General features: G+C 38.4%; 2 protein-coding genes and 1 pseudogene across 7 annotated transcripts; 1 reads left to right on the forward strand and 2 right to left on the reverse strand.

The window, feature by feature from the left end:
- The first annotated feature begins 110,741 nt into the window (after window positions 1-110,741).
- Window positions 110,742-466,754, forward strand: Caper (RNA-binding protein 39-like protein Caper). Of its 6 annotated transcripts, none has more exons than XM_067145486.1 (13): window positions 110,742-110,861; window positions 172,930-173,032; window positions 211,136-211,191; window positions 293,153-293,207; window positions 293,340-293,604; window positions 294,042-294,458; window positions 304,846-304,963; window positions 338,141-338,233; window positions 349,365-349,634; window positions 385,000-385,201; window positions 418,813-418,948; window positions 435,735-435,919; window positions 466,127-466,754. In XM_067145486.1, the coding sequence occupies exons 5-13, from the start codon at window positions 293,540-293,542 to the stop codon at window positions 466,237-466,239; spliced, it is 1,599 nt and encodes a 532-aa protein (XP_067001587.1). In that variant the 5' UTR covers window positions 110,742-110,861; window positions 172,930-173,032; window positions 211,136-211,191; window positions 293,153-293,207; window positions 293,340-293,539; the 3' UTR covers window positions 466,240-466,754. The 6 variants fall into 6 exon arrangements, with proteins under 6 accessions (XP_067001587.1, XP_067001581.1, XP_067001583.1 ...); XM_067145481.1 differs by lacking the exon at window positions 293,153-293,207 and adding an exon at window positions 161,355-161,459 and having other exon boundaries at window positions 110,743-110,861; window positions 293,534-293,604; XM_067145480.1 differs by lacking the exon at window positions 293,153-293,207 and having other exon boundaries at window positions 293,534-293,604.
- On the reverse strand, window positions 136,402-138,853 carry LOC137500571 (NADH-ubiquinone oxidoreductase chain 5-like; annotated as a pseudogene).
- LOC137500572 (uncharacterized) lies at window positions 268,802-271,659 on the reverse strand. Its single transcript, XM_068227500.1, has 3 exons — window positions 270,558-271,659; window positions 270,374-270,468; window positions 268,802-270,272 (listed from the first exon to the last, which is right to left on the reverse strand). Exons 1-3 carry the CDS (start codon window positions 270,711-270,713, stop codon window positions 269,966-269,968), a joined length of 558 nt encoding a protein of 185 aa, XP_068083601.1. The 5' UTR covers window positions 270,714-271,659; the 3' UTR covers window positions 268,802-269,965.
- Window positions 466,755-507,878: the final 41,124 nt, after the last annotated feature.

Consider the following 507,878-nt stretch of genomic DNA (forward strand, 5'->3'; position numbering starts at 1 on the left):
AAGTCTCAGTCAACATCCATGGCTGTGACAATATGGAAGTTGCTGGGGTATGGGTAGTGCTGAGTAATGACATTCAGCACATGACTAGTGCATCTGAGTGTTATGAAAGGCGCTGCTCATAGGGTCAATCGTGCTGCAATAGTACTTTCTGACCCAGTGAAGAAAGCAATGGCAAACTACCTCACTCCTCATCTTGCCTAGTACGCCTCATTTTGGTGCTGCCATTGGTTTTTGGGGTTTCCTTATAACCGCATAACCTTAGGTGGTGCTATTTGAGGATCCAACCATCCTCTGGGCTGATGACCTAACAGACATATTATTATTATTATTATTATTATTATTATTATTATTATTATTATTATTATTATTATTATTATTATTATTATTATTATTATTATTATTTTGCTATTTGCTTTACGTCGCACCGACACAGATAGGTCTTATGGCGACGAATGCATAGGAAAGGCCTAGAAATGGGAAGGAAGCAGCCTTGGTCTTAATTAAGGCACAGCCCCAGCATTTTCCTGGTGTGAAAATGGGAAACCACGGAAAACCATCTTTAGGGCTGCCGACAGTGGGGTTCGAACCCACTATCTCCCGAATACTGGATACTGGCCGCACTTAAGCGACTGCAGCTATCGAGCTCGGTATTATTATTATTATTATTATTATTATTATTATTATTATTATTATTATTATTATTATTATATGTATGAACGTTAGGAGTCAGTTGAGAGCCCCGTGGTCGCCAACCCACGCTCCCTAGTTAGGAGCTCCTGACGCCCCTTTCAGTCACCTCTTATGACGGGCAGGGGATACCGTGGGTGTTATTCTATTGCCCCCGCTCACAGGGGAAAATCAATTTGGGTTGTGACTACGAGGCCCTTAGCTGAGTCTTGACATTGCTTTCACTTGTGTTAGGCTCTCACCTATTCTATCCCATCCGACTTCCCCTGGTCAACACTTGTTCTTTTCCGACCGCGACGGCATTAGCGCATTCGAGGCCTAGGAAGTTTTTCATTTCCACGCACTTTGTGGCCTTCATCTTTCTTTTGCTGATACCTTCATTTTTCGAAGTGTTGGAGCCCTTCCATTTATTTTCTTCTGATTAGTGTTTATAGACGATGGTTGCCCAGTTGTACTTCCTTTTAAAACAACAATCACCACCACCACTTGGTACCATATAAGCTGCATGGGTTATCAATAAACTAGTTACGAGTAGCTAAGAACATCACTCTTGTTGCACATGTGCAGAGTATTTTTGCCTTAGAACCCAAAGAAATACCACATGAATGGATAACAACAGTTACCATACATCATTTAATGCACTCAACTCAAGAGACATTCAGTGTTTGTCAACACACTGGGATAACCCCTTAGAAACGCAGTATCGGTAATTACTTACTTAATAAAGAAAACGCTGAAGGTAATTTATTACAACTGTCTCTTAGTACTTTAAGTATAGTACTTCAAGTTCAGTATTTCATGTACCGTTAATCATAATATGACACGGGTACTGTACAGATTTCTATGTTTCTGTCAATAAGATTACGTATTTGATAGATGATATTAATAGGAAACACAGTAAGACCATGTTGTAAGGAAGTAAAAGAGTAGGACATGAGCTTTCCTGATGATTCTTGTTTCTAAAAAAAAAAAAAAAAATCAGGCTCTGCTAATTATCTTCCTATTCAAATAGCTGTGAATGTATTAATATAATTTAAGTGTTATACAGTTATATATACAAGAACAGTACATGCCCAATTAAATTCTTTACGAAAAATAGTTGATGTTCTGTTTTTATTTCAATGTACGGCACCGAAATCCTCTAAATTCGAATACACTTGCCTTTGGTTACGCTCGCTTACAGACCCAATATGGCGGCTCCATAAGAAGCATTCGTGACTTGACCTCCCTAGACAGACCTTGTTTCATCCATGCGACTGCAGCGCTCCACGTGGCCAGCAAGCTGCCGGTCTTCTGGGATGTGTAAGTTGTATACGTTTTGCGAGGTAAGCGTGAGGTAATTACATTATAGATGATCGGTTTACTATTAAATTGACATGGTATGTACGAAAGGAGGTGTGTGTGGCGCAATAAATTGCTCAGTTACAAGAAGACACCAGAGCTATCATTCTTTAGGCTGTCTAAAGATCCTGAACATTAAAGCCTTAATTACTGTTTAAATTTTCGGATAAGAGAACAATATTGTGAAGATTCAGAAATTAACTTCAGATAAGTAGGCATTTCGTTCATCACTGATTCAGGAATGTAACTCGTAGTGAAATCCATCCAATGATATGAACTTAAATAACGTTTTAATACAACCGTAACCTCTAACACGTAGCGGTGTTTTGATTTTCAGTGTGTAGAAAATTGCTTGTCGCCTCTGTGTAGTGGTTAATGTGATTAGCTACCACCACCCGGAGGCACGGGTTTGATTCCCGGCTCTACCACGAAATTTGAAAAGTGGTACGAGGGCTGGAACGCGGTCCACTCATCCTCGAGAGGTTAACTGAGTAGAAGGGAGTTCGATTCCCACCTCAGCCATCTTCGAAGTCGTTTTCCGTGGTTTCCCACTTGTCCCGACAAATGCCGGGATGGTACGTAAGTTAAGGCCACGGTCGCTTCCTTCCATCTCCCTTGTCTATCCCTTCCAATCTTTCCATCCCCCACAAGGCCCCTCTTCAGCATAGCTGGTGAGGCCGCCTGGGCGAGCTACTGGCCCTCCTCCCTAGTTTTATCGCCCAAACCAAAGTCTCACGCTCCAGGACACTGCCGTAGAGGCGGTACAGGTGGGATCCCTCACTCAGTCCGAAGGAAAAACCAACCCTGGAGGATAAACGGATTAAGAAAGGAAGAAAGGCAAGAAAATTGCTTGTAAATAGTAGGGGGGATGATTTATTGAAGAAAAATGTGAACTATTTGTACAATAACATCACGTTATGTTCCAATCATTTTGGAGACAGCCAGTTTATGTCAGCAGAAAAGAAGAAATTAGTATGGAATCTCCGCAGATTTCTTCGAACCGAAAGTTATTGATAAGAGATGATTAGCCCGTCTCAAAGGAGCACAACACACAGTCATACGTTGCACCGACTCAGATAGGTCTTTTGGCAACAGTGGGATAGGAAAGGGCTTGGAGCGAGAAGGAAGAAACCATGACCTTAATTAAGATACAGACTGTTTTGACAATGGGAAACCACGGAAACCCATCTTCAGGGCTGGCGACAGTGGAGTTCGAACCCACTATCTCCGAAATGTAAGCTGATAAGCCGCCCAGCCACTTGCACGTTTGTCAGAGGAGCCGAGAGAACATGGGCTGTATGCTCACTAACTTCGATGTAGTATACTATTAATTCCCTAATGTTAACACCTGATTTTCCACATTAATGCTGTGAAGGTACTAAGTCATTAGTGTTGAAATTATTTGTGAAACTAAGATTAGATTACCTCGTGATATTTTGCAATGAAAGTTTTCAGTGTCATAAAACAAAAAAGCTCAAAATCCAGCCATTTAGGTTCCTGAGATGTTTGAATATTATTTGAATTGTTTTATAGTTCATTACTATTTTTATGATGTATGTGAAATTACCAAATTCAGTTCAATAATAGGATTTCGAAAATGGCTAAGACCTTAATTACAGTGGCATGATAAGCTGTTCCTTCGAAAACAAACTATTGTTGTTTTCCTTCGGTAGTATTACCACGCTGTAGTCTAGTGTATCAACGTATTTTATTAAAATGTACGATTAATATAGTTGTCGAGGTGGTTACAGTTTATAATTTACGTGGGAAAGTGCATTCAACTGTTGGGTAGAGAATTGTTCCGGACAGTTAGAGCTTGCTGGCCGCTACGAGCGCTAGTGTCGTTCCGCCTGACAACAGGATGCCATTTCATTACTAAGGAGCTTCGCGACTGTGTATATTAGACTGTGGTAGTAGTATAGAATTTCGCACAATGTGCATGGAGTAGTTAATTTTCACAGAACTTTCTTAGAGAGGAGCCGCGTCGATTACACCACAGTGCGTGATATCTGCCACATGGCCGACCGCGTAGTTCACACAATCACTGTATATCCGGAACGTGGAACTTCTTCATGCTGCACACTCTATGGTGAAACCCATGTACTGCAAGGCGGGTAACTATATGTCGAAGCTCGTAGTTCGAGTCCATCCAGTCAGTTGACATCATTGCTTCGCTCGCATAGAAATCGCCCCATATTTCCTTCCGTTTCTCTTGCAGCTCGTGTAATAATTGTTGATAGGCCTCAGTAGATAGCAGATGCAACTGCATGCGAAGTTCTTCCATGTAGTATTCCTGCCGAGCCAGAACATACACCAGGCGGGAAGGGGTGAAATAGTTTCAGGTCTTTCTTCTTCAGGTGGTCCCATACACATTCCAGAGCATACGTCAAGACGGGTGTCACTTTCAGCCTAAATAGGTCCATAGCCGTTTTGAGCGAACGTTTACTGATATTCTTCACTTCGCTCATTGCAGCCACTGCGGACGCTACCTTCTCCTTTATATGTATGGAGAAGACATCGCCATGGGTTTGGAATGTCAGAACCAGATACTTGAAATTGTTCACTATTTGCAGGTTTGACCCCTCTAATGTAATAACTTGGTTTGCAGCTAGTCTTCCTCCCTTTCTGAAGGTCATCATGACCGTTTTCACTTTATTCATCCTTAGCCCATTCTCTTTAGACCATTTCAGTAATTTGTCGAAGGCTACTTGTAACTGCTCAATCGATTCCGAAGTTAAAACCATGTCGTGCGCATACATATAGATCGCGACGTTGTTCATGCTAACTATTTGTACTACATCCAAGACAGCTATGTTGAACAGTAGGGGGCTTAGTGGGTCGCCCTGCAATATACCGTTTGTTTGTTCTAACACGCTGGATACTGATCTGTTGTCGTCGATCTGGACCACGTTATTCGCAAGAATACTCCTTATAAGCATTGATATGTAGTTTTGAGGTCCAATTAGGGATTCTAGCTTCTCTATTATAAGCTTTCTGCTCACCAGGTCGAAGGCCTTGCAGTAGTCAATAAATATGGCATGTAATTTGCCACCTTTCAGTCTCAATGATCTCTCGATATCATTTTGTAGGCATTTTATGCCGTCGATTGTTGAACGACCCTTCCTGAAACCAAGTTGTTCCTCAGGTAATCTTCTGTCCACTAAGTCTGATAGTCTTTTCGTCAATAATCTTGTCAGTATTTTAAAGCCTGCACATTCTAAAGCAATGCCCCTATATGAGTTAGGGTCACCTATGTCTCCTTTCCCCTTGTATAACACCTTTAGTAATGAGCTTCTCCACTTGTCTGGCACGTTGCACTCTAGTAGGCAGTTATTAAGCAAGTGTGTCCAGTCTTCTGTCAGTACATTTGTGCTCTCTGTTATGTGTTCGTTGAAAATCTGGTCATGGCCGCATGCTTTTTTTCTTCTTCAGCTTTTTTAATGCTGTTTCGACTTCCTTTGCAGTAAACAGTTCTACGTTTACGCTGCTCTTGTGATCTTCAACTGGTGCCGGTCGTGTTTCTTCCTTCTGTAGCACATCTTTGAAATGCGCTTCCCAGATCTCCATGGGTATATCCCTGGGGAATTGAGGTTGTTTTGCTTTCAGGGCTTTATATGGATGTGCCTTGGCTTCTTCTATTAGCTTCTTTTCTTCATCCAGCAGAAAATCTTTCCTTATAGCTCTCAATATGGTTTTGTATTCTCTATTTTTCTTTGTATATTCCTGTAGATCAGACTGAGACTGGGATTTTCTGAATATGTGCAGCGCTTGAAGCGCTTTCTTACGGGCTTTGTAGCATAGCTTATTAAACCATGGCTTTGCACGTCTGGGGTTAACTAATGGTCGTTCGGCAGCTATTTTGATAATGCTCTCAAGATGCTCTCAAGATAATCCAGTATCTGATTCGGATCTCGCCCATCTGTGGGATTTATGTCTTCGCGTGCCTTTTTAAGAATCTCTTGATTTAGTTTCCTGGAGTATGGATTTCTGGCTTCGGTCTTCTTCGGTGACATTCGTTCTACACAGAGTGTGATTTCTACTGGTAAATGTTTTCTGATGACCACATCATCCCTTACTCTACCGCCTGTTATTGTGCACGTTTTCATGTTTGTAAAAACAAGTTCTATTGTGCTGCTCCCATTGGTGCATATATACGTCATGCGGTGGGGATCATTTACAAGGGACAGCCCTTTCCCTTATATAAAACTGAGTATACTCCTTTGCGGAAGCCTAGTTGGCATTCTGGAATGAATGGGTCTATTTCGTTGTTCAGGCGATTCGCTACAATAGTTGCAAATGCTTTGTATAGATTGCTTTCTAGAGCTATACCTCTATATGAGTTGGGGTTGTCAGTTTCTCCTTTCCCTTTGTACAAAATCTTCAGCGTTGCCGTTCTCCAAACTTCCGGTATTTTGCCTAAACTTAGACATCAATTGCGCTGGAGCCATTTGGAGCAAAGTATGTGTTCAGGTCTTTTTTGTTTATCATTGTGAAACCTTCATCCCTCAGGATCTGAATAACTAACTCTGATTTTACGTTCGGCTTGTCTGTACGGCAGTTGAAGTCACCCGCGATTATAACTTTTTCCGCAGTATTTACTTTCCCTATTGCATTTAGTACTGATTCTACTACATCTTCTATTGAATTATCTGATGCGATATATATTCCTATTAATGTTAGGTCAGTGATCTTAACTATGATTGTGTTTTCACTTCTCTGGATTTCATGTACTCTTCCAACAGTTGGTTTGAGGAAGCATGAGACTCCTCCAGCCGGTCTACCTCCTGTTGGCGTTGCGAATGTGTGGTATCCATAGAATTTTGGTAGGTCTGTTGGTTCTAAAAGAAAAGTTTCCGTAGCTATGATGACATCGAAATGTTCCATTGTCTTTTGAGGTATCAATAGTAAGGCGTTTTTAGTCCTTCGATGTACCAGAGAAGAATCTTGATTATTTTATTATTCGAGGGACACTCCAATGTTGCGTTTTTGGCCTCGAAAAGAAAATCTTCTAACTAGAATACCTTTAGGCCAGAAATCAGGGTTTCTGTTGTTTGTAGGCATTCAAAAGGAATTCCCAATTTGCAGGCTTTCATGGGCCCAACTGTATTAAGCATTTCACAGGCTTTTATCTGTGTAATGCCATTTCTTAAGTAGTTTTTAATGTTATCTTCTGTGGTTCCTTCTTTTATCTTCCCCACATATAGCCATGCTGTTTTGGCTGCCGGCTGTAGTTCTTCGTTGCTTTGTTTCGTTCCGATGATGGTCTTACGATGCTGTTTCGATTTCTTCACCACTGTGCTCCAGGGTGTTTTTTCATCGGATTCTGCGTCTTCGGTCAGTGTTGGTAGGGTGGATTCATTTAGATCACTCGATTTTTCCTTGTCTCCGAAGTCAGTATACGAGCAAGCTGGAGGTCTAGAGTTCCGGACTTGTGCTGTTCCATCCACGCACTTTTCTTTGTAATTTTCTTCCGGTTCAATCAAGATGTCTGTAGGTGGGTTCTTTTTTGAGGTACTTCCGGATCTAGTAGTTGCGTTCTTATTTTGGATCGGTATATCTGGAGCTGTACGATATTTAGAGGAGTCCGTTTTCTGTTCTTCTGGTGGGATTTGTGGAATTTCGTTTGATTCTACCTCTGGAGATGTCTTTGAAGACTGCTCTTTGTTGACTTGATTCTCTTTGCAGGTGAGGTTTTCAACGAATTTCCTCATTTCTTCTCTGACTCCGGCTAGGATTGTTTCCTGTAATGTTTGTATTTCTTTTCTGATATCTTTGAGTTAGCTTCTGCTTCTTTTGAGATATTCTAGTTCTCTTTTACATGGTTTACAAAGCCATAACAGTGTTCAGCTAGGTTTCTGGAGAGTAGTATAGTTTCCAGCGCTGATACCGACACAATCTTTGCGAAACCATTTATTACAACTAACGATACAGCAAACACCGGCATCGCTATCTGTTACTTGTTTGCCGCATGTGCCGCATGGGGCGTTGTTGTTGCCTTTCCCAGTCATGGAAATTGTGAGGTAATAATTAACGGTTTCAAATACACAATATTAACACTGTTTTTCCTATAACTAATACTGCTTGAGATGTTTCTTTTTATGCTATTATTAACTATTCCACTTTCATAACACAGCACAGAGTATATATAATGTTGCTAATAATGCTTTCGCGGCCCATACTTATAACAAGAGTCGATCGTGAGGTAGCAATAGTTTCATGTTTCGCCACATAGCGCTGTATGAAAATAATCGGGGAATTCGGTGAGTGAGGTTTAGTTAGGACAGTTCTTGTTTGTTCGCCGTGCGGTACGATAGCTCGTGTGTGAGTCTCACTCGTGTACGGCGTTTGGTGACTAGTTTTCTTTTCGTGCGTGTGTAGAGAGTGAACGGTAGGCCATGGCTGCCTCCAGTGGGGGTCCTTTGCCAGTGTCGGGTGATAATATATTAGCGTGAAATTGAAGTTCAAATGGAGGAGGACTCCATCTCTGATATATATTCAGATTCTGAGCAACCACCACTACCCAATTTAATCAATAGTGATCAACGAAGTCCATCTACAGGAACGCAACAACGTTCTACTGAAAGCCAGCCCGAACAGCGATCAACAGTACAGCAAGTGGATACTGCACCTGAGTATTATAAAAAATTTCACCATGGTCCATATATAGTTTTCGTAGAATCCACTGTAGATAAGAACGTCGGTCGGTTACACCCCATGGCCATCGGATGACGTTTTTATGAACAGGACTTACACGTAAAATCAATTCAAAGAAAGGGCAGAAACAGGATCCAAGTGACTTTTCATACTGCCATGCAAGCTAATGCGTTTTTGCGTTACCCTGTATTAGAAACAGTAAAAATCAAGGCGTATATTCCCTCATCACAGGTATTACGAGTGGGTATAATACGTGGTGTTGATAACGATTTTTCCCATGAGGATATCCTTAACTATTTGGATACTGCAGTACCGGTTAAGTCCGTTCAACGGCTTAATCGGAAAGTCGTACAGGATAGTGTAACAAAGTATTTTCCTACCAGATCTGTTAAGATTATTTTTCGTTCACAATTGCTTCCTCAACAAGTAGCATTGTATAAAATATATATGGATGTAGAACCCTTCATCTTTTCACCTATTCGTTGCAAGTAGTGTCAACGATACGGCCACAATGAAAAGCAATGTCAAGCAAAAAATTACCGTTGTGGTAAATGCTCACAGTTACACGCAACTAACCAGTGTACTGAACAATTTACCGTATTCAATGTGCCTGTTGCAAAAAAGACCATCTCACGGAATCATTTGACTGTCCCGAACACAAACACCAAGTTCAAATTAAAAAACTCATGAATACGGAATACATTTCATTTCCCGAGGCAAAAGCTCGGGTAGCACTTCCGGTTTATTATCCGGACCAGCAACCGAACAAGTTTCCCCCATTATCGCAAGAAAGTAGGTCACCTCCGATTGAAAATCCACGGAAGCGAAAGTTCACTCAAGTTGTTATGCAATCTCAGCCCTCAGCACCTGAGCCAGGTTATGACAAACAGAGTTATTTAGCCATTCTCCGTAATGAAAATGTACCTTCAGAACGACTAACTCCGTTACCGAGTACATCAGTAGCAGCTGAACCAGTGTTGACCACTCAGCCTACTCCTCAACACCGAGGACAGAGAAATATTTCAGCCTATCAGGCCCAAAATTATTCTCCAACGAAGGAATACCTTCACCAAGAAATACAACGCACCATTGTAATGTTAATACAACTCTTTGGTAACGAGAACTAACTCAGTAATGTCCTTTATAAATTAAGGGCTCATATCATATCTATAAGTTCATGATCAGACTTCTTCAATGGAACGGTAGGAGTGTTATTTCCAAACGACATGAATTACAATTACTAATACACGACACTCAGGCTAATCTCATATTTTACAAGAAACGTGGTTTAAACCTCACTCTTGTTTTCGATTAGTTGGATATCAGATAATAAGACACGATGGAGACGGTTATGACGGGGTAGCCACCTGTATTCAGAATTCTTTAAGTTATACTACGTTGTCTATTCAATATCTTATACCGCACACTTATGCAGTAGGACTCATTTATAATAATATTTGTTTTCTAAATATATATTGTCCTCCGCATACATATATATATCACCCAAGGCCAATGGGCGCACTTTTTGGCTCAATTTGAACAGTTTCATACATTTTCGTTTTAGGAGACTTCAGTTGTCATCATACTGAATGGGGAAGTTCAACAGATACAGCAAAAGGATTAAGTTTATTATTAATGTCCATTAGAGTCGATTTTTCAATTCTCAATGACGGCTCTCCAACTCGTATTTCACCTCCAGGTTCTCCACCTAGCGCGCTCGATTTAACACTTTGCCGTACGAGCATGGTTCCAGTTAGCACATGGCATACTTTGGCAGATACTCACACTAGCGATCATTTTCCCATCCTCATCACGTATGGTCTTAGTAAATGCGTCACGACATCATTATCATTGCAAACAGTAAGTAATGTACGCTCATATAAAATTTGAATCCCCAAGCTTATCGTGAATACGTTAATCAGGTTTTGCAACGTGAGCCTGGTAATAATATAACTTTTCCGTCCTTAGTTGCCTTTTTGACTCACTATTTAAACACCTTTCACCCTTGCAGACCCATTAAAACATTTAGACCTCCCCCAGTTACCTCAATCAATTGGTGGGATAAGATATGTCATGATCTTACTTATCGGCGCAAACTGTTATTCAAATTATATCGTAAGTCCATTACTCAATATAATTATCTGCAATTACGTAAGCATATCGCGAAAACGAAACTAATTTTTAATTCCAAGAAACGTAAGGCATGGCAAACATTCCTCTCCTCTTTAACCTCTCACCTACCTTCTGCACAATTATGGAACGCAATTCGCAAGATTACACGAACCTTTCATCAACAAACCCAATATTCTTTTTCGCAAACGGTATTAGAAGAATTTCTACAGTCGATCACCCCGGCCTCGGCAATACCCCCATTCATATCCCCGCTAGCTCATGATCCTCGTCAATTTCCTACATTGTTACAACCGATAACCTATCACGAACTTCAAATAGTGATATCCACTGTAAATTGTTCATCGCCTGGACTTGATGCCATTACGTATAACATGATTAAATTACTCCCCTCTCAAGCTCAGTTTTTATTATTGCAGTATTATAACGATATCCTCAATTCCGTTCAAGTGCCAACACAATGGAATATTTTTTTTATAACTCCAATATTAAAACCCTCTAAACGCCCAAACGTTCCAGAACATTTCTGCGGAATAGTTTTAGGTTCATGCATCCGCAAAACAATTTGCAAAATTTTACTCCGAAGACTAGCGTGGACGTTGGAGTACTATAATATGTTTCTTAAGTATCAATTTGCTTTTATGCGAGGACGCAGTACACAAGGTCCTATCATAATATTGATCCTTGATATCTTATTAGATCGAGGAAGCAAACTACTATCGCTATATTCTTGGACATCAAAGGCGCGTACGATTCAGTCTTACTTCATATTTTATGGGGAAATATATCTAGTTATGGTTTTCCCTTTATAATTATATCTATCTTGCACGAATTATTTACTAACCGTACAATAACACTAAAATCTTCTCAGTATCAAATCCCCAGTCGTCAAACATCACATGGCTTACCACAGGATCCATATTGAGTGGAAAGTTATTCGCTTTATATATGAAAGAACTGGAATCTATTGTAACCCTTTACGTCCGTATATTAGCTTTTGCCGATGACTATGTAATTTATTTTTCCCATACTAACATTGACGACTGCAGGAGAACGATATCGCAAGTTATGTGTCTTGTTTTTCAGTGGCTAACTTCACATGGCCTTCACCTTTCACTTCCTAAGTGTGCAGCAATAATTTTCACTCCCAAGCGAGCGTTTGATAAAAGTCCTATAAGTTTTGATGGCTATAGCATCCCCTTTGCCCCCAACACTCGTATTTAGGTATTTGTCTGGACCAAAATCTTAACTGGAATTTTCAGCTTCAGCGGCTATATCGAAAGTCAGAAGGTTATCTTAACATCCTGAAAACAGTAACTAGGCGTAATTGGGGACCTGACCCTTCCTCAACTTTACAGTTCTATCGAGCCACAATTCGATCTACATTGGATTACAGTGAGCATATAATTGATTTAGCACCTAAACAAACTCTCTTAAAATTAGATAGAATAAAATATCCCGCATTAGGCATAAGTATTGGTGCTCTTAAAACTACACCTACAAATGCTCTGTTAGTTGAGGCCAAAGAACCACCTCTTCACATTCGTAAGTTAATGCTAGCAAAAAAAAATATTCTCAAACATATCGCTCGATCGAATTCCATTATAATTCCTAAACTGAAATTATTGTATGAATATTACCAGCAGCGTCCCCCAACAAGTAGAATATACCCAGCGATGTACATAGCATATGTTGAAATGGAGAATATTCAAGACTCGATCCTACGAACACCTCGCTTAATTATGCATTCATACAATTATGATACTCTCACTTTCAAACCGTCAATAATTATACCTTCTTCCTTTCCATCAGCCCAACCTTCCCACGGGATAGAATCTATTAGCCAATTCACAAAAAATTTAAAATCAAATCAAAATCTCTTTATTTGCAAATGATCTGTCTACCTCGGTGGCAAATGGTACACTAAAATACATTATTGTCAAGCACTAAATTTTAAATTAACAAGAGAAGAACTTTTTTTTCTAGAATACAATAATATACAATTTATGCTAACAATTTTTTTCTGTTAAACAAACAGATCATCATTAATAAATTTATATTGTTTACAAAATTCTACTTATAATATATCCTATACTTACAAACATAGTCAACTCATTTACAGTATGTGGAATTACTTCAAATAATACTATGCAACTGGTATAAAATTAAAATTTACATTGCATTTATTTACTCTTTTTGTTTACCCATTTTGGAACCTAAGTAGCACAACGACCTGCTGCGTCTTAACCAGAGCCCCCTTTTGCCACCACTTTTCAGAGTACCTGAAGGGCCTTCACAGCTACCGTAGCGGTCCCAGGGCCCTCGAATTCCCCACTGATTTAAAGGATCATTAAACCCACAAGATTACAATATATTCACCGATGGAGCAAAATCCCCTAATGGAGTAGGAGCAGCTTTCTTTGACTCTCAAGCACACATAAGTTTTAAATATCCTCTACCGAATATTATAACTATCTTCACAGCAGAACTATATGCGATCTATAGAGCATTATTATATGTCCAACGTCTTGATTTACGGAAGATAAATATCTTTACAGATTCTCAAAGTGTCCTTCATGCTTTACAGTCATTTTCGCAATCTCACAATATGTATTTATACGAGGTTAAATACTTGCTCTATCAACTTGAGAGGTCAGGCGTATATATTACGTTGATCTGGATAAAAGGGCATACTAATCATTTCGGTAATGATCAAGCCGATTCTGCAGCCAAGGAGGCAAGTCACGATACCTTAAACCTACTACAAATCAAAATGCCGATTTCTGACTTCTTTGCTCGCATTAAACTAGACGCAAATCAAGCTTGCCAAACATTATGGCGACTTTCTGCTGCTAATAAGGGAAAATACTATTATCAATTACAGCCCACTATCCCGATACAACCATGGTTTTCCAAAGGTACGTATACGCGCCGACACATTATCAATATCATACGATTACGTTTTAATCATTCCTTAACCCCAGCCTACAAATTTCGTTTTCATATTTCTAATCATCCATATTGTACATGTGGACACAGCATTGGAGATAGTGAACATCTATTTTTCCAATGTACTCAATATGTCTTCCAAAAACGATTACTAATTCAGAAATTAATAAGTCTCCACGTACCTCTGCCAACAAGTGTTTCAGTATTGTTGTTTGAACCATCGCAACATATAATCACACGTATTAACCAATTTCTTGATTCTACTCAAATACGGTTATAAATATACCTCGCTCATTTGTTTTTTTCTACCTTCATGGAAATAACACTCCTACATGGTCTTTCAAGTGCTTAGTTTAGCATCTTATCTCGTGTTAATAGTAGTGCAGTGATTTCTAATAATTTAACATCACACTTGGTTATTCGTGTGCAAATGAACATTAATAGTGATGCGTGTGCATATCAAATTGAATAATATAATTAGGTGAAATGCTATCTGTGACTTGAGACTGGGAGAAAGGACACTTCAATCCCAAACAATCTTCTCAAGAAAGAAAGAAAGAAAGAAAGAAAGAAAGAAAGAAAGAAAGAAAGAAGGTTTAGTTTCAAGCTATGGCACGCGAGCGCGCTAGTGAACTGGAAGCAGCTGAGAGACACACTTGTGCAAAGTAAACACAGATAGCTGATATTGATAAGGAGTGCGACTCGGTCTTCGTTACTACATATAATTCTAGGCCTATAAGATAACTACGTAAACGCATGTAGCGAATGAAACTACAGTGAAGTCACCAAGTAAAGACTTTTGTCAACAAATCAAGAAGAAACTATAATTAAAATGTATTATTCACCATGGACGACTAGCGAATGGAAGAACGGCGACTTGTCATTTTGTCACTTGTCGAAGCACATTACAAACACGCACACACTATAGGCATACAAACACTTGTCAACTGTCCGAAAATTAAGATTGGATAAATGTCAAATGTACATTGCTAAGCTTATTAGATGCCCTACAAAATATAAATTCAGTGTGGTAACATAAGGGAATTTCTTAACCTATAAAATACTTTTTACTGAGGTGTATGTCTCAGTCAGTCTTAAATTAGGTGTAGGATGGTTAATAATGCACTAGATTGAATTCATCTAAGCATTAGCATTCAGAAACAATAGGTACTGTTCATAGGGCATTTGTTGGTTCCAAGCAGAATGTCCCTCATTGTCAGCAGAACTGATTAAACCCAAGGAAATAGCTTGTTGCTCCGCTAGAGATGGTTTGGTCACTGTACTACTTTTTGTCGATATTTTCTTCTTGGTTGAGATGAGTCAACTTTGAGGTTCAATTTTTCTTTTCTGAGATGTGTCTGTTTGATTATATTGCATAGTGGTGTTTGGACGACATCCTCTACACCACTTACCAAACATATACCCTACAGCACGACCATCACACTCATACAACCCAAAGAAAATGCGCCGAATAAAATAACCGAAAGAACATCCAGAAAGATAGACGTCAACTCCTTAAACAACAACACTAGAGCAATATATGAAGCTAATCAGCATCTAAAAGCCAACAACATAAACCGTGCGTTGGTAACGAAACAAGAAGCCCTAAAAGCTGCAACCATCTCGGTCATGCAAAGGAAAGCCAAACCATGGTTCGATACAGAATGCTATCTGCTGCGAAACGAAGTTCTGCAAGCCCTACATGAGGCCAAACTACATAAAGAAAGGACCATTATGGAAACATACGCAGTCAAACGAAAAGAGTACAAAGCCATGCTGAAAGCGAAAAAAAGCTCTATATGTAGAAAATCGAGGCCTTAGGGAGGCAGAAGCACTTAAGGACCCTTTTGTAGCCACCAGGAGAAAGTCCAATAGAAAACAAGCGGAAATACAAATGGAGGTATGGGAAAAGCACTTCTCACAGATTCTGAACCTAGCACAATCGCAAACTGCATACAACACTACCCACCACACAGGATCTAGCCCAATCTCACAATTCACAACAGAGGAAGTGCGAGCAGCAATAAAGGAGACAAAAGACAGGAAGGCGACCGGCCCAGATGGGATCTACAACGAGATGCTAAAAGACTCAGCAGAAACACTAAGTGATCTATGGACATACCTGTTCAATAGATGCCTATCATCAGGGGATATACCAGACGAATGAAGGAAATCCACGATAAAAGTCATCTACAAAGGTAAAGGCGAAAGCAACGACCCACACTCATACCGTGGTATTGCCCTGGAGAATACCATTTTCAAAGTCTTTACAAGCCTAATCCTCAAGATAATCACTCCGGCACTAGATCCAATGATCCCTGAACAGCAATTCGGGTTCAGGAAAGGAAGGTTCACCTTGCATGCCTAAGGAATATATTAAACGACATAGAGGAAGCTCCTAGACATCCCAAAGGAATATTTCACACAGTATTCGTAGACTTCACAAAAGCTTTCGACTTATTGACCAGATCAAAGCTTGTTCAGAAATTAAAACATATGCTAACGGAGGACCACGGATTCACACGGGTAATAAGGAACATTTTGGCCTACAATAAAGTGGAAGTATATGACAGAATATCGATCTCAAAAGAAATAATCCAGACAAATGGAGTTCTGCAAGGGGACCCACTGAGTCCCATCCTGTTTAACGTCACGACAGCAGACATCACAATGATTCTAGAGGAAACAACTTCAGTTTCACCCTATGTTTACGCAGACGACATGGTCCTGGGTTCCCCAAACCGGCAAGAGCTTCAGAAAGTCCTAAATAACCTTCACAATTGGGCAATTGATAATGATCTCATCATAAACCAGAGAAAGACAGTGTACATGGCCTTCCGAAAAGGGGGAAAACGAGCAGCGGAGAACAAAATGACTATCGGCGAAGAAGAACTCACGTCGGTCAATGCCTACAAATACCTCGGCGTCACCCTGCAAACAACGTGCCACTCTTTCAGACACCACATAAAGGAACGCGCAACAGCTGCCATCAGAGGAATGTACGATCTGAAGAACATAACCAAACTCTCACTACGAACAACAATGACACTCTTCCAAGCCAAAAAAACTCCCACTATCTCATACGGCCTAGAGATAATATGGGAAAGGCTAACCACAACAGACCTCACCAGGATAGAAAAAGTGAGAGCACGATTCCTTAAGAGAGCACTGTGCGTGGCAAAATCGTCACCGTCCAGACTAATCTATCAATTAGCAAGAGAACCTTTCTATATAGAAGACCTCCGATTCAAACTACACCTGCCATCTACTCTGCAAATGGAGAAGGTACTTGAGATGAAGCATCTGAAACAACAGGACATACCACTGGATTTCTACGCAACGGAAGCAATGACCGATAGACGATGGACACAGGAAAATCAGGAACTAAGAAACGTAATCACTAGACTCGCCGTTCACGGCTTCCATCATAAAATTTGCAAAAACATAAAATATCATGAACCGAACAAAGAATGTATATGTTCTCTGTGTGAGAAGCCATGCGACAAATACCATATAACATTGTGTAGTAAAAGGGAAAAGAGCATAGTTGACTATAGCAAAGACTAAAACGCCTCGAGCATCTGTGAATCGCAGTATGTAGTGTGACAGTATTTCATGTTTACTTTTTAACCTTGAAACCTATTGTTGTATCCCATTATATGGCCAACTGGCTGCAATAAATTCTTATTAAAATGTTGCACCAATTCATTGATTTCATTTATCTGAGATAAAAATTTCTGTTTCTTGATGTTTAACAACCTGTGTTGATTATTGGATTATATAGTACTGGTACCTTGAAAGAAGGCCCCGATTTCAAGCAGTTAGCGCCCTGGGCAAACAATGTTTAGACGCCCACCCCCCCCCCCCCACCCCCTGGTTCGTTTTTCTGTTCCTCTAAAAAGTAATTGTTTACAAATTAGAGATTACAGTTGTGAAGATTATGAGTTTTGAAACAGCACATTATGCAAATAAAGTTAATTCTCATAATTAATTTTATCAAGTAAAATAAAAATAACAGTCAAACAAGAATGGGGCTGTTTTTGTTTTTAATTAAAAAGGCGTTGGTTCAGTTTGAAAGTTTGTGTGAAAATAAATAATTTTAGTAGTAGGTCACATATAAATTATCATGACTTTATTGTAATTTACTTCGTTCACATTTAAAAATACAAGTTTTGTTTATAGGCTACTTGAATATAATACTACTATACAGGAAGGATTTTTTTCCAATAGTTGGGCCCTCGAGAGTTGGAGTCTGACATTTGAGCGGCGAAAGAAGTAACTACGAAGTACGCTGCGTTGTCATAGCTACCTTCACCTGCGGCATGTCACCCGTTTATACAGGCTGAGTATTTAAATAAACATGCAGGCCTAATGCAATTCAAATCAAATCAAATCAAAATCTCTTTATTTGCAAATGATCTGTCTACCTCGGTGGCAAATGGTACACTAAAATACAATATTGTCAAGCACTAAATTTTAAATTAACAAGAGAAGAAATTTTTTTTCTACAATACAATAATATACAATTTATGCTAACAATTTTTTTCTATTAAACAAACAGATCATCCTTAATAAATTTATATTGTTTACAAAATTCTACTTATAATATCTCCTGTACTACTTACAAATATAGTCAACTGATATACAGTATGTGGAATTATTTCAAATGATACTATACAACTGGTATAAGATTAATATTTACATTGCATTTATTTATTTACTTTTTTTTTACCCGTTCTGGATCCTAAGTAGCATAACGACCTGCTGCGTCTTAACCAGAGCCCCTTTTGCCACCACTTTTCAGAGTTCATGAAGGGCCTTCACAGCTACCGTAGCGGTCCCAGGGCCCTCGAAGTCCCCACTGTACTTCACCCCTACAGGCAGTCCCCTACTTTGGCTGTCCAAACTCCTTAGACCAGGGGATGGAATTAAATTTTTTTAAATCCTTTTTTTTTAAATTTACAATAGCCTGCACTGGTCGAATGCCCTCTAACATTTCATTTATTTTCCCTGTTGCTGTTTATTCTCTTCTTGAATACCTGTACAGATTTTGGAAAAGGATCAAACACCACCCCTGGTAAACTGTTCCACTCCTTCACGCACTTCCCAGTGAATGAAAATTTACCCCAGTCGCTTCTGCTAAAATTCCTTCTAATTTTATACTTGCGGTCAGTTCTTCCAATATAATTATTTTCCAACTGAAGCCTCTCACGGATTTCTCCCCATGCTTCTTCTCCTGTATAGGCTCTATATAATCCTATAAGTCTAGTTTTCTCCCTTCTCTTACTTAAAGTTTCCCACCCAAGTTCCTCTAACATTTCTGATACACTACTCTTTCTCCTGAAATCCCCTGTTACAAATCTTGTTGCTTTCCTCTGCGCACTATCTATTTCTTTTATTAGGTATTCTTGGTGAGGATCCCAAACACTGTTTGCATATTCCAATAATGGACGAACCATACTTAAGTAACTTTTTTCTTTTAATTCTTTGTTGTATCCTTTAAGTAGCCTCATTATGACATGTAACGATCTGTATGCTTTCCCAACAATGTCATCAACATGACCCTTCCAGTGAAAATTACTTTCAAATCTCACACCTAAGTATTTGCACTTGCCATCTTTTGGGATAACTACCTCATCCAAAGTATATTCAAATTCAGTTTCAAAGCTCCTGTTTGTAAATGTTGTAACAGTTGATTTGCCTTCATTAACCTTCATATTATTTTCTTCAACCCACTGTTGGATACTTTCAAGGTCCCTTTGTAATGCTGAACAACCCTCAATGTTATTTATTTCCCTATAAACAATTATGTCATCTGCATACAATCTTATTTTTGATGTTATATTGTTCCCTAAATCATTTGCGTATATTAAGAAAAGTAACGGACCGATTATACTACCCTGTGCGATTCCCTTCCAAACTTTCTCCTCCTGTGATATATTATTTCCTACTTTGACATTCTGAACCCTTGAATTTAGAAATGTTCTTATCCAAATTATAACCCTTACGTCCAATCCTATTCCCTCCAATTTCTTTAATAATATTCCATGTTCCACTCTATCAAAGGCTTTGGAAAGATCTATGGCTATGCAATCTAACTGGCCTCCTGAATCCAACTGATCTGATATGTCCTGCTGAAATCCCACCAGTTGTGCCTCACAAGAAAATTTCTTTCTAAATCCATACTGGCTCCTCATGAACCAATTTTTATCATCGCATATCCCTCTGATGTACTTTGCTATTAAACTCTCCAGTATTTTACAAACTATACTGGTCAGGCTGATTGGTCTGTAGTTCTCTGGTTTCCTTTTATCACCCTTTCCTTTATAAATTGGTATTATTATAGATTCCTTCCATTCTTTTGGTGTTACACTATTATTTGTGACATAGTCAAAGAGAAATTTTAAATAAGGCACTATGTACCACCCCATTGTCTTTAATACCTCCCCAGTAATTTGATCACTTCCTGCTGCTTTTCCTTACTGAAGCAGTTGGATTTTTCTGAAAATATATTCATTTGTGAATGAGAAGCTTCTTGTTTCCCTACGTGTCTCTCCCTCTCTATCTTCTGTTACTGCTTCCAACTTATGACAATCTTCTACTGAATCTCTGAATTCTCTACTAAATAGATTTGCTTTCTCAGTATCTGTTGAATAGTGTTCACCCCCTTCTCCCACCATTGTAGTAATTTGGATTCCTTTTCCTTTTTGATTCATAATATATGAATACATCTTTTTCGATTTCCCTTTGTTGTCATTACCCGCTTGAAGTATGCGATTCATATATTTCTCTTTTGCTTCCTTTTTCACTCTATTCAGTTCCCTCATTAGCTGTTTTCTAGTTTCTCTATTCTCCCTACCCCCTTTGATTTTCCTGTTTACTAATCTACATTTTCTTTTTAATTTCCTTATTTCCCTTGTATAATAAACAGGGTCTGAGGTCATTTTACCCTTCTTAACAGGTACAAATCTCTTCTCTCCTTCCCAAATAATTCCTTTAAATTTAGCCCAAAGTGTATCCACATTGCTCCCTTCACTTATCCAACAACTGAATTGTGATTTAAGGTAAGTCCCAAATTCATCAACTTTAGTTTTTCTGTATAATTTTTTGTCTTGTGTGACCCTCTTATTAAGCATTTTTGGTACAAGTCCTACATCCATTATTACAGCCCTATGGTCACCTATTCCTTCAATTACCTCAGTTTTATCAACAATTTCCCATGGTTTAACCAAGAATACATCTAGCAAGTTGTTGAGACGGGTCGGTTCTTGTACTACTTGTGTAAATCCTCCCTCCCAAATTAACTTATTTGCCAGTTTCTGTTCATGGGCTTCACTTGCAGCTCCATTCCATTCAACTTCAGGCAAGTTTAGATCTCCCCCAATGATTACCATATCATTATTATTGTTTTTATGAGTATAGTCTATTATTTTCTCAAATATTTCCATGTCTCTTTCCTCTCTTCCAGGCCTATATGCTCCTATAATTCCCACCTCCTTCATATTATCACAAACTAATTTTATCCCTAATATTTCATCCCTTTCATCGGTAAACCATTCATGTGAACAATAAGTTTCCTTCACCAGAATAAACACCCCCCACCCTTTTTATCTCCTCGGTCTCGACGATAGACTGTATACCCTTCTGGAAATACTTCTCTATTACCCACCCCTTCTCTCAACCATGATTCTACTCCTATCACCACATCAGTCTCATAAGATTCCATCAATGTACTGAATTTTATTTGTTTATTTACTACACTCTGACAGTTTAGCAAGAGCAATCTCAGACCCCCTTCCTCCCTAAAACTTGACTGTTGTAATTGGGTAACATTTGACTCATGAGTTGAGAATGTTCGTGGAACCCAGATCTTCGTACATAGATCTTGATTTAAGGATCTGGGTTTTCTGGCAAGTTTCCCTGTATATGCCAATTTAGTGGTATGGGTTTTCTTAAGTGCATATTAGTTTGCAAATCTCTGTTGATAATTGTAGCAATTTGTCTACAGAGAGTTGCTTTTCCATTACCATTCAGATGTAACCCATGCCTAGTGAACATTTGACTGCGAAGGCCTGAAGTATCTACTACATAGACATTTCTAAAACTCTTATTTAATCTCTTGATTTTTATATTTACATCATGTACAGCTTTGTTCACACACGAGTCTTGTATTAGGTCATTCAATTAACTTTGAACCGTCCCTACGCTCGTACTAATAATTCCAGCATTTAAGACAGAACACGTCATTGCCGATAAATATGAGATTTCATATTCAATAAAGTGACAATAACCCCAACAAATGCACGTGTTAAGTAGATAATAGAATTTGCAACTAGCCACTGATTATCTTACAAAAAATTAACAACGAAAATAATATTCAGGAAACGAACACATAAATTATTACATAAACCAGCAACAACTAACACAGCTAATACAGTACCACTCCGAATAATATCACAAAAGCGACTGAGAGCAAGCAACACACGTGGCGATAGCTCCCTTAAATGTGGCATCTCTGTTATCGTTGCCATAGCAACAGACCATTTTCGAGCAGAGTTAGACAACTTTTTCTTGCCGGTGGCGCTAAACGTCAGACTTCAACTCTCGTGGGCCCAACTATAGCAAACTCTTGAACAACTTCATCAAAGTTGGTTTTCAAAGTTAAATCTTTTTCAGTAGACATAAGGACTAATGAGCTTAACTTTTCGTTAAGAAGAGTTGCCCTTTTAGCATTTTTTACTCCTTGGTAAGGTCATAAACATCCTAATTGCAATTTCAAGGTTGGAAAAAGTACTTGACAAATTGTTTTGCTTAATGTAAGAATACACTTTAGGCAAGATTTGGAATCCCTCGAGTTCAACATACATTTGAAAGTGTACACACTCGTTTACAAAATCTTGACTGATGTCTTCAGGGTGCAGCCAACTAAGTTTCAAAGCAGCGTTCTTCACTTCTGATGATTCGGATGAGCAAGTCAGTAGTACAGGTAACACTTGAAATCTGGAAGCTACGACTTCATATGCTTCTTTTCTCCTTGCTAAGTTTCCTATAAGTGTGTCCATTACTTTAAGGAACACATTATTTTTTTATTTGTTCTTCCATCTAGGTCTCCTTCAGTCCCACGTGTTCAACTGCAAATATTTTCCGTTGTCTTACTCTTCAGTAGCTTGGAACATCACGACCACCTATTTTCAAAACAGTTTGCTCATATATGACAAACTCATCCCTTTTCGCTTTGATGAATCCTTCCAGGGTTTTCAGTTGTTTTACTCCTCCCTCAAGATTAAGATTTTCATACTGCAAGTTTTTAGAACACTTGTCAACTCTTTCCAAAATGTCGTTCGGCCCCAACTAACAGAAAAGTGGTCTCGAAACTCTGATATTTATTTTCAAGGTTTTGTGCCTCAAGTCTACAAGCAGGTTTTAAACTGGAGTCTTCAGATAGCTGCCTCAATGATTTTCGTATTTCTTCATAACCAATTACCAAAGCTCTGACAGCGTCTGCTCTTGCAGACCATCTGGTTTCTGATAAAGATGTTACCACTGGCGTACTGTTATTTTTTGCCAAGAATTTCTTCAAAATATTCCACCTGTACGTTGGAACAGAAAAATAATTATACAACTCCTGGACGAAGTCAAAGTAAACTATTGTGGCAGTGCAGTATTCTGCGGCAGCCGAACCAACAAAATTTGATGAATGTGCTGCACACGGTATGTACCGGTATTCAGCAAGGGGACTTTGCTGCTTTATTCAGGCCTGAAGGCTTGAGTAAACTCCTGACATATTGGAAGCATTATCATAACTTTGGCCCCTACAATTCTTGATGTTGATTTCGAAACTCTCAAGGCAGTCAACTACAGCTTTTTCTAGTCCAGCAGATGTATGTGATATTCCAGGCAAAAGCTTAACGAGTCGTTCTACAGACTTTGGCTCTGTTTGAGGTACACATCGTAAAACAATAACTAACTGGTCAGTGTGAGAGCAATCAGGCGTCGAATCTACAATGAGTAGTATGTAGCTTTTTTTACTTCATCAACTACAGTTTTAAGCATTAAATTCCCCATAACTTCAATAAATTCATTACATATTTGAGAAGACAGGTATGAGGTGTGCCCTTGACCTTTGTTACTATATTTCCCGATGTGCTGGGCAAGGAAAGGGTCATATTCACTCATTAAATCGAGGCATCCAAGATACAAACCATTTCAAGTTGATCCAAAATCCTCATTGTCTCCTTGGAAAGATAAAACCCTAACTGCCAAAAATCGTACTACAGAAACTATTCTTGACATTATACTCCGCCTGTAGTTTACCTCTTCTTCATACTGTGTAAACAGAATGTTATCAACCTGAATTAACTGTTTTTGTCTAGTGATGTAGGTAAGAACATTACGCCTGTGGTCATGAGAATGTTCATGATGTTTCATTACTTCGTAGCTGTGCTTCCAATCATTAAAACCGGTAGAAAAATGTGTTTTGCATTGTCTGGTTGAAATAAACAGCATCGAATACAGAATACTTTCCTAATTGACTGTGAATACAACAGCCGATATCTTAAAATAACGTCTCCATTAGGAAGAGTACTCTTGAACATGTTTTGAGACAATGTTCTTTTACCATCATTCTAAGTTCGCAGAATTTCGAAAAATCCACCATTACGTTTTGTTTTGAACAATGTTTAATAACATTCTCAACTACTGAATTTACCTTGACATTCCAAGCAGCAGGATCATGTATAGAAAACGAATAAGGTAAGGTCGTGATTGTGAAATAGCTCCAAACGGTTGCTGGACGACTTCAGGCTCATCGTTCAATTTCTACTAACACAGGGCTGATCAGTCTGTGTATCTAGACCTTGTAAGTCTTCTTGTGTAAAGTTAAATGGGACCGATGACCAAGTCGATGGTTTTGTTAAGTCATCTTGGCATTCCGATTCCGAGGTCGAAATGATGTATGGCTTTTAGTGCCGGGAGTGTCCGAGGACATGTTCGGCTCGCTAGGTGCAGGTCTTTTGATTTTACTCCCGTAGGCTACCTGCGCGCCGTGATGAGGACGAAATGATGATGAAGACGACACATACACCCAGCCCCCGTGCCATCATTGTAAATTCCCGGCCCTGCCGGGAATCGAACCCGGGAACCCTGTGACTAAAGGCCAGCACACTAACCATTTAGCCATGGAGCCGGACATTCCGAGGTTGGAGTTGAACGAGTCAAAGTAAATAACTTTCCCATTTTAGGCACTTTCTTAAGTAGTTTAAGTTCGTCACTCTGTTTTTTTAGCAGTGCGTTGTTTGTATTCAGCACCACTTAACATTTTACTCGTGGTTAAATACCAAAAAAACGTAAGAATTACATGAGACAATGAGTTGGCTAAGTGAGGTTTTCGGTTGATGGTGAGCGGATGTAAACATCAATACGCACACGAACCGTCACGGGCCAATGACAGACAGGGGGCTGTCTATACTAACAGGGTTGCCAAGCCACCAACTACAATTTCTCCCTCCCCCAGAACCCGCACGAGTTAAATGATACCTTTCTTATCGTTTGCAGTTATTCAATTTTCTTCATAAAATGTAAATATATAGATTAAATTCAGGTTTTAAAGTTAGAATATTTGAAAGTGTTTTATATAGGCTAATAAAATAATTGGAATAATTTGTGGAAAGTAAAACTAATTAAAGTGTAATTAATTTAAAATGTAATTCACGCAAGCCATAATTACTCGATCCGCCGACCGCCGCCCCTCGAAAACTGGCGCCCTGGGCAAATGCCCAGTCCGCCCATTTATAAATCGGGGCCTGCTTGAAAGGCAACGGTAGAGATTTGTTTCAATAATACATATTTTTCAACAACTTCTAACTCTTTTTCAGAACATATTTGAAGGTGTTCTTGGCATTCTTTAGGCTGGATCTCTACCTCTGAAATAATCTGCCATACAAGATGAATGTATCAGAAATGTTAAAGGAACTTGGGTGGGAAACTTTAAGTAAGAGAAGGGAGAAAACTAGACTTATAGGATTATATAGAGCCTATACAGGAGAAGAAGCATGGGGAGATATCCGTGAGAGGCTTCAGTTGGAAAATAATTATATCGGCAGGACTGACCACAAGTATAAAATTAGAAGGAATTTTAACAGAAGAGATTGGGGTAAATTTTTATTCATTGGTAAGAGCTTGAAGGAGTGGAACAGTTTACCAGGGGTAGTGTTTGATCCTTTTCCAAAATATGTACAGATATTCAAGAAGAGAATAAACAGCAATAGAGAAAATAAGTGAAATGTTACAGGGCATTCGACCAGTGCAGGTTATTGTAAATAAAAAATGTGTATGAATAAATTAATTCCATCCCCTGGACTAAGGAGTTTGGACAGCCAAAGTAGGGGACTGCCTGTAGAGGTGAAGTACAGTGGGAAATTGGAAGGCCCTTGGACCGCTACGGTAGCTGTGAAGGCCCCTCAGGAACTCTGAAAAGTGGTGGCAAAAGGGGCTCTGGTTAAGACGCAGTACGTCGTTATGCTACTTAGGTTCCAAAATTGATAAATAAATAAATAAATAAATAAATAAATAAATAAATAAATAAATAAATAAATAAATAAATAAATAAATAAATAAATAAATAAATAAATAAATAAATGCAATGTAAATTTGAATCTTATACCAAATGTATAGTATTATTTGAAGTATTCCACATACTGTATATGTGTTGACAAGTACAACTACAAGAGATATTATAAGTAAAATTTTGTAAAATATATACTTTATTAAGGATGAGCTGGTGTTTAATGGAAACAATTGTTAGCGTAAATTGTATAATATTGTATTATAGGAAAATTTTCTTTTCTTGTTAATTTAATATTTAGTGCTTGACAATAATGTATTTTAGTGTACCATTCGCCACCGAGCTAGACACCTCATTTGCAAATAAAGAGACATTGATTTGATTTTGAATGTGTTTGCACATGTTGAATCGTATGGCAGAATCGATGCACGTGCAAGAGTAGCTGTGGATGCATGACTTGAAGTCATTACATACTAACTGGCACATACAGTTTTGTTTCAGCGGGACAACTGTGTATACACTGACTGACAGAGCAAATGCAACACCAAGAAGGAGTGGTTCGAAAGGGATGAATGTTGGGAAAAAAACAGAGACGGCACGGACGAATAATTGATGTTTATTTCAAACCGATATGCAGGTTACACAATGCGCACGGCATCGACTCAGTAAGATGTAGGACACTGCGAGCGGCGATGCACGCAGAAACACGTCGAGGTACAGAGTCAATAAGAGTGCGGATGGTGTCCTGAGGGATGGTTCTCCATTCTCTGTCAACCATTTGCCACAGTTGGTCGTCCGTACGAGGCTGGGGCAGAGTTTGCAAACGGCGTCCAATGAGATCCCACACGTGTTCGATTGGTGAGAGATCCGGAGAGTACGCTGGCCACGGAAGCATCTGTACACCTCGTAGAGCCTGTTGGGAGATGCGAGCAGTGTGTGGGCGGGCATTATCCTGATGAAACAGAGCATTGGGCAGCCCCTGAAGGTACGGGAGTGCCACCGGCCGCAGCACATGCTGCACGTAGCGGTGGGCATTTAACGTGCCTTGAATACGCACTAGAGGTGACGTGGAATCATACGCAATAGCGTCCCAAACCATGATGCCGCGTTGTCTAGCGGTAGGGCGCTCCACAGTTACTGCCGGATTTGACCTTTCACCACGCCGACGCCACACTCGTCTGCGGTGACTATACTGACAGAACAGAAGCGTGACTCATCGGAGAACACGACGTTCCGCCATTCCCTCATCCAAGTCGCTCTAGCCCGGCACCATGCCAGGCGTGCACGTCTATGCTGTGGAGTCAATGGTAGTCTTCTGAGCGGACGCCGGGAGTGCAGGCCTCCTTCAACCAATCGACGGGAAATTGTTCTGGTCGATATTGGAACAGCCAGGGTGTCTTGCACATGCTGAAGAATGGCGGTTGACGTGGCGTGTGGGGCTGCCACCGCTTGGCGGCGGATGCGCCGATCCTCGCGTGCTGACGTCACTCGGGCTGCGCCTGGACCCCTCGCACGTGCCACATGTCCCTGCACCAACCATCTTCGCCACAGGCGCTGCACCGTGGACACATCCCTATGGGTATCGGCTGCGATTTGACGAAGCGACCAACCTGCCCTTCTCAGACCGATCACCATACCCCTCGTAAAGTCGTCTGTCTGCTGGAAATGCTTCCGTTGACGGCGGCCTGGCATTCTTAGCTATACACGTGTCCTGTGGCACACGACAACACGTTCTACAATGACTGTCGGCTGAGAAATCACGGTACGAAGTGGGCCATTCGCCAACGCCGTGTCCCATTTATCATTCGCTACGTGCGCAGCACAGCGGCGCATTTCACATCATGAGCATACCTCAGTGACGTCAGTCTACCCTGCAATTGGCATAAAGTTCTGACCACTCCTTCTTGGTGTTGCATTTGCTCTGTCAGTCAGTGTAAAATAAACAGGCATGCTTAAAGGAGTAGGGTATACCCTAAAGGAAACTAAGTAATTGGCGTTTGCCATTAGTCGCGAGGCTGCTCACAACATAGTGAAATCTGAAGTAATAATAATAATAATAATAATAATAATAATAATAATAATAATAATAATAATAATGATAATAGCTCTCGCCAGTGGTGTTAACCGCTGGTGTGAAGGGACATGCTAGGAATGGAGGCTACTCCTGATTCTGAAAGAATGAGCAAAACTAAAGGTGTAATAAGTGGCACAGCATTATGCAGACAATTGACTGTTGCTTGCTCATCTGTTTAGTGCGCGGAGAGTGTTGACCTAGTACTTTAGTGTACTACTGTCGCTTGGCCCGATAGTACGTCACTTTGTGCTGAGTGCTCTAGACCCTTTTTCTTTCTGCTGACTCTGGTATACCTCCTAACTATTTAGACCCCGATTTGTTTGTTCACTTGCATCATCACTATTTACAACTGGGCAATCTTCTAAATACACTTTCTTTTCACACAGATATCTCACGGCACTAAGATATTTGTATAAATTGTTTTCACTGTTCCACTCCTTAATTAACCAAGCAATAACTCTTGGAATATTCTTATACTTGTACTACGCTATTTGCTTCTCAAAAATTTTTCCCTCAAAACCTCCGTTTTCTCACATTCCCCAATCAGATGTAGATCGTCCATCTTCTTTTCACATAGAACACATACTGAGTTGTCTTATCTCTTGATCCAACACTTATTCTTATGCAGCCCCATTATCCACCAAATCAACCCCTCTTTCGGTCCATTATTTCCAAATTTTATACTAATCTGAGAGACTTGGCGTACCTTGGAGAATATACTCAGAGAAGCTCTCTTGTCGCTTTCCTCTAAGAACCCTTGCGTTTGGTGTCCTTAATTCTGGCTATCATCGCTCTCTGCCCCTGCTTCTTTTACCCTTCCACGTCTCCGTCCAGATATAACTTAACCCTATCCTCTCCACATAAGTTTTAACATCAACCAACTCTCTTTGTACATACTATTTTCCTGTTGCTTAAAGGCCGCCTGTACCACTGCACCACTCTGTCCTCTTCTCAGTCTCATCAGATAGTTTAAAACCCTCCGAGCGCAGTCCACTTCCATGTATTCTCCACATAGTATTGCTACCCCCACGTTCGCGGTGCATTGAGGTAACCCCATGCATATTTTACCAAACTTACATGTGACTTGATTTAGCAAATCCCTTTTTTTCCAGCCCCCAAATTTCTTCCCCCTTACAGTACATTACTCATCACTATCGTCCTGTACACCAGTCTCAATATCCTATAGCTTATCCCCGGGAATTTTGCAGTTAAGATTTTGACCATGGAAAGTGCTGCCACCCCTGTCCACTTTGCCTTTTTGATATATTCAACCCACCCCTTCTTCTGTTTAGTACCACTCCTAAGTATTCTATCTTTTCTACCTCTTCTATGTATTCTCCCGGTAACTTCAATTTCTTTTTCACGTTTCACCTCTTGACTTTGCTTATAGTTAATACCTTAGATTTTTTGCAGTTAACTTTTAATGCCTACTTCTTTGCGTATTCCGATAGCTTATCCAGACTCCTTTGGAGACCACCCTTTGTCAAAGCCATTAATATGACATCATCTGCAAAAATCAAGCCCGGTATCTCTAGATATTCATAACCGGCATTGCCCATTTATCTCTACCATGCCCTTCTAAAATGTCATTAATAAACAGTAAAAATAGCAGCGGCGAAAGTTTACAGCCTTGTTTTAGCCCCGTCTTACAGTCTATGGGCTGACTGATTAAATTCTCTTTTTACCTTGACGCAGCAATGGACCTTCTCATATAACGCTCCTATCGCTCGTATCATTTTTCTTGAGAGCCCTAACCTGCCTATTTTTTCCACCAGTGATTTTCTGCTATCCGTATCGAAGACTTTTTGAAAGTCAATGGCCGCTCGATACACGCAACCACTTTCTCTACTTAAATATTTATCCAGTATCATCCTGACTGTCATAATATTGTCTACAGTTTGTCTCCATTTACGGAATCCTCCTTGAAATATTGATATTATTGATTGGGTTTCTGCCGAGCTCGATAACTTGTTAGCCAAAATCCCTGCATAAATCTTACTCAACGAGTCTAGTTACGTTATTCCTCGATAGTTACTTGGTGTGTTCTTGCTCCTTTTTTTTTGTAAATTGGGCAGATGTTTCCTCCTTCCCATTCTTTTGGAATGGTGCCGCTGTCAAAAACCCTGTTGAATAATTTAGCTATTCCCTCCCTAATTTGCCTGTAATTCCAAACTTTTTCTAGCATAAATTATTTATTCCGTTCCTACCTCCCGCCGATTTGTTCTTAAGTTTACCTAACACCTCTTGTACTTCTTCTATAGAGATCTCTTTGTCTAGTTCGTTTATACTAATTTCTAGATTGCTCCAAGTGTTCGTCATCCCGTCCTCACATTTCCACCTATCCCTGGCGCCTAGCAAGCCCTTGAAGTAGGTTACCTATTGGTCATAGGCGATTACAGCTTTCTCAACCATTTTCCCTCCTCTGTTAATTCTGTTTATTTTTTCCCATACCCTCTCTCCTTGGTTTAATTTGCATTCCCTGTTGATCCCCTCTGTTTGTTCTGTAATCCATGACTTCTTCTCCCATCATTTTTTGTATTCTTACCTTAACCTACAGAAAGCTTCTCTGTCCTTCCTATCCTCACTTAGTCTATATTTTTAAAGCCTTTAGAACTTGGCCCCTTAGTATCTTACCATCTTCATCGTACCACCCATCCATTCCATTCTTCCTCCCACCCCTTTCTTTCTCCATACGTTTCGCCCTCAATTATGTCTAATGTCCTCTCTATATTATCTTCCTCTAACGCCGCTTCCCACCCACATTTTATTAGCTGCACCTCCTGCTTCATAAAGTCCTCTAAGTTTCTAGGTGACTTCCAGGTCCATATATACCTGGAATAGATTATGCCCCTCCCTTCCACTCTATTTTAAGCCCTGTCCTTTCTTCCCCTATATTCCTTTTTAGCCATACCCCTATCGATGCGTGGCGTGACTCTTTCAAGTCTGCAATTTCAATCCTTCTAATTTTCCTTAGTATATCTCCCGATCACAACACTAGGTCAATCACACTTTCCCCTTTAGCAGTTATATGTGACAATTTCTTTTCTTTTCCCCCCTCCCAAAAGCCATTAAAATATAGAATTTCCCTGCCTCACAGAACTCAAGTAGCAACCCTCCATAGCTGTTCCTTTCCTTATCCTTACTTCTTCTTTCTACCCTTAGATCTACTTCCTCTTCTTTGTAGAACATTGTAATAGCTCCCCTATCCTGGCGTTCCAGTCACCCATCAGTAATATCCCATCTTCTTCGAGCTTCTCCCTGATCATACTGAGTAGCTCATTCAGCAGTTTTTCATTCGCTTACGGAGATCCCTTGGGGGTGGCAATATACACATGCTATACATATCTTTCTTGCTTTTCCCCCTCTCTTCCTATATTACATCTTAACCATAACAATTCATCTAGGGATTTTACTCTGTTGAAGGTGAGACAGCAGACCATCTCAGATCTCCTGCTCCCCTGTTACGGACGGAAGAGAATTGCCTTAGTTGCATCTCCCAAATTTCATGCCCTGTTAGGGTTTTAATATTTCATTATCTAGGATTTCAAGTGTACGCCCCCATTCGGTTTGTGTTCGGGCCATTTATTTAACCTGTTCTTTTTCAGCAAAAGCCCAGTAGGTTGGGTACTAGATACCCTGTGTAAATCTATTTCCATTTGTAAATCGTACCTTGTGAGGCCAGAGATTGTAGGACTTGGATGTAATGTTGCCTTGAGTGAGCTGTAAGAAATCAAGGAACATGTAAGCTCATTTGAAAGTTTTGTAATAGTTAAAGGTGCCTCTAGAAGGCTAATATTGTAACTTTGGAGTAAGTGCTATTAAATCGGAATATTTCCGTCCCTGTCTAACCATTGAGATTTCGTACGTTTTGTAAACTGTTTCCTGTACCTCAGAAATTGTAAACGAAGGGCTTGAAGTCTAAAAGCTGTAAAATTCACTAATTCGGGATTTTCTAAGTCTTGTTTCAAGATTGCAAATTGCACCTATCATGTTGTTATGTTCACTCAGTGAAGAAATTTGTTAAGTTGGAAATTCTAAAAGAAATATAACCTTTAGTTAAACTTTTAATTCAGTTTTTGATATTGCAGTTAGATCCATTCACCCCAGCACCTTCTTTCACCTCTTTCTGCTCCACGGATATCTCCGTGGTTGAATGGGTCTAAATTAAGCCCCTTTTGACGGCTAAAACCCAATCCGCGCCGAACTCTATCAATTTTCTCGGTTGCTGGGAATTTTTCCAAATTATTAAATTTCTGTCACCATGTCTGGCCCTCGCGGAGTCCTCGCTCCCGGGTACTTACGCAAGGAGGAATTGATTTACGAGTTACTCATCAGAAAGGTCCAATCTGGAGGCACGATTGTGGCAGATACTGCCAAACTTAGAGAGTCGTTAGAATTGCCAATTTGTATCCCAATTTTGGGGGGACTGACAACACTACCGAATTAGCATCTCTAGTAAGTTTTTTTGAAGTAAGCGATCCATCTGCTAACCAACTTAAAAGAGTACAGGCTAGATTATTCCATTTTTATAATAGGGCTAGGGACCTATTTTCTCTAAAGTTGAAAAAGGACCATCCTAATGAGGCTAGTAATTTAGTTGACCATTTATCAGAAATGTCTAATTGATTTAGTCAATTGTTGACTGGGGCAGCTGCTCCCACAACGGACCAAGTCCCTTTAGTAAACTTGCCTACTGAGGAGGATTCTGCCAAAGTTGTAGAAAGTAGAAAATCTGTCGCCACTCAACAAACTTCTGCCCCATTGGATACTGAGTCCGGTCACCCTAAAAAATTCCTCCTTTCTTTTTGAACAATGCTGTGTAAGAGACCTCTCAACCCTCTATGCCGTCACTAATTATGTCAGCCGGTTTCAGTAGTTTGCCGCATCCATTGGCTGTGTTGCTTAGGGGAATTTCTTAATTTTCAGTAAACTCCACTAATGATGTCATTTCATTTCTTAGGTTCTTAGTTGAATTTCAAGATCATGCTTTAGTCTTTTCCCTCTCTCATTCTCAAATCATGTATCCATATTCCATATTCCGCAGGCGTCCTCGATGACAAAATAGTTAAAGCCATTGCTGATCGCTCGTCCATAGAAAACTTCCAAGCCCACCTTTTGGCAAATTTCATTCCGGCTAGAGCAATGCCATCTTTGATCCAGAAGTTCTATTTTAGAGTACAGCGATTGGAAGAAAGTCTTGCCTATTTTATTCAAGACATCATGATCTACACCCGGGTGTTTGCACTACACTTTTCGGAAACCAAATAGTGCAAACTATTGTGGAAGTTGTCTCTCCACCTTATAGGTATTATTTGTGTTTCGCGTCTCGTCCCCAAACGTTTACTGAGTTAGAGGCTATGGTGGTGTCAGCAGAAGGAGTGAGGTATGCCGACGCATTAAGAGTTGCAAAGGAGCCCCCTCCATCTTCTAGTAGTTTTCGGCCTCAAATTCGCCGAACTTTCACCGCCCGCAAATGCTATGCTTGTGGGTCAACGGAACATCTGCATATCAAGTGCTCATTGATAAAATCGGGTGAGACAAAGAATGGAGCAGGGTCATCGCAAGGATGTTTCAAATGTGGCTCGTTTACTCACCTCACCAAAAATTGCCCTAATGTCAATGGCACCCCCTCTTGCTCAACTTCTGGTGCAACCTCCGCAAACTCCAATAATAGGAAGTGACTAGTGTCATCGGCTGAGTCGGTATGTTCACCTTCCCAAGGCTCAGCCCCTGTTAAACCCAGCGAACGCTCTGGTGAGGGTAAAGGTGATTCTAATCTATCGTTTGAGGGCCCTAAAGAATGCCTCAGAATTGCGGCGGAGACTCCCGCACTGGTACCATTTCTTAAAATTGAAGTGAATAGTGAACACGTCACTGCTCAATTGGACTCATGGAGTGTGTGTTTTATAATTTCGGCTGAATGGTATTATAAATTAAAGACTGTTTGTAAGCTTCCTGACTATTGTTCGTCTCCTGTCCAGAGTGTTTCGGCTAACTCTTCTCCTTTAGAAATTTTGTGTTTCATCCTTGCTAAAATTCGTATCTCTAAATTCACCAGGAAAATAAAATTGTTTGTGGCAAAACACTTGTCTTGCCCTGTAATACTGGGAGCTGATTTCATGGCTTCTGGTGCTCGACATTCAAAGCAAGTCGTGCACCTTTAAAATTTGCTAGTAATTGTAAAATACCTTTGTTAAAATGTAACTCTGTGTCATGTTCATATGTTTCGCCTACCCAGGATGAGATGTTGTTAGACATATATCCAACAAGCTGATTGTCGCTTTTCTGCTGTCCCTATTGATTAATTTGGCCCGTTAGCTCCTTCAGAGGATACACATATCTTTTAACTTGAATGGACAGATTCATAAACTGGACGGAATTGCAAGGCTCTGTCACCACATGTAAAATCACACTTATGAAAATTAGTAATGATATTGTTTAAACAGGATTTTTTTCTAGTGGGTTAGTCATGGGCAACATAAAAGATGTAAGACATTAGAAGGTCGCAAGAATGGATTATGGCAGTTGATTGAAGGAAAATGTTAATATTAATGTCTCCAATGTAATAGATTTTATAGTTCCGATACTATTCCAAGCACTCTGCCAAATTATCCCACAAGATCATAAAGGTGTTAACGACCTATACTGTACTACATAGACTGGCTGCACGGGCTGATATAGCTTGTCTCTCTGAAGTCGTCTCTCTAATAAGTGGAAACGTTGGAGGGCCATTTCCTTTGAATGCCCAAGTTTCTTATTCTCTTTCTTCATTGTATATCTTCCATGCTTGTCTCGTTTGATATTCCCTTGAAAAGGTCTTTCGCATTCTCCTTTTTAATTAAACATGCTCCAAACTTTAGGAGTTGAATTTCAAGCATGAGGTCATTACGAAGGAAGGATTGATAATGAATTAATTAATTACTTTGTGGTGTTGGTTGATGATAACTACCACTGAGTATCCAACAAATTTGTGTGTTTTGTAAAATGGGATAGTTGACTGGACGTTTCTTGCGATCTATCTTCAGAAGATGCATGAAGAGTGGGGCTCCGATGAGAAGATTAGTAACCTGAGGTGTTTAAAGCCCTGCACCTGCTAATGAAATATATTTTGTTATACTTCATTTTTCACAATTAAAGTATGAACAGGCATTATACCCGTAATTTTAGGAAGAAATGCACATTATTTAGGTTGTAGTCATTCATATTAGAGTCCGAATACGTGGCTGAATGATGGGCGTAGTGGCTTTCTTGAATTCCAAATTTATCTTCGTATTGTGACCTTATTTACTTTTAAAGACATTACACAAAATTATTCGTATTCTAATGTCATTGCACGCCATCACTACACTGGCAGGTCCCACCATACCACTTAGTCGAGCAGCTCGCCGCCATTCTCCCAAGTCTTCCCGGCCCAAACATTGCAAACATTTTTAACGCTACTCTTTTGTCGGAAATTTATCAGAACAAATCGAGCTGCTTCTCTTTGGATTTTTCAAGTTCTTGAATCGAGTAATCCAGTGAGGGTCCCATAAACTGGAAGCATACACTAGTTAGGGTATTACAAGAGATTTATATGTCCTCTCCTTTACATTCTTACTACAACCCCTAAATATCCTCATACCATGTGCTGAGATCTGAACCCTTTGTTTACAGGCACATTTATGTGATTAACCTCAATGAAGTTCTTTCCTTATATTAACACTTAGATAATTATAATAAACCCCAAAAGGAACTTTCATCCCACCAACGCAATAATTAAAACAGAGAAGACAACCTGACTTTAACCCCGTTTATCATCGTACAATTGCCTACTGTCTATCTCACAACATTATCGAGGTAATTTTGCAGTTGCTCACAATCTTGTAACATATTTATTATTCTACACAGAATAATATCATCCGCAAAAAGTCTTATCTTTGATTCCACTTCTTTACTCATATCATTCATATATATATAAGAAAATATAAAGGTCCTATAATACTGCCTTGAGGAATTCCCCTCTTAATTATTACAGGGTCAGATAAAACTGCACCTACTGTAATTCTCTGAGATCTATTCTTTAGAAATACAGCCACTTATTCAATCACTCTTTTGTCTAGTCCAATTGCACTCATTTTTGCCAGTAGTCTCCCAAGATCTACCTATTAATGCCTTAGATAGGTCAATCGCGATACAGTCCATTTGACCTCCTGAATCCACGATATCTGATACGCCTTGCTGGAATCCTACAAGGTGAGCTTCAGTGGAATAACTTTTCCTAAACCCAAACGGCCATCTACCGAACCAGTTATTAATTTCGCAATCATGTCTAATATAATCAGAAAGAATTATTTTCCGAAGGCTTATGTGTAATATATGTCAAACTTACTGGCCTGTAATTGTCAGCTTTATGTCTACCACCCTTTCGTTTATACAAATGGGCTACTGTTTCATCTCTTCATTCATTTAGTATAGCTCCTTCATGCAAAAAATTATCAAATAAGTACGGTACTTCAGATATGGTACTATATCCTAACCCATTGGTTCCCAACCTGGGGGCGATCGCCCCCAAGTGGGCGATTTGGGTTATCAGGGGGCAATACATAAGTGGGGGTGCGATTCGGGGGCGATGAGTATTCAAAGGGGAGAAATTAAAATAGTACTGTACAGTAGAAGTTGCCGGGTAGCACGAGTCACTGGCTGTTCTCAGCCGGCCAGTTCACTGCACTCACCCCTCTCCACAGTCACCACCTGTTGTTGCTCAGTGTGGCCGACTGGTGACTCATCCCCCTCCTGCAATCACAACACACTTGCCATTGATTTACATTCGTCTTCAGTCTTAACCAGCCTTTGTGTGCCTCACCATCAGTTTTTGTGCGTTTGTTTTGAAGTGTAGAAGGTCATGCACAATGGATTCTAAAAGGAAGTGTCGTCAATATTCAGCTGAGTATTTAAAATTCGGTTTTTTCGCGTCACCGCAAAATGTGCACTTTCCACATTGCCTTTTGTGCGATAAAACATGTAATAGTAATGAAGCCATGAAGCCTTCATGAATGGAAGATCATTTATCAAGAGTACCGGTACACAGTGATAAAGTGAGTGAAGAACTTAGTTATTTTCAACACCTCAAAGTTAAAGCTGATTAACGGCCCAATGTGAGTGAATTATTTAAAAAACGAGCAACCGATCTTGACAAAGGTCTTCTTGCTTTTTACGAGGTGTCTTTATTGGTCGCTAAATGTTGTAAACCAGATACATTTGGTGAAACTCTTGTTTTACCGGCTACCAAAAAAAATGTTGTAATCATGTTAGGCGAGGGCCCTAGTAATAAGTCAATCAGTTCCTTTGAGCAACAATACTGGTTCCAGGCAAATTGACGAAATGACCATGAACGTTGAATCCAAAATTGCCAATTTGTTGAAAACAAGTAAATTTGCAATGCAGATTGATGAATCATCTGTGATTGATAAATGAGCAATTGTATTTAATTATCTTACGTGAGGGTTATCAATGAACGAAAGGAAATTACCGAGGAAATGTTGTTTGCTGGAACATTGATCAATGATACGAAGGGATAGTAGATTTTTGAAGTCTTGCAAAATTATTTTGAAGGAAAAGAGATCCCCCTAACAAACGTGAGCGCTTGCGCAACAGACGCTGCTCCTGCCATGACAGGTCGCCATGCTTGGTTTCTAGCCCACCTTAAGAAAGAAGTGCCAGAGGTCATCACTATTCATTGTGTGATTTATCGTCAACACTTATCTGTGAAAAAATAAGTGATACTCTGCATGAAACCCTACAACTGGTTATTACTGGTGTCAACAATATCAAAGCTAATTCTCTCAGTGATTGTCTGTTCGGACAACTTTGCCATGAAAATGACGAGGAATTCGAACGCTTACTTCTACATACGGCCGTGAAGTGGCTTTCCAAAGGAAACTGTTTGCGCCGTTTCTTCGAATTATTTCACACGGTTACTTAGTTTCTCTACACGTCTGAACCTGTTTCAAGTGAGAATTTGAAGCAACTCAAGTTGGAACACTAAAGGCTTCAGGGAAACAAGATGATGAACCTTACCAAGGCCAAACGAATTATTTCATCATTCATCGCCAAGTTTAATATTCACAAGGTAAATTGTGGCCGTAAGGAGCTGATTCAGTTTCCAACCCTTAGAAGGTGTTCAGTGTCAGATAACGAGACTCCTGAAATCCCAGAAGACAAAATCCTAATTTTTACTGATCACCTTGACCAGGTAAAATCTGACAAGGAATCAAGATTTGAAGATTTGACCAAGTTACAAATTCCGGATTGGATTCTATATCTCGTGTGAAGCTTTGAATAAGCTTGATAACTCTTTTCAGACGGAGTTTCTAGATCTGAAGTATGACTGTGAGGGGAAAATCATTTTCAAGCAGAGCGGTTACGAGTTAGCATGGGTGAAGCTCATGGACACTTATCCACAACTGTGGGGAAAAACTGAACCACTTCTCATCTCGTTCCCGTCATTATTTTTAGTTGAAAAAGGATTTAGTTCTGTTGTCCAGCTCCTCACGAAACAAAGATAAAAGTCGGATATTTGCCTCATAGCAGACTTGCGCCTGAACTTGACGAACATAAAGCCGGATGTTTAAGCTTTAACTGAAATCCACCAAGCACAAGGCAGTCATTGAAAGGATAAAATAAATCAATAACACAGTGTTCAAACTTTAATTTACTTTTTCAAATTTAACTGTCAACTTTCTCAACTTTTCAAGATTCCAATTTTATCATGAAAACATATAACCCTGTTTTCTAAATGTACGTCAATGATCTTAGTTAATTATTTCACTTCTTCGTTCTCAAAAACCTGTAAAAATGTACATTTTAATTTTTCTATTTTATGTAAGAGTGTGTCGTAGGACAGGTATCCTAATTATGATAAAACCTTCAATACTCGTATTTTGAAGTTTTATGATGAGCCGAAAGTATTATGTTATTATATTTATGTTTCGTGTCCATGGACGTATAACGTGCGGACGTACGGACACACAGACTTCCAATATGGCGTCAGGGAACAGCACCATTAGGTCTCTGATGTGAAACATGTATATTTTTTCTTTGTAGATTTTTTTGTGACGAGTGATTGTTTTTCTTGATCTGACAGGATAAGTTCGTAGCGATAATAAAGTTTTTTTTAGAAATACGTAAAAGTGTTCTCGTGTGATATTTTTATTGCGTAAAATAGAAAATCGCATATAGAGAACGACAAATTGGTGACCGTGGCAGGACTTTCGAAGTTTAATGATGAAGATTGATCAAATGACCGTCGTGATTTTACGAAAGGCGCTGATATCCCGAGGGTTACCGACGGCTGGGAGCAAGTCGGAACTACAAGAGAGACTACGCCAGGATCTGATAGAAAATGAAGAAGACCCAGGTAGCTTCGATTTTGAAGTCGTTTCGGAGAAGGAAGCCAACGACCGGATGCTTACACAACTAACTACTTTGATCGGGACACAATCTGAAAAACTCGAAGGGAAAATCGAGACTCAGGCTCAAGAGATAAAAGGCCGAATCGATTCCTTGGTAAGAGATCTGAAAGAAGATATTACAAAAATTAATGTTAAAATCAACAACGTAGAATTAGATGTAAACAAAGTAGTAAATGAAATGCATACCTTGGAAAACAAAGTCGAAAAAAAGATTGGCGAAATCGAGCGGGAATCCAACCAGTTTAAAACCGAAGTAGGCCAGAAACTTACGAAGTTTGAATCTGAGGTAAAGAGAAAAAATTCAACCCTGGAAGAAAACATCTCCGTAGGCAATGGTCAACCTAACAGAGGTAAGGACCTTTCCCTTGGGATACCGGTCGATCCCAGGGTAATCAGAGATAGCCTACCAGAATTTCATGGGAGATTGGAAGAGTGTCCTAAAGTATTCTTAAAGACATCAGAATCTCTACTAGGTAGGACGAATATACCTACGGAGATATACTTACAGCTTGTCAGTCAACAACTAAAAGCATCAGCAGGGACTTGGTGGCAGAATATAAAAGGGCTCAGCCTCGACTGGGAGGAATTTAAGAAGGAATTCGTCCAGGGATTTGACTCAGAGTCTGTCCAAGCGTCGGTCCAAAAGAAGTTCCTTACTGAAACACAACCCAGTGGGATGAGAGCAGGAGCTTTCATAATTCAAAAACTCCAACTGTTTAAACGAGTCCATGAAAAAGAAAATATTGACACGAGCGTTCCTTATATAATCGAGCTGCTACATGATAAGGTACGATCACTTGTTAAAGTGGCACAGCCAAGAACTTTTGAAGAGCTCCGTCACATCGTAGCAAAACTGGACGAGGAAACTAGTTACCATTCCTCGAGAACGAAAATCTCAACAGCGGAGACACCCAAGAAATGTTACCGTTGCGGGCAGATCGGACATTTTAAGGGACAGTGTCCGGAAAACTAGCTTGGGACCGTCCGAGCTGGGGGAAGGAGGTTTCCGGAATGAAGCAGCCCCAGATACATGACACCTGGCTGGAAGGTAAATATATTGGTCAAAATTGTAGTGATGAGCCTAGTTCACCCCACCCGGCTATTAATTTGACGATTGATGATAAGCCGGTAATCGCTATCCTTGACACTCAAGCTTCACACTCGTTTGCGAGCATGAATGTGGCTAAATGTTTAGAACCTGTGCGTCCTGATAAGGTGCAAACAGTCAGAGGGGCAGTTCGTCACACACATTATCAGATTGATGGTTGTACTTTCCTTCGAGCCAAATGCTCCCCTGAAGTCATAGACATACCAGTAAAGGTTATCAAGGATTTGATACCTGACATAATCTTAGGACATGACTTCTTAACTAAATATGGGGTAGTGATAGATTACACAGCTAATGAAATATTCCTTGGTAATAGGAAAAGATGTAGACTGGCATGGGTTGAAAATAAAGCTCTCGAGTCACAAGCAGTAGAACCCAAGGTATGGGCGGAACTGAAAACAGGACCGTTGAAGGTGGAGGAGAAGGAATATCTTGAGAAATTACTGAATAAGTTCCCGGAGGTCATCACTGATAAAATCGGGTTTACTACAACGGTAAAACATAAAATAACATGCAAGGATAATACACCAGTCAAACAAAGGCCCTACCCACTGAACCCAGATAAGCGAAAATTTGTAATAAGGAAGGTCAAGGAAATGGAGAACCAAGGTTTAATTGAGCCTTCGGTATCAAGATGGGCTTCTCCGATAGTATTACCTAAGAAAAAAAGTGGGGATTACCGACTGTGTGTAGATTTACGTCAAGTTAATAACAAGACTATATCAGATGCTTACCCCATGCCGGATCTACGCCACCTGATAAAGCAAGTTAGTGGGGCAAAAGTCTTCAGTACCCTCGATTTGAACTCTGGCTACTGGCAAGTCGAAGTCGAAGAAGAATCTCGACCGATGACTGCTTTTTCTACCCCAAGAGGACTTTATCAATTCAGAATCATGCCATTTGGTCTTAAGAATGCTCCGGCCACCTTTATGCGTCTGATGGACGAAGTCTTATCAGGATACACAGGAGAATTCTGTCAGGTCTATTTGGATGACATCCTCGTATATAGCAAGACATTTTCGGACCATTTGGAACACCTAGCTAGAATATTAGAAAGACTGAGGATCCACGGACTTACTTGCCAAGTCAAGAAGTGTCAATTCGCATCAAACTCGGTTGAGTACTTAGGTCATATAGTGACGGACAGGGGATTAGAGAGACAAATTGAGAAGAATAGGGCCATTCAAGAACAAGAAAGACCTCGAACGAAACGCCAGGTACGTCAATTTTTAGGCCTCTGCGGGTGGTACAGTAGTTTTGTACCGCACTTTGAGACGAAAGCTGCTCCGTTAACCGACCTCCTCAACAAGAACATACTATTTAAATGGACTCAGAGGGAAGAAACAGCCTTCCAGGAGATAAAAAAAAAAGCTATTTGTGATGCTCCAAATCTAGCCTATATGGATACAAACCGGGAAGTCTGCTTACAGACGGATGCGAGTGACGTCGGTCTTGGGGCTGTACTGTTTCACGAGAAAGAAGGAGGAAGCAAGGATATAATTGAGTATGCCAGTAGGAAACTTTCTGCTTCCGAAAGAAACTATTGTACAGCCGAGAAGGAAGCATTAGCAGTGGTGTGGGCTGTCGGGAAGTTTAGAGGTTACCTAGAGGGAAGGAAGTTCAGGCTATTTACGGATAACTCTTCACTTCAGTGGTTGAACCAAGTATCTGGATCGAAGTCCAAACTCATGCGATGGGCCTTGATCCTTGCCGACTTTGACTTCGAGATTTGTCATGTTCCTGGGGTGACCAATCAAGCGGCGGATAGCCTATCAAGAAATCCTGAGGACGGGCAGGTATCAGCGACGAATTTATTAGAGAGAGAGATCCCTCTGCCAACTAAGAGGCCTCAAACCGATCATGTGCTTCTTGCTATCCATCGAAGGAATAATGAGATCGATTTGGAATTAATAAGGAAATGGAAAACTGAGGACATGTCCTGTAACCGAATGAAATCCTGGATCAGCAAACGCAGCACTAATCGTCAATCTGTCCCAGTCCAGTTTAAGATGTGCTATAAGAACTTCCGACTCGAAGACGGCATACTCAAATACATTTCACATCTGCCTGGATCTTCCCCGGTCATCGTCATCCCGAAGTCGCAAACCACGAGGATTCTGAATTAATATCATGATGATCCAGAAGCAGGGCATCCTGGTCAAGAGGAAACATATTCTTCGATTCGGCGACGTTTCTTCTGGATACACATGCGTCAAGAAATTAAGAGCTACGTCCAAGCATGTGTTATCTGTGCTCGCACTAAGGCGAACAATCAGAAGGCGAGTACCAGCATGAGAGGACGACGACCCCATCAACCTTGGGAGGTACTCGCTATTGACCTTATGGGACCCTACCCTAGGACATCTCGGGGAAAAACGGGAATAGTCATGGTGACTGACCTATTCACCAGATGGGTGGAAGCATTCGCCATCCCCGAAGCTATATCGGGACGAATCATACACCTCTTAAGGACAGAAGTCTTCAGTCGTTATGGATATCCTCGGTGTATACTCACAGACAATGGTAGTCAATTCACTTCGAGACAGTGGTTGCAAACTTTGTTAGAATGGGGAATCGAACACTGGACGACACCAATCTACCACCCACAAGCGAATCCAACCGAACGGAGAAATCAGGTGGTTGACAAAGAACATACCAAGTGGGACCAACAGCTACATGAGTCCCTTTTGGCCATCAGACAGCGGATTAATCGCGTCACAGGTTTCTCGCCCGCAGAACTTTTTCTTGGACGTCCAATTAAGAGAACCGGTGACTGGGACTTCATACATAGACGAGAGGAGGAACCGGAGGGTCTGGATACATGGTATGTACATAACCAGCAGCGAATACAACAGGCACTTAGCCAAGCCGAACAGCGTTCCAGGAGAGAAGCCGAGAACAACGATACACCGGAAGAAACGGAGCTCAGACCGGGAACACTAGTTCTTCGTCGAAACCATCCCCTCAGCAACAAGCCTCAAAAGTTCCACGCTGGGATGGCCCCAAAATGGCTCGGACCTTTTGAGGTGGAGAAAAAGTTGGGAAATGGTGTGTATCTTCTGAAAAATATGCCGCCGACGAAGGTGCATACGTCAGAATTAAAGGTATTGCCTCAAACCCTAACAGAAGGCGGAGGGACCGGCGAGTGGGAACTCACTAAAGGACCCCAGAAGGACACGAACTCCAGAGAGGATCAACATGTGTCGGTACCGACCTTGGAGGATGAGAGAACTGAAGACATGGAGATCGGAATCTCTAGGTATAATTTAAGACCTAGAAACAGAATGGTCCGGAATCAGTATTGAAGGTTTTAGGGGGGGATAATTGTCGTAGGACAGGTATCCTAATTATGATAAAACCTTCAATACTCGTATTTTGAAGTTTTATGATGAGCCGAAAGTATTATGTTATTATATTTATGTTTCGTGTCCATGGACGTATAACGTGCGGACGTACGGACACACAGACTTCCAATATGGCGTCAGGGAACAGCACCATTAGGTCTCTGATGTGAAACATGTATATTTTTTCTTTGTAGATTTTTTTTGTGACGAGTGATTGTTTTTCTTGATCTGACAGGATAAGTTCGTAGCGATAATAAAGTTGTTTTTTTTAGAAATACGTAAAAGTGTTCTCGTGTGATATTTTTATTGCGTAAAATAGAAAATCGCATATAGAGAACGACAAGTGACCGGATAAAACTCCTTTGTTTGTTTTTATATACTGTAGTAAAATAGTTTAAAATTACAAAACTGCTTTATTATTTACACTTTACTTTCAAATTAAAATTAGCCATACAATGATAATGAAAAGGGAACGATAGGTGTTAGTCAACCGGCAGAAAGGGGAGATGGGCCACAAAAGGTCGGGAACCGCTGTCCTAACCCATAATCTTTAGTGTATTCCAGCTGCTTTTGTAGTTTTTAAAATTTGTACTTATTGTAAATGTTGTTGTTATCATAGGTAAATGTTAACTTTATATTAGTTACCTCTCCTATATGGAGATTTTCCTAGTAACCAACAATCTTTACATACTGCTGACTGAATACTTCTACCTTTTATAGATCCTCGTATACACACTCCCCTTTTTCATCAAAGATTCCAGCAATGTCCTTCATGGAACCTGTTTCATTTGGATCACAAACTTGGGTGATGAAGAAGAAGGATATAAGTAGAATACACGCAGTGGAAATGAAGTTTCAAAGGGTTCACGTAGGTTTAACAAGAATGGACAGAGTAAGAAATGAGAGAGTTCGGGAGATGATACATGAGGTACCGGTACCATTTTCACTAAAATATGTATGACTGCCAATTATGCTTGCCATCGTGTAATCCTTAGCTGACTTCTTTGCTAGATTCAATTTCCTAGTAAGTTCATTCAATTTCTCCTTACTTTCTCTCCAACCTGCAGCTCCTTCTTTATTTCTTTATTTCTCTGTTATAATATAATGGATCATTACCATTCCTTACCACCTTTAAATGTACAAACCTGTTTTCACATTCCTCAGCAATTTCTTTAAACCCATTCCAGATTCTGTTCACATTTTATTGACCATTTTCCACCGATTATAGTTACACTTTAAAGACTCCCTTATGCCTGTTTTTTTAGTCATATGGTACTGCCTGAGAGTCCTTATTTTAAGACCTTCCTTTCTATCACATTTATTTTTTTACTACGACAGCTTCGTGGTCACTAATACTATCTATTACACTGATATCTCCATAGAGCTAATTTCGTTTTACCAGCACCACGTCCAGTATATTATTCGCTCTAGTTGGTTCCATTTGGACCAGAAACTTGGGTTTTGAAGAAGAGGAATATAAGTAGAATACAAGTAGAGGAAATGAAGTTTCAAAGGTGTAAAGTAGATTTAACAAGAATGGACAGAGTAAGAAATGAGAGAGTTCGAGAGATGGTAAATGAGGTACCATTCTTCACTAAAATATGTATGAGTGCCAATTATGCTTGCCATCACGTTATCCTTAGCTGACTTTTGCTAGATTCAATTTTCCAGTAAGTTCTTTCAATTTCTCCTTACTTCCACAGCCATTTCTATTTCTTTGCAACCTGCAGCTCCTTCTTTGTCTCTTTATTTCTCTGTTATAATATAATGCATCATTACCATTCCTTACCACCTTTAAACGTACAAAACGTCGCCGCCGTAAGACCTATCTGTGACGGTGCGACGTAAAAACAACTAACACTTAAATGTACAAACTTTTTTTCACATTCCTCAACAATTTCTTTAAACCCATTCCAGATTGTGTTCACATTTTATTGGCCATTTTCCACCGATAACATTTACACTTTAAAGACTCCCTTATGCCTGTTTTTTTAGTCATATGGTACTGCCTAAGAGTCCTTATTTTAAGACCTTCCTTTCCATCACGTTTATTTTTTTTACTACGGCAGCTTCGTGGTCACTAATACTATCTATTACTCTGATCTATCCATAGAGCTCATTTGGTTTTACCAGCACCACGTCCAATATATTATTCGTTCTAGTTGGTTCCATTTGGATCAGAAACTTGTGTGATGAAGAAGGGGGATATAAGTAGAATACAAGCAGTGGAAATGAAGTTTCAAAGGTGTCGAGTAGGTTTAACAAGAATGGACAGAGTAAGAAATGAGGAAGTTCGGGAAATGGTAAATGAGGTTCCCCTACAGGAGAAGATAGAAAGATCAAGACTGCAGTTGTATGGACATGGGAGGATGGGAGAAGAAAAGATATCTTACAAAATGTTAGAAATGGAGTTGAAGATAAGGAGACCTAGAGGAAGACGGAAGGACAGATGGCTGAAATGTGTGTAGAAGAGCATCGAGGTACGAGGAGAGAACTGGACAAGAGTGAGAGAAAAGAAGTGGTCGATGGGCGGAAAACGTTGGAGAGGCTTATGTCGCATCCAGACACAGCCTATGGTTGGAAACTGCTCCAGATAATGATGATCATGATGATGATGATGATCAGTTGGTTCCGTCACTTGGAGGGAAATATAACCTGCACGTGGTGAATCTTTGTCTGACCCTGTAATAGTTGAGAGGGGAGTTCCTCAGGGCAGTGTTATCGGAAGTTTATGTTTTTTTATATATATAAATGATATGAGTAAAGGAGTGGAATCGGAGGTAAGGCATTTTGCGGATGATGTTATTCTCTATAGAGTGATAAATAAGTTACAAGGTTGTGAGCAACTGCAATGTGACCTCGAAAATGTTGTGAGATGGACAGCAGGCAATGGTATGTTGATAAACGGAGTTAAAAGTCAGGTTGTGAGTTTCACAAATAGGAAAAGTCCTCTCAGTTTTAATTACTGCGTTTATGGGGTTAAAGTTCCTTTTGGGGATCATTGTAAGTATCTAGGTGTTAATATAAGGATAGATCTTCATTGGGGTAATCACATAAATGGGATTGTAAATAAAGGTTACCGATCTCTGCACATGGTTATGAGGGTGTTTAGGGGTTGTAGTAAGGATGTAAAGGAGAGTGCATATAAGTCTCTGGTAAGACCCCAACTAGAGTATGGTTCCAGTGTATGGGACCCTCACCAGGATTACCTGATTCAAGAACTGTAAAAAATCCAAAGAAAAGCAGCTCGATTTGTTCTGGGTGATTTCCGACAAAAGAGTAGCGTTACAAAAATGTTGCAATGTTTGGGTTGGGAAGAACTGAGAGAAAGAAGCAGAGCTGCTCGACTAATTGGTATGTTCCGAGCTGTCAGCGGAGAGATGGCGTGGAATGACATTAGTAAACGAATAAGTTTAAATGGCGTTTATAAAAGTAGGAAAGATCACAATATGAAGATAAAGTTGGAATTCAAGAGGACAAACTGGGGCAAACATTCATTTACAGGAAGGGGAGTTAGGGATTGGAATAACTTACCAAGGGAGATGTTCAATAAATTTCCAATTTCTTTGAAATCATTTAGGAAAAAGCTAGGAAAGCAACAGATAGGGAATCTGCCACCTGGGCGACTGCCCTAAATGCAGATCAGTATTGATTGATTGGTAATTTGTGGGTTTTACATATTTTCAAACTAAGTTGTTGAACAGTCTTTTCTCAGATGAATTACTCTGAGAACTACTATCAAGTTTTCTAGAACTATATGAAAATTTCCAATAGTATCCTTGATTTTTCTAGGGATATCCTCAGAAACACTTGATTTGCTAGTTTTGTTTTTAAGGAAGGGTAGGTAGGGTACTGTTGATCTGATCCTTCTAGAGATTGGTGTTCTGATATGTTTGTCGTTGGCGACGTCTGTGACAGAGTCGTTGTTTCATCATGTAACAATGTGTGCTCGTATATATTACATGTTTTACTTACCATCGTAGATGAGCAGGAATTCTATTTATGGAAATACTAAGATAATTGCTACATGCATCGTTAAACTTCACCACCTTTAAAACAATTAGGACATGCATATAATTTATTTGAAACATTACAAACAAAACACAATTTGGTTGTACACAGAATGGATTGACGTCATTTGGTAATTTCATTGAAAAAGGTTTTCTTGGTTTTGAACCATGAGATTGTACTGGAAACGAACGTGACATGCATAATTGCAAAGTTTGGCATTTCTTTCATAAGAATTTGACACGATCATTTAAGCTAATTACATCATGATTTGCGTATATGTTAACAAATTCTATCTTTAGTTGTCTGTCAGCATGATATAAGAGTCATTGAGACATAATTAAATCTTATATGTTGGGTCGGTCCAAGACCGACTCCAATCCTCAGGCCGTAATATAAGAAAAACATGATGGTCGAAATAACCGGACTGCTGGAATTGGCTAACACGAAAATATCATGTACATATTACACAAACGGCGGTATTTTATCGTGATAAACGTAACATCATAGGGAATATCACTTTTTCACGTACGAAAGCGCTTCGCCAACAAATACGCACCACATATAATCAACAGAATCACATATATTCTACCACAAAAGAGAACAACAAGCTGATTATTTAGAAATTTCGATAAGTCAAATAACGTTTTCTCTCATAATTCACTTCACTACATAGAATAAAATACGTGATAAAACCGTTAAATTGATAGTTATAACATTTTAAATACTTCAAAATAAATTAAAGTGAGAAATTCCTCAATTTATTCGCTCTCATGGGAATTATGGATCAATTTGCTGGCGTAGTTTTGAAGTGGTGGACGACTTCTTATATTCATCGCCCAGTGAAAGGGAGGTACACCCGAAACGATAATGTCATTAGCTTTACGTCTCACTAACTACATTTTTTACGATTTTCGAAGACGCCGAAGTGGCGGAATTTAGTCCTGTAGGAGATCGTTTACGTACCAGTAAATCTACCGGCATGATGTTGACGTATTTGAGCACCTTCAAATACGACAGGCCTAGGCCAGGATCGGACCTGTCAGCTTTGGGTCAGAAGCCCAAGGCCTTAACCTTCTGAGCCACTTGACCCATGTACACCCGAAATGATTATGTTAACCCAATGAACGGCCCTGATAATGATAACATAATGTTGACATATGGCAATAGTGGCACTTCACACACTGACAGTAACCTAGACACTAAAAATATAATAGGTTTTTACCCATTAAAAAGCATGGGTGCAAAAACTCTATTGACTCTAAACATTGATATTAAGCCACATGGACGAACATCACTTCGGTGTAGTCTGCTTGATAACAGGTAACCACAGCATGAATGGGGAGGTGTTGGCAGTGTAAATCCCTGCGCTGCAAACCCAGCTAAGCCCTTCAAGTCGAAATTTCTTCTGTGAAACAGTACACAGATAGCTCCATCTGTCAGTCTTATAACTTAAGTTTTGTTATACGCCAATATGCAGCCAGACATTACCTCAGGCAAGCAAAGATAATTGTAAAATACACTTGCATCTAAATCACACGACACATTGAGGCACATAGACACTGTCGGAATATCACAATATCAATATTATGTTCTATATTGATTCATGTTTTTCGAGGAACACGAATAGTTTCATCGTTTGGAATTAGAGAAAAGTCTCCCCTAACCTCAGACGTATTCTCAAAATGATGTACGCACACTACAGATTTGTCATCGACTTAAAAATAATAACGATGTATATTCCTTAACCATTCTCTCTTAATGTTTTATTCCGTAGACAACTTAAGAATAGTTTTACGAGAGGCATTGCCATAGTTAGACTTAAACCTGGTTCACAATGCGATCAACACAAACACCTTATCACATTGCCAAAATATGGCTTCCGATTGAGATAGCTAGATATCTCAATTGGAAGCCATATTTTGGTCATGCTAGCCCGGGAGGGCAATATAGCAAGTGGAGATTCAATTCTCCCCTTGTACGTCGGCACTGCATTGTGCTTATCACATGTATGGCTTGCAGTGGTTTCGCTACCGGCGTGCTAGCCGGCCAGTGTCTTGAAAAAGGTGCGGTACTCAACTGATGAGCCCATGCCGCACTCTGGGCGAAACACTGGTAACTTTTGACGATTGAGTTTCCTGAATTCATTTCTACCTAATCACATTACTGCATCTAATTGCAGATCGTGTCCACTGACTCATATAAATACACTCGCACACATATTCTACAAAGAAACTAACATGTATCGTCATATTTCATGAAATTACACCGACTACATACGAAAACAAAAACCTAAAACAAGCCCACATTGCCAACAATTCTGGCTACTCGATTCGCCATCTTCCCTGAACGATCGAGAGCAGCATTAAGGTCTGAGCTGAGTATTCGAGTCTGTTTTGGTCTGGCATTTAATGCTGAAACTACACCTACACCGACGTAATTCCGGTACCGTAGAACTTAGTTTACCCGGGCTTTCTAGCAACTGTTTGACATATACAGAAGCAATGAGTTTTGGACAATGGTATCTGCCTTTTATTAGAATGTAGGTATTTATAAACTTAGAAACTGAATTTTTAATGTTATTGATTGCATCCTTGGCTTAATGTGTAAGTGATGAGAGTAAGTAATGAAATCTTTCTATATTTGATAATACTTCATCAGATATGATGTGGTTTTCAAAAGTATCTTTATATTGCAACCATATGCTTAAATTACCATGGAAGTTTGGCGGGTATATTTTCGGCAGTCTAATATTTCTTTTACAGTAAGAACCATTATAGAAGGAGCATATAAATCAACATTACATCTACTATGTTGACTGTGCTTTGTAGTTCCTATTCTATTGTGTCGTAAATAATCTCGAAATCTTCGCAGTGTTTAGCATGCTGAGCATCTTCCGACTCGTCAAATAACTTCAAGCCTAACTGAATTGTTGAAAATATGCGTTGAGCGATCGCAGTCTATTTAATTTAATCAGAATTAGTGCTAGATCCGCTGCATCTAATTTCCCGTCGACAAATGTTTCAATGCGGCTAAGACCTGCTTTTTGATTCCTCTTTTCTTAACTGCTTGTGTTCTATGAGCTGCATTCATTCCGTTCATTATAACGATATTTTACCTATAATAATTATAATACTATTACAGGTAGCTGATGAGGTTAAATGGTCGTTATAAATGTTTAATAACAGTTTGACTCTTTACAAAAAATAAATAATGTGTTTGAGGCGACGTTTTATCTTGTCATATTAACCCATCATTGATTTAATGTCGTATTTTTTCACCTTTATGTAGTAGTGTACGTATTACTTAAACGCATGTCATCAGGCACATTTTAGTGATGGTAACTTGGTTATTATTTTAATATCAAGCAACGTAACCCTCAGAAAAACTGCAATGACGTTCCGCTCGACAAACGCCGTAGGAGTTACGAGAACGGAGATGGAAGGGTGAACAAGCAAAATATTCAAAACAGTAATACATTAAGTATTTTATCCCGAAAAAGCAAACATTTATTGAAACTAGCTGAAAACCCACCCTAAAATTAAAAAAGACAGGCTTTCGTGGATCTTGCAAAGCCGACTACTGAATAATAACACCTGAATACTTTAAATTATAATTAATCATAGGAAATGACTACCCCATAAATCAATTAACAGGTGATAATATAAGAAAACTTCGTTAAAATCTGTGAAACTAAAATGAACATAGTAATTTAAAATAAATTTTCTCAATTTATCAGACATTAAAAATGGTGCACCATTAAATTTCAATTTTTTGCTAACAAAATTTTAACATTATCATATTTAATACATATAAATGTGAGACAAATATCTAGGGTGAATGAACGTGAAGGGTTTATATAACTTCCTAGTGGAAGGATAACACACGTGAAACATAACATGACCTAAACCATAGATCCAATCAAGCTGTCCAACGTAATGAGAGCGTAAGAACCACGCCAAAGGAATAATATTAAACACACGAAAACATGGTTCAATTTTTTTATCACACATCAAATAAACTAGAATCCTGAATAAAATCAATGGATAAGTAAACAAACATAATCAAATAGGGCGACAAAACAGAAATAATCCCAGACTCAGCATCTCAAGCGACCATGCACTGAGTATGAACAACGATCCAACACATATATCAAAACAAACACAAATCAGAGTCCCCACGCGAGAACAAAAGAAAGAAGAACAAGGTCAGGTAACAATAACATAATTACCTCATGGGGAAAATGGAGGGAAGACACGCAACAATGTGATATTAAAAATAATTTGAACGCATGAAACACTCCACTAGAAACGCATAAATCCCCACGTAATAATAGGTTTTTCATTTAACAATCACACTTTTGAAAGCTACTGTTTAATCATAGGTTTCAAAATAATTACAATTGTTTAGACATTTAAGGCGTCCCACCATTTATAACTAAACATTTATTTTCTAATGACAGATAATAGAATGTAAATAATAATTAAACAATAGTAAATTTTAAATAAATTGGAGATAAAATTTCCATTAGAAATTAACATTTAAGAAACAAATAATAATAATAATAATAATAATAATAATAATAATAATAATAATAATAATAATAATAATAATAATAATAATAATAATAATAATAATAATAATAATAACATACATACATACATTATCATTATAGACTGTTATGCCTTTCAGCGTTCAGTCTGCAAGCCTCTGAGAATTTACTAAACGTCGCCACAATCCTCGATTTGCAACTAGTGCTGTGGCCTCATTTAGTTCTATACCTCTTATCTTTAAATCGTTAGAAACAGAGTCTAACCATCGTCGTCTTGGTCTCCCTCTACTTCTCTTACCCTCCATAACAGAGTCCATTATTCTCCTAGGTAACCTATCCTCCTCCATTCGCCTCACATGACCCCAGCACCGAAGCCGGTTTATGCGTACAGCTTCATCCATCGAGTTCATTCCTAAATTAGCCTTTATCTCCTCATTACGAGCTCCCTCCTGATATTGTTCCCACCTGTTTGTACCAGCAATCATTCTTGCTACTTTCATGTCTGTTACTTCTAACTTATGAATAAGATATCCTGAGTCCACCCAGCTTTCGCTCCCATAAAGCAAAGTTGGTCTGAAAACAGACCGATGTAAAGATAGTTTCGTCTGCGAGCTGACTTCCTTCTTACAGAATACTGCTGATCGCAACTGCGAGCTCACTGCATTAGCTTTACTACACCTTGATTCAATCTCGCTTACTATATTACCATCCTGGGAAAACACACAACCTAAATACTTGAAATTATCCACCTGTTCTAGCTTTGTATCACCGATCTGACATTCAATTCTGTTGGATTTCTTACCTACTGACATCAATTTAGTCTTCGAGAGGCTAATTTTCAAACCATACTCATTGCACCAATTTTCAAGTTCCAAGATGTTAGACTGCAGGCTTTCGGCACAGTCTGCCATTAAGACCAAGTCGTCAGCATAGGCCAGATGGTTACTACATTTCCACCTAACTGAATCCCTCCCTGCCATTTTATACCTTTCAGCATATGATCCATGTAAACTTCAAACAGCAAAGGTGAAAGATTACAGCCTGTAGTACCCTGAACCAAGAACTCATTCTACCATCAATTCTCACTGAAGCCCAATTGTCAACATAAATGCCTTTGATTGATTTTAATAATCTACCTTTAATTCCATAGTCCCCCAGTATAGCGAACATCTTTTCCCTCGGTACCCTGTCATATGCTTTCTCTAGATCTACGAAACATAAACACAACTGCCTATTCCTCTCGTAGCATTTTTCAATTACCTGGCGCATACTGAAAATCTGATCCTGACAGCCTCTCTGTGGTCTGAAACCACACTGGTTTTCATCCAACTTCCTCTCAACGACTGATCGCACCCTCCCTTCCAAGATGCTTGTGAATACTTTGCCTGGTATACTAATCAATAAGATACCTCGATAGTTGTTGCAATCCTTCCTGTTCCCTTGCTTATAGATAGGTGCAATTACTGCTTTTGTCCAATCTGAAGGTACCTTACCAACACTCCACGCTAATTTTACTATTGTATGAAGCCATTTCATCCCTGCCTTCCCACTATACTTCACCATTTCAGGTCTAATTTCATCTATTCCTGCTGCCTTATGACAATGGAGTTTATTTACTATCCTTTCCACTTCCTCAAGCATAATTTCACCAACATCATTTTCCTCCTCCCCATGAGCTTGACTGTTTGCAACACCACCATGATGATTTCCTTTTACATTGAGAAGATGTTCAAAATATTCCCTCCACCTCTCTAGTGATTCCCTGGGATCTGTTATGAGTTCGCCTGAATTACTCAAAACACTGTTCATTTCTTTTTTCCCTCCCTTCCTAAGATTCTTTATTACTGTCCAGAAAGGTTTCCCTGCTGCTTGACCTAGCCTTTCCAGGTTATTACCAAAATCTTCCCATGACTTCTTTTTGGATTCAACAACTATTTGTTTCGCTCTGTTTCTTTCATCTACGTACAAATCCCTGTCTGCCTTGGCCCTTGTTTGGAGCCATTTCTGATAAGCCTTCTTTTTACGTTTACAGGCTGCTCTCACTTCATCATTCCACCAAGATGTTCGCCTTTACCCATCTTTACACACAGTTGTTCCTAGGCATTCCCTTGCTGTTTCTACTACAGCATCCCTATATGCCACCCATTCACTTTCTATATCCTGAACCTGCTTACTGTCTACTGTTCGAAACTTCTCACTAATCATATCCATGTACTTCTGTCTAATTTCCTCGTCCTGGAGATTTTCCACCCTTATTCGTTTGCAGACAGATTTCACTTTATCTACCCTAGGCCTAGAGATACTTAGTTCACTACAGATCAGATAATGGTCTGTATCATCGAAAAATCCCCGAAAAACTCGTACATTCCTAAAAGATTTCCTGAATTCAAAGTCTGTTAAGATATAGTCTATTATGGATCTGGTACCCCTAGCCTCCCATGTGTAGCGGTGAATAGCCTTATGCTTGAAGAATGTATTCGTAACAGCTAAACCCATACTAGCACAGAAGTCCAGCAAACTCTTCCCATTCCCATTAGCTTCCATATCTTCCCCACATTTACCAATCACCCTTTCGTATCCTTCAGTTCTATTCCCAACTCTCGCATTGAAATCGCCCATTAGAACTATTCTATCCTTGCTGTTGACCCTGACCACGATGTCACTCAATGCTTCATAAAACTTGTGAACTTCATCCTCATCTGCACCCTCACATAATAATAATAATAATAATAATAATAATAATAATAATAATAATAATAATAATAATAATAATAATAATAATAATAATAATAATGATAAATTTAAACTTAAGAAGCAAAACGAAGAAAATGGTGATTTCGTCAGCGCACAAGGTCAACACGAGGCACTTACTGAATCAAATTTAACGCAGTTAACTAATAACCCATAACGGAAGGACCAAAATAAAAATCAAAGAATGAAGTCGAGGAATACCATACCAACAAAACAAAAGAAAATTAATAAAAATAACTCAAACATCAAACGAAATAATACAAGGATACACAATAAATCAACCGAAATAAAGATAGGAGTGGGAAAATAAAATTTGGAAAAGCAAAATAAATTTTCAATAATCGGCCAAACAATGCACAATTAATTTTAAATTGTGCCAAAAATGACGCTCAAATGGCGTAAGAGGAAGAGAACAAAAAAAACCAAAAATCTCACCACTAGCCCCACATAAATAATTAATTTACGTGTAATAAAACAAATTTCATGAGTTAACAAAATTTAAAAAGTAGTACTTACAAGAGTGGTGAGGAATCCAATAGAAACTTACTCGTCCCATACACCAATAAATCACCGACAACAATAAACAATATTAACTACTAAATTTACGTAATACATATTTTTAAAATGTAGATAAATACCTATATATATATAATAAGAGTTTTGTCTGTACATTGCTCAGAATTTGAAAATAGTGGTATTTCTGTATCGATCATGTCCACAGTAACAAGAAAATGCAGTTTTTACTTTTCCGTAATTTCTGTCTGTCTGGCTATCTGTATGTATGCATGTACACGCATCACGAGAAAACGGATGAAGAGAATCTAATAAAAATCGGTATGTAGAGTCGAGTGGTGAGCCGCTACAATCTAGGCTCTAAATTATTTTATTCACGCTGAGTGAAATGGTAGTTTAAGAGATGGCCTAAAATTCAATTCTCAAATATTTATATTATTAGTGGCCATATCGTTAAATACTACATAACTAAAGTTATATAGAATTAAATTTCTGAACATTTACGTCTTATGCATTTTTACCGTACCGGCTTTGATAACACAGATAATCATGAATTTGGATTTTTGTTGCTAAGTCCATATCAACGCCGAGCCCCGACAAAATGGATAAACAGAATTTAATGAAAATCGGTATATAGAGTCGGGGAATAAGAAACTACAGTTGAAGCTATAAACAATGTTATTCACAGTAGTATAATACAGGGATTCGGCGGCCTCCTCCTCCTCCGGCTCTCGGGAGAGGCCTCCTCCTCCCGCGGGAAATTTGAATTTTGGCGGGAAATTTGAATTTTGGCGGGAGATTTGAATTTGTAAACAAAGCCACGTGCTTTTTGACAGCTGTCATCGACAACAACGCATCGCTAACCTCAGTACTGCCATCTTGACGGGCCTAAACCTCAGTAGTGCCAACTTAACCTAACTAGCTCGAGATAAACAAAGCCACGTGCTTTTTGACAGATTTGTAAACAAAGCCACGTGCTTTTTGACAGATAACAACGCATCGCAAACCTCAGTACTGCCATCATGACGGGCCTAAACCTCAGTAGTGTCAACTTAACCTAACTAGCATGAGGTAAACAAAGCCACGTGTTTTTTGACAGCCACGTGCTTTTGACAGATTTGTAAACAAAGCCACGTGCTTTTTGACAGACAACAACGCATCGCAAACCTCAGTACTGCCATCTTGACGGGAATAAACCTTAGTGGTACCAACTTAACCTAACTAGCGAGAGGTAAACAAAGCCACGTGCTTTTTGACAGCCACATGCTTTTTGACAGCTGCCATCCGCCATCTTTGAGCACCGTGCTGCCCTCTTTCGTCACCTGTCATCGGCAGTGCTGCCATCTTGACGGGTCTAAACCTTAGTGCTACCAACTTAACCTAACTAGCGCGAGGTAAACAAAGCTACGTGTTTTTTGACAGCCGTCATCCGCCATCTTTAATCCATAGAGCACAGTGCTGCCCTCTTTAGCTACTTACCTTTGAAATGTGGTGGCGGATAATTTGAAAAATGCTTTTTGACAGCAGCCATATTGCATCGCAAACCTCAGTGCTGCCCTCTTTAGCTAGATACCTGTGGTAGCAGACAATTCCACGTGACAGCAGCCATCTTTGAGCACCGTGCTGCCCTCTATGTGGTGGCGGCAAATTCCACGTGCTCTTGTTTGGAAACAAACTCACGTGCTTTTTTGACAGCTACCATCCGCCATCTTTAATCCATAGAGCACAGTGCTGCCCTCTTTAGCTACTTACCTTTGAAATGTGGTGGCGGCAATTTGAAAAATTCTATGTGCTCTTGTTGGGAAACAAAGCTACGTGCTTTTTTTGACAGCTGTCATCCGCCATCTTTAATCAATAGAGCACTGTGCTGCGGGCAATTTCGTTAGCTGTCATCCGCCATTTTTAATCCAGAGAGAACAGTGCTGCACTCTATGTGGTGGCGGCAAATTGAAAAATTCCACGTGCTCTTGTTTGAAAACATACTCACGTGCTTTTTTGACAGCTGTCATCCGCCATCTTTAATCCAGAGAGAACAGTGCTGCACTCTATGTGGTGGCGGTAAATTCCATGTGCTTTACAAACCTATGTGCTTTTCTGACAGCTGTCATCCGCCATCTTTAATCTAGAGAGAACAGTGCTGCCCTCTATGTGGTGGCGGCAAATTGAAAAATTCCACGTGCTCTTGTTTGAAAACATACTCACGTGCTTTTTTTGACAGCTGTCATCCGCCATCTTTAATCCAGAGAGAACAGTGCTGCCCTCTATGTGGTGACGGCAAATTCCACGTGGAAACAAAGCTATGCGCTTTTTTTTGTCAGCTCTCATCCGCCATCTTTAATCACCGTGCTGCCCTGTGACGGCAAATTCCACGTAGAAACAAAGCCATGTGCTTTTTTTGACAGCTGTCATCCGCCATCTTTAATCACCGTGCTGCCCTGTGACGGCAAATTCCACGTAGAAACAAAGCCATGTGCTTTTTTGACAGCTGTCATCCGCCATCTTTAATCACCGTGCTACACTCTATGTGGTGGCGACAAATTCTAAATGCTTTACAAACCCATGTGCTTTTCTGACAGAGCTGTCATCCACCATCTTTAATCACCGTGCTGCCCCGGTGACGGCAAATTCCACGTGCTCTTGTTTAGAAACAAAGCTTTTAATCCAGAGAGAACAGTGCTGCCACCCCGGTGGTGGCAAATTCTACGTGCTTTACAGAGCTATGTGCTTTTTTGACAAAAAAAATTCTGCTCTCGAGATACTTACCGAACTATACTCACGAAACTGCTCATCACCTTCTTTCTTCTATGAGTAATAAACAAAAACTCTATCCTGCAAATAAGGAGCGGGAGGAAGGTGATACCTAACCTAAAATAAAAGAATATGCCAATTCTACATTATTTATTTACATCTTGTATGTACAAGTTTTATCTCGAATCATTTCACCCTAGCGTACTTCTCGATGCAATTCTTGAATGTACAAGTTTAGACTTGCCGTACCAGCGTTCCTCCCCGAATTGTGATGTAAGACAGCGTAACGTAAGTACACACACCTCTAGCATAATGTTTATGTAAAGTAGTACTTATCAATACTACTATGCCCCCAGGCTAGCGTGTTGGTAGAATTTGGAATGACAAACCGTTTACAATCATCGCTATTAAGGGCTACCTTACTAATTAAATGAGTGTACAACTGGTGCTTCTTGCTTCTAATGACAGACATTTGCTTATGCAAAACAGGTGGATTACTTTTAATGCAATTGTTATAGTTTTCAAAACTTAGCTGATTCTGAACGACATTCTTTTTAACCCCCTTCAATCTCTTTATTTGTAATTCATTTAAGAGTTTTATGCAATATGACTTGGATTTAGTACCTACAAATGAATCGATAATATTCCCAGCACATTCATCTATCATTTTACCTAGAACCTTTTTGTTCACTAGCGGTAGATGATATTGATTATCCGCAGGATAGTTACTCGTATCAAACCTACCCAAGTCAGGCTTTATATCATTGTAATAGTCATCAGTTTTGATTTGATAAGTAAACGAATCGGTATCTGTGTAGAGCAATTGCGCATTATGCGCGTACTTCTTCATCATATAATCGTAATGGAATTCATACATGAGTGTTTTAGCCAATTCAAGTACTGTGAAGCCGACGTAGGTAGGTTTGTCATACTTAACCTTGACACGATTCATCTGTATAATAACTAAATTCTCGTGTATGATGGTGCAGCTGTGGAAATTTGGTTTACTTATTAAATAGTTAGCACCATACCTTTTCTTAATATTATCCCAGTTTGTAATCAATTTTACATCAACGCGTTTGTCAACATTCTCCATAGTCTTACCAAACACACTATTATTCATGAGCTTGTAGAAATCTTTTTCAAACTCGTTAACCGCATTCGTTCTTAAATTATTGTTCAAATCGATATATGGCTTTAGCCACGGTGACTGATTAAATTCTAGTACGCGATGAATTTTGGATAACTTCAAACCATGCTGCAAACACTGTTTTAAATTTCGGTAATGAATGATATACTTAGATTTATCGCATAAATTAGCAATGAGCATTTTCGTCGTTGATGCAATGTACGGGGACTTCATATTTTCAGGGCAGAACGGTAGGTCATTATGAGAAGTGTGTAACTCTTTAGGATACTGTAAGTCAACTTCGAGGAAATAACCCTTATCAGCTTCATCACCTAGGGCGTGTAGCTGTAAAGCATCAATTTCGCACTGCGTCAGCCAGCGGAAACCACTCACCGGTAGATGCTGACTCATCGCCCACCCATACTGATTATTAGCATCGAGGTAAACGATATACCGAGATTCTTGACTGGAATCGAAACTCGGCATGTACTTATTATTAGCACTCGAATACCGGCCGCTGCACTGACTCAGACCGCCTCGAATGGATGCTTTTATAAAGTGCACCATATCAATATCAGTTAGCAGTTCTAAATTCACACGCGTGTGTTTCAACATCGCGTCCCAACTTAACCCAGGTGCAGTAAAATACTGACATGGGTCAAGGCTGTAGGTGTTCATGCAAACACAGCGAAAATTTTCAAAAACATCAGCTAACAAAAGTACATCTGTCTTTAAATATAAATCGGAGTATTCACCCAGCGTTTGAATGTGGAACTGCTCCCAGATATGTTGTGCATGTAAATAGTCATCATCACTAATATCTGCTGAATTCAGCGAGCTGTAAAAGGATTGTTTCGATGGTAAGGCATGTTCTTCGAGGCGGTCTAAGCAGTCGAGATATTCGTAACAAAAAACACCCTTACGCCGAAGTAGATTAAACTGCGCTTCTTCAGGGAAAACGCGTCGAATTTCTGTAAATTGTTCAGGCTGTAAATGACTAGAAAGTTTATCGAGGCTACTCGCCATAAAGCGAAACGAGTCAAGGAATCTCAGTTTTATAGAATGCTCAGCATCTACTTTTACAGACTTTGCAAACGCAATGCACCGCTCTTTATTCTGAGGGATTATATCTACTTTTTCATCCGAAGCTCCAAATTGTGAAATGATGAAATGAGAGTCGTAACTAGATAAGTTATGAAAAATTACAGGGATAAATTTAGGAACTCTATACTTAAGATTACAGCTATAATGAGCGGCACATCTGTAGAAACCAGTTAAATGATCATGATCAAAAACTTTAGGGTCATTTTCGGAAAATTCCCCATCACAAATGCTACACTTTGTAGCACGTTCATGATCATTTAACTGAATGTCGGTGAGTGGCTTCATAGGAATATTACTATTCAGAATACGAACGAGACGAACTGCATCACTTTCAAGTCTTTCTAAAAATACTTTAGCAGCATCATGTCCTCGATACAGCTCTAACTTGTTAAGCGTACTATCGTAACTACACTTGATGTAATACGCGAAGCTATACGGGACATGCATGTGCGTAGTATTAATGAAAGAGTTGTCAGGATTAGGTGAGCATGTGTTGCATGGCGTGAGGATGGCTTCAAAGTCTGCATAAATCACGAACGGTACCCACATCTGCTTGCGAAAATTTGTAAATTTTAAAACATTATTACCTGTAGTAGGTATCTCTGTACGTACATGATTGCAGTCATTCTTGGAATGCTTCGTTAACTGATCTTCAGTTCTAAAATACTGCAAGCATCCACCACATAGCCACTTTTTACACCTTTCTTTGGATAACTGACTGCCAACAAGTCTACTCAGATTTTTAATCCAGCAAAAGTGGCTATTCTCACTGTTTTCAATATAGAGTAAATTAACGTGAGTACTCTTCTTATGACATGTATAATACAGAGGACCTACTACGGACTTTTTCTCTACACCATACACATTGATACTAATGTTATTTAGTTCCTCAAAGCGCTTAATATCCTTTAACTGTACGGGAAATTCTATACTATCGAAATTTAGCTGCGTTGAATAGTGTGGATAGGATGATGTTCTCTTAGCTACGTCTGATTTCGCAGGATTTAAAGCCGACATCACCGCCCATGCGAAACATGCTTTGTCATTGTTTTGGATGTTTACAACAGCTTCTTTTCGCTGAATCCATGCCGGCAGCTCGATGTACGATGAACCTCGCATGGGATTGTACTTATTGATGTTAACTTCTAGATACATTATCTCAACTAAAGCCCACCCTGATTCCTTTTCCTGAAATTCCTCACTCTTAGTTGAAATAATGTTAGAGACATCCCTAAGTACATCACCAAAATTAGTCGACTCACTTATGACAAAATTCTTCGTATTAAATGATTTAATGTCCGTTATTTCGGATTCATCCGTGCTTTTAATGTACAAGGCGAAAAGTTCAAAATTAACTTTAAATAAACTATGATTGGACAAAGATTTAGCAAGAAGCTGTTGTACATCCGGTTGAACGCAATTTAAAAAGTTTGAAGTGCTCTGAAACTTTTGACTGGTGCGAATTCGGTAACTAGCAATCCTACTTTTAAATCCTGTATTAATTTCCTCGATGTTTGCGTTACTACCACTTCTACACGCATTATTTTTATGCGCATTACTCCGTAAGTGTCCCTGAAAATGCGAAGATGGTACATCAGTGTTACAGTGCTCGCAGTGAATAGTTTGAAGTTCATTTTTCCTAGGTTTTTTACTACTAGTACTTTCTACAGCTACATCAGTAGCTGCACGCTTTTTCCCTACTACTACCTGAGGGCAAGTAGATATTTGATGTACCTCTGCTAAGTGAGCCTGGTATTGCTCTACATTAGCGAACTACAGCCCGCAAACATCACATAAAGCAGATGTTATGCTAGGGTGTTTTGCTTTTATATGACCTGCGAGGTTATCCTGTCTTACGAACGTTGCCTTACACTGTTCGCAGGGGAACATAGTTGGGTTATAGTCGCAAGCAGATAGCTGATGATGTTTTGTTTTTACATGGCGTGCAAGGTTGTCACGTCTTGTGAACATTGCCTTACCCAGCTCGCATGGGAACATAGTGTCTTCTCTTTCTTCGAATAAAGTGTTTAGGTGAACAGCGTATGCAACAAGTTCTGAAAAGAGAACAACCAATAGAGATTAGCCTAAAGTTGCGATGTTCAACCTATAGAGGTTGGACATGGCTGTGAGTTAGGCCTATAGCATGAGGATTGAAGAGAACGACTAAAGTTACGATGTTCGGAAGAAACCAAGTTTCAACCTGTTGAGGACAGACATAGCTACGTGTGCGTGTTTGAAATTATACCACGTCTATAGTATGTTGATTAAAGAGAACAACTATTTATGATTAGCTTAAAGTTACGATGTTCGGAAGAAACCAACTTTCAACCTGTTGAGGGCAGACATAGCTATGTGTGCGTGTTTGAAATTATACTACGTCTATAGTATGTAGATTAAAGAGAACAACTATTTATCAATAGACTAAAGTTACGATGTTCGGAAGAAACCAAGTTTAAGCCTGTTGAGGACGGACATAGCTATGTACGCACCTCGTCTATAGTATGTAGATTAAAGAGAACAACTATTTATCAATAGACTAAAGTTACTATGTTCGGAAGAAACCAAGTTTCAGCCCGTTGAGGGCAGACATAGCTATGTGTACGTGTTTGAAATTATACCACGTCTATAGTATGTTGATTAAAGAGAACAACTATTTATGATTAGCTTAAAGTTACGATGTTCGGAAGAAACCAAGTTTCAGCCTGCTGAGGTCAGACATAGCTATGCGTGCGTGTTTGAAATTATAAGATTAACCTCTTCTATGACATGCAGATTAAAGAAAATAACTATTTGTCAATAGACTAAAGTTACGATGTTCGGAAGAAACCAAGTTTCAACCCGTTGAGGTCAGACATAGCTATGTGTGCGTGTTTGAAATTATACCACGTCTATAGCGTGAGGATTAAAGAGAACAACTATTTATGATTAGCTTAAAGTTACGATGTTCGGAAGAAACCAAGTTTAAGCCTGTTGAGGACGGACATAGCTATGTACGCACCTCGTCTATAGTATGTAGATTAAAGAGAACAACTTTTTATCAATAGACTAAAGTTACGATGTTCGGAAGAAACCAAGTTTCAGCCCGTTGAGGGCAGACATAGCTATGTGTACGTGTTTGAAATTATACCACGTCTATAGTATGTTGATTAAAGAGAACAACTATTTATGATTAGCTTAAAGTTACGGAAGAAACCAAGTTTCAGCCTGTTGAGGGCAGACATAGCTATGTACGCACCTCGTCTATAGCGTGAGGATTAAAGAGAACAACTATTTATCAATAGACTAAAGTTACGATGTTTTAGAAGAAACCAAGTTTCAACGAATAGAGGTCAGACATACCTTAAAATCTTCGCGCTGCAAACTGTTACTCGGATGTATAAAATGCGTGCGTTCAAGCCTGAAACTCGAATGATAATATTCTGGTCGTACCTAAAAAAAGAATAAACATATATGAATGTAGTGTAGGGTACATCATCTAACCTAATTATCTTTACAACTCAAAGTTCGAAAACATACCTTTAAAAAAATGCATGTGCTGCAGGCTGTTACTGGGATGAATAAAATTGTTGCGTACTTTCGAACGGTACCTAAAAAAAGAACAAACATATATGAATGTAGATGTCTAGCGTAGAAGTTGCTTTGCAAATAAAAAAAAAAGGTAATTAACAGTTCTACCTTACCTTAAGATAAAGGCTGAAGAATAATATTCACTGCAGACGGGAGATGTGTACGTGATAAACGCATACAGAGAACTGCGAGCACTTCGCGCAGACTGCTGCGGCTAAATATTCTGCTTGTTACCAAGCGGATATGATAATCGCTGAGCTGACAACTGCGGTACAGTCGGAACGAATGCAAACAAGAGCTCCTACCTGCAGGCTGACGTATTCAAACCTCCTGTTGATACCGAGGTGTCAGAATTTAAGAGTTCGATCCTTGGAAAGTTAGCGTGTGATCCTCGACTTCTCGAGGGTACATCCGCGGTATTCCTTACCTGTAGGTATTGAGCTAAAGCTAGATCATGTAATGACGATCGCGCAGGCCCCTCGCCTAGCATTTACGGCTTCCAGTTCGAACCCGCTATCTTCCGAAGTAGCGAGAATGATTGAAGAGTGTTTGAGGGTGATTCATTTGTTGGATGGAGGCGTTAAGCTGCCTTCTTCGGTAGGAGTAGGCTATGTCGGGATATCGATTTAAAATCCTAGTCAGGAAGGGCAGCCGGTCGTATAAAACTATGGTGTGAGACGGGGTGTGCAAAAAAAAAAGCTAGCAATAAGTAAGGGCTGTTGATGGGGACGTTAAACCTTGTGCAGACTCCTTCGAAAATGATTTTTTTGAGTACAAGAGTGTTGATGCTGATTCATTTGTCGGATGGAGGCAATAAGCCTTGTGCAGGCTTCTTCAGTCGAGTAGGCTATGTATCGGTACCGGGATATCTAGTTATAAAACCCGCTACAACAAATTTATCACGTATACTGCGATTTAAAATCCTAGTCAGGAAGGGCAGTCGGTCGTATAAAACTATGGTGTGAGGCGGGGTGTGCAAAAAAGCTAGCAATAAGTAAGGGCTGTTGATGGGGATGTTAAACCTTGTGCAGACTCCTTCGAAAATGATTTTTTGAATACAAGAGTGTTGATGCTGATTCATTTGTCGGATGGAGGCAATAAGCCTTGTGCAGGCTTCTTCTAGTCGGGAGTAGGCTATGTGTCGGTACCGGGATATCTAGTTATAAAACCCGCTACAACAAATTTATCACGTATACTGCGATTTAAAATCCTAGTCAGGAAGGGCAGCCGGTCGTATGGTGTGAGGCGGGGTGTGCAAAAAAGCTAGCAATAAGTAAGGGCTGTTGATAGGAGGCGTTAAACCATGTGCAAGCTCCTTCAACAGGAGAAGCCTACATGCCGGTACCGTGCAGGTTCTTTCGATAGGAGTAGGCACTGTGTGTGTTTTAACCTCTCCGTACAATCATGATAGTTTACGTTAGGAACTTACATAGGCTAAATGCTACACATTCCGTGGCAGAGCCAGGAATCGAACTCAGACCCCCGAGGGTAGCAGCTAACTACTGCACTACAGAGGAGGACTATTTCAGAATATTTTACAACCTTAATTAGTACTGTGTTTTAAGAGCTTGAATGGCACTCAGCTAAGAAGACCTTCGCGAGTTACAAGCCGCTTATCAGTGTCCTCGCTCAAGGTCGAGCCGGAAGATACGTGTACAATTTCAGCTAACACACACATTCCACACAACTCGCTCAGAATGACTGTGCCGATACTTCGAGGACTGTAGAACAAATCTATAGCCTACAGTATGCATGCCTCTCACCCGGTAGTCTCGGGTTCGATTCTCTTGGGAATAAAAATGTGTTTAAATCACATGAATGTAGTGAGTTGTCCTTCCTGATGCAGAACTAGCAGTATCTAACCTCATACACCATAGTTTTACGACCGGTTGCCCTTCCTGACAACTCGGATTAAGAATCTGTTTTACAACGTCTAACACGGGGAATCGGGGATTTACAGCTAGATGCACTTCTTAGATTTTAAATCACGAACTATTGTTTTACGGCCGGATGTCCTTCCTGACGCAAAACTAAGATTTTAAATCGCAAGAATTTGTTTTAAGACTAGTCGCCCTCCCTGATGCAAAACTAGTAGTATCTAAGCTCTTGGTTGCCCTTCCTGACAACTCGGATTAAGAATCTGTCGAGAATCGGGGATTTACAGCTAGCTTAGATTTTAAATCACGAACTAACAAGAGCACTTGGAATTTACCGCCACCAGGGTAGCACTGTTCTCTCTGGATTAAAAGCTTTGTTTCCAAACAAGAGCACGTGGAATTTACCGCTACCAGGGTAGCACTGTTCTCTCTGGATTAAAAGCTTTGTTTCCAAACAAGAGCACGTGGAATTTACCGCCACTAGGGCAGCACTGTTCTCTCTGGATTAAAAGCTTTGTTTCTAAACAAGAGCACGTGGAATTTGCCGTCACCGGGGCAGCACGGTGATTAAAGATGGTGGATGACAGCTCTGTCAGAAAAGCACATGGGTTTGTAAAGCATTTAGAATTTGTCGCCACCACATAGAGTGTAGCACGGTGATTAAAGATGGCGGATGACAGCTGTCAAAAAAGCACATGGCTTTGTTTCTACGTGGAATTTGCCGTCACAGGGCAGCACGGTGATTAAAGATGGCGGATGACAGCTGTCAAAAAAAGCACATGGCTTTGTTTCTACGTGGAATTTGCCGTCACAGGGCAGCACGGTGATTAAAGATGGCGGATGAGAGCTGACAAAAAAAAGCGCATAGCTTTGTTTCCACGTGGAATTTGCCGTCACCACATAGAGGGCAGCACTGTTCTCTCTGGATTAAAGATGGCGGATGACAGCTGTCAAAAAAAGCACGTGAGTATGTTTTCAAACAAGAGCACGTGGAATTTTTCAATTTGCCGCCACCACATAGAGGGCAGCACTGTTCTCTCTAGATTAAAGATGGCGGATGACAGCTGTCAGAAAAGCACATAGGTTTGTAAAGCACATGGAATTTACCGCCACCACATAGAGTGCAGCACTGTTCTCTCTGGATTAAAGATGGCGGATGACAGCTGTCAAAAAAGCACGTGAGTATGTTTTCAAACAAGAGCACGTGGAATTTTTCAATTTGCCGCCACCACATAGAGTGCAGCACTGTTCTCTCTGGATTAAAAATGGCGGATGACAGCTAACGAAATTGCCCGCAGCACAGTGCTCTATTGATTAAAGATGGCGGATGACAGCTGTCAAAAAAAAGCACGTAGCTTTGTTTATCAACAAGAGCACATAGAATTTTTCAAATTGCCGCCACCACATTTCAAAGGTAAGTAGCTAAAGAGGGCAGCACTGTGCTCTATGGATTAAAGATGGCGGATGGTAGCTGTCAAAAAAGCACGTGAGTTTGTTTCCAAACAAGAGCACGTGGAATTTGCCGCCACCACATAGAGGGCAGCACGGTGCTCAAAGATGGCTGCTGTCACGTGGAATTGTCTGCTACCACAGGTATCTAGCTAAAGAGGGCAGCACTGAGGTTTGCGATGCAATATGGCTGCTGTCAAAAAGCATTTTTCAAATTATCCGCCACCACATTTCAAAGGTAAGTAGCTAAAGAGGGCAGCACTGTGCTCTATGGATTAAAGATGGCGGATGACGGCTGTCAAAAAACACGTAGCTTTGTTTACCTCGCGCTAGTTAGGTTAAGTTGGTAGCACTAAGGTTTAGACCCGTCAAGATGGCAGCACTGCCGATGACAGGTGACGAAAGAGGGCAGCACGGTGCTCAAAGATGGCGGATGGCAGCTGTCAAAAAGCATGTGGCTGTCAAAAAGCACGTGGCTTTGTTTACCTCTCGCTAGTTAGGTTAAGTTGGTACCACTAAGGTTTATTCCCGTCAAGATGGCAGTACTGAGGTTTGCGATGCGTTGTTGTCTGTCAAAAAGCACGTGGCTTTGTTTACAAATCTGTCAAAAGCACGTGGCTGTCAAAAAACACGTGGCTTTGTTTACCTCATGCTAGTTAGGTTAAGTTGACACTACTGAGGTTTAGGCCCGTCATGATGGCAGTACTGAGGTTTGCGATGCGTTGTTATCTGTCAAAAAGCACGTGGCTTTGTTTACAAATCTGTCAAAAAGCACGTGGCTTTGTTTATCTCGAGCTAGTTAGGTTAAGTTGGCACTACTGAGGTTTAGGCCCGTCAAGATGGCAGTACTGAGGTTAGCGATGCGTTGTTGTCGATGACAGCTGTCAAAAAGCACGTGGCTTTGTTTACAAATTCAAATCTCCCGCCAAAATTCAAATTTCCCGCCAAAATTCAAATTTCCCGCGGGAGGAGGAGGCCTCTCCCGAGAGCCGGAGGAGGAGGAGGCCGCCGAATCCCTGTTTTATACTACTATTCACCCTGGGTGAAATTATAGTTTAGGGGAAGGCACCTAAAATTTAATTTTTAAATACCTATGTTCTTGGTCCTATGGAAAAGTACTACATAACAAAAGTTATAGAGAATATAATTTCCGATCATTTATGTTTTATTCAGCTTTACCTACCGACTATGTTAAGAGTGGTGTTTCAGAACCGGAAGAAAATTAATAATGTGAAGGCCTACAATATCGAAAGCGCGTAACATAGATCAACAATAACATTACACTGACCGTTGTTTATTGTAATGTTCTTTGTCTCTTATGCTGACATTCAACTCCGATAGATGGGACTACTGCTGCGTACCGAGTATAACAGCCTAACTGAACATTGGCGGGAAATAGCTGAGGAGTTATAAACTTTCTTCTTTAGCATGCCAATCCTCTGGTTCATACATTTTCTGATACTGCTAGTACGTAACACACTGGTTCATCAGAGTATGCCAGCTATTCGATACCTTCTCTTACGCACTGTTTTGAATGAGCAGTGTGCGCGCTTAAGTCAGAGGTCAGTTAGTAGTAGTAGGGGTAGTAGTATGAACTGGTCTGGAATTACAATTTAGCCCTATTTCAAATTATAGTACTACAATTCACTAAATAACTCAAAATTCAACCCTGAAAAGAGCCTTTTCTTAGGAAAAGCTTCTTCCTCCTCACTTTTATTAAATCTACATTAATTTTATTCCAAATTAGCAGCGAAGATGTGGTTTCTTCTCTGGCTTGGAGGAAAAATTGCCTCCACGTCAGATAGTTCTTTCCCCCGCCAGTGTAGTGAATGGAGATTTTCCGACTCATCGGGTACTCCCAGGAAACAGATAAGTAAACGGGCATTGTTTATGCCCTGGGACTATCCACTATTAGAAACCCCAATCCCTCTGCCGAAAAAAGGACAAAGATTGTTCACGGATCACGGATGTCTGCGTCTTGGTCGTTCCAGCTCTGTAGCTTTGGACTGTTTGTTCGGCAGCATAGTACTGTTTGTTAAAAGTGAGAAAATGTGTGGTTTTTCATTTGATAGATTATTTCATATGAAGGCATTGCTTTTAATCGCGCCATTCCTACTGACGTCATTGTAATGACCCATGTTCATTTCAGTTGGGAAAACCACTAAGAGAATCTATAAAGGCAGGCGGAGAGTGAGTGTCTGCCATTATAATGAAAACTCCCCAACCTGATTGTGACTGACGGTAGGCAAGCTGACATACCATTACAATGAAATTCCCTAACCCAGCCTTCATATGAGAGAAGACGTTGGTGACTTGTCCGTCGTGCTTCTCGGGCAACTTTGAGAGCTATGCAACTTAATACAATCTTGCTCACAACGTTTACACTACCTAACCTAGAATTCTGTATAAAATTTAGAATTCCTTAGCGAAGCACGGGTACATCAGCTAGTATTAAATAATCCCTAAACGGGATTCTTAAATCGGATTCATCCTACTCCTACAGAACTTTCCTTCACCTTTGCAGACGATAGCAGAGGCATGGCTAGACGCGTCTTCTCTCAGCCTAGTCTAATGGCAGACAGCCGCTTTCAGAAGGCGACCGTACAAGCGCTAGCATCAGACGAATTATGTGCGCTCTGGCGAGAGAGTTCATACACGAGACGAGTAAGTTTATTCACTGACAGATAGCGTCAGAGACCACAAAAGCCACATACAGAAGATACAGGCCGGAACTAAAGAATTTTTCACAATAAACACATGACGAAGAGACGAAGAGAATTTTTAAATGACCGGCAGAAGACGTAGACAATGTTCAAACACTTGGGATTTCCTCTTGATGTACCGTCCAGACATATAATTTAGAAACCACAGTTTAAGGTGGAAAGTTTACTGTAATTGTACATTTTACTATCATAATAGAAATGAACAAATTGTTACTGACAAATAGAGAATGCCTATTAGGCTTCCACTGAACATATTTCATAAATTTATCATCAGTAGTTATTTATACAGATTTTTTAAATCTTGTGTACTGATGACTTTTCTTTATAAAAGAGGTTTACAACTTTTACTATCATAATAGATATATAAAATTTTTTACCATCAAATGGAGAATGAATATTCGGATTCCTCTGAAAATATCTCAGGAATTTATCATCATTAATTGAATTATACAGTTGTTTTAAATCTTGTGGACTGATGGCCTTCCCATATAAAAGAGATTTACAACTGAATAGCTTCATCTATCCACCAATAGTTTCCATACAGCCTTTTTCTGTTCACAAAAAAAAAATGTTACAGTGTTACAGCATAACAAAGTTCTTAGCCTCAGGATGAAGAACAGTTACTGAAATGAGACGAAATCTTCCGTGTCCTTCTCTAATAATCATCTTCATTGTCATCTCTTCCTCTCATGGTAGGCCAAGAAGTCAGCTCCGCGAAGTACTCCTGATACTCATCAGGAATATTCTCGACCCGTTTCTTCAGATAATCTTAATAGGCAACTTTCCTGCTAGGTACGCATAGTTTAGTGTCAAAAATGGTGGCACTCGACTGGAGCTACCTAGTCTGAAACTGTTTATTCTCAAGCCATCAATTAATGATAAAACATACAGTTTTATAGGTTCTGTATAACAAAAAATAATGAAATTATTCAATACACAATAATGATGCAGTTATACAGACAAATGACCTCAAAACAATACACAAAAACAAGAGAGTAGCGCGCTGTTAATCGACAAATACCTAGCACCTCTATGGGCATTTCATAAAAGTAGGGAAATCATTTCGGTCCGAAGCCCTTCCTATAAAAAAAGGGTATTTTTCCAATCACAATATCATGCTGAATGAGAAGCTGGACTGGCCTCCTTTCTTTATAAAACGACTAGCTGACGTACCCGTGCTTCTCTACGGGATTCTCAGAAATACTGATGTTGTGGTTTTCCTAACTTATGTCAACATAAGTCATTACAAAAACGTCAGTAGGAATGTAGCGATTAAAATCAATGTTATCATATAAAATACTCGATCAAACGGAAAACCGCACTCTTCTGCCATTATTCCGTTAAATATGCATACTGCTCATTCCAAGCAGTGCCTCAGAGTAGGGATCGAATAGCTCGAATGCTATGAGGAACCAGTGTGTTACGTACCAGTAGTATCAGAAAATGTATGAACCAGAGGAAAGTTATCTAACTCCCCATCTAATTCCCGCCACTATTCAGGCAGGCTGTAACACTCGGTACGAACAGGCGAGTTGGCCGTGTGGTTAGGGGCGCGCGATTGTGAGCTTGTATCCGGGAGACAGTGGATTCGAACCCCACTGTCGGTGGCCCTGAAGATTGTATTCCGTAGTTTCCGATTTTCACACGCAAATGCTGGGGATGTACCTTAATTAAAACCAAGGCCGCTTCCTTCACACTCCTAGCCCTCTCCTATCCTATCGTCGCCATAAGACCTTTCTGTGTCGGTGCGACGTAAAGCAAATTTAACAAAATACGCGGTACGCAGCAGTAATCCTATCTATCGGAGATGAGTGGCAACAGAAGACACAAAGCACATCATAACAAACAATAGTCAACGTAATGCTATTGTTGATCCATTTCGTGAGCTTTCTATATTGTAGTCCTTCACATTTAGTTTTCATTCGACTTTGTGATATTAGGGCGTCTTATAAAATTATTTATAACGTAGACAGTAGTTCCTTATTCTCAGACTTCACATACTGATTTTCATGAAATACTGTTTATTAATTTTCTCGTGACTCTGCGCTGATATATGGACTTAGCAACAAAAATCCAAAGTCATGAATATCTCTGTGATCATAGCCGGCACGGTAACAATGTATGAGACATAAATGATCAGAAATTTAATACCATATACCTTAAGTTATGTAGTATTTATAGATACAACCACTAAGAACATCAATATTAGAGAATTAAATTTTACGTCTTCGCCTAAACTACCATTTCACTCAGCGTGAATAAAATTATTTATGGCCTAGGTTATAGTGACTTATTCCCCGACTTCGCATACCGATTTTCATTAACATAGGACCACTAATAACATAAATATTAGAGAATGACATTTCAGGTCATCCCCTAAACTACCATTTTTCTCAGCGTGAATACAATAATTTATAGCCTAGATTGTATCTACTTATTCCCAGACTTTGCCTACCGATTTTCATAAAGATACGACTATTAAGAACATAAATATTTGAGAATGACATTTTAGGCCATCCCCTACTAACTTTTTTCTCATTGTGAATACAATTATGTCCTAGATTGTATCTACTTATTCTCAGACCTTGCCTACCGATTTTCATTAAGATACGAATATTAATAACATAAATATTTGAGAATTAACTTTTAGGCCTTTACCTAAACTACAATTTCACTCAGTGTGAATACAATTATTTGTGGCCTAGATTGTAGCGACTTATTCCCCAACTTTGAATACGGATTTTTATTAAATTCTCACCAGCCGTTTTCTCGTGATGCGTGTACATACATACATACATACATACATACATACATACATACATACATACATACATACATACATACATACATACATACATACATACATGCATACATACATACATACATACATACGTACGTACGTACGTACATACATACATACATACATACATACATACATACGTGCATACATACATACATACATACATACATACATACATACATACATACATACAGACAGACAGACAGAAATTGCGGAAAAATAAAAAGTGCATTTCCTTGTTACTGATGACACGACTGATAAAGAAATACCATCCTTTTAAAATTCTGAGCAATGTACAGACAAATCTCTTGTTTTATATATATAGATGTGAACCGACTTAGTCTTGACTGGGGTGTTAATCTCCTTTTCAAGCCCTACTGTTGATGACAATTTTCGTTGAACCCCAAAACTTATTTTTGGAACCACGGTGGACGGCGAATTTTTTTGCGCCACGTCGAAGGACAATTTACCTTGCGCCATGTTTTGAGTCCCGCGGCGTCTTTCTTCCTTTTTTCACGTATGGGAGTCATTCATTCTTCCAATCAACTACACGCCGTCGTTCAAGAAAATCTCCAGCTAGCTATGCCATACAACTCAGGGATTATCCTATTTCAAAATAAAATGTTGTATTTTTTAACGTGAATCCGACTGAGATACGCACCTCAAATACATCCATCATGTTCGCCTGACTAACAGGTCAATAATTCAAAATACGACCAATCTTAAATTCCATTATTTCCATATGAAATTACCTTAAATTATTCTTATAAAATATAAATAATATTAATAAGTTAAATTCTTGAATACTAATTTTATTCGAAATTATTTTTTTGTACGAAGGATAAGTTGTCATTTAAATGATTCTTATGTACATGTAGGTATCTCATCAAAAATTTAAAAAAAATATTGACTTCAAGGTATCGCTAATTATTGGTTTACATTTAACATTATTAATATTGTTCTCAACATCCACAGTCTTATCTACTTCCATAAACAATTACCTTCCTCAATTTCTCTGCGGAATTGTATTATTTCAGGAAGCTCTCCTGACCTGACGTGGATTACCTCCTACATCTCCTCAGTCTCATATATAAAAAATTAAAATGTTCAGTCCACTAAACTACCATAAAAATTCTATGATTCCTTCTGGCTAATTCAAAATTAACGATCTGTTATATTAAGAATAAACTAACATGAAATTATCTGGGAATAGAACTCTCAAATTCTCCTTAAATATCAAATTCTAACTTGTTATTAAGTTTTATCAAGATCTTAAATTATTACATAATATTATGTTCTACATATGTACGTAATTATTGAAAGGTTTGTTCGACCATGCATTTAAAGAATGCTTCTTTTTGGTGTCTCATCCTAACATTATTTCATGTTTGTGACTGTATCATTAATAACGTAGATAGAGTAAGCAATGTTTCACATGTGTAGCTTTCAATTGCTACCTAGGCTGATGTACCAATGAACATAAAATATATATATATATATATGTATATATGTTTGATCATACTTGGACATATTCAAAATATTCCCTCAGAAATATGTAATAATTCTTCAGAAAAATCTCAACAAGTTTATGTCTAGGTCAAATTAAGGTCGAAATGCTTTATAAATCCAATCACTGAGTGCTAATGGTCAAGGGCTACCGTAGATGAAACTTCCACACTCGCAAATAGCAATAACATAACAGTATGAAGACACTACCGTCAATGATTTACTGTTCCCACTTGAGTCATTTTAAATATTGAGTAACATGTAAAATTTTCTTAGAAAATGCCGTCATTATGCTCTACTATAGGTTATCCAGGGTTATTTTTGAGGATCGCACATTATTACCAATCTGCAAGTTCACTAACCAAATGTCAATAACTCAAATAATAAGACAAGCCATATTACATATCGCTATATGGGTCAAATATATCCTGATCCATAACTGCTTGAAATAAACGGACATCAATTCCTTATTCGTCGTCGTATTAATCATAATTCCACGCCTAATATCTCAATGCATATATTATTTATAACATTCACAAGTCTTACCTCAATATTCCCGACGTACGGTATATGAGCTCACCGCGAATATAAACATCATTAACTCTTTTCAAAGTACCGCTCAATTCACTATATTCAATATCTCATCAGAATTCATATTATATTGATCAACAACTATCATTTATATCGACGCATAGTTCTCTTATCAAAGTACGAAGATATTAAGCCTGTATCTATTTACATTGGGTAAAAGTTGATGTCGTATCCGCACGCTAACCTACAATTCAATATACTACACATTCTCGTTTGAAATATCTCATTTCACATTATGTACGGCAATATTCTTTGAAAGAAAGCTAAACATTGCAAGCAAGGCTCATCATTTGCGAGAGTTATCTTTCCTAGACATGGGAGTGTTTATTAGTTTTGGAAGATTACCTAAATCCATCAGTTAAACATCAACATTGGTACATTCGCGCTGAAACTCGATATTGAGATCACCTCTAGAAGATATATCGACCTAGCTCTTGTACAATCACCGTCGACAACTTGATATCAAAAAATATACATATAACTACAATTTTAAAAAAGAAATTTGTGAAACTTAACTTAATCCATCTGCGTTTCTGGACTGGGATGGCTGCTTCCTGGTTCTCCTAGGACGTTCATCTCCGGGTTATCGCTGCATCATGACCGGGCTGCGGCCACGATCCTCGGGTCCGTAGGAATGGTTGGCGGGTTACCGTCAGACTCTCGTCCCATCTTCAGTCTAGCCGGTCATCACGTAGCTCTCGAAGACATGCATAAAACACATATTTGAAGACATCATTAGCTTGACAGCCATGCTATTCGTAGATCTTCCTTAAACTATACTTATGTTGAGCAGAGTAGGTTATGATGTGACAAACGTCAATATTTTAACTTGAATTATCTTAAGAGGTATCTTAAATGATCCCGTGTCTTCACTAGATACATTAATTGATCGATTTTCGTCTTCAATAATAAATCTTTGATACTCTAGTTTACTCGGAACCTGCGCTCCACTATTTACTTCGTTTATTCCTTTTTTGATACTCCGCTTGGGATTCCTGTTACGACTACGAAAAATATATTGTCATAACTTTATAATGCAATCTGGTTTTAAAAAAATTTAGGAAGTATCCATTTTAAATCTTCTGTTCTAGTTGCATTATCAATTCATTCGTAAATCTCTTCTTGGTGACTTCATGCGATGTTCCCCTGTTCCTATTGTTGTTTCTTCCAATTAAAAGTCACTGCATTCACCTAAATCACGGCCATTTGGATTCCACATGTCTGCACTTTCTTCCAAAATATTCATGGCCTATTTAATTCTGCACGTCTGTATATTACAAGTTGTATTTTCTGCCACATGATTTCCGACACTTTATCGCTATTCACGGCAAAACGACGATTTTTATATCGCGATTCTAAATGACCAGGGCAAGTAAATGGTACAGATGTGATGATCAATCAAGATTAGAACTTAATGTTAACTCAATTTCGAAATAATGTGACTGATGCCCTATCTTTATGATCCAATTCAATTGACATTGACACCGGCGCTGGCGCTGGTATATATAATAATGAAGTGCGAACAAAGAGCGAGAAGGATTAATACAATAAGTAAAAGTAAACGAGAGTCTAATTGTGTTGGGAGAATTAAGATAGGCCAAAGAAGAGAAGGTAATGCCGTAGGAGAATCTGGACTGGGGCGAACGAATGAAAGGGGAAGTCACCTAGTTGTATTCTGCCCTGATCATAATTTAGTCCTTGCTAGTACTTGGTTCGAAGGTAACACACGGCTACTGTACACGAGGGCAAGACCTGGAGACACAGAAAAGGTATCAAATATACTCCATTATGATCAGCAGAGATTCAGCATCAGATGTTGGATTGCAAGACTTTCACGGGGCCACACATGGAATCTGTCTACAACGTCGTGGTCATGATATATCATCTGAAGTTGAAGAAATTCAGGCAGGGAAGACATGCATTAACACGGTATCTAGACAACTTGACAGCAAAGAGTGTGAGGCAATGTTTCAAGGAACATGTTACACCAGGAGGAAATAAAAAGCTGAAGGAAACCTAACAGATGAAGTGTGGATAGTCATGGAAATTAGTATCAGTAGGGCTGCCGAAGAAAAGTTAGGAAGAATGGTAAGAACAAGTAGCCTAAGGATCTACGGATAATTCGGGATATAATAGACCTAATTGATGAACGGCGAAAATACAAGAATGAAAAATGTGAGGAGGGACGAAAAGAATACAGAATAAAGAATGAAGTAGAATATCCAGGCAAAAAATGGGTCAGTATGTCATCAATTACAGGTACCTTGGTCCTATATAGGTCTCTCAATGCTCTCTCGAATTCTGACCTCAAAATAGGGTTTTACGTTTCATCAGCATCAACGGTTCTTTCTAGTTCAAGAACCTTATCATCTAATTCTTTCGACTGATACAATTGTTTAATATGGTCCTGCCGTCCTTCTGCCTTGTCTTACTTCCTAATAAGTGGTTTTCCATCTGAGCTCTTAATAGACATACGCCTACTTTTCCTTTCTCTAATGGATTCCTGGATTTTCCAGTATGATTCATCTACTGTTCCTACAACCATACTACCTTCAACATACTCACAATCCTCTTTCATATATACTTCCTTGGCTGCCCTGCTGTTTTACCCGGTGCAATCCACTATTTGTTTAACAATTGTATAACTGTATAATATTATTTCTCTTTTTCTATTTTTGCTTTACAGCCATTACCCATGTACTTGATCCTAATTGATTCTGGTTCCCTACATACTCTCAACAAGTGTGCCTCCTCCAATAATTCTACATAAAAAACAGAAAGTTTCTTAATTTTTAACTCAGTAGACCCTTATTCTTATAGATCCTCATTAGCCACCACAATATAAGTCTTATTTCTCTATTCGTGGAACAGATTTTAATTATTTTCACAGAATTACAGTAATTTCCTTTTGGTTCTGCATTCTGACGTAATCATCTAATTCTCAATGTCCTTCACTCTAATAGTTACTTTCTTAAGTTTTACCCATTTTTCTTCGTTCTGGATCTCTTTATCCCAAGCGTCTCCAATTCCTATTCTATCTCAAGGCCCCACACCGCTGGCTGCGCAGAAGCGTGTTACTGGGGAAGACATGTCCATGCGCGTACCGCCGTGTTGCGGGCGCTCCTCAGCTTGACGCGGAGATCGTATGGAATTCATGCTTTAACTTACATTTCGCACACTGAAAACATTCGCCTTATAAAATTAGCGATAGCCTACACCGACTACCGTGTACACACGCAATAAATAAGTTATACATAATATCAAGTCTGTGGTAATATTAAAATATACTTCTGTATAAAAACTGAACAATCTACACAAATCCTTTGGATAGCCTACAGGTTGCGCAGCTAAAAAAAGAAACCTTTAGCAAACTGAATAAGAAGACTGAAAAATACACTACTACAAAAGTACACCAGCGGTACCTCGAAAATGATCATGTCGCTCACTTTAATATAAGGGTCATGTTTGTAACTGATGTGTTCGAACATTGTACGTATGGCAAGAAGGCCAAACTCAAAGGACGAGAATCGCGTGGCAATCTGTCTCTTGAGAAAACTAGGATCTATTACTTAGCTTTATTGAAAATATGAAGAGATGTACAAAAAGCTGTCTACAACTTAAGTATGATTACATGTCGTGAGATTAAAATTACATGTCTTTCAGCAGACTGGAGAACACATAAATTAAATATTTACAAACTCCTGTACCGATAACAATAATCTTCAATATCAACAAGAAAGGAAATCTGTGAAATAAAATCTTTCCCTGAAAGGTACATAGCTTACTTCGTATGATCCTCTCAGATAAGTCATTACAGCAAATTTTACTCAATTATCTGAACAGATTGTTTAAAAATTACATGACTGCAGAAATATTTCTAAAACCATCAGATACATGTTTTATCATTTTCCGAATATGAATTGCCGGCTCTGCGGTGTAGGGGTAGCGTATCTACCTCTTACCCGGAGGCTCCGGGTTCAATACCCGGCCAGGTCAAATTTGTACTTGGATTTCAGTGCTGGTTCGAGGTCCACTCAGCATACGTGATTACAATTGCGGAGTTATATGACGATGACATAACGGCCGAGAGGATTCACCGTGGTGACCACATGACACCTCGTAATCTGCAGGCCTTCAAGCTGAGCAGCGGACGCTTTGTAGGCCATGGTCTTTCGGGCCTGTTGTGCCAAGGGGTTTGGTTTGGTTTGGATATGAAATAACGTAATTGGATGAGTAGAAGTTAAATTATCATGTTTGTGTGATCTGGCTTTAGGGAAATGCTGCCTGACAATCGTTACAGTGGTGCTAGCCTTCTGTTGTGTATTTCTTAAAATGAAAATGTCTAGGGTTAGTTTGAGTTTCTCTGCGTGGTTTAGGCTTAAGTTTTATATTCTACAATTTGCTTTTCATTGCACCGGCAGAGATAGACCGTATGGTGACGATGGAATAGGAAATGTTTAGGAATGGGAAGAGCCCGTGGCCTTAATTAAAAGTACAGTCCCAGCATTTGCCTGGTGTGAAAATAGGAAATTACGGAAAACCTTCTTCAGGGCTGCTGACAGTGGGGTTCGAATCCTTATATCCCGGATGCAAGCTCACAGCTGTGCGGTCCTAACCGCACGGCCAACTCGCCCGGTTAGGCTTAAGTAAGAATGTTATCATTTAAGATGCAAAACTCTCCTAATAATGTTATCTTCATAAATATTACTGCTTTTACAAACTCATTCTGAATTAACATTATCTGAGCACAAAAAAATTGAAAGTGCGTTCTAATTTTTATCTAATATGTGCACCATGTTTTACACCAGAAAGAAAATAAAATGAAGTTGAAAGTATAGCACTTGCAAACAATAAAGATTAATATCACAGTGAACAGTTATTTTGATTAGAGTTTTCTAATGCAGACTAGGATTGAAAAGATTGTAATGAGTTTTGTTTAGACTTTATATTGTCAGATTTTTCTGAAATAGCGTATTAGTATTCTTTTATTATAAAGCAAGTGGGAAAATACGATACTAATAAATTAGTTTTCGGATAATTGATCATTTGAAGCAATACCTTACCATAATATTAGAAGGTTTTATCAAGTTGTATCAATCATATCTTACGGATTCTAGACACAGGTTTATCAAATTTGCAATACCGCTACACAGTGTGTATGAAAAATATGTAGTCTTTTTTAGAACAGCTTTTTAGTTCTAAAGAATTATCCCCGATGAATTGGAAAAAGGCAAACAAGAAAAAGAAGCCTATTCTAAATTTCATGTCAATGCGTTCTCTAAATCAACCACCCTGAAATCTGTTTAGTTCTCGATTATGGTAAATGAAAGTTATTTTTTAACAGTTCAATTTCTATTCACATTTGAAACGAAATACCAGATCCCTTCTGATAGCAGTAGGTACAATTGAAGGCTGAACACGAATTCACCCTTGTGGATATCTTTCTATTCCACAGGTAATGCCTAACTTTAAACCTAATGTTGCTAATCAATTTAACTAACGTAATGTACCAGCTCCCACATTCCTTGAAAATATTTCACAATATATTTTCACTCCGTCACATATAATACCAAACCAGACCCACTAACAGGCATGATTCAAATCGAAAACATGTTGGAGTCTGTAAACATTACCACACGCTAGCAATGCATTCGAAGCTGAAGCGCCCGCAACATGGCGATGCGTGAAAGTGTTCAGTATTCCGCTTAGCATCACCGCGCTCTGTGAGCCTAGATAAGTAATATTAAAGTCTTTGTTCTATCTAGCATCCTTTTGGCCTTGGTTACTCAATACTAGAGGCGGCGAGATATCGATAGTAATCGCCGTCGATAATTTACGATATTATGAGATATCGATAGTTTTCAAAAAGTGGAACGAATCATATCATTATGCCCGAAAAAAGAACATTTATTGAACACAAACCACAAAAAATAAGTAGAAAGCACAACTATTTCATGCTATGCAATTTCTGAAATTCAAATCGGAATCACTCATAATTCTCTTCAGTGGCACGTCCGAGACATTCTCGGGCTGCACACGCTTGCCCATAACGTGGCCGCCTGAGAAATTCCCGTTCAGCTGCAGTGTTCATTTTGCGATCGCCCGACATTTTCACGGGCATTGAAATACCTTTGGAAAAATGTTTTACAGCATTCTCAACAGACGGCAGGAGAGTTTTCAGTTGCTTTCATGAAGTCTTTGACCTAGAAATGTGCCATATCTTTTCTCCCCTACACACTGTCTCTGATAACATATAAATCTCATTTTTTGTCCCGTATTGGCATCAAATCAACTAAGGTTAGGTTGAATGGAGAATCCCACCTTCCAAAATGCTAAATAGTCTTTCTGCCAGCACTGAAGTTGCAGGTACGCAGAGATACCAAATACAGTAGAGACAATACGCGACACTTCCGAATTTTAGCCTTGTTAAAATGGGAGACAACTCGAAAGCGGCGCTCCTAGTGGCGTGACCTGGAAATTCGCGCTAAATTCAAATATCAATGGAAATGCATATACGGAAATAGATAAATAAATTACGTATAGAAAGAACGTGTTAATTACTTTAATGTTGGAAAGCAATTCTGGATAAATGAATGAAGAATTATTTAACAGGTTATTATTTAAACACTGAAATTAACATACAATCAAGATGTGAAATGGACTGCTGTGAAAGGGCCTGAACTTTTACGGCTAGATGTGTCTTTTTTCTCATTTAAAAACATTCCATCATCACATTAAGACACTTGTCAATAAAAATATCTGCACATTCCTTAAACACATGATTCAATGAATTAATATTTAAAAGCTGGACACATTTCCTCTTAACTTGAAGCCTACTGGCAAAAAGAAAATCTATAAATTTAGCCTCAAAAACATTCAAAATTTCCCTGTAAGCAATACTTGCCATTACATTAGGGCAAAGCAAATTTGCATTATCATTATGTTTCAACAAAATATGTACATTTCTTTAGTCAACCATATTTTCTCCAGTGCTTGACAACGTATTACGGCATTCCAAATTGGGTTACTTCGAACACAGCCCTACCACACACATATGCATATGCATTTTCCTGAATTAAATCAAAACCCACAGATCACACTAACAACATTACATCGGTATTTACGGTTAACCGCTGCACTATACAATAAAATAAGCTTATTATACTTTAAGCCAGTTAAAATATGGGTCGCGCTGGTCAGAAATTTAGGAAGTACTATAAAAATCTCTTTGTCACTGGAAGAAAGAAAATTTATATTTTGCTAGTGTCTTTACAACGCACCGACACAGATAGGTCTTATGGCGACGATGGGATAGGAAGGGGCTAGGAGTTGGAAGGAACAAGCCGGAGCCTTAATTAAGGTACTGCCCTAGAATTTTCCTGGTGTGAAAATGGCAAATCACGGAAAACCATCTTCGATATATATATATATACAAACACAATATTTACTTACATTTTCTTGTCACAAGTGAAACGGAAGAAAGACCGCGAATCCTTCTGCACTTCTTAGTTATTGTAGCCAAACAGAGCACATATCTTTCCATTCATGTTGAGAGGAGATATAAAGAAACACACGCTACTATTTACTTATGTCAACTTACTGCAAACGCATAAATAACGCCAAACGATACAACAGGAACAAAAGTGAATGGTTCGATCTACCGATTTTTGAAGACTGGTTCTTAACGGTGGCACTGCCGTATTTGAAACAGCTGGATGGACCAAAAGTCATGATCGGGGACAATTTATCGGGCCATGTGTCTCTCTCAGTTATTCAAGAATGTGTAAAACACAACATTTATTTTAACCTTCTCCCGCCAAATAGCACACATCTTCTACAACCTTTAGACGCGTGCATTTTGGGCCACTTAAGTAAGCCTGGAGGGATGTGCTGACGAACTGGAAGAAGTGTACACGTGCGTCTATATCTAGAGATGCTTTCTCATATCTTCTGAAGGAGACGCTAGATAAGATAGAGGCGCGAAGAGCAGATAATATCAGACATGGCTTCCGCAGCACTTGATTAATTCCCCTTGATCCCCAGAGAGTCCTTAAAAGGTTTCCAGAAACATCAGATTCAAATGCAAAGGAATCGTCTTGGTAATCCACTTTCGAGACAGTACTATCTCAAGTTCGTTACGGCTCCGGTTGTACCGCATCATCTCGCCGTCGTAAACTGAATGTTCCTCCGGGAATATCTATCGTGGGTGGTCACTTTCGTGACAGTGAAACTGCTGTAGAAAATCAGGAAGAAGTTCCACAGTTATCAGATGACCAACCATGCAGTCCCACACTTGGACTAGAAAGTTTCGTCGTTGTGAACTACGATTACGAGTCTGGGAGCAAGAAACAAACTAGGCAATATGTTGGTGTGACAGTCATCATAGGAGCTCAGGACGTCGTCGTAAAATTCCTACGGTCGCACAGGGGAAGCAAGAAAATGTTTGTGTTTCCGAGTATCGAGATAAGGACACAGTTCTGAAGGAATAGATTGCCAAAATTCTACCGGCACCAAAAGAGAAAAGGGGAATATTCACCTTATACAGACGTTGTGTAAATAATCCACACGAATGACTAAATTGGATAGAAAGTAAACTATATTGTATTTTGCGGCAAAGTTTGTTTTGTTATGTAAATAAGGAATAATTCTGCTATTTCATGCACATATATTTTTTTCGCAAATAACTGTCCGAAATAACCCCATGCATGAGGCAATCGCAGACGGTACCTTAAAAACACTGACTGTCCGAATTTACCCCAATATATGGGGTAACATTGGACACATTTTAATATACTTTAAAACACGACATTGTGCGTTTTCGTGTTTCTTCCGGTGTTCATTTTATCTCTTAGATATGTACCTAGACGTAGAAATTAAAATAATGTAAATTAAATTCATTAATAAGGAACATAAACAAAAAATCGCTAAAAGTGTTCTAAATTACCCCAAATCACGGTACATTAAATAAATCACGTTTTGAATAATAAAACAAATCGAAGTAATTTATCTTAACGTCTATTTCGGGAGTTCAAGCCTTTTGTTATAGGGAAGCAACATGAAGAAATATTATTACCAAATATGATGTGCATTTGTGCATTTACAGGCGTGCTGGGGATTTATTAAATGATAATGTGGCCATCAGCTTCATTAACTTTATTATGATTTGGCCATCACCCACATTAATGTAGATTGTTTTTGGTCCAGCAGCCTCAATGACTTTATATATTTAGGCCACCAGCCACCGGAAACTATTGACCCATTTCAATTGATTCAATCATATCTAAAATAATACAACATTATATAAAGGAACAGTTACCAGCATATTTTGAAAAGTAAAATTTATTAAATACCGCATAGTTTGGTTTCAGAACTGGTAAACTCACCGTTAAAGCTGTAGAAACTGTTTTGACCGAGGTTATACATGGTTTTGATGTTACCACATAACATGTGCTACATGGTTAGAACTCAGTAAAGCTTTTGATACCGTACCGCATGATATGCTAATAAGAAAGCTCCACTATTTAGGGGTTTCCTAGTTTGTACTATATAACAATGTTAACATCCAGGATAAAATAAAAATAAAAATCTTAGAAACTACATTTTACTACAAAACCTAACCTAGAAAAACTACAAATGCAATAAATGATCGCCAGGAACCAGGGGATGTGTGTATCCTATTCTACCCGGTTGTTTGATAGTTCGATAACATATTATGGTCTAGTCGGAACGCATTGTAATAACACTTTGTCAGTTTCAGCTCTTGAAACCTACATTATCAAGGAGAGGAGAGACTTCACAAACCCTACTCAACATGTACACCAGACAACTCTTCATGTCAACCTTACTAAGAAGAGAATTTCCACAAAGATATCATCAAGGAACGTGGGACTTAACATCGTTGAAAATGTGCCGTTAAAAAGGTGAGCGCAATGCCACGATCTAAAGAAGGAACATGAGGGCGCAAGGAGTATAAGTAGTCATCGCCCAAGGATCGAGTCTCATCATGCGATTAAAGCAGTAGCGGAAATTGGGAATTAAAGTGCGGGGGGGGGGGGAGGGGGCAAAAGATTATTCAGACACAATATTTACCCGAGATTATGGGATTTCGCGGACGCGAGGAGATTTCGGGTTGGGTTGGGGAGGGTTGGGGTGGGGTGTAATACACATCAAAAGTGGGAAGAAAAAAGGTATAGAATGGTAAGTTTCTGGAGCCCTCTGAGCGGATTTCGACAGAGGGGTAAAGGTTGACATTTACCAAAAGTGCGGTAATAATAGTTTTTTGATATTTTGATTCAGTACTATACAATAAAACTTTCACCAAAGGAACAATAATTACTTGTGTGTTACTATGAAATAGAAGTACTGCATGTTTATATAATTTAAAGGAACATTTACTATTTACACTAAGAAACTAATAGACATTAGGAGACTGTATACTGACGAATGCGCGTGACAATAGCATGAATTAAACCTCAGAGTGGTGGTGGTGATTATTGTTTTAAGAGGAAGTACAACTAGGCAACCATCCTCTATATAACAATAATCAGGGGGAAAAATGGAAGGGATCCGACACTTCGAAAATGAAGATATCGACCAAAGTAAGACAAGGGCCACGAACGACGTGTAAATGAAAGACTCCCTAGCCCTCGCAAACCTAACAGCGTCGGGGTCGGAAAAGAACAAGAGTTGAACAAGAGAGGTCGGATAGGATAGATGAAAGTAAGAAGCCTGGCACAAGTAAGTGGAAACAATGCCAGGACTCAGCTAAGGTCCCCGTGGTATCCCACCCACGCTCCAAAGTTCAGAGCCCCTGGGGTCCGTTTTAGTCGCCTCTTACGACAGGCAGGGGATACCGGGTTTGTTATTCTACCGTCTCCACCCACAGGGGGATTAAACCTCAGAGTCCATGACCTTGGCAAAAAGAAAATGCCCTTGCTACTCTTCCTCACAGCACATACAAAGTATCCATTATTTACTGTGACGCCATACAAATATGTTAGCCGCAAAGAATGACATTTTGTGCGTATTTCCGCTAGTAAATTTGTTAATAATTAAAGTAAATAAATGAAAGTATTAGCTAATAAAATAACATGGCTTGTATAAATGGCTTTTTTCATAATTCCTATAATTCCTATTTTCCGCCGGCTAAAATGGAATAAAAAAATAATATTTTCTCCACAAAGTGACTTCTGCTGAGTGAGACTCCTGAATATCATATCTTTAAATTATAAATCTATTAGAATCATTGCCGGTTCGTGAGGAATGAATTGATCGGTCACGCAGACGAGAGCAAAACTAAACTGAATAAAGAAATAAATGAATTCGTGCCTCACAAGGCGCCACTGAACATTTACAGTTTTCAGAGATACAAAAGGGCCGGAATTTTACCCTGTAGAATTTCTTCTACGCGCTAGTAAATTTACAGGTACGATGTTCATGTATTTGAGAACCTTCAAATATTCGGAGTGAGCTGGTTTCGAACTCTCCAACTTGAGCTCAGAATGCCTGTGCTCTACCGTCTGAAGTACCCAGCCTGAATTATTATTATTATTATTATTATTATTATTATTATTATTATTATTATTATTATTATTATTATTATTATTATTATTATTATTATTATTATCAACCTCTGGATTGTGATTCGCAATGCTCATGGGATATTAAATAATCAACTGAATACACAAAGTATATTGTATAGCACAATAATGAACACTGAATTAAAGAGAGCAACATCATTCGGACTCCCTTCATCCTTACGTGATTCTAAATATAACGATTAAATTGTTGGATTTATAAATATTAAACACAGCACTCCCATTTACTTTCGTGATTACTAACAAACTGTGTACAATAGCAAGTTTTCAGCCTTCGAACATCATTTCGGTGTGAAAAGTCAGTTCTGCTTGGACCAGCGTGCGTGCAAGTCAGGGCAGCTAGTGAGATCTCGAACTGAATGTACGGTCTGAGGAGTCTGTTTTTACTTGTGTGTAAGTGACTACCTGATAAACTCTTGACAGTGGTGACAGATAGGGTTGTCTATCTATGTGTTCATAGTTAAAAGTGGAAAGGAAGAATACGATTGTGATCAACTTCATCGACAGAGACACGCCCCGACCAGCCCCATACGAAGTGCATGACTGGATTTTTGACACCTTGCACTTAGAAGAAAGTGACATCGAGATGATCCAGCTTAGTGGTATATCGCGGAAAGTGTACATAGAATGCAAGAAGCAGGAAACAACTGAAAAACTGCTACAGGATTATGCAGGTGAGCACTCCTTCTTACACAGTAATAGGTTCCGTAGAAAAGTGACTATTGATTCTGCGGGTCTTGGTACAAAGTTGGTGAGAATTTTTAATCTTCTGATGGAGGTACCCCATAGAATAATTGTGGAGCAAATTAGTAAATATGGGACAATTTTTTCGATTCAGGATGAAACGTGGAGCTCAGGTTTCCGGTACAAGTTTCATAATGGTGTACGAGCAATTCGACTAATGTTAAAGCATCATATACCGTCTTACTTAGATATTGGTGTGCATAAAGCCCTGATCAGTTACGAAAACCAGCCTACTACGTGCTCGTCTTGTAATGCAGTGGGACACTTACAGGGTCAACGCCCACGACGTAAACAACCTGTCCAGCTAAGCGAACAGCCTGCTAGTCCTACCTGGGCAAGCTTGGCCAGTGGGAAACTGTCGACACATCGCAGTCCGCTGCAAGATACGCAGTTGACTCCTGAAGACAACTCACGCAGTTCGTCACCAATGACTTACATGAAGCTACACAGGAAACACAACATGTTCACCAGAACACTATGCCGGACACTTCTGTGACGCACAGGGATACAGAGTTATTAGGTCAACAGGTGGGGGGTCAGATAACTGAAAACGACAATTCTGATAATAGTAATCAAATACCGCAACCGGAAAGGCTACCTACGATCGAGTCAGATGCCGTACTGCCAGCACAGCTACCCCAAGAAACAAATCATAACCAGTTACAGCCTCCAATAACTCAGGATATGGAAACAGGGGGCGGAGATGTATTGACACCACCAACATCCGTCAAAGACAGTAGCATGCAACGTAGGGAAGAGCATAATATACCACAGACCTTCGAAAACGAGAGACCCCCGTCGGTAGAAGAAATGGAGGAAACAAAACTACCGCAAGTTAGCCAAAGGGATCCTAAGTTAAAGCGGCCGGTAGATGACACTGGCAAAAAGAAAGGCACTAAAATTATCAAACATATTCCGAATAAATAACTTCAGCACTCGTCTCCATATCCAAACTAATCATTATGATTGGCGCTGTGTTGTTTTCCTTTACCATTCTACTTCTTCATACCGTAGCATCACTTAATGTAAATTGCCTGAGAAGTCGCAGCAAACTGGTACTATTACAATAATTTATTAGAGATTATGACATCGATATCCTTTTCCTACAAGAAAACTTCTTTACTTTGCCTTGCCTTGGGAACTATTACCAATATATTGCCAATCCTGGGGAAGACTCGAGAGGTCCTGCAATAATATACAGATCTGGATTACACATTACACTTTGTGAAACTCACCCTAGTGGGAGGATCACGCCGATATTAACAGAAGATAACACACTGTTCATAAACATCTACCTGCACACTGGAACACATCGTCGTCACGAGCGAGAGAAATTCCTGACCACACACCTACCATTCTATTTACGACAAAATTACGAAGACTTAATTTTCGGTTGGGATTTTAATTGTGTTTTACACGCCAAAGACCAGAGAGGAGATTCCAACCCTTCTCCTGCGATTGACAGGATATGGCAGGCCTTAGAGTTTCGTGATGAATGGGAAAGTAAACATGGCAATTTCGTACAATTTACATTTTTCCGAGGAACATCGGCTTCTAGAATTGATAGATTTTAAGTAAATAGAGACCTTGCACCGCATGTACATGACATCAGTGTTAAAATAGTACCCTTCAGTGATCATCACGCTGTCCTACTGAAGATTCGTACCACTAGGAGAATACCTGTTATCGGGAAGGGATATTGGAAACTAAATAATGCGTTGCTTGATGACGAGCAAGTGAAAGAGAACTTTTAACAGAGGTGGTGAAATATGCTCAGTCGTCTCACCCAACAGGGACCTTCAACTGTACACAAGTGGTTGCATAAGGTTAAACCGGCGATTCAATCCTTCTTTAAGAAACATGGAGCAGAAAAAGCACGTAACAGACGGAAAACTCTGCACTCTAACTCCATTATACTAACAAACTTTCTGGTGCGTCAACAAGCAGGTTACAACGCAAACAGTCACATAGCCGCAGTTAAACGAAGAATAACAGCCATTCAGGAGAACATCCTACATGGCTCCTTAGTTCGTTCGTGTTCTAATTCACCCTTAGCAGAAGAAAAAACACAGCTTTATCATGCAGCCAATGATAAAGGGAACGGGAAGAGCAAAGTAATACCTATTCTTCATACAGATCACAACAGACGACTCTTATCTACTAAAGACTGTCTAAATGAAACCGAGAAATACTTTAGAGAATCTTTCCAGGACTGTGAGAATTACCCGCTAGATCAAACGACCATTCTGTCTTTCGTCGATCAACAACTCAATGATAATGACAGGCAACAGCTCTTCCGTCGAATTGAAGAAAGTGAACTACTCGAGGCCCTACGATCGGCCAGTAAGAGATCAGCTCCAGGCCCTGATGGTCTGACTTACCTTTTCTACAGAAAGTACTGGAACATCCTGAAAACTACCCTTTTAACGCTTATGCAACTATTGTTCGCCAATCTACAAGATTGCACAGGCGTTAATGAAGGAATTATAATCCTTATAGCCAAAAACCCTGCACCACGAACTGTATCGGATTTCCGCCCGATAACACTACTCAACACCAATTACAAACTCTTCATGAAAATACTGGCGAAAAGAATACGACCCTACCTTAATAACATCATCAAAGTAGGGCAAACATGTTCTATTCCCGAAAGCAAAATTACCCACATCCTACAGGCAGTAAGAAATGCAGTGTTGCACTTTGAAGCAGAACCAACTGAAATGGGCGCGACTCTAAATCTGGACTTCCGAAAAGCTTTCGACAGAGTACATCATGGGTACTTGTTAGCAGTGCTGCAACGCTTGTGTCTCCCAACCGCAATATGCAATCTTATTCGAACCCTGTATAGTTCGGCGCATTCTCGAATACTTCTTAATGTATACTTTTCCAGACCAATTCCAATTAAAACATCGGTACGACAAGGATGCCCCCTAACAATGACTCTTTTTGCTTTAACCCTTAGCTGACCGACGGTACTTGTAAGTACCAGCTAATAATTTGCCTCTTTTCTCATAATGTTCGGCAGATATCGCGTTTGGAAGTTGTTAGAGCATCCATGTATTTTCATTCTTTAAGGCAAACGTAAAAACTTAGTGTTTTGTAGCTTGTATTTGATCTCCTTGGTAATAGAAACGGTTGTTACCATGGTTATGGCCGTTGTTGAAATTGCGATGTCTTTCATGATGTCTGAATAATATTTCACATGACAATACTTTCTGAAATAGTGTTTATTGTGAAAATCGAACATTCTTTTCGTTTCTAAATACTTTTCAACGAAATTTTGACAGTTTTGCGCGTAAATAGTGACTTTTTAGTGTACTCCAGAGTACCGTCGGTCTGTGAGAAGGCGCAATGTGTATATGAATATAACTTCTGATAATCACTTTCCACTTTGCGATAAACTGTCGAGTGACTTAGAATTTTTAGTGCGTTGTTGTTAAATATGGCTATATTTTTAAGTGATAATGAACTGTTAGAAACTTTAGAGGAAGATATTGAACTGAATAATAACTGAGATATTGATATTGAGCAAGAAGATGATGAAAGTGATTCGTTGCCGCTTGCCGATACATGCGTGCACAATGTCTTTGATTGCCTGTTTAGTGTTGAAATTGCTAAAGTCAGATAAGTAACAGCAATCAACGGTTCAGGAGGCAATTCTGTTAGCAGATTATCTAGGCCTGTTGAAAATGAAAGTGGCGTAACAGTGATGGAACAGTAAATGGAACAGTGGATGATGTGAGTACCAGCAAAGAGGATAGTACCGATTTTCCGGTAATGATACTGGTGGGAGTGGGAAAGACAATGCTGGGGGAATGAGTAGAAAATGGGAAGCCTCCGTGGCTCAGGTGGAAGCGCGTCGACCTCTCACCGCTGGGTTCCGTGGTTCAAATCCCGGTCACTCCATGTGAGATTTGTGCTGGACAAAGCGAAGCAGGACATGCTTTTCTCCGGGTACTCCGGTTTTCCCTGTCATCTTTCATTCCAGCAACACTCTCCAATATCATTCCATCTGTCAGTCATTAATCATTGCCCCAGAGGAGTGCGACGAGACTCGGCAGCCGGCAAAGTTCCTATCCTCGCCGCAAGATGGTGGCTTCATTCATTCCATCCCTGGCCCGGTCAATGACTGCAACACAGGTTATAGGTTTTCTTCTTTTTCAAGTATAAAATGGAAGAAGGTAGAGAAGGACAAAATTACTCCTGGATATAATTTGCCAGCTAGTGTAAAACAGAAAAGGTATTCCCCAAAATATGGCAGACGACAAGAAAATGTCTCGTGGTGAGAGTGACTGCAGGATGTCAAACACTGGCATATGATATTTCAAGTGGAAAGATACCAAATCTGTAACTCTTGCATCTAACATGGTAGACAACTTATCACTGTTTCCAGAGAAGAAAAGGATGGCACAAGGAAAGAAGTGATCTGCCCATCAGTTGTTGCAGATTATAACTCTCATACGGGAGGGGTTGATTTGGCAGACAATCTTAGGACAGTGTATGGATTTGACCGAAGATGCAAGAAATGGTGGCACTGGCTCTTTTGGGGACTACTTGAAATGGCTTTCATTGATGCATATGCGTTTTTTTTTGTGAGGTGAAATACATGAAAAAATTCCACTTGGAGGGATGTTGATCTTGTATTATTGACTTTCAGTGACCCCAGGAAAACTTCAAAAACAATGTTTGGTGCTGAAAAACAACCAAGAAACAACAAAAGAAGAGGGAAAATCTCCTCCGTCGCTAAAGATGTCAGATAGGAAACAAGGGCGTTCATTGGCTTATTTTCACAGATGTACGGGATATGTGTGAATTCTGCAGTTTCCACCAGATACAATCTCGTCTTTACAGTAAATGTAATCACTGCAATGTACATTTGTGTTGTAATGAAAAAAGGAAATATTTCAATGTCTATCATGATGTAGCTAATTAATATGAATAACACTGTGAACTGAAATTTTTAAATATTCCTCTAATTTTGAAAATCAATTAATTCATTAATTTTTACTAATTGTACATTTTAATTGTCTCTGGATTAATTTTCATGCAACCTTATTATTAATAATGTGAAAAATTAACTACAAAATGAAAAATGTAGTTTATTTTTGTATCTTGAAGAAAGGTTTTCAGCATGAAATATATCTAAATACTTATGTTGAACCAGCCTTCATAGGAACCGACGGTACTCTCAAGTACCATGTTCGAAAATCGTAGAATTAGAAAAAATTAATTTTTTTAACATTTTATTGTATTCAAGTAACCCCTTTTTATTAGATTTTCAATGGAAAATTGTGTAAAGGTAGGAACGAAACACCCTTGGTCAGCTAAGGGTTAAGTATTGAGCCCTTTATTCGGGCAGTCCACTTTGTACTGTGCACGATTCCCAACCCCCAGAGCCTGTTCACGGTTGCAGCCTATGCTGACGACGTCACCATATTACTGCAGACACCAACCGTTGCCCCACAGTTGAAGAGCATAATAACAACTTACGAGAATGCCTCTAATGCCCAAGTCAGTTATCAAAAATCCGTGATACTACCGCTTGGTAGCTGGTCACAAGAGATGACAATTGCGTCCGTACCAATTAAAGATAGAAATAAGATTTTGGGATTAGTGTTTACCCCTAATATGTTCCAAAATATTGACATAAACTGAACAACCGTAGTTTCAAGGGTACGCGCCACATTGTCAATCAGTTTGAGTCGAAACCTGAACATCAACCAAAAGGTGTGGCATATAAACTAGTTTGCCTTATCTAAATTGTGGTATGTGGCACAAGTTCTACCCAAGCCGGTAAAAATAAGCTAGCGTCTGTATTAGTTATTATTTAAGGCGCGGATGTATGTATCGTGTAGCAAGATCACAAGTGAGAAAATCCGGAGCCCAAGGAGGACTGGTTCTCATAGCAGTCGGCGAAACATGCCAAGCGCTTTTAATGCGAGAGATAATGATTGCGAACACAAGAGTAGGAGCTGCTCATAATATTCAATTTTGGAATACTCGTCAGCAAAACCCAAAGTATTTAGTGGCGACACGATTTTTAGAAGAGCGCTGCAAGCGATAGATGCGATACGAGTGACAGGAAACAACGTTCCTCCTACAAGAGTAATATACAGTCATCTATTAAAGAAGAACGAATCACAACCCCAGATCACGGAGAAGTACCCAAATAGGAAATGGAATGAAATCTGGAGAAATTTCAAAGATCCTCATATACCAACTGACTGGAAAGTAGCCGCATATACAGCTATAAACGAAATTATCCCCACAGAAGATAAAACATTCCCGCACAACATCACCCAATCCCCACTCTGTAAAAAAATATCTGGAGATGGACACACAGAGGCATAAACTTACTACCTGTGTAAATTTCAAAGTACAAAGTAGTCTGGATGTGGTTTTGTTCTATGCTAAGGCAGATGACAGGATCAGCTAATCCTAATGCAGCTTACAGAGCAGCCTTAGAGCTAGATTTCGGTACGTAGCACTTGAAATTTGCGAAAACCTGGCTTGTCATAGGGTATCTTTATTATGTCCAGACAAACGAACATTGGTCCATGAACACGTTCATTCTTCTTCTAAAAGATGCCAAACATCAATTACTGAAACGTGTGCCATCGAACGAGAAACATCAAGTTAAGGAACTGGAGAATGTTTCATTATAACAGTCGAATGGTCGTGCAGTGGATAGTGCAGTGTTTTTCACGCAATGTGTTTTGTGCCAATAGCTTTTTCAGTTGAAATGACTATTCTCTAGAACAATCAGATACGAGGGAAAAGGTGTTTTTTTAAGGACAGAAGGACCTTTGACTAGTGAACATTATACTGTAATAAGAGATTGAGTGCTTTGCTTGTTGTGTTACTTTTGTATGTTAATACTGTATCTTGTTATTTGTGAGAAATAAATGATTACAAAAAGGTAGTATCGTTAGAATTCCCAATCCGCCGGCCTACAGAGTGCCAGTAGTGACCTCCGGACACATTGGATCGATTTCAGAAACTATATGTAGAAGATTTTTACGGTTAAACTATATCTAAGTTCGGCTGCCCCATTGCAAAGATGTTATTTATCACTTAGACACTGTCTAAAACCGATGTTCAACCGGCCATGTTTAAACACAGGCGAGAACACAGTTAAACCTCAAATTTTGGGAGTGAATCACAATCAGAGGGGGTGTACCATTAAACATATGTCACAATGGACAGTCCGGTAACTGTCAACTTGACTATAATTTTTGTGAACCGATATATTTTATTATATTTTGGAAAATTTCCCTGCAATTATAGCACACTTCGAGAACATCCGTATCAAATTAACTTGTCCTGATCGTCAGAGCGCTATCACACACATCAAGCGAGAGGGATTCAGTTATTTCATTTACTGCCAAGCAAGCAAACATAATAGTGACACTAAAATGTACGTTTGCGTATGTGGATATTTTTGCAGATAATCGTAGCTCTATTTCAGGTAATTTTTCGTCAACTATAAGACAGGAAAAGGCTAGGACTGGGAAGGAAGAGCTGTGGCCATAACAGCCTCAGTATTTGCCTCATGTAAATATGGGGAAACTCCGAAAAACAATCTTTAGGGCTTCCGATATTTAGATTCGAACCAATGATCTCTAGATTGCAACCTGCTTGTATATGGCCCTTACAGCTGATTCTGTTACTCAGCAATATAGCTTCATCTACCCTTCACAGAGTAGCGGCGATTGGGAATCAGAAGTGTGTGTGTGTGGGGGGGGATGTACAGAAAAGAAACGTACCTGGGTTTGTGGGATTTAGTGAGTGGGAGGCGGAGTATATACACCAAAACAGAAAAAATAAGCTACAAAATGGTAAGTTTCTTGAAGCTCTAAGTAAATTTCGACAGAGAGGTAAATGTTGGCAGTTACCGGCTGAAGTGCGTTAATAATGCAATAGTTTTTTATATTCTGATTCAATACCATACAATAAAACTTTCACCAAAGGAACAATATTACACACGCATTACAACTAAATAGAAGTCCGGCGTGATTATACAATTAAAAAATCTTTTAGTATTCCACTACACACTAAGAAACGAAACTAAACTAAAATATAGAGACTGCCAAAATGACGAATGCGCGTGGCAAGTGGGTGAATCATACCTCAGTGTCCATAACCTCGGCTAAAGAATATACCCCTGCTACCATTCTTCACACCACATGCAAAGTCACCACTACTTGTTGTGGTGCTATTCAAATCGGTTAGCCGCGAGGAACGTCATTTTTGCGTAGTTCCGCGAATATTTATTTAAAGAATATAAAGGAAATAATTAGCTGCTGAGACAACAGGGCTTGTACAAATTGCTTGTTTTAATAATTCCTAGATTCAGTGGGCTAAAATGGAATAAAATGTAATATTTTCTCTACAAAGTGGGGTGGGGGGACGACTGTTAATACCTTTACCGAAGCTATTTAGATTGCACTCACCGGAACAAAGGAACAAGAATGCACAATCCTGAAAAATCACAATAATGATCACACGGTTTTAAATCATTTATCTAAACGATAAATCCGAAATGAAGTTACATCAGATGTCATTTAGAATCACATGTATAAATAAAGCTACACTTCCTCTTACGGTGGCGTGTTGCTTCAGTGTTGATAATATTATGACATTTTATTTCCACCGAAAGCGATATTCTTATCTGTGGGAAAGTCTTGATCATGCTTAGCCATATTTGAGTAATATCAGGACAAATAGAAATGCATAGTGTGACGACTTCTGCTGGTTGATATGTTCATACACTACGCGGCGCTGGTGTAGATATAAAGTGATCAACTGTATCCGAACATGTGATTCGAAATGAGATCTGATGTAACTTAATTTCTGATTTATCGTTTAGATAAATGATTTAAAACCGTGTGTTCATTATTGTGATTTTTCAGGATTGTGCATTCTGTTTACTGACCGATGACTGTGTCTATGTGCGATCGTTATGTGTGTTCGTTCAAATTAAGATATAGCGTTCCTTGTTTTGAAAGTAACATGTGAAAAATGCGTAGGAAATATTTTACATTTAGTAATGATTTAATGGCATCATTTCTGTAATTGTTTCGTCAGTATCTTAACGAATATCTCGAACGTGCATGTGTCTATAGAGCTAAGTGATCTTTCATTAATTCACCACGAATTCAAAATCCGTTTTAATTATCAATTATAACCTTTAAAAACACATGTTCAAACTGTTAGTGTACATGGAACGTAATATAAACTTATTAAAACTCTGCAAGCATCAACGTGATTGTTACGTACCGGTATGTCTACACATTTAATTCATACATATCTACTTAATTTATATGTTAACATGTTTGCTTAATGAATATTACCAACACTTCACCCCATCAGTCAGTTAACTGGACACCTTGGACATTTTCCGGGTATGTTTTGCGGTCGTACGTGTTTACGTTCTTTCCCTTACTTGTTTTAATAGGAAATTAAATCGGCATCGTATGTGATGGAAAATTAATTTTGGTACCAAGTCCAGAGCATATTCAGTACAACACCCAAATACATGAGAAACAGTAATTGGAAGTAAGCTGTCTACGTATTCTTGAAATATTTCTCCCCATAATGCTTCTTGCACACTAAGATTTCTCACAACAACTTCCTCTACATGAGGAAACATAAATGACAATTCATTCGATGGGTAAATGAGATAGTCGGATGAGTTGCTATATGTTTATAGACTTGTTAGGCTAAACGGACTTCCTTTTGCCTCCTCTGTATTGTTTTGCAGAGAACCAATACAGCTTGTCTGTCACTTTGCTTGCATGTTTAACAATATACCCACAGAAGTAACATTCATTTTCGAACTGGCGAAAGGAGCTATTTGTTCATCTTCCCAACTTGATAATGGTGGCTAATCAAAGGTGCCTAAGCTTGCTGTAAAATTTTCTTGAGCTGTACTTATGGTTTTGGCATTCTCTCTGAAAATAGCTTTTGCCATGACTCTAATATGCCTGAAACATTATGTGAAGGGTACTATTACTTAAAGGCAGACCTTGATTTGGGGATCGCCTTCGACCACTTTGAGAACGGAGTGGGATCTTTGGGGGGGGGGGTGAAAAAATTGCCGTTTTCATTCGAATGTTTATTGTAACACGACTTGCAACCCTGGACATACCCGTTTGTTGACATATTCTCATGCGGTAGTAATTTGAAGCATATGCCAAAGCATACGTCCTATTTCTCAAATGCTTAATCTTTTTGACTTTTCAGTTCACGAAAAGTTAACACCAGATATTTTGCACGTATAAAATTGGAGAACGTATAAAACTACCGAAAAAGAAAACAAACTGTGTACACACTTCCACATTAAGCCGACAAAGAGCGCACGTACTTGGAATTTTTATCTACAGCAGAGCTGCAGGTGGCGGAGAATGTGTACAGTACACCGTGTCTGTTAACAAGTGATTCAGAGGCAGGCGTCACATCATTCATTTCTATTCGTCCTGGTAATGTGTAGGAAGACGACAGCTGACTAACGTTTGGCGCACGCATTGACGAATTTCAGTTGTTGCGACAAACAAAGTGTTGCATGGAAGATACTTCTATACCCAGTTTCAAAACTATATTGAAGCATTAAACGATGTCTAGCTAAACACCGTCTGGGCATTGTTTATGCAATGGAAGAACGTCCTCGACTAAGACGTTGTTTAGGTAGACGTTGTCTAAGGCTTAAAACTAGTCATCGATTCTGCAAATGGCCATTCGAGCTTGTGACGGAGGCTCCTTTAATGTTTGTAGTGTTCTTCCTCGTCCAAATACCCAACGGAAAAGTAGCGGAAAGGTTTCCTTATACAATGCTCCTGCAGTCACAGTGAGTTTATGTCCGGCAGATGCATTTAGCACTGGGACTAGCAGAATAGAACCTTGTGGTACATTTAATTGGCGGCATTTATGCTATGATGACGTAAATACTTTAATTTCGTTTATCGCATAATTTTAATTTCAACCTGAAAACTAAGGAGGCTCATAACTTTTTATAAGGTGGTTCATTGTTGGACGCTTATGAATGGTCGGGTGTTGAGAGTACTCTTGAATTTCCGTAGAGGTAAAGCACTTTTTAAGATAAGATATCTCTTTATTGCCCACCCTAGTTTACACCATCGGTTACAGGCAATAAAGACCATGAAATACACATAAACCAAAACCAAACAAAACAATTTCCAGACAAATTCAAGGTAAGCAAAGTTGTTCCGATACATAAAAAGGATAGTGAAGAAGATGCTGGTAACTATAGGCCTGTCTGCCTCCCCTCTGTATTCTCCAAAATACTGGAAAAAATTATGTACGATAGACTTTTATCATTCTTAGAGAAGCATAATATATTAGCTGGTTGCCAGAATGGCTTTCGTAAAAATAGATCAACTACCACAGCATTCATTAACTTTATTGAACGGATATATGACACACTATATGGGAAGGGTGCATGTTTAGGTATTTTCTTGGACTTAACAAAAGCTTTTGATATAATTGACCACAGCTTACTTTTAGAAAAGTTATACATGTATGGAGTTCGGGGAATGGCCTATGACTGGTTCAAATCATTTTTAGGGGATAGAAGACAGATTGTCGAAATATCATATACCGGTACTGATTTGAGCAAAAATGTAATTAAGAATGTGCATTCCTGTGCCAGAAACATAGATCGTGGTGTTCCACAGGGGTCAGTTTTGGGACCATTATTATTTTTAGTATTTATTAATGATATCGTCCAAATTGTCGATGATATTCAAGGAGTGCAATTAACTTTGTTTGCAGATGATATTACTGTTTTTGTAGCTGATGAAAGTTCTGAAGTGTTAGAATTGAAGGCAGGCAATATAGTGAGTAATATCCTGAGCTGGCTTGAAGATAATAAATTAATTTTAAGTAAACAGAAAACCTCTGTGATTAGATTTCACCATAAGATTAATTTAAATATGGAAGTTAGTCCAATATCATTTGGAGAGACCATAATTGAGTACTCATCATCAACAAAGTTTCTTGGCTTGTGGATGGATGAATCATTAACCTGGGAAAAACATACAGAGTTTATAGGGAAAAAGCTTAGTAGAATTTATTTCATGATAATATCTTTGAAAAATAGTTTTAATTTACAGGCTTGCCAAATTATGTATTTTGCATATGTCCATCCCATACTAACCTATGGAATCATTTACTGGGGGAATTCACGATATAGCGAAGTCATCTTTAAGTTACAAAAGAAAATAATTAGAGGAATGGCCGGTGTCGGCAAGGAGGACAAGCTGCAAGAAATACTTTAAACTTTATTTTATTTTACCATTGCCTAGCCTTTATATCTTCCATACACTTGTATATATGAAGGAGAATGTAAACAGCTACACCATAAACTCTGATGTACATAGGTATAATACTAGAAATAAACACAGTCTGCACATAGAACCACACAAAACTAAGCTATATGAATCAAGTTTGAGTTATGCAGGAGTACATTTATTTAATAAATTACCAGACTACATTAAGCAGATAAAACCATGTTCAAAATTTAAGAAAGAATTTTTCAAATTTGTTTCTAACCATTGTTTTTATTCTATTGAGGAATACTTAGCTCTTGAAAATTAACTTAAGTGTCTTTTTTTAAAAAAATCTGTGCCTCTTTACCACATTGTATATTTCTCTTTATTTATCATGGCATGTATATTACTGTTTTATCCTTTGTTACTGTAAATATGATTATTGACGTGTCCCATATCACTGTATGATCAGTTGGACGAAATACAATACAATACAATACAATACAATATAAACTAACATATTATTATATCATGTAAAACTCTTACTATCTACACTAAAACTATTTACTATCTACTTTAATTTAGTGGTGCCCGTGTCGGCGGAATCCAGCCTTGCACTGCACCACCTTGTCTAAAACTATTGAGATGCCTCTGATATGCGAGGATCACCAACCGCATGATAGGGCATCCCCTACCTTAATTCTAATGAACTAACACATATTCTACTATCTACAGCTAACTAAACAAAAAAAGAAAGAAACATAGGCTGCACGCGGAATACCCTAGTAAGGAGAGAACCTTCCCACCCAGCACCGCTATCAGCCACTCCTCCCGGGTTAGATATTACCCCCACCTATAACTCGTATTTCTCTCCTCTTTTACGTGGCGAATCGTAGAGGCGGTTACCAGTCCATCATACGATCCATCACGCATTTATCTACTGCTCCGCCTATAACCGGGTCGTCTTACTTCATTCCTACAACCATCTTGATTCACTTGTTATTCTGTGAGCGGACATGCTTCATCTTTCACCTTGGGATGGGACTGTACCATCCCACCCGTCTGGCTCTTATACCCCTCCCCCTTCCATCTCCAATCTTCCCCACTTCTTCCTTGCCTCTGTTTATCTCTCTTATAATATTATTCGCTAATTTTTACACATGTTCATCTACTAAACCCTATAGTTAATATTTAAACACTATTTACAAACGTACTTGTTGCCAATTGTCCAGTTCCTTATTCATCACATTTCTTTCTTAATCTTTGGCCTCTTAGACTAAAACTACTACCTAATTACTTTTTTCTTATAGTTGAACTTACATATTAAATCACCGAATTGCCACAAATCAGATCTGTTTTTTCCTTATTCCTCACATCACTTATCACTCATTTACATCTCTAAACAGTCCAACAGTTCCTCTTCCTCACGGCCACTCATTACTTATTAAAATTTTAAACTAGTGTTTAATGTTTTCTTCTATTATGTTATCAACTCATCCCGACTCTTTTGCGCTGTTACCAGTTCGGTACTTAATACTATTTTCTTCCATTTCTTCTTTTGATCACTACCTTACCTGCCACCTACGTTCTCTCACATATGCAATCCTCCCCCAATATACACAAATTTCCTTTTCATCACACAATCTTATCTGTCTATATTCCAAACTCTTCTTGTCCACTAACCCTATAGTTAATATTCAAACACTGTTTACAAGTGTGCTTGTTGACAATTCTCTAGCTCCTTATTTCTTACTTTTCTTTCACTTTCTTACGACTTTTAAACTAAAACTAGAGACTACTCTCTAATTACATTTTTTTAATAGTTGAACTTACATATTAATCCATCGAATTGCCAACAATCAAACCTGTCTTTTCCTTATTCCCCCCATTTCTTCCGCTTATTTACGTTTCTAAACAGTCCAACAGTTCCTCTTACACACAGCCACTCATTACTTATTAGAATCTTAAGTTAATGTTTAGAGTTTTTCTTCTATTGTGTTATCAACTCATCCCGACTCTTTCCTGCTATTAACAACTCGATACTTTATACTATTATCGTCCTTTTTTTCTAACTGCATTAGCTGCCTCCTACGTTCTCTCACGTATGCACTCCTCACCCAGTATATACAAATCTTCTTTTCATCATACAATCTACTCAGATTATATTCCAAACTCCTCTTATTGTAATAAAAGGTTTTTTATAGCCTAGCAGTTTCGTCTACCTCTTTCCTCTCCTTCCTCTGTAACTCTCTTCTACCCCTTATTCTCTTAATTTATTTATAAATCTAATTCTAACCATATTTAAATATTTGGAAATATTTGTTCCTCTTCCCCATTCTCTGGCTAGCCATACCGTCATCCTTTCCTTTTTTCTACTTTTTCTATCTCTTTTTTACTCAACACTTTCTTTTTCAACTCCTCTAATTCCCTACATTCGATAAATATATGTAGGTCCGACCATCTTTCTCCACACAGAATACATCTACCCGCATTTTCTCTACCTATCCACCCTCTATTTCTTGGAATTCCAAAAATTCTCCAGTATAGACCTCTTTTGCCCTTCCTGTCCTCAACTTCGATTTTCGGGTTCATGGTTTCTAACAATTTGTTTAATACTGATAATGAGGCTCTTTCTCTACATTCCATTATTAAACTCTGTCTCTCTATATCGGCAACTCTCCTTATAACCCTTCTCCATACCCATTCTTTCTTCTCACTCCATCTCTCATATCCTATATCTCCTAACCCTAGTTTTCGTACTTTATTTTTCCACTTATTCACCCAATACCTCTCGTTCTCCATATTTTTCTGGAACCTATACGTCTCTTGAAGCAAATTCCCTCCTTTCCCTTCTTCCAATCTCATCCAATACTTCATCACCCTCTTGGCTATAGTAGTGTCTATCGATTCTTTACATACTAATCTAGCCCCCATATTTGCAGTACAGTTTGGGACCCCCATAATAATCTTACTAAATTTTGCCACCACCTGATTTAGTTCTTTTCTACTTTCCTCCAATCCCCATATTTCTACCCCATATAACATTTTTCCTTTAACCATTGATTGGAACACCAATCTCTGTATTTTGTACTTTATATCCGGGAATTTATTTTCTAATATCCCCACTACTGCCAATGCTCCCCTCCCTTTATATTTGGCTATTCTGCACTGATTTTCCCACGAACCGTTACTACTAATTATAACTCCTAAATACTCCATTTTTTTCTGGTCTGATTTCTTGCTGCTCGACTGTCCAGAATTTCTTTTCTTTTTTGGCTTTCCTCTTCCTACATATCATTATCTGCGTCTTCCGTACATTTATTTTGAGCGCCCATCTTCTAGTATATTCCATTACCTCATTTAGCCCTTCTTGCAATCCCTTTGCTGTTAATGCCAAGATCAATAAATCGTCTGCAAATAGCAGCCCTGGTATCTCCCTCTTCCCAATCCAAGGGCATTGACATCTCTCGCCTCCATGTCTATCTAATATATTATTTATAAACAATAGAAATAATATCGGTGACAGCTTACAACCCTGTCTCACACCCCTCATCGATTCCATACACTTACTCAACCCACCCCCTAGTAGTTTAATCATCACCAATACTTTCTCATATATATTCCTTCTATTGCCAGTCTCATTTTCTTATAGCCCAAGCTCTCTTAATCTAGTAAATAACGCCTCCCTATTCACTGCATCGAAGGCTTTCTCTAAATCTATTGCTGCTACATATAATCTCTTCCCTCCTATTTTCACATACTTCGTAATTAAAGTATCCAGAATCCATACATTATCCACAGTATTTTTCTCTTTTCGAAACCCATTTTGATAGTCCGAAATCCTTCCATATTTCTCTGCCCAATTTATAATCCTATTAGCTAGAATTCCAGTATATACCTTCGACAGCGAGTCCAGGAGTGTTATTCCTCTATAGTTGTTTGGATCACTTCGACTTCCTTTATTCTTGTATATAGGACAAAGTACTCCTTTTCTCCACTCGCTAGGGAATTTATTCGTTTCCCATATCTTGTTAAAAAATTTCACCATCACTTTCAGCATTACTTCATTTGCTCCTACTTCCTTCCATATCCTGTTAGTAATACCATTTGACCCACCCGCTGTTTTGGTTTTTATTTTACTTAACACCCTGACTATTTCCTGACTTGTTATCTCCTCTTCTAGTAACTGTGCTCCTATTTGTACTTCTTTTACAATGTACGTCTTTTCCATACCCCCTGTCCTTCTCCCCTCCCACCCAAAAGCTCTGCAAAATATCCTATCCACTCATTTTCTGCTATCATTGTTCCTCCCCCTGTCGATCTAGTTCTCTTTATCTTATTTATTGTTTCCCAAACCCTATCAAATCTTTTCTCTTTACAATATCTGTTCACTCTCTCAGCTTCCGCCTCTTTCCAACATTTTTTATGGAAGGGCAATGAAAATAAGTATAATTGCAGGGAGAATTGTTCCAATTACTTCAATTGTTTGTCCTTCAAGTAAATAACGATGTGTAAATTTATTGAATAATAAACTTCCTATAATATAAGCTACTAGAACAGTAATTATTAATAAAATAAAAAGTGTATCTTCTTAATTTACAATATTCCTCTCTTTTCCCTTGTTCCCCTCCTTTCTTAAAATCCGCTAGAGCTGACATTACAACCTCTCGTTTCATCTTACACTCTTCATCAAACCACCCCGTGCCTATGTTCCTGTCTTTCTCTTATCTTATCTTCACTTTCTTACCCACCTTCCATACTGGGCGTTGTATTAGTTTTAAAACTTCATCCACATCCCCTCCTTCCAACATCCTTTCACTTTCAACCCTTATACTTTCTTCACTCACTTTTAACTCTGTTCTCAATCTCTCAATCGTAGTATCATTCCAAATGTACTTCCAACCCTCCTTATATCTGTCTCTTTTTCCTACCCTTCTCTTCACTCCATCATACTCCCCTCTTAATTTTATCTTGATGGGCATATGTTCTGTTATCACACATTCCGTCACCTCAAAAAATTTTCTTTAGAGCTATTTCCGTGCTTCCTCCTATATCTACTACACTCCCGCCCTTCGATGTGATGAATGTCAGCTCCCCATTACTATCTCCCTTCATCCATCCATTTAAAATATATAATTTTTCTATAGCACATAACTCTAATAGCCTTGCACCATATCTATTTATAACTTTGTCTTTACTATTTCTTCTGTACTCTCTCACTTCATTATCCTCTCTCCCATAATCAGGTACCCTATTACTCACTCTTGCATTCCAATCCCCTAACAATATCATTCCATCTTCCACATACAATCCTTTAATTTTGTTTATTTCTTCAATCAGTTCTTCAAAAAATGTTGTATTCGCATAAGTTGAGTCTTTAGGATGGTTGTATAATAGAGCCAGGCAAATTGCCTCCTTCGCATCATTTCCCATTTTAATTCTCAGCCACACCACCCCTTCTACCTCATTCTGTATTCTCTCTACTCTCTCTACTATCTCATTTTTTATTAAAACTCTCATCCCACCCGGGTTTCTTCCCATTCTCCCCCTTTTTTTCTTTATCACGTTGACTACTCTATACCCATTCCATTCTATTTCTATCCCTTTCCCTAACCACGTCTCTACTAGGGCAATAATCTCATACTCCTTTACTATTTTCTCCAATTCTTTATTACCTATCTTCCCCATCAACCCCTCAATATTCCACAACCCAATCGCCACATCTAGTTATTTATTCCCTCCCACTCTCAGCATCTGTGCTACTCCACTTCCACCTCTACTCCTTGTCACTCTTCCCTGTGCGTCCTCTCCAGATCCCTCCTCATCCTCTTTTCTCCCGTCTTCCTTCCCCTTCTCCATACCTGCGCCTTTTTTATTTCCCCATAAATCTTTCAAACTTAATGATCTTTCCTTATTTAGCGTCTGTCTTTTTTCCATTTTATTTTCTGTGATCCTTTTACTCAGAGAGGATGCACCCTTACCCTGTCTACTGTTACCTTCATTCACAATTTTCACTGCACTCCTCACCAGTTGTGGCACATTACTTGCTTCCTCCTTCTCTAAGTTGTGCCTACTCTTCAAGGTCTCTGCATTTCCGCCCACCTGGTTGCTGGCACTGCTGTTCAGCATATCCCTACTTCCCGCACCTGATGTGATGTGGACTTCGCTCACTTCCGTAATATCACTCCTTTCTACGTCACTGCCTTTTCTTGCTACTTCCACTGTTGCCAAGGACACGTTCTGCTGCTGTTGGTGTTCTTCATCAAGTTTTCTCAGCCTTCCCAACCCCCACACTTGATTCCACTTTCCGTTTCCAACCACCAGCTGCTGCCCTCTAATATATGCCTTACGACCTTGTTTTCTTGCCTCTCTTAAATGTCTATTCATAATTTTGTTCTTCTCTCTCGCTTCCCTGTCCATCTCCCGTTTTATCCACACCTTCTCTCCTTTTAGATTACTCGAATTTCTTATTACAATGTCTGCCATCAGTGTCGATAATAATTTCACTCTAATTGGTCTCTTTCCTTTCACTCTCCCCACACGCTGCACATCGTCAATATCAACTTCACTGAAGTTGATCTTCATCCTGTTCTGGATAACCTCTACCACTTTGTACACAAGTTCAATTTTAGACTCTCTTTCCTCTTCTTGGACACCATATATGAAGATATTTTTTCTTACGCTTTCTTGTATACCCTTCTCGACTACTCTCTTCGTTTCTCTTAGGTCCCACTCCAGGCTTCTTACCTTCTGCTTCAATAGGTCTAATTCATCTTTATTACACCCTTCCTCTTTCAATATCTTCTTTACATCTTCCTTAACACTCAATTTTAGGTCCATAAATTCCTTGGATAACTCTCGGAACATTTCTTTTATTTGCTCCGTCTGACAAGCCTCTCTTATCATCTCTCTAATCGCCTCGTACTCTTCCCATCCAATGGAACCTACTGGACCTGGGCCGGGATTAATCTCTACTCCTCCTATTATCAGCAACACCATCACCACCGCCGCCACCAGTAACATAACCACCATCCTCCTTTTTTCACCCTTTAACTCCATCCTTGTTTCCATTCTACTTCCCTTTTTACAGTTCCATCTGCCGATCGCTATCCTATATTGTGTCAACGTGATACCCATTGCTCCGCGCTCCACTCAGCACATCCGCTCAGCTCACTGTCTCACAGACGACTGGTAAAGCACTTAAAACCTATTGTAATTATTTGTGTGTGTGTGATCCTTTTAGTGCTAAATATATATTTGTGTCTAGTGCTTGTTGGTAGAAATTGGGAGTAGTGATACATCTCTGCGCTCAGATGGCCTTCACTTAAACCGGAGTGGTACTTATAAGTTTGGAAAATTGTTTGGATGGGTAATAGGGAGGTACATTCAGGGAAACGGGGTGGCCTAGGGAGCGGTGATAAGGGAACAGGGGACTGGAAATCAAGTAGGGATGGCATAGAATTGTTAGTGTTGAACTGTAGAAGTATTGTAAAGAAAGGAATAGAACTGAGTAATTTTATAGATATATATTTACCAGATATTGTAATAGGAGTTGAATCATGGCTGAGAAATGATATAATGGATGCAGAAGTTGTCTCATGGAATTGGAGTGTGTATCGTAGAGATAGGATAGGAATGGTGGGAGGGGGAGTATTCATTCTGGTGAAAGAAGAATTTGTAAGCTGCGAATGTTAAAGATGAGACACGTGAAGTTCTAGGTGTAAGGCTGATTTCTAAAGATAATAGGCAACTTGATATATTTGGAGTGTACAGACCGGGAAAGGGTAGCACTGACACGGATTCAGAATTATTTGATAAGATAATCAACTATGTAGGAAACGACAAGGAAAGAAATGTGATTGTAGCGGGAGATCTGAATTTACCAGATGTCAATTGGGAAGGAAATGCGAACGACAGGAAGCATGACCAACAAATGGCAAGTAAGTTAATATGTAAAGGACAGCCTATTCAGAAAGTGATGGAACCAACCAGAGGGAAAATATCCTAGATGTGGTGCTGATAAGACCAGATGAGCTCTATAGGGAAACTGAAGTAATAGATGGTATTAGTGATCATGAAGCTGTTTTTGTGGTAGTCAAAAATAAATGTGATAGAAAGGAAGGTCTTAAAAGTAGGACTATTAGGCAGTACCATATGGCTGATAAAGCAGGCATGAGGCAGTTTCTAAAAAGTAACTATGATCGGTGAAAAACGGTAAATAAAAATGTATACAGACTCTGGGAAGGGTTTAAAGAAATTGTTGAGGAATGCGAAAACAGGTTTGTACCTTTAAGGGAGGTAAGGAATGGTAAAGACCCACCTTATTATAATAGAGAAATAAAGAGACTAAGAAGGAGGTGCAGACTGGAAAGAAATAGAGTTAGAACTGGCTGTGGAAGTAAGGAGAAATTGAAGGAACTTACTAGAAAATTGAATTTAGCAAAGAAGGCAGCTAAGGATAACATGATGGCAAGCATAACTGGCAGTCATACACATTTTAGTGAAAAATGGAACGGCATGTAAAGGTATTTTAAGGCAGAAACAGGTTGCAAGAAGGACATTCCCGGAATAATTAATGAACAAGGGGAGTGTGTATGTGAGGATCTTCAAAAGGCAGAAGTATTCAGTCAGCAGTATGTAAAGATTGTTGATTACAAGGATAATGTCCAGATAGAGGAGGAGACTAAGCCTAAAGAAGTACCGTATTAAAATTTACATATGATAACAGTGTCATTTACAATAAGATACAAAAGTTGAAAACTATAAAAGCGGCTGGAATTGATCAGATTTCTGGGGATATACTAAAGACAATGGGTTGGGATATAGTACCATACCTGAAGTACTTATTTGATTATTGTTTGGTCGGAGGAGCTATACCAGATGAATGGAGAGTTGCTATAGTAGCCCTTGTGTATAAGGGAAAGGGTGATAGACATAAAGCTGAAAATTACAGGCCAGTCAGTTTGACATGCATTGTATGTAAGCTTCGGGAAGTCATTCTTTCTGATTATATACGTATTAGACTTGTTTGTGAAATTAATAACTGGTTCGATACCAGGCAGTTCGGTTTTAGGAAAGGTTATTCCACTGAAGCTCAACTTGTAGGATTCCAGCAAGATGTAAAATATATCTTGGATTGAGGAGGTCAAATGGACTGTATCGCGATTGACCTGTCTAAAGCATTTGATAGGGTGGATCATGGGAGACTACTGGCAAAAATGAGTGCAATTGGACTAGACAAAAGAGTGACTGAATGGGTTGCTATATTTCTAGAAGACAGATTTCAGAGAATTAGAGTAGGTGAAGCTTTATCTGACCCTGTAATAATTAAGAGGGGAATTCCTCAAGGCAGTATTATCGGACCTTAAAATTTTCTTATATATATAAATGATATGAGTAAAGGAGTGGAATCAGAGGTAAGGCTTTTTGCGGATGATGTTATTCTCTATAGAGTAATAAATAAGTTACAAGATTGTGAGCAATTGCAACGTGACCTCGAAAATGTTGTTAGGTGGACAGCAGGCAATGGTATGTTGATAAACGGGGCTAAAAGTCAGGTTGTAAGTTTCACAAATAGGAAAAGTCCTCTCAGGTTTAATTACTGCGTTGATGGGGTGAAAGTTCCTTTTGGGGATCATTGTAAGTATTTAGGTGTTAGTATAAGGAAAGATCTTCACTGGGGTAATCACATAAATGGGTTTGTAAATAAAGAGTACAGATCTCTGCACATGGTTATGAGGGTGTTTAGGGGTTGTAGTAATGATGTAAAGGAGAGAGCATGTAAGTCTCTGGTAAGACCCCAACTAGAGTATGGTTCCAGTGTATGGGACCCTCACCAGGATTACCTGATTCAAGAACTGGAAAAAAGCAGCTCGATTTGTTCTGAGTGATTTCCGACAAAAGAGTAGCGTTAGAAAAATGTTGCAAAGTTTGGGCTGGGAAGAATTGAGAGAAAGAAGGAGAGTTGCGCGACTAAGTGGTACCGGTATGTTTCGAGCTGTCAGCGGAGAGATGGTGTGGAATGACATTAGTAGACGAATAAGTTTGAGTGGCGTTTATAAAAATAGGAAAGATCACAATATGAAGATAAAGTTGGAATTCAAGAGGACACACTGGGGCAAATATTCATTTATAGGAAGGGGAGTTTGGGATTGGAACAACTTACCAAGGGAGATGTTCAATAAATTTCTAATTTCTTTGAAATAATTTAGGAAAAGAACAGATAGGGAATCTGCCACTTGGCGACAACTCTAAATGCAGATCAGTATTGATTGATTGATTGATTGTTTTTTCCCGCTCCAATATAGGAAATTTATGCTACAACTAGCTCTTCTACTCTTTCTGGTATATGTCATACTTTACAACTAAAACTTAAGTTCAAAACTAGGAATTCAGTGTATCGAATTTCAGTGTAACGCTCTAGGAATACACTCATGGTTGTTGACGATTTTTTTTTTTATTTGTGAACGTTTCCATGGAATTCCCTGTTGGTAGTTCCGAAAACCCCGGAAGGAATTAATGGATGTTGCTCACGTAACACATTATTTCGCTTGAGATTTTATTGTGGATGCTGTTATCAAATTAAGCCCTATTAGTGTTGATTTTTCTTGACGGAGGTACGTTTTATAATATGCACACAATTTAGAAGTCTTTATGCTCTTGGTCAGAGTGAAGTTAGCATTAATTTCTCGCTCTATTGGTTGATTGGATTCGTGAAGAAAAAGTGAACCACAGTAGTTTTCTGTGGCTGTGTTCTCAAATAAATGTTTTTCCCTTTCATCCATTATTACGTTGTCGTGTTTTTATGCGTGTTTAATGTTCTGCTTTATTTCTTTTTAGTAGACTGTTTGTACAGTAACTATATTATTTGTAGCTCTTGTTCTACTAGTACGTAACATTTCACCATGTTTTGACGATTTATTTACTTCTGTTTGGAATTACTTTAGTATGGAATAGATTTATATGGGATATATTTCACCACTTTTAATGTTATTTGAATAGCATGGGCATTAAATCCGAAAGCGCCATTTCCTTCATGAGCTGAGAAAGAAATTGAACATTTGAGGACGATTCCTAAACCTTGCCACTATTCAGTACACTCAGAGCCTAAAGAAGAGATCGAGAAATGATTTCGGATGAAGTGAGAGGTTTGAGAAGATCTTTTGAAATCTGTCTCTGTCTGGTAGTAGGCCTAGAAGACTCTATTACACAGTTATTCCAGGCCTTAAGTATAGCTGGAGTATATAGGCTACTGTCAGATTGAGTATTGTGTTCATTTCAAAGAATGCTGTGTATATTTTATTTGTTGTCATTAGTGATTGCTTTCTTGGTTGGAAAATTAAGAGCTAAACTTCTTGGACGATGATGTACGATTCAGAATGAATTTCAAGCTGTACTGCTATCAGCCTCTTCCTTGGTGTTAGATATGCCTTGTATTAATAGTAATAATTTAAGGCTCACTGTGTGCATTAAAAGGAAAATAAAGATTATTCTCTTATACCATATCAAACTGTATTAATGATGCTTATCAGTATCTCTTTTGCACTTGAGTACATTATAATGTTCACCCTGATTTAAGCACATTTTACATATGCATTGGGGATTTGGATCGTGATAATTCCTGGGACTCGATATATGATACAGCATGTCTGATCTCTTTCTACATTCCAGTGACATTATCACATGTGTTGAATAGAATTCTGTTCACATACATTTTCATTTCCTTTAATTCTATAACGGCTGCATCATATGCCGCTGTGGACATCGTGAATAATTGCTTGCATAGTTTCTCGAGGGAGATCTACATTTTCGCATGCTCATATGTAGGTCGAAGTCGCGACAAGGTAGGCCTATTGTTTGAGAGGCACATTGCTTTCTTAAGATAGTTGGACTTGACCTTTTCTATCTCCATAATTTATTTGATGAATGCATGTATAGTGCTTACATGTATGCCATCTATTTTGGAGTAATATTCACTTTGTGGATTCTAAGTAACAAATTAAGTTGAATCATATTGACATTTTTTTTAAAATTTACCTTCAGTATACTAGAAACCTTCAATTGTGGTATGTACAACACTACCATGGCAGAATGACCATTCTCTGTATTATAAATAAGTACTAGTTCAATGAACTTGCATAATTTCATATAACATATCCTGATGTACTGTAACATAACGTTCTTATCAGTATCCCCATTGACATCATAGGCTTCTTGTAAAGGCTACACAGCCATTCTATGTAGATTTAAGTAGAAAGAAGTAGAAAGTCATATTCATGTGCTTTGGAATCCATGCAGTACCTTACTGGAGGTCCCATGACTAAAATCAATGCCGTCTGTAACTAGAAGCTGTGAGGTTGTGAGAATTGGCAATTGTGTACTTAGGGTGTACAGAATGTAAACACAGTTGGGCCATGTGCTGATGTTTTGTTTTAAATTAGTGTACTTGATTCTGATGGGTACTGAAATCAAATGGTGTCCCTTCATATTGTTTGAAATTATTGATATAAAAAGACCTGTATATAGCTGGTAGAGGTAAATACATCTCTTATGTTATTACCTCTGCCTGGAAGTTACTTTCACCAATTTATGTGTCAAATATAACTTATTTAAAATATTTCAGTCAAATTACGACAGCACTCTAAAATGAAATGGCATCGTGTCCACATTTTCTCTCCCTAAAGAATGGATAAGAAGGCAGGCATGGATTTGTTCCATTCCACGAAAGGACTGGCATCCATCTTAATCATCTGCTGTTTGTGCTCACGACATAATAACTTATGAAAATTGGAAACAACCTGATGGAACAGTCACAAAACTTGATCTAAGGTTTCCCAAGTTGAGGGAAGAAGCTGTGCCCTGTAAGTTCCCAAATTTGCCTTCCTACCTGACCTACAGTAGGCCTACACCAACTGAAAGACGAGATCCTGAGTTGCGAAGAGAAAATATTCGGAGAAGGGAAATACAACATACGGGATATTAAAAAACAAGATTTAATTACTGATTTTAATTACCTTCTGAATCATTTCTCTTCAAAACTTAATCTCTCCAATTGACAGTGTAAGGCAATGAATGTTTGTGGTTTTATCTTCTAAATGTTTTTTACTTTTAAGTTCCAGATGGCTCAGAAGTACTATATGTTTCTATATGTTGCAGGTTATGTATCACACAGTGTTTGAAAGTTACTGAATTCTGAACATTGTATTGGTATGATTAGGGAAGGATAGGGTTGAAATGGGCGATTCATATTATGATCGTTTACAGCAAGTGCCCAGTAATTTCGTTTTATGTATTTATATTCGTGTAGCATCTATATTTCAGAGTATTATGAACTCTGAACAGTTGGCATCTTCTTTTTGGAAACTAGGTTATCCATAGAACATTGTTAGGCTATCATTACAAAGTTTAGAGAACAGGGCTGTCTTTAGTGACATTGACGAGTGCATCTGTGGACAAAAGTGAAGGGATTGTTATTCAAACTGGTCAGTAAGTTTGAGAGAATGATATTGAACAACTTTTCTGACTGTTTAAGTGATGGAAATGAACAAAACAGTACGAAAAGGAAACTTCAAGTCCCACATGTTTAGGTGAAGTGTAATTATTAAATTGCTTGAAATTGATAGCATGTTTATGCTACAGTTTTGTCTATTTCTAGTGATATTGAAGTGTTTATTTTTTGTGATGCGTTGTATTTTCGATGACATTTCACCAGTGAACTGGTCGTGTTCATGCTTGTCACTACTGTACCTTATCTACCGTTTGACAGAAGTGCAACGGTGTTAATTTTAACCTCATGGCTTTCAGTTGCTGAGTGCATTGCTAAAATCATAATTATGATGTTTGTTCATAAACGGTAACATTCATAACTAGTTTCAGTTAATATTGTAACTTAAGCTTTTCAACTGTCAGCATGTGATATAGGCCTAGGGGCCTATATTCTAACTTTATGGGCAGAAGGTCAAATGTGAGAAATGTGCATGTATGTGAAAAGTAAAACATAAAATTAATCTTGTCAGTTGGGTCACGCAGTTATCGGTTTGCATTTGGGAGATAGTGGGTTTGAACCCCACTGGCGACTGCCCTGAAGATGGTTTTCCATGGTTTCCAATTTTTGCACCAGGCAAATGCTGGGGCTGTATCTTATTTAAGGCCACGGTTGCTTCTTTTCCACTTGCAGCCCTTTCCTATATCATCATCATCATCATAAGACCTTTCCATGTGTGTTCAACATTAGAAAAATAAAATAAAATTTAGAATATTGAAATTTATGAGAAGTAAATTCAGGTCCTTGCCCTGAGATGGTGCAGCTGTTTTCAGACACACCCTCAATGGTGGTAAACTACATGTACAATTTTTACCACATACAAACCCTCTCGTCAATCTTAAATCTCTGTCAGTACTGGAAATTGAACTTGGATCTCCGAGGACGGCAGGTAATAATGCTGTTGCGTTACAGAGGAAAATATTGAAAAGGGTATATAATGATGTGAGAGATTACATAACACAAAATATCTATCTGGAGGAAATTCTTCCATGGTTTAATAATTTATTTATTGCAGCTAATTGCCATATTCAAAGAATAAACAAAATACATACTTATAACACAAGTGTTGTGAAGTTAGTCACTATAGCACTACATAGGGGAAATTAGTATTTTGTAACTGTCCGGCACATTACAATCCTCCATAGGCACGAAGCTTAATCATTCAGTGCAGAGCCTAGTTAGAGCAGTTGTTCTTCCTGCACATCTCTGTACATGATTTAGCCTACACCAAAATCTTAGCTTTAGAGGGGGAGGAAGTTTACAGAAGAGTTATTTTCAGTTATGAGGAATAAGAGATCAGGTGACATGATTACCCAAGATTAAAAACCATACTCCATGAATTGTGGAACTTCCAATATCTCCTATCACTGAAGGATGATATAGTCTGGTTGTGTTATTAAATGCCATTCTTATACTGTTGTCTACCTAAGGCCAAAAACATGTTGGAGTTCATTTCACTGCGCATCTTTAAACGCGAAACTAAACTATTAGAAATGACTATGGCTATAGGCAAACCTGCAATTTCAACCAAACTTGGTATACGTATGATTCATACTATTGCCGGGCTGAGTGGCTCAGATGGTTAAGGCGCTGGCCTTCCAACCCCAACTTGGCAGGTTCGATCCTGGCTCAGTCCGGTGGTATTTGAAGGTGCTGAAATACGACAGCCTCGTGTCAGTAGATTTACTGGTACGTAAAAGAACTCCTGTGGAACTAAATTCCGGCACCTCGGCGTCTTCGAAGACCGTAAAATTAGTTAGTGGGACGTAAAGCAAATAACATTATTATTATTATTATTATTATTATTATTATTATTATTATTATTATTAGATTCATACTATCTGGAAATGCCATGGAAGTAAGTGGAGTGAGGAGGGAGTGACATGTAAAAGTAATCAAAAACTACATATATTTGTGCTGAATCCATAGATTTCGGGTTTGCTGAGATTAATAGTGACACTCCGGATGACATTTAAATCCAAGTTCAGCCTCCATTGGCATGTGGATCATAAGGAGTGAGAAACAAAATGACCAAGATCAGTACTGAATTCACAAGTTTTGGTTTCTCTAGGTTGATTGACAGTCCAATTTCAGTTGAATTGTGTACCAGTGCATCATATCTATAGCACTAAGTGTAAATACATACAGCTATCACTTATTTTTAGTATTTGAAGGGATCAATTACTTCCCAGACAATCTGGGCTGACACAAGGACAAATTTTCCATGCTAAAGAAAATAAACTAAAACTTTAAATTAAACACACGACAATAACTCTAAAGCTACAAAATAGTATGTAGAAACCTAGCAAGTGGCTTCTCAGTTTGGGTCACGTAGCTGTCAGCTTGCATTCAGGAGATATGGGTTCAAACACCACTGTCGGCAGCTCATAAGTGATTTTCCTTTGCTTCATACATTCACACTTGCAAATGCTTGGGCTGTACCTTAATTAAGGCCACGGTCGTTTTCTTCCCACTCCTAGCCATTTTCATATCCCATGGTCGCCATAACACCAATCTTTGTCAGTGCTGCGTAAAACAAACTGAAAAAAGTCCGTAAATTATCAGTCAATGTTGCAATAAAGAAATTACAAAAGAATTACTTCACACATAATTAACAGGTAATACATATCCTCAAACAAAACGTTCAAAATAGTACCCGGGCAGCGCACAGAGTATTTTATATCAAGACACGTATGTATGTTCAGTTGTCAGCCCGCAGGCTGGTTGGACCCTCAACAGGTTCACCATTAGCTGTCACAGATGGCCTAGGCATCACTCAAGAGGCGTACTAGGGAAATGAGAAGTCAGGTAGTTTCCCATTGCTTTCCTCACAAGATGCGGTGTCTGACCTATTTATAAGGAATGCTGCAGAGCGACTTGGGTCCTATAGTGGAAAACTTTTTTCTGGAAAATCATATTTTAAGTTCACCTGCTGTGCTTTAAGTTTTCCTCTGACTTGCCTCACATTTTCTTTCGCTACATAGTCCGCTTAAGAGATAGTGTGATAGTAAATACTGGATTACTGTTAGAATTATGAAGGAAATGCTTACAAACTTTTTCTCAGAAATATAATTTTAAGTACACTCCAACCAATAATGACCAACTTCAAGTTTTATATATTTTTTTAAGTTACATTTTTTAAAACTCAAAGTGAGCTAAAAGGAAGAACTGACTGAACTTAACACTCTTGAAATTGTTCCCTGTGAACAGCACATTGTTAAGGACCATGTGGTTTGACGTGTCTTTCAGAATAAATTACCAATTTACAGGTTAGGTGATTTGGAGGCATAAGGGTATTAAAAAAAATTATTGGGAGTTATTATTTTTTACCTGCCGGACTGAATGGCTCCGATGGTTGAGGCGCTGGCCTTCTGACCCCAACTTTGCAGGTTCAATCCTGGCTCAGTCCGGCAATATGTCGAGGTGCTCAAATTCTTCAGCTTCGTGTTGATAGTTTTACTGGCATGTAAAAGAACTTCTGCGGGACAAAATTCCGTCATCTCGGCGTCTCCAAAAACCATCAGAAGTAGTTAGTGGGGTGTTTTAACAATAACATTCAATTATTATTATTATTATTATTATTATTATTATTATTATAACCACCTTTTCAAAATTTGTTATTGTTTGGAAAATACAAATATAAAGACCTAATTATATGATCTGTGAGACCACTTTTATAAAGTCTTTGTTAGTCACTAATATTGTGCCTGATTAAGTTGGTTCGGCTGCAGGCAATTTCAGATTTTTGTAGGAATGTTCATACATATCTGGAACAGGATTATGTGCACGTGAACACATTAGGTCCTTCTTTTCCGTAACTACTGACAACATTTCCTTATAAACATTACGAAGTTCTAAAGTGCAAATTGATTCCCTTCCTTGTTGTTTCCAGATGAACATCTACATTTCTCCTTTAATTGGAGGCTGTTGCTGGTGAAAACTAACCTTTCTGACACACAAACATGACTAGTCCTGCTGAAACATTTGAATATACACTTACGTTACATTGAATTGAATAAGCAGCCATGTTCCTCGCTAAATCAACCATCAATTTGTCTGTTGAATACATTTTGGAATGGGCGAAAAACTACACACAAAAATCACCATAACATTTTAGTCAGCGTTTTACATTGCACTGGTGAAAAAAATGAATTGGCGTATGGCTGTTAGTGCCGGGAGTGTCCGAGGACATGTTCGGCTTGCCAGGTGCAGGTCTTTTGATTTGACGTCTGTAGGCGACCTGCATGTTGTGATGAGGATGAAATGATGAAGACGACACGTATACCCAGCGTGCCAGCGAAATTAACCAATTTGGGTTAAAATTCCCAACCCTACTGGGAACCAATCCCGGGACCCCTGTGACCAAAGGCCAGCACACTAACCATTTAGCCATGGAATCGGGCATTGCACTGGCAACATTCCTGCATGTACTGTGTCCCAACTTCAGTGACAGGAAATATCTCTCCCTGGCTGCTTAAATGAGAACTATTTTCAACTGATGATTGCTCAGGTCACAGAGCAGTGAGAAAGGAAACTTGGAACATCTTGGTGTGTCATTGCGGACAAATGAGTTGAATGCTTCCTTTAAGATGATCGTAACTTCACTTTTACAGAACTTGTTATAGGCAACACTCCATTTAAGAACATTGTATCTTAAGTTACGATGCTCTTACCAGGAACAAATTAAATAACAGTTACGATGTTCTGAAATACTGAGTTAACAAAAAATATATTGCGAATCAGGGTGGAATAATTTTTCATTTGATGGAGCTCACTTTTGAGAACATGATGGCGAATAATCTCAAAATCATAAAAATGTCAGTTACAATGTTCTTAGTTTGAGGGATTGAAATGAAGATTTGTCCCAATTCGACCTTGTGAATTCTAACTTTTTCATAGTATGATCTTTCCTATTTTTAAAAGCTTCGCTCAAGTTTGTCTACTAATATTATTCCATGCTATCTCTCCATCGACAGCTTGGAACATTATAAGCTATAAATTTCATTTTTGTTCCGCATTGAAGTGCAGTTAGTGATAAGTGATATATTGTATTGAAAAGGTGACGATTATATATAAAAATCATAACTTATGATTATAGGTGGTGTTATTTATTCCTGACCGAGCTCGATAGCTGCAGTCGCTTAAGTGCGGCCAGAATCCAGTTATTGGGAGATAGTGGGTTCGAATTCCACTGTCGGCCATGGACGCTTCCTTCTTATTCCTAGCCTCTTCCTATCCCATCGTCGCCATAAGACCTATTTGTGTCGGTGCGACGTAAAGCAACTTGCAAAAAAAAAAAAAGTTCCTGTATTGACTTTTATACACTAAGTATTTAAAATAGTATTCTGGTTAAGTCTGCTTTGTCAATACACTTTCTGTGTATATATCACTTATTCAAGCTTCTTATCTCCTTACTCCCAAGTCTTCCCAGCCCAAAGTTAGCAACATTTTCATAACACAACTCTTTCGTTGGAAATCACCAGGAACAAATTGTGCTCCTTTCCTTCGGATCTTTTCGAGTTCTGTATCTAGCAGTCCTGGGGTGGGTTCCATACACTGGAATCATACTCTGATTGGGGTTTTACCAGACTTGTAAGCCTTCTCCTTTACATCCTTACTGCAACCCCTAAATACCAGAGATCTTTTTCTTTACAACCTCGTCAATGTGGTTACCCCAATGAAAATCATTACTTATATTAACCACTCAAGCCGGTTTGCTCAGCTGGTTCGATGTACCATGAACAGCCATTGCAGGCGGATCACCGATGCTTTCCGGGATATTTTTTCACCTTATGAATTGGGAAGTTGTGTACTTTCTTTCCATCTCTATTTCATACGAGGATTGGGGCAAAAGTCATGGCAACTATTTTTTTTTCTTGTAGGTATGTGAACGGATCACAAATGTATGTGTGTCGTGTGGAAGTTCTGCAGGCATAGTGTGTATGCAGAACAACAGATGGCACTGTGATAGCTGGTAGTGCAGCGAGGGCTGTGAAATCAGTCAGTTGGTGAGTGTCGTGCAAGCCATGTTGAGCAGCGCGCTTACATCAAAATATCCGTTCTCCGAGGGAGAAATGTGATGGAATGTCACAATGAATTAGTGGAAGCCCTTGGGAGTAATGCTCTACCATACAGTACAGTGGCACGGTGGATAGGAAAGTTTCAGCAAAGACGTGTGTCAACCAATGATGAGCAATGCTCGGGTCGACTTGTCAGTGTGCGGACAGACGTGGCACGTGCCATCATCGAGCACCTCCTGCATGAAGACAGATGATGGACGCTACTGGAGTTAGAGAGGACAAGTGGCATCGAGAACATCCACAGGATATTGCATAATGAGCTGCAACTGCGCAAAATCACATCGCGGTAGGTACCCCATGCACTGACGGAAGGTCAAAGGTGGGTGCGCTATGCAATATGCTCCGACCACCTTGCACGCTGGCAACAGGACAGCGATCAATTCTTGTCACGAATAATCGCCATCGATGAATTTTGAGCCAGGGCATTCGAACCAGAACTGAAACGTCAGTCCGCAGATTGGCGACATGCTGGATCACCAAGGAGGTAGAAGATCCGTCAGAATCCTTTCCCAGTCAAATTGATGGCGATAGTCGCGTATGACGTCACGGGTGTCATTGTTTGCCACTTTGTTCCACATGGCAGATCACTGACCGCACAGTACTACAGGGACTTCCTGGTGCGACAGGTATGACGTGGAGTTCGGGATAAACATCCGGATCTTGTGGACAGTGCAATAATCCTGCACGACAATGCAAAACCACATAAAGCAGAGTGTGTAGGACAGCTATTGCGACGTTGGGGATGGGAAGAATTGGAACACCCACCGTACTCTCCTGACATTTTGCCCTGTGACTTTGATCTCATTCGAAAGATTAAGGAACCACTGCGTGGTAGGCGATTTGCAACATGAGAGGTCATTGCTAATGCTGTGCGCCAACAGGTGACCCTATTCCACATGGTGCGGCAAATGCTGAGGCAGATTGTATTCAGCGCCTCCCACATCGTTGGCAGCGTGTGGTATCAGTTGCAGAGGATTACTTTGAAGGTTTTTAGGCCCAGGTTTGTCATGTCAACTTTATGTGTACTGTGTTGTCATTCTTTTGTACTGGGAAGGCCATTTTGCCCTGTATACTACCGTAATAAATGAGTGTGTTACAATATTTCAGTGCTATTCATTGTCCACACATGTAGTTAACACCTTGTCCTTTCATCTGTATATGTCACATTTTCCAACCGGACTGGTATCTTCAAGAAAAAAATAGTTGCCATGACTTTTACCCCAACCCTCGTAATTAGAACTAATATGAAATTGATCAATATATGTTGCTTTTGACTCATATTGGTTATGAAATGCGCCTTGTTGAGTTTCAAGGAAGTTGCTTTAGAACAGTGGTTCCCAACCTTTGCCATCTGATGCCCCCCTTTTCAGGTACGGGTGGTCATCCCCCCCTGTCGCTTGTATAACCTCTCCGATAAACTGACGTGGAGGATATAGACCTAACGTAATGACACTACATAATGAATTATTCAGTTATTTATGAAAAAAATATGAAGTACGCGCTTTATAGCTATGACATGCTAACTTCATTTTAGCACAATACAAAGAACACACTTTTACAATAAATCCTTAAATTAATCAACAAACGTCTGTGAGAGGGGTGACACTGTTTTCTCTTGGTAAGATCCGGTGTGTATGGTTTGATATTTGACAGAGCACAGCGAAGATCACTTGCAACATCAAGCCGACAATGCTGCTTTGTTTTTATGACACCCAGGCATTAAAAATCCTGACTTACATAAATATGTCGTTGAAAATGGGACAGTGATACGCAATGCTACCTTGGCTATTTCAGGATACACTGCAAGACAGTTTACCCAAAAGTCGCCCAGTCCTAATATATTTTAATCATCTTTTAGCTTTGAATCACAGTTCAAATCTGTGGCTTCTTCTTGAAGTTGTGCTGGCAGTGCTTCAATGTCAGTGGCAAACTGATTTCTTGTTAACATCCCCGGACCATTCATCTGATACGAGATATCCGGAAAGTAGAAATTGAATTCTTGTGCCAGGGAATCCAAATGTGACTGAATTTGCACCTTAAGTTTATTACTATCACGTTCATTATCCAGCAAAATTTAAGGGGAGGTGTTAGCCCAATTGGGTGAAAAAAAACCACTTTGTGTTGTGTGTCCCTTATAACCTCGCTGACGTGTCCAAAGCAAAATCTTACGTCTAACAACCCTCATAATAGTTTAAATAGTCGTTTAAAAAGCATGCTGCATTAGGTGCCACACCCTCTTTTTCTTTCGCTCCTCAGTTATCTTGTATAATTCTGAAATGCGTCATGCTTTTGAGTTGAGAGACACTTTATTTTGGGTGTAATACATGTTGGCTACTATGTAAGTTATGTAGTAGACATGCGGACATCGCTATTGTTTTTTTCCTTTGTTTATCTGTGACAAATTTTTTTGGCGGTATCGTTGTTTCACGGTCTTAATTTTTTATATCGTGTGTTTCGTGTTTACTTCAAATAACAAAATCCAAAGGGTATTTTCAAGAAGAGAAAAGGTGTTGGAGGGAAAATAAAAGTTGTCTTGTGCAATAATAGAGGTCCACTTGAAAATGTGAGGTTAGAGCAAACACCTGATCATCATATAAGAAACGCAACTTCCAAATCCATTGGAAGTGCTCATAGACGTAAACTCTTATCATTTGAGAACTCGTATGAAGATGAAAATGATTCACACGATGTATATATTGTTGTATCATTGGATTTGCTGAATAATGTTATCAGCTCTTGCTGATCCAAATTTGGTGAAGAAATGTTTGGACAGCAACGCAAAACCACAATGGGGCTTTCAACAATGTTGTGTGGACTCTAATCCCTAAGAATGTGTTTGTTGGCTTGAAAACTCTGTGCTTTGGTGTATCTTTTGCTTTATTGACCTTTAATGATGGTAATTTTGGAAGGATATGTGTTTTGAAACATTTAAACGTTGAACCCGGGAAAAACACTGTGAGAGGGCTTAAAGAATTTGATAGTTTTAGAGTTAAAAGAGCTGATAAGGATAACAAAGACTTTTTTAAGGAAGCTAGTAAGCACAAGAGGAAATTTAGAAAGACTGAGGATGAGGATGATGATGACAACCTGGAGTATGCTGCAGGGATGCGCTGATATATGTTGAAACTTTAAGTTCATTTTTCTGAAAAGTTTTTTTTTTTTTTTTTTGGTATAAATGACCCATTTTTCCAGAAACTTCTCATCATAGAAAAATTATTTTTTGTGAATACATAATGATACTAATGATAAATCTACTGAGTTACTCCTAGCTCCCATCCTGCAGTTGTATGGATGTTACAGATAAATATTTGATGAAAAATGTACGAAATAATGGGTACTACAGAAAAATATCCCTTAATTTCATATTCAGTAAGAACTTCTTGAAACAAACTCAGTGTACGTACAAGGTAAGCCCATAAAAGCATACCAAATTTGATATTCGTGGGACTAACGGTTCCAGAAAAAACGGGTCACAAAGTATGGCAATTTAACATTGTTAGTATAGGGGCTAACACCTCCCCTTAATTAAGGCGGTGAAAGGATGAGAAGTTGTTCAACTGAAGCCTGCATTTGCATAACTGTATTTTTTTTTTTTTTTTTTTTTTTTTCCAGGAAAGCTCTGATGGCATCATAAGCAAGCATAATATTGAAGTTTTTGCCTTGGAGCTTTAAATTCAAACTGTTCAAAGCTTCAAAAAATTGCAAAGATATGCCAATGAGACGATAAAATTGGCATCAGTAAACACTTCATACAGATCGTTCTTACCTTCACCAAGAAGAAAAATTTCAAATTCAAACTTTAATTCAAACAGCCGAGCCAGCATGTTCCCTTTTGATAGCCAGCGAACCTCTGTGGAAAAGGAGAGTTTTGTGATTGGCTTGAAGGTCAACACAAAGGGCTTCAGACAATCTTGTCTGTAAAGAACTTGTCTTCACAGAGTTCACAATTCTTATAGCGAATTTTAGAGTGTTATTAAAATCTTAGGGCAAGGTTTTGGCCGCCAAAGCTGACCTGTGAATTACACATTGGGTTCCCACGATGTTTGGATTTTTATCTTTAGCCAATTTGAGAAACCCAGAACGTGACCCAATCATAGCAGGTGCACCATCCGTACATACACCCACTACATTTTCCCAGACAAGTCCATGTTCTTGGAAAAAACTATCGATGGAAGACATTACATCACAAGCTTTTGAAGTTGTTTTCAAACATTGGGAGAATAACATTTCTTCTCTTAAAATTCCACTGTCGACAAATCGACAATATACAATCAGTTGACAACAATAGGTCACATCGGTTGTTTCATCACACTGAATTGAAAACACTGGAGATGCTTTCACCTTCTCAAAAATTTGCATTTTCTGACACTTCTTGAAGTCTGCACTTCACTGTGTTATCGGAAAGAGAAATTTTAGACAATTTCTGCCAACTCCCTTCACCCAAACCTATATTTGCGGCTAATAACATACATGGCTTTACTAATGTTTCCCCAATTGTGTGCGTTTTTTTTGTCTTTGCCAATCAGGAGAGCTAGGTCATGTGATGCTTCCACTGCATTCTCATTTTCTTGGTTAAAAGTACCCGATGAATCTAATTTCATACGTTTTAGTGAGTTTAGTTTAGTTGCAAATAAGTCTGTGGGTTTGTCTTTTAAGCCTGAATGATTCGTGTTTAAATGTCTCTCCAAACACACAGGCTTCATCGCATCGTTACTCAGAAGACAGTGGCAGATTATGCATTGAGGCATTCCAGTCCGTTCAACAACTGTGAAGCCATATTTAATGTAGTCATCATTGTACAGTCTCTTCTTGGACATCGTTATCAATTTTTTAAAAAGTCACAATATTAAATAACATAATTCACACAGTCGCATAGTTACAGCGAAGCATACACAACACTCTCAATAAACAACTTGACAGACACGACCACTGCAAAAGTATACGAGGCACAGAATCAACAGTCGAAGGGCCTGGCCTCTGATGGTCTATTGGCGATGTGTTGTCATTGCCATTACTGCGCCATCTCTGATGGGACAGTTGTACTATGTAGCTCTTGCCAATTTGGCTGCAAGGGAAGAACAAGAATGTGTAGGGGTGAAAAGAATGTGTAGGGGTGGAAACAGAGCATTCAAGGATGAGCTACTCACAAAACGAGTCTATATGCCGCAAGAGTGAGAGGGAAGGAGGAACTTCCACTTTTTTGTTGCTTCTGAAACTCCCAATATTCTTTGTTCTTCGGAGTTTATGTCGACTCCTGACTGAAGTAACTTATTGCCAGTTAAGATCTTTGGTGAGAAAATGTCACTGTTTCATTAATTACTGTGGTTAAACATTAATTAATTGTAGCCCAAAATACCAATAAGCCTACATAGAATTTCACGCTAGTTGTGAAAGCCTAACATGTTATATAAAATTTATTGTAATTTAGCCTACTATTACTGCCTTATCTCCTGTCGTTCTCGCTACTAGATCAATTTGATATAATACCGACATTTATACGAGTACCTCCTTCATGTAATATATTTTGTTTATGAGAAAAAACCTTTTACAGTATGGAAAAATGAAAGCAATTACTACATCGTTGATGAGTTGAAACATGTCACGTATGGTCATAGTTTACTTTCACGCAAGTACGCCCACAAAGTGTGCAATTAAACGTGCATTGAGTGGTCTTCTTCCCGCACCTGCTCTCAGGCTTCATTTTGCTCCTCACAACACAGCAAATTCCTTATTTCACCTCCAACCTCGTGGCTCCGCAGAGGTTTGTGCCGACAGTTAGGAATTACCAGTACTTTTGAACGATTGACTTGGTGCGACAACCACTTGGAGAGATTCGAGAAATGTTTATTACACAACATTGTAATATTAGAGTTAAAAGAAAAGAAATGAAATGAAATGAAATGTCGTATGGCTTTTAGTGCCGGGATATCCCAGGACGGGTTCGGCTCGCCAGGTGCAGGTCTTTCTATTTGACACCCGTAGGTGACCTGTGCAACGTGATGAGGATGAAATGATAAAAGACAGCACATACACCCAGCCCCCGTGCCATTGGAATTAACCAATTAAGGTTAAAATCCCCGACCCGGCCGGGAATCGAACCCGGGACCCTCTGAATCGAACGCCAGTACGCTGACCGTTCAGGCAACGAGTCGGACAGAGTTAAAAGAATTAACTCGGAAATCACTTTAAAAGTCCCACGCCCCCCCAGGTTGGGAACCTCTGCTTTAGAAGGTATTTACGTCCTTTTCTGCCATATCGATAATACTTTTTGAACTATGTAGAACTTAAATATGTTTTGCTTCGCAGACTAGAGGCTATTCGGTTGCAGACGAATGTCCGGGCCATCTCATTCTTTTTTGGGCAAAGAGATTATTCCTTTGATAGACGACAGTAATGGAAGTGATGTATTGGTAGCGATATTTTCGCTAGTGATACAACAATGACTGTGCAAAGCAAGAGGTCACCTACAGCAGAAGTGGCAGACAGCGCAGATCAAGAAACAGCTTCAGCTGTTAAATTTCGTCCTATGTTCACTGGTTGTGTTGAGATGTAGATTTAGTCACGAGCAGATAAAAGAACACCCTCACATGTGTGCTGGGTATCAAAAGGTATTTCAAGTCTGTTTTAGATGCTTTTCTGCTGTTCTTTTGGCGGCAGAGTGCTTGACCTAATTGTTATAGGGACAAATAGGTATACGGCAGAATGTATACTTGGCGCGCCCTTGAAACCAAGGTTATCTGTCAGGAAGTGGAGCCATGGACGGGGGAGAAAATTTGTGTTCTTGGGGCTTGTGATGTTTATGGGGATACTGCAGAAACCCACCCTGAAGAGCTATTTGACCATGGATGGATTTTTAGAAGCCCTTGCATTTTCTCAAACAATGGCAAGGGATAGGATTACACTCGTCTTGCAATATTTACATTTTATTGAAAATTCTAGATGGGATACATATACAGGGCCTAACAATAAATGGGATTGTAAATGAAGGGTACAGATCTCTGCACATGGTTATGAGGGTATTTAAGGGTTGTAGTAAGGATGTAAAGAAGAGGGCATATATGTCTCTGGTAATTGATCTTGATTAGATTATATTATCGATACGGCAATGAAGTGGATAGTTTGTAAAAACTGTACGAACAAGTTTCATTGTTCGCTCAAGAGAGTCGGGATCCATCCTTTCAACGGGTTCACATCTAACGAGCTGTGGTCTATCAGTCATCGTGGAAAATTGGCTTTCATCTGAAAATACCACCATTTTCCACTAGTCGTTTGTCCAGTTTACATGGAGTCTGGCCCATACATGCCTCCTTTTCCTCATCATAGCACTTAAAAATGGCTTCTTGGCAACTCAAGCCTTCATTCCCATTGTACAGAGTCTGTTCCTGACAACTGATGAGCTGGAATAAATTCCCGTTGACTCTTGTCATGCTTTTGCCAGTTCCATTGAAGTGGCACTGCTGCTTTTCTGGCTTATTCGGCGAAGTAATCTGTCTTCCCTGGGCGAAGAAATGCTTGTGGACACCCGTTTTGTGGTAATTTTTCCATATTTCCTAGGGACATCAGCGTCTGCACATTGCAACTTACAGCTGACCTCTTCACAAATTCAGTGCTGTTTAGGCCTTTGCTGTGTATAAAACCTTTATTGCACTTTTTCTTTCTAGGGGTTAATTTGTGAGTTTTCACCATGACTGTAAGTACACACATGCACGGTAGGAAAAAAATAAAATCCAGCAATACTTTCAGACCAAAGCTGGTGAACGCGTCAAACCTTGGTTAACACACAGCACTTTTTGAGGCAATGATCAAAACCTTGAGATCACATTATTGCTAGGCATTGTTGCAAGGCATCCCCAAATTAAAATAATACATAATATGAGTAATTGATGAGCCATTTCTGTATTCAAGACATTTAAGTTTGTAACTAACAAAATAATATAGTTTTAATCAATGGTGTGCAATACTTTAGAACAATAGTATATTTTGTAAAAAAGAAAAAAAGAGAGAGAGCAAAAATAAAATTACTATCACCCCATCAACACAGTAATTAAAACTGAGTGGACTTGTCTTGAGTAACTTATAACCTGACTTTTCATCCAGTTTACCGTCATTTTGTAGTACATCACAATCCGTTTGCTTATTTACTACTCTATACAATTTAATATCATCTACAAATAGATTTGTCTATTATTCCAGTTCTTTACTTATATATATATATAGAGTGGTAGGAAACAACTTGAACCGAGGGGTTGGCCATGCTGATAAATAATTTGAGGAAAATAATTCGATATATCACATATTGTCATTTTATTAGCTGCTGAAGATGGCCAATCAGATCACTTTGCAGTTGAATTGAAATGGGCTTTGCAAGGTGTGTTGCTAAATCTGCACGTTGCTTACGGTTGGCTGGAGAGTACCACTTGGAGAAAAATCTTCAGCAGGGGAGGGATCTAGACATAGACCTCTGAGCTGATAGGATTGCACTATAGCAAGTATGTTATACTTCTGAAACACTGTGTGCTTGCATTTGATCTGATTTCTCGGCAACAGTAGCCGCACAGAAATGTTTGTTTAGCACCCTTGTGGCATGTGTACAGTGGACTTGGCCTCATATTGCAACGTGCAAGCCTAGTCAGTGTTGATTGTGCTCACAAGGTGGGCTGAAGCCACATGCAGATTTAGCAACACCACCTCGCAAATTGCATTTGAATTTGCCCAGGAAGCAATCTGCTCTGATAAAATGACAAAGGTGTAAGATACCAAATCATTAAAAAAAAAGTATTATCAGTATGACCAACCCTTATTTACCGGGATCACTTTGTTTCCGACATCTCTGTATAAGAAAACATAAAGGTCCAATAATACTGCCCTTTTGGATTTTCCTCTTAATTGTCACAGGATCAGATACCACTTCACCTAGGCTACTCTAATTCTCTGAATTCTATTTTCTAGAAATTTAGTCCGCCATTGAACCACTCTTTTGTCTAGTCTAGTAGCCCTGATTTTTTTTTTTTTTCAGTAATCTCCCATGATCTATCCTATCAAGTCATGGATAGGTCAATAGTGATAGTCTATTTGACCTAAATCGAAAATATCTGCTACATTTTGCTGGAATTTTACAAGTTTGGCCTCATGTTCTTAAACCTGAACTGCCTTCTGTCAAACCAGTTACTAATTTTGCAAACATGTCGTATAATTAGAAAAAATGCATTCCCAGAGCTTACAAATATCGAGCTGACTGGCTTGTAATTATCTGCTTTTTATTCATCTCACTTGAGGATGAATTGCAGGCCTGCCTCTACAGCAGCCATTCAAAATAGCAATAGATATTCATGATAGCAGACTATTACATGTTTTAGCCTACTTAGCAATAAAATTAAAATAGCTGCTCACAGTAAAGACCTGACAGAATTGTCTACTACACAGGCTTACATAATCATACTTGTGGCCATGTGATTACCAGCAGCACGCACTGTTAGCTCTTGTCACCTAACAGTCAATAGGAACTAAGTGAGCAGTTTTTTTTACTCACTCCCACTCATTCCATTGTGTTATGAATATTGCACCAAGTAGTTCTTCTATACCTGTTATAAAATTCTCTATATATTGAAGAATGTGGCAACGGTATCTGAACTAATTTGGTTTGTGAAGTCTGTGTGTTGCAACTTTTCTGCATATTCTTGTAGCGGTGTTTTACCAACCAATTTTTCTTTACCGGGCGAGTTGGCCATGCGGTCAGGGGCACGCGGCTGTCAGCTTGCATCTGGGAGATAGTGGGTTCAAATCCCACTGTCGGCAGCCCTGAAGATGGTTTTCCGTGGTTTCCCCATTTTCATACCAGGCAAATGCTGGGGCTGTACCTTAAGACCATGGCCGCTTCCAACTCCTAGGCCTTTCCTATCCCATCGTCGCCATGAGACCTGTGTCGGTGCGACATAAAGCGACTAGCAAAAAAAAATTTCTTTAAGCCTTAAGAAGACGAGATATTTAATAACTAATGCACTGTGACCATATTTTCAACAGATGATCTCAAGTGATGTGAGAACCTCCTTGTATTCAGTTTGTTTTGATGAAACAACGAATGTTGAAGACAAAAGGGAGTTTCAGATATTGGTGAGATGTTGGTCGGAGTCCGAGAGTAGAGGTGAAGTACTTTCAAGACATTTGCAGACATTCTTTGTAAAGAAAAATTATGCACAAACTCTTCATGGAAAAATTTACTCTGCCATCAGTAATTCAAACCTACCTGTTCACCAATTTACGATACTACTACTACTACTACTACTACTAAGCCTATTCCTTATTTAGCCTCGCCTACCATGTGCAAGCATGATGCCATCTGGCTGCTTGCTCATCAAATTTTGATTTTTAGTTTTACTCTAGGATTATTAGATGTCACTGTAAACTGAATCTCTCTTGGGTGGCATCTATGGCCGACTTCATTTAATGAATTTTATCAGGTAAACACCAAACGTGTCACCAGAGATGTTTTATATGCTGACATTGTACGGCATGGAGTGTCAAATTGACTTTTTTCTGCCCTTCAGAAATCTGACTTTCCTCTACAGGGTTTGAACCCACCATCTTGCGATCCGGAGGCCTACACTCCACCACTGATCTGCTGAGTGAGCTACAAACTTATGAGACCAGATGTGAATACAAAATCTCAGACTTCAAAGAAGATTTAATTAATCAGTTGTCGCACATTATTTGATACTGGGACCTGTCTCATTCACATTGTTCATGATGCATATCTAAAAGACTTTTGCTGAAGATGCATCTGAATTAGTTGTTGCTTTTTATCACTATTTTGATAGGTGACCAGCCAGGCTGGAGAAATATGAAATTATTCAAGATGATCTCGAATTACCTCTAAAGAAATTCTTGAAACATTCTCAGTCTAGGACCTAGGTGGCTTATAGTTCGTCCCACTGCTGAGAGATTTTTTGAATTGCTTGAACTCTGGGAAGGCTAATATCATTATTTTACCAACCTCGATAGCTGCATCCGCTTAAGTGCGGGCAGTATTTGGTAGATGGTGGGTTCGAACCCCACTGTCAGCAGCTCTGTGGTTTCCCATTTTCACACTAGGCAAATGTTGGTAACTTTTTTCTAAATATGTTACATGATTCAAAAAATATGTTGCCCCTGAAAGATGTTGCTTAACAGAAAAGTAATAATCTGAAATTTCACATTATTTGGAAAAATAATCTTGGTTTCATGAACAGTGCTAATATCGCAAATTTTTGATTGAAAAAGCAATGAAAGCTTGTGATTTGATTAAAGCTCTGAGATGTTTAAAACCCTCTCTTGGGAAAACCAACAAAGAATTTCATGTAAAAAAGGATGTGCTCGTTGACGAATGGAAGATGTTGCAGATGGAGACAGTGCAGTCTTTCAAAGGAAGAATTGTTAGTACTGGGGTAAAACTTGCAGCATTGTCTTAATCGCAGGGTAATAATAATTGTATTTCTCTGTTATACGGTCTCCTTTTCGGTAATGTAACAACATTTTGGACATAGCTTTTTATGTAAAAGTTGAAAAAAAAAAAAAAAAGAGCAGTTGTTAATTTTGTTCCCCGAACATAAGTATTTCATTTAATAAAAAACTAACATAATCATATTTGTTTAATAAATGAACAGGACATATTCCATCTAGGACCAGAAACAAATGAAATTTAGCCTAAAAATTAAATGAAATAACTACTACTGTATTCTCATTTGGTAATTTACGTGTGTATACCGTACTTGCACTTACATGTTCCTTTTTCCTGATCTCTACCAGCCTTCTTTGGTTGGGGATTACTAAATATATATACTGTATTTATTATTCATCACAATTTTTTATGCAGAAAGATGTGAACATCAAATATTTTACCATAATGATCATTTTGGCAACGTTGTCTGTTTTTAGTCTCTCTTTCTGCCATTTTAGTCTCTTTTTCCTATTTTCATGGGGTTGTCTACCACTCCTAGCCCTGGTTATTTCTTATTTTGGTACAAGAAGACAATGCAGGAACCTCATTATTTATTTGTGTCAAAGTTACGGCTCTTGGCCCTCTCTTACACTTAACCACACACAATTTTTAGACTTTTACAGCATTAATTTAAAATATAATGGTAATCAATTACAGTTTGAGGTGAGACGTGTAAATCAGATACAGAGTAACAATAATACAATTAAGGTTACTATTGATGAAAAATTATGGGATAAATAGTGGACAATAACAGAAAGATATCAAATTGGTAACTAAGAATATATCTGCTAACTAGCTTAAAGGAAAACTTATTCTAATATGAGGCGAAATAAAATTAATACGTTACAATAAGAGTTCACCAAAAACCGTGTTACTATGTTCACTATTTCTAGGAAAAACATAAATGGGATAGCCTTGATACTTAATTTTAATATGTAATTTTTGGTTTCATTCACCCGTCATTCACTCTTACATTCATTTGAGTCAACAGTAGTACTCTGGAGGAATTTACGGTAGGCTGTTTTAAACGTCCTAGATGAGCAAGACTTTTTAATATCTACCTGGATCGTAATCCATAACCTCGAAGCATTGACCAGGAATGAATGGCTGTAGGTATTTGTTCGATGCAGTGTTATTTCAAGTAGTGATCTGGAATGAGTATTCATTTCTTGGAATGAAGTAAGAAGTGTAAAATTGGGTGATAGATAGGGGGCTGTTTCCAGAAAACAACTAATACACAAGGGTCATTTGGTGGGTTTCTCTACAGTCATTTAAACGTAATGACTAATGACTATCAACATACGAGCCCCTGGAATATCACTAGACCAAACACCTTTATTTGTATGGGCTGTAGCTATTACCGCTCTTCTTCTCCTCCTCTCCTTACCTGTTTTAGCAGGTGCTATTACTATATTACTCACTGATCGAAATTTAAACACCTCTTTCTTCGATCCTGCAGGTGGGGGAGATCGTATTCTCTGTCAACACCTATTTTGATTTTTTGGTCATCCCGAAGTTTATATTTTAATTCTCCCAGGATTTGGTATGGTCTCTCATATTATTAGTCAAGAAAGAGGGAAAAAGGAAGCATTTGGTACTTTAGAAATAATTTACACAATAATAGCAATTGGTCTTCTCGGATTCGTCGTATGGGCACACCATATATTTACTGTAGGAATAGACGTAGACACACGAGCCTATTTCACATCCGCCACTATAATCATTGCGGTCCCTACAGGAATTAAAAATTTTAGTTGATTAGCTACACTTCACGGAACCCAACTAACTTATAGCCCAGCTTTACTTTGAGTATTAGGGTTTGTTTTCCTCTTCACTATCGGAGGATTAACGGGAGTTGTATTAGCTAACTCCTCTATTGACATTATTTTACACGACACATACTATGTCGTTGCTCATTTCCACTATGTTTTATCTATAGGAGCAGTATTTGCAATTATGGCTGGATTTATTCAATGATATCCATTATTTACAGGTTTAACCTTAAACCCTAAATGATTAAAAATTCAATTTACAACTATGTTTGTAGGGGTAAACTTAACATTTTTTCCTCAACACTTCTTAGGACTAGCTGGTATACCACGTCGATACTCTGATTATCCAGAGAGTTATACATCTTGAAATGTTGTTTCAAGCCTCGGGTCAACTATCTCTTTTATTGGAATTATCTTCCTTATTTTCATTATTTGGGAAAGTATAATTTCAAATCGAACTGTTCTGTTCCCTATAAACATGGTTAGTTCATAAGACCTATCTGTGTCGGTGCGACGTAAAGCCAATAGCAAAAAAAAAAAAAAAAAAAAAAAAAAAAGAATGATATCAATCCTACCCTCCAGCTGAACATTCATATTCTGAACTACCTATATTAACTAATTTCTAATATGGCAGAATAGTGCGGTAGATTTAAGCTCTACATATAAAGTTCACCCTTTTATTAGAATATTAAAATATGGCAACCTGATCGAATTTAAATCTACAAAATAGTGCCTCTCCTTTAATAGAACAATTAATTTTCTTTCATGATCATACACTTTTTATTTTATTAATAATTACTGTTCTAGTAGCTTATATTATAGGAAGTTTATTATTCAATAAATTTACACATCGTTATCTACTTGAAGGACAAACAATTGAAGTAATTTGAACAATTCTCCCTGCAATTACACTTATTTTCATTGCCCTTCCATCTCTTCGACTTCTCTATCTAGAGGGTAATTGGACCTGTGTGAGTATCATCCTGCTCTGAAATACTATTGAGCTGTTGGTGTTTAGTTGTTCACTGCGAGTCAATAGACCCTCTTATTACAGTAAAAACTGTGGGTCATCAATGATATTGAAGTTATGAATATACAGACTTTACTACTCCCTATGAATTTGACTCATATATACTTCCTTATAACGAAATACCTACAAATGGTTTTCGGTTACTAGATGTAGATAACCGAACTGTACTTCCTATAAACACCCCTGTTCGAGTTCTAGTTACTGCCGCTGACGTCCTCCATTCTTGAACAGTTCCAGCCTTAGGAGTAAAGGTTGACGCTACCCCGGGTCGATTAAACCAAACAAGTTTTTTTATAAATCGACCTGGATTATTTTATGGTCAATGTTCAGAAATCTGCGGGGCTAATCATAGCTTTATGCCCATTGTAATTGAAAGAATTAATATTAACTCATTTATTAAATGAATCAATAACATAATAAATTCATCATCAGATGACTGAAAGTAAGTACTGGTCTCTTAAACCATTTTATAGTAGTTAACACCTACTTCTGATGAAGAAATTAGTTAATTCATAACATTAGTATGTCATACTAAAATAATTAAATACTTTAATATTTCTTTATTCCTCAAATAAAACCTATAAATTGATTAATTTTATTCTTTATATTTTCATCCACTCTTATTCGCCATTATAAATTACTATATTTTTTTATATAATATTCCCTCACCAACAAGTAAACCTTCACTGGCTTCAAATTCCATAAATTGAAAATGATAAATAACCTCTTCTCAATTTTTGACCCCACATCTAGTATTATAAATTTATCCCTTAATTGTTTAAGAACATTCCTTGGACTTTTAATATTACCCTTCATCTATTGATTAATCCCCTCACGTCTTACATTTATTTGGTTTTCAATTACAAATACCCTTCATAATGAATTTAAAACTTTAATTGGACCAACCAGCCATAGAGGAAGAACCTTCATCTTCATTTCATTATTCTCACTTATTTTATTTAATAATTTCCTAGGATTATTCCCCTATATTTTCACTAGCTCTAGTCATCTGGTATTAACATTCACATTATCTCTACCCTTATGATTACCTTTCATACTATATGGATGAATCAACCACACTACTCATATGTTTGCCCACATAATCCCTCAGGGTACTCCCCCTATCCTTATACCTTTCATGGTTTGTATTGAAACTATTAGCAATATTATTCGCCCAGGCACATTAGCTATTCGTTTAGCTGCCAACATAATTGCAGGCCATCTCCTTCTAACTCTTCTAGGAAATACTGGGCCTTCCTTAATTCTTTCCACACTATCCATTCTACTTATTGCCCAAATACTTTTAATAATATTGGAATCAGCCGTAGCCATCATTCAATCATATGTTTTTGCTACATTAGCCACCCTTTATTCTAGAGAAGTAAACTATGGTAACACATTCAAACCACCCTTATCATTTAGTTAACCCAAGACCTTGACCCTTAACTGGTGCTATTGGAGCTATAACAACTACTATAGGAATAATTAAATGATTCCACCAGTACGACAATTCCCTTTTATTTTTAGGTTTAACTTTAATTACTCTGACTATAATTCAATGATGACGTGATATTACACGAGAGGGAACATATCAGGGCCTTCATACTTTACCAGTAAGTAAGGGATTACGATGAGGTATAATCTTAAATCTCTGAAGTATTTTTCTTTATCTCCTTCTTCTGAGCTTTTTTTCACAGAAGTCTCTCTCCTAGTATCGAATTAGGAAGACTTTGACCCCCTTTAGGAATTCAACCCTTTAATCCCCTCCAAATCCCTCTTCTTAATACCACTATTCTTCTTGCTTCAGGAGTAACTGTCACATGGGCACATCATAGTTTAATAGAAGGAAACTATAGTCAAGCTACACAAAGATTGTTTTTCACAATTTTATTGGGTATTTACTTTACTATTCTTCAAGCCTACGGGTATATTGAAGCTCCCTTTACTATTAGTGACGCTGTATATGGATCAACTTTCTTTGTAGCAACTGGTTTCCATGGACTCCACGTCATTATTGGAACTACTTTCCTATTAATTTGCTTATTACGACATCTAATATGTCACTTCTCAATCAATCATCACTTTGGATTCGAAGCCGCTGCATGATACTGACACTTTGTTGATGTAGTATGATTATTTTTATATATTTCTATTTATTGATGAGGGAGATAATTCATTATTTATTTAGTATATAAGTACATTTGACTTCCAATCAAAAAGATTGATTAATTCAAAATAAATAATCTGGATTATATTTATCGTCTCATCATTCACAATCATTCTCACATCAATTGTTATAGTATTGGCCTCAATTCTCTCCAAAAAAACCATTAATGACCGAGAAAAAGCTTCCCCCTTTGAGTGTGGATTTGACCCTAAAAGCTCAGCCCGGCTCCCTTTCTCCTTACGATTCTTTTTAATTGCTGTAATTTTCCTTATTTTTGACGTAGAAATTGCCTTACTTCTTCCTGTTATCATTATTATAAATTGATCAAATATCTTACCATGATCAATTATTAGTACAATATTTCTACTAATTCTATTATTAGGACTATATCACGAATGAAACCAAGGGGCCTTAGAATGAGCATCTTAGGGTTGTAGTTAACTATAACATTTGATTTGCACTCAAAAAGTATTGATCCGTCAATCTACCTTAAATAAGAAGCGATAAATTGCAATCAGTTTCGACCTGATCTTAGATGTATACATCCTTATTTATCTTAATTGAAACCAAAGTAGAGGTATATTACTGTTAATAATATTATTGAAATTTATTTCCAATTAAAGAAATGTGTTGATCAAATTAAAGCTGCTAACTTTTTATTTTAATGGTTTAATTCCATTAACATTTCTCCATTTATATAGTTTAAAATAAAACAATACATTTTCATTGTATAAATAATATAATTATATTTATAAATACTTAAAAGTTAACAAACTTCCTCAACATCTTCAGTGTTGTGCTCTGTATAAGCTATTTAAGTATAAAATCAATATAATCAACATAATCATCCATAAGGCAAAACTAATTAAATAAATCTTAATTCTATTATCATGTCAATCCTGAATTATCTGAGTATATCGAACAGATTGTTTATAGATTATCTGACCACCTCAATCCTCTCTCCAACCTTGATCCATAGTTTTAAAAACTTGTTTTCCTAAAAATAATGGTAGATAACTGACTCCGTATGTTCTAATAAAAGGTATAAACCATATTGATCCTAAAAAATTAGATATAAATGTCTGTAAGGATAATAAGTTATAAGACAAAGAAAAATTAGATACCTCATATCCAAATCAACCTCCTAATACTCTTACAGCCAAAGCTAATAATTTTAAAGTAATTGGTAAACAAATCATAGAAGGTGATGGAAATATAATTCAACTTAATATACATCCTCCTAAAATTGCCATCATGACCAACACTAATATTCTCTTCAACATAATTCATCCCTCATCATTTAATGGGTGAAATGATGTAGAATTAAATTCACCTGTTATTGAATAATATACTAATCGCAAAGAATAACATACAGTCAACCCTGTAGAAAAAAAATATAAAAAAAAACTAAATATATTAATATAAGATAATCTAACAATTTCTAAAATTAAATCCTTGGAGTAAAATCCAGCCAAAAAGGGTATACCACAAAGCGCAAGATTAGAAATATTAAAGCAAACAGCCGTCAGTGGTATTTGACTACAAATATTTCCTATAAACCGAATATCTTGAGAATCCTTTATATTATGAATTAATGAACCAGCACATATAAATAAAAGAGCCTTAAATAGTGCATGCGTTAAAAGATGAAAAAATGCTAACTTAGCAAAACCCATAGCTAAAATTCTTATCATCAAACCTAACTGTCTCAAAGTTGATAAAGCAATAATTTTCTTTAAATCAAATTCAAAATTAGCCCCTAAGCCCGCCATAAATATATTAAGTCCAGCTATAAACAATAAAAACTTAGACAATCAAGTATGCACAAATGCTCTATTAAACCGAATCAACAAATAAACCCCTGCCGTAACCAATGTTGATGAATGTACCAAGGCTGATACAGGTGTTGGGGCTGCTATAGCCGCTGGTAATCAAGAAGAAAATGGAATTTGAGCTCTCTTAGTTATAGCAGCCAATACTACTATAGTACTAATTAATATTATTATAAAAGAATCCTTGCCAAAATCCAAGTAATACACATAATTTCAACTCCCATATGCTATTATTCACGCAATAGCTATGAGTAATGCTACATCCCCAATCCGATTAGATAAAGCTGTCAATAAACCTGCATTATAAGATTTAACATTTTGGTAATAAATAACTAAGCAATAAGAAACAAGTCCTAATCCATCTCAGCCCAATAGGATTCTAATTAAATTTGGTCTAATAATCAAAAATATTATTGATAATACAAATATTAATACCAAAATAATAAATTGATTAATAGTTAAATCACCATGTATATATTCATCTCTATAAAAAATTACTAAAGCTGAAATAAACAATACAAACCCTATAAATAATAGTGATATTCAATCAAACAAAAAGGTTATAACAATTGAACTTCTATTCAAACTTAACACTTCCCATTCAATAAAAACCACTAAATCATATCTAATAAAATAAAAACCTATAATTATCAAAATTATTGCTACTATAAACAAAAATAAAAAACTTAAAAAACAAATAGATAATGACCATAAAATGGTTTAAAGTAGTCGCCTACATCACTGGTATCACAAACCAACATTTTACTTTAAACTATTTAAACATAATCACAACATACATAAATCTCCCTTTAATACTAAAATATTTAATGGTAATCAATGAAGCAAAAGCAAAATAAATTCACGACTATAGCCGCTGGAACAAGAATAAATTCCAGAATATATCATACCATGTTGACTATAAGCATATAAATATAAAGTATATACTGCTCTAAAAAATGACAATAAAATTAATATAATCATAGACACTCATGATCAAGCAACTAATCTATTGAATAAACTAATCTCACCCATTAAATTTAGAGAAGGAGGCGCAGCTATGTTAGAGGAACTGAGAAGAAATCACCACATAGCTATTGAAGGTATAAAATTCATTAAACCCTTACTTACTAGCATTCTTCGTCTTCCTAGACGCTCGTATGTAATATTTGCTAAAGCAAATAGACCAGAAGAACACAACCCATGAGCAATCATAAGTGTATAACTTCCTCTAAACCCCCAAACTCTTAATGTTATTAAACCTCCTAGAACAATCCCTATATGAGAAACCGAAGAATAAGCAATTAAAGCCTTTAGATCCGTCTGATATAAACATACTAAACTAACTAATACACCCCCTACTAAACTAATGGCAACTCAAATGTAATTATACTTTAATCCCAAAGAAACCATTATTGCATAAACACGTAATAATCCATATCATCCTAATTTCAACAATACACCTGCCAAAATTATAGACCCAGATACTGGGGCTTCCACATGTGCTTTTGGCAACCATAAATGAACAAGAAATATTGGGATCTTTACTAAAAAAGCCAAAATTAAAACCAAGTAAAACATAACATTAAATAAACTTACATTTCTCAACAAGCTTAAATCCAAATTTTTTTTTTTTTTTTTTTTTTTTTTTTTTGCTAGGGGCTTTACGTCGCACCGACACAGATAGGTCTTATGGCGACGATGGGATAGGAAAGGCCTAGGAGTTGGAAGGAAGCGGCCGTGGCCTTAATTAAGGTACAGCCCCAGCATTTGCCTGGTGTGAAAATGGGAAACCACGGAAAACCATTTTCAGGGCTGCCGATAGTGGGATTCGAACCTATTATCTCCCGGATGCAATAAATCCAAATTACCATAAATTCTATACACATTAAATAGTCCTACTAATAGGGGTAAAGAAGCCAATAATGTATAAAACAATAAATATACCCCAGCCTGTAGTCGTTCAGGTTGATACCCCCAACCTAAAATCAAAAATAAAGTAGGGATTAATCTACTTTCAAAAAATAAATAAAAAGAAAATATACTCATGCTTCTAAAAGTACAATATAATATCAATAATAAAAACAAAACATAAATTTGAAATAATTGATTATAAAATTTAACGTGATAAACCGACTCTCTAGCCGTAATCATCAGAGCACAAATTCAAAATCTTAATAAAATTAACCCATAAGATAAAATATCCCCCCCAAAACAATAACTTAAATTACCAAAATCACCTGATAGGGTGCAACCCACAAAAAACATAAAAGTTATAAAATATATCAAAGACTGAACCACCCATCAATAATCAACTAAAAAACATAGAGGGATTAAAAATACGATCATAAATATAAATTTTAACATTGTAACACTCTAAATGTTTGAAAAAAATCATTACCATGAGTTCGAATTATAGAAACCAACACAGATAACCCTAAAGCCCCTTCACAAACAGAAAATGTTAAAAAAACTATACTAAAATACAATTCATAATCAAAAAAATTCAAATATAAATAAAGCAACCCAAACAAGCTCAACACAATAAATTCCAAACTTAACAATATAGACAGTAAATGCTTACGGTTAGAACAAAAAGTTCATGCTCCTATTAAAAATACTAAAATCAAGACAACTCAACTTATATTTATTACCATTGTTTTAGTAGTTTAATAAAAACACTGGTCTTGTAAACCAATATTAAGATTTTCTTCTAAAACTCAGAGGAAAGAAAAATTCTTTTCACTAATCCCCAAAATTAATATTTTATATTTAAACTACCCTCTGAATTTTAAATTTAAGAATTCTTGTTTTCAATCTTCTTAATAGTATGATTTTTATACAAGCTAATCATCCTCTTGCTATAACCCTCATCATTATTGTACAAACATGTATTATCTCTATAACTGTTGGATTAATATCCTCCTCTTTTTGATTCTCCTATGTCCTATTCTTAATCTTCCTAGGAGGTATATTAGTTCTTTTTATCTACATCACTAGCTTGGCTTCCAATGAGCTTTTTTATACTTCTATAAAAACCCTTGTCATTTCTTTATTATTTATAACATTAATCCTAATTATTTCATCCATAAGAGATCCATATTTTACCAACATACTTACTAAAAATATGGACCTTACATCAATTGATCTAATATATTACTCCTTAAATACAGAGGCCACCCCTCACAATACAATACAATACAAAATTGTATTGATTAGGTGGTCTAATAAATAACTTAATGTTATTATTTCAATCAAATATCATCAGTACGGACCAAAAATGATATTTATTACATGTAAAATCCATGGAGTGGCGCCACATCAACTTTCCCACGAAGAAAAGTTCAAAACTGTACCCTCAGCTGATGAAGTCATGGCTACGGTCTTCTGAGACTCTGAAGGGTTATTTTGTTCGATGTCCTCTCGTGTGGTGAAACAATCAACTCGGAAGTGTTCATAGCCACAAAAATGCAAACAAACTACTTCTTCAAGACAACGCAAGACTTCCACACGAGTCTGTGCACCTGACAGGAGCTCTCAAAACTTCAGTGGACTGTTCTTCCTCATCCACCCTACAGCCCGGATCTCGCGCCTTCTAACTTCCATCTGTTTGGCCCAGTGAAGGATGCACTCTGTGGGAAGCACTACGTGGATGAAGTTATCGATGCAGTACGACGTTTGCTCCGACATAGACTAGTCAAGTGATACCATGCAGGCATAAAGGCCGTCACATTATGGTGGCGTAAGGCTGTAGCAGTGAACAGAGATTATGTTGAAAAATAGGATATTGTAGCAAAAGGATTGGGGAATTACATGGTGTATTTAAATCCTCAATGAAACCAACCTGCTTTTAGAAAAAAGTGTTGCATTATATATTAAACTTCCTTCGTAAGTTCATGTTGTGCAGTTGTCGTATGTTGTCCCAAGTAAATTAAATGTCATATGACCGGGCGAGTTAGCCGTGCGGTTAGGAGCGCGCCGCTGTGAGCTTGCACCCGGGAGATTGTGGGTTTGAACCCCACTGTCGGCAGCCCTGAAGATGGTTTTCCGTGGTTTCCCATTTCCACACCAGACAAATGCTGGGGCTGTACCTTAAGACCATGGCCGCTTCCTTCCCATTTCTAGGCCTTTCCTATCCCATCGTCACCATAAAACCTATCTGTGTCGGTGCAACGTAAAACAAATATTAAAAAATGTCATATTGTAGTTAAGTCTATATTTTTCATGTCTCTGTAGCATATATATTTAGCTTTACACTTTCGACACCCGCAGTGAATAGCACAGATAAATGAGTGTGTTTGTAGATATATCAGGAACAGAAATTTGTCCATGCTTGAAAGTCTTATGGGGATTATTTGCTATTAACAGGGAAGGGATTTATATGTACTAATAATTATTGAAATATGTACATATATATTTAGTTATGTTTATTGAGATATGGGATTATATATGGACTTAAAATTACACATATAACATTAATTTCTATTTAATATCAAAGTTCAAAGAAGCTAAACAAAGTAGATCTACATGCAACATAATGTTGCACTTCTCATTTTAATATATTTGAAGAACACACACTCTTTTATTCTCTCTTACCAAAACAATGGATTACAAAATGTTCTTTCAAGTGCTGGAAAGTGAATCATCTCCTATTATCTCTAAGGACAGATTTATATTGACTGAAACATCGGAAGAGGTAATGGGGGCATAATTCAACTTCACAATATCTGCTGGGGTTAAATCCAGTGTTAATTTTTCACTTAAATCTCCACACACCATTGCAGCAACTTTTGTCATTTCTTCATATCCAGGGTTCTTTGAAAGTACAGTCGCCATCTTCGTTTGCTACATCTGCAACTTTACCACGATTTAATTGTTCCACAATTCACAATTTCACAACTTTCAGAAAGTGAGAGATGCAAGTATTGGAGCCTTTGCAGTGTTTTTGGGATGCATGAAAAATTATGCTGATTTCTCACACTTGTATCACAGACAACTGTTTTTGGGGCTTCAATTGAGGCTTCATCTTCAGAGTCCATGGCATGCAGAACGTTTTTTAAAACAGTCTATATATTCAACATAATATTCAACCGCTTGCAGCCACGTACCCCACCTAGTTAGAATCGGCTTAGGCGGCAATGGAATCTCTGGGTACATTTCTTTCAAAAGATGAACTCTTCAGTGGGCTTTGAGAAAAACTTTTTTTCACTGAGGAAATCAATAAATCTACTTTGGGGTAACTGCCTCTTATATGATTTTTCACGAGAGTTTAATCCTGATGTAAACAAGGTATGTCCACGCCTTCGCCAAAGAAAGAGTTGTGATTCGCCGAGCGTGTAGTATCGACCTCCGCCCCGTCAGCGTCTTGTGTTTGGACGTACAGTGCTACGCATATGACCTAAAATAGACGAGGAATAGTTTTTGAGCTGTGTGAAACTAAACGGAGGGGTTTGAAGGGAGATACTGTTGAAGATTGGGACCTATGTTATTTATTTATTTATTTATTTCTGAATATTAAAGAAAACTATCGTAGGCTAGAGCACAAAATTACACACATAGAAAGGTTTATCTTAGGACAGCTGTTTGAAATGTCTGCCCGGTAGACTGTAACCTAATATAATACCAACTTTCGAGTTGAACTGTATATCTCTTATCTTGTAGAGTTCCTATCCTGATAGAGCATATAGCACGATTGGACATGTCAGACGGAACTGTTGTTAATTCTGTAACAACATCTACCGAAAAAAACAACTCAAAAAGACAAGAAACGCAGGCAGTTGCGGTCTTAACAAAGTAAGAAGTCCATGCATACCGTATATGTTTACCTTTCTTAGTCGTCCTGCAGGGGCTCAATTCCTTCCATATCGCACGATGTATCCCCTCCATTCTCATTACTGTCACTGTCTGATGAGTCGCTGCTGCTCTGGCCGCTATCAGTAATGATAAATCTCTCTATAACTTCATCTGTTAGGCCGTCTAGCTCCCACATCTGGTCTTCTTTCGTTGCGTTTCTAATGCAGTCCTTCCAGTTATCTGCTGTCACATTTTCAAGGGCTGTGCGAAGTAGAGCTCGTACGTCTTTAGCTTGAAGGTCGTGTTGTTTCTCGCAACGTAACCCTTCACTTGACTCCATATCTGTTCAATGGGATTGAAAGTGCAATGGTAGGGTGGAAGTCGTAGAACACAGTGGCCCACTTTCTGTGCTCTTTCGTCGCAAATGTATTCATCATACTGGTCTCGCACTGACCTCACCTGTTCAATGAGTTCTGCTTTGACCATATCAGCCTTGTATTCTATTTGGTGACTGTGGAGCCAAGCAATGATCTGGTCTTTCTGCATTGCCATTGTAGGAATTCGTTCCACTCTCACAGAATGGTAAGATGCATTGTCCATTACAATCCCGCTCCCGGGTTCGAGTTTCGGTAGGATAGACGAAAACCACAATATAAAGACGTCGCCTGTCATTTCTTCATGATACACTCGTGTCGTTTTAGATTCAAACACGAGAGCTCCACCTTCCACAAAACCAGAGTCACTACCTACATGAACAATGATAAGCCTTTTGCCTTACCCAGTCGGCTGCTTCAGGCCAGTTGAAAGTCCAGAAACAAAGGCTTGTTTCTTGGATTTAACAGTGGAATCCACCCATACTTTCGAAATTACAGTCTTTCTTTAAGCCACGTTTCATCCAAGTAATAAATTTTGCGACCTGCACGATATCTCCTAATTTCACGCAAATACTTCCGTCTCCACAATACAATATCCTCCCTATCCCTTAACATAGGTTTACGTTCTCTTTTAACAAACTGGAACCCTATGTCCTTTAAAAGTCTGTGCAGTGTAGTTTAACTGAATGTGGGTAAAGTTGTATCTTTATTCACACTGTCTAATACTTTGCGTAAAGTAGGTGGTTCATTCCGAAAAAAGAATTCATGAATTTTCCTTCTAATACCACTTTTGATGATGTCGTACTTCTTGACTCTGAGGTCGTTTATGTTCCTTTCCCGGCGTTGTTAATTTCCCTGTCTTTCTAAACTGAATCCGCATGTTATGAACTGAACTAGCCGACACACCACGCAACTCTGCACTTAGTTTCTCTACCTCTTTTACGGCTAAACCTGGATTCTGTTCACTTATTTTATTAAAAACATTCACAACGCACTGCCTATGGTCACTTCTGAGTGGTTTTCCTCTTTTGTGCTTCACTACACGCGACGGTCCTACCTCTTGCTCCATTTCTCTCACTATGAATACTGACACTGACAGCTGCTGCAAGATGCAGCACCTTATCTCCACACTGTACAGCTTGGGACTTTCCCTCACTATGAGAAGACTTCCTGTATTACACCACACCTTGTGCCTTCATATCTCGTTATTTAATCACTGTTTAAATTTTAAAAAACATATATACATACCGGTGTATATGACAACCATATTTTAATTTGATTACATACTCTTTCAGACTCTTTAAATGTAATAAACTAAAATTAAATTAATGCGACGTACTACTTTTCTTCGAGCTCGCATACAGTTGAGTGAGTGCGACGGTTGCTTCTCCAATCAACTACGTACATGTCCATGTGCAAAGTCAAGGTGCTCCGCCTATTTGTTTACATCAGGATTAAACTCTCGTGAAAAAACATATACCACTTCTGCCATACAATGAAAGGCATGTGCTACACATGATAAATGAGTCATCTTAGGATATACAACACACCGGGCGAGTTGTCCGTGCGCGTAGAGGCGCGCGGTTGTGAGCTTGCATCCGGGAGATAGTAGGTTCAAATCCCACTATCGGCAGCCCTGAAAATGGTTTTCTGTGTTTCCCATTTTCACAGCAGGCAAATGCTGGGGCTGTACCATAATTAAGGCCACGGCCGCTTCCTTCCAACTCCTAGGCCTTTCCTATCTCATCGTCGCCATAAGACCTATCTGTGTCGGAGCGACGTAAAGCCCCTAGCAAAAGAAAAAAAAAAAGATATACAACACATAATGCATCTCCGGCTTTTATCATATAAGGTGCGGCATCGCTAATAAAAAGTAACACTTTATTATACTTAATGCCCTGTGGCCAGAGGATACCCATAGCCTCATTCAACAGTTTTGCTATAGTCTTGTTATTGCACTTTTCTAAAACATCACAGTGTAGGAGAATCTGTTTACAATAATCTTCACTTAACAAACCAATGATTACATTCCCAATTTGCCTGCCTTCTTTGTCGTCTCATCAGTGGAAACCCAAATTGGACTGTCTTTAATCTCTTATCTTGCGAACAGTTTCATCGTATATGGCTGAACAGTACGTTTTTCTGAACGTTGACTCATCTGGGATGGATCATTTAGTATATTTCTCAAGGAATTCCCTGAAACACTGATTATTCATTTTGAAGAGAGGTATGTCAGCAGAGATGAGAGCACGGCAGAGATCGGTGTTGAACTCGGACGTTACACTGGAAGTTGCCGGTGGTGTCAGAAATAACTGTGGGCCGATGACCTTCGATGTTAGGCCCCTTAAAACAACAAGCATCAAGAAATAACTGTCTCTGCTTGGAATCTCGTTGTTTGTTAGCCTGGTGTTTACTGGTTGAAACGTGCTGTTGCACAAGGAACCTTTGAGTAGATGTCACTGTACAATGACACAAATTACAAAATAATATCCTACTGTCAGTTGATAAACCATCTTCTTTAAATTCTGATACGTAACTTTTCAGTTTTAAACTCGTTGACTGAGCTACTTTAGGCATATTGTAACAACGTTAATGTCTTCAATGAGTATCAGTATACAACTGCACACAGTGAGTGTACACTGATCCGTCTCACTGCTAATTCAAACTGTGAATGACTGGTAGTAAACTAGATGGAGTTATGAAGCAATCAAAGGGAATGCCCGAATTACGAACTAATCCGGAAACCACTAGCACATCGTCGATGAATGAGATTTCCCTAGTTACGAAATTATGGCACAGACACAGTCGATGTTACGTAATGCAGCTTATCAGTGCTGTAAGTGTGTTTCAGATAGTCACGGTACTGGCCGGCTGATCATCACTTCCGGGCTCAACCTCTCTCTTTCTTCGCACCGCTTATCAGCTTATTTTATCAGCCCAGACGTGGACAAGTGTGATAATGACCAGCACATCAGTTAAAATATTAATTTTTCGAATATAGATTTTTAATTTATTTCTCCAGTATTGAGAGGACTGCTAATTTAATATAATTTAATACTTTTTAGCCGAAATATGGACTATATTGATTTAATGATGAAGAATATGGAACATATGTACTAAACTTCAAAATATGGAAAGATGAAAAGTGAATACTCCATTTGTCAACTCCACACGTCATGATTTGTGAAGATAATGCAAAATATAATTAATTTTAGCTTCCTAAAGAGAGATATCTTTACCTATAAATCCGTTCCCTTGTTATTAGAGTGTGATTGAGCTGTTACATGTGTGTATGTGATTAGTTGCGTCTAATGGTAAGATAGTCATTTCCATTGAAGCAAACAGTCTGCAAAGTTAAATTCCCATTGCAACTTAACCCTTTGGGGTACAATTAATTTTCCACCTGCATCCTGCATAGGTCCAATTTAACATTAGGCAAATATGGGAAGTACTCACATAAGTTAAAAGCTGAATTTTTACATGAATAATACGAACTGCAAATTTATTTATTAATCAGTCAAGTTAACCACATTATCAGCAATACTTTTTCAAAGTATGGTACTTCCGACACACAGCACAGTCCTTGTTTTTTTTTTTTTTGTCCTGACGAGCATCTATGATGTGTAGCTTCCCGTTCAGTCGAAGTTCTTCGTCACAGCTGCTCCGTCGGCCGCGCTTACGGGCAGTTTTGTTCCTAACGTCCCCAACAAGCCCCATAATAATTCGGTCCCTGTAAGTCTTGTGATTCACCTCGGGCTTATTTTCTGCCTTTTGTTGCAAGTTATATACGTGAAAACTGTTCACCAAAGCTACTTCCAACACCCAGAAGTACAATTTCCTCCACCACTTCAGACTTTTCACTACAAAACCATAAGATGAGCAGTAGTGATCAGCACGATCGACCCCTCCCATTTTGCTTGTGTAATCTATAATGGAAACAGGCTTCAAAATTCTTTCTTGTCCTTGCCCATTCCGGTTGTGTCTGACTACCTCCACCATTGATGGGTTGTGCCATCTACTAAGAACTGACACAATGCGCTTGTCTTTCCATGAAAATACCATGAACTTTTCTTCCTTCCACAGAACACGAATTTCATGCTTCTTCAGATTTAGTCTTCTATCTTTCAGGTGAGGTGGTAGTCCCTTCCGATTCAATAGCACAGTCCCAGTTAGGTGAATTTTCCCTTTTCAACAGTTTTCTTGCCAGTTTCATACTAGTGTAAAATCGATCAGTAAACAAATGATAACCTACAGCTTGAGTAACTTGAAGTACGTCTGCCACCAGCTGTAAAACTATTCTACTGCCAAATGTCAAACCAGGGAAAAGTAAATTTAGCATAGTAAACAAGCCAAAGTAAGGAATCGCGGACAAAACATCCCAATTAAAGCATCAGCAATAACATATATCCTAATCCCCCACTTTGTTGGTTTTTGTGGATTATACATTTTGAAAAGGACACGTCCCTTGAAGCTTAAAGTTGATTCGTCAGCTGACAGATACTGACTTGGCCTATAAAATTCCAAGAATGACTTCCCTACACATTCTAAGACACTTCTAACTTTACTCGTTCTTGTTATCATTGTTGATACACTTGATTGTGGAGGGGGTGAAACATGAAAGCCCCAGAATATCTGAAGAAATCGTTTCCGAGAAAAAATGTCCTTACAGAAGGTCGATGAATAGAGCCACAGGTCTGAAAAATGTTCTTTTAGAGTTTTCCTTTTTGTACATTCCATATTCAGAACAACACCATGAAATGCCATTATTTCATCGACGGTTACATCGACCCAGTTCCACCATATGGAATGTTGCTGCAACGGCATACGTTTGGTAATACATTCTCTTACATACCTGTTAGTTTCCTTACATATTTCGGAGAACAGTGAAACCGGGAACAGCAACAAAAAGAAATCCAAAGGAGTTACCGGCTTCTTTCTTGTAGTAGGAGGTATGTATCCCACAGCACTGTTGTGAGAATACTTGGAAAAAACACTGTCACCTTCTTCATAAACTTTCCATTCGTCACCCTCTACATCAGCGCTTTTGCCACTATCTTCCACGTCATTTTACTCCTCACTCGAAATATCAATCTCAGATTCAGGAATACTAATGTCACCGTCGGAATCCGTCAACAAATCGTCAATACCGCCACTGTCACATAACTGTTTATAAATATCAGTAGGCTCCATGCTGTGGCTGGTGGATGCCCTGTTGATAACGAAAGTAAACACAGCTGTGACAGTGAGGAACTATCTCCAAAGAAATCACAATTCAGCTTAAAGGAATGAACAGCAGATGGCAGTAGGCAGGAGAGAAATGCCAAGGCTGTATACTGCGTAAAGCTCGGCGCCATTTCTGCTCCAGCATACGAAATATATAACCTTAAAGTTGTGTTGGACTGGGTCCGACATAGAACCGGAACTGAAAATTAACGATGTGCACCCCAAAGGGTTAAGGTATGGTTTTGTTACACTATACAGTTTGTTTCCAAGGTTATTTTGAAGACTTCCGTATGGTCACGCCACTGTCAATCCTTGCATCACGTAGTTCAAGGTTCAGACTAACAGATGGTGCTCAAATCTAAAAAGCAATATTTCTTGCCCTTCCTGCCTTTTTCCTTCTTAGCGTAAAATATTGTCGTGCAACTTAAGGTATGGTTTCTTGGAGTGTGTCACATATAGTTATCTTTCTTACTTTTAAAAGCTCCTATGAAGCTTGATGAAACTCACAGCCTGACTTTTCACCATCATACTATTGCCAGCTGTCCATCTTATATCATTGTTGAGGTCTATTTGCAGTTGGTCACAATCCTGTAACTTATTTTTTTACTCTAAACAGTATAACATCTGCAGAAATCCTTATCTATGATTTCAGTTCTTCACTTGTATCATTTATTTATACCAGAAAACAAAGTTCAATAATATTGCCTTGCAGGACTCCCCCCTCTCCCTCCAGTCCTTACAGGGTCAAATGATTCTTTACCTACTCTAATTCTGTTTTCTAGAAATGTTGCCACCATTCAGTCTCTTTTCTCTAGCCCAGTTGCACTCATTTTTGTCAGTAGTCTTGGATAGGTTAGTAGCAATACAGATCATTTGACCTCCTGAATCTAAAATATCTGCTTTAGCTTGCTGGATACAAGTTGAGCCTCACTGGAATAACTTTTCTGAAACCTGAGCTGCCTTCTATGAAACCACTTGGTAATTTTGCAAAAATGTGTAATATAATTAGAAATAATACTTTCTAAGAACTTAAAACCAACACGTCAAGCTATCTGGCCTGAAATTATGTGCATTATATTAATCAGTCTTTCCTTTGTAAACAGGGGCTACTATAATTACTCTCCATTCATTTGGAATAGCTCCTTCATGCAAACAGGAATCAGTTAAGTACTTCAGATATGGCTATCCCCAGATATTATAAATATTTACCTACAGTATATTACACCACAGATATTGAAATGGATAGATCTATTAACACAATGCAATAGACCTGGCACCACAACCCCTACAGTCACAGGTTTATGAGGGATTTTCTCTTGCGACAACTACCGATGTATTGATCTTTGTTCCTTTCTTTCACTAATTGTGGTCAGAAGCCAGTTAGGCTTACGTCAGGTTTACGGCTTTATGATCTCAAGGCTCTATATATCACCATTATCCCATTCCAGTGTCAAGGATTGCCTAATTACAAGCCAAAGTAAGAGTATACCTGAGTGAAAATCAATACAGGTCATTATTTAGAAATTATCAGCAAAATTATCCGCACTGGCATACATTTTGTGTCCGCCAAGACACTAACTTCACGGATATCCGCATCCGTGCAGGGCTCTACCCATTGCCTTTAGTATATCCCTAGAAATTTTATCAATTCCAGCTGCTTTTCTAGTTTTCAATTGTTGTATGGGAAATTTCACCTCTTCTACCTGGACATTGAAAATGAAAACCTACAACCTGTTTTCCAGTCATTGACCGGGTCAGGGATGTAATGTAATGAATGAATCATATATAGGCTATTATAACGATGGGGTCGCCACTCCCAAAGTGAGATATTAATGAATGATAGATGCTACGAAATGATAATGGAGAGTGTTGCTGGAATGAAAGATGACAGGGAAAACCGGAGTACCCAGAGAAAAACCTGTCCCGCCTCCGCTTTGTCCAGCACAAATCTCACATGGAATGACCGGGATTTGAACCACGGTATCCAGCGGTGAGAGGCCGACGCGCTGCCGTCCGAGCCACGGAGGCTCTCTACCTGGACATAATCCTTGTAAACAACATTCTTTACATACTGTTGACTGAATACTGCCTTCCATAAATCTTCACATATATACTCTTCTTGCTCATTAGTGATTCCTGGGATGCCCTTCTTGGAACCTGTTTCTACCTTGATGTACTGTACCTATACAAACCCTTCCAGTTTTCACTAAAACTGTTATAACTGCCAATCATACTTGCCATAATGTTATCCTTAGCTGACTTCTTTGCCAGATTTAATTTCTTACTGGGTTTTCAATTTCTTCTTACTTTTACAACAATTCATATTTTTTTCTGACCTTTACCACCTCCTTAGTCTCTCTGTTGTAATATAGCGGGTCTTTGCCATTCCTTACTGTACCACCTTAAAAGCTACATTCCTCAACAATTGCTTTATACCCATCCCATAGATTGTTTACATATTTTCTACCTATCATATTTCCTTTTTTTAAACTTGCTGAAGTCTTGTCTTATAATATGGTACTGCCTAATAATCCTACTTCAACAACTTCACTAAAGCTGCAATCGAATTAATAGAAGCATATTGGTGAAGAAGCTCACAGAAATGATTGGTGTGGAACACTACTACATCATAAGATTAAGGTTATTCTGCATAACAACCAGGTAGAAATAGATAACAGTTTAATCAGATCTGACCCTATTGATCAAACAAGAGTACTCCAGGGTGACCCTCTAAGCCCTCTTCTATTTAACGTCGCTACTGCAGATGTAGTACATGTCTCACATCCTCAGAAAGTAAGTTGTCATATATGCTGATGATATGGTCTTGACCTCAAAATCAAAAGAGGATCTTCAGGAAAACTTAAATCAAATAGCAATATGGGTCCAAAACAAATGGCAGTGATCTTTAGAAAGGGTGGAAGAACAGCCACGAGAAACTCCAATTAAACCTCTCCTAACGGACACTTCCTTTTTAAAAAAAATCTGTATTTGTGTCCTTTACAGTATGTATTCGCTTACATTTTGCACAGCCGGTACTTCCCAGAATCACAGACACCGTAACTTTTGATATACTATAGTTTTGTAGGTGTAGCCCGTGTCGTCGCACGGCTTAAATTGTTTAACACTGTACCTGTGTGCCTTACCAGGCATAAATTGCCAGAATGATAAACGATTCATCAACTACGAGGTTTTCACCTGGAGTTTTGACACTCTTGAAGTATGCATTATATCTAACAGTGGCTGAATCTTGTGCAACTTTCCAGCTGAAGCATCGTTGGGACCAAAATAAGAAGTTAGAATGTCCCTTTCTCAGGACCAATGATACAAGCAAAAAGCGTTAGAATTCGCGACATAATTAGGTATTGGAGATTTGAAAGCCTCGAATGGCTGGCTAGAAAGATTCAGAAAGCGACATGGTATCAACTTCAGAGTGATTTGCGGAGAATCATCCAGTGTTAATATGGAGATTGTTGACAACTGGCAAGAAAAAATACCTTCAATCATAGACGGGTATGCTCCGGAAAATATTTTGAATGCTGATGAAACTGGATTATTTTTCCGTGCTTTACCCGACAAAACTTTGTGTTTCAAAGGAAACTGGTGGAAAAGTTGCGAAAGAACGTCTAACGGTCTTGTTATGTGCAAGTATGAGTGGAGAACGGGAGGAGCCCTTGTGATAGGAAAAGCTACAAAACCAAGGTGTTTTAAAAATATGGACATTACAAAGTTTGGCATTGAATGGAAAGCGAATAGGAAAGCATGGATGACCAGAGAAATAATGACAGAGTGGCTAGGACAATTGGACAAAAAAATGATACGCCACGAGCGAAAAGTGTTGTTATTCCTCGATAATGCAGCATCGCATCCGGCTACAATTAAGTTGCAACATGTGAAGATCGTCTTTCTCCCACCAAATGTAACATCAGTTTCTCAGCCGCTTGACCAAGGAGTGATCCAGAACTTCATGGTTATGTACAGACAGTTAGTGATAAAGCACATAGTATCAGAACTTAACGGTGAATGAAGTAACCCTTCAAACACTGACAAAGGGGCTGAATGTTCTCCAAGCAATTTCATGGATAACCAAGCATGGAAAAACGTCACGGCCTCAACAATTCGTAACTGCTTTCTGAAAGCTGGGTTTCCCGCTAGTGGTGGACATCCCGAAATAGAATCGGATACCCTTCCTGACAGCATGGAAACAACACAAGAGTTGATTAATGCAGCAGGTTACAGTATACAAGTGAACACCTATGTCAAAATTGATTCAGATATTCCAACAGAGTGTGAGAGTGGAGACACGAAAACGATTCTTCAGTCAATCCAAGGGAAGAAAGACAAAAATGAAGATTCTGACTAAAGTGGGAGTGAAGGTGATGCTAATGACGACTTTGAAGAAAATACAGAAATGAATGTGCTGCCAATAACCTCGTACAGTGAGGCTCTCGGCATTGTTAAGCGACTGAAAGAATTTTATTATAAACAAAACGATGAAAAAGGTGTAAATTTGACCCAGGATTTAATTGCACATAGTGAAAACATCATTGCTAAACTGAAATGGACAAAACAAACGAACATTAAGGATTTTTTCAAGTGCTAATGTTTTACTGTACTGTGCAGAGGTGCCAATTATTACGGATTGTCCGTAATTATTACGGATTTCACCTCACGATTACGGAATTACGGTCAAAGGGGAAATTATTACGGAAAAGCTGACATTATCAGGAAAAAATAATTTTCTACGGAAAAAAAAGAAAAGGAAAAAGGCTCTAAAAGATTGAACATTTCTCCTAAATCATCCTCGTTTCAATGCCTCTGAGCTGGCCATGATAGTTATTCGATCGTGACTTCCGTTTGCTACCCATACGCGTTGTAAAATTCATTGTGAGTGAAGGAGCACCGGCGGTGCTCTTCTGCACTATAAATCCTTCAATAATGTTGTATTTGCTGCGTCAAGTGTACCTGACAGTTGACAGAAAGATTGAGAAAGAAGTGAGGCCTACATTAAGCAGGAGTTGCTTATGGTTCAGAAGACTAAAATGTCATCACAGTGGGAAGGATGCATCAAGAAAACCTACACTGAAAAGCAGCTGCTGCGTGAGAAACAAGCTACAAGGAATGTTTCATCACAGAACTAACAGGTTGTGCGCAAATGTTATTGTGTAATATGATATACTTTCGAATAGATTGGTAGAGGGAAGGGCAAAAGGGGTGTCGTCATCAAGAAGTGAGGAGCATACTTTGGATTTGACTCGAAATTTTTATCGGGGGCGGAGGGCGATTACTGATAATCCACTTCAAAGGTTGGTACCTCTGACTGTGCTAGATATTGCTACATCTACATAGTGATTTGAAGTTTCAAAAACTCATGCGTTCTTCTTAATTTGAACATGGTGAATGGTAATAGTGTACAGTGTGCTCAATAGAGGTTTCCATAGAAGTGTTTTTGTCTCTTTAATACAGTGCATCGCAGCTGCAGCAGCCCATCTACAACTTTCTCATGTGAGTACAGTGCAGAATATTGTACAATACTGTATACAGTATACAATTAAAGGTACATTTGCGAGAATTGTTAACACATATAGTACATGGGTTATTGTGTTCCAACTTATGTTTAATGGTCCTGGTTTCATAACCTCTCGCGGGCGGACACCCCTTCATAACGGACATTTTTTCGGTCCCGAAGGTGTCCGTTACAGGGAGGTTTTACTGTAAATAGTTTTATGTAATGCACATTGTGCGTACTTTTCCTTAATAACAACCTTCCTTTCTATCATATTTATTTTTAACTATGATAAAAACAGCTTCATGATCACTTGTACCATCTCTTACTTCAGTTTCTCTGGAGAACTCATCTGGTTTTGCCAACACCACGTCCAGAATATTCTTCCTCCTAGTTCCGTCCCTTTCTCATTATGCTATTTCTCATCCTTAACTTTTTCGTAGCTTACAAATGTATGTTTTGCCAATAGGAAGTCTCCCCCCTCCTATCGTTCTTATCTTGTTTCTATCATTCTGCATCCATAATACCAATTCTCAGCCATGATTCAGCTCCTATTTTGTTATATCTGGTAAATGTGTATTTTAAATTAATTCTATTTCTTTACAGTACTTCTCCAGTTCAACACATTTTTGTCACCCTTGTATTACCGCTCTTATCACTGCTCCCTAGTCCATCCCATTTCCCTGAATGTACCTCCCTATAACTCTTCTAAGCAAACCCTCCAACTTATACGTACCACCGCTGTTCAAGTGAAGGCCATCTGAGCACACCCACTGGGATCTACAAATTTCACTCCCAGTTTCCCACATATCCACTCCATAGTCTCATTTCAATCCCCAATCGCCTTCCAGTCAGTATCCTTCCTACACAATATTTCACTGATAACAATGTCTGCTCCCGTAAACTTCCTCATGCTGCATTAACTAGATCCCACACCTCGCCAACTATGGTAGTACTTGTTTGCCTTACATTGTTGGTACCAATGTTTAACTGAGTCCCCCATGACCAGACCCTCAACTCCAACTCCACCCACCTCATATGATCTCCTGCCTTCCAGGTCATCCTGTGTTTCCTGGTGGCTGCAAAACCTACTTTCCCCTTTTCTCTCTCCCATGACCATGTTCCACCTCTGTTTTCCTTTTCCTATTCTCTGCTCTGCATTTCCTGTTCCTACAGTTTCCTTTTTCTCCTACTTCTCCCCTCTGCAACAGTTTCTTTTCCTCATCTTTTCTCGGCTGTTCCTGCAGTGATTTCATAGTGATTTCTCCACTAATACACTACTTCTGAATTCTGCCCCGGAATACAGCCCTTTGCTTTCAATTTCCTTCCCCTTAAAACATTAGCCCATGTGTCTTCTACAACTTCCTTTTTTTCTTGCCATCCCTATTAAACACATTGTACATTGTTTGAGGGAGACCTACCTTCATTCTCCATTGTCCTCCATGAGAATTCTAATTACCTCCCTCAAACTCTCCAATTCTTCTCTCATATTGCTTAATGCCTGCTAAGACACATGGTCACTACACTTGCATTCCTTAGCAGTTCTTTACTCTTCTTTGCAGAAAAATGAAGTCAACAAAAATAAAGTATTCTGTGAAATAAAAAATCAGAGGAATGGAATACCTTCTACGCTAGTACACAAGGATCACGTAACTGTTACAGTAATCAATATACGAATACAAAATAAGTATGCTACTGTATTACTAAAGCGTATTATTATTATTATTATTATTATTATTATTATTATTATGTCCGACTCGTTGGCTGAACGGCCAGCATACTGGCCTTCGGTTCAGAGGGTCCTGGGTTCGATTCCCGGCCGGGTTGGGGATTTTAACCGTAATTGGTGAAGTCCAATGGCACGGGGGCCTGAGTGTATGTGTTGTCTTCATCATCGTTTCATCCTCATCATGACACGCAGGTCGCCTACGGGAGACAAATAGAAAGACCTGCACCTGGCGAGTCGAACCCAACCTGGGATATCCCGGCACTAAAGGCCATACGACATTTCATTGTTGTTATTATTATTATTATTATTATTATTATTATTATCATCATCATTATATCCTACAGTGTGCCAACAGAAATGAAGTCTGTTAATTAGTGAGCATTGAAAGGATTACACAAGAATTACTATCTAATGGCAGTGATCTCCCCAGAAATGTTCATCAGGCAGGTGGCAGGAATTAGTAGACAGGCGGGGAATTATACTTAAAAATGAATATGATAAAATCTCAATTTATCCCCCTCAGGGCATTGGCAGTAATGTCAGACAGGTAAACATTAACTGCAAAATTGAACTATTTTATTGTTATCACGAACAAGACACGAGTATTTTGAACTAGTGTTCTGCTGTTCATTCATAATCGTATAACTCCGGGGTTTATCACTCTGTTGCTGTGGAGTGCCATACGTGTATGTAACGTCCTGCGGAATCGAGTGCTCGCATGCGATTCCACGCTAATCCATATACCGCTTGCGCACGACAGTACGCAATAGACAAGGTAAACATATAAACTCCGATGTCATTGATGAAGTTTTGCAGACAGTAATGATTATTAAATAAACAGCTTTACAGTGCAGGGTGCACACAAATGGTTTGAGCGGTTTTGTCAATTATTTCTAGCCATATTATTAGAGATATGGTGATGGTGTTTGATGTTGTAAGGCAAGTATCCCTCCAAGTTTTGTTTTGTTTGAATAGCTCTCCATACATTGTGCTTCCCCAACGCCTGCGAGAGAGGAACAGTTGCAACATCCGGCAGACATGATGCATCCTTTATTGCAACAGTTACAAAGATGGCGTCTAACAGTGAAAAAGCGTATGCTGTTCTGGAATTTCATTCCAGCCAATTTGTGACAACCGTGCGATGAAACTTTAGAACAAAGTATCGGAAAGATCCACCCAGTGCCAACTTCATTCGCCGATGGTATGAACAGTTCAAAAACATGGGATGACTGTGCAAGGGAAAATCAATAGGCCGGCCTAGTGTGCCTGAAGAAATGGTTGAGCGTATCAGTTTTGAACGTAGCCCGTGAAATTCAACTCGTCGAGCGAGCAGGGATATGAACATACCTCGTTCGGCCATTTGGAAAGTCGTAAGGAAAAGATTGCAGATGCGCCCTTACCGTTTGCATCTGCTCCAAGCATTGTCGCCAGCTGACAAAGTGAACTGTTTTGAGTTTTCTACAAGTTTTCAGGAGCGTGGGGAAGATGATTAATTTTGTGACAACCTTGTCTTCAGTGATGAGGCAGCATTTTTTCTGAGTAGTAAATTTAACAGGCACAATGTACGAATTTGGTGGACTGAAAATCCTTGTACCTGTGTGCAGCACATTCGTGACTTTCCCAAGCTCAATGTTTTCTTTGTCATCTTGAAATTTAGAGTTTACGGTCCCTTCTTTGCTGAAAATTCCATCACAGGGCACATCTGCCTGAATATGCTGGAGAATTGGCTCATGCCACAGTTGGAGACTGATAGCATGAACTTCATCTACCAACAGGATGGTGCTCCACCTCATTTCCATGTTGATGTTCATGGCTTTCTGAATAGCAGACTTCCAGAAAGATGGATCAGTCGTATCGGGAATGAAGATCATGCCCTCATGTCATGGCCTCCACACTCTCCTGACCTCACCCCTTGTGACTTCTTCGTATGGGGTTATGTGAAAGACACAGTTTTTACACCACCATTACTGGCTGATCTAACAGAACTGCGGGCCTGCATTATCAACGCCTTTGGTCAAATTGACAGCGACATACTACGTCGGGTGTGGGATGAACTTGACTACAGAGTTGATGTGTGTAGAGTCACTCGTATATATGTTCAGTCTTCAGCCCTAAGGCTGGTTGGATCCTCAACAGCTCTGCCATCAGCTGTCATAGATGGCCTAGGCATCACTGAAGAGGCGTACTGGGGAAATGAGTGAGATAGTTTCCCTACCGAGCTCGATAGGTGCAGTCGCTTAAGTGCGGCCAGTATCCAGTATTCGGGAGATAGTAGGTTCGAACCCCACTGTCGGCAGCCCTGAAACTGGTTTTCCGTGGTTTCTCATTTTCACACCAGGCAAATGCTGGGGCTGTACCTTAATTAAGGCCACGGCCGCTTCCTTCCCACTCCTAGCCCTTTCCTGTCCTATCGTCGCCATAAGACCTATCTGTGTCGGTGCGACGTAAAGCAACTAGCAAAAAGAAAAAAATTTATATAGTTTCCCGTTGCTTTCCTCACCGAGCCGGAAGTTGCTATTACGTATCAGTCTGCCAAGCCCACTGAAATGCATCCACTAAACGACCCTATGAGCAACATTTTCACACCATTCATAGCAAGGACTGGCTGCACAAGGAATGGCATTTCTAGCATCCCTCATACCTCAGTCACTTTCATATTGTCAAAGCCAAGTAGAAGGCAGAGACAGATCAATGAAAGTAACAAAATTACTCTAGCCCATACCAGAAGACATAGTGCACTGTAAACGCTAGCTCCTGCCAGCAAAGGCAATAGTCACTCGTGGAGCACATATCGAGCATTTGTAGGAGGCTCATAAAAAAAAACTTTGTGAGTTTTTCTGTCTGTCTATATAATTTTTTTAATGTTACAACAAATAATAAACAGGATTTTTTTGAAACAGCTCCAATAATTTGTGTGCACTCTGTATTTACGTTTTAATTTGGAGCACCCAACGACTCAAATATATGTATTACTATTATGTAACTAGCATATGTCTAGGTTATGTTAGTCGGGCAGTATGTAAAAATGGCAGGGCGGTGCAACCATTAAAAAGGTCGTTGGGAGAACACTGAATAGTAATAGTGATGTTTATGAAAATAACTATCTAGAATTCTAAAATCTTAATTTCAACAAGTTAACAGAAATGATAGAAATGGGGTTAAAACTAAATGATTACATTGTTACAGCTGGTCGTCACCATCATCATCATAGCAGTTTCCAGCTGTTGGCCAGATCTGCTTGGAACATAAGCCCCTCCATCTCCTTGTGTTCCCATCACTTCTCCCACTTCACTCTTGCGCAGCCCTCTTCTCTTGTCTGCACACACCGGGCGAGTTGGCCGTGCGGTTAGAGGCGTGCAGCTGTGAGGTTGCATCCGGGAGATAGTAGCTTCAAACCCCACTGTCAGCAACCCTGAAGATGGTTTTCTTTGGTTTCCCATTTTCATACCAGGCAAATGCTGGGACTGTGCCTTAATTAAGGCCACAGCCGCTTCCTTCCCACTCCTAGCCCTTTCCTATCCCATCATCGGCCATAAGACCTATCTGTGTCGGTGCGACGAAAAGCAAAATTCTATTAAAAAAATTCTGCTCTGCACATACTCTCTTCCACTCCTTGTATCCACCTGTCTCTTAGTCTTCCTCATGGTCATTTTCCTGTTATCTCGCATTTCGCGCATTCTCCTCGGTATCCTTTCCTCTGTCATTCTCTTCCTGTGTCCATACCGTCTAAGTCTAGATGCCTCTGTCCTGTTCCGTAGTGCCTCTTGTTTTACTGTGTCTTGAACCTTCTCAATTCTCATCTTATCCATTCTTGTCACTCCTATTCTGCTTCTCAGAAATTTAATTTCACTTGCCTGTATATCATCCTTTTGCTTTTCTGAAGAACATCCTTGCTCCAAACCAGGCTTCTGACACTTTTTAGGAATGTTCCTGCTTCTCTTCCATGCTTGATTTTTTCCTTATCATTCCTTCCACTGACCTCTATGATACTTCTCAGGTACATGAAACTCTCTTACCTTCCTGAGCTGTTTCCTCCAAGCATTATCCCTCTCATAGGTGTCTCAGTTGTGATCATGATCTTGCTCTTGTTTGGCAGTAAATTTCATTCCATATTATTCTACCCATGCATCTAACTGTTCCTTTTCTCCCCACATTAACAAGTCATCTGCAAACATCGTCACTTTCATTTTTCCTTCCCTGAATTTTCCTTGCCAGTTTTGTCACGTGTCCATAGCTACAATGAAAAACAAAGGTGACGGAGCATTTCTTTGTCTTAATTTTTTTTTTCTCAAACCAGTCTGTTCTTTCTCCTTGTAGTTTCACACAACCGACACTCCCATGGTATAGTCTCTGCCTTGTAAACTTACAGTTGGTGGTGGCGATAATTGTTTTAAGAGGAAGTAAACTAGGCATCCATCCTCTGTAAGCTTATACACTAAGGATACAACCTTCCTCTTTCTCCCCTGTTAATAGTGAAGTTAGTGAATTATAGTTATTTTCTAACTGTTGGGTTCAATTCAGTGTCGCTTAACCATACAGTTTAGGGACCCTACTTGCCGATACAACATCTTACAGTTACTGTTAATCTTGCAGGTTGGCAGTATGTAGTCATGATTTTTCATGTCTTGTGAGATTATACGTACTGATTCGTTCTGCCACTGCCGTATTGTGAAAATCACTGGTGTTATATTTGCTGAAGTAAGTAAAGCATATTTTCTTTTTCTGTAGGATTGTAAATCTGTTTGGGTAATACTAGAGAAGTAGAATTGTGGCATGTTCGAATAATGCATTTAATAACATAGTTGGTGTTTAATGACGAATGCAGCATTTTATTAATACGGTCTTATTTCGTCCATTTCATGTGTATAGAATTGAACTAGGATGTATAAGAAGCAAGAAAAATCTCCAAGAGCTCCTCCAGAAAGGAAAGCAATATTACTTCTATAAAAATCAGTTCACTGGAAATGGAAGAAAATTTCATTATCAGCCTAATCTAACCTTGTTTTGTCACAGCTGTGATATGGTTTGCAACTTGGCTTTTGTATATTCTTCTTGACTTATGGCAAATGTAGATGTAATATATTTGATCGTTTGTGTGTTATTACGGCGTGGTTTCACTTCACTCCGACAATTAATAGCAAATTTCAAGAAGGGAGCTGAATTATTTACACAAGGCAAATACCAAAGAATACGGTTATAGTGATGTGTATATCCAAATAAAGGCAGAAATATATAACATTAAATTGAGCAAGGGTGAGAGAGAGTGTTTATTTCCTTAATTCCTCTCTGTGCTTGAAAACCAACTTAATTATGAATATCTTGATAGATCATATACTTTGGACTGAATATCTCCCAGTATAAGGAGATCCCCTATACCAAGTGCTAACAGTCTTCCTGAGAGTGGATGAGCAGGTATAGGTTAGGGCACTCTATTGTCCTGGGGGCAAGAAATTGTATTTAATGGTGAAGGAACCAAATTTTGGAGAAGGGAACCTCCATTTTAGATATTTCTTTTGAGGTTAGTTTGTTGATGCCTGTGATTTCAATATGTAATTAGTCAAGTTAACAGTAGAGATGAGCCATTAAAAAAAAAAAAAATAGGGCAGCTTTTGTTCTTCAGTGTGTAGCCTTACGTGCCTCTCCTTCCATACTACTTTCAGCACACGATAAAGCCACTGTTTCTCTACCTTTCCTGCTGCCTTCACCATCTCAATACTCATTCCTCTAAACCTAGGGCTTTCCCTCCTTTCATCTTGTCCGGTGCTACCTCCACTTCTTGTATGTTGCTGGGCTGAGTAGCTTGGACAGTAGAGCGCTGGCCTTCTGACTCAAACTTGGCAGTCAGTGAAAAATTCCTTTAATTTATCCAAACACTCTCTTCATTCATTTGATATTTCTAACATGTATGCTAATGTGCTCGTTAACAACACTGTAAAATTGATTAAGGCCCGGTTTCTTCTACTCTATGTTAAATTTTGCTTAACAAATGTTAACTAACAATTGTTATTAATTTAACACTTCGTTTAAAAGTACCCTGTTTCACGAACATATTTCCAGCATTTGTTACGAAACAATTGTTAAAGACAAATTAACACATTTCCGTAAGATTTCTGAACGCGTTTGGCAGTGAGCGTCTTTTGTTTCTTTACATATAGCGCTCCTAGTGGCGTGTTGAAATAGTATTTTGTCACACAGACACATGGTTGACATTATTATAGGTTATGGTTAGCGGAGACCGCTAAGAAGTAAACATGTCAAGTAAGAGGCAACAACAGCGTTAATATGATGAATGCGAGACAAATGTTATAGTTTTAATTTAAAATTATGCGAGTGTGCAAAAAAAAAAATGAAATAACGGACTGTTATATCACAACATTCGATATAGCCTATTCTTGTAGGAGTGCAATCTAAGGTTCTTACATCACCGGGAAAATGTGATAATTGATATGTTTTGAATGATTTTCGGGCATTCTTTTATTGCGGGGAAAATAATGTGCCTTGTTAATGCTGCAATGGCAGCAAGAATTCTTTGTAGAATCCTACACACTCTTTTCTTGCCCTCGTGAACATAGTCGCCTACAATTAGGCCTTTTTTCTTAAAAAAAAAATACTATTTGTTCGGGACGTCTACCTATGAAGATCTTTTGCCCCTACAATTAGGCCTACATGAAAAGTGTCTCGAGGTCAGATGTCATTACAAACCTCCGCTTCGGACGAAGGCGAGCAAATTTTACTTAAACATGTCAGGTCCGCAACCTAATAACTTCTGAAAAATTGATGAATCCCCGATTCCAGTGCAAGGCTTATATACTTAGGAGTTGTGGCATAGTGGTCATCGTACTTGTCTGCGAATGTCGTAGACGTGAGTTCGAGTCTCGTTTCAGGGAACGTTATTTAAAATTTGGAACAAAAATATTACGCAAATTGCAGTACCGGTACGCTTTGTTTTCTACCTGAAATTAATATAGGTCTAAACGTTCTCATAGTTACTGCTGGATCTCTTTCTCTGTATATATATATTAATTTCTTCTTAATCTGTTTATCCTCCAGGGTCGGTTTTTCCTCAGACTCAGCGAGGGATCCCACCTGTACCCGCTTAAGGGCAGTGTCCTGGAGCTTCAGACTTTGGGTCGGGGGATACAATTGGGGAGAATGATCAGTACCCCCCCTAGGCGGCCTCACCTGCTATGCTGAACAGGGGCCTTGTGGAGGGATGGAAAGAAGATTGGATGGGACAGGGAAGGAAGCGGCCGTGGCCTCAAGTTAGGTACCATCCCGTCATTTGCCTGGAGGGGAAGTGGGAACCCACGGAGAACCACTTCGAGGATGGCTGAGGTGGGAATCGAACCCTCCTCTACTCAGTTGACCTCCCGAGGCTGAGTGGACCCCGTTCCAGCCCTCATACCACTTTTCAAATTTCGTGGCAGAGCCAGGAATCGAACCCGGACCTCCGGGGGTGGCAGCTAATCACGCTAACCACTACACCACAGAGGCGGTCTATATTAATTTTAGGTAGAAAATAAAGTTCCACTGCAATTTGATCATTACTTTTATTCGCATTTTTACCTTCACATTCCCTGAAATAATTAATTAAATTTGTATTTTTTAAAAAGTAACCTAACGCGGGACTCGAACTCTCTTCGTTGTGGTTCGTAGACAAGTACGATGACCACTCGGCCACTGCTACTCTTGACTAGTGCGCAACTTTTCAAGTATATACGCGGTGCTTTACAATCGGAAATTCGTAATTTTTTTGGAAATTACTAGGTTGCGGGCCTAACAAGTTCAACTTAAATGTGTTCGCATTTTAGTGTTCTATCCCCTCCACGTGGTCCGAAGCGGATCCTGCCTCATGACATTTGTCCTCATTTATTTCGAAAACGAAACTATACGGTATTGACCCAAACCCTTCTACACGAGTTACTGTTGAGTGTCCCCCAACAGGTACATTAAGCTAGTTGAAATCGATTGCACGCAGGGTCTGACCCATCCTTGTAAAATCTGTAAGCAACTGCTGCACTGGAGAGATTGGTAAGTTGCAATCTGTTGGAAACTCTAACCTATATTGTCTAGTACCTTGTTCATTATGGCTTCGGTAATTAGAAATCTTTCTTCTGACAACTCTAAAAAGGTCGTTATTTCTTAGTATGGGTTGTCCTTTGCCTTCTTCAGTTTATAAATAGTCCTCATACAGCAGTAAAGCTTCAAACTTACGTCTTCTACATGTCTCCATTTTGAAATTTTAGCAACTGTTAAGAGGTTTAACACAGGGGTGCTGCTAGGTTAATTTAACACAAGATTTAACAATTGTTAGAGTTAACAATTCTTGATGAGACGACCATTTTGTTAAATTGTGTGTTAAGTCTCCTTAACAGCAGTGTTAACACTTAACATTCGTTGAAGAAACCGGGCCTAAGAACAATCTTTCCAAATTCAGCAATAGATGAATTTATTTGGATTCTGAAATTAACATTGAATAACCATTTCTTCACTTTCAATAATGTCATTTACCAACAGGTAGGTCTTCCCATGGGTTCACCAGCTTCAGGGATCCTTGTGGATATTTACATCCATCATTTAGAACATTCTCCACATCATTGGTAAGATTCATAGCATTCAACACTGGATACGCTATGTAGGTGACACGTTTGTTATTTTAGACTTGCGTGTTACTAACAGCAATACAGTACTTGAATTTCTCAATGCCATTGATCCACATATAAAATACACCATAGAGTTAACAACACTTTATCCTTTAATAGGCCTATATGCAGTAACCCACTCACACCATCAGTACCATCCAACAAACTTCTTTGCACCCACACATAAGAAAGCTTACAATAGCATGGTACTCAGAGCATTAACTGTCCCTGTCCCTTTATCTCGCAAGAATTATAAAAAAATTAATACTATTTACACAATATTGCAGAACACAACGGTTTCAGTAGAACCTTCATCAGCAGAATCATCAATAGATATAAGAGCAGACGCAAGACTACCCTAGAAAAAGATTCCGCTCCTAAAGGAAGTTTTTCACTTTCATTAGTAGTAGCATTTACCAAATTTCTAATATCTTTAAAAAACACAACATTAAAATGGACTTTTGAACCTCCAACTCCAAACTCATATTCAATCAACACACACACAACAATAACAGATATTTGAACTCCGGAGTTTACAAATTAGAATACCAATCCTATAATTCCAGGTATATTGGTCAAACAGGCTGCAATTTTGTCATAAGATACGCTGAACATCGCAACGCTCTCAAATATAAAAGTTTTTCAGCTATAAGTGAACATCAGAAAGAACCCAGTCACAAATACACATCAATAAAGATCTTGCATTATGAGCAAAAAGGCACCTTGCTCAACATTCTCGAGAGCATCCACATCAGTTTAGATCAATTTATGAACCCCTCTCATAATTTAAATGAAATCAATGAAAAAAAAAGACAATTCTACTTGAAACATTCATTCCATATATTTGTCAGAACTTCTATAATAAAAACAAACCCCGCCTCCATCTCACCAATGTACCATCACTCCCCCTCCCCTTCCCCCCTCTCCCCACAAGCCCTGCACCCTCTTCCTCTTCCCCTTCACTCCTCCCATCGTCGCAAACGCAGCTGAGCCAACAATAGATATGGTCGTAAGAATGGGACCATTAACTATGAGAAGGTCAGGCCGTTTCGAGAGGACAACCACTAAATAAGTAAGTTTAAACATTTCTTCACACTCATACAACCTCATTTTTTCCATTACAGATTGGAACATTTTTGACTGTTTCCACTATGGTCATACACTGTTTACCATGCATCTGTTATATTCTCTAACACAGCTTCTCAGTTCGCTGCCCTCCTGACTATTTAAAATAAGGCAGAGACACCTAGCCAACATTGGAAACAATCGAGAGCAGGACCGTTAAAATAGAGATGATCAGGCCTTTCGAGAATGCTGCTATTCATGTTAAAAATTAAATAATTGAAAAGGAGGTTCAACCTATTCAATACTTGAAAGAAGGAAATGCAGTAATCACATTCCTATTTAAATGGGACCGGTTTCGACCTTAGTCCAGGTCATCATCAGCCGTAAAAAGATGTACAATGTTTATGAATATTGGAGGTCAGTTTCACACTTTGATAGGCGCAAAGACACGACACCACATTCTGTATGCACAAAGTCACAACACTATCAACTAATATACGAAGATCAAAAATAACTAGAAGTCGCAGACGAATAGATTTGTAGTAGAAAGCCGCTAGCTCCTGGTGATCAGCGCGGCACATTCAAGGTCATGCGCTGCGCTCGAACGCCAAAGTGGAGTGGAGAATGTTTTGAAGGTCTAGAATTTGTCACGGTTGCGGGAAGTTAAGTACGTATATAAAAATATACGACGCAAATCAGAATAATTGAGTGAGTACTTGTACTCCTGCTAAGTTCTTGGCGTTCGAGCGCAGCGCATGACCTTGAATGTGCCGCGCTGATCACCAGGAGCTAGCGGCTTTCTACTACAAATCTATTCGTCTGTGACTTCTAGTTATTTTTGATCTTCGTATATTAGTTGATAGTGTTGTGACTTTGTGCATACAGAATGTGGTGTCGTGTCTTTGTGCCTATCAAAGTGTGAAACTGACCTCCAATATTCATAAACATTGTACATCTTTTTACGGCTGATGATGACCTGGACTAAGGTCGAAACCGGTCCCATTTAAATAGGAATGTGATTACTGCATTTCCTTCTTTTAAGTATTGAATAGGTTGAACCTCCTTTTCAATTATTTAATTTTTAACATCAATAATTTCAATACGGAACAATGAAGTTTTATTTTTAAATGCTGCTATTCTGAAATTTGAAATTCTTTGGCAATTTTCCATCACTTGTCACATACATTTCACCTGGCACTTGTCTCCGCTCTCCTCTTATTGTGGTGATGGTCATTCTACAAAGACAGACTGTCAGTTATGAATATTTTTAACACAGTGATTTTATCCTGTTTCAAATTATATTCCACTGCGAAATTTTTAGACTCAGAGGTCCACAACCTCACTATAAACACTTATTGTTCGTTTCCGTCTTATCTCATTTGTTTTCATTCTTTCCTTCATAGGTTTTAACACACTTTTTAGCTTCAGTTATGTAAAGTGTTAACTTTTTTCACTGAAGATGTCTCAAGCGAGTTCATTATTACTCCATCTGATGATGGAAATGGGTATATATTGAATTTTTTATGTCAGTCATATCTCTTTTGTTTCTTAATTATGTTTTCAACGCATTTTTAGCTTCTATTATGTAAATAACTTTAACCCCTTTTTTTCACTGAAGATGGCTCAAATGAATCAAAACATGTTTGATTTTTATTACTCCCTCTAATGTTGGAGTTATTTATTGAATAGGAGAACACATTAAATCTTGAAAATGGAAATTTTGTTTTTGGGAACCAATAATTCTATTTTTGCTATCTTGCTTAAAGCACCTCAGCCTGCTGCCTAATTAGATTCATATCCCTCAGTGAGTTGTTCGGTTTGGACTGATTGACCAGGAAGAGTTCCCTGCTAGGTTCTGGGCTATAGTTCAGTCATCGCCTTCTGCTGTGCACTATACACTTTTCCATGCTGGCTGAGAGTATGTACATTGAACTAGTGTACAATTTCTCCATTACCCATCTGTCAGCGCTGCTAGGATGTCAGTCGGCACATAGGCAGGCACTAATTTCTTCTTCCCCATCATGCATAGTCTTTTCTAAAAGTGATGTCCTGACGTTTTAAGGAATGTGACACAGGTTGAAGGCTAGGAATAGATGTCTGTCTTGATTGGTAGAGTGAGGAATCCGACTTCATTACTTATCCACTGGATAGTCTTCTTTAGGTTGTGGTTATCTGTAACCAATCTTAAAATTACAAAACCAATAATTTCAACCTGGTGTATTGCTGACAGTGTCAGATTGTTCACTTCAACACCAAACAATCTCTTTAAAAAGAAACAGGCAGTGGGAAGTTTGCCACTTATAATAAACTATAAACTTATCCACTGCTCTCTGTTGAAATGGACATACTTCCAGAACTGTCTACATTTTGATTAGGCTGCTTTATTGCTATTTCATCAATGATGAGGAAGCACAATTTTTCGATCCTATTCATTCTTTCAATTTGTACGAGAAGTCTTTCTTTGACAAGGTCTGTCCTGTTTGGCATGATGTGTCTCCTATGTAACGACTCAATGATCTCCTAGAAGGCAACTTGGATAAATGATTTCATGCATAAGCATAACCATTTGGAGAAATAAATTGCCAGATAACACAGTATTTTATCTAGTTTTCTGACCAACGGGATGGCAGCTTGTTGTAATTTAAAATTTTGTCCATATGAATGCGGTCTTCGAGCCTTCAGGATTGTGCTCATTGGTGCCCATTATTATTTTTAGTTAGTGTGTTTTAATTAGTAGATTGTTGAAATCATCTTCACTTTCTCTATTTCCAAATGAGCTTGCAGCTTCTTTATTTTCTGATTGGCATGCCACAGTTTGTCTCAAACGGTTCTGTCTTTGTCGGCTTCAAAACCATTATTGGTTGTCTATTTTCCAGTAGACTTACTGGCACTATCTGCCTGCGGACTGGCATAAGCATTGCTATCGTAAGCACCTGCATCATAATCAAAAATTCTTGTCTCTCTTCCTCTTCTTTCCAGTGTTTAGCCCTAGTTCATGTTTCTTTATTAGTTGCCTTTACCGAGCTCGATAGCTGCAGTCGCTTAAGTGCGGCCAGTGTCCAATATTCGGGAGATAGTAGGTTCGAACCCTACTGTCGACAGCCCTGAAAATGGTTTTCCGTGGTTTCCCATTTTCACACCAGGCAAATGCTGGGGCTGTACCTTAATTAAGGCCACGGCCGCTTCCTTCCCACTCCTAGCCCTTCCCTGTCCCATCATCGCCATAAGACCTATCTGTGTCGGTGCGACGTAAAACAACTAACAAAAAAAAAATATTAGTTGCCTTTCTTGTCTTGATTTTAATTTTAGCATCTTATGCTCGGGATAATCTTCAAATGCAGAAGGAACATCCTTTTCTTTCAATTTCCTTATTTTTAGTCCGGGATGTAATCTTCTTCAGAAAAATGCAGACTATACACAAAAGATGTTCTGAATTCAAAATTTGGAACAGAACTGTTCCATGACACATTTTTTAGCCATACCAGTACCTGCAAGTGAAAAATTGTTCTTTAATTATGATTGCCAGATTTCATTTTAAAAGTAGGCCATACGTTGAATTAACTAAATACAAAATATTCTACAATGTGTAGTTATTTTGCTGGGTCTTAATTCAGTTAGTCATGTGAATTAATTGGGCATGGAGTTGTAGATACACAAGCGTATATAACATTTTAATTTATTTATATTCATAGACTACCATACATACCGGTACCTATCACTTTTTCTGGAATTATGCTAAATTATGCTTCAGTTACTCTGAAGATAACTAGTTCTGCAGTTATTCACACCAAACCGTACACAATGCATACCATTACAGTATGAAACACCAGCTATAACTTAAGACCATGGTGTCAGCGTTAGCAGTAGGTTCCCTGCATCCTATACACGCGGAGAAATCACATGCTGGTAGCACTCCTATGGGAAATTCGGTAACAATCAAGTGTTCGCTCAGAAGTACAGGAAGCGTGGAGAGGCGTGTAATGTATAGAAGATGATGATGGTTCAGTTGAAAGGAAGTAGATGGTTTGGGCAATTCATCTACCTGTTCATCTGATCAAGAGGACAAATTGGGACAAATATTCATTTGTGGGAAGGGGAGTTGGGGATTGGAATAATTTACCAAGGGAGATGTTCGATAAATTACCAAATTCTTTGCAATAGTTTACCACCTGGGCGGATTAGCAATTGGGAGTTCAGATCCACGTAGTTATGGCTTTATAGCGGATTTCACATTAGGATACACATTATTGGATTTTGTTCTTTTTGAATGTGTGTCAATTTTTAATAGGCATAGGTCTTCTGCATGGCTGGTTGGTTCACACCATAGGATTGGCATCATGAAAGGAATTTCAAGAGTTGTATCACCACTCATCCACTTAATCCTTTGGGGTCCAATGTCGGACTGACAGACATTGTTAATTTTCAGTTCCGGTCCTGTGTCGGACCTAGTCCGACACAACTTTAAGGTTATATATTTCGTATGCTGGAGCAGAAATGGCGCCGAGCTTTACGCTGAATACAGCCTTGGCATTTCTCTCTTGCATACTGCCATCTGCTGTTCATTCCTTTAAGCTGAATTGTGTTTTCTTTGGAGATAGTTCCTCACTGTCACTGCTGTGTTTACTTTCGTTATCAACATGGCATCCACCAGCCGCGGCATGGAGCCTAATGATTTTTACGAACAGTTATGTGACTTTGACGATTTGTTAATTGATTCTGATGGTGACATTAGTATTCCCCAATCTGAGAATGATATTTCGAGTAAGGAGGAGGAAATTGAGGTGGAAGATAGTGGCAAAAGCGGTGATGTAGGGGTTGATGAATGGAAAGTTTATGAAGAAGGTGACAGTGTTTTTCCAAGTATTCTCACAACAGTGCTACGGGATACATGCCTCCTACTACAGGAAAGAAGCCGGTAACTTTTTAGGATTTCCTTTTGTTGCTGTTCCTGGTTTCCCTGTTCTCCGAAATATGTAAGGAAACTAACAGGTATGTAAGAGAATGTATTACCAAATGTATGTCGTTGCAGCAACATTCCATATGGTGGGACTGGTTCGATGTTACAGTCGCTGAAATGATGGCATTTCATGGTGTTCTTCTGAATATGGCACATACAAAAAAGAAAACTCAAACATACTTGTGTCTTAATTGTTGCCATTATAGGCTTGTTGCATAATGTACTATTATGCACTAATGGGTTAAATACAAGCCTTGTTCTATTTTCCTTTAGTGACCTACATTTCCTAAACATATGGGCCTATAACATACATTTTGTGAATTATGTACATGAACGTTTTTCGTTGCTGACTTAACGTCACCGGCTTATTGTTACACTCACACACTGAAGATTTTCAGGGACAAGTATAGGAAAGGGCCAGAATTTGGAAGGTAGTGGTTGTGGCCATAATCATGGTACAGCATTAGAATTTGGATGGTGAAAAAGATTGGAATCCATGGAAAACTATGACTGCCGATGATGGGATTCGAACCTACTATCTCCCAAAGACAGGTTCTCAGCTTCTTTGTATGTATTTTTCTTGTGAGTTCTGCTTGTCCTTAATAAATTACTTTATGAAAATCCACAGCCTGTTTCCAGTCATTCGACTGGGTCAGTAATGGAATGAACGAAGCTCCCATCTAGCAGCGAGGATAGAAATCGTGCCAGCTGCTGAAGCCTGTCGCACTCCTGTGGGGCAATGATCAATGAATGACAGATGAAATGAAATGATATTGGAGAGTGTTGCTGGAATGAATTATGACACGGAAAACCGGAGTACCCGGAGAAAAACCTGTCCCGTCTCCGCTTTGTCCAGCACAAATCTCACATGGAGTGACCAGGATTTGCTGCCTGAGTCACGGAGGCTTCAAATTACTTTATATACTGCAAAAATAATGCTTTACGTAGTGAACATTAAGAAATGTTATTTAAATAGCCAAACCTAGTTTCTTTTCTCACTCAGAGTTCATTATTCATAATATACTGCTCAGAAGTAAAATCACCATTTTTTGAGGCACATTAACAATATAAAAATTACTCCCATAATTTACTGTGTGAAATTAAAAAGGTTATATTTGTCATAGATAGTAATTTGAGGTAATGCAAGTTGTTGTACAGTAGGTCCACTGGAGAATATAAAATATTTTCAATCTTTGTGGTTAGAAGCACCTGACATCCTTTGTTGCTTGACACTTTCCTGCAAGACATGCTAGCTGGTGATTATATATGCTGAATCATTGAAGTTAGTTTGCATATTGAAGTTAGTGGAAGGGCTGCCTTTTAAAATCAGTTTCATATCCTCATATAGAGAGAGCTATGAGATTATCTACTATACCAACAGTGTGTTCAGTGGTTGAAAATGATCCATTCTTTACTGTAAAGTCAGATTTATATTTTCTGTTCTTACTTTGATATCTAATGTCTTACTTCCTCGTTTCTAACATTGGTGCAATGTTTGTTGTAGATCAACGTGTTAGTTTGGAAGCTAGTACTGAACTCCGTGTAACCGGGAATGGTCATGGGTTCGACATCATGTGCTGTTGACCAAAAAGGAGTTTACAAAATCCGTACGTACTTTTCCTTCCCTTACTTGCAAAGCTTAATTGTTGCTTGGCCCTTGTTTTTTCGGAGCAGTATATTTCTGCTGCAGAATATGTAATATTCAAATTGTTAATTTTCTCCTTGAAACCTGGCGTTTGCTCATGATGCATCTTTCTTCTGTAGTTGTTTAGTAGCGAGTGATAATTCAAGGAAATAATTATGATTTGATAGTTTTGTTGTGTGGTTTAGTTTTAGGGAGAGTATTCTACTTGTGTTGGAACCTAATATGGTGGGATTCATATGGTGTATTAAAGCACCATTACTTTTCAAAAAAAAAAATGCTGCGAGGAGCTTTGAAATATAGTTTTCAGACTTCTTGCTTTTTAAAATATTTTTGTTTAGAGCAGGTTCTTTGAAATCAAATTTTACTATTTGAAAGATAATCTGCCACAATCATTGCACCAAATAATTGCAGTATTCAATAGTGGTATTTTGAGCATCTGAATTGATGGTTATGTTAAATAAGAGACCGGAAGACATTAGGCCCTGTAGAAGAAAACCACATTTTAACCCTGCTTGTCTGTTGTATTGAAGGAACTGAGATGAACATAACTAAATAATTTGTTTAGAGAGATTGGTCTGAGGAGTGGGAGTAACAAAAAGAAAGACAAGTATGCGCCTCAGATCACAAGGGTCAAGGACAAACTTCACATCTTCGTGAGACGAAAAGATAAAAGATTTCTTTGCTGCACAATACTGAAGGAGAAAAGGAAATGTATACTTCCTACATCAAGACTTGAGGCACAAGTTCTTTCAAGAATGTCCTCTGGGTAAATGATAGTGTATGAAGATGTGACGATTGTCTGTATTTTCATATTCTTGCCTATCCTTTCTTCTACTCCCTCTTCCTACACTGACCTACTTTCATCTTCCTGCACTGACCTGTTATTAAAAAATAATAACTATTAGATTCTTCAGTCTACCGAAACTAACTTTTGAGTAAATAAATTTATGAACTACCATAAAGAAAAAATGTATACAAACCTCCGCTTTACCCTTACGTGAAACAAACCAAGAACACGCACATTTTCAACTTGAGTGGCCTAGTAGAGTCGGGATGCCAGTTGCTATGTAAGTGCATTTACATGCAGGATTTAGATCGATCTGAGTACACTTCCCGCATTGAAACCGCCATGTAAACGGGGACTCAGTTCGGATTGAGTCTCAAGGTCGATACGGTAAAATCTGGGATCGTATCATACTCTGTTCGAATTGAGTTCCATGTAAGTGCGGTTCGTACGGAGATCGTATTGAAAATTCATCTGCACACACTCCATGTTTGTTCTTTCGAAAATAATTTTCAAAATCGATTCTGTGCTATTCATTTTCATTCATAATCGATAAAACCACATTTCGACTGGTGATTGTTTTTTAAGGCTTGTATTGACTTGTGCGATAGTTGTGGGAAGAAGTCCAAGTTAATGCTCGAGATTTATAAGAAAAAAGAAATCCATAAACTTTTCAATGTAAAAGGTGAAAAAAGTGAAATACACAACTTGGTGCAGCAAGAAATGGAAAGGAGGGGCTACACTACAAAAAATGCCAAACAAATAAAAAAATAAGTGAAAAAGTTTTGAAGTCCATGTATAACTGCTGCTTAAAAGACAAAAGTAGAAGCAGTGCGGGCAGAACAGAATGTGTAAAAACAACATGAACTCGCGAATGAATTCTTCAGCAAACAAGAAGAAAGAGAAGCTGCAAGTAAAAGAAGACCAGATGAGCTCCAGAATATTATTTCTGCCTTCACCTTTGCTATAAGTACAATTGCATCCATGCTAACCTCATTATCCCTACCTCTACCCTGTCTTTTCACAACCTGCCCAGGGCCCTGTTTCATAAAACATCTTTCACTAATATTATTAGTTAGAAACCAATAATATTAACTAATAATATTAGTATTACGTTTCAAAAAATTATTAGCTAATAATATTAGTTACTAGTTTGTGTCAAAATTATTAGTAGATGTTCCTAATATTAGTAAATTGTTTCATAGACATAGGATTATTTCCAGGAGTGTATTTTGACTCATAATTCATATTATTAGTGAAACCAAAGTGAGAGGTATTTTAATATTTTTGGCATAAATTCATGAAGATCACTGAAATGGTCGACTCTGATTCAAATAGTGTGTGGAACGAGTGTAGGTCTTCACCGTTCAATAAATGTTACATCAAAAACAGCCTGTACTGACATGTAACAAACATCTGAATACCAGCACAATGGGAGATTTAGGTTAGATTACATAACTTTTGAGTATTTGCTTGATAGGATTGGTAACAGAACGTTCCGCTGGAAGGAATGAAGCATACCGTAACCTTAAAATAGCAGCTTCGCATTGCACTCCACCGGTTGGTAGTGATACACAGTATCGTGTTTCTCTAGTGCAGTTCTGCTCGGCTCCCAAGTATCTTAATCTTGGCTTATATCACCAGTAAACCAAGATGATGCTGGTGATTATTGTTTTAAGAGGAAGTTGGCTACAACTAGGCAACCATCATCTATAATAACACTAATCAGATAGAAAAATGGAAAGGATCCTGCATTTTGAAAAATGAAGGTATTGGCCGAAGAAAGAGAAGGGCCACGAAGGGCGTGGAAATGAAAGACTCTCTCGGCCTCGCAACCTAATACTGTCAGAGTCGGAAAAGAATAAGAGTTGAACAAGGGAGGTCGGAAGGGTAGATGAAAATGAACCTGGCACAATTAAGTTGAAGCAGTGTCAGGATTCATCTCACTGCCCCATGTTTGCCAACACACGCTCCCAAGTTGAGAGCCCTGGGACCCCTTTTAGCTGCCTCTTACAACAGGCATGGGATACCGTAGCTGTTATTCTACTGCCCCCACCAACAAGGGGTAATAAAATATTTTGCTAGTCCATCTCAACAGAGATTTTTAAGAGCAAATGAAATAAGAAAGTAAAAGGAACAAGAAGAGTTATAGTGTGCAAAAGGCTGCAAATAGTTGACGCTTAAAATCAATCACTTTGCGCAAAGAAATTTTCTTCTCTCACATTATTTTCACTTCTTTTATCCATTTTCATATGTATCAAAGTCACAACAATGAAAATATCAAGTGAGCTTTTTGAACACGTGGATTAATAGTCGGTTTTAGTCAAGCATCAGCCTACTGCTAGGAACAAACCCAAACCAAAAACATATGCAACAGACTGATTCTAACCTCCATTTGTATCAGCTGACTAATGAACTAATATTATTAGTGAAGATATTTTATTAGTCATGTGTAAATCTTTATGAAACAGATTTTGGTTAACTAATAATATTGTTTTTATGAGTTCTAATATTATTAGTTAGTTTTATGAAACAGGGCCCAGTTCATTTTCCCAGACCGACAACCTTGCCCCTCTATATCAACATCAGGAACAATGCAAAAATATTATAGTAATCTGGATCTTCTCAGTGGATATAGTGACATATAAATTTGTAGAGCACTAGCTATATTACCTGACACTACCTGGGCATTTTGTTTCCTTTAGGTATTTCATTACCTGTTAATTGTGTGTGAAGAGAATTTTTTGTAGATTACGTTATTGTGGCTTTCACTGATTAGGAACCATTTTGTAGTTTAGAACTTATTGTTGTATTTAATTTCAAGTCTTGCAGATCATTTTGTTTCTTGTTAATCAAACTAATCTCGGTAAGTTTATATGCCACCCCCTCTGGACCACAACCGCTAGGGGTGTCTTACCACCACAAATTTTTTTTTTTGAGACAGTTATATGTGTAGCAGAATCTCTCCTTGGCCTAGCCTACATTTACTCACGTGCCTACTTTGAACTCCAAGCCTATATTCTACTGCAGAATCGTTGAGCTGACGTTGCCATGGTTACGGCTGGTCATTTCTTCGTCTAATTCTTATCCAACATGGACCATTGAAGAAGCAATTAAAATACCAGCAGTTAAGGAATCTTCTAGAACTTAGCTCAGCTGAAACAAATATGAACAGAATGATGTTGATGGGAAAGAGTTGAGATGTTCATTTGTCTCCAACATGAAAAAACCAGTGGGGCTGAAGGATGTGGAATGGTGGGTGATTGCTGGAGGGAAAGAAGGGGGTTTAGAGTACAGTCCCACTTCCATTTGGAAACAACTTGGCAAATGAAATGTAATTTGATGGGAGCTATCAATATTAATGGGGCCTATGGAAGAAATAAAGTAGAATTGGGCTGTCAGCAAAGAGTATACGTCTGGATTGGTTAGCAGCTAATGATATTCAGGCAAGGGAAGGCATGGAAGAGATACAAGATTATAAAGTGTTTTGAATAGGTGTTAAAGGAAAGGGCAGAGTGTGGGGTAGGACTGTTCATCAGGAATACTATTGCATGCAACATAGTTTCTCTTAAGCACATAAGTGAGCAAATTATTTGGGTAGTTTCAGCAGTTGGGAGGAATTAGGACAAGAATTATCTCAGTCTATTGACCATGTGAGAGTGGAGATGAGGATGAAGTTGACAAGCTTAATGAAGCACTGAAGTGACATCGTAGTCAGCGTCAACAGTCAGCATAGGATATTGCTAATGGGCAATTTCAATGCAAGATTTGGGAATACAACAGAAGGATATGACATGGTGATGGGTAAATCTGGGGAAGATGTGGAAGCTAATGGGAATGGGAAGTTATTTGTTTGTTCATTCCTTCTGAGTATTGAACTAGTGAGCTCGAGAGAGAGGGACCACCCTTTACAGTGGCACCTTTACAATTAATGGTAAAAAAAATGTAATAATCATATTATAGTTATAGTGAAACATGTTGGCCACAACAATATTGGTTTACACTGGAAATAATTAACAATTATATTTAAATGTTGTAATAATAATAATAATAATAATAATAATAATAATAATAATACATTTCTATATAGTTTTGTAATATCTTAAAACAGGCTTCTTAAATACTGAAAAAATGTTTAATATTGATCTTCTGTGCCAGAATGGAATGAACAGTTACAAATACATTCTTGACGCTATACATGGGAGGGTAGGAGTACCAAATCCATTACAGACTATATCTTAACAGACTTTGAATTCAGGACATCTGTTAGTAATGTGTGGGTATTCTGGAGATTTTTTAAGGATATGGTCCACTCTGATCTGTAGCCCCAGCGTTTGTCTGGTGTGAAAATGGGAAACCTCGGAAAACCATCTCCAGGGTAGAAAATCTCTAGGACGAGGAAATTAAGACAGAAGTGCATGGATGTGATTAGTGAAAAGTTCTAAATAATAGACAGTAAGCAGGTTCAGGATGTAGAAATAGAATGGGTGACATAACAGGGATGCTCAGTCTAGCTTGACCAAGCAGAGAGTGAGGACATGCTGTGTGGTGCGTGCTGTGAAGTATAATGGGAATAGAACAATATTGGGCCACGATTGGGAGGTGGCAGCGGAGGCTAAGGAAGAATTCAGCGAGATGTTTGGAGAGGAAGGAAGATCTGGGAAAGATGGGAGAGGTGGTGTTGGTGGCAACGGTGATAGCTGTGCTTCTGGTTATTGGGGGGAAGGGGATATTCAACCTTGGCCCAAAGACTTGGAAGCGATTAGGGAGATAGTGAGGGAGGTACCAGTAATAAAAGAAACCTGCCCTTGGGACCAGATTAAGGAAACGATGAAAGACCAATCAAAGGAGCTAGGGAATATGAGACAATGGTTACAAGAAAGAACAGAAGAAACTATGACCAAAGCGGGTAGCAATGAGAAAGAGTTGCTAAGAGAGAAAGTACAAAACCTAGAAGAGGCAGTGCTGAAGCTGAAGAAAGAAGCAGAAGTCAGCAACCAGGAAAGGATGAAGTAATGCATATTTATATATGGTATTCAGGAAGAAGCAATAGAAGGCAAAGTGGACATCATTTATAAAGTGGTCGAGGTCATTCAGAACGAGATGAAAATAAATTTCAGTGAAGTGGACGTAGATGATGCCGAAATGTTGGGTAGAGCGAAAGGGCGTAGCCCAATCAGAATGAAGTTACTATCGCCCTTAATGGCCGACATAGTGATAAGGAACGTGAGTAATTTACAAGGACAAAAAATTTGGGTAAAGAGAGATATGGGCAGAGAAGGGAGTGAGAATCTGAAAACTTTGAAGAGGCATCTAGGGAGGGCCAGACACCAAGGGTTGAAGGCCCACATAAGGGGGACAACAGCTAGTGGTGTCTAATGGAAGATGGATTCGAGTGTGGCCAGTGTCAAAACTGAAAGCAATGGATGAGATTTACAAGAGAGAAGAGGACTTGGTGACAAAGCAAGATGAAAGGAAGGATGCAGAGCGAGTGGTGGAACCAGCGGAGGCAAGAGAGGAGCTCAACCCAGGGGATGGTGGACAGCACAGTACGGGAATGGAAACAAGGAGTCTGGAGGTGATGGTTGAGAGATTGTCTCAAGAAACTTCAAGTGAAGAGTACAGTGGACAAGTGAATAACAAAGGTGGAGGTGCGAGGGGTGAGTCGAAAGGGAAAGAAATTATTAACAAAGGGAGAAGTATGAGTCTAAAAGACTTGTGGGGTGAAAGGAATAAAAGTTTGAAGGAGAAAGAGGGAAGAGAGCGACAAAATATGTCAAGAAAAGAAGGAATGGAGTTGGAGGGTGAGAAGGCCAGGGCAACAAGAAGCAAAAGTAAGGGAAGAAATGTTGAAGGGGGGGAGGGAAAGTTATAGCAATATTGGAAGATAAGCGTTGTCAATATTGAGGGACTGTTAGGCAAATTAGGTAATAAAAAGGTTAAAGAAGTAGTAGAAAGCTTTGATATTGTGGCACTTTTAGAGACGTGGCTTGAACCTGGGAAGGAGATAACATCGGGGGGAGGGGGGGTTTGTGGTTAAGCATAAATACAAAAGAAAGGAGCGGTATAAGGGGAGATCGCCAGGAGGGATAGTGGTGTTAATAAGAGATGAGATTAGTGATCTAATAGAGGATATTGAAAATGAGTTGAAAGAAGTAATCTGGATTAGATTTAAGAATTGGAGGGGGGAAGGGAGAGTAATGAATGCAAGTTAACATTTTGCATATTGCCACCCCAAGAGCTCATTATACGCAAATTATAAATTTTTCGAGGAATTATTGTTGGAAACTAGAATTATAAGGGGGAAGTTTGAAGAAGACCGTATGTTGCTATTTGGGGATTGGAACGCGAGGGTAGGGATGCAGAGTCTAGTGTTTTGTAAAGAAGACGGGAGAGTAATAAGGAAAAGTAGAAGTGAAGATATGGTAATAAATAATTATGGAGACAAACTTTTGGAAATGTGTGCAGCTGGAAACTTATATATTCTGAACGGGTGGTACGAGGGCGACAAGAATGGGAAGCTACACATGTTACAGCGCAGGGAGGAAGTTTAATTGATATAGTAATCAGCTCAGAAGAAATGTTAGAGGAAATCATAAGGATGGAGGTAGGAGACTGGGTTGTATCACATAACTTCCTGGTATGGGTGTTGATAGAAAGCAGGGCAGCGGTGGATAAGGAGAGATAAAGAAGGGTGAAGAGATGGGGAGATGGTACGTTAAATATAAATGGTCAGAGAAAGCAAAGCAAGAATTGAATTCCATAATAAAAGAGGAGTTAAATTTAGTAATGTTTTGTTGGGAGGTTGCATTGCAGGAAAACATAGATAGAGAATTGGAATTGATTACATACCCAATCTAAAGGGTAGGTCAGATAGACAGAGGCAGGAGTAGAAGGAAGGGAGGGGAAGAAGGGTGGTACAGTAAAGATTGTGAGGAATTATGAAGAAGAGTTTATGGGTGCATTAAGAGTATAGAAAAAATGGTGGGAATGCAGAAGGAGAAGCTTTCTGTAATTTAAGGAAAGCTTACAAAAGGGAAATTATTGAGAGGAAGAAATTATGGATGAAAGAACAAACATAAGCTATAAATAAGGAGTGTAAGATGAACCAAACTGAGAAAGTGTGGGAGAGAATAAACAAAATTAACAAGGGTGGAAGGAGATTGGAGAAACCAAGTATTGAGTATGGGCAGTGGGTAAACTATTTTTGAGAACTACTTGGAGGTGAGGAGAAATGGTTTAGAGGGGATGGGGAAGAAGTTATATGGAGAGATATAGAGGTATCGATGTTTGAATTGGACAAAAGAATTTCAAAAGAAGTAGTACTGCAAGTGGTAGGCAAAATTAAGGGTAGGTCAGCGGGAGGATGCAATGTTATTAACAATAAGTTTTGGAAAGAAATATGTATTGTTGGTCAGATGATAGAAGGCATTGTGAAGTTATTTAACAAGATCTTCGACAGTGGAAAATACGCAAAAGAATGGGAATTAGGGATCATATGCCCACTATACTGCCCCCATTTTTCCCGAGCTAAGCCCAGCCATCGAGCGAGAGATCCCAAGGTGGACCGTTCGATCGTTGGCTATCACTTTCTAGAGGCATTTAAGGGTTGTTAAGGATTGATGACCAAGCAGGATAAAAAGAAATGTTAAAACAACACTCTGACATTTATTCACATAAGCAAACAAACAAATGAAATACTCTTGCTGATGTGTTTACAAAAATAGAACTTTCATAATATTGCATTTCTTCCTCGATTTAGAGTGACACGTGTTCTTAATCTCCAGCCTTACTGTGCTGTAATGAAACCAAAGAAAAATTAGGCCTCTTGCCTTTTCAAATCAAAATATTTGACTGAAAGAATTAAATAAATTAACATAGAACTTAAAAAAAAGTTGATTAACAGCTGTCTTGCGAACGAGGGTTTTACAATAAATGTATTCAAAGCTTTACCAATTCAAAGTAGTCTCAACACGTGGTTTTAAGATGTACTCAACTGAATTTGTCATTTACAGTATTTAATAATAGTCAATGACACCAACATGAACTTCAGTAGAAAATGAAAATTGATTTCAAAATTCTCAAAATTAATTAATTATTATTCTGATTATTATTATTATTAATAATTTCTCATCATTTAATTAGCCTATGTTTCATTGTCACACGATCGTGTTCTTATTAATTTTCCACTGCATTATTTACCTAATGATCGTCATTAGCATTTCAGAATAATTATTTTGAATTAATTATTAATGACTTATTTTCACCATAACTTCAATTAATCATGCGGCTAACAAATTTCTACCTCTGATCTTTGTATTTCATTTCTATTCAAATTAATCTTAAAGTATTTCAAATTTTAGACATTTACATTACCAACGTGTGAGCTAGTTAAATAAATTTTATTTACAAATCGAGTGCCTTCATAAAGTAACGAGATGATCTTTCCTTTTAAATCTCGCTAATTAAGAAAATAAATTCTTGCTAGTCTTCCTCGACTTAACTTAATCAAACTTTCCCTTAAGGGCATGAAAATTATTTCTTAAGGCAACACACAACGATGAGTGTAATCTGCGTCACAGCGAGTGCGTGACCAGATCAAAATTAAATGAAACCAACATGACACCAGAGAAATACACATATTTACATACACACACACATTCACACTAGGGAAACACGTTTTTATGTACATTATTTACATCGAATCCTGTTTTGGCAAGTTTATTCATGATTTTTATTGGTGGTCGGGACGCGTAATGTCTAGCAGAAATAATCCGTGTACTGAAATTATCCTTCATTAATGGAGGCTAGTGATCGAAGTCATGGGTATCACTTGGTAGAAACACATTTCACATATCAACGTAAGTTCATCTAACTCATGAAATTATAATGGAAGATTCTAGTAAGATCCATAAGCACTACCATCATTTGGGCTACAGGTTGAAATTATCGCGAGCGTGAGCCTTACTTGTATTACTTTTATATCCTACCTGTGAAATACACTCGCAACATGTGCTCCAATAATTATATTCTATCTTGCGCTCCCAATACACAAGAATAAGTCAAATATCATCATTAATTCATCAACTGCACAATTATACAACAAGTATCCCTCAGGATTGGTCATATTCCAGACCCTTCATGAACAGAGCACATTCAATCTCACATATAAGGACTCTACAGTAGTTTTATGGCTCACGAGCGTTTACTTCTCTTTTATCCGATCTTTAGTTAATATTATTATTATTGAAGTGATTATTACATCTACTGATCCTCATGGAATATCGTAAAATTAGATGACTTCATCATAAATGCAACAAGTGATCTTGAAAGACACTAGGTTCGACCCTATTCACTCAAAATGTACACGCAAATTTCCATCCAGTAACTTTCAACATTACAAGGAAAGTAGATTTATCGTGTGGTCAGTGATTATTAAATATAAAGCTCCTTAAGCATGGGAAATCATTCAAAGACAACCTACATGTCTACTCTAATAGATTCCAAAATTTCATTCACACGTACCTAGTCTACCACGGCACCTTAAGAAGTGGAAAAATGAAATATTTCTAACTACAACAAACTAATAGATCTACGACTTAAGAAGAAAGACCTCTAGTTGTACAAAAGGTAAGACAGATAAATTAAATTAAAAAGGTACTCAAGTTTTTGATGGGGTTCGATTCTCGTCGACAGTCAGTTATTCCAGCATACTCCTCCGGTCAGTCTCCTTCCAATTACCAGATACGCCTCACATTTTACAGCTCCATGGAGGCTCTGCAACAGGTGTCCCTCGATGAAATGATGTTGTCGGTGGTTGCGGAATTATCCATCTTGAGATGTTCAATTCTAAGACGACTTCCGTAGAATGCCGGTCACAAGCTGTAACTGAGAATACAAAATTAAGTATTTTGCACAAGCACACGCCGAATATAAATAGCTCGTCTACACTGTCACACTTAACTTGGCTTCTAGGCGTCTTTATTCCATAGAATTCACTAATGGTTTCTCTAAATTCTAGCAGAACGGCGTCGACTTGAACTGAAATTACTTCTCCACGTGGTCTGAGAATGTGGTGCAGCACAACACGACGAAGGCTATTCAGAGTAAGAGCTTCAAGAGTATTAAGAGCATTAAGAGTTTCAGAACTTCAGAGTAAGAGTTTCAAGAGCATTAAGAGAGCGATTTACTCGAAACAAGGCCTTTTATCTAATTAGCCTGGGAGGTGTGATCTTCAGCGAGAACGGTAATTGGCTGATGGTCTCATTTAATTGGCTCAGACTATTCCAGAAACAAGCTGGGTTGCGCGCGTGCGAAGGTAGTCACGTGGTCTGCTCTGACCTTGGCACAGTCTTGCCGGTGTGTCACCCCTCTGAACGACGAAAAAAAACTCGTTCTCAGCTCGCCACAACTCCCCAAATGATATGCTGCAGTTACAAGCAGACAATAAAATTTTCACTTGTTAAAATATTCGTAATATCGCCAATTTTAACGGGGACAATACTATAATTCCAAGTAATTATAGAGGGATAACTGCTAGAGATTTATACAGGAGTTTTAGCAAACAGAGTAAGAGACTGGACAGGAGAGAATTCGGTTTTGTCAGGCTTCGAGGGGGGTTTTAGGAAGGGAACAGAAATGACAGACAATATGATAGTGAAAATGATTATAGAACTTATATGTATATAAAGCTAGATGTTCTGACTGACTGACTGATAATCAACACACAGCAAAATCTACTGGAGATAATTGGATGAAAATTTGAGAACATGTTCCTACCGTAGTGTAGATGCACACTAAGAAAGGATTTTCAAAAAATCCTGTTTTAAAGGGCTGAAAAGGGGTAAAATATTATTTTATATTTTTGTTGAATATCTCCATTTTTCTGAAAATTATTGTACGTATATTCATTCAAACATTTCTTTTCTTATAGCATAATTACTATTTTAAAAGAAATGGTTAAAATTCTGATTTTAAAGGGGTGAAATGTGGTTTTATATTGGTGTTCAATATCTCAGTTTTTTGTGAAAAATGTTGTACATATATATTCAATCTTCCAAATCGTCTCAATCATCATCATCATCATCATCATCAGTTTTCCACTCCATTTGCCCGGGTGTGGTTTACGAGCACTCCACTTCTGTCTGTCCATGTACCACTCTTCTCTCAAGACGACATCCCAGCTGACTCCTCTTGTTCCTATGTCCTCTTTCACTTGGTCCAGCCATCTCTTCCTAGGTCTTCCTACCGGTCGTTTTCCGGCCACGACTGTGTGTAGCCATTGTTTTGCTGTCCTTCCATCATCCAATCGTTTGACATGGCCAAACCATTTCAAACGGCCCCTTGTCACTTTTTCATTCAGGGATGGGTACACACCAGCTTCCTCCCTTATTCTTTCATTCCTTACCCTGTCCTTTTTTGTCTTCTGTACCATAGTACGTAGGAACTTCATTTCTGCGGCTTGTAGTTTGCTATGCACTTGTTGGGATATTGTGCAGGTTTCTAGGCCATATGTTAGTATGGGGGTGAAGTATGATTGGAATAGAATCTGCTTTGATCTTAAGGGAACTTGTTCGTTCCAGAGGAGGTTCTGAACTTGATGGTAAAACTGAGCTGATTTTTGAATGCGGTTGTTAATCTCATGCTGTATTCTGTTATCTCTTAAAATGATGCACCCAAGATATTTATATTGGTCTACTGTTTCCAGCTGTGTACCTTCCAGCATTATTTTTCCTTTCTTCTTCTGCCTGTTGACAGACATAGTAACAGTTTTCGATTTATTTATTTATTTATTGTTAATCCATGTGCTTTCAAATGTTCATTCCAGGTGTTGAGCCTCTCTTGGACTTCCTTCTCTGTATTTCCCCAAATTACTACATCATCTGCAAATGCAAATGCATTGATGTCCATATTGTTCTTCTGCTTAATTTCTTTCATGACTTCATCCATGACAGTTATAAAAAGTAAGGGTGAAAGGGTACTGCCTTGTTGCACTCCTTTAGTAGTTTGGAACCAATCAGAATTACTGTTTCCTATCAGTACGCAACTGCAGCAGTCTTCGTAAAGCATTTTAACTTTTTGGATAAGACCTTTGGGTACATTTTTCTTTCTTAAGCATTCCCGTATAGTCTTCCTTGGAACACTATCAAATGCTTTTTCGAGATCCAAAAACACTAGTGTTAAGTCTTTGCCCTTCTCCCAATGCTTTTCTAACAGTATTCTAAGTGCAAATATGAGATCGGTAGTTGATCGGTGTTCTCTGAATCCATATTGTTCTTCCTGTAGTTGTGGTTCTATTATTTTCCTTAGCCTTTTTTCAAGTATTTTCTCAAATATTTTCAAACCATGAGACAATAAAGTGATCCCTCTATAATTGCTACATTTCTTGAAAAGTCAACGGATTTATATTTATTTTCCAGATGAAATACTTCCCTTGCGCGGATGAATCTTTGGCTTTTGCCAAACAAAAATGGCCGCGGAACTTTCCAACATATAAGTATAGTACGTGAACCTTTTCTTGATACCAAGTTCTGATTCAGCACTAGGGAGCTCAGGCATCAAGAAAAGGTTTGCATACAGTATATGTGCCAATTCACTCTGCTTCCGTGTATTTCAAGACGGTAATCAACCAAGTCCTTAACAAAAATAAAATACAGTTAACAGTATATAGGCCTGCATATACGAATGTTTGTCAGTGAATTAATGAGAACCTATTTTACGCAGCGCTGATAGCGCAAGATTTAAGGCAGTTGATTATAGACTACAAGAATGCAGGTTCGAATCTGCCTCTTGGCGGGGTTTTTTAGCACAGGAATATTGTTTTATCAAGGAGGATTATTACCGTTTTATATTTTGTTGTTAGTGATTTATGCAGGCGCTTACAGTTTAAAGGAATTATTTCATCCATACAACCAGTTCTTCCTTCATTATGATTGGAATGCGCATGCGTCATTAGTAAAGCTGTCTAAGGTTCGAAGATATGTCACTCAAATTGAGGAAGGAGAGACCAGAGGCAACTGAATAAAGATTCAACGAAATCCCCTTACCTTTTCATTTCATTGCGTATTTATTAATTAGTTATTTACTAATTATTACTCTTAATCTGCTTACCCCCGTGGGTTGGTTTTTTCCTCAGACTCAGCGAGGGATCCCACTTCTACTGCCTCAAGGGCAGTGTCCTGGAGCTTGAGAGCCTGGGTTGGGGATACAACTGGGGAGGATGACCAGTACCTCGCCCAAGCGGCCTCACCTGCTATGCTGAACAGGGGCCTTGGTGGGGGATGCGTAGATTGGAAGGGATAGACCAGGAAGAGGGAAGGAAGCGGCCGTGGCCTTAAGTTAGGTACCATCCCAGCATTTGCCTGGAGAAGTGGGAAGCAACGGAAAACCACTTCCAGTATGGCTGAGGTGGGAATTGAACCCACCTCTACTCAGTTGACCTCCTGAGGCTGAGTGGACCCCGTTCCAACCCTCGTACCACTTTCCAAATTTCGTGGCAGAGTCGGGAATCGAACCCGGGCCTCCGGGGGTGGCAGCTAATCACACTAACCACTACACCACAGAGGCGGACACTAATTATTACTAATTTATTAATTTTTGACTTATTTATTGTTTCTACTCCTCAGTTCATAAGTACCTTAACAGAATTCATGAACAGATTTAGAAATAATTATTAGCGCCTAGAGGTTATGGCTATGTTAACAAACCACATGTGAGAAGAACAAGGAACAGAACAGGAGTGGAAATGCACGTGGTCTGTCCAGTGAGTTTCCTCTCTCGCGCATGTACTCCATTGCACATGTTCGTACTACCGGTTCGTGCCACAGGCCGCGGACAAATTTTGGCGGTCAGTAACTGCAGTTTGAGGTGTGTTGGAACGCTGAATTTGAGTACATGCATCAGTCTGGGATTGGTTTGGTGAGTTCGAACGCTTTTTCTCAACTGCACATACGTCGGACGGTCAGGGACTCGTGTTGGAAGAAATCTAATGTCGACCAGTAATGAATTGAGTGTGATGGAACTCTTGAGCAACAAGGCTTTGAACCTTGGCAGTCGTTGGTAATAACTATTCATCCTAAGAAGAGTACTGACTTTTCATATCAGAAGAATCAACGTACTAATGTGTGATATTTCAAGGAGGTAGCTGAATAACAGACTGCAGCTGGGAAACATATTTTTCACGCGCACGGCATAATGGCAGTATTATCTAAACATTAATGGTGAAGTGTTGCCACATAACATTGTTTCTGTTGTAGGTGACGGTGCATGTCTATTTAGATCTCTTTCTTACATTTTATATTCTACTCAGTTACGGCATAAAGAAGTTCGTGAAGTTATTGTCTCGTATGTTGTGAACAGTTGGGTAGAGTTCTTCATTTTGTACGAAAATAATCTTGGTAATAACTATTACTCCTCAGAAGAGTACCGACTTTTCATGTCAGAAGATTAAGCTTATGGTGGAACACGTGAGTTGACGGCAGCAAGCAAAATATTTCCAAACCGCTTTGAAGTTTATCGTGATCAAAAGTTATACTGGACATTTGGTGATGAAGCTAATACCGTGAAAAGATTGTGATTTACTGGTAATCTTTCTAACGGATATTTTGAAGTATATATGAATGTCAGTGCGAAGAAACAAGGGCTTCATTCATTGTTACAAAAGTATCCAAAAAAACCCGTCGTACTCGATACTCAAATGTTACAAGAAAAATACAATTTAAAAAAAGCAGCAGCCATATTTTTTACTGAATAATCCTTCCGCACATAGCATATATGTTTGGTGTCAGGAAGGGCATCTGGCCGTAAAACAGCGCCAAATTCACATGTGCTACTCAGATTGCACCCGCGACCCCACAGACCTGGGAAAAGCGGTAGGAAAAAGAAGAAAGAAGAACCATTCGTACAATGATTCATAAATGCCAATTCTGAATGCTCTCAAGTGGAAAGGTGAAACACCAGGCATGTGTTGCGATTCAGGCAAGGTTGAGCTGCCACCACTCCAATCTCCACCTGAACCAATGTACAGTTTACTAATGGGTGCCCATCCAGATTATGGTCATTTTTTGGATCGAATTAGAAAATATAACAGCTGTTTCTATATGACATCTTTTGGAGCTAAACAAGTCATCCAACACGGCTTCATGCCAACTTTCAAAGTACAAGGTCAAATTTATCATTCCATAGGCAGTCTATTGCCAAACGCTCCTCAAGATCCTGGTATTTTGCAGATTTACTTTGTTGGTGAAGATGAAAGAGAAGCACTAATACGCTGTTCTAAGATACCAGATGTTAAGCCGGCTTTGGTTAAACAGTTGCAAAAAATGCTCCAAGATGTTAACTGTTATGTGAAGAACTTGAAAACAGGTCTTGAGAAGGTGCCTTCAGGAGTCAATATTTTAAGGTAGTTATTCATGCAAACAGAAAGCCAGCTGACGCTCACAATAGACGATATAATGCCCCAATATCTAATGAGGTTGTTTTAGTAAACTACCAGTGAAAAATCTTTAACTACAGAACAACTTGTAGTATATCGTAAAATCCTGAGTAGCATACAGTCTGAACGTGGAAAAATCTTCATTTTAGATGCTCCAGGTGGTACGTGAAAAACATTCCTGATAAATTTGCTATTGTCAAAAGTCAGAAGTACTAGAAACATTGCTGTGGCTGCCGCATCGTCTGGGATCGCAGCAACGTTACTGGAGCGAGGTCAAACTGCGCATGCAGCCTTCAAACTGCCTCTTGATCTTACTCGCTCTGAGACTCCCATCTGTTATATTTCTAAACAATCTAACACGGCCCAGGTTTTGCGAGAGTGTAAACTCATTATTTGGGATGAAAGGACAATGGGATATAAATGTGGGTGTCAGGCTCTCGATAATACTCTCAAAAGGCTCTCGATAATACTCTCAAAAGGCTCTCGATAATACTCTCAAAAGGCTCTCGATAATACTCTCAAAGACTTGAGGGTAACAAAGATATAATGTGTTACTGTGTTACTCGCTGGAGATTTTCGTCAAACTTTTCCAGTGATACCAAGAGGGACATGTGCTGACGAGGCAGAGGCATATGTAAAAACCTCATATTTATGGTCTAAAGTACACAAACTTACTTTGAGAAAAAATGTGAGGGTCCATTTGAGTGGTGATCTTTTGGCTGACGAAATTTCGGAAAGTCTTCTGAAAATCGGAAATGGAGAATTATCAGAAGTCGCTGGGAAAATTTTGATTCCTGAAGGTTTAGGTTCAGTAGTAAACTCTTTAGGAAGTCTTATTTCAAAGATATATCCCGATATAGCTAATCGGAAAGACGAATCTATGAACTGGCTATGCGAGCTAGCAATTCTCTCACAAAAAAATGAGACGGCTAATGAAATAATTGAAGCATTGCTTACATATTTTGATGTAGAAAAATAGAGTATAAATCAGCCGACACCGTATTACAAACGGACGATGTTGTGAATTATCCAGTAGAATTTCTAAATACTGTTAATCCTCCAGGATTCCCATCTCACAAACTTTGTTTGGAAGTAGGAGCAACTGTAATGTTGTTACATAACCTCAAACCATCTATGTTGTGCAATGGCACTAGATTACATGTGACGTGTTTAAAAAATAATAGAAGCTACTGTTATTACAGGGTATGGGGAATCAGTGTTCATTCCACGAATACCACTTATACCATGAGATTCTCCGTTTGAGTTTAAAAGACTGTAATTTCCAATATTAGAGTAGGCTTTGCTATGACAATACCGGGCGAGTTGGCAGTGCGGTTAGGAGCGCACAGCTGTGAGCTTGCATCCGGTAGATAGTGGGTTCGAACTCCACTGTCGGCAGCCATGAAGATGGTTTTCCGTGGTTTCCCATTTTCACACCAGGCAAATGCTGGGGCTCTACCTTAAGGCCAGGCTGCTTCCTTCCCATTCCTATGCCTTTCCTATCCCATCGTCGCCCTAAGACCTATGTGTGTCGGTGCGACGTAAAGCAAATAAAAAAAAAATAAAAAATAGACAATTAATAAATCCCAAGGTCGGGGTTTTAACATTTGCAGGAATTGACCTGCACGAAAAATGTTTTTCCCACAGAAAATTTTTTGTTACCTGTTCCAGAGTAAGTTCTCCAAGTTGCTTAATCCTTTTCGTACCAGAAGGAAGAACTGCCAACATTGGATATAAAGAAGTTCTAAATTGAATAATTATACTGTATTTAAAATTCTTCTTTTATTTACTTTTTATGTGATACGTACGATTTTACATTACTTATTCCACGGCCAACTTGATGCGTCACTCAAGGAGCGCAGCAAGGGATCCAGTCCGCATGCTTATTTATTGATTAAGTATATTGAAGTTCATATTTTCTAAAGATATTTAAGTTATTTGATGCTTAGGTCTTATAATGCGTTTCCTTAAATCTTTATAATTATAATTGAGTTTGTTAGCAAATAATTGTGTTTTAACTCTGTTTTGATTTCATAATTAAAAGTTAATTTTAAGATTAAGACGATTTATACATTTAATAATGTATTATTATTTCATTCCATTCATAAAGCAGGCAAATAAGTTGTTACAAAAGAAGTAATGTAAAATATTAACATATTTACATGTCGAGATCACAGGGAATTTTAAATTTCATTTAACATTGAACTCGGAATACACACTGAAACTTTTCAGTTCCGGCCGAAGCTGAGAAAGGAAAACACTTAATTTACGTTCACGTCTTACATTTCTTATGAAAGTCGATGAACGCGTAAGGTTGGTTTGGTGGCCTTCAAAAGAAAATGGGAAATAAAAAAAGTATAATGGGGCACAACTCGACTATGACGCGAGTGAAGCCACGGGCAAAGCGCTAGTACATTAATATGGATAGAGGCAAAGTGTATGTTGCAGCGATACATTTTTAAAAAGCATTTGATACGGTAAGCAGAAGAGCGTTAGTAGAAAAATTGGGTAGGTTGGGGGTTTTGGGGAAGATGATCCGTGCAGTGGAAGCAACATATAGGAAAGTCAGGTGCTGTATTAAGCTGGGGGAAAATATGTTAAGTAGGCTGTTAGATTGTAAGGTGGGTTTAAAACAGGGTTGTAAATTATCTCCGATATTGTTTATTTTATTCATTAACGCTATTTTAGATGGGCACGGTGGGAATAATTGGGCACACCGGTTCTAAATGGGATGTTGATCCCGGGACTGATTTTTGTGGACGATGTGGTTTTGTTTACGTTAACTGGAGGAGGGATGCAGCAAAGTTTAAATGCGGTGTTGGAATACGCCAAGATATGGGTCCTAAAAATCAACGGGAGAAAATCTAAGGTGATGGTAATGCAGGCACATAAAGGGAGGAAAAATGATGTGAAATGGATGGTACAGAGCGAGAGGATAGGACAGGTAAATGTCTGTCTGTTAGGTCATCAGCCCAGATGCTGTTGGATCCTCAAATAGCACCACCAAAGGCTATGCAGTTCTAGGAAAACCACAGAAACCAATGGCAGAGCCCAAATAAGGCGTACAAGGCAAGATGAGGAGTGAGGTAGTTTGCCATTGCTTTCCTCACTGGACCAGAATGTGCCATTGCAGCATGACTGATCCTGTGAGCAACACCTTTCATAACACTCAGACACTATTTGTGCTCCAAATGTCATTACTCAGCACCACTCATACCCCAGCAGCTTCCATATTGTCACAGCCATGGATGAGACTGGGACTTCGGTGGAAGCTACACTTTGCTCTCGCCTGTGCCAAGAGATGGATACAAAAATACTGCATCCATCAAGAAATTTAGGAGCGATTTTAAACTGTAGGGGGAGATGGGATGACCAAATTAGGAGAGCAAGGGGGAAGGGAAAGGCTGCCCTAGTAGTAGTCAAAATTTTAGTGGCAAAATTCCTGGGAATAAGCTATGAAACTTTGAGGTTGGTCTTAAGATCAGTAGTCTTAGGCAGAGTAATGTATGAGGCAGAAGTATGGGAATTGGAGGAAAAGGTCATGTTAGGACAAATTAGGAGTAAATTTGGTAAGGCGGTAATGAGACTCCCTCAGTGCACTGCGAATGCTGGGGTGATGTTGATGTGCTGGGAAGATATTGAGATAGTGTGTGTAAAAAGAGTAATCAAATATTGGATGTGTTTGAAAACAGGGGAGGCTTGGGGGGGTGCTTCATGCAGCATACGAACAACAAAAGAAGAGCATGTACGAGGGGTGCTGGCTAGCAAAAATTAAACTATACCTTGAGAGGGTGGGGATGGGGTACGTGTGGGAAGAGGTATGGAATAAGAATGATATTCGCAGTCAGAGAGTGCTTTTAAGGAGGATTAGAGATATTCTAAGACAGAGAATGATAGAGGAATGCAGGGTTAGAGGATCTCTTAGTGTTTTCAATGATGTAATGGAACTGACAGAGTTAAATATTCGGAATGTAGATAGATTGAAGAGAGGAGATTTACTGTGGTGGCTTATGGGGTTATATAAGAATAAGGGGTGGATAAAGGGTAATAAGTCACTATGCATATTATGTGGGATAAAGTGTAATGATCTACACTTAATAAGTAATCGTAAGACACAGGTCAGGTAAGAAATAAAATTTTGAGTGCCAACAAGCAGGAGTTATTAGAACAAGGGGATGAAAAAAAAATCTTAGGGTGGGTGGCCATAGAATGGGGAAAAGGAGGGGAACTAAACAGTTATTTATGTGCAGTAAGAAGAATATGTGAATTAAAGTTAAAAGAAGGAAGTACATAAACTTATAAGGTTGTGTGAAAGCTAAAAGACGGTTCGCGGTCTTATGAGTGTTCATGAATATAAAAGACTAGGTAGTTGAGATTTGGTAATATAGTGCATTGTAATAAGGTATGTGTTGAAGGTAAGTTGTGAAACAAGAAAAATATGAGCACGCTAGCGGCAACAGTAGGTCAGTCATGGCTGAGTCAGCCGACATAGAAGAATAGGTCACGTATGAAGTGTTTATAGTATGTATGTATCAGTGTGCCAGCTGACTCAGCCAGGCTGGAGATAATAGGGACGGTGGCCTTATTAGGAGGCGTGTGTAATCAATCTGGTAATGAGGATGCACACTGCCCTAGAGGCTAACTCAAGATGGAAGGAGAGGGATGGAAGGCTAGACTTCTTTTAGTAACGTGGGTTGATAGAGTGAGAGTGGTTGTTAATTAGTAATTAAATAGTGTTAGAGAGAGGGCGGGGGAGAAACGGGAAGTTGGGGGGCTGTACATAACCGAGGGAGGACGGGATAGTACGGGCTTATCCTAAATGAATGAGGTAGAGTGTCAGCAAATGTAGCAGGGAAAATGTTGATAGAAGAAAGGGAGGGGGTGCACATGGGGAGCAGGATTTCCGCTTACATGTGTCCTGCTGAAATATGGAATGGTGAGAAATTAGCGATTGTCAGCTGCTATGGTAGGTGGGCTCTTCCTCTTGGGCCTCATGAGAAAGGGCTGGGAGGGTGGCTCATTTTCTCACCAAGGGGGGATAACACGACCGGTCAGTAATTATAGGGGTGGCCCTTGCATGGGGACTGGTTTTCCACCCGTGTGAGGAGTCACAAATTAAGTTAGATGTAGAAGCGGGCTTACATGTGGTCTGGCTTTCTGCCCATGAAAGAGGCTGCACAGTAGTGGTAGTTTAAGGTGGGTGACGTCTTGCATTTGGTCTGGTTTTCCGCCTGTGCAAAGGGTCACATAATAGTATATAGGCGTGGTGTCTCATGTGATATTGGTTATCTGCTCATGTGAGAGAGGCCACACATCAGTGTTTGTGTTCGTATTCTGGTTAAAATGGTTCAGTTTATTGGTTTTTTGAACATGTAATTTGGGCGGAAAACCTGTAACGTTTGATGTTTAAATAAATAAAAGAGTTTAACTTGTATACAGGGATACTGTAGTAAAAGAAGGTGAATGCTTAGGAACAGCTATGTGTAAAGATGGGAAAAAGTAAACATCTTGGTGGAATTATGAAGTGAGGGCCGCTTGTAAACTTAAAAAGAAGGTATATCAGAAATGGCTCGAAACAAGGACTGATCATACTGGGAATGGTATGTAGATGAAACAAACAGAGCAAAATGAAGAATTGTTGAACCCAAGAAAAAGTCATGGGAAGATTTTGGTAATAACCTGGAAAGGCTAGGTTGGTCAAGCAACAGGGAAACCTTTCTGGATAATAATAAAGAATCATAGAAAGGGAGGGAAAAAGGAAATGAACTGTGTTTTTGGTAAATTAGATGAACTCGTAGTAGACCCCAGGGAATCACTGGATAGATGGAAGGTATATTTTGAAAATATTCTCAACATAAAAGGAAATCTTTCTGTTGACGTCTTGAGCAGCTACACTCATGAGAAAGAGGGCAATGATGGTTAAATGAGAACATTAGTAGAGGCATTTGCGTCAATAGCTGGTTTTAAAAAAATCATGTTTACAGTTTTGCTAAGCGTCGCACAGAGAAACGTCTACATATACATTACAATATATGTTCAAAATATTGTACACTGTTCAGAAATGAACCAGCAGAATTACTACTGTAAATTATAATAATTATAAAATACAATTTTACAGATATTCTAGGTTTTTGAACACTGATTTTATATATGAAGTTCTTAAAATGTAAGGTATGCATTTGTTTTTTCTTCAACAGTTGGCTTTATGTTGCACTAACACAGATAGGTATTATGGCGATGATGGGATAGCAAATGCATAGGAGTGGGAAGGAAGCAGCTGTGGCCTTCAGGTCTGGTGTGAAAATGGGAAACCTCGGAAAACTATCTCCAGGGTTGTGGACAGTGGGATTTGAACACTATCTCCCGGATGCAAGCTGTCAGCTGTTACACTGAAATGAAGTATGAATGCAATACACCTCAAAATATGGCAGAGCGCATCACTGATTTCAGAGGTTAGTTAATATTTTTGCGCACCTGATTCAATTTCAAAGGGGCTATTCCCATGTAAATTTATAGTGAGATGTTATCAATTCTCTACTGGCGCTTGGAATATGTTTTCATGATACGTATAGTACGGTCAAGTTAAGTTAGGTGACACTGTTTGAATATGAAAACGAACATTTGCGATAAGATGCGATCGATCATCGAACAGTACAGTTTTCTCCCTATGTACACTTACGAGCTCTCTCTTGGACATTCAAAAGCAAGTTTGTAGTCAATTAGTAATACCTGTTGACGCAAGTGTAATAGACAGATATAATTTGAAAACAATATTCTTTAACCCATGGGTAAATAATGCAAGTATTGAGCTCGAATTATTATTATTATTATTATTATTATTATTTTATTATTATTATTATTATATATATATATATAATTCGCTGGGGCCATCAAGGACCACGTTAAGTCTTGTTGCATTTGACACTGAACTTGGCCTTCTTTAGAGCCCAAATTTCCCTCATTCTTTGTGAGTGGGCCTGCTTACGCTCCTCTGTCCAAAGGGCACCGTGTCTTCTCCTCGGCTGCTCGTCTCGGTTTAGCCCATTCGTCAATATTTTCTTGTGGAAGAGATCTCTGTTAAAGGCGTCTTCAGCTGAGATATTTAGCATTTGCAGGTCTTCTTTGGTATTTCTAAACCAGGGAATTGTGGTTTTGGGGTTTGAATCAAAAAAGTGAAAGATTTCTTTAGTTAACTTTCTTCCGTCCATTCTTTTCAGATGACCGTAAAATCGTGCCCGTCTTTTTCTGATTGTGTTGGTAATTTTCTCTATTTTGCTGTAGACTTCCTTGTTGGATCTCTTTTGATGGATTCCATTTCTGTACTTTGATCCCAAGATTCCTCTCACAATTTTACGTTCTCTTTTCTCCAGTTCTTCAAGGAGTCCTTTGTTGACATTTAGAGACAGGGTTTCGGCTGCATATAGAACTACTGGCTTCAGAACTGTTTCATCGTGACGTATCTTGGTGTTTTGGGAAAGGCATTTTTTTGTTGTAGATTGTGCGGGATGTTTGGTAGGCTATTTCCAGTTTGCGTACTCGCTCCTGAAGTGCTTCTTTGTCCAGTCCATTTTTCATGATGTTCTCACCCAGGTATTTGAATTTGTCTACTCGGGTGATTTCCCCGTATTTCGTATGGAGTTTTGGTGGAGCCTCTTTGATGTTAGTCATTACTTCTGTTTTCTCAAACGATATCTGCAAACCAGTTTGTTCGGCAATTTCCTTTAAAATTTCAACTTGAGCTCTAGCGGTTTCTATGTCGTTTGAGAGAACAGCAATATCATCGGCAAATGCTAAGCAGTCTGTTGCGATCCCCTTAGATTTGGTTCCTATTCTCAATGGACTGTAGTTGGTTTCCTGTAATCTCACCCGCCAGGTTCTGATGATCTTTTCAAGAACACAGTTGAAGAGTATCGGGGATAGCCCATCACCTTGTCGGACTCCTGTTTTGATGTCAAAGGAATGCGAGAGACATCCGTGGAACTTCACCTTGGATTTTGTATCGGTCAGGGTGGCTCTAATTAATGCCAGCAGTTTCAAATCAACTCCAAATTCATTTAAGATGTTTAGCAGGACTTCCCGGTCAATGGAGTCGTACGCTTTCTTAAAGTCCACAAAGACAGACACATACTGCTTGGACCTTAGTGTACAATATCTGATGATCGTTTTGAGTTTGGATCTGTTCAGCTGTTGAGCGACCTTTTCTGAACCCTCCTTGGTATTCACCTATTTGATGTTCGACTTGTGCTTTCAAACGCTCCAGGATGGCAAGTGATAGAATTTTGTAAGTTACGGGTAGCAAAGATATTCCTCTGTAGTTGTTAATGTTCTTCATGCTGCCCTTTTTGTGTAATGGATGGATCAAAGCTATTTTCCAATCTTCGGGTAGGGTCTCTTTGTTCCAAATTTCTTCTATTTGCTTTTGCAAGATATCAAGTGACTCCTCTGGGGCATATTTACATAGTTCTGCTACTACTGAGTCTTCCCCTGGCGCTTTATTATTTTTGAGACGGGCAATGTGGCGCTTGATTTCATCTCTGTCGGGTGGTCTGGAATCTGGGTACCTGAGTAAGGGTTCCTTGGTCTCAATGGCGCTTTGAGGTTTAGAGCAATTAAGTAAATTCTTGAAGTAATCTGCCAGAATGCTGCAATTTTCTTCATTTGATGTCGCCAGTGTGCCGTCCTTTCGCTCAAAGCATAGAGATGGTGGTTTATAGCCAGTGAGTTTGCGTTTGAAGGCTCTGTAGTACTCACTGCTTTCATTCTTCCTAAAGTTTTGTTCTATCTTTTCAATGAGAGATTTTTCGTATTTACGTTTCTCAGTTCTGAACACCCTAGCTGCTTGGGCACGTTGGGTTTTGTAGGTTTCCCAATCATTTTCTGATTTCGTAGAGTAGTACTGTTTCCACGCATTGAGTTTTTCTTGGAGGACTGATTCGCAGGTACCATTCCACCAGGCATGCTTTTTGCCTCTCTTGATTTCTGCAACGTCTTTGGCGGCCTCAACAAGGAGACTTTTGGCGTCAGTGTCATTTGGTCTAGCCTTCTCCTGGAACTCCTCGACCCTTTGCCGAAGTTTATCATTGTCAAAGCGTGTGATCTGTTTGGTTGTCTTCCTTGTGTTTGCGGGAATTGGTTTGAATTTGATAAGAGACATATAATGATCTGAGGCCACATTGATGCCTTTCTTTACCTTGACATTCATAATCTCAGGGCTGTTTCTCCTGGAGATTGCAACATGATCAATTTGGAACTCTCCGAGAGCTTGGACGGGAGAACGCCAAGTCATTTGCTTTCTGGGTAGATGGCGAAAGTGGGTCGACATGACCTGCAGGTTGTGATTTTTGCAAATGGACACCAGTCTTTTGGCATTGGGATTGGTTCTTTTGTGAGCAGGGTAATTTCCTATAACTTTCTTGTACTTCTGTTCACGACCTAGTTGGGCATTGAAGTCACCCAAAAGAAGCTTGACATGGTGTTTGGGGATTTTGTTTAATTTTTCATCCAGTAGGTCCCAGAAATTATAAACTTCGTCTGGATCAGACTTGTTCTTATCGTTTGTAGGAGCATGTGCGTTAACTAGGGCGTAGGTTTTTTTGTAGGAGCATGTGCGTTAACTAGGGCGTAAGTTTTGTTCGCGCATTTAATTGTGAGTATAGACAATCTGTCATTCACAGGTTCGAAATTTGCAACCGATTTAAGGATCTTGGTTCTAACAGCAAACGCGGTTCCAAGCATCACAGCTCCATTGAGGATTCCTCTTTGCGCTTTGCTCTTGAAAAATCGGTAGCCTTCGGATTAAAAAATCTCTTCATCTGGGTACCTTGTTTCGTGAAGAGCTTTGGTGAGGGTTTTCAGCTTGCCAGTTTGTGTAAGTGAATTTATGTTGAAAGTTGCTAGAAAGGTTTTAGATTTTGGCCTGAGTTCTTGACTCTTCGGGGTACACCGAGACGCTCCGACTTGTCTCTTGCATGATGCCGAGTCGCCGCCAGAATCTGAACGAGACTCGTGCGCCGTGGCATTCACGACGAGGGATTTATCCGAAGATTTACCCCCTGGGGTATGTTTCTTGAAATGTGCCATCATGCTTTTTGACTTGACTTTGCTTTGGACGGGTACCCATCCTTTTACAACTAGGGTTGTTAGCCCTAGAGGTTGCCTCAAGATGTTTTCTGGCTTCTGGTCATTTACCAGTCTTCGCCGTAACCCTGGCAAGGGACCAGTTTTTTTTTTCACGGTGGTTTTTTATCCTACTACCCTCTGACTCTGCTGGCGGCAGACCCAGCGAGCTTCCCCAATTCCAATGGGACGCGCCCGATGGAGGTAACCAGTAAATCCCCACACGGGTATTATTATTGTTACCAAATTCTTACAAGTTCATGTTATCGGGAACGTGGATTGGCTACCATAGACCCCCAAGCTATTCTGGCACAGTTTTCACTTCCTGTGTCACACTTCTCACATTGATCTTTCCGTCCGACTTCCCATGGTCCACACTTATTCTCTCCTGGCTCCGACGGTATACTGTATGTGTGACGCTAGAGAGTCTTTAATTTTCACGCCCTTCTTCTCTCAGGACATTCACTCTTCGAAGGGTTAGACCTTGATGATGATGATGATGATGATGATGATGATGATGATGATGCTTGCTGTTTAGGGGGCCTAACATCTACGTCATCGGCACCTAATGATACGAGGTGGGACGAAATAAAATTATAATTAAAGTTTAAAAATTTATTCACTGACTAGAATTTAAAACAAATTATAAAAATGAATAATATGAATTTAAAATAATCACGAAGTGTTTTATTTCCTAATAAAATGGTAAAAGAATAGAATAAGGTAAAATAAGGCATTGCCTTGGCGTACAATAATATAGACCTGTATCATTCAAGTTAAAAGTTAAAAATCACATTAAAATACACAAAGCAAACTAAAAAAGAATCAGCCGAATGAAACGTAGTTCGCAATATACAATTAAAGCAGATAAAAAGCTCATTTTTATACACGATAAAACAGGCCACTATCCCTCGTAAAACGGATGACGAGGTCTGCTGAATGCTCGTCATCACGTGCTTCGTCTGGTTAGAATTAAGAGGGGATGGTTACCTAGCTGAGTATAGTCACTAAAAAGAACGTTCGCATGTCAATGATAAAATATTAAATGCGAGGAGCATACAGACTTAATTTTAATTATTACCCTTGGCTGAATGGTCAACGTATTGACCTTCAGTATAGACAGCCCACCGTTCGGGCCGGAGATTGTAACTGTGTGTGGTTATTCCTACTCTGGGGGAATGGGTGTTTGTGTTTATCCCAACACATTCATTTTCATATTCACAATACTGGGATGACAACTGCAACTATTAAAATACAGTGTTTAAAATGGCATATCTATGGCATATTTCAATTTTTTCTTACTTTCTGTTCAACTCCTCGCCACCTGCTCTCAATCGTCTGACTTTATCCCATGCTGTGACGGAAGACCAACACTCACCTTGTTTTATTATTATTATTATTATTATTATTATTATTATTATTATTATTATTATTATTATTCGTGAGGTATGGTTATGAAGTGTTTACATCCACTTAGTATTAGTATCGTTATTATTTATGATCACATTGTGAGGTTATGTCATGAAACGTGCTGTATACATTGATACGAGTTTAGTTAATGTAAGAACCTATAATAATATATAATTTATCACCTGTATATATGGTGTGTAATCCACTAGGGTATTGTGCAACACGTTGTAATAACCATAACAACACTAGGTAAGACGAGAACTATGGAGAACCTTCCTTCCAATTGTAACGGTGTATTAAGCACTCTAGAATTTACTAGAAGATATGCTGTGACATATCCTAGAAGCTTGGCCAGGCGACATATAAGGAAGTGGTCTTGATTATGGAGTGGAGTTTAGTTGGATATGTTTTCTTGAGCACGTGTTGCGTTTAGGCCAACATGCTAATTTAAGTAGTCAGCAGTGAACTGTTTCAAGGTTGCAACCTCCATGTACTTCGTGATACGTAGTTTTCAAAGATTGTAATTTGCTGATGTGTGTGTTTTGTTTGTGACGGCAGTTGATTAGGTTATGTGCGATTGTGTAAATAATTAATTGTAAATAAAGATCAGTGTATGCAAGTTGACAGCATTTTGTATGTGTCTTTGTGGCTACAGCACCGTTGACTGCTGTTCTCTAAAAAGGGGAATTCAGAATGAAAGACGATAACACGTTTTCGTAATAAATGCGTAAATTACCGATAGCAGCAGTCGAAGAACATACGCAAACGCTCATCATTCAACGTTACAAAGAAGTAACACACGTAATACTCACGAAAATACCAAAAAAAATTACCGTGGAGTGGTCGAAACTGACTAATGACTGGTCAGGAACTGGACCTGTGCCTCTCATGCAAATAAAACCCAGTATAAAAAGGCAGTAACCCAAGACAGATGTATTTTAAAACACAATAGGATTTATTAAATTAAACTTTGGCTAAAGCAAGGATAAAGCAGAGTATAACAGTGGAAACGTAGGGGAAGTGAATACAACTTACATGCATAATCATGGATCTTTTAACGTTCCTTGACATGATTGGGAGATCTTTTTAATGTCACCAACTTCTCATTCAATTGTATCATATTTTCTTCACAATAATTTAGAGGCATCGATTTATGTTATAATAAGATAAGGTCAAAACATTTATTTCTTTATACGGAGAAATCGTATAGTAACAAACTGGTAACCACAACCTTATCAGAAAAAAAGGGGGCAATATGCCCACCCAAACACAAAAAGAAAATAATGCCTGTAAGGAAATATGAGAAATAAAGATAGCACAAACCCGTCATTCATACATGAATACACGTAGACCATATGTCCAAGGGTGTCATAAAAGCAAAACAGAGACCACTGCGATGGAATCGCAGCAGCACAAGCATGTAAGCTCATAGTACTTGAGCTCGATCTGAAAGATTAGATCCAAGTTTCAAGGTGGCTGTAAATGTAATACAAGGCTCACCCCATCGTATAAAATCACAGAACAATCGTGCTATAAGACACATTCGTATCTGCTCTAGAAACGGAAATGAATTGACCCAAGATAGCATTATATGTACACATAACATAATGAGCCCACGATGAGACGTCGAGGAAGGAGACATAGATACAGGTCTCAAATACACAACCAAGGCAGACAGATAATGACATGCACCCATACACACATAACAGGTCTGTGTTGACTTCTTGTCCTTACATAACGGTATAAATACATTCAGGAATAATAATAATAATAATAATAATAATAATAATAATAATAATAATAATGTGAAAGGAAAACAGAGAATCACATCACAATGATTAAAAGTGAAATAACACAAACTGGATTACAAAGACATTAAACCAAGTAGCTGTGGCAGCCAAAGAGAAAGGTAAAATAACAAATACCTGGGGTCAGATTCTGTACACGTTAAGTGATCCTGAACATAAAGTCAGGACAGAGAATTAAGTAAGGCAAGGTTTGCAGTACCACATGATACACATTTTGCAAGACCGTCTTGCCATCTTTTTGTTAAAAGCCCCTCTCCTTTTCATTGAGATAATAAAAGCAAAAGGGTAGGGAAGAAAGAAATGTCTTGGAATATCAAAGTGGGATGGTGGCGCCATCTGTCAAGTTAGGGAAGAAGTAATTGTCAAGTCCAAGAAAGTTACAATATTGGAACAACAAACGCATGGTATAGCCTCTAGGAAATAGAATAATAGCACAGCTAGAGCGATGGAGCAAAAGAGCATTTGGTGCGACACATCGCTTGGCATTACTAAAAATAATACTTCATGTTCGTATGTCCAATGTGGTTTCAGACCCCAGAGGGGCTGTCAGAATCAGATTTTCAGTGTACGCTATAAGATTGAAATAGAGGAATAGGAAGTTAGATCTAGAGAAGGCATATGGCAGAGTACCGAGGGAAGATGTGTTAACCGTACTGGGGGATTAGGGGATTCAGGGTAAATTATTAAAAGCAATCGATATATATGTTGACAGCTGAGCTGCAGTGAGGATTGATGGCAAAATGAGTTCTTGGTTCAGGGTACATACGGGATTTAGATAAGGCTATAATGTCACCTTTGTTGTTCATAGTTTACATGGACCATCTATTAAAAGGTATAAAGTGGTGGGGAGGGATTCAGGTCAGTAGAAATGTAGTGCGCAGTTTGGCTGTGCCTATGAACATAGGTGCAAATGAGAATGATATGAAAATTAGCCTTTTCAAGACTAACGTGATGTCACTTTGGAAGAAACCTAAGAGAATTGTATGTCAGGTTGGGAATACAAAACTGGAACAGGAGATCATTTCAAGTATTTAGATGTGTATTCACCCAGGATGGTAGCATACCTGCCAACTTTCCCGATTTAGGCGGGAGACTCCCGATTTTCGACAGTTTTTCCCGCCTCCCGATTATTCTATTATTTCTCCCGATTTTAGCTTATTTTTTGGTGAACTTCAAACATTTATTTTCAAATCCCGCCGTTTCATCTTTTTTACGCCAGTGGCTGGAAGTCCTTCGCTCATTGGCCGCTTTCAAACGAAACATCGACGTTTATGAATGCGAGAAATGTTCGCGAATGTACGATGTTTATTGAAACCTTTATATCGCGACGCGTGTATCGATTGTCAGTCTCTCGTTCTCGCGTGATATGTAGGTGTTCGTTCACATCAGTCTAGTCGATTCCATTCTCTTTGGTCGATTCTAGAGACTCGTCGCTAGATATTGAGTGTTTCTTAGTAATTTAGTGACAGAATTTCAATGATAACTACTATAACTACTAGTGACTTTTCTAGAGATTTTACGAGCCATTTGGAGACAATTCAGACTAATTTTTATTTATCTCAATATAAATAAAACAAGAGTTTTGTCCGTACAGTGCTCAGAATTTAAAAAGAATGATATTTGCGTACCGGTCGCGACCATCCATAGTAACAAGGGGATATGCACGTTTTAATTTTCCGTAATTTCTGTCTCTGTCTGTACGTACGTAGGTGCGTACGCACGCTCATCACGAGAAAACGGCTGAAGAGAATTTAATGAAAATCGGTATATAACGTCGGGGAATAAGTCGCTACAATCTACGCCATAAATAATTTTATTCACGCTGAGTGAAATGGTAGTTTAGGGGAAGGCCTAAAATTAAATTCTCAAATATTTATGTTATTATTGGCCCTATCGATAAATACTACATAACTAAAGTTATATATTATACAATTTCCTATCATTTATGTCTTATACATTTTTACCGTACCGGCTATGATGATAGAGATATTCATGGATTCGGATTTTTTTTGCTAAGTCCATATCAGCGCCGGGGTACGTGAACATGGGTGAACAGAATTTTATGTAAAGTCGCGGAATAAGGAACTACGCTATAAATAACTTTATTCACTCTGTTCAAAATGGTAGTTTAGGGGAAGGTACCAAAATTTAATTTTTAATAACCTATCTTACTGGTCATATTGAAAAGTACTACATAACAAAAGTTACAGAGAATACAATTTCCGATTATTTATGTGTTATTAAGTTTTACCGTACCGACTACAATAATATTGGTGGTGATGGTGATTAAATTGTGAAGATAATAATAAGAATGAGAAAAAAGTCATGAAGGAACAATTGCTTAAATAACACAAGAGGTTGTCATGAAAGAAAGGAGGACTCGCTTGAAATTAAATGCTATAAATCACAGATTTGGAAGAAAACTAAGTGTGAAGGCCTCCAATATAGAAAGCTCATAAAATTGATCAGCAATAACATTACATTGACCATTGTTTGTTGTGATGTGCTTTGTGTATTCTGCTGCCATTTATCTCCGATAGATAGGATTACTGCTGCGTATTGAGTATAACAGCCTGCCTGAATATTGGCGGGAAGTAGCTGGGGAGTGGGGAGTTAGATCTCTCTCTTCTTTAGCATGCCATTCCTCTGGTTCATAAATTTTCTGATACTACTGGTACGTAACACTCTGGATCAGCATAGTATTCCAGCTATTCAATTCCTACTCTGAGGCAGTGATTGGAATGAGCAGTGTGCACACTTAAACGGAATAATTACACAGGAGTATTCGTGGCTGTCTGTAGCCTGGTCATTCTAGCTCTGAAACTTTTGAACTACTAGATCGACACCGTAGTACATTTTGCTAAAGTGAGAAAATGTGCTATTTTCATTTTATCGAATATCTCATATGACAACATTGCTTTTTATCGCAACATTCATAGTGGCATCATTGCAATGACCTATGTTGACTTTAGTTGGGAAAACTATAAGGACAGTCTTTCTGAGAATTCCGTAGTAAAGCACGGGTACATCAGCTAGTTATTTGATCCAAATAGCATTGCGCTTTGCATAATCGCACGGGCACTTGATGCAATGTATTAATCTATGCATTTGCTAAGTAGCCTAATGGCATCTAAGTGCATGACTGATTCACGCATGCGTTCATACTATTTTCAGCAGGCTTATCAGGGACCGATCATCTCACTCACATACTTTCTGTGAGGGAATAGAGATGTGTAATTTTTAACCTTGTAGCCTCGTATAGCTACAATCGGGCTTTGAGACAATAAGTATTATAAATATATTGTAGTACTGTATTGTGCAAGACATGTAGAATAAGCAGTTTTGATTAGTTGTATCTCCTGATTTCTCCTGATTTTTTCTGATTTTCATATCAAAATCTCCTGATTTTTGGTTTTGTAAAGTTGGCAGGTATGTGGTAGTATAGTGAGATTGAATCAAGGTGCAGCAAAGGTAATGCAGTAAGCTTGCAGTTGCAGTTAACATTATTCTCTAAGAAAGAAGTCGGCTGCAGGACGAAACTGTCTTTAACACCGGTCTGTTTTCAGACCAACTTTGCTTTACGTGAGTGAAAGCTGGGTGGAATCCGGATAACTTATTCATAAGTTAGAAGTAACAGACATGAAAGTAGCGAGAATAATTACTGGTAAAAACAGGTGGGGGCAATGGCAAGAGGGTACTCGGAATGCAGAGACAGAGGCGAAGTTAAAAATAAATACTATTGATGAAGCTGTATGTTTAAACTGTTTTGGGTGGTGGGGTCATGTAAAGTGAGTCGAGGTTAGGTTACCTAGGAGAAAAATGTAGAGGGAGACCAAGACGATGATTACTGTTTCTAGTGCTTTAATATATAATAATTTCGTGCGGCTATTACTAGCCGAGTGCAGCCCTTGTAAGGCAGACCCTTCGATGAGGGTGAGCGGCATCTGCCATGTGTAGGTAACTGCGTGTTATTGTGATGGAGGATAGTGTTCTTTGTGGTGTGAGTTGCAGGGATGTTGAGGACAGCACAAACACCCAGCCCCCGGGCCATTGGAATTAACGGGTGAAGGTTAAAATCCCCGACCCGGCCGGGAATTGAACCCGGGACCCTCTGAACCGAAGGCCAGTATGCTGACCATTCAGCCAACGAGTTGGACAGGGCTTTAATGATAAGAGATATAGAAATAAACGAGGCCGCAGTGCTAGTTACAAATAGAGGGGGCGTGTAGTAAATTCACATAAGCTTGCAGACAGAATACTCAAAAGCATAAGTCTATAATGATGTATACTGTATATGCATGCATGTATACGAAACTAGAACACACTTATTCTTGCTGCACCCCGAAGATAGAAGAACTTCATCACCAGTTGCATAAAAGCGGGCTCCCCTCGAACACCAATTATTGGTGGTGTGTTGTTGAGTATTTGGTTACAAGTTATGACCTGAGAGCAGTGTGTGGAGCACTGAAGTGAGTTGATTGTGCTAATTATTGATCTTGCCTGCAGTTGAGCGAAGTGGACAGCCGTCATGCATTGCGGTAGCCACTGTTTGTGTACTTGAACTTGAATACATAGAACTGTTGTATGAAGTGACTAGTGCATGTAGTGCGAAGTGAGAGTGAAAGTTGAAACCTGTATGTTAAGATAACGAAGACTGCCAGCCGAAGACTTGCTGTGAGGACTAAAGCCTTTTGTTAATAGCCAGTAATTAGTGAATTGTAGTAATTCTTTGTTGAGTATTGTTGTGTGTGTACTAATGGCGCCATTCACGATTAAATTAGTTTAGTAAAACGGTTGGTGTTTTATTCATAACAATATTTTAAAAACTTGAATAAGAAAACAATTTTAACCACCCTTCAGTTGACTTGTTAGGGTATCATGCAGTATAACTTTCATTAATAATGTTATTGCTTTTACGTCCCAATAACTACTTCTGAAGATTTTCAGACACACCGAGGTGCCACATTTTTCTCCCACAGGAGTTCTTTTATGTGCCAGTAAATCAATCGACATGAGGCTGACATGTTTGAGCATCTTCATATACCACTTGACTGAGCCAGGATAGAACCTGCCAAGTTGGGTTCAGAAGGCCAGCACCTCAACCATCTGAGCCACTCAGGCTGGTAAACTTTCATTTTCATGAGCTGTAATCCCTAAAAATTATCATGAAACGATTAAATTAACACTTTACAAGCATCATTTTTCATAGGTCAAGCAACGAAGAGTTCTGTGCGTTCAGGTTTAGAATTGGTTCTTAAATTTGTCAGCCCATTTCCATTTGCTGAAAGTCTCTCACTGCCACCGTTTGAAAGAGGTATCCACAACATTTTCACAGCATTCTCATTGAAGGCGTGATGTTCAATTTGTAGTCCTAAGAGTATTTTCACCGGGCGAGTTGGCCATGCGGTTAATGCAGTCAGAGGCGCGCGGCTGTGAGCTTGAATACAGGGGATAGCAGGTTCGAATCCCACTGTTGGCAGCCCTGAAGATGGTTTTCCATGGTTTCCCATTTTTACACCAGGCAAATGCTGGGGCTATTCCTTAATTAAGGCCACGGCCGCTTCCTTCCCATTCCTAGGCCTTTCCTCTCCCATCGTCGCCATAAGACCTATCTGTGTTGGTGCGACGTAAAACAAATAGCAATTCGTATTAAACAGTATCATGTTATATATTGTACCGGTAACAGACACGCACTTTATCACACGCGTGATCGAGCATGTGAAGTACGCAGGGCATGTGCAGTCTTAGAGTAGGAGAAGGTACAGAGAGGGAATTGCAGTTGAATAAGTTTTACTATTGCCGACTCGTTGGCTGAATGGTCAGCGTACTTGCCTTCAGTTCAGAGGGTCCCGGGTTTGATTCCGGCCGTGTTGGGGATTTTAACCTTCACTGGTTAATTCCAATGGCCCGGGGACTGGGTGTTTGTGCTGTCCCCAACAATCCTCCAACTCACACACTACTAAAAAAAAATCACTATCCTCCACAACAATAACACGCAATTACCTACCCATGGCAGATTCCACCCACCCTCATCAGAGGGTCTGTCTTACAAGGGCTGCCACTCGGCTAGAAATAGCCACACAAAATTATTATTATTATTATTATTATTATTATTATTATTACTACTGTTGGCAAATGTAAAGAAATTCCCTGTGATGTCATGAAATCCTTGTCAAATGGAACTTGCATACCATCAAACTGTGATATTTGAAAACAAATAAAGTTTATTCTTAACATTTTAATTCTGCTAATGATTGACAGTTACAGTAAAAGGGTCCAAGTTCATTCTTGAAGTTTCAAGCAAACGCTCTATTCAAAACTATAATGAAATAAATAAAGTTCTTTCTTGGAATAATGAATCAGTTTGACTTCTTATGAAAATAAATAAAGTTCACTCTTGAGGTTCTTAATTGAATGCCCAATTCAAAAATTATTGTACGTTAGAGTTCATTCTTGAGCTAAGAAGTAAAATTGTTATTGCTCAAGTTCTAATTTACTGAAAAAATACCTAACGAAATGGCTAAGTCTCGATTGCATTCTATAAATGTCCTTCATAGTTCTTTCCGCTCGTTAGGAAGTTTGTTTGAGCTTTGGTGTAGCTCTGGTAAGATTTAATATTACACTGGCTTTACGTGTAAAATTGAGAGTTTTTTATAAAATTGAAAGTCACTTGAGAAATTGATAGTTACTTGAAAAATTGAAAGTAACTTATGAACTTGAAAGTTAAATTGCAAGTTACTTGGAAAACTGGTAGTGACTTGTGGACTTGAAAGTAAAATTGGAAGTCACAGTTCATAAAGTTCGAACTGACTGTTCTTTAATCAACACAGATGCATTATCACCTTTAAGTTGTTGTTCTGGATCTTGAAGTTGCTGGCTCCATCTGATTGCATCCTCGCACCCCCAGAGTACCATGTATCCACCGACGATCCGGAACACCATCACCATATGTCCCCCGACGATCCGGAACACAATCACCATGTATCCCCCGGAGCTACCACGTTCCCATGATGGAAGTTCACACGATGATATGGGTAGTGAAGTCTATGCATGTGGCGTCAAATTGCTCACGCCACTTGGTGTGTTAAAGCACTGTTGGTTCATGATTAACGAGTGTAACGTTGTAGGGAAGTTTCACTTGTGATATTTGAACCAAGGTTTCACTTAACAATGCCAACGAAACGTCACTGTCCAACTGCACAAGTTCAATACGCTGAATGCATTGTTCCCTGCTGTAAGTTTGAATACAGTTCGTGAATTCCGAACAAAGTCTGTACATTCTATCTCGCACACGATAATGTTGTAATGTTCAGTTACTCAGTCTGTGTTTCCTCACGTGAAATAATGGACACACAATATTCAAGAAACAGTCTGTACTGCCTATCTCGCACACTGTAATGTCGCATTGTTCAATTACACTTTCTATGTTCTCTCACATAAAATAATGGGCATGTAATATTCAAGAAACAGCCTATCCCCTATCTCGCACACCATAAAGTCCTAAATAGCTGGTCACTCGCAGAAGTTCAAATACATAAACATGTCTCATTAAATTGTAAGTTATGTTGTGTTTTCAAGCAAGCAACGTAATACATTAAGGTGTCTGAATGCTACAATTTTTAAATAAGTCCTTTAGAAGTGGACGAAAAGTTTAGAGTATATAGTTACACTGCTGTCACAGTCAAAGTTCTCACCTAAGGCGTGCCTCGCTGATGCTGATTTTGAAGTTGCAGACGTTTGGAACTTGGCACCCCATGCACGAAGTCAAAGGATACTTGCCAGTACTACGTCATTCAGCAGTCCTCCAGCGGTCTCTGCTGTCGGTTGTTGTGTGACGTTGAGTCTCCAGGCTGGCCTTTTATACAAAAAGTTGATCCTGAGCGTGAAAGTCACGTGTATCACCCGATGTTTTAACATCTTAATATCTCCGTAAATAATGTAGCTATGGACTGGAAATTTGAGTACAAGCTATTTGTTATTGCCAGCTACATGATCCCGTTATCCATTTGCTGTTATCTCATCAGGAAGCAAAGATAGAAAAAAAGCTTCTAGATAATTCCATCTGGCGTGCAGGACACGTGTTTGGTGACAATGTGGTCATGTGTTGGCAAGCTGCAGCCGAGCTTGCGTCACAGACTACAATGCACACAATTTAAACTTACGAAACAGGGCATGCGGTCTCCAGTTTGATTACGGGCAATTGCAGGTGTAACCGGATGGTTCCTGTTTCAATATATTACAAAAATTTATGAACTTACATGCAAAACAGTGTCAAAATTGAAATATTTAAAATGTGATACTGAAGGACTTGTTTATGGTTTTATCTCTCTTAAGTATCCTAGTCTGAAAACATTGGACACAGTTATTAATCTTTGGTATCTAAAGTTCAGTCAGATGCTGAAAGGTGTAACTTGATAAAAGCTAACAAAATATATTTTATTGCATTGTTATTTTGCCTTCTAAATTCATAGCATGTTTTGAAAGCTATACTAACAAATCTTTTTTCTTTTGTAGATATGGCAGAAGATTTTGATGTAGAGGCCATGCTTGAAGCACCATATAAAAAGGGAGTAAGTATAATTCTGTGTTCAGAATATTTTCTTATGCCTGTAGCCTGAATATCAGTTATCTAAGAAGTGTTGGTATATGTTAATTGCTACATTTTAAGAATCGACATTTTGCAAAGGATGTTTATTCTCTTTTTTACTTTTTTCCTTAAGGATTGGAAAAATTTATTGAAAATTTGAGATACCAAAAAGATAGAATAATAGTATGGATTTTTGGCAGTTGTGCTGTTGAACAATATATTTTAAATATTTTTCCAGTCCTTATTCTGCCAATTTTTATGATAATAGTGTGATAATATTTGTTTTAGCCTATTAATTTAATCTATCACTGACTTAGAATCCTCCATTTCTGTATCTTGTAGACTCTTACATGTCACAGCTTGGCTCTGAACCAAGCCACAGAACGGGGCAGGGGCCCAAAGCACAGAGGTACTGCAGAGTTATTAGGTATCTTAAATCATGTTCTATCATATGCATCTCTTTAAAAAAAAAAAAAAAAAAAATTGAGTTATTTTTGCTTGAATCCTCTTCCAACTTTCTTTCTGTAATGTAATATTAGACTTGTAAATCTCTGTTTCAGTATAATTATTTTAAAAATTTAACAAATTGTTTATGATAAATTTTAATATTTTGATGTTAACTGTAAACTTTAAATCATACAGTTTGGGAATGAATAGAATACAGCAGATCTTCATGATAAGTGTAGGCATGTCGCATATTACTCAATAGCAGTTTGGCTACACACATATATGTATATGTACTTGATATTTTATATATTATTATTGACTGAATTTCGCAAGGTTTCTGAATGTGTCCCCTTCTGTCACCCCAGGGTCCCACCCAGATGGGTTTGCGACAATTCTTTACCAAGAGATGCTTGATCACTCGAACGCTTCAACGGAAGAAGATTGATCCCAGGAAGCTGTGGAGGCAAAAAGCTTGTTTTAACGCTCCCAGATGCACTGTAGTGTAGTCCAATTGCCTGTCAACAAATTCCACAGAACCAGAAGGGTTTCTCTGTGTTCATTGTGTAATGATATTGCGTCGGTGGCAGTAATGTTTTCTGCTTATTTAGGTTTTGTGTGTATGTGTAATGTTAAAAAATACATATGAGAAAAAAGAAATTTGCAGTTCTAGGAGATAATTTTGTAGGACTATCTATGTTGTAATTTCCATTACCTTGAGATACTGATCATGAAGAATTAAGTGGCCATTGTTATCTATTCCTTTTCAACATGTTGAATACAGTACTTCTCTTACTATATAGCTTGGAAATCATTCTTCGAATGTCTATGAAGTAGTAGGTTGTGTAAAATATAAAATATATATTATCAATTATACATACAATATGTCCGGGAGTGAAGTATTCAAAACTTGAGCAATGCTGCATTCTGTATAGATACCAGCGGGGAGTTCTCATGATATGGTTGTAAAATTACCTTGGTCGTATTATTTGGATTATATAATGGCTCTTAAGTATTTACGGGAAAGGCTTTGATGTATAGCATCAATTTCGCTCTATGTATGAATCGTGCAATACAGAGAGGCCTAGTGAAATGCATTTTAGAATATTGTAAACAAGATTTCTGTAAAGTCCCAGTTCTCTGAAAGTAAAAAGGTGTTGCATAAACTTACAAAACTGGGACACTTCTTCTTATCAAAAATGCACTTTTTAGTGAAAAGCATTCTCTCCAGGCATTGAAGTTACTGAAATAATACTTGATAAGATTTTGTAGTCATGAAAGAAAAATTACCAGAATATTGTGATAGAGTTCAATATGAATCAAACCCAGGCTTCATTTCATGAACTGATAGAACTTGTCTGTATGTTGGACAGCCAGACATTGCTGAGAGTTATATGAGTTTTCTGAAGCAAATGTTGCATACTTTCATTTTGGCTTTAACACATTGTTGGAGACGGCTACATTTGAAGTTGCTCCCTCCAGAAATTGCAGGATTTTTAATGGTTTTTGAAATTTTTTCATTGCTAGGGTAAGCCAGGGTTATAACAACTTTTATAATATTTAGAAAGATCAAGAGTTTTAATTATCATAATAGTGCAGTAATTTTTAAATATAAATTTATGAAGATAGTAAGTTTTACAAACGAAAAAATATCTGATGCAGCTATGGATGCAGTTTGGTTAATATTTCAAAATCTGTCTAATATTGTGGACACATCTACTGAAACATACTAATACAAATTCTAACCTAATTGGTCTATTGGCACCGGTATCCTTCTTTACAACCAGTAATTTGCTTTCCCACTATTCGTTGTTTGACGACGGGGTTGCGTAGAGTTGCTGCAGGTACACGGGAAATGCCCACATTTTTGGGAAGCGGTATAAACCAATATTACAGAACCCACTTCATGGAAGCAGTATAAAACTACGTTACTCTTCACACCAATTTGAAATTAGTTCCTTGTCTACATTTATTTGCCTGAAGCGCCAGAATCATCATTTTTACTTTATGTGTAATTGTTATCCTCATCCTCATTTTCAGAACTGGTATCTTCCATAACATACTTTCCTCCCATTTCACAGCTGAGAGTCAACGATGACGCAGCCCCAGGTTATGTAGGAATGTGTCTGGGCTATCAGTGCCTTGAAAGCAGAGTTCCCCACTTATGCTCATAACTAGTACACTTTATGCTTAGAGAAGCATTCAACAGTATCTTAGTAAAGTCACAGCTCGCTGAAACGGCAGCTACTATTTTTTAGCTACAGTGAAAACTTGCCCGTAGATTCTCCGAGCTCCGTCAGCAGCAATGAAATAGCGTGCCCGTAGTTTCTACTGACTGACTGACTGACTTACTTTCTGCTTCTGACATTTGCATTTCTTCTGTTATTGTAGAAGGTCAACAACAACAACAACAACAACAACAAAAATTAACTTTCAATCTATTAGGTCATGTTTTGTACACACAGTATGTGTTCAAGTGATGTTTAGTACAGATCAAAAATGGCCAACCGGACACCAGTGGGTGAGTGATTTGCTGGAAAGTTGTTAATGCTTAGAGTACTGCCAGTAAGCTATAGAGCTGTCAATGTAATTTAATTATTGCTCTTAAGCCTATGTGGTGGGCAGATCCTGCTGGTGTCTGGCAATTTTTGTTCTGTACTTAACATCACTTCAACATGCAGTATATGTACAGTACAGAACACACCCAGTAGGTTGAAAGTTAAGTTTGATTACAATGTGGTCATAAAAATTCAATATTCATTATTATTTATTTTCCAAAAAATTGTTGCTACAACTTGTGGACGGCAGATAGAGATGGTCATGGCTTTATTGTATTCTGTGGAGATTTTTCACCATCAAATAGGATGATACAGAGAAGTTTATGTTGCTTGGTCCTTCATGAATTTGCCTGACTAGTAGTCTGTCTCTCACGCTGTTGTATATTTGACAGTTAAGAGCAAAAATGTTCAACAGCAATTTTCTTATATTTCCACATCCTACAAATTGTGGTATATTGTATTTCTGGCCATCCTGTTTGTGTTAAATATTGTATTTTGATTTTAAGATTTCTAGAGGATGTTTACGCCCTGAATCACAAACAGAGTTAGTGAACAAATTCCGTGTAGATTTCTAAAAGCTTAAGTATGAAAAGGTCTTTTTGTCTTATCTATGAAATTACAGCATTTCTTTTGAAATAATCTTTCTAAGGAAACTTGTGCCTTTAAAAAAAAAGAGAGATTCATTTAGTGATTAATTGAATGAACGATATGCAAGGCTGAGTAGCTCGGACAGTAGAGCGCTGGCCTTCTGAGCAGAGCTTTGGCAGGTTTGATCCTGGCTCAGTCCGGTGGTATTTGAAGGTGCTCAAATATGCTAGCTTCGTATCGGTAGATTTACTGGCATATTAGAGAACTCTTGCGGGGTGAAATTCCAGCACCTTGAAGTCTCCGAAAAGCGTAAGTGAAGTTAATGGGATGTAAAATCAGTTACTAAATGAGCAATGATAATCTCTGATGCTTAACCCTGGACCGTGCGTGCCACTCCGTATCACGTTACTATGCGCGCGGTGGTGTTTGGACCGCACAACGTAGTTTGGCAACTTTCTCGAACATTATGTGCATTTTATCATTTTTAGGTCAAGAAAATTTATTTAAATGAAAGATGTAATGTTTATACTAAAAAGTCAAGAATATATACACGTTATGAAATTGAACATGTTTTACAGAGCACACAAATACAGGTCAAGAAATTCAAACACGGAACTGCTCTACACAGAGTTATGAAATCAAATAGCGTATTACTGTTCCCAACGAAGTAGTTTTCATCATCAGGGCTTGACTACACTTTTCACAGGTAGTCATATGCTGACTATGATTGCAGCACACATTTCGACGACATAGGTCACAGGTAACACCAGTCTTCGTATATTCGTGCGTTTCACAAATAAGCTGGTTTTCTTTTGCGATGCACACTTCATAGTCTCATTGGCTTCACGAAACTTCGATAAGAATACCTGTAAATCAGTCAGACACAAGCTGAGCTCTTTCTCGGAGATTTACCTCCATCAGACTCGGTCCCAAATCAGTGAGATATTTCCTTCTCACACAATTCTTTGATGTGCTGTTGGCCAGAAATATCTTGTACAAGTTTATCACTGCATATGTAGAACACATCTGATCAACAGTGTGCCACCCTTGGTCCCATTATAGTCAACGATGACGAATGGTTTATTAGTTGTGGGATCGATTTTACCTGTGTTAAGGGAAGTAGAACAACTGTCTTCTTTTTCGTCAGATGGGATATTAGTGTCATATCAGGTTGGAATCCAAACATGCTGGAGCCAACTTCGCGAGATTTGTCCATTAGAAATTTGGGAGGTATTTCCTTTTTTTAGTGTCCCGATGAATGTGAGCCCTTGCTCCAATAGGTATTCGGCCAATGGAATGCTACTTAGTAATTATCAGTCGTAACATTCCTATGTGAATTCTTTATTGGGTCAGTTAGTCTTTTGATGATGTCCATCGGTTTATTGGAACAACTAAAGACTTTCGGCCTGTTTGCCACAGTAGAGTTCCAAATTGAACGTGTAAAATGTCCTGCTGTCGCACAGAGCGTAGAATTTGAGCCCATACTTAGTTGGTTTTAGAGGCATATACTGGATACATCCACAGCGGCCATAAAAAGCTACCAACTTCTCATCAATTGTCACAAACTCCCCTGGGGAGTAGGAAGCCTGATAATTAGCAGCAAACTTCAAATGGAATTCTCTGATGGCAGCATCTGTCTGTCTCATTCGTATGTTTCTCTTACTTACACCATCAAAACGCAAACATCTCACCAAAAACAGAAAGCGCCTGGAGCTAAAATTTGCTCTCAGGATTATAATTCCAGTACCGTCTCGTGACCAAAGTTGTAAGGTATCTGCACGGTTGACTTCTTTTTTAGCTGCAATAACAAATAATTCCCCCCAAAAGTGTCATAATCTCAGCACGTGTAGTATCCTTGTAGTCCCTACTTCACGATTCCGGATTCTTTGACCGACACTTGACAACGTAAATATTAGTGTATCTTACGATATAATCGATCATTTCAAGGGAAATTATTTGCTGGAAAGCATCAATCAGTGTTGGAGTGTCTCGTACACGTGCCTTTGGCCCGGGAAACGTCTTCACGATATTTTTCGAACGGGTTCTAGAGTCATTCAGAACCACAGGAGTACTTTTCCAGATCATTTCACCATCTATTCTAAGATAAACTCTGACGTCGCTGTACCCCGTGTGCTCTTCTATTGGAATATCACTTGTAATAGATTGTGCCGAGTCACTAGAATGATCGTCATCTACCACCTGTCTCCTTCAAAATCGATGTCACTTTCGAAATCACAGTCGCTGTCTTCTCCCGTCTTGCTCCGAGAGTTCCATAAGATACTGTTGGATGTCATCAGGTTGAATATATCTTCTTCGATCCCTGTAGCTAAAAAAATATAAATAGACTACTATATTTATATACGTATAATACTCCATACGTGCAATTATATACATAATGAAGTATCCCTCTCCATTAGTCACTAAAACTTTCTGGAAGGAATGTTGTTACAGCGGAAATAATGTATAACACCACTTGGAACAGTAAACGTAAGCTCAAAAATATACTTACATTTTTGTGCGGTGTTAGGACCACTCCCAGCAGGCTGAACGGTGGAGGCTGTCTTCACGATTGTACCCACGCTGAACTGCAGCATTACAAAACATCATTAGTGCTGTCTGATGCTTAGCAGAGCAAGCAAGGATTAGTGCACATAATCGGGCTGAGCGCGCATTAGACAATAATACAAATCAATCATTCAAAAGTGCGGTCCAAACACCACCTACGCGCGCGATCCAGGGTTAAGTAAGAAATCGTAATTCTTCAGAAACGTGTTTGTTTTCGGAAGTTTATATTACTACAGTGGAACCTCGATTCTCTGTTTTTGGAGGGATCACGGGAAAAAACATACAACATGGGAAAAAGGAAATTCCGGGAATGAAAACTATCACCAAATTGGCTAAACTTCACAAAAATGAAATATGTATAATTATAATCTTACACTCACTCTTAAACCAAACTACAGCCTCAATGGGCCTTTGCCTACCAAGCGACTGTTGCTCAGCGCGAGGGCCTGCAGATTACGAGGTGACGCATGGTCAGTGTGACGAATCCTCTTGGCCATTATTCCTGGCTCTCCAGACCGGGGTCCCCATCTTACCATAAGATAGCTCCTCAATAAAAGGCGGTCATGTAGGCTGAGTGGACTCGGAACCAGCCCTTATATCCAGGTAAAAAATTCCTGATCTGGCTGGGAATCGAACCCGGGCCCTCCTGGTGAGAGGCAGGCAAGTTACACCGCAGGACCGGCTTCAAACATCAATTACCAGTACGCGAGTTTTAAATCTTGATTATATTCAGTTTCACCGGGGAAACACTGCCAGTTTCCCGTGAAAACTTACTTCAGTTCAGGAACATTGACCAGCCAAACTCATTGAGAAAATCTAATAACACCAAGCCAAACAATAAGTGACCACAAGGTAGTTTGTAATACTCTAATCTAATGAAATGAAAACATTGAATACAAAAGCGCCCAGCATGATGGCAAAATCCGTTCTTTTCTTAATCTTGTATTGTAATTTGGTCACCGGTATACAGTTCGTAGTCATTTTATGGAAATCTTGTACCGCATGGAAAATTCTAAATTCCCATGGAGGGAATTAGATATTTTTCACCAATAGAGCATGTCAAAAACATATTAGATGTAAGGTTTTTCAGGCGTTTGCTCTATTAACCAGCGTTTTGTCTTAGGTCTGACACTAGACTCGTCAGAGTGGGATGTGTCAGACCCTACCCACTGACGCTGGGTGTATGCAAGTGAGCTTATCAGAAGCCTATATATGAGGCACAGTCTGATAACTGCATACGGGAGATAAATCTCCACAATGGAATTATTGCCCGCCTAGCAATTCCGAATGGAAAATTCTAAATTCCCATCTAATTCCCATCTAATATGATCTTGTACCACGTAAATTAGGCCTACTTTGACTTTTAAAGGTAATGTTGAGCTCGAGAATACGGTTTTGAATGGAAGTATCGATTCTCAAAAGTTGTCGAATGCATTCATTTGTGCCCATCACTAATCGCAATCGGATTGGAAAGAGAAAAAAAAAGATCAAAACTTCAGAAATTACTGTTATTCGAGACTGAGCTTACCCGGAAAGCGCGCTCGCAGCACAAGTCGGTACAAGTGGGAAATGAAACAAAGACATTTTAACACAAAAGGCGTAAAATTCCCAGTCTTATATTAGGACCAAACCAGTAATAGGCAATCCCAAGACCTCCCCTGTCTTTATGTATTTGTTTTGGTCTCGATAACATAATTGTATATGATAATATTAAAATACTAGATTTGGGTTAAGGAGCAGTTTCGACTCCTGTCTGAAAGCCCAGTGACTATACAGTGCCCTGGGAGAAGTGCTGAAAACCAGTTCGGCGTAGGAAAAAAAAAAAACACCATCTAACCCTGGACATAATATGAACATTTTCAAAGTATGAACATTTGACAAAACTCGTTCAGTCTTCAAGTTGAGCTGTCGAAATGTGCTCTGTCTCCTTCCAATTGTTGTGGCCACTCTCTGCTTTATGATATCCGAGGATTCTCTAAACAACAGTTGGTGTGCGCATTCATTACCCTTACAAGTGACTAATCGTACAGTCATGGTTTTCACAGAAATGTACTGGGACTTCATGGTTTTTTAAACTTAAAATCCTAACCTAAACACAGTAAACAAAAGTTAGACAATATTTTACAGTTTCACTCGCTTAATGAGTGTATGTACAGCGACGACAGATGTGGGGAAAGTATTCCTCACAACAAATAACACTGAAATTCAATAAGAATGCCACAGAACTCGTAAAAACTTCGCCCATAACACAAGAACAATACAACAAGAATTCATAGTCTCTACCACCAGTACAGGCAAACCCACGGGTGCACAACAAAATGCAAAATACTTGTACTTCGCGGTTGGCTCTGTGTTCATGCTGACCAGCCTAAATGTTTTCTTGAGTATATTGAAAAAAATCCTCTACATGTGCCGTCGGTGAATAATCCTAAAAACCTTATACATGTAGAAATCCAAAAATAAAATATATACTTTTATTACAATTGATTTCATAAAATAGCTCTATTTTTGTTAGTGAGACGATGTGCAAGTGGTTATACTGTTAACATATTGATATTTTTCTTGTAGCCTCTGATGCATGGCGCTGAACACTTTATAGAGTGTTAACTAATACAACTAACATACCTTACCCAAGCTAGCTGGCCTGTCGCCGTAAGATGCTGTGAATCTTGAGGGTGGCCCACACCCCTTACACACCCCAGAACAAGGAGGCGCATGCGCATGCGTCAACATAGCGACTTGAATTTCGCGGGGTTAGCTCTCGTCTGTCCCCCCCACCCCCACCCCGGCAAAGAAATTCAGGTCACTGGAGAGTGCTAAGCTGCTTCTTGATAAAAAGTGTTCTAAGGAATAATAAGAAAATGTAAATACAAAATTCTTTGCCTCAGCAGCGCTGGGGTAGATGGGTTTCTATGCGCGCCACTGCTAATCAGTACCACCCGAATGCGATTCTCAGGTGGTTCCTTATGCAAGTTCACCGCCAATCACTTTTCCAATACAGTACTTGCTCTAATTATCGCAATTAACACCAAGATCCATAAGTTTGCTGTAGCCGTCCTTTCATACGATACGGTTTCTTGAAAAACATTGATCGAGAATTTAGCGTTGATGGGACTGAAATTTCTGGACGGTTGATCTGGGAAATTTTTTTCTTCGAGGAACGGATAATGCAGGATTCTTACATTGTGATTTAATTAGGATGCTTGCGGAACCACGTAATTTGAATGAATAATTTGGGAAAACATAGTTTCCGGGAACGGATAATCGAGGTTCCTCTGTATTATGAACGTTCCTTGTTAGCTCAGTAATTTCTGAAAATTATTGCTAGACATGTTATTTTTTGTTAATGATTTGCATGCTGGCTAGTTGCTCAGTTGCAAGTTACAGTAAAGTCTTTATTGAATGATTTGCTGGAAAGCTATTAATGCCCTGAGTAGTGCCAGTAAGCTATAGAGCTGTCAGTCTAATTTAATTATTGCTCTTAAGCCTGTGTGGTTTGGTTAGATGCTGAAAGGTGACTAATTGAAATTTAAGAGGGGTCATTCCTAGGAGGATGTTTTCCTGGACTCATCTTAAGTTTGTTTTTGTTTGTAAGAGTATTCCCCTTTAAATTGCATTTTTTATTTAAATTTAAAAAAAAATCCATTTCCTTGTCATTGTCTATGTATACAGTATATTGGCCTTAATCAGCCTTGATCCTTAGTTGGTCATCTCGTGGAAGAGTGTATTGCACATTAGCCAGGCCTGGAACAATTCTGCGGCATGGGATATTTTGTCATGCAGGCCAAATCAGATGATCTGATTTTGAAAATAATAGTTTTTGCATGTCATGTGCAGATACTGCACAATTCCGTATTTAACACAAAATTGAAAATTTGCTATTCTTGTATTGGATCGCTGTATGTCCCACTTGCTGCATGATTTATTTACATGTGTAATATTGTGAAATCCGTTGATATCTTTTTTTTTTTTTTTTTTTAACACTATCTCAGTTTACAAGTTGTCCGATTTCTGCATTAAGGATAGGTGCCCCCCCCCCCCCCCAAAGCTATGTCTTATTCATTTCTGTTCTCTTAAAGCAAGAAAGGTACTGAAGAGGCAAAAGAAATTCTTATCTCGTCTAATATAACGGAAGGAATCTCTCTCTCTCTCTCTCTCTCTCTCTCTCTCTCTCCCTCTCTTTCTCAGTATAGTTTTTTGTTGTGTTAGTCAGTGGTTGTGTTTTAAACATATGTTGTGTTGTAAAATTTTTGTGTGGGGAAAATGGCAAATTTGAGTTCTACCAATAGAAGACGCTGTGTGAACAATCCGAACAAGTTTTGCTACATATGTGGGTGTTACATGATAAAGCAGCAGAAAAGAAACATTTCCTCATTTATCAAGAGATAGTGTCTGTCATATTTTCATTAAAAAATTAGGTCAGGCCAGACATTTTGCTCTACATATTGTGTAAAAACATTTATAGAAAATTGGACAGTGTAACAACTGAGTTCGTTCATCAGTTCCCTTCGGAGATCCAATGGTTTGCCGTAAGCAATGAAATCATTATAATGACCGTTATTTTGGTCAGTCACTGAGTGCAATAAGAAAAACAAGTCAGCCTATACATATATATATATATACACACACACACTCGGTATTGTGTTCTGCAGTAAGGCTTGTGCCACATGGACCAGATGTTCCTGTTCCAGCACCACCTAAGGCATTGCCAGATAGTACTAGCAATGCTTCATGCACTTAAGTGTTCAGAAAATGATCTGAATTTATCCCCATACTTGGATGATGGCAAGCCAGATCTGAATTTATCTCCAGACTTGGATTATGACAAGCCACGTCCTTTGAGTCAGCCTGAACTAAATTATTTGGTATGCAACTTGGGTCTCACCAAAGAAAAGAATGAACTTTTAGGCTCAGATTTGAGGTCCTGGAAAAGCCTTCTTGCTGTACAGACATTATGAAGGAGATATCAAAAAATATTTTGAAAAGGAAGGGGAACTAGTATTTTGTTCTGATATCTCTGGCTTGATTAGTCGCTGCGGAGCAGTTTGTGAAGCAAAAGACTCTAGTAAAAGAAGTCTAAGAGGCGTTCTTCAGTACAATGGAAATATTGTTGCTTCAGTTCTAATAGATCATTCAACGTCCCTTAACACTATGAGCCCAGACGAGTCAAGATAGCGTCCCTACCCTGTGCCGGCGTGACTTAAACTGTCAGAAAAAATCACAATTTTGTCTGTTTTTGCGGTACAAATAAACAAATTTATATACATATTCTAGAAAAAGTGGACTATCACACAAAATCAATTCAAAAATGCGTACCTTCAGCATTGAAAATAAAATCAGGCTACAATATTGGTACATTCTGTTATCCTTGATCATCAAAAAAATCAAAATCAAAATCTCTTTATTTGCAAATGAGGTGTCTACCTCGGTGGCAAATGGTACACTAAAATACATTATTGTCAAGCACTAAATATTAAATTAACAAGAGAAGAAAATTTTTCCTATAATACAATATTATACAATTTACGCTAACAATGTTTTCTATTAAACACACAGCTCATCCTTAATAAATTTATATTGTTTACAAAATTCTACTTATAATATATCCTGTCCTACTTACAAATATAGTCGACTGATATATAGTATGTGGAATTACTTCAAATGATACTATACAACTGGTATAACATTAATATTTACATTGCATTTATTTATTTACTATTTTTTTTTTTTTTTACCCGTTCTGGATCCTAAGTAGCATAACGACCTGCTGCGTCTTAACCAGAGCCCCTTTTGCCACCACTTTTCAGAGTTCCTGAAGGGCCTTCACAGCTTGCACTTGAATTTCTAATTCACTCAGAAAAGTTTGATAGTTTTCAGTCACTGAACAACAGAATTACACATTGTTATTCCCAATACCTAGCTTTGGTATGGTAACCTCAAAAATGTTCTCCTATGCAAAGACCTACGTCATATTGATGGCAATATACGGTCGTCATTTTCTTCACAGCAGGGTCAGTGTTGTATTTGGACTTGTCATAGCAAACCTTGCACGTACGCTGCGAGTATCCTTCCTTCTTCACGCCCACTGCAGTTATTCTGTGTGGAAAATAATCTCTACCTACTAGCCTTCCCACAGATGATGCTCACGATTCTTCAGTAATTTCAGCAGCAACACTACTCACCAATCATCTGCCAAGTGTTCCCAAAATTTTGATGGGGAAGAAAAAACGGGCCTGTTCACGGGAGCAATATCTTGTTTCCATTGTGTTCCCGTTCTTCTCACCTCCCTTCGTCTTTTTGCGACTGGCTCTTCTGGTGATGAATCTGGTGAATCTGAGGGGCTTGTAGATTTTAATTTTCTTCTTCACAGTCACTTTCATACAGATCAGAATCCGAATCGTTTACAAGTTCCGTAATAATCTGTTCACTTATCTGTGGGCTGTGTGCACGTGTAGGATTCCTTTACTTGTACTAGGCCTGGGATCCATATCGTTATATACAGTATAAATCGACTATGTGAGAGATAATTGCAGACTGCTTACTCACTAGACTTTCATTCTAAATCTGTGAAGTCATATAATCCATCATTAGAACACGTGTATAAATTTGAGCTTATCAAACCAGAGTGTGCGAGGAGTCCATACGTCAGCAGTTAGGTAAGATCTAGCTGAGCGCACATGGCTACGGACCTTTGTCCCATGGTTGCACCACCTATCAATAGTAAGGGAAATCGACAACATGTTAAAACAAAAACTAATTCAATAACTTGAATAGCTTTTGAGTGACTGAATTTCAAATTTCATGGTACAGTGGAATCTTGATTCTCCGTTTTTGACGTGACCACAGAAAAAAAACGCACAACACAGGAAAATGGAAAATCTGGGAACGAATGAACCATCAACAATTTGGCTAAATGTCACAAAAATGATATTTGTATTATTATAATCTTACAAACACTCCTGCACCAAACCAAACTACAGTTCCAATGGGCCTCCGCCTAGCAAGTGACCGCTGTTCAACCCGAAGGCCTGCAGATTACGAGGTAACGCATGGGCAGTGTAACGAATCCTCTCGGCCGTTATTCCTGGCTCTTTAGACCGGGGTCGCCGTCTCACTATTAGATAGCTCCTCAATTAAAGGTAATAGTAGGCTGAGTGAACCTGGAACCAGCCCCCATATCCAGGTGAAAATGCGTAACCTGGCCGGCATTCAAACCTGGGCCCTCCGGGTGAGAGGCAGGCAAGTTTGACCGCGGGGCTGGCTTCACATATTAATTTGCTGTGCGCGAATTAAAATCTTGAAACTTTACAGTCAGTTTTACCGGGGCAGCTTCGCCAGTTACCCGTAAAAACTTAATTTCAGCAACTGAGTAGCCAAACTCTTCGAAAAATCTAATAAAGCCAAGCCAAACAACAATTGACCACAAGTAGTTTCTGAATTCTCTAATCTAATAAAATAAAGCACATTAGATACAAAGCGCCCATCCGGATGGCGAAATTCTTTTTTACATCTTCCATTGTAATTTGGTCACCGGTATACTGTTTTTTATTCGTAACCAATTTCTGGAAATCTTGTACCACGTACCATTAGGCCTACGTCGACTTTAAAAGGTTATGTTGAACTCAAGAATATGGTTTTGAACAAGACAGACTGCAATATATTTTGTAGTTAGCCTTGTTTCGAAGGTAAGTATCGATTCTCAAAAAATCTCGAATGCATTAAATTCAATCCTACCCGTCACTAATCACAATCAGATTGGAAAGAGAAAAAATATCGTCAAAACTTAAGAAATTACGGTTATTAGTGACCTTGGGCTCAACTGAAAAGCGTGCTCGCTGTACAAGTCAGTACGAATGGAAAATGATAAAAACTTTTAAAATGTAACGTGCGCAAATAATACGACTGTTTTTTTATAACATTTTAACACAAAAACTTAAACTTCCCAGTCTTATCTTATGACCAAAACAGTAACAGGCAATCCAAAAACCTCCCATGGCTTTATGTATTTAAGGTGCAGCATCTGTTCTGGTCTCGGTAACATAATCGTATACGATAATATTACAATACTAAATTTATGTTAAGAAGGAGCAGTTTCGATTCTTGCCTGAAAGCTCAATGACTGTACAGTGCACTGAGGGAAGTGCCAAAAACCTGCTCGGCGCTACAGTTGAAAAAAATAACGTAACTTCTCACCCTGGACATAATGTAGACGTTTTACAAGTACGAAGATTTGACGAAACTCATTCCGTCTTCAAGTAGAGCTATCGAAATGCGCTTTGTCTCCTTCCAATTGTGGCCACTCTTATTTATGATTTCCGAAGATTTTCTAAACAGTACACCTGAATGCGATGCTAAGATGGTTCCTTATGCAAGTTCAGCGCCGATCGCTTTTCCAGTCCAGTACTTGCTCTAATTATTGCAATGACAGGACGTTAACACCAAGATTCATAGGTAAGCTGTAGTCGTTCTTTCATGAGATATATTTCCTTGAAAAACGCTTGATCGAGGGTTTAGCGTTGATGGGACTGAAATTTCTGGATGGTTGATCTGGGAAATCGTTTCTTTGATGAGCGGATAATGCGGATTTTTACATGATTTAATTAGAATGCTCGCGGGACCATGTAATTTGAACGAATAATCCGGGAAAACGTAGTTTCCGGGAGCGTATAATCGAGGTTCTGCTGTAGTACTACTAGTAGTAGTAGTAGTAGTAGTAGTATAGGTCGGCCGGCGTAAGTTTGCACATGACAGCTGCGCACAATGTTGGTCACACTGCAGTGGCACATGAAGCGATGTTGCCACCTCAACAACAGCCGATTGCACGACATGTGAGTTTTTAAAAACATGGAGAAATGCTTTTAATGCCATCGCAATGATACGCAATACAAATGAAATCTGCCGACAAAATCGAACTTTCAACACACCGATTAAGTTTACAATAAAATATTTCATCACACAAAATGATACGAGATAAATATGCTACGAAGTTCTTATTAACGCGATTTTAGAAAATATGGAAGAAATCGGCCGACAAGTATCTCACTTGTACACCAATAAATGTTAGAATAATATACACCGGTGCTAACACAAAAGGTTTCAAGTAAAATCTATAAAATTCACAAAAATTCAGAAACCTTTTTTTTCATACCTGATTCACAAAGTTAGAGGCTTGATGCGCTCCAGATCACTGCCATCACTGCCGTCGCCTTTGTTGTCATTGTCATCGTCGTCTAGGCAGATCATCAACTCCTGACAGTCACTGAGATGGCATGTATTGCCATTGACGAGTTAATGAATGTTGTGACATGGCTAACTTTCTTCCTCCACAAAGCCGCATCCATTTGAGCAATAATCTCCTGGAAGGACTTTTTATTAGTGCCTACGTAATGTTTTACTTCACCCCATACTGTACGAACTCAGTGAAGTTGAAGTGACAGTGGTACAGGGGCAATCTTAACCTCGTGGCCTTGTTCCTTCGCTACGTCGTCAACTAATTTAGTCATACACATATGCGCTGGGATATTTCTTTACTGTAGCCGTTCCACTAACAGTTCTTTACGGGCGCTCGAAGTAGGCGTTTTATCCATTATTACGGAGTGGCAGGTGCATTGTCCATAACATTGACAGAAGGGCTTTGAGCTGTAATAATCGTACACGTGTTTTCATATTGCATCAGCCTGGACAGAATTAATTCCTGTAACAGGAGATAGCTTAATTCGTTTCTTTCACGGACTGCTATGTTCCCTAGTCCCTTTTTTCCTTCTTTTCTTGGAGGCGAACACATGTCTGAATAACAGTAGCTACGCTTTAAAAGCCCTAATAGCGTTCCACAACTTGATCTGCAGCAACAGAGAGACAGCTATACAATCGTATGAATTTCCTCTCCCTCTCGTAAAACTCACACGAGTTCTCGGCACTAATTCTAATGCCTGCTGTTAAGGGCCACTCCGCGGCGTAAAGGATTTTCACTTCGCGGTTCATGACTATGTTGTTTCTGTGATATCGCACTGCGGTCGTTAAAATAAACTTTCAAAATTATCTCACAAAGAAAACAAAACTGTCATAAATGTGCGAATCACAGCTGGCCATGTGCTAGCGGCGACAGACAAAACGGCAACACTTCAATACGGTAGTCAAGCTAGTTATAAATGGCACCACTTTACTACCCATATTGCCAACAACAATCAACTGAAAATAGTTTGTATTTTGTTGCTCGCTTAAACCTTATGATATTTTTTAAATGCTCATATTTGTATAAGGAAATAAAATATTATAAGCACTATACAGAATTAAATAAGAATTAACATGAATAAAATGTGTAACTGTATCTGACAATAAAAGTAATAGGTTGGGGATTCTGATTGATGGGTGACATTCTTCATTTCATTTTTGTAGTGGTGCCAACATGAATTAAAACTGTCAAGTGCAACCTTGTGCTGGCCCACCTATAACAGCGGCACTTAGGCGCACGCTGAGTGGTAGTAATAATACTACCGCCAGACGCATAGTGTTTAGGAAATGTATCAAAATTTGTCTGTTGTTAAAAAAGAACTAGTGGCATGTATGCAGTAAGCCTAAGGTGAGCAGTATTTTATTGGGACAAAAAGGAGGGTACACCAAATTTCTAGTGATGGACAACGCTCTCGCTCGAGACTTGGCGTCACAGATCTGGAGACTCTCGCGAGAATCTCGGGACCGATCCTCCTGTAGTGCAAGCTGTGCGATGTACCAGTAACTATGACTGTAAGCTTGTTAGTATATCATTGGCAGTTATTGCGTTAAATAACGTTCTCATATGAAAATGTGTGAGCCAATACATTTTATCAAAAGCCTGGAAAAGTACTGCATGTTCAACTATGAACCCCTTAATACCATTAATGGAAGTGAAAACAGAATGTCAGTATCTTAAACTGTTCACGACATATTTGGGGTGGACTTTTTAGCTGAATAACCTTACCTAATTTGTGAATGACTGTAGGCAGGATGTACACCTACTTGGATACTAGAGGCATGCTTTATTCGAACATAAGACGGGGAAGATCTGCTTTGCTACATATGCAACCACCATTACACATGAGTGGAACGTGTAATCTAAAATGCCTGACTTTGCTCCCAACTCTTTCAGCAGGGGTGATGGGCAACGCTCTCGAGACCGATTCTCGTGTGCTGCGAGATGTGCGACGTCCCAGTAACTACGAGTGTAAGCTTGATAGTTATCATTAGGAAGCGGATTTTTATGTGCTAAAAATGTGAACAATATTTATTTTTTATGTATTGAAAAACTTTAAAATATGTGATAAATTAAAAATGTTTCCTTTTAAATATCACATAACTAATCGTGTTCAAGAAGTAAATAAGTATAACGTTTTGTGTTTGAATATGGTGCTACCAAACGTGCTCCTTAAGGCAAATTGGTGTCTGTGTATGGAAACGTAGTATAATTTATTAACTTTTTATATGCCAGAGTAGATATTATGAATGGTTATTTTTTAAAAGGTAATTTTTGTTTAAATATGGCAAATGCAACCTATCATCTTTGATAAAATGGTACCAGTTCGTACTCGCCCATCACACGCTGGAATATTAGTTGCTAGAAGTAGTCTCAGAATTGCAGTGAAGAACAAAGGTCATCTTCAAATTGTCCATCACAAATGCATGCCGATTATCTCTAAAGAACGCCTTATTCTGCGAAAGCGATCACTCCACATCACACTAAGTCAGACGTGCATAGTTAAAGAGATGAATGTCACCAACACTAAGGCCATCAATTTCGCCAACATATGCACCCTCTATTACATTAGAAATTTGAAATCCTCTGTTTTTCCTGAACAAATTTTGATATTTGACATTTAACCGTCCCTGTACCTGCGAAGCCGGGAGTGAATCTAATTTATTTTCAACAGCGCACACTTCCTTCACTGTTTCGGACAACAGTTTAGTGGATTTTTCAAGTGGGTTTTTTTTTTTTTTTTTTTTTTTGCTACTTGCTTTATGTCACACCGACACAGGTAGGTCTATATGGCGATGATGGTATAGGAAAGGCCTAAGAATGGGAAGTTTTTACACTTGGGGATGCACAATAGGAATAATGAACTTTGTAACTTGTGTTAAAACTTACGCATAAAGAATATGTAATTACATAAAAATCCACTCGCTAGTTAATTAAGAGTTCTCATATGGAAACGTGCGTAACGATAAATTTTGTCGCTAGGAAAGCACTGCATGTTGAACTATGAGCTCCTTAATACCATTAACGAAAGTGAAGACAGAATGCCAGTATCTTAAACTGTTCAAGAGTTATTTCAGGTGGACTTCTTAACTGAATAATCCATATAATTTGTTTATAACTGTTATTAGGATGTAAACCTACCTGGATGCCTCACAATCGTTGTTGGCTGGGTAGCTTCTTGTGATTCAGACCGGGCTGGAGGTGTTCTCTGACTATACCTCTTCATTTATATTATGTGTTTTTAAGTGTCGGATTATCCCAGAAGTATTTCTGCCGACGTATTCTACTTCTTTTGAATAAACAACACAGCGGGCTGTGCTATGTGGCATGTCTAAAAAATAACCGACATCCATGACTTATATTGCATTTCGGACATTGTCTTCAAGTTGTCGCATACAACTAGACACAATTTCACATTGCACCGTCATATATCGAAGTACCTAATTATGACGCGAATACTCTATAATAACATTGTAAGGAATTGTTTTCTTCGTCACCAAAATATCGGTAAACACAAACAGTGGTCATATGTTATTGAATGTGGGGTCTGATAATGATGTACACCTACCCGTCGAAAGAATTGGAGCAAACTGAAGCATTTTAGATTACAGATTCCACTCACGAGTAATGGTGGTTGCATAAGCAGTAAGGCGCATCTTGCCTCGTCTCGAGTTTGAATAATGCACGCCTCTAGTATCCAGGTTTTATTATTTATAAGTTTCATATTCCGTATTGATTGGATTCAATGTAATAGACAAGAAAAATGTTCCACCGATGAATACATTTATTGTGAATGAATTATTGCACTAGTACCGGTTTTGGCCTATCTTGGCCATCATCAGCTAGCACACAAATTTACAGTCATTAGACAAAATTACAAACATGTTACATTGGCTAGTATCCAGGTACGTGTACCTACAGTAGCCGTCAGTTTCTGTACGTAAACCACTCATTCGTGTACCTACCAGTGCATACAATGCCCGAATGCGTATCCTTTATAATTATTATGTTATACTGCTTCAAAATAGACCTCTGTAGAATTGAATGCCGTAGTCACTTGTTGACACATATTTACGAAATGGAGAAGGCCCGTGGTTGGCTATTCGCATACTCGGCACAAACAAAATTCAGCTCCGACCACCTGTAGGCCCATGACATGCTGCTCGCCGCACAATGCGGGGACAACGCTCTCGAGATTTCTCGAAATTTCTCTCGAGAAAGAGTGCCTGCGCTAGTCTCGAGAAATGCTGAGAAATCTCAAGACCTCGTCTCAGACTGCCCATCACTACAAATTGTCCTGCTTATTGTGTGATAAAGACATTGGGAAATTGCTGCTGGACTTGTACTTGTCAAACTTTGGACAAAAGTGGTCCTTTCTTCCAATTCCTTATTGAGAAATTTTCAATGCTGTTCAAATCAGCAGTGAGAGAAGGCGTTTTTAATGAAACACAGATTCTCTGACTCGTAAAGAATGTAAATTGTCTTGACTAACTTAGACCTCCAGGCATGGGACTTGTTCAAGGATATCAACACGTTTCTGGGCAATTTGGATATGAGCACTTTGTGGAAACTAAATGCAAGTCACCTCATTGTTCGATTTCAAGAAAGCGGCAGAGAAAACATTTTTCGTAAGGTATGTTTAAAGTTTTGTGACTAATGTTTAACTGGGTTGTGTGTACAGTGAAGATTTAATGATGTGTTGCATGGTTTCTCTCATATTTCCTTCTTAAACATTGGAAATTATGTTAAATATTTGTTTTTTGCATGGCAAGAAAACCTTATATGATAGGAAAATATTATAAGCAGATTTGAATTCAGCACACACACTTTTAAACCTTCTACAACAGGAAAGAAAAATATATTTTGCCATTGTTATCTTTTGACACTAACTCTGACAGCTTAGAGTTTTGCATGGAGTTTTACTAAGCTACTAAGATTGTAAGAAGGCTTAACGTAATTCTTTCAGATAAGGTTTAAGTACAAAATGTGGTAAACCATTGATGAGCTATTGGCTTTTGATAATTATTGTTAGACATGTTTTTTTTTTTTTTTTTTTTCTCTACAAATGGCTTTTAGTTGATATCCTGTAAAATGAAGAGAAATGTGGTGCTGTAGGGAGCATGATTACTAAATGACATTGTCACTGCCTTCTCACTAAGGCAGCCGCAGTTAATCCTGGCCCAATACATTAGAGATTTTAAAATGAAAAGTCGCATGCCTGGGGTTCAGAATCCACATAAAACTGAAGGTGTCATGATCATGATCGTGATATCAACTGCCACTTAACACTACAAGCTTGCTTCCTTGCTTGCTTTTTAAATGTGCTTGTTTTGTCTTTTTCTCTGGTGCAAAGGCTCCAAGTAGCTTAATTCTCTTGGCTTTCTTAGAGGTAGAACTTGTTCCTTACGGGCAGGCATAACGTTATAACCCTATGTATATTGTTATACTTTGAGTAAAGCAACTTACAAATCTTCTGACTACTTAGATCACTTCATAATCTAGACTTAGATACACATTCACTAACTGCTGTACCCGTTGTTGAGAAAAGTACCACTATGCATGTGTACGATTACACTTTTCGTGACCATTTACCGTGTGTTTCGTGCAGAGCTGAGACTTGATACTGATATTTGTTTAACCCTTCAGAGCATTTGATTTAAATGCTCAGTTGTCTCTGATTGTTGTAATTTTTTTTTTTTTTTTTTTTTTGGGACACGTAATCTGATTCCACACGATGAGTAATCGCACAAGACACAATTCTTTCTCTGTTTGAACAATTGCACCCTTCGAAAGGATGCCTTGAAGTTCACGTTAGACACAACTTTACTCTTGTGTCGCAGTGCTATCTGTTTATTGATGGTTCTCACTTTTCCCTGAAGTGTTTTGTCATCAGTGTATTCTATATGGTCACAGTTTTTTCTCATAACTATGTAGGACTCCGTAAGTTTTCAGACAGAAACAGGACTGCCAAATCCAAGAATGCTCTTAGAGAGCCAAGTTTTCCACACCATTATAAGTGTCCTTATTGTGTTTTGTAATTATTTTCAATCCAGTACATGTAATTCCAGTGTTCCGTGTTCTATGAACACAAGACTGTTAGAGCCAGAGCTGGGAACTTTCTAAGCTCCAAGTTCTCCTTGCCAAGTGTATGTTGCATTTCAAGGTAATATCTATCAACTCAATGATGTACATGCAACCACCTATAGGTGCATGAATTTTTCGTTATGATGATTGTTATCAGATTCCCCTTAATTTAATTTTCACCAAGAACTGATGATGAATCCATGGGAGTCGAAACAGGTCTTCTTATAATTTAATAAATTGTTGCAATGTGTTGAATGGTGGAACATCCCTCAAACTCTACATTATGTAGGACTCCGACATCAGAAAGCTTTGTGAACTGTTTTTGACAGTATTCCAAGATGTCCATCTCCCTGAATTTTCTACCTGTCCAATACTTGTATGCCCTTTTCAGACAGTCTGCATCATACATCTCTCTCTCTCTCTCTCTCTCTCTCTCTCTCTCTTTCTCTCTCTCTCTCTCTCTCTCTCTGTGTGTGTGTGTGTCTGGACTCAGCAGGTACATCTCCAAACGGATTGGGTTCATAGTTGTAACAGCCCTCGAATCCTAGTGTCCTCTCCTCATCCATGATCGCATCTGTAGTTAGCATATCTTGAACCCTCAAGGCTATCTCACATTCCCCATTTGTCAGAATTCCACTGCGTTCTTGAGAAATTCCTTTGCCAAGAGAGAGAGAGAGAGAGAGTGAATATTTTTTCAATCTATTCGTCTAGTCTGTAAACAAGAAAGGAACAACAAAATTCTTTCGTTGAATAAATAAATAATTTTGTTTCATTTTAAATTTCTTTTCCACTTTATTTGTGTACTTGTACTTCCTGTACATAAATTGTTGTACTTCCTCTTAAAACAAAAATCATCACCACTGTCTGTTAGTCTGCTGCTGCTGTTGCCTCATCTCCTATGCCTCTTTGACTTTGGCAGGACTGCTCCCGAGTTTTCTTTCAGTCTCTCTGGCCCTGCTCATCAGGTTTCTGACTACCTTTGTGAATCTCTTCAGAATCAGGATTCGAATCTCCTGATCCACAAGTTTGACTGCTTTTTATTTCAGGATGCTTCAGAATAAGGGTTTGGTATGGAAAATATCCAAACATTCTAGGACTTGAAGAGGCACTCAACTTTATTACAGTACAATTAAATACACGGCTTTCAAACCTGTGACATTAGATTGCAGTGAGAATAAGCCTTTATCTCATCCTCATTAATCAAGCGTCCTGAGTTCGTTCATCTACCTCTTTTCTTCTTTTGGGGTTGGACAACTGTTTCCTTGTGTAATAATTTGTACCGCACACGATAACTGAAAAGAGAGGGTGCATATTTAAGTACTGAAAGGACTGAGGACAATTTTGATACTCTTCACAGTTTCTGATGAATGAATGAATTAATTAACAAACTATTTTCACCTAAACAGTTGTAATGTAGAATTCTCAAAGCCATCTGTTTAGAAAATTCTGCTGCTACAAACAGTTCAAGTTCATTCACCACAGTTCAAGTTCATTCACCACACCCTCAATAATTTAGTTCCTTATTTTGTGTCAAGGATCAATAAGTAACTGATCAAAACTATAACCCTAATATACTCATGTAAAATAGGGTTCAAACTATTAGGATATTCAGTAAAATAAATAAATAAATAAATTAATTAATTAATAAATAAAGAATACTGCTAATTCTAAGACTGAGTACATTCTTTAGCTATCCATGGAACCTTAAAACATTGGAGGTGAATGCAGGTTTAACTAAACTAGAAGCAGAAATTTAACAGCCTTGTGTTCGGTGGGCAAGACACATTATTCGATTTAAAGAATATCAAAGATGCAACAGTCCTGCTCAAAATTTATAAACAGAACTTTATTTTCTTTACAATTCACCATAGTCCCTGTAGAACCCTCAGATACAAAATCCTGAAATAAATCTGTAGGAAAAAATTGTAAAAATTACAAGATTGATAGTGCTTTTGCAGAATAGCAGAAAGACTTGTATAGGAAAGGCATGTTAGTAATAGGCCAGGTTTAAGGTAGCCTGTTGTATCTGGCCATTTCCAATTGGTGGGGTGAACTACTAACTTAGAAGCTGTATGACTAGGCCAGGTGGACTTATTATGGCCTGCAGTGGTGCATCTTTGACCATCTCAGTGAAATTCCAAGCTCAGAAGCTTTATTCAGTTCACTAGTTTTAGTAAAAAAAATGTTTTAAATTATAAGTCTTTTCCTACGGTGTATCCAACTCGCTACCGAACCCAGTATTCCCTCAGTAATTTCAATACCAATGAAGATATTGCAATATTCTGTAGCAAGTGGGATACTGTGTAACAATTCGATGTAAGAGCAATATCAGTTAAGTTATTTGGAATATTGTACTTCATGCTTACTACATTGCACTTTCACTTGAATTTTGGAATAAAGAATATCCTGAATTTCAGTCAAGGCTAGCTGCCTCTGTGGGTCCGTGGTAGAGTGTCGGCCTCCGGATCCCAAGATAGCGGGTTCAAACCCGGCGGAGGTAGTCGGATTTTTGAAGGGCGGAATAAAGTCCATTCGACACTCCATGTCGTACGATGTCGGCATGTAAAAGATCTCTGGTGATACATTTGGTATTTACCCGACAAAATTAATTAAATCTCAGCCATAGACGCCCAAGAGAGATCCGGTTTACTCTAGGTCCGCTAGATGGCAGACGGAGTAAACCGGAACGTCGAAATTGACGAGCAGACAGCCAGATGGCGTCAAATCGAAATGTCTGCAAACGGTAGCTGAGGCCATACGATTATTATTATTATTATTATTATTATTATTATTATTATTATTATTATTATTATTATTATTATTAGTCAAGGCTAGCTTTGTTGCCTGTTAAGTTTCATTCAAATAATTCCAAGGCTAGCATGATGAAGGGATTGTCAGGCATGAATTTTATTTCATATACTTTAAGTAAGGTGTTCTCGTCTCCATAAGACCAATCTGTGTCAGTGCGACGTAAAGCCACTAGAAGAAGAAAAAGAAAAACAAACAGTAGGGTGTTCTAAAAAAACTCTCAAAAGCCTCCTCAAGATCAGGAGGGTTGAATTTACTGATTTTTTAAAATAAATGTGGCAGATTGATATGTACATGGTTTTCTGTATAAGACCTGACCACTTGCACGTGCCTAAGCCCAGGTCGACTGGCTACCTTTCCCTACACCCAGAACCCACCTGGTCACAGCCAGCCTCTACTTTATCTTCTCTTTTTAAATCTCGAAATCTGCATATAATTACTTACTTCCTTTTCATGGATTAGGCTAATAGCCTGTTCCGACCTCAGATTTCATTCCATCTCTTCATAGGACGACCAGTATCTCTTCTTCCCATAGGATGGTATTCCAGGGTAAGTTTTGGGATTCTGTCGTTATCCATCCTCAGAACGTGGTTTTTCCAATTTACCCTCTTTTGGAATATTCTTTCATTCATTGAGAATATATTTAATTGTTGTCTTATCTCTTCATTTCGTATTTTATCTTTTAGGGAGTATCCTTTCACTGATCTTAGGAATCTCATTTCAGATGATTGTATTTTATTCCTATAGCTTGTTTTATCCACCCATGTCTCACTTCCATATAACAAAGTTGGTACAGCCATAGTCTTATAGAATTTAAGTTGAGTATCTTCTCTTACTTTCCCTTTCAGTGTTTGGCGAATTGTCCCACACATATATTGAAATCAATGAAGCTTCTTCACCTCGTCATCATCATTAAAAGATATTTCACAACCAAGGTACTTAAAATTTGTGAGTTGTTCTACTGGTTGATTGTCAATTACTATCTTCGCTCTGATAGGATATTTCCCTTGCCACGCCATAACTGTGGTTTTTGTTCTGGATAGCCGAAGATTATAACTTTTACAAATGGTGTTTAACTGATGTATTGATTTCTGGAGTTTATCTTCATCATCCTGCAGGATAAATTGATCATCTGCAAAGAGCATAGTATTTATGTATGTGTTTGTGTTCAATTTTATTCTAGAGTGCACAATTCGTTTCCAATTTCTGATTACTTCATATATATATATATACTGAATAGTGTTCGAGAGAGGCTGCATCCCTGATGTACACCTTGATTAATTAATATTTCTTCCGTTAGTTTGTATCCTAGATCTAACACAATTCTCGTCCTTTTGTACAGACTTTGGATAACTTGAATAAGATGTTTAGGGTATCCATTTTTTGCCATTATATTCCATAACTGTTCTCTGTCTACCCTATCAAAAGCCTTTTCATAGTCGACAAAAACGACATAAGTATTAAAGTTAAATTCTCTTCTCTTCTCCAGTATCTGTTTGAAGCTAAATCTATTATCTGTACAGGATCTGCCTTTCCTAAATCCACATTGTTCTTCCAATAAGAGATTGTGTGCAATGAGTTTAAGTCTATTATTTATTATTTTAGCATATATTTTATAGCTAACATTTAATAAACTTATTCCTCGATAGTTACTGCAAAAACTTTGATTTCCTTTCTTGAAAAGTGATATTATTTTAGCTTTTCTCCATTCTTCTGGTATATTTCTTCTTTTCCAACAAAGATTAATTAAATGTAACATTCTAAATTTAAGAATGATCCCACCATATTTGAACAACTCCATATGTATGTTGTCTAACCCTGGTGCTTTTCTATTGCATATACATATACATATGCATATACAGTATATGAAACTAAACTGTTACCTTGTAGAAAATGCTGAAAATATCCTTCCACAGCTAAACGGCATTGTACTGAGTAAACACATTTCGATAGACACAATTTAGCTCGGCCACTGTAATGTTTCCTGTTTCAGATTGTAAGCTTTCCTTGAGCTCCTCCTTTGTTCTTCGGGGTACCTTATAAATAAAAATCAAACTCTTAGATCTGGGAACTGGGAGGGCCATAAAATAGCTCTAATCACTATCTTCAAACACTTCCGTCATTGTACATCCTTGGATTTCTCTGCTGTACGAGCAGTCCCGGAATAAGAATAAGATTGTTCTTCCGTTAGTTGATTGAAAAATGGGGTAATGGCATATTTTTTTTGCGGTTGAACCATCTCTTTTCAGTTTTAACTCAGTTAATTTATAACTTAGGTTCTTCAGTCCGCCAAAACTAATTCTGAGTAAATACATTTACAGACTATCTAAAAAAGAAAAAAATTAAAATGAAAAGAATATAATGAGGTTCTATAAAATCATACTCTTAAAATATTTCAAAATATGCAAGCAGTTATGTTTATTTCTGTTTAAATCCCTAAAAACTTGAACTTTGGAACTTATCCTAATGAAGTCCTCACTTCTGTCCACTCTAACTTGGAATGAAAGTTGTAGAACCAGTACTCTGTCGTTGGCAAGAGTCCAGCTGGCTAGTTGGTCCATTAACCTTCCACCGTGCCATGCCCCCCTGCCCTGGCTAGGTCATTGTCATGCTGAACTTGACTTTAGGTCTTTAATTTTTAGTGCTTCCTTGTTGTTATCATATTAATGTTGTTTTGTAAACTATGCAGAGTTTCTTAATGAGTATTTAATGGGCTACCTATTATACTGGCAATTTTCTGCTTTACTATTATCATTATTTATTTTTCTAATAAATCAAAATCTTCTTAATGTCTGTTTTTTATGTGTGTGGTGGTCCTTTTTCAGGTATAATTGTTACCATATGTTTTCTTTTTCAGATAGTTTATAAATTAATTTATTCAAAATTAGTTTTGACAGACTGCAGAACCTAATAGTTATTCGTATTATTTTTGTAAGCATTTCAGTAGTACCACGCTCCCTCCATGTACTATATCCTGGTAAAATATCAGACCGGTTATGTGCATTCTACTAATCACACACCAAACTCCAGTTTTCCAATTACAGAGAGGATTTTCCTCTATACAGTGTGGATTTTCAGAATACCAGTAGCGTGTGTTATGAGTGTTGGTAGGACAGTAAGCAAGCCAGACAACTAGATGGACCACAGATATTGGGGAGGCCAGCCGGACTCAGCATCTCGTAAGCGGTCAGGTTTTGTGCAGAAAACCGTGTACAGTAAAATCTTGGAGTGTGATTATAATTTGTTCTGTAAACGTGCTTGTAATCCAAAGCACTCCTATATCAAAGCAAATTTTTTGCATAAAAAATAATATTGAAACACTGATGATTCGTAAAGCAAATAGAAAAAAAAGACGAGGTAGCGAAGGAACAAGGGCACAAGGTTACTAGGTTGCCGCCGTACGACTGCCACTTCAACCTCATTGAGTTGGTACCGGTACGGTATGGGGTGAAGTAAAAACATTATGTACGAACTAATAACAAGTCCTTCACAATTACTGAAGTGGAAGGACTGTTCCGGAAGAGTATTGCCCGAATGGATGCGGCTTTGTGGAGGAAGAAAGTTAGGCATGTCGCAACATTCATTAACTCTGCAATGGCAGTACAGGGCATCATCAGTGACTCTCAGGAGTTGATGATCTGCCTAGACGACGATGACAATGACAACGAAGGCGGCGGTAGTGATGGCAGTGATCTGGAGGGTATCGAGCTTCTACCTTTGTGAATCAGGTATGAACATGAGGATTCTGACTGTTTGTAAAGTTTACAGATTTTACTTGAAACCTTTTGTGTTAGCTCTGGGGTGTAGGGGTAGCGTGCCTGCCTCTCACCCGGAGGCCCCGGGTTCGATTCCCGGCAAGGTCAGGGATTTTTACCTGGACCTGAGGGCTGGTTCGAGGTCCACTCAGCCTACGTGATTAGAATTGAGGAGCTATCTGACGGTGAGATAGCGGCCCCGGTCTAGAAAACCAAGAATAACGGCCGAGAGGATTCGTCGTGCTGACCCCACGACACCTCGTAATCTGCAGGCCTTCGGGCTGAGCAGCGGTCGCTTGGTAGGCCATGGCCCTTCAAGGGCTGTAGTGCCATGGGGTTTGGTTTGGTTTGGTTTTGGTTCTGGTGTATATTATTCTAACATTTATTGGTGTATTTGTAGTGAGATCCTTGTCGACCAATTTCTTCCGTATTTTTTAACATCGCGATAATAAGAACTTCGTAATACTTTTATCTCATATAATTTTGTGTGATGAATAATCGGTGAGTTGAAAGTTCGATTTTGTCGGCCTATTTCATTTGTATTGTGTATCATGGCGATGACATTAAAAACATTTCTCCCGTGTTTCTAAAAACTCACGTGTTGTGCAATCAGCTGTTGTTACGGCAGCAACATCGCTTCGTGTGCCATTGCAGTGTGACCAACATTGTGCGCAGCTGCCATGTGCAACCTTTACATTTCCAGTTGTATGTGTTGCCTTTGATATTACTCTGGGATATTTTCTCGGACACTGAAGATTCAAGTTTAACTCCCAACTGCACAGATGTGCGTATTGTCATTCATATATGTACTTATCAAATTTCTACTTCAACACCCACAAACATATTTAAGTGTATGTAAGGACAGCTAAAATTAGTAGTATAATAATTATTTATAGCTGAGTTTCATGTCATGTTCATTATTATACCAATATTTGTCATAAACACGTATACATAATTACTGCTATGGGCAGTTACAGTCAGTACAATAAGCAGGCATCGGTTACAGCTGAACTTTGAATTGTATTTAATATTATACCATTATCAGTCGGGCACTTCACTAATGTTCCTTGCGAGACAGCCTCTTTTCAGAGAAGTAATATTCCTCTTGAATAGAATTATGGTACACATAGGAGAAACGGGACTAGAATATAGAAAATTTGTGTAAATCTTAATGTTTAATGCCTGGTTGAATTCAATTTTTAGATCACCATTATGAGTCATTTTCTATTATGGTACATTTCCTACAGTAAGTATGTATTTTGTGTACTATGTTATGATTTTATCCTAAAAAACTGAGATGAATATCACGTATTTGTTAGTTCATTTGTCATTGTCATTTTCTAGCTCCAATTTCCTGGGTGTGATGTTCATTATTATACAAAAATTGATATTTTAATTATGATAAATTATTTTTCTTAAAGATTTAGGTGTTTATATTAGACTTGTGTGGGAAACAGGCAAGAGCTCAGTGTTATTGATCCCAGTTACAATTGTCTTTTTCTGGTGGCCTATAATTTTTAATAACATAAAACAAAGTAAAGACTTAAGGATCATTACACTGACCATATTAGCGAACAAAGTTGCGATGTGGAGTATAAAAGCTTGTATTAAGAGCTTGTACTGTATTCTGTTGTGAAAGTTTTAAGGCCACAGGATCTTTTATATTAATATTTAATTATATTTATACTCTTCTTTAAAAAGATGAAATTGTACTTGATATATTTGCTTTAAAGTTGCATGTGAGAGATTCCTTCTTAAATTAGACACTTCCATTTGTAGTTTAAAGTTCCTTTTAAAAATGGATCTTCAGTATTGTTTGAAAATGAATCCCCTTTATTTCTCTTTAGAATACATAGGAAATGCTCTCATGGTGATATTCTTCAGCTTTCAATTTTTTTTGTTCTGTAAGTCAAAGAATTGGATTCAGAAAGAGTTTCAGAATGTTCAACCTTGTATGCTCTTTAGTGAAATGTTACGTATCGTACTACCACCAGCACCTGTAGGTTACATAATTAGTGATGAATTATCATTCTTGCAGTTAAAGGTTTGAAACCCCAATGTATTCTTGGAACAGAAAAATCATTGTTTTTAATTATCAAAATTTTGTTTTAGAAAAACATTCAGATCTCTTTGCTGTTGGAGCTAAGTAAATTGTTAATAGAGATTTTGCTGCATTGCAACAACATTTGCTGGAATGAATTGAGGAAAAGTAGCCAAAATAAAGGATTGTTTTGATATATGAGTAATTGAAAAGACCCTTCAGAACGATTATAGGCTTAAAGTTCAAAAAAAGTTATTTTGAATCACATCTGTTTGAAATTGATAATTTTACAGGAAATGGCTCTTGGCCAAAATCCTTGAAACTTTGGTAAATTATAGTCCTTGATGTGTAGCTAAAAGGTGTCTGGGCACAAAATTCAAAATGCTTAGTTTTCGAATTACAGCTGTTTAAAGTTGACAATACTCCGATAAAATGTCTCTTGGCTAAAATTTCTGATACTTTGGTAAATGATAGCCCTTAATGTGTAGATCAAAATCAAAGGGCACAAAGTACACACTGTTCTACTTTTCAAAATACAGCCATTTGAAGTTCCCAGTGTTATGGTAAACTACAGTGGTCTCATTTTACAAGGAAACTTCACACCATTCTCCCGCTGACCAACTTCTGGCTCTCTCAAACTGCAGCGTGGGAAGTCAGGTGGCGGGTGACATTACAGCAGTTGGTTGCTTGTGGAAATTTACTGGAATGTGTGTGCAATTGCTGCTTGTGTATTAACCTTTTTAAAGTCAAGTTTTCAAAGCACTGACACAACATTTTAGGTTTTTGTGCACACATTAATAAACCCCATTATCAACTACTGTACAGGCACAAATGTTTAAAAATGGCCTAATTGTGCAAAAGGAATTGAAAAATCACACAATATTCATGATTAATAATGATATTTTGGAGGTATTTCTTGATTTTTGGTGCTGGACACAGCATTTTGTTACAGTCTGCTCTGGTAAATGGATTTTGTTGAGTTAGCCATTTTGAGATTAGGAACTCTAGAATTGTTTTGTAGCGATTACAGGACATGAGCTGAGAAAATATAGGGGTGTGGATCAGTATTCTTATTCTTCCATGGTATGTTTTTTTATTACTTGACCCCTTAGCACAGGGGCTCTCAGGGTGAATGCAATGCTGTGGTGCAGACCGGTGCAAGGTGCAGGAGACCACTTCACTAGGTTGACCAGAGTGCAAACCCTCACTCTTTCCCTACAACAGTCTTACCCGTTCAGCCTTCCTTACCTTCCCCGCTCTTTCTCCCCTCACTGTGAAATGTTTACGTGCGGTGAGCGCAGACACTCATTTGTATGGGACAAGGTTACCGGTGTTAACTTCGTCTTTCAATTTGGTTTGCACAGACAAGTTATTTTCTCTAGCTTTTTTTCTTTGAAATTATAACAGTAATGTCTGGAACAAGGGATCTGCTGATTACAATCAGAAATACTCATACGCAGTCTAGTTTTCGTACAAGTCAAAATAGGAGAAAAAACTTTCACATACGCATGTCGAACCAGACATTGAAATAATCTTAGATGCTTCTCGATGCATCTAAGGAAAATCTTCCTTTGACAAATTCTGGTAGAATTTGAGCAAAGTCTTTGTATTGAAAAATAGATCTTTTCGATGATCATAGTTTTGCAAATCAGGAGACACACACTCTCAACTGCTATCGAAAAGGGCTTTACAAACACACAGAGTATTGACTGCAGATTGGTAACAAGAAAATGCAGTTGTTAAAAAAAGTTATGTTTTTAATAAAATTGCTTTGAAGTGCCTAAAAGGGACATATTTTCATAAACATTAATGTGGACAAATGTTTTTTAATTTAACTCTTTGAGTGCCAGCTGAAATTGTTTAGTACAGTACTAAAAGTGCCAGGCCCATTTTCTTAAATATGCAGAGGTTTGGATAAGTGTTCATAAACTACTGAAGTTAGTCACATGAATCCTTTTTTCGAAGGTGCTCAACATGCCATTCTCCCATTTAGCATTCCAAAAGTACGTGAAAAATCTATTTTAACAAATTTCTGATTTTTTTTTTTTTTTTTTTTTTTTTTTGAGAGCCTAAAAATGGCACTAAATATGCTGTTTCAATCTTATGCTCAAATTTAAAACACAGATTAGTTAATAATTGACAGAAATGCAACATTTCATCCATCCATCCATCTGACTGTGTTCTTTTAGAATCAGCAAATAAATTAGCAAAGTACTACCTTACCTTGCATGAAAAAACACTATGAAAAATGACAACTTGCTAAATACAAGAAGAGAATGAAACAAACCACAATATCACATTCCAGCATTCACATCACAGAAAAGTTTTCAAAATTCACATTTATGCCCTGCGATGCAGGCTGAATGCAGTTCTTTTCGGTAACACACACTCTCTCTCTCTCTGTCTCTCTCTCTCTTTTCTTCTTCTTCTTCTTCTTCTTCTTCTTCTTCTTGGTTTTGTCATTGGAGCAACACAAGTTTTATGGCACCAAAAGGCAATGAAGGGCTTGCATTTGTTGAACGAGAAGCATTTGCGCAGTTACTTTCCCTCTGTACATCAAACCACTCATTAGCAAAATCCTCAATTACAGAATTGTTGAAAGATAATCATGACATTCTCTTAACACCTGCGGTATGATTGTTTGTACAAAATGTAAGAATTTAGTAACATTCTTGCCATTATATTGAAAGTTACCTTTTTCCAATATTTTAAGTGTCCTTTCGTCCAAATAATTATACAGCATATGGTCTGATGAATCAATGCCTCCCATCTACTTATAGTTCAACACAACGCCTAGTTTCATCACTATCTGACGATTTCTTCTCCACGGAGTTTCAGAAATTGCAGCTGAGGAAACGGTAGAAAGGAGAACTTGATTTTTCTGTGTTTTCTTTTCTCTGAAGCCACAGAGAAGCAGAAAGGCCTTCCGAATGAAACAAATGTCCTCAACATTGAATTTCTGTAGAATCTGAAGAAATAGAGATTTTCTGTTTCGTCTGATTGTGCCAGTTATGTAGGTTCCAAGTGAGTATAAATTCTCAGCAAGCGGAATGGATGTGAAGAAATTATCACAGAAAACATGGTACCCTTTGTTCACGTAGTTACTTGTAGAGAGATGATTTTTTTACAACAGTGAAAGCAAGACCATCTTTTCTAATTTTTTCTTTGTCTTCTACACTCTTTGCACCACAATATGGATAGAAACCAAGACAGTAACCCACAACAGAATTTCATACCATCCAGAATTTGATTCCCCATCAGTGATGATGTTTATTTGGGAGATATTGTAATAGGCCTAACTGGGTATGTGATTTAGTTCCAATCAAAGACTCATTGATACTAAGCTGCTGATGCAGAGTGTAAAAGTGCCTGAAGGTCAGATTTGCATGGTCTACTATGGGCTGAAATTTTGCACATGAATCATATGAAGGGTCACCAGGTGGAGAAAGTTTAGAATTATCTACCATGTGAAAAAACTGGAGAATAATTTGAAATCTATTACGAGAAAGCATTTGTCGGAACCTTGGTGTTGGCATGGAACCTTTTACTGACCAGTATCTAAATATGGATGGTTTGCGAATTATGCCCATGTTCAAAATACAGATCACAAATGCCTTCATCTCCGGCAATGTTACTGGTTTCCACAGTTTTGCTCTGGGTTTCGGTGTAAGATTGGGATGGGAAATGAGAAACTGGTTGAGCATAGCGGTTTGTTTCTGTCACAAGAATATTGAAGAATGAAGTAGTAAAAAACAAGGAAAAATATGACTATGGCTTTGAATCTGGTGGGAGACAATGCTTAGGACCCTGTACTTCCATGAAAGGCATTGTAAACTGAGGTAGATTATCCTTGCCTACCTTTATTTCCTTCCAGTCAATGTTTTCATCATCACTATCACTGATATTGTGACCATTTGCACCATTATCATTTTCCTGGTATGATGTTCCTGAGTTACTATCACGTTCACTATTGTCAAACTCGCTTTCACTTTCTTCAAAGTCCGAAAAAACTTTCCCTTCCTCTGAGGATGCACTTAAAACAGCGCTAATTTCTTGTTCTTCAAGCCGAGCACGTTTACTGCTAGACGCCGTCATGCTGTATGTGAGTCAGCTGTCACTCACTCCAAAGAAAATTTAATATTTCAAAACAGAATTACTACAGACTCTTCCAAGTGGCCAAATCAGGAAGCTAAAGGGCCCTTCTATTGAGAAAGCATGATGTTAGTGCCATCTTGCGATTACAGAAGGAACTATGTCAAGTTAAACGAAGCATTGATTATATCAATGCTGGCACTTCTCGCATAATTTCCAAGCATTGATATAATCAACGTTTGCACTCAAGGAGTTAATGTTATGCTTACACACTTAAAATAATCTACTTTTTACACTTGGTGATATACCAGTACTTTACCTGGAATCGGATACTAAACTTGTTTTCAAGAGCCTATAGCTCCTTGACATACTTTTCAAAGCGCGCTCCTTCCCGCACAGATGCTGTCAAACAAAACCTGGAGTATTTATTAAAGGTTTTAAATTTTATTTATATATCACATTCCTAGCTCAGGCAAGTGTACCGTACTTTTTTCTGAAATGTTGTTTTTGAGGAGTTAAAGTTTCCGTTGGAAAGCCGTTATTTTGCTGACCGTGTTGTTGATGATTTTCTTTTTGGAGCTTCAGACTCGCATAATTTAGAAAAGCCATAATATCTGCTATAAATCCCAAGTCAGCTGCCTGTACAGGGTCATGTATAAGTGGCTCTGAACATCCCTTTTTCCTCCAAAAACTCAGCAACGCATGGTGTATTTGAAAAAAAAATCTGAAAATCACCTTTCCTTTGCTTAACCACCGTACCTCTGCATGATAGGGGATATCGGGATACTCTTCCTCAAGTGAAACAAAAAATTCTTTAAATTGGTGATGAGTGAGTCCCTTGAGAACGAATATAGTTCACGATATGCACTACTATGTTCATCACGTCTTGAAGACCGATAACTTTTGCGCAGAGAGCCTCTTCATGAGCGAAACAATGAATAAAAGGCAAATTCGGCATATTAAGCTTTTTCCGTAGGAAGCCAATAAACCCTTATACTTAACCGCGCATTGCTGGTGCCCTGTCTTTTGTCACGGAAAATAGCTTTTCCCAAGTGAGTCTTATTCCTTCAGCTGCTATTTTACCGCGTCTGAAATATCCACCCCTGTAGTAGTGACCTTCATTGAAACCATATCTAGGATCTCGTTCGTTACATGTAGGTTGTCAACTGTGCCACGTAAAAAATGACTAACTGGGACATTATTATAAGCTATAAATTTCATTTTTGTTCCGTATTGAAGTGCAATTATAAGAAATATTGACCTTTTCAATATAGTATATCAACTAAATAATATTACATCAGTCTTGGGAATAGTTTGTCACTTAGTGGCCATCTTCAGTCAAATAAAAATTAAACAAATTATGCGATAACTAAAACGTGTGTACCAGACAGTGTTGCAGGAATAATTATAACATTAAAATACATATAACATAAATCATGGTTATGATCTTTTGTAATAATTTGGTGTCTTTAAGTTGACTTAGGACCTCAGGCAAAGAAGTAAATCTCCAATGTCTGATGTAGAACAAGTACTGACTTGCTGGAGGAAGCAGGCAATGTAAACATTTTTCCGTAGGAAGCCAATGAATCCTTATACTTTACCACGCATTTTACCACGCATTGCTGGTGCCCTGTCTGTTGTTTTAAACATTGTCTGCTTTCTACAACAATGCTTCCTCCAGCAAGTCAGTACTTGTTCTTCATCAGACATTAGAGATTTACTTCTTTGTCTGAGGTCCTATGATAAGATCATAACCATAATTTTTGTTATATGTATTTTAACCCACTTCCACTCAGCCTATATGCAGGGGTTTGCCCAAAGCTGCTCAGACTTTTGTGATTTTGCAAACAAATACAAAAAAATCAACACATAAAAATTTTAACACATATTAAAATAAAATAAATCACACTAATATAGGAATGTGCATTTCAGAAATGAATGTACCTTGGACGTATCATTATTGGTTAAGGCGAAATAAAGTATTAAACTTAGAAAATTATTTTTGAAAACTAAATAATGGTTTTCAATGAAAGAAATATCAGACATTATTGTGTCTTTTTTCTTTACTCAAACCTGAAAGGAAGAACATTTCATTCTGAAGAATTTGATATCAACATGATGTGTGTGCTGCAATTTATTCATGAAGTATGGTACAAAGTTGTTCACTGTACACTTAACTGTCGTAGATGTCAGGTTCTTCACGGTCCGATGCAAGTGAGAATCTGTGACTCTGCAAAAATTTTCAGGGGTAAAATCGTCACTTACCAGGTAACGGAAATCACTTTTGACCAAAAAATCTCTAATTATAGTTTTGGAAGTACAGCAAACATACAATATACCAAAGAAACAAACTCTAAGCTAAACTGATAGCAAGATCAAATTGTATTCTCAAGCCAACGAAAAACGGATCCATGCAATAACAACTTCGAACAACCAAAACATAACCATTCACGGTCAGCAGATTTCATTCGTTAAAGATAGAAATATTTTGTAGGGCTGTTAGATCTGTCTGTTCAGTAAAATGCAGATTCAGTGCTTTAAGTTACTGTCGCGATCATCTGTTGCCATTTAACAGCCACACAAATGACCAAACTCCCTAAATAGGACAGAGCCAATGCATCTGCACTGTGAGCGTTCTCGTCATAACCTTTCGCGCCGATAGATCGGCGTGCTGAGTACAAGAGGTTAATGTTATAATTATTCCTGGAACATTGTCTGTGTTAGTTTTAGTTATCACATAATCTGTTCAATTTTTATTTGGCCGAAGGTAGCCACTAAGTGGCTGAAAGTAGCCCCAAGACTGATATAATATTATTTACTTGATGTATTGTAAAGGTCGACCCTCTCGTCAATTTATTTCTTATAACTGGAACATGTCGCTAGTATCCATTGACTAATCGAGTGTGATGGAATACGCTAAGAAGTTTGCAGTTTTAGCTGCCAGTTGTTCATGCAAATTCCCTGCAATGTTCCTGATTAGCCGCGTTATTTTCATACTGGACAGTCACAATTAGAATTAAGGAAGGTTCAACCTTTTCAATACAAAACGTGTTGTATAAGATGTTCACAACACGTTTTGTATTGAAAAGGTTGAACCTTCCTTAATTCTAATTGTGAATCTCAGTTCAATACGGGAAAATGAAGTTTTTAACTTAAAATACTAGACAGTGGTATTCTGCTGTATGCTGGAGCTAATGTAGGATTCATTGTCTCTACTACGTCCAACAAAATACCCTTTATTAGTGACCCTTCCATAAACTGCTTCCTGGCTCTTGCTAACCGTAAAGCAACTTTACAGCTAGTTCTAAGAGCAGTGTCACTACACACTTCATCTTCTTCGCCCTAAAATAGACATATTTAGAAAAGTGAATTAGAATTACACATACACATTTGAGAGGAATGTAAACATAATTTTAACAAATTTTTGAGACCCGTAACCAAAATAAAAATGCTACAGTAATGGAATAAGCCTCATTTGTGGATATAGAATGCTCTTTCTTCAAAATGTTTCAATGTAATTCTTTCTCTCTGGCGTGTACTATGATTTCACAATAATTGCACTGTATGAATTTTATTCCGTATTGATGGTTTTTCAATAAAATCAATTTAAAATGTAAAAAATCCTCCTATTTATAATACATTGTATTGTATTACATCTGTAAAGATTATATAAAATAAGACAACGACCTAATAATAACCAAGTCAGACAAGGGAAACACAGTGGTGATTAAGGAGAAACAGGAATATATAAACGAGAAGCCGGCCCCGTGGTGTAGGAGTAGCGTGCCTGCCTCTTACCCGGAGGCCCCTGGTTCGATTCCCGGCCAGGTCAGGGATTTTTACCTGGACCTGAGGGCTGGTTCGAGGTCCACTGAGCCTATGTGATTAGAATTGAGGAGCTATCTGACGGTGAGATAGCGGCCCCGGTCTCGAAAGCCAAGAATAACGGCCGAGAGGATTTGTCGCGCTGACCACATGACACCTCGTAATCTGTAGGCCTTTGGGCTGAGCAGTGGTCGCTTGGTAGGCCAAGGCCCTTCAAGGGCTGTAGTGCCATGGTGGGGGGTACATAAACAAGGCACAGGCGTTCTTCACAGAGAGCAATTTCAGTACAATTAAGAAAGACCTAAAATTATGTATCAAAAACAATCTTTTCCAAACAGTCTTCTCCTATGTGATTTTTACAAAAAAACAAGACTCATGACTATGAATCCAAGAATACCATTAGCGAAAACGATGCTTTAAAAACCATCAAGATAATATCCCTTTAAAACCTATTATCAATTTTAGAGGTACCCCCACATATTAAACATCTCAGATATACAGAGATTCCTAAACGCACACTATTGTTTCCAAGCAAATACTTCAGTTATGAGTTTTGTCGAATTATGCATTAAAATAAAAAAATAAAAATATTCCAAAACACTTTATTAGTTTGATGTAGTAAACATGTATGCCAACGTTCCCATCAATCACACCATCAATTTAATACCCGTCAGTAATTGGAGCAAAGGAGAAATAGAAAACTTTATTCAAATATTCAAATTCACACTAAATAATTACTTCGTCTTTAATGGTACAATATACCAACAAACAGGACTACCAATGGGATCTCCAGGGATTTTAGCCATATGGATTACTGTGAGCACACTTGTATAATAGACAAAATTATGGCAATAAAGCTATGTAGATGATAAATTTATCATAGATACTAAGATCAATAATGGGAACATGATACTGGAACAACTCAAGATTGACCTCCCCCCCTAACATAAAATATGTAGTTGAGAACGAAAACAATAACTCTGTTAATTATCTGGATATAACAATAACATGTAAACGAGACAAAAATCTATCTTTTGACATTTATAGGAAGCCCACCCACACTCTCAATACCATTAAACAAACTTCCCAGCACCCAGGTGCACACAAGAGAACAGCATACAACAGTATGATAGACGGAGCAATGAAACTACCACTATCTCAAAAGAATTTTTACAATTAGAACAATTCATACAATAGCCAAGAAGAATGGATCTATCAAGACATTCATCAACGACATCCTTAATAAGCACAGAAATAAACTTGAAACCGCACTTATACCAGAATCCACCCAAAAGGAAAAATTTTGCTACCTTCATGTTCAATAATAAAACTAATGTTTTTATGAAACATAATATGAAAATAGCAACCCAACAATACCAATGCTAAACTAATTTTCAATTCTCACAATAATAATAATAATAATAATAATAATAATAATAATAATAATAATAATCATAAGAAGAAGAAGAAGAAACATATGAATGCTGCACTATATAAATTAGTGTAATATATAAGTAATAATAATAATAACGTAAACGTTTCCACCTTTTCAATACTACAATATATTCACAAAATTACAAAATTATACGGTACTAGTTTCGACCCATCTAGGGGTCATCATCAGCCGTATTGGAGCAAAAATAATTTGGCTATCTTTAATTTTAGGCCTAGATATTGAAAGGCTTTCTGTTTTGCCTGGTAAGCTACATCATTGATGGTTATGAATTTCATGTTTTTGGTCCGTATTGAACTGAGAATAATATATAAGTAATAATAATAATAACGTAAACGTTTCCACCTTTTCAATACTACAATATATTCACAAAATTACAAAATTATACGGTACTAGTTTCGACCCATCTAGGGGTCATCATCATCATCTTATGTTGGTCAAACAGGCTGGAACTACTTTACAAGATACGCAGAACACTGCCATGATATAAAATACGACAGATTCTCGGCTATGAGCAAACACCATGAAAATGCTAACCACAAATATATTACAATAGAACAAGATCTGACAATCTTACGTCCAGAACAAAACGGCCCACTACTTAATATTCTAGAAAATATCCACATAAACATCAACCATTACAAGAATCCAGCTTGTAATTTAAATGAAATTAGTGAAAAAAGAAACATGCTATTAGAAACATTTGCTCCCAAACATACAGTATAAAACTAACACCAACTCCCCACCAACTTCCCCAACATGCCTTACCTCATGACATCACTCCCCACTACTACTAGCAGATATAGTCCTGACGCTCAACGCATACCCAGGCGGTATCTTCTGATCTCAAAACTTGGCCCACCCTGGTAATAATGAGGGTTGTCAGTCTGCCCGCCCTAGTGATAATGAGGGTTGTCAGTCAGTTCCTTTCCTCTGGACACAAGGGGCGCGTGTCGTTTAAAAGGCAAGTGAGTGCTATGAAAAGCAAGGTTGTCATATTTTGCATCGATTATTTAAACATGTTAAGATTTAATTTATTCTAAAGTCAAATTATAAAAATAAAAACTTGATCATGAACCACGAACCAATATCGCAGAATAATTTGTTTCGTGCTTAACCCGTGCGGTGGTCGCAGATGTTAGAAAGAAAGAAAGAAAGAAAAAACAGGAAGAAGGAATTGGCAAATAAACTCGACAAAGACTAAACTTAAATTGGTACCAAAGTAGGGCTATTAAAATATTAATTTTATGCTGCTAATATCAGTGTCTCGCTTTGAGTAAAGAAAGGAAAAGTACAACAATTTTTTACAATTTGTTTTACGTCGCACCAACACAGATCGGTGTTATGGCGACGATGGGCTAGGAAAGGCCTCGGAGTGGGAAGGAAGTGCCCGTGGCCTTAATTAAGGTACTTCCCCAGCATTTGCCTGGTGTGAAAATGGGAAACCACGGAGATCCATCTTCAGAGCTGTCGACAGCGGGGCTTGAACCCATTATCTCTCCGATGCAAGCTCACAGCTGCGCGCCCCTAACCGCACGGCCAACTCACCCGGCAAAGGAAAAGTAAAATTACGAACTAGGGACTGGAATAATAATAATAATAATTATTATTATTATTATTATTGTCCGCCTCTGTGGTGTAGTGGTTAGTGTGATTAGCTGCCACCCCCGGAGGCCCGGGTTCGATTCCCGGCTCTGCCACGAAATTTGAAAAGAGGGCTGGAACGTCTACTCAGCCTCGGGAGGTCAATTGAGTAGAGATGGGTTCGATTCCCACCTCAGCCATCCTGGAAGTGGTTTTCCGTGTTTTCCTTCTTCTCCTCCAGGCAAATACCGGGATGGTACCTAACTTAAGGCCACAGCCGCTTCCTTCCCTCTTCCTTGCCTATCCTTTCCAATCTTCCCACCCCCCACCAAGGCCCCTGTTCCGCATAGCAGGTGAGGCTGCCTGGGCGAGGTACTTGTCATTCTCCCAGTTATATCCCCCGGCCCAATGTCTCACGCTCCAGGTCACTGCCCTTGAGGCGGTAGAGGTAGGATCCCTCGCTGAATCAGAGGGGAAAACCAACCCTGGAGGGTAAGCAGATTAATAATAATAATAAATATCGGAGTATGTAGTTCGGACAAAAAATAGCCAGCAAACTTAGCTACTTTTAAAACATATGCAGTATTAACCTTACCTTTTTCGTTGTCCTCGTCATTGTCTGCTAGGTGAATTACAAATCTATCTTGGTTGCTATCCGTGTCGTGTTTCATGTACTTCTCTTCTGTCTTAATAGTGCTTCGAACACAAGCAGACCACCTCTCAGGACCGATCGTTCCAGCTCCTTCACGCAGAAGTTGACACACACTAGTACTCAAAGTTGGCGTAACATTATTTTTCAGCTGAGACCAGATCATTTCTGTGGGGTTTAAAATACAGTGATATGGAGGGAGTCATACAACTTCGTGTCCACATGAGGCTGCGATCTCCTCTACAGCGCATCTTTTGCTGATATTGGCTGATTTGATCTCCTGCAACATAACTGCCTTGATGGGTACAGGTTTTGGCACGGGAATGTTATTGTACGCCATAAACTTAATGTCCTTAATAGCTTGCATTGTCCATCACGATTACACATTTTCGGTCACATGGTAGGTTCTGTAGAAGATGAGACCTAAACCAGTTTTCGAAAACTTGAGCTGTCATTTCGTCATGGATATCAGCTTTGCAGTCTCCAATGTTTTTAGCCGATAAATAAAGGCAATTCTCAACCCAGCCCTCACTGCCTCCAGCATGCAGTACCATAATACGCTTGCCTCGCGATGTTGGTGCTTTCAGTATGCAATTACAAGTTCCATCATCCCACCCTTTCTTCACAATGTCATGAGTATCGTACCAAGTTTCATCTAGATAGACAACTCTGCACCCCTCGGAATGCAACTTCCGTAGACGGTCTATTAATTTATATCGCCAAGCTACTATTCTAGCAGATTCCATTACAATATGTTTTTTCCTCAGAATACGGAAACAAAACCAAAGTTTTATCAGCAGCTGCCGTAGCGTAGTTTTTTCATAAGGAAAGCCACACACATTTTTCAAATGTTTTAACAGTTCCTGTACGGTTGGGGACTTACCTTTAGTAAAGAATGTATATACCTCGTGTCTCGCCAAGTCACAGCAAAAATCATCAATTTTATTAGATAACCCTGTTATTATCATACTATTTTGGAATTGTAGGTCCCCTCTTTACTATTTTACTTATAGTTTTCCTGTTAAGTTTCAACATTTTAGGTGTCTCAGAAATATAACCCTTGCGAACGTTGTTCTTCATAACGTATTCGAATGCGTTACATACCAGCCGTTGACTTTGCTTACTTAAAGTTTAGTCGCCTTTCTTTTCTCCGCGGAACGACTACTACCCAGCTGAATATCATTTGCGGGCGCGGAACCACTGCTACCCGGCTGAGTATCACTCACGGACACGGAACCAGTACTACTCGGTCAAATATCATTGTTACTGGTGCTTGGTTGAAGATCGTTCGCGTGCACTGGCAGATTTAATTCAGGATTTTCTGATGCGATAATTTCCAGGTGTGATTCCCACGGCCTCCACATCACTGCATGAAGCGAAGTGAAAAGCAACACACTTCACGAATATTAATTAACGAAGCAAAGAAATAATCCAAAACTTTCAAACAGCGAACAAAGCAAGTGTGAATTGTCTTAGCTGAAAAAAAGAGACTGACGACTGTTTAACAAGAGGTGCATTGGCAACAGAGCTGTGAGGATTTCTGAAGGGGAATGCAAACTTCCGTTTTAAAGCCCACTGCTGTCATAAATCACCCCCTGCTAGGACAGTGAGTGGCCAGGGTAATCAAACGTTCGCCGAACTGTTTGAATGCCGCTGGGTACGGGTTTCCCGTCTCAGCTATACAGTAGAGACAGTACGCGACACTCTGCGAGATATCGAGGGAGTGACCTGGAGTTAATGATCCTGTCGTAAGAGCACATGTATTTGTTTGTGAAGTTTTTGGTGTTATTTATGTGTTTGCAGTAAGTTGACATAAGTAAATAGTAGCATGTATTTTTCTGTTATATCTCCTCTCAACATGAGTGGAAAGATATGTGCTGTGTTTGGCTGCAATAACTATGAAGTGCAGAAGGATTCACGGTCTTTCTTCAGTTTCCCTCTTGACAAGAAAATTTAAGCAAATATTGTGTTTGCATACATATTCAAGTGACACGAGATTTTTATAGTACTTCCTAAACTTCTGACCTGTGCGACCCATATTTTAACTGACTTGAAATATCATAAGCTTATTTTATTGTATAGTGCAGCAGTTAACCTTCAATACGGATGTGTTGTAGGTGCGATCTTTTTGGTTTTGATTTAATTCAGGAAAATACATGTGCATATGTGTGTGGCTGCTTGTGTTCCAAGTTACCCCATTTGGAATGCCGTAATGCATTGTCAAGCACTGAAGAAAATATGAGTGACTTAAGAATTGTCCATATTTTGTTGAAACAAAATGATGCAAATTTGCTTTATCCTAATGTAATGGCAAGTGTTGCTTATAGGAAAATTTTGAGGCTAAATTTATAGATTTTCTTTCTGTTAGTAGGCTTCAAGTTAAGAGGAAAATTATCCACCTCCTAAATGTTAATTCATTGAATCATGTGTATAAGGAATGTGCCGATATTTTTATTGACGAATGTCTTCATGTGATACAATGTTTTTGAAATGAGAAAAAAGGAGAAATCTAGCCGTGAAAGTTCCGGCAGGAATACTAAAAATAAAAAAAGTAATGCATAAATGAAAGACCACACACTTTCACTGCAGTCCATTTCACATATTGTGTGTCTAATTTCAGTCTTTAAATAATTACCTGTTAAATAATTCTTCATTCGTTTATCCAGACTTGCTTTACCAAGTTTGAAATTAATATCTTAATAATACTTTCTTTCTAGACATAATTTATTTATCCATTTCCATATATGGTTTTCCATTGATATTTGAATTTAGCGCAAATTTCCTGGTCACACCACTAGGAGCACCACTTGCAAATTGTCTCCCATTTTAACAAGGCTAAATCCGGAAGTGTCGCGTATTGTCTCTACTGTATTTGCTACTAGTAATGGTAGCTCACCCGTCAGAATACGACTAATGGTGAAAAGACTTTTGAACATGCAGGTAATGGATGGATGGGTGGAACATGTAAGTTTTTTATTCACTTTCACTCACGCATTATTACGATCGCCGAATCTACTCTACATATTCCTACCTTGTTTACTGCTGCTCGCTTCTACTTCCTTCTCGCCGCACCATGCACCTCACTCACCTGTTGTCTACTTGACTGATTACGCCATCTTCGCTGCACTTTGCTCTGCCTGTGCGCTGTGTAACCACGTGACATTATGTTTCTAGAACTCACTGGCTTGTAGCCTGCGCTCTTTTTCTGGAATCTTCCTTTCTACTATATATTGCTCACTCCGCCTTTCCACCGTTGAGTCGGGCTTCGTGGCGGAGTGGTGGACCGCACACTAAAACAGTGCTTATTGTAATCATGTCAATTTCATTTGGACTCTATCTACAGCGACTCGGTGAGCAAGACTTATAATATTTATCTGCATTTGGACTCAAAACTTTCATTCGGGCTATTGCCTGCTGTAATACTTTCTTCTGTCGAGTGGTTATGCTTCCCTTTTAAAAACTCATAAGTTAGACTGCTTCTATTCACACACTGCGCTACGGACGATTGTAAATTATTTTCCGATGTCATCCTACTTCCCTTCCCCCTCCCTTTCATGCTTTTTCCCTTTCAGGGTTCTGTTTCGATGTATATTGTACACTTCCAATTTGTTCAACAGGCTCCCCTTTTATGTACCATTGGATAATTATTTGTAAATGTGGCACACTTTTTGGATTTTTCTTCCACTTGCAATTATTTATCTTGTTGTTAAATTATGGTTGTTAAATATATATTCTATTTCGCATTGTTATTGGCCTAGCTTCTTCCTTACTGAGCGATTTTCCTTGATTTATACTACTCCTCATCATCATTTATTATTATTATTATTATTATTATTATTATTATTATTATTATTATTATTATTATTATTATTATTATTATTATTATTCTAGTACGCTGAGCTCTCTACTGTATCGCCATATATCTTTGCATATTCCTCTGTGTACTCCTGATTATTTATCGTTACTTGTACTTTTGTCTAAACACGCTACCACCCCGACTGTTATGGTAGCGCTATATTATATGATAGCAGAGGTCCTCCCTCACTACAGCATAGTTTTTATTACAATACGTACATATGTTTTCAGTATGTATACTTTGAACTGGATCATTTCCATTGCAGATAACATAGAATACCCGTTTGGTGGCTCCTCAGCTAATATCAACACACAGGTAGATGTAACACTTCCCTAATACAGTGTATCAGTGATAACAATAACATCAAGTTTATGATGGAAGTCAACTCACAAATGGAAGAATTTTAATATACACATCAGTATTTTATATATAGAAGACAAGATATTACATCTCAAGAACAGTGATTTTAATTAGGTGTCAGTAATATGTTACGAGGACACCACTGCAAGATTTTAATAAGCCACATTTTAAATAGTTTATTTAGAAATAGTGTTTTATTTTAACTTGTGTTTTTATGACTTAATTTCCACTGAGAATGACTCTAAAATGGGTCAAAACATGTTTGGATAAATAATACAGATATATAATCTTTATAAATGTAATATACTGTTTTACAATTTATTGAATAAGAGGATTATTTACATTTGTTATTGATGTTATTTACAATTTTCTGAATGTAGTCTGTTGTAGGGTCTTTCACTAGAAGATTTTCTTACACACGCAATTATTGTCCCACAGATCAAGCATCTGTCTTTGTCGTCATCACTAACAAAAAAAACCGAAAGTTCCCAGTTTTATTGAAATGGGCTTTTGGAAGTCTTTGCTTTCTTCAAAAGAGGTTGTTCCATTATTATGCTGTCTTGCGCTTATCTATTCCGCTTATAAACAATCCGTCTAATTACCGGACTCTCGGCGCACTACACCATCAGTCAAGCAGAGTCGGACCGATGCACAGAGCCTCTGTGCCTCGGTTTGCACGCGTGAGATTTTGTGCATTTGAGAGGCTCTATATTAGCATAATAATTCCTTTAAATAAACTCATTCCTATCACAGTTACAACAGTCCATTTTTTACTCTGGCTGGGGGAGGAATTCCTGGATAATTATTTTTCATGAACTGTGTACGGTACAAGGTTTTTACCTCTTTGCTGGTGGTGGTTGCGATTCTTTTTTGTCACTAACACTTATTCCTTCACCCTCGAGTATGAAATTTCATGAAGGAAGTTATCTTCATCCATATGGGCAAATCAGAACCCTCACTTCCATCATTTGTTAACATTTTTACATTTTCTCACTGTCTAGTAATAATGCACCTCAATTGTGATTTGTCATCTAGCAATTGATTCCAGAAAATAGATTTTTACATACAAAAATTAACTTTGCAGCACTTCCTGTGCGGATATAAACAACCGCAAGCTTTAGTAATGTAGCTAATATATGGCAGATACCGCATGTTTTTGAATCATTGTTCAAAGATATGACACTCAGAAGTTTGACATTCATAATATTGAACTGTAACCACAGAACTACTTACGTGGGATGCATTATATTGTTTTTTAATAATTGTTAGGTTTTCAGTCTGCTGAAACTAATTTTGAGTAATAAATTTATAAACTACCCAAAAAAGAAGACATGGTAACAGTATTATACTTGAAAAAAGAAACAATTTAAAATAGAATGACATGTTTCGTTCTTAAAAGAACATCATCAGATTCTATCAAATCACACTCTAATATTAGAAAAGTATAAATATTTCTGTTTATTTCTCTTTAAGTACTTATGAATTTGAACATCTGGAACTTACCTTAATGACATCCTGTTTTCTCTCCACTCCAGCATATAATATAAGGTGTTCACGAAAAACCTGTTGCTCTGTCATTGGCGCGATTGCAGCTGGCCAGTCGGTTTGTTGATGTTCTGCTACGCCACGCCCTTCCCCCGCCCTGGCTAGGTCAATGAATTTTACTCTTAGACATTTTAATTTCAGTGCTCCCATTTTGTTGTTGTTGTTGTTGCAGCTGCTGTTATTATTAATATTATTATTGTATTGCCATACTTTTGTAAACTGTGCAAGAGTTGTAGACATGATATGCTTTTGGGTTTTCGCCATGTTGAGAAAACAATATGAAATTCTTTAAGTTTTGCAGAGAACCTTGCTCTGCATCTTCAGAAGAAAATTCTTGACTGTTCATGAGGAAGACTTCTGCAGTAATGAAGGTTTGATTTTAAGAATGCTTTACCATTGGTCTGTAGTAAGTGGTACATTCGTTCATCACCAAATGGCGACAGCAAGGTCATCAGATGAATCAAGGAAGAATGTGGTAGAAGAAATAACAGGAAATATAATAATAAAGTGCAATGACTGACTCACAGGATAGAAGAATAAAACAGAGCTGAAGAATGGAAAGAAAATGTGTAGGAAAAAAACATAAGATGAGTCGTTCGGGTGGCATAACAGTTATACACATATTATGAAAGTATGACGATTAACACATAGCCTAGAAAGAACCATTGGTGTTGAGGAGAGTACGAATTTGAAAAACACTGAAACGAAATAAGAATAGTGAAAGGACAAGTGTAGGCTTCAAAAAAGCTTATGATTGTATCCACAGACCACAGATCTTCAGTGATGAAGATACTGAGTAATTTTGAACTTCATCTCAAATTAATAGAAATGATAAAATTAACCCTAACAAACACCAAATCCAAAATAAAATTCAGAGGAGAAATATCTGAACCGTTTACAATTTAAACATGGTTAAGACAGGGAGATAGTTTATTGCTGTTACTTTTCAGCTGTGCTCTATTGTATGTGATGAGGAGGGAATGATACAAGGAAAATCCTAAGATTGGAACCATGAAAGATCAAATAAACTTAAATTGCTTGGAATATGTTTAGAACTTAGCATTACTACCTAATAACATTCAAGAAAAGCCAGAAATCAAATAAGTCTATCAAATATAGAGCAAAAATGACTACCAAATATCATTCAAAAAGACTGATATAATGGTATCAGATTCACTACTAATAAACCACATAGCAGTAAATAACAAGAAAGTAAATATAATGAAATGATGTAAATACATAGGAGAAAATATAATATACAACTTGGACGAGAAACCTGCATGGCAAGAAAGAAATAATAAAATGATAAAAATCTCAAATGAATATGATCTATATACAGTAAAAATGTCCAACGATCAAAACAAATATACAAGTTGCTCAAATACGTCAACCTCGTGTTGGTAGATTTACTGGCACTTGAAAGATCTCCTGCAGGACTAAATTCTGGCACTTCGGCATCTTCAAAACCATAAAAAAGTAATTAGTGGAACGTAAAAGCTTGGTCTGGAAAGCTGAGATTGACAACCGAGAGGATCTATCGTGCTGACCACACGACGCCTCATAATCTGCAGGCCTTCGGGCTGAGCAGCGGTCGCTTCGTAGGCCATGGCCCTTCAGGGCTGTTGTGCCATGGGGTTTGTTTTTGGATGTAAAAACCAATAATATTATTATTATTAAATATTACTAGACGGTGGTTCAACCAGAGGTGACATACGGAAGTAAAACTCTTTCTAAAGTCACTCGGAGCATCACCATATAGTAAGCTTCTCAGCCTCCCAATTTCACTCGGTTTGTGTACTTCTTTGCGAACATCATGCAGGGACCACTTTGGCCGCTGTGGCGCTAGCAGCGTGCAGTAGGCCTGCGCTGGAGACACTTAGGAACACACAACGAAGAGAGTCAACAATGTGTTGAGTGTAGTTTCTTTATGTAGTTTACCGAGATTGTCCATAAAACCACTTCCCTTCCAACATCCCACATCCGAGATTAAGAACGTCAAGAGTGTAAGCCAATCTGAAATTCTCACCAATAATTTGCTTTGTTTTATGATACAGGGTTAGCACTAAGTGGAGACTGCCAGCCGCGTACTTCTTTGCCAAACAAATCTCGCAATCAGGCAAGGAACTGTATAATTTGACACTGTCTATAATGAGAGAGATTTAGGCTTGTTGATTTCTTGTAGTAATTCTAGTTTCCAAATAATCAGTCACTAAGGGTAGTCACCCAGATGGCAGATTCCCTATCTTTTGTTTTCCTAGCCATTTCTTAAATGATTTCAAAGAAATTGAAAATGTATTGAAAATCTCCTTTGGTAAGTTATTCCAATTCCTAACTCCCCTTCCTATAAACAGATTTGTCCTCTTGAATTTCAACCTTATCTTCATATTGTGATCTTTCCTACTTTTAAAGACACCACACAAACTTATTAGTCTACTAATGTCATTTCACGCCATCTCTCAACCGACAGTTAAGAACATACCACTTATTACATGTTATAAATCTCATTGTAAACCGCATTGGATATAGATTATAATAGTCGTAAAGATAAACCACCTTTCCAATACCTATCAATCGTTATAATTAGGATATAATCATTACAACTGGTGTTATAAGTTGGGACATGTTTCGCTCAACTGTCGTAAGCATCTTCAGCCGTAATAAACTTAACCTAAAGTTTGGTCAGGGCCCTGAACCTAGTGACTTAAAGTATAATAGTTCTCTGAGAACTAATATTCTCATTAGTGACACTCAATAACCGTATAATTAGTGTATAAGCTTATAACAATATCACATAAGATAACACTATATTCATATTGACGGAGGTTAAAATATATTAAATTACATACACTGATAATAAAGTAAATAATCATATTAGATTTCACATTGCTATCAGTTGATCACTAAAAAACTGTTTTGTAATGCTTCTAAAAATCTTTTCTTTTTTGTATGAAATATAAGGTAAAATTAAAATACACAAGTTAAATCTCATTCTGTTGCATAGAAAATGTGTCAGGTACGAAAAATCACTTAATAGTTAGTTGACTAGTGGAATAGTTCACATCACAGAATTAATCACGCCTGAAACTGCATATGTGTATAGAGGCAAATATCCAAATTTCCTTTAATAAGAAGTTAAAGCCAAAATCGGTGTCCTCGAGTTTTTATTGGGAGTTCAACAAAGTCTTAGATGGAGAATAAAACGCAATTAGTGTGTTTTGAAGTCTGAAAATATAAAAGAGAAAAGATATACGTCAGTTCTAGAAAAATTAAAGTATCTAATGAAGTGAGAGTCTAAGACTGCTTACCCCTTATGTTGGAAGAGAGGCAACTAGTCACCTTAGCTGCTTGAAGAGGTCTGGTAATCATCTGCCCGCAGCTACGTGTGTAGTAGGGGTGTGGTATCACGGGCGGAGAGCCATCTAAGACTTTGTTGAACTCCCAATAAAAACTCTAGGACACCTATTTTGGCTTTAACTTATTATTAAAGGAAATTTGGATACTTTCCTCTACACCCATATGCAGTTTCAAGCGTGATTAATTCTGTCATGTGAACTATTCCACTAGTCAACTAACTATTAAGCGATTTTTCGTACCAGACTTATTTTTTATGTAATAGAATGAGATTTAACTTGTGACTATTTTAATTTTAGCTTATACTTCATTCAACGAAAAATAAAAATGATTTTTAGAAGTATTGTAAAACAGTTTTTTAGTGATAGACTGATAGCAAAATGAAATCTAATATGATTATTTACTTTATTAGCTTATGTAATTTGATAATTTTAACCTCTATCAATATGAATGTAGTGTTATCTTAATTATGTGAAATTGTTAGAAGCTTATACACTAATTATACGGTTATTGAGTGTCACTAATGAGAACATTAGTTCTTAGAGAATTATTATTACACTTTAAGTCACTAGGTTCGGGGCCCTGACCAAACTTTAGGTTAATTTTATGATGGCTGAAGATGCTTACGACAGTTGAGCGAAACATGTCCCAACTTATAACACCAGTTGTAATGATTGTATCCTAAATATAAGGATTGATAAGTGGTGGAAAGGTGGTTTATCTTATTGTTTTTTATTTATGACTATTATAACATACCACTTAGGCGAGCAACTCTTCTCCTTTCTCCCAAGTCTTCTCAGCCCAAACTTTGCAACATGCTATAGTAATCGCCACGTAACGAAATACCCCAGAAAGTAAATATCGCTGCCCGATGCTCTTCTTTTCTCTTTTTTGTAATGGCTGATCACTGCTGCCAACCTGCCTGGTTACATATTAAAATCACCAGACATAACCATAACAAACTAACCTCAATGTAAACACCGATAATAAATGTTTCCCTACCCTAGTAAATGATAAAAGTTAAGATGAAATAAATAAAGATATTCATAATTAAGTCGGTTTCCACGCTCAATGAGAAATTTAGGAAATAAACACCCTTTCTCACTCAAATTAATGTTACATATATCTGTCTTTATTTTGATATGCAGTAGGCGTACTATAACCATATTCTTGAAAATAGGGGCGTGTTAAACTATGCAATTTGTTTAATAAGTCTTTGCAGTGTGATTTTCGAAAGTCCAATGACTTCCCTTTCTTTTGCGCGAACATTTCCTTCTCTCTTCAATACCGGTAACCAGTAGCCTAAGGAGAGAGATTGGGCATATTTTCAGCCTGCAGGCTGGTTATATCTTCACGGTTATCAGGAAACATATAGGAATACTAATGTGCCAAGCTACGTGAACGGAAATTAGGTCAGCTTCAAGCTCACTGCAGAATTGAATATTAGTTCTACTATTTACTTCTATCGTTTTCACATACACCGAGGTGCCAGTATTTCGTCCCGCAAGAGTTCTTTATGTACCAGTAGATCTAGACATGAGGCTGGAGTATTTGAGCACTTTCAAATACCGCCGAACTCGAATCCGCCAACCTGAGCTAGTCATACATTCTCTCCTTCACTCGCTTAAAATAATGTTAAACATTTCCTGCCTTTATTCTGATTCTGATGTATGCATTACTATAACTGCATTCTTAAAGGAAGGGGGGAGGGAATATAGATTGAATAATTCATTGCAATTTCTGCAAGTTCAAGGACTTACCACATAAGACATATGTCCTTCCTTTTAATAATAATGCTAACAGCTTTACATCCCACTAAGAACTTTTACAGTTTTCGGCATTTGGCATTTTAAACATATTTTCAGCTTACAAGTTGGTGTATCTCAAGCTTTCAACATTACGGAAACCAATGTACAGGAGCACTATGAGTCAAACAACATTACCAGATTTTTACATATATATTGGCTTAAATCACATGAAGACAGGTTGTGATGCAAGAATTGGATAGGAAAGAGGGCTAGGATTTAAAATGTAAATAAGCGTACAGACACAGCACTAGCCTGAAATGAAAATGACGGGCAAAAAAAAACTTCAGACCTGCCAACTGTGGGGTTCGAATACATCACCATCTCCTGAAACCAAGCTAACAGCAATGTGATCAAACTGCACAGCCAGTTCACTCAGTTTCCTATGACGCGTAATAGGCCTACCACATGGGCGACCCCCACTTACCTGTATATGGATCTTCAATTCTTCAATTATACATGTATGCAAAAACATTATGCACCTTAGTAAGAGGTACTTCCCTAGTTGGTTCTCTGATTGGTGCACGTATAACAAATATGTTTGGGAAGAAATACTTTTATTTTATATTTATTTATATCATAAAGAAGTCATGTTGTCGTAGCAAAACGAATATGCAACGAAGAAATGAATCCGAAGAGATAAGCATTATTTACTGCATTAAATATTAGTTTATTTACATGTTAAGCGATATGTAGTAGTAATAATAATAACAACAACAAACGTGTGCAATAAGGAAAAAGGGAAATAAATACAAGTAAATATAAATATAATTTACAACATTTAGAGCCATTCCATGGTCACTGAATTACAAAGCAGGGGTATGAATAAACAAACATAATAAACATGAATACTAATATTTAAAAAGCAAAAAGCAAAGTCATCTCCGTACAAACCATGAAAGCCATTGGAAGGGGGGAAGGTGAAGGCTTCCACTATCCATAACGTTGGCACTTGGTGGGGTGGGGTGGAGTGGTTAGCTCAACGCATGACCGCCTTTGCCCCCAATAGTTAACTGGTACTCATTTATTATACGCAAAACATTCCTTCCAAATTACGTTAAACCTCTGTCACTCATTATTATTATTATTATTATTATTATTATTATTATTAATAATAATAATAATAATAATAATAATAATAATAATAATAATAATAATAATAAATTGCAAATGGGAAATACCCCGGTGGCAACGGTCACTTACAGTAATGTGATAATAAAGTTAACATAATTACCCAACTACAACAAACGAACAAACAAATAACAAGAGTACAAGAAGCAGATATATGGAAGGAAAATATAACAAGAATTACTGCTAGTTTAATATTCTAAATCGAGCAACATCATATACAAATTCACACACAACTTAAGTATTTACAGTGCTTAACAATTTGGCTCACAATATTATAGGTTGACCTTACTACTAGCTTAACATTATAAGTGATAATAAAGTGAAGTTAAACCGTAATTACCCTACAACAACAACAACATTACAACAAGCAAGAAATACTACTAATTTAACTTTCTAAATCCAGTGTCATTATATACATATTCACACACAACTTAAGTATTTCCAGTACTTAACACTACAAATTACAATACTATAGATTGAACTTACTACTAGCTTAACACTACAAGTGATAATAAAGTTAAATCATACTACCCAACAACTACAACAACTCAAGTACAAAAAGGAATTCCATGGAAAAAAATATTACAAGAAATACTACTAGTCATTCTAAATCCAGCATCATGTACAGTTTCATACACAATTTAATTATTTCCAATACTTGCTACTATGGCTTACAAAACTATAGATTGAGCTTACTACTAGCTTAACGTTACAAGTGATGATAAAATAAAGTTAAAAACATTGTTAATTAACCAAGAACAACAACAATTACAAAAAACATGAGTACAGCAAGCACTTCCCTGGAAAGAGAATACCACAAGAAAAAGCCTCCCAGTTTCACAATCGAAACCAAGCAGAAAATCACAAATTCAGTGCCCGTAATTTACAACTTTTACTTTTCATTTTACACAAATGGTCTTCTTAAATGACTTGATACCAGAAGGGAATCTATCAAAGACTGCCGCAGGTAATTTATTCCAATCCCTTATGGTCCTGTTGACGAAGGAAAACTTGCCCACATCCGTATGCTGGTTTCTGGCCCTAATTTTATGCTTATGATAATTACTCTATAAGTATGAGGGAGGTTATAACCTATTCCTAATACAACTCCAAGCAGCCCTTCCCGTATAGCTCTTATAAAGACCACACAGGCGAGCTCTAGTTCTTCTAGATTCAAGACTTTCCCAATTAATGGTATTCCTTCTATTCCCAGTTACGAAACGCATCGCTCTTCTTTGAACTTTCTCTAGGGAATTTATTAAACCAACATGCAGATCCATATTCGAGAATGGGTCTTACAATGTATTTATAAGGTTTATTTAAACCTACTAGGGTGGTGAGCACATAAATAAGAATTCCAATGAAAGTATTTTCCTTCTGGACCTTCATGCCAGACAGATATTTTTTTTTTTAAACAAATTTTTTTTCACTATAATATGATTTATCTATAGTGCAAAACCGCTATGCAGTGTGCGTATCATAGCAATCGAGATGGAATTGGTAATGTACTATGTATCTGTAGAGCCTATATACGACTTTTTACAATTACTTCTAAAGTGAATTTCAGCTGTGTGACAACGCTGAAAAGACTATGGACTTAGAGATTGGCATTCCTGAAGAGGGTTTTCTACACTTTCCCATTTTCACACATTGATTCAAGAGTCTGTATTGACTTGTGACAAAACCACTGTATTCTTCCGAAAACCACTGATAGGGACAGGTTTGGTTGTGATCCACCGAAAACGAATTATAATGACCGGTTAGGTAGTGATCCATCGAAAACCACTGATTGTCGCAGGGTTAGGTTAGGTTCGACAGGATTTGTAATTGAGTGACTGTTGTCATTGAAAAAACTGTCGTGACGACTGAAGGCAATAAACATAAAACTGAATCCATTGGTCTACAAAGTTTTCATTCAGTAGATACGCTAGGAACTGGCGAACCAAAACCGTACATACAAAGTTTACAGGAATCAACAAAACAGGATATTAATTCGTGGTACTCACTGTTCTTTAAAGAGAAGAAATATCCTGTCAACAATAGCTGCAGTGAACATGCTTTTTCACTATTATTGTCTGGCCCCATGGCTAAATGGTTAGCGTGCTGGCCTTTGGTCACAGGGTGTGGGTTTGATTCTCGACAGGGTGGGGAATTTGAACCACCGTTGGTTAATTTCTCTGGCACAGGGGTTGGGTGTATGTCGTCTTCATCAACATTTCACTATTATTGTGTAAAATAGAAACTTACTAGTTTTGACAAGTACAGTATGTTCAACAGCGACTCCTGAATGATGACGGGCAGGATGTCCAACCTCACTAATCTATGTTCCAGACTATTTCTACTTAAAAAATTGTATTTGTCCTTTAATGTGATTTTGCAATTTTTGCTGAATATTTATGTGGCTGAAATGAAGGTGGATAAGCTACATGGTCTCCTTTATATAGGAAGAACGTATCGTGGAAATTAAACTCAATTTCGGTTTCATGTACATTACAGTTTCTCTAAGATATATTGATAGTAATTCAGTCATGTACGACGACGATGTATTTCATGGTAAAGACAGCTGCCTCTGTGGATCAGTGGTAGAGTGACGGCCTCCGAATCCCAATATAGCGGGTTCAAACCCGGCAGAGGTAGTCGGATTTTTGAAGGGCAGAAAAAAGTCCATTCGACACTTCATGTCGTACGATGTCGGCATGTAAAAGATCTCTGGTGACACATTTGGTGTTTACCAGACAAAATTCATTAAATCTCAGCCACAGACGCCCAAGAGAGTTTCGGTTTACTCGGGCTGGCATCTAGTGGGCCTAGAGTATAACGGAACGTCAAAATTGACGAGCAGACAGCCAGATGGCGTCAACTTGAAATGTCTGCACATGGTAGCTGAGGCCATACGATTATTATTATTATTATTATTATTATTATTATTATTATTATTATTATTATTATTATTATTATGGTAAAGACGAATTACTTTGCAATGCTATCTATCTTAATGGAAATGTACTATGTACCTCTACTAGTGTAGGCTACTGAGTGCTTGATTCGAAGCAGTGTATCGATTCATTCAAGTGTCCGAGTGAATCGATTCACAGGAACGGCAAGCTCACGGAACACAAATCATGCACAATCACGGCTCAGTGACCCACACGACACACACGGCTCCTTATAGGCACACTGGACACTGGCGGGGAGTCGAGCTTTCGCTGCAGCGAACCACAGTGAATCATGGCACACTGAAAGAATCGTACGCAGTCATGGATCAGTGAGACACAACACGCACACGGTTCATTATCGGTACACTGGACATTGGCGGGGAGCCGAACTTCCTCTGAAGCAATACATACAGAGTCATGGTACACTGAAAAAACCGTATGCTATAATGGACTCTCGAGCTAAGCTCATTTGAAAATAATACCTATTCGCATCCACTGTCCTCTTCTTACAGGGAGTTTTAAACAATACATGGATTTATTTGCAGTGTTAAAAAGATAGAACACAATTCCAAAGTACCTAGGTTGTAAGTAGGTAGTCAATTAGGTTATTCTAATTACTGTATTAGTTTAATCAATCAGTATCTTTATAACTAGTTGACGTTCGACAATTACTTAAACTCAGCTCTCTAGCCTCCACACCTGGCTGAGTGGCTCAGACGGTCGAGGCGCTGGCCTTCTGAACCCAACTTGGCAGGGCCGAGCTCAGTGCGGTGGTATTTGAAGGTGCTCAGCCTCATGTCAGTAGATTTACTGACACATAAAAGAGCTCCTGCACGACTAAATTCCAGCACCTCGACGTCTCAAAAAAAACCTAAAAGTTGATAGTGGGACATAAAGCCAATAACATTATTATTTAGCCTACACTATGAGTCATGCTCATGACCACTCGAAATTGTCTGTTTTATATTTGGAAGAACCACTCGGTATTCTCTTAGTTTGTATGTCGCATCATTGCACAATACTTCAATAATCGAATCACGAGGTTACCGATGTACGTGGACAGTGAGTATGTAAGTAGACTGATGCAATAGCTTAAATAAATGATGTTTAATCAGAAAACCAGTGGGCTACTGTACATCTCCTGTAGCCTATACAAAATATGACGATTTTAAAAAAGCCTCTGCTGATAGAAAAAGACATTTTCAAAGATGACCGAGTTAGCTGGCCGTGCGTTTAGGGTCGCGTAGCTATGAGCGTGCATTCGGGGAATGGTGGGTTCAAATCCTACCGTCGGCAGCCGTTAAAATGGTTTTCGGTGGTTTCCCATTTTCACACCAGACACATGCTTGTGCTGTACCTTAATTAAGACCACGGCCGCTTCCTTCCCACTTCTAGCCCTTTCCTATCTCTTCTATCCTCTTTGTCGCCATAAGACCTATCTGTGTTGGTGCGACGTAAAGCAAATTGATTTATATTTAATATGTGGGCTACTTATTGTGGACACAGGTATTTTTATATGTAATTCTCTCTATATATATACAGTATACGTGAGTTGTGACTTTCAGAGAACTGTGGAAAACCATTAGATAGTGTATAAAATTTAAGTTATGTCAGTATTTTAACAGGCGTACAATGTTTACATCGTGTATTGGTGACAGAGTGCTGTCTCCCTCTCTCTCTCTCCCCCCCTTGCCCGCTCCTCCTCACATTGCGCCACAGCAGTTCTAGATAATTCCACTCCGATTGGACACTGATCCCCACCTGCACATCTATACCGCCCTGTAACTTGTAGATACACAATTCCCACAATTTTGAAATGTAACTTCGTTATATCAGAAAGGACGGGGCAATCAGAAATGTATTATTTCCCAGCAAAGTTATAACATTCTTAATCTCATGGAATGGCTCTTACAATGGTACAGCTAACTCCTCGGCTTCTCTTCTTTCTTCTTCTTCTTCTTCTTCTTCTTCTTCTTCTTCTTCATCTTCCTCCTCTGATTCACTGCTTCCATGATGAATGACTAGTTCCTCCACTTCAGGAAGACCTCTCACGTCATTATTGTAGAACTCGACAATCTTCTTCTCAGTGTGTTTCACTTCATTTCTTCACATCTCTGCTGTCACCTATAAGATATATTGAAGTATCACAACCTGACAAGTATATTATAAACTCCACTTGCCTATATCCAATAAATAACATTTCCACTTGGCCTACCTGATCAAGAGATTCTTTCCACACAGCTGTAGCTCTGTCCAATCCGTGACCAGGTCTTGAAGCCACTGTTTTGTTATAATACTGTTTTGCCACAGACCATACAAATTCGATGGCATTGAAAAATGAGTGGTATGGAGGAAGTCGTAAGACAGTATGGCCTTCACTGTGCAGCATCTCGTCAACAATGTACCTGGTTTTAAAGAAACAGAGAAATATTGTTATGCATACATGAAAGTCAAATACACGAGTGTAAACAACATTATCTAAACTTATGTTTACGTGCTTCTGTACCTCTTTAAGTGACTTCGATTCATATTACACAACCTTTGCAGCTCATCTTTTGTAGCATTTTCTGGTGGAGAAACTCCATTCTGCCTTAACCATGACTGTAAATTAAAGGAAAAATAAAAATTAATTTCTGTAACATCATTAAACATCATTCAGTAGAAGGAAATATTCAATTAAGTATAATTACCACTAATTGATCCTTCCTCCATTTCGTTGTTGGTTGATGCTCAACAAGCTTACAGTGATATGGTGCATTATCCATTACAATAACACAGGGTCCTATATTTCTTAATCCTACGATTAATTGCGTCTTCACCCACATCTGAAAATTCTCGCTGTTCATAGCACCATGGTAATCCTGATTTCTCTTCAAGTTTGTAGCAAATATCAAATCAGCACCTGTAAGAATTTTAAGTTTTAGTATGAAGTTATTTCTTCTAAAAAAAGTATTCCCTAAAAATGAGATCACCCCTCTTCAAGGATAGGCCTATTAATAAAAAATGTGATTTCTGTTGAATGATACAAAAAGCTGTCTGATTTTAAGTGAAACCAACTACTGTGTAGCAAAGTCACCTGATGATGAAGTCAATTACTACTTACACTACTTTATCGTAACATCTCTCATGAATGTATCTCCATTAGTAGGCCTATATCTGGATTAGAAGTCCACGATCACTTGCATAAAAGATATAAGTATAAACACCCATTTCAATACCTTAGAACAAATGTAATTGCTGCGAACACTGAACCTATATCAGGCAGTAAGAAATAAGAAGCTTGGAAGGTGTTTAACAGTCAGGTATCAAGCACTGATTCAGGTGGAGATTGTCGAATGCAGAATAAACATAATAAATAGGCCTACAATACAAGTAATTTACTGATACAAATATCCAGTAATATTATATGAAAATACACTGAGTAAGTTTTGATTGAAATACCTCTCTAAGGTTAATCATTGGCCTAAAGTGAATACCTGCAAGTCTTTTTAATAACAGTGGAGAAGTCAAAATCAAAAACCACGTACAGAGCTCAATGAGCGGTAAGTTACAATGCCACTTCCGACCTAGTGCCAGTCAATTTCAATCAATCAGTCACCACTGATCTGCACTTAGGACAGTCGCCCAGGTGGAAGATGTAGTTTCAGGGATAGGCCTAGTATTTTCTTCAATAATTGCAAAGAATTTGGAAATTTATTGAACATCTCCCTTGGTAAATTATTCCAATCCCTAACTCCCTTCTTAAAAAAAACCAAATATTTGCCCCACTTTTCATCAACTTTATCACTGTACTGTGATCTTACCTACTTTTAAAATACCACTGAAACGTATTCGTCTACCAATGTCATTCCACACCACCTATCCACCGACAGCTCGGAATATACCACTTAGTCCAGCAACTTGTCTCCTTTCACCCAAGTCTTCCCAGCCCAAACCCGACAAAATTTTTGTAACGCTACTCTTTTGTCAGAAATCACCCACAACAAATCGTGCTTCTGTCTTTTGAACTTTTCCAATTCTCAAACCAAGTAATCCCAGTGAGGGTCTCATACACAGGAACTGTACTTAAGTTGGGGTCTTATCAGAGGCTTATGTGCCCCCCCCCCCCCCCCCTGCATCCGTACTACAAACCCTAAATACCCTCATAACTATGTAAAGAGAGATCACCTCACTACAATAAAATGAAGTAAAATAAAGTAAGAACATACCAGGTACAAAGCCATCCTTCGTTCCAGCATGAACAATAACCAGTCTTCCTCCCTCAGACACAGGTCGACGAATTACTCCTTGAACATCATGTCCAGATTTGTGTGGTTTATTCCAGGAGTATGTGGGTGACCCTGAAAGACAAATGCACAATTGAAACCAGAGACACCTGATGAAGATAAATTATTCCAAGATTTTTTTAATATAAAATGTAATATATAACATATATATTCACCATTCATAAAAATCCAAGTCTCATCCAAGAAAACAACAGGTTTTGGTTTCTCACTGTCCTTATTACGCATGTATTCCCTCAGAAAACAGGATCTCTTAAAACAAATGTCTTCATTTTCTCTAACATACGCATAGGGATCACCTTTACTCCACACAAACCCCATGGCCTTCAAAATTCTTCTTAATGATGTTTCGGAGCCCTTGTACAAATAAGTGTCATAATTTGCTTTCATGTGGTCGAAAACCTTTCTTACAGTTACGACTTCTCCTGTGGGAAGAAAAAAGAGAGTTACAAGGGACTCAAAAGAGCTGTATGACAATACATGCACAAAACATTTCTGGGAGCTTATCTCACCTGCGTGCCAATTTCTATAAATAATGTTGCAATAGATTCCTTATGAAGTCACCTTACCTTTATGTAATTTATCATAAATAAACCTTGCTATCGCTTCCTTAGAAAAACTGTCTATGCCGGTCACTGGATGTTCACGCTTTCGGCGTTTACCTGGTGTAGAAAATTCAACTCCCTTCTTGAAATTTCCTATTACTTTTCGGACTAAACCGAAACTACACTGTAAGAATACACACACAGAAATATATTACATACACATATACCGTAAGTCAACATGAATACACAAAGGTTAAGTCTACGAACCGTATCGAAGTCGACACAAGACATGGTACCGGTATAGGCCTAGGCCTACATGATCAGGTTAGGTTAGGTTAGGTTCAGAATGAAATACTGCTCCTTTTCAACTGATTGTCATTATGCCAGAAACTTATCATAGAAACAAGATAAAAACGAACACTTACCCCATTTAATAATGCAACTCTTGCCATTAGCTTCGTATCACTACGACTGATACCTTCTTCGTCGTCTTCCTGTTTCAATTGCTCGTAGCAATGTACAAGCATTTCTTGACCTGAAGCTTGTAAAGGACGTAACCTTGGTTTCCTTTTCGGAGGAGTTTTTGCAGATTTTTCTTCCTTCTTAGACATCCCAATCGAATTCTGTTCGTATAAGTATGGGACGAAATAGGAACGTAATTAATAAAATGATGTGCTCATCATTTCACACAAACTATGTTATTAAATGCATTATCCGAACATGCCACAATTCTACTTACCTGGTATTAGCCAAATAGATTTACAATCCCACAGAAAAAGAAAATATGCTTTAAATATTCTCGCAAATGTATCGCTAGTGACTTTAGAGGCAATGCGGTGGCAACACGCAATTCACGCTAGAACAGTGACTGAACGTTGCCAACGTGCCAGATTAACGGTAACAGTAAGACGTCGTATCGGCAAGTAGGGTCCCTAAACTGTATGGTTACCGACACTGAAAAAGACCCAACAGCAAGAAAAGTCACTATAAATCAATACCTTAATATTACAGGGGAGAAAGGGTAAGGTTGCACCCTTAATGTACGTCCTTACACGCCCGGGACTATATATGTATACTTTTGAAGTCCATCCTCTATAGTGAAGAAGAGAAGTGAACAAGAGATAAATCTTTAAATCAACTTAAGGCAAGTCTGTTTCTAATAACTAGATTGTCAGTTTTAACCAAACTGAAGCAAGAAGATTACTCTGACAGACACTTGCACAATGTGTTTTTAAACCTTTTCATGTACACAAGTTTTTCATCATTTTACTATTTTATTTGTTCAGTGCATTTTGTATCTTTTAAGATGTCATTTCATTGTTTTGTAATTGGCTGAAGATGACCTAATAAGGTTGAAACATGTACCAAAATTGTTATATGACTAAGTTTATCACTTAATTTGAATATTATCCTTTTATGTATTGATAAACCTATAAACAATCATTCTTTAAGAATTAAGAACCAAGAATTTGTAAGTCTATTACGTAACAGTCATGAAGTTCATTTGCAATGATACAATCACTTCGCTAAGACACATTTTTCTTTTTAAAAAATCGTGGTCATGAGAGGTATTTTTAATGCAAAGGAGAGATAATAACCTCTATCTGGTGCCAACAGACAACTGAATTGGGATTTTATATATATGGATGGCCCTCGGCCAAAATTCTTGAAATTTTGGTAAATTGTCCTTAATACGTGGATCAAAAGTGCCAATGGGCACAGTGTTGAAACATTGTAATTTATGAATTACAGACAGCTTTTGCATCTTGCAAAAGAATAAGTCTTGAGCGCTCAACATTTTAATGGAAATGTGTGTACCTAATAAAACACTTGAGGGCTGGTGTATGTGCAGATACCGTCATCAGTGGTAGGTTGATGTAAACCAACACAGGGTCACTTGCCTGCTGCAGGGGGCAGGACTACTAGAAGAATTCTCATCCACATTCAGTGGTGGACAAGTTATTCTGGAAATAACAAGACTCCAATGCATTCGCAAATAAACAGTGCTCAAATTGCTCAATGTGAATGCCTTGAGAATAAATGGCACTTGCAGTACCATGAAAACTGTTGCTTTTAGTGTGTATAAGAATTTAAAATGTAATCAGATAATGAACAATAATATCTTAACCATTGTAAAGGTAAATACCAGGATAGTTATGAAATAACTTGTAAATAAGCAGAGATGTTTCTAATTAACCCGCCCCGTGCAGCAGGCAGGCGAATTTGCAATTGTTTACATTTTCCTACCATCACTGATGGTGTCTATACATGAACTTTCAAGTGTTTTATTAGGTTTATACATATCTTTTAAAATGATGAGTGCTTGAGACTCATTCTTTTGTATGTTGGACTTACTACTACTGATTGACTCTTATGATCTACACATAAGGGACTTTCATTTACCAAAATTTCAAGAATTTTGGCTGTGAGCCATTTTGCATAAGGATTCTGTGGGATCCTTTCAATTTTTTGTCTCTTTTTTTATGGTCAGTATTATAACATTCTTAATATATAGACTGTTCGGTAAAATATGGAAGGTTACCGGTACATATCAAGATATAATTTGAATCGTACAGCGTGAGGACAAGTCCTGTCTCATTCCGTATTTTGTCATGTGCATCAATAGTGACAGAAGACACACTGGAGATAAAAACCTGTTCCTAAATATCCATATGAATACAAAGGAACATAACTTCCCATGTATATTCCTTTCAAGTAAAACGTTGATGTTCAGAATAGCTAATTAATAAATTCTATAATCAACCCTCAAGTTATAGCAATTTACAAAATGTTGGACAAGAAATAAGTGTGTGGAAGAAAGATTTTGTTCTTTAATTTTTAAAATTATATGTTACTCATTTTTTGTCTGTCTCTGGCGTATTATATGTGTGATTTCTTGTTAACAAACTCTGCAAGTTTTTAAAACTTGGAGATGGATTTGGAGCATAGCTTTTTGTAAGATTTGAATATTCCTTTGAAGAATTCTGATATTACCGGTACTCACTCTGTTAAGATTCTAAACCAGTTCTACAGATTTTAAATATGTTGTGCTAACGACTACCCCAAGATTATCAGGTTTTTGTGTGAATACTGTGTTGCAACCATGAAAATCTTAATTGTTACTTCTTGTTAATTAACTCCAGTGTGTTCTTGTCAGCATTCATGCTATGAACAGTGTTAGCTGAATTCTATTAGAATATTCAAAACTTGATTAAACTATTCTTCAATTACATCATCAATTTCTAGTATTGACAGAGTTCTGATGAACTGATAGACCTTGTTATTATTTCGTGAGAGCATGACTAGCTTTTAATCTAAGAATTCAATTTCACAGCATTAATATCTTCAACTGTGAGTAGAATGTTCCCCCAATATTGCCATAAAGGTACTAGAAATTGGTTGACTTAAGCTTTTGTGTCCCATTGATATTGAACAGTTTCAGCCCAGTCTCTGGGAATTATTCGTTGACCACAATCTTGTTTTAATGAAGATATATTTTATGTCATAGGATGGCTGTTTGCTACTGGTAGGCGTGGTGTATTTTTAAGGGACAAACGATACATAATATACGTTTGAAATACAGTATTGCCTCCAACTTTTTCTGATAAACATATAAATTATGTTGTAGTATTTATTTATTTATTTATTTATTTATTTATTTATTTATTTATTTATTTATTTATTTATTTACTTATTTATTTATTTATTGACCAGTGTGCCTTGTCTTTATGGTCAAGAGAATTTTTCATGACACTCTACTTGCTACCAGTGCTGTGAAGTTTGAACAGAAACAGAAACCTTACAGTTACACTGATTTACAAGTATATAATTCTATGGATGGATCATTCAAATTTTAGTTGTAACTGTTCAGAATTTTACTTTCTGTTCTCTGGTGCTCTTAATTAAGAAAATAATCAAGTATAGATAAACTGTGGTATGTGTACTACCTTTCTTTACAGTCCATCTATCTAGAATGTTGAGTTGCTATCTACAATAATGCGATTTTGTTGGTTGAAGATCTTATGAAATGACTGAATGACTCTTGCTAAAATTTACTAATATTTTGCAGTGTCTTGCTCTGCTGGAACAATGAACCATCATGTGAACCAGTATCTACTGTACAAAACTTCAGAAAGGCTTGCAAGTCTCACCCATGTAACTGAACTGCAATATGCAGATGACAATGCTTCTCCAGCTCGTACACTTGATGAACGGCAACTGTCAGTTTACTGCTTCAGTGGGGCATATGCACAATTTGGCCTGATGATCAGCATTCCAAAAACAAAAGGATAAGCACAGCCAGCTCCTTTAACTCCTTTCCGGAATTTCATTACTTCCATCTCCAACACTCCTTGGAACAAGTAGAGCACTTTCTCTAACTAAAATTATTTCCAACGAAAGAGTGAAGTAGACATACACATTTTGTATCACTCTGTGAGTTCCACATGGTTTGCTGCTTGCTCTTTACATCAGTATGAACATAAATTAAAAATTGACTAATGTAGACATATGAACATATTTGAGATACAGTAACAAAAATACATAATGATTGCTACAAAATATATTTGCCATGAAAATTAATAAGTATGCTTACTTATATGACATTTCATTAATCCGAACTTGCAAGAGACTCGATTCCCTGTAGACCGGACGATTTGCTGTCGCATCACTAGAATCTTCTCCTAAATTGATGACCATTTTTTTGATCCACAATATCTATGGCACTTTCCAGGTCCCACGTTGTTTTCTCTTCGTGCACCACATGCTGCATATAGGAACACCATTGATCAGCTGTCACCTCATGAAATGCTTTGCCAAGATGTTTACGCACGTCACGAAGTTTGAAAGTTGTGTTAAGGCATGCAGTATGTTTGATCTGGCTCCACACCATCTCTGTTGGGTTTAATCCAGTGATACAGGAGCAGTTTGAGTACAGCGTGGCCCGTTCGTTCAACTAAGTTATCTATTAGATGTTCTCGAACCGAGACCTGCGAGTCTTCACCAATTCCAGCAATTCGGTTTTAACAAGTCAAATCTAAGTGATGTCAAAGTGATGTGTATTGATTGGGTGGACCAAAACCTAACATTCTTTCTTAGTTTGAACTGTATCAATACGGATCTATATGATGAAGTTAGTAAATTTAACAAGTCATTCGTTGCATGTTACGTTTTTACTTCTCAGCCGTGAAATTACTTTGTTTGGAATACGTTCTAACTTCATACTGTGGTAAGGAGCGTTGTCACCGAGCTCGATAGCTGCAGTCACTTAAGTGCGCCCAGTATTCAGGTGATTGTAGGTACGAACCCCAATGTTGGCAGCCCTGAAAATGGTTTTCCGTGGTTTCCCATTTTCACACCAGGCAAATGCCAGGGCTGTACCTTAATTAAGGCCACGGCCGCTTCCTTCCTACTCCTAGCCCTTTTCCGCCCCATTGTCGCCATAAGACCTATCTGTGTCGGTGCGACGTAAAGCAACTAGCAAAAGGAGTGTTGTCTAACACTATAACACTACCAGAGGCATCAGCTTTGGTAATATTTTTTCAAACAATTTAAATAAGTCACCAGTCATTTCATCGGGATAGTCTCTGTTTTTTAAGACTCGAACACAAGATCACCTCCCTTCACAAAACTGTCATCACTTCCAATGTTTAACACTTTCTGCTTGAACCCAAAGAAAAAGGGCCTGTTTCTTCGACTTTACAGTAGTGTCTTGCCATGCCTTTGATGTTTTATGCTCTTCGTTAATCCACATCTCATCCAAATAGTAAAATTTTTGCCCCTGTTGTCTAAATTATCTTATGGAGATAGTGCCTATGCCACAATATATCATCTCTGTGCACTACGACGCTTTTTTGATTTCTACTGATGACCTCAAAACCAATTTCTTTCAGTAGCGTGTGAAGGGAGGATATTTTTAAATCTGGTAGTTCAGATTCAGAATTTACAGCCGATAACACTTTGTAAATTGTAGGGGGTTCATTGTTTTTAAAAAATATGTGCACTTTCATCCGAATAGCAGAACGAACAAATTCATTGCACTCCATGTCCAAAACACTTCTAACATCTGGCCTCTTTTTACCTGGTGTACTAACATGGCCGGTAGTAGAAAATTCTTTCCGTGCACTGCACACTTGAAACGGACACAGCGGTAAACTCGGATGTTAATTTCACGATATTGTCTATTGAACTGTTGGGATATGTTTCCATAAACTTATTAAATATGTTTATGACAATAGTCTTCTCTCCACTTTTCAGAGGTTTTTCTCGCTCATGCTTTACAACACTAGCATTGACGTGCGATTGAAATTAACTGACTCAAGGTCGTGCGATTGAAATGAACTGACTCAGGGTCATGCAATTGCACGTGGCTTTCCTCGCGGCCAACAGCTACTGATACAAGATTTAGGGATTTCCGCGACCAGATATCGAAGTTTAAGTTATTGACCAGAAGTTTGGAACAATATAATTTTCAATCGATAATACGCTTTTGCATTCAATACTTCATAGGCCTACTTTAAACTTCAAACTTTCTGAAAGAACTTGTATTTTTGAATTTAGAAATGGACTATTTTCTGGGCAGATAATGAAGGAAAGAAGTGTGAAGCAGTCGAAGTCACATGGTTTTGTTTATGCTTACTTTATTCTCTGATTGGAAAGAGTTTAGGAAGTATACTTTCAACCAACTGTTCATCAGAGAATGATGTATGGAACAGAATTTGTGCTGCCCATGTAGCTTTTGGATATATCACACAGTGGATCTTCCTGAATAAAGATCTAAGAATATACACCAAACTGATAGTGTCGAGTAGTTTTCGTCTCCACCTTGCTTTGTGGACTCTATATCGCTATGATATCAAGAAACGCTTCCACTAACAGAAGCTCAAATGCATTATGAACATCAAATGGGATGATTACATACCAAACACAGCAGTTCTTGAGATGGCAAAGGTGAACAGTATAGAGGCTGCCATTGTTGGTTACCAACTCAAATTCGGTATCTCCAACGTGTGAAGGATGACAAACTTCGTCGACAAAGCCTGCAGAGTGAACTTAGTACAGATAGGAGACCTTGTGGTTTCCCCCTCAAGTACTATATCAAATCAAAAAGACCTTGAGGAACACAAACATTGATCCATGTAATTGGTGTGCCATTGAAGAAGACCTACTCACTGGCGCACAGTCACTTCAACTGCTGTTGCACGATTTGAATGGGAATGTTGAAGACTGGAAGAAGAGCATGCAGATAATGAATGAATGAATGAATGAATGAATGCTGGAGAGAAATGAATACTCGGATATAAGTATCAGCCACTGCCGACGAACCAATATCATGGGGGGTAATTGCAAAGTGTTACTGTATTGGTTGAGGATTAAGTGGATGTTGCCTTTTATAATTGAGGATTTCTGAATTATTGTGCTACAAATTTATAAAACTAAACATCGCGCAGATGTTGAGCGCACTTCAGCTGGCTGAAACTTTCTGTTAGAGTTTCAAACCTTGAATATGTGTGGAAATCCCTTACATACCTATATGAGATTTCACAAAGACGTTTTAACAATGCACACAATGACAATAAATGTTTGGCTTGATATGATAATGCTGAAAACTGTTTAATGTCTCCTGAACTCACTGTAATATGGTGTAAAATGTGTAATTCAAAGTAAACATTTCACATTTCGATTGAATGTTCTTGAAATTTTTCACTCTGGGCTCTGCTTGGCCGCTGGACTGAGAATGGTAAGAACTAGCTGTAATATGATGGATTTCCCACTGTTCAGTAAACATCTGAAATTCCAAAGAATTTAAATGCGGCCTATTCTTACTGAGCTTTCAGTTTATATGAGGTGATTTTTCTTTACCTTCGTTTGTAAATTATTAATATTTGCATCATGCTCCTGCCTCAATTTGTTCATGGCCTAAGCTGTACCACATGCTAAATTAACAAATAAGTAGCCATTGTTAGCAGTGATACTCAAGCTACTTACAGATCTCTGTGTTGTACGACCGCTGCGTTGATTATCTTTTTCGGAATATATTTGACTGAAAAAGTGACACTATAATAACTGATGATTTTGATCTTGTTTTATTTCATACAGTAGTGATTTGTCATTTCCCTTTTTCAAAAGGGAGCTTGTAGCAGAGATACTTAACGTTCAGTTACATCTCCATAGGATGAGATGGTAAACTATAAATAGCTTGATTTGGTAATGCTGGAGTGTTACTTCATTTTAATGTTGTGAACTTTCTGTAGCACAGAGTACTTCATTATTGAATCTTGTTCCAGTCAAGGAGGACGAGGGTTCATATTGATTGAGAATGTAAGCCTTTCATGTATAGATTTTCAAATTAAATCTTACCTAGCTGTCAGGATTTTTTTTTTAAGAACATCCTTCATATACACTAACGGCTTTTGTTGTTTTGAGTCTGTTGGTGGAGGATTGTTTTTGAATGTATTGAAAATTATTAGCTGATGAACATTAGTTATTCTTAGAAAGAATGTCTGTAATGCATGAACAGTTGTAAAATATTTTAAATTAATATGGATACACGTAATGAAACTTTCACTTCATTGAGAAAGAGAAGAAGAATGCTTTTGTTCTGCATTGTGAAAATGGGAGGATTCAGACTAAAGTTTTGAGGATTGCCCATATTTTTCACTATAGTCTTTTAGACAGGATACTAACAGTTTTTCTTTGGTGTTTCATTGAATTTAGGAAAATATTTTTCATTTTTGTTGGTCATTAACTTGGTTCAAACAGTTTCTTGCATCATACCTTTTCTTTGTTCAAGACATCTTTTGCAATACAAATCAAGAAAAATGTGAGATCTGAGAGGATTGAATGTGTTTGTATCCCTTTCTGTATAAAACTTCCTTAATTGAAAACTGCAAATAGTGTATAGGCTACATTTAATTGCTTTATTGGAATGCTCTTCTACAAAGTTATTTCGCTCCTTCCTCACAAATTAAGTGCTATCATGCACCAGGTATTTTTTTTAACTCCAGGTATCTCATTAAATCATACTGAAAAGTGAACTTCAATACGAAATACTTGAAAATATCTCATAAGCAGAAACATGTTGAATGTAATAGCCCCTATCATGATAGTCTTTGCTATTATGTGTTCGACACCATTTAGGTTGCCTGTATGTCACGTTTGTTATTTCATTGTCCTTTTGGTTAATTCATTGCCAATAGTTAATTCATTTTATGAGGTACAAACTGAATCACCAAGATCTAACATCGTATAACACGAGGTGTTGAATATATATTTTTCCTTTCTTCAAAAATGAGAGTCTTGTTAGCTTTGAACCTGTGATCACGGCATCCGGATGCACACAGACAATAATTGATCTACAGAGGGAGCTGTAAAATATTACTATACATATGAAGGAGGATTTCTGTTAACTATGTTAACTATTATTAATTTGCTGCACCCCATGGCCAAAATGCTATAGATACATGGAAGTGTGTAAGAACTATTATTGTCAGAAAATGCTGGTGATATGAATAGGAGCTAGAGCAAGACATTGTGATCAGTTTAAACACTGAGAAGTGTATGTTCAGAAGAACGGAGATCTTAGAATGGAGCATTCTAGAATATCTATAGCCCATTAAACCTTGTGACAAGAAAGAACAGATAAATTGCCAGTGGCAAATTTGTCTTCTGCAGATGCAGAACAAAGTCTTCATGAAATTTAATGCTTTTGCCTCTTTCACTCAACAAAACCCCAAAAGATATCATGTCTATAAATCTGGGCTGTTAAAACATTAAATACTAATTAGAAATAATTTTGCAATTTTCACTTGGTAAACCTAACTTAAAACTAATAGAGCGATGATAATAAAGAATTGAGTGTAAAAAATCAGAAAAATCACACCAGGCAAATGCTGGGGCTGTACCTTAAGGCCACGGCCGCTTCCTTCCAACTCCTAGGCCTTTCCTATCCCATCGTCGCCATAAGACCTATCTGTGTCGGTGCGACGTAAAGCCACTAGGAAAAAAAAAAAATCCGAAACTTGGTTGAAGATAGATAGATGGATAGCAGAAACAAGAAACGGAACACAGAATAGGACAAACTTAATGACGTGTCAGTGTGGGAAGAGTGTGCAAACAGGAAGAGGACCCTGCTGCTGAACTGCCATTATGTTTGCCCTATTTTGTGTTCCTGTTCTTGATTCTCCCATCTATCTATAAAGGGTGTAACAATAAGGTACAGCCAAACTTCCATACACTTTCCTCACACATAGAAGAAAATATATGGACATGGGTCCAGAAACACTTTACTGCCATGTAAAAACTCATTTACTACAGCTCTACATTGTACATTAATGATGGGAAACGCACAGGAACAGAAAGTACCAGCATAGCGCACGAAGCTCTTTCTTACATGAAATCTTCTAAATGCCCTCTGTTAGCTTTGATAGATGCATCAACCCACTGTTGCATTGAATCCCAGATGTGCTGGTTCAGTTCTACAGCTGGTTGGTGTACAGTATGTATCAATACCAATGGAATTTTGAATATTTCATGTCCTAGTGGGTATGCTATGAATGCCACTTGCTTTACGACCAAATTGCAAATCCAAATAATTGAACATTTTCCCATATTGCTCAGAAAGGTTACTATTAGCGAATAATGCCAACTAAGGTTACATTTGAGGAAGAAAACATTTTTCCTAGGAAATTTCCACGGAACAGATTATATTCTTCAAGCACAGACCTATAAAAATTACTTGAAATATTTAGGTACTCACCTAAGAGTTGGATGTTTTGTGATGTAAACTCGTAATTAGATGTATTAAGAATATTTTGTACCTAATATTTATTGAATTTTTTTAAAACTCCTCTTCTGCTGCTTCTACATTTCGCACACCTGTGGGGTTGCAGTTGTGAACTGTGTTGCATATGAGGATTTGGCCCTATTTTACGGCCATCCTGGTGCCAACCTTATGTAGAGGGATGTAATCATTATTGCGTGTTTCAATGGTAATTGCCAGTATGGTGTGTTGTGTGAATATGAAGAGGAGAGTGTTGGGACACACACGAATACCCATTCCCCAAGCCAGAAGAATTTATCAAACTCAATTAAAATCTCCAACCCGGCCAGGAATCGAACCCAGGACCCTCTGAACGGAAGGCCTGAGCGCTGACTATTCAACCAAGAAGTCAGAATTTAATACTATCTACAAGAAAAAAATGTACATATGTACACTTCTTCAGTCACTGCCACTTCTAAAAATTGTGGACCCTTAAACATAATGGCTGGAACAATCGTTTACACATTGCACTCTTTACTGGTCCACCATCTTTATTGCTACACACGACGCATCATTTCAGGAAGCACTTTCGGAAGTCTTGGATCTGTCGGATGTCGTGCTGGAGATAATAGGTTCTTTTCTGGCATCATCTCATTTTCGAGTTCATAAATAATGGACGATGTAAATTTTAACCGTATTATTCTCTTTGTAGCGAGTTTTATTTGTACAGTAGATAATGTATGCTTTCACCACCATTCTATAAAAATTGAAAATTTAATTTCTTGGACTCATCTAGGTAAGTGTATAGCATCATATCCAAACCATCAACCCCCCCACAAATCTGTTGTACTGTACTGATGTATAATTTTTGGTTTCATTATCTCCTTGGGGGCGGTTTGCTCTTTCTAGGTTTAGTGGTAGTCTTGTTTTCAGTAATGGAATGCATAGACGAGCAAAACTGGATAATTTTTTAGATTTTCCTCCCAGTAACCAGCTAGCTGGACTTTGGTTCTAAGGTACATACCGACACCAATAGCAAATTTACCTTTCAGTTCTGAAGGGATATCCTTCCTGTTTCGCTAGAGGGTACCAGTGAAGAATGTACACATAGAAAACAAGTGCTGGGTCAGACGTAACCGTAGTAAAATAATTGTCCGTTACCACACGACAGCCCTTCATTAGGTACTTGCTTATAACCAGTCGGAAGCGTACGAAGGCCGGGAGGCTTGCCAGGTTTCAGTTTACTGAGAGCAACATTGAATTCCTCTACAACTCTACATGGTATATAAACCCTAATAGTGCCAAGGAGGGTGATTGCGCTCCTTCCGACATTCCTCTGGAACTGATTCGAAGTGGAGGCCTACGTTTAAAGACCGGCCTTCGTACGCTTATCCTCTTAATATGAAAAACCTGTGAAATACCTGGTGACCTTAAAAATGCCACTATCATTACTCTTTTCAAAAAAGGTGATCATAGTGTTTGTGGCAACTATCGGGGTATATCATTGCTATCTATTTTACTCAGTCGCCTGCAGATTATTCCCGAGAGGATCCTACCCAAGTCGTGCGGTTTTCAAACCTCCAGAGGCACCACAGATGTGATCTTCTTTGCAAGGTAAATTCAGAAAAAATGCAGAGAGCAACAGATCCTTTATACCTAGTGTTCCGTGACCTGAAAAAGGCTTTTGACCCAGTCCCAGGACCAGGTATGTGGACAGTACTGATAAACTTTGGCTGTCCATAGCATTTTGTAGATCTGGTTAAGGCTTTATATGAATTTTTTTTTTTTTTTTTCGTTTCAATATAAGCACCTGAGCCAATGCTCTTCTTGGTGCAATACAATACAAATAAATTACAATGGTGGCTATATTCACAATGTAATAACAAAATAAAATGCGGTAAATATATATAATTTAACATGATGTAATATATAAGATAGGACAAAACTTCCTAAACATAATTACCATAATACTTTAAGTATTTAGTTATATCACTCTTGAAAATAGATAAAGTTGGTAAAATTTTTATATTTTTTGAAAGTGAGTTATTCGTAGTTATAGAAAAATGCCAAAGAGAATTTTGACCATAACTAGTAGAATGAATCTGACTGTAGTGAATATTATAAATAATTCTTGTTTCATAATTATGAATCTGGGAATTGGTAATTATTGATGTGTTTGAGTGAATTAAATGGTTTTTGGTTATAGAAGCATTTATGCGGAGATTTGGAAATGATAATGTATTACAATGTTTATACAGATCTTTAGTCGATGTCAGAATGGGCAGTTTGAAAATGATTTTTAGTTCTCTCTTCCTAAGGACCTCTACCTTTCCAAATTCTTTATTACAACATGCCCAGACATGTATCATATATGTGGCTTTCAATAAGAGCATAGATAGTAAAGGTCCCTCAACAACCCACAAGAGAATTTATATCTCAATCTACTGAGGATACCAATCACAGGGATAATTTTATTACAACTAATCTCCACGACAGATTTTCATTTATAATCAGTCCTAAGAATTTAGTACTCTGCGGTCTCATTACTCTATGATTGAAGAAAAGCAGATTTTTATCCAAATTTAATGTATATAAAGGTTTGTGGAAAATGATGTAGTTTGTTTTTGTTAGATTTATAATTAATTGGTTGGAATTAAGCCATGTTTCAAGTAATAGAATATCCTGCTGCATGATTGCTAGAGCCTGCATAAAAAATATTAGTGTCATCAGCAAAAAATGGATAGTATTCCATTTAACTTAAGGTGACCAGTATCATTAATGAAGATAAACAATCAAGGCCCCAGTACAGAACCCTCAGGCACACCAATTGAGATTACTTTTACATTTCTCTGTCCCTGAAGATGGTTTTCCATGGTTTCCCAGTTTCACACCAGGCAAATGCTGGGGCTGTACTTTGATTAGGGCCACGGCCGCTTCCTTCCAACTCCTAGGCCTTTCCTATCCCATCGTCGCCGTAAGACCTATCTGTATCGGTGCGACGTAAAGCAACTAGCAAAAAAGAAAAAAACATTTCTCTGAGTATTATTACATGTTACAAGCTGCTCCCTATTAGAGAGGTAATCAACAAACCAATCTAGTGCAATACCTCTAATGCCTGCTACTTCTAATTTATGTAATAGAATTTTATGATCAACTGTGTCAAAAGCCTTTTTAAGATCTGTAAATAAACCAGCTGCCAACATATCTGAGTCTAAAGCTTGTTTAAGTTCAATAATAATAATATCCTCAATAACATTAGTGGTATTTGAGTGAGGTAGGAAACCATATTGAAATGGATAAAAATATTTAACAAAAAAATCTAATTTTTTTTTTAAACCACTTGTTCTAAAATATTAAAGTAGGTAATGCCGATATTGGTCTGTAAATACTTGCATTAAATTTATCCATGCCTTTATAGACTGTTACTCTGGCGATTTTAAGTTTAGCTGGTACTTTACCCTCTGATAGAGATTTGTTAAATAATTTTGTGATGTGAGGTATAATAAATTTAGAGTATGTCTTTATAACAGTATTACTAATACCAAAACAGTCAACACTACAACTGTTTTTAGGATTATTAATTATTTGTTCAATTTCACTTTCATTAGTAATGGTTAAAAATAAGGAATTAGATGGGCCAGGTTCAAGGTGAGGGCATTTAGACTGAGGAATGTTTTTAGCTATGGACAGACCCATATCAGTGAAATAGTCATTAAATATAGTAGAAATTTGACGTGAATCAGTCACCAACTTATCATTTACTTTCAATTATATTTCTTCATTATTACAGTTATTAGTTTTTAAAATATTATTAATAACTTTCCACTGATTTATGCTGTTTAAGCTATTGATATAATCATTTGCTAGATCTCTTTTCATTCTAATAACCCTGTTAGTATGTCTTTACAGTCTTGAATTAACTGCTGTGAAATATAGCCATATCCTGTACAAAACCTCATCTGTTGTCTTTAATTTTATAATATAAATTATTTTTTGTCTGATTAAATTTAACAGCTCTAAAGTAAACCATGGGCAAAAGGGTCTAACTTTCTTATTTAGATTTGGACTTTCATTTTTAACTAAAGCAGTACTTTCTTTAAAATTATTTATTTATTTGTTATGATATCAGAGCTATCATCACCACTTACAGTTAACGGTGTTTGAGACATGTATTTTTCCATAGATGGGACACGGTATTTTGTAGGTTGCATTACATAATTTCCTTGTGTATTCATTTTGGGTGTAATATTAATATCCAAGATTAATAAATTGTGATCAATCAGATCATTTATTATATTCTATATTTGCAGACTCTGTTTATGTAAAAATGATCTATAAGTGTACTGGTACCAGTTGTCAATGAAATTCTAGTAGGAAAGACAGTGTTACATGAACTCAACACCCACAGAGATTCTAAAGCTCAGTAGATATGACTCTGTTCTAATTTAGGCTATTTATATTCAAGTCAACAACAGTAATACAAAAGGTTTTACCACCTTTATTCCAAATATCTTCTAAACATTTTAGAAAATCTTTGGAGAATTTGGTATGAGGGTTATATACTGCTACTAAGCGAATGTCATTCACAAAACCCTTTTTCGATTAATAGTATACTGTATGAACTAGTATTACTGTTAATAGATAATAATACCTTAGCCTTATACGGTTCTTTTACATAAATGGCAATTCTACCCCTCCTATTATGTGATCTAGAGCAAAAGAGACCATCATATCCATTCAGATTAAAATATTTTTCTTCCTCAGGAGAAACCCATGTTTCAGCCAGGGTATTTTGCTTCGTGTATTGTATAAAGTAAACTACTCCACTTATTACGAATGCTTTGGGAGTTGATGTATAGAATTTGAATTCCATCTTTGTTAGTAAGCTCCTGTAATTCACTTAGTTGGAATTCAGAACCTTCCATAAACTTGGATTATTCATGTACCTACAAGTAAACAGCCTACCTAGGTCTTAAAAGGAAGAGAGAGCTAAGGCATCATCTATGTTTCTGATATGTATAATGCTAGAAGTATCATTTCTCCTTACAAAAATTCTCCCTTCCCTTGACCAAACATACTTGAAGCCTTCTGCTCTAAGGTCTTTAGCTCTCTTAAGAAGACCTTTAGATTTAGCTGTTAGGTGGTGATTGATATAAATAGTATGGTTATTGACATTAGTATTAAGTGCAGTGGATGAAAGTTGCCTAACATTTTTCTTTGCAACCATAACATCATGCTTCTTCCATCTGCTAACCAACTGCTAATCCAATATCCCGGACTAATATATATACATCTTCACTTTGTAGCTCTGGCACACCATGAATTTCCACGTTATTACGTTCTGAGTACTGCTTACGTTGATCAATCTCGTAACAAGAGTTGGATTTCATAGTTTCAAGTTTTAGTTGCAGTTCTTTTATTTTTGTATCTTTTTCATTTACTTCCTTTCTAAGATCTTCAATAATCTTCGTATGGAAGTCGATGCTGTTCTTAAGCCTATCAATTACTTTATCAATTAGTTGCTCAAGGATACAATCGAAGAATGTAGAAGTACTCAGTATTTCATGAATAGTTGATTCTAGATTGTCAAGTCCACTTTCAGGGGCTCGGATATTAGTTTCGCCCACTTCAAGACCCTTTAACTAACCCTGGGTATCCATCCTGCTGCTGTTCATGTTATTATTTTGCTTGATCTGTGTGGATGTATGTTTCATACCAAGATTGGGCTACTAAGTCATACGGAACCTATTCACAAAGCGTTGCAAGTGTGATAATATAAACCGCTGAAGAATATATTTAGTCGGATACAGGTTGCAGCCAACGAAGAGAGTTGTAGAACATGAGTTCTAATTTGCAAATAAAGTGTTTTAGGACCCATGTCCGTATAACATATTGATACCTTAAAGCACAGAAGTGCCAAGTCCAGATTTCTTAAATTGTGGGAAATGCAAAAACAAAGTTTCAAACTCGTATTTCGATATCAAATGATGTATTATTCTTTGGTGGTACTACCTTTTTAGGTATAATAATCTCTCAGAAGTGTTTTTCTAATCAGTTTATGTTAGAAATTTGAATACATGATAAATGTGATTATTTGTGCTGATGTCAGGACATGGCACAATTGAGCACTTGTTAACGCAGTTTTATTGGACATAGGATAAATTACTGTCTTTCTTGTAAAATTATAAATCAGGTCAGAAATTCAATAGAAGATACATCTATTCATCTAAATTTAAGAATACACAGATTATGGAACGTAGAATTATTACTAAATTGAATTTTTCAGTAAAACCAAATCAAAATCAAACTTCTCCTACGTTAGAAACAACTGTGTTATGGAACCATTTTTGCATAAGGTGAATACAGGTGCTATTTTCATGCATCGCAGCAAGAGAAATTGAATTTTGCACTGATTTTCAATCCAAAGGGTATTTGCTATCCTCTAGTCCTCTTCATTTACCTCATCCATTCTTACAGCTGCCCCAACAGCTTCATGATGAACTCCCTTTGCCGAAGGTAAACTGTTGTAAAAGCTCCGTATATTCACCTGGGATGAATCCAGTTTTTAACATAGTCAACAAATCTCTCCTTTTTTGAAGTGATATAGGTAGCAGCTATCTGTATTTTGGTTGAAGAGTGATTCCATCCCATTTAATGCTCTTAGGATTAACCTGCATTCACGGAATTCGTCCTTCACAGAATACTTAAACTTAACAGAGTTACTACCTTGTGTAAAGTGAAACCACTTTATGTGTAACCTATTGATATTTTCGTGCTTGGAATCTTTTTTTTCTGTTGTGTATTACGCATTTTGTCAATGAATCTAAATCGTAAACGCAGCTGTAGTTCTGTTGGTGTACAATGTAAGGGTGTGGTTTCTTTCTGGCCATTTCCATGACAATTTTGTACTCATAAGGAGTATAAATGATTTTATGTTTTCTCACCCTTTCAATTGTGGCATGAATAGAATCGGCCTCTAGGTAACTGTGGCCACTTTCCATAAACTTTAGATCCAGCATTTTCAGATTGGGGTACAACCTCGTATTCATGGCATATAGTAGAGCAATACCATGTTTTGGTTCCTGTTCTGCCCACCACACGTGTCTACACACAGGATTAGACGCTCAACTTCTGGAATTAGATATGCTATGTAAATAAGTAGACAGCTCCCGATTTCAGCACTGCCTTTTTTTTCCGTTGGTCTCATCCCACAAAAAGCAAGTTCCATTTTGCAATGAGTCATAAACTGTGAAATTATAAAGAGAGAGCTTCCTTTTATAATAAATTTGGCAATCACCTGCAAAAGGGATTTGAAGTATGGCCTGAAGATCAAACTTCCACATACTAATTTTTGGGTTATCAACTGCACTTTTAGTGTCTTCATCTTTCATTTCCCGAATTTCAAGTTTACGAGTCCTGATTTGTAGTGGTTTTAGTGCGTTCTGCCTCTTTACACTTAGAGCATTGGTCCTTTTTGGGAGTAAAAATTGCTAACGGTGGTTCAAATTGTTTGAAAATAGATCTAAACACACATTCTGACAGTGATTTAAACAACAAGAAGAACAAAATAACACAATCAAATGCGCAGTTGAAATCTCAAAGAATTGAAGTTGCTTGGACTTGGAATTTCTGTGCTTTTATAAACAAAGCTCGCGTGGAGATGGCATTTTTTAATTTTGTGAATTTTTATAGTTTTTGCCATAGATTTGCACAAGGAATTTGAGTACACTTGAAGCAGCTTCCCACAAGGTTTCCTACAGTACCAGTATGTCAAAATCACAAAAAATTGGACTTGGCACAATTGTGCATTAAGGTATCGATATTTTCTTTGTCCTGAAGGTTTGGCTGTAACACCGTGTGTATGACGATTTGACGCTTGTTTGTTCCTTTCCAAAATTAGGTTGATTGATGACTATGAGAATTCTGAATAACTGTAAAGTTGCATACTTTAGTGGCAGTTTCTAAAATTCCAAGGAAAGAACCAGGTTCTCCAAACTTAAAAGATTCTACCCCATCATTTTTATTTTTTTGTATTTGCTAGTGGCTTTACATCGCTCCGACACAGATAGGTCTTACGGCAACAATGGGATAGGAAAGGCCTAGGAGTTGGAAGGAAACAGCCGTGGCGTTAATTAAGGTACAGCCCCAGCATTTGCCTGGTGTGAAAATGGGAAACCATGGAAAACCATCTTCAGGGCTGCCGACAGTGGGATTTGAACCCACTATCTCCCAGATGCATTTTCACAGCCGCACACCCCTAACCTCACGACCAACTCGCCCCATCATAATTTTATTAAGGAACATCTTCAGATATTTCTTGGACACATTATTGTAATAACCAGTCACAGTGTATCAGAGTTTATTGATTTCAGAAATTAGTCAATAGATTTTAATCATAATTTACATGAGACGATGAAGTTCTGTGTGTGTTAAGAGGCATGATAACCTTAAAAAGAATAGCTGCCAAAAGAGGATAAGGTTTACTTTCCTGCTTTCACACTGCTCCAAAATTTCTACCAGATCTCATCTCGATGTGAATTTGTGACTGATCTCATGTTAATCATTGCCACAACATTTTACAAAGTCTTGTTTGATGGATAGTGTGAGCATCTGATAAATTGCACCCTGCTATTTGACAGTTACAGTTTAAAAAGTGTTAAAGTTGCGCATCATTGCACATCATGGTAAATTAGATTGTGCTCCTGCTTTCATTCAGTTGCAGAGACCTGCCTAATAAAATATTTCAATATTTATTTTAGTATAGTTAAAGTACATATAAATAATGGAAGTAAACATGAAACATTGGAACTTCACTTCTGTTGCTAAGTTGATAGTTATCTGAATACACAGATATCTCGGCAAAGAACGAATTTCAGTTTGAAGTACAACTTGTAAATTTATGAAAATGTGAATGTTATATACCAAATCTTATTTATACTAACAATTATGGAATATAACATTCTATTTCCATGTTCAAACTGTATTTTAGTGTAGGTTAAAAGCTTTTCAGTCTTTCGAATACACAAGTTAGATATAAGTATTGCACTATAACATACCTGTAAAAAAATACATTATTAGACAAGGAAATACACCCTATTAAACAAAGAATGACATGTTTTTTCTTGAAAGAACATCAGATTCTATCAAGTCACACTCATATATTTAGAATATTTGTTTATTTGTGTTTAATAATAATGAACATAAAATCTGGAACTTATCTTAATGATGTCCTCCTTTGTATCTACTCCAGCGTTTACTGCCTTTTTTTTTTTTTTTCCAAGAGTGAAACGTCATTCTTTGTTTAATAGTGTGTATTTCCTTGTGTAATAATGTTTTTTACAGGTATATTACAGTGTAATACTTGTATTTTTACAGGTATATTACAGTGTATTACTTGTATTTAACTTGTATGTTAGACAGACTGAAAACCTTTTAAGTTGCTCTTAACCAAGTCGACACTGGAAAGTACGGCTTCCTTCCTAACAAACTATAATTTAGCCTTTAGGTGGCACTGGCAAGTAGAAGTAGTGATGAAAAATCTCTTAGTTTTATTAGACTTCATTTCTAAACTGGCATTGACTAATGGCATTGGTCTAGATTTGGTTCTTATCCCAAATATTTTCTTCCAAATTGAATATTCATGCCTAAATTCACTTTCTCATTAGCTATGCATTCTTTCATGAGCTGTATCTTTGCAGAAAGTAAGGATGATACCTTATTTGGCTGGGCAGGACGACTCGAATGATGTAGGAGGTAAGTAAGGAGAGGTGTAGTTAGGATGACATTTGAACACATCCATTTCCTTCTATCCATTCTAGAAGTCTTACTTTAAGGATCTAGGCCAGCGAAGGTACATTCAACATCTGCATCTTTTGAATTGTTTAGCAGGCTGACCCAACAAACCTGGGATGAGAAGAGGAAGCAACCATTTTTTTAAAACAGTTAATGATTGAATGAAATAATGAATGAAGTCAGATATTAATGGAATACTGGTGTTTTTTTCTTCCTTCTTCCCTCTTCTGCCTGATGCCTGGTTGCGTTGCGGTGGGTTACCAACTTTGTGTGCTGCTGTTTCGTAGGATGACATGTCAGGCGGCAAGGTGACCACACATCGTGAAAATGGAACCTCTAGTACCCACCGGTCATTTGGGTGAGTAATTCTAATGCTTGTTATTTCTTTCAAACGATGCAACCTGAGGAAAGATTCAACGTCCTTAATTTAAATTACCATTAAAGCTGTGAGAATAAGTGAGTGATGGCTGTTATTCTGTTTGTTGTAGAATACTGTTCAGTACATTGCAGTGAAATAATAATGTTACTTGGTGAGTATGGAGGTGACATAGCTCGTGAGAATATTCTTGCGTACAGGTAGACTGCTGATGCTCATTGCTGTTCGACTTGGCTAGGGTGAATTAATGTGCAAAATAAAACCTTTGAGCCTCCAAAATATTGTTGTTTCTAGTTTCAATTTGAGATACTCTTTATTTGAGGAGATACTGATCTGAGACACATGTGGTATTAAAAACATTTTTTCTTAGCTGGCTATTCTTTGTGTTATTTTACTAATCATATTTGTCTTTGTATCAGGAAAAGTAAACATCGCAGTCGTAGTCGCTCTCATGATAGGGACCGTCATAGAAGCAGATCTCGTGAGAAGGAGCGACATCGGAGCAGATCGCGAGAAAAAGACAGGCATCGAAGTAAATCACGTGACAAGGACAAACATCGAAGTAAATCACGTGAGAAAGACCGACATCGTAATGAACGTGATCGACATCGTGAGAGAGAAAGGAGGCGCAGCAGAGAAAGATCTCGAGGTCACGAGAGGGAACGAAGACGCAGCAAGGAAAAGGAACACCGCCGAAAAGATAAAGAAAAGGAAAGGGAAAAAGAAAAGGAAAGAGAAAGAGAGAAGGATAAAAAGAAGAGATCATTATCTCCAATTGTCTTACCTCGTGCAAGGGATAAATTTCCATTTAAGAAAGGATCTCCACCTCTTGGTCTGTAAGTATGGATTCTTTCACCATTTTCAGAAGTTTATCTCTGTTGTTCACATTGCAGTATATTGTGCATATCGTGTATAATTGACTAATAACAATTCCTTACCATACTGTAGCCACTAGATTTTTTTTTATTGAAAAGGACTACAAATTATTCTGTTAGTCCAGCATGTACAGTATTGGGATCAGTGGAGACTTGTTACATTCTGCTGTAACAGGCTACCTAAACTTACTAAAGCTTTGAGATGTTGAAGAAATTTGGGAAGACCAAGGAAGTAGCTGCTAGAGACCGTAACAGGCCACCAAGTCTATAGACAAAAGATGTTGAGTGCCTTTGCTTTTTTTCATTCCCTCTATTGGCATTTGTCTCTATTGATTTTAGAAAGGAGATTGATATTGGCATATCGAACCTCCTTAAACTTTCAGAACAGCCTGTGAATTTGTTTAGTCTAGAGTTCAAATAATGGTGTTAATGTTAATTATGTTTAACATAATTGTGACCACTGTTGATCTTGATACAGGCATCGCCGTCTGCTATGCTTATAATGCCTTGTCACTTCAGACGGGATCCTGTACATGCAGTAGTGTTACAATCCTCTACTATTTACCTCAGAGTGCTGCAAGGATGTCCCTCACTGTCTTCCATCTGCTGCAGGTGGCTTTAACTCTTAATATCTTCAGATTTAAAGGTTTTCCATTTAGTACTTCACATGTTCAGATCGTTCTGTTGTTTCGCAAGCAATTTTTTGAAGAAAGATAGGGATTGGTATTTTACAAATCGGCTTGCTTAACTGCTCATTATGATTGCTGTCGGAAGATGAGGTACACATTAGTAAAGGGAATTTTGTCAGTACAAACAATGTCAAAGTTTCACACACTCTGGTAGACTCAAACTTAGCAACTTCACACAAGAATTGGAAAAAAATGAAATGAAATGGCGTATGGCTCTTAGTGCCGGGAGTGTTAAACGAGAATTGGAAAATAATGGTTATTATCCACACTGATTGGAAAATAATGGTTATTATCCACACTAAATCTTCAGTTGGGTAACGTGGCTTATCTGATGCATCTCTTATGTAAATTAAATATCTCAGTAGGGAACTAATTTTACTCTTGCTGATCAACTGATTTACACTGCATTTCCTTCTGCATTTGATGTATTATAAAACCTCCAATGTACGTCAATGATGCCCTGTAGTAACAACTCTTAAGACCTGATATCCAGATAAACAAAGAGTGCATGCAAATTTCAGTAAACATTCTAGAACATAAATAGTGTGAGAAAATATTTTGAGTAATTGAACTTACATGGAAGTTCATTAAGGCTGCTTAATATATTTGTCACTGAGCTTGAATAGTACTCTGTAAAACCTATTTCCTCTGCATTTTCTTGCCTGATGTGATCTTTGTTTCCGGATATTGGAACACCATGCGCTCGTTTTTCACTGAACCAAACGAATGGTGCGGTATTTAGGGATAAATTTCTTACTTTCTTTTCTGTACTGCTGTTCTGCAAACCGTCTTTAATCATTTTGAAGCAAAAGTCTTAAATTTCTCTTTGGTTGTTCTTCCAGTCTGACATAGCTTTAGTCCCTACACCATATTTTGCAGCTATGTTTTTCAGTAGTTCACTTTAGTGCCTCCAACATTTTGTCCATCGAAACAACCACTTTCTTGTTTTTGCTGCTGGACAAGTTAATTGAATGAAAGGGAGAAATTGGTGTGATTCTGTATTGAAATTGGTAAATATCAGTCATGCCATTTTTATGGTTGAATCTTTTTGGGATCATGTTACTGAACTATGTTAAGAAGTGTTGGAAAACAATATGGTCTGCTGTTTGGGATTCTGCCTCTTAAGTTTCTGAAGTTGTTGACACGTCTGAATTCTTCGAAATACTTGTAAACATCCTTGATTGTTCAGATGTAGACGATAGTGACGAAAATGCCTGGTCGCAGAATGACCGTGATGCTGGTTATGGCGTGATGACCGATGTGGAAATAATTGCTGCCTGTGATAGAGGAGGACGTTGATGGTGAATTGGAAAACAAAAGTGACATATTAGAGGAAAAAGTAATGCCTCATGCGGAGGCAGGAGCACAAGTGGAAAAACTAGGGGTTTATCTGAATCGTCAGACAGAAAGAACTCCAGCTGAACTGATGTTGGTAAAACATCTATGCGATCGTACTGTATTCAAACACCATCCAAATTTGAAACAAAACTAGTACACTATTTCAGTAAATAGAAGTGAGTACAGTACTCACTGTATTAATTTTTTGTGCCAAAAAAGTGTTTTTTAAATTCTTGTTAGTGTCAAAATAAAGGTTTGTGTAGATTAGTAGCTAATATTCTATTATCAGTTTGTTTCGGGATTAACTTCGATCCCATCTAATCTGGATAAACAATATTTCCCCTTCAAGCAATTCACAGATCAATGTATTTTTCACAATTGGCATCAGTTGTTAGTTTCCCTCCAAATAGTGTTAGTGTAGACTTGCAGTGCACATGTTTTGAAATTCTGTTTACAGTGTTTATTATGTTTCTGTGGTAAACCTATAAAGCGTTCCAACCAGGGGTCGAAAAATACCGGGCGCCCAGTCACCATGACGCCTGAAAAGTTTTACCTGGCGCCTGAATTTTCAAATTCGGTTTTGAAAATTTATTTTTTGAAATCCGGAGTTCCCTTACAAGTACTTTTCCATTACTTTACAAAGTAACAAGTCATGTGGTGTTTCACGTTTTTTTCTGTAGCTCATATATTCTAATATGTCAATAAATAGTTTCTGTGCTTTTGGCAAAGTCTTGAATTCTGTAATTGCTCTTCGTACCTTGGAACTGGACGTTTCAGTTCTGCGCGGGAGCTGCCAAGCGGTCATGGGAGATATCATTGTAACCCGTCAAACAAGTATCCTGTCATGTGGACATATCGTAACACATCGAGTTCTATTACAGATGATCAGCTATCGGTAGCCGAGTACAAAGATCAGACCAGAGTTGTGGAGAAATCCAGAGAACTACTACGTTAAATAATTCCACAAACACTACATTACCGCCATCCTTCCCGTGACTAGCCGTTCCTCAACTATTGCTGCCAAAGCAGTGCTGATAAATTCCCGTGGAATTCATTCTTTGCATTTAGAACGTATGGAATGACGTGTTTATCAATTCTTGTATTTTCACCAAACAATATTTATACTTTTAATTTAATGACAGCATTTTGGTATTGAACAGTTTGCACTTTATAAATACGGTTGTTTTTATTCCTGTGCGTTTATGGAAAATTGGCAACGTAGCATCAGACATCGAAGCCCGCAAACTCGGAAGCCATTTAACGCTGGTGTATTTTACGTTTCGGTGCTATACTTGAGAAAATTGGCAAAATGAAAGGAATAAAACCGCACAAATTGACTGATGCGAGTAACAGACAGTGTACTCTTTCAGATTTCTTCGTAAGTAGGGCCCGTAAATGTAACACAAAGTGATACAAGAGGGAGTGAATCTGAGAAAACACTTGATGGAAGTGCCGACTGTAGAGTTGAGGACGGCGTGAAACTTATGGTGTTCAAGACAATGCTAGATTAAACATCAAAAATACGTGGAAATTTCAGCACTTTCAGCGAAGTACGTAAAGAAAATGAATGCTAATATGTCACAGCATATGAATGCATTGTTCATTGCATCTTATCATATTGCAAAAATTAACAGACCCTACACTGATTTTGAAGGTTTGGTTACATTGTTAAGCAAGCTGAATGTTACTGATTCAGAGAAGTATGAGAATGATACACAATGCAGAGAATCGTAGCTTGGACGACTACCGTGGCTGTGCTATGAAGAAGGAATTGTGAAGTGTAAACTATGCAGTAACTTCCGTAGCATTGCCGACAAACATTCTAAAGGTGTATCCGGATTTCCAGCATATCGTTGTACTTTCCCATTACTTTACAAAGTAACAAGTCGTGTGGTGTTCAACGTTTTTTTCTGTAGCTCATATATTCTAATATGTGCAATAAATATTTTCTGTGCTTTTGGCAAAGTCTGAATTCTGTAATTGTTCTTCGTACCTTGGAACTGGACGTTTCAGTTCTGGAAACGTTTAAAACATACGAAAAATTCTATCCTCACTCGAAATATCAGGAGGCTGAAAAAAAAAAAAATGGCATAACAGCCCCAAAGGGCCTTGGCCTACCAAGCGACCGCTGCTCAGCCCAGAGGCCTGCAGATTATGAGGTGTCGTGCGGTCAGTACGATGAATCCTCTCGGCCGTTATCCTTGGCTTTCTTGACCGGGGTTGCCATCTCACCCTCAAATAGCTCCTCAATTGTAATCATGGAAGCTGGGTGGACCTCGAACCAGCCCTCAGATCCAGGTCAAAATCCGTAACCTGGCTGGGAATCGAACCCGGGGCTTCCGGGTAAGAGGCAGGCACGTTACCACTACACCGCGGGGCCGGCAGGAGGCTGAAAGTTTCATGCAAAATCCCGAATGTGCACTTTTAGCGAGGTGCATCAAGAAAATGAATGCTAATATGTTACTACATATGAATGCATTGTTCATGGCATCTTATCATACTGCAAAAAAAAAAAGACCCTACACTGATTTTGAAGGTTTGTTTGCATTGTTAAGCAAGTTGAATGTTAGTGGTGGGAAATCAAACAGGCACATGTAGCATAATTTTAAAAGACACTGACCTTGAAGGAAACTGGTGATTATTTGGGTTAGTATCGTTTAAAATATAAATTTCCATTCTTATATGAACTAAGACTATACTACTTGAGGCCACATTTCAAAAATAATACGTAGCTTGATCCTAGTCTAACCTGTGGTGGTCATAATGTATATTTGCAACAAATGTGCTGGCTCCTGATAAATAGAGGCTGGCTACTGAATTATTTCTATTTTCTTCTACCCCTGGTTCCAACCTTAAATTGCAGTACAGTGTAAATGGAGCATGCTGTTGCGAAATCGACTCGTGAAGATCACGCTCAAGTGTGACTCAAACAGGGTGTCACAGTTCCACATTTTTCATTTGTAATTTTGTAATTTGAACTTCATTCATTCATTCATTCATTCATAAATTGATATTTGTAGGATGGTAAAATAAATACAACATACTTTAATCACTGTCGTTGCTCTCAGACATTGGACGTACACGTTTTATCATTTTTGCAAGGCCTGATGTTCCCGCTTTGGATGAACTGGGTTCGGGAGATGAATGTGGTGATGATGATACTTGTTGTTTAAAGGGGCCTAACATCGAAGGTCATTGGCCCGAGATGAATTTGAGGATGATCCGGAGGATGAAGAAAGTCTTATTAAAAACTGTTCATCATCCTGTAATTCGTCTGCTTTCCACAAATCTCTTTCATTTTTCTTTACTTCGTTCATTTAATTTGCCCAATTGTCCACCGTAATGTTCTTATACACAGCGGTTATTAAATTTTGTATATCATTTTTCTTCAGTGATACGTTATGATACCGGGTGTAGTTTCTCACCTGGGACCACACCATCTTAATAGGGTTTAACTCGCAGTGATAAGGTGGGAGACGTAGAATCTGCTGACCTGCTGCTTTTGCCATTTCATCTATTCTCAGCTTATCATGCAGGGCCCTATGCTGAGAAGCGATGTGCAGCAACGCTTGAGCATCCCGTCGTCAAAAGATACTTGTTTTTTACGTAACCACTGTACTATGTCATCTTTTCGCCAAGAAGACACCGGCAAAGGTTCCAACTTACGGGAATGATAAGTGGCATTATCCAGCATGATCACGCCACCTTCGGCAGTGTTCGGCAATACTTGTTCCGAAAACCACTTCTCATAAATTTCACCAGTCATTTCCTCGTGGGCGTCCGCCGTCTTTTTGTGACATTTAAATGTTAGTTCAGCATTTGGAACAAAACCATGTTCATTAACCGTGTGGACTAAGGCGAATTGTGGTCCTCGGCTTTTCGGTGGCTCAAGTCCCAAACCCGCCCTTTCATTGTCAGCCTGCCGTGCCCTTTTCACTGTCGTATCCTTCCATTCTTTTGTCACTGTTTGCCCATGATTCATCTGTGTAAATTATAGCTTTATTTTGTGCACTCAAACCTCCCCGAGATATCTGTGCCTCAATTAATAATTTCATCGGTTTCAGTGAAAGCTGCTTTATTACCCCGTCTTAAATAACGGAAGCCTATATCATGTAAGAAGCGGTACAACGTAGTTTTGGAAAATTGTGGCAAATAATCTTCTCCACTTACCAGACTCAAAATCACGTTCAATGTCGGTGGTATGTTAGCAAATAAGAGAGAGTGAACCACCCGACGCACTTCACTGTGCACAATTTCATCATATTTAATTTTCCTTGCCACTTTCCGCTGTCCTCTTTTTTTTTTTTGCGGGAGTTTGCAAAGGACCCTGTGTGTGTTCCTTCCTTACAGCATAAGATTGTTCTTTCGGAACAACCGGTAGCTTTAGCTGTTTCACTGACTGTGCTACTCACATTCATCATTTAAAAAATAATCCAGGACACTCATTGTAATAATGCGTTTTTTTCCCCTGAGTTTACCTACGGAACGTTTCTTTTTAATTTGATGATCCATTGTACATCCTTCTGCACTTTTTCTTCGAACTAAGAACCCCCCGTACGAGCACGAACTCACAACTACACAGACTACACAAACACAACAAACACAATCCACTTGTCTTCAAGAACTGTACATTTATCACTGATCTTTATTTAATCAGTCTCATAATACTGATTAAATGAACACCACTGCACACGACTGTCTGTATATTTAAATCAACGAGCTAGAATAACATAGAGAGGCGGAAGCGCTGCCTGGGTAAAGCTAATAGAACGGATGTCCGCCGTGTTTCCTGTGGTCACACAAGCAAGGGGGCATGGCCCTTGAAGGAAAATACGCATTTTGTAATCAATGGGGAGAATTAAAGACCGTTGCCGAAAGCTTAAAGCATTAAAAATCATAGACTGTGAATACCGCCATTTCATAATATTGCGGCTCGAGGCCAACATCACAATCAATTGATTGTAGGGTAGTTCAAAATAATCGCATAGTGACATACGAATGGGCCTCGAAATCAGAACAAGAGCGTTACCCTGCTTGGGTGTTGTGGTAAAGCCTAAATTACAATAAAAACTGTGGACATAAATATTTATGACATGATAGGGATCTTCAATAGGTTACAATCTCATTCTGATCATATTTTTAAAAGTATTGCATTCCCATGAGTGCTGTCTTTCTTTCTTAACCTGTTTACCCTCCAGGGTTGGTTTTTGCTACGGACTCAGAGAGATCCTACCTCTACCACCTCAAGGACAGTGTTCTGGAGCATGAGACTTTGGGTCAGGTGATACAACTGGGAAGAAGGGTCAGTACCTTGCCCAGGCGACCACACCTGCAATGCTGAATAGGGGCTTGTGGGGGGATGATAAGATTAGAAGGGATAGACAAGGAAGAGAGAAGGAAATGGCCGTGGCCTTAAGTTAGGTACCATTCCGGCGTTTGCCTGGAGAAGTGGGGAACGACGGAAAACCCCTTCGAGGATGGCGGAAGTGGGAGTCGAACCTACCTCTACTCAGTTGGCCTCCCGAGGCTGAGTGGACCCCGTTCCAGACCTCGTACCCCTTTTCAAATTTTGTGGCAGAGCCGGTAATCGAACCTGGGCTTTTGGGTGTGGCAGGTACTCACGCTAACCACTACACCATAGAGGTGGCCCGTGAGTACCACTATAAATGTTTAATTTTATTATTTATTATTATACAGGGGGCATGTCGTCCAGGGGAGTGCGACAGGCTTCAGCAGCCGGCACAATTCCTATCCTCACTGCTAGATGGGGGCTTCATTCCATTCCTGACCCAGTCGAATGACTGGAAACAGGCTGTGGATTTTCATTTTCAGGGGGCATATCATGTTTTTCCCATTACCATATCATACTGGGATTACTAGCTGAAATGTAACCTTGAAAGTTGTCCATTAAGAAGTGTAACCTAGTTTTAAATACCAAACCAACTGACATCTAAAATAAAGGCTGCATAAATTTCACAAATAGCAGTAAAATACTGTATTTACCATTCTTTGTGTACATTTGACCGAAATAGGGGACTTTTTCATGGTTATGTTTCCTTGGTGGTGGGCGCTCCATTGTCTTTGTATGTAAATGTGAATAAAAATTAAATAGGGTTGGAACGGCATTTGCCAACAATTGCCGTTGGTCATTTGTTTCATACATGTACGTATCTTCGAAATGTACAGAGCCGTAAGCGACTGTATTGAGTGTGATACCATTTACCTCTTTTCGTCCTCACAACATATTGTTCCGTTAATACCTTGTTCTTTAAAGGAAATTGAAACATAATCCGACAAATAATTACCGTGGCTATCCGTACTTTCACTGTGTAAACAATAAAATGGTTTAATTACAAACAAATTACGAAAAGGAATTTGGCTATCATTCAGTAATACTTATTCTACGCGAACCTTTTCTTGAGCCCTAGTTCCCATTCAGGGCTCAAGAAAAAGTTCGCGTACTATACTTAAAATACAATATATCCTTGGTTTTATTACTCCGATTAGTACAGTCGTGCGCTGAGTATACGGGTAGCATTCTTGAAAGCGAGAATCTATCTTTTCACTACTTAAAACTTACGAAAATTAAATTGGCATGCACTATCTCGCTGTCACCTCAACATATGTTCTCGCACCAATTCGCTTTGTTTTGACAACCGTTAACATGGCTGCCCCTTATCAACTCGCTTCTGCTGGGAGCGCTGATGTCAGGCATACAACCCCTGTGTTATCCAGCTCATTGATTTAAATGCTCACTGTTTGGGCGATCCCTACTGGCCAGCCAGCCAGCCAAGTCACTCGTGAAACGTAAACAAAGAAGACGTTCTCCCTGTCATAAATTAAAAGATAAGCGAGATAACGACTTAAGGTATGATTTAAAAACTTCCATATCCGAAGTCCATTTGCCTCGCTTTGATCCCCCATGCAAATTCAATAGGAAAGACGCTGACCAGCGACTGACTTTTTCGTGCCTGCACATAAAAATCCCTGAACATGACTGAAAATAAACGCATATACGACATTTTGTTATCAGTTAAATTTCAAAATAAACCTATCTACATCGAGCTGAAATGTTTCTTTATCTGCAGTGAAAAAAACTAGGAAAATAATGAATATAAAATAGGAGTTATGACATGATAAGTACTATGCGATGAAGATTTTGCATTTTGCATAACTTACCATTATATTACCATTTTCACACTAAATTTTTTTTACTTTTTTGTTTGTTTTTTGTTAACGGCATCAAATGCGCCTTGAAATTCTGTACATAACACGATATTCACCCATTTTAACCAATAACATTCTGATTTACGGATATTTGGCAAACCCGCTGCATTACGGAAGGACAGTGCTACCCGCAAAACATGGGAGATGGAAAGAGACGGAATTATACCATTACTACTGTACTGCATTTTAAGGTGGGAATGCGCTCTATAGGCTTGGTTTTCATTTTGCTTACCTCTTGCTACATTATCAAGACATCATAAAGCCTGTGAACTTGATTGTGTTTAATATAAAGATAAATCTTTAAGCTTGCAAAAGAAAAAGTGAGGTTATGGGGAAGAGAAAAGAAATTTCATCTAGGAAAATTGCTGCTGTGGCAGCACTTACTGCTGTACACAGCAGGAAATTGCTAACAAGATGAAAACATCACAGAAAAGTGTCAATGGAATCAAACTTCCAGTGCATGAAAATGGCGAATACAAGCCAAAGAGAGTAGGAATATGTGAACTTGTTCATTCGATACAGACTAATAATTGTCACTTTCATCGCAAAGCAAGAGCATCCGCTCAATATCACTGCTAAATTACTTTGTTTACATTCGGGTGTTATAGTGCGGAAGCCATATTGCTTCGACTGCTGACCACACAGAAAACATGTACACAGCCACATGAATTCTACATGGAATACGATATTCCGTGAAAATAAAATGTAGTACTTTGTTGCAAAATAAGGTGAATAGATATCAGAAGTATCTATGAACTAATAAGGGGTTGACGCAATCTGTAATAAACACACAAACTCAACTTGCGAATAATTACCTTGACACTTATAAGCGGTTGAGGCTGGGAAGGTGTTCAGGGATGCTGTGGACATGGATAAGAATTGACAACCCCGGTTTGTTTATTTTATATGGGCTAGTGCTAACAAATCCATGATTCACTAAACTAGCCAGGACAGTATTTCTTCCCTAAAATCTGAAACAATCCTGATTTTCCAAGACGTATGCAAAACTTTTGTACCTACTAATCCAATAATGTTTTATTATTCTGTTATAATTTTACAATTACAGAATCGTTTAAGGAAGTTGATTGTTCTAGGAGGACTCTTGATGAACTCTCTCCTGAGGAACGTGATGCCAGAACAGTGTTTTGTATGCAGTTGTCGCAGAGGATTAGAGCTAGAGACTTGGAAGAATTCTTCTCATCAGTAGGAAAGGTAAAGTACTGTGTAAATTTCATAAATGGTTTTCAGGCTTATCATTCTGTTCGAGAAAGAAAGTTGACCCCGGGATATCTGAGATGAGATGAACATCGTAACATTTCAGTATACTTTTCTGTCTGTTATTGCTCTCTCTAGACCGTACGTTTTCAAATAGAGTTGTCACTGTATTTTTGCTTGGTTCTGGATTTGTTTCTCTTTAAAGGTTCAAAGTAGTTTGCCCTAGCAGTTCATTATAAAGTAGGCTGAGTAGCTCAGACGGTTGAGGTACTGGCCTTCTGACCTCAATTTCACAGGTTCGATCCGGGCTCAGTCCTGTGGTATTTGAAGGGACTGAAATACGTCAGCCTTGTGTCGTAGACTTGTTGGCACATAAAGGAATCCTGCAGGACTAAATTCCGGCACCTCAGCATCTCCAAAAACCGTAAAAGCAGGTAGCGGGATGTAGATCCAATAATATTTTTTTTTTTTTTTTTTTTTTTTTAAAGTCTTGAGTTTGGAAAAAGTGATCCATGACAAGAAGTAATCTTGATTTCCGTGGAATAAACACGGCAGTTCTCCGGGGAATAAACAGGGAAATTCATCAGTATATATTACTTAGATTCTTACATATATCTAGATATGCAACTTAAGATACACAAGGGTGGAGTTCCATGACAGTGACTCCATTAGACTGTTGTTCTTCTTAATTCAATATATTTGATTAGTGTCTCTTTTCATAAGATTAGACACTTTATCACACCTTGCATAGTAATGAATACTGTCAGCTTTTCCTTATAAGCATATATCTTATCTGCTTCATATACATTTTGCAATGATGCCATTGAGCCTGGTGTCATATTGTACCCTTCAGCTATCCCGTTACTGTTTGCTACATTATCTTGTGTGTCCCCTCATTTGTTTTCCTGTATATACGTATGTATATATATTTCTTACTTGAATTTATCTTTTTGTATCATGAATGTAAAAGTGGTGGTTTTTATAGTACTGATTTTACAGTAGAAGTTCAGGATTAAAAGTACTGCGTGGCTTTTTAATCAATCAGAGTACTCGGTTTGAAAGCATTCGCTTCTGGCTTGCTGGGTCTATCGTGTTAGTAGGGCTCCTATAGAGTCTTTGTATCTACTGAAACAATCCCAGGACCAGCATTTCCAACCTCTGATATGGTCAGGATCTTACAATAACCCCTAAAAGATTGTGCGTTTTCAAGAGAGGATCGTACGGCTTAAAATAACCATTAAAATATTCGCTATTTAGGTGTCTTTTAAGACGCAATAGCTCACTTACGCTGCAGCTTGCTTCTTAGGAAGCTGACTGGTTCAGTTCTTGGTTAATAATTTCCGAAAATTCGAGTACCTCTGTTCCGGGCCGCACGTAAAACTGTACATTCCACGGATTACCTATAACACCACTGCTAGGTATTGCACTGCCGCAACTCCATACTTAAACAGGTATGGATGGAAAATAAATGTCATTGTGCTAATATGTGAGATACAGTATCAAGGATACGAACATAATTTTTATTTAGATTACTCAACAACTAGGTATTAAGTAAAGTAGTAGTCAACATGAGATATCATGGTTATCTTCTTCTATAGAAACTCCAGGCACATTGACAGCAGAAGGTTCTGAAGTACCAGTACTTGAGCTTGCTGGTTGATTATACAACTTTGTTTTAGTCATTCTTCTGAGCATGTTCATCGATGGTTTAAAATCTTTACACATAACACTGACTCAAACACACCGACTGCCCAACAAGCATCCATTCACCGTAGAAGTAATTAGCTTCCTGTTTTTGACTTTAATGAGATTAATCTTGCTGAATATTATCAGCTTTTGAGTGAGGGAGTGACAAAACAAAGTTCAAATTCTGGAAGTGCAGGAAACTCACTATTATCAAACTGTTTTTCACCTCCTGTAACTTAGCCCAAAATTAATCTACTTCAGAGCAGGCTTTCATATCATCATTGATGTTGACAAAGAGCAATTTCCTCCAATCGTCGTCAGTCTGCTGAAGATGAACTCTATGATCCACTGGTTACAGTGTAGGTGCGAGACCATGAAGTAACTCAGAAAGGAAAGAGCCCATTCTTCGTAAATTTCTTTTCGGAATCTTATTCTAAAAGCCTTTCCCTTAACGGATCAAACACCCGATATAGATAATTAAAAACAATTGCACGCTGGATGCCAGGCTTCGAAATTAAATGTAATTTGAAACTGAATTTAGATATAACAAGTACTAAACATAATTTAATGAGACTATCTCGGTCGTGAGGTATAGGGATACTAACCATTAAATACCATGTGGAAAAACATAAGAAACCTACTAAAAAGTCAATTATTTAACGACGTAAAAAGAAAAAGTTTTATTTAAAAAAAGATGAAATTGCATAAAAACGAGTTTTTACCAAAATTAAAAATTACTGACTGAGATTACAATTCATTACTACACGCGCGGACTTGCGTTAACAGGGATTACTAATGCTCACCGTAGGTTGATCTTTTCGTCGCCTGCTTCCGTGGATGATCGTGCCATCAGCTTCATCCTTGGCATCTGCTTCATGGAATGGATTCCACCCTGAATCTATCACTCCCTATTGTGCTGAGTACCAAAAACATAGTACCAGCCTTACAATGTGAAATTCCACATCGGAATTAATTGAATAGACAGAACGGAAAACATCCAGTCCTTCTATATTATTTGAACTTGTCTTTCTAAATAATCTGAGTAAGTCTCACAGAGCCGATAAGAAATGTTGAGTATAAGCACATCGTAAGCGATGCACTCAAATAGCAGAGTTGGATGCAGAATGCTGAATACAGAATCAAGAAGAATCTCGAATCAGAATACCGAATGAGAATGATCTCTACCACGCTGTGTAGATCTACATAAATCCTCTTCATATTCCCACTTCCTCCCTTGGTGTCACATGACATCTCGTTCCAATGAGAGCCGATATGCGTCACTACCCTGTCGATATATGGATGAAGTGTCTGTCCTTGACAGAAAAGGCCCTCCTGATAGGAGTACGTGATATGGGAAGATACCTAATTCCGCTGTTGCGTACGTTTCCAAGAACCATCCAAAATTAACCTTCCTGGACTATCGCGAGACACCAAGTAGCCTGTTAGCGCAAGACCTGTCTTGACATTACCACAGAATATTCTAATATATTACAATTAAAAATTATATCTCGTTCTTACGTACAATTACATAAATGATGATGATGGACGTTAATAATGAATAAAATTACATATGATACATGATACATATATATATACAATTAATTCGGGTGGGCAATCAAATTATGTAAATGTCGTGGCGACCACGATTATTACATTGTCACCTATGATAGCATATAACATGCACGAATCAAAGAAGGAACAAAAATCTATGCATTTTAAAGGGAAAGCAGGACAAAATTTACGATATGTCATAGGATCGTACAATAGCAGTACCTACTAATACTACAAGCCTCGCAGCACGGCTGATGACGTCACAAAGATAGGCAGTCACTCCTGAAGCGCGCAACGGCACTTCATTGGTTGTTGAACGAATTACTTTGATGATGAGAACTTGTGTGCTTTAAAAAGCGTTTTCAAAAGATGCTCTTTCAGAGTATTAAAGGATATTGGTAATACACTTATTTCAGTTGTACCGAGACCAGTTAAAGCAAAAAGAAAGACGTGAGAGATGGTGCACTCCGTTTTCTGGAAATATGGTAAAATTTCAGATTGATAGTAAATAGCAACAAGGGGTTTTAATTTGATTGTTACTATTTTTTAGTTAATAATAATTTTATGACCCGTGGTGATTAGTAATTAACTTAAATTTTACTCATGAAGAATCAATTAACATTTTACTGGAAAATGAAATAATTACAGTGGAACCTTGGATTGCGAGCATAATTCATTCCGGCAACATGCTCATAATCCAAATCACTCGTATATCAAAGCAAATTTTCACATAAGAAACTATTGAAACTCGGATGATTCGTCCACAACACAAAAACATTTATTCGCATAACATTTCTGATAATAATAATAATGTTATTTGTTTTACGTCCCACTAACTACTTTTTAAGGTCTTCGGAGACGCCGAGGTGCCGGAATTTAGTCCCGCAGGAGTTCTTTTACGTGCCAGTAAATCTACCGACACGGGGCTGTTGTATTTGAGCACCTTCAAATACCACCGGACTGAGCCAGGATCGAACCTGCCAAGTTGGGGTTAGAAGGCCAGCGCCTTAACCGTCTGAGCCACTTAGCCCGGCATATAACATTTCTAGAACAAAATATAACATAAAACAATTAAACTGCACTTTACCTTACAATAGAATCATTGTTGGTGTGAGGGAGACGAGAGATGGCATGAGAAGAGTTACTGTATAGCACGAATTTCACTAACGGAATCACTGCTATCGGTTGGCTCATTGAAAGTGTTTTCTTTTCATGCAACGTTAACGAGGAACCTATCCAGTGACTGTTGCTTTTGCCTCTTTTTTGAGGATTTCACGAAAATGTGACATTGCATTGTCATTGAACAGATTCATCCAATGTAATCATCTCCTTCTTCCGACCGAATTCCTTTTTAGCCTTCTTTTCGTTCACAGGGCCCATCGTTGCAGAACAGTTATATCACAGATGACAAAAATAAAACATGTACACTTGTACGGTGTTGACTATGCGAGCGAGGCACGCCAACTGAAGTACAGCGCGGGAAATGATTACACACACTTTCCCAGGAAAGAGAGTGGCAGGGGGAGGGGAAAACAAAGGCACAGGGGAGGTGGAAACGTACGTACACGTGACGCTTGTATTGCAAAATGTCACTCGCTTATCAAGTTACAGTTTATTTAAAATATTTACTCATCTTGCAAAACACTCGTAGACCAAGTTACTTGCAATCTGAGGTTCCACTGTATATGAATTTATAATTAAGGTCCTTCGTATATACTACTAAATAGAAGCCAAAGTAAACTGGAATTTCATCCCATTTAAGAATCTTTAACGTGCCAGAAACCTTTCTTTATTTCTAGTTTAGAACATTTTATTTTTACTATTTTGGTAAATATTTCTGACTTACCGGTAGTGCTGACTTAGTAAGAAACAAATCAGAGTTATACATCATGGAAATAATTAGTTACAATATGAAAAGAGGGAATGATTCACAGAGGGTAGTAAAATCATGCTGGAATTCCTAACAGGAATTCCAGCAATTTAACAGTCATAACATAGTTAGTTAAATAACTTAATTCTTCTGTATAAACATTACGTCAATACAAATTTCTGAACTGTTAATTCTTAATCAAGGGAATTTTTTCATGGAAACTTGTTTAAACTCGTTTGTTGTTATTTAGATGAAATTAAACCCTCTAAATTTTCAATGTTTAATAAGAAGAGGAATATAATAATTCCACAAACATTACTGAAAATCCACTGAAATTTTCCTCAAGTCCTCCAGTGAAATAATCTGACCCTTGTCCTAGATGTTCAGTATTTCTTTTCTCTTTTACTGCCAAGATGCAGTAATTTACTTAATTTTTGACTTCAAGTAATACCCTGTCAATCACATTCTGTTAATGTAAAAGCTCTCTTTCCCTCCAACACACTGGTTTAAACACATTTTGCTCAAATTGCAAGAAAGATGTTAAATATGTTTTTGTGGAAGATAAATTAGGCTAACTAAGAAACTAGCATAATATGGAAAAAAAATTCTTAGCATAAGAAATTTAAAATTTCAAATGAGGGCGTATTTTGCTCAAATTACAAGAAAATTTTTAAATATGTTTTGTTGAAGACAAAGTAACTTAGAAACTAGCATACAATTAGGATGGTGAAAGAAAAGCCTTTTATGGCAATAGGCTAACCTTGGAACAGTCAATCGACTACAATATACTCAGAATATGAGTACATGGTCTCAATATTATCACAGAATTAGAGCCCAGAAATGCCTGCTTAAATTCGGATTACATGAACATACCGGTACTGAATTATGTACTCTCAAACTCAGAATGTCAAAAAATAAAAGTATCTATTTGAAAATATTTTAACTTGGCTATAAAGTACCACTGGCCATAAAGATAATGTTTGAGAAATATTTTTTCATTGCCAGTTGAAATATACAAAGGTTTGTAGTATATTTTTTAAAGAAACAATTAACAGCATACATAGTAATAGGGGGAAAAAGTCAATCATTTAGTGAGGTATTTCATTTCTGAAGGCTGTACCTTAGATACAACCAGTCTCCAACTCGTATTGTTCTAAAATTTCCACATAATTTACAACCTGCTCTATGCGTATTCTTACAATTCTTTTGCCTTCATCTCCTTCCCAACACACTATCTTTGTTGTTGAAATAATCATGCATCCAAACCATAGTCTCTGCAAGATATGAATTCTTAATATTACAAGACACATTTAAAAGGGTATGCAAGTACCTAATATTTTTCACAAAAACTCATTAATAAAACTATACAAAGATTTAGGTTCATTAAAAACATGACGTGATTTAATTTCAATTTCAACCGTGGCATAGAGCTTGAAAGTGAACTAGTAAGTTCTTCACGAAGGCAGTACTTTTTAAAAAATTCTCCTCTGCAGGTTATGTTGCCATTGTGATAGCAATGAACACTTTATATTAATTGAAGAACACTTTGAAAATTGACACTTTTTGAATTACACTACACTGCATGTATGAAAATATCTGAACCAGTTTATCACTGACTAAAGAGTGGAATATGACAACATAATAGCCAAGTTTACAGGGTACGCCTACATTATAACATTTCGTTTTCTTACTGTAGAACCACTCTATTACAAGATAATTTAATACTCTTAACCTATGAGTTTGTTTAGTTTCCTCCTCTTTTTATTTATGTGACTCTGGACATTAAGTTACTTAACATAATTGTTAAGGAATATGTTACATCCTGTTTTTACAATGTAAGAGAGAATTTTCTCATGAGTATTGTCATCTTGAGTACATGGCAACTCCGCAAGAAGTACACCTTCTTTTCTATTCACAGACATTGCCAATGTTACAACTAAATTTTGCTGTGATGGGTGCTTCATAAACATGTATTCATACTTCTCAGATACCAAGGTTTTGACAGTCAGGTAAGTGAAAATAATGGCATTAACAACTTTGGGTAGGGACAGTGCAGACCCTTTCCCTGTCAACACTTTTTATAAGCTCATAATTACCTTGATCATATGTTAATGTAATGTTCTATCCAAAACGAGTGACGTTTTACAAATTTCACACTTCAGCCTTCGAAGCTGCTCTTACACAATATCCTGACAAATATGTGATAACAGGCAAATATTCCTGAATGGATAAAAGCTGGTCTTCACTGATATGTACGCAGTAAAGGTCAACATCTGGGGGACTAGCCTCAAAGTCATTCAGTTTGAGATCACATTCAAATGAATCCAGGTCCAAATCAATTTCACCAAAATCATTACCTGCAATTTTCAATGACAATAGAGTTTGAATTCTTATCTTTGATTCAATTTCAAATACTTGTAGCAGAGATATTAGGTACTGAGATCCAGCCATTGTTCTGTACGTACCAAATTGTGCTTCAAATGCATCTGTGTGAATTTTACCTGGCAAAAGGTATTTGAAACTCGGCTCTTGAGTATAGTATTTAGTGATTTCTAAAAGTGCATGAGTAATGTGTGATATGGCTAGATGTGTTTCATTTGACAGAGCACTTGCACGATTTGGTAAATTTTTCCAGAAATCTAACCAACACAAGAAACGTTCCAGAAATGTGAAATTTTCATCACTTGGATTTGACAATAATTTTTGATAGATATCCTTAAAATGAATATCTCTGCCAGGTGATCCTACGTTTACAATTCTCCACCATGTACAAATTAATTTAATGAAAGTGGCAGTTGCCTGAAAATTTACAATACTGTTGCTTTCTCCAAGAGCTTTCAGCCCCTGATAGTCATTTCATTGAAAACATTCATACAAGTTTTACATTTTGACGTTCAAGATTGGTAGGAAATAGTGACTTCAAGTTCAGCCTGTTGGCATATTTTACAATCTGAGCATTGTCGATGTCATGAAGTGTCTTAATGGCTGAGAATTAGGCCACTGCTAGCTCAGTGTCTTGTGGAAATGTCTCAAATGAGGGATACATTATCGACTGATCAACATCTTTTTTGTTAAGCCAGTTGTTTCTAATATATTTGAGAATGTGAACAGAATGTACCACACAGAAAAGAGGCTGAGCCCTTCTATTGAGTGCATTATTGTCAGTTACAATGCATATGACCTTAAAACCTATTGCATGTAATCCACAAACCACTTTCTTAATAAAGTGAAACAGGCCCTCACCATTGAGCTTCGTGACTGGAAGTATGTGTACTACATCTTTGAATGATGACAATAAACTTTGAATTAAAAAACTTGAGCACTAGCAGCAGCATTTGAGGAATTATATGCAGCATCTAGGATGTTACCACCAGTATAATCTAGGTAAGGTTTCAGATGGATTTCATCAACCATTAGTGAAACAATACTATCTGATACACTAAGAAATTTATATTTCTGCCTTATATAAAGGAGAAAATTCATGTCAATTTGCTCCATAGCTGGGTTGGTATTATATGCTGAGCAAATTTTATGCAGTGTTGGGATGTGGCGGTATCAAATATCCTAAACTTCTCATAAATCTATATGCATAAGGTGAAATAGAAAATAAAATGCTGCAAAAAATTGGGAAATTTGATGAGTAAGAATAATGACCTCCCCTGCGAACCGTGTGACCTTGCCGCGGTGGGGAGGCTTGCGTGTCCCAATGAAGCAGGTAGCCGAGCCGCAGGTACAACCATATCGGATGGGTATCTGTTGAGAGACCAGACTAAGGATTGGTTCATCAAAAGGGGGGTAGCAACCTTTCGGTAGTTGCAAGGGCGGCAGTCTAGATGATTAATTGATACGGCCTTGTAATAATACTCAGCATGGCTTAGCTGTGTTGATCCTGCTACAGGGCTGAAAGCAAAGGGAAACTACAGCCGTAACTACCTCCCGAGGACATGCAGCTCTCTCTGTATGAATGATGTATTGATGATGGCTTCCTCCCGGGTAAAATATTCCGGAGGTAAACTAGTCCCCCATTCGGATCTCTGGGTGGGGACTACACGCGAGGGGGCGATCATCAGGAAGATGGATACTGACATTCTGCGAGTCGGAGCGTGGAATGTTAGAAGTTTGAATCGTTGTGGTAGGTTAGAGAATCTGAAAAGGGAGAGGGATAGGCTAAATTTAGATGTACAGTGGAACCTCGATGCTCCGTTTTTGGAGGGACCCCGGAAAAAATAAATGTACAAAATGGGAAAGCGGAAAATCCGGGAACGAATGGACCGTCAACAATTTGGCTAAACATCACAAAAATGAAATGCGTATACTTATAATCTTACAAACGCCCCTAAACCAAACCAAACTACAGCCCCAATGGCCCTTCCGCCTACCAAGCAACCGCACTCAGTCCGAAGCCCTGCAGATTACGCGGTGACTCATGGTCAGAGTGACGAATCCTCTCGGACGTTGTTCCTGGCTCTCTAGACCGGGGTCGCCATATCACCTTTAAATAGCTCCTCAATGAAAGGTACCGTAATCGTAGAATGACTGAACCTGGAACCAGCCCTCATATCCACGTAAAAATGCCTGACCTGGCCAGTAATCGAACCCGGGCCCTGCAGGTGAGAGGCGGCAAGTTACACCGCGGGGCTGGCTTCAAATGTTTATTACCGGTACGCGACTTAAAACTCTCAAAACTTTACATTAATTTTACCGCGGAAACTTCGTCAGTTTCTTCTGAAAACTTCGTCATATTCCTTGGAAAACTTCTTTCAGTTCAGCAACTTTGATCAGCCAAACTCTTCGAAAAATCTAATTCCTGCAACGCCAAGCCAAACAACAATCGACCACAAATAGTTTTTCATTCTCTAATCTAATAAAATAAAGCACATTAGATACAAAAGCACCCAACATGATGGCAAAATCTTTTTTTTTTTTTTTTTTCCTGCCATTGTTATTTGGTCACCGATATACTGTTCGTAGTCCGTTTATGGAAATCTTGTACCTTGTAAATTAGGCCTACATCGACTTTTAAAGGTTATGTTGAACTCGAGAATATGGTTTCGAATGTGTCAATTCTCAAGTTCTCGAATGCATTATATTTAGTTCTGCCCGTCACTAATCACAGTCAAATTTGAAAGAGAAAAAAATATTGTGAACACTTCCAAAATTATGATTATTTGCGACCTTGAGCTCAGCTGGAAAGCACGCTCGCTGTAGAAGTCGGTACGAGTGCGAAATGGTACGAAATTTTTATATGTAACGTGCGCAAATAAAACGACTGTGGCTTTTATAAATATTCAACACAAAAACATCAAATTCCCAGTCATATTAGGACGAAAACAGTAATAGGCAATCCCAAAACCTCCCTTGGCTTTATGTATATAAGGTGCATCGTTTGTTCTGGTCTCGATAACATAATTGTATATGATAATATTAAAATACTAAATTTGTGTTATTTAAGAAGGAGCAGTTTCGATTCCTGCCTGAAAGCCTAGTGACTATGAAGTGCCCTGAGGGAAATCCTGAAAACCTGTTCGGCGATACACTCGAAAAAAGTAAAAAAAATAATCGTCTAACCCTGGACATAATGTAGACGTTTTGCAAGTATGCACATTCAACAAAACTCGTTCCATCCTCAAATAGAGCTGTCAAAATGCGCTCTGTCTCATTCCAATTGTCGTCGTCACTCTCTGCTTTATGATTTCCGAGGATTCTCTAAACAATACTACCCTAATGCGATGCTAAAATGATCCCTTATGCAAGTGCACCACCGATCGCTTTTCCAGTACAGTAGGGCCTATTTCTTCAAATGACTGCAATGACGGGACGTCGGCACCAAGATCCTTAAGTATGCCGTAGCCGTCCTTTCGTACGATGCAGTTTCTTGAAAAACGTGTGATCGAGGATTTAGCATTGATGGGACTGAAATTTCTGGACGGTTGATCCGGGAAATCATTTCTTCGAGGAACGGATAATGCGGGATTTTTACAACGTGATTTAATTGGGATGCTCGCGGGACCACATAATTTGAACGTATAATACTGGAAAACATAGTTTCCGGGAATGTATAATCGAGGTTCTACTGTAGTTGGTATAAGTGAAGTACGTTGGCAGGAAGAACAGGAGTTTTGGTCAGGCGACTACCGAATTATCAACACAAAATCAAACGGGAACTGCAGGAGATGGTTTAATAATGAATAAGAAAATAGGGCAGCGGGTAAGCTACTATGACCAGCATAGTGAAAGAATTATTGTCGTCAAGAGAGACACCAATGCCTACCACAATAGTGCGGGCCTGTACGCCTACTAGTTCAGCGGATGATGAGGAAATCGAAAGAATGTATGAAGAGATTGAAGATCTGATACAATATGTAAAAGGTGACGAGAATCTAATTGTGATGGGAGACTGGAATGCAGTGGTAGGCCAAGGAAGAGAAGGTAATACAGTAGGAGAATTTGGATTGGGACAAAGGAACGAAAGAGGAAGTCGACTGGTTGAATTCTGCACTGATCATAATTTAGTCCTTGCCAATACTTGGTTCAAACACCACAAACGACGGCTGTATACGTGGACGAGACCTGGAGATACTGGAAGGTATCAAATAGACTTCGTTATGATTAGGCAGAGATTCAGAAACCAGGTGTTGGATTGCAAAACTTTCCCAGGAGCAGACGTGGACTCCGACCACAACTTGTTGGTCATGAAATGCCATCTGAAGTTGAAGAAATTGAAGAATGCAAAAAGATGGAATCTAGACAAGTTGAAAGAAAAGAGTGTGAGGGATTGTTTCAAGGAACATGTTGCACAAATAGAGCAAGAAGAGTGGATAGTCATGAAAAATGAAGTCAGTAGGGCTGCTGAAGAAATGTTAGGCAGAAAGAAAAGATCAACTAAGAATCGGTGGATAACTCAAGAGATACTAGACCTGATTGATGAATGACGAAAATACAAGAATGCTAGAAATGAAGAGGGCAGAAAAGAATACAGGCGATTAAAGAATGAAGTGGATAGAAAGTGCAAGGTAGCTAAGGAGAATGGCTGGAGAAGTGCAAGGATGTCGAAGGTTGTATGGTCCTGGGAAAGGTAGATGCTGCATACAGGTAAATCAAGGAAACCTTTGGAGAAAGGAAATCTAGGTGTATGAATATTAAGAGCTCAGATAGAAAGCCACTTCTAGGGAAAGAAGACAAAGCAGAAAGATGGCAGGAGCATATCCAACAGTTGTATCAAGGTAAAGATGTAGATAATTTGGTTCTGAAACATGAAGAGGCTGTTGATGCTGATGAAATGGGAGACCCAATTTTGAGGTCAGAGTTTAACAGAGCTGTGAGTGACCTAAATAGGAACAAGGCACCTGGAATTGATGACATTCCCTCTGATTACTGACTGCCTTAGGAGAAACCAGCATAGCAAGGTTATTCCATTTAGTGTGTAAGATGTATGAGACAGGAGAAGTCCTATCCGATTTTCAGCAGAATGTTGTTATACCTATTCCCAAGAAAGCCGGTGCTGACAGGTGTGAAAACTACTGCACCATTAGTTTAGTATCTCATGTCTGCAAAATTTTAACACATATTATTTACAGAGGAATGGAGAAAGAAGTTGAAGCTGTGTTGGGAGAAGATCAGTTTGGCTTCAGAAGAAATGTAGAAACACGTGAAGCAATCCTGACTTTATGTCTGATCTTAGAGGATCAAATCAAGAAGGACAAGCCCACGTACATGGCATTCGTAGATCTAGAAAAGGCATTTGATAATGTTGATTGGACCAAGCTATTTAAGATTCTGAAGATGATAGGGATCAGATACCGAGAACGAAGAATTATCTACAATCTGTATAAAAATCAGTCTGCAGTGATAGGAATCGAGGGCTTTGAAAAAGAAGCAGCAATCCAGAAAGGAGTGAGGCAAGGCTGAAGTTTGTCCCCCCTCCTTTTCAATGTTTACATAGAACAGGCAGTAAAGGAAATCAAAGAGAAATTTGGAAAGGGAGTCACAGTCCAAGGAGAGGAAATCAAAACCTTGAGATTTGCCGATGATATTATTTTATCTGAGACTGCAGAAGATCTCGAAGTTGCTGAATGGTATGGACGAAGTCTTGGGTAAGGAGTACAAGATGAAAATAAATAAGCCCAAAACAAAAGTAATGGAGTGCAGTCGAACGAAGGCATGTGATGCAGGAAATATTAGACTAGGAAATGAAGTCTTAAAGGAAGTGGATGAATATTGTTACTTGGGTAGTAAAATAACTAACGATGGCAGAAGTAAGGAGAACATAAAATGCAGACTAGCCCAAGCAAGGTAGAGCTTTCTTAAGAAAAGAAATTTGCTCACTTCAGGCATTGATATAGGAATTAGAAATATGTTTTTGAAGACTTTCGTGTGGAGCGTGGCATTGTATTGAAGTGAAACGTGGTCGATAACTAGCTCAGAAAAAAAAAAAAATAGAAGCTTTTGAAATGTGGTGTTACAGAAGAATGCTGAAGGTGAGATGGATAGATCAAATCACGAATGAAGAGATACTGAATCGAATTGCTGAGAGGAGATCGACTTGGCTAAATTTGACGAGAAGAAAGAGATAGAATGATAGGACACATTAAGATACCCAGGACTTATTCAGTTGGTTTTTGAAGGAAGTGTAGTTGGTAAGAACGGTAGGGGTAGACCAAGGTATGGAAATGACAAGCAGATTAGAGCAGATGTAGGATACAGTAGTTACATAGAAATGAAAATGTTAGCACAGGATAGGTTGGCATGGAGAGCCGCGTCAAGCCAGTCTATGGACTGATTACTCAAACAACAACAACAACAAGAATAATGATTCTTGGGTACATTAAATAACAGTAACTGTTCACATATAAAGTTGATCAAACTAGATTCTTCTCCTTCAAGTAGCTCTGATAACTTCATTAAACAGTCCTTGATAAACTGAAAATGATCTTTTATAAAATCCTAATTTTATAATCATCCAATCTTATCAAGTTTGAACATACTGTCTGCTACATCATTGATATTACTGTTATAGGAAACTTTCTTTTATCTAGGTTAGTAAGTTCTATTTTCCCCACATGTAAGGACATACTCAGGTCACTTTTTACCACAGTGGAAGCTAGGAGTGTGGGAATATTGCATGTCTCAAGTAGGACAAATGAAACATTAGATTCTGATTTAACACACATCTCATCATCTAAAATTTGGATATTAGGGAGACATTGAAGAAAACCTTGAAAGTCTGTGAAATTCCTTTTGTCTTGGTACTGAGCATGGGTTTTCAAACTTTCTGTTACTGCAATTTCAAGATCCCTGTTTTCCAACCTTTCTCTTCTTTGATCTCTACTCTCTCTACATGAAGAAGTGGAAGAGAGATAAGAGGGGCAGTTGGGCATAATTCTTGGCACTGCTCCCTGTTTCTGAACAGGTATACAATACTTATTTCCACTCTTACTGTCACAGCAGTCACTATGTCTCAGGATTTGGTCCTCACTGAAATGCAGTTCAAAGACCTTAAAAAGAAAGGAAAAGTTGTTATGCCAGTACCTTAGAAAGCAGTGAAGTAATTAACTACCGATAACACTAGCCTGCAAAAAAAAAAAGTTTTCTGTGCGGTAAAAACAAAAATAGGTGAGTTTTATGAATTTCTTAACACAGAATTCGAGAAAAAAATTACTTTTGGCGTATCACGTCTGGTTTAGTCAAAATATTATTTTGTTCTTACGTAAAATTTTTGAGACTTAGTATTGATTAAATTTGATGTATTAATATAAATTTCATCTTGCAAAACGCAGTCATATTTTGCATGCTTTGAATACACATAAATGCTGCTTTGTAAGCAAGTAGATGGTTTGTATTATATTTTTAATGTATATTGAAATTTGTGAAACCGAAGCATAAAACGCCTATTTAGTTTCGACTGTACAGTTGCCTTGAATAAAAATTACATGGTTAATCATACATAGTTTTGTTACTTACATTATATACAGGTTAGATTCACACCTCCATCTTTTCCTGTTTTCCGTGAAATATCCGGGTTTTTGAAGTTCTTGAATGATCTCTAGAAGGGTCGTCTCGTGCAATCGACCAGCAGTAATCGGCCATCATATTCACATTCCAACGTCCTTGATAGCGTCATTCTGCATCTTTGAGATCCTGGTGAAACCTTTCACCTTGTTCTTCACTGACAGTTCCTAAATTTGGAGGGAAATAATCCAGATGTGAAGCTTAAGGTTCATATTACAACAGAGTTCCTTAAACTTACCAACATTTTCCTTACAATTTCTTTGTATTGAGGGTTCTTAATGTTGCCAAGGAATTTAGTCACTGCATCTTTGAATGCGTTCCGTGCCTCTTTCTCAGGTTTGGTCATTGTGTCTGTGAAATTTTTATCCTTCATCAGTTTACGAATCTGTGGTCCATCAAATACGCCTTCTTTGATTTTTTCATCTGATAATGGGGGAAATTTAGTGGATAAATATTGGAAGCATAGGCTACTTTTATCTATTGCCTTGACATACAGTTTCATCAATCCTCATTTGATGTGCAAGGGTTGAAGTAGAATTTTTTCGCGGTCAATAAGACTTACATTCAAGAAATTTTTGGATCCTGGTTGTAGTTGTTTCCTTTCTGGCCAATTCACTGTATCTCAATGTTTATCCCGTGTCCTGCTCTCCCATTCGCATAGGAAACAGGGGCAAATATTCATTTATAGGAAGGGGAGTTAGGGATTGGAATAACTTGCCAAGGGAGATGTTCAATAAACTTCCAATTTCTTTGAAATCATTTCGGAAAAGGCTAGGAAAGCAACAGATAGGGAATCTGCCACCTGGGCGACTGCCCTAAATGCAGATCAGTATTGATTGATCAACAGGGAAATTTTGTATAGCGTTTTTGTTGTCCCAGCAACAATCCAATGATCTTCAAATCACTGCAAATTTGCCACCCATGCTCATATGATGTAAATTTTTCAAGCACCAACTTTAAGGTCTCGTATATTTCAGACATTTTCGTGCAGTGTGCAAGTGGACAGATGCCAGAACATTTGTATTATGAAGCAGAACAGCCTCTAAACTTATTTTGGAAGAGTCAATAAAAACACGCCAGTTACTAGTATCATACTCTTTCTCTCCCAATTGACGTAGAATATTTGAAACATCCGTACAAAATACAAGTTCATCTTCTTGAGTATAATACTTTTGGGCTGTTATCTTTGAAAGGAAACTGCTTTATCAGTCCGTCATAAACATTGCATAAGGGCTGGGGCTTTTAACACGTCTGTTTATTCAAATGGTCTAAGATGAAAGACAAACTCTCAACTGTCTTATTTTCAATCCTACATACCTCGTGGTCTATTGCTTATCTGATGGAGTTTGTTATGAATTTACCAGGAAACCCCCAACTACAAAATTAAAATTTAGACAGCAATAAACCTATAATAAAATGCAAACAATAACAAATCAAATCACATAATTGTTTTCTAAAAATAGTTGCGCGAGAACATCTCTCAACATTACATCTTATGAATTCATGCAGATGCTAAAAAACCGAATTGCGTCAAAAATAGACGTGATAGGAATATAATAGCATCATTTTCAGAATCAGGGCAGCGTTTTCCATAAGAATTACATATTTTCTATTTTATCGCAAAATCATGTTGGCTAGTGTAATCATCTCAAGGTAGGCAATTAAAATGTGGAACAGGACAGAAACTTGATGTGTGTGGTTCAAATTAGGGTGGTCTTAGACTCAAATATTATAAATCTTAAATGTTCACGTTTATCACATGGTTCAGTTTGAGAGAAAATTAATGCGGTATAACAAGCATCTTAGACCTTTAAGTGAAAAATAAGAGCTCACAACCTAAGACATGCAGAATTTTCAAAATATCCGTACTGAGCCTACCTTTTAATTCTGCATGATCTGGAAATTGTCAAGGGTTATAAACTATGTTATTGGTCCGTATTGAACTGAGATTACATATAAATTATAAACATTAATTTAAAAAATTTTTTTTGAATAGGTGGAACATTTTTATGTTTATAATTTATATGTAATCTGGAAATTGTCTTGATGTATTGCATTAACCCATGTCTTGCGAAGTCCTTCATCTCTTGGGAAGGAGAAAATAGCTACCTGGGATCCTTTATCGTAATTTCCCCTGCAGCAGGGAACGGAACATTTAAACACCATTCTTCTATGAACTGTAATACACTACACTCATTATTTGAACCATACGCCAGTATTAAACAGATTTAGGACATTTTCAATGGTTAAGACTACGCGTTGACTCTTTGCGGCTAAAAAAGCACATAAAAATTACATGAAACTATACCTAAAGTAGTGTAGAGGAGAGGGCTTTGACACTGACGAGGTAGAAATAAGAAAATGGCATAGTTTCAAATCGTCATTGTATCCATCCATAACCTTACTTTTTATCATATTTTAGCAGGACTCCTGTTCATTTTTAACCCCACACTCTCTTTGCACAGTATGGTCTTTTCAGTAGCTGGACCTAACTATTCCATCCCCATGGTCTTGTCAACAGCCAGACCAAAGTTCCTAAATTGGCAGCCTTGTGGTGTGCGCTGCGATTACGTCCATGCTGTACCATGTTGTATCTCTGTCCTATCTTTCACAAAGGGTCATAGGAAGCTTTACTCTCAGCGGTTAGAATAGGAAAGATACCATATTTCTCTCCATAATTGTTGCACTTTTACACCAGAATTTTTAAAAAAGTAGTGGGATGCAACCATTGCCCAAAGGAATTTTTAATACCATTATTTGTATTACTCAAAAAATTCATTTTTAACTAAATTGTATTTGATATAAGTTTAAGGTGCACGTAATACTCAACGTATATACATGAAAATAATTATAATCTTAATCAGAATTCATAATTTATTTGCAACAGTTCGGCAAACATTTCTCCAGTCTGAAAATAAAAGTTTTTTGTCACTAATTTGAGCGTTGAAGTTAAAATATTACACTTGCAAAAAAAATTATTGCATTGTTGTGAAATACTGACTTACCAGTAAACAGTTTACTCCAAATCTTGTGTGTCTCTGTTACTGGGTAGGGTATCTTATGCACCGCTGCTCATACCAGTATCTGATTCTTTGTCTGCCTCACTGAGTTATCTTCAAATCTGTCTAGTGTGTTCAAAATCCCAGTCGTTTTGAAGCTCTTGGAGACTAGTTCACGTGGTATGAGGTACAGGGTCTTCATTACCCACAAGCATAACAAGTCCAAGCATATGTGCCTAATATTTCTAGCAGGCGTCAATTACTGATCGTTGGTCAACATCCACTCGTAAAATTGATTTATTTATTTAATCGTGTCAGAGAAATACATTATCATAACTTACAGTATCAGGACAATAACAAATCTGGTACTATAACAATTAATCATATATGATGATGGCAGGTAACGATGTGATTAAGCTCTACATAAAAACAAATTTAATTGTGGTGTGAGAAATATGCGGCTAATTCACATGCTTCCGTGGTAGTGTTGATTAAATTCTGGAGAGAGCAAGTAGTTGGACACAAGTTACAAACAAGAAGATGGCTCATTGTCTGTTCTTCACCACATTCACATAGAGTGGTGTCGCAGACAAAACCCCACTTTCTCATGTTTGTCTTTGCTCTTCCAACTCCTGAATGCAACTTGTTGAGCGTCTTCCATGTTGACCAGCTTTCCTCGTGGCCTGAAGGAAGTCTTTCGGAAGGGGTCATCCATCCTGCAAGGTAGCTGGGTCTGGAATGCCACGAATTCACTCCGAAGTTCGATGGTGGTGCATTGAGGCTTTTATTTGTATGGAGAAAGCTTTTCCTTGACTTCAGCCGTTGGGTTGCTGGTTGGTACCCATGGTATGGGTCGTCAGGTTCAGTACTATAGATTTCTGCAGTCTGGATGTACACTCATGGTGAATATCTGGAGGTGGGATACCTGCTAGACAGTAAATTTTATCAAGTGGTGTAGATCTCCAACATCCTGTAATGAGTCTGCAGGTCTCATTTAAGGTGACATACACTTGATTAGCATGACTAGATCTACACCAGACAGGGCTGGCATATTCTGGTGCTGAATAACAGAGGGCTATTGCTGAAAATCTTAAAAGGAGAGGATGTGTCCCCCAGGTTGAACCCGATAATTTCCGGATAATATTGTTCCTTGCAGATACCTTCCCTTTGGTGTTCAGTGTGTTCTATAGGTTAGTGCTCGGTCAAGAGTTACTCCTAGATATTTGGGAGTGAAGCAGTGTTGTAATATTTTACCTTCCCAAATCACTTGCAGTTTTATCGCTGTCTGTCGATTTTTTAGGTTGAAGGCACAGACTTGTGTTTTTGATGGGTTTGGCGTTAGTTGGTTCTCTTGGTAATAACCATTTGAATTTGTAGAGTGTGGGAGAGCTTCTCTTGAGCAAATTCAAACGTTTGCTCTTGAGATGCCAGAGCGACATCATCTGCATAAATAAAGCTCTTGTCCTTTGTAGGCTAGGCTGATCATTGGTGTAGATGTTGAAAAGTACAGGAGCTAGCACACTCCTTTGTGGAAGGCCATTCTTTAAGTTCCTCCATCTACTCCTCTGGCCTTGGAATTCAACAAAAAACCTTCTGTTCTGTAGAAAGCACTCAATCATTTGGGTTTTATAGTCCTTGTTATACTGTGCACTTCACGAAGCAGTGTATGGTTATTAACTGTATCATACACTGATGTCAAGTCAACAAAAGCTACTCTAGTGACTTTGTTGTTTTCATAGCCGTCTTCTATATATCGTGTGAGGTGCAGCACTTGGGAAGTACAGCTTCTCTGTGGTCGAAAGCCAGCTTGTTCTGGTATGAGTAATGGGTCTATCACTTCAGGTAGTCTGTCCAGAATCATTCTTTCTAAGATTTTGTATAAATGGCACAACAAAGAGATTGGTCGGTAGTTCTTCGGATCACTTGCGTTCTTGCCAGGTTTAAGTATTGCTATAACTCTTGCTTTTCTCCACAGTTTAGGAATTTTGCAATATTTGATGCAGTTGTTGAATAAGTCCAAGAGCCATTGCTTAGTGACAGGACCAAATCTTTTGAGTAGCTCAATACAAACGTCCTCAAGATCTGCCGCCTTACCATTTTTGCATTTATTCAGCGCTCTATGTAGATCTTCCATAGCAAACCGGTTAGAGAGAATGCTGTTTTCCTAATTAGTCGGCTTTTCTTCTTTTTGTTTTGATCCTCTCCCAGCTGTATTTGATTTGCCGCTCTCCACAAGCTGATTAGCTATTTCATTTGCAGAAACATTGTTGTGTACTAAGACTTAGTTGTATCATTACTGAGGTGTCTAAGTAACCTCCACGCGTTTGAACTGTTTCTTCCCATATCCAGCTCTTCCATTAATTTTATCCATTGGTTACGTTTGGATTCTGAAATGGAGGAAATAACACGCTGTCCGCTGTGGATAGTTTTGTCACTAAAAGGATCTTTTTTTGAAAAGGTCTTGATATTCTTTCAGCAAAGTGGATGTTTCAGAGGTAAGACCTTGAATGTAACTGGTCCTACATCCTCTACGAATAGCTTTTCTGGAGCAATACTGGTCGACTTAAGAACTCTTCATATGCCTGTGGAACGGGATCAATTGTTGTAATCCTCTCGTCAAGCATCGTGGGGAATTTTTGCCAGTCTTCCTTCTTGAAATTGTACCTTCGCCTGAAATGCATGGTGTGTGGGCGGTTTGCTGGTACCAACTGACACATAATTGGACGGTGTTGTGTGTGAGGAATTGGTGTACAAATTGACTTTGTTCTTTGATTAGCTAATTCTTCGCTCACAAAAATAAAATCAGGGTTGTATCCACGTTGCCATCTACCACTATTAAAAGATGGAAGAAGTTTATTATGATGGATCAAGGAAAGTTGATGCAGTTCTGCCCACTCTAGTATGGCATCATCTTGAGAATAGCCCCAAACAGTGCTATAACTATTGAAATCACCAACATAACAGATGGTTTCAGACTGCTGAAATTAGCAGGCGGATTAAATGAGAATACCTCATTGGGAGGCTTGTAGATAGAGGAAATTACAAGGTTACTAACTTCTACAGTAATTATTTCAACGTTATTTTGTTCTGTGATAGAAGTCGTAAGAATCTTAGGATCTGGTTTGGCAAACATGGCACTACCATACTGGTCGTGAGGTCTTTCAGCCACTAATTTCATTTCTCGGATTTTAGAGCGCCGTTGATGAATGTCCCTATGTGTTTCCTGAACACGTAATAAATCACATTTGTGGGTATAACAAAGGTTGTGTAAATAGCTCTTCTTTACACGTTGATAATCCTATGTTTACAGAAATAATTGTAATGATTGGCACTGATACGAGCCTTTCCCGATTGTTGGAAGACATCTTACTCATCTTATGTGAATTGTATTGTTTCTGGAATGGTGATTCCTGCTCATGATGCCCCTGCATAGGTAGTCTGAATTGAATTTCCGTTACCTAACTGAACGTAAAATCGATGTAAATGGTCTTTAAATGGTTTATCATCACTATGCGCCCGGTGGTAGTAATATTACTACCACACGACGTGCGCCTGAGTGCTGCTATTAGTAATGCTACTACAACGAAATTTGAAATTGAGTCACACGAAAGCTATTCATGTTACCGAATTAGTTTTTGTTTTAACTTGTTGTAGATTTCCTTTACTATCGATAGGTGGTGTTATTGATCGATAGTGATTGGTGGTGCAATCTAGGGACAATGTTTCATAGCCACGTGCGCTCAGCTAGATCTTACCTAATTGCTGACATACATACTCCTCGTGCGCTCTGGTTAGGTAAGTTCAGATTTATGCATGCGTGTTCTAATGATGGATTATATGACTTCACAGATTTAATAGTTTGAACTGAGAAGACTTGGGAGAAAGAAGACGAGCTACTCAACTAAGTGGTATATAATACCATTATAAATGGTATGTTCCGAGCTGTCAGTGGAGTGATGCCGTGGAATGACATTAGTAGACGAATAAGTTTGAGTGGTGTCTTTAAAAGTAGGAAAGATCACAATACAGTAAAACCTTGTTAATTCGAAGTCGTTGGGACTCAAAAATAGGACTTTGAATTATGTGATTTCGAATTAACCGCCAATTCGCAATTCAGAAGTACCAACCCTTGCCGCGTTACAAAATATTCTAAGGCCTGTTACTGCATGCAGTTAACCTTGCTTCACAGTTTATACCTTTCAAATGCCATGAAAAAAGAACTATTTCCAAAATGTATCCAAGAAGGTGCATTTACAGTATTCAAATAATGCACTCGGATATCTCACTGGTAAACATAACCTCACGCAACGAAAGAAAGGAAAAAAAGCACGATTCAAAGATGAGGAGAAATCTATGCTGGTTCCCATGTGCAAGTGCTTTATTAATTGGATTACTATACTGTATGCATTTTAGATGCCTTGTATTTACACAGAAAGAACCCGATGCCCTTAAAATCGAACTTTCCTACGACTCCCTACAATTTCCCCGCCATGGCACTTCTCTCGTACTTCAGAAATGTAAACACTTGCCGCGTCACAAAGTATTCTAAGACCCATTAATACATGCAATCACCTCGATTCACAGTTTAAACCTTTCAAATGCCATGGAAAAAACTATTTCCGAAATGTATCCAACAAGGTGCATGTTCAAACAATGCACTTGGATAAATCACTGACAAACATAACCTTACGCAGCGAAAGAAAAAAATCGCACAATTCAAAGACGAGGATAAATTATGCCGGTTCCCCTGTGCAGATGCATTATTTTTTGGATTTCTGTACTGTTTGCATACAAAATACTGGTATGGAAAGTGACCGACGCCCTTAAAACATTGTAGCTTATCAAACTTTCTCATAACGAGGGGATAAAGTATCTCGCTTCCATGTGCATTACAACGCACTACTGTGACCCCCATCCCTCACCCTTGTACGATTTCCCGGCTGGCAATTTCTCCTTTAAAACCATAAGACCGTTTGGGCTCGCATGAAAATAAAGCAATGAAGTTTCACCGGCAATGACAATATTGTTCAGTGCCTACGAATTTATTATATGAGCCACGTTTTTTCGCCAACTGTCGGCATCGCCAGTGTTCGCGGATTCTGTTTTCCCGCACACTGCCTGTTGTGTGATATTACGGCGTTGAATACAAAAGAATTCCTATTTCATTCATCTTAGCAATCATGAAGCGCACTGTAGACCCACCGAAGTGAGTATAAGTGCGGAAAGCTATCCCTCCACGTTCCGGAACGCGCGTTCTATTATGACGCGGAACGGATAAATTTAGAGTTGAAATTGCTCTGTAACATACTATTGTTTTTAAATATAAAGGCAGTTTCGATTTAAAAGTCTGAATTTCGGTAATGGGGCCGACATTGTACTTCGAATTACGAATTATCTGTATTTCGAATTAAACAATCGAAATAACATGCAAAACTATATCTCATGTTTCCAGGAACGAGAGCTTCTTTGAATTAGGCGGGATTTTGAATTAACCGATTTCGAATTATCGAGGTTCCACCGTATGAAGATAAAGTTGGAATTCAAGAGGACAAATTGGGTCAAATATTTGTTTATAGGAAGGGGAGTTATGGATTGGAATAGCTGACCGAGGGAGATGTTCAATAAATTTCCAATTTCTTTGAAATCATTTAAGAAGAGTCTAGGAAAACAAGAGATAGGGAATCTGCCACCTGGGCAACTACCCTAAATGTAGATCAGTAGTGATTGATTAAATGAAAGTGTAATGAGTCAACAGTCTGCAATCATCTCTCAAGTAGTAGATTGATACTGTACATTGAGATATGGATCCCAGATCTAGTACAAGTAAAGGACATCCTACGTTTGCATACAGCCCATGGATAAGTTAATAGATTATTATGGAACTTGTAAACGATTCTGATTCTGATCTTTATGAAAGTGATTGTGAAGAAGAAAATGAAAATCTACAAGCCCCTGATGATTCATCACCTGAAGAACCAGTCGCAAAAAGACAAACTGAGTTGAGGAGCATGGGAACACAATGGAAACAAGATATTGCTCCTGTTAACAGGCCCGTTTTTTTCTGGCACACCAGACCTGAATGCTAATAACTTTGTTACTTCTGCAGAATCTTCACCTCTAGATTTCTTTGGTTTATCTTTTGACAGTAATATACTGCATCTTATCAGAGTGGAAACTAACAGATATGCCCTACAGCAAATAAATGTAAAGAAGCAAGAAGACCCTTAGAAACCTAAATCAGTGTATGCACAGTGGAAACCAGTGACAATGAATGATTTGAAGTTATTTTTTGCAGTAGTAAGTCATGTGTTAGATTCGTAAACTTTTTCTCTGGAACTACTGGAGCACAGCACCAGTTCTAGAAAGTGACTACCTGAAGTCCATTGGAATGTCGAGAGACTGATTTCTCTCTGTATTGACAATGTTGCATCTGAACGACAATGATAAGCAGAAATAAAGGGGCCATCCAGGCTACGATCCTCTGTTCAAAATCCAACCAATACTAGACTGCCTGAAAACAAGTTGGTGAATCACTGACAATCGACTTAAGCAATATGCCCATTTCGGGGACATATACCGTATTTACGCGAATAATCCCCGCCACCAAATAATCCCCGCACCCTAACTTCAGGTAGGCTTATTTTGAAAAAAAAAAATTGCCAACATTGACGCGAATAAAACCCGCACCCCAATTTCATGCCCCAAATTTTTTTTAAAAATGTGCGGCTATTATCGCGTAAATACGGTATTTTTTCCTGTGTTCATGAGAGGAAAGCCACAGAAGTATGAAATCAAATTATTTCAACTGTGTAAAGCAAGGAGTGGTTATGTGTGTAACATGAAAGTTTATTCTGGGGCCCATGTCACAGTGAAGGATTACAATTCTTCCTTCAATGTTGTGGACAGACTGTGTGAACCATTAGAAAGTTACATGGACAGATGATTTTTCAAGCCCCACCATTTATGCTCATCTGTGGGACTGTCAGACTAAAGCAGTTGGCACCATGATGCCGAATTGGAAAGGAATGCCAAAGTCAGGGCTTAAAAATGAAAGGGTGAAAAAATTTAATTGCAGAGAGAACAGAACACCTTTTAGCAATAAAGTGGCGAGATGTTCAAGACGTGTATATGCTGAGCACTGCACGTGAAGATAACATGATTAAAGTACCCGCAGCAAGAGGGAGCCACGAGAAATCCAAGCCATATGCAGTAGTGGACTATAACAAATTTAAGATTAGTGGCGATCTTGCTGGCATATTATGCATTCGCAAGGAAGTCAATCAAGTGGTGGAAAAAATTATTCTTCCATCTGTTTGATCTTGCCAGAGTGAACGCCTATATACTGTACCGTTAGGCTTGTTCACAAAAGCTTCCCCTATCAAAATTTTGTGAACGTTTGGCAGATGATTTGGTGAGTAATGTTGGGGCTGAAATTACTGAAGAATGAAGAGCATCATCTGCAAGAAGGCTAGTAGATAGAGATCATTTTCCACACAAAATACCTGCAAGTCAACAGGGTTATGTGAACGAATCGTATCCACGAAATTTCACTGTAATTTTTGTGCCAAACGGAAGATAATTGCTTTTACTGTAAGTGTAAAATCTTCAGTAAATTAAAAAATACCGTCGTTACTAGAGAAATATCTATACGTAGTTGTGGGCTGTAGACAGGACTCCCGTATGTTGCATTTCGCTGCTCGTGCCGTCTTTTGTTTCTTTCTAGAGGTCCAGGACTAACACTGATGAATGCTAGTGGTATGTCTGTGAATTCTCATTATATTTGTCCATATGACTAGCGTGGGCAGTTCTAACAGCAAAATAGCATGATCCCTGGATCAATAAATATATCACTTAATGAATGAGTTACGGCACAAAACAAATGAACAATATGAAGGAAACGGCACCTAATTATTTCAAACAACTTCAGTGAGCAAAGTCTTCACACACGAAAGTGTTAAACAAACAAAACACACATGGAAGCGCTTCAACATAGCAGAAAAAATAGTTGTAAGTTAGTAAAGTATGTATCCATATTATTCTCTACAAGTAAAATGTTTTGTACTATTTCTTAATTTACTGCAGATTTTACACTTTCTTTGAGTAAAAGCAATTATTATGTTCCATTTGGGACAAAAATTACAGTGAAATTTTGTGGATACGATTCGTTCACATAACCAGTCAACAGCTATGTGTACATCATCAGTTTTCTTGATGTGATGTATTTCTCTTATTCCTGGTGCCGTTCGCACGTACTCCCATAGTTCATTAAAAATACTGCAGTTTCTTCTATCTCTTCCTTTGTAATAAAAAGAACCCCAGATGATGTAGCTTCAGTGACATTGAAGAATTCTTCAGCATTTTGAACAGTAGAAAATCATGATTTTGCTGCTGTTCAGACCATTTGTTTAACTTGCCCACCAATATCTATTGCTCCTGTACCATGGCCAGCTGCAAAATAGTTCCACTCTACAGTTTCCACATTGAGATCATAAGGCAAGTGGCATATACTGAAAACTGTATACTTGCTCTTAAACTGGGAAGAATAGTTATCCGAAAATATATTCAGCTTTGTAGACAGCTTTTGAAAGTGTGTTTGTTGAAGACTATGAGCCCAAAACTGAAGCGTTTGGAGATATACTGTGCTGGCCTTCATTGCTTCAGCTTTTTTCCTCCCCCACTCTCATACCCTCATTCCAGTCTTTTTCTCTCCTCAAATTGAAGAGGTTTTTGTCCTTTGCACACTTTTCTTTTTCTTAATTTTTTAACCTATTCCTCTCTCTATCCTCCCCGAAATATGCAGCCCATCTCTCTGGATTTTCAAATTTCATTGTAGCTCTCATTTTTGCTATTCCAAGAGCAGACTTTACAAGTGGCATTATCTGCAACAAGAGAAAAGCTTGGATTTAATTATAGGTTATTTTGTGTGTCTGTTTGCATACCATTGACTTTAAGGATATTTCATTATAACATAAAATAAATAAATTCTAGATGGAATGAAGAAAATTAATTTCATTTTACCCTGACTTAATAAAATCAAAATCTACACATCAGTAATATATTTTAAATCTTTCAGAATTATACCAGTAATATATTATGTAACATGGACTGAAGTTCATAAAGTTAGCCAGCCTTAACCTAAAGGTATCAGAGGTGATAGAAATGTAATACCGAGCTCGATAGCTACAGTCGCTTAAGTGCGGCCAATATCCAATAATCGGGAGATAGTGGGTTCGAGCCCCACTGTCGGCAGCCCTGAACATGGTTTTCCGTGGTTTCCCACTTTCACACCAGGCAAATGCCGGGGCTGTACTTTAATTAAGGCTACGGCCGCTTCCTTCCAATTCCCAGGCCCTTCCTATCCCATCGTCGCCGTAAGACCTATCTGCGTTGGTGCGACGTAAAGCAAATAAACAAAAAAAGAAAAAAGAAATGTTATATTCGTGACTTGTAATATTGGTGACATCTATTTTATTCTGATTTAAACTCTGATATTGTCTTTAAGATGGTAGGGTGCAAGTATTTTAATGGAATGTCAACATTTTTTACCTTTGAAAAAAACAAATTTATTTCAATTATGTATTATTAAAAAGTTTCTTCTTTTTTGTCTTGAATATTACATCATGTACACAAGAACCTCATTCATCCGGATTAAGTGGGACTGGAACTGATCCTGATTATTGAAAATCTGGATAATCCGGAAAACTAATAAAAAATATTAATTTATACAACATATTAACACACGAGAGGTCGCGCGAAGGCAAATTGTTCACGCTTAATATTTTAATAAGCTGCTATTTTCCTTTTGCAGTGAATGCTCTGATAAAAATATAAATATGTACCCTGCTTAACTGTCTTTCAAAAAATAATTAATTTTTTTTGAAAAATCTGGTAAAATTACGTCGGTTTTTAAAGAGCGCGGGAGGTCACGCGTGAGCAAATTGCCTCAACGTTTGCATTTTTAGATTTCAATTAATGATTTGGTCACAATTCAAGATAAAATTACAGCACCACACTTCACTGAAATCCACCATAAAGATCATGAACTTTACTTAAGGAACTTTCTTGGAAATGCAGACATGTTAGAATGCACTACGCGATGGGTCGCACGATGGCAATTTGCCGCGGCAGATGGGAGAGTTAAAGAAAACTTAAACTACTCCGGAATGCAGCAAGCAATACACTGACGATAATGTCAGGCGGGAGAGAGGGAGTGGAGGAATGAAACGAGCACACTAAGCCCTAAAGTGTCTCGCAAAGAAATTTATAACAAATATTTGAAAAGTGCGGCAAACTGCCTCGGGTGCGACTTCCCGCGTGTTAACCTAAGTTATACAGTAATACCTTTTTTCAATTACACAGAGAAATATAAGAACACTTTTCTTACATTTACGACTCTGTTCCATGCACTAAAATAAAGTGCGAGCTTTTTCCGTTTTACATTTGTATAGCGTTTGCGCGCATCATGATCACAAAGACGTTTTACTAACATCAGTTCTGCCATTGTGGTTTCAGTCTGAGATTCTAAATAGGCCATCAGTTCATCAGCTGCATTGTTGCATCACCACGAGTCATTTTCTTCTGATGGACCGCCGGTTTCATTTTCAAATTCACCATCACCCCCGTCATTTCCTGCCGAGGAACAATAGGCTTTAATTAATTCATCTGCCATTATGCTGTAGCCTGAATTACAGTCATTTTTCAACCAGTCATTTACGTCGTTCACATCTGCGTCTGAGCATCCGGGAATGCGTGCAAATGTGTCAAGGAACTCTGAAGAGTCCACAGTTTTCCATTCTCAATTCCAGGTGAATGCCGGGATGGTACATTTGATAGACCACGGCCAACTTGCTTCCAATTCCTGTCCTTAACTATCCTTGGCGGAAAAGACATTCAAGAAGAATCGACCCCGTAAAAGAAATACTGTACAAGTAAAAATAGATGTTTATTATTTTCGATCCGGATAAACCGGAGATCTGGATTAATGAGGGCCGGATGAATGAGGTTGTTGTGTACATCCAACTGCTATTTAACAGTTAATAAATTTGCTCACCTTTGCCTCTGAAATTCGCTGTGTAGAGTCTCAAACCATGAACTCAGCAGTAAACTTCCTGAGAATGGAGCTAACAGTTGAACTGCATGTAAGTGCTGCCAACTTCAATGAATGAAACTGACCCTGTACTAACAACTAAAACCAGCTACTTCCCTTAGCAATAAAACTTATTAAATATATTATTTTTCAAAATAGCAGAATGTGCAAATTAGAAGTTGTATCTACTCATTGCATGAAAAAAGAACATACTTTTAAACAGTATAATTCCCACTTTACCCGGAAGGGCTGAAGAGCAGTACACACAGGTATTTCGTGCAAGTTCGTAAAATGTCTAGATCAGTACTGGCATACCTATTAGTTTCATCTGCAGTGTACTGTATTATACAGTTATCTAAGTACTGCCTGGAAATAAAATCCCTACCTGCATTTTCACAAATTCCGCTGGTAGGGCAGAATCCACTTGTTCCTGAAGAGGTATGAATTACTGGAATATTCTGTTTGTGTATCCAGTTTTACTCAACATGCTGTTCACACTCTTTGCTAACATTGTTTTCACTATCGGATAAATCCTGTGATAATACATACACAAGGTCACAGGGAACCCTCCTCAACCCACCACACCCCCACCTCCGCCTCACTATCACTGCTGAAATCGGAACCTAAAACATCTAGCAAACTTAATTACTGAGCTTTTCCCGCTCATGCGTGTGTCTTCAAAGCCATCTGCATGACAGCAATGTGTCATACGAATATAAATGGTTTGTTATTGGACATTTTAAATTTTCCAGCTAGCTCATTCCTGGTTGCTAGCGTTTCACCCCCATATGCTAAGTTGGGCTCATCAGTTGGTACCTAGCACATCTACCAAGATGCATGGCTAGTGCATACCGTGGAGACCTATCTGTGTTGGTGCGACGTAAAGCAAATTGTTGTACAGCTAACAGCACTCGGACGTGTTATACGAGACGAGGCCTCATGGTGTACCACTCCGCTTTCGGATATTTAGCCCGGCTGATAGCGCACGTACCAGTCCGCTTATGGTTGGATATGGGTTACTAATACATTATTGTGTGTGATACTAACTGTAGCATATGATAAAAATGCAGCTTAACTCAAGGTTGAGTAATAATGTAATATTTCTGATACAAAGAGTTGAGGGTTGCCTAAAAACGTGTCATCTGTCAAGGTTAACAAGACTAATGCTCTTAACTCAAATAGTGTACCGTATTTAGCCATGTAATTTTCCCATCCTTAATTTTGAAATGGTAGTTTGCGGGGGGGGGAAGACGTGCAAAATTTGCTTTCCATGGTTGTATGTGGATTATCTCGCATCAGTCTTTTTTGTTGTAAAATGTGTGATCATGAAAACTTTAAGGCCAAGAATAGATGGGCGTTCTTAAATGTATTATTTGTCCATTGAAAAACTCAAGAAATATGCACAGAGTGGTGTGCAATGTGCTGTGGCTAGACCTTATGGAAGTTATCACGCAGTATAGAAATACACCATCCTCAAGGTCACAGTGTAGACAAGTAGATCATGTTCCCGTAATCTTCCTGTGAGGTATGCAACTCTTAAGAGTCAATGTATGTTAACGTAGTGTTCCACCCCTTTCTCTGTTTTTTTTTTCTCCCAAATGTCATCTGATAGCTAGTAATGAAACTGCTGTTCATGTTATGCTTAATTTCGTAATGACAATTAAAATGCACAATGATTTACACTGAGACTCTACATACAACAAAGGCAGCAACATGTAGCTGGCGTGTTCCAAAACCTGGAATGCATGGATAACCCTTTCCACCCTGAGATATTTTCTTTGAAATTTGAATTTCTTTTTCTTACTTCAATGTACGTAACTTTGAGCCTAGATTTCAGGAAAAATAGTATTTAAAAAATATTTTCTTCGCCGTTCTCGTGGAAAACCACCCACACGATCGTGCTAGTTAGGGTTTATTTGTGCACATTTCTTTGCTGAATGACATATGTTGAGAATATGAAATTCTGTTAGTGGATGATTTTATTTACAGTGAATCAAATATATGAAGTAAAACAAGTTATAAAACATCAATATACTTGTATAAACAGAATATTCTTTGAAAAGTAGTCTTCGGTTTGATGCTGGTTGGGGACTCGGTGATTGATATGTAGGTAAATGATTAAAGAATGATTATCAGTAGAATCATTATCTCCTGTGTGTACTTCCTCTTCACCAATATCACCACCATGATGAGAATCATTAGAATCATTGCCTATGTGTGAAGATATATGTTCAGGTACCCACTCATCATCACCATCTTCACTGAGTAAGTCGTCGCAATCAGATGCGTAGGTTAACCTCGCTATTTCTTCATCTGATATCCCTAAAATTCATTTAAATACATGTATTTTGTATTCACATAAGTATACCAATGCTTAATTAGAGAAATCTTCCCAGAATACTAATGATTACTTTTGAGGTTAGAAACACACCATTACCTCAAATTAAACCCTAACCCACAACATCGTGCTAGTTACAGATTTTCAGTTTATTATAACTGCTAGGTTCATAAAGTAGCATTGTTAAGGATATGTATACCTTCTATGATGATTCTAGGATGTTTTAAAATGATTCACAGCAAAATCAATATGTAAAAGATAATAAAAAGGGACAATTTAACTTGAGGCCACATGGTATGTGTTGTTTACAAAAGTTTAAACACAAATGCTGCCTCCTTGCATCCAACTATCGAAGTAAAAACCACTGCAATATGAAGCGCGGAATCCGCACGATCATTGCAGACCGGTGTGACGCAGGGAAACGGGCTAGTTTTCTTTTAATAAAATAAAAACCCAACACGCATGATCGTGTGGCTCAGGGTGGAAACTGTTATTTAACATTCAGTCTGTCTGAGCTGAAAGGAATAAAAGTCTTGTTTCTGGAAAAGAATCGTTACGTTTAACAACACCTGTCTCGCCGTAAGCCCTGTTGTTTCAACAGCCAGTCACCAGTTTATATGTGACAGCTGAGAAGTGCAAGCGGTAACACTGCAGTAATGAGACCTCTCAGCTTGGCAGTCTATGTATAATGTTGGTCTAAGCATGCATTGCAAGTATGTTTAGTAACCTCAAGGGAGGTTCATACTTCATACGTAACTGAATAGTGGTTAGTGATGGGTAAGGAAAGCGGGAGTCACAAAGCACAATTTGAATTAATAGAGATTGTATTAGCAGAAAATAATGGCAGTTGTACTGCAGCATGCGAGTTTTGTGTAGGGCCATCACATGCACACTGATGTAATTTAAAAAAAAGGCCATTTGTAATGTACCAAGAGGACAGCCGTAACATTTCAGTGAGCAAAATCAGGCCAGTATGCGGAAATTGATAAGGAACTGTTGAAATATGTAACTGGATTAAGAAACAACGGCTATTCGCTACATTTAAAGGCACTGGAGATGAAGTAAAAAGCAATATAGTATGGTCCTTCAACATTACCTAACACTCACACATTGTCATCCTTCAAAGAGAATGGTGGCTCCTCTTCATGAATAGCATAATAGGCATATGAATGAATCTTCACAACCACCCTCTGCTTGCTTTAAAGAGGATAAACCCTTCTCTTTGAAGGATGACATTGTCTGAGTGTTAGCTGTTGTTGAAGGACCATACTGAAAGATGTGGCAGTTCTATTGGTATTTTAGATTCAGAATTAAATATGCATAATATTCCCTCCATCCACTATTTAAAAAGTAAAACTTAGGAAAAATTTGGAAAATTACACAAGTAAATATAGTACACTGAATTGCACTTCATGATGGTTAACGTAACTAGGCCTTATATTTACCATTAAGGCTGTTAATATAGCCATTGTTTTATAATGTAATGAAATTAAGGAGATTTGAAACAAAAGATCTGAAATTTGTGATTAAAGGACACACTTCAGCAGGATATTTTTCCCAAAGGACAAAGAAATGAGTGCATAACTTGTATGCCCTAGTGATTCTGTACATCTTATGAATTTTTTTCTATTTTCAGGTTCGAGATGTTAGACTGATTACTTGTAATAAAACCCGTCGATTTAAGGGAATTGCATACGTGGAATTCAAAGACCCTGAATCTGTTCCTTTGGTAAGTGTGTGTTGTTTTATTAGTTTTTGTAGTTGAATGCATTTTTGCTAATGTCCCTATGTACATGCTTCATTAGCCGTTACAGTGAAACCTCGATTCTCCGTTTTTCGAGGGACCGTGAAAATAAAACGTACAACACGGGAAAACGGAAAATCCGGGAATGAATGAAAACCATCAATTTGGCTAAACATCACATAATGAAATATGTATAATTATAATCTTACAAAAACTCCTAAACCAAACCAAACTACAGCCCCAGTGGGACTTTGCCTGCCAAGCGACTGCTGCTCAGCCCGAAGACCTGCAGATTACGAGGGGCGCATTGTCAGTGCGACGAATACTCTCGGCCGATATTCCTGGCGCTGTAGATCGGGGTCGCCATCTCACCATTAAATAGCTCCACAATTAAAGGTAATCACATAGGCTGAGTGGACCTGGAACCAGACTTATATCCAGGTAAAATTGCCTGACCTGGTCGCAATCGAACCCGGGCCCTCTGGATGAGAGGCGGGCATGTTAGAGCGTGAAACCGCATTAATTACCGGTACGCGAGTTCAAAATCTCGATACTTTATATTTTATACTTTATATTCGTCAGTTTCCCGTAAAAACTTCTTTCAGTTCAGCAACTTTGATTACGCTAGCCAAACTCTTAGAAAAATCTAACAACACCGAGCCAAACGACAATCGACCACAAGTAGTTTTTAATTCTCTCATCTAATAAAATAAAGCATATTAGATACAAAAGCACTCAAAATGATGGTGAAATCCGTTCATTTCTTAATCTTTAATTGTAATTTGGTCTCCGGTATACTGTTTGTAGTCAGTTTCTGGAAATCTCGTACCGCGCAAATTAGCCTACATCGATCTTTAAAGGTTATGTTGAACTCGAAAACATGGTTTCGAATGTATCGATTCTTAAAAGTTCTCGAATGCATTATATTCAATTCTGCGCGTCACAAATCCAATCAAATTGGAAAGATAAAAGAAATATCAAAACTTCAGAAATTACGGTTTTTTGTGACCTTGAGGTCATCTGGAAAGCGCGCTCGCTGTACATGTCAGTACGAGTTTGAAATGACACCAACCATTTAAAATGTAACGTGCGCAAATAAAACTACTGCGGTTTTTGGTATTTTAACACGAAAACGTAAAATTCCCAGTCTTACATTAGGACCTAAACAGTAATAGGCAATCCCAAGACCTCCCATGGCTTTCTTTTTTTTAATGTAACGTACGATCGAAAAAATGTAAATAAAAAACATCTAACCCTGGACATAATATGGGCGTTTTATAAGTGCGAACATTTGACGAAACTCTTTCCGTCTTCACGCAGAGCTGTCGAAATGCTAGCAATTCTAGCAATTGCTGTGGCCACTTTCTGCCCTGTGATTTTCCGAGATTCTCTAAAGAATACCACCCGAATGCAATGCTAAGATGGTCCCTTATGAAGTTCACTGCCGATCGCCGAACGCCAAGATCCATAAATATGCCATAGCCGTCCTTTTGTGAGATACAGTTTATTAAAAAACGATTGATCGAGGATTTAGCGTTGATGGGACTGGAATTTCTGGACGGTTGATCCGGGAAATCGTTTCTTCGAGGAACGGATAATGCGGGACTTTTACAACGTGATTTAATTACGATGCTCGCGGGACCACGTAATTTGAACGCATATTCCGGGAAAACGTACTTTCCGGGAACGGATAGTCGAGGTTCCACTGTATATGCAGTATCAAATAAACAGGGAAGTCCAAAGGATGTTTATACTAGTTATACTAGTTACTAGTTAATTTGCTTCAATTTAGTCTATTTATAAAAATTTATAAAAGTGTTGGATGAGAGAGGGCAAATAAATACAAGGGTTTTGACAATTAATGTAGCCGTCAAAAGAAACCATAGGCAATAATTAAATGTCTGTCATAATGCCTTTTTCTCCCAGTTTCCTTCCTAATAACTAAACAATATGTACCATCTACCTCTGTCCAAAATAATCAGAGCGTGGCTTGAAATTTCTGGTCCTAGATTTCTTTTAGAAAATATTATTTTGTGTACAAAATGACTAATTTTATCTCTGTAGAATAACATGTTAAATATTGTTTTAACACATTCCAACGAATAGCTTTATCTTGCACACCAGTTGTATGCATACTGCCTATACAGGTTCTTACAGTAAGTTTACAGACACCTCTTCAGAGTATTAAATCAGCTCCTGGACTGAAAGTTTTATCGTAAGTTATCGTACTACTCATCGCTCGAATAGTGCTTGAAAATGGACTTTTTCAGTGAAAACTAAAAGTTCCTATGTTTGTCCATTGGTTACTTACGTGCATTTAAGCACAGTAGAAGACTGACAGAGACCTTCCTAGAGGAAAAACCCATGGAATAACTACATGGGTAGAAGAGCAAGGAAGTTAAAGAGAATAATATGATCACGTGTATCTCTACGCAATATATTTCAATTCCCCCTAATAAGTGAAGCTTAGAGCAATGGAATCCAGGAAAAATAAACTTGAACTGGCCTTCCAACTAACAAAAGATACATATTGTATTTTCTCGCGTAATTAATGCACTTTTTGACATAAAATACAGGCGAAAACTTTAGATGTGTAAATTATTCGAGGAATTCAGATGTTTAAAAATTATTTACAATTCATGTACATTTAAAAGGTACATCAAATATAATATACACGCAATTGGTTCAACATATTTGCAGTTAACCCTCAGTCGGTCACACCGTATTCAGAAGGCGCCGGCGCTAGTTTTTTGCGCCCTACTTCACAGCACATGCGTCTGATGAACCTGCACTCACAATATCTTCATAGCTCTCAGTGTCTTACAATACAGTTGAGAAGTAGTCATTGTTGATAACGTTAGTGTTGGGATACTGAACATTCGCATAAATGCTCAAGTGGTGGCTATTGGGAACGGAATGAATGTCGTTAGGAGGAGACTGTTTCTGAGAACACTATCTGAACAGTTGGTGTCAGAAGAGATTAGGTGAAGGAGCATGAATCCACAGGTCTCCATTCTACACTGCGTTTCCAACTTGAAGAGTACCGACCTGCAGAGCAAGACAAAGAAGCAATAGCCACTGGAACTACCCTTCCTCCACTTGCTGGAAAGAAACGATGTGACACTTGCAAGCTCGCTAAACCAAAGAGGATCACTAGAATGACAAGGCACAGCTGCAGGAAGTGTGAGAAACATTTCTGCCTGGAACACGGAAGAATGATTTGTCATGAATGCTTTGAAAATCTGGACTTGTGAAAATAAAAGGAAAGATGAACAGTTCATTCTGTGTTTTTTCTTTAATTCTGTACTACATTGCATACTTCCCTCTCTTTACATTATTATTACCTACTTCAAATTCTGTGAGCAAGGTTATGGTATATCATGCTATAGTTCTTATTGTTGAGTATATTATTGTGTGTGAAATAAATACTACCTAAGAGATATGACACCGAGCATTCTTGTTATATTTGGAACGAGATAAAACAACCTGCAGAGCTACCTATAAGAAAGTAGAAATGGGTTTAGACGATAAACTCTCACTTATTTGACATTTTTCATTTCCTTTTTAATTTTCAATTTAAAAGTTATTTGTGGTTCTTTTTCTTTTTCTGTGTGATTTACAGCAGTTATCAAGAGCCAGACTCCGTAGTCAGAGAACACAGGTGATACAAGCGGGCCACATAACACTAAAAATCAGACGGTTCAACTTCAGTAATGCTTATGTATATCAGCCGATGTCGGAACACAACAACTAAGCCAACAGTATACCGATACCAATTGAACCACACCAAAGGACAAAAACATTGAAATAGAAAGACCTCCGGTTCAAGACTGTTTTAACGATCAACATTTCAACTAACATTTCATTTTCAAATCAAATCAAAATCTCTTTATTTGCAAATGAGGTGTCTACCTTGGTGGCAAATGGTACACTAAAATACATTATTGTCAAGCACTAAATATTAAATTAACAAGAGAAGAAAATTTTCCTATAATACAATATTATACAATTTACGCTAACAATGCTTTCCATTAAACACAGCTCATCCTTAATAAATTTATATTGTTTACAAAATTCTACTTATAATATCTCCTGTACTACTAATAATAATAATTTCGTGTGGCTATTTCTAGCCGAGTGCAGCCCTTGTAAGGCAGACCCTCCGACGAGGGTGGGCTCCTGTACTACTTACAAATATAGTCAACTGATATACAGTATGTGGAATTACTTCAAATGATACTATACAACTGGTATAAGATTAATATTTACATTGCATTTATTTACTTATTTACTTTTTTTTTTTACCCGTTTTGGAACCTAAGTAGCATAACGACCTGCTGCGTCTTAACCAGAGCCCCTTTTGCCACCACTTTTCAGAGTTCCTGAAGGGCCTTCACAGCTACCGTAGCGGTCCCAGGGCCCTCGAAGTCCCCACTGTACTTCACCCCTACAGGCAGTCCCCTACTTTGGCTGTCCAAACTCCTTAGACCAGGGGATGGAATTAATTTATTCACACACATTTTTTTAAATTTACAATAACCTGCACTGGTCGATTTTCTCTGTTGCTGTTTATTCTCTTCTTGAATATCTGTACAGATTTTGGAAAAGGATCAAACACTACCCCTGGTAAACTGTTCCACTCCTTCACACCCTTCCCAATGAATGAAAATTTACCCCAATCGCTTCTGCTAAAATTCCTTCTAATTTTATATTTGTGGTCAGTCCTACCGATATAATTATTTTCCAACTGAAGCCTCTCACGGATATCTCCCCATGCTTCTTCTCTTGTATAGGCTCTATATAATCCTATAAGTCTAGTTTTCTCCCTTCTCTTACTTAAAGTTTCCCACCCAAGTTCCTTTAACATTTCTGATACACTACTCTTTCTCCTGAAATTCCCTGTTACAAATCTTGCTGCTTTCCTCTGCACACTATCTATTTCTTTTATTAGGTATTCTTGGTGAGGATCCCAAACACTGTTTGCATATTCCAATAATGGACGAACCATACTCAAGTAACTTTTTTCTTTTAATTCTTTGTTGCATCCTTTAAGTAGCCTCATTATGACATGTAACGATCTGTATCCTTTCCCAACAATGTCATCAACATGACCCTTCCAGTGCAAATTACTTTCAAATCTCAGACCTAAGTATTTGCACTTGCCATCTTTTGGGATAACTACCTCATCCAAAGTATATTCAAATTCAGTTTTAAAGCTCGTGTTTGTAAAAGTTGTAACAGTTGATTTGCCTCCATTAACCTTCATATTATTTTCTTCAACCCATTGTTGGATACTCTCATGGTCCCTTTGTAATTCTGAACAATCCTCAATGTTGTTTATTTCCCTATAAACAATTGTCATCTGCATACAATCTTATTTTTGATGTTATATTGTTCCCTAAATCATTTGCGTATATTAAGAAAAGTAACGGACCGATTATACTACCCTGTGCAATTCCCTTCCAAACTTTCTCTTCCTGAAATACATTATTTCCTACTTTGACTTTCTGGACCCTTGAATTTAGAAATGTTCTTATCCAACGTATAACCCTTACGTCCAATCCTATTCCCTCCAATTTCTTTAATAATATTCCATGTTCCACTCTATCAAAGGCTTTGGAAAGATCTATGGCTATGCAATCTAACTGGCCTCCTGAATCCAATTGATCTGATATGTCCTGCTGAAATCCCACCAGTTGTGCCTCGCAAGAAAATTTCTTTCTAAATCCGTACTGGCTCCTCATGAACCAATTTTTATCATCACATATTCCTCTGATGTACTTCGATATTAAACTCTCCAGTATTTTACAAACTATACTGGTCAGGCTGATTGGTCTCTAGTTCTCTGGTTTCCTTTTATCACCCTTTCCTTTATAAATTGGTATTATTATAGATTCCTTCCATTCCTTTGGTATTACACTATTATTTATGACATAGTCAAAGAGAAATTTTAAGTAAGGCATTATGTACCACCCCATTGTCTTTAATACCTCCCCAGTAATTTGATCACTTCCTGCTGCTTTTCCTTGCTGAAGCAGTTGGATTTCTCTGAAAATATCTTCATTTGTGAATGAGAAGCTTCTCGTTTCCCTCTGTGTCTCTCCCTCTCTATCTTCTGTTTCGGTTTCCAACTCTTGACAATCATCTACTGAATCTCTAAATTCCCTACTAAATAGGTTTGCTTTCTCAGTATCTGTTAAATAGTGTTCACCACCCTTCTCCCACCATTGTAGGAATTTGGATTCCTTTTCCGTTTTGATTCCTGATATATGAATACAGCTTTTTCCATTTCCCTTTGTGGTCATTACCCTCTTGAAGTATGCCATTCATATAATTCTCTTTTGCTTCCTTTTTCACTCTATTCAGTTCCCTCATTAGCTGTTTTCTAGTTTCTCTACTCTCCCTACCCTCTTTGATTTTCCCGTTTACTATTCTACATTTTCTTTTTAATTTTCTTATTTCCCTTGTATAATAAACAGGGTCTGAGGTCATTTTACCCTTCTTAATAGGTACAAATCTCTTCTCTCCTTCCCAAATGATTCCTTTAAATTTAGCCCAAAGTGTATCCAAGTTACTCCCTTCACTTATCCAACAACTGAATTGTGATTTAAGGTAAGTCCCAAATTCATCAACTTTAGTTTTTCTGTACAATTTCTTGTCTTGTGTAACCCTCTTATTAAGCCTTTTTGGTACGAGTCCTACATCCATTATTACAGCCTTATGGTCTCCTATTCCGTCAATGACCTCAGTTTTATCAACAATTTCCCATGGTTTAACCAAGAACACATCTAGTAAGTTATTGAGACGAGTTGGTTCTTGTACTACTTATGTAAATCCTCCCTCCCAAATTAACTTATTTGCCAGTTTCTGTTCATGGGCTTCACTTGCAGCTCCATTCCATTCAACTTCAGGCAAATTTACCGTATTTCACGGCATAATCGTCGCACTTTTTATACCAAAATTTTCGAAAAAAATTGTAGGGTGTGACCATTATACGATGAATATTTAATACCAGTATTTGTATTACTCAAAAAATGTATTTATAACAAAATTGTATTTGATACAAATTTAAGATGCACGTAATACTCGCGTTTATACATCAAAATTAAAATAGTCTAAAACAAAATTCATAATTTTTCGCAACAATTCGGCGAACGTTTTTCCAACCTGAAAATAAAAATGAACGTATTAAGTTAATTTGTCATTAATTTGAGTATTAAAGTTAAAATATTACACTTCCAAAAAATTATCGCTTTGTTGTGAAATGCGGACTTACCGGTACGCAATTTATTCCAAATCTTCGGTGTCGCTATCGCAGGTTTCGTTATCTGATGCGCCGTCCTCGCCTCTGTTAATACCAGTATCAGATTCTTCGTCTCCCTGCCACACTGCGTCATCTTCGGAACCGTCTAGTGCATTCGAAATCCCAGTCCTTTTGAGGCTCTTGGAGACTAGTTCAGGTGGTATAAGATCCCAACTCTTCTTCACCCACGAGCATAACAAGTCCAAGGGTGGACGCCTGATATTTCCGGCGGGCGTCAATTGCTGATCGCCGCTCATCATCCACTCGTTGTAAAATCGACGTAAGTGGTCTTTAAAGGGTTTATTAACACATACGTCTAGTGGCTGCAAAGCAGATGTTAGGCCACCAGGAATGACTATCTGTCATGTCTTATTTGTAGTGAGAATTTGCTTCACATCGTTCACGAGGTGACCTCGAAAACTATCTAAAACAAGCAGAGCTGGTTGTTTTATTAGTGCACCAGGTCTTCTATTCCACACAGTTTTAACCCAGTCCAGCATGAGTTCTACGTCCATCCAACCCTTTGGTTGCACTCGTACATGAATTCCACGGGGAAACTGTATATTCTTAGGCATCGTTTTTCTCTTGAAAATGATGTACGGCGGCAACTTTCTCCCGTCAGCTGTAATGGCTAGCATTGCCGTGCATCGCAACTTCTCACTACCGCTGGTTTTCATTAATACACTCCGTGATCCTTTTAGCGCAATAGTGCTGTTGCGAGACATATCAAAAAAGATTGGAGTCTGATCGGCATTACCGATTTGAGAAAGCAAGTACGAAGTTTCCTTGCGCAAACGTATGACAAATCGGTGAAAATTTACAATCTTGTCCGTGTAATCAGCAGGCAACTTTTGGCTTAGTGTTGTTCTCCTTCGCACTGACAGATTGTGTCGTCGCATGAACCCCTTAATCCACCCACGAGTCGCCTTAAACTGAGTTACCGGTATGTTGTGTTTGCGCGCTACCTCCTGTCCCTTAATTTGTAACATTTCATATGATACACTGCAGCCATTGTTACGTATTTCACTGACGTACCTAAACACTTCTTCGTCAATTATAGGAAACTTCCCTGTTTTAGGACCTCTAAACGCGCGTCTAGAAGGGTTTGTGCTTTTTAGCTTGTTTTTTACTTTCCGCCAGTCACGCACCAACTTTTCACTCACAGAAAATTTTCTTTCTGCAGCTCTGTTCCCGTGCTGTTCAGCGAAGGCAATTACGCTTAGCTTGAAGCCCGCAGAATAGTTTCTATATTTACCCATAATCGCTTATAAATGCTTCACACGTTAATGTTTTGCGATATAAATGACTTTCCGTAATTGTTCACTATTAAAACAAATTATATCTGCAAACACCCAAAACACAAATTAAAAACTTAAATTCTTACGCACACATGTCTACAGTAATCACGTAAATCTGAAACAAATAAATGCATCTGTGATCAGTCCATTCCAGAGCAGCCAATACTGTTAGGCAGCAAGGAAGCATGCACCAATTTATCAGTTTAGCTCGTTGGTTGCGACACACTACTGCGCTTGCGCAAAGCTTGCAAACCGGAGCTCTAGCTAGCGCGGTGTACATCTACTGTATAGTTGACTGTATTCCGAGACGTCAGTAACAAACATTCATTTTTTTCAATTTCTTTTAAACATACGGTAATTAGGTTAATATTTCTTCCCAGTTATTGATGATTTTACATTACATTACTGACGAGTTTATAAAATAAAACTTTAATAGCATTGGATAATAATTATCTTAACTGCTTGGATAAATGTTTTCATCCCATGCCCGGACACTTACGACATAGTAGTAAGATAAGAGTCTAGCGATGACAACTGAGACCGTAAATAATTTGGCTGAATGATTCCGTGGAAATCTGCATTATCGTCTTGGATTTCACTTCGTGCGCTATAACTCAGGAGCCGGCCCCATGGTGTAGGGGTAGCGTGCTTGCCTCTTACACGGAGGCCTCGGGTTCAATTCACGGCCGGGTCAGGGAATTTTACCTGTATCTGAGGGCTGGTTCGAGGTCCATTCAACCTACCTAGCCGATATTTCCTGGCGACGTTGCCGATAAGCGATAACTTACAGCCTTACGTATTTCAAATGGGAACTCATAATATGTAGGTGGTGAATAAATAGTACACTGTCTCGCGACCACGTTGTCAAACTGCCGATAGTCTACCGGTAAGCCATGCGTCGTACATATACCGGTATTATTTATTTATACGTTGTGCAACATGTCGCAAACGTGACTGTGTTGCCAAATTGCCCATAAACCATACACGTATTTAAATTGCGCATTCATGTGCAACTTACGTTGCAGTTCCATTTACCTTTTAACCAGATTAGTGAACAAAATTTGGACGTGCGACGATTATGTAATTAAAGGTTTAAAGTCCGATTTTTGTATTGAAAATAAAGGATGCGACGATTACGCGGTGGCGACGATTATGCCGTGAAATATGGTAGATCTCCTCCAATTATTACCATATCATTATTATTGTTTCTATGAGCATAATCTATTATTTTCTCAAAGATTTCCATGCCTCTTTCCTCTCTTCCAGGCCTGTATGTTCCTATAATTCCCACCTCCTTATTATCACAAACTAATTTTATCCCTAATATTTCATCCCTTTCATCGGTAAACCATTCATGTGAACAGTAAGTTTCCTTCACCAGAATAAACACACACACCCCCCCCTCCCTTTTTATCTCCTCGGTCTCTACGATAGACTGTGTACCCTTCTGGAAATACTTCTCTATTACCCACCCCTTCTTTCAACCACGATTCCACTCCTATCACCACATTAGTCTCATAAGATTCCATCAATGTACCGAATTTTAATTGTTTATTTACTACACTTTGACAGTTTACCAAGAGCAATCTCAGACCCCTTTCCTCTCTAAAACTTGACTGTTGCAATTGGGTAACTTGAAATTCCTTACTATCCTGAGTTTCTTTTTCTAGTTGACTGAGCCAGCTTGAAGTACAGCTGGCTCTTTCTACTAGTTTTCCTGGTCAGTATTATAACTCAAGGGAATTGCCTGTTTTACAGTACATATCTTAAGATTAATAAAATCTAGAACAATATTTGCTATCTTTCGTTTACCTGAATTGTTTAGATGGAGGCCATGTTTTGTATAACAGTATCTATCAAAACTGCTGCATTCAATAACCTGAGGTTTCTGAAAATGTTTACAAATTTTAACAATATCTGTATTGACCTTGTCCACTTCAATGTTCAGACACGTCTCTACCCAAATAATGCCTGTGGGGCACGTTCACTACAAAGACGTTAGTGTGGGTCAGCTTCCCTAGTGTATGTTTAAGTTGTGATCTTACATTCTTGGCGTCGTCTTGAGCTATGTCGTTCCTCCCACCGATGATAAGCACTGCATCGCCGCTCCCGAAGTTCCTAGTTGTTGCTTCTACGTTTTCCAGAACACTGCTGGTAGAAGCTCCTGGATATATTTCTCCGGCTGCTGCTATATTCTCGTTGTTAATCACTCCCGCAATTCCCCTTCCTTGGCTATCACCTGTGTTTTTAATTCATTATACACGTCTTACTGAGGATGCCGGATCAAAACCTGTCTGTGAAGTTTCGTCTTAATTGGATGTAAAATATATAGTATTGACTAGGGGGATTAAAATACTTCTGAACAATTTTGTAAGAAGTTCAACAGTCAATACAGATTTAACATGAGATTCATAATCTGTAATTTCCTTGTTGAAGTCTACTTTCATTCCAGAACCAGTCTGTCATCCCATAAATAATGGATTATGTACATATGTTGTTTTTTCACCTGTTTTAGGCCATGGGTTTAACTGGTCAGAAATTGCTTGGTGTACCTATTATAGTTCAGCCTACCCAAGCTGAAAAGAACAGGGCTGGGAACTCAATGCCCAATATGGTGATCCCAAAGGACAACAGTGGACCAATGAGATTATATGTTGGTTCACTGCATTTCAATATCACTGAAGACATGCTGCGAGGAATATTTGAACCATTTGGGAAAATTGATAATATTCAATTAATCATGGATCCTGAAACTGGTCGGTCGAAAGGATATGGCTTTCTTACAGTAAGTACTCTTATGTTTGCCTTACTCTTATATTTGCCTTCATATGTGTGTTCGCATTCTATATTTACTTGGTTATAATGTTAAGCGTACTCTAATTATAGTAACATAGTACAGTAGAACCTCGATAATTCTAAATCGGTTAATTCAAAATCCCGCCTAATTCAAGGAAGCTCTCCTTCCTGTAAACATACGGTACGGTTTTGCATGTATTGTTTAATTCAAAATACGGATAAGTTGTATTTCGAAGAACAATGTTAATAAACTTAACCATGATAGGTTAATATTGTGTTTGGTCCGTATTGACTGGTCTGAATGTATAATATAACTATTTACAATAGTTTATTTAAATCCGCCTTGATCAATTCACTCATTAAATGAAAGAAACATTATTAATTAAACCATACATGTTTCAGGAAATCTCAACCATTCCCTTCATCAGTGGTTAGATCAAAGAATAACACAATATGACACAATCTTTTGTTTTACAATTTGAAGGAGTATTGTGTCCCAATACATCATATCAAAGAGTAAAGAGTACTTATGAAATATTATAAAAATGATCAATACATACAATTTTGGTTGAACTGAATGAGAACACTATACAAATTTAGGATCTTCAAGTTTTTCTTCTTTTCTTCTTCTAATAATACTAATAAGATAATTTTCAATTCAGATAAAATAGAGAATAAATGTATATTTAATAAATCAGGAATTTACAAATTAACATGCCAAACATGTAAACAACGATACATAGGACAGTCCGGAAGAAGTTTGGCTATAAGGTACAAAGAACGCGTTAATGCGGTCAAACATAAAAGATATTCGGCAATGGGAGAACATATGGTTGAAATGAATAATAAATTTACAGACATTTCCAATGACATGAAATTATTACATTCGACCAAAAAGGGAAAACTGATGAATGTTTTGGAAAATTTAGAAATTTACCTTACACAAAAATGTAATTCTGAATCAAGTTTGAATGAGAAAAGTACAGAAGATAACCCATTGTTTAGGCTGGCATATAATCATTTAAGGAACAAAAAGAAGAAGAAAAGAAGAAAAACTTGAAGATCCTAAATTTGTATAGTGTTCTCATTCAGTTCAACCAAAATTGTATGTATTGATCATTTTTATAATATTTCATAAGTTCTCTTTACTCTTTGATATAATGTATTGGGACACAATACTCCTTCAAATTGTAAAACAAAAGATTGTGTCATATTGTGTTATTCTTTGATCTAACCACTGATGAAGGGAATGGTTGAGATTTCCCGAAACATGTATGGTTTAATAAATAATGTTTCTTTCATTTAATGAGTGTATTGATCAAGGCGGATTTAAATAAACTATTATAAATAGTTATATTATACATTCGAAGAACAATGTCGGTCCCATTACTGAAATTCAGAAAACTGCCTTTACATTGTAAAAAAAATAGTTTTTTTTTTTTTTTTCAGAGTAATTTAAATTTTAAATTTATCTGCATCATGATAGAACGCGTTTTCCGGAACGTGTTGGGGTAGATTTCAGTACTGTCACTCACTTTGGTGTGTCTACAGTGTGCTTCATATTTGCTAAGTCGCAGTAAAATTGTAATTCTTTTGTATTCAGCATTTTAAAGAACACCACAATATCACGTGGCAGGCAGTGTGCCAAGAAGCAGAATCTGCGAACACCGGCGATGCTGACATCGGCAAAAAAGCGTGACTCATATAATCAATTCTTATGCACTGAATAATACATTCAATGCCGATGAAACTGCGTTGCTTCTTTTTTAATGTCCAAACGGTCTTGTGGTTTTATAGGAGGAAGGTGACAGCCGAGAAATTGTACAGTGGGGGGTCATTGCACGCGGAAGCGAGAGACTTCTTCCCCTCCTCATAGGGAAGTTCGATAAGCCACAATGTTTTAAGGGCGTCGGGACTTTCCCTGCTAGTACAGGACATTAAAACGCATTCAGTACAGTAATCCAATGAATAAAGGACTTGCATAAGGGAGCCAGCATAATTTTCTTCGTCTTTGAATTGTGTGTTTTTCTTTCGAGGCATATGGTTATGTTTGACAGTGATTTATCCAAGTGCATTACCATATTACCCCTCTTTTACACTTTTCAAGGGACCAAGGAATATTGGTGTAAAAGGGGGGGGGGGGGGAGTGTAAATTGTGGGAAATAACTTGTACAGGAATTGAGGTGGGATAGGAATGTAGACCAGTTTAATGGAGTGAATTAGGATATGTACATGGTTTAGGTAGGATAGCACAAGGAATGTAGTGGGCTGTAGGTATAGGGCACGAGGTAGGTAGCTGGTTCATGTCACTGGATTCCTGTGGAATTATTAACATGCAAGAACACTCGCTACACATATTTAAATTCACATAAACTCCGAATGTGCTAGTTGCATTGACTACTATGTCATCGTCCTCACTACGCGACAGACTGTCCATATCCGCTTCATCTCACCGACTCCCCCGAGTCTCATTCCCGGAAGTGGAAGGTCGTCTACCGCATCCTGGTGGGAATACAAAATAGCACTGTCCATCTGACCTCTGGCAAGGGCTTGCTAAATTAGGGCTAAATTAGAGTGGAAGCAAAGAGGCAAATTTGAGTCTGGTGATCAAACATGCTGCCCACCAAAAAAGGGTTAAACACTTTGTTCACACACAAAGCACAAAAGGAACAATTATGAAGAAACTACAATACAAACACACAATGTTCAGATATAGTCTCCTTGAGAAGTGGAAAGTGGACAAAGTTGTGCAATGGGCCTTTTAAATACTCCAGAAGAAGTACGGATAGTGGCGACGAGTACTAGTCCATCAGCACCACGGTAGACCTGATCAATGACTGCAAGCTTTCAACACAGTGGGGGGGTGTTGTCTTCCTTGACAATTACTAACGTGCAATGTTGCACATTATTGTTTCATAGTTTCCATTTACTCCGCTACTGCAGATGGGGGAGATAGTCTGTTGACCACGCCTTCCAGAATCCTTGGAGCTGTCGTAGTAGTTGCTGCCATCTAGACAGTACACTGAGGCGTACATTACTCAGATCTGGTTCGGGAAGGGTAGTGATAGTTCTTCCAATAAGAAAGTGACCGGGAGTGATAGCAACTAGATCATCGGGATCATCGGATAGGGGGACTAGAGGCCTAGAGTTAAGATATGCTTCGATTTGTGTTGAGAGTGTTGCCAGTTCTTCAATCTCTGCAGTTCCCGAAGTTCCTTGTCGGCGCCTACGCCATTGTCCGAATATATGTGCGCAGGTCTCCCTCGTCTTGAGATGAAGCATTTGAGAGCAGCAAGAAAGGCCTGGGTAGTCATGTTGCTAACAATTTCCAAGTGAATAGCCCTAGTAGCCAAATATACAAAAATTGATACATAACATTTCAGCTTTTGCACTGTTTTCACGGGAGTCTGATTTTATATACAGTGGGCCAGCAAAGTCAATTCTGCAGTGTAGGAATGGATTGGCAGGTGATACTCTGTAGCTTGGCAACTGACCCATTAGTTGCTGGGCATTTTTTGCCTTGAGCTTATGGCAGATAAGACAATGGTGTATGATTTTCCGAATGGTATTCCTTTTTGTTATCCGGTATTGCTGTCAAAGAGAAGAAAGTAGTAATTAACACCCAGCATGTAACATTCGTCGATGTTCATTCTTGATAATCAATTTAGTTAGATGGTGACTTGGGGATAAGATTATTTGATGTTGTTGGTTGAAAGGGAGCTCCGATCATTGTAATCTGCCCCCAACTCCAAGAAGTCCTTGCTCGCAGAGAAATGGATTAAGGGATATAAGCTTGTTCTTCTTACTAATCGCCTTTGTAGTCCGAAGGGCATCAATCTCTGCACCATATGCTGATGCTTGGCCACTCTTGATACATGCATATAGTCCACAACGTAACTCTTGAAGGTCTAATTCGCCAGTCTTCCTTTCCGTAGGACGAAGTTTGGCATTGGCGGCAAATCTGAGGCAGTATGCTGTCACCCTTTGCAGTCATTCAAGCTTAGAGAATCGCTTCATGAACTCATCTTCAGGTTGAAGCACTAAGAGACTGACCACTGGCTTCCGCTTTTCTGGGATGTCCTGAGTCTCCGCAGAAGGGATTGAATCAGGCCATGACAGAGTATCCTCCACAAGCCACGGTGGTCCATTCCACCAGAGTGATTTAGCGATAAGGGTGTCCGGAGCGAGTCCTCGTGAAATCAGATCCACAGGATTATCTCCTGTAGCAATGTGCTTCCAATCTGCAATTGATGTGCTGTCTTGAATCTCTGCAACTCTGTTGGCAATGAAAGTTTTCCACCGTGTAGGCGATGCTGCAATCCATGAAAGAACTATAGTCGAATCTGTCCATAAATGGATGCTGCTATTAGACAAATTTAAGATTGATGTCACTTTGAGAAGATGAGCTAGAAGCAATGCTCCACATAACTCTAGACGAGGAAGGGAGACCTTTTCCAATGGGGCGACCTTTGACTTAGCGCACAGTAGCCTTGTGATACACACACCCTGTTGATTTTCCAGTCTTATATAAATGCAGCATCCATAATCCAAAAACCCACGCAATTGAATGTCAGTGACAATGCCCTCTGCCAACACTAGTCTGTCGATTCGACTTCGACTAACAAGAGGAAACTGATTTTGCAGTTGCTCCCAGAAATGGAGTAGTTCTGTTGGTAGCTTCTCATCCCAACCTAAGCGCAGTTGCCAGAGTTGCTGCAGGAAATATTTGCAGATGATGAATGGACCCATCAGTCCCATCGGACCGTATATTGATGCTATGACTGAAAGTATCTTTCTTTTTGTAACAGGTCCGTTGACGTCAGTACACCCAGTACCATTCATAATCTGTAGCTGATCAATGACAGGATGCCACAAGAGTCCTAAAGTTTTGACATTATTGCCGTTATCAAGTTGAAGGGGCAACTGAGCTTCTCTGTATTCTGGCGGAACAGCTTTGAGTAGTCGTGGATGATTGGAACACCACTTTCGAAGTTGGAAACCTCCCCTTTAAAGGAGATCGATGAGTTGTTCTTGCATTCGTAGAGCTTCCTCAAGGGTTTCTGCCCCAGACATGCAGTCGTCCACATAGAAATCTCTCTGGAAAATTTCTGCTGCCTTGGGTTGACTGATAGACTCCTCAGTAGTAAGCTGGTGAAGGCACCTAGTAGTGAGAAAGGGTGCTGAAGCTGTTCCGTACGTGACTGTTTTCAGCTGGTAATGTCTTATAGGTTCTTCCGGCGATCGGCGCCATACGATTCTCTGAAGGTTGCAGTCAGGACTATCAACATTTACTTGATGATACATCTGGCGAATGTCGGCTGTAAAGCACACTTGGTGAGTGCGGAATCTTGTAATGTTGGACCAAATATCTTGCTGGATAGTCGTCCCAATTCGGAGGATGTTGTTGAGTGATTTCCCACTTGCACTGGTGGCAGAAGCGTCAAATACAACCCTCGTCTTCGTAGTAGAGCTTGCCTCTTTAAGAACTGGGTGATGGGGCATGTAGTAGCTATGTTCATTAAGTTGCGACATGTCGATGGCCTCCATATGTCCTCCCCCCTGTGGGTGGAGGCGGTAGAATAACACCCACGGTATCCCCTGCCTGTCGTAGGAGGCGACTAAAAGGGGCCTCATGGGCTCTGAACTTTGGAGCGTGGGTTGGCGACCACGGGGCCCTCAGCTGGGTCCTGGCATTTTTTCCACTTACTTGTGCCAGGCTCCTCACTTTCATCTATCCTATCCAACCTCCCTTGGTCAACTCTTGTTCTTTTCAGACCCCGACGGTATTACATATGGAGGCCTAGGGATTCTTTCATTTTCATGCCCTTCGTGGCCCTTGTCTTCTTTTGGCCGATACCTTCATTTTTTGAAGTGTCGGACCCCTTCCATTTTTTCTCTCTGATTAGTGTTATATAGAGGATGGTTGCCCAGTTGTACTTCCTGTTAAAACAATCACCACCTCCATACCTCCCAGAGCTTCGTATTCCTCTAAGTAGTTCACGCAGTCTTTCTCGAGTTGGGTGTTCCTCTTCAGTTGTCTCTCGAGATGATGAAGCCGTGACTTAGCCATTGTGAGCGAGTCACTAAGTTCTGTTGAATCCTCGCGAAGTGGAAGCCGTACCGTAAATCTTCCCTCAGCGTCTCGCCTGGTGTTGACAGTAAAATGTTTCTCACACTCCAGTTCGTCCTTTGATCTGATCGGCTGACTGATGTCTTCTAATTCCCAGAAACGTTGAACCAGATGGTCAAGGGAATTGTCACTCGTGGCGAAGGAGGTCTGTACGGTCTGTGGAGGTGCTTCAGCCGTTCTGTTTAACTGAAACCACCCTGCAAGTATCCACCCAAGTTCTGTGTTCTAGAGAACAGGATAGTCACCTCGTCTCATCCGTCTCTCCAGTCGAAGAAGCTGGAAGAATACCTCTGCACCAATTAGCGTGTCAATACGCCCAGGTTGGTTGAAAGCCTAGTCAGCTAGAGGGAGCTCCTCTGGTATACACCAGTCAGCAAAGTTAATATACGATCCTGGGAGATCAGCCGAAATTCTTGGCAACACAGCACAGTTGATTTCCACTTGGTAATCGCTGTGCATGAGTGAACATTGACGGTAACGCTATGACGAGATTCTGTAGCAGCGTTACTTATACCTCGTATTGGTATTCGGTTTTGAACCTTCCTTAAGCTGAGACGTTCTGCACAGGCATTTGTAATGAAGTGTGACTGGCTACATTAGTCTAGGAGCGCTCTGCAAGTTTGCAGTCTTCCATATCCATCACGTTCTTTAACCAGTGCAGTGGAAAGTAATATCTGGGTTTGAGGTTTTGCCTTTATAACGAACAATACGTTGCTGTAACAGTTTGTTGCTGGATGACATCAGCACTGCTGTGTCTTCCAGGCGGGGCTTCAAGTTGCCTTCACGGGACTGGTTGATTGGCTCGATGAAGTAGAGTGTGATGTTTCAAGCCACATGAATAACAGGAGTCTGAAGAACAGTTACTAACGATGTGTCTGGGCCTAAGACAATTTGAACACAATCTGTGCTGTTTGACAAAGTCCATTCTTTGTTGGACATTGCAGCTAGAAAAATCTAAACATTTGTAAAGAGGATGAACACCATCACAAAATAAACAACTATTGCCACTAGAGACATAAGCCTGTCTTACTGCTTTAGTGTGTTTGATGTCAGTAGCATGCCGTAAGTGGGAGGATACAGTTGGTTTGGATGTCTGATCTGATTTAATGAGTTCAAAGGCATGGCATCTGTCTTCTAAGAATCGAGATAATTCGTTTAGTCTCGCAAATTTCAATTTTGATGACGACTGCTCCCATTGTTTTCTTCTGGTCTCATCAATTTGTTACAGAATCAACTGTGATACGAGAATTTCATGCAAAGGAATATCAAGTTCAAGTGCCTTAAATGCATTTGGATTACTTGAAACTTGATTCAGAAGTGACCGTAGATCTGTCGATGACTCTTTACTTACAGATGGAATGTTTAGCAGGTTCTTAATATGAGATGTTGTAATAAGTTTAGGGTTATTGTATCTTTGACACACTGTTTGCCACGCAATGTGGTGGTTATGGGGGATTCTTAATTTGGTCATGTGCTTCATCTGTAAGTGAGAATAGCAAATAATGGTACCTTTGTATATCTTCAAGTGAGTCATTGTTTATAACTAAACTGGTAAAAGTATCAGAAAAATGTCAAAAAACAATAATATTGCCCCCAAATTATGGCAATTTAATAGTTGGAAGAGCTACTTCTCTCTTGAATGAACCAGAGTATCATTTGTTGCACCGGAAAATTTGCCTTGTTTCAACCGTGCGTCTGTACTCTCTTCTATTAATGTTGTAATTTGATCTACTACGGCATAGTACAACGATTCAAAATTATCACGATCTTCACTATGATCTTCAGTTTCATCCTCCAGTTCTAATTTATCTTGGGCATTTTCATACCTTTCTCGTATTCTGGGTAGATCATAGTCTTGCCTTGATTGCATTTATGCTTGACCCTGCTTTAAAGTTAACTACAAAGTTGTACACACGTGTAATACTGGCCTTCGCTAGGCCTCTAGTCTTAACAAGGAGTTGTTTTTCTTTGGAATGCATAGTGGGAAAGAATAGGAATCAGAACTATGTATTTACAGTAGCTGCGTAGGGTACTGCATTGAAGTTGGTCTGCATGGCTGTCGTATTTCCTCTGGCGCTGACAGGAGATCACTGGTTGCCATAAACTGGACCAAAGATGGCGACGTCTGAAGTGGAAATCACAATGTTGGACAAACTGACCGGAGGTGGAACAAACATGGCTGCCACCGGGAGCTGTAGTATTCCGTGCGAATATGGCTGGATGGCTGCTATGACGCTTAGATCCCGCCACAAATACACGTGTTCCACATTGACGAAGAATCTACAGAAATCCGGCCCGGAGGACCGTGAATTAAGGTGGGATAGGAATGTAGACGAGTTTGAGTGAATTAGGATATGTACAAGGTTTAGGTAGGATAGCACGAGGAATGTAGTGGACTGTAGGTATAGGACACGAGGTAGGTAGCCGGTTCATATCACTGGATTCCTGTGGAATTATTAACAAGATATATTTACACACTTAAGTACACGCGTCATACACGATGCAAGAACACTCACTACACATATTTAAATTCACATAAACTCTGAATGTGCTCGTTGCATTGACTACTATGTCATCGTCCTGACTACGCGGCAGACTGTCCGTATCCGCTTCATCTCACTGACTCCCCCTGAGTCTCGTCCCCGGAAGTGGAAGGTCGTCTACCGCATCCTGGTGGCAGTACAAAATAGCACTGTCCATCTGACCTCTGGCGAGGGCTTGCTAAATTAGGGCTAAATTAGAGTGGAAGCAAAGAGGCAAATTTGAGTGTGGTGATCAAAGATGTATATATAAAAATGCTCTGGAAAAGGAGGTAAATGCATATTGTTAATTTATAGAATACTTCAATCTCAAACGATTTACTGTACTTACCTCAAATAAAGGTCCATGCAAGTTAATTACTGTACTGTATTAACTGTTGACTAAACTGCCTTTGTAATTCTGCTCGTCCTTTGCCAAGGAGAAGGTTACCGGTAAGTGGTTAAAAATGTGTGTAATAGCTATAGAATAATGGCTATAGAATTATCTAACATGTGATATTTTCTCTGAATGAAACACTTCAATTGCCATTATTGTACCTGTATTCACAACATTAACACAAATTTATTCCAGATGGAAAACTACACAATCACTGCTTCTTACCAAAATAGTCCAGAATCGATCTCTGTTTACACTTCTTATTTCTTATGACCTCTATTTGTTTTTCAAGCTCATAAAGGTTATGAAAATTCCTTTAACCCCCCTCTACAGATGACAGATACCTGCGTAAAACATCCACTGCTGCACTTGCATCAGAACTGATAGGCATCACTGTCACTGGTGGGAGACTCGGCTGCTGTTTACTCGGCAACCAACTCCTCCACACTTCTTTCCTCTGCAGTGATCACGGAATCATCTACCCAAAAAAAATCTTCAGTAGTGCAGTGCGACTGCAACATTCTCCATACATCAAATAGCAGGTATTCTTCTTCTTCTGGCAGCTGAGAATCGGCATGATTCTTGAAAAGTCCTGCTTTCAAGAAACAATTTGAGATGGTGGTCTGTTTCACGGCTTTCCAAGACTTTGCAATGAAGTGAAGCGCATCCAGAATTGAAACTTTAAATGATGATGGATCCTTTCCAGCATCCATAAGGAATAATATTCGCTGCACCAGGTTCTTCCTATAAAGTGACTTAAAGGAGTGAATAACCCTATATCCAAAGGTTGTAGCTTGCTTGTGCAGTTAACAGGCAGAAATTCTAACTGCACATTCCTCAAATTAACATCCACGGGATGTGCAGGACAACGGTCGATGAAAAGAAGGATCTTCCTATTTTGCGCACCCATTTTTTAATCCAGAGCAATTACCGTATTTACTTGCGTATTAGACCCCCTTTTCCCCACTTTTACAGCCAAAATAATAAAGGGGGGTCCAGTGTGCAGCGATCACATGACTTCTAGGTTATAAAGAGCTATACATTGTACATGTAAACATTCTATACTATTATTTAACAAACTTAGAATGTATTTAAGTTATACTGGTTATTTTCGTCGGAAGGCAGTATTTCTAAACATAAAAAGACAAAAAATGGTGAACACGGCTTTTAGGCCTACGGTACATATAAAAGTCCGTTTTAGTTATACTCATATCACGTCATTCGTTACATCTCATTAATTCCTTTGGTGAGGTTGACGTCAGGAAGGGCATACGGCCGTAAAAACTTGCTAAGAAGATTCGTCTCACTTCATACTCAATCCCGGAGAAGAAAGGGATAAGGGTATCGTCTTATCATATAATTAAATATTGATACAAAAGAACTTAATGGCCAGTTTGTCTCTGTCAGTTCAGCAGTAAGCCTATCACACAGTAAACCTGATCGCTGCTTTCATTTGAATTATCGCCTTGCACCGCCAACTTCCCTGCCTTTCTACCGGCGTGTCAGCATTCTAAGCGACATCATCTTCACTGCTATTTCTCGTCACTCGTGTCAGCCATGCACTGCAAGCAAGAGCATACGAGGTCCCGTCTTTTTGAACCTTTTAAAAAGAATTTAGTTCTAAACAGTGTAAATCTATTCCCAGATGGTCTCTGAAATTCCCAGTTGGTGTATATGTAGCAGAAGCCACTCCTTCCGAATAAAGCCGTTGGTACTGTAGAAGGCATGTCAAACCATCAGCTGATAACTAGCGTATGTTAGGAGTTGTACTTCCGAATGTAATACGTAGTAACTGGTAACATTCTTTTGATAACTGTGGCTGCTGAAACAGAGCCTTATTTTTGAGTATATTTCATGCTTGTTCTCTACATTTATCACATCAGGATTTGCGTAACCAGCTGTCCATGAGATAAGACAGACCACAGTGTTTAGGTTAGGTATATTATCGCCCTGATAGTGCCAAAAGTTCGGCGGGAAAAGAAAATAAGAACAGGGAAATATACCGCATTTATGGATATCTACAGGTGTGGCGGTAATGAGTTTTATTATCATAATGTTTAATTTTGTACATTCGTTGTCTCTTTTCTTTTTATTAACGCATACCCTAGTATGTTTTGTTTGAAGTCTCCGAAAATCGTTTAAAGTACGTCGCGACATAAAACTATTATTATTTGTTAGGTACGTCGGCGAGTAAAACGATCATTTTAATTGGATAGCTTTTATCACGTTTTAAACTTACTTCTCTCCAAATATATTACCTATAATGGCCAGAGTTACGAGATATTAAACGACCGCTTTATTAATGATCTTGCCTGCTGTATAAATAGCAACAACCACGAATATTTCTCAACTAAAGTAAACTCGTTTCCTCATTCCGAGGTGATACAGCTCTTTTTAGACACACGTCCAGTGGCGGGGAGTTACAGGTACCGCTTTTACCGCAAATCAGCCTTCCTGCCATTCGTAAATCTCTGACATTACGGTACCGGTAATCGAAGTCAGACCCCCGAAAACAGCAACTAATTGTGCTAGCCATTACGCTGGCAGACATTATTATCTAAAAAACACAGGCATATAGCATGACTGATGCATGCATGTAATGTGCGGGTTGGGCACGAAGCTAGGCCTATTCCTCTATTTGTGCGACGTCATCAGAGCTGCAGTAGACTTACGCTACACAGGCGGACATTTCTTAACTATGAAACACAGATGTACCGCATGGATTCGACGTGTTCTTCATTGCGTAGGTCAAACGGACGAAACTATTCACAAATTTGTGCGATGTCACCATAGCTGCAATAAGGCTTGTACCCGCTTCGAAGTGGAATCGTTATCGTTCTCTGACGAATTACGTTGGGGGGTTCTTATACGCAAGATTTATTTTTTTCATTTTCTTCGTCTCGGAAAGCCGGGGAGGTCTAATACACGAGTTAATACGGTAACTGCTGTCGGAAAACATTTGAGGTCATCCATGCTTTATGGTTGGCATTGTAGGCACTAGGTAATGATCGCACATTCTTGAAGCATTGATGCTTTTTAGATTTCCCTATCACATAGGGGTGGAGCTTCTCGGAGCCTTCAGCATTGGCTCCCAACATCACTGTGAGCCTCATCTTGCTGTGTTTCCAACCATGGCATTTATCTCCTTTGAATGATAAAGTCTTGCTGGGCAACACACTGAAAAACAGTCCAGTTTCATCTAGGTTAAAAATGTTCCTGGGTTCGTAATCCTTGGTCAGCTCCTGCAATCTTCTATCTATACATTCTTCCACAGTTTCATCACTATTAACCGACAACAAACAAAAGAACCCTCGGCTACTTCGGTTCGCGCAGCTTGTTCCGGTTCATCCCGATGTTACCCGACGAATCAAGAACAAGCACACGCGCAACTGGCTGACAGACATGCCGGCTGTCAAGCTGCCGTTAACACATCCTGCAAGTAGCTGCAGTCAGGCTCTTCGATTGAGATTATTCTTTCATTAAAGCCGGAAACGCAATGCAATTAAAAGAACGAAAGTAAATGTAAAGAGGCCAAAAGTATTAAGCATTGAGTTAAATGGAACTACTTACAATACCCAAGCTGTAAAACATATTTTTAAAAATAAAAAATAAAAGTATACTGTTCCAATAAGCGTACACACATAATATGAACAACACAAAATAACCGTCGAAGATGCTCTCTGCTACAGTCAAGTATCTTTTCCGATTTTAACACACGCTTCAATTTTCCAGTGTAGGTACAGGTTTTTCATCATGTAAAATTCGCTTATTTTCCGACGTATCACATCTTTTGTGAAGTCGTCTGTTTCGATCCTTTTCTTGTGGACTGTTTTCTTGCCATCACGTGTAGAAAAATGCAAACGACCCTTGGCCATAGACGTCTTCCCTTCCGCTAAAATACGTTTCACCAGTGACTTCGAAACCCCTGTTGCTTCACTTGTTGAAGCCACTACATTATAATTCAGTTTATGATCTGTTTTCTGTTCTCGTAAGTGAGCAGCTACGTTATATATTATTTCTCTGGCTTGTCCCCTTACAGGCTGTCTAGATTTGCTACCAGACTTCGAAGTAGCAGCCATAACTACTGTACATTTAAATGACACACTCACTAGAATAACATGGTACACAACACTATATAGCTGAAAGACTGGGCTGCCGTCAATTATTTTGCTGCTGAGCGGCTTTAGATGTGTGTGTGTGTTGGCATACCAGTTGCGCAACTGCCGATACTTCTAATTCTGTTTTTTACACAGTCAAGAATTTAGTTTATTCACCTGGTGAATGTGCTCCGTAATGAGTAATGACCCTTGAAGGTCGCTAGGTAACACTGTTCAACACTATATACATAAAAACATTTACCAATACAATACATGCTACACGCGAAGGAATTATAGGACTATAATTAATACAACTAAAGAAAGAAATGCGAATAAAACTGACAAAAAAACAAGAGCGCTGAAACGGATACAGAAGTGACAGCGAAACTCTTGTGTAACCGCGCTTCACAGTGTGCACAGTACGGTGACCAGGCAGCATGTGACCCCCTCCACTACTCCCTATGATGTCAGACGTCCACTCGGCAAGAATGCGCGGAGAAGTGTGCTTTGCGCAGGTTCTTTTGTTAGTTGCAGGGTAATAACTGCATTAGATTCCCCACAAACAGTTTTATAGGTTAGGTTATATCTCTTCCTAAATCGGTCAATCTAGCCTTTGGACGCGCTGAAAGTTTCAATGCCAAGAATATTTGCCACTTTAAGCGCCTTTTCCCTTAAGAGTAGGCTACCATCAATTCGAATGCCTGCGGCTCTTCAAGTTTCAAACCAACTTTTTGCAGTTTTTTCCATTTTCTTGTATTTGCAGTATGACGCATGCTTCCTTTTCTTGGAGTTTAGTCCGCATTCTGAAGCACTTGATGTAATGCTTCCTCTGTTTTTCACAGTTGTATTCAACGTGGATCCAGGAAGCTGTAATTCGCGTGCCAGTAAGCACATGTTCCACGGTACGAATCAACCTTTTCTAATATTCAAACTTTCTCATCCATAGTGAAAGTTTTTCTTTCCATCTTTTTTTTCCCATTATTAGCAGGAAAATAATAAAGCGATAACAAAGAAGGATTAACAAATGCACACGACGGGAAAGGAAGATCGCTGCAATTCACTCTGACCGCTCTACTCACATAATAAGAACAAAAAACGTAACAAAAAACAAAAATACAGTAAATATGACGAATCAGCGACAATAACTTCAACAACTGTAACAAAAAACGCAAATGTAAAACAGGAACCATGAAATAACGAACTCAGGCAAGACAAACACTGAATCACTTGATAACGTCTCCTTCTTGTGGCTAACTAGAGCAAACATCTGATTTCTTCTTCTTCTTCTTCTTCTTCTTCTTCTTCTTATTATTATTATTATTATTATTATTATTATCCTCCTCCTCCTTTGCGGTTTTGTTAATTCAACTCGTCGGATTTCTTCTTCTTGAAACTCTAATGGGCACTTTACCGTTGTCGGATTTGAAAATAAGGTTTAGGACGTAGTGGAAAACACTTGATATCAAAGAATGCACTGCATTGGTTATGTGGAAGTTCAATACTGAGAGTTCTAAGAGTTATTATAGACCATGGTTGTTTGATTTGGTCGTCATGCCATGGTTACTCAAAGCGTTTTAGGTTAGTTGCGACGTTATTTAACCTCAAATTTTTTCCTCTCGAACGGCCTGTCGTAGCGTAAATGGCGGAAAGCATAAAATGTAGCAAACGTAAATTTGAGGATTTTAATACATTGTGAGCATAGGAAATCTCGGGACCAACAAAATATGTTGTAAAAGCCGGGAACGTAAATGCGGGGTAATACTGTATTTGAAAAATGTAAATGCACCTTGTTGGATACATCTCGGGAATAGTTTTTTCCAAGGCAGTTGAAACTTTTAAACTGTGAATCAAGGTGATTGCGTGTATTAATGCGTCGTAGAATACTTTGTAACGTGGCAAGGGTTAGCATTTCTGAATTAAGAGTTAGGGGTTAATTCGAAATCACATAATTTGAAGTCCGATTTTTGTATCCCAACAACTTTGAATTAAGGCGGTTACTGTAGTACTCTCTATACATAAATATGTATCTTTGCATAATGTTAAGCCACAATGACTACTTTGTACAGGAAAACAATTTCAGTTATCAAAAATGTCCATGAATTATAATACAGTAGAAGTCCGATATAGCGAGTACGGCATATAACGAGAATACCAATATAAATGGTCCGTTATTGGACATTATAAATTTTCCAGCTAGCTCATTCTTGGTTGCCAGCGTTTCGCCCTCGTGTGCTAGGGTGGGCTCATCAGTTGGTACCTAGCACACCTACCAATACGCTGGCTAGTGCATACCGTGGAGGCCACTGCGTAGGCTAACTGGAGCCACCGACAGTGCCAATGCACTAAGAGACTTTGTCTCATCACTAAAAATTGATGCCTGCTTGGCCATCAGATGATATAGATGTTGATTCCCATAGGGTATTGGTATTATTATAAATTTGCTCATTCAGGACAAATATTTCAGATTCCCTATGGGAATCAACATCTATATCATATAACGAGAACTCCGTTATAGCGACGTCCCTTCAAAATTCCTGTATTAAACTGTGTATCGTCCTTCGGTTACAGTGAGAACCCTATCACTACCGCATCCGTTATTACAAGCGATTAAGCACGCGCGATTTTTTCCGTTACCGATATTTATGCACCCCAGCGTTGATACTGCATGCGATTGATTACCTTCAGCATCGTTTTCTCGCTACGTGCACTAGCGATTTCTCTCGTCGACATAACGTGGCCGATAGCAGTTGTTCAGTGGCTAAAATTAAAGACTGAAATAAACGATATCTTAATTTTAATGTTATGTACAGGAATTAAGTAAGAATGTGATACACCTCAAGATATGGCAGAGTACATCACTGATTTCAGAGGATATTTCATATCTTCTGGCGTCTAGTAACGGCTATTTACATGTACATTTTTCGCGAGGAGGTTATTTCTCTACATGCGTTTCAAATATGTTTTCATGATAGGCTACATATACGGTTAGGTTAGGTGACGCTGTTTGAAGAAGAAAGCTGAGGTGTTTGCCTCAGAAATCTCTGGAGAGATACTGTATTTCTCCGAATCCAAGACTTTTTTTTTTTCTTTTCCCAGAATCTCATGCGAAAACTCAAGGGTTGTTGTAGTCGCGGCCTAACAGTAAGTTAATGGACACCACTGGCAACTACCGCGGTAACCACGCTGCTTCTTTTCAAACGCGCACAGAGCTTGTTGACAATAAACGACTGCCTCTTCACTACACATCGCTAGCCGCGACAAGCAGTTGTACAGTGCCTGTGAATTTTTCAAATCTGCAGAATGGCATTAAAACATGCGACCCTTCGAATTCTTAGAAAAGCCATGGCTACTCCGTGACAGTGTCATAACGCGTCTATTGTACATGACGCTTAGTAAAATTAAGGTTTATAGACAGCAGGAATATTTTCGTGATAGATAGTCGTATTGTAAAGATACGTGAAAAAGGTATTGCCGGCAATTTTTCAACAGGTTCTAGTCGATATTATGATGCCAATTTTAAGTTAATGTTTATTAAACACTCGGAAATGTAGAATAATTGTGCAGCCGCAAGAAAATACGGCATAGGCCTAAATATAGCCAATATTTGGCGTTAGTGTGAAGACATAGAGCTAAAAAGATGCGTACTGAACAAAAATTGCATTCAGTGGTCAGCAACAAGGACGCTTTAAAGAAGTAGAAGATGAAATTGTGAGGTATGGGCACGAAAAATGCAAGGGCAGAATGGCCATACCGTGGCGCAATAAACTCGTTCGTTGATTTTCAACGTTCGCGATTAGGCCTATACATAGCTAGCCGCTGAATTTGGCCGAACCCGATAAGCGAGACGTGCGTGTAGCGGTAGCCAGTTATATCTGACGCTGCGTAATAGAAGTAACAGTTTTATAGACAGCAGGAATAATTTCCTGATGGATCGTTGTATTGTAGAGATGCATGGAATGGGTATTACCGGAATATTTTCAACGAGTTCTTTTCGGTATTATGATGCCAATGTTAAGTTAATGTTCCTCAAACCCGCGGAAATAAAGAATAATTGTGCAGCCGCAAAAAAAAAAGAAAAGAAAGAAAAAAAGAAATACGGCGTGACGAAAGTCAATGTTCGGCGTCTAAAAAATGCCTAGGCCTACTGTACAGCAAGGCATTCATATGATTTTACAAACATCTTTTTGAGCCTGATATCAGTTTTTTTGAAGGATTCGGAGAAATATGGCACTATATTTTTTCAGAATGAAATTAAACATACACTTTCACGTAGTATCGGATTACAAAAAATAACAAACAAGTAAGCCGTAGTGTGGATATCATTTGCGGAAACGTAAGTTTTTAACAAACTGATTGCCGTTTCATACTGATTTTAATGTGCATGAAGGGTTTTCCGACTTTTATGCAAAATGTAGGATGCTAAAAGGTTTGTTTTTTCACCTATTGAATACATAAGAATTTTATAAATTAGGAATTTATTATTTATTTATTTTTTATTGATTTATTTATTTATTTATTATTTATTTTTATACAAAAATCGGATATAACGGCAATCCGTTATAGCGAGTGAATTTTTCGCTGTTACGAATTCTCGCTATAACGGACTTCTACTGTATAAAAAACATTCTTTGATTTTGTTACCTTTTAAAAGGACACCGTTAAAATATGGATCGTTTATTTATATTTAAAAAATTAAATAAATAAAAATGTAGCATAAGTTTGAGTTACCAATTTTCGGAAATTCATTGACCTTGGTGTGGTATGCTTCTCACTTCACTATCTGCCAGCAAGGCACTGTTAGGGAAGTAAACACTTTATGTGATTTGACCAAAAGAAAAATGGTCTGGGCCTCAGGAGGTTAAGACAAAGGAATTGAGACCATACTGGTAAGAAAAGTTATGTTACAAAAAGTCTTATTAAAATACAAACTATAGTTCATTTTCTTATCCTTGCTCTTTGTCACGCTTGTCTTCAGCAATCAATAAATTGTAATAATTATGGTAAATAGATGGAATATACAGAAGGAGATTTTGATTATCAGATAGCATTCCTTTGTTGGTGTACTCGGGTCTTGGCTATTTCCCTGGAAGTGCATGATTATTGAAAACTCGTGGTCTTCCTTAAAAATTCTAAAATTTCACCATTTACACTGCAAATTTGTTCTTCACCTTATATTTCTGGATTATCTCCACTCTTTCATTTGGTGAAATATTATAAAGTCAACAGAATGGTAAGCCATGAAAGTCTCAAAAGTAATGTACTTCCTCTTAAAACAGCAATTACCACCACCAATCATCTCAAAAGTAACTAAGATTTTATGTTCTTCTATAACCATACACTGATTTATTTTATCATTCTATGCTTACTGTATGCCTATTATCTATACATAAGAAAAATATGATTCCTATTTTGAGCCACAAAATGTGGAGTTAAAACAGTGTGAAGCCACAAGCACTTACCCCAGAGGAATCGGACACACTCGTATCATCTGGTTAGTAACCTTTATCGTTGTCACTATCACCAACTATGGATTGATTCTTACTTGCAGATAAATTTCCAAACACTATAATCATGTTTTCCAGCTACGTGTCTGTTGTACTCTCATTCGAAGTCACCCTCTTGTACTATGGCTTACCATGGTATGGGTCACAGATATGACTCATTGTGTGTAGGGGCAACAACTAGAAATCTGAATTGTGCTGTCATCTAACCCAAAAAGTGTAGAATTATTACTGCATGAGGTTTACCATACTACTCTCTCCCTTTTCAATGGGTTAACTCATTTTTGACCAATAATAGGTGGTGTATAGGTAGCTGGTAAGGACCCTCTTCAGAAGCAGCTCTACCCAGGGAGTGGTGCCCCTGCCAGTGTGAGTCCCAGAGCACATTGGTCCAGTGTGTATTATCTGGAAGAGGTCCCAGCTTGGGGTTACGAATGAAGACCTCAGCAGCATCTTCAGCGGAAAAGGAACACTTCAGTATGGTGGAGATGGGGGAAGAGGCAGCCCTGGGCTCTGGAATAAAAGAGGGCAATGGCTTCGGGCAGCTTAGGCTCTTTAGGAGGGCTTGTGATGGTCCCTTGGTGGAGCTAATACCACAGAAGTCCATCTAGCAGCGTCTGTACTCCATGGTAGGGGTGGCTGCAAAAGGCGCCTGTTTTCTCATGTTCGGAGTATCCTGGCAGTAGATATAAAATGCCTTCGGATGTGGCGAGCCCATCGTACTAATAGCCTATAAAATGATTAAGAGAGAGTCGAGGCCTTGGAAACAGTTAGAGCATCCCCCATAAGCAACGTGCAGTTTCTGGTGTTCTCATCATGGGGGAACTGTGAAAAGTGGGCAACAAGTGGCAAAGATTTCAAGACAAAAGAATTAATAGAATACTGTACATGGAAAACAAGGACATTGCATTGTTGGGATTGAGTGAAACGGTCGTTCATAATTAGATTTTGTCTCCTTTCTATGTCAGTTTCTTTGTTGCCTTCCCCGTCATCACCACACACTTCATCATTAGTGTCATCACCTTCAGATTTCATCAGGCCTAGAGCTATATATGATCTAAATTGCAGCTGAGAGATTCTTTCATTTTTTGCTAGTCTATGTATTTTCCAATAATTGACTATGACACTGTCACCTTTAACTCAAATCCTGTCATTGGCAATGCTATTGTCGTGCATATCAACGCCACCCATTGCGTATTGTACTCGGAAATAAATTTAGACTGTGGTACAGAGACACTTTTCTTTCCTACTGTACCTTTTAGCGGTTGCTAGTGGTTGTACAGTACCATCGTTGGTTGCCACTGTCACAATTGCATTGTCGTTCCACCTGACCATCTTCTTTATTGTTTTCGAAAGCAAAATCGAATGAGCCCCTGGCTTTCTTCTTCAGAGCTGAGGTGGGTTGTAAAGAACACTTAGCAGTATGGTTTTCACGAATGGTGCCAGTTAAATAAAAAAAAAAAAAACCACTGGGTTTCAACACACGGAACAATTTGTATGACGAAAAGAAATTGTCAAGAAAATGCCGTGATGAGATGGATTATTTATAACTGACAGCAAGTCTAAAACCACTTCCCCCCCCCCAGAGAAACCTCAGAGTTTTCAGTGTCTAGTCTTTTCCTACTATAAGGCATAAATTGATTTAGAAAACCATCTCAACTGCACAAACACCATACTTTGAAGCCAAAACGTACAGGTTTGCCTTTGATAAACATCTTGGAGGAATGTCTTCCGAAATATGGCACCATTTCCTTGTTGATGGAGAGATTATGTGAAAAATTCCAAATTGGAAGGTTCTACTTGTTCATTGCATCAAAAACAGGCCTCAGTTTTGAAAATTTGTCTTTCTGATCCAGTTGACTTGTCTGACAAATGCGTGTTTTGTTTGATTGTCATAAATTTGTTACGGCTAATGCCTTTACTAACAATTGTTAGATCCTTGTCTTCGTACTTTGACCCGTACAACTTCATAGCCGGCAATGTGTGATATCCAGAAAGGATCATTATTCCCATAAATCGTTTTAAGCTTACAATGCTTAGCAGGAAGGAATGGCGGTTATTATCGTGAGCTTTTTTTTAAAAAGTAATCAACAATCATTTGCAGAACTTGTGAATCGAACTACAGTGAAAATACAGTAGAAATCCGATATAAGCGAGTACAGCATATAACGAGAACCCCGTTACACCGACAGCTTTTTTCTGTCGCTTCAAAATTCCTATATTAAACTGTGTATTATCCTTTGGTTACAGCGATCAGCCCTATCATTGACCCGTCCGTTATTACGAGCGATTAAGCGCGCGATATTTTTTTGTTATCGATATTTATGCCCCCCCCCCAGCAATTATTTTGCATGCAATCGATTATCTTCGCTATGTTCACTAGCGAGTTTTACCATCGAAGGCGATGTCGGAGTCGATTAGTAATACCCGTCGACTGCTGTTCTGTAAAGAAAATTCGAATTGAAAGAGAACATATTTTCGTAATATGTGCGTAAATAATGTGTCCGATAACAGTTCTAAACTCGTTAAAAATGAAGGCTGACTAAACGATCGCTTAATTTTAATGATATATACTGCAGTCAAGTAAAAATGGGATACACCTCGAGATATGGCAGAGTGCGTAATTGATTTCAGAGGCTAGTTTATATTTTCTCGCATCTGGTTAAATTACGGAAAGGTTATTATCATTTAAATTTACAGCGAAAAGGTTAAGTATGTTAAGTATGTTTTCATCATATGTATAGTACGGTTAAGTTAGGATAGGTGACGCTGTTTGAATAAGGAAACTGAGACGTTTGCCACAAAATGCGATCGATCATCTTTGGCACGGTATAGTTTTCTCATTTGTGCATTTGCTAGCTCTCTAGTCGACATTCAAAAGCGATGTTGGAGTAGATTAGTAATACGGTACGCAACGACTGCTGTTCTCTAAAGAAAATTCAAAATGAAAGAGGATAAGTTTTCGTAATAAATGCATACATACCATGGTCGACAGCAGTTGTCAACTCATTAAAAATAACGGCCGAAGTAAACAGTCTCTTAATTTCAATGTTATGTACTGAAATTAATTAAAAATGTGATACCTCCAGATATGGCAGAGTAGGCCTGCATCACTGATTTCAGAGGATAGTTCATATTTTCTCGCGTATAGCTAAATTCTGGAAAGACTATTCACATGCAAATTTTTAGCAAGGATAAATCAGCTCTACATGCATTACATATATTTTTTCACGACACATACGGTTAGGTTAGGTGACGCCATTCAAAGAAGGAAACTCTGGAGTGATACTATATTTCTCCGAATCCAAGACAGTGTTTTTCCCCTCAGGATCTCGTGCAGAAAAATCAAGGATCGTCTTCCATTTGCGGCCTAACAGGAATGAATACCACTGGCAACTACCGTGGCAACCATGCCGCTTCTTTTCACCCTCGCACGTGCATGCACACACAAAATTCATTGACAATAAACGACCGCCTCTTTATTATACATCGCTAGCCATGACAGCCGGTTGTACGGTGCCTGTGTGTAACGTCACTGGATCTCGGGAAATAGTGAGGAGAGAATCACATTCTACTAGCCTCTACAAAAACGTTTCTCAAATCTGCAGAATGGCATCAAAACGTGCGAGCCTTTGAATTCTTAGAAAGGCCTCGGCTACTCAATGGCAGAGTTATAACGCGTCTAATGTACCTGACTCTCAGTAAAATTGAGTTTTATAGACAGCAGGAACATTTTCGTGATGGATAGTTGTAAAGATACGTGGAACAGGTGTTGCCGGCAAATTTTCAACGGGTTCTGGTCGATACCGTATTATGATGCCAATTTTATTAAACAATCGAAAATATAGAATATTTGTGCAGCTGCAAGAAAATATGGCATAGGCCTAAGTAAAGCCAATATTTGGCGTCGGCGTGAAGACAACGATAGCTTAACCCATTAGTGCATGAAGTTTCCTGGTTGCATTTTAGTTAATTTTTTTGTGTTTTCCTAACCATATGTAAGTACATTAAATATATATTATGCATAGAACACGGGATATAGTGTACTTTGGTAGGGAAGTGCGATCCGAAAAATCGGATCACATGCAAGGATAAAATACACTGTGGAAGAGGGAGAGGAAGAGAAGACTCAATAATAGAAAACCAGTACAACACAACGATAGTTTCTTTATTGTTGATTTTGTCAGAATATCAGTTACATATACACTCACATACAAAAAACATGCTCAAATGTTGATACAAACAATATTTTTTTGCTCAAAATTCTGTACTTCTATCACACTTTTGTAGAGTTCTTCAAAGAAACTGCCCAAGTCATAATACCACCACTGTTTTCCTAGTATGAATGGTAGGCCTTGAAACATTTCGGGTGCAGGCCTACATCACATTTGTCGCACATGAATTTTGCTTTACCTGAACACTGGCGACATTTCTTTTCCGTGCTCACGGGAATAATCCAGTGGTTCCTTCCGTCGAAGCGACTATCTATGTTGGGATCACACGGTTGTTTTCCCCTTCTAGAAACAGTTCCATGCGTCTTCAGCAAACTAACGCATACATCCCTTCGATACTTCAGGAGACTTTGCGATTTATCATCATCCGGCAAGACTTTACGCATTATCAGCCATGCATTGACAATACAAACGTCCAGTAAGTAAACAAAGATGGGCCAGTACCACTTTTTTTGACGTATTCTGGTTCTGTATGTCGCCACTAACTGATCCATTAGATCTACACCCCCCATTCCTTTATTATAGGAGCCAAAAAGTGTAGGCTGCTTGATTGTCACCTTTCCTTTCTTTTCCTTGGACCATCTAGAGCAGGTTCCTTCTCTATTTTCACCGTGGTTTGTTGCTATGGTAACAACATTGTTATCCTTCCACCTGACGGCAAGTATTTCACCCAAAGAGCGGAAATCGCTGGATCCACGCGGCAGTTTCTTCATTTCTGCTGTGCTGATGAGAGGGCATTTCTCAGTACGGCCTTCTCGAATAGTTCCCATTGCACAGTAACCTTCATCAGACAGGTCTTTGAGCAATTTTACTGACGTGAAATAGTTATCAAAGTATAGCTTGAACCCTTTGTGTGGGGGTACCTCTGCAGATTTTATTAGTGAGATAACTGTATCACCACCTAAGCCAAACTGCTTCTCATCATTTTCTTCCTTCCCTGTATAAATTTTGAAGAACACCATATAACCAGATGAAGAACAAAGTGCCCAGTTCTTGAATCCAAATCTTATTGGTTTACCTCTTATATATTGCTTAGCATAATGTTTTCCATAGTATGGAATCATACTTTCGTCTATAGACAAGTGCTCTTCAAGTCCACCATGGCTCCTGAAATTTTCGTTCAGTATATCGATGATAGGTCTCAACTTGTACAGACGATCGCTCGGGTCAATGTTGTCATTATCATTGAAATGCAGGTAGTGCAAAATACTTTCAAATCTATTACAGCGGATGCTGTTGGCTAAAAGCTTGGGAACATCTTCATCTGCTGACCAGTACATCCTTCTGTTGGGATATTTAGCATACCCAGATAAAAACAGGCCTCCTATCAGTACCCAAAATTCCGACTCTGTTAGGCCGAGAATAAAATTTTTCTGAGCTGCATATTTATTGCTTTCCTGTACAATTTTCTGTACCAAATTCTTTGAAAAAAACAACTGAAAAAACTGCAATGGTGTTTGGCATGTTTCTGCAGTCTCAGACACAGGTATTGGTTCACACTGAGTTTTCAAGACAGGATGAGGATCTGATTTCCTCCACGTAAAATTTTGTTTTTCCCTCACCGGAACACGTTTCTTCTTTCGCGGGAGTCCACCATTTTCATCTATTTCAGATACCTGAACAACTTTTGAACCGGACGCGATAGGTTCTGGTGTAAGTCCGAGAGAATTTTCGGTTTCTTCAAAGGCTGTGTCATTAGTCTGTATTTCACACGAGCTAATCATCATCCTCCAACCAAGGTGGTTAAGGTTACCTTCATGTTCGTCATCTGTTTTATCACTGTCAATGTCTGTCTCCCTACCCTCAGCTGGAACTGCAGCGTATATTACATTCTCAGTGTCATCACTGTCTTCCTCGTCCTCTTCCTCAAGCATTTCGATTATCTTGGCCACAGGGAGGCTGAAACAAAATGAGAAACAAATATTGTACTCATTATGTTGAGATCAGAAACATCCTACAACAATTACAACATTTAGTTGGTATTGTATAAGGAGAACAATGTAAGACTGCTTTGCATGTGATCCGATTTTTCGGATCCACGAAAATAAATCACGTTATTTCCAAAACATATGAACGTACTTGTCTAAAATGCATATCAAACAAAAGCATGGATTCTCAACAATACTTCTACAACAAATAAGAGACCAGATATGTTATAAATAAGTGATATTTTTGCAAAATACTTACCACATGCTGTGAACAGTGCTCCTCCGAGACGCCATGTTGTCTTCTAATGAATACTGTATCAGTCTGGCCAACTGCACGCACTAACTAATGGTACTGACTTGTTCAGAAGGAATTACTGAACAGATATGAAAGTGGAAAGAAAAGAAAATCAGACAATTATGAAATTTAAAGCCTGAAATACCAAGATCCGATTTTTCGGATCATATGCACTAATGAGTTAAAAAAATGTGTACTGAACAAAAAGTGCATTCAGTGGTCCGCAACCAGGGCGCTTTAAAGAAGTCCTAAATGAAATTGTGAGGTATGTGCACGAAAAACGCAAGGGTCGAATGGCCATACCGTGCAGTAATAAACACGTTCGTTGAATTTCAGCGTCCGCTATTAGGCCTATACATCAAGAGCCGCTGAAGTTGGCCGAACCCGGCAAGTGAGACGTGCGTGAAGCGGTAGCCGGTTATATCTGACGCTGAGCAAAAGTAATGTAACAGTTTTATAGACACCAAGAATATTTTCCTGGCTGATCGCCGTATTGTAGAGATATATGGAATAGGTATTGCCGGCAAATTTTCAAAGGGTTCTCTTCGGTATTGTGATGCCAATTTTAAGTAAATGGTCATTAAACCCGCGGAATAAAGAATAATTGTGCAGCCGCAAAAAATTTGGTATAACGAAAGCGTCTAAAAATAGTCTAAAAATGCGTACTGTACAACAAAGGCATTCATATGATTTTACAAAGCACTTTTTGAGCCTGATTAAAATTTTTTGTAGGAAAAAGTGGGGTTCGTCATGGATTCGGAGAAGTACGGTACTGTAATTTTTTCTGAATGAAATTAACATACACTTTCACATAGCATCGGATTTTGAAAAACAAGTAAGCTGTGGTGTGGATATCATCCGCGGAAACGCACATTTTGAACAAACTGATCGCCATTTCATACCGATTTTAATGTGTATGGGGGTTTTCCGACTTCTATTAAAAAATCGGATATAATGACAGTCCGCTATAACAAGTAAATTTTCCGCTGTTCTGAATTATCGCTATAACGGACTTCTACTGTACTTCGTAAGGTGACTTACCACCTACATTGATTTTTATTTCTTCAATTTTAGCGGATTCTTCTGAGATTGGTAAAAAAGTATAGACAGGAGCAACTTTTCTCCAGTTTGGGAGCTGTTCCTTTTTTCTTCCTGCTTGATTTTTACGTTTCTTTACAGCTGACCCTCCAGGTTCATACTCCAGTTGTTGTTCAATACTTACATTTATTTCAAAGGTACCAGCCACGTCACGTACTTGTTCCTCTTCCAACAAGAAGATTTATGTCTTCTTCATCCGTTACTGCATCAACATCAGATTGAATATAGACAACATCAATGCTATCTGCATTCACCAAGTCATCTAAGATAGCTACAAGTTCTGCCATAGTTGTTTTCTGGTAGACATAAGACATGCCTGAAAACAAACAAATCCTGATATAAATACAAAGGATGTTATACATAATTTCTCAGCAAACAAAAAAAAGTCCTATTTATGAAATAATTAATTTTATAATACAGTTTAGCCCATTTTAGCCTTTCTTGCAATTTTGTTTCTTTATCAGCACACAATTACAGTTTCATGCTTCCTCACTGCACTACAAACGCACACTTCAACAAAAGGAAGGAACAGAGGTTGCAAGTACAGTCAGGTGAGCAGTCTATGAATCAGGAATACGTCCTTGTTAATCCCAAAGTTGTGTAAATGCAACATTATTGTAAATTTCAAAAAACAGAAAAAAGTTCACGTGATAGATTCATTGTGTAAAAAAGACCTATTGTCTTACAAGTATGTCTATAGAATTCATAAAAACAGACTCGAAATATCTATTCTGCTTCTGAAAAAACTTCAGAACACAATCTGATTACATTTTGTGATTTTTTTTTTTTTTCCAATCTTAAAAAATTCAGAAAAAATGCCATTACATGTATTTAGCATGGACAGCTGGATCAACGATATTTCTAGGATGTTCTTTCAATATATCAATGCTTAAAATTCACTGAAACCTTAAGTCGGGTCAAAGACAAAAATAAAATGTTGAGTTAACGCAACATTGGGCCTTAATGTGTTAAGACTACTTAAAAATGTATGTATGTACAATAACTCGTCGGCTTCGAAACCTATTCTGCAGACTGTAGGCGTACTCCAAGGTGGCCCCATCAGTCCACTATTATTCAATGTAGGAACCTATGATGTAGTGCAAGCCTGTGTCACAGACCAAGTCAAGATATTAATTTACGCAGGTGACATGGTGTTATTTTCTCAGAACCAAGATAAACTGCAGTGGTGGTGGTGATTATTGTTTTAAGAGGAAGTACAACTAGGCAACCATCCTCTCGTAGTGAATGTCCTGGCACCTTATATAACGCGAAATATAGCAGGTGAACTGAAAGAAGCCAAATGTATTTCAGTTATCGTGGAAACATCAAACCATAGAGATATGAGGTTTGTTCCCATCCTTATTAGATGCTTCATCTGGACTGATGGTATTCAGGTCAAAATTATTGAGTTCCAGAACATAACAGGAGAAACAGCAGAACTGCTTGCAAATCTTGCTGGCTGAAAAAATTACTCTGTTCTGTGTAGAGTTGCAACATCAATTTCGGTGGATACAAACAAGGTGGTACCAACAATGTATTTTCAGTACTGAAATTTAATTTGAAGGGAACAGTGCACCCGTGTCTCGGTCTGAGGTGGGCGTGGCATCGCTGCACGGAGAATTTCATGGTTTCTTTCGAAGATTTAATTCAAGTTTGGCGCTCGTTGTTGCAGAATAGCTCTCCATAGAGGGCTCCACGTGCGTATTCTTTGTATGCAGTAGTAATACTCTTTGGTAATGGGAGCTTCCATGGTTTCCCTAACTGCGTGTTTTGAGTGAAAGTATTGTCACGTTGCCTGTTTACCTGTGTGCATTTGGATGTATATTCGTTGTTGAGATAATGTCCAGAAACTGTATTGGATGAAAGAAGCATTCAAATAATGATAAGCATTCCCCATCCTATTTAGGTTGGAAGGCATGCTGCAGTCTGTGCCAAAAATTACAGTGGGTCTACGCCTAATATAGAGCAGTAAAAATATTTTCTCGCCCAAGTGAGAGGTCTGGAGTGTGTAGATTTCTATGGGAATGGGGATTCCAAAAGTTACAAGGCAGTGTGTGATTCCAATCCTTACGAAGGTAAAGAAGTCAACAAACTGGATGTGTGGGCCACTACCGAAAGCGTTTAGGAACAGCTCTTAGAACAATTGTACAACATAACAAAAAGATGGGTGTTAGAGGCAAATTAACTGGGGCACTGATAGACAAGTGTCAGAATTATTTTGGAATTGCTTTGCGTTCCAACTGCAGTTCCATAAAAGATATGACAAATGCTATATGGGCAACATTGTAACATTTGACTGCCCATAAAGACAGGCCTTCCCATCACAAGTGCCCTATAGAAACAGACAGTTTGGTGTTCATATCAACGAGCCAAAGCTGGCAATCTACTTGACAATTATAAGCATAAAGCAGGAATACCACAAGAAGTCCTACATGCAATGAAGCCTGTGTATGAAAGCTCTGTGATCCAAAAATGTTATCAAAATATCTTCATGATTCCACTCAAAATACCAGAGTCATTCAACGGTACGGTATGGAAGAGGTGTAGAAAAGATGCATATATGGGGCTCGCCACTTTCAAACTGGGTATAATGGATGCTGTTTTACACTAATTGTGGAAACAAGGTTGAAATAGAGGTTTTAAGAATGAAGATTGTGACTGGTATGTACTCAGCATCGGGAGCTTCACGAGCTGATGAGGCACGTGTACTCAGAAGTCAGCTTCAGAGCACTGCTGAACAAAGACAGCGAAGGAGGTACCTCAGGGGAAGAAGAAAGCTGAAATAGGACAAGAAACTTGAAGAGGAAGGTCCCACCTACGCAGCGGGAGAATTCTAATACTTTCAGGTAAAAAGAAAGAGGTCTAACCATAATACAAAACTTCAAACTTAATTTACTCAAAACTAAGGATTATGGGGGTTTTTTTTCAGGTTTGAACAATAATAAGTCGAGTTCTAATTCAGATATCTACCTCAAAAAGGTCTCAAATTGAAGATAATTAATTTAGGAGTGTCCTGTACTAGAACTGAGAAAAAATATATCCCTGTTCAAAAACTGAGTACGAAGAAATGAAAAATTATTTTTTGAAATTTTGAATTTTTCAAAGAATGTGTTATAATTCTTTGTGTAATTGTGATAAACTAATATATTTAGTAGGGGACATCAAGAACACTAATGATAATAGTTTGGCAAAAGAAATATTAAAATAAATGCATTTTTGTAGTTGCTAGGTAGTCTCAAAAAAGTACCATTTTTGTTAACAAAAAAATTCTTGGACACCACTTAAAATATAAATTGGGCAATCTGATAGCCTAACAGTCTTCATATACCCTCCTGTTAACTACTAACAAGATTTTTAAAGTTTTGGTGTAAAATTATGGATTTTTTATGAAATGTATATGAATACCTTAAAAGACTATGAAAGTAATGATTTTGATCAAGACACACGCTGATATTTCCTGTATTCACTTTTATACTGAGAATCTATAATAATAAAATGAAGTGTCTGTCTCTGTGTGTCTGTGCGCGATGCCCAGCAAAATGTACAGCACGCAGAGATCTGAAATTTTGAACATAGGTAGATGGAAAAGGGTCCGAATGCACCTCGAAGCCGGAATTTTCATTTTCGCTTTCGTCGGTAAGTTATGAACGAAACACCATCGGAAAACGTGCATTGGGATATGACATCCAACGTGCTGTCACCAAGATTAAATGCATAGAGTCGCTGTCGCTAGGCAACGTACATAACATTGGTAGGAAACACAATATTCAAGGAGCCATTTTACGTCTATGGCGTAGGAAGCCGTGTTTGGTCTTATATGGTGTGAGGGCATAAGACGGTGTTGGTGATTTGTCCGTCAGATCGGGACGTAAAGTCTTGAGCTATTCAAGAGGAGTGGACTATGTGCCGGTGCAGGGTTTCATCCTCTTCATTCTTACTATGATATATAATGTCATTCATTTCATCTCATTAACTCATCTGATTAGGTTGACATCATGAACGTCATCCGCTCGTAAAAACTCGCTACAAAGATTCATCAAGGGTTATGAATTTCATGTTTTTGGTCCGTATTGAACTGAGAATAACATATGAATAATAACACAGTAATGCTTTCCACCTATTCAATACTAATATGTATTTACAATATTTTAAATTAACTTACATGGAACTAGTTTCGACCCACCTAGGGGTCATAATCAGCCATATTAAAGCATAAACTACTCTTGTTGAATTCTAAAACATGTTATTTTAACGGTAAGAATCTTATGGATTTAAAATTTATAAAATGAAGTGTGGTAATGAAATGAGAAATGTTAGTATGGTACAGGTGAGTAATAATTAATAATTATACGAGGAATATACATACTAAGAAGTTTGGAACAAAGAATAAATGGGGTGCTTAGTGTTGTAAAAATTATACACTCATGGATATCAGTAGTCCTCGTACTAAAGAATACAATGTAAAATGACATATAAAAATATATACACAAGTATGTACAAAGTCTGGAGAGTAAAAGGTGATACTCTTTATAATGCCGAGTCGGCTTGACACTGATCAGCTTAAGCAGAGAAATTAGGCATCTGGTGTATTAAAGCTGTGTTGACCGGCAGCATTGTTGATTGTTGGACTTGAAGTTATTTTTGAATTTCTGGTTAAGAAGAAAGTGGATACTGCGCATGGAGATATTAATTCTCAGTTCTTAGCGGAAACCAAATAGAACCTGTTAAAATGGAGAAAAGCCGGTAAAAAACAAAGAGCATGGTGGGAGGAAAAGGTTACCATAAAGTGAAAGGACGCTTACCTCGCGCTGCTGTGTGTGCAGTTTAACTGATGGTGTGCGACTGGTGGCGAGAAGAGAATGTGGGCGGAGAGGAGGGCAGGCGCGTGCGGGTTAGGAGGGAGTTTAGGAAGAGTGGGGGTGGTTTTGTGGGGGGAGGGGGGAAATTCACTCTAGAATCCAAATCTAATCAAAAACTCAACTTTCTAGATTTAACTATCACTAGAAACTCAGATTCTTTCAGTTATAAAATATTCAGAAGACCTACTCAAACAGCCTCCACCATTCGCCAAGATTCAGTGCACCCCCAGTCCCACAAACGAGCCACATACAATAACCTAGTTCACCGAGCCTTCAGCATACCTATGTCCAAGAAAGATCTAAAGAATGAACTTAACACAATCCGCGGAATGGCAGAATCAACGGCTTCAGCAATCATTTTATAGAAAGGATAATCAATAAACACAAACATCGCCCTATAACTACCCTCAAAAAAGAAATAATTAAACCTCTTAACATTTTCCACCTTCACGTTCAACAATGATATCTACAAGTTAACCAATATCTTCAAGAAACAAGGCGTTAAAATAGCCTTCAAAACCAACAATAAGAACACGAACGTTTTACACAATACTTCACACATCAACAAGACCAGCAGTTTTTTAAAATCAGGAGTTTATAGGATCAAATGCAACACCTGTAAAAAATCCTACATTGGACAAACCGGAAGAAACTTCAATATCAGATACCACGAGCACACTAACGCAATAAAATACAACAGGTTTTCAGCCATCGGCCAACACATGCAAGATTATAACCATAATTTTACCAATATCAAACAGGACATGGACATCCTCGAATTAACAAACAAGGGCCCCCTTACTCAACATAATGGAAAATTACTACATACACCTAGACCAATACTTTAATGCCAGTCACAATCTCAATGAAATCTCAGAGAAACCCAACATACTCTTCGATCTATTTATCACTCTCCTCAGAAACAGTAATGCAGCCAACCAAAACTCAATCCTAAGTTTAATCAAAGGTACTTTTCCGAGACAATTACCCTTTCTCCCGCACCCTTCAGGCCTGCCTTAAGCCTTCCCCCCTTCCACACCCCCTCAAACCACCCCCGCTCTTCCTAAACCTCCTTGTAACCCGCACATGCCCGCCCTCCTCTGCGCCCACATTCTCTTCTCGCCACCAGTTGCACACCATCAGCTAAACTGCACACACAGCAGCGTGAGGTAAGCGTTCTTTCACTTTATGGTATCCTTTTCCTCCCACCATGCTCTTTGTGTTTTACCGGCTTTTCTCCATTTTAACAGGTTCTATTTGGTTTCCGCTAAGAACTGAGAATTAATATCTCCATGCGCAGTATCCACCTTCTTCTTAACCAGAAATTCAAAAATAACTTCTTCAAGTCCAACAATCAACAATGCTGCCGGTCAACACAGCTTTAATACACCAGATGCCTAATTTCTCTGCTTAAGCTGATCAGTGTCAAGCCGACTCGGCATATAAAGAGTATCACCTTTTACTCTCCAGACTTTGTACATACTTGTGTATATATTTTTTATGTGTCATTTTACATTGTATTCTTTAGTACGAGGACTACTGATATCCATGAGTGTATAATTTTTACGACACTAAGCACCCCATTTATTCTTTGTTCCAAACTTCTTAGTATGTATATTCCTCGTATAATTATTAATTATTACTCACCTGTACCATACTAACATTTCTCATTTCATTACCACACTTCACATTATAAATTTTAAATCCATAAGATACTTACCGTTAAAATAACATGTTTCAGGATTCGACAAGAGTTGTTTATGCTTTAATATGGCTGATGATGACCCCTAGGTGGGTCGAAACTAGTTCCATGTAAGTTAATTTAAAATATTGTAAATACATATTAGTATTGAATAGGTGGAGAGCATTACTGTGTTATTATTCATATGTTACGAAGATTCTTCTCACTTCATACCCAAACCCCGTAGAGAAAGGGGACAAGGGTTGGACACGTATACATTTGGAGGAAACATATATGACACAAAATAGACAATAATAATAATAATAATAATAATAATAATAATAAACCAGGAATAATACATATATCAGTCAGGATGCCATTGTAAGTCCGTGGAATAGGAAGCCATTTTCCTTCAATCCATGATGTCTGTCTTTCTATCTGTCTGTGTTCATGTGTGCGATGCCCAGCCAAATCCACGGCAAACAAAGATCTAAAATGTTCGTCATAGGTGGACACAGGTTTTTACCCAAGATGCATGTGCTGTGTTTGAGAGCAATTCTTACACCAAGACATGAAGCTATCAACGTCATCAACAAGCAACACTCACAAGAATTATCTGGTTTCCTATAAATTGAAAAGTCTATCGACACGACATGTCGTACAGATGAGGATGTCAACTACACGACAGAGATTTTGAACAATTTGGAGTCACCTGGTGTACCCTTGAACTCCTGGGGTGGACGATTGTGGCACCAATTATCCTTCTCAGGAATATAACTCCTTCCCTCTGCAATGAACACATCTCTGAAACTGATGAATATTATTGACCGCAAATTGCACGACATATGCACCTACCAACCTTACGTGTTGGATAGGAAAGGAGTGTTCCCTGCTTTGACTAGTGGCGTAACCAGAAGGTAAACACAGCCAGTGCGTGCGCCCCATATTCCCTGAGTTGTGTTTGCCGATATAGTGTGTGGAGTGTAGCCTCGTGGTGAACGTGACAACATAATGGCACAACGACCACATTTGGACCGCGTTTTGCAGAGTAGAATACTCGGCCACCTGGAGGCAGGCCAGACACAGACCAAAGTCACCATATCCTTGAATGTGCCACAAAGTGTCATTTCCAGGCTTTGGAGATGATTTTGAGACGCATCAGATGTTAGTCGTAGGCCAGTACCACCGCCCGACGAAATCAGAGTGCACCTTCAAGACGATTGTCGGCGGAGTTTGCAGTCGTCTCAGGGGTTGCCGTTTCCCAGCAAACTGTGTACCGGAGGCTCACAACAGCAGGACTGTTTGCCCAACGTCCAGCAGTGCGCATCCCGCTCATTTCAGCACAGAGACGGGCCCATTTACTGTGGAGCCGTCAACATCGAAACTGGGCTGTGAATGAATGGAGGCATGTGCTCTTCACAGATGAATCTCGCTTCTGTTTGCAAAATGATTTCCATTGCACATTAATCTGGAAAGGAACGGGACCAGTATGGTGTTGGTGGCGTCATGGTGTGGGGCAGCATCATGTTGAATGGCCGTACTGACCTGCACATCTTCATGGGTGGTCCGAGGAACACTGTTAACGCTCAGAGATACAGGGATGAGGTACTGAGACCACATGTTCGACTCTTCAGAGGTGCGGTTGGTTCAGACTTCCTCTTAATGGACGATAATGCTCGACCGCACCGCGCTGCTCTGGTGAATGAATTCCTGGCTGGGGAAGACATTCATCGCATGGATTGGCTAGCGAGCTCTGTGGATCCGAATCCTATAGAACATGCCTGGGATGCATTGGGGAGGCGAATTGCATCTTGTCAGCCTCCACCAAGGACCTTCCAAGACCTTCGCATTGCCCTTTCGTAAGAATGGGATCGACTGTCACAAGAGCTCTTGGTCTATCTGATTGAGAGCATGCCACGTCACTGCGAAGCATGTGTGGCCGTTAGGGTAACCTTACACCCTATTAACAGCATATTTTGTTGTGGAAGACATTGCCAAGTTTTGTTAGTTGTTGTCAAAGGTGTACCTTAGCTATCAGAACCTTTCTGGCACTTTTTTGGACAAGTTGTGTGACATATGGTGTGCGAATCAGCTTCCGTTTATTCAGCAATCTGTCTGACATTCCTATCAGGCTGTATGGCCTCGTTTAGTGATTATGCTTAACTTTTGGACACTAGTGTACATTATACCTGAAATGTCCTGTTTTTGTCCCCCTTTTTTTTTTTAAGTGTTTAAATATTCAAACTCTCCTGTGTTTTGGTTTAGGAAATCTGGTCACCCTGTTTTATGTAAATACTTCTACTTACATGATACACACATAGCTAAAGGCAGAAGTATGATAGTTATGAGGACATTATATGGTCAGATAGCACATTACCACAATTATTCAGAACTCTGCTTTTCAGAAACTACAAATGAGATGTACCGAAGTTAGCACAAGAGTTTTAGGCTATTGCCAGTGTGATTACAAGTTCATTAATTATGGTTCAATTATGTGTTTTGTATTCTTCAAGAAACCTGTTTCCTTTTGTTACCTAATATCCTCTCTATATAGCTTTTTTTTTTTTTTCCCTGTTATTTCAAATTATTTTTATTTTATTTTTTTTCTGTCTTTCAGTTCCATAATGCTGAAGATGCCAAGAAAGCCCTTGAGCAGCTTAATGGATTTGAGTTAGCTGGTAGGCCTATGAAAGTAGGGAATGTAACAGAAAGGTCAGATTCTGCTCAGGGGTCAATCCTGGATAGTGATGAATTGGACAGGACAGGTATAGATCTGGGAGCCACTGGAAGACTGCAACTCATGTTCAAATTAGCAGAAGGTAAGTTTAGTTTATTTTGTCTATGCAAAAAATTGTTGATGAATAATTCAGGAGTAGATCCACTAAAAGCATGTGGCAGTGGGACCCATGTAAAGTGCTGGGTGATGTAACAAATCAGGAACAAGTTTTCGAAATGAGGTGCATGATGATCGTTGGAAATACAGTAGAAATCCGTTATAGCGAGTACGGCATATAACGAGAACCCCGTTATAACAATAACTTCTGTCCGTCCCAAGGTTCTTATACACTACTAAAGGTTGGGCCCAACGCGAGTCGAGCTGCTATTGGTTAACGAAATGACGTCACAGTAGGAGCAAAGCAGCCGAGCCCAGAGCGCGCAAATCAGTAGGAATCTCATATTATCAGCAAACATTACAGTTTCTCAGAACTAATTGCAGACCAGACAAAGATTACTGCTGTTATAAGATTGAAAAAGAGTACAGCATTGTAACTTTTCATTATTTCCGTTACGAATAAGCCGTAAATGTAACGTGACGGCACACTGACCAACACTTAAAATTTATTAACATTTCCAAGTTCCTCTATTTAGTTTGAGGAAGGTTACGCGCTTTCAAATCTGTAAACATAGTCTAAATATTTAGAGATATGAAATCTTTGTCATATTAAATCTTTACAGCAGAAATTCCGTTATGGAACTAGCGTACTATGTTAACATACGATAACTGACACACTTCTGCAGGTATCGAGTTTAAAGCTTATAACAGCAGCAGAAGTAAGTTCATATTCGAAACCATGCATAGATAGTGCTGGAAAACCTGCAACCTGTTTTCCAGTCTTTGACCGGGTCAGGGATTTAATGAATGAACCATATATAGCCTATTATTACAATGGGGTCGCCACTCCCAAAGTGATTTATTAATGACTGATAAATGCTATGAAATGATAATGGAGAGTGTTGCTGGAATGAAAGATGACAGGCAAAACCGGAGTACGCGGAGAACAACCTGTCCCGCCCCCGCTTTGACCAACACAAATCTCACATGGAGTGACCGGGGTTTGAACCACGGTATCCAGTGGTGAGAAGCCGACGCGCTGCCGTCTGAGCCACAGAGGCTCCGCATAGATAGTCTACTTTTTAAAAATTAAACAATAAGAAAGAACAGGAAAAACACTTCATTAGAACACAGTCCTACCTGTGAGATTATATGTCATGAAGTGGTTGCTTTTGAAGATGAAATCCACTGTCGTGCCTTTCGCCGATGAGCTGCTATGAATTTTTCAGTTTTTGTCCGAATGTTCATTTGTCGTATGCGTATAAATATTCTCATTCTAACATACATTTTTAATATTTCTGGTGGTACAGAGGGGAATTTACTGCTAATTATTTGACACACTTTGCGTATAATATTAAGTATACGTCACAGTTCAGCACGTCCGTGAGTGTCCGTGAAAATCAACTCAAATTCCTTTATTTGGTTTACCATTCTAACAATGGAACGAGTAGACGTCCCCGAGATAACATTTCTATCCATCCCACAGGGGCTGTACCAGAAGAAATGTAAAGCATTTCCCCAGCGGGACTTCGCATTGACCTGTCATATTTTCTTTCACGGCCGGCGATGTAGGCGGCGAGGTACCAAAATCCCTGTGCTGAACAATCAGGTGTCGCTGTAGATTGCGGTGAAATTTTTTTTTTGCTATTCGCTTTACGTCGCACCGACACAGATAGGTCTTACGGCGACGATGGGACAGGAAAGGCCTAGGAATGGGAAGGAAGCGGCCGTGGCCTTAATTAAGGTACAGCCCCAGCATTTGCCTGGTGTGAAAATGGGAAATCACGGAAAACCATCTTCAGGGCTGCCGACAGTAGGGTTCGAACCCACTATCTCCCGAATACTGGATACTGGCCGCACTTAAGCGACTGCAGCTATCGAGCTCGGTCGGTGAATCATTAACGGCACGGTTTTCTATCGCAACGATACTGTACTATGAACACATAAATTTCACTCCAGCTACTGTTACACTGTTCAGGCAACTAACGAAAAGAAAATAAGTGCACCTCACTGCACGAAACACAGCAACTTAACAGAGATCTCACAGAAACGAACTGCGACACACACCTCGCAAAATACAGTAGGCCACTATATAAATCAACAGCAATATACGGAAAGAAATAATGAACAGTTATTACGCGGAAATCATTTCTTTATAAGACAATAATATATAAACAACGAAATGAGATACACGTGTGGTTGTATGCTACACAGTGAGAGATCTCACAGAAACGAACTACGACACACACACACTACGCAGAATACAGTAGGCCACTATATAAACCAACAGCAATATACGGAAAGAAATAACGTATAGTTATTACGTGGAAATCATTTCTTTATAAGACAATAATATATAAACAACGAAATGAGATACATGTGCGGTTGTATGCTACACAGTCATGGTGCTCCTGTGATGACGTCACGAGCAGAACGAGGGAAAACTAACATCTACTGCGCAACCAATCTGGGCCACCCGTGTGTCCGTCCCTTCAAAATTCCTACATTTAACTGTGTATTATCCTTCGGTTACAGTGAGAACCCTATCACTGATGCATCTGTTATTACGAGCAATTATGCGCGCTCGATTTTTTCTGTTGCCGATATTTATGCACCCAGTCATTATACTGCATGCGATCAATCATCTTTGGTACCATATTGTTTTCTTGCTATGCCCACCAGCAAGCTCTCTGGTAGACATTCAAAGGCAATGTCGGAGTCGATTTGTAATACCCGTCGACTGCTCTTCCGCAAGGAAAATGAAAATGAAAGACGAGAACATGTTTTTGCAGTAAATGCATAAATAACGTGTCCGATAACCGTTATTAACTCGTTAAAGATAAACGCTTAATAAACGATCGCTTAGTTTTAATGCTAAATACCGCAATTAATAATGAGATAGACCTACACCTCAAGATATGGCAGAGTGAGTCATTGATTACGAGGTTAGTTTATATTTTCTCGCGTCCCTTAGATTACGGAAAGGCTATTATCATGTAAATTTATAGCAAGAAGGTTATAATTTCTCTACTGGCGCTTGAAGTACGTTTTCATCACTCATACAGTACACCTAAGTTAGGATAGGTAACGCTATTTGAGTAACAAAACTGAAACGTCTGCCACAAAATGTGATCGATCACCTTCAGAACGATATAGTTTCTGCGCTATATGCATTTTTTTTTTTTGCTATTTGTTTTACGTCGCACCGACAGAGATAGGTCTTATGGCGACGGTGGGATAGGAAAGGCCTAGGAATGGGAAGGAAGCAGCCGTGGCCTTAATTGAGGTACAGTCCCAGCATTTGCCTGGTGTGAAAATGGGAAACCGTGGAAAACCATCTTCAGGGCTGCCCACAGTGGGGTTCGAACCCACTATCTCACGGAAGCAACCTCACAGCTGCGTGCTCCTAACTGTACAGCCAACTCGCCTGGTGCCTTGTGCATTTGCGAGCTCTCTCGTCAACATTCGAAAGCGATATTTGAGTCGATTAGTAATAGCCGTCGACTGCTGTTCTCTAATGAAAATTCGAAATGAAAGAGGACAGCACGTTTTCGTAATAAAAGCGTAAATATCGTGGGCAACAGCCATTGCTAACTCGTTAAAAATAAAGGCTGAAGTAAACGATCTCTTAATTTTAATGGTATACTGTATACGGTACTGAAATTAAGTAAGAATGTGATAACACCTCAAGATATGGCAGTGTACATTACTGATTTCAGAGGATAGTTTATATTTTCTCGCGTCTAGTTAAAGTTCGGAAAGCTAATCCCATGTCAATTTTTAGCGAGAGGGTTATCACATCTCTACATGTGTTTCTAATAGGTTTTTATGATACATATACGGTTAGGTTACGTGATGCCGTTTGAAGAAGAAAACTGAAATGTTTGCCACAGAAGCCTCTGGAGTGATGCCGTATTTCTCCGAATCCAAGACGACGGTTTTTTCTCAGAATCTCACGTGAAAAATCAAGGGTCGTTCTGTATTCGCGGCCATATAGTAATGAACACCACTGGCAACTACCGCAGTAACCACGCTGTTTCTTTTCACCCCTGCGCGTGCGCACACAAAACTCGTTGACTATAAACGACCTCCTCTTTCTCATACATTGCTCGCCGTGGTGACCAGTTGTACAGTGTACAGTGCCTAAGTGTACTGTCACTGGATCTCGGGCAGTAGTGATCGAGAATGACATTCTATTATCCTCTACAAAAACGTTTCTCAAATCTTCAGATTGGCATCAAAACATGTGAGCCTTCGAATTCTTAGAAAGGCCACGGCTACTCAGTAGCAGAGTTATAACGCGTCTGCTGTACCTGGCGCTTAGTAAAATTAAGTTTTATAGACAACACGAATATTTTCGAGATGGATCGTCGTATTGTAAAGATACATGGAACAGGTATTACCGTCAAATTTTCAACAGGTTCTCGTCGATGTTATTATGCCAATTTTAAGTTAGTGGCTATTAAACACTCGGAAATGTATAATAATTTTGCAGCTGCAAGAAAATATGGCATAGGCCTAACTAAAGCCAATATTCGGCGTTACCGTGAAGACAAAGATAGCTTAAAAATGCGTACTGCACAAAAAATTCATTCGGTGGCCCGCAACAAGGACGCTTTAAAGAAGTCGAAGATGACATTGTGAGGTATGTGCACAAAAATGCAAGGGCGGAATTGTCATACCGCGGCGCAATTAACTCCTTCGTTGACTTTCAAAGTCCGCGATTAAGACCTATACATTGCTAGCTGCTGAAGTTGGTCGAATCCGGCAAGCGAGACGTGCGTGTAGTGGGAGCCAGTTTTATCTGATGCTGAGTGAAAGTAACAGTTTTATAGTAAGCAAGAATATTTTCCTGGTGGATCGTCGTATCGTAGAGACGCGTGGAATGTGTATTGCCGGCAAATTTTCAACAAGTTCCCTTCGATATTATGATGCCATTTTTAAGTTAATGGTTAAACCCGCTGAAATAAAGCATAATTGTACAACCGCAAAAAATACAGCATAACTAAAGCCAATGTTCGGCGTCTACAAATAGTCTAAAAATGTGTACTGTATAAGAAAGACATTCATATGATTTTACAAAGCACTTCTTAAGCCTGTAAAAAAATTTTTGAAGGAAAAAGTGGGGGTCGTCTTGGATTCGGAGAAATACGGCAATATATATTTTCAGAATGGAATTTAACACACACTTTCACGTAGTACCGAATTTCGAAAAGCAAGAAACAAGTAAGCCGTAGTGTGGATATTACCCGTGAAAACGCAAGTTTTGAACATTTAATGTATATGGGGGTTTCCCCGACTTTTACAAAAAATCTTATATAACGACAATCCGCTATAGCGAGTAGATTTTTCACGATTATGAATTATCGCTGCAACAGACTTCTACTGTATTTGATACTTTGGAATGATATACAGCATAACCTCCATAATTCAAAGTGATCGAGACCAAAATATTGGACTTTGAATTATGTAACTTCGAATTAAATGAATTTCTGCATAACAAAAGAAAAATTGAAAATATGTCAGTGTTATATTCGCGACTCGAACCCGGATACCTCCGATCTTCAAGATTAATAGAGCAGAAATTGTAAGAAAGTTGTGTTTTTTTTCAGTCTAGAGAACAACAAGAATAAAAGAGAGGGCCAAAGATTGGGTATACAGTACAGAGACTCTAGTAATAATAAAGAAGTAAAGGGTTCATCAGTCTTTAAAATTTACGTACCTAAATTGAATGGCTCGTTCTTCCTGAATGTTTAGATCACTCCTATACATTATTTTGATTATGTTTTTGTAAATACGAAACGATAAACTGAAGCAACAGAACTATTGTCAATCACCTGCTATCGGCAGAAAGGATGTGCGATTGTAGCAGATTCAATTAGACAATTGGAAAAAATTCACAGGCAGCAAGAACTTTGAAGTTGACAGGCCAGAAATTGGGTTAAGTGTGTCACCAAATCGTTTCCAGTCTGTGGTGTTTTATATCCAATATTTACGAAGAAAAATAAACCCTGCAATCATCTATGGTATGAAGTACTTGCATAACTATTATAAGTTGATTATAATCCAGGATGCAATCATGTTTACATCCTACTACAATGCACACGATATTCTATTGGACTTCGTTTAAAACCATCAATACCTCGATGTTCAAAACACACGGAAACAAATTAAAACATGAAAAATCTATGTACGACAGGCTGACCAATATAAAGTAATTCTAACATGGTAGCTAACATAGAAATTAAGTTCCAACAATAACTCATTTCAACATCTTTCTCGTTAGGCAAACACTGAAAACAATGTCATTCTTTTGTGAAATACGAGTCAATGGTGCGCTGCTAAGTGCATTTCTGTAAATTGTTGAAATAAAATCTTCTATTATATCCATTGCATTAACATTTTCTGGGGCATTGCTGGTTGAGATGACACTGTCCAGAATCGATCAGGCTGTCATTGCATCTTTAGCTGGTGGGAGCATGAGAAGAGACTCCATTTCCAATGTTTCGTCTGCTTACGATTCCACTTCCGTTAGCTCAAACGAGTTAGTTACGTCACAAGAGATACCGTCTGTTAATGGTAATTGACTGTCAGTGTTCACAACATCTTTGAAAGTTTCTTCTAACTCCAAATGCTATTGTAAATCAATCCATTCCCCATTACGGGCATCATCCACGGCTGTTTCTTCTGTATCATTCGCAGAGAACCCACACTTCCAGTAGCAGTTCTGTATAACAAATGGTGTTAGTGTCCCAAGCGACAGCTACAGTCTGTATAGCACCCATGACATTCCACTTCCTAATATCAGAGTTGGGCACATTTCTTGATACCTCTCTTACTAAAAAACGAACGAGCCGCTTCCAATATGCACGTTTCACGCAATAAATAATCCTTTGATCCAATGGTTGCATGTGGCAGGTGGTGTTTGCCGACAAGTACAGGAGATGGATATTTTTAAGTTCCAGTCCATCATGGTTTTAGGCAGCACATCCTTCCAGAATAAGAAGAGTATTGCAGTCTTTACACACCATCTTTATCCAAAGAGAACAGCAACAAGAATAAATTTCCTGTCATCCAAGCATTTTTAGAACATCCATAATCCCACGTAAAATTCTTCATACCCTTGAAACAGCGGGGTTTTGCGAACTTCCCTATAACAAGAGGGTGTAATTTCTCACTGCCATCTGCATTACAGCACAGCTTCACTGGCACTCTGTCCTTAAAAGCTTTTCTGCCATTACGAGCCTGTCCTTTCACAGCGACAGTTCTCTTTCATAGGGCATTAAAAAAGAAAGCTTCCTCGTCCGTATTGAACACGTCCTTGGGCGCACATTTCGCTAAAATGCGAGTCACTCATTCCTGCCATTTGTTAATACTTTGTGTTAAAATTTGTACTTTCAATACTCACTGCCTGCTAAGTGATATGCCATTCTTTGAACCGTTGCAGCCATCCATTTGAACACTGGAAGTCCAGTCCGCACTTCAGTGCCAGTTGGTTGGCTTTTTTCTTTTATCAGTCGACCATCCACCGGAAAATTATTTAAACGGGCTTGATGAAACCACCCTATTAATTAATTTTCTATCTCTGTGCGCCTTGCTCCTCGATTTTGCCTCCGTTGATCAATCTTCTTATCTTCGATCGCCTGTTGTTCAATCTTTTCTCTATTTTTTTAAGAACTTTGAAAGTGTTCAAAGCAATATTCCTTATGTTTTGGCTATTTCAGATCTAGATTTTTTCTCCTCGTCGACTTCCTTGATGATCCGCAATTTCTCCGCTATTGTCTGCAGAATATGTCTTATTTTCTGCCATTATAACTAATTTACTCTACAAAACTTGAACAAAAATAACTCCGCGACCGTAGCGTATGTGTAACTCACAACAATAATCGGGCTCTTTCACAGTGCAATAAAAAATAAGTAACAAAGAAGCAGTAATATAAGTTTTAATTGCTGAAAAACTGAAGTAGGGCCAACTTACTATTCTGGCACGTATGCGACTACTAGGATACAAGACAGTCGCTCATTGTCCTTAATTGTTGTCTACAATGACTTTATTTGTTAGCTGCTCTGCAGCAACCAGATTATGGTACTGATTTCAAATTACATACTTCAGGGGCCTGATGAGAGCTTTGAATAACGTATTAACCATATTTTGAATTAACCGATCGAAATAACACATGAGAGCCTATATTTGAATTTAGAAAATGGTATTTACTTTGGAATACGCGTATTTCGTATTAACCGACTTCGAGTTAGAGTTTTCACTTTGTTGTCTTATCTGAAAGCACTGATTGTGTTAGATTTTGTACACTAGCTCCTATGAACCAAACAACTAGTCTCCATGTATTATCCCTAAGTGAAAGATGAGAAAGAACAAGCCTTTGCAAAATACTTGGAGTATTCTTAGTCTGAATTGTGAGTAGCCAAGTATTAAGGGATGTTATAAACAGGGATAGTTACTAATTGCCCTGCTTAAGGGATGAAATAATATAAAAGCAACAGAGGTGACAACTATTGCATATTGTCTGTCACTATTACAGAAGAGTGGCATTATCGCAAACAAGGTAAATGTCTACGGACGGTGGGGGGGGGAAGGACAGAAGAGATGTGTGTCCAATCCCTGTAAGCGTTTCCGCTCAACCCTCCTTGTTTCAATGCTTGTGAGCTGGCAGCTATACTTATTGTCACTTCCTTTTGCTACCTCTGAGCATTGTGAATGAAGGAGCTGTACTCCGCGCTCCTCCAGGTCGTGTGGCATCTTTCCGTTCGATGCGTAGGAGTGGGTGGTACCTTGGTGCATCACAGTTCTAATTATTCTAGCTGTTGATTCTCACCGGGCGAGTTGGCCATCCGGTTAGGGGCACGCAGCTGTGAGCTTGCATCCAGGAGATACTGAGTTCGAACTTCACTGTCAGCAGCCTTGAAGATGATTTTTCGTGGTTTCCCATTTTCACACCAGGCAAATGATGGAGCTGTACCTTAATTAAGGCCACGGCTGCTTCCTTCCTACTCTTGGGCCTTTTCTATCCCATCGTCGCCCTATCTGTGTTGGTGCAACGTAAAGCAAATTGAAACAAAAGGCTGTTGATTCTAAAAGAAGAGTGAAAACCACATGTTCTGCAGTGTGTGTTCATGTGATTTCTCTGTTACTCATGGTGGACGAGATAATTGCAGAAGACATATTGAGTATCTCTCCACATCATTTCTTTTGGAGCATAATAACACATCTGTTTCAGATGATGCAAGAAATATATTTAGAACGTTTCCCTACTCTAGGATATCACAAATATGATTATGCAATAACTGAACCCTCTGCTTTAGTGCAGTACATGGCATCTGAGGTAAAAAAGGAAATAAGTGAACTTTTCCAACAAAAACAAAAACACGGGACCTATTTTTTATTAGATAAATGTTTTTATTTACGTAGTTAAGGCCATTAGGCCTTCTCTTACATGAGACCAATTATTGTACATTGGAATCATGATAAATGCTATTGTAATTAAAACTCAGTTACTCTAACACAATCGAAATATATTATAACTAAAATTTATAACACGATAACTACTACTGCACAGTTTACTCGCATCCTGCTCTCCCTCATAATACTGATACTGTGGTTAGTATTCCTCTGACGTCTGATAAATGGTTTCATTCTCATGCGGCAAACGTAGAAAATGAGTTACTATATGTGGCAGTTTGATGGCGTGGAATGACTAGCAGGTTTGGTATTAGAGCCCTTGCCTCTCTGTGTTATGAACATTTGAAAAGAAATGGTAATACAAAGGAAGGCAAGATGGGGAAGATGTAGTAAGAACTCTGTTGAGGAGAGACAAGTTTTATTGTAAAGATGTTTATGTAAAATATATAGAACTGAGAACACTTCCTTTTGGTAGATATGTATTACATGTGCAGAACAATTAAATTAAAAATTAAGAGTAAAATATTTCCACCTTTTCAATACAAAATCAAGTAATGTGGGTAACATTACGGAAGAAACAGTAATTGGAACTAGTTTTGACCTATTTTTTTTTCTAAGGTCATCATCAGCCAAATCACGAGTTGCGCAATTTATCTGATAGTTCATAGACATTGTAAAAAGTCGTGAAAACACTGTGGTTTGACACTAAATGTGAAAAAGTCAAAATTGTTGTAAAAGTTTTGGATAATGCATTAAATACATAAATGCACTTAGTTGTTGAAGGAAGAATTCAAGAAGAATAATTTGGGTGTCGAAGATTCTTGAGGTTTGTATATATCACTCCTTATGAAGTTCTGGGAGTTGCGCTGCAAAGTGTTGGACGTATTGCAGGTAAGTTCTCATTGGTGATCAAAGTTTCGGATTATGTTTAAAAATGCATACATCAATGAATATAGTTGTCTGTGAAGGATAACGAAGATTCTTGAGAATTACGTATCACACGATGCAGAGTTCTAAAAGCTGCAAAGGATCAACGGTGGTGGTAGTGGTAGTAGTAGTAGTAGTACTGAGAAAACAGTCCATGTACATGCAGTGCACAATGTAAAAAGATGGTAAATAGAAGTCATTCAAAGAGATTAAGGTTCTTAAAAAACTGAAAGTAGCGCTTGAAAGTTTAAAAAGTTTAAACAAAATTAAAAATGGTGGAGAAGATTCGCAGTTACGTGCGTAAATAAATGAAATGAATAAAGTTGTAATAGTAATAAAAGCCAGCTTAGTAAAGTAGTAATGGAAAAATAGGAAAAATAGAAAAAAGTTATTTAAAAAATATGTAATGTGACTCACCTTGCGTTGCTAAATGTTGCACGTATTGGATAACTTATGTGACAGGAATCAAGAAAAAAGAAGGGGAAATTTTGGAGAGAAATGGGGAATGGAAGGGGAAAGAAGAGGAGGGTTAATTTAAAGGGAATGGAAAATGGGGGAAGAAAATGAATAGAAAAGATAATAAAATATGTAATATGTGAATCAATTTGCGATGCAAAGTGTTGGACGTATTGTATAATTTATGTGAAAGGAAGCAAGAATAAGGAAGGTAAGGAATGAGAAAATAAGTAGGATAGTTAGGAGAAAATCGAGGAAGGAGATAGAAAAAACGAGAGAGGAGGGGCTAATTAAGATGGGAATGAGGGAATAGGCATAAATGCTGAGGAAAGGTGCTATGAATAGAATGGAAAATTGATTTTAGGTTAGTTAAAATGAAATTTTAAAAAATAATAATCAGGAGGTCAAAGAGGATGTTGGTTTTCTCAGAAATGTCATTTAGGTTATAGTTTGAGTTGAAATATTCATCTAAATGTATCAAACAGTTTTCTGTTACGTCGAGTAGGGGGCCTTTGTTTAATTTTTTAAGGATTTCCGTATCTTGCTTTATGTTGCTAACATTATGGTTGTAGTCTTTTTTAAAGGCTATTTTTACATTGTATTTCTTAATCTTTTCACTGCTGAGTTTTGATGACCAGCTGAGCCCTGTGGGCTGGGTTGGTTTTTTATTTTATTTTTTTTATAAGGAAGAAGCACGTCGACAGATATATATTTAGTGGTACTATTAATGGAATGCATATCGTCCCCTTAGCCCTGCAGCCCAATACAGTGTCGGGGATGAAGTGAGATTATATTTGGCACAATATTTTTACGACCAGGTGCCCTTCCCGACGCAAACCTCAGTTGAGAAGATAATGAACATGAAATGAATTATGTTGCATGAAACTGGGTAAGGAAGTGGAAGGAATCTGCTGTGGTTTATGAATAGGAACTGTCCCGACATTTGCTTGGGTGTGCCAAAAAAAGAAAAACATTCTCAGGACAGCTGACAGTGGGTTTCGATCCCACTCGCCTGCCGAGTGTGCAGAGCTTGGCTCCATAGACAAGCATGTTAATACGCATGGCTACTCCGCTCGGTGATACTGTTACTGAAATATAATATAATATTGTTGATCCAAGAACTGGTATTATCAAAATCATTTATATTTGGGGAAAAAATAATTTATCTGAGGAAAAGGTGACTATTCCACACGAGACTCATCATTACTACTTTGTCTCGCACTTTCTCTTAGTTCAATATCCACTTAGATATTCTCCATCTTCATTATCAAAATATAGCTCTCCAGAATCACTATTTATGAGGAAGCATTCAATTTCGTCAACAAGAGATGGATGTATACTTCAAGACGCCATGATGGCTACACGTTAGCGGGAAAGATGTTCCACTCCAACGAAGCTGAAATAACACCAGATCGCTTTCAAAACATGCAAAATGGGGTGGTATAGCTGCAGTACAGAGCTTCTTTGAGCATTTCTACGGAATCTCAATGCATGACGCTATATCGCATTCATTTGTGAGATCGGTTAAGTACACACTGCATCAGAACGTATATATACGGGTTTGGCGGACGTGGCACGGCATTCATTAACGTATATATATGGATTTGGCAGTGAATGGGTTAAAAATGTTAGTGATTTTGTAGATGTCTTTATTAAAAGTGAAAGTGGAAATTAATGGGATGTTCGGATTTTCTTTTTTTTTTTTTTTTAAGTGGTTTAAGGGTGATATCTGGATTTGTTAATTATTCTTTCAGTGAAAAAATTATTGTAACCATTGGATTTTGCAATGTATTGAATGGTGTTCAATTCGTGTTTTCACGATTTAAAAATAATAGGTCGGAACTAATTCCAATAAATGTTTCTTCCGTTATGTAACCCACATTACTTGATCTTGTATTGAAAAGGTGGAAATATTTTAATTTAATTGTAATCACAGTTCAACACGGACCATTCAAAATGAAATTCAGATCTCTTAATGTGCAGTACATCCGGGAGATAGTAGGTTCGAATCCCACTATCGGCAGCCCTGAAGATGGTTTTCCGTGGTTTCCCATTTTCACACCAGGCAAATGCTGGGGCTGTACCTTAATTAAGGCCACGGCCGCTTCCTTCCAACTCCTAGGCCTTTCCTATCCCATCGTCGCCGTAAGACCTATCTGTGTCGGTGCGACGTAAAGCAACTAGCAAAAAAAAAAAAAAAAAAAATGTGCAGTACAAGTCAATCCGATATTCTTCATTTGTGATTCAAGACGTCTTGAAGGATTACTCTGGGAAACGGACATTTATTTATACTTGTTATTTGATGTTGATGGCCAAGAAGGCTTACTTTTGATTTTGTAGGGTTCAATTTCAGGCCGTGAATAGCGGACCAGTCACCTGTAAGTCTATGTTTAATAAGTCAGTATTTTCGTGATGGTCTCCTACTGTGGAGTATATGTAGATTTGAAGGTCATTAGCATACATATGGTATTTGCAGTGTCTTAGATTTGATGAAATGTCATTCACAAAGAGTATGAGAAGAGGAGGTCAGAGTACACAGCCTCTTTTATCCGGACATATCCTCCTTTTTTGGACCGTTGTCCAGAGTCCAGATTTATTATTTAAAAAACGAAATGTCCTGTTTCTAGTGAATCTGGTTGTTTTGGAGTAATCTGTTTTACTACTTCGTTTTTACCTATATTCTTCATTACACGGTGCCATCATCGATATCGTATGGATATATTGTACAGTCTATAGAAATGTTATGGATATACAGTTCATTTGATTATTCTATGCATGCCGTGTATGTGATACTAGACGCTATTTACCATTATGTATAATGCATGCTTCTAACTTATCAATACTCCGTGAGAATACTACAGTGTTAATGTGCGACGGCTGATGTGACAAGTGACAGGAGATCATCTGTATTTGAAGGAAGCCTGTTTTAAATAGATGACACTGAAAGTAATGTTGATTATTGTGATGTTGAAAAATGTATTCTGTAAGTTATTTGGCTTTCATATTGATGATGTGACATCTTTTGATCAGTTCTGCAATATCAAAGAGTTCTTGAATGAGAGTAGTAATGACCTTGAATATAACAAGTTACCTTGTAGTCAGTAATGGGCAAAGTTAATGGTAATTCAGAGTTTCTAAAACTTGTAGACTACTTTTTCTATAGTAGGGCATAATGCAAATGTAGAAATGGTGTTTTCATTGATCTCCCTCAATGAACTGATAATAGGAGTGGTTTCAAAGTAGGATCTGTGAAAATTCTCTTAATAGTTCAGTATACCGGGCGAGTTGGCCGTGCGCGTAGAGGCACGCGGCTGTGAGCTTGCATCCGGGAGATAGTAGGTTCGAATCCCACTATCGGCAGCCCTGAAGATGGTTTTCCGTGGTTTCCCATTTTCACACCAGGCAAATGCTGGGGCTGTACCTTAACTAAGGCCACGGCCGCTTCCTTCCCACTCCTAGCCCTTTCCTGTCCCATCGTCGCCGTAAGACCTATCTGTGTCGGTGCGACGTAAAACAACTAGCAAAAAAAAAATAGTTCAGTATATTCTTATATGTTAGACATGCCGAAAGTCCTAAAGGTAACTAAATCTTCAGACCAAGCAAGTGGCTGTGCGGTTTGGTTCACATAGCTATTAGCTTGCATTCGAGAGATAGTAAGTTCAAACCTCACGGTTGGCTGCCCTGAAGATGGTATTACATGGTTTCCCATTTTCACACTTGGCAAATGCCACGGTCACTTTCTTTGCACTCCTAGCCCTTTCCTATCCTCCATTGCCATAAGGCCTATCTGTGTCTTTGTGACGTAAAGCAGATTGGGGGGGGGGGCAAAACTTCAAAAAGTACCAGCAAGGCATGTAAATTAGTTTCTTGTGTAATTTTTGTAAGAATTTACTGTATCATATGGAAATGGATAAATTTTGTTCAGGAAAGTATTTCTATTCATTTTGGATATGTGACATAAAGAACATTTGAAAAAGATGTCATAAGCTTGGTAAAGATGATTCAAGGCAGAAAAGGAATTTGGAGTACAGGCACTTTAACTAAAGTAAGATGTCAGACTCGGATACGTATCCTGCTGCAGTCGATCTTTTTTACAGTAGAAGAGAACCTCCATTTTAAGGACAATATTATTCTTCCCCTCAAAAATTCCTATATTAATGGGTGCAATATATTTTGGTTACAATGAGAACCCTTTTACTGATTCATACATACATGTCCGACTCTACTGATATGCGTTTAGGGCAGTCGCCGAGGTGGCAGATTCCGTATCTGTGTTTCCTAACCTGTTATAAATGATTTCAAAGAAATTGGAAATTTATAAAACATCTCTCTTCGTAAGTTATTCCAATACCTAACTCCCCTTCCTATAAATGAATATTTGCCCCAATTTGTCCTCTTGAATTCCAACTTTATCGTCATATTGAGATCTTTCCTACTTTTCAAGACACCACTCAAACTTATTTGTCTACTAATGTCATTCTACGCCACCTCTCCACTGACAGCTCGGAACATATTGCTTACAAGTGATAATTCTCATGTTTGGTCCATATTGAATTTGATGTTTATCAAGAGCATTACAAAAATGTTTAAGATCACCTTTTCAACACAAGTTCTTATAGTTAAGATTTACATAATGTTATGAACTCTTATTTCACCCTCCTTCAGGGGCATCATCAGCCTTGACTCAAACCTTAAAATCATTGGTCAGGATCCTGAACAAACCTTATATGTTAACAAAGATTTAAAATTCTTATTATTTTGTACTTGTATAATACCTTAAAATTGATACATTAAAAACATCTAAATATATGGTTGCTAATGAAAAGAACTTTATGTAAAATAAACTTTTCTATAGTTAGAATTTGGTCACTCCTTTCTTATCTCTTGTGAAGTTTAGAATATCTATGACTAAAATGGATCTTCAACATTTTTTACGCAAGAGCTGCTTGAAAACGTTCGTATTCATTTGTCTGATGACTTGTTCTTTCTGGAAAAAGTATTTACTAATTGGTTCCAGAGCCTGATGTGAACTCAATCACAAAGTGAAAATGTGAAAACGTTATTTGAATCTGTGTAGAATACTCTGGCAGATATCGAAATTTTTGTAAAATGAAATTGTGAGGAAAATGTGGTAAAATCGACAATGTCAGACAAATGTGAAACTTGTTATATACCTGGAATGTCGACGAAAAAAGAACACTAGCCAGACGATAGCATCCATAGCGAAGCGTCGAAGCAGCGATTGAAGACGGTGATGGATTATAGTTTACATCTTTTGGCCAAAGAAAATCTAATCTCATCAGAAAGTTCCGAAGTGATAACCGAAGAACAAAATCAAATGGGAAATAAAATACATGAGGAAGTAGTGGAATTTTTATCGGAGTATCAGTTTATATGCGACGAAGCGTTGATCTTGCGTGAAGAAATTGACCAAGAAGAAGAATATCAAATGTTGGAGGGTGCCAGATCGTCAAGTGATCAGTATGAACCCAATGACAAAAAAAAAAAAAAAAAAAAGGAGACAGAGGATCTAGATTGCATCCCACTCGACTTCAAAATAATGGTGGTTAATCTAGCCAAAGCGCATCCAACGTGGAGTTTAGAGAGTTTGCAAACTAAAGGAGCATCTCGCTTGAAGCATATGCGAGATTTGAACATTTGGGAACAACATATAAAAATGGTGGAACTCGGAAGGATAAATATAATACAATTGACTCGTGGACATATAATCGCTTTGTAAAAGTGCAATGTTGTCACCACAGGAAACTTGCAACAGTGGGCACTTGCTGCTGCCGGTCAATTTCCGGAGTTGAAATTCAAAGGTATATTACCAACTAAACCTTTATTCTTTACCATTCAAGTATACAAAAGAACATCAATGGATTTGCGTTAATTTTCAGAACACAAACGAAATGTCCAAATAGGTACAAAAACAAAGTGATAACAGTCCTCCCGGGTGAATTTTTGTCACAGTTTGAGAGCTTCAGTATGGTGTATGTCCTTAACGAGCATTTATCACAGCTTGACACCTACGTTGCATGCTCCGTAAAAGTCAACGGAGGTCACGTAGTATCAGGTCCCATTCTTCAAGGAGAGCCTGTTGGAGGTCTTGGAGATTCTGCGGGGGAACAAGACGCCCACGAACACTTCTGTCAAGCCCATCCCACACATGCTCGATGAGATGAAGGTTGGGACTCACTGCTGGCCATTGCATCTCTTGAATGTCCAGTTCTCGCAAGACAGCTCTGCTGATGCGCGCTACATGAGCCCTGGCATTGTCGTGCACAAGTACAAATTCTGGGCCAACACCATATGCAGCAACTAACACATGCTGTAGCAGTATCTGCTCGATGTACCCCACAGCAGTAAGATTACCACGGGACGACGACAAGATCTCTACGGCCATCAATACTGATATCACCCCACACCATCGCAGAACCTTGTCTGAATTGGTCGCCTTCCTGGACAACATTTGGCATGTACTGCTCGCCACGCCGTCTCCATACATGTTGACGTCCATCACGCTGTATCAGGGGAATCTGGATTCGTCTGTGAACAACATAGGTCTCCATTGGAGAAGTTGCCAGTTGACGTGGGTACGGGCAAACAGAAGGCGAGCTGCGCGATTGTGCTGTGTTAAACGGGGCAATCGAACAGGACGTCTGGGTCGTAAGGACACTTCTCTTAACCTGTTCCTTACTGTCTGGTCATTGTGACTCCAGTGACCCTCCTGAGGTCTTGTTGCATTTCTCTGGCAGTTGCTGAACAACGCCACAGCACACAGATGGTCAGATATCATCCTGTGGGGTTGTCATGCGTCCATTACCTTGTCCAACCCTCCTTGTGAACTGGCCTGTCTCATTGCAACTATTCCACAAGCGGTGAATAACTGATGGAGGGACATTGAGATCCATAGCAACACGACGAAAAGTCCATCCTTCCTGGATCAAAGTGACGGCTCTTGCGACTTGAACCTCATGAAGATGTCTCGTGGCATATGCTGTTTTACGTACAATTTGCTCAAATGACCGCAGTACTCTGTGTACCTCACAACGACACATGGGTGCACCGCTATTCACTTTGTTTTGAGGGGTCACCTGACAGTTTAACGCATGGTTACACCTACAGATTTAGTATAACTTTGATTTGACACACCCTGTGTAGCTAAGGTCTCAAAGTATTCTGTACCACAGGTCTCAAAGTATTCTGTACCACCATTGGAACCCCATCTACAAAATTAACGTTCACATACCAGATGTTGCAAAACATTTTCCCCTGATTTTTTTGAACTGTGTACATAAATGATATTAGTAAAGAAGTGGATTCAGAGATAAGGCTTTGTGCGGATGATGTTATTCTGTATAGAGTAATGAATAAGATTGTGAGCCACTGCAAAATGACCTTGATAATGTTGTGGGATTGACAGTACGCAATGGTATGATGATAAACGGGGTTAAAAGTCAGGTTGTGAATTTCACAAATAGGAAAAGTCCTCTCAGTTTTAATTACTGCGTTGATATGGTGAGAGTTCCTTATGAGAATCATTGTAAGTACCTAGGTGTTAATATTAGGAAAGATCTTCATTGGGGTAATCACATAAATGGAATTTGTAAATAAAGGGTACAGAACTCTGCACTTGGTTATGAGGGTGTTTAGGGGTTGTAGTTGTAGTCAGGGTGTAAAGGAGAGGGCATATAAATCTCTGGTAAGACCCCAACTAGAGTATGGTTCCAGTGTATGGGACCCTCACCAGGATTACTTGATTCGAGCAAAGAAAAGCAGCTGGATTTGTTCTGGGTGATTTCTGACAATAGTGTTACAAAAATTTTGCAAAGTTTGGGCTGGGGAGAATTGGGAGATAGGAGACGAGCTGCTCGACTAAGTGGTATGTTTGCAAGGAATCAGCTTCATTTCCCATATCAGTCTTATTTACATTGAATTAACATTCCCTGGCTGCATCAGTATCGTTTTTTCCTGTCTCTCTTTGTCACAGTTGGAACCCTTATTTGCTGTGGTGTTTTTTGTTGATGTCTTTCTTTCCTCTATAAAACAAGCATAATTATTTTTGCCTCCGCCAGGCTGAGTGGCTCAGACAGTTGAAGCGCTGGCCTTCCTACCCGGGCTCAGTCCGGTGGTATTTGAAGGTGCTCAAATACGTCAGCCTCGTGTCGGTATATTTACTAGCATATAAAAGAACTACTGCGGGACTAAATTCCAGGACCTCAATGCTTCGGAAGTTGTTAGTGGATCATGAAGCCAATAATTTAAAAAATATATATATTTCCTCTGGTCAGCAGCTTTCCTTGCTCAGATCATTGTCTGTATTTGAGGTTTGAAACCTGGAAAGTATCAATGAACTTAACCATTTTAGGTTTCTCTTAAGGTCTGTATTGACTACTAATGATTTAACCACCTGTTTTGAAAACATCTAGTGTCATCTAGTGAGAATATTAGGAAATTATATTTCTCTCTAATTTAACATCAGAAATGAATTATATGGCACATATGTGACTCCGCTGTAAGTCAGAAATCTGACCATGAAAGAAATGCAATAATAAACCTTCTTCAATAAATTGATAAAGTTATTTTATCTCTTGCGGACAACATTTGGAGTTTACCATTCAAATATTATGGTTGAGGTAGAAAGCATCTGGACATTTAATCAAACTGTTCGGGCAGAATTCAGTTGGCATCATAAGTTTTGGAGTACCTGATGGTTTGTAGAGAGCATTTAAAAAAAAAAAAAGGCTGTTATTAAAATACAACACTGAGGGCATGTTCCGTCAGGTTTGAAAACTTGACAGTCATTTGCTGCAGTAGCATGGAAATTAATCCAACCACAGTCATTTCTAAGATTATTTATAACTAATATTTGGAGATTCAGGTGCTCCCGTTAAATATTGTTCCCGCTTTCAAGCTAATTCCATTTTAGGTATACGGCGGCATTATTGTTAACATTTGGGGGCATTTTTGGATGTTATATATAACTCAGTAAATTGTAGAATATCTCCAGATGAGATCATATACCTTTTCAGTATTGTGTCATGTTATTTTGCTGCATATTTGCAATGGATGCCGCCCCGCAGAAATGTAAAAAAAATTACCTGAACATACCTTTCTACGGCACAAAGATAAATTGCTTCATGATGTGGTGTTGGAGTGACTCTGGTAAAAGTAAACTCCTGGTTCTCAGCTATTGACCTAAACTGAGATTTAAGTCAGTGTGCAAAATGTTCACAACAGTCACCACAGACTGTCGGAGGCAGGAAGAAGAGTATGCTGACCAGGAAAAGAACCCACTTCTGACAGGTGCTATGTGCAAAAAGCAGTTGATATTGCCCAAACTATGTAAGGACTGGACTGTGGAAGATTGAAAGGAAGTCATATTTTCAGATGACAACCATTTCAAAGTTTGTGGTCAATGTGTTCCTTATATATGTAAAGGAACATCAGAGAAAACATCACCAATGAATATTCAACCAGTACTCAAACATCATCCAAATGTGATGATCTGCAGATTTTTTACCTACAAGGGGACCTTTAGTCCTTTTTTACAGGGATGTTGGAACCGTGACCAGCACACAGAAATCCTTCGAAGGAGGGTAGTGTCTGAGTTACGATAACACTCTTCAGATGGACAAAGTGTTTTTCAACAAGATCTGCATCTTGTTACACATCCAAGGTCAACAAATGTTTTTGAAGACAACACATAGAAGTGCTCCCTTGGACCAACAATTCACCAAGTATCATCCCCATTGGAAATTTATGGGCCATGTGTAGGAAAAGAATGGCAAAACTTGCCAGATCAACAAAACTGAGCTTGATATATTTGCTTATCGAAGTGTGGTTTCAGTGTATAGAGAACACTTTTATTTGCAAAGGATTGATGGAATCCATGCCTAAAAATGTCAATTCTATTTTGAAGAGCTAAAGAGGTCCCATGAAGTATTTAAGGTATGACTTTTTGTAATTGCAGATCTGATCTTAAGCAGATTTTATTACTTCTGTTATGGAACATATTTCTGTATCTTGTTCTGATTAATTCGCACGCTACTGTAAGAGATTCAAACAATGTGCCAGTCATATGTTATCATGTTCATGACTTCCCTGGTGTCCAACAAGTATCGCATCCATGAAACATGCATTTTCAATCACAAATGAATGCACGAATCATCTCTATTCTTCCTCGCATTCTTGATCCTACTAAATGCCATCCCTGCCAGGTATTCTAATATTGATAGATTTTTTAATATATCCACAATCTCTACCAAATAACTGGTATTATCTTGTTACTGTTAAGCACACTACAGGTTCATTATGGACTTTTGACCGACAACCAATTCCTACACAAACACCTTTGTTTAACACTGAAGAATACTTGCATTTTTTTGTATTATCAGTAGGGACCTGAAAAAATTGCATTTGCGATAAATGCATATTTTTGAATCTTGTACTGAATCCAGGCCTACGGTAATTCTAATGTGGAATAAATTCATTTTTACGCATAAATAGAAGTGCGACAAAACGCAAATTGTAACCCAAAATGCGAAATTAGTATGAATATGCTATTCTGGTGCAAATTCTGCAAAAAGTGGTATTTTACTGGCGAAAACAACACTTTGGCAAAATCATCAGAAATACTCAAAATATGATGCATAAATCTTTCGACCGTTCCGATCGATGAAGAAAAGTAGCCGATCGATTGCTGCTTGCTGACTTTAATCGATATTTACAATGGGAATAGGAAGGGGAATAAGATCTGTATCGATTATTTTCGAAATATAAATAGAGTGTAACTGAAATAATGAGATAGACGCAGCATTGCTTTCCTGTTGTTTGAAATTGAAACTAGTGAAGAGTAGAAAGTCGAGCGATCGTTTAGGTTATGGGATACACGACAAAACTGCGCACGAAAGGGCTCAGCAATATGCAAAGGATGGTTTCTATGCCACAGATTCAGCGGCAGTGTTTTGCAAGTATTGTAATTGCCGAGTTGAGTGGGGGAAAAAAAAGATAGCATTGTGAAACATGGTACATCTGAAAAACACGTGGGTAAGCGACGCAATAACGAAAGTTCAACCCCTGCTGCTAGTACGTCTCAAGAAAGCAATCTTCTGTGCTTGCACAGTTAGATGGTTGTAAATGATGAAAAATTTCCGGGGATAACTTCTCGAAACAAACAGTTGAAGTATTTGCCAAAGCGAATATACCTATGGAAAAGCTGGAAAGCAAAGAAAGCCTGGATTACTGAGTTTTCAAATGAAGAGCTGCCATTTGTGCGAACTCTATGTGAAGTATATTTACTGGGTAAGTTTCAATTTTATTGATTGGTTACGGTTTAGGTATTACAACGAAACCATGCACAAAATTGGATACCGAATTTAAGTGCGATTTCTATATCGAACTATCATATCCGTACCCAATTGATCCAGTAATTTTAAATTACATTGTTGTAATTTGAGGTCTTTCTTCATTTCTAGAAGTTACATCTGACCACCAGAAAAGAACAGCGGGGGCTCTAGTGGGAAGAACGTCAACATACTCTGTGATGAAACTACAGATAGAATGGGCCGTAGTGTTTTTATCATCCCCAAGTCCCAGCCAGATCAAAAAGAGAGCTGTGCATTGTTTCTGTGAACTATCTTGATGCAGGAAATGCTACAAACTGCTCTCGTGCTGTTTTAGAAGCTCTGCGCAGTTACAGTGTATCATATGATGCATTTAAAGTGTTTGTTAGTGACAATGCCCCATACATAACCCGGTGTTATGAAACATTAAGTGTGGTCATAGGGAATCATTTAATGCGTTTACAGTGCTGGGCACATAAGATCAGCTTGGTTGGCAATAGTTGGGTCGCAGTGATGACAGATTTAAATCATGTGGTTGCGATGGTAAAGTCTGCATCTTTGAACACAAGAAAGCCAAAATATAATTATTTACAATTCTTAACATCAAAGTATGGTGCTTCAGAGGAAGCAAAGCTTTTTCCTGCACCTGTCATAACCCGATGGAATAGCTGGTTTCAGGCTGTCCTCTATTTAAGTGCTTACTTTACTAAAGTTACATTTTCCAAGATGTCTGACATGAAAGACATCAACAATTGTGGTATTAAGTACCTGACTGATCTGAGTGACCGAGAAGTGAATAGGCTTCACTCCCACATGGTTTTTGTCACAGATCATGCAGCTGGATTGGTTGACCTCGTTATTGAACTTGAAGGGTCTCTGTATCCTACCTCTCATCTCCTTTACCCCAAACTTCATAACCTTGACGCCAGTTTTACCTTAAATTGTGAGGGGAATTTTTCTGCGGCAACTAATGATGCTTTGATTAAGCTCACTCCTCTACAGCAGGCTGCATGTAAAGACATATTTGTCAAAGCTGCTCATTCTTCACAGTGCAGGCCACATTGAAAGCTAAAGACACCAACCATCAGCATTTTGTGTCATATTCTCAAGCTTTGTATCCAAAAAATATAATTTTGAATAACACTGATAAATTAGATGAGCTTGAGAAATTGTTTGGAGTAACAATCTCTCACAAAACGATACCTGGTCGGGTTACTGTTCTCTGAAACATGCAATTCAAACCCAGATGAAAGAAAGTGAAAAATGTGATGTAATGCTTGCATTAACTGCAGTTCAGACAGTTCAGCATATTTGCTAAATATTGTCTTGATTTGTTGTGGACCCCAACGAACAATGTAGATAGCGAGCGTGTGTTGTCTCATTACAACACAGTGTTACAGACAGACAGTGCGATTTGAAAAAAAAAAAAAAAAAAAAAGCAATGCCAAAGTATTGACAGTGCTTTCATTTGAACAATGAATTTGCATTGTGTAAACCAAGGACAAGGGTAATTGCACTTCATAATCTTGGAATCGTTAAAATTAATAATACCATACGATTATTTTAACTTTGTAAATAGGTGCTAATTTTGGGAAAATGGATGCTAATTTTGGAAAAAAATAGATGCTAATTTTGAAACAAATAGATGCTAATTTTTCATGTCCCTAATTATTAGTGTCCACGAACCTGCTACGCAGCAGCAGCAGGCGTAGCAGGAGGAGAGGTGATACTGCCACGTGGCACGTCCTAGGTGGCGGATAGGGGGTCCTAACCGGCTTGCCAGCGGACTTGAGGGAAATAAAATACCTCTCGCGGACCACACACACACCCCCTGTAGGTGGGGGAGGCAGACAAAGAATTCACCCATGGTATCCCCTGCCTGTTGTAAGGAGCGACCAAGGGATGATTGTCTTGGAACCATGAAACTACTTATGATTAGTACCACCACATGGAGAACAGCATGGGTCGCTTTCACTTCCACGTAGTGCCACTATATTAGGTACCAAATAGGTTTGTGATTAGTTGCACATAGGAGCACCGTGCGGTCGGCTTTTGCAGTACCTGTGACTGGTACCACCATATGAGCAGGACCATGAAATGATAGCTACCATGGTTCTGCCTTGCCTATGACTAGTACCCACTATACGAGGAACACAACGCAATAGTGCAGGTCCCTGTGGTTATCACTCTTATGTGATGAACACCATAGTGTTGCGTTGCCTGTAAATGGCGCCACAATGTGAGAAAAACTGTAGGTCTATATTATATGTCGAATTTCATAACCTGTGAGTAGTACCATAATGTGTGCAATAACACGAGTCTGCTACTTTTGATTAGTACCGCAACATGACAAATACTATGGTTCTACTGTACTAGCGATAAGTACCGTTATGAGGGGCCGATAACTTGGATTTTGGACCCCCTTTAGACTGCAAGCATCATCGATTCAGTGTTATACTATAGCAGCAGTCCTTTGGTCAGTAATCCTATTGTTTTACCTCAGTTTCTGTTAATGTAAGGCATTGCGGTTCGCATCCACCGATTGTTTTAAATTCATATCCATCCATTCATTCTTCGTCCTCATGTTTTGAATTCTGGTCAGTGGAAAATTTTGGACTTTTAATTTGTCATTTCATTTCGTCTCATTTCATACCATTAGGGGCCGATGACCTCGATGTTAGGCCCCTTTAAACAACAAGCATCATCATCATCATCAACTTTAAATTCATATTCATCAATTCATTCCTCATCATCACGTTTTGAATTCTGGTCAGTGGATGAATTTTTTACTTTTAAATTGTACTCGCATTTCGTCTCATTTTGTACCATAGGGGCCGATGACCTAGATGTTAGGCCCCTCTAAACAACAAGCATCATCATCATCAATTATTATTAGTGTCCAGTCAAGAACCTCAAATTTCTTTCCTATTTGGGGGAATTATAACCGAGATGTAGTTGTTGCATTAGCTGGAGAAATTGAGGGTGTTCAAGATTGCAAAACGCAGTATTGGCAGTATATCCATATCGAGTTCTTCTGATGAGATTTAGGCAACAAACAAATTTAATGAAGGTGCAGTTGAAGACATTTTCCTTTTCTTGCTTGAAAGGATGCTCTGCTAATATTCTCGTGCCCTTTGATCCACTGCTTCTAAACAAGACAGTGTCTGGGAAAAAAATATCTTTGAAAAGATACACGGTTATCTCCTGGAGTAATATATAAAGGATGGTAAAATACTTAATTTCTTTTGTTCCTTCAATTTCAGTAAAACACCAAAAATGACAAATTATAACATTTAAATATAAAATTAATTCCCATTAAATATTTTTAGCTCCTTGCATTTTTCTGTTACTTCTTTTTACAAGAAGTAAAAAAAAAAGCATGCAACAAGTAAACAGCCATTCCAGTTGTCACGGATGTTACATTTTTACTCATTCAAAGCCCTTAACATTAAACTGTAAATGCATTTTGCAAATTTTTTAAACATGAAACACAGTAAATGCTAATGAACTCCCTACAGAAGAAACTATGTTGAGTAAAATGTATTACTATTCTGGAAACTGAAACAAATGTTCCGTCACGGATGTTACAGAATTTGTGAACTCGCCTTACAGGCAGTGAACTAAAATTAAAAATTCAGGTTACTGCCTTAGACAGCATTCATTTTACACACATTGTGTTGATCTGAAAGCTTTAAAAATCCTAATTCTGATATATTAATTTAAAAAATTGAAAATGGATTGATTTTATAACTGCTTTATTCATGTCACGGATGTTACATGGAATTTGTCACGGATGTTACATCTGACATGATACATGATATATTAATAAGATTACATTGTATAATTAACACAGTTATGCAGTAATAAATTATTAGACCTTTAAATAGAAATCAGAGCAAATTATTTTATTTATTGGATGGAAGAAACCATGGACTGAAGAAAAGGGCAATGTGTGGTGACTATCCAATTTGCAATTATAACATGAATAAGACTTTCAAGACTTTTCTTAACAAATACTACTCCTACAAGCAGACTTTGCTTCCGAAATAAAAAATTCAGGCACTCCTGCTCTTCACAAATATTGCAGCACGTTTTCTGTAGCAGTGCCCTTGGTGTCAAAATATTTCCTTGATAATCAATACAGAAACGAGCAATAGTATGAACTAAAAATCTGAAATTTTCATGCTTAATACAAACACATACATTGTGGGGAGTGTCTTTCTGGTCTCACATGTCTGGGACGCGTTTCAAAGAATTTTGAAAGAGATATCATTACTTCCGGATGTATCTCCAAGAATCGTTGGTAAGCTTCTGCATCATTCATTACAAGGTAGCATTTCTGTCTTTCCTCCTTCTTCTCTGTGACTTCATCTTTTGCTGCAATGCAGTCTCTTGTGCCAGATGTTTGCCAGCTGATGTCATCATTTTCAAAAAATGATTTCACTGTTTCCAAATCTTCTTTTCAGTATGATCATCCCCTGCAAGACACTGTAACTTTCGTAACGTGGATGTCTGACTTTGGGAAAGCTTCTTTTAAAAGTTGCCTGACAACAGCCTGTGTTTTTTTTTTTTTTTTTTTTTTTTTTTTTTTTTTTTTTTTTTTTTTTTTTTTTTTTTTGAAGGGCTGAATGGCAATGCCTTACATGCGTTGTGGACAACGTTTCGAAGTGTGCTTGTTGAAGAATATAAGCCTAAAGCTGAAGGATTTAGAGATGTATTGTTCTTTATTGCTTCTGGTTTTTTCCTCCTCCACTCGCACCTTCAGTTTAGTCTTTTCTCTCCTCAAATTCAAAAGGTTTTTGTCTTTTTCATATTTTTCTTTAACTTGTTGCCTTTTTAACCTATTCCTTTCCCTATCCTTCTCCAAATATGCAGCCCATCTCTATGGATTTTTAGCTTTAATTTTAGCTCTCATTTTTGCCCTTCTAGGAGCAGACTTTGCAGGTGGCATTATTTACAAGAAAATACATGAGTTTAGACTAAATTATAGGTTATTTTATGTTTCTGTTTACCTACCATTAATTTTAAGGACATTTCATCATAACAAAAAATAAATTATTGATGGAATAAAGAAAATTAATTTCATTTTACTCTGTGACTTAATAAAATCAAATTCTACACATCAGCAATATAATGTAAATCTGTGTGAATTTTCTCGGTTATATGTTGTGTAACATGGATTATAGTTCATAAAGAGACAGCCTTAAACTAAAAGTATCAGTGGTGATAGAAATGTAACATCCGTGATGCCTATTATATTCTTATTTAAACTCAGATATTATCTTTAAGATGGTAGGGTGCAAGTATTTTAATAGAATGTCAACATTTTCTACCTTTCACAAAAACGAATTCAGTTCAATGATATATTTTTAAAAAGTTTCTTCTTTTTTGTCACGGATGTTGCACCATGTACATCTGACTACTGGTTTACATTTAATTAATTAATTTGCTCACCTTGGTCTCCGAAATTCAGTGTGTAGAGTCTCAAAACATAAAATCAGCAGTAAAATTCCTGATAATGGAGTTAACAGTTGAACTGCATGTAAATAAGTTCTTCCAACTTCAGTGAATAAAACTGGCCATATACTACCAACTACAACCAGCTACTTCTGTTAGCAGTAAAACATATCAAATATATTATTTTTCAAAATATCTAAGCAGAATGCTTAAATTAGAAGTTTTATCTACTCACTGCATGAAAATAGAACATATTTATAAACAAATATTTTTTCCGTAGAATTCCCGCGTTACCTGGAATGACTGTAAAGGAATATTAAAATTATTGAAGACGTAAAAACTGGATGTGTACTTAAGATTTATTGTCAGATATTGTCCGATAACCTAACAAGTAATTATTAATTCTAAAATAACTTACTAAATTTAAATTAATGTCATGTCATCATCATTAGGGAGCGGATTTTTATGTAATTACATTTTTTTTTTTGCGTAAGTTTTAACGCAAGTTACGAAGTTCATTATTCCTATTGTGCATCCCCAAGTATAAAATCTGAATCTTATTTCACATAAAAACACATATTTTCACATTTTTAAAATGTAAATACATATTTTAAGAAAATCTATAATAAGCACATAAATCGGCAATATTTGTTGATCAATAAAATTTAAAATGCTTCTGTGTTATAAAACAATGCTCATATTTTCATTTTACGATTACGGTATTGTTTTTAACATTGTATTTAACATTATGTATCTGAATGTTTCGGCTATTTATGGACTTCCCTCCATAAGTTCTAAAACTTGCTGGTCACTGGCTACGTCGTTACATTTAGACAGCGATTTGATTTGCTGCACAAGATGTTTCCTTGCATGATGTCATTCCAACTCTTTATGAGTCAACCCTCTCGGATTTTGTTTATAGAATATCAGCGAAAGGCAATCACAGAGAGATAAGGTGACGTAATTCCGTTACGACATGGGAAACTCGGACGAATATTCCCCCACCATTAGGTAGTGGAATTTCATCACTCCTAAGAGTAAGGTTAGCTGTTCGGGTCCATATATCATTCCCGTGGTTGTGTGATTTTGTATGGATTTATAAGAAATATTTCCTTCAGTGTACGCTGCTATTCTTTTTATTGAAACAGTGATTCACCGTAAATGCGTGTGTCGTAACCTGCAAAATAATGCCAAAAGCGAAGTCGAGTACAAGGTCGCGTCTTCAACAATATGTAGTGGAATTTAAAAGCATTTTCACTACCGATGGAAAAGTATTATTTTGCCAACCGTGTGGTAAAACAGTACGTGCAGATCAACGTTCTCAAGTAATCCAGCATTTGTCTGGAAATAAGCATACTGCGGCTGCTTCGCGTGTGCGTTCGCGACAATTACTAATAGCTGAACCAGCTACTTCAAATGCAGGCCCATCTAAATATTCCCAGTATTATTTAGATGTGTGCAGAGCATTTGTTTGCGCCGACATTCCTCTTGGTAAAATAAATAATCCGGGATTGAGAAATTTCCTAACAAAGTACATTAATTTTGAGCCTCCAGACGAATCCACGTTAAGGAAAAACTATCTCCCAAAATGTTACGAAGAAACTTTACAGAGAATTCGGGCAGTATGTGATAGCAAAAAACTGTGGGTGAGCATTGACGAAACCACTGATTCAAGTGGCAGAAAAGTAGGAAATGTTGTAGTTGGTGTGTTGAAGAATGACAAAACTGCTTGCGAACGTTCTTATTTGCTAGCGTGTAAAGAAATGCTTGCTGCAAACCATGTCACTGTAGCTAGGTTATTCAATGAAGCCATGCACTTACTTTGGCCAAAAGGTATAAAATACGACCATGTATTGCTTTTCCTTACTGACAGTGCAGCTTACATGAAAAAGGCAGCCGAAGGCCTTTCTGTGAGCTTTCCGAAAATGATACACGTAACTTGCGTTGTTCATGCTCTACACAGGTTATGTGAAACTGTGCGGGCTCAGTATCCTCAAGTGGATAAATTAGTGTCTAATGGCAAAAAGGTCTTCGTAAAAGCACCCTCAAGAATCGATCTCTTTAAAGAGAAAAACCCGGATCTTGCGCTTCCTCCTCTGCCTATTGTTACACGGTGGGGTACCTGGCTTAGCGCTGTGGTATACTACGCAGACAATTTCGAAAGTTTTGCATCCGTTGTGAAGGTGCTAGATAAAAACGACGCGTCGTCAATTGAGATTCTTCAAGAGATACTAAAAGACAGCTCTTTGAAAAATGATTTGGTGTTTATATCTGCCAATCTAAGCTTCTTGTGTAAAACTATAGACATACTTGAAAAATCCACTAACCTGTTGTCCGAAACAGTGAAGGAAGTGCGCGCTGTTGAAAATAAATTAGATTCACTCCCGGCATCGCAGGTGTAGGGACTGTTAAAGGTCAAATATCAAAATTTGTTCAGGAAAAACAGAGGATTTCAAACAATGTGCCAAATTTCTGGTGTATTAGAGGGTGCTCATATTGGCGAAATTGATGGCGTTATTGTTGGTGGCATTCCTCTCTTTAACTATGCTCGTCTGACTTCCTGTGACGTGGAGCGATCGTTTTCGCAGTATAAGGCGTTCTTTAGAGATAATCGGCATACATTTGTGATGGACAATTTGGAGATGACCTTTGTTGTTCACTGCAATTCTGAGACTTTTCTAGCAACTAATATTCCAGCGTGTGATGGGTGAGTACGAACTGGTACTATTTTTTCAAAGATGATAGGTTGCTTTTGCCATATTTGAACAAAACATTACCTTTAAAAAAATAACCATTCATAATATCTACTCTGGCGTATCTAATATTAATATACCATACAGCACGTTTCTATACACAGACACCATTTTGCCTTAAGGAGCACGTTTGGTAGCACCATATTCTAATACAAAACATTATACTTATTTATTTCTTGAGCGCGAGTAGTTATGTGATATTTAAAGGAAAATAATTTCAATTTTTTATCACATATTTTAAAGTTTTTCATCACATAAAAAATACATATTTTTCACATTTTTAGCACATAAAAATCTGCTCCCTAATCATCATCTTAGTTACCTTCATTACATTTTTCTGTATATACTGTATATTTTCATAAGAATATTGGCACACACAGTGTGCTGATCCTGAATTTTCAAAACCACTAGGCCCTGTTTCAATCTCTAAGGTTTCCAAGATTTTACCTCTGAATGTAACCTTAGTGTGTGTGTCAGTCGGAGTTGGTATGGGGTTGCATGGCATTAAGATGAATAAGGTTGAGTTTTTAAAAGCACAAAAGATCACAATAAATTGGGATAAATATTCATTTATAGGAGGACTAAGGGATCGCAATATGAAGATACAGTTGGAATTCAAGAGAATAAATTGGGATAAATTTCCTAAGAGGACAACTTAGGAATTGGAATAAGTTAGCAATGGAAATCTTCATTAAATTTCAAAATTCTTTGAAATTATCTTTGGAAAGACTAGGTAAACAACTGATAGGGAATCTGCCACTTGGGCAAAAATGCAGATTAATAGATTGATTGATTGATTGATTGATTGATTGATTGATTGATTGATTGTAGTCATAATGTTAAATAACTGCTTGGATTCGTACTTTTTGGAGAGTAAATGCAACAGATTCATAAGGGATTATCAAAAAAAGGTAGGATAGATTTACAATTATGAAATTCAAAGGTGGCGTTGGTGGTGCAGCAGAATGGTTAACAAGTCTTTGATAATGCCTACTATGATATCGTTGAGTGTATATCTGGGGATACCTAACCCTTTCAAATGTTCCAGGTGTATTTTGTAGTACCTGCCTTGCTATCAAAATAACAAACTTTAACCGATCAATGTTCAAGTCGGATATTATAATATTCGCTTAAAGATGGAAGGCATGGCTCATAAGAACCAGGCCTTCATACAAGCAATAAAGATCTGAACTAATACAACTAACACTGGCTGGATACTTAACAATGAACAAATGCCACTCGGTAAACTGTTAAAATTGTTTACATTTAAACAATCATTGTTCCACTTATAGAATTGGTAAAAAGTAGAAAATAATTTTTAAAATGCAGTTTTTTTTAAACCAGTCAACCCTGATCACAAAATATGACTAAACTATATGCCATGTGGGTTATAAGCTCACCAGACAAAAAAATAATCACCCCTGGAGAAATCATTACAAGCATCATTTAATACTGTGTAAATCCGCCTATGGACTTGAACTTGATAACCATCTGGATTCGGTTAGGAAGTGAGTCCACAGGGTTGTGCAGGTACGTCGCTTTCATATTAAGCCACTTCCTGAGAATTTGATTGTGCAATTCCACCAAATTGTGGGGATGCTGATGTCGGTGTTTTACCCATAGTTCAAACTTGTCTCACAGCTTTCCGATGGGGTTCAAAAGTCAGGTGATTTTGCAGGTCAATCAAGATGTAATAGTGTGGGGGATTGTTCATGAAACCAGTCACATATGCGTCCAGCCCAATGAACTTTGCTGTTGTCATCTTGAAAAATCAGGGTATTAATAGCATATTCATCATGCAGATGGCTGACACTGGAGTCATAGCACAAGAAGTACAGCATGTTCTACCTGAAGCTGTCTGAGCAGCAGGGGATGTTGTGTTACCTAATGGCCAGAGGATTGAGAACCTAAAACGCAACACCTGATCATCCACAATGTTCAAACAAACATGCTGGTTCATGTTAGTGGTCACCTCAGTGAGCAGACCCAATCCATGATACAAAACACCCCCACAAAACATCACCTTCGGCTTGAACCTGAACTTGCACACATTCAGGATGAATTGCTTCATTTGGCCTTCGGTCCACTCGACGATGTGCATCATTGGAATACAGGCAAAAACTTGATTCTTCAGACCTCATTACATTCAGCCAGTCAGCTACTGTCCCCATCCAAAGATTTCTAGCCCATTGAAAACTCGCAGATTTATGTGCCTGTGTGAGCAATTTTGAGACTCCAAATATTCGTTGCATACAGTTCCCGTCGCAATGTTTTCTTGCTAACAGGTTGGGATGGACCTTCATTCACTAACTGCAGCAATTCCTGTCGGGTTTGAAAGCTATTTTGATTCCCAAGCAGGTAAATGCATCTCCAATCCCTCTTGTCAGGATCCTTTTTCCGACCACATTTCTGACTTATTGTTTTGAGGCCATGTGTAGTATACCACTACTTCTATACACGCTGCGAAACACCAGCAACTTCACGCACCGTATTGCCATGGGCGCGGCCAAACACGATTGCCCCTTTTTGCCACTCTGACACATCTTTACGTCTACCTACTGTATGTTGACATACACTGTCCGCTTGAAGCATTAATGTCTCGCCGATCGCTACTGCCTTATGCTCACGTAGAGGCAGTGCACATGGAGTTCAGCACAGGATTTGTTCGCTGCGCCATCTCTACGGGCTTAATGATCCATCTGTGCATACACACTACTTTTTTGTCCGGTGAGCTTAGTTTACATTAATTTACTAATCAGTCAATCACTACTGATCTGCATTTAGGACAGTCGCCAAAGTGGCAAATTCCCTATCTGTGTTTTCCTAATCTTTTCTAATAATTTCAAAGAAATTGGAAATTTATTGAACATCTCCCTTGGTAAGTTATTCCAGTCCTTAACTCCTCTTCCTTAAAAGGAGTATTTGTCCCAATTTGTCCTTTTGAATTCCAACTTTATCTTCATATTGTGATCTTTCTTACTTTTAAAGACACCACTGAAACTTATTCGTCTACTAATGTCATTCCACGCCATCTCTACTATTTCAAGATAGCTTCTAAATTTTGAGAAAATACAAAGTACATACATGCAGATTTTAAAGTTATTTTTACAATATTCATACTGGATAGTTTAATGGGTTTACTCTTCTGCTGTTATGCATTCCTTTGTAAACAAACTGAAAGCATTATCACTAGTCAATGAATTATTCTGTAAATTGATTGCAATGTTTTTATCACTAGGTACAGGAATGCAGATACCTCAGGCTGCAGCTACTGCACTAAACCTGAACTCTGCTGGAGCCCTACCAATGCAGCAAGCAACACCACCGATAGCCACACAGTGTTTCATGTTGGCAAACATGTTTGATCCTACAACGTAAGTTTAGCACATTAATTCCTTCTACAAAGTACAAATTGTATTCTAGTTGTTTGAAAGACGGATAAATAACTCAGGTTAATTTTTAACAAATTTGCAATCCAGTTATTGATGACATTTAGTAGATGTGATATAGGCGAATCGTAAAGAATTTCGCCTTATTTTCTTGACACGGCATAAGCACAAAAGCCTATATCCTGTCTATAAGTATGGGCCGTGAAAGTATCAATGGTGACATATTTAATAGTTAATAAATAAACATGCGCTCACAAGTAACATCTTCACTTCTATTTAGTTGTGCATACACAAATATAAAACTTGACTGAATATAAGTGTTCCAACATTTCAGAATTTGATCATAAGAGTAAAAGGAATCTCAAAGTGAAGTACTCAACTGTCAAAGTTTAATAACATTGTAGTCAGATATTTCCTACACAAAATTCTTTGCGAAAACATATTTCTGCACTCAGAATACAGTGATGCAGAATCAATGCAACAGACTTTAAATATCAAATTCATAACTTGAGGATGAAATTGCTTGGTGTAGGTTAATCACATAAATTCATTTTCTTCTGTCAATGTTTTGCTGTTGTTGCTATTCTCATCTTCTCAGAGTTAATAGTCTTTGCTTCCAGCTAGACAGTTTATAATGCATTTCTTGCAGCGTCAAGTGATAAGATTCTGAAGAAATCTCATTCCAGGTGAATTTCACTTGCCCTAATGAGCAACAGTTGGTTGGAGTCAGGGTATTTGCCGTCAAGCAGCATAAATTGAGCTGTCTTAAATGTCTTGTTGATGCAGGCACCTAGTGCTTGTATTTGACTAGTCATACCACTTGGTATTTTAATCAGATCGGTATTCATCTTTTCACTTTGAGTTTTCTTGACTTTATTTATATGGCTCAGAGAGGCAGTATAAACAGTATTTCTTCGCTGCTCTTGAGCCAACATTGAATGCTTCGTTTCATTAGCTTATCAGCATCAGTACATGATTTCAGTTATTTAAGCTATCGCTATACTCTTTGGCTGTTACAGTTCTTTATAGGTAATGACATGACTGGCAAATACATTGTTTCAGCATCATTATAGACTCTGTTACACATGGATATCACCTGGTAACAAAACCCGAAATGAAATAGATTTTATCTTTGTAAAGGGCTGCTGGAAATCGGTGATAACGAATGCCCAAACTTACCCAGGAGCAGACTGCAACTCTGATCATGTGTTGTTGGTCATGGATTTTCATCTAAAGTTTAAGGTGTTAGCCCGGAAAAATTAATTTTGCGTTGGATGGAAAATCTGTGAAAATATGTTGAGAACTAGCTCTGGTGAAACTAAAAGTTGTATGTGCAGTATCTTAAGTGCGGCCAGTATTCGGAAGATAGTAGGTTCGAACCCCACTGTCGGCAGCCCTGAAAATGGTTTTCCCTGGTTTCCCATTTTCACACCAGGCAAATGCTGGGGCTGTACCTTAATTAAGGCCACGGCCGCTTCCTTCCCACTCCTAGCCCGTCCCTGTCCCATCGTCGCCATAAGACCTATCTGTGTCGGTGCGACGTAAAGCAACTAGCAAAAAAAAAAAAAAAAAAAGCCAGTTGTATGGACATCTGAAGATCATTCAGCAAATAGATATGGAATGAACTAAAATCTGTAGTTGCCAAGACAGCTTACGAGGTTAAGTCTGATGCAAATAGAAGAAAACATGGGCTAAGCCCAGGAGTCTCAATCTAATTGAAGAAAAGAAATTGCAGAAAAGGGGAGGTCATAGAAATGCCACACAGTTTGAGAGAGATCATTTTTTGAACCATACAGGAGATGCAGGAGAGTTGCAGCGACGATGATTGGAAACAGGTGACGTCTGTGATGACATTAAGAACCAAACTGGATCTATTTAAGAAGTTGAGGGACACTTCAAACCTTGTTCTTGAACTGTACTAGGGGTAGATGGCACTATTATTGAGAGGTGGTGGCAGTACTGTAAACATTTGTACACTGACATACATGGTCCAAATGATGATTACATTAAATCTGACTTCAAAGAACATAAACCATCAATATTGTGAAGTTAGGTAGAGAACGCCATCAAACCTTAAAGGTATTCAGGAGATAGTGGGTTCGAACCCTACTGTCAGCAGCCCTGAAGATGATTTACCATGGATTCCCATTTTCACACCAGGCTAATGCTTGGGATGTACCTTAATTAAAGCCACGACCGCTCCCTTCCCGCTCCTAGCCCTTTCCTGTCCCATCATCCCCATAAGATCCATCTGTGTCGGTGCGACGTAAGGCAACTTGTAAAAAAATACCACAAGGCAACTGGTATGATAACGTATCAGCAGAGATGGGGATAATGGCATAGATACACTCCATTTCATCTGCAACGGAGGCTGGGATCAGTGTTCCACTTCATAAGAAAGTATCAAAGCTTTACTGCAAGAATGATTGGACTATATTGTTAATTTCACATGCCACCAAAGTTCTTCTCCATATCATCAGTCTGTGCCTGCAGCCATACATACCACAGTATACCCCACCAGAACAAACTGGATTGGTGCAAGGCAGAGAGAGGGACCCATTATTTACATTTACAAAGTGTCTTGTGTCAGCTCAAATATTTGAAAAAGAACCATAGTACATACATACATACATACATACATACGTGCATACAGATAAAAAGTTATAATAAAATATTGTATGTTCCGTAATGTCAACCATCAAGGGTTCTGGAAAATTCTTCCTCAGTGTCCTATTTTTTAATTTATAAAAGTCTCTAAAAGTTACAAAATTCAAAAGTTATGCTGCAGTATGATTGGAATTCTTCCTTGTAGAAGTCTAACACTTCTGTGAAATCTGTGGATATACCAGTTTTATATGGTTTATATTAAACTGATGTCCAATGAACGTTTTGCACATAGATCTCTCTAAACTTATCAGTACTTAAAAAGTGTTGATTTGGTGGAACATCATCTTATGGTAGTTTTGAAATACTACTGTTCACCATTAGTGAGGAAGAGCTTGCTCTCCTGTTGGAAAATGTTAAGATAAAAAGTCAGACTCTTGGTTTGGAGATAAACCTTAACAGGACACAGTTGATGGTAGTTGACCTTGGCAAGCATCTTCAGTTCACAGGTTTCTTGATGAATCTTGAAATTGTTGGTGAATATATTTGTTGAGGATCAGTTCTGAGTGATAAGGGTGGCTGTGAACAAGAAATTAAAAGAAGAAAAGCTCTTGGATGTTGTGCAATAGAAAAGGTTAAAATCATCTGGCAGGACAGAGGAATATCTAGGAATTCCAAAATCCACTTGGTGCAGACCCATATTCTCCATCTTCTTATACAGTTGGACTATTAGAGCATCAGCGTATTCAAGCCTTTGACATGTGTTGCTAGTGAAGAATGCTAAATACGAAGGCCATCTGGAAAGTGGTACCCGTTTGTGCAATAAAGACACAGGAGTAAATATTAACAAATATACACATTTTAATTGGAAGAGCATACTTTACACTACTTCTCCACATAATCTCCAAGCAAATTTAGGCATTTGTCATAACGTGGGACGAGTTTTTGTATTCCAGCGTCATAGTCCTCCGCCGCCAGCGTATTGAGATACGTAGTCACGGCTCGTTTAAGTTCATCACTGTCAAATCTTTTTCCCGCCAGAAAGTCTTTAAGCTTCGTAAAGAGATGAAAATCTGAAGGGTCCAAGTCTGGGCTATACGGGGGATGGTCAAAGGTTTCTCACTTGAATTGCTGCAAAAGTTGTGTTACCGCAGCTGCATGAGGCATGGCATTGTCATAAAGGAGAATGACACCTGTAGACAACAGACCTCCCCGTCGATTTTGTATTGCCCGCCGTAATTTCTTTAATGTTTCACAATACGTATTAGCATTAATTCTCTCTCCACGGGCCATAAAATCAATGAGCAGTACACCTCGACAATCCCAGAAAATGGTTTCCATGAGTTTCCTGGTGGACAGAACTGTCTTGAATTTTTTTGGTTTGGTTGGTGAATGAACATGATGCCACTCCATTGACTGTCGTTTACTCTCAGGTGATGCATAACAAACCCATGTTTCATCCCCAGTAATGATGCGAGCCAGGAAAGAGTTTCCTTCATCGGAATAACATCCCAGAAACGTCAGTGCTGCAGCCATACGCTTGGTTTTGTGCTCCTGTAAGCATGCGAGGGACCCACCTTGCACAGATTTTTGAATAATGCAGATGGTCTTTGACAATTTCATGAACAATTCTTCGAGACACATTAGGAAAATGTTCAGAGTTCATCAGTTGTGACGCGCCGATCGTTCCTCACGCATTCGTCTACTGCGCTCAGCAGTTGGTCTATAATGACAGATGGTCTCCCTGAACGTTCCTCGTCGTGTGTGTTCCTCCTCCCCAGGTTGAAGTTGTGACACCAGCGCCGAATAGATGACTCGTCCATCACATTGTCTCCATACACCCCCGTTAATTGGCGATGAATATCACAAGGTCAAACGTTTCGTGCATTAAGAAATTTAATCACGGCCCTCACTTCACAACTGGCGGGGTTCTCAATTTGATTAAACATTTTCGATCACAGACACACAGAGGTGCCAACTATTACGGATTGTCCGTAATGATTACGGATTTCACTTCACAATTACGGCATTACGATTGAAGGGGAAATTATTACGGAAAAGCAACCTTGTCACGATAAAAATTAATTTCTGCAAAAAAAAGGAAAGAAGTAAGAAATGTTCAATCTCTTAGAGCATTACTGGTCAACCCGCCTCGTTTCAATGCTTGTACGTTGGCTACCAAACATATTTGGCAGTTATTTGGTCGTCTGATTGCAGAAGACACATAGAATCCAAGAAACATCAAACATACGGTGAATCAAAATTACGAAACCAGTCTGTTTCATCGTTCTTCGTAAAAAGTAATGAAACTGCGGTGACAAATGCCGAATTATTGTTCACATCATTTCTTTTGGAGCATAATATTCCTTTATCAGTTTCAGACCACGCTGGAAATTTGTTTAGATCAATGTTCCCCGACTCAAAAATATCTCAGAAATATGGTTGTGCAAGAACTAAAACCTCTGCTTTAGTTCAATACACGGCATCTGAGGCAAAACAGGAATTGAGTGAACTTTTGCAAATAACGCCTTTTTCCTTGGCTACTGATGGTAGTACGGATTCGAATGCAGTTAAACTTTAACCTATAGTTGTCTCTTTCTTTAATGCTCAGAGAGGTCAAATATCAACTCTTCTATTGTCATTGTTAGAGAGTAGCGACAATACTGGTGAGGGAATTTTCTCTGTAATTAATAGTGAATTGTCTTCTTTAGCCATTCCATGGGAAAATTGCATTTCTTTTTCATCTGACAATGCATACACAATGATAGGGGCAAATAAAGGTGTTGCCAAATTTGTGAAGGACAGGCATTCTTCTGTTTATGTCCCGGGTTGTTCATGTCATCTCATACACAACTGTGCACAAAAAGCAGCAGCCCAATCGCCAGTCAATGTAGAGAACTTTTTGGTTCAGTTATATTACTAACTTGACAAGAGTTCTAAAAGACAAAACACGTTGAAAGTTTATCAGGCTGTTTGTGGCACAGAGGGTCACAAAATTTTGAAATATGTTAGTACCCGTTGGCTCTCGCTTCTTCAGTCTATTGATAGAGTTCTTGAGCAGTGGGAAGCTTTGACACTCATGTTTTGTAGTGAGACCCACCATAAAAGTGAGACCACCAAGCAGTTTGAAACTGTGAAATCTTTCATACAAGACCCACACACAAAACTGTTTTGCTACTTTCTTCAGAGTATACTTCCTGTTTTTAACTCTGTGAATATATTTCTGCAACAAGATGCTCCAGCCATACATCTTCTTAGGAGGAAACTTACTGGTCTTTTAACTGACCTATTGGTCAGATTTGTTCAGCCATGTTCTCTTCAGTCAGAATCTACCTCCCTTTTGAGTGTTGAATTCAAGAGGAGGAAATACCAGAAAGCCAATGAGGACTTGGTAATTGGAGCAAAAGCTAGGGCATACTTGAAAGATAATGACTGTGATGAAGAGATGTTTTATAATTCTGTAAGAGAGTTTTATATGGCAGCTTGCAGTTACATTACCAGGAAAATTCCCCTTGATGATGAATTTCTTCATCATGCCGAAGTTGTAGACATCTCTCTCAGAACGAAGGTTTCCTATTCATCTCTTGAATACTTTGTTCGAAGATTCCCAACTTTGGTCAAAGAAAGTGAACATGACAAACTTGAAGAGGAATTTGCAGTTTACCAGTGTGATGCTTTCCCGGAATATATTGTACATGGACCTAACATTGATGTGAATTGGGGCAAGATTGCAGAGCTTAAAAATGAAAGTGGACAAATTAAGTATAAAACCTTAAGTAATGTTGTATTTGCAGTACTAAGTGTACCTCATAGTAACTCTCCCACAGAAAGAGTTTTCAGTGTTGTTAGGAAAAATCAGACAGAATTCAGGCCTACACTAAGTACATCTACACTGGAATCGCTTATGGTTCTGAAGACGAAAATGTCATCTCAGGGGGAAGTATGTTACAAGAAAACCTACACCGAAAAGCAGCTGCTGGGTGCGAAACAAGCTACAAAGAATTTTTTATCACAGAACTAACAGGTAATGAGCAAATTTTATTGTGTTATATAATATACTTTAGAATAGATTGCTGTAGGAAAGGGCAAACGGGGTGCTTTGGATTTGACTCGTAAAAGTTTTTGGCGGCGGGGGGGGGGGGGGGGGTAAAAATGGGATTACTGATAACCCACTTCAAAGGTTGGCACCTCTGCAGACACAACACAGGCAATACTAGCGTCACGCAACCTCGCACAGAGCAGGTAGACAAGCCACTGACGCGGTCTGACCTCGCCCAGCGGCTACACGAGTTGTCAGCGCTTCATGCGGCGCTAACGGGCACTACTTTCCGGATGGCCCTCGTATGCCATAGATACAAAGAACAAATGTGTCAATCAGGAATGAGCTGAGCATGAGATCTCTTTCTTTACTATGCTACCGGAAGATACTGCAGTTCTTCAGCTACATCACAAGATGACAGGTGGACAACTTAGAGAAGGGAACAGTTACTAGTAAAAGACCAGGAGGAAGAGCACCACGTAGAAGGTTTGATCATGTGACAGAGGTCACCCTGATGCCTTTAAGGAAGATTTTATCAGAGGCAGATAATCGACAGCTATGGAAGCAGCAGGTCATACCTAGAACAAAGTGACTAAACATGTACGAGGTCACGATGCTCATGAGCAAAACGAGTAAAGGGAGAGGTTCTTTCTCTAAGTAACCCTTCAATATTTTATTAACTACTACCTCAAAACTCGAAGCTACAAAGTCATTCCGTGTTCATGTAAGTAACTTGCTTACTGTCAATTTTTTTATTATGGGCACTCTAGTTTAGGCATTAATTACAAATTAAGAATTTCATATTTTTTATTTGTGGGTATAGTAAATATTGTCCAGGTTTTTAAATATTGTCCAGGTTTTGGGCTTCTTCTCTAGGAAACACTCATTTAAAAATATATACATGGGAAACTACTAATCTGATGGTAATTACGCTTTTATGTGTTATTTATTTGTAGTGTGATACTCAAGTTACGATTTTTTTTTTCAGCTACCCGAAATGAAGTTTTTATCATTTTCCTACAGCAACTTTTTTTCAGCCCAGAATAAACGTAGAACAAGAAACTTTGATTTGTTTTGAAGTACTCAGTCGTGGTTATCAGAATCTACAGCCACTGTAACCGTACAGTATGATAGTGAATTTATGAAAAGTAATGATGGGAAGTTGTGTGCACTCTGGACTGTAGGATTAACAGCAGGCGGGGTGGTTAAATTGGGTACAGCGTTGCAGCGTTCAGTAATAAACAGCTCGCAACAAACACACCTTTTTGTTTACTTTCAACCTTTAATTTTATTCCCTCGTACAAATTCCACTTCCCTTAGCCTTTTCTCATAAGGACTTTGGGCATTCAATTGCAGGTTTACAATTGATTGGATTCCTAATTTAGAATTGTCACACTTTACCATTTTTACAAGAGTTATTTACTTATCTTCTGTCTATAATTCTATCAATATTCTTCATCTCAAATATGAATGTTCCAATGAATTGGAACTGCTGTCGTTCATGTTGATCATGACTGGCTTGAAATGAGCGACATTTTTCAGACAGTCCCATCTATCTCCCAGTGGTAGTCTTTCATTTTCTTGGCTAGGGGCCGTATTTGGCAATAGCAATACACACAATTTTTTTCATATCTTCTCTCCTGCCTGCATATGACCCTGTACATACTTAAAGTACCGTATTTTAGCAAAATTAACTCGTGAAATATCGCAAAATCTTATTTATTGTGTGAATTGTGCAAATAATCACAAAATATACCCCCACTTGGTACTAAAAATGCAAAATAGTACCAGAAAAGCTCTCCCGATAAACGTTCAAATGCTTCGGAGAACTTGACTGTTGTGGTTTCCTTCTCAGTTGCTTGATAGGCTGTATATTCTCTACACGAACGCAGACAAAGCAATGAGCACTGTGTATCAGAAGTATGTGTATTCAGTTCCGCAATCTCTAAGGCAATCAGTAAAAATTGGTATATGTTATCTATTACAGCAAATGGCATTGCAGTCATAGCAAGATCAGTTGTAGATACAGGAGTGCGCATTATACACTTTGGCAGTGAGAGTTCGCTATTGGCAAATGTCCAGCATTTAAGTATAAAAATGCTGAAAACTAAAGTCACAACAGTTTTCTTTTTGAGGGCCGAGGAATACAACAGTGAAGTGTTCTGTGTATTTGATGCTGCATAAAATATTCCAATGTGTAAGTACTGTAATATTCATATTTTGTTGAAACTAAAAGACGCGTGTGATAAACACTGCTGAGAATCAGAAACACACAAAAATAAGAAGAATGAAGCAAATGTACATAATTTTAAGCAGCAAATAATAATCGGTGATAGTTTACACATCGCAAGTAAGTTGGAAAGTGATAAGAGAGCAGTTTGTAATAGACACGACAAAAGCATTCATGCAAGCCAGCATTCTTATAGAAAAGCGAGTTAATCCTGGCGTGAGGACATGGATGATTATAAAAGGAAAGATGAATAATACTGTCTTTCTTATTGGACTTGACAAAAGAATGACTGAATGGGTGGCTAAGTTTCTAGAAAATAAAACTTGGAGAATTAGGGTAGGGGAAGCTTTATATCTCCCTGTAATAATTAAGAGGGGAATTCCTCAAGGCAGTATTATAGGACCTTTATATTTTCTTATATATGTACATAATTTTAAGCAGCAAATAATAATCGGTGATATATATATCAATGATATGTGTAAAGAAGTGGAATGAGAGATAAGGCTTTCTGCAGATATGTTATTCTGTACAGAGTAATAAATAAGCAACTGCAAAATGACCTCGATAATGTTGTGAGATGGACAGTGGGCATTGGTATGATGATAAACGAGGTTAAGGCAGGTTGTGAGTTTCACAAATAGGAAAAGTCCTCTCAGTTTTAATTACTGCATTGATGGGGTGAAAGTTCCTTTTGGGGATCATTGTAAGTACGTAGGTGTTAATATAAGGAAAGATCTTCATTGGAGTAATTAATCACATAAATATGATTGTAAATAAGGAAGTCTCTGGTAAGACCCCAACTAGAGTCTGGTTCCAGTGTCTGGGACCCTCACCAGGATTACTTGATCCAAGAACTGGAAAAAGTCCAAAGAAAAGCAGCTCGATTTGTTCTGGGTGATTTCCGACAAAAGAGTACCATTACAAAAATGTTGCAAAGTTTGGGCTGTTAAGAATTGGGAGAAAGGAGACGAGTTGCTCGACTAAATGGTATTTTAAAATTTTCTAACGTCCAATAACGGACTCTTTATATTGGTATTAAGTGGTATGTTCCGCGCTGTCAGTGGAGCTATGGTGTGGAATGACATCAGTAGACGAATAAGTTTGAGTGGTGTCTTGAAAAGTAGGAAAGATCACAATATGAAGATAACGTTGGAATTCCAGAGGACAGATTGGGGCAAATACTCGTTTATAGGAAGGGGAGTTAGGGATTGGAATAACTTACCAAGGGAGATGTTCAATAAATTTCCAATTTCTTTGCAGTCATTTAAGAAAAGGATAGGCAAACAACAGACAGGGAATCTGCCACCTGGGCAACTGCTCTAAATGCAGATCAGTAGTGATAGATTGAAATATGACTGTATCAGTAGGCATATTGTAAAAAAATCGCCTGGTTAAGTAGTTTTTACAATGCTTGGTAAAGCAGTAAAGTAGTAGTAATGTGCACCGTACGGGGGTACATCATTCGTATTGTGCCTTTTCCCTAACTGCCTCATATGCTCCGGCTAATAATCTAATAAAATATGTTGGATGGACAAATAAATATAATCATCTCTTAAAATTTCCAGGACGTCACGCAGATAGGAATGAAAATAATTACATCAACTTAGGTCTGCGACCAAATAATATTACAATTGTCTATTTTTGCAAAAATCGTTTGTATATTTCATCCCATCCGTCACGCGCATTCATTTGTCTGCATCGATACTGGCTTATTTCGATGAATACCACATGAGAATCATATTTTGTTGTCAAACCATATATTCATTCGCTGCAAAATACCTTTCAGGGATGCACATTTCAATTAACTTTCCTTTTTAACGTGGACTCACCTGAGAAATGCACAGCCTCTTCCCCAAGTCCGTCCGCAAAACCACTTCCGATTAATTGTAGCCAATAATAAAATAGATCTTAGAATTTATCCATTAATTACTTATAAGTACTCCACCTAATATCTCTTCTGATAATGAAATGAATAAATAACAAGAATTCCGGTTAAAATCCTTATCTCCTATTTTATTTGAAGTCCATTGTACTTGGAATGAAGTATGATTACATTTACATGTTCGGTTACATTCTTAGGAATTCCAATTCCAAATTGAAATACAATTGATTTTTTTTCTTAAAATATTATAAAAATATCGTCGAAAATATCATTTAAATATTGTTTCAACATTTTTGAAATATCATTAATTCATTGAAATATTATTGAAATCTTGTTAAAATATTCCCTAAACATTGTCGAGATGTCGTTGAAATGGTTGACATATCCTTGAATATCATTGTAATAACGTTGAATTATTCCTTAAAATTCATTGAAACGTCATTGAAATGACTAAAATACCTTGGAATATCATTGAAATAGTAATGAAATATTCCTTAAAATTCATTGAAACGTCATTGTAATGACTAAAATACCTTGTTCTTGAAATAGTGATGAAATATTCCTTAAAATTCATTGAAACGTCATTGTAATGACTAAAATACCTTGGAATATTCTTGAAATAGTGATGAAATATTCCTTAAAATTCACTGAAACGTCATTGAAATGACTAAAATACCTTGGAATATCCTTGAAATAGTGATGAAATATCAAGAACATTATTTAAGAATCACTCAAATATCAATTAAAAATTATTGAAGTATCATGTAAATTTCATTGAATATCCCTACGAAATTCATATGTATTATCTTTGCTTTCTTTGTTTTCTCAAGTCTTCATCGTGTAATAACGATAACAACATAAGTAAATTCCATAAATATGGTTCAAAAATTACCATTCAGCTATATACCGACTCAAATAAAACCGAAAATAAAATATTATTTATACTAGGTAAACTAATTTAGTCATATAGCTTCCTTAAAAAAAATATATAAGTAGGAATAGCCTACCATAACACACATGTGCAAACAAGCCAGTCAAATATCTAGGAATGCCATACTTCCCTTCATAAACAATCATCTTTCCGCGAAATTAAGACAGAAAATGGTATCGGAAATTTATCTGTTTACGGGCAGTGGTCATTTAAGTCATGAAGACGTTTCCTCCCTCCAAACATGCGCTTGATAGGAAATCAACTTAGGCATTGCTTATTATGTGAGATTCTTCAAAAAAAAAAAAAAAAAAAAAAAAAATTAATTTTCAATCGTAAATGCCCTGTTTTAGGGTATAATTTTCGATGACCGTATACCACAAGTAACCTGTAAGTTCATTAACCTCTTACAATTGTATGCATGTGCCACATAACCCGATTTCGTATACCGCTACTTAATTCACGTGACGAAAACGCCAACTATAACCTAACATTAGCGTTCTGTTGCTTAAATATTACCGACTGCTCAAATGTAGTCGTATTTCACCAAATACGCGTTCTATCTATAACAATTCCTCATTACTTATACATTTCCGTATATCCATTATTTGAGCCTATAATCTCTTAAAATCATCGATCACAACAACGATTCCCTATAACAAAAATCATACGTTGCTTTACATATGGCGCAGTATACGTGTATTCCATTCACATAATCTCATCACACATCATGGGTTTGCAGTACTCCGTAACACAAGCAATCACATATCCCCAGCAAAAGAACGCATGTTAATATTTCAGGTTCTACTTACTTACTTTTGGTGTCAAGTTATCGTCAAATTAAGTTCTATTAATCTAGAAGACGGTCTTATACCATTCTGCATTGCACTGGAGTTGAATTACACAATGAAAGGCATAAATCTTCAGAACCACATTCATAACGTCGGTTTTCAAAGCTTCACATAAAATAAACAAGCATTCCTACTCATTGAGTGTAGATTTGAGATGTCAAAGACTACCTAACTCAATATTCTAAAGAAGTTATACGGATTCCTTTTTAATGACACTATTCATGGAACTTTATCTTGAAGAATTAAGCATTAACCATACTACAATCATATATTAAAGTAGACATTTACTATCGTTCATCCAAATATAAGTAATTTAACTACGAAAAATAAATGTATGGAACTTGACTTATCTTGCTTTCGTTATTCGACTGGGATGGTCTTCATTCTGGATCTCCTTTGGCTCCCGACTCGAGTTGCGGTTCACGTCATCGTTGGTTACTGGTGACTGGCCTCGGGTGTGGATGATGACGGCTGGTAAGGGCTCCCACCGGATTGTGACCCCATTCTTCTGGTTTACTCAGCCATAGTATCTCCGTCGATTACATGTGATGGAAACATAATGAAGGATAGTATTAGATGCATTCTCCAGACAAGAAATAAGTAATTTTGAATGTATTTTATCTCTCTAGTAAAATACTCGTCCAGGTGCAATATTTAGTGCAGTACTTTACGTATTTCTTGCTTGTCGCTAGTGTGAACAATAACCTGCCGATCTCTAAATTTTTTTAAGATTTCAGCTATGGGTTCGTGTTGGCAACTATTACGGGGCGATGTCTTCCTCTTTCTTTTTCACTTGTTACACGCTCGATGCTTTAATTCGTATTTATGGTTTATATGCCGCCGTAATTATACTACTAGCAATTCTCTTCTCCGATTTCAACCTCTTCTTTTCTTGAATACCAATTCTAGCTTACAATTTCGTTCCGATGATCAATACGATTTTTTTTTAAGCTGTCGTCTTTTTTTTTGCTCGCGACAACAATCTGATTCTTTTTTTACTCACGGCCATTTGGATTTCTTTAGGTCTGATCGTCGCAATATTAACTCATGGCCTACTTGACTTGTTATATGCATTTTCTCTCTAGAATATACTCTTTCATTATATAATTTCCGTCATTTTTATCGCGATGCATGGCAAGTATTAGGGATGTAACTCCCGCTCATGACGCAAATCGGGCAATGAAATGGTACAAATGTTATTGTTTTTGTCCGACTAACTAATTTTACGGTTTTCGGAGACGCCAATATGCCAAAATGTTGTCCCGCAGGAGCTCTTTTATGTGCCAGTAAAACTAGTGACACAGGGGTGACGTATTTCAGCACCTTCAAATACCACCGGACTGAGCCTGCCAACTTGGGCTCAAAAAGCCAGCGCCTCAACCGTCTGAGCTCCTCGTCCCTCATCGGGCAGCACCAGCGTATCCATGAACATCTTCCAGGGCTATATGGCTTTGCAAAATGCAGTGAAAGCACATCTGTAGAGGAGAAGAAAGAAAATATTGTTAGTGTAGTTTTAGGAGGTTTGACAGAAGACCACGGTCAATTTGCATCAAGTGTTCACAAGCATTATGGTTTCCGACGTCTCATGTGGTCAGCGAAAGGGGCTTGCTTCTCTGCTTATACAAAAGGTACTTTCTATTACACAACTCTGCATCCTCATAATATTGAAATCGTGCTTAGTTTGTACTTTGTAGGCAAGTAATTAATTTTTTTTTTTTATTTTTTTTTTATGTGGGCTGTGTATACATTCATATTACAGGGCAGATCACCTAACTTCGTTTCGAGGTATCGGTGATTTATTTTCCGGTATTTTATTTCTATAACATTTTGTATATTTAGTTGTTCTAAGATTTAATAACAATTTAATACATTACAAAAGTTCACTTTAAAACCTGTAATCACAAAATAAGTTAAATTTACCCTATACTATAAGGAAGATATCACAAGAAACATCGATCAGTATGACAATTTATTTCGCGAAATACCTACTGAAATAGTGTCAGTTGTAACACCGAAATCAACAGTTTTATTTCACCAAAAAATGAGCCCCTTATTCTTGGCATGTTTTTTTACATCGTTTTCACAGTTTCAAAAGCGTAAAAATTGACAAATCAGCGAAATCCCCCATATATTCCAACAGTTTCAAGCAGAGGCTTTTAATTGTGAGGAATGCCTTATTCATGTAAAAATCACGTGCAACCTGTGACAAAGTTCGGTGAATGAAGTCAGAAGGGTCGATCCGGCAACACTGGTGAGACACAGCTATGCACCTGCGTAGCAGCAGGTAGGGGGGGGAGGGGTTTGTGCACGCGACACAGTGCATGTTTTCTGACAACCCTCGTAGCGGAAGACCAGCAACCACTGTCAGCGACGAAAACATTGAAAAGGTGAGGACATTAATCACAAACAAACTGCAGATTAACTGTGAATCCGTGCGACAAATCGTTACCCCGAAGTTAGGGAAGAGGAAAACGTCTTCCCGTCTTGTGCCATATCACTTGACTGACGATCAGAAGCAGGCACGTTTAGAGGCTTCACAGAATTTTGTCAAAACTGTGGATGCGACACCAAATTTCTTGAACTGTATTATCACCGAGGATGAAACTTTTGTCTCGGGTATGACTCTGAAACGAAACGGCAAAGCATGGAATGGCGTTCTCCGGGCTACCCTCGTCAGAAAAAGGTCAGAGCCGAAAAGTCACGCATCAAAACAATGCTCATCACCTTTTTCGATAGTCAAGGCATTATCCACAAGGAATATCTACCTGAGGGAACGACGTTGAATGCTGCACAGTACATTGAAATTTTGACCCGTTTCATGAAATGTCTACGCAGGGTATGACCCCAGTATGCACAACGAATTTCATGGTTTTTTGTCCATAACAACGCCAACATCGTCAAACAGTTCATGACAAAAAAGGGTTGGTGCAACTTGAACATCCCCCATACTTGCCAGATCTCAATCCTCCAGGCTGCTTCTTATTCCCACGGCTCAAACTTGCTTTGAAAGGAAAGAGATTTGACGATATTCCTCACATCCAATGAAACGTGACAAGGCTTTTGATGGTAGGTGACTATTCCGAAGGACAGTAAGGTCATTGTTCATCTATGTTGATAGTACAGGACTATTCACCAAACTTTTCTTCCTATTGTGGCTGAAGTAAAATAATGGAGTTGGATTTTCGAACACCCCAGCCTCAAACACTGCTTCTGTGTTGACCTGGATGATAGAAATATATCGTTCTCCTGTGAAGCGGCAGGAAACGTGTGTCCCATACTCCCTCCCCCCTACTTTGAAGGAAACAAATACTACTCAAACTCATTGCAAGTTCTCTCTCTGACTATGGTGGTTTTGGAGGCATTTTGAAGTGATGTGGCTAACATGTAGAATACTGGCAGACTGCAAATAACCTGCAGATAAATTGACAATCACACTGTACGAATGAGTGCTTCTAAACAAGCCCAAGTTTCCTGTTGTACGTTTATCTTGAGCTGAGATAAAAGTTGCTGTAAAAATAAAAATAAATCTTTTTGGGGTGGTGGAAAAAATGTAACTAGAGTATTACACTATGAATGTGGCTATAATATATAAGAAATTCATTACCATCAGACAAGTAGTTTTCCATGTATATATTTTTAAGTGAGCATTTCCTAGAAAAGAAACCAAAAACCCAGACAATATTTACTACAACCAAAAATAATTAATGAACTTCAAAAACAATTTCTTATGTCTTTTAATGCAGAATTAAGCAAGGAAAATATTGCTATAAATCATTTGCAATTAATGTCTAAACTCGAGTGTCCATCGTAATAAATCCGACAGTCGTTTTCTTAATACCATATGCCCAATATAAATCAGTAATATATCTCTCTGCCAGTAACGAGCAGATTGACCTCCTCTCAAAGTGTTTAGCCATTCATCAACAATTCTTCTGATATCAATTCGTTGTCCTGTGTTCTAAAATTTGTTTCTGCCTAGTCCGTTTGGAAGTGTATTTTCTCTGCAAAATAGATTATTGAGGCTGTTTTCTGTCGTAAGTTATTTCTAACATGACAGTAACCCAAGTCGATAAATTCAAACCAGTTTTGCATTCTCGTCTACAGCAACTCTTAATGACATTTCCGTAAATATCTAAGACTTGCGGCTTTTAAGCATAAAGTCAAGTTCGTTTTTTTCTTTGTCTTTTCTTGTCATTTTGGCATGTGTAACACAAACTTTTTTTTTTTTTTTTTGCAGGGAAACAAATCCTACGTGGGACGTAGAGATTCGTGATGATGTTATTGAGGAATGCAACAAGCATGGAGGAGTCCTCCATGTATATGTAGATAAGGCATCTCAACAAGGAAACGTCTATGTAAAATGCCCTTCAATAGCAACAGCAGTAGCAGCTGTTAATTCATTACATGGCAGATGGTTTGCAGGTAAAATTTAAAAGTGTTTTTAAGTCATAAACATAAAAAACAGTGTTACAGTAGAACCTTATTTAGATGTTTCTGCTGGTGACAAGGAAGGAGAATGTGTTAAACGAGAAAACATTCTACAGAATATGCAAATAAAAGCTATCCAACAGGGATATGGAAATACTTGATATGGTTAGGAATAGAACACTGTCTGTTTTACTGCTCTTAATTTATTTCAGAATGACCCAATAAATGCACACACATACACACATACAATTCTATTCAACCATGAATGGCTACACGTACTAATTACTGGCTTTACAAATTTCCATTCTTTACACTCAGCAAGGAGTTCCCGGCTCATTGATATTACCTGAGAGGGCTATAATCCTATTCACAGGTTCGCCTTACTTTCACTTCTCCAAGTTCATTCACTCCATACAGCAACTCCGTGCAAACATCTGAGTTTAAACACAGGGCTACCAGCCGCACAACACACGATGACTGCTTCATGGTAATTCACACAGTCACATACAGTAAACAACTAAACAGCAGCAGTTCAACAGTGCTAAACAGCAGGACAGTACTCACAAGACAACTTTTCACACTATTCCAATTACACTCACAATAGCTGTTCCAGTCGCTGATTCCATGGCGGCGTCAGTCCACAGAAGTACATACACACAGTAATGTAAGGCAGTACATAGTCTTCTCACTCATATGCCGTTTTCAGACCAGCTACTTACTTGATGCTCCAATGCAACACTCGCCCCTCTTTCAGATTCCGGTGAGACACTAGTGACAGCCCACACTGCTGTCGCCCTCAGCCCATCCATCGAACCCAAACACGCTGAGTCCCACACTGACTCCGACACTGACTGTCCGCGGCTAGCCTCCTTTTTTACAGCTCGGGTGATGTGTACCAGAATATTAGCAATTCTCGTAACATCTCCCAGATACTCGCAGATAAACCAGCCAACAAGAACAGTACACAGAAAGGCCAGCTGGGAGATTTCCAGTCATCTGACTCACTAGCCCCTTCCAGAAAGTACCAGAAGGGGCTACCACAGGGCTGGCACATAACACCACTATTTTATTTTACATGCCTGTGTTTTATGTCTTGAACAGTGTAGGCTGTATCCACATTTTCTGAAGATGAGAGGAGTGTGTTAAAAGGTGTGAAACACTAGACAAAATTATGAAAACGTTTGCACTTGGGCTGATAAAAGTATTACATGCTTTACAAAACAAAGGTAATGTTGAACTGCCCATGTGCAAGGGAAGAACTTTGGCCACTTTCTTGAATGTGACAACACTACAGCAATACCCAATATTGTTTTGCACCGACTCGAATTGAGGGAGCGAGTTTTAACACATTCGTGCCAACTTTGCGCACTTAACATACAGGTTGCATGTCCTCTTCAGTTATTCTATCACAATACAGAATGCGCCATGCTACTCAGCCTCTTGCAATTATGTTCCTAATCCATACGTAGGCTATCTCATGACACAATACCCTTCACCGTACAACTCAACAAGAATAAATGTTTATCTGCAGTACAGAATGTAAGCACAAACAGCCTCTTAGTGGGTTATTCAGCTATCTCGCTGCTAATCACCAAGCAAAACCGAACTTCCCTGAGGCGTACAGCTTGCTTCCCAAAGGTTCATTTTACCCTGTGAAGTAAAAGAATTGAAGACCTCTTCCCGAAATCACGCATCTTTCCCCAGCCTGTATTAAATCGTGTTCCATTCGCAAGGGATGAAGAACATTTTTAGGGCAGATGAAAAATGTGATCATAGCAAACTGTAACAGCTAAAATTTGTGATGTGATGAGTGAGATGAATATATAGATGTAATACAACAGGAATTGGTACTTCAAATGTATGACGTACTATGCAAGAAAATGCCTTAAAGAGGAAGGCATTAATGAGGTTTCACTGTATTTGTGTTTTTAATTTATTTCTTATTTACTGTCTTCATCACCATTTCCCTTTAACCAGCTGTAGCCGGATAGGGGCAAATATGGTTCCTCTCCACTTTCGTCAGTCTTTCCACCATTCCTCCAACACTGTGTCCCAGTCCAGGTTTCTTTGTATAATACTGCGTTGGATTGTGTCCTTCCATCTCAATTGTGGTCATCCACAGCCTCTCCTTCCTTGCATTTGCATTTCCATCACCTTTTTAGGCATTCTTTCATCACTCATTTGCTTTATGTGCCCAAACCATCTTAGTCGGCTCTTCTCTATTGTATCATTCATTTTTTCCTTTCCAATTTCTTCTGGTTTGTCTCTTTCCATATTGATCTCTTCTACTATTCTGTATCATACTCCTCAAGAACTTCATTTTGGCTGTCTGTATGACTCCTCATCCTTATTTGTCATTGTTTCTGCTTATACTTCATGGAAAAGGAATCCCAACAGTTAAATCTGGTACAGTTTTACTATACATTCTAGTGAAGATGTTAACACTGAATTATGATGATCAGGATTTAGAACAATTTGTCCTAATTTTGAAAGATTTTGTCTAGATACTGGTACAGTTGAAATATATGGGTCAATCTTTTTGACCAAACAATTAGTGTAACAGGTCAGCTAAATGTTATCACACACGTCATGACATTTATCTTAATGTAAAATGAGGCAAGGAAACCCTCTGTGGAAAGAGTCCCTGAGTTGCTGCTGGAACCCGTGAACTGCTGTCTCCACATTCATTCATCATAAAACGTTGGCCACTAAGGTCATATTACTGTTCTCCCAGAACATTTGAAACACTTCTCACTTGAATTGCTGCTGTGTGTCAACAATATCATTGACATTATATAGTTGGACATTGCTGTATGCTAAATTGGTTTCAGGGCACATCGTCCAAGGTTTTTCATCCAACCAAAATCTTGTCCACTCAGTCAGTCCTCATTCTAGTTCCTCGATCATCTGTAATTTCTGAATTGTTACATTAATTCATATTCTGTTTTCACAATAAGTTTTATTTGTCAAAATTAGTTGATTACAGCATATAATATTACTGTTCGAGGTGGGGCTACAGTAAAACCTCGATTCTCCGTTTTTGGAGGGACCGCGGGAAAAAAAGTACAACACGGGAAAACGGAAAATCCGAGAATGAATGAACCATCAACTGTTTGGCTAAACATCACAAAAATGAAATATGTATACTTATAATCTTACAAACACCCCTAAACTAAACCAAACTACAGCCCAAATGGCCTTCCGCCTACCAAGCGACTACTGCTCGATCCGAAGGCCTGCAGATTACGAGGTGATGGATGGTCAATGTGACGAATCGTCTCAGCTGTTATTCCTGGCTCTCTAGACCGGGGTCACCATCTTACCATTAAATGGCTCCTCAATTAAAGGTAATTGTGGAATGAGTGAACCTTGAACCAGCCCTCATGTCCAGGTAAAAATTCCTGACCTGGCCGGGAATCGAACCCGGGTCCTCCGGGTGAGAGGCAGACAAGTTAGACCGCGGGGTCGGCTTCAAACATTAATTACTGGTATGCGACTTAAAAATCTCGGAACTCTACGTTCACTTTTACCGGGAAAACTTGGTCAGTTTCTTCTGTAAACTTCTTTCAGTTCAGCAACTTTGATCAACCAAACTCTTCGAAAAATCTAACACCTGTAATGCCAAGCCAAACAACAATCGACTACAAGTATTTTTTAATTCTGTAATCTAATAAAATAAAGCACGTTAGATACAAAACTGCCCAACATGATGGCGAAATCTTTTTTTTAATTTTTTTTTTTATCTTCCATTGTAATTTAGTCACCGGTATACTGTTCGTAGTCAGTTTATGGAAATCTTGTACCGCGTAAATTATGCCTGCATCGACTTTTAAAGGTTATGTTGAACTCGAGAATATGGTTTCGAATGTATCAATCCTCAAGTTCTCGAATGCATTATATTCAGTTCTGCCCGGCACTAATCACAATCAAATTGGAAAGAGAAAAAAAAATCATTAACACTTCCAAAATTACGGTTATTCGCGACCTTGACTTAGCTGGAAAGCGCGCTCTCTGCACAAGTCGGTACGACTGCGAAATAATACAAAGTTTTTAAATGTAACGTGCGCAAAAAAAACTGACTGCAGTTTTTATAACATTTTAGCACAAAAAACGTGAAATTCCCAGTCTTATATTAGGATCAAAACAGTAATTGGCAATCCCAAAACTTCCCTTGACTTTATGTACAGTATGTAACGTTCTGGTCTCGATAACATAATCGTATACGATAATATTAACCCTTAGCCCTCCTTTTTTTCTGAATACTCCTGCCTCTCCAGCTCCATTTAAGAATCTGCTTGCAGAGGGATAAGAAGCAGCACAAACATATTGACATCATGTTTATAAAAATGAACTAAAAAAACACAAAATAAATGTAATACAAGTACAATACTGTATTCAGGTGCGGTGTTCAGCATTTTCAAACCTGATATTAACTCAGACAGTCACTTTTTGTCTGTAATAAAGGATTGTGTGGAACTTCCCAAAACACTCGCTGGGATATAATCCAGGCTTTTTTCTACAATCATTGCTGAAAAACACAGTCTTCCGTCGTAATTCAGGCTTACTGTTTATTGCTATATATAGGATTATGCCTAAAAATGCTTTGAATTCAGGAAGAGTAACATCTATCCACTATCTCCTAATAGACTCACGTGTGAGGGGCATATCCTTTTGCATGTTTAGCTAGCATATCGGTTAGTCTCGCGCACAATTTCCGACAATAACTCGTTAGTCATGAATAATTGGAAAAAAATGTCGAGTTCACTCAACCGTGCAGTGGTTTATAACCTGACGTACCTGTTAATGGGCTTTTGAAGTCAGTGTCACAGTATTTCCTCCAGCCATCAGCATAATTTTCTCGTTATCGGGATTTTCATCATTCAACTCTCCAACACAGTCTCGTTCTGCAGTATCTTCCTCACCACTTAACTGAAAATCACTCTCACTAACCCTGAAATCAACGTCGCTTTCACCTGAAAGTCTGGCTATTTCTTTCTCGTGCTGCTCGAACGATGCCATGTTGCTAAGCAACGTCTGATTACAAACTCACATGGTCTACAAAAAATGCGCACAAAGCCTTATTTCAAAGAGATTATAGCTTTACATGGCTTTAAATTGTCATCGAAGGATGGCAGTAGCTTACTGTACCTGTAATTCATGCACGCATAACCCGACAAAGGAGTTATACAGGGAAGAAAATCATGGATCTATGCAGGATATTCTCGTTGTCGGGCATGGCCCGCCGCGTGACTGCTAAGGGTTAAAATACTAAATTTGTGTTACCAGTACATAAGAAGAAGCAGTTTCGATTCCTGCCTTAAAGCCTAGTGACTATACAGTGCCCTGAAGGAAGTGCCGAAAACCTGTTCGACGATACACTCGAAAAAAGTATTTAAAAAAAGAATATGTAACCCTGAACATATTGTAGATGTTTTGCAAGTACGAACATTGACGAAACTCGTTCCGTCTTCAAGTGGAGCTGCCGAAATGCGCTCTGTGTCCTCCAATTGTTGTGGAGACTGCTTTATGATTTCCAACAATTCTCTAAACAATACCACCCAAATGCAATGTTAAGATGGTCCCTTATGCAAGTTCACCGCAGTCGCTTTCCCAGTATGGTACAGTAGGCTACTTCCACAAATTACCGCAATGACGGGGCCTTAACACCAAGATCCGTAAGTATGCTGTAGCCGTCCTTTCGTGAGGTACAGTTTCTTGAAAAATGCGTGATTGAGGATTTAACGCTGATGGGACTGAAATTTCTGGGCGGTTAATCCGGGAAATAGTTTTTTCGAGGAACGGATAAGGCAGGATTTTTTACATGATTTGATTAGGATGCTCGTGGGACCCCATAATTTGAACAAATATATGGAAAAACGTAGTTTCCGAGAATGTATAATCGAGATTCTACTGTATTGGGATTGGACAAAAAAAAAGAGTTGATAACAGCATATAATTGGTATAAATTTGAGTTGACTATGGCAGAAATCATAATCAGTGACTGGAGAAAACCAATGCTTCTAAATAATATTGTTACCACTTTCATTCTTTTAATAAGAATAAAATGAGACAATATTAGTGATGTGAAGACTGAGGTAGACTTAGATAACATGACTGTACAGAGTCAATGTTGACAATCCCCAACAGTCTCGTGGTACCAGTGGTGAGTTAGAAAAGTAAATAACAAAATAAGGAGAAGGCACAAGAAAATGTGCACGGTCCACCATCACAGATACTGCATACGGTAGTAAGTAGAGTTGATCAAGAGAAAGTTTTTCTTTATGCTATCTGAGAGGAATAGTCTGTAAACGTAGGTAAAATAAGTTGCAGAATAGTGCGAGGCCTCAAAATTCTGTAAATGTAATTGGTGTTGAAATACCGAGAAAATATACAAAGTCATTAAATCATGATAGATTTTCTTCTTTAATCTGATTTGCAGGATGAGGATGATGATTATACCCAGTGACATTTTCTTTGATGGCACATTTAAAAGTTCACTATCACAATTTGCAGAGTTGCTTGTCTTTAATATAGTATATTGGGGACGTATCATCCCCTTAGTATACACACTAGCTGTAGTATACGTTGTTAACGGGACAATCGTATAACATGTGCAAAGTTATCTAACTCCCAAGCTACTTTCTGCCAATTTCTGGCATGCTGTTTTACTCAGGACGCAGCAATAATCCTATTTATCAGAGATGAGTGAGCTGATCCACATCACAACAAAGAATGATCATTGTAATGTTATTGTTGATCGATTTTACGAGTTTTTTATATTGTAGGTTTTCACATTTAGTTTTCCTCCGACTCGGTGGTATTAGGACATCTAATGTAAACGGAGTCCTTACTTCTTTCATAACTCCCTTTCTTCAAGCGATCCTTCCTTTACAGTGTTCTCGTTTTTTATAATCACCGTGTGTTTTACACCTTAAAACAATATTGACAAAATCCATCGCCAGTTAACACATTTGAACAATATTTCCATGTTAGCAAAGCTCGGCATTGATATGGACTAAGCAACAGAAGTCTAAATTCATTAATTCTATTTTCATAGTCGATACAGTAAAATTGTATATGACATAAATGATCAGGAATTGTATTTTCTATACTTTTTGTTTTTTAGTCCTTTTCAATGAGACCAATAACATAGGTATTTACAGATTATATTTTAGGCAACTTCCCCTAAACTACCTTTCCATCCAGTATGAATAAAATTATTTGTAGTCTAGACTGTAGTGCCTTATTCGCTGACTTTACATACTGATTTTCATTAAATTCTGTTCTCTCGTTTTCTCATGGTTTGGCAAAGATATGGACTTGGCAGCAAAAAAATCAGAATTCATTAATATCTCTGTATAATAGCCAGAGCAGTAAAAATTTATAAAATATAAATGGTCAGAAATGTAATTCTATATAACTTTATAGTTATGTAGTATTTATTGATAGGGCCATCACTAATTAAATAAATATTTGAGAATTACATCCACCAGTATGGAAACACTAGATACAATTTTTTTCTGACACTTGACACATGTGATATATATAATTTTTGATCTGTATTGATGATATTTGATTGAAATAATAGAAATAAGTTATTTTATTAATTTGGCCACCTAATCAATGCAATAAATTATTGTATACAATAATTATTGTATATTAATTTATAATAATTATTTTAATTGTATACAATAATTATTGTATTGATTAGGTGGCCAAATTAATCAAATAACTTAGTGTTATTATTTCAACTTGGGCATTTTACGTTCTGTATCTAGGGGTACAGTGAAAACTATATCTACTGTTTCTAAAAATGAGAGGGGAGTATTAAAAGGTGTGACAAACACAAACAAACAAGTATGAAAACCTTTTCAGCTGAGGCTTACAAAATAACAGTGCATTGAAAGGTGTAAAAAACACCAGACAATGAATGTAAAACTTTTGCATGGGAGCCCATAAAAATATCAATGTATTATTGCTCTTTCTAAAACAAATGTTAGTAGAGGCCTTATATTTTGGACTAGAGGACTATTGAACATGATTTTCTGGTCACACTCGTAGACAATTACTTGGAGGTTACACTCGATCATGTGTACCTGCACAAGAATGACTTTGGCCGCGATTTTGAATCCGACAAAACCTCAACCAACTCAGGTGATAGTGATGAAACCCGAAGGTGCGAATTTAAATATTTACGCCACCTTTGTGCGCTTAAAGATGCAGATGCCAGTCTACAATTTCATCTTCATCAGTAAGGAATTTCACGACACTTTCCGTGTCCATAATTCGGCTATTACAAGACAAACAAGCAACACGCTAGTCAACTTCACATGATTACGCTCCTAGTCCAGATGTAGGCTACCATGTGATAAATATTCTCTACCCTTCACTGTTGGAGTGATTTGTTAAGGACATGAACCAGAATCCCTTCAGGATAAGGAATGGAAGTCCACCAGGTGATAGTGAATAGGATTGGAAAATTGGAACAAAGAAAACTAAATGTGAAGGCCTACAATATTGAAAGCTCATAAATTGATCAACAGTAACATTAAAGCCATCAAAGGCAATTATCACATGAACAACAGGAGTAAAACCTGTAACTTAACATACCAAAGCAAAGCTGCAAGTTTATTTACAATGTTATTTAAAGCTCGGAGCGTGACTTAATTTGAAAAATAAAATTGTGGGTTTCCAGCCCAGGCAAGACTGACCATTAAGCTTTAATTATTTACAAAAAATAGTAATAGCTGTGAAAATTTAAGATAAGGTTGGAAAAATGAGCACAGCCAAATAAATTCTTACCAATTCCAACTACAATCCTGGATTATAACCCATGAAAATACAAATAACATAGGTATAGCCAGATAAATTCTGAATTCCTTCAAACAGTAACCTTAATTAAGAAATAAATCGGCCAAGCCTACAAAATTCTGAAAGAATGGCAAAGGCCATATGAAAAGGAATTGCTAACAATCCATAACCATTGATTTAACCCTAATGGGTGTGAATTTATCTTGAGGAGGTTTCTTAAATATTAGATAAAAATGCTCAATCAAACCCTTCTTGCAGCTGGTGAGCCTGGATCGGTCATTACAAATCTGCATGCCTTGATATTGGGAGCTTTCCCATCGTCTCCCTTAGCTCATGGGACCATGTGACAACACTCATGTATCCCTACTGGATCATGAACCCATGGGACCACGCTCCACAGAAAAACGACAATCAAGGGACCTTTTCTGCCTGGTGACAATGCCGCCTCATCGGGATTTGAGTAACTAATCCACTCGCATGAGGCGACAAATGCCCTTTACAGCAAAGCGAGGTCTTCCGTTACTCTCCCGTTCCAAAAATATGAGCACAAGCCTCTCGAGGGCGCGGTGCGTTTGCGGCTACGGACTAGAATCATCTTACAACTAACTTATAGGCATAAAATGAACGGAAGATGTAAGGATGTTAATATCGGCGAAGATAGGCACGAATAAAATTTTCTAAACATTTAATTAACTCCCGTTGAACATATTTACAATCTACAACCTTGTTTATCAAATTTAAATTTCAAACATTTATTTCAAATTTACAGCAACGGGCAATCAGGTCCGTGCTGTCACTCAAGTGAACGTTAGATCCACATTTTCATACGAGTCTTTCTGTGGTCTACTAACCTTACGCTGCTGTATTTAATACCAGAACAAATCACATATTCAAATTAAGCACTTGAGGGTTACATCATTTATTTCCATACAACTCAGAGAAAATTGAGTTGCCTTCCTCTAGTCTTCATTGTTTAAATTGGTTTCGATGTTTATTAACCCGATTATTTTAACTGTTGAGTACGATAAACAATATTATAATAAACCTTCCTTATTTACAGTGAGAAACCATGACCTTACGAATATGAATATTCTCGGGAATGGTTCCCAAATTACATATTAAAAACAACCAACGCAGGTTTACTCTGAGATTCGTCTTGGAGTGGCCGCCTAAATTGAACATGACACAGGAAATAAAATATTTAAAGAATTTATAAAATTATAAAATGATATGCAAATTCTACGGAATTACAACCTGTCCCTAAAAACAAAAAAAGGAACACGATTCTGGTTACTACAAATCTCCTCATTTGGTGACTAAGTATACACATCATACGATCGAAACCCTCCACTTAAACGAACTATCGACGGATTTTTCACAAAGTCTAAATTAAATAAATCACTAATTATCGAAACATCATGTTTACACTCTTATAACACCTGAAAGAAAAACCACATATAATCACATATCATACACATAATGGCTGCATTTTGCTTACCATCATCCGCCATTTGTGTGACTAACTACTCTCATCTTGCCCAGAGGTTTGAAGTGGAGACCTTTTTGTCCTTCCATATCGGGTATCCTGGAAAACCAAAAACCCTATCTGCCGCAACTTTGGGTATGTCAATATAGTGTCCCTACATTAATTCGACCTAGCTTTTTGAGAATGTGGTAATCAGGTAAAATATATCTTTTACTAGCATAAGAAACAGAGTGTTTAAGAAAACATCACTTCCACGACAAAATGGCATCGGCCCTCAGCTCAGCTGGCCTGCTTTTACACAACAACAACAACAACAACAAAAAAAAAAAACAAGCTCCGACCTTCTCGGGTCGCCTGCAATAAATACTGCCTGTCACTCGCCCTCCCAACGGGGCACTAATCTATTTAAAACCAACATTGACGCGTTCATAATGCCTATTCAATGGGTCGTTTTATTCACGCAGTAAAACTGATACATTTATAACCATGCTCAAATCAGCTCAGGCGTTATTCATATCCAATAAATCTCTCAACATTTGTGCCGTTATATCACTTCAGTTTTTTTTAAATTTTTTTAAAATTTTACTGAAGTCCAGAGTTCAAACATCCTTCCCCTCATCGCAGAATTACCACAATTCCGCAAGTTAGCAAGCTAGAGTTTACTACTATCTCAAAAAAAATAAAAATAAAAAAATAATGAGAACTGTGTACCTGATGTGAATTTATGCTGCGTTCATTAAATCGGTATTAAATATCCGACCTAGTCCTAGTCAGTGTTTGTTGGGTGGGCATTCGCACCCCGGCACGATAAATTCTTCATACACATCTGGATACAGCCAAGACTTAACCTACCATGCAGCAAATACTACTACTTTACATTAAAATCAAGTACTTCGTCTATCCCACATTTATCTTGCTCACAGGCATTGGCGTCATATGATCCTGACTCATCTTGTATAGTCTTTTCAGATGAAGTCTACTTCTTTAACTAGCCAAAATTCACTACTTTCTTCCCCCTTTTTCCTCTGACAGTACTCGTTAAACAAAGATAAACCGTGCACATGCAATGACATAACTGGGGCCAGAAATTCATACTATTCTCCTAATTTGTTTCCTCCCCAAAATAGCCTAAAGTAATTAAAATTAAAGGGAAACTATCGACCACTCTAAGGGAACTAATTTAATTATTCAGTAATAGATATCATCCTAAAGAGCCTCCGTGGCTCAGACGGCAGCGCGTCGGCCTCTCACCGCTGGATACTGTGGTTCAAATCCTGGTCACTCCATGTGAGATTTGTGCTGGACAAAGCGGAGGCGGGACAGGTTTTTCTCCAGGTACTCCAGTTTTCCCTGTCATCATTCATTCCAGCAACACTCTCCATTCTCATTTCATAGCATCTATCAGTCATTAACATATCACTTTGGGAGTGGCGACCCCATCATACTAACAGCCTATATGTGCTTCATTCATTACATTCCTGACCCGGTCTGGAAAACAGGTTGTAGGTTTTCATTTTCAGATATCATGCTAAGCCTATCTGCACATTCCTATTTATTTTTTTTTTTAAAGGGAATATTAATATCATAAAATCATAGCTTTGTACTCGACAGCTTTGGTCCATCATCCACCGTCCGAGTCCGCAAAGGGACTCGCCGGAAGCTTCTACTCCATGGTGCCGATGTGTGAGGTCACTGGTTCAGGATGCCCTGCGATGATCCTTGTGTAATCCATGGCGTTGGAGTTGTGAACACTGAAAAGATGCTGTTTACACTGATTTCACAAATACTTCTTCTGCACACGTCACAGTCAAATTTCCCTTTTCCTCTAACAGAACGAAAGTTACGTCTTTATTACCCCGATGCAGGACACAGCTAGTCTACCTCAGTCTGATAAAAGCAATACCGAACTCACAGTTTCGTTACTGGAATAGTTTATTACTCCAAGTTAACGTGATATGGGCTACATGTATTTTTTACAAAGCCCTGTCACGTGTGCTTGTTTCTGCGCACTTCTAAAAATTACGCCGTTATTCAGAATGATAAATATTACCGGAATTTTGTTTATGTGGTAAGACACTGATCATTCGTGCTACCCCTATTCACACGTCTGCCTTCACAAAGTTTCAAAAAAATATACTACAATCGACAGGCTCTCTGTCTCTACTACGGGATATTAATCGAAGAGTAGCATTCTACATCCGATATACGGCACATCATAGCTTCACAGTTCTCGGTTCGAAAATACAACGTAACTCACGTACTTTCGTGCCGCATCACAATCAAACTATAATTCACACATCGCTCTCACTCAGTTCAGATCTTTACCGATAATTCACATGGAAATTATACTTATTGCACTCCCGTTTACTGCACATTTATTATACACAGAATAGGCAGAACCGACCACCGACCGACCGTCTTTCCACCTCCAATACTGCTTCCAGACTCACTAGCTACCCTCAGATGTGCGTGCATACATGGACTAACATGCAGTGGGGGTTAGACAGAGGAACGGCTCCCCACCATATTTTTAGTTCTCCAGATCCACAAAGTTTATGGCAATCAGCAAAGCGGTAGATTGTGTGGCCTGGCACTCAGAAATACAAGATGTAATGCGGAACTCAAAACGATCAGTGGTTTTATCATAATTCGGTTGTCTAAATCAGTGTGTTCCAGGGAATCCCTGTTGGCTGTCTGGTTTCATCGCTAGCGTGGGGAAGCCAGGCCATCTTACATAAAACATAATTTCAGGACTGATATTATTTTATTATATTTCATAATTTTGTTGATGATCCAATATTCAGACTGTTTCTTCGCCGTGTGCATCGAGTTTAATTTCAGCGTTATTATGCCGAAAGTACATTCAAAGTCGCATCCTCATGTTGGCTCTACTGTAAGCCGGCATTTGTTTTAGGGGCAAAGTCAACAGAAACTATATTCTTTTTCGCCTTCTTCCTTCACGCGCGCTCACTTCGGGGATTTTATAAGCCATCATCTGTGCGCGTTAGGCGCCAGACTGGCGAAAGGTATTGCGCCACATGATGCAAGTGAGCTCTCACACAAGTGAAGAAGCTCCAAGCGTGTATATTCCCCACATATTAATTTACAAATGACTATTCAATATGACGATACGGTCACAATATGAAATGTAAATAAGGCAAGCAACATCTCGTACTTCATGTTAAGTTCATGCTCCTTAAGAGCTGAAACATCCGTCAAGGTAGAGTTGTTGGTTGGTCCAATGCCTAGCTAGGAAGCACGTAGAATAGTTGCCTGAAGGTAAAGTCCGGCCAGCTCTGGGAGGGGAGGCAGACTAGCGAACAGTTCGATGAGTAAGACCAAAAGACAGGTCAGGTAAACTTCTTACATTCGGCGAACTAGTTGATGTACCCGTGCTTCTCTATGGGATTCTCAAACAGACTAAGCAACTTGGAGGTTTTCCTAACTGAAGTCAACATAGGTCATTACAAAAACATCACCAGGAATGTAGCAGTTAAAAGCACTGTTTCCACATAAAAAAAATTGATCAAATGAAAAACCGCATATTTTCTCACTTTTAACAAACAGCACTACTAGTATTGAATAGGTGGTTTCAATAAATTATTTGTTTAACATTTAATAACAGTACTACAGTACCGATCGAACAGTCCAGAGTTCCAGAGCTGGAATGACCAGGCCGCAGACAACCGTGAACACTCCTCTGCCATTATTCCATTAAATATGCACACTGCTCATTCCAATCAGTGCCTCAGAGTAGGGATTGAATAGTTCGAATGCTATGATGAACCAGTGTGTTACATACCAGTAGTATCAGAAAATTTATGAACCAGAAGAATGGCATGCTAAAGAAGAAAGTTATCTAATTCCCCAGCTACTTTCCGCCAATATTCAGGCAGGCTGTTACACTCGGTACGATCGGGCGCGTTGGCCGTGTGGTTAGGAGCGCGCAGCTGTGAGCTTGCATCCAGGAGATAGTGGATTCGAACCTCACTATCGGCAGTCGTGAAGATGGTATTCAGTGGTTTCCCATTTTCACATCAGGCAAATGCTTGGGGTGTACCTTAATTAAAAGCCAAGCCCGCTTCCATCATACTCCTAGCCATTTCATATCCAGTCATCGCCATAAGACCTATCTGTGTCGTTGCAACGTAAAGCAAATTTTTAAAAATACTCGGTACGCAGCAGTAATCCTATCTATCCTAGATGAGTGGCAACAGAAGACACAAACCACATCACAACAAACAATGGTCAATGTAATGTTACTGTTGGTCATTTTTATGAGGTTTCTATATTGTAGGCCTTCACATTCGATTTTCTTTCGACTCTGTGATATTAGGGTGTCTTATAAAATTATTTATAGCATAGACTGTAGTTCCTCATTCTCCGACTTTACATACCGATTTTCATTATATTCCATTTACCCATTTTCTCATGACTCTGCGTTAATATGGACTTAGGGGGGGGGGGAAAATCCAAATTCATGAATATCTCTGTGATCATAGCCGGTACAGTAACAACGTGACATAAATGATCGGTAATTTAATACTATATAACCTTAGTTATGTAGTATTTATCGATATAACCACTAATAACATAATTTTTTGCAAATTAAATTTAAGGCCTTCCCCTAAACTACCATTTCACTCAGCACGAATACAATTATTTTATGGCCTAGATTATAGCGACTTTGCATACCGATTTTCATTAAGATAGGACCACTAATAACATAAATATTACAGAATTCTATTTTAGGCCTTCCCCAAAACCCTACCATTTTTCTCAGTGTGAATACAGTTATTGATAGCCTAGATTGTAGCAACTTATTTTGCGATTTTTGCCTACTGATTTTAATTAAGATATGACCACTAATAACATAAATATTTGAGAATTAAATTTTAGGACTTACCATAAACTACCATTTCACTCCGCGAGAATTAAAATATTTATGGCCTAGATTGTAGCAACTTATTCCCCGGCTTTGCATACCAATTTTCATTAAATTCTCTCCAGCCGTTTTCTCGTGATGTTTGTACATCTGAGGAATGTACAGACAAAACTGTTATTTTATATATATATAGATTGCGCGACGGAGAACGCACAAAAAGTAGTTCTGAAAAAGACTAAACAGCATATAAGTAAAGTTCAAAGTCTTGTGTAAGCCTTACAAGAATGTGAGAATCAGTCGTAATTAATGAAGGAACCTAATTAATACAGCCAAACAAGAAATAATAGGTATGGCTGAATACATTACGTCACTCTCACCCAACCAAAAGCAAAGTTGCCATGATGACAAGTAAAAGGACCTCGGAAACAGCAAAAGCCGCAATACGAAGTTAATCGAGCCGTGTCGACCAGGCCAACTTCAATAACGGATGATTAAAGATGGAATGTTAATAAGGAATATGCAAGTAGAAATTTGAATTTATAAATAAGCGACACAAGGTAATCACAAAAAAATCATAATTTAAACAAATGGTTTAAATACAATACTCTAATATCTTCATGAAAACACAAACAACTGTACAATTCAACACAGAAATAAATTTCTAACTTCTGAATGGAATGCGAAATACAAGCTCAAACAGGCTCAGTGTGTTACTCTGAGATCTCACTGCTAACCAGCAAGCATAAGTGAACATTCCTGAGGGTAACGGCTTGCTCCCCGAACTTTTTCTGTGAAGTTCAGGAATTCAAGGCCTTTTCTCGTTATCATACAACTGTAGAGAGGGCTCGTACCAGAGTTGGAAATCGCGTTCCTTTCACAAAGGATGACAACATTTTCAAGGTTAAGGAAAATATGATCATACTAAACAGTAATTGTAAAAATTTGTTACGCGATAAGTGTGGTATTTTTATATAGATTTAATACAATGAGAATCGGGACTTTGAATTTACAACGTGTTATGCGGGAAAACGTGTTAATGAGGAACGCACTAACGAGGTTTTGCTGTATTTCCTAATAGAGTTTTCTTTCCCATTTTGCTCAGTCACTTTGGCAATATACAGTATAGTGGAGTTTGGCATGTTCCAGCACTACAGAGTAGTGGGAAGCCCTGTACATGAAGAACCTTCATTGTTATTGTGACTACCCTTCATACCGAAGGATGAGGTACTCTCAAGTTTTTATTTCGTTGCAGTGATGGTTTCTGATTAATAATAATAATAATAATAATAATAATTGTATCGCCTCAGCTACCGTTTGCAGACATTTCGATTTGACACCATCTAGCTGTGTGCTCGTCAATTTCGACGTTCTGTTTTACTCTAGGTCCGCTAGATGACAGACAGAGTAAACCGGATCTCTCTTGGGCGTCTATGGCTGAGATTTAATTAATTTTGTCGGGTAAATACCAAATGTATCACCAGAGATCTTTTACATGCCGACATCGTACGACATGGAGTGTCGAATGGACTTTTTTTGCTGCCCTTCAGAAATCCGACTACCTCTGCCGGGTTTGAACCCGCTATCTTGGGACCCGGAGGCCAACACTCTACCACGGATCCTCAGAGGCAGCTATGGTTTCTGATGAAATGGAGGGAATGATTCAGTATTTTGAACATGTGTACATCATGGTTCATTGAGCTTGAGGACGAGAGAGAGCAGTGTTTAACCCCCTAGACATTTGGAACATCTGCGATTTACAGTAAAACCTTGTTAAATCAAAGTCGTTGGGTGCTAAAATCGGACTTTGAATGACATTATTTCGAATTAACTGCCAGCAAATCTTAATTCAAAAATACTAATCCTCACTGCTGCATCACAAAATATTTGAAAATCTCCTTAAAATGTAACTCACAGTTATACCTTTCAGATCCTGTGGATAAAAACTACATTTCCAAAATGTATCCAACAATGTGCATTTATTCAAATAATGTATTTGGATAACTCTTATGACAACGCCATACACCTGTCATTAAAAATTGAATAATTGAAAGAGGTTCAACCTATTCAATACATGTATTGAATAGGTTGAACCTCTTTCAGTTATTTAATTTTTAACGTTAATACTTTCAATACGGAAAATGAAATTTTTATCTTTAAATACACCTGTCAAACGTAACCTCACACCTCGGGGAAAAAACATGATTAAAAGTCAAGAAGAAATTCTATGCACGACGCAGTACAAATATAGTTCAATAAAGCCCTTGCACAGTGGAGTCAATAAGACTGTCCAATTGGAAAAACGTAGCACAACCAAACAAACTTTAGTTAGAGTATCATCACTGTCGGAGTCTTTCAAGTTTACTACTATCCATTCAGTGGCATCTTCTACTAGCCGGTCTATGACCCACATTTTTTTCTCTTCCATCTTGATGCATTTTATACACTTCCCTACGTTGAGGAATCGCTAGCTCAGTCCCTACCAGCAGCAGTTTTCTTACTCCTGTAGTGTTCAGTTCACTGCTGACACATCACCAAGCCTCGCTGCTCCATGTTAGACAATGATGAAACAAACGAATTGATCTCGATTGGTGCTTTTACCTTGGGGCCTGGCTTATCACTATACTGCTGACTGCTAACCTCACCACATCGAGGGTCTCAAACACGTTTGTTTTTCATGCCTGGCACATTGCCGGCTATCCTGTAACTTGGACTGTGATTGGTTCTTTCAAGGTCACCCGCTCTCCCACTCTTCCTCTCTTCGCACTCTATACAGATGTTCTGTGATCACTTGCTATCTGAATCTGTCTTCAAACGAAATGCAATTTGGAACCACCGGCATGCAGATCATCATACAAGGGTAATCCCAAAAATAAGGTCTCCCAACATTTTTATAAATACAGAACTCTGTTCGTGTGGCTATTGGTCACAATATTGTGAAGACTGTTTCCCGCGCTCACATATAAACATGTGCACGCTACGCTGAGGCACTTGGTCTTGGCAGCCGTTGAGAATGGAGCTCCCATTGGATGTTACCGCCAAGTGCGAAGTGCGCACAGTTATTCGGTTTTTTAAACACAAAAGGTACTAAACCTATTGAAATACATTGCCAATTGATGAAAGTGTGTGGTGAGTTGTGCATGGTTGTCAAAAATGTTCATAAGAGGTGTAGAGCGTATGCAGCAGGTCGGACTGAAATTCACTACAAACGAACAACGGAGCGGGAGACCGTCAATTTCCATTGAGACAGTCGTGAAGGTTGAGCAAATCATGCGTGAAGATCGGCGGATCACCTTGGATGATCTCTGCAATTTGGTTCCTGAGGTTTCCTGAAGCGCCGCTCACAACTTCCTGAACAGCATGGCGGCGAGCGGGTATGACATTGGCATTCAAAAACTGTCACAGCATCTACAAAAATGCATCGACTGAAATGGTGATTATGTAGAAAAATAGCTAATTGTTCAAGCTGCAAAATGATCTAAACCATTGTAGAAATAAACAGGTCTATGTATTTATAAAAATAATAGGAGACCAGAGTAAAGTGTAGCTTCCACCAAAGTCCCAGTCAACATCCATGGCTGTGACAATATGGAAGTGAAGCTAAACTAATTTAGATGGCACACATATAATGTTTATGCCAATATAATGTTACACATAATTATAAAGTATTTGTAATGCATTGCCAAAATGTATCAACTCATTTCCCACATTTTTTGTGTACTTTATTTCCTAAGTCATTTGAGATAAGAGTTGAAACCCTGTCTTCAGTAAGAAGCAGTTATTGGGAATACAGATATGCTGCTAACATTTCTTGATTTAGAAAAGTCCTATGATAATGTACCCAGAGCAAATGTATGGAAGGTAATGAATCAGAATGGATTGGGAAAACAAATGACAATGTGTGCAAGCAATGTAGAAAAATTGCTGCAGCAGTGTCCAGATGTGGGGAGGACAGAGTGGTTTTGGAATGAAGCAAGGAAGTATGCTGTCAGCATTGTTATTTATAATGAATCACATTGACACTCTATTAAATCAAAGGCTAAGGGCCGATTGTGTAAACATCACTGACTGGAGATCAGTTTTAGTCTAAGTTCAGAAAATGATCTGAGATCAGACCGGTGTTGTGTTGTATAACACTGATCTAAGATCAACTAATCAAAGTTCAATTTTGATCCCAGTTCATATGTGAGCGCTTGGCAACACCGCAAAAACAGTCGCGAGTCGCAGTTGAGCAGTGTGAATGTTTTCATTCGTATTCGTACTCTGTGTGCCGAGTGAAAGAAAGGAATGAAGAAAAAGTAACTGAAATATTTGTGTTGAACAAGTAAGTAGAGAAATCATACATTAATTTTGTATTATGTAAGTTAAATTTGTCGGCAAGCAATAGGCCTACACTTCTTTATTTCTTCTATTTCAGGCTCCTGCTTCTCCACACCTCGACCTTGAAAACAGCTGATGTGCTCACGAAGTCACAGTCACCTAGCATAAAATGAAACTGAGACCTTAAAACTTGATAATGAAATTTTTAAAATGGAAATTTTAATGAAAAGGAGAAAGTTAGGCCTGGACAATAAGGAAAACTGGGTGTAATTGCATAGTACAGTGGCATTATTAGACGCATATAGTTGTGAAGTACATTTATGTTTTTTTTTTTTTTTTTTTTTGCAGATAAACTGTTCGTATAATTTAGTTTGAACCACTTTTCGTAATAGCCAACTGTAATTTTTTAAAAAATATTGTTAGCTAAATACATTATTAATAATTGCTACCCTTATAGCAGTGTTTTCTCTTCCATGAACGTCATTTGCAGCAGGTACTGGAATTTCTTCGAATGTTCTTCTTGCAGCGAACACAGCCTCATCTCTGTCAGGGACCTCATCTACTGCATTTACAGCGATATTGTGCAAGACGAATGCTGCAACTATGATTACTGGAACACGAGCTGACTTCACTCTTAGCCCCATACTGAGACAAGGGAACAGTTTTTTCACAACCACAAATGTTCTTTCTATTGCTGACCTGGTTGCTTTGTGGGCTCGATTATAAGCTACGATATTTAGGGACCTGAGCCTAGCATCACAAATAACTTGAACATTTAACGAAAACCACCCATGACGATTCCTATAAACTTCTGCGTTATTGCCCCCAGGAAATATTATAGGTATGTGGGTACAATCTATAGCGCCTGCAACATCAGGGAAGTGTTTTACATCGAAAAAATCACGCATGATTTTCCTCGTGTCATTTTGTTCGGAAGGCATTTTGATAAACTCGTGTTTCAGTGCAGCAATAAGATTAGATACGTGATGAATTTCTCTGCAGACTGTCGCTGCGTCTACATGCAGTAAATCACCAACGACTAACTGAAAACTTCCCGTGGCAAAGAATCTCAAAGTTAGTAACAACATGTGCATTGGAGTTAGTAAGTTTTGAGTAGAATGTCACGCAACCTGAATTTTAGCTGTTCCACGGTATCTTTTCCCAAGTGATCCCTCAGTTTTAACTCTTATCACTCAATTCTCTCATTGGATTTCCTCTTTCACAGAACACACGAGGAGCCCGGCGAAATTAATAATTTTCATCATCAGAAGATATATCCGAGAAATCAGATTAATCAGACATCTGTAAAATATGACCGAGATAAGATAATAATGTAAGCAATTTATCGAGGTTATGTTATCGAATTATTACATTACACTGCAGTTAAAGAAGCGTAATATTGCCTATATACGGACAACTATAGCTAGCAATGTATGAGGTTAGACTACAGTGTATTTTTTTAAACCATTTATCGTAAAAACACAGGTAATATTTTATTAACCATCAACTGTTCCTGTATCTCAAGTAGGAAACAACTCCTTGAACTAAGATCAAAGAGTTTGATTGAAGAAATTTCTCCAGTCGAAGTTGATCGTAGTTCAGTGCGAATTGATCTCAGAATAATGTTTATACAATACAAATGTACGAGTTTTGCGTGAACCAAGATCAATTTTGTCTCTGATCTAAGATCAAACGATTTATACAATCGGCCCTAAATGGTTTATTGTTATTTCTTTTATCCATAACATAATGGGTGTTGTCCTGCTTTATTAACGCACATACTTAGTTATTGTTTACTTAACGAGCTTTCTCTACTGTCTGGAAAATGGCCAATATAATACCAGTGTCTAAAAAATCAGACCGTCTGTCACCCTGTGACTATCTTTTCCTGTCCATACTTCCTGCACTTTCTAAAGCAGTTCAACGTTTAGTACATGTGCAGGTTCTGGAATGCGTAAATAAATCTCTTTTGGACCCAATGCAATCTGGATTTAAGAAGGCTCACAGTACCGTAACTGTACTTTTGAAGGTTACTGAAAACTTCGCAAATGCTATTGTAATGGTGGGGGTGGAGTGGTGATTCGGAGGCAATACTATTCTCGGCAAGATAATGTAGGATACTGCTAGCAACTGGCATAATTTAGTAACCACTTGATGCCTTGACAATTATAATAGGTGCCATGAAGGTAAAGTGCCCAATATACTGTAATCGCCAATGCATTTTCAAAATAGACGAGGAAAGGCAGTGGAAGCATGGACAAGGAGTGAGCAAAGGTAGAGATCCAAGATGGTTTACCATTGTTTCCCATTTTTACACCAGGCAAATGCTGAGGCTGTACTTTAATTAAGGCCACGGCCGTTTCCTTCCCACTCCTAGCCCTCTCATATCCCATGGTCGCGATAAGACCTTGGTGTGTTGGTGCTATGTAAAGTGAATTGAAAAAGTTTGTGCTCTGCAGGATGTAGAAAAGAGCAGCATGGGACTTTTTTTCTTTTTTTCAGTACTCGGCAACATGAACCTCATTACTTTAAAAATACTTCTTTTGCCCTACATCCTGTTGCGTCTGAGGGTGCCGGTTAGGTAAGTGCCATTTTCAGTACCAAAGGAATGCTAGTAAAAATAATAGTCAGTAAAAATGTGGTAGCCTTTCTTCAAATAGTTTCCCAAAATCAGTAATGCAGGAACTACTACATACCAGGCGAGTTGGCCGTGCGGTTAGGAGCGCGCAGCTGTGAGCTCGCATCCGGGAGATAGTGGGTTCGAACCCCACTGTCGGCAGCCCTGAAGATGGTTTTCCGTGGTTTCCCATTTTCACACCAGGCAAATGCTGGGGCTGTACCTTAAGGCCACTGCCGCTTCCTTCCCATTCCTAGGCCTTTCCTGTCCCATCGTCGCCATAAGACCTATCTGTGTCGGTGTGATGTAAAGCAACTAGCAAAAAAGAACTACTACGTACGCCAAGCCAGACTTAATTTTCTCTTTGTCTACATCACTCTTTTCTGCCCCTCAGTAGCAATAAAACACTAGACAGTAATTAATAAGAGTTGCAAATCATATAAAACTTAATGCCAGTCGATTCTTATTAGGGATGTACTGCATCAGAGATTAGTGGCATTTCATGCCCACTAACAATTCATCTGTAAACTATTGGCTGAAATCTTGTACATGGATAATATTTAGGGTGGCCAGTTGAAAAGATGATAATATTGTCAATAAGGTGGAAAAATTTCGGAATTGAAACCTATTGCAGGAAAACATGGTCCCGAACCAAGGAATTTGTCTTGAATTAGTAGACCCGTATGAAAGTTAATAATGATGTTATTGGCTTTACATCCCACTAAGTACTTTTACGGTTTTCGGAGACGCAGAGGTGCCGGAATTTAGTCCCGCAGGAGTTCTTTTACATGCAAGTAAATTTCCGACACGAGGCTGACACATTTTAGCACCTTCAAATACCACCGGACTGAGCCAGGATTGAACCTGCCAAGTTGGGGTCAGAAGGCCAGCATCTCACCGTCTGAGCCACTCAGCCTGGCAGTATGAAAGTATGGGTGGCCTTCTTGTAATACCTATTCCCAATAATTCTGCCACAAAGGCTTTTATTTCTGTGACAATAACAGGTCTCCATTGTTGAGGTGTTGAATGGGGTGACAGTGGTTTGAGAGAAGAGAGCAACGAGCTAGAAAGAGGACTTTAGAGTGGCTATTGGACCACCATATTTGAATCTACTTGAAAGCCACGTCCGCCATATTGTAAGCGATCAAATCGAGTGGGCGTGTGTTGAAGCAAGTACAGAGGCTGTGTGAATAAATACTGTTTCACAGTTTTCTTTATTAGGGAAGCACTCAGATGCATAATGTCTGTTTAAAAGGACATTAAAAATACAAGACACAGGTTGCATACTTAAATATTGTATAAAGAAAGAAAATTAGCGCATTTCCAGTAGGCCTAATTACAAAACAAATCACAATACATTGCCATTAAAGAAATTTAGACCTACTTACAGGGAATGAACATGTAGAACAGAAAACCTTGAACAAAGTAATGTAACAACATCAAGAAATAATTCATATAACTTTAATAATAATAATAATAATAATAATAATAATAAATCCTGGTCTCCTCCCAGTTACCTGGATTTAGCCTAATTGTATTCGGATGCCCTTCCTGACGACGCCAACCCAAGGTGGAGTGATGTATTTACTATTGCATGTTTCTGTGGTGGTTTGTAGTATGTTCCGTTGTGTGTAGATGAAGAAGGTTGTCCAGTCCCAGATCCAGAGGAATTACCTATCGACTACCCAGTTAAAATCCTCAACCCGGTCAAATCCGGGGCCCTCTGAACCAAAAGCCAGCATGGTGATCATTCAGCCAAGGAGCCGGACACTAAGCAACTTGGCAGGTTCGATCCTGGCTCAGTACAATGGTATCTGAAGGTGCTCAGCCTCGTGTCAGATTTACTGGCACATAAAAGAACTGCAGGACAACATTCCAGCACCTCGGCTTATCCAATAAAATAGTTAGTAGGAGGTAAAAATAATAATTTACGAAAAATAAGTATTCTCGAGCCATGGAATACATGGTTTTAAGTGAACAATGGTGTAATAAACTATTCCTTAATAATAATAATAATAATAATAATAATAAAATCAAAACTATATCCGTTACATAAGAAAGGCGATCGAGTGGACCCCAACAACTACAGAGGCATATCCCTTTTACCAGTTATATACAAGGTTCTATCTAAAGCGCTATTGAACAGAGTAGAACAACAAACAGATCATTTGATTGGTGAATACCAAGCAGGCTTCAGAAAAGGTAGATCGTGTTTTGAGCAAATTTGGAGTCTGAAGACGATATTAAGTATACGCCGCAGTACCACCACATTTGTCACCTTTGTGGACTTTAAGAAGGCGTATGACTCTATCAACAAACAAACTGTTGTGGACATCCTAGGAGAGCTCAGTGTGGACAAGAAGACCACAGAATTAATCTGCCAGACATATCATCTCAAGTGAAGTTTCTAGGTGAACTATCAGAGCCTTTAGAAGTGCATACAGGAGTTCGACAAGGAGATGGCCTCTTACCAATCCTTTTTAACTTAGTGTTAAACAAAGTCATCAGGGAATGGGGAAAAGAAATCAAAGGTATAAACATTGGTACTCGGGAACAAAGAATTAACATGAAGTGCCTAGCTTTTGCTGATGATCTATCTATCTTTGCCATGACTGGTGAAGAAACCAGGTATGCCATAGAGAAGTTGCATGAGATGGTATCAAAGACAGGCCTCCAAATATCGTATAAGAAGACACCAGAATATCCAAAGATCCCCACTACAGACAAATTATCGAATAATTACAAGTTCCCTTCAAATATCTAGGAGAAATCATTGTACCATCCAGATTGGACAGAAAAGCTAATTTAGAAAGAGCCACCAAACTCCTGAAAGCATACCGAATAACATGGAACCACTACAATAAAAGAGTGACGTCACAAAATGCAAAACTTTGGCATTACAAGACTGTTGTTCTTCTGGAAGCCTTGTATGCCTCAAAAACCACATCTCTAGGAGACCACTCTAAAATTGATGAAATTGAAAAACATGAACGAAAAATTCTGAGGAAAATATATGGCCCCGTTCATGTAAATGGTGTATGGATCAAAAGAAAAACTGTAGATTTGTACAAAGCAGTCGACAAGTTCACCGATACCGTACGCAGGAGACAGTTGAAATTCTATGGCCACATCTGTAGAATGGACGACACTAGATATGCCAAAAAAACTGCTTGGTATAATTAATTCCAAGGTCAAAATAAGCTGGTTTGAGGAAATAAAGCAGGACTTAAAAGAAATGAACATCACAGAAGATATCATCAGGGATCGTAAGGCTTTTGGGAATCTGGTTGCAAAGCATACGTTCATGGAAAAGGCTAAAAGAAACACAGGGAAATAATGGATGGAAGAACGCAAGAAACAGCATAGCGAGTTCATGAAGAGATTTTGGGAGGAGAACAAGAGAGGAAAACTATCATCAAGCTAACCTGTTCCAACGCGCTCTGTAAACGGGCATAACGAATAAAGAAAGAAGAATAAAATCAGAACTAGAATTTGTAGGATAAACAATTTGAAATAATTATTGAAAATGAGATCAGCCCTTCTTGTGTTAATGATCTTAAATCACATAAATTAACTTTCTTGAATAATTCACTTCAATATTTTTTGAAGAAAATTATGGTAACGCCGATTTTTTAAAAAAATTTTTTGTATTCACCTTATGTTGCACCCACTCACGCGTTTTTTCGCTACGATGGGATAGAACAAGGCTGGGATTTCGCGATCGTGCTGGGCGCTTTTGTATCCAATGTGCTTTATTTTATTAGATTAGAGAATTAAAAAATACTTTTGGTCGATTGTTTGGCTTGATGTTATTAGGTGATGGCCTGATGTGAAAATGGGAACCACAGAAAAAAAGCCATCGAGCTGTCGGCAGTGGGATTTGAACTTACTGTATCCCGAATGCAAGCCAAGAGCTACATGCCGCGAACCACGTAGCCAACTCGCTCAGTAGTAGTGGTGATGTAGGACTGAAAGTCCTCATATTACTCCGTATCGTTCTCAGAGGGGATGAGGTGACTAGGAAATTCTAAATATTATAGGTGTGGCGTTGGACAGCAAGCGACTTGTATCATCGTTGTTCACTTTATATTTATATTCAAAATGCTGGGGAAAAGTGCTCTGTTAGGGTACAGTGTAATAATAAATAGTGTTATTGTTTTTTCGTCCTACCAACTACTTAGTATGGTTTTCGGAGAAGCTGAAGTGCTGGAAATTTGTCCCACCGGAGTTCCCTTACGGGCCGGTAAATCTACTGACACAAGGGTGACGTATCTGAGCATATTCAAATACCAAATATGCCAACTAGGGCTCAGAAAGCCAGCGCTCGACCGTCTGAGCCACTCGGTCAGGCAGGATACCGTTTATCGTGTTTGGCCATTTGATGAGTTCCTACAAGAAAATAAAAGTAGGCCTAATGTACACACGCTGGATTGTGCTACACAGGCAACGTAATTCTGCTAATCGCCCAAAACTGTGTACTTTAGTCAAAAAAAACCATTTGAAATATGATATATATATTCTTCGTGTTTTCTCTACATCCAGTTGCATGCCACACATGTTGAGAGCATAATTTATTCGATCTAATCTATTAAAAGTAACACTCCATAAGCGGAAGAAATTATACGAATGGCGCTTAAACTATGGAGTCGCTATTTCGCCTTGGCGCCACCCAGAGCTCTGTAACAGCCACGTTAGCCACTCTATAGTCCTCTTTCTAGCTCATTGGAAGAGAGGAACTGTTTTGCATACCTGTTTGTTTCTTTCACAATTAAATTCCAAATATATATATATATATATATATATGTAGTAAAAGACAGGCGCATGTTTAGGACCTGATGTTTCAAGATACAGACCCTTACTGTGCATATAGACATTGTCATAATGCCTACACCATGGCCTACACTACCTTCATTTGCATCATTCTCCGAATCAGTAAAACTGTCGCTTGTGGTACTGTTGGCTGTCTCTGAAATAACATCACCAACATCATTATTTTTTTATTTTTGGTGTTTGTTTTACGTCGCACCGACACGGATAGGTCTTATGGCGACAATGGGACAAGAAAGGCCTAGGAATGGGAAGGAAGCGGCTGTGGCCTTAATTTAGGAACAGCCCCAGCATTTGCCTGGTGTGAAAATGGGAAACCACGGAAAAACATTTTCAGGGCTGCCGACAGTGGGGTTCGAACCCACTATCTCCCGGATGCAAGCTCACAGCTGCGCACTCCCAACCGCACAGCCAACTTGCCCGGTAACATCATTATTACATGACCCTGGTATTCGTACATCTTCATCAGGCTCGGTGTAATCATTGACACACGCTATTAATATATTCAGCTAAATCATCAGTTTTTGTAACACATCCCATGTGGCTGTGGCCATTTTCCTACTCACAGTGTACAAAATATGGGGTGCTTTAAAAAAATTCATATCTTCATAAATAAAGCGACTAGAGTGATAGTTGTGGTAGATTAAGAAACTACAGGCTTTGTGCTGCTGTCTGTCAGATGTCTGAGAACTATAAGCATATACAAAACTGCGGAAGGAGCACGGTTGCATTCCTGGCAATTTCTGCTTGCTCACTGATGCTCGTATCACCCCATACCATCAGGCTCTTTGACTGAAGCCTGATAAACTTCGGCAGCTATTTATTTTAACAAGGTTGTTTAGATTGTTAGCTGGAAGCCAGCCACTGTGTATTTATTCTAAATTCCCATTCTCACTATCCTTTCATGACCTAAATGCCCATTCACACTCTTTTCTTTCTATTCCTATGAAAAACTACAACCTATTTTCCAGTCTTTGACTGGGTCAGGGATGTAATGAATGAATCATATATAGGCTAATAGTATGATGGGGTCGCCACTCCCAAAGTGATTATTAATGACTGATAGATGCTATGAAATGATAATGGAGAGAGTGTTGCTGGAATGAAAGATGACAGGGAAAACCGGAGTATCCAGAGAGAAACCTGTCCCACCTCCGCTTTGTCCAGCACAAATCTCACATGGAGTGACCGGGATTTGAACCACTATATCCAGCGGTGAGAGACCGACGCGCTGCCGTCTGAGCCACGGAGGCTCTTCTATTCCTGTACACTGCATAAATAAAGTTAATAGATCATTTCTGGTGACTGTCATCAGATTATGGGAATTCCCTGCCAGCTCAGATACGTTGCCTGCCAAGACTACCTGCTGAGCACAGCTCATAGAATTGTTGTGATATCTATGTGTACCTGAGGATTGGTTTGATAGTTTTAAGGGAATATAATAGGACCTGCAGAATACTGTTTCATTATAGCTGTAAGAAAAAAAAAATATAAGGTTTTTATGTGTTTTGATTCGTTATTTCATTCTTAGAACTCATTAGGCTCATGCACTGCTTATTTTAATTTATTGCAGTACATTATTGTGTACATACATTCTCTTAACCTTTTAAGTGCTGAGTTACCAGTTGACTGTTTGGTACCTCAGTTCAGAGTTTTTTTTATTTTATGTAAAAGATTGTAGAAGCCTCCATTTTTAACTTATCAGTGGGGTTTATTAGCTTAAAATGTTTACAAGATTTGATTCTTTATAAATTCAAATGCAAATGGAAAATCCTACACTTGTGTTCAATACAGTATTATTTTGAGAGAAAACAAAATTGCACTTTTTGTGCCCATGCCTACATTATCTTTGTACACAGTAAAGACCCCAAAATAAAATGATTTCCTAAAATTGTAGGCAACTAATACATGTAACTCCCAAAGAAATAAATCTCTAAACTAAACTGATAGCAAGATCAAATTTTTGTATTCATAAGCCAACCAAAAACAGATCCATGCGATAACTTCGAACAACCATAATATAAACATTCACGGTCAACAGATTTCACTTGTCGAAAATAAAAATATTTTGTAGGACTGGTGGATCTATCTGTTAAATAAACAGATAGTTACTGTCACATTCATCTGATACCATTTAACAGCCACACCGCTGTAAGCGTTCTCGCCATAACCTCTCGCCACCAATCGGCACGCTGAGTGCAAGAGAGTCAATTATAATGGGTGGGGAAATAAGTTCATTTTGCACAACTACGGATATTCACACGTTGAAGCTGCGCTATAACATTTATAAACCAAATTAACAACTGATTATATTTTTGTACCCTTAGTTGTGGTGATCTCTGCAGTTTCTTTGCTTTCAAGGGGATTTTCAGCTTTGTCAGGTGAATATTCATGGTTACAGAATTAATGTATTTTCTCACCCAGTTTTATAAATAGGATCATTTGTATTTTTAAGATTTTACAAAGTTTCTAAGTAGTGTCTTGCGTTGTGGAATAAACGAAGATTTTACAATTACAACTATGTTTACAATTATGGGCCATGAAAGGATTAATCTAAACATTAGAAACATCTGTGGAGAGGATACTTTTAGGAAGGCTTCTACTGTTGTCTAGACATGGCAAAATCGCAAAAGTTTATTATCATGTCTATAACGGGCCGTGAAGGCATCAATCTAAACATGAGACTTTACTATTTAGGTTGATGCTTCCACAGCCTGAATTAATAGACATGAAGAGCTCTCGGGAATTAGCCTTGCCAAAGAAAACAAAAGAATTAGTCTTTATTTCGTGGAGACCTTGCTCCATGTCTTCAGAGGAGAAGCATGTCTGTCCATGACTTAAGACTTTCCTAACAACAATGGTTTGAAATTGATAATACTGATTGTTGTTTTAGCCTTTACTGATTGTTGTTTAACCTTCCAAGTGGGAAGTGACAATGCCATCTTAGCTCAAAGTTGAACAGGAAACATCTTACTTTGAGAAAAATAATGTCATCACTTCCCACTCGGAAGGTTGGTGACGAACAATATCACTTACGATAGACCAACGGTCAAGTATGTTCAAGTTGTTTGAGAAAGTCATGGACAGACGTGCAGAGCAAAGACTCCTCTTAATTTGTTTCCTTTCATTTGGCAAAACCCCAAAGGATTTATCATGTCTTAAGATTTTACCGTTTTCATCTGGTAAGAAATAGGCTAATAATGTGATAAGATGGATGTAATTTCCTGGTGTTTTAAATAATTATTTATTATGTTGCAGGACGTGTCATTACTGCTGCCTACGTGCCTCTTATAAATTATCACAGCCTATTTCCTGATGCTATGACTGCCATGCAGTTACTAATGCCATCAGCTGCTCGGAGAGGACTTTGAAATGTTGGAACCGTGTAAATTTCCTGAAGCAGTGCAATTAACATTGGGGAATATTCAGTAAAATGAATAGGATGTTGTGCACAAATGTGCACACCATTAAATACTCTCTTCTTTGTGATCCTTATTTCACTTACTGAATATTCCCTCTTGTATGTTTACTATACTGGTATGAATGATGGATAGTTGTGATATCAGCGAGATGCAAAGACTCTCAGCAGAAATGTTCATCTTTGTGAATTTCCTTGAGAACTATGGGGGAATTTTTAACCTGTGACATTATGGTGAAAGAATTCTGCGAATGGGAGAAGATCTGGCTAATAGCGTGTTAGTGTTAATTAGCATTATTACCAGCATCTTATAAACTCAAATTTGCAAACAGTGTCCTGGTTGTTAACATTCATCTTTTCTTCACCTGATTCATTGTGTTGCTATAAAAATTATATATGTATGTAATGAGTTCTGTTGTTTACTTTGTAGTCATCAGTATTGATAAAATACATATAAATATTTATTTACTTCTGTGTGATATTTCTTTAAGATCAGAACAGTGCACTGGCTTACTAATTAACATTTCATGAGAGAGAACTTACATCACCTTTTTTTGACATTCTTATAACTCCTAAAATGAAATAGGTTGAATCTCTCATCAAAACCATTTTTATTATTACTGAACCGGGCGAGTTGGCCATGCGGTTTTGGCTTTGCAGCTGCAAGCTTGCATCCAGCAGATGTTGGGTTCGAACCTCACTGTCAGCAGCGCTGAAAATGGTTTTGCATGATTTCCCATTTTCATACCAAGCAAATGCTGGGGTTGTACCTTAATTAAGACCACGGCTGCTTCCTTCCCACTTCTAGGCCTTTCCTATCCCATTGTCGCCATAAGACCTATCTGTGTCAGTTCGACGTAAAGCAAATTGTAAACAAAAAGTATTACCTATATGAGGTGTGGCTAGTAACAAACAGCACTGCTCTTCTACCTTCTACAGGTCCAACAGGAGAGCGGATTGAGACAGGACGCTACAGGGACACTGTGCTGGTTGTTTCATCTCGCTGTCTTTGTTAGTCTGCTTTTGCACACAGTCAAAAGTGGATAGTCTCGTCTTGTTGCCAGAACTCGTGCCCAATTCAAAGGTCAAGCAGAATGTGAATTTGAAATTTTGTGTAAAAATGTTTCTTTTTAATTTAAGAGCACCCATATAACGCTTTTGTGGTGTACAGAGATTATTCTATGCCATGTACATGAGTTTTTGAATGGCGCAAATGGTTGAATGAGTTTTAGGAAGAGGTGAAAGACAATGCGCATCCTGGGCGTCCAGTCTCATAAAAAATGTATGAAAATATTCAGAAAATTAGTAAAATTGTGCATGCAGATCAAAAACTGAGTGTCAGTATGTTAGCAGATATAGTGAACATTGATAAAGAGATTATAAGAGAAATTTTGCATGAAAAAATTGAACAGGAGAAAAGTTGATGGTTCAGAGCAATACAAACTAGCATTTTTTTATCTTTTACATTAAGGTGAATTATAAAGCAGTTGCCAGAAATCACCATGGAGACGTACGGCTGTCACAAGAATAAAAAATTCAAGAACCGAGCTCGATAATGTTTAGGTAATTTTTATAATTGAATGGGTGCCTGAGTGTCAAGCAGTTAACCAATACTATTATTTTGATGTTTTGGGGAAATTTAAACAAAGAGTGAGGAAGAAGCAGTCAGATCTGTGGAAAAACAAATGGATTTTGCATCAGGACAATGAACCAGCTCCTTGTTGCAAAAAATAGGTAACATGCTCCTAATCAGCATACTAAAAATATACATCCATACTGTCACACAAAGTGAGTTTTTTGGCCCCAGCTTGAAAAACATAAAAAATTAAGAAAAACTTAAAAAATAATATTTATAGTTAAATGGTTGCCAAAGTGTCAAGCAGTTAACCAATACTATTATTTGGACGTAATAGTAAATGCTAAATGCACAAGAATATACCTTCAACAAATGCGGAAACTAAAAATAACAAATCCAGAACTCCACAAAGTGCTGAATAAAGGCAATTTTATTGTACGAAGAAAGGATAAGAAGTGGTCTGGTGTTTGGACCAATATGTACATTACATTGAGCAAACGCTCGTGAAATGAACTAAAAGACGTTCTGGTATAACTCGTGAAGGAGGAATGACTGAAAGTAAACGTTCACTGCGGAAAATTACAGGCCAGTCAGCTTAACGTGTAGTTTGTAAGCTCTGAGAAAGCTTTCTTTATAGACATATTGGAAAAATTACGAACTGGTTTGATAGAAGGCAGTTTGAGTTTAGTAAAGATTATTCCACTGAAGCTGAACTTCTAGGATTCCAGCAAGATATATATAACAGATGTTTTAGATTCAGGTCAAATGGACTGTATCACTATTGACCTATTCAAGGCTTTTGATAGGGTAGATCATGGAAGACAATATTGATGAAATTGACGACTATTGAATGAGACAAGAGTGATTGAATGGGTGATGACATTTCTGGAAAATAGAACTCGGAGAATTAAGGTAGCTTAAACTTTATCTGATCTTCTAATGATTGAGGGATGGGGGTTTCTCGTAAGAAATTATTAATGAACCTTTGTTATGTTATGCACATAAATGATATATGGAAACAGGTGAGTTATTGGATTGCGAGTGACCGTGATAATGTTGTGAGATAATGGTAATTGGGATGAAAATTCAGGTTGTAAGTTTCACCAAGGGGAAAAAAACCTGTATTTTAATTTCTGTGTTGGTGGGGTGAGTATCTCCCAGTATAAGGAGACCACCTTCTACCAAATGCCAACAGCCTCCTAGGAGGGCAGATGAGCAGGTAGAAGGAAGGGCAATCCCTTGCCGTTGGTACATTCTTGCTCTTAAAGGCGGAAGAGCCACTAGATGGCCAACAGCATAGGATGGGGAAGGGAACGGGAAACCACTCCATTAAAGACCTGAATGGGTATCCTAACAGCAAGGCTGCGAGCCTTGGGTGGTGCACCCATGTCGAGTAAGTGTACCTGCTAAAACTCAAGAAATATTTGGCTGATGGACCACCTGCTATACATTATAACCAGCAAATCCTATTCTAATAGAAGGGGTGAGGGCTAGTACCTGGCGCCTTAAACCTGGGACTACTTGACAAAGGTATGGCAGACCTGACAGAAAAGTCTCTGGCCCTCCAGGTGGGGGGTTGCACATTGGGTTAACGGTTCTGTTGCGTAAAGAAAAGATTTTCACGAATATCTCACATTTGCCTCGGATGAATAAGAATGGGATATCAAAACATGATGACCCTGCAATGGAAATCGGCTTTACGAATAGGAACTTTGAATGTAAGAACCCTGTATAAATCTGGATCCTTCAAAATCCTCAATCAACAGTTGGAGAAGTATAGAGTGGGAATTGCTGCAATTCAAGGGACTAGATTATTAGGCAATGGTATACAAGACATGGAGAAGTATACACTTTTTAAGAGTGGTAAAGAAACTGGACCCCATGAATTTGGTACTGCATTTTGTGTCCAAAATTTGCTAGTATCGTCAGTGCTATCCTTTGAACATGTGAATGAAAGACTATGCTATTTGAAGGTACATTGTAAATGGTTTAACATATCACTTGTGAACTGCCATGCCCCCACAATTAACATGGATGATCATGTTAAAGACTCCTTTTATGAGGACTTGTTAGAACTGTGGAATAAATTACCCAGAAATGTCAATGATTTTGGGGGATTTCAGTACAAAAGTTGGAAAAGAAGAAATTTTTGTGCTAACAATAGGAAGGGAAAGTCTGCAAAGCAAATGATAATGCCACTAGACTAATTAATTTTGCTACATCCACAAACATGAATGTGCTGAGTACCACCTTCCCACATAAACAAATACATAAGGTAACATGGTATTCGTGTGATGGTAAGACTGCCAATCAGATAGATCCTGTACTAATTGATAACAGGCATAGAAGCTCCATAACTGATATCAGAGCTTACAAAGGAGCTGAGATTGAATCTGATCACAATATGATAATTACTTCTGTTAAAATTAAATTGAACACCTCTTGTAAGTCACAGACTGAGGAAAGATGCAAAGTTGACACAGAGAAACTGAAACAGGAGGATGAAAGATTAAGTATAATGTGGAAATTACAAAGAGATTTGATATTCTGGGAGAATATGCTATAGAAGACATTGATGAAACAAATGACTTTGTGAACGAATGTGGAATAACGCAAAACAAAATACAACAGTAACAATGAAAGTGATACTAAAAGGTGTTAGTAAGAAAAAGAAATGGTTTGATGAGGCATGTCGATGCAGTTAATGAAGTGGCAATATGGCGTAATAAGTGGCTGCAGTCTAATAAGAATGTAGATGTTGAACTATACAAAGAAAAACAGAAAGATAGTAGTAAATTAATTCGTAGAAATTCGGGGGATCTCTTTCTTGGGCCATGATGGGCGACCCATGTATTGCACCGGCTGTTTCCCCTCTTCCGACCACATCACGTATTGGAATCAACTGAATGGATCATGCATTAAAAATGATGCTAAGTATCGGCAGCTTCGTTCATGTCCATTAATCGGTGAATAATAAATACATTTCACCTGTACAAGTTTCAATAAAGATAATTATCTCCATTCCGCGTTTCACTGCAAGCGTCAAGATATTCTCCGAATTGCTACGCGATACCTCTAAGGGATAACTTATGTGCATCAATAAAGTATATTTTTAACGTGAGATCAATTGGGAACCCTCATTTCCTTTCATATAATTTACTAGCAATAAAAATAATCATCCAAGCTCATCCAACCCAAAATAATCATATAGGAATTCATTGTAAGCGTATTTGCTATAATTATGAAAAAAAATTGCAATAATAATAATTTAAATATATAAATTCTCGATTTATTCATGATCATGAATTACTATAGGATGAATTAATATGTCAAAATAATATTCAATTACATTCAGTGTCTCTTCATCGAAAAGATAAACCAATAAAATCTTTGATTGAGCTTAAACATTCTTTTCGTTAAAGAATTATGATTCTCACAACATAAAAACAAAGAAAAGTTAATGAAGTCTCATAAGTAGTAATTATCAATCTGATTAAGTCGCAATCTTGCTGGATATTCATGAAATTAAAATGTGAATAAATCACAAATAAATATATTAAAGTAGTTAAAATCAAAGTTCCAAAACATCAAAAATGCTTGTACTTCTTTACGTTAAGTCATTAATTTTCTCATTCTTCTCTGACTGTTTTTAAATTGTAACGCTAGCAGAGAAAGCCAGGTTCCAAATATTATAGCTTCAAATGGCTATTTAAAGATATTCCGATGCAAAAAAAAAATATTCAATCATCTTCACCAAGTTACTGGATAAATATATCCTATCTCCTAAGAAGTAAATGTAGGTATTGCCTAATAATAAATTATAATCATTATCCTGTCAGGTCTTACATCTGTCGAGATTCACGATCGCATCTAAGTTTGATTACTATTTCATGGAATTCTAGGGAATATAGTTGGTGACAACATTTATTTGTCAATGCCAGTTATTTAAATTAAGAAGATGCTTCCTTTCATCAAATCATGGTTTCGACAACAAATACCAAACAAGACTCGTTGCAACATGTGAAGTCCTTCTAGAAGAAATCATGTTTACACCTAAAGATATATATTATTTGGAGATTTTATTTTTGATGACTATCTATGTTATCAGCCTACGGATTCCGTAACGTATTGCACCGTATGAGTATCTTTTTAACCCAAAAACATCTTATGCTGCTATTAAAATCATGCCACGAACACGTCAATAATAATCAATGGTTAGTATCACGTCATGTAATTACTACCAATAAATCACAAATACCTATCTCTCTCCATATTCCAACCGTAAACATTATAACTTCACATTATTCATATCAACAAATATATCCCTCAGAATATTTATACTTATTATCTCGTCATTGTCCGACTCGTTGGCTGAACGGTCAGCGTACTGGCCTTCGATTCAGAGGGTCCCGGGTTCGATTCCCGGCCGGGTCGGGGATTTTAACCTTAATTGGTTAATTCCAATGGCACGGGGGCTGGGTGTATGTGCTGTCTTCATCATCATTTCATCCTCATCACGACGCGCAGGTCACCTACGGGTGTCGAATAGAAAGACCTGCACCTGGCGAGCCGAACTTGTCTTCGGACACTCCCGGCACTAAAAGCCATACGCCATTTCATTATTTCATCTCGTCATTATGACGTATAAACTCTGAATTACATACATAAATATCATACATCTCTCCTTTAGCGGCGTATCATATCAAAATTCCATTATCAAATTACAACGATGCATTAATGGGTTATATTTCTACTCTAATACACATAATCACTCTTTCCTGAAAAAGAAATACATATATGAACAAATCAGGTCCATATTTACTTACATGTGACCACGTACTGCTGATAACCAACATCTAACTTCATTCCGCATAACAGTTAGATTATATCATATTATGCATTACACTTGTCTTTGGTAACCGTCGAAACATCATTTTTCAATCTCACCACATTTGACTATGAATAACCCTACATAAGGATATTAGTTTATGTAATTGGAGATTACCTATTTCCATGGTTTTAAAGCGATTATGATAATTTCTTTGCGAAGACACTGCACATTGATAACACATCTCGAAGATATAAACTACGACCTTCATGAAAATCGCACTTCTAACCTCTACATACTACATCTTAAATTTACTTATTCGTATTTGCTTTGAATAAATAAAAATTTCTGGGAACTTAGCTTTAATCTGCTGGCATTACTGGACTGGGCTAGACTCCACTTAGGTCATCTATGGATGGCTGGCCGGCTTCAGGTAATAACTGCGTCACACAGTAACAACCAGTTACGGGCTTGTAGAATCAGCTGGCTCGGTCTCCTTCGGATGACAGCCCCATTTCCGATTTAGGTACTCATGTCGAGGCCGTTGATTGCATGTGACAGAAACATATTCAAGATCATCATTAGTATCACAGTTCAGCTTCTTTTCAAGAAATTCTCCTGTATCTAACTTATTATTTTAAACAGATTATTCTACCAAAATTTCAATGACAACTTTCAGTCTCAAGCTTTGTAATGGTACTCTAGTTAACTTCTAGCTTTTCGTAAATATGTTTCGAGTTGGCGATATCTTATTTTCATTAAGTGACTCGCTTCAACTTTCGGTTTGGAACTTCAGTCTCTGATAATTTATTTATTCTTCCCTTTTCTTCAAGTTTTCCTCCTCGTTAGCCTTGACATTAACTTGGATATTGGCGTAATATCCTTTTTATATTACTTGGTATACTAATTATTCTTCAGTTCTTGCTTCATAGAAACTTCCTCGTGACAATTTTTTTTTACGTGAATAATTCCGTTCCGATGCTCAACGTAATTGATTGTTCACTTTTCCATTTTAACAATTTAAAACATGGCATTTTTCTTAATCACGGCCGTGTGGATTCTTTATGTCTGTCTTACTTCGTGACCATGGCTTATTTGGTTCATTAAACTAGTTTTCTTTTTGACACATTCACGGCTTCTTTGATTCTATGTGTCCGTATTTTTATTATAACATAATCGCAGCCTATTTAACTCGATATGTCCAAACTTTCTATATAATCTTTGTCATCTTACTACGGTGCATGGCAAATATAGATGTTGTAATACTTTGTTTTCCATAAGATCAGGGCAATGAAACGGTACAAAAGAAAAAAAGTCTGAGACAACAAATAAAATCAATCCAAGATAACTACAGAAACACGAACATCCGCAAGTTGTATGGAACTGTCAACACAAAAAAAAAAAAAAAAAAAAAAAATTTCAACCAAGATCAAGTATTATGAGAGATAAGTCTGGAAATTTAATTGCTGATCAGGACAAATTATTAAATTACTGTAAGCAATACTTCAATTCCTTGCTGAATTGTGCTGATCCAGAAACCGGTATTAATAAACCATCTAGATCCCCATCAGAACAACAACTATGGGAGCCATAATATCAAGAGGTAATACAAAGTATTATATGTTTAAAAAACAATAAAGCTCAACATTCCTGCTGAGCTTCTTAAATATGGTGGAGAAAGATTACAAAAATACATATATATAAGATCATTCTAAGGATATGGCTTGATGAGGTTATTCCAAACAAATGGCAGGAATCACTTATTGTCCCAATTCATAAAAGAGGGGATAAGGAAGAAGTTCAAAATGATCGTGGTATATCTCTTGTAAGCACTGCCTACAAAATTCTGTATTTTATTTTTTTACAGCGTTTAAAACTATTTGCTGAAAATGTTATTGGGGACTATCAGAACGGTTTATGTAGTAACGGACAACATATTTGCAATTAAGGGTATTAAAGATAAGGTGTGGGAACACAAGGAACCAGTTCATTATCTCTTTATAGATTTCTTCAAGGTAAATGATTCAATCCATAGAGAAGGGCTGTGGAACGTCATGATGGAGTTTGGCTTTCCAAAAAAAAAATATGTGCAAACTGTGTATGAATGGCAATGTTAGCTGTGTTTTGCTCAAGGGCAGAAAATCAAGTTCCTTCCAGAATAAAACTGGTCTGAGACAAGGGGATGCACTATCTCCTATTCTATTCAACATTTCACTGGAGAAGATTATTAGAAAATTTGCTCTTGTACCAGCTGGCATCATATTGGGGAGACAACATCAAGTCCTTGCATATGCAGATATTATTCTTGTTGGCCGCAATGAATTATAAATTACGCAGTTATTTGTGGATCTAGAGGAAATTGCAGCAAAAATTGGCTTATGGGTAAATGATAAAAAGACGCATTACATGGTTGTACAGAGACCGAATCATGAGGAGGTTGGCAGATTGCCTTTGAAGATTGGAAAATACATATTTAAAAGAGTAGAGGAGTTTAGATTCCTCGGTGTTTTAATCGATGAACCTAACCAAAGGCAACAGGAACACCAAGCTAGAATTAAGAATGCAAATAAGGCATTTTACTCTGTGATCCCTATATTAGGCTCGAAGTTTTTAACGAGGAATGCAAAAATGATTATCTACAATACAATCATTCGACCAGTACATTTGTGTGGTTCCGAGAGATGGAGTTAGAAAAATATTTGGCCCATGGTTCGATCCTGTCTCTCAAAGCTGGCAGAAAAGATCTAATTATGAGATTTACATCCTCTCTCAACAACACACTATAATGAGTGTGATAATATCCAACAGACTGTACTGAGGATGCAGGATAACAGAGCACCGGTAGATCTATACAAGGGATCTCTTAATGGGAAAAGACCTTCAGGAAGACTCCGAAGCACTTTGAGAAAAGAGATCAACAAGGTATCGGACCCTCCAAATTGATAACTGGAAGGAGTGGGCTCAAAATCGAAAGGGATGGAGAAGGATTGCGAGATCTGCACGGGAACTTCATGTCCCTCAGAAGCCTATGGAGTGAGTGAGTGATTACTGTAAGTCAGTGGCATTTTCTCAGGGTGTGCAAGTTGTGTGTCAACACCTAAAGAAAAAATAAATTATTAATTCCATTTGTTTAAATGTAATGTTACATTATAGTGTGTGTGTTTTTTTGTTACCATTTATTGTTCCACTCCATATACTGTAGTTAACTCTCAGCTCCATCTGCAACCCTCTACCAGACTACCACGTCGCCAAGGCATTGGTTTTGTTTACAACGTCTCAGCAGTTTCACTCCCTGGAATCATGCATACGCTCTCTGTCCCCTTGCCTTGTGCTTGCTACACCTGACAAGGCATTAGAACAATGCCCAGATAAAATCAAAGGAAAAATAATTTTATTTCATTTGTTTAAATGTAATGTTACATTATAGTGTGTTTCTCGTTCATTATCATTCGTTGTTCCACTCCATATACTGTAGTTACTCTCAGCACCATCCGGAACCGTCTACCAGATTGCTATGTCACCAAGGCGTTGGTTCTGTTTCCAGTGACTCAGCATTTTCACTCCCTGGAATAACGCATGCACTCTTGTCCCCTTGCCTTGTGCTTGCTGAACCTGACATGGTGTTGTTTCAGTTTCCAACGTCTTGTGTTCATTTTTGTTTTTGAGTTCCACGTGAGTGCATGCTTACTCAATCAAGTCGGATGTTTAACTCTTATAGGGCGAAATTTAATGTATTAAATGGTCAGAGATCCAGCGTCACCGGTGCACGTAGTAATCAAAATCTCAACATATGGCAGTAAACGAGACTTACAGATCTGGCTGAAAGGGGAATCTTCAAATAGAGTTGCATTATCTCCCTGCTAGCGTTTTTACAAGCTGTGAGAGGTTATCATGTTCAGTCAAGCATGCGTCGCGAGTTTCAAGACCAGCTTTTTGCCATTTATATAACTATTTTGCAACATGGTTAGTAAGAAGGGAGTCGTTGAACAATAGATTGCTTTAATATTGCACTCTACGGACGCGGATGAAGTGATTTTTCATTTGAAGACTCCCAAGATGGAAACTTAAATAGCGAGTCTTCTCAGTGCAAGAGCAACTCAAGTGCATGGGAGAACGAAACAGCTGATAAAAGAATGAGTAACTTGGATCCTGGATCTTCAAGTACCATTGATATATAACATTAATCAAGGACCAAGGACCAATTTTACATCAGTCTAGCCTAAGCTCGCATAGTGTGCAGATATGCTGAGTCGAGTGTGCCGGTAGAGTGGGAGAGGAGTGTGAGTGGTAAGTGCTAGAGGGAAGACAAGAGTGAAGAGGAAGATGATCAGTGTGGAACAGTATCGGGTAGTTATTGGAAGATGGCAGGGGAGAAAGAAGAAGAACACGGTCAAAAGAGAAGGAGACAAAGTGGAAGTAAGTATGAACGGTGAGATGATATTGGCGGTAGCCGTGATTATGGTACTGCTAGTTATAGGGGGCGTGGAATTAAACGACAGGCATTACAATTTTTCTCCATTAACAGATCAGTAATGGTAGTAAATACTGTAGATCTGGAGGAAAATAAAGATGTAATACAATTTTACATACATATTTTGACATGGCGACCGAGTCTTCAGAGCATTTTTCACTATTTTTTTAATACCAAAATGTTTACATAATTTACCAGGAAAGAGTAATTCAGGGAAATAAATGGAAACAACAGGCAACACCTCCAAGTAGAAAATGTAGAATCAGACTGGTCATCTCCAACACTATCTGATATAAGACCTTTGATTGGTGTTAAAGCTAAATAATAATAATAATATAACTGGGCGAGTTGGCCGTGCGGTTAGGGGCGCGCAGGTGAGCTCGCATCCGGGAGATAGTGGGTTCGAATCCCACTGTCGGCAGCCCTGAAGATAGTTTTCCATGGTTTCCCATTTTCATACCAGGCAAATGCTGGGGCTGTACCTTATTAATTAAGGCCACGGCCGCTTCCTTCCCATTCCTAGGCCCTTCCTGTCCCATCGTCGCCATAAGACCTATCTGTATTGGTGTGACTTAAAGCAACTAGCAAAAAAAAATTAATAATATTGATTTTACGTCCCACTAACGACATTTAGGGTGTTTGGAGACGCCGATGTACCATAATTTTGTCCCATATGAGTTACCGTATTTACTTGCGTATTAGACCCCTTCTTTCCCCACTTCTACAGCCAAAAATGTAAAGGGTGGTCCAATATGCGATAACCTCAAATTTTGTGCAGTGAACACATGACTTCTAGGCTATAAAGAGCTATAAATTATACTCGTAAACATTCTACACTATTCTTTAACAAACTTATGAATGTATTTGAGTTACACTGGCTATTTTTGATGGAAGGCAGTATTTCTAAATGTAAAAAGACGATCAGTGGAGAACAGGACTCTTAAGCCTAGGCCTGTATGTAAAGTAAATATAGTCAGTTTTAATTACTCTTGTATCACGCCATTCATTACATCTCATTAATTCCTTTGATGAGGTTGATGTCAGGATGGGCATACGTTCGTAAAAACACGCTACAAAGATTCGTCTCGCCTCATACTCGATCCTGTAGAGAAAAGGGATCAGGGTATCATATTATATTATGCAGTATTGATACAAAATAACTTAATAGCCAATCATTTGTCTGTGAGTTGAGCAGTAGATCTATCGTTTTGTCCCGCCAGCTTCCCTGCCAACGAGAGAGACAGGCCGCGGCCCGTTAAAAGTCGCGTGACAAGTCCAGTCCCAGCAATGGTAGAGTGAAGCCGGTTATTACTTGTGTTCTTACGGTGTTATTGCTAGTTTATTGTGGACTATGGAAGGAAATAACGGAGATTTTGTGTTTATGTGAATATGTTGGTGTTGTGCAACAGTTCCTTGCATTCATAGTGTTGTGTGCGGAAGTGTAAGAATTAATTTACAAAAATGTGTATATAACCTCAACGTTGTTCACATCATTCAACAATGTTAGGCTGCAGTACACGAGTTGGATAAATTACACCACCAGTGCTGACGATTTAGAGGTAATGCATTCATATCCTCTTTAATTACAGATATATGAAAATGAAAATTTAAGTATTAGATATGATATGATGCTGAAGCCAGGTACGCAGTGGAACAAATGTAAGACATAAATAGTTTACAGTAGGCCTACCTTTCACCCTGGATGCAATAAGGCGTAATTGTACATAAACCACTTTCATTAGTAACATTTGACGTATCTGAGTGTGCATATCTTTACAGCATTAAGATTTTTAGATTTTGTCAACCAAGGCTAGTAAGATACACTATTTAATTTAATTTCTAATTGAATAGGGTGGTTCCAAGACAACTTCCCGGAAGGTAACAAAATTTAAGTATTAGATATGATGCTGGAGCCAGGTATGGAGTGGAACAAATTCAAGACTTACAAATAGCTTACAATAGGCCTAGCTTTCACCTTGGATTCAATAAGATATTCCTTACATGAATGTTATTGTAAATCTAGGCTTATTTACACATTAACCACTTTCATTAGCAACATTTGACTTATCTGAGTGTACATCTCTTTACTGTAGTAAGACTTTTAGGCTAGGAAGATACACTGTATTTTATTTAATTTCTAACCGTCTTACTAATAAACGGTATATAACTTTTTTACAAGGTTTATACGCCGGTTATGTGAAATTCGTTACAAATAAACCGTGTATAAGCCTGCTGTGTATACATATGTTATAGTTATTCAATGGATTGCTTATACAGACCAGGACCCTTGTATAAGCGTTGTATAGCAGCGAGTAGCGGAAAAAGAAACGAGTAAGCGGTTTTTCTTTCGTGGTATTTATTGTCTACAGTAATATAATCGTGGTGAAATGTTCGACTTATCCATTTAACATAGAAAGAATGGACGATAACGTTGATGATCGTCACGATATTTTAAACATAGAAGACATACACCGTTCAGAGGTTATGGACGCTAGACATCTTCGTAAAGTAAAACACTTTAAAGAGATGGAATGGCAATGAATAGCTATAAAATAAATTATGGTTGGGCGTATTTTTGTGTAATAATGTGTTACTGCTTAATAGACTTTTGATATTGCGAGTTTATTATACATTATTTGCCCCTACAAAGATCTTTCTCAAATTTGAGCACCTATAAAATGGGACATATTCCTCGAGATAAAAAATGGCATAACTTGAAAACCATACGTAATATGATTTTCATACTTTGTAGTTGAATACCCAGAAATATGATGTATAAATGCCTAATAGAAACTTTTTTGATCAAACCTTTCTTTTAAGCTGCAAAACTGTTTTTCCTTTCTCCTAAAAAGTAAGGATTTTAGAATGTGTAATCTTTTCAACTCGCCGATTCAATTACAATTGCTTACGTTTTCCGTACTACCCCAGTTAGGAGCTTTTGATCTTAGCTTTTCCATTTCTTTTTTGGCGTTCATTACACAAGCAAGCTGAATAAATGTTGATATCAATATAAGTCAATTTCCAGCTGTCTCATGGAATGACAATGAATAACTAAGTTATAAAAGAAATGATGGTTGGGCGTATGTTTGTGTAATAATGTATTACTGCTTAATAGACTTTTGAAGTTGCGAGTTTATTATACATTATCTGCCCCTACAAAGATCTTTCTCAAATTTGAGTACCTATAAAATGGGGCACATTCTTCGAGATAAAAAATGGCATAACTTGAAAACCATACGTAATATGATTTCCATACTTTGTAGTTGAATACGCAGAAATATGATGTATAAATGCCTAATAGAAACTTTTTTGATCAAACCTTTCGTTTAGCTACAAAACAGGTTTTCCTTTCTCCTGAAAAGTAAGGATTTTGGAATGTGTACCCTTTTCAACTCGCCGATTCAATTACAATTGCTTGCGTTTTCCGTACTATCCCAGTTAGGAGCTATTGATCTTTTCTTAAGCCTTTCCATTTCTTTTTCTGGCGTTCATTACACAAGCAAGCTGAAGAAATGTTGATATCAGTAGAAGCCAATTTCCAGCTGTCTCACTTAGTGTTGCCAATGTCTTTTCGATATGCCGTGCTACTGTGCGACTTTCCGGAAAGTTTTGCTCGTAGATAACCAGCAGAAGCGATCATAAAGGCGGTGAACGTGCGAAATACGTCAGTGAACTGCAGGAAGAGATCCCTACGCCTTGGAACGAGTGTATACGTGCTGTATAGTAATACAGTGTGTATACCTCGTTTATTAGTAAGAAAAATTTAAAACGCTTATACAGGGATTATTCACTGTTTAACTAAACAAGAGTTAAACAACTGTATAAGGACTTTTTATTAGTAAGACGGTAAATGAATAGGGTGGTTCCAAGGTAACTTCCACGAAGGTAGCAAAATTTACGTATTAGATATGATGCTGAAGCTTAGAGTAGGACTACGTTTCACCCTGGATTCAATACGATATTTCGTACATGAATGTTATTGCGGATATAGGATTACTTGTACATAAACCATTAACATTATTGAGTGTGCATATCTGTACCTGAGTAAGATTTTTAGTGTTTGTTAAACCAAGGATAGTAAGAGACACTATGTTTCATTTGATCTGTAGTTCAGTAGTGTTATTTTAGTAGGTTGAAATACGCTGAAATGTATTTTTTTTTAGCACGCTACGATAGTCTGTCGCGTGAACCTGGGGATGCATTCTCTACAGCAAGACCGGCCAAGTCACGTGACATTCAGTGTATGACGTGCGCGCCGCGGCCTGTCTTTCTCGTCGGCCTCGCGTCTTTCCAAGTGACGTCATCTTCACTGTCATCTCGTCAGCCATAGCAGCAGCAGCCCTGCAGTCAAGAGCATTCGAGGTCCCGTCTTTTTGAACCTTTTAAAAATAGTTTGGTTCTCGACTATAGTGTCCAAACATTGTGAATATATTCCTAAATGATTTCTGGAGATGTTCTCTTATATTCCCAGTTGGTTTATATGTAGCAGAAGCCACTCCTTTCGAATAAAGCCGTATAGAATGCGTGCCAAACCACCAGCTGATAACTAGCGTATGTTACGAGTTGTACTTCTGAATGTAATACACAGTCACTGGAAGCATTCTTTTGATAACTGCAACTATTAAAAGCCAGACCCTTATTTCTAAGTATATTTCATGCTTGTTCTCTACATTTATCACATCAATATTTACCTGAACAGCTGTAAATGAGATAAGAGAGACCGCATTGTTTAGGTTAGGTATGCTATCACCCGGAGAGTGCTCCAAAGTTCCTTGATGGGAAGAATAAAAGTAAATAACAGGAAAGTTTGCCGCATTTATGGATATCTACAGGTGTGGCGGTAATGCGTCTTATCATGATGCTTAATTTCGTACCTTTCTTGACTCCACTTTTTATTAACGCATATCCTAGTATGTTTTGTTTGGCATCTCCGAAAATCGTTAAAAGTAAGCGGAAACATAAAATTATTATTATTATTTATTTTCTTACTATTCGCTAATCGGCCAACCAGGGACCACGGTAAGTTTCATTATACATTCAGGCGTTTACTCAGTTTTCGATAGATCCAGTCGGTTTTCATTAGCTCGCTGTGTTGAGCCCGGCGTTGGTCCAACCACTTTGCACTAGTTGTCCACTCCACATCCCAGAAAGTCTCGAAAGTCACAATACTTTTTCAGAAAAAATCTTCTTTAGCGCGTCATTATTATTATTTGTTTTGTACGCTGGAAAGTAAAACAATCGTTATTATTGGGTAGTTTTTATCACGTTTTAAACCTACCACTCTCCAAAAAATGCCTACATTGGCCCGAGTTAAGAGATATTAAACAATCGCTTCGTTCATGATCTCGCGTAATTCATTGCGTGGGTCGTACGGACGAAACTATTCACAAATTTGTGCAATGTCATCAGAGCTGCAATAAGACTTGTACCCGCTTCGAAGCGGAATCGTTGTTCTTCTCTGACGAATTACGTTCGGGGGTCTAATACACGAGTAAATGCAGTATTTTTACGTGCCAGTAAATCTACTGATAGGGGCTGACGTATTTGAGCACCTTTATATACCACTGGACTGATTCGGGACCAAACCTGTGCCAACTTGGGCTCAGAATGTCAGCACCATGTTTTGTTTAATGATTTTTTTCAAAAACTGTTGTCACATACAATAGCTAAGACAACCTTCCAAAAATATTTGATAATAATTGATAATTTTGTATGGTGGAATTATCAAACATTCCAATTAGCCTAAAGGAATAATTATTTTATTTTAAAAGTAGTGTTACAAACATGCTGCAATTGTTGGGTTGTGAAGGAGACAAGCTGCTCAACTAAACAGTATGTTCCTAACTGTCGGTGGAGACATGGCATAGGATGACATTAGTATATGAATAAGCTTGAATCAAACGTTTAAGTGTAGGAAAGATCATAATAAAGGTAAAGTTGGAATTCAAATTTTTAACTGTAGGAAAGATCATAATATGAAAATAAGGTTGTAATTCAAGAGTACAAATTTGGGCAAACATTCATTTATAAGAAGAGAAATTAGGGATTTGAAAAATTTATCAAGAGATATGTTCGATAAGTTTTAGTTACTTGAAATCGTTTAGACAAGACTATGTAAACAAGTGATAGAGAATTTGCCGTCTGAACGACAGCTCTAAATGTACATCAGTGATGACTGACATGTGGTCCCATCCAAGATATTCTGAGCAGCTTTCTACAGATCCACATATTGAATACGCCTATTCTCTCTGTCGCTTGCATTATTCCGGACAATGGAACGGGGTAGGCGTAACACTTCATGGTGTTCAGTTTGGTCGATGGCCTCACATCTCTGGAGCACATCAGGGATCTCATTTTAATGCAGGTTAATCTGGTGATTTCTATTTGATTTGTGTATCAGGGTCCTACTGTGCGTTGAGACTGTTTCCAAGGGAGACAAATTCATCAACTCTCTCATCTTTGATTCCTGCCATCAGTGTGGCCGCACTTTCTGTGCAGCTCATCACCATAAGCTTGACCATCTTAGTATTTAGAATGCGACTTGACTAGGTGCCAGCCATCAAGTCGACATCGATTCCTGGCGACTGCATAGATGGAGTGTCTCCAGATGCTCCCGTTTTCTACATGACCTTCCAGATCTTGCAAGGACATACTCATTGCAAGTTTGATAATATCTATCCATCTCATTGCTGGCCATCCTCATCTTCGAGCCCCTTTTATTTGCAAGTTTGATAATACCTATCCATCTCATTGCTGGCCATCCTCATCTTCGATCCCCTTTTTTAAGCAAGATCGCATTTTCCAACGATGCAGACTGCCTCATAGTATGCCCAAAAACCGAGCTCGATAGCTGCAGTCGCTTAAGTGGTTAAATGCTGGGGCTGTACCTTAATTAAGGCCACGGCTGCTTCCTTCCCACTCCTAGCCCTTTCCTGTCCCATCGTCGTCGTAAGACCTATCTGTGTCGGTGTGACGTAAAACAACTAGCAAAACAAGTATGCCCAAAACAAGATAGCTGTAACCTTGTAATGAATGCTTCCAGAGATACACCTGGATTGATGTTCTGAATGACCCACATGTACATCTTGGCTGTCCAAGGTGTATGCAAAATCCTACTCCAACACCATAGCTCAAATGCATGAAAGCACTTTCCGTCATGCTTTTTTACGATCCATTTAAGAATAATGCTTTAACCATTCTGACCTCAGTATTCACAGAATATTTGATGACCTGCAGTTCCTATGTAGGCCTTGGGATGCTGCCCTGCCAAGTGCTAACCGTCAATAGATCTCTGAACTGCTAGAGTGAGTATTACTTGTGGTTGAACCCAGCAAACAAAAGTTATCTACCACTTCGTTGAATCTGGCATGTATCTTGATGTGTAGAAGTGTATCTGTTGTAAGAATCATCGCCTTACCAGTATTTAGATGGAGTCCCATTTCTTACTTTGATCTTTCACTTTCTATATAAGAGCCTCCAGGTCATCCTTACGTTCAGCTATCAAAGTGGTGTCGTTTGCATTTCGGAGATTGTTTATATTCAGACCACCAATCCTAAATCCACCGAAGGTCTCTTATATTCCAGTTTCTCTCATGGGGTACTGTACCATTATGCTAAAGCGAAAATATGAAAGATCGGGACAGATAAAATGACCAGCGGCGACTTCAAACATTAAATGAACGTAAAAGGTCACCGAAACCCAGATTGATGGTATGTTGCTAAACCGGGTTAAAAGTAAGGTTATGAGTTTCACAAATAGGAAAAGTCCTCCCAGTTTTTATTACTGGATTGATGGAGTGAAACTTCCTTTTGAGGATCATTGTAAGTATCTAGGTGTTAATATAAGGAAAGATCTTCATTGGGGTAATCACATAAATGGGATTGTAAATAAAGGGTACAGATCCCTGCACATGGTTATGAGGGTGTTTAGGGGTTGTAGTAAGGATGTAAGGAAGAGGGCATATAAGTCGCTGGTAAGACCCCCAACTAGAGTATGGTTCCAGTATATGGGACCCTCACCAGGATTACCCGAATCAAGAACTGGAAAATAAATCCAAAAAAAGCAGCTCGATTAGTTCTGGGTGGTGAGCCACACCCTCCCTAACTAAAGGACACACATAGTGAATCACGACCATCGTAGGGCAACAAATTTTGCCGTGGATCCCCGATCAGGAAGGGCGAAAGACATAGCCCTGAGCTGAAAACGTTATTAAAGCTAACAACTAACACTACTACGAGTAAAAATCCGTATAAATGATAGATGAGAATGTATTGTAATGTAACGTAAATCAAAGGGATTTATTAGATGAAATAACCAGTAATAATAACAAGGTAATACATACATATTCGGCGTCAGCCCAAAAGATAATCGTACCAAGGTCTCGTGACCTCCTCTTTTCTTACATGCATAGGGCACAGTTACTCTTGAGATGATAGCATTTATTCCACCACTGACCTCGCTACTAAAAACTGCGAGCTGAATATCATTAACTCAATCTTTATTCAATCTTTCCTTCGGCGAGGAATAGAAACGCCATTTCAAGCGTGGGAGTCATTTATCAATATCCTCCCTGTTTTTAACAATCCCCACTCATATCGATTCCCACACACCAAGGAGCAGATAAAATAATAAAGGGATTAAATCAGAAAACTGCCGGACCACGGAAATAATCCACGAGGGGTAAAGACAATGCTCCATGGAGCAATGAACGCAAAGCAAAACAATAACAAAACATGGACCTGCACACGGCCATGAAAGAAATAAACCAACATGGCGAGCTCCAGGCCGTAAACAACTAGGATGCACACCATACAAAATAAAGACTTCGCACCCAGGAGAAAAGAGGCGCGATAGGGAACAAAATAGGCATAAATTCAACAGACGATACGTCATCTTGGCACTCAGTCATTCATCTGCACATTCATTCAATCACGCGATCCTTTTGCCCCCAAAGGTAAATAATTCCGGCAGATTGGTGCGAGTAAATAAAACCAAGGCAACTCGTAGAGTGCAGTTCAGCATTTCATCAATAAGGTCTCACGTCAGTAGTAGATATATAGCCCACCTAGGGCAAGTGACAGTAGGACGTTTGTGACCCCACGGTCACGCGTAGATCCATTACCTAGATACTGCGTACGGCTAGAATAGACCTTCCGGCCGACACACAGACCATACCTCCAGATAATGGCAAAATGTATCATCGAGAAATTCATTTTAAATGATCAGAGACCAGATTTAGACGCACCACAATCACCTTAACAACTTATACACATGCCATTCTCGCCTCGAGTACCGAGATGGACTTCGGTCGGCCATAATAAAAAAGAAAGATAATACATCAAATGATATAAACTTAAAACGCCACATTACCGTCAATATCATTCGCCGGAGCATGCAAATGATGCAGTAGTTTAGCATAGATTTAAACTTATAAAACCACCATATGAAAAGCAGAAAAGCCGCTCCTGTGTGTGTGTGACACAGTGGTTTCCGACAAAAGAGTAACATTACAAAAATGTTGCAAAGTTTGGGCTGGGAAGAATTGGGAGAAAGAAGACGAGCTGCTCGACTAAGTGGTATGTTACATGTTATGAGTCTCATTATGATAACCGTATTGGAGTACAGAATGTAAAAGTTTCAAACAAATTTATTAGAAAACCACCATTCTAATACTTAAAATCTTTAAGATACAAATATTACATTTATGTTAAAATGGGACATGTTTCGCTTAGGCTTTGTAAGCATCTTCAGCCATATTTAATCTAAAGCTAAGTCAGGGCCCTGAACTGGGTTCCTCATTGAAGTATAATACATGCTTTAATACAAGATAAAACAGTCATAAAAATCTAGTCTGTGGAGAAGGCAATGCTTAAATGCAACTAAAATTCAATAATGAACTTGTCATAGTAGGCTCTATTATATGTACATGGAATGAATACTAGTGTTCGTCTAAAAAAGTGCAAGTTGGTTATTTGTAGAACGAGACATGGTCGTAATGATCTGACATACATTTGGATTGTACAGATTATTTGATATTAATGAAGCGTGGATTAATTAAAATATCGAAGAATAAATCTTCGAACGTTGTTGATTGAGAATCAGGTACGTAGAATTACAGTCGAATTGTTAAACTCAAAGTGATTGAGTGATAAGGTCAAAAGGCGCATCAGTATAGAAGTGTTGTGTCTCCTTCTAGAATAATCTTTGTAATAGATTGTAGTCGTGAGCTGTCTAGCGTAGATTCAACAAATAGGGTGTTCAATAAAGGCTTAGATGTGGGAGAATTCGCAATGTAGCGCGTATTGAAAACTGAAATGTGTAAGAAAGTAAATGTAAGTTTTGAAACATAAGAGAACATTCTGTTAATGAGTGGAAGTTTAAGAACGCTTATCCCTAGTGTTGACAGAGAGGTGACTAGCCTTGTTCGTTGTTTAAGACGATCTGGCAGTTGAAGAAACAAGAAGGCAGAATGAGAAACATCAGGAAATGATAAAGAAACAGGAGGAGAAACATCAGGAAATGATGGAAGAAGCAAGGAGGGAAAGGCGAGAACAAATGATGGAAGAATTCCAACAAAAGCAGATGGGAGAGATCAGGGGCATGAGAGAAGGACAACAGAAGCAGGAAGAATTTCAGCAGAATCAAAGGGAAGAAATGAGAAAGATGGAGAAGAGACAGAAAGAAGCTATGAAAATGGAGACTTGAAAAATCAGAGTAGAAGTTGCAAATATAAAAACTGACATCGTAAACATATGTGCGGGAATGACAGAAATAATGAAAAACAAGAATAGATAAGTTTACGAAGAAATAAAGTCCGAGGGACTATCTGAGAACCGAAACTGCATTCAGAACCTGAATGAAGAGGAAACAAAGAAATTAGCAGAAAACCTTGAGGGATTGAGAATCAATTCTAAGGAAAGATGGAAACAATGCCAGGAAAGGATGAATAAGTTAAGTTTAATCGAAGGAATTGAAATCACAAATACATCCATGGAGGTAAATTTTATCGTAGCCAGAGACCAAATTGCAGATAAACTGAGCATCATGAAAGAAGTGGAGCACAACCGGAATGAAGCTAATGGGAGAATTGATAAAACGGAAGGAGAGTTTCGACTAATTCGGAAGGAAATTCAAGAATGGAGAGCAGAAAATCAGGCAACGAAATCTACTATATAGAGTTATAACGAGAGGCAAAGAGCGGTGGAGATCCAGACTAATGAAAGAGAAGCAACACCCACCGTCACTATGGAGTCAAATCAGAATACCAACGACATGATAATACGGAATAGCAACAATAACAATGGAAATCCTGCAATCACGAACATTATTTAAACTTACGACGATAGGCCTAAACATTTCAATAACACTGCAAGTATATCTCCAAAGCAATTCTTGAGGGAAATGGAGGAATACATCGAAGATAACATAATTCCTGAAGACAAAAGACTACGAATAATTGAAAAACACGTGGGTTCGAATCCAAATGTATGGTACCAAGCATTTAAATACAGTTTTCACGATTATGAGGAATTCAAAACCGCATTCCTAAGAAGATATTGGAATTCAAAGGTTCAACAGCAACTTAGGCTGGATTTATACTCGAGAAAATATGTTTCAACTGGACAGACAAGATTCAGCGATTACTTCGCACATCAGTTGCACCGATTTCAAGATTTGGATGCCGCACAAAGCGAATTAGAATCGATCAAAAAGATCCAAAAACAATTCCCACCGGACGTGCAGAGGTTGTTAGAGCAAACGTAGAATCAGCTGTAGATATGGAAAACATACCGGTACTGAGACAGCTAGATATGACAACAATACATCCTAAGAGTAGAGTAATTCGCAACCCGGGTAATGAGGACGCAATAAATGTCGTAACGCAATATAATTCTGATAATGATATACCCAGAGAGCCAAGAGATAATAATCGAAGCTATGAGAGAAGGAAAAAGAGAAATAGATGCCAGTGCAGAAAAGGTAACGAGTTTTACGGGAGATATCTTACGAATAATAGATTTATACCATACCACGAACCAAATGATCGATTCAGAGGGAATAGGAATCGGTACAGTTACCGTAGAAGACAAGTTTATGACGGCAGGAGAGATCAGGATTTTAAAGAGAGGGAATTTGCCAACAGAAAGTACTGTATATTCAAGATCTGAGAGAGAATACGAAGAGCAAGGAAAGATGGGAGCAAGCCGTCGAAGATCATGATTTTAACGGGGACATAAGAAGGTGCCGAGAGTCTTGAGCTCCAAAGATACAAGCACAGAGAGAGAGGAGCGCCGACTGAATCAATGCGAACTCAGATATGTCTGAGAGAAAAAACGGCAACTTTAGAGTAAGTCTAGACATAGAAGAATATAAGAAAGAAAAGAATGATGGCAAAATGTTAAGTCGGGTAATTGCACAGGTTGATTCATGGCTGACAGACGTGCGTGAGTTCAGCTCCTCAGTCAAAGTGAATTAGCAGGTGTTATTTCCTAGTAATATATATCAAACGTTGTGTTAAAGTGTGCAAACATAGTCTGAAAGTGTTTAAAGTGAAAGCATCTCCCTGTCGTGACCATATTTTTATCAGTTCATTAAAATATTCAATTGTGAAACAAGATGGCCAGGAGCAACAAGCGCAACAGCAAGGAAGCGAACGGTAGTGCCATCCTCGTGGAAGAGACCGTCACGAGGATCCTGAATGAGAGACTCAGCTCGGGGAAGTTTCTGGGCAGAATTATTGAGGCAATATTGGAGCGAGTGACCACACTTGTCGTTAAGGAACTAGAGAAATCTCTCCAGTTCAATGCTGAACTTGTAGTGGATTTAAAGAACAAACTTGAATGTCGGGACAAGCAAATCCAGGCACTTAGATCAGAATTCGAAGCTAGAAGCGACTCTCTCGAACAATATAGTAGGAGAAATAACCTTAGAATCTTTGGAGTGCAGGAAAGCTCATTAGAAAATACTGACGAACTTGCCGTAAACGTCTTCAGAGATTTAGGCGTGAATACAAACATCAATGATATTGATAGAAGTCACCGTGTTGGGCCTAAATCAGTAGGGAAAACTCGGCCTATCATTGTCAAGTTTACTTCCTATCGTACACGACAAGAAGTATTCCGTAACAAAAAAGAGAGTAAAGGGCACTCATGTTACCATCCGCGAAGGTCTCACGTCCGCTAGACTCTCCATACTGAAGGCCGCCATTCACCGTTTCCATGTAGCCAACTGTTGGACTGCAGACGGTGATATCTTCATTAAGAAACCTGATGGGGGCAAAGTGCGCATTAACCGGCTGTGTGACTTACCGGAGGATAGAGATAGCAACTAAACGGACAATTCACTTGACTGTTCTGATCTCTATTTATTATATTTCATTTTATTTAAATACCACCTTAGTAAAATTCAATTAGATTAGCTCACTGTAGTTAGAGTATTTCATTCACATAATTATTAATTTTTCATAAGGTAATTAGATTAGCTCAGGGCCATCCAGCCATTGCGCTCCGAGAGCGCGCCCGCGCTCGGGGAGCACTGGGCAGTCAGACTAGCGCTCCTTCCCCTACCACCACTACAGTGTGGCAGCGAGGAGACCTGAGACAGACGATGTTCGGACCGCGCTGACCAGATACGTACGTACAGTCTTGCGTCCGACGGCTTTTGTGGGTTTGTTGACATCATATTGATAGGGCTATTTTGCCGTAAAAATATACCGCATCTACAAATCGAAAGGTACTCCGATGTATGGAATATGCAGGAAACGAAATCAAGTGCTAAGTAAAGAATACAGTAATGTGATTTATTCAAAACTGAAATTTGAACATATCTGAGAGGAAAATTCGACAAAGTTTTACCGATATGAACAGGTAGTACAGACATTGAGTGACTTTTGGTCAGTCGTTTTCACGAGCTTTTACTTTTGGAGCAAACAATCATCTCCAAATTGAGTAGGCCTACAATGTATCTGGACACAGCTATTCTTAAACAATTGCGCAAGTTTCTATCACTTATCGTTGCACGATGTTTACTTTTGGTAAATTTAAGAACCGAAAGGAACACTCAAAAATGCACGTTGAGCCGAACATTGACAGAACTTTACATGCATGTTTATACAAAAGGGGGTATTCTTCTTGCGGAAAGCCGCTGCAAAATTCTTCTAAACTTCGTGACATTACAAAGCGGTCTTTAAGACTAACATTGCACTGTAGTTGAAGCAACTCTAATTGAAATAACTGTGGAGCACTGTCTGCACTAAGAGAAAATGGTCGAACAAATACATCTAACACCGCTTGGTGTTCTGTATTCTCTTTTCAAACTCTTTTTGTAATTGGCGAATTACCTGCAAATACTCATCAAAGTCGACACCGTATTTCAAGCAATGGAAAATGTCCTGTGTTCCTTGCACGCAACTGGTTTTCCCACAAAATCAATTTTCTTCCGAACGCTTGAATTTTTTCCACCAAATCGGAGATAATGTGCTTGTCGCCCTGAAAGCGAAGTGTTCAAATTATTCAGATGGGCAGTAAAGTCACTTAAGGGGGCCAAGTCCACCACCCACTTAGGATCACGCAAAAGAAGAACGGGCCACCCTTTCATGTCATAAAAGGTATCTGGTATCTATTGCATTCCGCAAGCAAAAAGCTCGATGAAGTACTTCGCGTGGCTCAGCCATCTTACTTGTGCATGGTACGGGATATCCGGATACTCCGTTTCGATGTCATCCAAGAACTCTGATTTTTTCTTTTGTTACTTGCTTTACGTCGCACCGACACAGATAGGTCTTATGGCGACAATGGAACAAGAAAGGCCCAGGAATGGGTTGGAAGCGGCCGTGGCCTTAATTAAGGTATAATTAAGGTAAATGAAATGAAATGAAATGGCGTATGGCTTTTAGTGCCGGGAGTGTCCGAGGACATGTTCGGCTCGCCAGATGCAGGTCTTTTGATTTGACACCCGTAGGTGACCTGCGCGTCGTGATGAGGATGAAATGAGGATGAAGACGATACATACACCCAGCCCCCGTGCCAGCGAAATTAACCAATTAAGGTTAAAATTCCCGACCCTGCCGGGAATCGAACCCGGGACCCCTGTGACCAAAGGCCAGCACGCTAACCATTTAGCCATGGAGCCGGACATAATTAAGGTACAACCCCAGCATTTGCCTGGTGTGAAAACGGGAAACCACAAAAACCATCTTTAGGGCTGCCGACAGTGGGATTCGAACCCATTGTCTCGCGATTGCGAGCTCACAGCTGCGCGCCCCTAACCGCACGGCCAACTCGCCAGTACTCTTTCAATTGACGGTGCGTGAGTTCATGGGAGCGAAGAAAATTTACCATTCGCACAACTGTTCCCATTTTGTCTTTAAGTTTGGCGACTTTTGCACAGATTGCCTCCTGGTGTATAAAGCACTGGATCGCCGCCATTAGCGTACTACTGCTCTCAGCCAGGTTTAATTTTTCATAGCTGAGGAACCCCATGCGTAGACCACGTAAAGCAGGAGCTCCATCCGTCGTTACACTCGTCAACCCCTCCCATTTTAATCCCATTGACTCAAAAACACCCTCCACTGCTTGGAAAATATCGAAACCGATAGTGGTGTCTTTGAGAGCTACCAAGTCTAGGAAATCCTCGGTAACCCGAAGATCGTCATCCACCCCTCAAATGAAAATAACGAGCTGAGCTTTGTCCGCAATGTCGGTTGATTCGTCGAGGACGATGGAAAATGATACAAAAATTTGCTGCCTTCTCCATTAATTGCTGTTCCATATCAACGGCCATGTCGTCTATTCTGTGAGCCACAGTTTGTGGAGAAAGAGAGATTTTATCAAATTTCTCAACTAGCTCCATAGGACAAATACATGCCGCCGCATCCATTAGGCACTCCTTGATTACATTCCCTTCCGTGAAGGGTTTCCCAACTTTGGCAATTCGCGGCGAACATTTGTAGCTTGTTCGTAAAATGGGTCCACCAACCTCGCTCTCCTCAATCATCTGTCAGACAAAAATACGGCAAGTCACAATTTTAGTATTTTTCAGATAATTCAATCATTTCTTCATTCCCGTTTGTAAACAAGCATTTAAAAATTAAAACAATAATATTTACAGAACAGTGCTGCTTGAAATTTTCTTTCAATTCTTCCAACTTCGATTGGCGACTGGCGTCTGTCAAATCACCGTAATCATCCCTGTGGTTGGCACTGGAGTGCCGTTCCATATTGTGCACACTAAAAATTTGGCATGCCCTTTATAAGCTGTACAGAAAAATGAAATTACCGGGCGAGTTGGCCGTGCGTGTAAAGGCGCGCGGCTGTGAGCTTGCATCCGGGAGATAGTAGGTTCGAATCCCACTATCGGCAGCCCTGAAAATGGTTTTCCGTGGTTTCCCATTTTCACACCAGGCAAATGCTGGGGCTGTACCTTAATTAAGGCCACGGCCGCTTCCTTCCAACTCCTAGGCCTTTCCTATCCCATCGTCGCCATAAGACCTATCTGTGTCGGTGCGACGTAAAGCCCCTAGCAAAAAAAAATGAAATTTCCCATTCTGCTTTGAAGTCTGCTGCTTCACCACTCCTTTTTTTTTGTATGATGTTCAGCCATGACAACTGCGAAACTGATTTAGTTATTTAGTTACATGCTGTTAACAAAGCGCATTGTACTAGACTACAGTGTCACTACACTATATGTATAGAGTCACTGTAGACTAGACTACGACTGACAGATCGACTGCTCTCTTCGGCGCGGAGGGGAGACCGCTCACTTAGCCAGCCAAGCTTCTCCCACCACCACCTTCCCCAAAGCGCTCGGAGCACTGGCTTGGAGCGCGGCCAGAGCGCTAGCGCTCGGGGAGCGCTGTTTGGATGGCCCTGGATTAGCTCACTTTAGTTAGATTATCTCATTCACATAATTATTAATTTTTCATAAGGTGGCTACGAGAACTAATGGGTTACTCTCCTCTGACAGTACCGGACAGTCCTTCCCAGCCACAATCCCTTTCAAGGCCTCACTCACCCGTCCACTCTCCACAAACATAACACGACCTTGTGACAACTGTCCACTGACCCTTTCTGGAATTACCCCCCTTCCTTCTCACACAACTAGAGACCTGCTCCTAGCTAAAGTTTCCTCTTTCCCTAAAGGTCTCCATATAGCTCATCTAAATGTACATTCATTGTCTGCCCATTTCCACGAACTTAAAGAACTTGTCCCGGACATATTTGATGTTTGCCTTCTCACTGAAACCTGGCTTCATGATCTGATCCCTTCGAAGACTTTCAACATACCTGGCTACTGCTTACTTCGGAACGACAGAGCTGGAAAGAGGGGAGGAAGTGAAGCAGCGATAGTCAAAACCAGTTTAAAGCCTAGGATAATTGCATGTTCAGATAGCGAATACAATAGACGACCGGAATTCCTGGTGTTGGAAATAATCGTAGCCCATCAGAAATGTGCTGTCTCTGTGGCGTACAAGCCACCTGCGATTGGACATTTGGAGGACGTAGAGAACGCATTGTTACGCGTACTCCCGCAACATGAACATGTAATTGTCATGGGCGACTTTAACACAGACACCGGAAACAACAATCCGAATGTCGGCAGCTTTTAAGCATGACTACATCTTGCGATATGAGCATTTTGCAAACACTTCCTACTCACCACACCGCCACGTCACACACGACAATCGACTTAATGATTGTCAAGGATACAGACAAAGTACTGCAACACGGACAGACATTTGTACCAGGAATTTCAGCTCATGACCTATATACATACCCTACTCCTTAAAGACCCGAAAGTCAAAACCAAGGACTATTACATTCAGAGATCTCTCTAAAATTGAATACAATATGTTCACTGAAGACGCACTAGATGTTTCATGGCACCATATACTGACAGTTGACGACGTTGACATTAAAGTAAACATATTTAACGAATATCTGACAGCGCTCTATGATCGACACGCCCTGCCGAAAACAGTACGGGTAACGCGAGCCCCGGCACCGTGGCTAAACTTAGAGCTAATGGAGTTAATGGCAAGACGAGATGCCGCGCATAGAAAGTTTAAGTGACAACCGACACAAGACAATTTTGACGCATTTAAACGGCTACGAAATAAAACATCGCTGGCAGTACGCAACGCTAGAATTAGACATGCACATACCCTGCTAAAACAAAATACTAGACCTGCTATGGCTTGGAAAGAACTAAGACACATGGGAATAGGTAAACAAAGAGACGATAATCCTATTGATATATCCCTGGACTCCCTCAATACATATTTTACCACTCCCGGACATACCATTGACAGAGAAAGGAAACATAGAACACTATACAGCAATTACAACTCCCCTGCACCTGACAGAAAAAAATTCTACTTTTCACACGTGACACCCTCGTAAGTTAAACAAGCCATATTTAGAATATAATCTAAGTCCAAAGGGATAGACAACATAGAAATAGAACTTAAGACAATAATTGACATAATTGTACCTACTATAACTCACTAATGACTGGCACGTATCCCACCTTATGGAAAGCTGCCATTGTCGTCCCGCTCGCTAAAAAATCACCGCCTGAAGACGTAACTGACTATAAACCTGTGAGCATATTATCGGTCCTTTCAAAAGCCCCAGAATTCATTGTACACCAACAAGTCTCCAACTACTTGCAAATACACGATATTCTTGACGAACACCAGTCTGGTTTTCGACGTAACCACAGCACTAGTACTGCACTACTTAAGGTTACAGACGACATTCGCAATGCGATGGACAAAAGACAAGTTACCATCCTAACTCTTCTTGACTTCTCTAAAGCTTTTGACTCAGTTGACATAGACATGCTACTTTCCAATCTATTTAAACTCCAGTTCTCGGCAAACAGTCTTCAGTGGATGAATTCATACCTCCGCGGTCGTCTGCAGTGTGTAAGAAATAACAATAATGAATATTCATCCTGGCGATCCGTAGATGTTGGTGTTCCACAGAGGTCTGTCTTAGGACCGCTTCTATTTTCTGTCTATATCAATGATATTACGTCGTCGGTAAACAGGTGCAGTCACCACATGCACGCTGACGATATAAATTATACTTGCACTGTGAACCGGAAAGACTAACCGATGAGATTAAAATTAAAAAGAAATCTGTAACTGGACTGACATGCATGAACTTAGATTAAATAACCTAAAATCTCAAGCTATAATAATTTCACATCCTCGGCTTTGTTCAAAAACCATAAGCAAATTCACTTTACCAAAATTCTACCTACAAAATTCACCCATTGATTTCACTGCATCTGTCAAAGATCTCGGCGTTATGATAGACGAACATCTTTCTTGGAAGCAGCAGGTCACCAGCATCTCCAGAAAAGTATTTGCGACACTTAACTCGCTTAGAAGATTTCGCAACATACACTGACTGACAGAGCAAATGCAACACCAAGAAGGAGTGGTTCGAAAGGGATGAAAGTTGGGGGAAAAAAAAGACGGCACGGACGAATAATTGATGTTTATTTCAAACCGATATGCAGGTTACACAATGCGCACGGCATCGACTCAGTAGGATGTAGGACCACCGCAAGCGGCGATGCACGCAGAAACACGTCGAGGTACAGAGTCAATAAGAGTGCGGATGGTGTCCTGAGGGATGGTTCTCCATTCTCTGTCAACCATTTGCCACAGTTGGTCGTCCGTACGAGGCTGGGGCAGAGTTTGCAAACGGCGTCCAATGAGATCCTACACGTGTTCGATTGGTGAGAGATCCGGAGAGTACGCTGGCCACGGAAGCATCTGTACACCTCGTAGAGCCTGTTGGGAGATGCGAGCAGTGTGTGGGCGGGCATTATCCTGCTGAAACAGAACATTGGGCAGCCCCTGAAGGTACGGGAGTGCCACCGGCCGCAGCACATGCTGCACGTAGCGGTGGGCATTTAACGTGCCTTGAATACGCACTAGAGGTGACGTGGAATCATACGCAATAGCGCCCCAAACCATGATGCCGCGTTGTCTAGCGGTAGGGCGCTCCACAGTTACTGCCGGATTTGACCTTTCTCCACGCCGACACCACACTCGTCTGCGGTGACTATCACTGACAGAACAGAAGCGTGACTCATCGGAGAACACGACGTTCCGCCATTCCCTCATCCAAGTCGCTCTAGCCCGGCACCATGCCAGGCGTGCACGTCTATGCTGTGGAGTCAATGGTAGTCTTCTGAGCGGGCGCCGGGAGTGCAGGCCTCCTTCAACCAATCGACGGGAAATTGTTCTGGTCGATATTGGAACCATAGAGTTAGTAAATAATACACTAGAGGTAGCATTGGCGCTGCAGTCGCGTGCGAAGTTGAACGAGCGCGCTGTTTGGCAAAAGCTGGATTGTTTGGCACTGTCAGTACTGGAGCTTCCCGCTAAATTTTAGTATATACTTCTCTGAAGGAAAATGCCAGTCTCCTGTGCAGCTTATGGCTGCATAGAGAGGTTCATAAAGGGCAGTGGCGTATCATTTCACAGGTACGTTTCCTTGAAATTCATTTCCGTGCGTATAAAATAATACTTTGCGTGACACTTATAGTCATATGAATTGGCCTACGTGGGCTGAATTAATGACTGATTCCCCTGTCGGCGTGAATGAGATTCTTTGGATCTTTCCTTGAAGAGTGAAATTAATGTTATAGGAAATATAAGGGATGACATTTACCTTTCACTGAAAGCGTATGTCCAGAAAAATCATGTGCATGATACCGAGCGAGTGGCTGTAGGCTTTAGGTCACATAGCTGTCAGCTTGCATTCAGGAGATAGTGGGTTTGAACCCCACTGTCGGGAGCCCTGAAGATGGTTTCCAATTTTTACACGAGGCAAATGCTGGGGCTGTACCCTAATTAAGGCCACAGTCGTTTCCTAGCCCTTTCCTGTCCCATAGTCCCCGTGTGTCGGTGCGACATAAAGCAAATTGGTACAAAAAAAAGAAAATAAGAAAAGATGTGCATGATGGCTTGGAATTGTTTTTCCCTTTCTGTGTGTATTTATAGCATTCAAAGCTATTGAATATATTTTCTGTACATACAGTTTGTTGCTTTCCCTTCGTACAATACGTGTAGCAGTCCCCATTCATACCTTACCAGATTTTAAAATGTAGAGACTATTATAGATGTCCTGCACCGTGTGAACATCTGAGTCCTTTACTTTCGTCAATATTATTCCCTGAAATGTCATATGGAAATATAAGCATAATAAAATATTGACCAAGCGAGTTTACCGCGCGGTTAGGACCACGCAGCTGTAAGCTTGCTTTCGGGAAATAGTGGGTTCAAATCCCACTGTCGGCAGCCCCGAGGATGGTCTTCCGTGGTTTCCCATTTTCACACCAGGTAAATGCCGGGGATGTACCTTAATTAAGCGCACGGGCGCTTCCTTCCAACTCCTAGTCTTTTCCTATCCCATCGTCGCCATAAGGCCTATCTGTGACGGTGCGATGTAAAACAAATTGTAATAATTATTAGAAGTATTTTTTTAGTTCTCTTCAATCATATAATTTACCACTCTCCCTTTCCATTAACGGAAATCATTTTATAAGTTAAAATCTTAAAGTAATTCATGCATTTCACGAAAAGCTAAATAAAAACTCCATAATAGTCTGAAACCACAACTGAGTGTCGTATTTCCACTTGTAATCGCGTTTGGAAAACATCAACAATAATAATAATAATAATAATAATAATAATAATAATAATAATAATAATAATAATAATAATGGTTTTATGTCCCACTACCTACTTACACGGTTTTCGGAGACGCTGAGGTGTCAGATTTTTCCCACGGGAGTTCTTTCATATGCCAGTAAATTTATCTACAAGAGGCTGACATATTTGAGCATCTTCAAGTATCATCGGGCTGAGGCAGGCTCGAACCTGCCAACTTGGGTTTAGAAAGCCAGCGTCTAAACCAGCAATAACAATATTTTGTCTACTTTACCCCAAAATCTCACCAACGTTTTTAGGTCTAATAACTCGCTCATCCGCTTCGTACGAGAGAGGACATTCTCGGTCGTTGGGCAGAACTATGCCAAAGTCCTGGTCATTTACACAAAAGATAGCGAAATATACGCCCTCTCCTTCTAAACCTATGTTGTTAGAAGACTTAATATGAACAGTATATTGATTTTGTGTTTCTTAACTGCACCTGAACACCGTGTTCTTTTATCACGCATTTCTCCTGTATTGATGCTTTTAGGGCTTTCTTTTTTACTGGAGAGAAGCATCGCAAGTATACTGTAATATCGGAGAATGTTTACATGTAAGAATTTTAAACCATATCTGTATCCACACAGTTTTAAAAGTCCCCTATTTACATTGATGAGTATAGCGGAGTGAACTTTTTGCCAAACAGCTGCGATTTCAACATGCTCCGCTGGCTACAGCGATTCTCTCGTAGACGGTGGCGCCAATGCTACCTCTAGTGTATAATTTACTAACTCTATGATTGGAACAGCCAGGGTGTCTTGCACATGCTGAAGAATGGCGGTTGACGTGGCGTGCGGGGCTGCCACCGCTTGGCGGCGGATGCGCCGATCCTCGCGTGCTGACGTCACTCGGGCTGCGCCTGGACCCCTCGCACGTGCCACATGTCCCTGCGCCAACCATCTTCGCCACAGGCGCTGCACCGTGGACACATCCCTATGGGTATCGGCTGCGATTTGACGAAGCGACCAACCTGCCCTTCTCAGCCCGATCACCATACCCCTCGTAAAGTCGTCTGTCTGCTGGAAATGCCTCCGTTGACGGCGGCCTGGCATTCTTAGCTATACACGTGTCCTGTGGCACACGACAACACGTTCTACAATGACTGTCGGCTGAGAAATCACGGTACGAAGTGGGCCATTCGCCAACGCCGTGTCCCATTTATCGTTCGCTACGTGCGCAGCACAGCGGCGCATTTCACATCATGAGCATACCTCAGTGACGTCAGTCTACCCTGCAATTGGCATAAAGTTCTGACCACTCCTTCTTGGTGTTGCATTTGCTCTGTCAGTCAGTGTATTTTCTCGAGTATTAAAAGAATGCCTCATTTGCGCTCTGGTATTACCTCATTTCGACTACTGTGACGCCGTGTACAACGACCTGACTGCTACTCTTAACGACAAACTACAACGCGCGCAAAACGCCTGTATTCGCTATATATGTGACCTACGTTACTTTGACCATGTTACACCTGCCTGCGATGAATTCGGTTGGCTAAAACTCAAACAGCGCCGTAATCTTCATGCTTTATGCCTTCTTCGTCGAATACTCTCCTCATGCTCACCTCCGTACTTGTACAATCAATTTCACCACCTCTCATCCAATCACAGTTTTGGAACACGGTCAACATCTGATACACTCTAATCCATTCCACCTCACCGCACCACACGATACTCAAACTCTGTCACCGCTACCTACTAAGTAATGCTATGGAAATATTGTAGATATAGCCTTCCTGAAACTATAGACTTTATATAATCCCACTGTTATTACGAAGGAAAATAGAAATTAGCTAATCATGTCATAATTGTGTAAATAATCATCATCATCATCATCATCATCATTCTCCTATATTTGTTATCATAATATTGTATTTAGTAGCTGCAAGATGTTTCTATTGTAAGTGTATTTATTTCAATTTTGCACATGTAGATACTGTATTTTCTGGTTAGATGGAAGAGAGGGCCTAATGGCCTTAATCGTGCCATACAAAATAAATCCATTGTATTGTAAATAGGACCAGACGAACTACTAGATTTCCTCACGGTTAATGCGAGAACGTGGCAGTGTAATTTACCAATAATCATAGTAAGAATAAATGTAATGAGAACTCATTGTTTAGTAGATTCAGGAGTGAGTGTGTCATCAAATGCACTATTTTTGGAAATAGAGAGAAAGATTAAACTACCAACAATGCCAGTATCAGGAATATAAATCAGAGGGATTATCCCAGACAAAACGGTCGAATGCAAGATGCAAACTTATCTTAGAATTGGAATAGGAAACAAAAATTTCGAACATCCATTCGTAATAATGAATAGATTAAAGTATAACATTACTCTGAAAAGAGTGCATTATTAGGGGCGAGGGGTAGGGAGAAGGGGAGTCATGTGATGCCGTAGAATCGCGTGTGGGTTTCTGGACCACTCACCCGATAATTTTATGAGAATATTGTAGTGATCATTGAGATTGTGGGTCGTGTTTACTGAGATTTGTTGTGGTTTAATGACTGAAAGATTTGCTGCAATGTTCGGTTTGTGAAAAGCTGGTATTCTGTGGAGATAGATAATACTTTTTACTGAGGTATGCTTTAGTGGACGACATCTATATATTTTTTTCCTTCATTTCTTGAACGAAAGGTATTCATGCACAAATTTGTAATCAAGTACGGTACTGTAAATAACTTAACTTCCGCCTTCCTCAAATTATTTGATTTTTTCAATTGTTTGTCTCTTTCAAGCAATCATATCTTTAGTTCTAATTAAGATAAGGAGTTCGTTTTGGCCTAAGAACATTCAGTGGATCAAGCTCTTTCATTTCAGCGCTTAACTATTAATTTGACGTCTCATTTCTTCAACATTTTTTTCTCATTGAAGCAATCATATCTTTCGTTGTAATTGAGGTGTGCAGTTTGTTTTGATCTGAAAACACACAATGGATCAAACGCTTCCTTTTGAGGTATAAACTACTTAAATTGATAGATTCTGAGAAAAGTTATGAGTACATTTGTCTCCATGACGAAGATCTCTGAAGGACTTTTTAACAGTTCGGCGTGTAGTGTTGTTCCAAGAAACTTTTACTCAGCCGCCTTGGGAAGGAATTTCCGTCACTGCATATTCAAAGAGCAAAAGGCTCAGAGCGTAGTGTCAGCCGCCTTGGAAAGGAACTCCCGCCAAAGCATATTCAAACAGCTCGACGCGTACTCTTCTTCCAAGGAACGTTTACTCAGCCACATTCGGGACTGAGAAAGTTTGTTGTTTCACGGACTACAAGATGTTGTTTTACATGAGGACGTAAACATTTCATTTTTGCGAATAGTTTCACTTATTTTAATTATGGGCGTTGGATGTATAAAAAAACAGAAGTTATTTTAAAAAAGGAAGTCCAGACATTGCATATTCGAAGAGCAAACAGCTTGACGCGCAGTGTTCTTCCAAGGAAGGTTTACTCAGCCCTTAGAGCAATAATACTACATCAACGAACTAGAATAACATAGAGAGGCTGTATGCCCGACATCAGCGCTCCCTGCGGAAGTAAGTTGATAAACGGTAGCCATGTTAACGGTTGTCAAAACAAAGTGAGTTGGCGCGAGAACATATGTTCAGGGGACAGGGAAATTGTGCATGGCAAATGAATTTCGTAAGTTTTGAAGAAGTGAAAAGATAAATTCTCGCTTTCAAGAATGCCAGTCGTATGCTGAGTGTACGGTTGTACTAATCGGAGTAATAAAACCAAGGATACACCGTACTTTAAGTTTTTACATTTTTATACATTTTTATTCACAATCAGTATCTTACATATACATACAGAGGTAGTATAAGATACAATGTGAATCCCACATAAGGTAAACTTGTGTGTGGGCTTCAAAAATACAATAGCTAGATTATGTACATCATGGCATCTAGTGAATATCATTTACTCCATTAACATTTTGGTGATATTTAATTAGAGTAATTTTATGAACTGTTTTTCTGCATTTGGTGTAATAGGCCTAAACAGGAAACAGGGGCATGGGTTAAGGAGAAGGTTGGTTTCTTAGTAGAGGGGAATAGTGTGCAAGTTGATTTAAATATTATAATGGAAATTTATAAGTTGATCTACTTTGTAATAATTGTTGAGCCATGTGAATAGCCTTTTCTTCAGTGTATTCCGATTGCCACTGATCACGTCCACAGGTAATGCATTGTATATCCGTGGTCCAAGACAACTTAGATTTCTTTGTCCAAGTAAAGTGTTCCGGCGTGGTATACTTACTCCAGTTCTGTCTTGCAGCCTAGTGCAAATTTTTGGCTTGTGTTCTTTGCAGAAGAGCTTTAAATTGTTATGCATGTATAGGGTCACTGACTGCACAAATAGCTGCCGTATGTTAAGTACCATGCTTTGCTGGAACAGTTCGTATGTTGGAAACATCAGTGGCTTTTTGCACATGACTTTCAGTATGTAGTTCTGACATGTATTTACCTGAGCCAAGTGTGAATCAAGTATTCCACCCCAACTGTTAATTCCATATTGCAGATGCGATTGAACTAAGGCAAAGTATACAGACTTCCAGGCTTTTGTTGAAATAACATTTCTAATTCTGTAAAGTATATAAATAAGTTTCTGAAGTTTAATGATCAAATTTGATGCATGAAAATTCCATTTCAGATAACTATCTATAATTATCCCTAGGTATGAAACATGTATTGATTTCTGTAAAGTTTAACAGTTGCAGCTTTCAGTATTTTTGCAAGTTGGTATGTGGAGTTTTAGTGTTAGATTGTCTGAGGGTTGCATTGTTTTATTATGCGAGAAGCAGAGTAATTTTGTTTTATTTTCATTTAAAGTAAGCAGGTGGTTGTTTAGCCATTTCTGAACTATGACTAGGGTTTCTTGAGCTCTGTTGAAGGTGTCCTCCCAAGTTTCACCCGTGACTGTGACTACCGTGTCATCAGCATATGAGTTAATTTTTGCATTACAGTTTAGCTCACACAGATCATTGATATATAACAGAAAAAGAATTGGTCCTAACACTGTTCCTTGGGGTACTCCGATTTTTACTTGAGCACTTTTACTTAGAGTATCCTTGATTCTTACCTTTTGTATTCTGTTAGAAATAAAGCTTTTAATTAGATTTTAAGGAATTCCACGAATGCCTACTTTTTCAAGTTTTCTAAGGAGTATATTGTGATCTATGGTATCAAATGCCTTTGTTAAATCCAAAAATATAGAAATAGTGCTTTTGGAGTTATAAATGTTTTTATACAAATAATCAGTTAAGGAGAATATTGCATCTTGAGCACTAATGTTTGGTCTAAAACCAAACTGATTTGGAGACAATATGTTATACTTATTCATGTAATTAAGTAATCTGGTTTTAATGCATTTCTCTAGTAATTTTGAAATGTGGGTTGTGAGAGAAATTGGGCGATAATTGTTTAATTCTCTCTTATCGCCTGATTTATGGATTGGGACTATGATAGCAATTTTGAATGGGTCTGGAAATTGTCCTTTCATTAGTGAAAGATTAAAAATATATTGCAGAGGGTGTAGAATATGTGAACTAATTGTTTTAAGTGTTTTACTTGAGATATTGTCATAGCCATTGGCTGAGTCATCTTTTACTGCAGCTATGTAATTCATTATTTCTGTTTCTATTATGGGAAGAAAAAACATTGATTGTGGTTGAGGTATTGCATGAATATCATATGTACATGTGTCATTAGGTTCTTTGCTGCTATTCATTATTTTGTCAGCAAGTTCTAAACCTATACCACTGAAATAATCTACAAATTTGTCTGCAATGATAGTTGGTTGGGTTGTTTCTTGTGAGTCTGTAAGATTTATGCTGTCTATATCTGAATTTCTTTTCTCCTTTCTACATGTTATATCAGTTACGTTTTTCCATAGGATTTTAGTATTGTTTGAGCTTGACATAATTTTATTAGAATAGTACTTCTGTTTTGCTACTTTAATGAGCCTGTTTATCCAGTTTCGGTATGTTTTATGTTTCTTAATAGTGTTTGTGATCTCGACATTATTTGAGGACCTCATCTTTTGCTTTACAATTGTCTGGTGTAATTTGTCCCTTATTCTAATGGAAGTTAGGATTCCAGTTGTGATCCATGGTGTTATCTTTCTGAATTTTGATCTTACATGTCTTGTGTTAGTAGAGTGTTCAGAGATATGTTGAGTTAATAGCTGCATAAAACTACTGGTCGCTTTGTTGACATCATGTTCATTCAGGACAGATTCCCAATTTTCCTTTTTAAGGCTTTATTTAAAGCTTCATAATCTATTCTGGCATTGTTCAGTATTTTTCCTTCCATTTGTGGTATTTGATGTTTCTGGGTTTGTTTATGTATCAGAAAAATAGGACTGTGATCTGTGATACTAGTATGTAGAACATATGACTCAAAATTGTTATTTCTATGCGATTTAACATGTATGTGATCTATACATGTTCTAGATTTTGGGGTTATCCTTGTTGCAGAGTTGATATATGAAATGAAACCATTAGCACTTAAGGTGTTTATGTATTCATTTTTTATTTTTTGAGCATACTGACCAGTTGGGTTTAAAATGTTAATGTTAATATCTCCTATTATTATATAATGTGTGGCTGCAGGTAGCTGCTGAAGTGTATTTCCTAGTTCTTCTATGAATATCTTTGGGCTTGTGGAGGGTGATCTGTATATAGCAAGTATCGAATAGCTTGCTTTATTATATTGTAAGTTGAGTAGGCTACCATTGGCTGCTTTTAGGGTTTTCGCTGTAGATATTGCAACATTTTGTATGGTTACATGTGTATATATTTTTAGACTGTCATGTGTAGAATTTTGTGTGGGTATAAAGTACTCATTATATCCTAAAATAGAGAAGGGTATATCCCTAATGAGTTGGGTTTCAGATAATATTACAATGTCTGGTTTATGGTCCAGTTGATTTAACATAACTAGCATGCTTTCAAAATTTGTTATCATGCCACTTATATTCAGGTGCATAATTCTTATTCCTGGAGTATAGTGGATTAATTTGTTCAAGTCTTGAGGGGTGTTTACAATGCCTGTGGTGTTATCATCTTGTAAGGTAATCCCTAACTCATGATCTGATTTCATATCCATAGCCTAATGTGTAGTATTACTATTTGTAATTGCTTGGTGCACATTTCGAGAGAGAACTTCAATGTAAGTATATTTATGAATCACTTGGCTCAGGTGTACATACCCTAACTTGAATCCTCAGTCTCTCAGCTTCGTAGGAGCTGCTGGTAAGTCAGCTGCACTCTTGATTTGCAGTATGGGGCTGTCCTCATTTTTCCTCATGAAGATCTTCTTGGTCCAAGCGAATTTGTACTTCATGGAGTGTTTCATACTTCTGGCTAGCCAATATAGATTTTGGTTCTGTTTTGTTAGGTGTTCATTTAGATATACAGTTGTGTCCCCACTGACTAATATCTGCACAGAGAAGTTTCTCATGTTTTCTTTTCTTGTCCATGATCATGTTTTTCGTTTTACGCGAATAGAATTTTGCAATTATGAGAGGAATCTTCTTCCTTCCGTCCTTATCTGTACCCGCTGGGAGTCGATGGCAATATTCAATGTCCCGTTCAGGTTGAATTTCCACTCCAACTGCACCTGCAACTTGAGATACTATCTCATACACATTATCATCCTTAGAGACTGGTATGCCGGCGATTTCTAAATTATAATTCTTAGAATACTGTTCAAGATCATTGATTTGATCCTTTAAATGATTATTTTGTTCTTTGAGAGCACTATTTTCAGCCTTGCTGTTGTTCACTTCGTTGGTTAAATGGTCTATGCACTTTTTAAGTTCACTGTTTTGCTGTAGCAGTTCATCAAATTTTCTGGACTGAAAATCCAGTGAGCTGCAGACATCTTTCAGGATTTGCTGCATGTTGTTCACAACTTCACATAGGCTTGTATTGTCCGCTTTGACTTTATTCTGCTGAAAAGAGATTGAAAACGGTGTACACGAAGTTGGGTTATGTTTGCATTGTTTACAATGCCACAAAATTTCTCCCGGATTTGACAGCATTGCCTTAAAAACAGCATTTGAAACACGTGCACAGTTTAAATGGAACGTTTCACTACACTTCCCGTCACACTGTACATAATTCTCGTTCTTCTTGAGCGACACTTTGCAGGAACTGCACATAACATTGCTGGTATTGGGCGCCATGGATCTGTTAATGGGTATGGAACTGATTATACTCAAAGGCACGGAGCTCCAAACTTCCTTGGCAGCCACATTTGTATTTCATACAAAAATCAATGTCCAGAAGCAGTGGTGCAGCCAGGATATTTATCTGGGTAGGGCTACAATAAAATGTCATAACAGCTACAAATCATATGAAGTGAGTATTACTGAATGATAGCCGAAATAATTTTTGTAACTTCTGTTTGTAATTGAATCCATGTTGATGCTTACACAGCGGAAGTACTGATAGCCACGGTAATTATTCATCGGAATGAAAAATGGAGCGCCCACCGCCAAGGAAACGTAACCACGAAAAGTTACGTGTTTCGGTCAAATGTACACTGGTAAATACAGCATTTTACTGCTATTTGTGAAATTTATGCAGCCTTTATTGCAGATGTCAGTTGCATTGGTATTTAAAACTAGGCTACACTTCATAATGGACAACTTTCAAGGTTTATCTTTCAGCTAGTAATCCCAGTATGATATGGTAATCGGAAAAAGTGGTATGTCCCCTATACTGTAATAAATAATTACATTAAAAATTATAGTGTTACAGTACTCGTGAGCCGCCTCTGTGGTGTTAGCGTGAGTAGCTGCCACCCCCGGAGGCCCGGGTTCGATTCCCGGCTCTGCCACGAAATTTGAAAAGTGGTACGAAGGCTGGAACGGGCTCCACTCAGCTTCGGGAGGTCAACCATCGCCCTCTACTATGACTGCGCTAATACGCCTTCTCATTCGCCCAGCCACACATGTAAACGAGCGAACACGGCATAGTTACCAG

The sequence above is a fragment of the Anabrus simplex genome, chromosome 4, assembly GCF_040414725.1.
Source record: "Anabrus simplex isolate iqAnaSimp1 chromosome 4, ASM4041472v1, whole genome shotgun sequence".
In the NCBI taxonomy this organism is placed as follows: Eukaryota; Metazoa; Arthropoda; class Insecta; order Orthoptera; family Tettigoniidae; genus Anabrus; species Anabrus simplex.

Excerpts from the sequence above, each read along its gene's own strand:
- Caper (XM_067145480.1), top strand. The coding sequence starts at position 172,978 with ATGGTCATGGGTTCGACATCATGTGCTGTTGACCAAAAAGGAGTTTAC. Across the intron at positions 338,234-349,364 it reads ACCCTGAATCTGTTCCTTTG|GCCATGGGTTTAACTGGTCA; the intron begins GTAAGTGTGTGT and ends CACCTGTTTTAG. Across the intron at positions 385,202-418,812 it reads CATGTTCAAATTAGCAGAAG|GTACAGGAATGCAGATACCT; the intron begins GTAAGTTTAGTT and ends TTTTATCACTAG.
- LOC137500572 (XM_068227500.1), bottom strand. The coding sequence starts at position 270,713 with ATGAACAGCGAGAATTTTCAGATGTGGGTGAAGACGCAATTAATCGTA. Across the intron at positions 270,469-270,557 it reads GGAGGAAGGATCAATTAGTG|TCATGGTTAAGGCAGAATGG; the intron begins GTAATTATACTT and ends TTTAATTTACAG. Across the intron at positions 270,273-270,373 it reads AATCGAAGTCACTTAAAGAG|GTACATTGTTGACGAGATGC; the intron begins GTACAGAAGCAC and ends CTTTAAAACCAG.